Source organism: Pseudophryne corroboree, chromosome 1, assembly GCF_028390025.1.
Source record: "Pseudophryne corroboree isolate aPseCor3 chromosome 1, aPseCor3.hap2, whole genome shotgun sequence".
Taxonomy (NCBI): Eukaryota; Metazoa; Chordata; class Amphibia; order Anura; family Myobatrachidae; genus Pseudophryne; species Pseudophryne corroboree.
This window is the reverse complement of record NC_086444.1, coordinates 718,433,707-718,921,606: the sequence shown is the minus strand read 5'-3', so window position 1 is coordinate 718,921,606 and position 487,900 is coordinate 718,433,707. Positions and strand designations below refer to the sequence as shown.

At 46.4% G+C, this 487,900-nt stretch overlaps 2 protein-coding genes across 4 annotated transcripts; both read right to left on the bottom strand.

Annotated features, from left to right (window-relative positions):
• Positions 1–2,474: 2,474 nt before the first annotated feature.
• Positions 2,475–286,244, bottom strand: SMIM24 (small integral membrane protein 24). Of its 3 annotated transcripts, XM_063915468.1 has the most exons (5): positions 285,929–286,244; positions 253,019–253,091; positions 73,526–73,661; positions 23,760–23,795; positions 2,475–3,570 (listed from the first exon to the last, which is right to left on the bottom strand). In XM_063915468.1, the coding sequence occupies exons 2-5, from the start codon at positions 253,059–253,061 to the stop codon at positions 3,429–3,431; spliced, it is 357 nt and encodes a 118-aa protein (XP_063771538.1). In that variant the 5' UTR covers positions 253,062–253,091; positions 285,929–286,244; the 3' UTR covers positions 2,475–3,428. The 3 variants fall into 3 exon arrangements, with proteins under 3 accessions (XP_063771538.1, XP_063771529.1, XP_063771520.1); XM_063915459.1 differs by lacking the exons at positions 253,019–253,091; positions 285,929–286,244 and adding an exon at positions 155,378–155,603; XM_063915450.1 differs by lacking the exons at positions 253,019–253,091; positions 285,929–286,244 and adding an exon at positions 88,823–88,963.
• Positions 286,245–335,493: 49,249 nt separating this feature from the next.
• DOHH (deoxyhypusine hydroxylase) lies at positions 335,494–454,900 on the bottom strand. The gene is made up of 4 exons (XM_063915439.1): positions 454,587–454,900; positions 392,016–392,092; positions 382,872–383,109; positions 335,494–338,475 (listed from the first exon to the last, which is right to left on the bottom strand). The coding sequence occupies exons 1-4, from the start codon at positions 454,864–454,866 to the stop codon at positions 338,159–338,161; spliced, it is 912 nt and encodes a 303-aa protein (XP_063771509.1). The 5' UTR covers positions 454,867–454,900; the 3' UTR covers positions 335,494–338,158.
• Positions 454,901–487,900: the final 33,000 nt, after the last annotated feature.

The window sequence follows — 487,900 nt, the reverse complement described above, 5'->3', positions numbered from 1 at the left end:
GTTCAATCTAGAAAAATATAAAGTTATGCACTGTGGGACTAAAAAGAATCATGCAACCTATAAACTAAATGGGATAAATGTAGGGTGAATGGTAGTTGAAAAAGAATTGGGGGAGCTTATTGATAATAGACTTAGTAGCAGTACCCAATGTCATAGTGCAGCATAAAAGGCAAATAAGGTGTTAGCATGCATGAAACAGGGAATTGAGACAAGGGATGAGAGTGTAATCCTGCCATTGTATAAATCATTGGCACGGCCGCACCTTGAATATTGTGTTCAGTTCTGGGCACTGCTCTATAAAAAAGACATCTTGGAACTTGAAAGGGTTCAGAAGCAGTCCACCAAATGAATTAAGGGGTTAGCGGCACTGGAGTATGAGGAAAGGCTTACTAGGTTAGCAGTAGCGGATCTTGCCACGGGCAAGCAGGACTTTTCTCCGGGACGCCGCCTTCCGGAGGGCGCCGCACCATGGCAAGATCCGCTGCTGCTGTGGTGCCCCCTGCTGCCGCGGCCCGCTGTCCCGCTGTCCGTTGTGAAGGGAAACTAGACGCTACGCGTCTAGTTTCCCTTCGTGGGCTGCCCGCTGTGAAGGGAAACTAGACGCTACGCGTCTAATTTCCCTTCCTGGAGAGGACCTTCACTGTAATGATGTGCGGTGCGCGTTGACGTCATCGCGCACCGCACAGCAAAGGTCCTCTCCACGAAGGGAACTAGACGCTTAGCGTCTAGTTTACCTTTGTGGAGAGGACCTTTGCAGTGCGGTGCGCGATGACGTCATCGCACACCGCACATCCTACAACAGTACAGGGGGCGTAACTAACCACGCCCCCTGTATGAAGCCACGCCCCCTAATGCCGCCCGGGGCGCCAGAAGCCCCGGCCCTATAGGTTAGATATCTTTACACTCGAAAAGAGGTGGCTAAGAGGAGACATTTTTAATATCTTCAAATATATAAAGGGACAATACAAGGATCTATCAGGAGCTCTGTTTATTGAAAAATCTCTACACAGGACATGCGGACACCCCCCTGAGGTTAGAGGAAAGAAAATTTCATACCCAACGAAGGAAAGTGTTCTTCACAGTAAGGGCAGTAAGTATTTGGAATTCTCTGACTGAGACGATAGTAATGGTGGACTCAGTCAATATGTTTAAAAATGGATTAGATAAACTCCTAACTGAAAGAAATATCCAAGGGTATAGCATTTAAAGAGCATGTATTTTAGAAAAAGCATATAGCATTTAAAGAGAGTGTATTTAAGAAAAATCACGTATTAAAGTTGTTAGTTAAACTTAATAACTTAACTTCATCTGGGTCATTATATTTAAACTAGTGTTAATTACAGATTAGTGTAAATATTATAATAAAGGTGTGAACTTGATGGACATTTTGTCTTTTATCATCCTCATTAACCATGTTACGATGTAGGCTGCAGGGGCAAGGTTATGGATAGCAGCAGTCATCAGATGACTACCCCGGAACTCTGCGTCAGCTGACCGCTGGACCACAAGATATTGCTAGAGCACCAGCGTAACTGTTTTGTCAACATTCTAATCATGCTGACATTACATCAATGTCAACATGTTGAATGTTAACATGGTCAATGTCAAAATGCAAAGCATATGGATATGGTCCATGTTGACATTACGACCATGATAACATTCTTCTATCGACATTATGAATGTTGAGATGACGATTGTCGACAAAATAAACCAAACCCATACATTCCTATGTATTCTACATGGTCGAGGCTCATTAATATGACCACCTCCTACATTTGACGTCGGCAGTGCATAGTCCATGAAGTACGTCACGTGTCATGCGCTGGCTTGGTGGGTATATAAAGTGTATGATAGGCCATCTGCACACATCACTTATTGCTGTCATGGGTAAAAGGTGCAATTTATCTGAGTTGCAAAAAGGGATGATTTTTGGCTTTAGGGCTATAGGTGGCAGTATTTCTGAAACAGCATGTTCGTGTGCTGCTGTAGTGAAGGTGTATTGTGACTGGACAAATGGCACTATTGCAAATAACCAACGTGGAACCTGCGGCGCACACCGTGCCATTGATGGGAGAGGTAAACAACAGCTACGAAGGTGCGTGAGGGCCAACCGACGCACTACAGTGGAGCAGCTCACTGTAAAATGTACCTTGGGTTTACCAGACGGGTGTCTAAAATGACAGTTCAGCAGGTCTAGCTGCTGTCCGTGCTGCACATGGCGGTTATTCTGGCTATTAGCTGGTGGTCATAATAATCTGACTCAACCATGTATTTCCATATTATTCTTACCAGAAACACACTGATATTCCAGTTATAAGTGTAGAACTTCCCGAGTTGTGCCTGGATTTTTCATTTATTTGTACAATTTACAGAAAGATGCAGATAATACCTACTGTATATTTGTAGGCAGCACTATGGTAAAGCTACATTGAGATGATAAAAATAGTTTTAAAATATTTATTAATGTGTATTACTTTGTACTAATTATTCACATTTGATGTGGGTAGTCGCAGTTATATACACCCGAATACCAATGCAATAAAATATTCAACACACAAAAGGGATCCAGGAAAATAAGATACAGTAGATCTGATATACTGTCATTCTCATGTAAGACATAAATAAGCCTGAAACATGCTGTACTTTAGAAGAAAAATACTGTAAAAATGTATTATACAAAGGGGGTAGATATAAAGTGATAGTAGCAGGACTTTTTTTAAAGTTACTTTACTGTTTTTTTTTACTGTTTCCACCATTTTCAAGCGGATGGAAGGTTACAGATGTTGCCAGCCTGCCTGTGAAAAGGCAGCAGTTTTCAGTGTACGATAGATTTCATGCGCATACTAAAAAAAGGTGCAGTTATTCCAGTAAAGTCAGGTTTGAGTGGAACTGTCTGCTAAAGAAGCCTGCCTGGGTGTCAGCTGTGCTATTTTGTGTCTATGCGTTTTTTCTGTTCCCAGGCAAATATTTCTGGTAACTCTTTTTCATTTTATTTACAGTCCTTACTACATTACAGACTGGCATTCCTGTCAATTGCAGTGTAGTTCTACATTTTATCACATTGGTTTATTAGAGATCCTGGCCAAGTAAAAATAATACTGATCAAAGGAATGTGTCTTTCTATCATGCCATTACCATCTGCTTATGATAGCGGGAGGACTTTCTTACACAGGATCATAAATGCTGCTTCTCTGTTTCATTATGTAACAAATATTTTTTTTAAAACTCGCATACAATGTAAATCAACTGTGTATGATTTATTATTTAGCATACAAATCTTTGATCACTTTTAGCATAAAGATTGTTAAAAATATAAGAAAAAGCTGTACGAATACTTGATGCATGATGATGTCTTGTATCTCTGTATATCTCTACTAGGCCTATATAGGCGGCCTAGTGCAGAAACAGTACTAGAGCTATAAATGTTATCACATGGCAGTGACTTTCTGCTCCTCATTTTCTTTTTCTTCCCACTGCCCCGTAGCCTTCTTGTTCTCCTTCTTTTCTTCTTTGTTATAATCCACTTCTTCTTCATCAAGTGCTTCATTATCATAGATGTTCATGTTAACTCTACAGGTGGTATATAACAAGAGAGATTAATTATAAAGAAAGCACAAAAAATACCTTAATACATTCACAGATAAGACTGACTGTGTATCAGATACATACATACAGGGCTGCCATCAGAGGGGGACTGCTGTGAATAAAATCCTGGGGCCCCGAGAGAGAGGGGGGCACTCCCCCTTACCACCGGCTAGTACTGGCGCTAGTACTGGGCTACTGTCACCTCCCGTAATGGTGCTTCTATTGATCTAATCCTCCTCTCTGTGGGCACTGGCCTGGATCACTGAGTGTGGGGCAGGTGAGAAGAGAGGTGAAGGAGGAACCCAGAATATTTACTCTTGACAAATCAAAGCTTCACCCCTTGGGTACCGGAAGCCCTGCCCACTCACTAGTGGCAGTCTTACGTCCCAATCCCTAGTCAGCCATAGACACAACCACTATCCCACAGCTGTTCAAAGCCCCACCTCCGGCCTGTCATTACTCCTGGCCTCCCGAAGCTCTGCCTGTTTACTCCCCTTACCCGAATCTCTGCCAATCCCACCGACTGATTTAAACCCTGCCCTATCTACCTGAAACGCCGCCTATTCACCTTGCCTGAAGCCATGACCCCAACTTTAAAGTGCCTGTGTGCAACTGCCTATATCTACATGTTACACTGTGCGTGCCTGTGTGTGCAACGTGTCTTATATTTGCAGGGTATTAGGACTGTTTGCAGCCTTTCTGCAGTGGGGCAGCCTGCCTATTTTGTTGGTCCTGAGCCCCACAATTTCTGATGTCATCTCTCTCTCTCTCTCTCTCTCTCTCTATATATATATATATATATGGAGAGAGAGAGAGAGAGAGAGAGAGAGAGAGAACTATTATTCAATGCTCAAATAAGCTGCTGAAAATTAATCAGCTTAGCAATGACAAAATGTATCTTCTACAAAAAATATTTTTTTTTATAACAATGTAACATAAAGTACTGCAGGCAACACATCTGCACCGTATTTCCGCCTTTCCCTGATCTGCAGATCAAACATGCAGCAATCTGTCTGAGAATGCAGAAAATTCTGAATGTTAAAAAATCTGTGATTTGCGGATCCCAATAATTTTTTGATCAGCAAATCAGGGCAGTCCAACACAGCAAGGGAACAGGGAAAAGCCCAAATCCATTGTAGATATGTGAGGCCTTTAAGATAAAAAGCACAAACACAGAATAGAAGTCAAAAGGGCCTACCACAACACTAGTGGTAAAAGCAAAGCCTCTGAAAGCCCTCTAGGAATAATAATAGTTTTATCCAAGATTTACTTTGGATCTGGCTTTGAACTGGCACTGGCAGTGAAGTTCTTTTTAGGTCTTAAACCAATTTTACATCCATTGCACATTGCATCTATATCTGAAAATTGTCTCCATTTTTTTTTTTTTAGTGTCAGGAGATAGTTACTGAAAAGGACTGTTCTGCAAATGTCATGATACATAGCTGATATCCTAATGTTGTTAAAATTATGATCAGTTCCAAAGGGTTTATTTACAAAGCAGGTTGTCAAACCCGGTGCTGTAAAACCTCTTTATACCCAATATTTAGAAGGGCAATCGTTTTACTAGTAAGACACAGCTAGTAGAAACATTGCCCTTTTAAATATCTGATATAAACATGATCAGAACCAATGGGTTTTACGACCCAATGCTTTGTAAACATACTTATGTGTTTATTTACCAATTTGACTGGAATATTTTTAAATGTAAATTTCAGTATAGCTGTTGGTGACTGGGTTTATGGGGATACACTTTTAATGTGATACTGTTTGTGAATGAAGGTTTCAGGTGCGCCAAATATGAATATTAAAAGTGATAAAGAACCATCATGGGTCCAGCTATACTGTCCATATTTACACATTTGTTTCCAGATCTGACTTGCTTGTAAGAGATAGATAGAGCCATCAACAAAACCACCAAGTACATATATTACCTCAATTATGCTGGTGTTTTCCTGGGGAGGTGTTATCCATAATAACCACTTGTTAATATGTGCCACAACCAACTCAAATAACATAAAAAAATTCACATCTAAATATGGGCAGTACTAGTACATTTGACTCATTATTTGTCAGGGCACTGTCTATTCTGGCTAGCCCATCCATCAGTTTTCTCTACAACCTCAAGCCCCCCTTTGCCCCCATGTCTCTCCAACCTCATGCCCCTTCTGTGTCTCTCCAGACTCTCCAGCCCTATTCCTCCCACAGGGTCTCTCAAGCTCATGCTCAGCTGTGTCTCTCCAGCCTTATGTCTCCCCCTGTGTCTCTCAAGCTTCATGCCTTCCCCTCTGTCTCCCCAACTTCATACCACCACAGTGTCTCTCCAGCCTCAGTGACGTGCAGTGAGGTAAATGGCTCAGGAGGCACTGACTAGTACCATTCCCAGATTTAAACACAATATATGAGCCAAAGAGTGAGCATTATACAAAGGTGCAGCAGTATAAACTGCTGGAACTTTGGTGAGTTTTGATCTTAGATGTGTGGAAAAGGCAGGCGGAGGAGACAGTGCTTCACCTGCCATAGACTTTTTAGTTTTGACAATAAAAATGATTAGAGTAATACAAAGAAGATATTTCTAATATATTCTTTGTATATTTCATATACTTTATGTAGTAAAAACTCGTATGCATAAGTATGGCAGGAAAGGCTCTGCCTCACCTGCCTCACCTCACCACACGTCACTGAGCCTCATGTCCCTCCAGTGTTGAGCTCCCTGTGTCTATTTCATCTCAGTCTTTTCTCCACTATCTCTCTGTTAGGCCTTTCTCATATCTGCTTCAACCCCTTTTTCCCTCTCTCTCTGATCTCTATAAGGAACGGTTTCTGAGGCCACGAATCCCTCACACCCACCTTTCTGTCTCTGTAATCTCTGTCTCTTCTTTCCCCATTTCTGTCTCTCTCTTTTATCTCTGTCCCCTAATCCCCCCTCTATCATCACAGTCCCTCTCCCCTTGACAGAACTCAGTTCAGGCAGAACTGGCAGTGTCTATGAAGGGGCGGGGACGCACTGATAAGTCTGCACAGAAATAGTAAAAATTTATAATTGTGCTTACACTGGAAACATGAATACACAGGCTGAATTCACTTTTAACCAATTCCTCCCAAAAATTGTAACTGCTCTCCTTGTTCTTTTTCGCGAGCATCACAAAGGACAAGGAAATGCAGCAGCTTTCATTCAACTTTAAGAAAGTAAATGGAAGGGAAACCCTTATGCATCATTCACATATCGAACTAAAATGACAGAAGGGAGCACAATAGTGCATACAACCAAGATAAAAGGAAGATATTTTTATTCGCAGTTAGGTTTTGCACTCACAAACATCTCAGATTTGTCAAGCGTGTATGATCCAGATCTGCGTAGATGCACAACATCTGATCCAATGAGTTTCTCGATGATGGCAGAGAAATACTTCAATAGGATACAAAATCAGGTAACCAGGCAGGGGCGGTAACAGACTGCAGATAATAACTCAGGAATGCAGATATTGATCCAGCAGGGCAAGAAGTCTTGAAACAAGGCATAGGTAACACCAGACTACAGGTATAGCTGAAGCAGGACAGGATTACTGGAGAGAGCCTAGTCACAATCCACATGGAACCACAATGATTGGCTGTCCGCTCCTGGTCTGTCAATCAGGCAGATCGCAGCGGCTAGAATGGGGCTTAGTGCAGCTCCATTCTGGCCTATGATGGGAACTTTGCGGTCTGCGGCTAACCACAAAGTTAATTGGGGTCACCCACAAGAGTGACCCCAATTAACTTTGCAGCTAACCGCAGACCGCAAAGTTCTCATCATAGGCTAGAATGGAGGACCGCGATCCTCCATTCTAGCCGCTGCGCTCCACCTGATTGACAGACCAGGAGCACACAGCCAATCAGGAGAGCGCCATGACGTGGCTCTCCCTGATTGGCTGGCGGGATCTCCAGTGACAGCAGTCACGGGGGGTCCCAGCATTCGAGGAAAGGGGATCCATGTGTAAACATGGATCCACTTTAGTGGCATGGTTCATTTTTTTGCGGTTTTTTTTTTTAACCCCTGGATTACTACTGGAATGAAGAGGACAGATCATCACTGGAGAATAGGTAAGTATTTGGGTCTTTTTTCCACAGGTATCCTTATTTGATACTACTGGACAAGGGGACGTGATTGCCTGGCGTGGGATGTAGGTAAGTATGTATGAGTGTGTAAGTATGTTTGAATAAAAGTTATACTTTCAAGGTGTGTGTGTGTGTGTGTGTGTGTGTGTGTGTATTGTTTATATTTGGGTATTTTTTTGTTGTAGAACTACAGGTACCAGAGGGCCCGTTATTTCCCTGCATGCTGGTACTTGTGGTTCTCCAAGTACTAGCAAGCGGGGGAGGCTTGCTGGAACTTGTAGTTCTATGACAAAAAACAATATTCTTTATTTTACACAAACAAAGGCTATCAGTCCTCCATCCACCACCCAGGGATGGGGGGGGGGGGGCAGCCACGGGCTTCACCCCTGGTCCTTGGGTGCCTGGAGGGGGACCCCTTGATTTAAGGGGCCCCACTCCAGGGAACCCCGGCCAGGGGTGACTAGCTAGGGGGGGGGTAATGCCATGGCCGCAGGGACCTATATAAAAGTGTCCCCCGGCTGTGGCATTATCTTCTCAGCTAGTGGAGCCAGGTTCTGGTTTTAAAAATACAGGGGACCCCTACGTCTTTTGTCCTCCATATTTTTGGAACCAGGACCGGCCCAAGAGCCCGGTGCTTGTTAACTAAATACGGGGGACCCCAGGCAATTTCCCCCTGGTATTTCAACAACCAGGGCCGGCTCAAAAAGCCCGAGGCTAGTTATGCTTAGGAGGGGGGACCCCACGCATTTTTTTTTCACACTTTTAACTGTTTTAACTCTATTCATACTGTATAGAATAGAATGTAGCCCTGCACAGATCTCACTGATCGGGCCGGGCTTCATTATGTTATGTCCGGCAGTGTTTTACTCATCACTCCCGTAAAACACTGCCCGACAATACGAATAGCATCGGAAAATCCGAAAATCTAAAACTTGGCAGCTTAGTAAATTCCAGTTAATGATTACAAAAAGTTGCAGAAAAATAAGTCCGATAAAATTCGAGTTCAAACTCCCACCAATTCGGCAGAAACACAAATCGTAGTAAATATACCCCACTGTCTCTAAATATTGAACAATCTCACTCCTCCTTTGAATGGGTGTGTGGCCTGACCAATTTGGATTTCTTGGTATTACGCATTAGGGGATTATCTTTTAGATGATGAGGTAACTCTTGTTCATGGAGATGTAGGAAAGTGAGTAACCTACCACTGTCCAAAAAGCCTCTCTCAATAGAGGTATTTGCATAAGTATCACAGTCATAAATCCAGACAGATAGGTACCTAAACATGGCTGCTAAATTGCACATTTTTATGTCTATGGAACCTATCCCACCATTCAACATAGTCTGTTGCAGTCTCAGGAGTCTGGTTTTGGTCTCTTCCTGCACCAACAACAATAAAAAATGTATTGCGACTTTGCCAGTCTTTAATTGTGAGAAATAAGGGAAGAGCTTGGAGAAAATACAGATAATATTTTAATTAAGTTTGACCATCCCAAATAGAATATGGGAAGATCCCTCTAACACTCCAGCTCATCTGAGATCACCATTATAATATCAGAGTAATTTAAAAAATAAAAACTACCCAGACAAGGAAGTATGCAAACCCTGAGATAGGTAAAATAGTCTTTGATCCACTTGATTGGGGTATCTCCTAGTCCCACCACTAAGGACTGTGCAGGACGTGCACCCAGGCAGAGTGCTATCGGTTATTCAATATTTACTGAGAACCCTGGCACCTCCTGAAAGTGCTGTAATCATACCTCTCAACATTCTGGTGTTGCAAGGAGGGACTCTTCGCGCAGCGTAGCCGTGCGACGCCGAAAAGGGGGCGTGATCTAATGGAAAGGGGACATGGCTTTGTGTGGGTGATGCGATCGCGAGCCACGGCTTCAAATTTCGTCACAGTGGGGGCACGGCCAGCACTCTGTGAGCTGCTGGCCATGCCCCCAGTCCCTCTCCCTCACTGGAATAGATGCTGTGAGCATGCGCATGTCTTTTCTCCGCTGCTCTGCTCTGAACTGAGCAGAGCAGCAAGTGATCAGGAGCATCCCAACTGCCCAAGCCCCCCACCGCGGGACACTGCGGCCCGCGGGAGGGACAGCGGAACAGACCCCAAAAAATGGGACTCTCCCGCGAAAAACGGGACAGTTGGGAGGCATGCTGTAATATCCAGAAGCTAGGTTAAAAGGGGAAAAAAGCCAAATATAACAAAACATCATCTGAATGATCTTTTTTAAATAAAAAAGCAACATTCATAATTGTATATAATGAGGTGTATAGTAAATCAGATCATTATTTATTTCCACAGTTCTCAAATAAAGAAAAGCTATAAAATATAAAAACAAATCTATAAATTTTAATGATTAAATATAAATTAATCACCACTGGAAAAATATGATATACCAAAATATTTATTTGCATCTACACATTGGGGGTCATTCCGAGTTGATCGTAGCCATGCAAAATTTTGCAGGGCTACAATCATGTCCATAGACATGCGGGAGGACGCCCAGCACAGGGCTATCCCGCCCCGCATGTCAGTGCCGGTTTCCCCCCGCAGAAGTGCAAAAGCATCGCACAGCGTGACGTGTAGATAGATAGATCTAAAACATATACGTAAACCCCTCTCTAAGAATCCTGCATTTGCCCCTGCCAGGATGCACCGCACCGCCTCCTCTATAACCCCGCCAACGTGCACAGGAGCTCAGTTTTAAAGTTGGTGCCTGCATAGCAGAAAAGAGGAATAAAGCTTTATTGAAGATACTTCATGGGCTGCAGCACTTTTATGTCCAGGGGACATACGGTGCTGCGGCTCCATCACCTCCCCTGGTTCCCGGGTACTTACAGCGGAGACGCATCTGTATTCTGACACACCGCCGCTGCACATCTCCAGGATCACGTGGCTGCAGGACACGGGAAGGAAGTAAGAGGGTCCCCCAGGTAGGACCCACCAGGCTATATCGCAATCCCGCGTGGTCTCCAGGAGACGGGCCACGCGGCTTGTGTGGACACTGTACGGCTCAGGGACCCCACTATATCCACCAGGGCAGCTGTAGCGCAGGTCGGTTTTCTTGAAAAAACGTTTGATAAAGGCTCCATAAGTACCGGTGGTGAAGTCCAGTGTGAGGGGATAAGGCGCTGACCTGAAGCCCCTCCCCCCAGCTCCGAGCACCATCTTCCGCAGGTGCTCCCACCCTGGAGCTGATTTCACTTTCTCCCTCACTCCCTGCAGAGATCTGGCGCCATTTTTATAGCAAGGGCTGCTCTCAACGGGATTACTGGGCTGATGTCTACTCTGTAAATCCGCCTATCACAGCACCATACTTTTACAGTCACTTGAGTATTCTACATGTCATTTAGACAGCGTTAGTTAAGAACAAGTGTAATTATAACAGAATAGGTGGTACAGTTATATATAAATCCAGTATTACTGTACATTGTTATATCTCTCTGCATATACATATCTATTGTCATATGTAATTTGCCTGTTCAGTGCAGTATTATCGTTGTGCACTTTATATCTGCATTGTGTTTGTGACTCAGCGCGCCTATAGCTGCTGTGTGTTTTCATTTAGTGTATCACACCCTTGCTATCACTATATTGTGTGCCCTGAGTGGATAAGTGCGTCAGGGTCCACATTATATATATATATATATATATATATATATATATATATATATAGTGCTGGGTGTATTTCTTTTGTGTATTTCAGTCACCCCATGCCAACTTAATTCTCTGTATGGGTCCTGCTCTTATTATAACATAAATCAGGGGATTGGTGTACGGTATTCCTATTGTCTGGCTATATTGTACTATGTGCCCCACGCTACATTCCTCATAATCTCTGCCACACAGTGCGGGAATTCTGGGGACGCTCCTGCCTCAGGCAGTGCTGATCCCACGGATTTACATGGGGGAGAAACTGCTGCTGGGGACGTGGGTGCTGTGTTCCATACCTCTCCCACTCCACCTGTAGCTCCTGTGGCCAATCAAGAGCCACCCTGGGCTGCCTTCTCCTGTATGTTAAATACATTGGTAACACGTCTTACGCCTCCTGTGGGACTACCTGTGCCATTAAAGCCACAAATTGTCCCTGTAGCAAATCCGCCTTGGGCGGACACTCTGTATGATCAGATACAGATTTTTAATAAATCTTTGGCTAAACAGAAGCCTACACCTCAGCCCTCTGGGGCCAAGGTGCACTGCAAGCGTGAGGTTTCCTCCTCCCAATCCACTCCTGTTTCGGATACTTCTGATGAGGATGGGGCTTATTATGATCAAACTGACTCTGACTCAGCGGCCTCTGACGGGGAGCCTGTAACTCAGGTTGATGCCCCTGACTTAGTGGAAGCTATCAAAATGGTTCTCCAGATTGGTGATGAAGCAGATCCCTCTACTGTGTCAAAGAAGCCTGATAAATTCAAGCGTCAGAAGGTGGTTAAAGTTTTTTTCCCTCACTCTGACAGTTTAATTGACATATGTCAGGAGGCATGGGCTTCACAAGGGAAGAAATTCTCCCCGTCTAAGAAGATGCTAGCTCGCTATCCTATCCCTACTGAGTTGAGTACCAAGTGAGAAACTCCACCTCTGGTAGATTCTCATGTCGCACCATGGAACCTGACACCACGGATTGTGGTGTCCTCTTCTCTGCCTGTCACCACTGTCACCTCCTTGAAGGAACCGACAGATAAGCGTGTGAAGGGATGCCTGAATTGTAATTTTTCCTTAAATGGGGCGATACATAGACTGACTATTGCGGCCTCCTGGACTGCAAAAGGTATCGAAGCATGTGTCCAGGTATTGGAGGATGAGCTACCGTCGGATATTTCTGACATTACCAGACAGTGTCTGTCTCACATTACCACCACCTCCCACTATATTCAGGAGGCATCCACTGAGGCGGGCATCATGACATCCAAAGCGGCCACTATGTCTATTTTGGCTCACCGTATTCTCTGGTTGTGGTCCTGGAAGGTGGACCTGGATTCCAAGAAGACACTGGAGGTGCTCTCTTTAAGGGAGACATCCTTTTTGAAGAAGATCTAAACAAGATTGTGACTGATTAGCCTCTGCGAAGACTGCGTACCTTCCTAATACTACACTTTCTGCTCCGAAAGCCAAAAGTACTACTTTTCATTCATTTCCGACTTCAGGTAAATCGAAGGGTCAGGTATACTCGAGACAACCTCATGCTTCCAAGACCAGTAAGCCCAAATCTAAACAATCTCGGGCTGCCCGTCAGCCTGCTTCCAAACAGGACAAGCCTGCAGCATGACGGGACGAGCCTCCCCCTGGGGGACCCCTGGATGGGAGGCGGACTTCTGCAGTTCACCCAGGTCTGGATAAGGACCACTTCAGATGCGTGGGTGCAGGAAGTTGTCTCTCACGGGTACGCGGTCTCTTTCAAGAGACATCCCCCTCGCCAGTTCTGCACAATCTGCACGGTCATCCCATCGGACCCATTGAAGGCACAAGTTCTACACTTGGTTGTACAATCCCTCCTGGAGACAGGAGTGGAGGTGCCGGTGCCTATCTCTCAAAAAGGAATGGGCTACAACTCGACCCTGTTTCTAGTTCCAAAACCCAATGGGTCTTTCTGGCCTATTCTCAACCTCAAGTCACTGAACAAATTTGTGAGAGTTTCCAAGTTTCGTATAGAAACACTGCACTTCATTGTACTGGCCATGGAACCTGGGGACTACATGGAATCCCTGGATATACAGGATGCTTACCTGCATATAACTATTGACATTTCACATCAGCAATATCTGCGGTTTGCTCATGGCAACCTCCATTGTCAATTTAGGGCTCTGCCATTTGGACAAACCATGGCCACTTGGATTTTCACCAAGGTCATGGCCATGATGACAGCTCATCTCCGTCAACAGGGAATCAGGAGCCTGCCATATCTGGATGACCTACTGATCCTGGCAAGTTCCCAAGATGTCCTCCTGAGTCATCTCCAGCTGACGGTGCAATTCCTCACAGCCTTCGGGTGGCTGATCAATTGGAAGTCCTCCCTGGTCCCTGAGAGGTGCATGGTGCACCTGGGGGCTTTATTGGATACACACAGCCAGAGGCTATTTCTGTCTCCGGAGAAGGTCCTGAGGCTTCAGGACAGGATCAGATACTTCCTCTCTCGCCCAAGAGTGTCCCTTCACTCGGCGATGCAAGTACTAGGCCTGATGGTGTCTTCTTTCGACAAGGTGGAGTATTCTCATTTCCATTCTCATCCTCTCCTTCATTTAATCCCCTCCAAGTGGGACGGTCTACCTCAGCGGACCAGGTCTCAAATTATATTCCTGACTCCAGAGGTCCACTTGTCTTTAGCCTGGTGGCTCCAGGATCAAAAGTTGAGCAGGGGCCGTCCCTTCTGGATTCCTCACTGGGTCCTCTTGACTGCGGATGCCAGTCTGAGGGGCTGGGGCTTGGTGTTCGAGCAACATTCTCTTTAGGGTTGCTGGACCAAGGAGGAGTTTCTCCTCCGCATCAACATTATGGAACTGCGGGCAGTGTTCAATGCATTGACGCTGGCCCTGCCTCTGATAAGGAACAGGCCTGTTCAAGTACAATCAGACAATGCAACCATGGTGACATACATAAATCATCAAGGTGGCACTCAAAGCCGCACTGCAATAACGGAAGTGTCAAGAATTCTTCATTGGGCGGAACGCCATCTGCCAGCAATATCGGCAGTGTTCATTCCAGGTGTCCTCAACTGGGAAGCGGATTTTCTCAGTCATCAGGACGTACACGCTGGAGAATGGAGCCTTCATCCGGAGGTCTTTCAACTCCTATTAGACAAGTGGGGCCTACCAGATGTAGACCTGATGGCGTCTCGACACAATGACAAAGTTCCGGTCTTCGGATCAAGGACAAGGGATCCACAAGCAGCGTTCGTGGACGCACTAGCAATTCCATGGGAATTTCAGCTGCCGTACATGTTCCCTCTGGTGTCTCTCCTGCCCAGGGTACTGCGGAAGTTCAAGCAAGAAGGAGGAGTCCTGTTTCTGGTCGCTCCGGCGTGGCCCAGACGGCATTGGTTCTCAGATCTGCAGGATCTATTGATGAAATGTCCTCTACTTCTTCCTCAATGTCCAGCCCTCCTTGTTCAGGGCCCCTGTGTCTACCCAGACCTGGCCAGACTGACTTTGACGGCATGGCTCTTGAAGCGTCAGTCCTGAGGGCCAAAGGATTCTCTGAGGCGGTCTTCCAAACTATGCTGAATGCCTGTAAACCAGCTTCGGCTCGGTTTTACTACACGGTCTGGAACTCTTACTTCACCTGGTGCTGCTAAGAACTACAATGTCTATAAGTTCAGAACTTTATGGCTTCTGGCTTTTCTGCAACAAGGCCTGGACTTAGACCTTCGTCTGGCCTCCCTCAAGGTTCAGATTTCTGCCTTGTCGGTGTGGTTTCAGAGGAAGATTGCTTCTATTCCTGACGCTCATACCTTTACTCAGGGTGTTTTGCGGATACAACCTCCCTATGTCCCTCCTGTGGCTCCATGGGATCTGTCTGTTGTTCTTAACGCCCTGCAAGAGTCTCCATTTGAACCTCTTGTGTCTGTGGACCTGAAATGGCTATTGCCTCTGCTAGGAGGATGTCGGATCCAGTGGTGCAAGTAGAAAAAATTTCTATATAGATGCTGTGTGCGCGCCAAAAAATGTGTGTAGCCAAATGCCACATGGGGTGTGGACAATGAAAATGGGTGCGTGATACACATATGGGGGAGGGGCAGATACACATATGACCCCAGTAGTGCCAGATACATGTTGCCCCACAGTGCCAGATATACATTGCCCCACAGTGCCAGATACACAAATGCCCCAAAAGTGCCAGATATACATTGCCTCACAATGCTAGATACACATTGCCCCACAGTGCCAGATACACAAATGCCCCCAGAGTGCCAGATATACATTTCCTCTCAGTGGCAGATACACATTGCCCCACAGTGCCAGATACACAAATGCCCCCAGACTGCCAGATATATATTGCCTCACAGTACCAGATACACAAATGCCCCCACTGTGTTAGATATACATTGCCCCCAGTGCCAGATACAGAAATGCCCCCACAGTGACAGATATGCCCCCAGTGCCAGATTCAGAAATGCCCCCAGTGCCAGATACACATGTCCCCCCAGTGCCAGATATGCCCTCAGTGTCAGATATGCCCCCAGTGCCAGATACACATGTCCCCGCAGTGCCAGATATGGCCACAGTGCCAGATACACATGTCCCCCCAGTGCTAGATATACTCCCAGTGCCAGATACACATGTCCCCGCAGTGCCAGATATGCCCCCCGTGCCAGCTACACATGTCCTCCGCAGTGCCAGATATGCCGACAGTGCCAGATACACATGTCGTGCCAGATAAGCCCCCAGTGCCAGATACACTTGTCCCCCCCAGTGCCAGATATGCCCCCAGTGCCAGATACACTTGTCCCCCAGTGCCAGATATGCCCCCAGTGCCAGATACACATCCCCCCAGTGCCAGATAAGCCCCCAGTGCCAGATACACATGTCCTCCGCAGTGCCAGATATGCCCACAGTTCCAGATACACATGTCCCCCCAAGTGCCAGATAAGCCCCCAGTGCCAGATACACATGTTCCCCCAGTGCCAGATATGCCCCCAGTGCCAGGTATACATGCCCCCCCTTCCCCTATTGCTCACCGCTGCTGCTGTCCTGTGTGTGTGTGAGGGGAGGAGAGCGCAGCGTGCACCTCTCCTGCCCCTCAGTCTCTGGCGGCGGTGCGGGTGTATTCCTTCAATTCAGCGCCGATCCATGAGCCTTGGCTGCCGGTCCGCAAGCTCTGATTGGCTCATGGGTGGCGCTGAATTGAAGGAAGACACTGAGAGGCAGGAGAGGCGAACACTGCGCTCTCCTCCCCTGGCAGCAGCGGCGGTGAGCAGCAGAGGGAGCGTCGGCCCGTCGGCGGTGGGTACAGTGTACCCAAGGCTAAATTCTTAAGGGTACGCCGTACCCACCCGTACCCTCCCACTTGCACCGCTGGTCGGATCTAGGCTCCTTGCCCTGTCGTCCACCCTTTATGATATTTCACCGTGATTGGGCAGTTCATCGAACTCGCCCTGGTTATTTGCCTAAGGTGGTGTCATCTTTCCACCTTAACCAAGAGATTGTGGTTCCGGTCTTTATCTCTTCTGCAGTGGCGTAACTAGAAATTTTTCTCCCCCAAGCCAAAAAATTCTTTGGCCCCCCCCCCCCCCATAATTGCCACTAGTAAAGGGACAAACATGCACGCGCCAAAGGCGCGCGTTGCCAAAAAGGGGCGTGGTTTCATTTAAATGGGCGTGGCTTCGCATAAAGGGACGTGGCATTGCAGGAAAAGACTACCTTATACCCCAGTTTTGCAACCTGCACGCCCAGACGTTAGCCACCACAGGAAAGAAAAATAATCCCGATTCATGCCCCTTACATTATTTGTCATTTTTCCTCCTTATAGTAATGCCCAGTATACATTATGCCACATACTGCAAAGGCCCTTAGATATTATGCCACACACAATAATGCACATGACACAATATGCACACACTGTAATGCCCCCGACACATTATGCCACACACCGTAATGCCTGTGACACATTATGACAGGAATCGCAATGCCCGTTATACATTATGCTACACACTGCAATGCCCCTGATACATTATAGCACATACAATGCCTGTGACACAATGACACACACCGCAATGACCCTGAGACATTATACCACATACCACAATGCCCGTGATATAGTATACAACACACCGTAATGCCTGGCACATTATGACACACACCGCAATGTCCGTGATACATTATGCCACACACTGTAATGCCCATTACACATTAAGTTCTACAGTAAGGCGTCTAATTACTTTTAAATTACCTGCTCGTTGCCAGGGGTTTCATGCTCTTGGTTCCATGCACGGTGCCAGGGATTTTCATGCTCAGGGTGTCATGCTCGTTGCCAGGGGTTTCATGCACTGGGTGTCATGCTCGTTGCTAGGGGGTAGTGCTTGTTGCTAGGGCCGTGCTCCCAGTGCCACATATGCCCCCAGTGCCAGATATTCCCCCACAGTGCCAGGTATATGCCCCCAGTGCCAAATATACCCCCCCAGTGCCACATATGCCCCCAGTGCCAGATATATGCCCCCAGTGCCAAATATACCCCCCCAGTGCCACATATGCCCCCAGTGCCAGATATTCCCCCACAGTGCCAGGTACATGCCCCCAGTGCCACATATGCCCCCAGTGCCAGATATTCCCCCACAGTGCCAGGTATATGCCCCCAGTCCCAGATATTCCCCCACAGTGCCAGGTACATGCCCCAAGTGCCAAATATACCCCCCCCAGTGCCACATATGCCCCCAGTGCCAGATATTCCCCCCCAGTGCCACATATGCCCCCAGTGCCAGATATTCCCCCACAGTGCCACATATGCCCCCTCAGTGCCTGCTCCCCCCAGTGCCAGATATTCCCCCACAGTGCCAGGTATATGCCCCCAGTCCCAGATATTCACCCACAGTGCCAGGTACATGCCCCCAGTGCCAAATATACCCCCCCAGTGCCACATATGCCCCCAGTGCCAGATATTCCCCCACAGTGCCACATATGCCCCCTCAGTGCCTGCTCCCCTCAGTGCCAGATATTCCCCCATAGTGCCAGGTATATGCCCCCAGTGCCAGATATTCCCCACAGTGCCACATATGCCCCCTCAGTGCCTGCTCCCCCCCAGTGCCAGACATTCCCCCACAGTGCCAGGTATATGCCCCCAGTGCCAGATATTCCCCCACAGTGCCACATATGCCCCCTCAGTGCCTGCTCCCCCCAGTGCCAGATATTCCCCCACAGTGCCAGGCATATGCCCCCAGTGCCAGATATTCCCCCACAGTGCCACATATGCCCTTCCTCAGTGCCTGCTCCCCCTCCCCCCTTCTTTGTGCTGGAGGGACACGGAGCGCATAGCGCGCGCCTCTCCTGTGTCCCTCCTGGCTCTCAGGCGGGTCTGTTAAAGGAAGTTCGGTTCGTGAGCCAATCAGAGCTCACGAACGGCACTTCCTTTATTAGACCGGCCGGAGAGCCAGGAGGAGGGACACGGGAGAGGCGCGTAATGTGCCCTCCGTGTCCCTCCAACACAGCAGCGGAGGGAAGGAGACCGCAGATTGACATGCGGACGCTCGTCCGCATGTCAATCTGTGCCAAGTCAGTGGCGCCCCCGCAGCCCCTCGCCCCCAAGCCACCGCGAGGACTGCGGGGGCAGTAGTTATGCCACTGCTCTTCTGGTTTGTTCTCCAAAGAGCGGTCTTTGGATGTGGTATGGGCTCTCCGTATATATGTGGAGAGGACTGCCTCTATCAGGAGGTCAGATTCCATCTTCGTACTGTTTGGTTTTCACAAACGTGGCTGGCCTGCAAACAAGCAAACCTTGGCCAGATGGATTAGAATGGTGATTTCACAAGCTTATGCGCAGGCTTGTCTCCCAGCTCCTGCTGCTATCAAGGCCCATTCTACTCGGTCTGTTGGACCTCTTGGGCTGCCCACCGTTGCGCGCCCGCTGAACAATTGTGCAAGGCAACTACGTGGTCCTCTGTGAACACGTTCATCAGGTTCTATGCCTTTGATACTTCCGCCTCCCAGGATGCTTCCTTTGGATGCCGGGTTCTAGTGCCCGCAACAGTACATCCCCTCCCATGAGGAACTGCTTTAAGACATCCCCGATGTTATTCCCTGTGGAATCCCAGTGTAACCCGCTGCAGAAAAGGAGATTTATGGTAAGACTTACCATGGTTTAATCTCTTTCTGCAAAGATACACTGGATTCCACAGGGCGCCCACCCTGACGCACTTAGCTTCTTTGGGTTTGTATGGCATTAGCCGCTGGTCCCTTCTCCTGTCGTGAGAACGTGGTTCTATGTGACTAACATCTACCGTCTCTTTACCTGCTATTGCATTGGACTGGTTAACAAAACTGAGCTCCTGTACACGGAGGCGGGGTTATAGAGGATGCGGTGCGGTGCATCCTGGGAACAGTCAAAGCTTTTAGCCTGTTGGTGCCTCGGATCAAGATCCAACTCTACACCCTGATGTTATTCCCTGTTGAATCCAGTGTACCTCTCAGAAAGAGATATAACCATGGTAAATCTTACCATAAATCTCCTTTTTACAGGGATTTAGTAATCCCAATGACTCCATCATACTTGCTAATATCAGTAAGGTCTTTGCAATTTTTATAACATACTGTATATATTGAAAGACAACTAAAACATTTTAAACTGGAAAAAACCATACTAATAATTCCAGTATTAGACCGAGTCTGCTAGAGGATATATATTTATCCGTCAATATTTTTAATGGCAAATTAATTGTATTTTCACATAGAGCATGACTAACTGATTTTACAGTGAATATATCATAATATGTCATGGGTCAATAATGCACAACTTATTGTGTGTGGGTGGTACCAGCACTATGAGTTGTTAGTCTAAATATATACACGATGGATCAAATAAAAAATCTATTTATTAAAAACAACACATTTCGATAAATAGAAATGGCACAATATATCTGAGAGTCAATAAATTAAAGCTGCTATTTAGGACAATGGTGGTCATTCCGAGTTGTTCGCTCGCTAGCTGCTTTTAGCAGCATTGGAAACGCTAGGCAGCCACCCTCTGGGAGTGTATCTTAGCTTAGCAGAATAGCGAACGAAAGAGTAGCAGAATTGCTACTAAATATTTTCTTGCAGTTTGAGTAGCTCCAGACCTACTCCTAGATTGCGATCAGCTCGGTCCGTTTAGTTCCTTGTTTGACGTCACAAACACGCCCTGCGTTCGGCCAGCCACTCCCCCGTTTCTCCAGACACTCCCGCGTTTTTCCCTGACACGCCTGCGTTTTTTTAGCACACTCCTGAAAAACGCTCAGTTACCACCCAGAAACGCCCCTTTCTTGTCAATCACTCACCGATCAGCAGTGCGACTGAAAAGCGCCGCAGAATCCACAGCAAAACTGCTAAGTTTTTAGTTAAATAACTAAGCGCATGTGCGCTGCGTACCATGCGCATGCGCATTTAGCAACAAATCGCAGCATAGCGAAAATCGGCAACGAGCGAACGACTTGGAATGACCACCAATATCCACATACAGGATCCTGAACATGAGTAAGTATGGGTTATTTCACTATTGAGCATATCAAATAAGCACACACAGTCAGCTAGTATTACCCAATTAACGAAGCGCCTACGCAGTTCCACGAGACTGAAGCTGTTGACTTGTTTGTGTAGACTTTAGTGGGTGCCCATAAATCGCTGAAAGTGTTGGTTAAAGCAGGAGGGTAGTCCCAATGATTTTAAAAGATGGAGAGTCCTTATCAGGATCCGTTGAAGGTGGTGTAAAGTACTGGTCCTGTTAGCAGTGGAGCTTAACGTGTTTCTCTGAGCTACTGTAGGTTGCTCAGCTTCCATCGACGATTCCAATCACACAGCCGAACGCAAGGAGATTGACAGGAAGTGGGAGTATCTGGGTGGCAACTGACCGTTTTCTGGGAGTGTTTGGAAAAACGCAGGCGTGGCCGGGCGTTTGCTGGGTGGGTGTCTGACGTCATTACCATGTCACTCGTCGCAGCAATCATCGCACAGGGCTGGTCTTGTTTTGCACAAAATGTGTTTGCAGGCGCTGTGCTGCACAGGTGTTCCCACTCCTGCAAAGCAAAAATACACTCCCCCGTGGGCGGCGGCATAGCGTTTGCACGGCTGCTAAAAACTGCTAGCGAGCGATCAACTCGAAATGACCCCCATTGTCCTAGCAGCTTTAATTTATTGATTCTCAGATATATTGTGCCATTTCTTTTTCTCTAAATTATATCTATATAAATCTATCGTTTTTTTACTTGATCCATCATGTATATATGTTTCAGACTAACAACTCTGGAACTCAAGCGCTGGTACCACCGACACATTTTATTGCTTCAAGTCTGAGTCTGACAAACCCTCTCCAGCTGCTTTGATAGGGCGTTGGGATATTTTTGTTAAAACTTTTATTTTAACTATTATTTTGCTAATTTATTGGTTTGTTTTGTGGGGATTTTTGTGATTTTACTAGTTATTAATAAAAGTTATGTTTTACATTTTAAACTTTACTAGTGGACCTTGCAACCACCATTTTTCTGTTCGTTAGCTTCTCTGTGCAACAAGAAGCAAAAGAAAACATAGAGCATATACTAGTTTACTAGGTGTGTAAGGCAATATTTCATTACTAGGTGATTCATTGCGCCCTACGGGCACTCTTCACACCATCGTATGGGGCTACGCCCCCTTAACCCTTGCACACCCGTGGCATGCAATATTTTTGTAATATGGAGTATTACCTCTAATCATAATTGTGTGAGTGGTTAAATATTGCATGGACAAAGGGGTGCGCTGGTTAAGAGGTCAAAGCACCTTGCAGCGGCGTGAACAGTGCACCCAGGGCCTGATGAATCCCCTAGTAGGTGCTGTGGTTGGGGGAGTGGCGGGTGCGCGGGAGACGCGGAGGGGGCTGGGGTTGCTGCGTGTGGGGGAGGGGCGGTTGCGTGGATGCCGCGTGTGGGAGAGGGGCTGGTGCAGTGGTGCCATGGGTGGGCGAGAGTGCATGGGTGCTGCGGGTGGGTTTCCGGAGCCATTGCGAGTGGAGGAGGAGCAGTTGCAGGGATGCCGTGGGTGGGGGAGGGGCAGCTGCGGTGGTGCAGCAGGTGGGGGAGGTGCGGGGTGCTGTGGGTGGGGGAGGGGGTCCGGAGCCACCGTGGGTGCAGGAGGGGGGGGTGTGGGGGTGCCACGGATGGGGCCCAGAGGTACTGTGAGTGGGGGAGGGGTGGGTAATACTTCTCCTGCTTCTCCTCCTAGAAGCAGCTAAGCTGCTGTCCTCCCTTTGGCAGTGGTTCTCCCGGAGACTCACACAGCAGCCAAGCAGCCAGTCACTATTGTTAGCGGCAGTGTCCCAACGCCCTGCATTACAGGGAAGAAGATGCACTCAATAAACTGCAGCTCCCAGCAGCCCTAAGGGCCGGAATGCTTCGGCACTAAGGGCTGCTGGGAGCTGTAGTTTATTTAGTGCGTCTACTTCCCTGTAATGCGGCACTTTGGGACACCGGTGCTAACAATAGTGACTGGCTGGCAGAACTGACTGACTGGCTGAAGCAATGTAAAAGGTGAGAGTGCAGTGTCAGTGACACACCCACTGCACTGTCACCTTTTACATTGATTCAGCATCCAGACATTAGCCTCCGCGATATCACCCACTCTATCCGTTACATGAGCCATCTCGGGGCTTCCAGGCTGGCAGCCCAGGGGCTGTGTTGTGGAGTCAGGGCGATGGTTAAGAGGTCAAAGCACCTTGCAGCGGTGTGAGCGGGATCTGGGCGCGGCTGTGGTGGGGAGGCACTTCTGTGACATCACGCGCAGAGGAGGCTCCGGGGCTCAGAGAGTATGCGGCGCAGGGAGGGCTATGAAAGACTTCCGCTGCAACGCTTTCATACACATCTATGCCGGTGGCCGCAGCAGCTTTTTCTCCACCTGCGCTGCGGCTAGGGAGTGGGGATTGTTGATGCAGGAGGGGGCAGGTGGACTGGCAGCAGGACATAGGATGCTGCAGTAAAAGGTTTGTTCCCCCCCCCCCCCCTATCAACAGTGCAGAGACTTGCTGCAGATTCAGTGGCATACCCTCCAGCTGTACCTTTTTGGCAGGTACAGTACCTTTTTGTTATGGTATGTACCGATTTTTGGCTCTCCAAACTTCCATAGAAAGTATAGAAAACGGGCGTGGCCACGCCACTTTACCCGTGGCCATGCCCTCTTTTTGAATTTGTACGAATTTTTATGTGTAAAATGTAAACACAATGTCCATTAAATGATACAAGGTAAATAGTTGTCTGAAACCTGTGTGCATATCCTTCAGTTACTATTTTCTTATTTTAATTACAAGCTTATCATATAGTCCAAAAACGTTCAGTTGTTATTACATTTCCAATTTTGAAATGTCCCATTATAATATAAAGACAGTGGTAGGTTTATCAAGTAATCCATGGTGATAAATATTGCATTACCTTTCTATATTATTTTCTTCTTTAGCATGTTCTTCCCTGGAAAATAGAAAAATGAATGAAGTGGAAAGGTTCATAAAATAATTTCTCTTAATACTATTATGCTTCACAATTATTTTTTTAAACATATAATAATATAGCCTGTACATGGACCAAATATCTTTTTATTACTTGTCCTTGGCATTGAGATATCCAAATGTTTTAGCTCTTCAGTTTTTATGTCTGCAATTCTGTCACAAACCAAGCACCCCAATCTGGAGTTACTGTTCATGCACTCACAATAAATACACGACTGAGCTGCCACCAAGAAGGCAGGGATCTGGCGTCCTTGTGTTCTCCTGATTCTGCACCATAATTATTATTATTATTCAAACAATAATGTTATGCATTGCAGCATGGAAGGCATGATTAGCGTGCTCGTGACTGTGATGTGTGTGCATACACGACACCATAGACTTCTATGGAGCAAACGCCAGCTATGAGTAGTTGCAGCATGGCGTACGCTGCAGCTTGCCATGATGTGTATGCATGCAGCAACGAGGTTACATCTGTGTATATATATATATATATATATGTGTGGTAACCACCTCCAATCAGCGGCACTCAGAGACTGGACAAATGTCAAAACTGTAAAATCAGCATGTGCTTTAATGTGTCCAATATAGCATTCCAACGTTTCGGGGCACAACCGCCCCTTTGTCAAGGTGAACAAACAGAAAGTGAATAATATGAAAAAACAAATACCTTTATGTGAGAGGAGAAGAAGAACAGCTACGAATCAGGAAGCCTATCGCTTCCGTCCTGGCTGGTGTGACGTGTGTGACGCTCTGGTCATGTGATCACGCTGCGTCTCGGGAATCCGGGACGTCACCATGGCAACATCCAAACTGCGGTGCCGGGGAAGCTCTCCGCCGTAGTCATGACAACCAAGGCCATCCGTGTTACCGTGACGTCAGCGGTCACTGACCAGAGCTGTAGGAAAAAAGTGTGCATACAAATTGAAGCTCCAAGTGTCTTAGTGAATCTATGTAGTGTCAAGTATATGAAAACTAATTTGTAATTACCTTCATTACCGTGTGGTAAATTATCGAAATTAAAGGCACGGGGGATGTCTCATGAACCCCAAGGCTCTTGGAAGTGCAACCGTAAACAACTATGTCCCAATCGTGCTGGGTCAATATATGGTGCTGTGGTATAAATCATGTATATGACATTCTATGACAATAGAATCCTGAGAATGCATGGGGATGTCTCTACAGTGATGGGCTCACGGACCTGTTTCTATCACATGTATGGGTAATGATAGGCAATGTGTGAGGAATGAATCGGAAACATCAGGGTTAGCATGTCAACAACTGGAATCATGTCAAAAAACACTCCATTGGATCCTATCATTGAGGCCCTTGGTCCACACAGTGTCCAACTTGAATTGCCATTTGGCCTTTAGTCTCAGGAATTTACCGGCTCTGTCCCCCCCTCTCAGGTTTTTTGGTATGTGGTCAATAATTTGAAAACGTAAATCACTGAGAGAGTGTTTTTTTTCCGTGTAATGCCTAGCTACCGGTTGTTCGGATTTCTTGTTGCTAAGCGCGGCTTTCACTGCAGATCTATGCATGGCAAAACGTTCCCTTGCATTGCACCCCGTCTTGCCCACGTATTGGAGTTTACAAGGGCAAGTGATCAAATACACAATGTGGGATGTGGTACACGTGAGAGTGTGACGTATGGTATAAGCTCTGTTTGTAGAACTCGAAACGAATGATGATCCTGGGGTCATATATTTACATGTCTCACATCCGAGGCATTTATAACAGCCCGATGGTTTGGACAAGAATGTTGTCGTTGGTGTGACATTGAAATTCGTGATGTCGGAATGTACAACATAGTCTTTGATGCTTTTACCCCTAGAATAACACATCATAGGTCGTTTCTTTCGTAAAGAAGTCAGAGTTTCATCTGTAGTCACTACTGGCCATAGGGCTTTGAGGGCCCTTAGAATTACTGGACTAGACGTGTTGTATTGGGATACAAACGGTAGGATCTGTGAGTTCTTTTTGGGCTTCTGTTTTAGTAAGTCATGCCTGTTCATCGCTGCCACTTCATCTTCGTGTATCCGTAACTGACCTGGACTATATACCCTGTCGACAAAACGCTTAGTTACATCCGAGAGTGCTCCCTTTAATTCACAGGGGTTACTGGTAATTCTGGCTGCCCGGATGTATTGAGACTTGGGTAGACCTTTCTTTAGGGCCACTGGATGATGACTGTTATATCGTAATAACGTATTTTTGTCCGTGGGGTTATGGTATACATCTGTGTGTATGCCTTCGCTGGTAATAGATACATTGACATCCAAATAATTTAATTTCTTGAAGTCACTCTGGGCTGTCACTCTAATTGGTGAGTTCCTGTTGTTAATGGACTGTATGAGGGATTCAAATTTCTCTTTGCCCCCCGTCCAAAGGATGAATATGTCGTCTATGAATCTTGAATAATATAATATGTGCTGGGCAAAATCGTTGTTATTAAAAAACATCAGTTGTTCCTCAGCTAGCATGAAGACATTAGCGAAGGATGGAGAAACATTACTTCCCATGGCACAACCGCTTACTTGGCGATAAAATCTTCCGTCAAATAAGAAGTAATTGCGTGTAAGCGTTATCTCCAATAATGTCAGAAACAAAGTGTGGTCTAAGGATGTCATATCTGTGCGGACCAGAAACTGCTTCATGGCCGCTAAGCCCTGACTGTGGGGGATGCTTGTGTAAAGACTGCAAATGTCTACTGTGCAAATCAATGTGCCAGGTGGTATCGTCGTTATTGACATCAACTGATTGAGAAAACTGGTGGTGTCCTTAATGTAAAGGGGTTGTTGACATATAAGTTTTTGTAGCATGCTGTCCAGGAAGATGGAAATGGCCTGATAAAGTGACTTGTGCGCTGAAATGATCGGCCTGCCCGGCGGATGGTCCAGACTGTTATGGATCTTAGGCACCATAAACAGAATGGGTACCACCGGGAACTCCTGTTTGAGTGCGGAGCATAACTTGGCAGATAATAAACCAGCTGTGGCTGCCGTGTCCAGGACATTGTCGACTTCCTTTTTGTATTGTATAGTCGGATCTGTAAGTAATGGTTTATACACTTGGTCGTCAGCGAGCTGTCGGTATGCCTCCTTTTTGTAATATGTTAAATTCATGATTACGATACCGCCTCCATTGTCAGCGGGGCGGATCACTATGTCCCTATATTCCCCCAATTGTTTGAGCGCCTTGTGTTCTGAACGTGACAGATTATAATGGGTGTTCCTGGTAGCTGCTGTATATCTGGACACTGAGTTGTCCACAAGTCGAGTGAAAGTCCTGATGGATGAATTGGTAGAGATCGAATCAAATTTGGATTCCCGTACGGAGCTGATGAAGGTGTGATGTGGCTCATTGGATGGTGTGGGGGACTGGTCTTGAAAGTATTCCTGTAAGCGAAGCTTACGTGTGAATTTGTAAAGTTCCATTTGCCAGTTCAAATCGTCAAACCTGTTAGTTGGTACAAACGATAACCCATAGTTGAGGACCTTATTCTTCAGGTCACTGAGTTGGCGGTCTGAGAGGTTGTAGATTACGTTTTCTTTTTGGTTGAGACATTTTTGGATCCTCGTGTTTTGTTTGCCCCTGCGGGTGGGCGTCCTCTTGTTCTTGTGCCTGCCAAAACGGCAGGCGACACCCCTAAAGGGGCACTGTTGCGATCAGGGGGGCCCTCAGAGTCGACTATAGCAAAGTCGCTGTCACTGTTGGATGTTGCGGCTTCCCTCGGTACCTCCTCCCTCCGTCTGCGCCAACTATTTCTGGACCTGTAATTGTACGGTTTGTGGTTGCCGGGCTCCCTCCCTGACAACCAACGGTAGACTATATATATATATATATATATATATATATATATAAATCCATATATTGCCGGCACTCACTTGTCCAAAAACAGTGTGCTCTGGTGCAGCATAATCCGATTCACATCTCCATATAAGAAATGGCACTCAGAGTCGACATTGTCAGCAAAGAACAAAACTGTATTGAGGTTGAGTACTTTCGGGGACAGCACCCCGTCCTCAGAACCTTACAGCAGATGAGACAGATACAAATTGACACACTTACCCACTTTTTAAATCCCCTAGCTCCAATCCGCTCCGTTCATACTTCCCGCGCCGCAGTGGACGTCCGCAGCTGGGACCCGGCAGGCGTAACGTACATCCGACGGAAGTGGTCCCGTCGTCATGGAAATCAACAGGCTTGCGTGCCACCTAGAGCAAGCAGCCTGCGTTCCAAGATCTCCGGTCCCACTCTCGACTGTCACTGCACAGACGGCTCCCATTACTGCAGAGATCACAGCGCTGACCACGGGGGGTTTAAACAGGAGATGGACAAAGCCCTCCACCAAAACATACACCTAGTAATGACATATACCAACATATAAAACATATAAAACATTCAAATATACAAAAATACAAAAATGTGACATATAAACTAAAAAGACAATCGATAGCAGCACTGCGGTAGAAACTGTCACCTCACACACGGGGAATGCTCCTGACAATCAGGGACATCCCCGTACATGTGGGGGGGCAATACAAAGATCATACATCACAATCACATATTATAAGCAATAATTCATGCCCGCCAGTCCACAAGAGGACAGCTCATGGGTCTCACCACAAAGAATACCACTATCAATCGCAGATAAATAGCCACCCAAAGAAGAGGGAACAATTAATACAGCTGAGGAGAAACCTCAGAGGCTAAGTCAAACTGTTCCAATTTATCTTATCTTTAAGCCCCCTGGCTTAATAGTACCCAGCCTCACTATCCAACGGGATTCTTTAATCAATAACGCCTTAGCCCTGTCACCCCCTCGAAGTGACACCGGTACATGATCTATCATAAAATATCTGATATCATCTAGTTTATGCTTGAATTCCTTGAAATGACGAGGAACCGGTTGATCAATATCTTTTCCGGCTAATAATAAACGAATCGCTGATCTATGCGCATTCATACGTTCCTTGAACCTACGGGTGGTCTGTCCTACATAGAACAACCCACAAGGACAGACCACCACGTAGACCACAAAAGACATGTTACAGGTTAAAACAAACCTCATATCGTACATCCTGTCCACATGTGGATGTTTGAACTTAGTGCATGGAACGATAAAGCGACAGGTGGTACAGTCGTTACATGAGTAACACCCAAACGGTTTCCTATACACATTATGGGTCTGTGGTAAATTCCGACCTGTTATCTCCGTGTAGACAAGTAGGTCTTTAAGGTTACTACCTCGTCTAAAGGCCGCCACCGGCCTTTTGCCCCTAAACATAGGAAGTTCACTATCAGAGCTCACAATAGGCCACAAGGCTTTGGTGGCCTGCTTGATTACCGGACTCGCCACTGTGTAGTCACTGGCCCACGGGAGGATCTGATCTTGATTCCTTATACATGGGCTTAATAATTCAGATCTAGACATGTTCAACACCCTAGACTTTTGTGCCAAAAGAGTCTACCTCTCATATTCCCGAACCAAAAATTTATCAACTACTTTATCAAGTTCCAAAGGAACAGTAGATACATCACTAGAAATGCGAGCAACTCGCATCATTTGGGAGAGTGGTAAACCTTGTTTTAAAGCCGTTGGGTGGTGACTAGATGCTACCAATAACGTATTTCTGTCGGTCACTTTTGTATATACCTCTGTAGTGAATCGATTTTTTGATAATATCACATGTACATCCAAGAAGTTCACATCCGTATTACTTGACGTGTATGTGAACTTGATTGGGGTGTCCAAACCATTAATTTCCACCATCATATTATCAAATTCCTGTTGACCACCTGTCCATGAAAGGAACACATCGTCTATGTAGCACTTATAGAGCAGGATGTTGCCCCCATACTGACTGTTTTGGAAGAACATCCGACTCTCAAGCGCAAACATAAACACATTCGCATAGGAAGGTGCTACGGGTGAACCCATAGCACACCCCCTTAGCTGCAAATAGAAACAACCGTCAAAAATAAAATAATTACGGCATAATGTCAACTCAAGCAATTGCATAAATAAGGCATGGTCAAACTCCTCCTGCGGAACACAAGACTGTATAAATCCCCTCATAGCATCAAGTCCCCCCTCATGGGGAATACTGGTGTATAAACTACTAATGTCCAAATAACACAGTAATGTTCCAGAGGGGACATCCTGAAAATCATCTAAAAGCTTCAGAAATGTAGTAGTGTCCTTACGGGAAAGTGTCCTGAGCCATGAGATGGGGTTGTAATACACAGTCCAAAAGCTGAGAGACAGTCGTATATAGGGAATCTCTAGCTGAAATAATCGGCCTACCAGGGGGTTTCTGGCTATCCTTATGTAATTTGGGAATCGTATAGAGTACTGGGACTCTAGGGTACTTCACACATAATACTTCAAAGATCTTACTGGTAATTTTGTGACTTTGAAACGCCTCCTTGAGAATAGAGAACAATTCACTCTGAAATTTGTCAGTGGGGTCACACTATAGTTTCTTATATATAGATTGATCAGATAGTTGCGACAATACTTCAATTTTATAGTCCCCCAAATTTTGGACGACTATAGCGCCCCCCTTGTCAGCAGGCCTAATCGTAATGTCCTCATAAGATTTAAGCTGTTGCAATGCCCTAAACTCAGCCTTGGATAGATTAGGTCTAATCTGATGTGGTACCTGAGTAATTTATTAACAGATTCATCCAATAATCTACTGAATGTTCTAATGGATGGATTGTGTGAAACGGGGTCAAACGTTGATCTTGATGAGTTTTTCAAAAAAGAAGAAAAAACTGGGTTACCACTATCGAACTGCTTCCCATGAAAATGTTCTTTGAGTCTCAGTTTCCGTGAAAACTGATGAAGATCTCGCTTCCAATTAAACTCATTAAAGAAATTTGTAGGCACAAAACTGAGGCCCCTGTTAAGGACTTGCAGTTCTAGCTGGGTTAGAGTCCGATCAGATAGATTGAAAATTAAGTTTTTTTCTTGTCTTGTACTTTTCTGGTCCCTTTGGTTCTGGCCACCCCGACAGGTGGGAGGTCGTCTTTGGTCTTTAAAGTATCCTTTTTTGCTGCACCTAAAGGGACTGCACCAGACCTGTTACCCTCATCGGATTCGGAGACCACAAAGTCACTGTCAGTGCTTGATCTTATTTCAGTATTACGTTGATTAGATCTATTCCTCTGCCATGGTCTACGTTTAGACAAGGAAATAGAGTTACCTTGGTTACCACCCCCGGCAAGCCAATTGTATACACGATTCTCATCGTAGTCGGCATCCACTGCAAACCTTTTACTCCTCTTAAACTTCAGGAGCTCCCTACGATATTGGTCAAACTGGGATTCCAGTCTCTGCAGCCAATTGCAACTGGTGTCCTCCTCCAGTGTACTCTTGTGCTCCCTCTCATAGGTGGCAATTTTCTGTCTTGTGACATTACAACCCCATCTCATGGCTCAGGACACTTTCCTTAGGGACACTACTACATTTCTGAAGCTTTAAGATGATTTTCAGGATGTCCCCTCTGGAACATTACTGTGTTGTTTGGACATTAGTAGTTTATACACCAGTATTCCCCATGAGGGGGGACTTGATGCTATGAGGGGATTTATACAGTCTTGTGTTCCGCAGGAGGAGTTTGAACATGCCTTATTTATGCAATTGCTCGAGTTGACATTATGCCGGAATTATTTTATTTTTGACGGTTGTTTCTATTTGCAGCTAAGGGGGTGTGCTATGGGTTCGCCCGTAGCACCTTCCTATGCGAATGTGTTTATGTTTGCGCTTGAGAGTCAGATGTTCTTCCAAAACAGTCGGTATGGGGGGAACATCCTGCTCTATAAGCGCTACATAGACGACGTGTTCCTTTTATGGACAGGTGGTCAACAGGAATTTGATAATATGATGGTGGAAATTAATGGTTTGGACACCCCAATCAAGTTCACATACACGTCAAGTAATACGGATGTGAACTTCTTGGATGTACATGTGATATTATCAAACAATCGATTCACTACAGAGGTATATACAAAAGTGACCGACAGAAATACGTTATTGGTAGCATCTAGTCACCACCCAACAGCTTTAAAACAAGGTTTACCACTCTCCCAAATGATGCGAGTTGCTCGCATTTCTAGTGATGTATCTACTGTTCCTTTGGAACTTGATAAAGTAGTTGATAAATTTTTGGTTCGGGGATATGAGAGGAAGACTCTTTTGGCACAAAAGTCTAGGGTGTTGAACATGTCTAGATCTGAATTATTAAGCCCATGTATAAGGAATCAAGATCAGATCCTCCCGTGGGCCAGTGACTACACAGTGGCGATTCCGGTAATCAAGCAGGCCACCAAAGCTTTGTGGCCTATTGTGAGCTCTGATAATGAACTTCCTATGTTTAGGGGCAAAAGGCCGGTGGCGGCCTTTAGACGAGGTAGTAACCTTAAAGACCTACTTGTCCACACGGACATAACAGGTCGGAATTTACCACAGACCCCTAATGTGTATAGGAAACCGTTTGGGTGTTACTCATGTAACGACTGTACCACCTGTCGCTTTATCGTTCCATGCAAGTTCAAACATCCACATGTGGACAGGATGTACGATATGAGGTTTGTTTTAACCTGTAACATGTCTTTTGTGCTCTACGTGGTGGTCTGTCCTTGTGGGTTGTTCTATGTAGGACAGACTACCCGTAAGTTCAAGGAACGTATGAATGCGCATAGATCAGCGATTCGTTTATCATTAGCCGGAAAAGATATTGATCAACCGGTTCCTCGTCATTTCAAGGAATTCAAGCATAAACTAGATGATATCAGATATTTTATGATAGATCATGTACCGGTATCACTTCGAGGGGGTGACAGGGCTAAGGCGTTATTGATTAAAGAATCCCGTTGGATAGTGAGGCTGGGTACTATTAAGCCAGGGGGCTTAATGATAAGATAAATTGGAACAGTTTGACTTAGCCTCTGAGGTTTCTCCTCGGCTGTATTAATTGTTCCCTCTTCTTTGGGTGGCTATTTATCTGCGATTGATAGTGGTATTCTTTGTGGTGAGACCCATGAGCTGTCCTCTTGTGGACTGGCGGGCATGAATTATTGCTTATAATATGTGATTGTGATGTATGATCTTTGTATTGCCCCCCCCCACATGTACGGGGATGTCCCTGATTGTCAGGAGCATTCCCCGTGTGTGAGGTGACAGTTTCTACCGCAGTGCTGCTATCGATTGTCTTTTTAGTTTATATGTCACATTTTTGTATTTTTGTATATTTGAATGTTTTATATGTTTTATATGTTGGTATACGTCATTACTAGGTGTATGTTTTGGTGCAGGGCTTTGTCCATCTCCTGTTCAAACCCCCCGTGGTCAGCGCTGTGATCTTTGCAGTAATGGGAGCCGTCTGTGCAGTGACAGTCGAGAGTGGGACCGGAGATCTTGGAACGCAGGCTGCTTGCTCTAGGTGGCACGCAAGCCTGTTGATTTCCATGACGACGGGACCACTTAACGTCGGATGTATGTTACGCCTGCCGGGTCCCAGCTGCGGACGCCCGCTACGGCGCGGGAAGTATGAACGGAGCGGATTGGAGCTAGGGGATTTAAAAAGTGGGTAAGTGTGTCAATTTGTATCTGTCTTATCTGCTGTAAGGTTCTGAGGACGGGGTGCTGTCCCCGAAAGTACTCAACCTCAATACAGTTTTGTTCTTTGCTGACAATGTCGACTCTGAGTGCCATTTCTTATATGGATATATATATATATATATATATATATGTTACCCCTCCCCCCTCACTAAGACCTGGTGTTATGGGGGTTACTCTAAGGTTAGACTAGGCGTGCCTCCACCCAAGCGTGGTTCTAGGCTTGCTTGGGAAAGCCAGTAAAGGGTATGTACTGTAACACTTTACTCAGGTAATAATTTAACATCTACATTTACCACAGCTTGTTAATTTTCCTTTTCCAGGTCCTATACGGAGGTCTTCAACTGGAATTCGGTATTCTGGTAAGTATTTATTGTACAGCAAGACTCAACCACTTCATGACAGTGTCATTCAACAGTTGTAATGTATTCAGTTACCAATAATTAACAGTCTATGACTATCCTAAAGTTTCCCAACTCCTATACACTTCCCCATGCATGCATTACAAAAAAATATATCCTGCTGGATTGAAAAAAATTGTGACCATAAGTAGGACTAAGCCTCCCTGAGTCGCCTCTATATTGATATAGTTAGTCAATTAATCCAGTAGTTATTCCCCACTATTCCTTGAGGCGAATACTACGTTGGTGCACAGTTGGGGCCCAAGATAAAGTTTAGCAATGTTGAGCAACACAGTGCCAATCCCTAGGCCCTGTTGAGATCTCTATATATCCCCTCAGTTCTCAGGTCCGTGGTTTAGCTGGGGCTGGTACTGGGCAGCGGCTCTCAGCAGTTCCCCCAAAGCTCCCGTCTGGATTCCCTTTCTACCGGAAAGGGATAAGTGCTATCAATAGGGTGGTTATTAGCTGTCTATCCCCCTCGGAGCAACTTCGGTGGTCACAGGGGGCCCGGAGGTAGGAGGGGTTTGGTGAACTCCCTATGAACTGCTATGGTGCCTCTAAAGTGGACGTGTAGCTCCATAGCTTTCAGACTGAGATCTGACAAGAGCGGGTCACCGGCCTTGAGGATTTTCCATGTTAACCAGGATGGGCAGTGCTACGTCCCTATAGTCTCTCTAGCTCCCCGCTCACACCGGCAGGCGGCCTTTATCTGAGTACCCCATCAAGGGGGAAGGCACTATTAAACGCTGACTCTCGGCTCCCCTCGAGTGCCATGGATATGCCTTCCAGTGGCCTCCCTGGGCTGGCTGCACTATGGACTGGTGTTTCTTAGCTACCGTGCCTGTATGCTGGGTCCCCCAGGTGTAGTCCATTCCTCCTATGGATATCCTGTTCTGCTATCATTAGGGTATCCCTGTACTGTGGGTGCGACTGTTCTTGACTCCCTTGGCAAGTATCAGGGGCAAGGACTTGTCACTCACTATTATGCTGTGGTGCCTCGGTGGGCGCAGCTCCCCTCCGCTCCTCCCTCGGGGTGGCATGGTCCTCCACCGCTCTGTTTACAGCTGTAGCCGCATTAATCAGGAGGACGCGTCACTCTCCTCCCTCTGCTTCCAGTAAGGGGGATTTTGTCAGCAGTCCTCGCTGCTCCCCTGGCTATCTTGTCTACAGCTGGGCAGGTCTCACCGCTCCCAGGGGCCGACGGCTCTCCTCTCCTGCGTCACCACACCAGCTCCCCTCTCTCCGGGTAATGGTCTTTTTCTCCTCGCTCTGCCTGCTCATCCCACCACACACGAGCACACACTTTTCTGGCATGGAGGCTTCTAGAAGAATTTCTCCAGTCCCCTCGTGCCAGCTTAGTCCCACAAGTTCAGGGTGCATTGTTATATATTCACATTTGTCACCGGGTATCTGTCTAACGATAACTATACTCCATTAGTCCCTGTGAACATCAATTTGTTGAATATAAAATGCGCTTTGTAGGATCCCACAGCATTAACCCTTTGAAATAAAAAGTCCACAGTTCCTGGCTAGGACGCTGTTCCACATTTGCCCACAAGTTCAATTAGGTAAGAATTGATATTACCAGACTGGATTCCAGATAGATTCCCTTAGGTCTTTCTTGCAGTTAGGACCAAGTAGCAGTAGGGATAAGTCCAGATCAAGGAATGAGCTTGTGTCGGAATTTTATCCTAGTGGATTCCAATGGGTCCAAATTTTGCCAGGAGGTGGATAAGGGTGCTGATGCTTGTAGTCCTACAGGTTAGGGCTCAACGCGTTTCGCTGGTCTGATGGATGCCAGCTTCATCAGGAGCATAAAGTCAGTGTCCCACCAGTGGGCTTTATATACCCTTAATAATTAGGGATCAGTTACACACACCTGTTGATTCTATTAACACATATTTGTGTACAATTCAAAAAACAGATATTCGTTCCCTACAGAAGGCAATCTTTTCAAAACAATTATTAAAATTATTTTTATTTGTAAAAACGAGTGCTCTAAGAGCTTATATTACATAAAGAAACATATAGAAGAGTCATGTCACGTGATCGTGATTGGTCACGTGAGATAGAGCCACAAATGGGCTCCGGGAATCAATGTTTGTAAACTCCCGCCCGAGGTCACATGACCGCGTCCGATCACGTGATCCCGGAAGTGTATGATGCGGTTCACGGGTCCGGATATACTGCAGCGCTCAATGGAGCGCATATGTCAAGAGAGAGATAGCTGCTGCGTTCCAAAGTAAGGAAGCGCTGCGCTGGTCTTACTGATTGAAATTTAGGCATGTTTAGTACACATAGATAGGAAAAGAGGTAAAGATCGACATGAGGGGCAATCACCCTATAGGTTAATCCATTTATATGAAATAATAAAAAAGAATATATATAATAATAAAGTAATATAATAATATAATAATATGATAATATAAATGAATATATATACACATATGTTTTTCTCACATCAAGGCATTATTACATATATATATGTGGATACCTATCCAAATAATAAAAAGAATATACATAATAATATTATAAATTTATAGTGCATGAGCCTCATCCTAATTTTGCTGCTGATCTCAAATTGCACATATCTCCACGGGGGTCATTTATCCAAAAGTAAATGTATGGAAGGGGTAAGAAGACGGTCAAAGGGGAAAGAAGAGTAGATCTTATTTAGCTATACGATAAACCGCATACATTTATTCATGATTCCTGTTGGAATACAGACATACCACCTGTAACATACTATAGTTATAAATTTAATAAGCGGGAAGTCAGGAAGCCAAGAGTAAATGAATATAATTCCACCATATGATGATATATCTGGAATGTATATGATATTAGATCATATTCATAGTCTTGATTTTATTTGTATGTCATAGGTTTCTTATATTCTCAAATTAACATTGGTGGTGAAGAAGGCAGGGATTATATATGTTAGTATACCAAGGAAATTATATATACACATACTCCAAAACGAGTTTGATGTAAATTCTCTAAAGCCCAGAATTATATTACCGTATTGTATTTAGCTCAATGTTCTCGTTTAACCCATCCGGGTGTAAAGAACCAAATTTCAAAATCCAATATACCTCCCTACAACAGAGTTTGTTGAACCTGTCCCCCCCTCTAGATGTGGGAGCGACATGCTCGACACAGATAAGGGACAAGCTGCTCGGATCCCCCATATGTGTCTGTGAAAAGTGTCTCGATACACTATGTTTTTCATATCTCCTCATAATAATGGATTCCAATGATGACATCCTTCTAGCCTCATTGGAAGAACTATGGGAGCAAAATCATGTAGAGGGAGATTCTCAACAACAAAAAATCTATGATTATGGGAAAGAATCTACTATCTTTAAGAAAAAATCTGAGTTTTTTCTGATACATGCTAAAAGTAGCTCGATTGAATCCTTCTATAAGATAACACTAGAAGATTTTAAAGATCTAGTAGGACGTAAACAGAATAATAGAAAATCCTTTTCCAATCTATCCAGAGAGGAAAAAAGGGCACTTAGGAATCTTACACAGGACAACACCCTTGTCATAAAGGAGGCTGACAAGGGTGGAGGTCTTGTGATCATGAACAGGGTGGATTACATCAGTGAGGCCAACCGGCAATTAGGTGACCAAAAATTCTATAAAATTCTGGAGAGAAATCCCACAGAGGCTTTCTTGAAAGAAATTAGAAATCTACTGGATTCAGCACTTTCGTCGAGGGTCATATCCAGGGAGGAGTATGGCTTCCTATTACCACATTTTCCTGTTTCTCCCACCTTTTATTTTCTCCCTAAAATTCACAAGTCCCTCACGTCACCTCCCGGGAGACCTATCATCTCAGGTATTGGTTCTATCACTTCTAACCTTTCCTTTTATGTTGACTCCTTTCTTCAGACACGTGTATCAGCCCTGAGGTCCTATCTCAGGGATACCACCGATTTCCTCAACAAAATATCTAATATACAGTGGAAGGAAAATTACCATTTCCTAACACTTGATGTGCAAGCTTTGTACACACATATTCCTCACTCAGCAGGACTTGATGTCATTCGTAGAAAATTAGCCCTGGATGGAGACCTCAGTGCTGATCACCAGTCTTTCATTTTTCAGGCCATTTCCTTCATCTTGTCTCACAACTATTTTTTATTTTTGTCCACCTACTACCTACAGGTGATGGGAACGGCCATGGGGACCAGGTTCGCCCCCAGTTACGCCAACCTCTACATGGGTGACCTCGAGGATTCACTTGTGTGGGGGGGCGACTGGGAGGGGAACCTGGTCTTCTATGGCCGTTATATAGATGACCTTTTTATTATTTGGGATGGGGATTTATCCAGCATTCTTTCTTTTGTTTCACATCTTAACCGTAACACTCATAATCTATCTTTCACCTTTGATCACAGTAGTGAGCGCATACACTTTCTGGATGTGACCCTCGAGATTTTTGACAATCAAATATCACATCAAATTACACCAAGTCTGTAAATACACTATCGTATTTGCACTATGAGAGTGCTCACTTTGCCCCCTGGAAACATAACATCCCAAAGGGGCAAATGATGAGACTCAGACGTAACTGTTCCAATATTGAAACCTTTTCTAAACAGGCGAATGAATTAATGGATTCCCTACGGCAGAGAAAATACCCTGAGCATCTTCTCCAAAAGGCCTTTAGCGAGGTGTATCACATGGATAGGACAAAACTTCTTACCCCTAAAACTAAAATCAAAAATACATTCTCTGAGAATGGAAAGGATGATAGTGTTAATAGTGAAAGACAATTAGCTTTTGTTTGTAAATACAATAATTCGGCTCATGATATCCGATCGATTATTACTAAAAATTATAGAGTCCTTAAACAAGATCGCACCCTCAACCAAATACTTCCCTCCAAACCTTTAGTGGTCTTTAAGAAAAATCAGTCGTTAAAAACCATATTAGCTCCCTCGTATTTGGATCCCATGAAATTACAAAAGGAAAAATCTGTGGGATGCATGTGGTTGCCGACTAAACCCACTGGGTGTTTTAACTGTGGGAAAACTCGATGCACCACGTGTACCCATATGCCTAAAAAAACGTGCTCATTGACCCTACCAGGGAACAATGACCAATACCAACTGAAAACTTTTATGAACTGTGACACCAACTATGTTATATATCTCCTAACCTGCGGTTGCGGTCTTAATTATGTGGGGAGAACCACAAGACCGATGCATGTTAGATTTATGGAGCACCGCAGGAAGATTATGAGGAGATATGAAAAACATAGTGTATCGAGACACTTTTCACAGACACATATGGGGGATCCGAGCAGCTTGTCCCTTATCTGTGTCGAGCATGTCGCTCCCACATCTAGAGGGGGGGACAGGTTCAACAAACTCTGTTGTAGGGAGGTATATTGGATTTTGAAATTTGGTTCTTTACACCCGGATGGGTTAAACGAGAACATTGAGCTAAATACAATACGGTAATATAATTCTGGGCTTTAGAGAATTTACATCAAACTCGTTTTGGAGTATGTGTATATATAATTTCCTTGGTATACTAACATATATAATCCCTGCCTTCTTCACCACCAATGTTAATTTGAGAATATAAGAAACCTATGACATACAAATAAAATCAAGACTATGAATATGATCTAATATCATATACATTCCAGATATATCATCATATGGTGGAATTATATTCATTTACTCTTGGCTTCCTGACTTCCCGCTTATTAAATTTATAACTATAGTATGTTACAGGTGGTATGTCTGTATTCCAACAGGAATCATGAATAAATGTATGCGGTTTATCGTATAGCTAAATAAGATCTACTCTTCTTTCCCCTTTGACCGTCTTCTTACCCCTTCCATACATTTACTTTTGGATAAATGACCCCCGTGGAGATATGTGCAATTTGAGATCAGCAGCAAAATTAGGATGAGGCTCATGCACTATAAATTTATAATATTATTATGTATATTCTTTTTATTATTTGGATAGGTATCCGCATATATATATGTAATAATGCCTTGATGTGAGAAAAACATATGTGTATATATATTCATTTATATTATCATATTATTATATTATTATATTACTTTATTATTATATATATTCTTTTTTATTATTTCATATAAATGGATTAACCTATAGGGTGATTGCCCCTCATGTCGATCTTTACCTCTTTTCCTATCTATGTGTACTAAACATGCCTAAATTTCAATCAGTAAGACCAGCGCAGCGCTTCCTTACTTTGGAACGCAGCAGCTATCTCTCTCTTGACATATGCGCTCCATTGAGCGCTGCAGTATATCCGGACCCGTGAACCGCATCATACACTTCCGGGATCACGTGATCGGACGCGGTCATGTGACCTCGGGCGGGAGTTTACAAACATTGATTCCCGGAGCCCATTTGTGGCTCTATCTCACGTGACCAATCACGATCACGTGACATGACTCTTCTATATGTTTCTTTATGTAATATAAGCTCTTAGAGCACTCGTTTTTACAAATAAAAATAATTTTAATAATTGTTTTGAAAAGATTGCCTTCTGTAGGGAACGAATATCTGTTTTTTGAATTGTACACAAATATGTGTTAATAGAATCAACAGGTGTGTGTAACTGATCCCTAATTATTAAGGGTATATAAAGCCCACTGGTGGGACACTGACTTTATGCTCCTGATGAAGCTGGCATCCATCAGACCAGCGAAACGCGTTGAGCCCTAACCTGTAGGACTACAAGCATCAGCACCCTTATCCACCTCCTGGCAAAATTTGGACCCATTGGAATCCACTAGGATAAAATTCCGACACAAGCTCATTCCTTGATCTGGACTTATCCCTACTGCTACTTGGTCCTAACTGCAAGAAAGACCTAAGGGAATCTATCTGGAATCCAGTCTGGTAATATCAATTCTTACCTAATTGAACTTGTGGGCAAATGTGGAACAGCGTCCTAGCCAGGAACTGTGGACTTTTTATTTCAAAGGGTTAATGCTGTGGGATCCTACAAAGCGCATTTTATATTCAACAAATTGTTTGTGTTTTACCTTTGAGGGGTAGGATAACCTCTCTTTGATTAATGTTTATTAAATATGTTTTTTTAATTTCATGTATTGAGTCGTTCATCTCACATTGAATTCCAGCCAGCGCCAGTACATTTCTCTTTTATCTTCACCCCAGTATCCAGGGAACTGACCTTCCCAGTACAGGCTGCTGTTGTTAGCGCACTCCTTTGTGTTTTTCTATATTCCTTTAGTTGCTGCCTGAGCTGCTTAATGTACTGTGTGTGGGACGCCGAAGTAGTGTTAATCTATGTTCCTAAACAGACGTCAATTGGTAGCCTAGCTTCCCGGCCAAACATGAGGTAATAGGGGGTGTATCCAGTGGCCTCATTCTTTGTACAATTATAGGCATGGACTAGCGGAGATACATGGCGGCTCCATTGCTGTTTCCATTTGGAGTTTAACGTACCAAGCATGTTCAACAAGTTCCGGTTGAAACGCTCAGCTTGAGGATCTCCTTGGGGATGATAGGGAGTAGTCCGGGACTTTTGGATGCCACAGAAGTGGCATAACTCTCTAATTAACCAGCTCTCAAATTCCCTTCCCTGATCAGAATGTATTCTGGCAGGTAGTCCGTAGTGGAGAAAAAACTTGTCCCATAAAGTTTTAGCAATGGTCACGGCCTTTTGATTGACAGTTATATAAGCTTGGGCATACCTGGTGAAGTGGTTGGTTACCACCAGTATATGACTATCTTGCCCACCGGGACCTTCCAAGGTCAGGAAATCGATGCAGATCAACTCCAGCGGTCCAGCACTCTGGGGGTTCACTAGTGGAGTGGACTTGGTCAGTAATATTTTCCTGAGGATACAGTTTCCACATGTCCTGCAGAATTTATCGATGTCATGGTTCATAAAGGGCCAAAAGAATCGATCGGAGACTAACCCTTGCGTCTTCTCGTATCCTAAATGCCCATGCTTGTAGTGTAATGACTCTAACACCATCTGTTTATATCTAGTGGGCAATACCATCTGGAGCTTACGAGTTCCATTGTTTTTCTGAACACTCCTATATAATATCCCCTTCCTCAGGCTCAATTTTCTTAGTTGTCGCCATAACACCTTTGACTCTCGGGACAGATAAGCTCGGTCAACAACTAATTTCGGGTTCTCTACCATCTTCAGAATGGGGAAAATATCCAGATCCTCTTGTTGTTCTTGCGCCATTTGTTCCTTGGTGATCATACGAACCCTTCTAATGCTGGACGATTCAATTGGCAATATGCTGGAGGAATGGCCGACTCCGAACCTCCAATAGACAACATAGCTGCTGACTCGGTGTGTCAATTGATGCTTATTTGTTGGCATATACCTTTCACGGCAGCGGCAGGCACCTCAATCCAGTCATCTTCTACACTACAGGGATCTCCATGTGGCATTCGGGAAAAGGCATCTGCATCCTGATTATTAATTCCCGGGCGGTATTTCATCTTAAAATCATAATCAGTTAGCGCTACCAACCACCTATGGCCTGTGGCATCTAACTTGGCTGACGTCTGAGTGTAGGTAAGAGGATTGTTGTCGGTTTGGACCACAAAATGAACTCCATACAAGTAGTCATGGAACTTTTCGCTAACTGCCCATTTTAGCGCCAGAAATTCCAATTTATGGACTGGGTAATTTTTCTCACTATCCTAAATAAGGGTACTTCTGCTCACTTAAACCCCAGACAGTAAGGCCACTAAGCAGATGAATGGGAATGTCCGTCAAATGCTCACGATACCAGGATTCGAAAACAATAGAGATCTGCGACCCGCTATCCATTAAAATATTACAGACCTGGCCGTTAATCATCGCTTTGACCAGTGATGCCTGTCCCATTAGGCTTTCTAGAATGGTGGCTGACCACTGAGCACTCCCCATTGCTCGGATGTTTATAATTGGGGAGCCTGTGAGTGGGTCACAGTGCTCCCGTTTGGGTTTTCCAACTGCGAGGTGCGTCTCCTCATGGACTCACTGTGTTTCCCTCTCCGTGACCCACTTCCTGGGCATTCAAATGCTCTCTGTCCTGGCTGCCCACAACTGTAACATACCATGGGGTTCCGTATTCCCCCTCCACGGTTCATCCCTTGCACTGTTCCTAGAGACCAGTATGGACTGGGATCAGGCTGAGTTTGAAGGGCAATAAGCTGATTGATTTTTTTATTTTGATCCTCGATCAATTTCAATAATCTTTCATCCATCGTGGGAGGAGTGGCAGCTGGTATTACCACTTTTACCTTTTTTATGTTTCTTTCCCGAGTTTCAATCTGGACCTCCTCCAGCTTGACTTCTTTTACCAGCTCCGTCAGAGTAGGAGGGGGTACAGTAGCTCGGGTACATCTGAGTCTCTGAGCCACAGGATTGGTGGTCAAAGCCCCTTTGAGCACCTGCTTCATTCTACTCACATCAACTGCATCCTTATTGATTCCTCCCTTATCTATAACTTTGTACAGCAATCTGTCCACTTGATAGATATAGTGGGTCAGTGTTTCTCCTGGCTCCTGATATGTATGAGTCAATCTGGCCATCAGATCTCCCACATCCTCTAGTATCCCAAAGGAGAAGTCCAGGGCTTTGATATAAACTTTGAGAGTAGCGGTCAACTTACTCCACCTGGTGGCCTGTACCACCCCCATGGCTGGCCTGCGTAGGTTTTCTACTATATGTTGTTTCTTTATATGCTCGGGGCATTGCCAGTCTTCCGAATGCTGCACCGCCGCCTCCCGCCAGGTGTCATAATTCTCTTCTCCTGCAGGCGCAGGAGTGATTCTGGAGAATATTCTTAACCGTCGATAGCCTCCTTCATAATACCATCGTTCCATCTGACTGACTATTTTATCTACTACGGCATCGACTCAATAGCTCCATCTTTGTTCCTGGAGGGTTCAACTTCCACCCTAGTGGTGTGAAAACACTCCCCTGTAGCAGGTGCATTATCCCCGTGACCCTCCCCGATGTGGCCTCCTCCTCCACACTATCTCTTTCGTGGGGCCATACCAATTGTCTCTTCCGCCCGGGAACTCCCTCCATAATTACCATACTTGGAAGTAGTCTTAGGTCTAATGGATGCCAATTGCTAACAAGTATAGCGAAAGTGTCCCCAGACTGCCCTTTCCACCGCTCAACCACCCAAGACTGACTGATACCATACAGGCTTCCCACTACTTGTAGTACAGCGTCATCACTAGCTGAAGGAAAGAGTCCCCCCAGTCCAAAACTACACGGGGGTTCCACCCCCTTCTCCCTACACCATTGGTAGATGTCTGCTGTAGTTACTTCTTCCATGATTCTCCTGTCTAGTAACCAGGAGATCCTGATGGGTCTGATGGATCACCTACCTCTGAAATCTCAGCAGTGCCTCCAAATGTAACCCCTCCCCCCTCACTAAGACCTGATGTTATGGGGGTTACTCTAAGATTAGACTAGGCATGGCTCACCCAAGCGTTATGGTGGTTCTAGGCTTGCTTGGGAAAGCCAGTAAAGGGTATGTACTGTTACACTTTACTCAGGTAATAATTTAACATCTACATTTACCACAGCTTGTTCATTTTCCTTTTCCAGGTCCTATACGGAGGTCTTCAACTGGAATTCGGTATTCTGGTAAGTATTTATTGTACAGTAAGACTCAATCACTTCATGACAGTGTAATTCAACAGTTATAATGTATTCAGTTACCAATAAATAACAGTCTATGACTATCCTAAAGTTTCCCAACTCCTATACACTTCCCCATGCATGCATTACAAAAAAATATAACCTTTTGGATTGAAAAAAATTGTGACCATAAGTAGCACTAAGCCTCCCTGAGTCACTTCTATATTGATATAGTTAGTCAATTAATCCAGTAGTTATACCCCCTATTCCTTGAGGCGAATACTACGTTGGTGCACAGTTGGGGCCCAAGATAAAGTTTAGCAATGTTGAGCAACACAGTGCCAATCCCTAGGCCCTGTTGAGATCTCTCTCTATATATATATTCCTAATGAACGGTTCCCTCAGTTCTTAGGTCCGTGGTTTAGCTGGGCTGGTACTGGGTGGCGGCTCTCAGCAGTTCCCCCAAAGCTCCCGTCTGGATTCCCTCTCTACCGGAAAGGGATAAGTGCTATCAATAGGGTGGTTATTAGCTGTCTATCCCCCTTGGAGCAACTTCATGGTCAAAGGGGGCTCGGAGGTAGGAGGGGTTTGGTGAACTCCCAGTGAACTGCTATGGTGCCTCTAAAGTGAGCGTGTAGCTCCGTAGCTTTCAGACTGAGATTTGGCAAGAGTGGGTCACCAGCCTTGAGGATTTTCCATGTTTACCCGGATGGGCAGTGCTATGTCCCTATAGTATCTCTAGCTCCCCGCTCACACAGGCAGGTGGCCTTTATCTGAGTACCCCATCAAGGGGAAAGGCACTATTACACGCCGACTCTCGGCTCCCCATCGAGTGCCGTGGATATGCCTTCCAGTGGCCTCCCTGGGCTGGCTGCACTATGGACTGGTGTTTCTTAGCTACCGTGCCTGTATGCTGGGTCCCCCAGGTGTAGTCCCTTCCTCTTATGGATCTCCTGTTCTGCTGCCATTAGGGTGTCCCTGTACTGTGGGTGCGACTGTCCTTGACTCCCTTGGCAAGTATCAGGGGCAGTGACTTGTCACTCACTATTACGCTGTGGTGCCTCGGTGGGTGCAGCTCGCCTCCGCTCCTCCCTCGGGGCAGCGTGGTCCTCCGCGGCTCCGTTTACAGCTGTAGCCGCATCAATCTGGAGGACGCGTCACTCGCCTCCCTCTGCTTCTCGTAAGGGGGATTTCGTCAGTGGTCCTCGCTGCTCCCCCGTCTATCTCGTCTACAGCTGGGCAGGTATCAACGCTCCCGGGGGCCGACGGCTGCTCAGGGACTCCGGACGGTGTCTCTCCTCTCCTGCGTCACCACACCAGCTCCCCTCTCTCCGGGTAATGGTCTTTTTTTTCTTTGCTCTGCCTACTCATCCCACCGCGCATGGGCACACACTTTTCTGGCACGGGGGCTTCTAGAAGAATTTCTCCAGTCTCCTTGTGCCAGCTTAGTCCCACAAGTTCAGGGTGCAGTGTTATATATTCACCATTAAGGGCATATACATACAATATATAATTCATGTATGTACACTCTTATACTGTATCATACACATTTGTCACCGGGTATCTGTCTAACGATAACTATACTTCATTAGTCCCCATGAACATCATATTAGGGGGCTATATATATATATATATATATATATATATATATGTACATATTGTCACGATCCGGGTATCTGGACGCCATTACCTGCCGTTCAGGTGTCTTCTGAGACTGGCCCAGCGTTCCAAGTCCGGATCTCATCTGTGTCAACACTCTGCACATCCCTCCTGTCATTCTGAGACACTACCACAGCGGCGCCATGTTTGAATCCAACATGGCGTCTCCCGTCCTCCGCGGCCTCCGCCGCCGGTCCTGTGTTATTGCTGCAGGTTCTCAGAATAGTCTATCATGCCTGCCGCGGCCTCTGCTGCCCTCCAAGTGTCTCAGCATATAGCTGTCATCTGGCGTCTCCTGTCCTCCACGGCCGGCGCCGCCATTATCACTATGTTTGCACATTTCATTTCAAACCAGTTTTCCCTCCAGGTTCCAGCATGGGCGCAGCCATGTTGGATTTGATCACATGCTCCAATTCCTCCAATCCACCATCTCTGGAATCTGCATAATTGCCTAGCCAATGCCTGCATAGCAGCAGGTATAAGTATCCTGTGTCTAGGCAAGATAGATGTCAGTGCTTTGAATGTCATACCTTGTTCCAGTCTCTCTCTCCTGTGGCTTGTTTCTCCAGGTTCCAGTTCCTGTCTCCAGCATCCACAAAGAGACCCGCACCTGCTTTCCATCCTGCGGTGCAGCCTGACTTTACAGTCCTCTGTGGCTGTCCAGTTTCCAGCTATCTACTATCTGCTTCCAGCAGCGAGCTTTCAAACAGATTCCAGCTCCTACAATACACCGGTGCTGATCCAGTGGATCCTATCTTACCAGCAGCATCCACTACCACCGGTAATCATCTATCAGCTATTTTGTTTCTACGCTCACTAGCATCTCACATCATCCACTCTGTATTTCATCACTTGGCTGGTTCCATCCAGCACCCACTCCGTGACTTTAGTACCTGGCTGATTCTATTCAGCATCCACTCCGTGTTTTACCACCTGGCTGGTCCCATCCAGCTGATACAGCAGCTTACTCAAATTACCAGATTCACCTGTTACAACTACTGGCACGTTCCTCTGCTATCTCCACTACTACAACCAGGCCTGGTAAGGATTTCTATCAAAGGACTTTTAATATCTGTTCTAACCTACCAGTGCTCTGCAATACCTTCTACGGTTACGTGTTCCAGGAACTGTGTTATTTGCCACTGTCAACTGCTAACCTTGAATGCTGCTTGTTGTATCACGGAGTCTATTAATAAACTTTTATTTTGAATTTAAACTTGGTTGTCATGGTCACACCTTCGGGTAATTATTCTGCACTTACATGTCCAGGGGTCTGATTAAACCTCCCAGGTTTAATTTCATCTCAGCCCCTACAACTGAGGCTTCCTCCCGTCAGCCTAAACCCTCAGTTGTGACAGTAAGCACTGACCAGATGAATCCAGCCGGAGACCAGGATCAAGCGGCTAGACCTATGCAAGAACTGGCAGCCAGACTCGAACATCAGGAGGCTGCACAAGGTCACATCATTCGCTGTCTCCAGAATCTATCTACTCGGCTGGATGGGATTCAGACGACCCTCCGTGGACCTGGTACGTCTGCTTCGTCCACCACAGTAACTTCAGCTGTAACCCCACCCACCTTACCCATTTCCATACCACGTCTTCATCTTCCAACGCCAGCAAAATTTAACGGATCTCCAAGGTTCTGCAGGGGATTTCTCAACCAATGCGAAATCCATTTTGAGCTTCAACCTGGCAACTTCCCCAGTGACCGTACCAAAGTTGCTTATATTATTTCTCTCCTCAGTGGCTCAGCCCTTGATTGGGCATCACCGTTATGGGAGAAGTCTGATCCCCTGCTGTCCTCCTATACTGACTTTGTGGCATCATTCAGGCGCATCTTCGACGAGCCAGGCCGGGTATCATCTGCTTCGTCTGAGATTCTCCGTCTACGCCAGGGAACACGTACTGTGGGACAGTATCTTATACAGTTCAAAATCCTGGCATCTGAACTGGCCTGGAACGACGAGGCCCTGTATGCTGCATTCTGGCATGGCTTGTCAGAACGCATTAAAGATGAGTTAGCTACCAGAGACTTGCCTTCTAAGTTGGATGAGCTAATTTCACTATGCACGAAGGTTGATCTACGGTTCAGAGAGAGAGCAACCGAGCGAGGAAGATCATCCGTTCCTAAATCTTCTGCTCCTCCTCCTCGTCAATCATCTCCATCCAAAGATGAGCCTATGCAAATTGGTCGTTCCCGTCTATCTCCCGCTGAGCTCCGAAGACGTCTCTCCGAGTCTCTCTGTCTCTACTGTGCAGCTCCGTCGCACACTATCAATGCCTGTCCCAAACGCTCGGGAAACTCCAGATCCTAGCACGCCAAGGAGAGGGCCGGCTAGGAGTAATGATCTCCTCTCCATCTCCTCATGATTGTAACCTCCCAGTGTCGCAACAAATTGCTCAACGTTACAGGAACGTCATTGCCCTCCTTGATTCCGGAGCAGCTGGGAATTTTATGACCGAAGCTTATGTTAAACGGTGGTCCCTACCCACCGAGAGACTGTCCTCGTCCATCTCTTTGACTGCCGTGGATGGCAGCAAGATTTTTGACGCAGTCATTTCCCTAAGGACTCTTCCAGTTCGTCTGAGAGTGGGAGTTCTTCATGCTGAGTATATTTCTTTTCTAGTGATTCCAAGAGCCACACATCCAGTGGTTTTAGGCCTTCCATGGCTCCGTCTTCACAACCCATCGATTGACTGGACGACTACGCAAATACTGGCATGGGGTCCCTCCTGTGCTGAGACTTGTTTAGCCAAAGTTCTTCCGTCCCCAGGTCATCTGATGGTCCACCTCCTCCATATCAAGACTTCACGGACGTGTTCAGTAAAGCCTCTGCTGATCTCCTTCCTCCTCATAGAGAATGGGACTGCCCAATCGACCTCATTCCAGGGAAGGTTCCACCGCGAGGCCGAACTTATCCGTTGTCTCTGCCTGAGACACACTCCATGGAAGAGTACATCAAAGAGAATCTGGCGAAGGGTTTCATCCGACCATCTTCTTCTCCAGCCGGCGCAGGCTTCTTCTTCGTTAAGAAGAAAGATGGTGGTCTGCGTCCATGCATCGACTACAGAGGTCTGAACGACATTACCGTCAAGAACCGATACCCTTTACCCCTGATTACAGAGCTCTTTGATAGAGTTAGTGGTGCAACTATTTTCACAAAGCTGGACTTGAGGGGTGCCTACAATCTCATCCGGATCCGTGAGGGTGACGAGTGGAAGACCGCCTTTAACACCTGTGACGGACATTATGAGTACCTCGTCATGCCCTTCGAATTGAGCAACGCTCCAGCAGTCTTCCAGCACTTCGTGAATGAGATCTTCAGGGACATCTTATACTGCCATGTCGTGGTTTATCTAGATGACATCCTCATCTTTGCTAATAATCTAGAAGATCATCGTTTCTGGGTAAAGGAGGTTCTTTCCCGTCTCCGTGTCAATCACCTCTATTGTAAATTGGAGAAGTGTGTGTTTGAAGTTAAAACCATTCAGTTTCTAGGTTACATTGTGTCCGGTTCCGGACTAGAGATGGATCCTGAGAAACTCCAAGCAATCCAGAATTGGCCTATACCCTTAACCCTCAAAGGGGTCCAGAGGTTCTTGGGGTTCGCCAATTATTACAGAAAGTTTATACGAGACTTTTCCACCATTGTGGCGCCTATCACTGCATTAACCAAGAAAGGTGCTAATCCGTCCAAGTGGTCCGAAGAAGCTACGCAGGCCTTTCACCTTCTGAAGCAACGGTTCATCTCTGCACCAGTTCTGAAACAGCCCGACATCGACTCTCCTTTCATCTTAGAGGTGGATGCCTCCTCCGTTGGAGTAGGAGCGGTGTTATCCCAGAGGGCTAAAGATGGTCATCTACATCCTTGCAGTTTCTTCTCCCGGAAGTTCTCCCCAGCTGAGCGCAACTATGCCATTGGCGATCAGGAGTTGCTAGCCATCAAGCTCGCTCTGGAGGAGTGGAGATACCTGTTGGAGGGAGCTTCTCATTCAATCACCATACTTACCGACCACAAAAATCTTTTGTATCTCAAAGGCGCACAATGTCTGAACCCTCGTCAGGCCAGATGGGCACTTTTCTTCTCTAGGTTTGACTTTAAACTCCAGTTCTGTCCGGGTTCTCAGAATCGTAAGGCCGATGCCCTTTCCCGCTCATGGGAGCAAGAAAATGAGTCAGAGTCTGCAGACAAGCATCCTATTATTAATCCGTTGGCATTCTCCACGGTAGGGATGGACTCTACGCCCGCGCCAGGGAAAAGTTTTGTTAAACCAGTTCTAAGGAAGAAGCTCATGCATTGGGCCCATGCTTCCCTTTTTGCTGGACATACAGGCATTCAGAAAACCCTGGAGTTTATCTCTAGGTCCTACTGGTGGCCAACTCTGAGGAAGGACGTTATGGAATTTATTGCCTCTTGCCCAAAGTGTGCCCAACACAAAGTCTCCCGCTGGTCGCCTGCGGGGCAACTGGTTCCATTATCTGTTCCCCGTCGACCATAGACCCATCTGTCGATGGACTTTGTTACTGATCTACCTGTGTGCAACAAGTTTAATACCATCTGGGTGGTAGTTGACCGGTTCACCAAGATGGCACATTTCATCCCTCTCACCGGTCTTCCGTCAGCTTCCAAGTTGGCTCAAGTGTTTATACAAGAGATCTTCCGACTTCACGGTCTTCCTGAAGAGATCATCTCGGATCGTGGAGTACAATTTGTAGCCAAATTTTGGCGAAGTTTGTGTCAAGCCCTCCAAGTCAAGTTAAAGTTTTCCACAGCTTACCATCCTCAGACCAATGGTCAAACCGAGAGGGTGAATCAGGACTTGGAGGCCTTCCTCCGTATATATGTGTCTTCCTCTCAAGATGACTGGGTTCAACTCCTTCCTTGGGCCGAGTTCAGCCACAACAATCAATACCATTCCTCATCTTCTTCGACACCATTCTTCATCAATTATGGATTCCACCCTAAAGTCCCAGAATTCCAACCGCTTCCCGCAACTTCTGTTCCAGCAGTGGATGTCACCTTGCGTCAGTTTTCAAATAACTGGAAGAACGTCCGCGCAGCCCTGCTTAAAGCCTCATTCAGGTATAAGAAGTTTGCCGATAGGAAGCGTAGAGCGGTTCCTGCTCTCAAGGTGGGTGATCGTGTGTGGTTGTCCACGAAGAATTTGAGGTTGAGAGTTCCCAGCATGAAATTTGCACCTCGCTACATCGGTCCCTTCAAGATTGAACAAGTCATCAATCCTGTTGCCTACAGATTACAGTTACCACCCTTCTTAAAAATACCCAGGACATTTCATGTTTCTTTGTTGAAACCGCTGATCCTGAATCGGTTTCATTCCGCACTTCCTCCAGCTCCCAAAGTTCAGACTCAACGGGGAGTCGAGTACGAGGTTGCCAAGATTTTGGACTCACATTTCCGTTACGGTCAGTTACAGTACCTTATTGACTGGAAGGGATATGGTCCTGAAGAACGCTCTTGGACCCATGCCTCAGACGTCCATGCTCCTGCCTTGGTCCGGAATTTCCACTCAAAGTTTCCTTCAAAGCCTAAGAAGTGTCCTGGGGCCACTCCTAAAGGGGGGGGTGCTGTCACGATCCGGGTATCTGGACGCCATTACCTGCCGTTCAGGTGTCTTCTGAGACTGGCCCAGCGTTCCAAGTCCGGATCTCATCTGTGTCAACACTCTGAACATCCCTCCTGTCATTCTGAGACACTACCACAGCGGCGCCATGTTTGAATCCAACATGGCATCTCCCGTCCTCCGCGGCCTCCGCCGCCGGTCCCGTGTTATTGCTGCAGGTTCTCAGAATAGTGTATCATGCCTGCCGCGGCCTCTGCTGCCCTCCAAGTGTCTCAGCATATAGCTGTCATCTGGCGTCTCCTGTCCTCCGCGGCCGGCGCCGCCATTATCACTATGTTTGCAAATTTCATTTCAAACCAGTTTTCCCTCCAGGTTCCAGCATGGGCGCAGCCATGTTGGATTTGATCACATGCTCCAATTCCTCCAATCCACCATCTCTGGAATCTGCATAATTGCCTAGCCAATGCCTGCATAGCAGCAGGTATAAGTATCCTGTGTCTAGGCCAGATAGATGTCAGTGCTTTGAATGTCATACCTTGTTCCAGTCTCTCTCTCCTGTGGCTTGTTTCTCCAGGTTCCAGTTCCTGTCTCCAGCATCCACAAAGAGACCCGCACCTGCTTTCCATCCTGCGGTGCAGCCTGACTTTACAGTCCTCTGTGGCTGTCCAGTTTCCAGCTATCTACTATCTGCTTCCAGCAGCCAGCTTTCAAACAGATTCCAGCTCCTACAATACACCGGTGCTGATCCAGTAGATCCTATCTTACCAGCAGCATCCACTACCACCGGTAATCATCTATCAGCTATTTTGTTTCTACGCTCACTAGCATCTCACATCATCCACTCTGTATTTCATCACTTGGCTGGTTCCATCCAGCACCCACTCCGTGACTTTAGTACCTGGCTGATTCTATTCAGCATCCACTCTGTGTTTTACCACCTGGCTGGTCCCATCCAGCGGATACAGCAGCTTACTCAAATTACCAGATTCACCTGTTACAACTACTGGCACGTTCCTCGGCTATCTCCACTACTACAACCAGGCCTGGTAAGGATTTCTATCAAAGGACTTTTAACATCTGTTCTAACCTACCAGTGCTCTGCAATACCTTCTACGGTTACGTGTTCCAGGAACTGTGTTATTTGCCACTGTCAACTGCTAACCTTGAATGCTGCTTGTTGTATCACGGAGTCTATTAATAAACTTTTATTTTGAATTTAAACTTGGTTGTCATGGTCACACCTTTGGGTAATTATTCTGCACTTACATGTCCAGGGGTCTGATTAAACCTCCCAGGTTTAATTTCATCTCAGCCCCTACAACTGAGGCTTCCTCCCGTCAGCCTAAACCCTCAGTTGTGACACATATATATAAGCAGAAAGTTCAGCACTCACCATAGCAAGCTCACTTATCCTCACAACATCAATACTCCATTAGTCCCCGTGAACATCATATTAGGGGGCTATATATATATATATATATAAGTACAGAGGTTTTACAATCACATCTCCAGGCAGTCAGCTGTGGGGTGCTCCACACCAAGCTCAAATTATGGTCTCAGAACAATGTGATTCAAGAGGTAGGCACTCACCAACTCTTCAATAATGCTTCATATTTTTAATAGAAATCCTCAAGTGATATACATACAGTTTGTCGTTATTGCAGTGTTTTGGTCAGTTAGGACCAGGGGCGCTATAAGAGCGGAGGAGGCCTGTGAGCAGTGCAGCCTCCTCTGTTCGGGCCCCCTCCTCTCTGCCGGCAGCACTGAGAGTCTGAGCACTAGAGGGCTTAGACTCTACCGTGAATGCGCAGATCCCCAGGAAAATGGCGCCGTGGCCATTATCCCAGTGATCTCTACTGCGCATGTGCAGAACTCCGTGGAAATGGCTGCTGCGCCATTTTCACTGAGTTTAAATAGCACTGCTGACATTGGCACTGGACTCCGGAGGAGAATTCAGTCCAAAAATGGGTGCAGTGTGTGTCGTGTTGGTCCCACCCCGTGACTCAGGGGCCTATATGGCAGCACACACACTGCACCCATTATTGATACACCAGTGGGTTGGACCTTTGTCAAGCATAACAACTTCAGCAGCAAATCAACATGCAGTCAATGCGCCATCATGGAGCTATATAGAACATATGGAATGCACAACCGGAAAACAAGGAGACTTCCTGTTCCCGCGAGACCAGCAATTAACCAGTGCACATGCGCACCACTTCCGGCTTGCTTAGTGCTGGAGCTTGGTACTGCATCACAATACAGTATGTAGTATATCAACAACACCCATGTGGCTTATCAAATCTTATCTGCAATAGTACATTAAATTTATTCTCCAAATGGATAAATCAACATTTTCAAGGCATTGCAATACAAGGTGGTAGTGCAATTCCTGTTAGATATAGGGGTATATGCAATTACGGTCGAATTGACGCGAAAGTTGAAAAACGGGACATTTTCGACAAAAAAAACATGTCGAATTGGATTCGTCAATGCAATACAGTACTTTTCGACAAAATACCTTCCGTTTCAGATTCGACTTTGTGCAAATCGACATTTTCAAAATTCGACATGTCTGCAATGGTCAAAATGCAGCTTTTCGACAAAAGTATATTCAATTGAAGAATGACGATTCGACAACAGTGCTTTTCGACAGCAATTTCGTCATTTTCAGTCCGCCTCACTTTGCTGGCGGGATCTAATAAAAAAAAAATTCAAAAATGTTTTTTGTTTTTTGTTTTTTGGATTGCTAATAGCATATCTATTTATATTTGAAGGGATTATCTACTTGGTTTGTCTTTTTTTGACTCACAAGTATTATTTAATTGATTTTTTAAAATAATATTTTTTTCTTCACTCTGCTGAGGGAAATGTACCCATGATTCCACAGTTTTACCCAGGATACACTTCTGCAAAGCCCCTCCTATCTCCTCACTCCCATTTTTTTGAGACTTCAGGGAGAAGGAGCCATTACAGTCAGCTCTGTTGTGGAATCGTTTTTTTAGGACAATCCCTGCGTTTTAAAACACATTTATATCCTATTTTTGTACTGACTACAATAATGGAGCCTTTTTCTGACCAGATTGTGATGTTCATGCTGGCTGCAAGCATGGAGGAAGAAAGTGTTGGTTGACATCAGGATCAAGGTCAGCAAATGTCTGCATTGGGTGAGCCAGTATTGCGGGTTTCATTTCCACGTCCACGCCAGTATCGCACTAGGTGTGAACTGGAGGATCTCAGCGAGTTCGAGGTGATTCAAAATTATCGCTTATCGACTCGCGACATATATTCGCTGTACGCTCTGTTGGAGGCCGACCTGGAACCTCGGGCACGGACCAATCGCGCAGTCAGCGTTTTCCAGAAACTGCTGGCTACGTTACATTTTTTGGCGTCAGGCACATTCCAGCCTACACTGTCTCAAACATGTGGTTTTTCACAGTTGACACTGTCGCGCTGTATAACCCAGGTCATTAGGGCTTTCCGCAAATGGACGATCCAGTTCATCACATTTCCAGATACGGACAGTGGATGTCGTGAGATCAAATTAGGCTTTTTTACCAAATACAGTTTTCCCAATGTTCTGGGCGCGATTGACTGTACCCACGTGCAGATCAGACCGCCACGGAATTCGGAAGAATGTTTTCAGAACCGAAAACGTTTCCATTCTATGAATGTACAGGCGGTCTGTGATGTCAACATGAAATTTTTGAATATTTTTGTGGGATTTCCTGGATCGTCTCACGACTCCTTCATCCTAAGTCAGTCATCGCTGTTTGAGAAGTTCAAAACAGGAAACATGCCGGGTGGCTGGCTGTTAGGTATTTATTTTAATTGTTTTTATTTAAAAAAAAATTTTTTTACATTTATTTATTTATTTTTATATATTACCCACCATTTTTTTCTTTTCCATAGGCGATGCGGGTTATCCCAACACATCGTGGCTCTTGACCCCATTGTCTAATCCTGTTGGTAGAGCAGAAAAACGTTACCAAGAGACACACAAAGCATCGAGGCAAATAATTGAGCGTGCCTTCGGTGTACTTAAAAGCCGGTTTAGATGTTTAGACACTTCCGGTGGTGCTCTTTTGTATTCACCGGCAAAGGTTTGCGGCATGGTAAATGCATGTTGCATTTTACACAACATATGTGTCGCAAACCGTTTGCCGGTGACTCTTCGTCGCAGTGCTTTCTGACGCGGGAACCGTTCTTCTGCTCTACCGGTGAGTATGGACGAAGGAGATGATTCCCGACGGACATTGATCCAAAGCTTTTTTTCCGTTGCCTGTGAGTATACTTGTAACATTTGTATTATCGTGTAAACTGAGATTGTAATATTCTAAAAAAAAATCTTTATTTATGTATTTCAGAGTTTTACGTCCTGTTGACGCACCTTCCCAGGCCTGTTTTCCAAGTTTCGTCCTATTGACGACCTGTTACCCCCTATTTTCTCCTGTTGTTGGGTTGCCGCAAATATTGGACCCGTTTATCCAAATGCTCCATGGGCGACCTACTTGTGATGTGGACCTGAACCTCCGCCATGTAGCAGACAACCCCGCTCAGGTGAGATGTATTGCCCAAAACTCCCTCTTGTCCAAAGTCACCCCGGCATGTCCAAAGTGCAGCCCTCCGGCATTTGCAAAACTGCACATCCAATCATGCCCTGACAGCAATGCTTACGCTGCGTCAGGGAATGTTTGAATGTGTAGTTACGCAAGTGCCGGAGGGCTGCATTTGGGACAAAGGCCACTGTAACCTGCTTGTGTCAAAAAGTGTTGCTTGTACCTTGTCTTTTCCATACCAGGGGGACACTATTACCAATAGCTGGAACCTCATACTATTCTCTTCCACAGGTCTTGCGGAGTATCCTTCCCAAGTGGCTTGAATCCTCATGGATGAAAAGGGACACGACAGTTCCCCTGCTGTACCATGGGCGACCTAACACAATACCACTGCATCTCATATTTTACATTGTATTTACTAATAATTTAAATAAAAACCACACAAAACCTCTCATTTTAAAAATTTATTGAAGAAATATATAAAATTTTATTTTATTTTTGAAATAAAAAATAAAATGTAATAAAACAAAAAAGTAGTTTGTTCTTCTTTACATTCTTTTCTTGTGTAGATATCTGTGAAAAAAAAATTAAGTAAAGACACTAATGATGTCATGTTCATTCCTTTCCCAAGAACATTTGTCGAACCACACAGCCCAGCGTGACCCATTGCTGGGCTGTGTGGTTCCACAAGGGCAGGTGGTCCAAAGTGGAATAGTGGTGTCAGTGGTCAGAACTTTGACACGCCTGCACTCGTGGAACCACACAGCCCAGCATGACCCAAGAAAAGTCTCATCCGTTAACCCTGTAGACTCAAACAGTTCGGGTGATGGGTCCACAAGGGTAGTGTCTTGTTGAGGCTCTTCGGTCACAGTCCCAGAGCTCCTGGAGAGATGACGATCTGGGGATGCCCTTTGCGCAGGAGATGTAGTTTGGCACCCATCTGGTGGTGTGGTCGCCGACGGTGTCTGGCGCACAGGTGACGTTCTGCGCGCTGATGTCTGACGCGCAGGTGATGGTCTGCGCGCTGACGATGTCTGCGCAGGTGATGGTCCGCGCGCTGCTGCCGATGCCTGCTGCGCAGGTCATGGTCCGTGCACTGGCAATGTCCTGCGCGCAGGTGATGTCCTCTGGGCAGGCGTGTCTGTGAAAAAAAAAACACATTTCCGTCTTCTGGGCGGTTCTTCCTCCTCGGGAAAGCCAGCAGGACGGCTGGAGTCCACACCTCCGTGAACTCCTTGGACCATGGCAGGGTTCATGCGCCTTTTAATAACGTCCTCCCAGGGTAGCCACTTCAGATTGAGAGCCGGACCACCTCCCGTAGCTGTCTCATGTCGGCGCTGAATCCCCATCTTCTTTTTGGTCTGTCTGCGGCAATCACTGTACCGCTTCATGCAGTTTCTGGTGCTCCGGCGGTTTCCAGATACTGCAGTGACTTGTCTCGCGATGGCATCCCAGATGTTTCGCTTGGTCTTAGCTGCTGTGGTCTGTGCCCTTGGTCCATACAGAACGTCATAGGGCCTGTCGCCGCCATCCACTAGGGCACAGTTTTCCGCCTCAGTGTATCTGGGTACACGCGACTTCTTCGGTCCTGCATCTTCACCAGAGGCTTCCTCCACCGACTGCTCCTCTGGCTGGCTTCTTGCCTTTAGGGATTAAAAAAAAAAACCATGCATTTAATAAGATCGGTATGTACATGTGAGTGTCAGTATCCCTGGCAGTGCGCAAAGATACCTGTAGGTGTGCATGGCAGTGCGCAAACTAGGGTGTGTCAAGTGGATGCTATTGTGTCTGCAGGTGTTGTCAGTATTTACCTTTCTAGGCTTTTTCTTTTTCTTTGACTTATCCATTTGGTCCCTTGACGACCGCGGCTGGTCACTGCATGCCTGGTCGGTCGTATCCTCCTCCTGGGTCGGCTCCCACTCCTCGTTGCTATGCAGGGAAAGTTCTTCTGAGGGGTGGGGGGAAGGGGGGGATCGGGCCCGCTTGTCCCTGGACATCTCTGTTGTAAAAAGAAAAAATATATATTTTTACAAATTTAACACACATTACAAAATTACATGCAACCACACGTCATGCTGCTGGGACCCCAGTTCTCAAGCAGGACCAAACACACATTAAAAGCCAAAACCCCCGTACAAGCATCCCTGCACATGCAGGAGGTCAACCAGTGCTAACACAAAATGGATGACACAAACAAAATGGCTGACACAAACAAAATGGCTGACACACACAGTCACCCCAAACAAGCCAAAAAAACATCCCTGCACATGCTGGAGGTACACCAGTGCTAAAATAGGAGCAACAAAACATGTTTGGCAAACAAACGACATGACGTGTCAGCCATGCGGTCGACATAAACTTGCTCAAAGTCACCCCAAACAAGCCAAAAAAGCATCCCTGCACATGCTGGAGGTACACCAGTGCTAAAATAGGAGCAAAAAAACATGTTTGGCAAACAAACAACATGACATGTCGACCGCATGGCCGACACAAACTTGCTCAAAGTCACCCCAAACAAGCCAAAAAACATCCCTGCACATGCTGGAGGTACACCAGTGCTAAAATAGGAGCAACAAAACATGTTTGGCAAACAAACGACATGACGTGTCAGCCATGCGGTCGACATAAAATTGCTCAAAGTCACCCCAAACAAGCCAAAAAGCATCCCTGCACATGCTGGAGGTACACCAGTGCTAAAATAGGAGCAAAAAAACATGTTTGGCAAACAAACAACATGACATGTCGACCGCATGGCTGACACAAACTTGCTCAAAGTTACCCCAAACAAGCCAAAAAACATCCCTGCACATCCTGGAGGTACACCAGTGCTAAAATAGGAGCAAAAAAACATGTTTGGCAAACAAACGACATGACGTGTCAGCCATGCGGTCGACATAAACTTGCTCAAAGTCACCCCAAACAAGCCAAAAAACATCCCTGCACATTCTGGAGGTACACCAGTGCTAAAATAGGAGCAAAAAAACATGTTTGGCAAATAAACGACATCACATGTCGACGGCATGGCTGACACAAACTTGCTCAAAGTCACCCCAAACAAGCCAAAAAGCATCCCTGCACATGCTGGAGGTACACCAGTGCTTAAATAGGAGCAAAAAAACATGTTTGGCAAACAAACGACATGACGTGTCAGCCATGCGGTCGACATAAACTTGCTCAAAGTCACCCCAAACAAGCCAAAAAACATCCCTGCACATGCTGGAGGTACACCAGTGCTAAAATAGGAGCAAAAAAACATGTTTGGCAAACAAACGACATGACATGTCGACCGCATGGCTGACACAAACTCGCTCAAAGTCACCCCAAACAAGCCAAAAAGCATCCCTGCACATGCTGGAGGTACACCAGTGCTAAAATAGGAGCAAAAAAGCATGTTTGGCAAACAAACGACATGACGTGTCAGCCATGCGGTCGACATAAACTTGCTCAAAGTCACCCCAAACAAGCCAAAAAACATCCCTGCACATGCTGCAGGTACACCAGTGCTAAAATAGGAGCAAAAAAACATGTTTGGCAAAAAAACTACATGACATGTCGACCGCATGGATACCGACACACTCTAAAATCACCCCAAACAAGCCAAAAAGCATCCCTGCACATGCTGGAGGTACACCAATGCAAAAGCATGACCCAAAAAGTAATTTTATGAAAAAAAAAAACCCGTGAAAAACTACCCCAAAACACAAAACTCAAAAAAAAAAAAAAAAATGCAGCACTACAAGCAGGAGCTATACACATACCTGCACACATATATATATATACATACCCCAAACACCCCAAAGCAACGTCACATGTACACCTCATGGCAACCCCCACTACACAAACACATACATGCAACACCAGACCCACATGTGGTACTTACCTAAAAATGTAGAAATCGCTCCAAAAACGACTCTCCTCCGGGGTAACAGGTATCCTCCTGTCTGTCCTGGATTAAAGCCTGCTGGGTGTCCAAACGATACCACAGCAAACAACCAATTTGCTAGCTCTGCACCTCCACACACCTCTCTGCAGGTTCACAAAATGGCTGCTGAGCACGCAGCAAACAAGCCCTAATAAAGGGCTCAAAACGGCGGGAAGTCGAATTCAGGACGCCCACTACTCGACGATTGGTCCGTTATTCGACAAGGGGAGTGTCGAATGCGTTTTGTATTGAATATGTTGAATTCATGGTCCCGGCGGGAGGGATGCGGCTGTCGAGTACAGTCGAATTTTAAAACGGACGAAAAAAAGGCGCAATTCGTCCGGAATTGCATATACCCCACAGTGTGTAGATAACTATTTTATATTTAGGGTTCACTGAGGTATATAAGCAAAGGCACAGGCAGGTATAACAATTAAATGGTGACCAAGCAACTAAGACAAATCACATACATCGTATTTTCTATATATCATTTTCAATTTCGTAATTTTGAAAAAAAAATTAGCAATATATTTTTTATATAAACTTTCTTAATTAAAAGAAGACAAAAAGAGGAAAAACAAGGAAACAAAAAAAAAATGTGTGTGTGGTAGAGTGCCCCTGACAAAATAAGTATTTTTGGTATACTATATTAACAGTATTAGTTTATATGCAGACACTTAGTAGATTTATCCCTATTCAGGTCATAATAAGAAATTCTTAAAAATGTTCTGTTTATGCTTCTTGACAAGATGGTGTCCAGCCGAAATATCCCTATGGACTCCCATTTATGTAATAATAGTTCACGATCTCCTCACCTCACGGATGGTGGTACGCAATCTATGAGTCTACACTGAAGTGTCGATAGTTGGGCCTATATTTAAGCCCGTGCTTTACCACTACATGGACAGATGGTGATATAGATCACATGGACTGATAAGCAATGTGAGTGATTTCATATAGGAATTGCAACCCCACTGTGCGGGTGGGGAAATGTGGTGCCAGAGATCAATGACCTGCATGTAATACAGTCTGAATATTTGAAGCATCCACTTTTAGCAGATATTAGCCATGTATCACCTGTCTGTTGTGGTGTTAGTAATAGTGGGTGCATCAGAAGCTGCTTGAGATTGGGACCCAGGCGATATGCCATGACCGGAGTACGTTGCATTTCTTGTTTCAGTTTTGGATCAGACGTAATAATGCGCCAATTGCATTTAAGCACTTAACTGACTTTTTTTCCTTTCAAAACCATTAAGGAAATAGTTTTTTTATTTTTTGCTTATTTACTATGGTTTAAAAAGTATTTTTTTTATATTTACTTATTAAATTATGCACATCTGCAGAACGGATATCCTCATCACAAACTGGGGGACGGTGTGGTCGTATGTGATCTGACTATGCCAGTTAAGTAGTTAAAGGTCATCCTGCGCATATATTGGGTATTAGTAGGCATATACCCCTCAGCTATTTTCTGTTTGCCTTACTCAGACACCTCTCAATGGTTTTGTGCAGTTACCATGTGCTTTGAAACATTTCTTCATTTCAGTAATTTGTTCCTCTGCCAGGGCACTATCCGTATTGATACGTAGTACCTGTATAAATTAAGAGATCGGGACTGGGGGGGGGGGGGGGGGGGATGATGGCTTGTTCCATATAAAGAGTATTGCAAACAGTTTCCTTCCTGTATAAAGTAGTACATAAAATAGAATCCTTCTTGTAAATAGATACGTCCAGGAAATCAATTTTGTTTCTATACATTTTTGTGGTAAATTTTACTGGACTATTCAAGTCATAGAGATAAGTTACCATCTGAAATAATTTGGCCTCCGAGTTACTCTACAAAATGAAAATGTCATCTATAAATCTGTGTTTTAGTACAATATTAGGACCAAATTTTGGTATAACATGTATGTTCTCATAGTCATGCATTTAGATATTTGCATACCCAGATGGCAGGTTTGAACCCATTGTGGTACCAGACAACTGTTTATAAAATGTATTAGCATAGAAAAAAATGGATCTCTTTAAGTGCTATACCAAGCAATTGTACAATAAATTCAACAGGTGGACCAGAGTGTCCAAAAGTCAGTAGTGCATTCCATACTGCCGAAATACCCTCTTCATGAGGTATAATAGTATACAATGAATTAACGTCAAGAGTAGTTAGGAATACTTTGCCCATAATAACATGAGTAATATTGTTAATTTTCTTTAAAAAAAATTCCAGTATCCCTTATCTAGCTCAGCATTTTGCACACCACTGGTTGCAGAACATTGTCTACAAATTGTGCAATAGGCTATAATACGGACTCATGGACTTATCAAGTGTTTTGTGAACTTTAGGTACAATATATAGGTAGGGGCATTTAGAATGTTCTACTGTCAAAAGGTTGGCTACTTGTGAATCTAACCAACCATTTTCTATAGCCCTCTTGATGCATGCATCTTGATCTTTATCATATACATAGGATTCGAGGCGCAGACACAATGTGTTATAGTCCGCTAGTTGTCATTTACTATAGCTATCATATTCACTCCAATATTACAGTACCTCTGCACCCCCCTTATTGTCAGAGCGTATTACCAGATCATGGTTTTCTTTAAGAGTTTTTAGAGCATCCCTCTGTTCCTTGCTTAAATTGTCATACTGTAACTACTACTTTGTATATTAGAGTTCACTTATTGGTCCATTAACCGTGTGAAGGTTTTGATACTAAGGTTAGTTGACTGAGGGTCAAAAAGACTTGGAATCTTAAATATACTAACATCACCAGGGTCAACAGAACCACCGTCTGAAAAGTGTTTCCTTAGGCGAAGTTTACAACTAAATTTATATTGGTCAATATGAAATTCATAGAAGTTGTGTTTTACTGTAGGTACATAACTTAATCCTAATAGTAGTATGTGGTCAGACAGGTTAAATATAAATTTCATCTCATCCTCTTCTCCTTAAAGCCACTCCTCAGGTGTGGTTGTCTCCTTTTGTTAATACAGTTTGACCTTCTATGGCCCCCCTCTTTGCCTAAAAAAACAATTGGGAGCAAAGTATCTGAATGTTCAGTATTGGGTGCGGTGGCGGAGAAATCAATCGTTTGGAATGCCCTAAATCTAGGAGTCCTTCTGCTTCTGTAGTTATTAATATTACTGCCACTTAACCATCTATACACTTAGTGGTTCTTTTAGTCATTTTCCACTGTGTTAAGTTTCTTGCGCTTAAAAGAGATCAACTAATTTTTATAGGCCTCAATCTGGTTCTGTAGTTTACTACACCAACTCTCAGATTTATCTCCAGGTAACTTCAGCAGTGATTGTGCTTCAAATGAGTTGATTTCTTCTCTAACCTTAACGAGTTCAACATCTACTTCTGCTATAACTAGAAATATTAAATTAAATGCACATTTATTCAGGACACCAAACCATTTGCTACAAAACGTAGCATCATGTCTCCCAATAGTGGGCACATTTCTAACATGAAAAGCTGGTGGGATCTTTTTGGACCTAAAATATTCTGATAAGAACTGACCATGCAGGACTAGGGGGGTCATTCCGAGTTGATCGTAGCTGTGCTACATTTAGCACAGCTGCGATCAGGCACTCAGACATGCGGGGGGATGCCCAGCACAGGGCTAGTCTGCCCCGCATGTCAGTGCCACCCCCCCTTCCCCGCAGAAATGCAAAAGCATCGCACAGCGGCAATGCTTTTGCATCTCAGGAGTTACTCCCGGCCAGCGCAGCTCCTGCCGCTTCCCCGGGTCACAGCGGCTGCGTGTGATGTCACGCAGCCGCTGTGGCCCGCCCCCCCCCCAACGGTCCAGCCACGCCTGCGTTGGCTGGACCACGCCCCCTAAACGGCGGTTTTATGCCGCCATCCAGCCCCCTCCCGCCCAGCAACTGCCTCTGCCTCAGAGGTGATCGCTAGGCAACGACGGCCTTCGGCCGCATGAGCAGTTCCGACCCGATCGCTGCGCTGCGATAAACTGCAGCGAGCGATCGGGTCAGAATGACCCCCTAGGTCTGTTTCCCTGCGTTTATTCTTAGCAGTTTTTAAAACAGGTCAACTGGTTTTTCAATTTGTAGTGTGCTGAACTCACATTTATCAAATAACACCTTTTCTGCATCATCATTTCAATCAAGATGCCACAGTTTACTGATATATATTATAACAATTTGTAATGCATAGGAGAGTTATACTGTATATGAAATTAGTTGTCTCGTGAGACAGAGGTAAATATATCAAATGTATTCATGCTAAATTAGTGTATAAGGCATTCTTATAGAGTGAAACAAATTCCCCAAAATTTTCTAATATTAGAAACAATACACTTGGAGTGACACAGATGGATGGCAAATGGTAATAGTCTCAATGACAAGACGGGGGTAAAAAAGGGTTAACTCCACCACACAATTAATATTAAAATAGTCCTAATGAATGTCTTTAAAATATATTCAGTGCTGAGTGGGTGAAAATTTTCCTCTTCATAGTAAATAAGAATAATAAAAATGTCTCAAAAGGTGCGCTGGTTGTTAGGGGTGAATGGAGGAGTGTCTCCTAGGCTTCAATCTGCTGCCTAAATGCATGTAATGTTTGCTGCTGCACACATAATGGATTGAGCACTTTATCAAGAAATATATTCCTGTCTTTTTGCACTATGCACTTTTATATTTAAATGGTTGAGCTGGTCATTCTTTCCACAATGTGCTTTGTTGCTATTGGAGATGAATTGGTTGTATGATCAACATTGAACCTTGCACCCAGCAATGGACTTTGAACTTTGGTTTTGTGTGCGATTCCCAGTCTTTCCCCCCCCCCTCTCTCTTGCTCTGTGTGTGTGTGTGTGTGTATATATATATATATATATATATATATATAGTGTCAGGAATCACACAGACGCTTTATTTCCACCTCATACAGGATACAGCTTCAGATGCAGGTTTTTGCAGGTCAAGTTGTACAGGCAGTTCTTAAAACAGCATTATACCATTCCAAGATCTGGTAATCACAAACTGTTCATATTCTAAATGGCTCCTAATGTTACCCCAGACCCCCCCACTAAGCTATCACCTGCCACTTGCTGGAATCATGAGCAATGTCCTACTAAACAAAACACATTTTTAAAGACAGCAGACAAGGTGAAGTGATTAGCCCAGCTGTGGCTTACCTAACCCTGTCCCAGACACATCATTCTGCAACACAAACTGTTTTCTGAAATCAAGGGCTTGAAATCCAGGCTCTGCACATAATGCTTGCCTTAAATCCTGCCAAGTGGTCTCTGTGGGCCTAGACCACACTATCTTGTCTGGGGACTGTTTCCTCAGACAATCAGTTAAGGGTGCCGCCCTGGTGGCAAAATTGCCTATGATCCTACGACAATAGCCCACCAGACCAAGGAACGTTCTGAATTGCAATTGACATTTTGGCTTAGGCCATTTGAGGACTGCTTCCACTTTGCTGGGTTGAGGTTTAAATTGCCCTCGACCTAGGTATACAATATGGCCTTTGTTTTATCACCACCCTGGTGATTTGGGTTTTCCCCGGGAGGACAGAAAACACATCCTGTTACTGTGCTACTAAGTTTACCACTTGTTTCTGGCTAGGACTCAAGGTGACTTCAATGGGCACCTGACATTTTGGGGTTTTCAAAGCCACTAAAGAGTGCTGACTGGCACTTTCTTTCCAAGAATCCAACAAATTCACATGATAGACTTATACCTCTTAACTTCTACACTCCTGCTGTACCTTATAGTTCAGAGGTCCCACTGCCTCTATGATCTCATAAGGGCCTCATCACTGGGCATACAGTTTACTTTCAGTAGTAGGCACGAGTACCAGTCCCTTTGTCACCCGGATTAAAGGTCCGCTTGACAGCGGTAATGTCATAATTCCGTTTTTTATGCTGTTGCGCTCTTTCCAGAAGTGGTGTAATTTGCCTTAGATGGCCATACAATTGGGACACAAACTGAAAGATGCTCCCACCCTTCTTTTAACAGATCTAGTATCCCACCCTTCTGTTAACAGATCAAGTATGCCTTTGGGCTGTCTACCATAGAGGCGCTTAAAGGGACTAAACCCCACAGAGGCTTGAGGTACCTCTCAAATTGAAAACATTAGATAAATTAAGAGTAGGTCCCAGCTTCTCCTGTGACACCGTCATTTTTATCATCTGATTAAGGGGTTGGTAAACCAAAATGGTAATTCTATCTACTGTTAACAGATGACACAGGTCTTTCATTAATTTAGACACAAAAGGGGTACCTTGGTTCATAAAGACCTCTTTTGGTATTCCCAGATGGGTATACAGCATCAACATCTCCTGGACAATAGTGCCAGACTTCATGTCCTGAGGTGGAATGGTGTCTGGGTACCTGGTGGCATAATCCACCACCACCAGTATATACTGATACCCTGGCGCCATCTTGGGAACTAACAGCGGAGACCGAAGCCGCGCTGGGACGGAGCTCCCTTCACTCGCACCCTCTGCTGTTCTCTGCTGGACCGGAGGTCGTTGTGTGTCCCTGTCTCCTTCCACCTTGCGCCTGGTGGACTGCATGTCCCTCTGTGGCGGTGATAATTGCTGATGGCGCGGAGGTGCATCTGCCTGCACGGACCATCCCTCCTCACATCCCCTGCCTCTCTGCACTGCTGGTCGGAGCCTCCCAGTCTGCACTACTCTGCCTGCGGGGCTGCCTGGATACCTGCAACTACCCTGCTCTACCCACACTGCTGGGTGACGCTTCCATATCTACACTACTCTCTAAGAGGGTCCACTCAAAAGCCTGCTGTTGATTATACTGCCTGACTACTGACGTTAAAGATTTCCTTCTCCTTGCCTGGGTTTATTCACCTGCGTGAGACTCTGGAGTCCTGGGGATTTTACAGCCTGTGGTGAGCACGTATTGTATATTCTATATCATTGAATTCACCCGTCTCCCATCATGGTACGTGGGGGCAGTGCTGCTGCTGCTACCGCTGCTGCTAAACTTGAGAAATATGCTAGAGGCTCTCAATCCTCCTCCCAACCCACCCGGGGTGCTGCTCCCCCATCCCCCTCTTCCCCCTCGGGATCACCACCTCGTGAAGACGACACGTCTCAGTCGACACAGCAAATTCTCTTAGCCATATCCACGTCCGAGCACAGAGTCATGGATAAAATTGGCCAAGTACAGGTGGATATCACTTTAATCAGGCATGACATGCAAAAGATTCGCGAACGGGTGGGGGAGGCGGAGCACCGTATCTCCGACCTAGAAGACGTCACCAATCCTCTTAAAGACACAGTTTCCAACCTCACAACCCAGATGTCGGCAGTTAAGGCGAAGCTCTCCGATATTGAAGGAAGACTACGTCGTAATAACGTTCGCTTTGTGGGCCTCCCGGAGAGAGCGGAGGGCTCCTCCCCGGAATCGTTCCTCGAAACATGGCTTCTCCGCCTATTTCAACGCGATGACTTTGGTCCTCAGTTCTCTGTGGAGAGGGCCCATCGATTGCCTGCCAGGGCTCCTCCCCCGGGCGCACCTGCACGCACTTTCATAGCCCGTTTTCTACATTACAGGGACCGGGATGCGGTCCTACGGCTGGCTCGCACACAGGGTCCTTTGAAATTTGACAACCATGATATTTCTGTTTACCCAGACTTTGCCGTAGATGTCCAGAAGTCACGTACGCAGTTCCTACAGGTCAAAAGAAAGCTCCGTGACCATCAAATTCAATATGCCATGTTGTTTCCGGCACGTTTAAGGGTGGTGTATGATGGCTCCACACACTTCTTCAATACCCCTCAAGAGGCGGAGGCCTGGCTGGAGCGCAGACCCAGACCCCCTATTTAGGGACTGTTTCTCCCTCAGAGGTCGCATTGACTGCTGGGTTTTGTACTCCTCCTAACCATGTAGCGGGAATGATCTTTATTTCTAGGAGCTGAATGCTAGGATATAGCCTTTTTGTAGAGGCATTAGTTGTCTCTACTCCCTAGGGTTGTTATAGGTTCTCAGCCTTAGTTTAGTTAGGGTTTTTTTGGGATCCAGGCGTGTCTAGTTTGGGATGGATATGCAGGGAGGGGGGGGTTTGGGATGTTCTGGGTTTGTTCTTCTTTTTGTACATGTATTGCTTCATGTGTCACTGTGCTATTTTTTTTTCTCGAACTGTAATGTGTCCATGATTTCTTCTATGTATGCCTTCTGCTCTCCGTATGCTCTGCCTGTGTGCTGGCGGGGGGCTGTAGTGATCCCTTTGCTCCTTCCCCCTCTACGTTATGGGTTCCTCTCTTTTGCGCGCCTTGCTTGCCTTGGATTTCCCTCTTCTACTGCCTCTCCGTATTTGCCCCTTGCCTTTTTTCTCCTTCTGTCCTTTCTCTTTTGTATCCATGGCTGCAGGGGTTGATGGACTCCGCATACTCGGCTGGAATGTGAGGGGCCTGAATGACCGCATTAAGCGGGCTCTGGTTTTATCTCAGGTGAGAAAGTATAGGGCAGATATCATATGCCTTTCCGAAACGCACCTAGTTGGTACTAGAACCTTGGCTCTCAGGAAGCCCTGGGTGGGTCTCTCCTATCATTCCACCTTCTCTGCTAACTCCAGGGGGGTTTCAGTTTTGGTGCGGAAGTCGGTTAATTTCCACTTAGTTCATAGCCAAATTGACCAATATGGCAGGTATGTATTTCTTAGGGCCTATGTTAACCGTACACTTTTACACATACTTGCTGTCTATGTCCCTCCCCCCTACAATAATGAGGTACTCAGGCAGGCAATGTCGTTTCTTGCTACTTCTCCCTCAGCTCAGGTCCTTTGCATCGGTGACTTCAATAATGTTTTGGATAAAGTCTTAGATAGATGGGCTGAACTTCCCCCTTTTCTACCCTCTGCCTCCCCGTCCCCCACTCCGTTCGCGAGGTTGGTTTCCGAGCTTGGACTCCTGGATATTTGGAGGTTGAGACACCCTAAACAACTCCAATACTCCAGCCACTCGGCCAGCTTTCACTCGTTCTCGAGAATAGACTTGGCCCTCGTCTCCCCTGATCTCACTGCTAGAATACTGGATGTCCAGTACCTTCAGAGGGGAATCTCGGATCACTCACCTGTGCTGGTGGTCCTAGATTCTGCACCTGCCTGTGGGGCTAAACTCTGGAAATTGAATCCCTTCTGGTTGACCTTGCTGACTGACCACGAGGCCTTGCTTAGTGAATGGAGTGATTTTGAGGTTCATAATGCGTCCTGTTCTGATCCACTGGTTAAGCATGACGCATTTAAAGCTTCACTACGGGGCTCCTTCATACGACAAATAGCTAATGTCAAGAAATCTAGTAGGGAGGAAGAGATGCGCCTGGAGCTTGCCTGTTCCCAATCCGAGTCTGCTTACCTCACTACTAGGACCCTTGATGATCGGACAAGATGGGATTTGGCCAGGAAAGCCTGGTCTGACCACTTGCTTGATAAATCAAGGCGCAAATTACTTTTCTCCCAGCACACCCTCTATTCACAATCGGACACGGGGGGTAGTTACTTGGCCTTTCTGGCTCGGGGAGAGAGAACGGGGGGTTCCATTCAGCAGGTCTGTGATACTCAGGGTGAAATGGTATATGCCACTCCTGAAATAGCCCAGGTTTTCCAGTCCTTTTATTCTTCGTTGTATGCCTCTAGGGTCACCTATACCCCCACTCAACTACAGCAATATCTTTCAGACATTGCCCTGCCACAGCTGTCCCAACAATATGTAGATATTTTGGATGCTAATATCACCCCAGAGGAGGTTGAGGCTGCTATTGCCTCCTTCCCTAATAAAAAGGCCCTGGGTAGCGACGGTATACCGGTTGAAGTTTATAATCAATATTGTGCATACTTTGTCCCCTATCTTTTGACTCTCTTTAATACATTGATGGAGGGCGCTCGTCTACCTCCCTCTATGTCCGAAGCTATTATTGTGGTGATCCTTAAACCGGGTAAAGAAAGACCCTACGGCCCCGGAGTCCTACCGCCCGATCTCATTGCTACCTACTGATGTCAAGATTTTGGCCAAAATTCTGCCACTTAGACTCAATAGTGTTATCACCTCGATCATTCATGATGATCAGACAGGATTTATGCCAGGCAAGTCCACCCTCCAAAATTTGAGGCGACTGTTTTGTCACCTCCAGATGGGGAACCGGCCCGAGTCGGGGGCTGTGGTGGTTTCCTTGGATGCTGCCAAGGCCTTCGACTCTGTAGAATGGGAGTATTTGTGGGAGGTCCTTAGACGGTTTGCTTTTGGCCCCAAATTCATACGCTGGGTACAATTACTCTATTCCTCCCCCGTGGCTCGAATATCTGTCAATGGCTATGTGACGTCCCCATTTGCTTTGTCCCGTGGTACTAGACAGGGCTGCCCACTCTCCCCTGCCCTTTTTGCCCTGGCTGTAGAGCCATTGGCATGTTTCATCAGAGCGTCCCCTGATGTTAGGGGCATCACTATTGACGGACATGAGGATGTTATTGCATTATATGCCGATGACATGCTCTTGTTCCTCAGAGACCCTGATGTTTCCCTGACCTCCCTCCTGGGTATTGTTGATACATTTGGCCTTTACTCCGGCCTGACTATCAACTGGAATAAATCTAATGTCTTTCCCATATCTGGTATTCTTCCTGACCCGTTGCCAGATGTGTCCTCCTTGGCCTGGACCCTTCGCTTTCAGTATCTTGGTGTCTGGATCACTCCTAATGTTAAGTCTTTTGTACATCACAACATTGACCAGGTCATGGTGGATCTGAAGCGACGGGTTCATGTATGGAAGAAGCTTCCCCTTACTGTCACGGGTCGCATTAACCTGATCAAGATGGTGATGCAACCAAAGTATCTTTATCTATTGCAGCACTCTCCTACTTATATCCCCAAGAAAATTTTCACTAACATTGATAGTGTGCTTTCCTCCTTTGTTTGGGGCGACAAAACGCCTACGGTTGCCCTGAGAGCTCTGGTTAGGGCTAAATCGGATGGAGGTTTGGGCTTTCCCAATCTCCGGGCCTATTATATAGCTGCTCAGCTTGCACACCTGTCTAATTGGATTCTCAGTAGGGATAGTCTCACGTTTGAGAGATTCTTTGCCGAGTGTGTGGGGTCTCATTTTTCCCCTCTCCAGTTTCTGCTTTCTGCCTCTTCTACTGCTGGTCTTCCTCCTTTACTCCGTCAATCGCTACTTGTGTGGCGTCAGGCTCACTCCTATTATTTATGGCAAGGCACAGACTCTGACACGCCACTTTGGTTCAATCCAGGATATAGGGAGTTGTTGCAGCTCTCACAGGACAACATATGGATTGGGGCGGGCCTTACCACAGTCTCGCAACTGTATGATAATGGTGTTTTCAAGTCTTTCGCACAACTGAAGGAGGAGCTTGAAATATCCAATAGATCCTTTTATCGCTATCTACAGCTCCGCCATGCGGTGCAGGCACAGTTTGGGGCCTCGCCCCCTCCCATTTCTGACTCCCCGATTAAAGATATGGTTAGGAATTTGGGTGCAAGACACCAAGTTTCCATTCTATATAGTAGTCTGAATGCCCACATCTGTCCGAATATATTTGACCAACTTAAACTCAAATGGGAACAAGACATTGGCCCAATTGCAGACGACCAGTGGCTACAGGTGTTGAGCTCACTTAAATACTCTACTCAGTGTATCAAATATCAGCAGGTTTATTTCTTTGTTCTGCATAGGACATACAGAACTCCAGTTTCTTTGTATAAAGCAGGCCTACGGCCTGATAGTACCTGCCCCAGATGTGGTGCCCTTGACTCTACTTTTTGGCACCTATTATGGCTGTGCCCCACAGTACATGCCTTTTGGGAAGCAGTTTGGGCGGACATTCTGCTCACTGAACCTACGCTGCCCCCCCCCCCCCCTCTTCTACAATGTGTATGTTTGCGCTAGACTTAGAGGAATCCTACTGCCCGGCAATATACAAATATGTTCTTTGCCTGACTACCTTAGCTAAGGTGATTATAGCGCGTAACTGGTTTGCTCCCTCTTCCCCCAATGTGTACAACTGGCGAGCCCTAGTAAATGAGGTGTCAGGACATGAGAGGTTTACACATAGGTCTAGAGGGACCCTACCCCATTACTTTAGCAAGTGGGATAGGTGGAATACCTCCCGTCTGGCTACAGCTGGGGCACTATTCTCTGACTAATAGAGGCTTCATATTTGAATTTGCGATGTTGCCGTGACACTTATTATCTTTTTACATGTGACACTGTGACACAGATGGTATTAATTACTGTATTTTTCCTGTAATTTTTTTTTTGGTTTGTTTGTTGTTCTGGTTTTGTTCTGTATTTAATGTTGTTGTTTTTTTTTATCTTGTCCCTGTGAAAAACTCTAATAAAAAACTACACAAGTTAAAAAAAAAAAAAAATTAAATAGTCTCTATTAAACAGTTCTGGACTTCACTATTCATTATTAGAAGAAACAAGTTCAATATACAGCCAGCACCCCAGCCCAGCCTCACTAGAGACTACTGTATGCCTAGCTTTAGTAAAATGGAAGTTGTATCAATGTTATCTGTCTGAAAATTATTGTATCTGTACTGCAAATTGGAACAGCAAAAATGCTACATTGGCAAACTTTGTCAGAAATGCAGCCTATTACGAACACAAGGAAAGCTGCCACCATATTCTCCAACCAAAGACATATGCAATTTATCCAGTTAGGTTAATAACATAAAAATGTAGCATTTAATGTGTTTGCACTACTGTGTATCGTAAGTAAACCTGCTGCAATCTAAAGGGGGTCATTCTGAGTTGATTGCTCGCTAGCAGTTTTTAGCAGCCGTGCAAACGCTATGCCGCCGCCCACTGGGAGTGTATTTTAGCTTTGCAGAAGTGCGAACGGTTGTATCGCAGAGCACCTGCAAAAAATTTTTGTGTAGTTTCAGAGTAGCTCAAAACCTACTCAGTGCTTGCGATCACTTCAGACTATTCAGTTTGACGTCACAAACCCACCCAGCGTTCGCCCAGCCACACCTGCGTTTTCCCTGGCACGCCTGCGTTTTTCCGAACACTCCCTGAAAACAGTCAGTTGCCACCCAGAAACACCCACTTCCTGTCAATCACTCTGCGGCAACCAGTGCGACTGAAATGCATTGCTAGACCCTGTGCAAAACGACATCGTACGTTGTGCCCGTACATCGCGCGTGCGCATTGCACTGCATACGCATGCACAGAACTGCCGTTTTTTTAACCTGATCGCTGCGCTGCGAACAAACGCAGCTAGCGATCAACTCGGAGTGACCCACATAGTCATTTGCATCAGGTGATGAGTAATGCACAGAGTAGCACACATACTTATCCTTTTTGCACCACACTCTGTTAATAATCATCAAGATGAAGACAATGAAGAGGAACACAGTCACGGCAGTGAGACCCAGTAACCAAGGCTGTAGTACACGAGGAGAGTCTGCAGGTGAGGCTTGTCGCACATCTACAAAAGAGGAAAAATAGAAATCTTCATTTTGAGTAAATGCATTTTTATGTCTTTTTTTTATATTGCATGCCCCAAACAGAAATAATACACACAGTGACATCTCAGTGTCCCACAGTGGGAGGGTAGGGGGGCAGTTTCATTTTTTTATTTTTAACAAACAAATATGTGCACAATACAACTAAAGCTTTACATACAGTAAGCGCACAATACAACTAAAGCTTTATATACTGTAAGTGCACAATACAACTAAAGCTTTACATAAGTGCACAATACAACTAAAGCTTTATATACTGTAAGTGCACAATACAACTAAAGCTTTACATAAGTGCACAATACAACTAAAGCTTTACATAAGTGCACAATACAACTAAAGCTTTATATACTGTAAGTGCACAATACAACTAAAGCTTTACATAAGTGCACAATACAACTAAAGCTTTATATACTGTAAGTGCACAATACAACTAAAGCTTTACATAAGTGCACAATACAACTAAAGCTTTACATAAGTGCACAATACAACTAAAGCTTTACATAAGTGCACAATACAACTAAAGCTTTATATACTGTAAGTGCACAATACAACTAAAGCTTTACATAAGTGCACAATACAACTAAAGCTTTACATAAGTGCACAATACAACTAAAGCTTTATATACTGTGAGTGCACAATACAATTAAAGCTTTACATAAGTGCACAATACAACTAAAGCTTTATATACTGTGAGTGCACAATACAACTAAAGCTTTACATAAGTGCACAATACAACTAAAGCTTTATATACTGTAAGTGCACAATACAACTAAAGCTTTACATAAGTGCACAATACAACTAAAGCTTTACATAAGTGCACAATACAACTAAAGCTTTATATACTGTGAGTGCACAATACAACTAAAGCTTTACATAAGTGCACAATACAACTAAAGCTTTACATACTGTGAGTGCACAATACAACTAAAGCTTTACATAAGTGCACAATACAACTAAAGCTTTATATACTGTAAGTGCACAATACAACTAAAGCTTTACATAAGTGCACAATACAACTAAAGCTTTATATACTGTAAGTGCACAATACAACTAAAGCTTTACATAAGTGCACAATACAACTAAAGCTTTACATAAGTGCACAATACAACTAAAGCTTTATATACTGTGAGTGCACAATACAACTAAAGCTTTACATAAGTGCACAATACAACTAAAGCTTTATATACTGTAAGTGCACAATACAACTAAAGCTTTATATACTGTAAGTGCACAATACAACTAAAGCTTTACATAAGTGCACAATACAACTAAAGCTTTATATACTGTGAGTGCACAATACAACTAAAGCTTTACATAAGTGCACAATACAACTAAAGCTTTACATACTGTGAGTGCACAATACAACTAAAGCTTTACATAAGTGCACAATACAACTAAAGCTTTATATACTGTAAGTGCACAATACAACTAAAGCTTTACATAAGTGCACAAAACAACTAAAGCTTTATATACTGTAAGTGCACAATACAACTAAAGCTTTACATAAGTGCACAAAACAACTAAAGCTTTATATACTGTAAGTGCACAATACAACTAAAGCTTTACATAAGTGCACAATACAACTAAAGCTTTATATACTGTGAGTGCGCAATACAACTAAAGCTTTACATAAGTGCACAATACAACTAAAGCTTTATATACTGTAAGTGCACAATACAACTAAAGCTTTACATAAGTGCACAATACAACTAAATCTTTACATAAGTGCACAATACAACTAAAGCTTTATATACCGTGAGTGCACAATACAACTAAAGCTTTACATAAGTGCACAATACAACTAAAGCTTTATATACTGTAAGTGCACAATACAACTAAAGCTTTATGTACTGTAAGTGCACAATACAACTAAAGCTTTACATAAGTGCACAATACAACTAAAGCTTTATATACTGTGAGTGCACAATACAACTAAAGCTTTACATAAGTGCACAATACAACTAAAGCTTTACATACTGTGAGTGCACAATACAACTAAAGCTTTACATAAGTGCACAATACAACTAAAGCTTTATATACTGTAAGTGCACAATACAACTAAAGCTTTACATAAGTGCACAAAACAACTAAAGCTTTATATACTGTAAGTGCACAATACAACTAAAGCTTTATATACTGTGAGTGCACAATACAACTAAAGCTTTACATAAGTGCACAATACAACTAAAGCTTTACATACTGTGAGTGCACAATACAACTAAAGCTTTACATAAGTGCACAATACAACTAAAGCTTTATATACTGTAAGTGCACAATACAACTAAAGCTTTACATAAGTGCACAAAACAACTAAAGCTTTATATACTGTAAGTGCACAATACAACTAAAGCTTTACATAAGTGCACAAAACAACTAAAGCTTTATATACTGTAAGTGCACAATACAACTAAAGCTTTACATAAGTGCACAATACAACTAAAGCTTTACATACTGTGAGTGCACAATACAACTAAAGCTTTACATAAGTGCACAATACAACTAAAGCTTTATATACTGTAAGTGCACAATACAACTAAAGCTTTACATAAGTGCACAAAACAACTAAAGCTTTATATACTGTAAGTGCACAATACAACTAAAGCTTTACATAAGTGCACAAAACAACTAAAGCTTTATATACTGTAAGTGCACAATACAACTAAAGCTTTATATACTGTAAGTGCACAATACAACTAAAGCTTTACATAAGTGCACAAAACAACTAAAGCTTTATATACTGTAAGTGCACAATACAACTAAAGCTTTATATACTGTAAGTGCACAATACAACTAAAGCTTTACATAAGTGCACAAAACAACTAAAGCTTTATATACTGTAAGTGCACAATACAACTAAAGCTTTACATAAGTGCACAATACAACTAAAGCTTTATATACTGTGAGTGCGCAATACAACTAAAGCTTTACATAAGTGCACAATACAACTAAAGCTTTATATACTGTAAGTGCACAATACAACTAAAGCTTTATATACTGTAAGTGCACAATACAACTAAAGCTTTACATAAGTGCACAAAACAACTAAAGCTTTATATACTGTAAGTGCACAATACAACTAAAGCTTTATATACTGTAAGTGCACAATACAACTAAAGCTTTACATAAGTGCACAAAACAACTAAAGCTTTATATACTGTAAGTGCACAATACAACTAAAACTTTATATACTGTGAGTGCACAATACAACTAAAGCTTTACATAAGTGCACAATACAACTAAAGCTTTATATACTGTAAGTGCACAATACAACTAAAGCTTTACATAAGTGCACAAAACAACTAAAGCTTTATATACTGTAAGTGCACAATACAACTAAAGCTTTACATAAGTGCACAAAACAACTAAAGCTTTATATACTGTAAGTGCACAATACAACTAAAGCTTTACATAAGTGCACAATACAACTAAAGCTTTATATACTGTGAGTGCGCAATACAACTAAAGCTTTACATAAGTGCACAATACAACTAAAGCTTTATATACTGTAAGTGCACAATACAACTAAAGCTTTATATACTGTAAGTGCACAATACAACTAAAGCTTTACATAAGTGCACAAAACAACTAAAGCTTTATATACTGTAAGTGCACAATACGACTAAAGCTTTACATAAGTGCACAATACAACTAAAGCTTTATATACTGTGAGTGCGCAATACAACTAAAGCTTTACATAAGTGCACAATACAACTAAAGCTTTATATACTGTAAGTGCACAATACAACTAAAGCTTTATATACTGTAAGTGCACAATACAACTAAAGCTTTACATAAGTGCACAAAACAACTAAAGCTTTATATACTGTAAGTGCACAATACAACTAAAGCTTTATATACTGTAAGTGCACAATACAACTAAAGCTTTACATAAGTGCACAAAACAACTAAAGCTTTATATACTGTAAGTGCACAATACAACTAAAGCTTTACATAAGTGCACAATACAACTAAAGCTTTATATACTGTGAGTGCGCAATACAACTAAAGCTTTACATAAGTGCACAATACAACTAAAGCTTTATATACTGTAAGTGCACAATACAACTAAAGCTTTATATACTGTAAGTGCACAAAACAACTAAAGCTTTATATACTGTAAGTGCACAATACAACTAAAGCTTTATATACTGTAAGTGCACAATACAACTAAAGCTTTACATAAGTGCACAAAACAACTAAAGCTTTATATACTGTAAGTGCACAATACAACTAAAGCTTTATATACTGTGAGTGCACAATACAACTAAAGCTTTACATAAGTGCACAATACAACTAAAGCTTTATATACTGTAAGTGCACAATACAACTAAAGCTTTACATAAGTGCACAAAACAACTAAAGCTTTATATACTGTAAGTGCACAATACAACTAAAGCTTTACATAAGTGCACAAAACAACTAAAGCTTTATATACTGTGAGTGCGCAATACAACTAAAGCTTTACATAAGTGCACAATACAACTAAAGCTTTATATACTGTAAGTGCACAATACAACTAAAGCTTTATATACTGTAAGTGCACAATACAACTAAAGCTTTACATAAGTGCACAAAACAACTAAAGCTTTATATACTGTAAGTGCACAATACAACTAAAGCTTTATATACTGTAAGTGCACAATACAACTAAAGCTTTACATAAGTGCACAAAACAACTAAAGCTTTATATACTGTAAGTGCACAATACAACTAAAGCTTTACATAAGTGCACAATACAACTAAAGCTTTATATACTGTGAGTGCGCAATACAACTAAAGCTTTACATAAGTGCACAATACAACTAAAGCTTTATATACTGTAAGTGCACAATACAACTAAAGCTTTATATACTGTAAGTGCACAAAACAACTAAAGCTTTATATACTGTAAGTGCACAATACAACTAAAGCTTTATATACTGTAAGTGCACAATACAACTAAAGCTTTACATAAGTGCACAAAACAACTAAAGCTTTATATACTGTAAGTGCACAATACAACTAAAGCTTTATATACTGTGAGTGCACAATACAACTAAAGCTTTACATAAGTGCACAATACAACTAAAGCTTTATATACTGTAAGTGCACAATACAACTAAAGCTTTACATAAGTGCACAAAACAACTAAAGCTTTATATACTGTAAGTGCACAATACAACTAAAGCTTTACATAAGTGCACAAAACAACTAAAGCTTTATATACTGTGAGTGCGCAATACAACTAAAGCTTTACATAAGTGCACAATACAACTAAAGCTTTATATACTGTAAGTGCACAATACAACTAAAGCTTTACATAAGTGCACAAAACAACTAAAGCTTTATATACTGTAAGTGCACAATACAACTAAAGCTTTACATAAGTGCACAATACAACTAAAGCTTTATATACTGTGAGTGCGCAATACAACTAAAGCTTTACATAAGTGCACAATACAACTAAAGCTTTATATACTGTAAGTGCACAATACAACTAAAGCTTTACATAAGTGCACAAAACAACTAAAGCTTTATATACTGTAAGTGCACAATACAACTAAAGCTGGCCACACATCAGAAAAATATCGATCCAGCCAGCCAACTAGTTGGCTGGTTGGAATGATAATCTGGCAGTGTGTGTGAAGAAACGATAATCACTCATTTGCTCCCAAACACCAAAACACGGGGAAAAATGGTTGGTCCGACTAACTGGGAAAATCAAACATATTTGATTTTGCCCAACTAATGGTTCCAATGTAGGGTTCAAGTCAACGGTAAGTAGGCAGACACTGACCGCAAGTGTCTGCCTATCTTTTCACTAACCTGAAGTCCTTCATGGCTGGGGCTGCCCCTGTGAGTCTAAGATCCCTGGCAGTGGTGGAGCAGGAGGGGGATCAGGAGACAGAAGAGGACCAGTGCTGTATCAGCCTTATTGCTGCTGCACCTCAGTAACAGTCTCTTTTGAGGAGTGTCTGCCTCCCCCCACAATTAGACACACACAAATGCACGATTGTAGGTGCCATCCTGGTGTGTTTGCCAGTCCCGTACCCTCCACTCACCCTCCCCAGTGATCACCCACCCCTTCATCACCTACCCCAGTACTGCCTGGTTAAACTGGGGTAGGAACATACTAAGATTTCTGTGTCACAGCTACTGAAGTAGCCTGCACTGCTTTACGCTAGAGGTTCCAGCTTCATGATAGGGGTATATGATCCATGCTGGGTGACTGGTCACGGAGACCCACATTACAAATTATAATTACTCAATGGTATCCAATCTATACACTTATATATCTAATCTATTTCATAGCTATACATTACAGATTGAATAATACATTTTGCAGACTTTAAATTTGGCTATTAGAATTATCTTAAGTTTATACGTTCTGCTTTTGAGACTTCCAATTCTTTTCTGCTATAATGCCTGATACATTAGTATTTATCTGTGCACCACCACTCCCAGTATTCACCAGCTCTAGCTCCGCTGTAGTGGCAGATCCAGTAAAGTGTGAAACTGCCATGCCTCTCATCGGAACCCGACCCCCCCCCCCCCACACACACACACACACACACACTGTAATGTTGCCCTGGCGACTGGTCTCCTTGATTCTTTCAGCAGAGGGGTGCTCCAGAACCTGCTGCCGCTCTCCCTTTGAGGCCTTTGCAATGGTGCTGCTGATGCCTGGCTGACACCCAATCCCATTCTCTACAGCCACTGGGGTGCTGTAGATGGCCTCTCACACTGCACTCTCTGGCTCACTTTCACTGATCTAGGCCATGGCCAGGGGCACAGCCAGAACTTTGTGGGGCCCATAGCAGCATTTTGAGAGACACCTTTCCACACCAGTTGTTCATTGTATGCCCTCATAATTGTGCCCTAGATAATTTACTGAACTATAGTAATTCCTTAGTTAATGTTATCCTCCATAGTACTGCTTACTAGACTATTAGTTAAAGTGGAACAAAAGACTTGTTTGTATAAATAGAAAACTGTATATTCATGGACCAAAATTGGCTAATTGTGGTACTACAAAAAGCTATATATGTACTGTAATGCTAAATTTCTGCTCTATATTAAAGGATACATTTCTTATTATATGTTAATTGTAGAATATTGTAGCCATCAGTTCATACATATCTCAAGTCAAATAAACTCATGATTACTGTTGCACTGTGCTACAACCATGTTGAGTTATCATACAATGTAGCAGTGTTTGATTTCTGTATCATTTGGCAGATATCATTAATAAGACTGTGCTGAGTTGCGACATTGTCCCTATTCAAGGCCCAGGAATTGGCAGCTGGTCACTGGCGTTTCTATAATGGGTGCAGTGTGTGCGGTGAACACGAGCCCCTGAGTCCAGAGGAGCCCCCACCGCACACCCATTTTTAAAATACTCACCCCTCCGGAGTCCAGTGCCAGCATCCGCAGCGCTGTGAAAACACAGTGAAAATGGCTCAGTGGCCATTTTCACTGAGTTTTGCACATGCGCAGTAGAGAAATCAAAGAGAAAATGGCCGCCGCTCAATTTTCCCTGAGATCTGCAAATGCGCATAGAGTCTGAGCCCTCTAGTGCTCAGACTCTACAGCGCTCCTGCATAGAGGAGGGGGCCCGAACGGAGGAGGCTGAACACGGGCCTCTTCCTCTCTTAAAGCACCCCTGCAGCTGGTTATATAATAGTGAAACATCTATGCTGCCTGCATATGTTTCTATTAATACACAGAAAAAAGGTAATCTGTTTGGAATAATTTAATTGTCATGCACAGCATTTAGCACACTCTTTGTTTCATACACTGAATCTTATTGTATGTTTTTTTTTTTTATTCAATGTACCAATAAATATAATCAATCAGTGTCGCTGCCTGTACACTGATATCTCTGGGGGCCCCCTCCCCCAAACTCCCTTGATCCCTCCTCCAAACATCCCTTCCAGTGTGCCAATATATGGATCACCAAATACACACACACACACACACACATATATACAGGTTGAGTATCCCATATCCAAATATTCCGAAATACAGATTTTTTTGAGTGACACTGAGATAGTGAAACCTTTGTTCTCTGATGGCTCAATGTACACAAACTTTATTTAATACAAAGGTTATTAAAAATATTGTATTAAAATTACCTTCAGGCTGTGTGTATAAGGTGTATATATAACATAAATAAATTGTGTGAATGTACACACACTTTGATTAATGCACAAAGTTATTAAAAATAATGGCTAAAATTACCTTCAGGCTGTGTGTATAAGGAGTATATGAAAACGAGTTTTATGGCAAGAACTTACCTTTGTTAAAACTCTTTCTGCGAGGTACACTGGGCTCCACAAGGAATGGACAATGGGGTGTAGAGTAGGATCTTGATCCGAGGCACCAACAGGCTCAAAGCTTTGACTGTTCCCAGAATGCATAGCGCCGCCTCCTATATCACCCCGCCTCCCTGCACAGGATCTCAGTTTTTACTTAACCAGTCCAATGCAGTAGCAGGAAAAGAGACGACAACGGTTAGTAGCCACAACACCGCATTCTCATGACAGGAGACGTGTCAGCGGCTAATGCCATACCAACCCAAAAAAGCTAAGTGCGTCAGGGTGGGCGCCTTGTGGAGCCCAGTGTACCTCACAGAAAGAGTTTTAACAAAGGTAAGTTCTTACCATAAAACTCGTTTTCTGCTGCGGGGTACACTGGGCTCCACAAGGAATGGACAATGATGATGTCCTAAAGCAGTTCCTTATGGGAGGGGATGCACTGTAGCGGGCACAAGAACCCGGCGTCCAAAGGAAGCATCCTGGCAAGCGGCAGTATCGAAGGCATAGAACCTTATGAACGTGTTCACAGAGGACCACGTAGCCGCCTTGCACAGTTGTTCAAGGGTCGCACCACGTTGGGCCGCCCAAGAAGGTCCAACAGACCGAGTAGAATGGGCCTTAATGTGATCAGGAGCAGAGAGACCAGCCTTCACATAAGCATGTGCAATCACCATTCTAATCCATCTGGCCAGGGTTTGCTTGTGAGCAGGCCAGCCACGTTTGTGAAACCCAAACACAACAAAAAGAGAATCAGATTTCCTAATAGGAGCAGTTCTCTTCACATAGATACGGAGAGCCCGTACCACATCCAAAGACCGCTCTTTGGGAGACAGATCAGGAGAAACAAGTGCCGGAACTACAATCTCCTGATTATGGTGGAACGAAGAAACCACCTTAGGTAGATAGCCGGGACGAGTCCTAAGAACCGCCCGGTCACGGTGAAATATCAGATATGGGGAACTACAGGACAAGGCACCCAAATCCGACACTCTTCTAGCTGAAGCAATAGCCAGCAGAAACACCACCTTAAGGGAAAGCCACTTAAGGTCAGCTAAACCAAGAGGTTCAAACGGAGACTCTTGTAACGCCTCCAAAACCACTGACAAGTCCCAAGGAGCCACAGGCGGGACATAGGGAGGTTGGATACGCAACACGCCCTGAGTAAAGGTATGCACATCAGGTAAGGTCGCAATTTTTCTCTGAAACCACACCGACAAGGCAGATATTTGAACCTTGAGGGTCCAGGCCCTGCTGAAGAAAAGCCAACAACCGGGCTATACTAAACTTGGAAGCGTCATAATCGTTAGATGCGCACCAAACAAAAAGTAAGAATGCCAGACCCTATAGTAAATCCGAGCCGAAGCCGGTTTCCGGGCCCGCAACATAGTTTGAATGACCGCCTCAGAAAACCCTTTAGCCCTTAAGACGGAAGCTTCAAGAGCCACGCCGTCAAAGACAACCGGGCTACTGAACGAGGAGGTCTGGGCATTGTGGAAGTAGAATTGGACGCTCTGACGATAGGCCTTGCAGGTCTGAGAACCAGTGCCGTCTGGGCCACGCTGGAGCTATGAGAAGCAGAATTCCTTTTTCTTGCTTGAACTTCCGAATTACCCTGGGCAGGAGTGACACCGGAGGGAACATGTACTGCAGCCGAAACCTCCACGGTACCGCCAGCGCATCCACGAATGCTGCTTGAGGATCCCTTATCCTTGCTCCGAAGACCGGAACCTTGTGATGGTGTCGAGACGCCATCAGATCTACGTCTGGAAGGCCCCACCTTTCCACTAGGAGTTGAAACACTTCTGGATGGAGGCCCCACTCGCCGGCATGCACGTCCTGACGACTGAGAAAGTCCGCTTCCCAATTCAGGACTCCCGGAATGAATATTGGCGATATGGCCGGTAGATGGCGTTCTGCCCACTGTAGAATCCGTGAGACTTCCTTCATTGCTAGGCGGCTTCGAGTGCCGCGTTGATGATTTATGTAAGCCACTGTGGTGGCATTGTCTGACTGTACTTGAACAGGACGGTTCTGAATTAAATGCTGGGCTAGGTTCAAGGCATTGAAGACCGCCCGCAACTCCAGAATATTGATCGAGAGGAGGGACTCCTCCTTGGTCCACCGCCCCTGAAGGGAGTGTTGCTCCAGCAACAGGACCCAGTCGGATATCCAGAACGGACGGCCCCTGCACAGTTGTTGGTCCCGGAGCCACCAGAGCAGCGACAGACGGACCTCCGGAGTCAATGAGATCATTTGAGACCTGATCCGGTGAGGCAGGCCGTCCCATTTGGCTAGAATCAGCCTCTGGAGAGGGCGAGAGTGAAATTGAGCATACTCCACCGTGTCGAATGCTGACACCATGAGGCCCAGCACCTGCATCGCCAAATGTATCAACACTTGCGGATGAGATAGGAAGCAACGAATCCTGTCCTAAAGTTTCAGGACTTTCTCCTGAGACAGGAACAACTGCTGGTTGTGAGTGTCCAATAGTGCTCCCAGATGCACCATGCTCTGAGCAGGGATCAGGGATGACTTCTTCCAGTTGATGAGCCACCCGTGGGCTTGCAGAAACCGGACTGTCACATCTAGATGACGCAGGAGAAGTTCTGGGGAATTTGCCAGGATTAACAAGTCATCCAAATATGGCAGTATCCTGATCCCTTGACGGCGGATTACCACCGTCATCACCGCCATGACTTTTGTAAAGACTCGCGGAGCCATTGTTAAACCAAAAGGTAACGCCCGAAACTGGTAATGGCAGTTGCCAATCGCAAATCTCAGGTATTGCTGATGAGACTCTGCTATAGGAATATGCAGGTAAGCATCCTGTATATCCAGGGAGACCATGAAGTCCCCAGGTTCCAAGGCCAGAACTATAGAGCGAAGAGTTTCCATCCGGAACTTGGAAACCTTCACAAACTTGTTCAATGCCTTGAGGTTGAGAATGGGCCGGGAGGACCCATTCGGTTTCGGGACTAGAAACAGCAGAGAATAGTACCCCCGGCCCCTCTGCGCAAGAGGCACCTGTACTACGACTCCTGTATCCAGGAGGGTCTGTACCACCGAATGTAGAGTGTTTGCCTTTGTCTTGTCCAACGGGACATCTGTCTGGCAAAATCGATGAGGGGGTCGGTTTTTGAAGGCTATGGCGTAACCTCGAGTGACGACTTCCCGTACCCAGGCATCTGAAGGGGTCTTCAACCATTCCTGGGTATACCCTAGAAGCCGGCCCCCCACCCAGGGATCCCCCAGAGGGAGGCCCGCCCCGTCATGCAGCAGGCTTATCTGTCTTGGAAGCTGGCTGACGGGCCGCCCAGGCTCTTTTGGGCTTAGGCTTACCAGGTTTGGAAGTGCAGGCCTGCTTGTTGTATGCCTGACCTTTTGCTTTACCTAAAGGACGAAAGGGGTGAAAGGAAGTACCTTTAGCCTTCGACACAGAAGGAGCAGTACTTGGCAGACAGGCAGTTTTGGCAGTAGCCAAGTCAGCCACAATCTTATTTAAATCCTCCTCAAACAGAATATCTCCCTTAAAAGGGAGTACCTCCAGGGTTTTTCTAGAGTCCAGATCCACAGACCAGGATCTCAGCCACAATATCCGGCGAGCCAGGACTGATGTAGTGGAGGCCTTGGCTGCCAGGATACCGGCATCAGAAGCCGCCTCTTTAATATAACGAGAAGCTGTGACAATATAAGACAAGCATTGTCTAGCATGGTCAGAGGAGATTTCAGCATCTAACTCCAAGGCCCATGCTTCAATGGCCTATGCAGCCCAAGTAGCTGCAATAGTGGGCCTTTGTGTAGCACCCGTGAGGGTGTAAATCGCTTTCAGACAACCCTCCACCCGTTTATCCGTAGGCTCTTTTAGAGACGTGGCGGTGGTGACCGGCAGAGCTGAGGAAACCACCATCCTAGTCACATGTGAGTCCACTGGAGGAGGCGTTCTTCTTAGACAGCTCCGGCGCGAGGGGATAGCGAGCCAGCATCTTCTTTTGAGGCACAAACTTCGTACTCGGGTTTTCCCAGGGTTCCTGATGTATATCAATTAGGTGGTCAGAGTGAGGTAAAACTTGTTTAATCACCTACTGACGCTTGAACCTATCTGGTTTCTTAGGAGGAACGGATGGCTCGGGATCATCCGTTATCTGTAAAATTAACTTAATAGCCTCCAAAAGATCAGGAACATCCACACGTGAACCACCCTCCCCATCAGTCGTATCTGAGTCAGAACCTGTGGGGTCAGTGTAAGTGCAGTCTTCATCCAACGAGGTGTCAGTGACAGCAGTGGATTGTGAGGAGGCAAGCGCTCGCTTAGAGGACCCCTTGGACGTAGGCGAGCGACGGTCAGACTTTATTTGAGCACATAAATCGTCTGCCCACGGCGGGTTAGCTGCAGGGACCACAAACGGTTGTACCGGCATTGGGGGTCCCATAGGGGGTGTTAGTTTATGAACTAGCATATGCAGAAGCGTGGAAAAAGCGGCCCACGGCGGGTCATTATTTGCCCCCGTTGCCACTGTCCCACTGGGGGGCAAGTAGCCCCCAGAACCAGAGCCCAATGCTGCTATATTCTCCTCATAAGTATCTGCGGCTTCAGCAACACCGGCAGTGTGTTCAGCCCTAGAACCGTTACCCTCAGAAGCAGACATGATATAACTTGCAGTATCAGGTAACACAGTACAATTTGTCAGCAGCACAATACCTCTAGCCCAAACCCCTGCGCAGTGTAGTCAGCACCAGCAGAGATAAAGGAGAGATATGGTGACTAAATCACAGAGAAAAATACGTAATACAGTATATCTTTGTGAAAATCCTATCTTAGATAAAACCTGACGCACCAAGCCCCCTCAGGTTATAGAATATAGGGATAGCAGGTTGAGTGAAAGACACGAAATGGACACCACTCAGCTATCAAATGCACACACAAATAGTCACAGTTTGTACAATGCAGAGGTTATTACTAACAATAATACAGCACTGGACTAGCTTACACAGCTATATAACAATATATATAACAGTACACAGTAAGAACTGGATGTATATCACAGGGTAATTGTACTAGGAAACCCTGACTAAATGCACTCTTTCTTAACTAACACTGACTAAAAAAGGCAGGTAGAATACTTAAGTGTCTTGTAAAGTCACAGCACTGACAACCAGGTGGCTTTACATAGGAGGATATGCAGCTCCAGGGCGGGAACATTTGCAGAAAATGGCGCCCTGGGGCTGGGGGAGGGGCTTCAGGTCCAAGCTCTATCCCCCTGCTGGCAAAACCACCAGGTACTGCGGGCTCTAATAAAACAGTTTATATAGAAAACCTGACCTGTCCCATGCCCTAGTGATCTAGTGGAATCGCCTGTACTGCCACAGTGTCCATCGCCAGCGCGCGCGGCCCGCCTCCCACTCACCGTGCCAGATCACGATAAAGACCGGGTCCCGCAAGCGGGACCCACTTACCACCTCCCGAAGCGTGGCCACGCGATCCCGGAGAGCCCCCATCGTGTGTGCCAAGAAGAAAACCGGAGCCTCCTGCTGTAGGTACCCGGCAACCAGGGCTCGGGAGTGTACAGCGCCGCTGGGGAGAGCCGGAGCTGCAGCCGTGAATGTCCACTGACATGTAACACTGCTGCTGCCCTTGAAGTCTTCACTTTTTTTCCTCAGAAAAAAAAGCTCTTCTTAGGGCTGCCTGGAGCAGCCCCTCTGTTAAGTGCTTGCTACTGCAGCACCAACTACAAAACTGATATCCTGTGCAGGGAGGCGCGGTGATATAGGAGGCAGCGCTATGCATTCTGGGAACAGTCAAAGCTTTGAGCCTGTTGGTGCTCAAGATCCTACTCTACACCCCATTGTCCATTCCTTGTGGAGCCCAGTGTACCCCGCAGCAGAAACATAAATGCATTCTGTGTTTAGACTTGGGTCCCATCGCCAAGATATCTCATTATGGTATGGAATTATTCCAAAATACGGAAAAATCCGATATCCAAAATACTTCTGGTCCCAAGCATCTTGGATAAGGGATACTCAACCTATATATATATATATATATATATATATATATATATATATACATAGTTAATAAGAAGGGTGGTATATCGCGCTACACCACTTCTTCAATGCTGATTTCGTGTGTCGTGTTGTTTGTTGGAGTTCACTTCAGAAAAATGTCTGTACACAATCCCCTCTCTTACAGGGCAGCTGCTTAATCTCCAGGTAGCCCGCTGTTCAAAACAGTCTTTAACAGGTATCGATAAAAAGAATGAGATATAGCGCCCTCTGGTGTAGTATGTTAGTGTTTAACGATGCTAGTGGTTAGAAAGTACAGTACTCCTCTGATCATAGGGGGGCTCTCTCTTTGGGGTGAAATACTAACACCATTAAACACTAACATACTACACCAGAGGGCGCTATAGCTCATCCTTTATATATACATATATATAAATATATTTTTCTTTGTTGCAGTACACCTGACTCACTGTCCTGAGGAAGGGGTCCACTGAGGCTCCGAAATGTTGCATTAACATTGTGCATTTTATTGCATGTTTGGGTGAGATGTACCATCTATCATTAATATAATTATTTGAAAAAAAATCCTGGAGTGCCGTGTCTTGTTATGGACAACCGTTCTTAACTAGACTGTGACTGTTTAATCTAGCAAGGGCACACAGGTACCTATATATATCCATTGGAGTGCCGGATTTTTATATATATATATATATATATATATATTCACACACATAGATAGATAGATAGATAGATAGATAGATAGATAGATAGATAGATAGATAGATAGATAGTCTGGTGAGGCAGCCAAGACCCAGGGGGGGACTTACCACAGCCAGGGTGACTCTGTGTGTAGGGGCAGTGGTGGGGCTGCTGCTGCCTGTCACAGTGATCATGTGCCCAATGAAAGGCAGTTTTTCCTGCTGCCTGCTGGGCTTGTAAGTGCTGCTCGGAGCTCATCGGCAGCGACGTCAGAAGGGCAGGGAAGAGCCGGAACAAAGTAGCATCATGCATTACAACATCACTGGGACCAGACCAAGTGACGGGTAACTGTGGGGGAGGAAGGGGAGGTTGATTGGGACATGCTGATTGTCTGCTCCGACCCGGCGAGCAGAGCGGAAAGTATCAAAATAATTAACAGGCTCTGTGTCACTTTTTTTTCTGCCTGATCCTCGGGGCCCCTCTGATGCTTTGGGCCTGGTACGGGAGTCCCCTTTGACCCCCCACCCCGCCTGTCCTTGCCAATAAGCATGGCTATATCAACCACTGCTGATCACAGTCACTGAGGTATATGATAGCATGCTTCAATCTGTCTATTTTCAATTTTTTAACTGACTAATCACGTTAACATTAGCTAAGGTCAGTGGTTCTCAAACTCGGTCCTCAGGACCCCACACAGTGCATGTTTTGCAGGTAACCAAGCAAGTGCACAGGTGTATTAATTACTCATTGACACATTTTAAAAGGTCCGCAGGTGGAGCTAATTATTTCACTTGTGATTCTGTGAGGAGACCTGCAAAACATGCACTGTGTGGGGTCCTGAGGACCGAGTTTGAGAACCTGTGGCTTACGTAATCATACAAACACATACCTCCCAACTTGACCCTCTCCAGGAAGGATAGAATACTCTGCTCCAGGACTTCCCTCTTAATTTACGATTGCCATCACCTGTGCTGAAACACCTTTCTTATCCATTAACTTGTTCAAAGCAGGTGCCGGCAATCATAATTAAAGAAAAGTTCAGGAGCAGAGCCTTTTGTCCCTCCAGGACATGTCCTCCAGGACATGTCGGGAGGTATGTAAACATACTTGCAATTTTACAGCATTGTAACATTAGAGATAGGCAACATTAGACACACAGATGCCTACATGCATGTTTCACTGTAACAGCTGAACCTGATTGCTTACACAAGCAGGATATTTAGGATTGGGCTGAGGGCCAAGCATTGCTTCGAAATGGGTCACATGGGAACGCTCACCAATCCTGGCATGCCTTTAAGATCATGTGATGTCAATATCCACCCACTGTGACAAATTGGTGGAGTATTGGTTGCTATGACAATAGTAAACTCCCGTCATTATTGCCACCAATCCCGTCTTCAGCATAAAGAACAATACCAGTTGTAAGCCCACCATGATTGCCAGTATGTCTTCCTTTTAAGTCAATTCGGTGGTCACATAAATATTTTTAGGTAGTGGACTCATCTATCTATCTATCTATCTATCTATCTATCTATCTATCTATCTATCTATCTATCTATCTATCTATCTATCTATCTGTTCAAGTTCAGAATTACCATATCACTCCAAAAAGTATATATATATATATATATATATAATAAGATTTTACTTACCGGTAAATCTATTTCTCGTAGTCCGTAGTGGATGCTGGGGACTCCGTAAGGACCATGGGGAATAGACGGGCTCCGCAGGAGACAGGGCACTCTAAGAAAGAATTAGGACTACTGGTGTGCACTGGCTCCTCCCTCTATGTCCCTCCTCCAGACCTCAGTTAAGGAAACTGTGCCCGGAAGAGCTGACAGTACAAGGAAAGGATTTTGGAATCCAGGGTAAGACTCATACCAGCCACACCAATCACACCGTATAACTTGTGATAACTTACCCAGTTAACAGTATGAACAACAACCGAGCATCAGACAACCTGACGCAAACATAACATAACCCTTAGTTAAGCAATAACTATATACAAGTATTGCAGAAGAAGTCCGCACTTGGGACGGGCGCCCAGCATCCACTACGGACTACGAGAAATAGATTTACCGGTAAGTAAAATCTTATTTTCTCTAACGTCCTAGTGGATGCTGGGGACTCCGTAAGGACCATGGGGATTATACCAAAGCTCCCAAACGGGCGGGAGAGTGCGGATGACTCTGCAGCACCGAATGAGCAAACACAAGGTCCTCCTCAGCCAGGGTATCAAACTTGTAGAATTTTGCAAACGTGTTTGAACCCGACCAAGTAGCTGCTCGGCAAAGCTGTAATGCCGAGACCCCTCCGGCAGCCGCCCAAGTAGAGCCCACCTTCCTTGTGGAATGGGCTTTTACAGATTTTGGATGCGGCAATCCAGCCGCAGAATGAGCCTGCTGAATCGTGTTACAGATCCAGCGAGCAATAGTTTGCTTTGAAGCAGGAGCACCCAGCTTGTTGGATGCATACAGGATAAACAGCGAGTCAGTTTTCCTGACTCCAGCCGTTCTGGCTACATAAATCTTCAAAGCCCTGACTACATCTAGTAACTTGGAATCCTCCAAGTCACGAGTAGCCGCAGGCACCACAATAGGTTGGTTCAAATTAAAAGATGACACCACCTTCGGCAGAAATTGCGGACGAGTCCGTAATTCTGCCCTGTCCATATGGAAAACCAGATAAAGGCTTTTACATGACAAAGCCGCCAATTCTGACACACGCCTAGCCGAAGCTAAGGCCAATAGCATGACAACTTTCCACGTGAGATACTTTACCTCCACGGTCTTAAGTGGCTCAAACCAGTGAGATTTCAGGAAACTCAACACCACGTTAAGATCCCAAGGTACCACTGGTGGCACAAAAGGGGGCTGAATATGCAGCACTCCCTTTACAAACGTCTGAACCTCAGGAAGAGAAGCCAGGTCCTTTTGAAAGAAAATGGATAGGGCCGAAATCTGGACCTTTTTGGACCCTAATTTTAAGCCCATAGTCACTCCCGACTGCAGGAAGTGAAGGAACCGGCCCAGCTGGAATTCCTCTGTAGGGGCCTTCCTGGCCTCACACCAAGCAACATATTTTCGCCATATACGGTGATAATGTTTTGCTGTCACGTCCTTCCTAGCCTTTATCAGCGTAGGAATAACTTCATCCGGAATGCCTTTTTCCGCTAGGATCCGGCGTTCAACCGCCATGCCGTCAAACGCAGCTGCGTTAAGTCTTGGAACAGACAGGGCCCCTGTTGCAACAGATCCTGTCTGAGAGGCAGAGGCCATGGGTCCTCTGTGAGCATTTCTTGCAGTTCCGGGTACCAAGTCCTTCTTGGCCAATACGGAACAATGAGTATTGTTCTCACTCCTCTTTTTCTTACGATTCTCAGCACCTTGGGTATGAGAGGAAGAGGAGGAAACACATAGACCGACTGGAACACCCACGGTGTTACTAGTGCGTCCACAGCTATCGCCTGAGGGTCTCTTGACCTGGCGCAATACTTTTGTAGCTTTTTGTTGAGGCGGGACGCCATCATGTCCACCTGTGGCAGTTCCCATCGATTTGTAATCTGTGTGAAGACTTCTTGATGAAGTCCCCACTCTCCCGGGTGGAGGTCGTGCCTGCTGAGGAAGTCTGCTTCCCAGTTGTCCACTCCCGGAATGAACACTGCTGACAGTGCTTGCATGTGATTCTCCGCCCAACGAAGAATCCTGGTGGCTTCTGCCATCGCCACCCTGCTTCTTGTGCCGCCCTGGCGGTTTACATGAGCCACTGCGGTGATGTTGTCTGATTGAATCAGCACCGGTTGGTTGCGAAGAAGAGGCTCCGCTTGACGTAGGGCGTTGTATATAGCCCTTAGTTCCAGGATATTGATGTGCAGACAAGCCTCCTGACTTGACCACAGCCCTTGGAAGTTTCTTCCCTGAGTGACTGCCCCCCACCCTCGGAGGCTTGCATCCGTGGTCACCAGGACCCAGTCCTGTATGCCGAACCTGCGACCTTCGAGAAGGTGAGCACTCTGCAGCCACCACAGAAGAGACACCCTGGCCTTGGGGGATAGGGTGATCCGCCGATGCATCTGAAGATGCGATCCGGACCACTTGTCCAACAGATCCCACTGAAAGTTCCTCGCATGGAACCTGCCGAAGGGAATGGCTTCGTATGACGCCACCATCTTTCCCAGGACTCGCGTGCATTGATGCACCGACACCTGTTTTGGTTTTAAGAGGTCTCTAACCAGAGTCACGAGCTCCTGGGCCTTCTCCTCCGGGAGAAACACCTTCTTCTGGTCTGTGTCCAGAATCATGCCCAGGAAGGGCAGTCTCGTCGTAGGAATCAGCTGCAACTTTGGAATATTCAGAATCCAGCCGTGCTGTTGTAACACCTCCCGAGAATGTGCTACGCTGATCGGCAACTGCTCTCTGGACCTCGCCCTTATGAGGAGATCGTCCAAGTATGGGATAATTGTGACTCCTTGCTTTCGCAGGAGCACCATCATTTCCGCCATTACCTTGGAAAAATATTCTCGGTGCCGTGGACAGACCAAACGGCAACGTCTGGAATTGGTAATGACAGTCCTGTACCACAAATCTGAGGTACTCCTGATGAGGTGGATAAATGGGGACATGCAGGTAAGCATCCTTTATGTCCAGAGACACCATAAAATCCCCCTCTTCCAGGATTGCGATGACCGCTCTCAGCGATTCCATCTTGAACGTGAACCTTTTCAGGTAAATGTTCAGGGATTTTAAATTCAATATGGGTCTGACCGAACCGTCCGGTTTCGGAACCACAAACATTGTGGAATAGTAACCCCATCCCTGTTGAGGGAGGGGAACCTGTACCACCACCTGCTGGAGATATAATTTGTGAATTGCCGCTAACACTACTTCCCTTTCTATGGGGGAAGCTGGCAGGGCCGATTTGAGGTAACGGTGAGGGGGCATCACTTCGAATTCCAGCTTGTATCCCTGAGACACAATCTATATAGCCCAGGGATCCACCTGTGAGCGAACCCACTGGTGGCTGAAATTTCGGAGACGCGCCCCCACCGCTCCTGGCTCCACCTGTGGAGCCCCAGCGTCATGCGGTGGATTTTGTGGAAGCCGGGGAGGACTTCTGTTCCTGGGAACTAGCTGTATTGTGCAGCTTCTTTCCTCTACCCCTGCCTCTGGCAAGAAAAGACGCACCTCGGACTTTCTTGCCTCTGTGCGATTGAAAGGACTGCATTTGGTAATACGGTGCTTTCTAAGGTTGTGAGGGAATATATGGCAAAAAATTTGACTTCCCAGCCTTAGCTGTGCAAACTAGGTCCGAGAGACCGTCCCCAAACAATTCCTCACCCTTATAAGGTAAAACCTCCATGTGCTTTTTTGAGTCGGCATCACCTGTCCATTGCCGAGTACACAGGACCCTTCTGGCAGAAATTGACATTGCATTTATTCTAGAGCCCAGTAGGCAAATGTCTCTCTGGGCATCCCTCATATATAGGACAGCGTCTTTTATATGCCCCAGGGTCAGTAATATAGTATCCTTGTCCAAGGTATCAAGTTCTTCAGACAGAGTATCTGTCCATGCTGCTACAGCACTACACATCCAGGCCAACGCAATTGCCGGCCTCAGTAGGGTACCTGAATGTGTATAAACGGACTTCAGGATACCTTCCTGCTTCCTATCCGCACGATCTTTTAGGGAGGCCGTATCCTGTGACGGCAGGGCCATCTTCTTAGATAAGCGTGTGTTAGGGTCTCCTGCCCTGTGCTGCCACGTCGTCATGGCAACCGGGAGACAAGTTCTAGCGGAGTAACCTGAGCGCAGCTGATACTCCGGTTCGGGTCTTTTGCTGTGCAGTGGTTACAGGCTTTGTGCACGGCAGGGGATCCGGTGCTGGTTTTTGTGCTCACAGTCTGTGAGGTCTGAGTGGGGCGTGGACAGCACCTGCTATATAAACCCTCTTCTCAGGTTAAGCAGATGCTGCTGAATCTTTGTTGGTTAGTCAGTTCCTGAAAGTTAGCCAGTACTGTGTAGCTTTGTATTTGTTTGTTGCTTACTGAAAATAGGCCTTGGGATTTGGTACTACACTCTGCCAATCCAGACCTAGCAGTAAGACTGGAGTCAGTCGTTTAACTTGCTGGGGTTCTTTTGCTACTCTGTGAACTTAGCAAGTTTGCGGCTGTATTCTCAGACTTGCCTGCCAAAATCCTTTCTCACTGTGCAAGGTGTTCAGGTGTCAGTTTAGTGGCAGTAAGCTGAACCAGTGCACTGCAAGTGAGGACTAGGATTGTGGAGACTCTCCTTGTGTCTATTATTCCATCTCTGACCAAGGAGTTTACTGCCACACCCGTTGATAACCCTTTAGGGTTTTGCTGTTGCCCTTAGCAACGGCATTTCGGGTTTTCTACGTATTAAAACACAACATCTCGCTTCTTTCCATCTGAGCATTCCTAATACTAGGGAGACACCCAGTTTCTTAGCCTCTGGGCTTCTCTGTTCACTTTGTGTTGATTTTGTTACCCTATCACCTTCTGTGTACGTAATGTCATATTCCCCAGTCTGTCTGTGAGTTCATTTGTTTTGCATCCCTCTCCATTCAGACACCAGTACATTCCTGCAGGCACTGGTGTGCATAACATATTCAGCAGCCCAATACTCCTGTTGAAATTTTGTGGGAATATGGAGCATACCCCTCAAAATACTTTGCAACAGGTGGTCGATCTGGTGCAGGTCTTGACTCGACAATTTAATGATTTGTCCATTAAAATGCACACCTCCCAGGCCGCTGGCGGAGCTCCCGCAGCAGCAGCACCTTCAGGGGTTAAGGAGCCGAAAGTAAATCTCCCGGATCGTTTTTCTGGAGATCGCTCGCAGTTCTTTTGTTTCAAGGAGAGCTGCAAGCTATATTTCCAGCTTAGGTCTCAGTCTTCTGGGTCGGAGATTCAGCGGGTGGGCATAGTGATTTCCTTGCTACAAGGAGACCCACAGGTCTGGGCATATGGGTTGCAGCCTGACTGTCCGTCGCTTAAAAGTGTTGATGCTTTTTTTACGGCACTGGGCATGTTGTATGATGACCCTGACAAGACGGCCTCAGCCGAGGCTCAGATTTCGATCCTTAAGCAAGGGCGAAGGCCAGTTGAGGTTTACTGTACGGAGTTTCGGAGGTTGGCCCATGATACCCAGTGGAATGACCCAGCCCTGAGACACCAGTACCAAAGAGGTCTTTCTAACCAGATAAAAGACCAACTGGTACAATATCCCTTGCCTGATAGCTTGAATCAGCTCATGCAGTTATCCATCCGGGTGGATAGACGGCTGAGAGAGCGTAGGCTTGAAAGGGAGACCGAGGTTTCCTTCTTTCCCAAGGGAACCTCAGACTCTGAGGAATTTTCCGAGGAGCCTATGCAGATTGGGGCTACCCGCCTCTCCTCGCGTGAGAAGACGCGGAGGAGACAGCAGGGGTTGTGTTTGTACTGTGGGAATAAAGGTCATGTGGTAGTATCATGCCCAGAAAAGCCGGAAAACTTCAGGGCCTGAGGGTGATGGGAAATATCCTGTCAGGCCAGAAGTCAGAATTTCCCAAGAAGACTTTTATCATTCCGGTGACCTTGAAGATCCTCGGTCAAACTGTCAAGACTGAGGCCTTTGTGGACAGTGGGGCCGACGGGGTTTTTATGGACCGCCAATTCGCCCTGAAACACTCTGTTCCCTTAGTACCCTTGGCATCGGAAATTGAGATCTGTGGGTTAAACGGGGAACCATTATCCCAGGGTAAAATTACCTCTTGCACTAGCCAGATTTCTTTGTTTATTGGAGCCACACACTCTGAAAAATTGTCCTTTTATGTGACTGTCTGTACTTTTGCCCCATTGGTGTTGGGGTTACCCTGGTTAAGGGCCCACAATCCTCAATTTGACTGGGTCTCTGGGGAGATTCTTAGTTGGGGTACTGATTGTTTCAGGAGTTGCTTGAGCCTTCCAGTCAGGCTTTCGCAGCTAAGTTTGCCAGGATTGCCAGGATGTTATGCAGATTTTGCGGACGTGTTCTCCAAAAAAGTTGCAGAGGTACTACCTCCCCATCGCCCCTATGACTGTGCCATTGATTTGTTGCCGAATGCTAAGCTTCCCAAGAGCAGGTTGTACTCCCTGTCACGTCCTGAGACTCAGGCTATGGCAGAGTACATTCAGGAGAACTTGGCTAAGGGATTTATCAGACCTTCACAGTCTCCAGTTGGGTCGGGGTTCTTCTACGTGGGTAAAAAGGACGGTTCGTTGCGACCCTGCATCGACTTCAGGGAATTGAACCGTATCACGATTAAAAACTCATACCCACTGCCTCTCATTTCGGTCTTGTTTGACCAGCTTCGTACTGCCACCATTTTTTCTAAGATTGACCTACGCGGTGCGTACAATCTAATCCGAATAAGAGAGGGGGATGAATGGAAGACTGCCTTTAATACCCACTCAGGGCATTATGAATATTTGGGGATGCCTTTTGGGCTCTGTAATGCCCCGGCAGTCTTCCAGGATTTCATGAACGATGTGCTCAGGGAATATTTGGATAGATTCTTAGTTGTATACTTAGATGACATCCTAATCTTCTCCCATTCCCTGGAAGAACATCGGAAGCATGTACGCTTAGTCCTCCAGAAACTCAGAGACCACCGGCTTGGGGCGAAGCTGGAGAAGTGCGAATTTGAAGTTCAGCAAATCGCATTTCTAGGATATATTATCTCCCCAGAAGGTTTCCAAATGGAGGGTTCCAAGGTACAGGCAGTCCTGGATTGGGTGCAGCCCACTAGTTTGAAGGCGCTTCAGCATTTCCTGGGCTTTGCAAATTTTTATAGACGATTTATCGCTGGATTTTCGTCTATAGTGGCGCCCTTGGTGGCACTCACTAAGAAAGGGGCGGATGTTGCTCACTGGTCTTGTGAGGCTAAAGCGGCTTTTGCCCGTCTCAAAAGGGCATTTGTCTCGGCCAAGGTGCTGCGACATCCAGATCCAGAGCGTCCTTTTGTGGTGGAGGTGGATGCCTCTGAGATGGGTATTGGGGCAGTGCTCTCTCAGATGGGAGTGTCTGATAATCGCCTTCATCCCTGTGCTTACTTTTCCCGTAAATTTTCACCTGCCGAGATGAATTATGACGTGGGTAACCGGAAATTGTTGGCTATTAAGGATGCACTCGAGGAGTGGAGACACTGGCTTGAGGGGGCTAAGTTTGTGGTCTCAATTCTCACCGACCATAAGAATTTGGCATATTTAGAGTCAGCGAAGCGTCCCAATGCCAGGCAGGCACGATGGGCTTTGTTTTTTGCTCGCTTTAATTTTTTGATAACATATCGCCCTGGGTCAAAAAACATCAAGGCTGATGCGCTCTCGCAGAGTTTTGCTCCAATCTAGGAGACCACCGAGGAGCCATTGCCCATTGTGTCCCCATCATGTATTAAAGTGGGCATTACCCAGGACCTCTTATCATTAGTCCTTAGAGCACAGGAGCAGGCTCCTCCAGACCTTCCGGTAGGTCTTTTGTTTGTGCCTCCTAGGTTAAGACAGCGAGTGTTCCTGGAATTCCATGCCAAGAAGTCGGCAGGTCACCCGGGTATTGCCAGAACTCGGGAGTTGCTATCTAGGGCGGTGTGGTGGCCCTCGGTGGCTAAGGATGTGGATCAGTGGGTTCGGGCATGTGACATCTGTGCCCGAAATAAGACTCCTAGAGGGGTTCCTGTTGGCCCATTACATACACTCTCTATTCCATCTAAGCCATGGACCCACATTTCAATGGATTTTGTGGTGGACTTGCCCAAATCCTCGGGGATGACAGCCATCTGGGTTGTCGTTGACAGGTTTTCGAAGATGGCGCACTTCGTTCCACTGGTTGGGCTGCCATCGGCCAGACGCCTGTCTGAATTATTTATGCTGCATGTTGTGCGCCTCCACGGGTTGCCACTTGATGTGGTCTCTGACCGCGGATCCCAGTTTGTGGCCAAATTCTGGAGGGCATTTTGTTCCGATCTCCAGATTTCTGTCAGCTTGTCGTCAGGCTACCATCCGCAGTCTAATGGGCAGACTGAAAGGGTGAATCAGTCCTTGGAGCAGTTCCTCAGGTGTTATGTCTCCAAGTGTCAGACTGACTGGGTTGCTCATCTGTCCATGGCGGAGTTTGCCTATAACAACGCGGCTCACTCTGCTACAGGGATCTCTCCCTTCCTTTGTGTGTATGGGCATCATCCTAAGGCCAATTCTTTTGACCCCCTGGACTCCACGCCTGGTGGTTCCTCTGTGGTTTCGGTCCTTAGGGGTATTTGGAGGAAAGTGAAGAAAGCACTTGTGTCTTTGTCATTAGTGACCAAAAGGGTTTTTGATAAGCGGAAAAGACCCTGCAGCTTCAAATTAGGAGACTTCGTCTGGTTGTCTACCAAGAATTTGAAGTTGAGACAGCCATCTCATAAGTTAGGCCCCCGGTTCATCGGCCCTTATAAGATCACTAGGGTTATCAATCCGGTGGCATTTCAGTTAGATCTGCCCCGTTCTTTGGGTATCAATAAAACATTTCATTGTTCCCTTTTAAAACGGGCGATTAGTAATCCTTCTTCCAGTGGAAGACCTTCTCCTCTTCTGATACGTGACCAGAGGGAGTTTGTTGTTGAAAGGATTCTTGACTCCAAGATGGTTCGGGGTCGGCTGTCATTTTTGGTGCACTGGAAGGGGTATGGCCCGGAGGAGCGGTCGTGGGTGCGCAGTTGTGATCTTCATGCCCCCAGACTGATACGCTCTTTCTTCTCGCAGTTCCCCGATAAACCCGGTGGTAGGGGTTCTTTGACCCCTCGTCAGAGGGGGGGTACTGTTAGGGTCTCCTGCCCTGTGCTGCCACGTCGTCATGGCAACCGGGAGACAAGTGCTAGCGGAGTAACCTGAGCGCAGCTGATACTCCGGTTCGGGTCTTTTGCTGTGCAGTGGTTACAGGCTTTGTGCACGGCAGGGGATCCGGTGCTGGTTTTTGTGCTCACAGTCTGTGAGGTCTGAGTGGGGCGTGGACAGCACCTGCTATATAAACCCTCTTCTCAGGTTTAGCAGATGCTGCTGAATCTTTGTTGGTTAGTCAGTTCCTGAAAGTTAGCCAGTACTGTGTAGCTTTGTATTTGTTTGTTGCTTACTGCAAATAGGCCTTGGGATTTGGTACTACACTCTGTCAATCCAGACCTAGCAGTAAGACTGGAGTCAGTCGTTTAACTTGCTGGGGTTCTTTTGCTACTCTGTGAACTTAGCAAGTTTGCGGCTGTATTCTCAGACTTGCCTGCCAAAATCCTTTCTCACTGTGCAAGGTGTTCAGGTGTCAGTTTAGTGGCAGTAAGCTGAACCAGTGCACTGCAAGTGAGGACTAGGATTGTGGAGACTCTCCTTGTGTCTATTATTCCATCTCTGACCAAGGAGTTTACTGCCACACCCGTTGGTAACCCTTTAGGGTTTTGCTGTTGCCCTTAGCAACGGCATTTCGGGTTCTCTACGTATTAAAACACAACATCTCGCTTCTTTCCATCTGAGCATTCCTAATACTAGGGAGACACCCAGTTTCTTAGCCTCTGGGCTTCTCTGTTCACTTTGTGTTGATTTTGTTACCCTATCACCTTCTGTGTACGTAATGTCATATTCCCCAGTCTGTCTGTGAGTTCATTTGTTTTGCATCCCTCTCCGTTCAGACACCAGTACATTCCTGCAGGCACTGGTGTGCATAACAGCGTGTCAAAGCTTTGTCTAACCTAGGGGAGGATTGCCAGCGTAACCTGTCCGTTGGCGGGAAAGGATACGCCATAAGTAACCGTTTGGAAATCTGCACTTTCCTATCAGGAGAATCCCAAGCTTTTTCACATAACTCATTTAACTCATGTGAAGGGGGAAAAGTCACTTCTTGCCTTTTTTCCCCAAACATATAAACCCTCTTGTCAGGGACCGGGTTTACCTCTGAAATGTGCAATACATCCTTCATTGCTATAATCATGTAGCGGATGGCTTTAGCCATTTTAGGCTGCAACTTTGCATCATCGCCATCGACACTGGAGTCAGAATCCGTGTCGATATCTGTGTCAACAATCTGGGATAGTGGGCGCTTCTGAGACCCGGACGACCTCTGCGCTGTAGGATCAGGCATGGGTTGAGACCCTGACTGTCCCAAGGCTTCAGCTTTATCCAACCATTTATGCAAGGAGTTTATATTATCATTTAACACCTTCCACATATCCATTCAATCAGGTGTCGGCGCCGTCGGTGGCGACCCCACATTCATCTGCACCTGCTCTGCTTCCACATAGCCTTCCTCGTCAAACATGTCGACACAATCGTACCAACACACCACACACACAGGGGATGCTCTATTTGAGGACAGAACCCCCACAAGGCCTTTTGGAGAGACAGAGAGAGAGTATGCCAGCACACACCCCAGCGCTATATAACCCAGGAATTACACAGTAACTTAGTGTTTACCCAGTAGCTGCTGTATTAGTGATTTTGCGCTAAATTTATGTGCCCCCCCCCCTCTCTTTCTACCCTCTTTCAACCGTGATTCTGCAGGGGAGAGCCTGGGGAGCTTCCTCTCAGCGGAGCTGTGGAGAGAAAATGGCGCTGGTGAGTGCTGAGGAAGAAGCCCCGCCCCCTCAGGGCGGGCTTCTGTCCCGCGATTTTGTGTAAAATAATGGCGGGGGCTCATGCATATATACAGTGCCCAGCTGTATATATGCTCTATTATGCCAGGAGGTACTCAATTGCTGCCCAGGGCGCCCCCCCCCCCCCCCCTGCACCCTACAGTGACCGGAGTGTGCGGGTTTAATGTGGGAGCAATGGCGCACAGCTGCAGTGCTGTGCGCTACCTCATATGAAGACAGGAGTCTTCTGCCGCCGATTTTGAAGTCTTCTTGCTTCTCTCGCCGGCTTCTGTCTTCTGGCTCTGCGAGGGGGACGGCGGCGCGGCTCCGGGATCGGACAACCAAGGGTGAGTTCCTGTGTTCGATCCCTCTGGAGCTAATGGTGTCCAGTAGCCTAAGAAGCACTACCTATCCGCAGATAGTAGGTTTGCTTCTCTCCCCTCAGTCCCACGTAGCAGAGAGTCTGTTGCCAGCAGATCTCTCTGAAAAGAAAAAATCCTAACAAAATACTTTCTTATTAGCAAGCTCAGGAGAGCTCACTAAAGTGCACCCAGCTCTGACCGGGCACAGATTCTAACTGAGGTCTGGAGGAGGGACATAGAGGGAGGAGCCAGTGCACACCAGTAGTCCTAATTCTTTCTTAGAGTGCCCTGTCTCCTGCGGAGCCCGTCTATTCCCCATGGTCCTTACGGAGTCCCCAGCATCCACTAGGACGTTAGAGAAATATATATATATATATATATATATATATATAAATTATAAAGTATTTAAAGTATATATATATTTGAATAGAAATGTCAGCACTCCATTGCTAAATAAGCCTTACTTGCCCTGGTGCCATCCCGGGTCTGCAGATCCCCAATAAAGCCAATGTTTGAAGGGCAGCACTCACAGGACTTCATATAAATGAATAAGTGACTGACCGAGTCTGTTCACATTTGTTCAACGTTTCGGTGTTCACCACCTTTATCAAGAACTCCATAACAAAAATGTATAAACAAACTTTATATACACCACAATACACCGGTTTCCCGAGCTCACCGGTCCACCTCCTCCGGCCGCCGCGTGGTGACCTCATCAGGCTGCGCCGGTTTCCCTGGCAACCGGCGGCATCCCACGACGCACACACGTGTCAAGCGTGCTGGCGTCATTGGCGCTGGACCCTGCGCAGCCCGTCTCAGTACAGTTTGCACATGTAATTTTTTATATGGATGTAAGTCCTGTGAAAGTTAACAGTGATTCTAAAATGACTAAGTGTCATTGTGTCAGTGCATGTGGCACTGGGATTGTGCAATATGTTCGTTGAAGTCTCTATCAAGCACTTTACTAGCAGTATTATGTGCAATGTGATATACTGATTGGTTACAGAACTGTACAGCACTTTATATGTGAAAAGAATTCATGCAGCAGCACACCTGGGTTTGTAGTTGTACTGGTTGAGACTGTAAAATGACATTATTTATGCTGGATATTTGAATTTTATCATTACAATTTGATGGATGCTTATGTATCGTCCAAATACCTACGAGAGTACATATGCTTATCTGAATATACAGACAACCACACATTATATTGTGGCTATTTATACCAGTCATTGGGGCCTATTTTATAGTTAAGTGAAGCAATAATAGAATAATCATCTCCTTGGGATAATGGCCTCGGTTATTACTAAGGATAGCAATAATCCAACAGATGGGAGTGGTTTCAATCTGCAACTCCCTGTAGGTGAGATATTAAGCTTCAGTGACTCTGAAGCTGAGAGCCTATATTTTAAAGATACGTTCAGTGAGATGGCTGGAGGTTATTCAGCAGATGAACTATTTCAAACATATTTAAAACTGAAAAAGAAGGAAATAGATTATTTTCTCCACAGGGTGACCCTCACTGATTATCATAAAGAATGCAAAATACCAAGTGGGTTCAGAGTAAAGAATGTCCCGACCATAGGGAGAAACAATGTTGACTTTTTCAGAAGGTGGGTTGCAGTATGCAAGAAATGTTCCTTATAGAGGAGTCGGCAAGGGAAATGAATGTTATTAAAGGCAAAATCACATTTGAGGAAATCAATAAAAGTACCTTAACTAATGACACACTATGTAACTGGATGGAGAAACTTGGCACACAGGTGGAGGAATACAGAAGGAACCTGATTAAGTATAAGAAGGAAAAACTATCCAGAGTTAATCTTGACTACCAAGAGCAACAAGTGTATTCGTGGGTAACGGAGAGGAACAAGGATGGTGGCTACAAACGGTCATATAGTAGAGCCCGTACTTATAATGAAAACTTAGAGGCCTCCAGTGGCCCAAACACCTCGGCTAGTGATTCTGATTCTGTGACCCACAATCTATCACAGAAGCCCCCTTTAGGGGTGACGACATGCGGCCAAAAACACGGAGATGACGGACGAGGCGCGGTGGCCAAAGGGAGAGGCAGAGGAAGAAAAACTCACAGATGAACAACACTATTGTAAATCTATCAAGCAGGACTATTAATGAGGTTGAACGGAATGTTTTAAATAGGAGCCCGTCCTTTGTGCCCACCAACTCTTTTAACAGTTTTGAGTGGAAAAAAGAAATGTGGTGCTTTCAAAGGAGTTTGAAACTGAAAGAATTTTTTCCTTCAGCAACACTTTCAGATCCATCAGAACAGGTCTGCCCAGTACGCAAAAGATCTTCGTTCGAACCTCAATCACATAACCCTTCAATAAAAAGTTTTACTAGGTTGTTGGACCATGAAGTAATGGTTCATCAAAAGGCACCAGGTCAAATACATCAGAATCTAACTAATGAAGAATTCAAAGCAATGCAGGCATTAAGCAAAGATCAGTCCATAGTGATTCGCCCTGCCAATAAAGGTGGGGCGTTAGTTATACAGGACCTCACAATGTACAAGAATGAGTTTTACTGCCAACTTGGTGATATAGATGTCTATCAAAAATTGAGTAAGGATCCCACTGTGGTGTTAAAACGTGATCTGGATGCTACGTTAGACCAAGCAGTGCAAAATATGTGTGTTACTACACAAAAGAAGCAGAACATACAAACTGACAAACCCATGGTGCCTGTCCTATATACATTGCCTGAATAGCACAAGTCCCTGCTGATGCCCCCAGGTTGCCCCATCATTACTGCAAGATTCTCATTATATAGTCCGATTTCAAAATATCATGACTTTTTCCTTCAGCGACTAATTGCTAAAAAAAACGTAATTTCTACATGATTCTAACATGTTCCTCAAGAAAATCTTTGGTTTGGAACACCTGCCACAAAACTTATTATTATGCACTATAGATGTTGTGTCTTTGTACACAAGTATACCCCAATGGGAGGGGTTTGACAGTGTCAGGCTCTTTATTGAAAGATCGGTGGATTATAAGGGTCCTAAGGTGGAGTTCATCGAGTTGTTGGAGAAGACGCTAGTAGACAATTATTTTTTATATGTTGACCATTTTTTTGTGCAGAAGAGGGGCTGCACAATGGGGTCACATCAGGTCCCTTTGTTTGCAAATATATTTATGTTTCAGGTCGAGAGGGAGGTGTTTTCTGATAATCCTGACTTCTGGTCCCATACACGCTTGTTCTGCCACTATATAGATGACATCTATATAGCTCCGGGCACTGATAACCCAATAGCAACCCTAAATGGCTGTCTAGCTTAACTACTGGAGTGGATGAGCGCCAGTTGGCTGCGACTGAACCCGGATAAAACAGAGGTCCTTATGATACGACCGCAACATCAAAGGACAAGACTGCAGCATAGCCAACCAACTGGACTTACACTCGGGGATTCAGAATTACAGACCAGTGATCGTGTGCGGGATCTTGGCGTTGTCCTGGATGGTGGCTTGACACTTAAACATCAGATATCAGCCACAATCAAATCCTCATTCTTTCACCTGAGGAACATAGCCAGAATCAAGCACTTAATTCCCTCAGATGATATGCCAAAAGTCATACATGCATTTGTATCATCTCGTTTAGACTACTGTAATGCCCTCTACCTTGGTCTACCAGCAAAAGAATTGCAGCGCTTACAGCTGGTGCAAAACACAGCTGCCAGGCTATTAACCAACCAGCCCCGTTCTAGCCACATAACACCCATCCTCTACTCCCTTCACTGGCTGCCTGTACGATGGCGAATCATCTTCAAGATTGGCTTACTGAGTTTCAAAGCATTACATGACCAAGGCCCAAGGTACCTGAAACAGCTTCTGACCCCATACTGCCCCACTCGATTACTGCGATCTGTAGATGAAGGACTTTTAGCAGTACCTAGAATCTACCGTAATTCATCTGGGGGTCGAGCTTTTAGTCATGCGGCTCCGACTCTATGGAACTCACTTCCCCGCACAGTGCGAGAGGCTCCAACTATAGAATCCTTCAAAAGTAGACTCAAGACTTTTCTGTTTACTCAAGCATTTCCATAATGTCCCTTTTAGTATCTTCATGCTTCTGTATTTTATGAAAATGTACTTCATTATTTTCTGTACTATATTATGCTATGTATCTGTTAAGCGCCTTGGGTCCTATTGGAGAAAGAGCGCTATATAAATAAAATTATTATTATTATTATTATTATCTTTGTGGTATGGTCTGGGACAGTGGAACAATTTGAAACAGCAATGAATGCCATTAATTTGATGCACCAGTCGATCAAATTTACATATATCCACAATGTGGAAGAGATCAGTTTCTTGGAAATAGAATGGGAGCAAATTTCAAACTCAAGTTTACCAAAAACCCACATATTCTAACACTATTCTACATATGCACAGTCATCATCCAGTTTTCCTGAAAAAGGGACTTCCATATTCTCAATTTCTCCAGATTCGCAGGATTTCCTGTGATGATCATTGTGCTGCAGCGGAAATTGATTTTATGTGTGAGAAGTTCTTGGAAAGAGGATATTCCCTCAAAGATCTTGAGTGTGCCAAGAAAAAAGTAATGGATTGTCCTAGAGCACAGCTCACAACTAATAGGATCAAAGAAAACACCAAAACCATTTCATTTATCACCAGTTTCAATACCTCTAGTAATTTTGTTAGCATAACTACTAAGAAATAATGGCCCATTGTGAACGCGGATCAACAAATTCCATCTTTATTGGGGTCTAAAACCATGATGTGTTACAAGAGGGGCAAGAATTTGAAAGACTGGTTGGTGCATAATGACATTAGCGGCAGAACACCTACAAGTGAACAACAAAACTTTTTTAGAATGAAACCGGGTTCCTACCGGTGTACTGGCTGCACAACGTGTAGCTACCTGGAAACTGGGAACTATGTCATGCATCCACATTCAGGCAAGAAGATGCCCATTTGTCATAGGTTATCATGCGTGAGTAAATACGTGGTGTATTACATAAAATGCCCGTGCAGTCTCCTGTATGTCAGAAAGACGGTGTACACATTCTTCGAACACATGACCCAGCATCGTTTTGCGATTAGGAAATCTTTACAGGGGCAGAAAATTGATCAAACAGTGGCTCGCCACTTTACAGAGAAGAAACATTCTTTGGCAACACTCTCCTATAAGATTATCGATTATGTTCCAGCAAGGAAATGAGGCGGTGACCGCAAGAAGAAATTACTTCAAATTGAGTTCTTCTGGATACATACATTGAACACCCTGTCTCCCTTGGGACTTAATAAAACCATATCTCTATCATGCTTTTTACAATAAGGTGGTGATGGTCTTCTTTCTGCATAGTAATAATGTTGGTCTCGTTTGGATTGGGACACACTATGTAATTTATATTTACTCTATATTAGTCTCTTCTTCCACCTGTACTGCCGTTTCATTGGTGACAGTATCATGTTTGCCTTTATTTGGTTCCAGTAAGTACAATGGTACATTTATGGTAACTCTTTAAAATTGCTCACATATTACTTCTCCATCTATTTTTATTATTTAGATATATCTTTGATTCTTGTTTTAATTTTCCACCCTTCACTTTTTACTTTATTATTGTTTACTTTTGCACATATGATTCATTTCACTTTAGCTCATTTGGTAATTCGTGGGTGAGCAATGGTTGTGGGATCTGTCTTTTGTTTTTTGTTTTTATTTTCAGCTTTAATTCTGACTTTTGTGTATCCAACAAGTACGGATTATTCTTTTTTATCATGCACAGCAGTATTGTTATAGTGCATCATGCATGCTTTTTGATTGATATACATTTTTGTATGGATGTACAACACGGCTTTGTGTTCATGTTTGGTTGCCTAGCAACATTGTCCCTGCACTGTGCTGATGCTTCCATCTGTGAAGCCGGGTGGGAGATGGGCTGCATAGGGTCCGGCACCGATGACGTCATCACACTTGACGCGCATGTGCGTCGTGGGATGCCGCTGGTTGCCAGGGTAAGTGGTGCAGCCTGATGAGGTCACCACATGGAGGCGGGCGGAGGCAGACAACTGGTGTATTGTGGTGTACATAAGGTATGTTTATACATTATTGTTATGGAGTTCTTGATAAAGGTGGTAAACACCGAAACGTTGAACGCATGTGAACAGACTCGGTCAGTCATTTATTCATCTATATGAAGTCCTGTGAGTGCAGCCCTTCAAACATTGGTTTTATATATATATATATATATATATATATATAAGAATGGAGGGCGCAAATGAGTAAAAAAGCACAATTACATTTATTATAAAAACATGCTCACATACATCTCAGTTTTAGTAGATGAACTCGGTTCTCCATATGGCAACGACCGAGCCTCCGGAAATGTCCTCTGCACACGGCTCGTGCTGCTGGCCGCAAAAGCTCCTGTTATTTCCCTGGGACCGGACACATCAAAGACCATCTGTCTCTCGCTCCACAGGCCACGCGTGCGCCCTCCATTCTTCTTCTATTACATGTGCATGGAAACCAGTGGTTCTGGTTTTATAGCGGAGGAGGCAGCATCATACATCAAGAAACGGGACAAGGATATCTAAATATTGGACTAATACCCTAAAGTGAAGTGGGTTTGAATGCGCAGCTTTTTTGATACTTGATATATATATATATATATATATATATTTATATTGCCCTAAGACTCTTGAAGCTATGAAACGTAAAGCATTATTGATACCTCTAGATCAATTAATACTTAAATCTAGAAAAGGTAAAAATACAGAAAAGGCTCTTATATGGCCGAATTCTTATACTCATTTAAGTCCACAGATATCTAAAACAGCCAAGAGATTTTGGCCACTGATACAAACAGATAAAGATCTTAATCTGACTAATTCCAAATTAATGCCTTGCTACCGGAGAGGTAAGAATTTAAAAAGTTTTTGTGGTACAAACTGATATAACTGGGATGGGGACGGAGAAGGCCACCACATTCTTGGGAACTCCAAGGAATGGTTGCTTCTGCTGCCCAAATTGTACAACATGTGGTTTTATGCAGACTGGAGCCGTGTTCAATCATCCATTTTCGGGTAAGAAGTTTTACATAAGACATCATTTGACATATTCATGCCCCTGTTCACTTTTATACGTGGGAAAAACGGAGCGTCAGTTCAAGGAAAGAATGCCGCGCCATAGATCCGCTAATAAAGCTGCCATCCTGAAGGGTACAAGTGGCCAGCCCCTGGCCCGTCATTTTGCACAGGCAAAACTTAACATCACGGCTATTAAATATAGGATGATTGACCACATTCCTGTTCTGCGTAGAGCTGGTGATAGAATAAAGCTTCTATTACAGAGAGAAACCGAGTGGATTAAAAGGTTGGGCACTCTTGCCCCGAGGGGGTTAAATGAGTCATTAGGCTTATCTTGTTATCTGTAAGTTATAGAGTATCCATGCCGGTTGGTTAGATGTCATTATGAGATTATATGTGATGACTACTACTGTATATTGCATTGGTTTAGTGTTCTATAATGCCTCTTGGTTATTTGTTGTAGGTGAAGGTTTTGTAGTGTTTCAATTTGTTGTTTGGGTTAATTGTATGTACAGCTGCGGCTGCACGTCAGTGCCTTGCACCCTGTTGATTGACAGGGAAGCGTGGCCGGACGTTGTACCCGCGGCTACACTGAAGCTATTTATGTGGTGAGTTTGTTTTGTGTTTATTATGTATGCTAACAATCTTGCTAAAAGTGCTTCCAGGCACTGAAACGTTGATGACATGATGTTGCAAGTGTAACTTTATTTCTGAGTCCGGAGTGCCGCCGATACGTGTTTATATATATATATATATATATATGTATATACAGAAATGATCCAGGAATTTGCTGCGATGCACTCCCACAGGGCCTCGCAACCCGCCCATGCAACAAACTTACGTACAGGCGGCACTCTGGAGACTGTAATATCCATGTAAACAAAGATGTGATTTAATACATGGTCAATGTTTTATGGTATGGGGACCCCTTCATCAGGACACACACAAGTGAATAGTGACAAAGTGACAAAATAAATACTTGACTCAGCGGTTAAAATACCACCCATCGGGATCCAGGCTGTCTCAATACTGACGCCGGGATCCCAACCGTGGTACTATACCACCGTCGCAATACCAGCAAAGTAGGTGATTCCACCTCTGTGGGTGTCCACGACACCTATACAGGGAGAATAAACCTGTGGCGAGCAAAGCTCGCCATGAGCCTGCAAAAGGATTCGTTGTGTTCTCCCCCTTGCATTCTGGCGCATAGGATGCCGATATCGGTATACTGACTTTCGGCATCCCATGCGCCGGCATCCCATGCCGATCCCAACTCAACACCACCTCCAGCCGTCTCCGTCACCCCGCCAGCCGGTTTCCGGACTTTGCACTTCAGATCCGGCTCCCAGTAACATGACTCGAAGCAGCATCACACGGACTCATCAGCGGGGCGTCGGGACTGTTGCCGTGGTCATCACTGTAAACAATACAGACATAATACATAATAATAGTGCACAGAAGACATTCTACTATAAAGCATGATGTAAAACATTAATATATGCAAAGTGGACAAAAAAAAATATTTTAAACATAGCTCACACATGGACAGTGTAAGTGAGGGTTTACAACAAACGGAATGTGATCCATATCAGATGAGAAAAATGTAAATAAAAAATACTATAAAAATACTCTAACAAATACTTGCAACCATAGCTCAACTGCATTGTGCCCGGACTCCCTATAACCTTCTATAAATGAAGATTGCTAATGAAGTCTATTATTATATAAAACATGTTGAACTTTGTGCCCGGACTCCCTACAACCTTCTATAAATGGAGCCCGCTAATGAAGTCCATTAAAAACATGTTGAACTTTATAAATACATTATGTTTTAAATTGTACTGTTGGAGGATTAGACGAACCTCTGAAAAGGATCATAAGACAGGGCCGAAACTAGGGTTTCTGTCACCCGGGGCAAGGCAGTCATTTGGCGCCCCCCCCCCCCCCCCTCCCAATATACAGAAATACATCCTCCCGTACATCAATACACAGTACGGTACATATATACACAGCCCCTGAATATACACATACCACCCAAATAAATATATATATACATGCACCTGTATATACACTTACCCCAATACACTATGATTTAATACATCCCTCCTATACTGTATATACCAATTAAGTACCCACCCTGGGTACTCCAGCATACACACACACACACACACACACACACACACACAACACACGGTTACGCTGCACTGCTTCAGTACACACACACACTGGGTTGCACTGCACTTCTCCAGCACACACACAGGGTTACACTGAACTGCTCCAACACACATACACACAGGGTTACACTGCACTGCTCTAACACACACAAACAGGGTTACACTGAACTGCTGCAACACACATACACACAGGGTTACACTGCACTGCTCTAACACACATAAACAGGGTTACACTGAACTGCTGCAACACACATACACACAGGGTTACACTGCACTGCTCTAACACACACAAACAGGGTTACACTGAACTGCTGCAAAACATACACACAGGGTTACACTGAACTGCTCCAACACACATACACACAGGGTTACACTGCACTGCTCCAGCACACATACACACAGGGTTACACTGCACTGCTCTAACACACACAAACAGGGTTACACTGAACTGCTGCAACACACATACACACAGGGTTACACTGCACTGCTCTAACACACACAAACAGGGTTACACTGAACTGCTGCAACACATACACACAGGGTTACACTGAACTGCTCCAACACACATACACACAGGGTTACACTGCACTGCTCCAGCACACATACACACAGGGTTACACTGCACTGCTCTAACACACACAAACAGGGTTACACTGAACTGCTGCAACACATACACACAGGGTTACACTGCACTGCTCTAACACACACAAACAGGGTTACACTGAACTGCTGCAACACACATACACACAGGGTTACACTGCACTGCTCTAACACACACAAACAGGGTTACACTGAACTGCTGCAAAACATACACACAGGGTTACACTGAACTGCTCCAACACACATACACACAGGGTTACACTGCACTGCTCCAGCACACATACACACAGGGTTACACTGCACTGCTCTAACACACACAAACAGGGTTACACTGAACTGCTGCAACACACATACACACAGGGTTACACTGCACTGCTCTAACACACACAAACAGGGTTACACTGAACTGCTGCAACACATACACACAGGGTTACACTGAACTGCTCCAACACACATATACACAGGGTTACACTGCACTGCTCTAACACACAAACAGGGTTACACTGAACTGCTGCAACACACATACACACAGGGTTACACTGCACTGCTCTAACACACACAAACAGGGTTACACTGAACTGCTCCAACACACATACACACAGGGTTACACTGCACTGCTCCAGCACACATACACACAGGGTTACACTGCACCGCTCCAACACACATACACACAGGGTTGCACTGCACTGCTCCAACATACACACACAGGGTTACACTGCACTGCTCCAGTTCACTCACAGGGTTACACTGCACTGCTCCATCAGACACACACTGGGTAACACTGAACTGCGCCAGCACATGCATGCACACGCACACAGGGTTACACTGCACTGCTCCAACACTCATACACACAGGGTGACACTGCACTGCTCCAACACACATACACAAAGGGTTACACTGCACTGCTTCAACACACACACACACGCACACAGGGTTACACTGCACTGCTCCAACACACACACACACACACACACACACACACACACACACACACACACACTCACTCAGGGTTACACTGCCCTGCTCACACACACTAGGTTAAAGTACAACACTGCACACACACATATTATACATATATAGCTGTCCGCCTCTCCCTACCTTTACACACATCTAGTGATGATCAGTCAGGGCCCCCGTCCTCTCCGTTTCTGAAGATGGCCGTCACACACACACACCGCTGGCAGATGATTATGTGAGTGTGAAGTGGCGCCTCTGTGTTTCCGGAAGCAGACTCTAACGGAGCATCCTGGCGCAGCGGAGCGGGGAGGCGCGACTTCAGCCCTGCGCCGTCCTACACTGCATGTTTCCGCTTACCGCCGGCGCTGGCGCCCTCTCTCATTCCGCGCCCAGGTCGCGTGCCCCCCTAGCCCCCCCCCTAGTTTCGGCCCTGCATAAGAGAACTATATTAGAGGATTATAGGTACTGTACTAATTTCAATCTCAGGGGAATCACCCCAAATCTCCTTGCATTGAAAAAATGTATATGAGGGATGTATATTAATACATCACACACAATTAAATTCCAAGTTAATAATATGACAGTATCAACATTTTTCATTGCAGTTAGATAAACATGAATCTCATAGAAAATGATTTAGCCCTATGTCTCATTGAGTCCTTTGGGACTCAGCATATAACTGCAGCAGCCTTTTGGCCAAGTCACCCCTTCTGAGTGAAAATGGAACCTGATCTATTATCCTATAACGTAAAGATGCTAAATTGTGTTTCATTACTGTTCGCTTGTACCAGAATTAATAGCCGTCCGAATGGCGGACCGGTGTTGGGTAATACGAACCTTGAAAGAACATTCTGTTTTGCCCACATGATGTTGTCCACAAGGACAAGACAATAAATAGACCACAAATTTGGAATTACAATTAAACTGGAACCTTGATAAAGATTTTTTTCCCCATGTAGAGGTGTATAAATGAGTCTCCAGGAATAAGAAAGTTGCAAGTTGTGTAACTACACTTATAATACCCCTTCCTTTGTTTTAAGAAATGTTGAGCCCCCATAGGCTGTCTAGATATGTCAGATTTTACTGCCATATCCCTAATGTTGGCACTCCTGGAAAAACTGGGCATGAGCTTCGTGTTCTTAATCTTCCTAAGATCCGGATCGGAATTGGTGAATGGATTAAAGATTTTTGACACACCTGCTAGTAAAACTACTTAATGTATTGTACTGATTAACCCACGGTAAAGTATTAACCATGGTTTTTTTGTCCCTCGGTTGTAGCAACATATGTCATTTAAAGCCTTGTCACAAGCCTGTTGTAACATTAATAGAGGATAACCCCTATCAAAGATTTTTTGAATCATTGCTTTAAAGTTTTAGATCCCTAGTACATGGATCACTGTTGATACGACAAACCCGAAACATTTGTGAGTAGGGAAAACCACAAATGGTTAATCTTGGATGAAAGCTACCATACCTGTGCATAGTATTAAGGGGGTAATTCAGAGTTGATCATAGATGTGCTAAATTTAGCACATCTACGATCATGTACTCTGACATGCGAGGGAACACCCAGCACAGGGCTAGTCCGCCCCGCATGTCAGGCCCTACCTCACCCTCCCCCCAACACACACACACAGGCACAAAAGCATTGCATGGCGACAATGCTTTTGTACCTGACAAGAAGCTCCCTGGCAGCGCAGCTCCTGTGCACTGGCAGGGAGCTACCCACCGCATTCCGGGTCGCAGCGGCTGCATGTGATGTCATGCAGCCACCACGGCCCACCCCCCAAAGGTCCGTTGGCACACCCCCTCCTGTCATGTGACCGCCTCTGCCTGTCAATCAGGCAAAGGCGATCACAGCTAGTGAGATGCTGATAGCATCTCACTGTGCTCCGGGGGTGCGCACGCACAGTGCGGCCGCTGCGTGTGCGCACTCCACAAAGTAATTCAGACTGCGATCGCTGCCACGATCTAGTCTGAATTGCTCCCTAAGATCTGTACTCTTGGTATACAAAGATGGACAGATGTGGCCCTCATTGATGGAAATATGTACGTCAAGAAAATAATTTCGTGTAGGTCCATGACCATGAAAAGTTTGACTGGACTGTTGGATTTGTTATGTACTCAATGATCTCACTCAGTAACTGTTGAGGCCCTGACCAAAGCAACAGTAAGTTGTCAATGTATCTCAAATAGAGAAACATATGTTGTAAGATTTCTGGTACACTCAAAAATAAATCTTTTTCCACCTCCCACATGAAGGTATTTGCGAAGGACGGGCCATGTATGACCCTATCGTGCAACCAGTTAGTTTCTTGTAAAAACGATTATCATACAAAAAATAGTTATCAGTGAGAATGACATGGTACAATGGATGATTAGAGATTAGCAATCTGACTGCCTGCAGCCGCTTTCTATGGGGGATACAGGTGTACAGGCTTCATACATCTATCGTGGCTATAACCAAATCAAGGGGAACAGTGTCAGTGTTGGCTAATTTTCTTAGTAATGAAGAGGTGTCGTGTGTGTGTGTGTGTGTGTGTGTGTGTGTGTGTGTGTGAGTGTGTGTGTGTGTGTGTGTGTGTGTGTGTGTGTGTGTCTTTTGAATACATGGCTATAGGAAGGAGTCCAAGTAATAGCTATCGGTTCACACAGAGAACCCTGGCAGATATGATTGGTCTGCCAGGGGGGTTCTGCAGATTCTTATGGATCTTCAAAATCGTATAAAAAAAAAGTAGCATTACTAGATGCAATTTGAATGGGTTGAAGTTAAAATGCCAGCTGTCAGGATCCCGGCATTCATTGTACCGACGCCAAAATTCTAACAGCTGAAAATACCGAAAGATGGAATCCTGGTGCACCACGGCTATTCCCACTCGTGGGTGTCCATGACAAGCCAGCAGCGTGGCAAGTGCAGCGAACCCTCAAGGAGACTGTTAGTGATCACTCCGCTGCCGGCATTCTGGCGGATGGGATGCCGCTGTCGGGATATTGACAGCCGACATCCCGTCTACCGGTAAATCGTATGTATTCCATTTCAATAGTGCTTTGTAGACCACTGAGGAATTAATGCCTTCAGCTAGGGCATTTGATAAGAGGTCGTCTAGCCCAATATCTATAATCCACTAATATAGTTCTCTTACGATCCTTTTCAGAGGTAGATCTAATCCTCCAACAGTACAATTTAAAACATATGTATTTCTAAAGTTCAACCTGTTTTATTTAATAATGGACTCCATCAGCGGACTCCATTTATACAGTAGAAGGTTGTAAGGAGTTCGGGCATAATGCAGTTGAGTTATGGTTGCAAGAATTTGTTACACTATTTTTACAGTATTTTTTACTTACAGTTTTCTCATCTTATATGGATCACATTCCATCTGTTGTAAACCCTCACTTACACTGTCCATGTGTGAGCTATGTTCCGGATAAAACATTTTTGTACACTTTGCATTTATTAATGTTTTACATCATGCTTTATTGTAGCATGGCTTCTTTGCACTAGTATTATGTATTATGTCTGCATTGTTTACAGTGGTGATCATGGCAACAGTCCCAACGCTCTTCTGATCCGTGTGACGTTGCTTCTGGTCATGTGACTGGGAGCCAGACTGGGTGTGCAGAGTTCAGAAACCAGGCAGCGGCATGATGGAGACAGCTGGAGGTGGTGCTGAGTCAGGTATTTATTTTGTCACTTTGTCATTATTCACTTGTGTGTGTCCTGATGATGGGGTCCTCGTATCCCAAAACGTTGACCATGTATTAAATCACACCTTTGTGTACACGGATATTGCAGTCTCCGTATATAAATATATATATATATATATATATATATATATATAAATCCACAATAGAGGAGCACTCACCAGTCTTCAAAGCAGTTTCTCTTTATTTTCAATAGATCATAATAGACAGGGGTGTTTCAACGTTTCGGTCCCTAATGGGACCTTTGTCAAGATCATCCAGTATTGTGAATAGCCCCCATTTATACCCAAATGTGGCCCTCCCACCAATTATCAAATTAAAGGAATTCCATGTATATACATTAAAATACAGACATTACATAACAAATACAGACATTACATACTAACATATATCATTTAGTGTGCAAAATTCTTACATTAAAAACATAAATCCACTGTAAAGCGCCATTTAGAGTGTTGTAGTCACAGCAGAAGCGGCGTGCGTTCCACTGCGTCCCGCACTTCTGGTCTGTGGAACGCACGCTCCGATCACATGACCGGAAGTGTGCGATCAATCTAATAGAATAGAAATAGGATGTTACACTGAAACTCCGTACTTCCGGTCTCTGGAACGCAAATTCCAGTTCCATTAGTTAGTATATAAAAATGACATGAGATAACAATGTTACCATGGTGATCAGAGGTCACATTTTAAGAAGGTTTATCAGTACACCCATATATTGGCAATTATCACAGTGGATATATGTGTCTCAAAAGGAGCCATATTTGGCTAATATTACATGGACTCTAGTATACTTAGTTATATAATTTAGCTATATTACTACTATATTGTTTATTTCTTAACAAGCTTTAGCAATTTAAGGTACAGACACAGACCATCCTATTGCGGAAATCCAGAACCGCAAAAAAATGAAAAAATAATAATAAAAAAATAAAAAATAAAAAGAAATGTGAATAAAATATATACGTTTGAAGACATGAAATTGAAGATTATTCCAGAAATACTCCATAATGAATGCCTTCATTTAGGCCCCGCGGGCGTATAGTGTCCAGCCGGTAGATCCATGATGCCTCTCGTTGCAACAGTAGTTTTGCTCTGTCACCTCCCCTTTTCAGGGGTAATATCCGATCTATAATCATGCATTTTAGTGATGCCAGGGTATGCTTTGCCTCGTAGAAGTGCCTTGCTACAGGCTTATCTGAGTGTCCAACATTTATTGCTGTTCTGATGGATAGGCGATGATTCGCCATTCTATCCCGGAATGGACGAATCGTTTTGCCCACATACATCAGGGAGCATGGGCACATGAGTATGTAGATGATGAAATCAGAGGTACAGCTTACTCGCTGTTGAATTTTAATTTTCTGTCCGGTGTGCGGATGATGGAAATATTCACCAGAGTTCATACTTCTACATGTTGTGCAGTTTACACATCGATAACACCCCATTTTCTGTGGTTGTAACCATGAATCAGAGTCAAGTTTTAATAATCTATCAGGTTGCATGAGGATATCTTTCAAATTCCGCCCCCGTTTGAAGCTGATTAGAGGCTTAGTTGGTAAATGTTTGCTAAGAGCTGGATCACTCTTGACCACCGGCCAGAGATTTTTAACTGCTTGTCGTACGGCTGAACCTGCAGTGTCAAATGTTGTGTGACCACAAATGGATTTTGCAACCTCTGTTGTTTCTTCAGGTTTCCAGAGGAAAAGATCTTCTGAGCTTTATGTAAGCAGTTATTGATGATCTGTACACTGTATCCTCTAGAAGAAAATCTCAGTTTCATTTCTTCAAGTTGTATATTGGCTGTATCTGGGTCTGAATTGTTGCGAAGTACTCGCAAAAATTGTGAAACCGGCATATTTTGTTTAAGTGAACCAGGATGATAACTTCCAAAATGTAACAAGGTGTTGCGATCCGTGGATTTCCTGAATAGCCTGTGTCCATACCCAAATTCTGTGGCATAGATGGTCACATCTAAAAAATCAATTTCTTTTCTACTGAACTCCATAGTGAGCCTAATAGGGGAGTCCAGATCATTAAGGCACTTCAACATATTTTGAAGTGTCACCTCACTATCCGTCCAGATCAAAAATATATTGTCTATAAAACGGCGGTAGAAGCCGATACTATCTCCAAACAGCGGGAGAATCTGTGTGTTTTCATAGGTATCCATAAACAAATTTGCATAGGATGATGCAATATTGCTGCCCATCGCAGTACCCGCTGTCTGGAGATAGTATCGGCCACCATATTGGAAATAGTTGCATGTTAGGGTTAATTCCAATAGGTCAATCAAAAATTCAATTGGTGGTGAACCCGTATGTGTTCGAGATAAGGCTCGGCGAACAGCCATCAGTCCTTCATTGTGTGGTATGACAGTGTATAAGGACGCCACGTCCATTGTCACCAGGATTCCATGTCGGGATGCCGGAAGTACCTTAATCATTCTCAAGAAATCATTAGTGTCCTTTATATAGCTCACTGTGTTTTTCACACATTTTTGTAAAAAGCTATCTAGATATTGTGCCACAGGCGAAAATAGGGAGTTCCGGGCCGATATAATTGGTCGGCCCGGAGGTCTCACTAAAGTCTTATGTATTTTGGGCATCAGATACAATATAGGACAAATGGGATGTTCAGTCTTGAGAAAGGTTAAATGTGTCGGCATCTATCCAACCATTGTTAAAACCTATATCTAGACTAGTGTCTAAACGCTTTTTGAAGGACACTGTGGGGTCACCCCCCAGTATCCTATATGTGTCACTGTCTGATAGTTGTCTGATTGCCTTGTTGTCGTAGTCCTTTGTGTCTAGTACCACCACCGCGCCCCCCTTGTCAGCAGGGCGTATCGTCAGTAAGGGATTATTTTCTAAGTCCCTAAGTGCTTTTTTCTCAAGAGGTTTCAGATTGTATCTCATATGCCTTTGTTGAGAAAGTGATTCCTGTATATTATAGTCCAATAATCTGGTAAAAGTTTTGATACTGGGGTTTAGTGAGGGCGGGTCATATGTACTCTTCTTCTTAAATTTTGTTTTAGTGTAATCCATTTTACAGGTGTCTTGGAATTTTTCAGTAAGTCTTAATTTTCTACCTAGTTTAAATTTATCAACTGACCAAAGGATATTTGTCAAATTTAGGTGTTGGTATAAAACTCAATCCCTTAGATAATAAACTCATCTCAGGTTCAGTGAGTTTGTGAGATGATAGGTTAATTACCGACTCTTCTGGGTTTTTGTTGTCTTCTTTTTTTCTTTTGTATTTGCCCCGCCTGAGGTGGGGCCTTCTGCGTTTAAAGCAGAATTATTAATTTTTGATCGAGTGTTGGCCCTAGGTAAAGGTGGTTTACCAGTGGTCTGAGAGTCAGAGGAGTCCCTATCAGAGGATGAGAAGCTATCAAGTTGAGATTGATTATATTGATATTTGTTATTTCTGTGTCTAAAGGGTACTGGATTGTCACTGCCTGTGAGCCACCTGTAGACTCTATAGACGATATATTCTTGATCTGGACAGATAGTGAGGTGACACTTCAAAATATGTTGAAGTGCCTTAATGATCTGGACTCCCCTATTAGGCTCACTATGGAGTTCAGTAGAAAAGAAATTGATTTTTTAGATGTGACCATCTATGCCACAGAATTTGGGTATGGACACAGGCTATTCAGGAAATCCACGGATCGCAACACCTTGTTACATTTTGGAAGTTATCATCCTGGTTCACTTAAACAAAATATGCCGGTTTCACAATTTTTGCGAGTACTTCGCAACAATTCAGACCCAGATACAGCCAATATACAACTTGAAGAAATGAAACTGAGATTTTCTTCTAGAGGATACAGTGTACAGATCATCAATAACTGCTTACATAAAGCTCAGAAGATCTTTTCCTCTGGAAACCTGAAGAAACAACAGAGGTTGCAAAATCCATTTGTGGTCACACAACATTTGACACTGCAGGTTCAGCCGTACGACAAGCAGTTAAAAATCTCTGGCCGGTGGTCAAGAGTGATCCAGCTCTTAGCAAACATTTACCAACTAAGCCTCTAATCAGCTTCAAACGGGGGTGGAATTTGAAAGATATCCTCATGCAACCTGATAGATCATTAAAACTTGACTCTGATTCATGGTTACAACCACAGAAAATGGGGTGTTATCGATGTGTAAACTGCACGACATGTAGAAGTATGAACTCTGGTGAATATTTCCATCATCCGCACACCGGACAGAAAATTAAAATTCAACAGCGAGTAAGCTGTACCTCTGATTTCATCATCTACATACTCATGTGCCCATGCTCCCTGATGTATGTGGGCAAAACGATTCGTCCATTACGGGATAGAATGGCGAATCATCGCCTATCCATCAGAACAGCAATAAATGTTGGACACTCAGATAAGCCTGTAGTAAGGCACTTCTACGAGGCAAAGCATACCCTGGCATCACTTAAATGCATGACTATAGATCGGATATTACCCCTGAAAAGGGGAGGTGACAGAGCAAAACTACTGTTGCAACGAGAGGCATCATGGATCTACCGGCTGGATACTATACGCCCGTGGGGCCTAAATGAAGGCATTCATTATGGAGTATTTCTGGAATAATTTTCAATTTCATGTCTTCAAACGTATATATTTTTTTCACATTTCTTTTTATTTTTTATTTTTTTATTTTTATTATTATTTTTTCATTTTTTTGCGGTTCTGGATTTCCGCAATAGGATGGTCTGTGTCTGTACCCTAAATTGCTAAAGCTTGTTAAGAAATAAACAATATAGTAGTAATATAGCTAAATTATATAACTAAGTATACTAGAGTCCATGTAATATTAGCCAAATATGGCTCCTTTTGAGACACATATATCCACTGTGATAATTGCCAATATATGGGTGTACTGATAAACCTTCTTAAAATGTGACCTCTGATCACCATGGTAACATTGTTATCTCATGTCATTTTTATATACTAACTAATGCACACTACACCTCCGGCCATGGAACTGGAATTTGCGTTCCAGAGACCGGAAGTACGGAGTTTCAGTGTAACATCCTATTTCTATTCTATTAGATTGATCGCACACTTCCGGTCATGTGATCGGAGCGTGCGTTCCACAGACCGGAAGTGCGGGACGCAGTGGAACGCACGCCGCTTCTGCTGTGACTACAACACTCTAAATGGCGCTTTACAGTGGATTTATGTTTTTAATGTAAGAATTTTGCACACTAAATGATATATGTTAGTATGTAATGTCTGTATTTGTTATGTAATGTCTGTATTTTAATGTACCGTATATACTCGAGTATAAGTCGACCCGTATATAAGCCGAGGCACCTAATTTTACCCCAAAAACCTGGGAAAACTTATTCACTCGAGTATAAGCCTAGGGTGGGAAATGCAGCTCTAGCCGTACACAGCCCTTAGTGCCAGATATGCCCTCATACTGCCAGATATGCCCCCACAGTGCCAGATATGCCCCCACAGTGCCAGATATGCCTGATATACCCCACAGTGCCAGATGTGCCAGATATGCCCCACAGTGCCTGATATGCCCCACAGTGCCAGATGTGCCCCACAGTGCCAGATGTGCCTGATATGCCCCACAGTGCCTGATATGCCCCACAGTGCCAGATGTGCCTGATATGCCCCACAGTGCCTGATATGCCCCACAGTGCCAGATGTGCCCCACAGTGCCAGATGTGCCTGATATGCCCCACAGTGCCTGATATGCCCCACAGTGCCAGATGTGCCTGATATGCCCCACAGTGCCTGATATGCCCCACAGTACCTGATATGCCCTACAGTGCCAGATACTTACCCTCCGTCGCTCCCGCGCTGTCTTCTGAATGAGGGACACGGATAGTGCCGGTTCGTGCACTTCCTTTAACACTCAGACGCCGCTGCTGCTGGAGATGCAGGAGGGACACAGGAGAGCCGCGTGCTGCGCTCTCTGTGTCCCTCAACGCTGACTCGATTATAAGCCGAGGTGGCTTTTTCAGCACAAAAAAACGTGCTGAAAAAGTCGGCTTATAATCGAGTATATATGGTATATACATGGAATTCCTTTAATTTGATAATTGGTGGGAGGGCCACATTTGGGTATAAATGGGGGCTATTCACAATACTGGATGATCTTGACAAAGGTCCCATTAGGGACCGAAACGTCGATACACCCGTCTATTATGATCTATTGAAAATAAAGAAAAACTGCTTTGAAGACTGGTGAGTGCTCCTCTGTTGTGGATTTACATAGGAAATTGATGGGTCATTATCTATCATTATATGGAAGTCACCCCAGCATACACTTAAAAGGCCAGAGTGTGGACTGTTTGGAAATTATATATATATATATATATATATATATATATATATATATATATATATACACACGATACCAAAATCCTAGGAAGGACAGGTGGCACTCATCTGGTTTTTGGAAAGCAATGTAAAGTGCAGTTAATTCTCACAATGTTTCAAGGCCCAAGCTGTTATGAGCCACGGCTGTGGCTCATTTCCATTTTTGCATTTTGGTTATGTATTTTATGTTATACTTCTGCTCATGTTCCCCGTGGGTGTCATGGGGTGCTCGGAGCTCACCCTTAAGGAGGGGATACTGTTATGAACCACAGGTAGTGGTTCATTCCTATTTTATGTTTATAAAGTTGTCTTGCATGCCAAGATTTCCTGTTGCTCTGTTTTAGAATACTCTTGTCTGCTGCCGCTGGTGAGTCTGTGTAATTGCAGCTTGTTCCCATGTGTTCAGCCTCACCTGGCTGCTAATTGCATCTTGTCAGTTTGGAGTCATGCAACAGGGCAGCTGCATGAGATTATTAATTAGGCCTCTCTGTTATATGCTGGCGGACTGTAATTCACAGATGCTGGTGATATTTCTGGGTATCCGGTCTGCTTGAGTTCTGAGCTTGGTTCCTGCTAGTTCCTGAGCTTCCTGTGTCGATTCCTGAGTCAGTCCCTGTGTCGATTCCTATGTCTGATCCCGTGTCCTGCCGTGAGGCGTTCCTGTCCTGAGGTCCAGTGCCTTTGCCTGGTCAAGTTTCTGGCTTCTTGGTGTCCACCGGTCTTTTCGTTTGGGATTCTGCCTGTCCTCCAGTTCTAAGAGTCTGTGTCAGCAGCATTGGGAGTTCCTGTCCGTTTGCCAGTATTCGTACCGGTTCTGTGAGTAGCGGCTCTGCCGCGTCCGTCGGCCTAGGCCGCTGTATTCCATTATTATTTCTGTCACTGGTGTTTTGCAGAGGGTTCTGCTTATGCTGTCACCGCCGGTACACAAAAGTATTGTGTGGGCGTGTGGTCAGCATTTCCTTTGTTGTTCTTTTCCTTTGGCGGCAAGCTGCACATACATTTAGTTTTAGGCTAGTTAGTAGCCCCTGGCTTTGGTTGTTTCAGTAAGAGGGCCCCTTGTTATCACCCTGTCTCGGTACACTCTTTGTCTCTCATTAAGACCTGAGGGGGCATCGAAGTTGGGCAGACGTAATCCGCCCTTCAAACGCGGCTGCCATGGGCTCAAGCAACCATAGTCTCGCAAGAGTGTACTGACAGCACGGGCGAGACAACGGAGATAGGGCGCCAGGGGCTATTCCCTTTCCATTCCCCTTTCCCAGCATTACGTTCCAGTGCTCCGGTCCTTGCAATAAGATCTCCTCAGACCAGAGTGCTGGAATCATAACATTATCACCAGCCATACCACAAAAAAGAAATAAAACTTTTTTTCTTTTTTGGCCCAGTCCAGTGTCTAGTCTAGAATCCAGTCCTGTCTAGAATTCAGTGTGCAGAATCCAATCCGGTGTTTAGAATCCAGTCTTGTCTAGAATTCAGTGTGCAGAATCCAATCCGGTGTTTAGAATCCAGTCCTGTCTAGAATTCAGTGTTTAGAATCCAGTCCGGTGTTTAGAATCCAGTCCGGTGTTTAGAATCCAGTCCGGTGTTTAGAATCCAGTCTGGTGTTTAAAAAAAAAAAAGTCTTGTTTTGTTTAGCAAAAATTTAGTCCTGCCTTGTCTAGTCCTGCCTTGTCTAGTCCTGCCTTGTCTAGTACTGCCTTGTCTAGTCCTGCCTTGTCTAGTCTTGCCTTGTCTTGTCTAGTTTTAAATCCTCCTATGTCTACTATGCAAGCCCTGCAGGCATCTCTCGCAGCCCTGAACTCTGTTTTCAGTGCTTTGAGACCAGAGCGACTAGAAGTTTTGCAGCAATCCCTAAAGCAACTGCAAAACCTTCTGACTAAAATCTTGCTTATCTTGCCAGAAGTCGTTGAGAGTACATCTATCTCTAAAGAGACTCTTGTTCACAGTATGGTGACAAGAGAATCCTCTGGTTTAATTGAAGAGAAAAGGTTTAAAAGTTTTCTGCGGCCCAGGCTCTCAGAAGAGGAGCATCTGCGTCGCAGAAACTTAAACTTATGCCTATATTGTGGGGGTTTAGACCACTATCTGCAGACCTGTGAGTTGCGCAAGCCAAAGTGTGGTGACGAGTCTTGCCCTCTGGCCAAGTTGAGTCAGGATACAAGACCTACTCCTGTCTCTACTGTGGCAGAGGTACTTGTCACACAACCCACACTAAAAAGCTCTCTGTCCTATAATTGGGGTCCTTGGGCAAGGGAGCCCCATTATAGTTTAGGAATCAAAAGAGAATGTTTCTCTCCTCTCTTGAGGTTCCTGTTGAAGCAGAGTTGCAAGCCCCTGGAGTGGTGCCCGTTGCCCAGGTTCCTGGAGTGGTGCCCGTTGCCCAGGTTCCTGGAGTGGTGCCCGTTGCCCAGGTTCCTGGAGTGGTGCCCGTTGCCCAGGTTCCTGGAGTGGTGCCCGTTGCCCAGGGTCCTGGAGAGGTGCCCGATGCTCAGGATCTTGGTGCGGTACCCGATGCCCAGAGTGCTGGAGCGGTACCCGATGCCCAGAGTGCTGGAGCGGTACCCGATGCCCAGAGTGCTGGAGCGGTACCCGATGCTCTAGCTTATAGAGGGACATCAAATATTTTAGCTCAGGTTTCCATACCAGAAGGGGTCTCAGAAGATGTTACTCCAGGTAGGGACTTGAAGAGCGCAACCCCAGAAAGGGTATCTGAAACCATAGTTCTAGAAGGGAACTCGAGAAGCAAAACCCCAGAAGGGATCTTTGAAGTAATATCCCCAAGTGGGGTCTCGAGAGACGCAACCTCTAAGAAGGGTCTATAGGTCGCTTCCCCAGGAAAGAACTTAAGAGGTGTAGCATTAGTGGAGGTGCTGAAGGTTATAGCTTCAGCAAAAGTCCCGGAAGTCATAGTCCCGGGAGAAGTTTTGATAATTATCGACTCAGAGAGGGAGGCCGATGGCTCGGTCCCAGTGGGGGAGGCCGACGGCTCGGTCCCAGTAAAAGAATCTGAGGTGCTGACCCCAGCGGGGTTCCCGGAGGCCACTGCCCCAGCGGGGTTCCCGGAGGCCACTGCCCCAGCGGGGTTCCCGGAAGTCACTGCCCCGGGTGGGGTTCAGAAAGTCACTGCCCCGGGTGGGGTTCAGAGAGTCTCAGCCTCGAGTAAGGTCAATAGTGACCAGGTCCTAGCAAAGCACTCCAGTCAGTCAGATGGGAAGGAAACAGATCCTGACTCTGATATCTCAACATCCATAATCTTTGATGGGTACTTAGCCCAATTTCTGGCACTTTACAAACACTATTACATTATTATGTTGTCTAGACCATTTCTGGGCATCACTTCAGAGAACCTTGTGCTTCATCTGATTTATTCTTTTAGAGGAGAGCCTTTTGAGTGAGCGACCAGCCTAATGAAAGCTGAAGATCCCATTCTTCAGGATCCCCCAGCATTCAGTGATGCAATTATTAAAAGATATGGTTCCAAAGAAATTGGTTCAGGTTCCTCTAAGTCACCCGTCTTGTCTGCTGAGAGTCCACCAAATACTATAAACTCGGCACAAGAGTCCCAGCCCGTTGTTTTGACTGCAGGATGTGCTTTTCTGACTTCTTCTTCTTCTAATAATAGTACTTTGCCAGAAAGTTCAGCTCCCAAGGGTAAGAAACCTGTCTCTGATTTGAACGCAGCCTTGCTGGGTGGTACCATCAGTTCAGACAATGTTTGGGGAATTACCTTGGTCAGACCTAAAGAGCTTTGTAAAAAGAAGAAGAAGAAAAAGAAATAATTTTTGACTCTTGCCTTGATATTAAAAAAAAAATATATATATATTTTTTCCCTTATCTTGTGTCCAGTGGCCACCATCAGGGAAAGGGCACTGTTACAAGCTGTGGTTGCAGCTTGTTTCTGTTTTCATGTCTGTTAGACCAGTGTGTCAGGTTTTTTTTTTTGTGTATCCCTTGTTTTGGATAGTCTGTATTTTGGGGTCCTTTGACCCCCTCCTCAAGGGGGGGGGGGTAATGTTATGAGCCACGGCTGTGGCTCATTTCCATTTTTGCATTTTGGTTATGTATTTTATGTTATACTTCTGTTCATGTTCCCCGTGGGTGTCATGGGGTGCTCGGAGCTCACCCTTAAGGAGGGGATACTGTTATGAACCACAGGTAGTGGTTCATTCCTATTTTATGTTTATAAAGTTGTCTTGCATGCCAAGATTTCCTGTTGCTCTGTTTTAGAATACTCTTGTCTGCTGCCGCTGGTGAGTCTGTGTAATTGCAGCTTGTTCCCATGTGTTCAGCCTCACCTGGCTGCTAATTGCATCTTGTCAGTTTGGAGTCATGCAACAGGGCAGCTGCATGAGATTATTAATTAGGCCTCTCTGTTATATGCTGGCGGACTGCAATTCACAGATGCTGGTGATATTTCTGGGTATCCGGTCTGCTTGAGTTCTGAGCTTGGTTCCTGCTAGTTCCTGAGCTTCCTGTGTCGATTCCTGAGTCAGTCCCTGTGTCGATTCCTATGTCTGATCCCGTGTCCTGCCGTGAGGCGTTCCTGTCCTGAGGTCCAGTGCCTTTGCCTGGTCAAGTTTTTGGCTTCTTGGTGTCCACCGGTCTTTTCGTTTGGGATTCTGCCTGTCCTCCAGTTCTAAGAGTCTGTGTCAGCAGCATTGGGAGTTCCTGTCCGTTTGCCAGTATTCGTACCGGTTCCGTGAGTAGCGGCTCTGCCGTGTCCGTCGGCCTAGGCCGCTGTATTCCATTATTATTTCTGTCACTGGTGTTTTGCAGAGGGTTCTGCTTATGCTGTCACCGCCGGTACACAAAAGTATCGTGTGGGCGTGTGGTCAGCATTTCCTTTGTTGTTCTTTTCCTTTGGCGGCAAGCTGCACATACATTTAGTTTTAGGCTAGTTAGTAGCCCCTGGCTTTGGTTGTTTCAGTAAGAGGGCCCCTTGTTATCACCCTGTCTCGGTACACTCTTTGTCTCTCATTAAGACCTGAGGGGGCATCGAAGTTGGGCAGACGTAATCCGCCCTTCAAATGCGTCTGCCATGGGCTCAAGCAACCATAGTCTCGCAAGAGTGTACTGACAGCACGGGCGAGACAACGGAGATAGGGCGCCAGGGGCTATTCCCTTTCCATTCCCCTTTCCCAGCATTACGTTCCAGTGCTCCAGTCCTTGCAATAAGATCTCCTCAGACCAGAGTGCTGGAATCATAACACAAGCGGCCTTTTCATCAAGTGCATACAAAGTGACTAATGCAAACAGGCATACCATATATAGGAAGGCCAAAGAGCCTCAATGTGCAGTGCTCATTCCCGGACACTTATTTAAAGGATACAACTTCCCTGCTAATTAAATTACAGCATCTCAACCATCTTCCTCCAAATACAGTACTGTGCACACTTGATGTGCGCAACCTTTACACCGTTATCCCACACGATGACGGTTTGGCAGTAGTCAAACAATTCCTACAGGATCAAGATTTTCATGATTTAAATATTCAGTGATTCATCCAACTGTTAGAGCTTACATTAAAACGGAATTATTTTTTACACAATGGATCATTTTATTTACAAAAAAACGGTTGATCCATGGGTTCTAACGTCTCTCCATCTTTTGCAAATATCTATATGTTCAATCAAGAGAAACAATTCTTTTTTCAGATCAGTGCATCTCCAATCACCTAATGCTATACACCCGCTATATTGATGATCTTTTGATTATTTGGCGTTGTGAAGAAGACCATCTTAAACAAATTATTGACAACATCAACATCTGTGATTCAACCATCAAATTCACTTACAGCATGAATAAAATCTCTGTTAATTATTTGGATGTTCTGTTGTCCATCAGTGACAATGCCATACACACTTCAGTTTTACGTTAAAGACACTGATCGAAATACTTTATTGATGGCCAATAGTTTTCATCCCCCGGCTCTTAAAAAGGGATGGCCAAATCTCAAATGATGCGGGTGGCACGCATTACTAGTACCCCTGACAATGTAGAATCAGCCATTGACACCATCATTGAGAAGTTCCTACAGCCTGGATATAACCGCCAGCACCTATTACAACAAAAGGATGAAGTGTTGCAATACACGCGACAACAATTACTTAAGCCTAAAACAAAATCAACCTCTCAGCCATTAATTCCGTTCGTGACCGAATACACATGGCCAGTCCAGTCATCTCCACAGCGACAAAAGCATTATGGCCCATTATTGCAACGGCTAAAGATCTGCCAGGTCTTCAGAATCCCAAACCTTTAATTAGCTACTGCAGGGGTAGGAATATTAAAAACATGGTTGTCAAAACCGACATAACGCCACTTTTACAAAAACAATCAAATACCAGTTAGAAAAAACCTGGCTGCTACCGATGTGTCTCCTGCATATCTTGCAGCCATCTTGATATTGGATCCACTTTCAATCACCCACATTCGGGGAAAAAATATACAATCAATCATGTTTTGACATGTACAACACGCTTTGTTATATACATGATTACCTGTCCCTGTGGTTTGAGCTACATCGGACAAACTACTCGAATGTTTAAATAACGGATGGCCATGCACAAATAGTCCATCAAACAAGCACTTATGGGCAAAGAGTCGAACCAACCCGTAGCCAAACATTTCTTCCAAGCTGGCCATCAACTATCGTCTCTACGCTATAAAATAATTGGCCATGTCCCACCCTCCTTACAGGGTGGAGATCGCGCATGGAAACTCCTTCAAATGGAATTGAAGTGGATATATATCTTTGACACCATCCATCCCAAGGGACTTAATCAAAAATTATTTTGGAATGTGTTTTTATAAATTTGATATTTTCCCTTCATTTTCTCTTATGTCTATAGTGAATTCTAACTAAGGTTTACCAGGTGGTGTATACACGCCTTGTCCCATGTTATCTAGTGGGCTTAAAATTGTTCTCTACAGTTCCTTATCATATAATACATTCTGACATCTACCAATGTTGCCACATATTTTTATTATCTTTTGTTTTTTAATACTTTTATATGTCTCTAGTGTCATTTACACTGTATTCAATCACTTTTCTCTTACCTTCCCCACAGGGTGCCCCGGCAGTGTGTATGCACATCCAGCCCTCAACCGACGTCCCTTCCTATAGCCCTCTTTGTCTGTACTGACGCAGCATTCCTGTTGCGAGGCACCCCTCTCTCCCCAGGCATGTGTGTGATGTCACATTGCCAGCACCACCCAGCGGGATACCGGGAATGAGCAATGCACATTGAGGCTCTTTAGCCTCCCTATATAAGGTATGCCTGTTTGCATTAGTCACTTTTTATGCACCTGATGAAAAGGCCGTTTGGGCCTTGAAACTTTGTGAGAATAAACTGCACTTTACATTGCTTTCCAAAGACCGGATGAGTGCCTCCTTTCCTTCCTAGGATTTTGGTATCATATAGACATTCATGTTGGAATACACCCCGGCATTACTATTGTTCCCAGAGTGCCACTTCTACATGCAATTTTATATTATATATATATATATATATATATATATATATATATATATTGTGGTGAGAGGGCTTGTGTCTCACCACAATTTCCCACATTCTGGTGGGATCAGCTCTCTACAAGTGAGAAGAAAATTAGACCTGCACCTTCTGCACCTGCAGTGGAGATTTATAACTCTGTGCTTTCTGAATTGCACATCTGAAACAGTCCAGGTTTTCCAGTTCCCCCAGGGACAGCAGGAATTCAAAAGAAGGAGAGACGTTTTAAACTCCCATTCTCCCAGAGTTCTGTGCGCTGATGCCTGGTTAGAGGCCAGTGTGCAGGGAACAGTTTGTAATGCCAGGGACTGTGGATATTGGCCTTGCCAGGATAGCATGGCATGTGTGGCTGCAAGAAACTGCAGCATATAAACTACTGAGCACAAGGAGTGCTAGGACTGATAATGTCGGTATTATCTTAGACCGCAAAGCTATACCCCTTTGTACACTATTACCGTTGAGCCGCTATGGCCGCGTGCACGCACTTTGTACGCTATTTGCGTACAGAGTCCTGCACGTGGTACGCACTTAGCGTACGCACGCTGCGCTGAGTGTACGGAGTACGAGCGCTCACACAATGGATAACCTCTAAACCTTGTTAATGATACAACGTAATGATATGCTTATACTTTAAACCTGTTAGGGTCTCCTGCCCTGTGCTGCCACGTCGTCATGGCAACCGGGAGACAAGTGCTAGCGGAGTAACCTGAGCGCAGCTGATACTCCGGTTCGGGTCTTTTGCTGTGCAGTGGTTACAGGCTCTGTGCACGGCAGGGGATCCGGTGCTGGTTTTTGTGCTCACAGTCTGTGAGGTCTGAGTGGGGTGTGGACAGCACCTGCTTTATAAGGCCTCTTCTCAGGTTAAGCAGATGCTGCTGAATCTTTGTTGGTTAGTCAGTTCCTGAAAGTTAGCCAGTACTGTGTAGCTTTGTATTTGTTGTTGCTTACTGCAAATAGGCCTGGGGATTTGGTACTACACTCTGCCAATCCAGACCTAGCAGTAAGACTGGAGTCAGTCGTTTAGTTTGCTGGGGTTCTTTAACTACTCTGTGAACTTAGCAAGTTTGCGGCTGTATTCTAAGACTTGCCTGCCTAAATCCTGTCTCACTGTGCAAGGTGTCAGGTGTCAGTTTAGTGGCAGTAAGCTGAACTTGTGCACTGCAAGTGAGGATTAGGATTGTGGAGACTCTCCTTGTGTCTATCCTTCCATCTCTGACCAAGGAGTTTACTGCTACACCCGTTGGTAACCCTTTAGGGTTTTGCTGTTGCCCTTAGCAACAGCATTTCGGGTTCTCTACGTATTAAAACACAACATCTTGCTTTTCCCATCTGAGCATTACTAATACTAGGGAGACACCCAGTTCCTTAGCCTCTGGGCTTCTCTGTTCACTTTGTGTGTATTTTGTTACCCTATCACCTTCTGTGTACGTAATGTCATATTCCCCAGTCTGTCTGTGAGTTCATTTGTTTTGCATACCTATCCGTTCAGACACCAGTACATTCCTGCAGGCACTGGTGTGCATAACAGTTCAAACACCAGTACATTCCTGCAGGCACTGGTGTGCATAACAGTTCTGACACCAGTACATTCCTGCAGGCACTGGTGTGCATAACATATTCAGCAGCCTAATACTCCTGTTGAAATTTTGTGGGAATATGGAGCATACCCCTCAAAATACGTTGCAACAGGTGGTCGATCAGGTGCAGGACCTGACTCGACAATTTAATGATTTGTCCATTAAAATGCACACCTCCCAGGCCGCTGGCGGAGCTCCCGCAGCAGCAGCATCTTCAGGGGTTAAGGAGCCGAAAGTAAATCTCCCGGATCGTTTTTCTGGAGATCGCTCGCAGTTCTTTTGTTTCAAGGAGAGCTGCAAGCTATACTTCCGGCTTAGGCCTCAGTCTTCTGGGTCGGAGATTCAGCGGGTGGGCATAGTGATTTCCTTGCTACAAGGAGACCCACAGGTCTGGGCATATGGGTTGCAGCCTGACTGTCCGTCGCTTAAAAGTGTTGATGCTTTTTTTACAGCACTGGGCATGTTGTATGATGACCCTGACAAGACGGCCTCAGCCGAGGCTCAGATTTCGATCCTTAAGCAAGGGCGAAGGCCAGTTGAGGTTTACTGTACGGAGTTTCGGAGGTTGGCCCATGATACCCAGTGGAATGACCCAGCCCTGAGACACCAGTACCGAAGAGGCTTTCTAACCAGATAAAAGACCAACTGGTACAATATCCCTTGCCTGATAGCTTGGATCAGCTCATGCAGTTATCCATCCGGGTGGATAGACGGCTGAGAGAGCGTAGGCTTGAAAGGGAGACTGAGGTTTCCTTCTTTCCCAAGGGAACCTCAGACTCTGAGGAATTTTCCGAGGAGCCTATGCAGATTTGGGCTACCCGCCTCTCCTCGCGTGAGAAGACGCTGAGGAGACAGCAGGGGTTGTGTTTGTACTGTGGGAATAAAGGTCATGTGGTAGTATCATGCCCAGAAAAGCCGGAAAACTTCAGAGCCTGAGGGTGATGGGAAATATCCTGTCAGGCCAGAAGTCAGAATTTCCCAAGAAGACTTTTATCATTCCGGTGACCTTGAAGATCCTCGGTCAAACTGTCAAGACTGAGGCCTTTGTGGACAGTGGGGCCGACGGGGTTTTTATGGACCGCCAATTCGCCCTGAAACACTCTGTTCCCTTAGTACCCTTGGCATCGGAAATTGAGATTTGTGGGTTAAACGGGGAACCATTATCCCAAGGTAAAATGACCTCTTGCACTAGCCAGATTTCTTTGTTTATTGGAGCCACACACTCTGAAAAATTGTCCTTTTATGTGACTGTCTGTACTTTTGCCCCATTGGTGTTGGGGTTACCCTGGTTAAGGGCCCACAATCCTCAATTTGACTGGGTCTCTGGGGAGATTCTTAGTTGGGGTACTGATTGTTTCAGGAGTTGCTTGAGCCTTCCAGTCAGGCTCTCGCAGCTAAGTTTGCCAGGATTGCCAGGGTGTTATGCAGATTTTGCGGACGTGTTCTCCAAAAAAGTTGCAGAGGTACTACCTCCCCATCGCCCCTATGACTGTGCCATTGATTTGTTGCCAAATGCTAAGCTTCCCAAGAGCAGGTTGTACTCCCTGTCACGTCCTGAGACTCAGGCTATGGCAGAGTACATTCAGGAGAACTTGGCTAAGGGATTTATCAGACCTTCACAGTCTCCAGTTGGGTCGGGGTTCTTCTTCGTGGGTAAAAAGGACGGTTCGTTGCGACCCTGCATCGACTTCAGGGAATTGAACCGTATCACGATTAAAAACTCATACCCACTGCCTCTCATTTCGGTCTTGTTTGACCAGCTTCGTACTGCCACCATTTTTTCTAAGATTGACCTACGCGGTGCGTACAATCTAATCCGAATAAGAGAGGGGGATGAATGGAAGACTGCCTTTAATACCCACTCAGGGCATTATGAATATTTGGGGATGCCTTTTGGGCTCTGTAATGCCCCGGCAGTCTTCCAGGATTTCATGAATGATGTGCTCAGGGAATATTTGGATAGATTCTTAGTTGTATACTTAGATGACTTCCTAATCTTCTCCCATTCCCTGGAGGAACATCGGAAGCATGTACGCTTAGTCCTCCAGAAACTCAGAGACCACCGGCTTGGGGCGAAGCTGGAGAAGTGCGAATTTGAAGTTCAGCAAATCGCATTTCTAGGATATATTATCTCCCCAGAAGGTTTCCAAATGGAGGGTTCCAAGGTACAGGCAGTCCTGGATTGGGTGCAGCCCACTAGTTTGAAGGCGCTTCAGCGTTTCCTGGGCTTTGCAAATTTTAATAGACGATTTATCGCTGGATTTTCGTCTATAGTGGCGCCCTTGGTGGCACTCACTAAGAAAGGGGCGGATGTTGCTCACTGGTCTTGTGAGGCTAAAGCGGCTTTTGCCCGTCTCAAAAGGGCATTTGTATCGGCCAAGGTGCTGCGACACCCAGATCCAGAGCGTCCTTTTGTGGTGGAGGTGGATGCCTCTGAGATGGGTATTGGGGCAGTGCTTTCTCAGATGGGAGTGTCTGATAATCACCTTCATCCCTGTGCTTACTTTTCCCGTAAATTTTCGCCTGCCGAGATGAATTATGACGTGGGTAACCGGGAATTGTTGGCTATTAAGGATGCACTCGAGGAGTGGAGACACTGGCTTGAGGGGGCTAAGTTTGTGGTCTCAATTCTCACCGACCATAAGAATCTGGCATATTTAGAGTCAGCGAAGCGTCTCAATGCCAGGCAGGCACGATGGGCTTTGTTTTTTGCTCGCTTTCATTTTTTGATAACATATCGCCCTGGGTCAAAAAACATCAAGGCTGATGCGCTCTCGCTGAGTTTTGCTCCAATCCAGGAGACCACCGAGGAGCCGTTGCCCATTGTGTCCCCATCATGTATTAAAGTGGGCATTACCCAGGACCTCTTATCATTAGTCCTTAGAGCACAGGAGCAGGCTCCTCCAGACCTTCCGGTAGGTCTTTTGTTTGTGCCTCCTAGGTTAAGACAACGAGTGTTCCTGGAATTCCATGCCAAGAAGTCGGCAGGTCACCCGGGTATTGCCAGAACTCGGGAGTTGCTATCTAGGGCGGTGTGGTGGCCCTCGGTGGCTAAGGATGTGGATCAGTGGGTTCGGGCATGTGACATCTGTGCCCGAAATAAGACTCCTAGAGGGGTTCCTGTTGGCCCATTACATCCACTCTCTATCCCATCTAAGCCATGGACCCACATTTCAATGGATTTTGTGGTGGACTTGCCCAAATCCTCGGGGATGACAGCCATCTGGGTTGTCGTTGACAGGTTTTCAAAGATGGCGCACTTCGTTCCACTGGTTGGGCTGCCATCGGCCAGACGCCTGTCTGAATTATTTATGCTGCATGTTGTGCGTCTCCACGGGTTGCCACTTGATGTGGTCTCTGACCGCAGATCCCAGTTTGTGGCCAAATTCTGGAGGGCATTTTGTTCCGATCTCCAGATTTCTGTCAGCTTGTCGTCAGGCTACCATCCGCAGTCTAATGGGCAGACTGAAAGGGTGAACCAGTCCTTGGAGCAGTTCCTCAGGTGTTATGTCTCCAAGTGTCAGACTGACTGGGTTGCTCATCTGTCCATGGCAGAGTTTGCCTATAACAACGCGGCTCACTCTGCTACAGGGATCTCTCCCTTCCTTTGTGTGTATGGGCATCATCCTAAGGCCAATTCTTTTGACCCCCTGGACTCCACACCTGGTGATTCCGATGTGGTTTCGGTCCTTAGAGGTATTTGGCTGAAAGTGAAGAAAGCCCTTGTGTCTGTGTCATTAGTGACCAAAAGGGTTTTTGATAAGCGGAAAAGACCCTGCAGCTTCAAATTAGGAGACTTCGTCTGGTTGTCTACCAAGAATTTGAAGTTGAGACAGCCATCTCATAAGTTAGGCCCCCGGTTCATCGGCCCTTATAAGATCACCAGGGTTATCAATCCGGTGGCATTTCAGTTAGATCTGCCCCGTTCTTTGGGTATCAATAAAACATTTCATTGTTCCCTTTTAAAACGGGCGATTAGTAATCCTTCTTCCAGTGGAAGACCTTCCCCTCTTCTGATACGTGGCCAGAGGGAGTTTGTTGTTGAAAGGATTCTTGACTCCAAGATGGTTCGGGGTCGGCTGTCATTTTTGGTGCACTGGAAGGGGTATGGCCCGGAGGAGCGGTCGTGGGTGCGCAGTTGTGATCTTCATGCCCCCAGACTGATACGCTCTTTCTTCTCGCAGTTCCCCGATAAACCCGGTGGTAGGGGTTCTTTGACCCCTCGTCAGAGGGGGGGTACTGTTAGGGTCTCCTGCCCTGTGCTGCCACGTCGTCATGGCAACCGGGAGACAAGTGCTAGCGGAGTAACCTGAGCGCAGCTGATACTCCGGTTCGGGTCTTTTGCTGTGCAGTGGTTACAGGCTCTGTGCACTGCAGGGGATCCGGTGCTGGTTTTTGTGCTCACAGTCTGTGAGGTCTGAGTGGGGCGTGGACAGCACCTGCTTTATAAGGCCTCTTCTCAGGTTAAGCAGATGCTGCTGAATCTTTGTTGGTTAGTCAGTTCCTGAAAGTTAGCCAGTACTGTGTAGCTTTGTATTTGTTGTTGCTTACTGCAAATAGGCCTGGGGATTTGGTACTACACTCTGCCAATCCAGACCTAGCAGTAAGACTGGAGTCAGTCGTTTAGCTTGCTGGGGTTCTTTTACTACTCTGTGAACTTAGCAAGTTTGCGGCTGTATTCTAAGACTTGCCTGCCTAAATCCTGTCTCACTGTGCAAGGTGTCAGGTGTCAGTTTAGTGGCAGTAAGCTGAACCTGTGCACTGCAAGTGAGGATTAGGATTGTGGAGACTCTCCTTGTGTCTATCCTTCCATCTCTGACCAAGGAGTTTACTGCCACACCCGTTGGTAACCCTTTAGGGTTTTGCTGTTGCCCTTAGCAACAGCATTTCGGGTTCTCTACGTATTAAAACACATCTTGCTTTTCCCATCTGAGCATTACTAATACTAGGGAGACACCCAGTTCCTTAGCCTCTGGGCTTCTCTGTTCACTTTGTGTGTATTTTGTTACCCTATCACCTTCTGTGTACGTAATGTCATATTCCCCAGTCTGTCTGTGAGTTCATTTGTTTTGCATACCTATCCGTTCAGACACCAGTACATTCCTGCAGGCACTGGTGTGCATAACAGTTCTGACACCAGTACATTCCTGCAGGCACTGGTGTGCATAACAAAACCTTTGGCAGCAAAGTACTGCAATGATGTTATACCTTTAAACCTTAAATAGCGCTGGCGATACAAAGTATCCGCAGTGCGTACACCTTAACAATGCTTATACACCTTAAACAGGTTAAACTACTTTAAAGCCCAGGCAGGAAAGTGAAAACACAACACCGTTTGTAGTTTAAACCACAGGGTTCTAAGGCCTCCGTGGATTGATTCCAAAAAGGTAAAACAATACAGTTTATACACTACAGACTAACAAGTAAATCTAAACAGAAATAATGGCTACAGAGAATGTACGTACGTGAGAATATTCGCAAGCGCAACCCGAACTCGGTCCTCCGCTGGTCATACAGATAGCGTTTAGAGTCTTCTGACCGGCCAGGCAACAATGGTCCTTATATACACAACATGCATACACAATACAATGGTCACTGTAATCTCATTGTTCATTGGACACAGAGATATGTCTCCACATTACAGCAAAGGTCATAGGTGGATTTGAAAAGGTGGGCGCTGTCTTTCCCAACTGCTCTTGTGGGTGGTATCCTCTGGATTCCCGCCGCATATGTAATTTACAGTAAATACAGTTAATGTTCATAATCTACTTTTGTACATAACTATACGCAGGAACAAGCGATCTTTCTCTAACTAACACCGGAATGTTACCCTCAAAATACCCTACAGCTGGATACTAGACATCACCTTCCAACCTTTATCTGACCCTTCCTATCATGCAAAGGCGAATCTCTCTGTCCAGGAACTGTTTAAACTAATAATACTCGCTGTTATGGTCTAGGGGAACTATATCTACAATATACGCTATGTGGGTTTAATATGTAATGTTCTAATAACACGCTCACAAACTCTACCGTAAATGCACATACCACGCGCCAAGGCGCATGGCCATGGAAGCTCCGTTACGCAAAGTGCGGATATGCGCACTCACGGCAGAGCGAGTGCACGCGCAGCGGGCATGTGCATGGGGTTAGTACAAGGCATATGTATTATGATATTTTTCGACTTTGACAGGACTTTTTCAGTTTGTTGGCTTATTTTTCAGTTATGTACCAGTGTGACCAAACCTAAGCCTGAGTATGCTGTTCTACAACGTCTGATGCCAGTAAATACTCCGTGCTTTAACTGGAAGACCTGCATCATGAGTCCTTATTTCCAGTACCCATATTACTATATATATATATATATATATATATATATATACACACACACACACTGCTCAAAAAAAATAAAGGGAACACTTAAACAACACAATGTAACTAGTCAATCACACTTCTGTGAAATCAAACTGTCCACTTAGGAAGCAACACTGATTGACAATCAATTTCACATGCTGTTGTGCAAATGGAATAGACAACAGGTGGAAATTATAGGCAATTAGCAGGACACCCCCAATAAAGGAGTTGTTCTGCAGGTGGTGACCACAGACCACTTCTCAGCTCCTATGCTTTCTGGCTGATGTTTTGGTCACTTTTGAAAGCTGGCGGTGCTTTCACTCTAGCGGTAGCATGAGACGGAGTCTACAACCCACACAAGTGGCTCAGGTAGTGCAGCTCATCCAGGATGGCACATCAATGCGAGCTGTGGCAAGAAGGTTTGCTGTGTCTGTCAGCGTAGTGTCCAGAGCATGGAGGCGCTACCAGGAGACAGACCAGTACATCAGGAGATGTGGAGGAGGCTGTAGGAGGGCAATAACCCAGCAGCAGGACCGCTACCTCCGCTTTTGTGCAAGGAGGAACAGGAGGAGCACTGCCAGAGCCCTGCAAAATGACCTCCAGCAAGCCACAAATGTGCATGTGTCTACTCAAATGATCAGAAACAGACTCCATGGCCAATATTTACTAATATTCGTGTTTGAGTCGGTTTGTGTTTTGTTTAAACTCGTTTTGTATCGGGTGCATTTTCATGCAACTTTTTGAATCCATATACGCAAAGTTACTAAGCATTCGAGTTTATTGTTTTCGTGTTTCCCGATGTCGATGCCAGTCGTTTTTTTTTTTCCACATTTCCGTCCGTCATTGTCGTTTGCGTACGTGGTTTTGGTGGATTTGCAGGTTTTTGCACTAAGTTAAACGCGGCAGGGTTTTTTTTTCCCGCGGCCGCATTTTCACTTTCAGTTTCGATTTTCATCCCCGTTCGTGATTGGTTGTGTTTCAGGTGGTAGGAGTGTCTGTGCGCAACCATATAAATACGCCCCAAACCGTCCGCACCTCGTGGGTTTAGTTAGGGGTGAGGAGGATGGAGGTTGTGCTGTGGAGGTAGGTGATTTTGTGGTTTGAAGAGGAGTGTTGGTAGCGATTTCTGAGTGTGGTATTGTGTTTGAAAGTCGTCTTGTCATTCTTGTTGTCTTGTATTTTGTGGTTTTGTCTCATTTTTAGTCCAAGTTATTTTTCTTTATAGTCCCTTGTCAGTGTGTGTGTGTGTGTGTGTGTGTGTGTGTGTGTGTGAGAGTGAGTTGTGTAGTGGTAGTGGAGGAGTGTGTTGTTTGTCTTTTTTTTTTCCTGTGTTAACTGTTTACACACACAATTATGTGTGACTCAGAGGTGGAGGGTGTGAGTGAGGGGGAGGAGGTTGGTCAGGTGGAGGAGGTGAGTGTTAGTGAGGTTAGTGAGGTGGAGGAGGTGGGTGAGGTTGCTGCAGCAGCCTCAAGTGACAGTGACAGTCAGAGTGCTCCGCAGCCACGCACCACTACTAAGACTGGGCGGAATGTTAAGTTTAGTTTTGCTGAAAATGTGGCATTGGTGCGTGAGCTGATGAAGTATCAGAGGCAGCTATTTGGCCCTGAGTCCGCCAAGGTGCCAACACGGAGGAAGACGGTGTTGTGGGCGAAAGTAGTTGCTGCTGTCAATAGTGAGGGGGTGGTCAAGCGGACGGAGGACACATGCCGCAAACGGTACTATGACATAAAGCGACGTGTCAAGTCCAAAATGGCCAAGGAGGCTCAGCAAACCGGTGGTGGGCAGCCCTATATTGCAAGATATCAGGAGTATGAGGAGCCCATGCGGAGTGTCATACCTCCTGAAGTTGTCTCTGCAACCCATGTCCGGGATTCAGATAGGCCAAGGAAGAATGGTGAGCATGTGTTTTTTTTTTTTGTCTAAGTTGTATTTTGTAATCTGTGTCATGTGACGTTGCATATTACTCCCATCTTCAAGTGTGTGTTAGCAAATTCATTGTTTTGGGTCATGTGTTAGCTAAAAGCCAATGTAACATCTTACTTTATTGTATGTCATGTGTTTTTCACACAGATATTTAGCATGTGTAGTTTGGACGTGTCTCTGATTTGTCCTGCAATAATGTTTCCTTTTGCCCGTTTTTTTCTTTAAAAAATATGACTATGTTTTATATATGTGTTCCATGTTTTTTTAGAATTAAAATAAGTCGTTGTCATGTTAGAGGCTGGAGTACTGGAAAGTGGTTTGTAAACCACTTACATGTGTAAGGTCATCTTTACAGAAGGGTTTTTTTTGTATATAAGTTTTTTTGTTTATTTATTTTTGCTTCTATTTGTTCCGTGACACCATACTACATTTTTTAAAATCTTAACATTTCCTGGTTTTTTGTGTGGTCATATAGTGGTAATGTGTATTTGGAGTGCCACATCACAGAGCCAATTAGATATTGCATCTGTATTATTTTTAAAAACAATTCAAAATTAATTTGTTTTGTTCCCCCCCCCTCCCCCCCCCAAAAAAAACCCATTCCTTTAACTTGTGGCCTATGTCAGTGTCCTGTACATGTTTGCCTGTCTTGATGTTGCCATAGTGCATATTTTTAAAATTTAAATTATTTGTTTTGGTATTTCTGCTCCTTATGTTTATGTAAAATAAAAACCAAGCATTTCTAAAGGTATAAATGTTTATAAGCATAATGGGTGGATGTATACACAATAGCATGATTTATGAATATATCTCATTTTATACAGTGTCGGAAAAAAGCAGTACTACTCGTCGGCCAGTAAATCCTAACACATCTGATGATGATGACGCTGCGGAAGCAGGTAAAGTGTCCATTGTAGTATAGGGTATGCTTGTAAAGGAATGGGCATAACAAAATTGCACTTTCATTAAAAGGTCCATCAAAAGAAGTATGGAGCAGCAGAAGTGGCTCTTCTGTTAGACATCACCACAAGAAACCTGTGGCCGAAAAACAAGCAAGGTCGTCTGTCCCGCCACAAACACAGCAGGCTACCCCGCCACGAAGATTATCGTCCGTATGTTCTGTCCCCCCACTCCAAATTTTGGACACACCTCCAAGACGTCATCCACACTCCCCTCATCTTGATTGTGAGTATCAAACTGGAAAAAAAGTGTAAAATGTCAGGACATAATCATAATCAGTCATAACCGCATTAAGTCCAAACACATCCAAAACAAAAATACTTACCGCAGTAAGTAAAAGCTGAAATGGAATCCAAACTAAATGGCCTTGTCCACATCCAGTAAAGATATGTATGTCCACTTGAGTCATACAGTATGACATTGGGTGTAAGATGCTGCAACAAAAAAGCATGTTGGTTTGTTTGTAAAAAGTAAGTTTGTTTTTCCAAAAATCTCATGTGTGCTTAAGGCAACATTGCAAAATACCTACAAAAACATTACTATGTTTGTCTGAACAAAGCTATAAGGTAACACATTATGTATTACAATGTTTATTTTATGCTGGAGTATGTGTGAGCTACAATAAAACTAAAGTGTTTGCTTTCACAATTAAGTAACCAGACACATTTGCCACAAGCAGGCATATGTATGTATTTAAGCAATGAGTGATGATGTTGCTAGGCAGAATAGTTGAAAGCAACAGTGAATGACATGTGTTCCATGTGTAGTGTTTTGTTTTCATTTCACAACCATATGGATCGCTAACGGAGATATGTTTAACATTTCAGCTTTGAGTCCTCGGAACAGCATCCCTCCGCAACAACACCAACAGAGTGACATGGAGAAGACAAACATCTTAGAAATGCAGCCATTAATGCAAGGAATGAGCCCCCCAGCACCTGTGAGTACACCACCACTGCAAAGCACACCACCCCCACCACAACACAGCCCAACAACACCAGGAACACAAGGCCCTGATCATGTGTTTTGGACTATTTGGGCTAGACAGTAGGCCACTAATGAAGATTGCCTGCGTAAGCAGACACAAATGTTTGCAAGCCTACCATCTCACCTCAGAAGAATCTCAAGAAATCTGAGTGAACAAAATGAGCAAACAACCAGAATAGGCAATACCATGGAACTCATGCGTACAGACATTACACAGGTCATGGCCAACTTACAGCGCATAATGGAAGAACAGCACAGACAACAGCAAAGTTATATGAGCATTTTTCAAAACAGTCAAAAGATTAATGAAATCTTATTCAGAATAGTAGACAATCAAAATGCTGCTACACGTGAACTCAATGCCACCCTCACTAACCTGAATGAAACACTCAGATGCATGCACCAACAGCAAACAACCAGCAGTTCTGGTACGACTACTCCAAATATCACGCCAGTCTCATCACCACCAAGACGGTCCACCAGAGCACGCCAACATGACAGTGCTAAAGGCAAAGGACAGGACAAGCAGCCACCAAAAAAAACGTTTAAAAAAAAAGTTAGACATTTGTGATAATTAAAGTTAGCAAGTGTTTTTGATGCTTTACAAAATATCACACTTAGCTCCTTGCCCCTTTTTTAAACATCATTAATTATAAGTGCACCAAATTAATTGAGAAAAATAGTACGCACATTTATTCCTTTTCATTTATTTTGGGTATTGGAGGAGGAAAATGTTGATGGAGCCACACATACATGTTAGCAGGAAGTAAACTGACCACTTGATTTTTTTCTAATCATTACTCTTTCTAGATTCCAATCATTCTCTTTGCCTGCAGATACAATAATTGCCAGCCAGGCAGAATGTCTTTAGCAGGAAGTAAACTGACCACTTGATTTTTTTCTAATCATTACTCTTTCTAGATTCCAATCATTCTCTTTGCCTGCAGACAATCCAAATTACAATGTTAGTGATACATATCTTAGCTATCTTATCTATACAACATTACAATATTAACACAATTGAGTGGCATAAAAAGCTTGTAATATGTTGCCTTTGTTTTTTTGGAAAAACATTGTACAAATGAATGTCAGTATTGTTGGGACAGGTTTGTGTGTGCTAAAAATTATTAAACATGTTTTTACACATGATGCTGAAACAAACAAATATGTACTTTTACAAAAAAAAACTGTTTATAATAATGTATATGTGTGGCAAACTGTGTATTTACTTACACATCATCAAGTTTCCAGCATCAAACATTAGGAAATAAATTAATCCTGATTACAGTAAGTTTGTGAGTCTTAAATATGATGTTGCGTCACACATAGGGACACATGTATTCCTCAAGGCAAACATATTATATGTTGAGGATAGTTTTTTGGGAACACAGGTTCTCAAACTCGGCCATCAGGAACCCACACAGTGCATGTTTTGCAGGTCTACTCACAGAATCACAAGTGACATAATTAGCTCCACCTGTGAACCTTTTTACATATGTCTGTGAGTAATTCATACACCTGTGCTTCTACTGGGTTACGAGAAAAACATGCACTGTGTGTGGGCCTGGGGGCCGAGTTTGTGAACCTGTGCATTACTAAATGGATGATGTGGGCTTGTAAGAAATTAGCACTGTAAGATTTCAAACACTTATCCAGACTTAATGCATGCCACTCATAATCTGTGGTTTTGATATTAAAAAGACACACAATACACATGCAACATTTGTTGACCATATAGCGAGGGTATGTTTGTATGTGTCAAGGAGACAGACACATTCTGAGTAATGGATTTTGACCAAAAAAACAAAACAGCTATTTATGAAGACGCAACAAATGAAATAAGCAAACCAAGCTTACCTTAGAAATAGCTATTGATGATGTGTTGCCTAACCTGCCTCCCTACATCAGTACTCCAAGTATCACCAGATGTCTCTAATTCCTCTGCTTGCTGGCTGCTTTCTTCCTCCTCCTCCTCCTCCTCCTCAACATGTGGCAGATGTTGTTGCAAACACATGTTATGAAGAAAGCAGCAGCAGAACACAATTTGAGTCACCTTGGAGGGACTATACAACAAAAGTCCACCAGACTTATCCAGACACCGAAACCTAGATTTCAGCACACCAAAACATCTTTCTATCACATTCCGCGTGGACTTATGTGCATGATTGAAATTGTGTTCAGCAGGGGTATCAGGTCGGGACAATGGAGTTAGAAGCCAAGAGAAACAGCCATATCCTCCATCACCTTAAAGACAGATATAGTAACGTGATTCATGTGAAGATACAGCAACGCATAAGTAACACACTGTGGGGCAGATGTATTAACCTGTAGAAGGCATAAGGAAGTGAAAAACCAGTGATATGTGCAAGGTAATAAAGGCAGCAGACAATCTGATCCTAAATGTTCATTTACATATTGGAGCAGATTGGCTGGTGCCTTTATCACCTTGCACAGATTACTGGTTTCTCACTTCCTTATGCCTTCTACAGGTTAATACATCTGCACCTGTATTTGGGCAAAGTATACGCAGGCCTACACATATCAAATTACATACCCAGCAGCCATCCATCTGGCATTTGTCCGTCCTCAAACTTATCAAAGAGGGATGACTGACTGAGGATGAAGGAGTCATGGCAGCCCCCAGGGTAACCAGCAACAACACTCATTATTTTGAGATTTGCATCACAAACCACCTGCACATTTGTGGAGTGTTGAAAATGGCGGTTTGTATGTATGTGCTGCCTGCCCCTAGGTGCTCTCAGCTGAATGTGTGTGCAATCTATGGCTCCAAGCACATTGGGCATGCCAGCCAGCTCATAGATATCTACCCTGACGGCATGCCACTGAGACTCCTGGGTAGGGAAGCAGATTGAGGCCTCGATGTGTGGCTGCAAAACAGCCAAAACCTGTGTGAACATTTTAAAGAACAATAAACTTGAGATTTTAGGACAGAACTGGCCACCGAAAAATTAAAACAAACACAAAACAGAAGTGGTTGTTAGTTATACATCACCTGTGTTAAGATTCTGGAAAATGTGGGCTGTGAGATTCCTATGACATCCCCAGACACAGCCTGAAAGCTGCCAGTAGCCATAAAGTGCAACACAGCCAGGAGTTTGTGCAGGCCTGAGACAGGGCGAGAGCGTGCTGTCTCAGGGTCTAGGCCCAGTTTGACAAGGTCATACAGACGGAAAATGTTGTTACGATTTAGACGGAACATCTGTATGACCTTATCATCGGACAATGCGTTCAAGTTTAAACGCCCCCTAAAAAAACGAGGCCTGCGCAGCCTCCGCGGAACCTGTACAACCCTGCTGACCATGTTGAGTTTCTTGGCCCTGGGTACTTACAGGCTGATGTCTGAGTCTGAGGAATCCCACAGCACACAAAAGATCACTGGCCCACAGTCCTGCTGAGTGTAGGTGTATTGAAACGGGCCTAACATCCTTTTATAGGCATCCTAATTCAGGTGTGAGTGATTTTTTATTTGCAACACATGTAAACACGACTGAAAAAAAGCAGGTCTATTTTTTTGCCGCTTTTTTTAACGAATCGCAAAAAAATACGACCGCATTTGAGCCCTCAGAGTCTAACACCCAAATACGAATGAATAGTGAATTCCCGTATTCTATGAAATAACAGCCGCGTTTGACCGATGGTCTATTCATTCGTATTTCGGGACGTTGTCATTCAAACCATTACGAATAGACCAAACACTGTGAAGATTGGTGCTTAGTGAATTCCCGGATTGGGACTTAGAAAAAAAACACAAATCGATCAAACTCGGACTTTTAGTAAATACTGGCCCATGAGGATGGTATGAGGGCCCGACGTCCACAGGTGGGGGTTGTGCTTACAGCCCCACACCGTGCAGGACGTTTGGCATTTGCCAGAGAACACCAAGATTGGCAAATTTGCCACTGGCGCCCTGCGCTCTTCACAGATGAAAGCAGGTTCTCAGTGAGCACATGTGACAGACGTGACAGAATCTGGAGACGCCAAGGAGAACGTTCTGCTGCCTGCAACATCCTCCAGCATGACCGGTTTGGCAGTGGGTCAGTAATGGTGTGGGGTGGCATTTCATGTGCTCGCTAGAGGTAGCCTGACTGCCATTAGGTACCGAGATGAGATCCTCAGACCCCTTGTGAGACCATATGCTGGTGCGGTTGGCCCTGGGTTCCTCCTAATGCAAAACAATGCTAGACCTCATGTGGCTGGAGTGTGTCAGAAGTTCCTGCAAGACGAAGGCATTGATGCTATGGACTGGCCCGCCCGTTCCCCAGACCTGAATCCAATTGAGCACATCTGGGACATCATGTCTCGCTCCATCCACTAATGCCACGTTGAACCACAGACTGTCCAGGAGTTGGCGGATGCTTTAGTCCAGGTCTGGGAGGAGATCCCTCAGGAGACCATCCGCCACCTCATCAGGAGCATGGCCGGGCATTGTAGGGAGGTCATACAGGCACGTGGAGGCCACACACACTACTGAGCCTCATTTTGACTTGTTTTAAGGACATTACATCAAAGTTGGATCAGCCTGTAGTGTGTTTTTCCACTTCAATTTTGAGTGACTCCAAATCCAGACCTCCATGGGTTAATAAATTTGATTTCCATTGATCATTTTTGTGTGATTTTGTTGTCAGCACATTCAACTATGTAAAGAACAAAGTATTTAATAAGAATATTTCATTCATTCAGATCTAGGATGTGTTATTTTAGTGTTCCCTTTATTTTTTTGAGCAGTATATATATATATATATATATATATATATACACACAGTATATATATATATATATATATATATATATATATAAACAGTATATATATATATATATAATGTATTTTAAGACCTTGTTATGCGCTAATAGATTAAGAGCTTCACCTTCGAGAAATACCTCCTGTTAGGAAAGGTACTGTACGATAATTAGCATAAAAGAAGAAAAAGGATCTTAAGGGTTATATCCATATCTACAACCACCGTATCAGTCAAGAGTTCATCACCATCATATATACAGAGAATTGTTATTATAAAATGAACAATGGATCAATTGACATTGTTTTAACGTCTATGACGCAATTACATAAATATATTGACCATACATAAAACAATTTACATCAATATCAATTGGTGGTGATGAGTATAATATTTGACAGAATTCCTCTCTGAAGTTATCAGTAGTATTGGTTGAACCCACAATGCATATCGGTATTTTTGGACCGCAATAAAGACGTTTTATCCATTACTTCAGTCTGCTGAGTGGCGCTGTTCAACGCTCACTATATCGGATCCCACCATAGATCCACAGAGGGCACCGCAGCAAGTACTTCTATATACCCGCTTTTGAGTGCCGAGCCACACCGCTACATATATGTATATATATATATATATATATATATATAGGAATCGCAAGTCCGGCACTCCATGCTTCAGGCTATAGCTGCGGCGGTGCCCTCACAATGATGGGGTACAGGTTGCAAAGGTGCGGCACTCATACCAAAAAATGAACACTCGAAAACCGTGGTCAGGTTTGTATAATCAACGTTTCAATATTTTCATATTGTCATCAGGATATCAAACAAAGTTACAACATACCTTATAAGCATGTCCACCCCCAGTGAAATGCTGGCGTCAGGGCCGGGACTGCACACCCTCCCTGGCGCCGCGCTGATTGGTGACGTCATCCTGATCGGACCGTACACCTGGGTGAAAAACTTAACCTCTCACCATCCAAAATTATACAATACAGCTACAGGAGTTAAAAAGATATAACACTGGCAATATTTCACATTTTGAAAAGTAACTAAGTTGATAAGGCGGATCAAATATTGCGGAGAATATGTACATGATTTATACTAGATCATTGAGAACGTGTCTTAATAAACATTACTAAAACCATACTACAACAATGGTAATGTTAAACTAGAATCAAATAAGAAATCTCTGAATGTCATGCACTGCAGACCTGAATGGAAAAAATTACCGTAAATTTGCATACGAAATGTTATCATTTAACCCTTTGGGATGGATGACATTCAAACGGTGTATCTATCTGGCTTCACACCTTAATAACTCTAATGAACGATTACCCCCTCTTCTGTTTAACGGGACCGTGTCGATCATTCTATACCAGAGACTTGATAAGGAGTGTCTGGCTTCCGCAAAGTGGCGAGCGACCGGTTGGTCGCTTATGCCAGACACTAATGCTGCCCGTATGGCTGCACTATGGTTGCTCATACGTTCCTTAAATTTAGTCTCGGTCTTACCGATGTAACATAGCCCACAAGGGCAAATTAATTGGTACACTGCAAAAGAAGAGTTGCAGGTAAAATAATGTAAGATTTTATATACTTTCCCCGAATGGGGATGACTAAATGAATCGCCTGTGAGCATGAACTGGCAAGTTGTGCAGGTGCATTTAAAGCAACCCACACGTGTGTTACTCAAAAAAGTGGTTTGCTTCAAAGGTGTCCTAGTGATGTCTGTTTTAACTAAGATGTCCTTTAAATTACGGCCCCGTGAATAAAAGGGCATAAGTCTGTGTTCTTTTAAGTTAAGTTTGGCATCACTCTGTATCATTGGCCATAATGATTTTGCCGTTTTAATAATGGCTGGTGATGCTACATTGAACTTATTTACCCAAGGTAACGATTTGGGACATGTACTACTAGCAGCTGTAGAGCTACTCAGCAAAGATTCTCTGTCCAGAGCTAACACTTTTTGTTTGCAAATTTCCAAAGATCTAGCACTATAGCCCCGTTCCAAAAAAATTTTGACCATTGAATCAATCTGTTCAATGGCCATGCTGGAGTCACTGTTGATACGAAAAGCTCTCAGCTTTTGAGAATAAGGAAGCCCATTAATAAGGGCACTAGGGTGACAACTCTGTGCTTGTAAAAGAGTATTCATATCCGCAGCTTTGGAAAAAAGGCTGGTGTGAATAACCTGGTCAACGATGGAAATATGCACATCAAGAAAATCAAGTGACACCTTGCTGAAAGTATAAGTAAATTTGATAGGATTATCAGTCGTATTATGCATTTCAAGTAATGTGCGAAGTATATCAATATCTCCCCTCCAAATTACAAAGAGGTCATCTATGTACCTTAAAAATAGGGAGATATGTTGTTTAATCTCGCTTTCAGCAAAGAACACCAATTGCTCTACAAAAAACATTACTATGTTGGCATAGGACGGTGCCATGGAACTACCCATGGCACAGCCCTGTACCTGAAGGTAAAAATCGTTATCATAGAGAAAGTAATTATTGTACAAGATGGGCTCAAACAACTGCAAAATGCTGTTAATTATATCGCTAGAAAAAACACTCTTTGATTCAAGAAAAATGCGTAAAGTGTGCAAACCAAAATTGTGAGGAATTGAAGTATATAAATTAACAACATCTATGCCAACTAGCCAACAGTCGTCATCGAATATAGGGACAATTTGCAACTTCTTCAAAAAAGTAGTGGTGTCCAAAAGAAATGTCGCTTCACTTTGAATCAAGGGTTGTAAGATGGAATCAAGATACGTGGCGACCGGTTGAAACAGAGACCCTCGGGCTGACACTATGGGACGCCCCGGAGGGGGGTCCAAGCACTTGTGTACCTTGGGGATTGTATAGAAAATTGGTATAATAGGGGAGTCTGGATATAACACCACCTTTAATTCCTCTGTTATTAATCCTACATCCAAGGCTAACAGAAGGAGATTATACAATTCCTTTCTACAACTTTTAGTGGGGTCTTTAGCCAATTTAACGTAAACTGATGAATCTGACAATTGACGTAATGCTTCTTTATGATAATCAGCATAGTCCTGAAGGACGATGGCTCCTCCTTTATCCGCCTGGCGAATAATCAAATCTTTATTATTTGCTAGGGTTTTGAGTGCTTGTCGTTCCACCGGTGTAAGATTAGGATGAGAATTACAGTTCTTAATAGAGGAACCGACCCCTTCATCCAACAGTCTCATAAAGGTCTTAATGGTAGGATTAGTAGATGGCGAGTCATAATGTGATCGCGGACAAAACTTCTTTAACTGTGATGGTATGGAACCGTCCTTGATGGCATCATTGGAGCCAAATTGTTCTTTGAGTCTAAGGCTTCTAGGACATCTTAGTTAAAACAGACATCACTAGGACGCTCGCCACTTTGCGGAAGCCAGACACTCCTTATCAAGTCTCCGGTATAGAATGATCGACACGGTCCCATTAAACAGAAGAGGGGGTAATCGTTCATTAGAGTTATTAAGGTGTGAAGCCAGATGGATACACCGTTTGAATGTCATCCATCCCAAAGGGTTAAATGATAACATTTCGTATGCAAATTTACGGTAATTTTTTCCATCCAGGTCTGCAGTGCATGACATTCAGAAATTTCTTATTTGATTCTAGTTTAACATTACCATTGTTGTAGTATGGTTTTAGTAATGTTTATTAAGACACGTTCTCAATGATCTAGTATAAATCATGTACATATTCTCCGTAATATTTGATCCGCCTTATCAACTTAGTTACTTTTCAAAATGTGAAATATTGCCAGTGTTATATCTTTTTAACTCCTGTAGCTGTATTGTATAATTTTGGATGGTGAGAGGTTAAGTTTTTCACACAGGTGTACGGTCCGATCAGGATGACGTCACCAATCAGCGCGGCGCCAGGGAGGGTGTGCAGTCCCGGCCCTGACGCCAGCATTTCACTGGGGGTGGACATGCTTATAAGGTATGTTGTAACTTTGTTTGATATCCTGATGACAATATGAAAATATTGAAACGTCGATGATACAAACCTGACCACGGTTTTCGAGTGTTCATTTTTTGGTATGAGTGCCGCACCTTTGCAACATACATATATATATATATATATATATATAAACAATAGATACGGGGGCGCACAAGTAACTTTTAGGTGAGCACTAAGTGCAAGTGAATTATGTGATATAAAGATGAATGAGTGAAAATAATGCAAAAAGTAAAAAAAAACACTTCTCCAATTAGTGGATGGCAGCAACCTTAAACAATATGATATGTGTTTGGATAGCACATATACACTATGAAAATAGAACTAGCGGAGACAAGGGCGCCTATTTAGTGTTTAAATAATAATATAGAGTGAACCAAGTGGTAATGTATGGACGTCACTTATCTGATACACACAATGTCTTCGGTCACATGACCAGTTTAAATATGTGGAAAGAAATAGAACAGAAATAACATAGCGCGTACAGTTGTTAGACCATATTCCACCATAAAATGCAGTTGTATCTAAAAAACCTCCTAAGGATAAGCAAATCCTCAATAAAAATCCACCAACAGGGATTATCTAAAGGTTTTTCACGTATTTTTAATACAACATATAAAACATATAAAAGACAAATGGTAAAAATGCAAGCGTACAGAATAAAAACAAGAATTAAAGGTTATCAATCCGTATATACAACCGGATACATCCTCTTTTCCATGTAAATCCAATAATGGTAAAAGTGCAAACGTACAGGAATGTTATATTAAAAAAGCTTATCTGTCCAAGCTTATCAGTCCTTATATGCAATCGGATACATCCTGTTTTTTATATAAATCCAATAATGGTAAAAATGCAAACGTACAGGAATGTTAAATTGAAAGAGCTTATCTGTCCATAAAGAGGTCTCAGGTGTAGCAGCCCAACGCGTTTCGTCAGCAGTTTGACTTCATCATGGGGATAGGGTCAGTGAAGAAGAGTAGCCGTATTTATACCTGTACACAATATGAAGGTCTAGCACATGGCCAGGCTGGTGGTGACCTCACTTCCTGGAGACACTCCTGACTTCTCCAATGGCACTTTGGAGTCAGCAATCCCAGAGCAAGGGGGTGCGTGAAAAAAAGTCGCAGTGATTTTTATAGAAATCACTGTGTCTCATTTTCGGTCCTTTAATTGAATAGGAAAACTCTGCGGCTGTGGGATATTTGTATAGCCTGTTTTGTAGAGAGGTGGAGAGTCAGATGCCGAGAGGTAGAGAATTCCAAAGATAGGGAGCAGCACATGCAAACCCTTGTAGATAGGAGCAGGAGGAGATAATCAGTTGGCAGGAGTGCTGGTGTGCATTAGCAGAGCGAAGAGGATGGGCGGGAGTATAAAGACAGATAAGGTCAGAGATGTAAGAGGGAGAAGTGTGGGTGAGGGCTTTGTAGGTAAGTGTGAGAAGCTTGAATTGGATTCTGAATGGGATGGGTAGCCAGTGAAAGTTCTGCAAGATAGGGGAGGTGGATGTAGTACGTTTGGTGAAGAAGATGAGACAGGCAGTAGCATTGAGAACAGATTGGAGTGGAGAGAGGTATTTGTCAAGGATGCCAGATAGGAAGAGATTACAGTAGTCCAATCTGGAGATGACCAGTGAGTGGATGAGTGTCTTAGTAACATCCTGGGTGAGAAAGGGTCTGACCCTGGATATGTTTTTGAGATGGAAACGGCAGGTTTGTGACGGGTACTGAAAGTGTGGTTTGAAGGAGAGGGAGCAGTCAGGGAATACTCCAAGACAGTGCACTTAGGGGCTAGAGGAGATAGCAGTGCTATTAATGGATAGTGAAATTGTGGGAGGCGAGTTTATGCAGGGCCAATAGAAGACATAGCTAACAATGCCATGCTGCAGAGTACAGCATGGCATCCCATGTTGCTTCCTCGCCACCCTGCATTGGCAAGTGTGTATGCACTGGCCAATGCAAGGTCCAGTCGCCCAGTGGGGCTGGGCACACTCGTCATCTAGTGTGTACCCAGCATAAGGTGTTGTCACATTTCCTTTTTCTTCCCTTTAAGGGCAGATCCCTCCAGCCCCACACAGAGCCATACAGTAGTTCCCTATATTAATTTTGCCACAGTACAATATTTACTCTTGCTGCGCTCTGTGTAGAACATGAATATATATGCTGCAGTTGCATAATTGTTAGCAGATATGCTGTATAGTAAGTCACATGCCTAGGGGCGTCACTTCTTAGGGGATGCTTGATTTAGTAGCATCAGACCAAAATTTACAAGTAACTGCAAAATATTTATACTCTACTGTACTATACAGCATCTTGAGTAGAGAGTAAATTGGTAGGACTGCCCCAGTAAGCTGTCTTACTTAGTAAATATGCATACATAATTAAAAAGAAAAGAAAATGTCATAGTTTATTGCTTTTTTATTATTATATTAAATTGCTATTCATCAAATAAGGGTTTAGAACCTATCAGTTAAAATAATAAAATTAGGCAGGCGTGGGGTGACCGTTTCTGATGTGCTTAGGGGCACCATGACCCCTAAATCCACCCCTGGGAGCAACAGAAAGTATAACCAAACAGGAACTCTTTATTTCTGCAAAAACAGGATCAAACGAGATCTGTATGGTATACCGCCGCATGGGATACCGAAGGTCAGTATACCGACATTGGCATCCCGAGCAGTGGAATGCTGGCAGGGGGGGGGGGCGCACAATTAAGCACCTTGCGTGCTTGCTATGCTCACCACGCTGCGGGCTAGATGGCAAGCTAGGCTCACCATAGGTTCTAGTCTCCCTTTATGGGTGTCGTGGACACCCATAGAGGGGGAATCACCTTCCTTGCTGGTATACCGGCGGCGGTATGGTGCCCCAGTCGGGATCCCGGCGTCGGTAATGTGACAGCCGGGATCCCGATGAGTGGTATGCTGGTCACATACCAATCAAACACATGTTGCAAACTAAACATGCTGCGTTCAATAAGGAATAGAGGAAAGAAGGAACACCTTCTATATCAGAGTCTGGATAAACAGGCCACCTAGCTACCTACTTTTAAACCTAACTTTATTTAGGCTGTCCATACTAGCCCTTTAAACTTGGACGCTCATGAATTACACCGGTTCTGTGGATGAATAAAACTAGCTGACATGCAGGCTTGAAGTGAGCCAGCCACCAAACCTGTGTAATTCATGAGTGTCCCAGTTTAAAGGGCTAGTATGGCCAGCCTACTTTATCAGCAGCTGACCACTGATGATATCTGCAAATACGGTATAATTAACACAGTTGAGAACAGCCGTAGAAACATTAAAATTATATACCATAAATCTAACACCCCCACTCAACAACTGCTTCTCTAACACAGTCCCATCTTGATTCTAAAGTCCTCAAACTTTGGCCTTGGGATTGGCTTTGTCAGCTTCATTCATTTTATGCACTGTGCTAAATAAAAGATATTTAGCAGCTGATTGGTAGCTATGGGCAGTTTCCTACTGTCACTTGCTGCCCTGCTTAGCAGAACAGCAGTGAATATCTTTTCATTCCTCACAGTCTGGGGCATAGATCTTGCATGTTTTTACATGCTCCAGAGATGGTTGCATACATCTACAGGTTATACAGGGTGGTACACGACTTAGGGGCAGATGTACCAAGCCTTTGAGAGAAATAAAGTGTAGAGAGATAAAGTACCAGCAAATCAGCTCCTAACTGCCATGTTACAGGCAGTTGGCGGGATGTACCAAGCAATTGCTGTACATCCCGCCACTTACCGCAATGATACTAATCGCATATGTACTAACATATGTGATTAGTATTGCAAAGGACAGCTCTTCTGATATGGAAATAAAAGCCCTGAAAACGCATTTTGCCTTTAGTACAGCCCACCCTGTGTTTAAAAAATGTGAGGAGCTGGATGGTTGGTAGTTATCTCTCCCCACTTTATCACTCTCCAAGGTTTAGTTTATCTGCTATCACATAATGGCTATGAAACTAAAGTGGATGGGGTAGTGCAGTGGCATAGAGGCATACAACTTGTCATGTAGGCGACAATCCACATATATGGGGTTATCCAAAGTTGATAGCAAGACAGAAAAGTTAGCAATTGGGCAAAACCATATAGCCGTGCGGAGGGGGGGGGGGCAGATGTAACACGGGCAGATAGATTTAGATATGGGTGGGTTATATTGCTTTTGTGCATGGCAAAATCTGGCTGCTTTATTTTTACACTGCAATTTAGATTTCAGTTGGAACACACGCCACCCAAATCTAACTCCCTCTGCACGTTGTATCTGCCCCACCTGCAGTGCAACATGGTTTTGACCAATTGCTAACAACTCTGAATAACCCGCATGGTTCTGTGCATGCAATGCAGGAGCAGTTGTATAACATTTGTATTCAACACTACATCTTCTCCAGGGCCTAATTCAGACATGATCGAAGCAGCAAATTTGTGCTCTAATGGGCAAAACCATGTGCACTGCAGGTGTGGCAGATATAACATTTGCAGAGAGAGTTAGATTTGGCTGGCTTATTTTGTTTCTGTGTAAGGTAAATACTGGCTGCTTAATTTTTACACTGCAATTTACATTTCAGCTTAAACACATCCCACCCAAATCTAACTCTCTCTTCACATGTTATATGCCCCCCACCCCCTTTAAAAGTGCACATGGTTTTGCCCATTAGAGAATACATTTGCTGTTGCGTTCAGGTTTCAACTAGGCCCCCTCAGTAAGCAATACCCATAAGCAAAGCAAGTTAAGGTAACAACATTACACATGGAACTTATCTATCTTACCTTGCTGTGCATTTGTAGAAATAACAAGCAGCAGACCGAGGATGGTACTGAAAGTGATCATGGTGGACAATAATGTGATCTTTTAACGGTGACAGCACAAGTCTCAAAGAGTGTGAATGTTCTGATGCTGAATCTTACACAGAATATACTCCCAGTGTTGTTTCTCTTTTGTGCTCTATTAATCACTCAGTAATCTACATTTTTATGGCAGTACAGGGGGTAAAATCCACTCCATCCTGGTGTTTCAGTAACAAGGTAACCCATTCCCTTCTGGACTTACTGTATGTAACATAGCTACTACAGCACTATAATAAAGCCAGTGACTGCTCAAAACAATTATAGCACATGAGTATTATTTTCCTTTTTACCTTTTATTGTTTATTATTGATATTTACAATCATTATTGTGTACACGCTTACATCACTATATGACATATAAGGTTCCCTACAACTTACAACAAATAGTGCACATTTCTTATGTGCTGTGTTACACAGACTTTAGTGCATTTTGAAGAAAAACCTACAACAGAACTCTATATTGGCTGATTTTGGAAATGGTGCATATGTCCTATCAGAAGCCATTAAAATGTTGTCATGTACTGTGTTGAACAATCATATTTCTAAAATGTACTTCAGGTGCAAATCTGCACCTCTAGTCTTTGACACAGAGGCATGTTCTCTGTTGTGTGTAAATAATGTAACATTTTAACAAGTAACAGTGATTACCAGAGGGTTATAGTTCACTCTGGATGCAAATGAGTTAAATATCAATCTTCTGGACTTTGACTGGTACTGTAAGTGTATGGTTTTTTTTACTGCAATCACTCAAACAATAATCTACACCCTGTTGCCAACTGGCCAAGTAAGAAATAATCCTTTCTGCTTCAGTTTTCATAATTCATATTCGACACACAAAACAAGAGGAGTTCCAAAAAAGTAAGCAAAAAACAAACAAACAAACAAACATTTCAAATCATGTGGCAACAGCAATAATGAACACATTAACATGAAGATTTATGTAAAGGTAAAATAAATACAAAAACAACAATAAAATTGCTAGTTGCCGTTTTTATTTTACAATAAATCTAAATGACAATAACTGCTAGTTGTAATAACATTCAATTAGCTCGCTGAGGCAGCAATAACACAAGATTGCGGGGGAGATGTTTCAAATCGTTTAGAAAAATAAAATGGAGAAGTTGCACATAAAAACCAATCCGCTGCAGTCATTTCATAGACTGTGCTAGATAAATAACAGAAAGCTGATGACTTGTGGCAACCGCGCCATTTTATCTCTTCCAAGGCTTGATACCTCAGGCTCCCACCCTTGTGTATCTTTGATATAGTTAAGAGTTTTAAATGTACAGTAGTGGCAGTTGCGCTTGGGATCAGGGACCTAGTTGCCCTTATTTCACTCAGCACTCATCTTGTTGCTACTTTACATTATATAGTGTTATGGACATGGTAACCACCCAGCAGTTTACAAATAAGTGCTAATAAAATTGTAAAGCGCAACGGAATTTGCTGCGCTATATAAGAAACTGTTAATAAATAAATAAATAATAATAACGCAGTGGGTAAGGAAAGCACTTTCTGTTGATGTCCTGCAGTGTTTAGCTGTAGAATACAGTCAGAATAGCTTGCCCCGGCTGGTTTCTTTAAAGGTGATCAGTGAAGGCCTGTGTGCTGAGCGTGTGGGCATTATGTCTCGGTCCAGAAATGGCAGGTCACCACACTGCATAATTTCTCCATCCATGTTCAGAGTAAATTCGCCCGCTTGGCGCTCACACTCGTCTCTGTAGCCTCTCTCTCCAACCTTCTGGTCCTCTAACTTTGGTCCAAATGCCCAATCTATGGAGGAATAAGAACAAATACCAATGCTAAGTACATTATGGTCAGATGTAACTAAATACTGCATATATTTCACACTATGTTACCACAGTAACATTGGTATCATGGGTGAATGCTCAAAATCAAAACATACATTAATTTAAATTTAAGGTTTATTTCCACATTGGACATTTTTTTTCTTTAACTGTAATACTAGCAGCAGTGTAAGTTTGTTCTTACAGGCTAAATGCAAATATGAGCTAGAACAAGTTATAAAGTTGCTTTTATAAGTTAAATCAGTATATTATATGCTGCAAATACCCTAAGGAATGAAATCTATCTATCTATCTGGGATGTAGTTATGTGACCGACTGCCAGTCACTGTACTGATGCCAGGATCCCGGCCAATTCAGAGCCCATCAGTCGGCATGCCAACTAACAGGGACTATTCCCACGATACCCATAGAGTGGGAATAGAACCTGTGGCGAGCGCACTGATCCCGCAAGGGGCTTCGTTGGGCTCGGCTCGCCCCCCCCCCCTGCTGGCAATCTAAAGATTGGGATCCCGGCGTTGCTATGGTGACCGGCGAGATCTCAAACGCCAGTCACCCGAACCCAACCCATATATATCATAGTATTTGAGGTTGAATAGAGGCAAATTGCCCATCGTGTTCAACCTGTTTTAAGTTGTGATGATTCTACATACTTGCTGAATAATGTTTTATGACTAGTTAGCTACTATAACTCATGTTACCCCCGGATTAACCACGTTGATATTTTAAGTATTATAACCTTGGATAGCTTTTTCATTCTGAAATGTATCCATTCCTTTTTTAAATCCAATTACAGAGTCCCAGAGTCCGCCATTACCACCTTCCCTGGCAGGGAATTCCACATCCTGATTGCCCTAACAGTGAAGAACCCTTTCCTCCGTTGCGTTCGGAACTTTCTCTCCTCCAGTCGCAGCGAGTGCCCACGTGTCCTAAACTGTGTTCTTTTAATAAATAATTCCTCTGATAACTCTTTGTGATATCCCTTTACATATTTGAAGATATTAATAATATCTCCTCTTAGGCGCCTCTTTTCTAGTGTATACATATTCAGCCCAGTAAGTCTTTCCTTATAGTCCAGTCCTTCTAGGCCTTTAATCAATTTAGTAGCTCGCCTTTGAACACTTTCGAGTTCACTGATGTCTTCTTTATACAATGGTGCCCAAAACTGAACACAATATTCCAGGTGCGGACGTACCAATGCCTTATACAGCGGCAGGATTACATCCGAGTCCCTTGTCTCAATTCCCCTTTTTATGCACGCTAGCACCTTATTTGCCTTCTTTACTGCGTTTTGACATTGTGTACGGCTATTAAGCCTATTATCAATGAGTGCTCCCAAATCTTTTTCCAACTCTGTTTCCCCTAGGCATTCCCCATTTAATATGTAGGATGCGAGTTTGTTTTTAGTCCCAAAATGCATAACCTTGCATTTGTCTGTACTGAACCTCATTTTCCATTTAGACGCCCAGAGTTCTAAAATATCTGCCACGAAACAGAGTGTTAATAATCACAGCAGTTAGGCGATTATTAATACATATGCCCCTTAATCTTATTTGATAAGTATTTCTTTTGTTGATAATAAAACATTTGGGAATGTAAAAACTGGTATTTTGGCACAAAGAAGGATGATGCTGAGGATCTACCTTTCACTTTGCCTGATGTCCTGAGTATATTTAGCCACCTTTGCATAACAGAGATACACTAAATTCATGCAAACGGTACTTTGTAGGATAAGGGTGCTGTCACAGCGCTTTCTCGGCTTTGAAAGCGATCATGCCTAATTTATATAGTATTTTCATTTCACCAGGAAAAGGACAGCACTCCTAGATCATACATTCTAAACTGAGTGCTTAAATTGCTCTGTGCAAGAGAGTCTGCTCAAATATAATGCATTTTAATTGGATAGAGTTTTATTGAGTGCTTTGGACACTTACCCAGAATGCTGTCGTCAGCGTTTTAAAGTGGCTCACTCATAGAAATTAATGATTTTAATTTGAGCCAATTAGACAATGTACTTTTTAAAGGTTTAGGGGAAAGTGTGTGTATGACACCACAATATGCTAATGAATACTGTACACATGAATAACTTTCCATCATAACTGTAGGCTGAATTGCATGTCATTCTATGTTTTACATCTCCTAATTTACTTGAGATTAGATTAGTAACATGGAAAAAACCTAGTTAGACATTTCATTTAGCATTATACATTAAACAGATGAAAGGATACTAGACAGTTACAGTACACTATTAATGCTGCATATATAGGTATTGTGAATAAGGGTCTATTTACTAAGCCTTGGATGGAGATAAGGTGGACGGAGAAAAAGTACCAGCCAATCAGCTCATAACTGTCATTTTTCAAACCCAGCCTGTGACATGGCAGTTAGGAGCTGATTGGCTGGTCATTTATCTCCATCCGTGGCTTAATAAATATACCCCTCAATACTGTTTCTGATTTCTGTCTGTCTCTCTCTCACTGTTTTTAATAGGGAACTAGATAGTTGGTAACAATAGATTAAAGTAGAAAGAAAAGGAAAAGCCATTTCAGGATGTAGTGGTGTATTTATTATAGACTCAGGGTGTGCGGTGCTCAAGGGGTCTGTGATTCAAGGAAGGCCTTTTGTCCCACACCTTGCATCCACTACCATGCAGCCTCCCCCATATGTGCTTCCAGCTCCACCATCTTCAGGGCAAAATATTTGCAAAGATGGGACAAAGCATAGACTTTGGCCGTTGTTATTTACTAGCCATGCAGCATCTTTGCAAAGACATTGTGTACTGGCCCATGTTAAATTACCCAACAGCGCTGAGGTCATGGGTTTGATTCCTACCATGTCCCTAACTGTGTGGAGTTTGTATATTCTCCCTAAGCTTGCGTGGGTTTCCTCCCACACTCCTGAGCTGTATGTATCATAAGATATGTGTCTGCATGTATTCCTGCAACTCATTTTGGATGCATAATTGCAACAAACCATCCATCATTAACCTTTTTATAGGCATCATTCGCAAAATATATGTGAATTAGAGAAGTGCAGTTCGATTCTCTGAAAACAAAACACACCTGAACTATTATGAGTCAATGCGAGCAACGATTTGGGACTTCCCACCGTGTTTACACCCCAACATGAGGAAAAACAATCTTTCCAGAACTGGATCTCGCGTATTTTACATTGCATATAAATCCCTCCCTCATGATCAGGTGCCGGAGGGAGAGTGTGCATTAGGAACACTGGGACAATAAGTGAATCATTTCATATTCACACACACACACAGAAGCTGCTGAACTGTGAGACACTGCACTGTGCATAAAAACACCATTAGGAGAACTGGAGCATTCATTTCACACACATGAGAGATCAGAGGGTGCTGCACTAAGGCAGAAAACCAGTACTAGTGCTGCGGTTGCTGCTGGTCATGATAGTACTTCAATATCTACTAAAATCAGTGGTCAAGGGGAAAGAATGTTTAAGAAAGGGCACCTGAAATCTAAACAATATTTTGCAATTTTGCAATGTTAAAGAAAACATAACCTCTAATAATAATGGGAATGTTTACTGGCAATAAACGTAAAATTGACAACATGACATACACCGCATGCAGTAGCAATGAAAGGCTCAGGCCATGGCCTTTCTTTGCGATTGGTGGTCCTACTAGTGCTACTGCTGCTTCATGCTCTAGAATGCCTATTGCAGAAGCCGTTGCCACACACAGTCAGGCATCTTCTGTAACCACACATGATGATGCAAAACCTTCTCAAGTCTAGAAGAGGTGTCACTTGTAGGACAGGCAAATCAGTGCAGAAAAAAACACTAAGGCTGAAGAGCAAACTGTATGTTCATAAACTTCACAAATCCCTGAGGAGAGCCTAAGGGTGTCCATGAGTGCTATGTGTGAGTCTGACATTTCTGACACTGTATACACAGAGAAGCCTCCTTCCACCATTTGTGCACCCTCTGCAAATGTGGGGATGAGTAGCACAAAAAAAGATAGTGACATAAAAATTAAGGATGCTACTGTGGAAGTGCAACAGGATGAGGGGGATATTTGTGGATCTGACACCAATGAGGATATTGATGAAGAGGATGTTGTTTGTGTCATAGTAAGTCAGCTATCAGTGGAATCAGTCTTTGGCCATGATCAAAAGAAGGCCATTTTCTTGCCTGGGTATAGGACCAAACATCTCCTCTTTTGTGTGGAATGTTTTTTTTTCATACAAATCCTAAAAACATTAGTCAAGCCATCTGTATTGTTTGTGAAACCAAAGTAAGTAGATGTAGGGACATTAACCATGTGTTGTGGCTGGCCACACCCTTAAAGCATAGGCCTCTACCAAAATATTCACACAGCGGGCCCTTCATGCTCTAGTCAGACACTGATAGCGGGTCATAAAAGGTCTCAAATTGCTATCTTTTTGCAATTTTTATTAATGGTGTAAACATTAAAACTGTTTTCATTATATCTGGCATGTTTGATTTTTTTTTTAACAATGGTCAAAATTTGCTTCTCCACTGATATACCAACTAATGGTTAATCCCATAATAAGTACTGTATAGTGATAAATTCCAAACTCCACCAGCAGAGGGAAATGATGACGTGCCCTTTAGAACAGCAAGGTATGCCCCTAAATATACACTTGTATCTCATTCTTATAACCCTAATGGGGTCTGCAACTAAACGTACAGCTAAGAACACCACTGTTCTACCCAACTCCTCCAATTGGCTAGTGCAATTATGACAAAGGAATTTACACTATGAAGTTTAGAAATATACAATGTGATTGGTACTTTGAAGTAATGAGATGTTTAGGCAAAAAAATTGTATATATTGAGATTGTAAATAAAGTTATAGGGCAGGAAGAAGGGGAGTTTGGACACAAAAAGTTGTATTCTCAGTGGCAAGCTTTGCTGATGATGTGCAACTGCTGATGATTCCTGTCCCTCAATGTGTTCACACTACAAATAAGGTGCTTCTCTGGCACCCCAGAACTTGGTGTGTGTGCCCTTTGAAGAACTTTGTTATAGCTCTGCAGCAGCAGGAGAAATGCTGGAGCTGGATGAGTTAACAGTAGCCCTGGGTCTGGTCACGTGGTCTCAAGAGAGAAAGCTGATTGGTGAGTGGCTGCTGGGAGAAGCAGGGAGCGCTGGGAAGAAGTTGGAGACCGTGGTGTGTGCTGACAGACGGAGGAATATGGAGCAAAGTGTGAACTGTAAGCTGGAGAGAGAGACAGAATTCTGGGCAGTGAGAGCAGCACTGTTAGAGAGAGCAGCGGAGTGTTGCCAGAGAGCGGGTCTTGAGATGCTGGAGGACCGGACACTGCTAGGCCTGGTGAGAGGTGCAGACGCAACGGAGATCTTGAGAAAGAGAGAGAGAGAGAGAGAGAGAGGGGAACCATTACAGCAGGAACAGCTAGCTTGAAATTTCGTTCCCTGGGTCTGAGTACTAACCAGTGTTTTATGAAGGGCACAGCAAGCAGCGCCATATTGTGCCAGCTAGGACACAGAGAAAGAGGGCTAACCCAGGACTGAGTTAATACCCCTTTTCCACCTAAATACTAGGTCCAACCCAGGATTTTTAACCCGGCTACAACCCGTGTCGGACCTGGCTTCAGACGCCGCTTCCACTGCACTTCAACCCGGGTTTTTCCCGGGTCGGATTTGTTTCCACTGAACCCGAGTAACTCTGTAAAAGCCTATTGATGTAATTAAAAATTGACTTTTTACTGTCTCAACAAGATGAAGTCACAAAAAGGAACAAAAGGGAGGGGTGGGGCCTGCTCACAGCATTGCAGTAATGGAGAATGATGCAGTAGCTTTGTCTAGCATGGAGTTGCAGACTGTTTGCAGTTTTTTGCTGCTTATTTCTGCTACAGACAGCTTGATGCAACTTCTGACCTTATGCTACCTACTGCTGAGCTGGAGGAGGAGGGTGCAATGCTTTGTGGAGAGGGCTAGTTCTCGATGCCATCATTTGAAAAGGAGGAGAGTGCTGATATCAGCCAGTGTTACTTCTATCATAAGAATGAGCACTACACCAAGCCGAAGAATGTGGGTGAGAGATCGCAGACATGAAGAAGCATTCATGCAGACCATTTTAGCTTTTCAGAAGGAGTGGTAGATGGCACATTTCAGGATGTCTCGTGCTACATCCTACTATATTTTGGAACTACTGTTCCCCGCAATCACCAAGCAGACCAGAAGCCCATTGAGCCGAGCAGGAGATTAGCGATTGCTCTCTGATGGTATGCTACCCCTGGAGAGTATCGCACACTCTCCTGTTTATTTGTAGTAGGAATTGGTATTTTCTGCAAGATTGTCTACCAAGTCACGCGGGCATTGCTGGATACCATGTACCATCGCTTTATTTCCTTGCCACAAGGACAGCAGTTAGATGACACTGTAGAAGGATTCAAAAAGCGTGGCTACCCACAGTGTGCTGGTGCCATAGATGGGACCCACACCCCCATCATCGCCCCCGTGATAACTCAGAAGACTACTATAATCGCAAGGGTTAGCAGTCCTGCAACCCATAGTGGACCACAAATACTGGTAAGCACTGTTTTACTAATGTGTTTGAAATAGGCTTGGGCTTTTTTGTTTATGAGGCATAAACTGTAATAAACCTTTATTTTTAGTTTCACAGATGTCTTCATAGGGTAGCTTGGACGGTCACATGATGTGAGGGTTCTCGTAAACTCCGATCTCTACAATATTGCTGAGGACAAGCTCGGTGGATGGCTTTTCCCTAGAGAGGTAAGATTATTTACTCCTTAAACTAATGTTCACCCATAAACTGATATTCATTTTTTACATCAGGAATAATATTAATATTTTATTAACAGAAATCGGTGATCGAAGATGGCGTGGACATCCCCGTCCACCTCATTAATGATGCAGCCTACCCGTTACAGTGCTGGCTGATGAAGGGCTACACCAAGCATGTTCAGTTATCTCCCGAACAGATATCATACATCCATGCCCTAAGTTCAGCCCGTATGGCAGTTGAGAATGCATTTTTGCATTTAAAAGGACGCTGGTGCTGCCTCATAAAGAGGAATGTTGTGGACTAGAAAATCATGCCAGATATAGTAGCAGCCTGCTGCATTCTCCATAATATATGTGAGATACAAAAGGAAAACTTTGCCCCCGAGTGGAATGTGCATGATTATGGGGCGGGGGTCACAGTACATGATGCATCAGGATTCGTGGGGGGGCATTACATAACCCTTGAGGGCATCAGTGCCACCATTGCAGCAAATCTTCCCTCAATGTTGCAGTAGAGAAGACAGACAAGTTTATGTATGCAGTTTTGTGTTTATTTTGTTTTCTACAATTTCTCAGTTATAAAAATTGTTCAAAAGATATTCGTTGTATATTTTTTCTTTTAAGCAGTTAACAAATAGTTGGCACATATTTTCTGAGGTAACAATATAAAATATAAAAGTAGGGGATACAGCACTAGACCACTGATATAATGCCAAAATATACTAAATACTATGGCTAAATCCCAGTAGATTTATGTATTGGTGGTGCACCCTGAGTCAGTATTGAACTAATCAATTACACATAGAGAGAGAAAGAAGACTCTTTTGTGGGTGCACTCTTAAAATAGAAGACGACTATAGTATTGAAAAATTAAAACATGAAAATTTAATGATGTACTATAAAAATAACAGTTGTTGTATCCAATGAAGACAAGACAGTGACAAACAATTAAACAGATTAAAAAGTCAGACACACAAATGGTCACTAGTTTGTTGCAAATGCTAATAATACCCTATGTAGGGGGACCAGAAGTGTGTTACCCGCAAACAGTACCAGTCACTAGGCCATAGGTATAAACAATGTAAGCCTACAGAAATAATACCGTGTGCACACAGGTAGATAATCTCAAACCCTGAGCAGTAGATATTGAATAGATGAAACTATGGACTATGGCGATAAACGGTACTCTAAAGAGATATAAGAATGAGAAAAGAGGGTGAGTCTGCTGTCAGCGTTAGGCTCAGAGCATATAAATGCCTCCGGCCTCTACTACACTCAGTCTTCCTGGGGGGTTGCCCACTCCGATACTGACCAAGCCCACACTGATTTGCTTCAGAGATCGGACGGATTCGGGCGTTTACAGTATGGTATGATAGTAGGGGTACAAATACCCTTGTTGCTCTGGAATCACTGATGAGAGTTCACATGGAACAAAAGGTTGGGGTGAGTATTGTAGAAGAGCAACGAATGGAGAGAGTTAGAGTGGATCTGCTGCCAGCGTTAGGCAAAGGCATAAAGGCAACCGCCCATTGCCAATGGATCGCTGGGGAAAGTCCTGAATATAGATGAAAAAGATTCATGAGAAGAGAATATTAGCTGTTCAAAAGTTCAAATATATGTGTGAATGACCATTTGTACAAGGGTATCAAGGGTATATCATCAGGTGATATGAGCCACAGTACATTGATTTTGACCAAAAGTCATGCTTCTATTATATAAGCAATCTAAAAATAGATGCTGAATAATTAGATAAGTGTAAGCCTTCCTAATGAGAAAGGAAGGGCGTGAAATAGGACAGGGAATGTGAGGGAAGTGATAACATGGTGAACTGTTGCACTGCAAATGTGTGTACAAAGGAGTGAGAAGGGAAATGTGCTGGAATAACAACCAAATGAGTGTGTGAGCGGGAACAGAACAGTAGAGAGGAGACAGTGAATACCTGTCAAGGAGAAACCTGCCGGGAGTGCCAAAAAGCATGTAAGATAAGGATGTTATTAACCAGGAGAAAGAGTTAAAGCTAATTTAGACCAGGGGGATTGACAAGAACATCGGTCAATACCACCCAAGATTGTCATTCAAGTTGTTACAAAAAGGCACTATAATGAATATATTTATTCAGACCAAACGGTTTTAGGCCTCCCAATAAAAAGGTCCATTCGCTTCACTGGCGTTTCTATAATGGGTGCAGTGTGTGCGGTACACACGGGCCCCTGAGTCCAGAGGGGGCCCCCACTGCACACGCTGCACCCATTTTTAAAATACCCCTCCGGAGTCCAGTGCCAGCATCCGCAGTGCTGTGAAAACACGGTGAAAATGATCCAGGGGCCATTTTCACGGAGTTTTGCGTATGCGCAGTAGAGAAATCAAAGGGAAAATGTCTGCCGTGCTAATTTTCCGGAGATCTGCGCATGCGCAGTAGAGTCTGAGCCCTCTAGTGCTCAGACTCTACAGCACTCTGGGCAGAGAGGAGGGGGCCCAAACGGAGGAGGCTGAACACAAGCCTCCTCCTCTCTTAAAGCGCCCTGATTCATTCTCCTTCTTAATCAGCTCCTTTTGGAGATCGCCTCCTCATATCCCCAGACGGATTCTATCTAGTCCGAAGACTAGCATTTCCTTAGAAGAGTCTTGATGTTTAGCGTGGTAATGTCGTGCCACAGAAGTACGTTTTTTGGCTCTGGCTAGATCCAAGGAGGTATTACAAATTGTGCCCATGTGTTCCAATATCCGAGTTTTGAATTTTCTGGTGGTCATTCCGACGTATCGTAGGTTGCAACTGCAAGTAATGCAGTACACCCCCCCTTATGTCTCCCAGTTAAAAAAGTGTTTGATGGTAATATCTTGTCCCCTCCTGTCTTTTACCGAGTTGGTTTTTAAAATCTGTGCACAGGCCTTGCACCGCCCACAAGGGAAGGATCCAGTCACGTTGTTGATTCTAGTTGTTTCTCGAGAGAAATGACTCTGCACTAATAGGTCTTTCAAATTTCTTGATCGACGCCAACTCATTTGGAGTCTGGAATCAAGAAGGGGGGACAGGTCCGTATCCAAATGAAGGATTGGCATGTGTTTCTGAATTGCGTCCCGTAAGGATTGCTACTTGGGACAAAAAGTGCCCACAAACCGAATCTTTGTGTTGTCTTCCTTCTTCTTGGGTTTATCTTGAAAGATGAGAGGTTCCCTTTTCATCTGATGGACTGAGTGTTGTGCCCGTTTCAGTGAGCAGTTACTGTAGCCACATGCCTGTAGGCGTTTCGATAATTCATGGCTCTTCTGTTTGTAGATGTTATCCTCAGAGCAGTTACGCCGAAGTCGAAGAAATTCCCCTTTGGGGATGTTTTCAATGGTGAGGGGAAAGTGGGAACTGGTCTGTAACAGAATACTATTAGTTGCTGTATCTTTATGAAAGAGTTCTGTGGCCAATGGTGGTCATTCCGAGTTGTTCGCTCGCTAGCAGTTTTTAGCAGTCGTGCAAACGCTATGCCGCCTCCCACTGGGAGTGTATTTTAGCTTAGCAGAAGTGCGAATGAAAGGATCGCAGAGTGGCTACAAAATAATTTTGTGCAGTTTCAGAGTAGCTTCAGACCTACTCAGCGCTTGCAATGACTTCAGACTATTCAGTTCCTGTTTTGACGTCACGAACACACCCTGCATTTGCCCAGCCACTCCTGCGTTTTTCCTGGCACGCCTGCGTTTTTCCGAACACTCCCTGAAAACAGTCAGTTGCCACCCAGAAACGCCCTCTTCCTGTCAATCACTCTGCGGCCAGCAGTGTGACTGAAATGCTTCGCTAGACCTTGTGTGAAACTACATCATTCGTTGTAATAGTACGACGCGCGTGCACATTGCACTGCATACGCATGTGCAGAAGTGCTGATTTTTTGCCTGATCGCTGCTCAGCGACTGAAAGCAGCTAGCGATCAACTCGGAATGACCCCCAATGTACCATCCTCGATTTTATAAATGCTCAAATCCAAAAATTATATCCTCTCCTTGCTGAGGGTGTGGGTGAGTTGAATATTGTGATCATTGATGTTAAGTATGTCAATAAATTCAAGCAAAAGCTTCTCTTTACCATCCCAGATTATAAAAATATCATCGATATAGCGCCGCCAACTTAAAATATGCTGGGTATATTCCTGATTGTTCTCATTGAACACAATTAGTTGTTCCCACCAGCCAAGAAATAAATTAGCATAGGTGGGTGCACAAGCTGCACCCATAGCAGTTCCCCTAATTTGTAGGAAGAACTGATCATCGAAGGTGACATTTTTTTTATTAAGCACAAAACTAAGAAGCTCACAGAGGAAATCATTAAATTCATTTTTTTATTTTGTATCCAAGAAGAATCTGGTGGCTTCGATACCCTGTTGATGGTCAATGCTCGTATAAAAAGAGCTTCTACATCTAGGGTGGCAATGATACACTCTTGTTCCAAGTTGATATCATGGATCTTTCGTAGCAAATCTGATGTGTCCCTTAGATAAGAGGGAAGAGAGAGCACATGATCTCTGAGATGTAGATCCAAAAATCTGCTTGGCTGTTCTAAAAGTCCCCCATTACCGATGGTCTCCCAGGTGGTTTCCTGACATCCTTATGGATTTTTGGTAGTAAATAGAAAGTAGGGACTTTTGGATTAGGGATAATAAGGTATTGAGATTCTTGTTGTGTAATTACACCAGTAGACAATGCCTCTTCTATCATGCGGATGTATTCTTTGTGGAATTTAACGGTTGGGTTGAGTGGGAGTCGGCGGTAGCACAAGATGTTGTGAAGTTGTCGCTGGGCTTCCTCCACATACATTTTTGCGGGCCATAGGACAATGTTTCCCCCTTTATCTGAAGGCTTGATGATAATATCCTTCCAGGATTTTATTTCATTAAGGGCTTGTCTCTCCCTGAATATAAGGTTCTTCGAGAGGCATCGATTCCTAGGTTTGGTTTGAATTTCATCAAATTCTTTGGAAACTATGTCCATAAATATTTTCATTTCAGGAGGGAAAAAAGTGGACTTGTTTTAACATGTTGGTCTCTTATTAGGCTGGGGCATCATCTCAGGAGGGGATTCAAGTTGCAATTGCTCAAGTGTTTGAATGGCCGCTAAATCTACTGTCAAAAATGAGAATGTGGGATCCAATGTTCCACCGCCATCGGCCAATGAAGATTTAGAGAAAAATTTCTTCAGCAGCAATTTCCTCCCAAAAGAGCCTGAGATCCTTTTCCCAGACACATCTGTTAAATGGGGAGGTTGGTAAGAAAGAAAGTCCTTTGGACAGAACTTCAGTCTGGTCATCTGTTAAGGTTTAGTGAGGTTTAAGATTTGGAGATTGTCAGATATCACCGTTTCCTGTTGTTTCAGATGGGATATTGAGACATCTGAGGAGTGTCCCAGTTTCGATTGTTTCTGTTGGTTTTTCGGTCCTCCTCTCCTAGTCTTCCTCTTGTTTTGTTGCGATCTTTTGTACGGTAGCCTCTCCCTAAAAAAGGATCCTCACCATAAATTATCGAAACACCTACAGGCACGTGGCTACAGTAACCGCTCACTCAAACGGGCACAACACTCAGTCCTTCATATGAAAAGGGAACCTCTCATCTTTCAAGATAAACCCAAGAAGAAGGAAGACAACGCAAAGATTCGGTTTGTGGGCACTTTTTGTCCCGAGTGGCGATTCTTACGGGACGCAATTCAGAAACCCATGCCAATCCTTCATTTGGATACGGACCTGTCCCCCCTTCTTGATTCCAGAATCCAAGTGAGTTGGCGTCGATCAAGAAATTTGAAAGACCTATTAGTGCAGAGTCATTTCTCTCGAGAGATAACTAGAATCAACAACGTGACTGGATCCTTCCCTTGTGGATGGTGCAAGGCCTGTGCACAGATTTTAAAAACCAACTTGGTAAAAGAGGAGTAAAAGGTAAAAGGAGCTGATTACGAAGGAGAGCGAATGGACCTTTTTATTGGGAGGCCTAAAACCGTTTGGTCTGAATGAATATATTCATTATAGTGCCTTTTTGTAACAACTTGAATGACAATCTTGGGTGGTATTGACCGATGTTCTTGTCAATCCCCCTGGTCTAAATTAGCTTTAACTCTGTTCTGGTTAATAACATCCTTATCCATACACGCTTTTTGGCACTCCCGGCAGGTTTCTCCTTGACAGGTAGTCACTGTCTCCTCTCTGCTGTTCTGTTCCCGCTCACACACTCATTTGATTGTTATTCCAGCACATTTCCCTTCTCACTCCTTTGTACACACATTTGCAGTGCAACAGTTAACCATGTTATCACTTCCCTCACATTCCCTGTCCTATTTCACGCCCTTCCTTTCTCATTAGGAATGCTTACACTAACATATTCCCACTTCATGTACATTCTGGTATTATATTGATAGGCTTCACACCTTTATATCTCATCAAGTAACACATTTACACACCCTTACTTTTTGCACATCTCACTCTCACAGTACACCTTTCACCTGTAACCTTATTGGTCATAGGGCATATTTATTTATTATGACAGCTATATATTTAAGTTTAAACACCATCTCCCCTTTATTCACACATTTACACTTTACATTGATACACTGTTGATTAATTTTTCCTAGAACCAACCGACGTAATTTGTTGTTTGTTTCCAACAGTTTAATCTGGCACCCAAAATGCTCTAAATAAAAATCCAGCAGTGTGCCAGTTCTTGCATATTATTAGTTTGGAATAATCAGCCCTATAGTGCTTACTCATTGTATTTGATGATATTCTGTTGAGGGGGAGGTGCCGTCGCACATATGCGCGGTGCATGTGTAGTGATGTGCACTCTCTTCCCTTGGTACTTCAGATATAAGTCTATTTATCGTTTCTCAGTTACATATTACTGATCACAGCTTCAATGTATGTCCATGGATCCCCTTTGGAGATATGTTTTGTATTCAAGAATATAGTCTTTGCAGAATGAACCATGTCATACTATTTGTAAACATTGGTTACTAATATCCCGCTCCTTGTTTGGTGCAATCTTGATATCATATATGGGATTGGGTAGGTTCTGTTTATATATTGGGTAACACTATCAAGTTGGATCTCCTCTCTTTTCTATCTAGTGGGAAATTTTCTCCATACTACCCACAATTTGAATGATAAATATTTGTCTATTTTGTAGATACCCCGTGCGTCATATCTAGATGGATTTATCTCTTTTCAATTGTGTGGGAATCTTTTTGCGCAACATTCATATAGTGAATGTATATATATAATTTTTTGTGTCTCTCTCCTCCCCCCCCCCCCTCTCTCTCTCTCTTTTTGTACGTGGCTATGATTCCTCTGGCTACTGTGAGATTCTCCTGTCTGGGGAACAAAGAGGCATGTTATCATGACGATTACAAAACTCTGGACTCGAGGAAAGTATTGCCTCTTTATCTCCTAGCAACCGGAGGTCACACCTTAAGGAACATGATTGGTCAACAGCCAGCGCTGTCTAGACATAAGCTCCGTAACAATTCCATCACAGGACAGGAAGTGAGCAAGCCCCCAGGGTGAAACGCGTCTTCCGACAGTCCTTCCCGTCAGCCGCATCACCAGTCCGGTCACCACTGCAACCAGCCGAGGACTCGCTGATTTTCCCTAGTCCTCCTCCGCCAGCTGCGCTACCACCAGTCCAGGCACCCACAGGTACAGCCTGGATCATGTTCTTGCATCGGTTTTTTTTTTTTTGCACCAGCGCCAGTCCGGAGTGGCATCACCGCAGCTTGCACATGACTTTACTAGTACCCGCCCGATGACACTGGGTCACAGCCTGCACCGTTTGTACCATCTTTATCTTTACCTAGCGCCAGCTCGGGGACATTACAGTCTATAAGAATGTACCACTGTCTGCACTGCTTGGCCGCTTTGTTTATTCCATATAAGGACATTGGGCAGTCATTATCAGTTTCTGCTGCATTCTCTTTGCTATACCATTTATGGTTAAAACTATATGTTGATCCTATATGGCAGTATTTGAGGGCAATTTTATCCCCCGGGTTTGTATATACTAGTGGATTTTTAGCCACAGTGTTTACTTATCTTTGTCTGGGATTTATACCCTTGCAATATGAACACATTAGTTGCATGTTATATCCTCCCAACAGGGAATTGATTTCTAGACTTAATTTCATTGCTGCAGTATGGTAAGTGTCAGAAATTCTTATAATAACCCTGTGCACCTTATCTAATTATTCAGCATCTATTTTTAGATTGCTTATATAATAGAAGCACGACTTTTGGTCAAAATCAATGTACTGTGGCTCATATCACCTGATGATATACCTTTGAACAGATGGTAATTCACAAATATATTTGAACTTTTGAACAGCTAATATTCTCTTCTTATTAATCTTTTTCATCTATATTCAGGACTTTCCCCAGCGATCCATTGGCAATGGGCGGTTGCCTTTATGCCTTTGCCTAATGCTGGCAGCAGATTCACTCTAACTCTCTCCATTCGTTGTTCTTCTACAATACTCACCCCAACCCTTTGTTCCATGTGAACTCTCATCAGTGATTCCAGAGCAACAAGGGTATTTGTACCCCTACTATCATACCATACTGTAAACGCCCGAATACGTCCGATCTCGGAAGCGAATCAGTGTGGGCTTGGTCAGTACTGGAGTGGGCAACCCCCCAGGAAGACTGAGTGTAGTAGAGGCCGGAGGCATTTATATGCTCTGAGCCTAACGCTGACAGCAGACTCACCCTCTTTTCTCATTCTTATATCTCTTTAGAGTACCGTTTATCTCCATAGTCCATAGTTTCAGCTATTCAATATCTACTGCTCAGGGTTTGAGATTAACTATCTGTGTGCACACGGTATTATTTCTGTAGGCTTACATTGTTTATACCTATGGCCTAGTGACTGGTACTGTTTGCGGGTAACACATTTCTGGTCCCCCTACATAGGGTATTATTAGCATTTGCAACAAACTGGTGACCATTTGTGTGTCTGACTTTTTAATCTGTTTGTTTGTCATTTGTCTTGTCTTCATTGGATACAACAACTGTTATTTTTATAATACATCATTAAATTTCCATGTTTTAATATTTCAATACTATAGTCGTCTTCTGACTATTTCAAGAGTGCACCCACAAAAGAGTCTTCTTTCTCTCTCTATGTGTAACAATATAAAATATTCAAGTGCAAACAGAACACTCTGTAAAAATCCCCATAACGCCAGGGGGTCTTCAACCTGTGACCCTCCAGCTGTTGTGGAACTACATGTCCCAGCTTGCCTTGCTGTGTATTTCCACAACAGCTACAGGGCCACAGGTTGAAGACTCCTGCCCTAATGTTTGGCTTTCTAGGTATCAGGGTAACCCCAATATTTGGATCCCACTGCCGCACATCTTTGAGGTAATAATATAACATAGAAAAATTCAAACAGAACCTTAACACACAAACATTGGGGGTAATTCAGACCTGATCGCTAGGCTGCGTTTTCTCACAGCCTGCAGTCAGGTCCAAACTTTGCATGCGTATGCACCGCATAGCGACGGGATGATGCGAAAAAAGCGATTGCGCGGGCGATCACAAGGAGAATGACAGGAAGAGGCTGTTTGTGGGTGGCAACTGACCATTTTCAGGGAGTGTCTGGAAAAACACAGGCGTGTCCAAGCGTATTCAGGGAGGGTGTCTGACGTCAAATCCGGTCACGGACAGGCTGATGTGATTGCAGCGGCTGAGTAAGTCCTGGGCTGCACAGAGACTGCACAAAATCAGTTTATGCAGCTTTGCTACACACGTGATCACACACTTGCACAGCGAAAATACACTCCCCCTGTAGGCAGCGACTATCTGATCGCAGGACAGCAAAAATCACTGCCCAGCGATCAGGTCTGAATTATCCCCATTGTCTTATCAACAGCTGGCCTTATTTATGGCAATTGTCTATACACCTGATATTCTGAGGCTCATAGTTGTATGGCCCATATGGGTGCTGTGGGTAGGCTGGTCTTGCTGTTGTGCTTGTGTTGCATTCTCATAGTACGTGCAAACGTACGCTCAAAAGAGGACATCTGCCTATCATGCATGGCCATTAACTGCATCATAAATGATTGATGCATTTCCTTTTCTGACGCAAGATATCTCTCAATTCATGCATCTTCCTGGGAATTCAACTCACTATCCGCCTCACGTAGATGCTCCACGATAATGGACGCCATTGCTCTGACCATTTGTTCTGTTTTGTTCGGTTTCTTTTTCCGCTGTGGAACATTATAGACTGTGAAGGGGATGACATTTTTTTTTTAATCAACAATGATTATATATAAAAATAGCAGTGGTAGTGTATACGTGTTTGTGGCCTGCTCCCACCTGCACACTAGCTATACTCTGCAACATTTCGCATTATTTTTTTAATACATTTTGGAACCCATTTCGCAAAGAGTTTAAGCTATTTTAAAGTCATTTGGTGGTATGTAATAGTGTTTGAGTTTGCTGGAGGTGGGTGTGGGTATTAAAGCACCAATCATTGACAAGGCAAAACCAAAGTATTGACCGGAGTACCCTCACTGCGACTAAAATAGCTAAAACTTGTTGAGAACTGAGCCTGTAGAGCTGGAGTGTTAAACTCGCAACCTTCCAGCTGTTGTGGAACTACACATCTCAGCGTGCCTTTACATAGATTTTGTACAGATACATACTGCTGCAACTGTGGCAGGATATGCTAGGATGTGTAGTTCTACATAAGCTGGAGGGTCTGGAGTTTTTTCACCTCTGCTGTATGGTGGTTTGTATGTGTGTATGTAAATAAAAATGTTTGTAAATGTTAATACTTACTATTTGAGTTCAAAGTCGTGGTCTTGGGGGGTTGCTACGTCTCCGCCCGAGACTCCGTTATGTCCTCAATAGTGATGCTGATGGAATCATCGTTGCCGGTTGATTTCTCTAAACTGGCGTCCAATATAAGCATCGGGGATGGTGGGCTGTATTGTGCGCTGGGAAGGCTGTGCTGTGTTTTGTCATGGTCCTCCTGTACTGACATCTGGTTGACGATAGTGTTATGGGATTTGTTAGTGCAGTTTTGCTGAAGACACTATAGCATAGGTCATAATATGCCCAATCAATCCATCCAGTGCCACTTTTTTTTGTGGTTATGGTCGTATACTTTAGTAAATTGTTTGCATAGTGCCTTCAATTGTTAACTGTTCCAGTCACCTGCTTTCTAATTTCTTTCGCTCCCCGAATATTAAGCAGCTCTTTTATCTCTGTGTCAGACCAGGTATAGGTAGCCATGTTGCTGTGCTGGAGCTTCTGCTGCTGTTTAGTGTCTGTTTGCAAGCTGCTGCAATACCTGCATGTGCCCAATGGAGTGTCTGTTTGCAAGCTGCTGCAATAGCTGTGCCCAGTGTGACTTGCATCCGCTTTTGTTTGCAAGCTGCTGTGATGCCTGCATGTGCCCAGCATGTCTCCCAGGGATGACATCATCTTTCTGTGCCCCAGAAGCACCAATCAGTGTCTCAGAGCGTTACTCGGGTCTGAAAACACGGTAATGACCATTTCCACTGCACAATTACCCCGGTCATTACCGTGTTCAACCCAGGTATCTACCCGGGTAGGATTCCAGGGTCACTCAACCCGTATTTTTTGCTTAGGAGCCGTTTCCACTAACAAAAAACATGTGTCGATGTGCACCTCTGTGCAAAAATATGGGTAAATTAAGCTAGTGGAAAAGGGGTATTATTAAGAGTGTAAGAGAAATATTTGTGCTCCAGGGCAGAGTGTAAACACAAGGACAAGAGACATATCTGTGCTAAAAGACTGAGTTTGTGCAACACAGACAGTTACCGCTGGAAGGACTGAGCTAATTATACAAGTGTTCAAGCCCTGCAACTGAAAGAGACTGAATTTGTTTCATACAAAAGCCCCCTTATTGTGACATAAGTGCTGTTGGCAAAAGACATTGCTATTTCTTAACTAGGTACATCTTCTTTGAAATAAAAAAAAACGGAGTGATACCCCTTTCACACTGCCAATGCCGGATCCCACCCGGGATTTGGAAACGGGTTCTTCCCGAGTGGGAACCGGCATTGGCCGCTGCTGCTGGCTTCCCCGACCCGGCAATATGCCGGGCGGGTTGCCGTAGCAGCAGGGGTGGAGGCAGAGGTGACGCTGGGAGATGAGATCATCTCCGCGCCGCCTCTCCCTGTTGTAGTGAATGGGTCCTGGGATGCATCGACCCGGGAGACCGTTTACGCAGCCACTGACCGGTATTCAACCTGGGTATAACACTGCTTTATTCCCGGGTTGAATTGCCGGGTCAGGCGACCCGGGATTTTGTCTATGCTCCTTTCACACCGCACGCTGACCTGTGTCGACCCGGCAATATGCCGTGTCGATACTGGGTTATTTGTGCGGTGTGAAAGGGGTATGATATTGACATTTTCTATCCCAGGATCCACTCAGTAATGTGCCCATTTCCCCCTATTGACACATTGTGGCACAGCAGACTTTAACAGCTCCAACGATAATTGCCCATGAAGATACTTGTTACCTTGGCCAGGGAAAGTTAGAAAGTCAGTATTGAGAATTACTTAAACGCATTGTCATTATTCTTCTTGTGATCACATTATGGAATGGAATGCACAGTGTCCAATTTGATTTCCTGATTTCAATGATTTTATGTTAATTTTGAGATTCCGATTGTTTCTAATCCTGATTCTAATTCTTCTTCGTGATTCTAATAACTTGTTTTTTGCAAATGATGATCTTTTGTTGTGTGAACTGAACACATTATACATTTTCACTATTGAGTTATGTCTCTCTTAGCCATGAATATGTTTTTCCTAATCTAATTGTCACCATGGGCTGAAGTTGAGAATCTGAAGGCTGGGCATTCGTCAGAGAAGTGGCTGTGGAAGCAGGGAGGAACTGGATAGGCCGGATGTAGTTCCTTCGTATATACCTTAGGTTCTAGGATGAAATAACTGAAGAACAGAACCTAAGGGCTAGGCTACAATACTCTGGAAGGAAATGTAAGAATGTTCACTGAAGAGGCGTGGCTGAAGAACCTAGAAGACCGCTGCTGAAGACTGAATGCTGATGAGGCTTGAATGAAGGACATTGGATATTACTGTTGAAAAATGATTGCTGCGGTGACGTGACTGAAAAACACTGGATATTATTGCGAAAGAATGAATGCTGCGGGGGTGTGACTGAAGAACACTGGATTTAGCTGTTGAAGAATGATTGCTGCAGAGGCATGACCGAAGAACACTGGATATAACTGTTGAAGAATGAATGCTGCAGAGGCGTGACTGAAGAATACAGGATTAAACTGTTGAAGAATGATTGCTGCAGAGGTGTGACTGAAGAACACTGGATATAGCTGCTTCGAAGACTGATGAATGGATACTGTATAGACGTGGCTAGGAGGCACTGTGGATGACTGTGGAGCCCCTCTATGGTGGCAGGGTGTCACGATCCGGGTATCTGGACGCCATTTCTTACCCATCAGATGCCTCCTAAGGCTGGCTCAGCGCTCCAGGACCGGATCCCATCTGTTATCCTGATGTGTACATTCCTGTATCCTCTCCTGTCACTCTGGGACGCTGTCACAGTAAACGCCATATTACACCTGGCATGGCGTCTCCCGCGGCCTCCGCCGCCGTCCCTGAACTTCTGCATGCAGAGTGTCTGAGTGGCGATTACGTCAGCCGCGGCCTCCGCTGTGTCCGCGTGGTTGGATGTGCATCTGTCAGCCTGGCGCCTCCTGTCTCCGGTGGCCGGCGCCGCCATTACTGTTTTCATTACCACATGGATTACAAACCAAACTTCCCTCCAAGTGTCTGCATGGGCGCAGCCATCTTGGATTCTGTCAGCTGATCATTTCCACCAATCTGTTCTCAGTATTGATAATCTGCATAATTGCCTAGCCAATCCCTTCCTTGCTGCAGGTATAAATACACTGTGCCTGAGCAAGGAAGGCGTCAGTGCTTTGGTTGTCAAACCTAGTTCCTGTTTGTCTCTCTCCTGTGATTGTCTTCCAGGTTCCAGCTCCTGTCTCAAGACTTCCACCATAGAGACCCGCACCAGCATTCCACCTGCGGTGTAGCCTGACTCTCCAATCCATTGTGGATTCATCTGTTTCCAGCTACAACATTACCTGCTTCCAGCTCAGCTTCCAGCAGAGTACAGCTTCCCTTAAAGGGCCGGTGTCCCTTCTACACTTTACCACTCTCCACCGGTATTATTATTTCTCCGCTCTCAAGTTCTACATTTCAGTTCATATTTCATCGCTCCCAAGTTCATTTATTATTTAACTGGTTCCAGCCAGTATCCACTCCGTGCTAACAACAGTCTGGTTCCAGCCAGTATCCACAGCAGCTGTTTTATCTTCAGCAACCCAGCTTTTCCTGGAACACCAGCTGGCACAATCCTGGGTTATCTCCATTGCTACAGTCGGGCCTGGTAAGGACTTTCCATCTAGAAGATCATAAGAACTATCTCACACTACCAGTGCCCTGTGGCTCCTGCCATCCTGTAGTACCCAGGAACTGTATTTATTCTTTGCTGACTTTTACGTTTTCTTTTACTGCTGCTGTGTTGCGGAGTTGTCATAATAAACATCATTGACTTTTATCCAAGTTACGCCTTCGGGCAGTTATTATTCATGTTACTTACATGTCCAGGGGTCTGATACAACCTCCCAGCCCCTACAACTGAGGCTGCCTCCCGTCAGCTCAGGCCCTCAGTTGTGACAGTAAGCACTGACCTAATGAATCCAGCCGGAGACCAGGATCAAGCGGCCAGGCCGATGCAAGAACTGGCAGCCCGACTAGAACATTAGGAGGCTGCACAGGGCCACATCATCCGCTGTCTCCAGGATCTCTCTACTCGGCTGGATGGGATTCAGACAACTCTCCGTGGATCAGGCGCGGCTGGTGCGTCAACCACAGTGACTCCAGCTATAACCCCACCCACCTTACCCATTTCTGCTCCACGTCTTCATCTTCCAACGCCAGCAAAATTTGACGGATCTCCAAGATTCTGCAGGGGATTTCTCAACCAGTGTGAGATTCAGTTTGAGCTACAACCTGGCAATTTTCCCAGTGACCGTACAAAAATTGCCTACATTATTTCTCTTCTCAGTGGCTCAGCCCTTGATTGGGCATCACCGTTATGGGAGAGGTCCGACACCCTGCTATCTTCCTACACTGCCTTCGTGTCAACATTCAGGCGCATCTTCGACGAGCCAGGCCGGGTAACCTCAGCTTCATCCGAGATTCTCCGTTTACGCCAGGGGTCACGTACTGTAGGACAATATCTGATACAGTTCCAGATCCTGGCATCCGAACTGGCATGGAACGACGAGGCCCTGTATGCTGCATTCTGGCATGGCTTATCTGAGCGTATTAAAGATGAGTTAGCTACCAGAGACTTACCTTCTAAGTTAGATGAGCTAATCTCACTCTGCACGAAAGTTGATTTACGTTTCAGAGAGAGAGCAACTGAGCGTGGAAGATCATCTGCTCCAAAATCTTCTGCTCCTCCTCCTCGTCAACTGTCACCATCTAAAGATGAGCCCATGCAACTTGGCCGTTCCCGTTTAACTCCTGCTGAGCGCCGAAGACGTCTCTCCGAGTCTCTCTGTCTCTATTGTGCAGCTCCGTCTCACACCATTAATGCCTGTCCCAAACGTCCGGGAAACTCCAAATCCTAGCTCGCCAAGGAGAGGGCCGGCTAGGAGTAATGATCTCCTCTCCATCTCCTCAAGATTGTAATCTCCCAGTCTCGCTTCAAGTTGCTCAACGTTATCGGAACGTCATTGCCCTCCTTGATTCCGGAGCAGCTGGGAACTTTATTACCGAAGCCTATGTTAAACGGTGGTCCCTACCCACCGAGAGACTTCCTTCATCCATTTCTTTAACTGCCGTGGATGGCAGCAAAATTTTTGATGCAGTTATTTCTTTAAGGACTCTACCAGTTCGTCTGAGAGTGGGAGTTCTTCATTCCGAACTTATTTCTTTTTTAGTGATTCCAAGAGCCACACATCCTGTGGTCCTGGGCCTTCCATGGCTCCGTCTTCACAATCCTACAATTGATTGGACGACTACGCAAATCCTGGCATGGGGTTCCTCCTGTGCTGAGACATGTTTGTTTAAAGTATTGCCTGTCTGTTCTTCCTCCCCCAGGTCGTCTGATGTTCCACCTCCTCCATATCAAGATTTCACGGATGTGTTCAGTAAAGCTTCTGCTGATATCCTTCCTCCTCATAGAGAATGGGACTGTCCGATTGATCTCGTTCCAGGGAAGGTTCCACCTCGAGGCCGAACTTATCCGTTGTCTCTGCCTGAGACGCATTCTATGGAGGAATATATTAAAGAGAACCTAGCAAAGGGGTTCATTCGACCTTCTTCTTCTCCAGCCGGCGCAGGCTTCTTTTTTGTAAAAAAGAAAGATGGTGGTCTGCGGCCGTGCATCGACTACAGAGGTTTGAACGACATTACCATCAAGAACCGTTATCCTTTACCCCTGATTACTGAGCTCATTGACAGAGTTAGCGGAGCTACCATCTTTACAAAGCTGGACTTGCGAGGTGCATACAATCTCATCCGGATCCGTGAGGGTGACGAGTGGAAGACCGCCTTTAACACCCGTGACGGACATTATGAGTACCTCGTCATGCCCTTCGGATTGAGCAATGCTCCAGCTGTCTTCCAGCATTTTGTCAATGAGATCTTCAGAGACATTCTATACCGTCATGTCGTGGTCTATCTAGACGATATCCTCATTTTTGCCAACGATTTAAAGGAACATCGTTTTTGGGTTAAAGAGGTTCTGTCCCGTCTCCGTGTCAATCATCTCTATTGCAAATTAGAAAAATGCGTCTTTGAAGTCAAGTCCATTCCGTTTCTAGGGTACATTGTGTCCGGTTCCGGACTAGAGATGGATCCTGAGAAACTACAAGCAATCCAAAATTGGCCGGTACCCTTAACCCTCAAAGGGGTCCAGAGGTTCTTAGGGTTCGCCAACTATTACCGAAAGTTTATACGAGACTTTTCCACCATTGTGGCGCCTATTACTGCTTTCACTAAGAAGGGTGCTAACCCGTCCAAGTGGTCTGAAGAAGCCATGCAAGCATTTCATCTTTTAAAACAAAGGTTCATCTCTGCGCCTGTTCTGAAACAGCCTGACATCGACTCTCCTTTCATCTTAGAGGTGGATGCCTCCTCCGTTGGAGTAGGAGCGGTGTTATCTCAGAGGGCTAAAGATGGCCATTTACACCCTTGCAGTTTCTTCTCCCGGAAGTTCTCCCCAGCTGAGCGCAACTATGCCATTGGCGACCAGGAGTTGCTAGCCATCAAGCTCGCTCTAGAAGAGTGGAGGTATCTGTTGGAGGGAGCTTCTCATTCAATCACCATACTTACAGACCACAAGAACCTTTTATACCTGAAGGGCGCACAATGTCTCAACCCTCGTCAGGCCAGATGGGCACTTTTCTTTTCCAGGTTCGACTTTAAACTCCAGTTCTGTCCGGGCTCTCAGAATCGCAAGGCCGATGCCCTTTCCCGCTCATGGGAGCAAGAGAATGAGTCAGAGTCTTCAGACAAGCATCCTATTATAAATCCGTTGGCATTCTCCACGGTAGGGATGGACTCTACGCCCCCATCAGGGAAAAGTTTTGTGAAGCCGATGCTAAGGAAGAAGCTCATGCATTGGGCCCATGCTTCCCGTTTTGCCGGACATACAGGTATCCAAAAAACCCTGGAGTTTATCTCTAGGTCCTATTGGTGGCCAACTCTGAAAAAGGACGTCTTGGAGTTTATTGCATCTTGCCCAAAGTGTGCCCAACATAAAGTATCCCGCCAGTCGCCTGCGGGGCAACTGGTTCCACTATCCGTTCCCCGTCGACCATGGACCCACTTGTCGATGGATTTCATTACAGACTTACCCATGTGCAACAAGTTCAATACCATCTGGGTGGTAGTTGACCGGTTCACCAAGATGGCACACTTCATTCCTCTCACCGGTCTTCCGTCAGCTTCCAAGTTGGCTCAAGTATTCATACAAGAGATCTTCGGACTCCACGGTCTTCCTGAAGAAATTATCTTAGATCGAGGAGTTCAATTCACAGCCAAATTCTGGCGAAGTTTATGTCAAGTCCTCCAAGTCAAGCTAAAGTTTTCCACGGCTTACCATCCTCAGACCAATGGTCAAACCGAGAGGGTGAATCAGGACTTGGAGGCCTTCCTCCACATCTATGTGTCCTCCTCTCAAGATGACTGGGTTCAATTACTTCCCTGGGCCGAGTTCTGTCATAACAACCAGTATCATTCTTCATCTGCTTCAACACCATTCTTCACTAACTTTGGATTCCACCCTAAAGTCCCTGAGTTCCAACCGCTTCCAGCAACTTCTGTTCCCGCAGTGGATATCACCTTGCATCAGTTTGCCAATATCTGGAAGAGCGTACGATCAGCTCTGCTCAAGGCATCGTTCAGGTACAAGAAGTTTGCGGATAAGAAGCGTCGAGCAGTTCCTGCTCTCAAGGTGGGTGATCGGGTATGGTTATCCACGAAGAATTTGAGGTTAAGAGTTCCCAGTATGAAGTTTGCACCTCGCTATATCGGTCCTTTCAAGATTGAACAAGTCATCAATCCTGTTGCTTACAGACTCCAGTTGCCTCCCTTCTTAAAAATACCCAGGACATTCCATGTTTCCCTGTTGAAACCGCTGATCTTGAATCGGTTTCATTCCTCACTTCCTCCAACTCCGAAAGTCCAAACTCAACGAGGCGTTGAGTATGAAGTGGCCAAGATCCTGGACTCACGTCACCGTTACGGTCAACTACAATATCTTATTGACTGGAAGGGTTATGGTCCTGAGGAACGTTCATGGACCAATGCTTCTGATGTCCATGCTCCTGCCTTGGTCCGGAGATTCCATTCCAAGTTTCCTCAAAAGCCAAACAAGTGTCCTGGGGCCACTCCTAAAGGGGGGGGTGCTGTCACGATCCGGGTATCTGGACGCCATTTCTTACCCATCAGATGCCTCCTAAGGCTGGCTCAGCGCTCCAGGACCGGATCCCATCTGTTATCCTGATGTGTACATTCCTGTATCCTCTCCTGTCACTCTGGGACGCTGTCACAGTAAACGCCATATTACACCTGGCATGGCGTCTCCCGCGGCCTCCGCCGCCGTCCCTGAACTTCTGCATGCAGAGTGTCTGAGTGGCGATTACGTCAGCCGCGGCCTCCGCTGTGTCCGCGTGGTTGGATGTGCATCTGTCAGCCTGGCGCCTCCTGTCTCCGGTGGCCGGCGCCGCCATTACTGTTTTCATTACCACATGGATTACAAACCAAACTTCCCTCCAAGTGTCTGCATGGGCGCAGCCATCTTGGATTCTGTCAGCTGATCATTTCCACCAATCTGTTCTCAGTATTGATAATCTGCATAATTGCCTAGCCAATCCCTTCCTTGCTGCAGGTATAAATACACTGTGCCTGAGCAAGGAAGGCGTCAGTGCTTTGGTTGTCAAACCTAGTTCCTGTTTGTCTCTCTCCTGTGATTGTCTTCCAGGTTCCAGCTCCTGTCTCAAGACTTCCACCATAGAGACCCGCACCAGCATTCCACCTGCGGTGTAGCCTGACTCTCCAATCCATTGTGGATTCATCTGTTTCCAGCTACAACATTACCTGCTTCCAGCTCAGCTTCCAGCAGAGTACAGCTTCCCTTAAAGGGCCGGTGTCCCTTCTACACTTTACCACTCTCCACCGGTATTATTATTTCTCCGCTCTCAAGTTCTACATTTCAGTTCATATTTCATCGCTCCCAAGTTCATTTATTATTTAACTGGTTCCAGCCAGTATCCACTCCGTGCTAACAACAGTCTGGTTCCAGCCAGTATCCACAGCAGCTGTTTTATCTTCAGCAACCCAGCTTTTCCTCGAACACCAGCTGGCACAATCCTGGGTTATCTCCATTGCTACAGTCGGGCCTGGTAAGGACTTTCCATCTAGAAGATCATAAGAACTATCTCACACTACCAGTGCCCTGTGGCTCCTGCCATCCTGTAGTACCCAGGAACTGTATTTATTCTTTGCTGACTTTTACGTTTTCTTTTACTGCTGCTGTGTTGCGGAGTTGTCATAATAAACATCATTGACTTTTATCCAAGTTGTCGTGGTCACGCCTTCGGGCAGTTATTATTCATGTTACTTACATGTCCAGGGGTCTGATACAACCTCCCAGGTTCCGGTACATCTCAGCCCCTACAACTGAGGCTGCCTCCCGTCAGCTCAGGCCCTCAGTTGTGACACAGGGTGGACAGCTGCAGACTGCGGAACTGAGAATCCACCGGCAGAAGTGCAGGGGAAGGTGACAAACAGACTTGCACAGCGGAGTTGGAGACCCTTAGGATCACAAGAAACCATAGGGAATTCCTGAGGAGCTCAGAGCTGGAGCTTCTGCTGAAGGCAGTAACATACAGCACTGGCAGCATGCAAGAGTGGGCTGACCCCTTTTGTAAGAGGAAGCTGCCTGCCATTGGACTGAGCATTCTACAGAGCACAGAGATTGGACACAGAGAACCTTGGTCTCCAACATGGCGGCTCCCAGTGCTACAGACACACAGGAGCACCCCCTCTTACCCACCAGGTCCCCCGTCTCCCACACTCCGGCAGCTGCACCGTCACCAACGCAAGCCATGCCGCTCCTCATCATGGCCGAGCAGCACCACCAGCAGCCGGACGGGCAAGCCCCGGACCCTGGTTCCAGAGGTAAGCCCCCTGCGTCTGACACTAAGTAATAAACGCTCCTTCTCCACTCATTTCTTTGTCAGAGAGAAGGTCTCCCTATAACCCTCACTCATATAATGGGGTCGGGAAGAAGAGAGACAAATACAATATTTCAGTAGTGCAGAGACCTCTCGGTAAAATATAACAATTTAATTTATAAAATGCACTCACATTTTAAAAACAATAGCAAGCATATAGAAAATTCCTTACATTTCTCTGCATCTTAAATACTCCGGCCAGCTGCATTTAGAATATCTTCCTTTCTCAAAATCCCCTTTTGAGAAAGGAAGGGATCTGATCCGGTGGCTCTGTTAAATTGTTATATTTTACCAAGAGGTCTCTGCAAAGTATCCCATACATTTTTATACCGACCATAAGAATTAGGTTTTTCTAAAACATGCCCAGTGTCTTAATCCCAGGCAGGACCGCTGGGCTACTTTCTTTTTCAGATTTGATTTCAAGCCGACCTATCGCCCGGCCTGCAAAATGATAAGACTGATGCTCTCTCTCAGTCTATGAATATTGAAGTTGAGGACATAGGGAATTATTCCATTTTAAATACTACCATTTTTGCTGCTACTCAGCTCACCCGACCTGTGGGAAAATTGTACTACATAAACTCCAGGGGATATTGCTTCGATGGGCCCATTCATTTTTCCGGTCATGCTGGGTCTCTTGAATTCCTGCATAGATTCTATTGGTGGTTGTCAATGAAGGCTGTTGTTTAAACTTTAGTTTCTTCTTAATCTGTGCTCAGCATAAAGTACCTTGCAAAGCACCTGCAGGAGCTTTCCTACCATCACCTGTATCCAGACGCCACTGGTCTAATTTGTCAATAGATTTTATCCCTGATCTTACTTCTGCTAGCAGGCACAATTCCATCTGGGTGGTCAGAGATCATTTTAAAAATGGCGCACTTTATTCTACTCAAAGGACCAACTTTGGCCCAAATGTTTATTTCAGAAATCTTCATACTCCATGGTTTGTCTATTGAAATTATTTCCGACTGAGGTGTTTAGTTTGTGGCTAAACTCTGGACAGTCCTCTATTCAGCTTTATAGATGGAATTAAAATTCTCCACTGCCTATCATCTAAAAACTAATGGTCAAACTAAGAGATTGAATTAAGATTTAGAAACATTCCTACATCTCTGCCTTAATTCTTGTCAAGACAACTGACTAGAACTATTACCGTGGATAACGTTTGCGCATACTAATTTATACCATACTTCTGGTGCGTCTCCATTTTTCTGTTGTCTATGTCTATGTTTTCCATTCTTATGTTTCAGATTTTGCATGTTTACCTGTGTCAGGAATCTGCATTTTGCATCACGTCACTTACCAGTGCTCTGATGTACTGGCCTCCGGAGGTCACATCCCCAGCCTTGCAACATGGTCCATGATTGCCTGCAATGTGCAGAGACTCTCTCCAGTGTGTACCCCGCTTGCCATACAGCATGTACCCTGATGTATTCCCACCATCTCCAGAGTATGGGCGCCGTCATGACACCTGCAGTCAGCTTACTTGGTGCTATCCACTCCTGAGCATTGGAGCGCTCACATGACTTGATTCTCCAATCCCTGCTGACCAGGGGGTATATACTCAGAGTTCCTGCTCAGTATCAGTGCCTTGAAAAACGCGTAACATCTTGTGAACAAGCGTCTCCTGGCTCCAGTCTCAAGTCTTCAGAGATTCCCTGTGTATTAGCTCCGTGGAACTACAGGCATCAGCCATCCAGTTTGATGCAGTTCCATCTGCATTCAGATCCAGTCACCAGCAGTCTCCAGTGACATCCTAGCTTCAGTGTCTCTGTGGAACTACAGGCTCCAGCCATCCAACTCTGCTACAACTCCTTCCACAGTCAGCTTCCACTTCTACATGCAGTAAGAGACTCTCTCCAGGTGCTGCCTCATCATTCTCACCTGTCTGTTGTTAATCTGCATTCAGCACTGTGCTATTGCATCCAGCACTTAAACAACCTGCTAGTATATTACCAACTGTCTCCTGCTATAGCCTTGCTTGGCTCTGTGGACTTTGTGCATATATTCCGACTGTGTGAATCTATTGCTGTCGGTTTCCAGACTGATTACCGGAGTTACTTATTGCCTGTATTTACTACCATCGGTTGCATTACCTACCTACTGCATATTGATCCTGTTACCATCGGCTTCCAAGCCAGCCATCGATGTTCACCATCGGCTTCCAGGCCGATCATCGCAGTTTGCTAATTACACTGGTTTCCAGACCAGTTCATTACCTGTGACTGTTACATTTGTATTACTTACCTCCAGAGTACTGATTTCAGTTGCCATCGGCTCCCAGGCCGACCATCGTTATTTGCAAGTTGCTAACGGTTTCCAGACTGAATACCAAAAGTTACTTATTGCCTGTGTTGTTCCATCACATTCTCCCATTGGTTTCCAGGCCGATCCTCTGTGTCATTATTTATCCTCAGGATCTAGAGACTGCTTCACATCAGCTCCCAGGCCGACCATTGTTAATTTGCCATCAGATCCCAGGCCGACCATCATTGATTACCATCGGCTCCCACGCCGACCATCATTGATTGCCATTGGCTCCCAGACCTGTCATTACTGTTCTCTAATTACCGCTGGTTTCCAGATCAGCTCATTCTTTATGACTGTACTTATGTCAGTTTCCACGCTGTGAAACTCCTGTATTGTTATTCCTGTTCCAGTAATCATTATATTGCTGTGTGTATTTAATAAGCATCATTGCGTACATGCATAGCAACTTACTACAATCTCCTCATTTCCTCCATCGTACCACCACTGACCCACTAGTGCCCTCTCCGGGAACAGACATTTATACAGACCTGACAACCTGTCTTCGATGTTCCTGCAGTTAATCCTCACTACAATATTTCTCCAACATCTGGAAGAATGTCCGTACATCTTTAGTAAAAGCCTCAGCTCAATACAAGAATATTGGTGATTTAAAGAGACGAGCAGTTGAGACCCAGTGATTGGGTATAGTTATCCACCCAAAATCTTACACTTCGTGTACCCTCTATGAAGCTAGCACTTTGGTATATTGGACCGTTCGAATTTGAGGAGTTAATTAATTCTGTGGCCTATAAATTGAAACTCCCTCCTTCTTTTAAGATTTCAAACTTATTTCATATATCCCTATTGAAACCTCTAATCTTGAATCGCTTCCAGTCTGCTCTTCCTAAACCTCCGAAAGATATTTCTCAACAAGGAGCCGAATTTGAAGTCAAGAAAGTCTTGGATTTGTGTTATGGTCAACTCCAATATTTAATTGATTGGAAGGGCTATGGTCCAGAGGAGAGAACCTGGATTGATGATTCTGATGTCCATGACCCTGACTTGGTTCGCAAGTTCCATACAGAAAATCCTCTTAAACTCAAAAGGATGCCGGACTCCACATCCAAAAGGGGGGGAGGGGTACTGTCATGGCTTAGCAGCGGGAGACCTGATTTTCACCTCTTCAGGAACTGTGTGGCTGCATGCATGGCTGTTGGTGGTTGGTGGCAGGTGATAAAGAGGGTCCGGCAGTGGAAGCTTTTCGTCGTCTCTGGGAACAAGCCCCACCATGTTGGTACCAGTCACATGTCTAGTCTGGACCAATCCTGGACGATCAGCCTCCCAACTGATCGTTGCAGCTAATCTCCGTTGCCTTTAGGTAAAAAAGGGGTAAATCAGAGTTTCAAGTCACCAGTGCAACTACTTTCGGCCTAGCAGCATGTTTGACAGAGCTCCAGTGGATTTTCCAATTAGGTGAGTCCTGCTTTATTCCAGCCTGAGCACTCACTGGCTCCATTGGTTCCAGCCGATACTCTTAGCTCCATCGGTTCCAGCTGATATTCTTAGCTTCAGATGATCCAGCCAATACTCTTATGAAACAAGTACATTTACAGAGGAGAAGAGGTCAAATCTGAGAGTGGATAAATTAATGGGGCCAGATGGGATATATCCAAAGATACTAAAAGAGCTTAAAGGGGTGCTGGTAGCAGAATTATTCAACCAGTCACTAGCTACTGGAGTAATTCCAGAGGACTGAAAAAGAGCAAACGTAATCCTACTGCACAAGGATGGTAGCAAGGAAAAGGCAAGTAACTGGCCAGTGAGCCTTACATCAGTAGTAGGAAAATTGATGGAAAAACCTTTTAAAATAAATAGTTGTAGATTATCTCAGATCCAGCAACATACAGGATCCCAAACAGCATGGATTCACTGAGGGGAGATCATGTTAAACAAACCTTATTGACTTCTTTGACTGTGTGTCTAAAGTTATACATAAAGGTGGGGCCATAGATATAGCTTATCTAGACTTTAGTAAGGCTTTTGACAATGTCCTGCATCCAGACTGCTAAATAAACTCAAAAGAATGGGATTGGATACTAACATGGTTGAATGGATAAGATCTTGGTTACAGGATAGAAAACAGAGAGTTGTAGTAAATGGAGTGCATTCACAGGAGGGATATGTTATCAATGGAGTACCCCAGGGATCTGTACTTGGACCAGTGCTTTTTTATATCTTTATTAGTGACATTGCAAATGGCATTAAAGGGAAAGCATGCCTTTTTGCAGATGACACAAAGGTATGCAACAGGGCATACACACCAGGCGGGGTAAAACTAATGATTGATGATCAAGGAAGACTAGAAGAATGGTCAATAGCATGGCATTTACAGTTTAATGCCAAAAAATCAAATCATGCACTTAGGTCTCAAAAATCCTAAGGCTAAATATAGTATTAATGGCACTATACTTGAAACTACTGAGGAGGAAAGGGATCTAAGAATTACTATATCAGGTGACTTAAAGGCAGGTAAGCAATGTAACAAAGCAATGAGAAAGGGTGACAAGCTCCAGAGAGGGCTGGAAAGAGGCTGCTACACCCAAAAAAACAGGCACTGAGGCCATTTCTGAGTGATTTGCGCATGTGCACTGGAGGTGTCCCTGGGAACAAGGCGTGTGCGTCATGTTCCCGGAGACCTGTGCATGCGCAGTAGGCTCTACTAGCTTCCGAAGAGGAGGAGGCCTGCGATGGAGGCTGCACGCCGGTCCCCTCCTCTCTTAAAATACCCCTGGAAGCAGGGGAGGGAGATGAGTAACACGGACACATGGTCACTGGGAGCAGCAGCATGTCTGTGCTGAAGAACAGGCTACAGGAGGCCAAAGACAATCTTTAGGAATGCTTTGTAAAGATAAGTGCAATGTGGGTCAGGGAGTGGGGTGTGTAGACCATTAACCACTTGCCTGGCATGGTTGCATCAGATGCGACCACGCCACCAAGTGCTTTATCTGCCCTGGTTGCACAGGATGCGACCACTCAGATGCACAGTGTTTGCAGCTGCAGAAAAGGGAATCTCAGTGTTTGCCGTGCTGTCTATCATTGCTGATTGGTCAGCATGGCAGAACCTCCTACCCAGCAACTGCAGACAATAGCAGCCACTGAGGAAGTGTAAAATACCCCTCCAGGTTTTGCTCAAGAATATCCCTGTATTTAGCACCATCCATCTTTCCCTTGATTCAAAACAGTTTCCCAGTCCCTGCTGATGAAAAACATCCCCACAGCATGATGCTGCCACCACGTTTCACTGTGTGGATGGTGTTCTTGGGGTGATGGGATGTGTTGGGCTTGCGCCAGGCACAGCGTTTTCCTTGGTGGACGAAAAGTTACATTTTAGTCTCATCTGACCAGAGCACCTTCCTCCATACATTTGGGGAGTTGTCCATATGCCTTTTGGCAAACTTAAAACGTGCCTTCTTATTTTTAACAATAAGTAATGGCTTTTTATGACCACTCTTCCATAAAGGCCAGGTCTATGGAGTATATGGCTTATTGTGGTCACATGCGCAGATACACCAGTCTCTGCTGGGGAACTCTGCAGCTCCTTGAGGGTTACTTTTGGTCTCTGTGCTGCCTCTCTAATTAATGCGCTCCTTGCCCGGTCTGTGAGTTTTGGTGACTGGCCTTCTCTTGGCAGGTTTGCTGTGGTACCATATTCTTTCTATTTGAAGATGATGGATTTGATGGTGCTACGGGGGATCATCAAAGATTTGGATTTTTTTTTATAACCCAACCCTGACTTGTACTTCTCAACAACTTTGTCCCTGACTTGTTTGGAGAGTTCCTTGGTCTTCATGGTGTGATGCCTCTTGCTTAGTGGTGTTGCAGCCTCTGGAGACTTGAAGAAAAGGTGTGTTTATACTAACAGATCATGTGACACTTACATTGCACACAGGTGAACTTCATTTCACTATGTGACTTCTGAAGGTAATTGGTTGCACCAGAACTTTTGAGGGGCTTCAAAGCATATGCACATGCCAAATTTCAGATCTCCGGAAACCGCGATCCAAGACAGCAACCCGATGCCAGTGTCTGGAATCCTTTTCTTTTCACCTGCTGCGGCTCTGTACAAGCAAGGGGCCTGATTCAGGTATGTACACTAATGCATTCACAGCTGCGTTCCCATACGAAGTGGATGTGCGACAATATGCTTCTGCTGCAGCCACACTTTAATGCAGTGGTTCCCAGACTAGTCTGGGAACCACTGCATTAAAGTGTGGCTGCAGCAGAAGCATATTAAATCGCGGTTTCCGGAGCCCCCATCCTTGGTTCCCATGTCCATCTGGAGCACTCAGGACCCAGTTACCAGTTGCTACTGAAGCCATTGGAGATACATTTCTATGTTTTTAATCGTCTGTTTTGGTGTAAGTGCGATGTTGAAAAATAAATGTGTATGTTTTTAAAGAGTTAACTGCACTATTGCACTTTCTCTACCATCTATACCCCCCACGAGCGATTTACGCTCATACAGGTGTGAAGGGGTTACACTTTGTCACTGAAATATCTATCCGTGGAGTTTCCATCTGACCTTCAGAACTTTGACACCAGTTGCTGTTATTGCCTATGAGGATGTCTATGCGCCATTGACTGCTTCTATAAATGTGATGGATAAAATTAATTTTCTACTGTAAAAAAAAAAGATAATTGCACTATTGCACTTCCTCTTTTTTCTGTACTCCTTTATGAGCCTTAAAAAGCTCTTCCATAGGTGAGGGAGCTACAGTCCATTGCAGAGCTTGAGGGTTGTGTATCGCTATCTGGATACTATATAGCACGGTACTGCGATTGTTTATTTCTCCACCTATTGGTGTGTACACGTAAATTTGGGTGTTGTTGGAGCGCTTTGATCTATTTTTTCCATTTCTATATTATATCTGTTACATTTTCTGGTGCAAGGGGATATGCACTGTGAACTATAGATTTTAGCTGCATTACCAATAACTTCCGCGCAGATTCTCAATACCGTATTATTTCCTCAGATCTTAATTTATAAAAATTCTATTTTATATAAATTTTTCTCATTTCACTTTACCAACTTAGACTATTTTGTGCATATCCATGACAAAATTCAGATTACAGCCTTTAATTTAATTTATTTTTTAATGTAACAAAATAGGTAAAAAGCTAAGGGGGTGAATACTTTAGCAAGGCACTGTATCTATTTATTTATTTTTTTCAAAAGGACTCTGTAAATTCTAATATCTGTCAATTCTAATTTCTTATCCCTACATATTGCGGAAATAGAAATGATTTTTATTTGAATTTATCAAACTTACAGTATAGTAGCTCCACTGGCTCACTTCTCCACTTTTATCACTGCTTAGTACATGTCCCCCTAAAGGGCTCCATACAGTTATGCAACCGCATGTCGCGGGCGATCACCCTAGCAGCCTCCCGAGGGGCAGGATCGCCCAAGATACATCGTATGCTGTCCTTCTGCATACGATGTATCTTGGGCGATCCCAGCCATGCACCCAGGTCGGACCTGATTGAATGTGCAGCACATTCAATCTGGAGGATCCGACCCGATGCTCCGGAGACCGTGCATCGGATCGGAAACACCTAAAAAATGCCCGATTTCATCTGATATATCGGGCCGAATGCCCGAAATCTGATGAAATCGGGCATTATCACTCTAGTATTTGGGGCCCTTAAGTGTCTCCTTATTAAAGAATCCAAGATAGTATGGGAATCAGCAGCACTATCAATGCGTCTCCGGCCAGACCGCCCTCCCTGTTGCTGCTCCTCTGGCGAAAAAAAAAATGGCTTGAAATTTGACTAACTAAATAGCTGTAACCCTATTGTGGCTTTGGTACACCTCCCAACTTTCAGTGGGTTTGGGACTTTTCTGCCATCCCACCCTCAGGCAGCAATGCCTCGCAGGGTGGGGGAGCACGGTCACCGCTGCACTGCATAGCACAGCAGCTGGTGAATTGATGCCGTACACGGCAGCTATTCAAAGTGCAAGGAGTGCACAGTCTCAGAGAGGGCTGGGCATGCCCCCACAGTGATGATAATGGGGATGTGCCTTGAAGCACCACCCCTTCCCCATGATGCCTTGCCTCCTTTTCAGGCACCGTGAACCCTTTTTTAGTGCTCAAAATGGTAAGCTGTGGAGGCTGCAGGGTGAGCTGAAGGACAGGCTGGAGCTGCAATGGGGTGGTGCAGGCAGTTGTGAGTGTGTGTGTGTGTGTGTGTGTGTGTTTTCCTATGGGGCAGTGGTGTGGGAGCACTGCCTCTTTTGTCAGTCCCAGGCCCCACAATTTCAGATGGCAGTCCTGACAGGGGGTACTGTGAACCATACTGAAGACGGTCCCAGGGAGCAGGCGACAGGTCTGGAGTGGACCGAAACGTTGATCACCAACCATGTTGTCATGTGAGGAATAACATTTCTTAAATACTCATTCAATTAATAAGAACTTCTTTCTGGTGAGTGCACTTCTTCATTCTCTATACATGGACTTCCTTCCTGGACTTCCTAAGTGGCACCCCAGTGGTTGATTACTGAACTAATGAGAGTGTGACCACGTATGTACATATATATATATATATATATATATATATATATATATATATATATATATATATATTTATGTATTTATATGAGCAATAGGGGTATGGCGCCACATGCGATTGTGAAAACAAAATAAATAGTCAAATATTGACAGTTAAACACTCCCTTACAACTGTAGGGTGTCAGCTAGCCCCCAAGTATTTAGCATGGGTAAGATGGTATTTAGGTAGATATATAGATAATGGAATAGGGGTAACAGCGACCAACGTTGTTTAGTATATATATATATATATATATATATATATATATATATATATATCTATCTATCTATCTGAAGAGAATATAAACAATATATATAAAAAAAGGAGAAAGAGGGATCAAATCAGGCTTTTTGAAAAAATAGAACAATAAATTTATTACATGAAATATATAGCAACAATGTTTATTTTAAGATCAAAAAGAAGAGATCCATCTATAAAAAAAGGGGGCATTGAGAACGTTATTCTTAAAAAATGGTTAAGTTAATAAAAAACAGTATATAATGAAATATTAATCAATAAGAAGCTCTAAAAAAACAGTTATAAAAAATGAGAAGTTTTTTGCTTAACTTATTTGTGGAGAGTCAATGAGGTACACCCAATACGTTTCATCTGTTTGACTTCATCCCCCTGATGAAGTCAGACAGATGAACGAAACAGACGAAACGCGTCTATATACACACTTAAATTGCAAAAAATGGAGAGAAAGCTGCAGACCATTAGTTTTTACACATGTTACATCCAAAAGAAACCTAAGCAGAAAACCATATAGAGAGGACAAAAAATAGCCATTACCCTGTGTGTCTCTGAGACAGATGGTGTGTGTGTCCACTGTGAGATAGTAATCTGAAAACAAATATACCTACTATGCAAACAATTAAGCATAAAAATAATGCTAGTTATATTTTAGTGGAGCAGGTGTATTTGGATTACAAAAAAACCTCTATGGAAAGAAGGAGTAGCAGAAGCATATAATCAGCACTGTTTTCAATAGTGTACATTGCAGTACGAAACATGTCACAGATGCATTCAAATGAGACAATTCCAGTGTCATTGCTTATCATAAGCATATCGCAAAGACAATCAAGTCAGATAGTTCAAATGTGCATCAATGCCACTGTGGGGGGAAAAAGTGCAGTAGAAACACAGTAAAGCTCCACAAGCCATAATCCCTTTAAACGTCAAGGACGAGCTGTATTGTTGTCAATAATTAGAAATCTGTCCTCTGTAGTAATAAAGTGAACATACTATATAGTTGCTTCATAATAAACAAACTGTCCACATTGATAACCAAACACAGTTTTAGAAAGTCAGGGGGACATAATAGTGACACAATAGAAGTACTCTGACCACCGTGACGATCAGACACAGGTACTTTATAGTTGTTTAGTGACAGAAGAAATCTGTTAAAGTTGGTAATCACACACAGTGTTAAGAAACCAGATTGATAGTGTAGTCACAGTATGCAGTCTTAAGGCAACAGGTACAGTACATATGAATGTTTGGTGAATGAGACAGTGATAGACTCTAGTGTGTTAGTCTAAACCAGTTGTCCAGCAACTTCTACTCAGTGGTGAATTTCTCAGTAGCTACGTGAGGCACATGCCTAAGGGTGGCACTTACATGCTTGTGTTGGTACTATCAGACTGAGATGTACCGGTAGCTGCAGAATATTTCTACTGTACTGTACCATGGGGGTAATTCCAAGTTGATCGCAGCAGGAAATTTTTTAGCAGTTGGGCAAAACCATGTGCACTGCAAGGGGGGGGGGGGGGGGGGGCAGATATAACATGTGCAGAGATAGATAGATTTGGGTGTGGTGAGTTCAATCTGCAATCTAAATTGCAGTGTAAAAATAAAGCAGCCAGTATTTACCCTGCACAGAAACAAAATAACCCACTCAAATCTAACTCTTTCTGCAAATGTTTATCTGCCCCCCTTGCAGTGCACATGGTTTTGCCCAACTGCTAAAAAATTTCCTGCTGCGATCAACTTGGAATTACCCCCCATATGTCATTTTGAATAGAGTGTAAATGGGCAGGACATGCACAGACTGCCCCTGTAAGCTGTCCTACTTAGTAAATATGTATACATAAGTAAACATTAAAAAAAAAATCATAGTGTCTATTTTATTATTCTACAGAGGCGTAACTAGGGTTTCCGGAGCCCAGGGCAAGATGGAAAATGCACCCCCCCCCCAAAAAAAACACAAAAAAAAACACAGCCAAAAGAAGCATGTGCGCACGCCGAAAAAATGGGCATGGCCACACACCAGAAGGGTGTGACCACGCACCAGAAGGGGTGTGACCACGCACCAGAAGGGGTGTGGCCACTGAAAATGGCCCACAGTGCCAGTTACATTGCCCCACAGTGCCAGTTACATGTCCCACAGTGCCAGATACGATGCCCCACAGTGCCAGATACATGCCTCACAGTGCCAGATACAATGCCCCACAGTGCCGGTTACATTGCCCCACAGTGCCAGTTACATTGCCCCACAGCACAGTGCCAGTTACATGCCCCACAGTGCCAGATACATGCCCCACAGTGCCAGTTACATTGCCCCACAGTGCCAGTTACATTGCCCCACAGCACAGTGCCAGTTACATGCCCCACAGTGCCAGATACATGCCCCACAGTGCCAGATACATGCCCCACAGTGCCAGATACATGCCCCACAGTGCCAGTTACACAAGACTCTCCTCTCCTCTAGTCAGTCACTCACCGCTGTGGCGCTATCACTCTGCTATGTGAGGGGAGGAGAGCGCAGCGCAGTGCCTCTCCTGTCCCTCACTGCTCCAGGTCTCCGGCGGCGGCTGTGTGGCGCCGGTTCGCTAGCCAATCAGAGCTCGCGGACCGGCAGCCAATCAGGAGCCGGTCCGCAAGCTCTGATTAGCTAACGCCGCCGGAGACCGGACACACGCAGCGCAGTGAGGGGAGGGAGAGACGCTGCGCTCTCCTCCCCTCATATTTCGGCATGACGGGGGCGAGTGGCGCATGATGCCCTGGCCGGCGGCGGCGCCCCCCTCTCCTGGGCCTGCCAAGGCGCCCAGGGCACGTGCCTCACTCACCCTACTGTAGTTACGCCTCTGTTATTCTATTAAATATGCTATCATCAAATGAAGGCTTATGACTAATCAATGAAAATAATAAAGTGAGGAAGGAGGGGGGCAGCCGTTACTGTTGTGCCCAGGGGCGCCCTCACCCCTAAATCCACCCCTGCTTCTACTGTCTGTCCATGTATGAGATACAGTGCATGGATGGTGAGAGGGCAAGCCGACTGGTGTTAGAGTGAAAGAAGAAGATGCACACCATGGAACCGGAAGCGGGGGTATGAGGTGTAACAACTAGTTTATCAGTCTATACTGCAGAATAGTTGTACATAATGGTAGAGTAATAGCACTTTTATCAGAGCAAAGTAGCATTGTGTCTCATAAATTACTACCTACTACTGTCAATTACAAGGATGTGAAAAAGGGAGAATAGGATTGATAAGATTTTTCGACAATCACATTGTTGGCCATTTAATAACAAGCAGAGTATTCGGTCATGGTATTAATAGAAGTATAAGCTTTGCAGCCATGTCAACACTAACATTAAACATGATGGTAAAGTATAATGTTTAAGTTATTATAATGCAAATACAGTTACAATGTTTTAACTAATGTTACTACTATGTTGGAATATTCTGCTCGATATTACGCTGCTAACAATATGGTTGTCAACATTGTCAATGTCAGATTAATAACTACCTCCTGGGAGAATTTATATAGGCTTTTTATTGTAGCATTAATAAAACAGGTCAGTAAAACAAGCATAAAATGAAATAGTCAGTAGACAAGTGAAAGTAACAATCAGATGAACAAATACATCAAATAATTGGCAATGGCATGGCACATTATGCAAACAAACATGCGAAGTGCCAGCAAAACAATAAGGGGTCTATTCACGAAGCAGTGAAAACCGTGCAGAAGTGAGCCAGTGGAGAAGAACCAATCAGCATTGAAGTAACAGTTATAATTTGCATGCTATAAAATCATACAGAGCAGCTGATTGGTTGCTATGGGCAACTTCTCCACTGGCTCACTTCTCCACTCTTTTCACTGCTTCATGAATAGACCCCTAAGTATGAAAGGCAAGCATGGTGTATGCTATAGAGTGCAAGTAGCTGGCAAGACACCTATATTGCAAAACAGACCCATGAGGAACAGCAAGGACTAGGAAACTCCGAAATGTAGAAAAACAGAATAAAAAGGGTAAGAGATCGAGGGAATTTATCTTTTACAGTTGTTCTACCACTTCACTTGCTAAACATGTATTTTATCATTGCAGAACAGACACCATAAATACTTTGTGCTATAAAATGCATTTGCCCGTTGGCACCGATTGTAGTCACAATCAGAGTACATAGTATTATCTGCTTACCTGCAAAGTCATGCAGAAGATCTTTCATCAAATGGCCCACAATTGCATATGCTACAGCTATAACCACAAGTGCTGCCATTAACAAGTACAGGACATATTTTGGCAACTGGATAGCATCTAAAGATGGAGGTTTATAGTCACGGTATAGTTGTTCTTCTGTTTCCTCTTCCATGGAGTATGGTGATAGCAATTGACCCACCATGTTCTGGCGCCTCACCGTTCCATAATCCAGATCATTGGTCACACAATCAGAGTTCACCCTTTAAGTGTCCCGTTTTCTACAGTGACATGCTGAATATTTCTTACTCTACATTCTTCTGATTGGAGATTGAAAACAAAGTGCCAGGTATCCCATCACAATTCTATTTACATCCTCAATCTTTCTGGATCATGCCCAAAGTATAGATCTCTTTACTAAATAATAATCATGTATGCTCAAACTCTTTTTGGTGTTTCCTATCATTAACAATTTACTTTCATTAAATATCTCAAAATACTTCTGTAATCCTCATGGATTCAACATCATAATTAGAGCTGTAATAGCCATGTTCATTTTCTACACTAGCTGCAACCTAACCCACACTACTCTTTAGACTGCCAGCAGATGAACCCATGACATAACAAGGGCTTTTCACACACACACACACACACACACACACACACACACACACACACACACACACACACACACACACATTAAGGTATTAAAGAATAAGCTTTTCCGTTCAGGAAATACTGCAGATGAAAGTTTTACTGCAAGGCTTTATGGTCAAGGGCAAATATTACAGCGAATGCTTATAAACACGAGGATGCAAATGAGCTTTAAACCTTTGCAAACAAGCGAAATATTACAACCTGTTCACTACCCTACAACCTTGTGGAGCAACAGCACATTGTTTGTAGATCTGTTGCAATTAAATAAATCCTAAAGTCTGGGCATTTTATTCATTCCAGTTTATTTGATTTTACCCAACAGTATTTACAATGTACAATGCTATCCAAATAACAATTTGCATATGTAAACAACAATGTGGTGTTCAGACTCCGTTATTTAATTTTGGGTTTTCCATCATACCTCTTATGTTAGCATCAAAGTGGTTAACAAAACATTGGTAGGATCTGAGAGGATTATTAATCATATAAGAGGATCAGGAGAGAGAGAAAAGGAGATTGCTGAAGGTGACGTTGATAGATAGTCTTGGCAAGTCCCTAAAACAGTCTATTAGAGACAAGGGTTCTATGAGAGGCCATGCACTAAATTGGAATTGTTTATTATTTTTATCATTACAAAGATTTTAACCTACTTTACATTTTGAATATTATCGTTAACAATGTTAATGATATATATATATACTAGGTGATTCATCGCGCCCTACGGGCGCTCCTCACACCGTCGTAAGGGGCTACGCCCCCTTAAACGCCCTTGTGGCATGCAATATTTTTATTATGTGGAGTATTACATTTAATCATAATTGTGTGAGTGGTTAAATATTGCACGTTTAAGGGGTCAAAGCCCCTTGCAATGGCGTGAACAGTGCACGTAGGGCCTGATGAATCACCTAGTAGGTGCTGTGGTTGGGGGAGTGGCATGTGTGGGGGAGATGAGGATGGGGTCCGGGGGTGCCGCAGGTGGGGGAGGGGCGGTTGCATGGGTGCGGTGGGTGTGGGAGGGGCTGGTGCGGTGGTACCGCGGGTGGGGGAGGGTGCGTGGGTGCCATGGGTGAGGGTCCGGAGCCACCGCAGGTGGTGGAGGAGCGGTTGTGGGGTGCCGCAGGTGCGGTGGTGCGGCAGGTGGGGGAGGAGCGGGTGCTGCATGTGGGAGAGGGGGTCCAGAGCCACCGCAGGTGCTGGAGGGGGTTGTGGGGGTGCCGCAGATGGGGCTGAAGGTACTGCGAGTGGGGGAGGGGCACGTAATGCTTCTCCTGCTTCTCCTCCTAGAAGCAGCGAAGCTGCTGTCCTCCCTTTGTCAGTGGGTCTCCATGAGACTCGCACTGCAGCCAAGCAGCCAGTCACTATTGTTAGTGCCGGTGTCCCAACGCACCGCATTACAGGGAAGAAAATGCACTCAATAAACTACAGCTCCCAGCAGCCCTTAGCGCCGGAATGCTCCTGCGCTAAGGGCTGCTGGGAGGTGTAGTTTATTTAGTGCATCTACTTCCCTGTAATACGATGCGTTGGGACACCGGCGCTAGCAATAGTGACTGGCTGGCAGAACTGACTGACTCGCTGAATCAATGTAAAAGGTGAGAGTGCTGTACAGTGTCAGTGACACTGCACACCCACTGCACAGCAGTGTCACCTTTTACATTGATTCAGTGTCCAGACATTACCCTCAGCGATATAAGCCACTCTATCCGTTACATTAGCCATCTAGGGGCTTCCAGGCCGGCAGCAAAGGTGCTGCGTTGCGGAGTCAGGGCCTCTGGGGATCTGGGCGCGGCTGTGGCGGGGAGGCCCTTCTGTGACATCACGTGTAGAGGAGGCTCCGGGGCTCAGAGAGTATGTGGCGCAGGGAGGGCTATGAAAGCCTTCTGCTGCGCCGCTTTCATACACATCTATGCCGGTGGCCGCAGCAGCTTTTGTTCCACCTGCGCTGCGGCTAGGGAGTGGGGATTGTTGATGATGGAGGGGGCAGGTGGACTGGCCGCAGGACATAGGGAAGAAAAAAAACCTTTTACTGCAGCGTCCTATCTACAGTGCAGAGACTTGCTGCAGATGCAGTGGCATACCCTCCAGCTGGACCTTTTTGGCAGGTACAGTACCTTTTTTTATGGTCTGTACCGATTTTTGGCTCTCCAAACTTCCATTGAAAGTATAGGAAAGGGGGCGTGGTCATGCCACTTTACCTGTGGCCACGTCTCCTTTTCTAATTTGTACTGATTTTTATGTGTAAGATGTTGGAGGGTATGTTGCTGCAGATGCAGTGGACCTATTTTGGGGTGTGGACCTGGAGCTGCAGCTCCACCAGCCTTATTGTTAATCCTGCTCTGGAAACACAGAGTAGCCAAAGGGCAGAGTCTCCTATTGGATGTAACCTGTGTAGGAGGGCATTTCTCACCCAATCAGCTGTGGACTGGGTGTGATAGACCTGCTGCTAATGCAATGAGAGCTCCTAGCCACGCCCCAGCGTTATACACACAGGCACAGAGTCACAGATCTGGGCTATTATATAGGAGATTTTTTTTTAACATCTGATGAACTAATTATATAATTGGACTAATTCATTGTGGTTCCCAAACTTCATTGAATCACGGCGCCCTAGAGTATCAGCATTTTTTTCATGGCACCCCTAGGATAAATACTATATATTTCAGAAAAGACAACCCTAACACTGACATTCCTGGTGCTGTGATAAAAACTTCTACAAATATAGATGAAAAGAAATATTCACACATTAATCCTCCTCAGCTGCATGTAATAAGGGTTTGGTTAGAACCCCTGTTAGGCTGACAGAAAAGACAATAAATAGATGATTACTGCGCTTGTGGATGGTTGTTACTTGTATCACATCAAATACATATATATATATATATATATATATATATATATTTTAGATTTTGTGTATAACTATTGGTCCTCAGAAATTAACAAGTATTAAGAATTAATATTAGGAAGGCCTGTATTTATATAATATCACATTTATTGGGCAATCACAATCAGAAACATGCATCAAAAATATACAACAAAGCAATAAAATGGTAAAATTCCAAAGAGAGTGATAATATCAATTATTTGTTCTCTCCTTCATATGCATAATTAAAACAAGTAATTTAATTATAATAGTATAAAATAGTTTGGAAATAGTAACTATTGGCAAACTCCCAGACTTTATCCTCCTCCAAAGAATGAAAATAACGTATTTTAGTTCATTTGTAATTGTAACAATGGTGTTCACGTCGGCTGTTTGTGTCCAAATTAGAGATGTGCGGCTGGCACTTTTCGTGTTTTGTATTTTGGTTCTAATTCCACTTTGGTGTTTTGGTTTTGGCTTGGTTTTGCCAAAACCACCCTTTCGGGTTTTGGTTTTGGATCTGGATGATTTTTGAAAAAAACATAAAAACAGCTAAAATCACAGAATTTGGGGGTAATTTTGATTCTACGGTATTATTAACCTCAATAATATTCATTTCCACCCATTTCCAGTCTATTCTGAACACCTCACAATATTGTTTTTAGGCCAAAAGGTTGCACCGAGGTGGCTGTATGACCAGAGGCGTAACTTGGGTAGGGCGAGCAGGGCACGTGCCCTGGGCGCTGTGACGGGCACAGCTAAGGGTGGCGCCCGCACCGCCGTCCAGGGCATTGCTCCCGCCCATGCACCCACAGCCGCCACCGCCTGCAGCCGTTGCCCGCAGCTGCCGTCACTGCCAGCGCACCTGTATGCCGCCGAGCAAGAACCACTGTGGTGCTCGGCGGCGTTACTGCTGCTGCCGGGAGCGTGACCGCGATGCCAGCGTCACGCTCCCTTAACTTCCACCTGCCGCTGAGTGCTGAGGAGGGACGGCCTGCTGTTGCGGGGACGGGCCTGCTGTTGCCGGCGGCACCCACAGACGGTGGCGGATGAGAGGCCGCGGCCGGGTGAGAGGAGGACAGCGATGAGGCGGAGGAGGCAGAAGACGCTGCAGAGGTCCCGGTGCGGCCGGTGATGGAGGCCCCTGGGGAGTCGTCGGAGGATGAAGGGGAAGAGGCCGAACTTCTGCCTGCCGCTGAGAGGTGAGAAGGGAGAAGGGGGGGTAACACTAGACAGCGACACACAAAGAGACTACCCCCCTCTTCTATGCCTCTCTATGTTTATAGTATTATAGTATACCCCTCCACCCCCTATTCTATGCCTCTCTATGTTTATAGTATTATAGTATACCCCTCTCCCCCATTCTATGCCTCTCTATGTTTATAGTATAGTATACCCCCCCCCCCCCCTTTCCCCTATGCCTAAGAGAGGCATAGAATAGGGGTAGAGGGGTATACTATAATACTATAAACAAAGAGGCATAGAATGGGGGAGAGGGTTTTTTTTTACTATACACAAAGAGGCATAGAATAGGGGGGGTATACTATACACGAAGAGAGGCATAGAATGGGGGGAGGTACACAGAAAGAGAGACATAGAATAGGGGGGGGGGTATACACAGAGCAGAGGCAAGTCGCCCCCGCTACTATTGTAGTAGTAAAACTCTGCATCTACTGTATTTATATCTGAGTGCCGCCACAAGTGTGTGTGTGTGTGTGTGTGTATGTATGTGTGTATATATATATATATATATATATATATATATATATAATGTGAATTTTGGCTCATTCAGTCTGCTTTAATGTGAATTTCGGGTCATCCTGTGTGCTATAATGTGAATTTTGGCTCATTCAGTGTGCTATAATATGAATTTCGGCTCATCCTGTGTGCTTTAATGTGAATTTCGGCTCATCCTGTGTGCTTTAATGTGAATTTTGGCTCATCCTGTGTGCGATCATGTGAATTTCGGCTCATCCTGTGTGCTTTAATGTGATTTTCGGGTCATCCTGTGTGCTATAATGTGAATTTCGGGTCATCCTGTGTGCTATAATGTGAATTTCGGCTCACCCTGTGTGAGATGGTTGTTGATTTTAGGCGGGTTGTAATAGACCATTATTTCCTGTGTCTTTGGATGGAAAGCCGATTGAGGAGGTGGTCTCTTTTAAATTTTTAGGTACATATATCACAAATGACCTAACTTGGTCTGTGAACAGTTTCTTTTTGATTAAAAAGGCGCAGCAACGCCTTTTCTTTTTGAGGAGGCTTAGAGCTGTTTGCTTAAGCACAAGCACTTTGGTTAGGTTTTATCATAGTATCGTAGAGAGCGTTTTAACGTATGGGATGATAGTGTGGTTTGGAAATTGCACTGCAGCAGAACGAATAGCTTTTGAGAGGGTGGTTAAAACTGCCAGTAGGACCATTGGGGTGCCTCTGCCAAGTATGAAAGACTTGTATATAAGAAATGTATTAAGGAAAGCTAGGAGTATATTTACTGATGAGAGTCATCCAAATTGTTTGATCTTTGAAAGATTGCCATCTTTAAAACGGTTCAGGAGTATCCGCGCTCATTCAAACCGCATGTAGCTTTTTTCCAACTGCTATCCGGCTGTTAAATGATCAGTAGGTTGTGTGCAAATGTTTCCAAAATGTGGCAAAATGTTACTGTTATTTTTATGGCTTTGTGAGACTCTTATTGCATTTTCATTGACATTTTCGTTGTCGATTTTGCTAATGACAAATAAAGTATATTATTATTATTATTATTATAATGTGAAAGGTCTAGTATTAAATAGTATAAGAATAGTATAAGGTCTAGTACTAGTATAACCAGTACTAGATAGTATAAGGGGTCCTACTACACTGAAGGACACCACCCCTTTTGAGTGGCCACGCCCCCTTTTCCGGAGCGCGCGCACAATTACACCCTTCACTTTTCCATACCCTCACTTCAAAACTTCCACTTCAACCACTGCACCTACATCTATACATACACACCCAGACATCTTTATACACAGTGACACCTATTTGTGTAGGAGATGATGATGGTAAGGTGCATGTGGAATTATAAAGAATGTTCCCAGTATGACATGAAACAGCTGGCATGTCATGTTGGCACATCCTATTTTCAGTGACCACGCCCCCTCATGGCCATTTTTTTAAGAGTGCGCCAGTGGCGTGCGCACATACTTTCCTTTTGTATTTTTTTTTTTTGGGGGGTGGGGCGCCATTATTGATCTTGCCCTGGGCTCCAAAAACCCTAGTTACGCCTCTGTGTATGACTAAGCTAAGCGACACAAGTGGGCGGCACAAACACCTGGCCCATCTAGGAGTGGCACTGCTGTGTCAGACAGGATGGCAGATTTAAAAAATAGGCCTCAAACAGCACATGATGCAAAGAAGAAAAAGAAGTGCAAGATGGAATTGTCCTTGGGCCCTCCCACCCACCCTTACATTGTATAAACAGGACATGCACACTTTAACAAACCCATCATTTCGGCAACAGGGTCTGCCACACAGTTTGTTTGGTCCCCCACCAAAAAAGAAGCAATCAATCTCTCCTTGCACAAACTGGCTCTACAGAGGCAAGATGTCCACCTCATCATCATCATCTGATTACTCACCCCTTTCACTGTGTACATCCTCCTCACAGAGTATTAATTCATCCCCACTGGAATCCACCATCACAGGTCCCTGTGTACTTTCTGGAGGCAATTGCTGGTAAAGGTCTTCCCGGAGGAATTTATAATTAATTTTGATGAACATCATCTTCTCCACATTTAGTGGACGTAACCTCCTACGCCGATCGCTGACAAGGTTACCGGCTGCACTAAACACTCTTTCGGAGTACACACTGGAGGGGGGGCAACTTAGGTAAAATAAAGCCAGTTTGTGCAAGGGCCTCCAAATTGCCTCTTTTTCCTGCCAGTATACGTAACAAACTGTCTGACATGCCTACTTGGATGCTGTCACTCATATAATCCTCCACCATTCTTTCAATGGTGACAGAATCATATGCAGCGACAGTAGACATGTCAGTAATCATTGGCAGGTCCATCAGTCTGGACCAGATGTCAGCTTTCGCTCCTGACTGCCCTGCATCACCGCCAGCGGGTGGGCTAGGAAATCTTATCCTTTTCCTTGCAGCCCCAGCGGCGGGAAAAATTGAAGGAGGAGCTGTTGACGGGTCACGTTCCACTTGAGTTGACAATTTACTCACCAGCAGGTCTTTGCACCTCTGCACACCTGTGTCTGCTGGAAAAAGAGAAACAATGTAGGCTTTAAACCTAAGATCGAGCACGGTGGCCAAAATGTAGTGCTCTGATTTCAACAGATTGACCACCCGTGAATCCTGGCAAAGAGAATGAAGGGCTCCATCCACAAGTCCCAATACTTTGCGAAATCGCTCCGTCTTAGCTCCTCCTTCAGTTTCTCCAGCTGCTTCTGCAAAAGCCTGATGAGGGGAATGACCTGACTCAAGCTGGCGGTGTCTGAACTGACTTCACGTGTGGCAAGTTCAAAGGGTTGGAGAACCTTGCACAAGACGGAAATCATTCTCCACTGCGCTTGAGTCAGGTGCATTCCCCCTCCTTTGTCTATATCGTAGGTGGATATATAGGATTGAATGGCCTTTTGCTGCTCCTCCATCCTCTGAAGCATATAGAGTGTTGAATTCCACCTCATTACCACCTCTTGCTTCAGTTAAAGGCAGGACAGGTTTAGGAGTGTTTGCTGGCGCTCCAGTCTTCGGCACGCAGTGGCAGAATTCCGAAAGTGGGCCGCAATTTTTCAGGCCACCGACAGCATCTCCTGCACACCCCTGTCTTTTTTTAAAAAATTCTGCACCACCAAATTAATTGTATGTGCACAACATGGGACATTCTGGAATTTTCCCAGATGTAATGCACGCACAATATCATAATCCACAGGAGAGTCCAATTGGGGTAAGTAATTCTGCGATGATGTTCCTCAGTTTCCGTAAGAGGTTGTCAGCTGTGTGCCTCTTAAGGAAAGCGGTGATACATAGCGTAGCCTGCCTAGGAACGAGTTGGCATTTGCGAGATGCTGCTACTGGTGCCGCTGCTGTTGTTGCTGCGGGAGGCCATACATCTACCCAGTCGGCTGTTACAGTCATATATTCCTTAGTCTGCCCTGTTCCACTTGTCCACATGTCCGTGGTTAAGTGGACAGTGGGTACAACTGCATTTTGTAGGACACTGGTGACTCTCTTTCTGACGTCTGTGTACATTCTCGGCATCGCCTGCCTAGAGAAGTGAAACCTAGATGAGATTTGATACCGGGTACACACTACCTCAAACAATTCTCTAAGTCCCACTGAACTAATGGTGGATACCGGACGCACGTCTAACACCAACATAGCTGTCCAGGCCTCAGTTATATGCTTTGCAAAAGGATGACTGCTGTCATATTTCATCTTCCTCACAAGGGACTGTTGGACAATCAATTGCTTACTGGAAGTAGTACAAGTGGTCTTCCGACTTCCCCTCTGGGATGACGATCGACTCCCAGCAGCAACAACAGCAGCGGCAGCATTAGCAGGCATACCACTCAAGGATCCTACGGAGGAATCCCGGTTAGGAGAGGACTCCTCAGTCTTGACAGTGACATGGCCTGCACGACTACTGACGTTCCTGACTGAGGAGGAAGTTGACGTGGAGGGAGTTGGTGGTGTGGCTTGCAGGAGCTTGGGTACAGGAGGAAGAAGGGATTTAGGTGTCAGTGGACTGCTTACGCTCTTACCCAAAGTCTCACAACTTAACACTGACTTCTGATGAATGCGCAGCAGGTGACGTATAAGGGAGGATGTTCCTAAGTGGTTAACATCCTTACCCCTACTTATTACAGATTGACAGAGGCAACAGATGGCTTGACATCTGTTGTCCAGATTTGTGGAGAAATAATTCCACACCGAAGAGGTGGCTTTTTTGGTAGTTTGCCCAGGCATCACAATGGGCTTCTTCGTCCCAAGGACAACTGGTGTCTCCCCCGATGCCTGACTTAAACAAACCACATCACCATCAGAATCCTCATCGTCAACTTCCTCCTCAGTGCCAGCAACACCCATATCCTCATCCTGGTGTACTTCCAACAGTGACATCTTCAATTTGAATATCAGGAACTGGACTGTAGGTGCTCCTTTCAGCACTTGCAGGGGGCATGCTAATGGTGGAAGGAGCCACCTCTTCCCATCCAGTGTTGGGAAAGTCAGGCATCGCAACTGCCGACACACTTGGACTCTCCTTGGTGATTTGTGATACCATCTCAGAACGCACAGTTCTTTTCTGTGCTCTTTCCAGCTTAACTCTTTTAATTTTTCTAGCTGGAGGATGAGGGCTTCCATCGTCATGTAAAGCTGAACCACTAGCCATGAACATAGGCCAGGGCCTCAGCCGTTCCTTGCCACTCCGTGTCGTAAATGGCATATTGGCAAGTTTACGTTTCTCCTCAGACCATTTAAATTTCTTTTTTTTGGTTCTTTATACTGAACTTTGGCTTTTTGGATTTTACATGCCCTCTACTATCACATTTGGCATCGGCCTTGGCAGACGACGTTGATGGCATTTCATCGTCTATGTCATGGCTAGTGGCAGCAGCTTCAGCACTAGGAGGATGTGGTTCTTCTTGATCTTTCCCTATTTTATTCTCAAAATTTTTGTTCTCCATTATTTTTTGGGAGTTATATGAGACAATATGCAGCACAGGAATGACTGGAATGACTGATGAGACAGGACACTACCACTGGTCTGATGCAGCACAACACAACAACACTGTAAGAGACTTGTGGTGGTTGTTGTTGTTGTTGTTATAATTATTATACGGCAGCAGTGGACATATAGCAGCAGCGTATATATCGTCACTGGAATGACTGATGAGACAGGACACTACCTCTGGTCTGATGCAGCACAAACACAGCAACACTGTAAGGGACTTGTGGTTGTTGTTATAATTATTATTATACGGCAGCAGTGGACATATAGCAGCAGCGTATATTGTCACTGGAATGACTGATGAGACAGGACACTACCACTGGTCTGATGCAGCACAACACAACAACACTTTGGGGGTCATTCCGAGTTGATCGCTAGCTGCATTCGTTCGCTGTACAGCGATCAGGCAAAAAACTGCACTTCTGCGCATGCGTATGTGGCGCAATGCGCACGCGCGAAGTACTTTTACAACGGCCGATGTAGTTTCACACAGGGTCTAGCAAAGCTTTTCAGTCGCACTGCTGACCGCAGAGTGATTGACATGAAGTGGGCGTTTCTGGGTGTCAACTGACCGTTTTCAGGGAGTGATCAAAAAAACGCAGGCGTGCCCAGAAAAACGCAGGCGTGGCTGGCCGAACGCAGGCGTGACGTCAAAACAGGAACTTAATAGTCTGCAGTCATCGCAAGCACTGAGTAGGTATTGAGCTACTCTAAAACTGCACATATTAATTTTACCGCCGCTCTGCGATCCTTTCGTTCGCACTTCTGCTAAGCTAAAATACACTCCCAGTGGGAGGCGGCATAGTGTTTGCACGGCTGCTGAAAACAGCTAGCGAGGGAACAACTCGGAATGACACCCTTTATTCAGCTACACTGGATATATGGCAGCAGAGAACACCAACACTGTGACTGGCTGGACTGATGCAGCACAATACACTGACTACACTGGACTGGTCTGCACAACACAGCACCACTTAGTACAGCTACACTGGCAGGAGAGGACGCCAACACTGTGACTGGCTGGACTGATGCAGCACAATACACTGACTACACTGGACTGGACTGAGCAGCACAACACAGCACAAGACTTGCCACCCCACTTTCCCGCCCCCACACAGACACTGGAGGACGGAGACACATCCTCTCACTACACTCTCCGAGACTGGAGTGAAAATGGCCGCGACGTGCGGCTCCTTATGTGGAAGGAGAGGGATAGCTGCAGCAGCACCTCCACCAATTACATTGCACTGCTGCGGCTCCCTCCTCCCCCTCCCTCCTCCTCCCCTGCCCGGGATCTGCCAGAAGCTGCTGCACCGAGGAGCCTGAGCCAGCGGAGACAGTAAGTATAATCTATTCTTTCTTTCTTTCTTTCTGTATATATATTCCGTTTGTCTGCCTTAATGTGTAAAAAGGGGACGCGGTCTGCCTTAATGTGTAAAAAGGGGGACAATCTGCCGTAATGTGTAAAAAAGGGGACGCTGTCTGCCGTAATGTGTAAAAAGGGGACGCTGTCTGCCTTAATGTGTAAAAAGGGGGACTATCTGCCGTAATGTGTAAAAAGGGGACGCTGTCTGCCGTAATGTGTAAAAAGGGGACGCTGTCTGCCATAATGTGTAAAAAGGGGATGCTGTCTGCCATAATGTGTAAAAAAGGGGATGCTGTCTGCCGTAATGTGTAAAAAGGGGACGCTGTCTGCCGTAATGTGTAAAAAGGGGACGCTGTCTGCCGTAATGTGTAAGAAAGGGGACGCTGTCTGCCGTAGTGTGTAAAAAGGGGACGCTGTCTGCCCTAATGTGTAAAAAGGGGAATCTGTCCGCCGTAATGTGTAAAAGGGGTTCTACCTGGTGTAGTGGTGCTACTGTGCATCGTAATTTGAATAATGGAGACTACTGTGCACCGTTATATGAATTGGTATTATTTTGTGGCCACAACCCTTCCCCATGAAGCCATGCCCCTATATTTTTTGCGCGCGGATACGCCGCGCACTGCCCCTGTTTTACATAGAGCGGGGGGCTCCGATGCCGTTTCTTGCACACAGCGCTAAAATGTCTAGTTACGACACTGTTGCTAGGTATCCATTTCCCTGGCCCTGAGCAGGTTCCCCTCACCAGATCCTCTCCAGGGGTGAGGGGGAGGACTTGGAGGGGGTGAGGGGGAGCCCAAAGCATTTTGTCGCACCTGGGCCCACCGCTCGCTAGTTCCGCCACTGCTTTCCACATATATACGGAGAGCCCGTACTATATCCAAAGAACGCTCTTTGGAGGACAAACCAGGAGAGATAAAGGCCGGAAACCACAATCTCTTGGTTAAGGTGGAAAAATGACAACCTTAGGTAAATAACAGGGGCGACTTCGAAGAATAGCACGGTCACCGCGAAAAATCAGAAAAAAACGCTGCTTGGGGATCCCTTGTCCTTGCTCCGAAGAATTGAACCTTGTGATTGTGTCGAGACGCCATCAGGTCTACATCTGGTAGGCCCCACTTGTCCACTAGGAGTTGAAAGACTTCCGGATGAAGACTCCACTCTCCGACGTGTACATCCTGACGACTGAGGAAGTCCGCTTCCCAGTTGAGGACTCCGGGAATGAACACTGCCGATATGGCTGACAGATGGCGTTCCGCCCATTGAAGGATTTTTGACACTTCCATCATTGCCATGCGGCTTTGCGTGCCGCCTTGATGATTTATGTACACCACTGTGGTGGCGTTGTCTGACTGTACTTGAACAGGACTGTTCTGTACCAAAGGCAGGGACAGTTTCAGCGCCTTGAACACTGCCCGCAATACCAGAATATTTATCGGGAGGAGAGATTCCTCCCTGGTCCACCGACCCTGAGGAGAGTATTGCTCCAACACCGCGCCCCAACCCCGCAGACTGGCATCCGTCATTAGGAGGACCCAGTTGGGTATCCAGAAGGGACAACCCCTGTTCATTTGTTGGTGCTGCAGCCACCAGATCAGTGACAGACGGACCTCCGGATTCAAGGAGATCATTTGAGACCTGATCCAGTTAGGCAGCCATCCCACTTGGAAAGGATTAACCTCTGTAGAGGGCGGGAATGAAATTGAGCATATTCTACCATGTCGAAAGCCGACACCATGAGGCCAAGTACTTGCATCGCTGAGTGTATCGACACTCTTGGGCGAGAGAGGAAGAATCATATCCTGTCCTGAAGTTTCAGGACCTTCTCTGGAGACAAGAACAAATGTTGGTTGTGTGTATCCAGCAATGCCCCCAGGTGCATCATGGTCTGAGTAGGGACCAGCGAGGATTTCTTCCAATTGATGAGCCACCCATGGGCTTATAGGAATTGGACCGTCAGTTCCAGATGACAGGTGAGAACCTCTGGGGAGTTCACCCGGATCAGCAAGTCGTCCAGATACGGCATGATCCTGACACCTTGACGACAGAGAATGGCCGTCATAGTTGCCATGACCTTGGTGAAGATCCAAGGAGCTGTGGTCAGTCCAAATGGCAAGGCTTGAAATTGATAATGAAGGTTGCCAATAGCAAACCGCAGATACTGCTGATGCGACATGGCAATAGGTATGTGTAGGTAAGCTTCCTGTATGTCCAGGGATACCATATAATCCTTGGGCTCCAAGGCCAGAACAATAGAGCGAAGAGTTTCCATATGGAATTTGTATACCTTCACAAACTTGTTCAAAGATTTGAGGTTGAGAATGGGTCGGGAGGATCCATTCAGCTTCGGAACTAGAAACGGTGTCGAATAGTATTCCCTGCCTCTCTGAGACAGAGGCAACGGCACTATCACTCCCGTGTCCAGGAGGGATTGTACAACCAAACGTAGAGTTTTTGCTTTTAATGGATCTGAAGGGATAACCGTCAAGCAAAACTGGTGAGGGGGACGTGTCTTGAAAGAGATGGAGTATCCATGAGAGACAAATACTTGCACCCAGGCATCTGAGGTGGTCTTTGACCATACCTGGGCAAACTGCAGAAGTCGGCCTCCCACCCTGGGATCCCCCCTTGGGGAGGCCCGCCCCGTCATGTGGCAGGCTTGTCCGATTTGGCAGCAGGCTGACGGGCGGCCCAAGAACGTTTAGGATTGGGCTTAGAGGTTTTGGAAGTGCGAGATTGTCTTGGGTACGCCTGACCCTTTGCTTTACCTGGAGGTCGAAAGGAATGAAAAGTGTTACTCTTAGCCTTCGGAGCCGAAGGATTAGTACTTGGGAGACATGCAGTCTTTGCCGACGCCAAGTCAGACACAATCTTGTTAAGATCTTCCCCAAACAGTATATCTCCCTTAAAAGGGAGCACCACCAAGGTCTTCTTAGACTCGAGGTCCACCGACCAGGACCGTAACCACAGAATCCGGTGAGCCAGGATGGACGTAGTAGATGCTTTGGCCACCATAACACCTGCATCAGAGGCCACCTCCTGAATGTAATGGGAGGCTGTGGTAATATACGATAGACATTGCCTGGCATTGTCAGAAAAATTAAGAGGTAGCTCTGCCTCAACTGCTTGAACCCAAGCTTCAATACCTTTTGCAGCCCAAGAGGCTGCCATAGGGGGTCTATGTACAGCACCAGCAAGAGTGTAAATAGACTTCAAGCAGCCCTTCACACGCTTATCCGTCGGTTCCTTCAGAGAGGTGACGGTGGTGACAGGCAGAGTAGATGATACCACAAGACGGTGGTATGTGAGTCCACTGGTGGTGGGGTTTCCCAGTTGTTTCTTAACTCTGCAGAGATAGGATAACGAGCTAGCATCTTTTTAGACAGGGAAAATTTATTTCCTGGAGACTCCCAGGATTCATGACGTATGTCAATTAAGTGGTCAGAATGTGGTAAGACTAATTTAGTAACTTTGACGTTTAAACTTATCAGGTTTCTTAGACGTATCTGGAAGGTCAATCTCGTCATCAATCTGAAGAATCAGCTTGATAGCCTCCACTAGGTCAGGAACATCAACCTGTGTTGCAGATTCCTCATCAGAAGCAGCTGTATCAGTGTCTGATGGATCAGTATATTGCCCAGCCTCACTGGATGAAGTATCTGAAACATGAGTGGATTGTGAGGATGAAATGGCCCGCTTAGAAGACCCTTTGGTCCTAGTAGGGCGAGGATTAGGCTTTTGTTTAACCAGGGACTGATTTAACTGCTGTAACTGGGATGACAGAGTATCCACCCATGGTGTATTAACTACATGGACAATATGTGGCTGTAAAGGCACAGGAGGTCCCACAGCGGGCGTAAGTTGTGTTACAAGCGTAGTTAGCAAATTTGAAAAAAGCAGCCCAAGGTGGGTTTTGATTAGCCACTGGTGCTGCAGGCTGACTGGGGGGTGCAGGGCACCCAGTACCGGAACCCTCAGCTGAAATCTTTTCCTCAGGTAAATCCAAGGCGTCAGCACTGCATGAGGCAGGAGCGTCCACGGATTTCCCGCCCTGTGTAGCAGACATTATTGGTAGTGTAGCCTTAGGACGTAACAGTACAATATGGCCAGACAGACACAATACCAGTAAATAACCCTCTGTGTTATGTGACCACAAACGCAGAACACAAACAGAGGATTAAATCGGTATGAAGTGACTGAAACACACAGTGAAAAATACAAAACCGTATATCCTGTGGAACACTATATGGTATATGAGACCCTGATGCACTTAGCCCCCCAGGGTACAGAATATAGTGATAGCAATATGTGTGAGATACGCAGAAAGGAAACCACACACCAGCTATAGGCACACAAAGTCACATGTACACTGCAGAAATTATCACATATAACAATAAAACTGCACTGGACTAGTAACACTATATACACTGCTCAAAAAAATAAAGGGAACACTTAAACAACACAATGTAACTCCAAGTTAATCACACTTCTGTGAAATCAAACTGTTCACTTAGGAAGCAACACTGATTGACAATCAATTTCACATGCTGTTGTGCAAATGGAATAGACAACAGGTGGAAATTATAGGCAATTAGCAAGACACCCCAAATAAAGGAGTTGTTCTGCAGGTGGTGACCACAGACCACTTCTCAGCTCCTATGCTTTCTGGCTGATGTTTTGGTCACTTTTGAAAGCTGGCGGTGCTTTCACTCTAGTGGTAGTGTTAGGTTCCTGGTGCTCAGAACAAGGGAGATGTTATGAAGCGAGTCCAGAGCACCAGGACGGAATGCTGGGAAAGGGGAATGGAAAGGGAATAGCCCCTGGCGCCCTATCTCCGTTGTCTCACCCGTGCTATCAGTACACTCTTGCGAGACTATGGTTGCTTGAGCCCATGGCAGCCGCGTTTGAAGGGCGGATTACGTCTGCCCAACTTCGATGCCCCCTCAGGTCTTAATGAGAGACAAAGAGTGAACCGAGACAGGGTGATAACAAGGGGCCCTCTGACTAAACAACAAGGCCAGGGGCTACTAACAAACCTAAAACCAAAGTATGTGCGGCTTGCCGCCAAAGGAAAAGAACAACAAAGGAAATGCTGACCACACACCGACACAATACTCGTGTACCGGCGGTGACAGCATAAGCAGAACCCTCTGCAAAACACCAGTGACAGAAATAATAAGGGAATACAGCGGCCTACGCCAACGGACGCGGCCGTGCCGCTACTCACGGAACCGGTACGAATACTGGCAAACGGACAGGAACTCCCAATGCTGCTGACACAGACTCTCAGAACTGGAGGACAGGCAGAATCCCAAACGACAGACCGGTGGACACCAAGAAGCCAGAAACTTGCACAGGCAAAGGTACTGGACCTCAGGACAGGAACGCCTCACGGCAGGACACGGGATCAGACATAGGAATCGACACAGGGACTGACACAGGAAGCTCAGGAACTAGCAGGAACCAAGCTCAGAACTCAAGCAGACTGAAAACCCAGGAATATCACCAGCGTCTGTGAACTGCAATCAGCCAGCATATAACAGAGAGGCCTAATTAATAATCCAGAGCAGCTGGCCTATTGCATGATTCCAACTGACAAGATGCAATTAGCAGCCAGGTGAGGCTGAACACATGGAACAAGCTGCAATTACACAGACTAACCAGCGGCAGCAGACAAGAGCATACTAAAACAGAGCAACAGGAAATCCTGGCATGCAAGACAACTTAATAAACATAAAATAGAAATGAACCACTACCTGTGGTTCATAACAGTATCCCCTCCTTAAGGGTGAGCTCCGAGCACCCCATGATACCCACGGGGAACATAAACAGAAGTATAACATAAAATACAGAACCAAAATGCAAAACAGGAATGAGCCACAGCCGTGGCTCATAACATTACCCCCCTCTTGAGGAGGGGTCAAAAGACCCCAAAATTCAGACTATCCAGAACAAGGGATACAAAAAAAAAAAAAACCTGACACATTGGTCAAACAGATACGAAAACAGAAACAAGCTGCAACCACAGCTTGTAACAGTGCCCTCCCCCTGACGGTGGCCACTGGACACAAGATAAGGAAAAAAAATCTTTTTTTTTTTTTTTTATCAAGGCAAGAGTCAAAAATTATTTCTTTTTCTTCTTCTTCTTTTTACAAAGCTCTTTAGGTCTGACCAAGGTAATTCCCCAAACATTGTCTGAACTGATGGTACCACCCAACAAGGCTGCGTTCAAATCAGAGACAGGTTTCTTACCCTTGGGAGCTGAACTTTCTGGCAAAGTACTATTATTAGAAGAAGAAGAAGTCAGAAAAGCACATCCTGCAGTCAAAACAACGGGCTGGGACTCTTGTGCCGAGTTTACAGTATTTGGTGGAATCTCAGAAGACAAGACGGCTGACCTAGATGAACCTGAATCAATTTCTTTGGAACCATATCTTTTAATAATTGCATCACTGAATGCTGGGGGATCCTGAAGAATGGGATCTTCAGCTTTCATTAAGCTGGTCGCCCACTCAAAAGGCTCTCCTCTAAAAGAATAAATCAGATAGAGCACAAGGTTCTCTGGAGTGATGCCCAGAAATGGTCTAGACAACATAATAATGTAATAGTGTTTGTAAAGCGCCAGAAATTGGGCTAAGTCCCCATCAAAGATTATGGATGTTGAGATATCAGAGTCAGGATCTGTTTCCTTCTCATCTGACTGACTGGAGTGCTTTGCTAGGACCTGGTCACTATTGACCTTACTCGAGGCTGAGACTCTCTGAACCCCACCCGGGGCTGAGACTTTCTGAACCCCACCCGGGGCAGTGACTTTCTGAACCCCACCCGGGGCAGTGGCCTCCGGGAACCCCGCCGGGGCAGTGGCCTCCGGGAACCCCGCCGGGGCAGTGGCCTCCGGGAACCCCGCCGGGGCAGTGGCCTCCGGGAACCCCGCCGGGGCCAGCACCTCGGATTCTTTTACTGGGACCGGGCCGTTGGCGTCCCTGACTGGGATCGGGCCATCGGCCTCCCTCTCTGAGTCGATAATTATCGAAAGTTCTCCCGGGACTATGACTTCCGGGACTTTTGCTGAAGCAATAACTTTCAGATCCTCCACTAATGCTATGCTTCTTAAGTTCTTTCCTGGGGAAGCGACTTCTAGACCCTTCTTTGGGGCTGCGTCTCTCGAGACCCCACTTGGGGATATTACTTCAAAGATCCCTTCTGGGGTTTTGCTTCTCGAGTTCCCTTCAAGAACTATGGTTTTAGAGACCCTTTCTTGGGTTGCGCTTTTCAAGTCCCTACCTGGGGTGACAGCTTCTGAGACCCCTTCCGGTATGGACACCTGAACTATAATATTTGATGTCCCTCTATAAGCTAGGGCATCGGGTACCGCTCCAGCACTCTGGGCATCAGGTACCGCTCCAGCACTCTGGGCATCGGGTACCGCTCCAGCACTCTGGGCATCGGGTACCGCTCCAGCACTCTGGGCATCGGGCACCACTCCAGGACCCTGGGCTACGGGCACCACTCCAGGACCCTGGGCTACGGGCACCACTCCAGGACCCTGGGCATCGGGCACCACTCCAGGACCCTGGGCATCGGGCACCACTCCAGGACCCTGGGCATCGGGCACCACTCCAGGAACCTGGGCATCAGGCATCACTCCAGAGACTTGCAACTCCGCTTCCACAGGAACCTCAAGAGAGGAGAGAAACATTCTCTTTTGATTCCTGAATCTATAATGGGGCTCCCTTGCCCAAGGACCCCAATTATAGGACAGAGAGCTTTTTTGTGTGGGTTGTGTGACAAGTGCCTCTGCCACAGTAGAGACAGGAGTAGGTCTTGTATCATGACTCAACTTGGCCAGAGGGCAAGACTCGTCACCACACTTTGGCTTGCGCAACTCACAGGTCTGCAGATAATGGCCTAAACCCCCACAATATAGGCATAAGTTTAAGTTTCTGCGACGCAGGCGCTCCTCTTCTGAGAGCCTGGGCCGCAGAAAACTTTTAAACCTTTTCTCTTCAATTAGACCAGAGGATTCTCTTGTCACCATACTGTGAGCAAGAGTCTCTTTAGAGATAGATGTACTCTCAACGACTTCTGGCAAAATGAGCAAGATTTTAGTCAGAAGGTTTTGCAGTTGCTTTAGGGATTGCTGCAAAACTTCTAGTCGCTCTGGTCTCAAAGCACTGAATACAGAGTTCAGAGCTGCGAGAGATGCCTGCAGGGCTTGCATAGTAGACATAGGAGGATTTAAAACTAGACAAGACAAGACAAGGCAAGGCAAGGCAAGACTAAATTTTGCTAAACAAAACAAGACTTTTTTTTTTTTTTTTTTAAACACCGGACTGGATTCTAAACACTGGACTGGATTCTAAACACCGGATTCTAGACAAGACTGGATTCTAACACCGGACTGGATTCTAACACCGGACTGGATTCTAACACCGGACTGGATTCTAACACACTGAAATCTAGACAGGACTGGATTCTAACACACTGAAATCTAGACAGGACTGGATTCTAGACTAGACACTGGACTGGGCCAAAAAAGAAAAAAAAGTTTTATTTCTTTTTTGTGGTATGGCTGGTGATAATGTTAGGTTCCTGGTGCTCAGAACAAGGGAGATGTTATGAAGCGAGTCCAGAGCACCAGGACGGAATGCTGGGAAAGGGGAATGGAAAGGGAATAGCCCCTGGCGCCCTATCTCCGTTGTCTCACCCGTGCTATCAGTACACTCTTGCGAGACTATGGTTGCTTGAGCCCATGGCAGCCGCGTTTGAAGGGCGGATTACGTCTGCCCAACTTCGATGCCCCCTCAGGTCTTAATGAGAGACAAAGAGTGAACCGAGACAGGGTGATAACAAGGGGCCCTCTGACTAAACAACAAGGCCAGGGGCTACTAACAAACCTAAAACCAAAGTATGTGCGGCTTGCCGCCAAAGGAAAAGAACAACAAAGGAAATGCTGACCACACACCGACACAATACTCGTGTACCGGCGGTGACAGCATAAGCAGAACCCTCTGCAAAACACCAGTGACAGAAATAATAAGGGAATACAGCGGCCTACGCCAACGGACGCGGCCGTGCCGCTACTCACGGAACCGGTACGAATACTGGCAAACGGACAGGAACTCCCAATGCTGCTGACACAGACTCTCAGAACTGGAGGACAGGCAGAATCCCAAACGACAGACCGGTGGACACCAAGAAGCCAGAAACTTGCACAGGCAAAGGTACTGGACCTCAGGACAGGAACGCCTCACGGCAGGACACGGGATCAGACATAGGAATCGACACAGGGACTGACACAGGAAGCTCAGGAACTAGCAGGAACCAAGCTCAGAACTCAAGCAGACTGAAAACCCAGGAATATCACCAGCGTCTGTGAACTGCAATCAGCCAGCATATAACAGAGAGGCCTAATTAATAATCCAGAGCAGCTGGCCTATTGCATGATTCCAACTGACAAGATGCAATTAGCAGCCAGGTGAGGCTGAACACATGGAACAAGCTGCAATTACACAGACTAACCAGCGGCAGCAGACAAGAGCATACTAAAACAGAGCAACAGGAAATCCTGGCATGCAAGACAACTTAATAAACATAAAATAGAAATGAACCACTACCTGTGGTTCATAACAGTATCCCCTCCTTAAGGGTGAGCTCCGAGCACCCCATGATACCCACGGGGAACATAAACAGAAGTATAACATAAAATACAGAACCAAAATGCAAAACAGGAATGAGCCACAGCCGTGGCTCATAACAGGTAGCATGAGACAGAGTCTACAACCCACACAAGTGGCTCAGGTAGTGCAGCTCATCCAGGATGGCACATCAATGCGAGCTGTGGCAAGAAGGTTTGCTGTGTCTGTCAGCGTAGTGTCCAGAGCATGGAGGCGCTACCAGGAGACAGGCCAGTACATCAGGAGACGTGGAGGAGGCCGTAGGAGGGCAACAACCCAGCAGCAGGACCGCTACCTCCGCCTTTGTGCAAGGAGGAACAGGAGGAGCACTGCCAGAGCCCTGCAAAATGAACTCCAGCAAGCCACAAATGTGCATGTGTCTACTCAAACGTTCAGAAACAGACTCCATGAGGGTGGTATGAGGGCCCGACGTCCACAGGTGGGGGTTGTGCTTACAGCCCAACACCGTGCAGGACGTTTGGCATTTGCCAGAGAACACCAAGATTGCCAAATTCGCCACTGGCGATGAAAGCAGCTTCACAGATAAAAGCAGGTTCTCACTGAGCACATGTGACAGACGTGACAGAGTCTGGAGACGCCAAGGAGAACGTTCTGCTGCCTGCAACATCCTCCAGCATGACCGGTTTGGCAGTGGGTCAGTAATGGTGTGGGGTGGCATTTCTTTGGGGGCCCGCACAGCCCTCCATGTGCTCACCAGAGGTAGCCTGACTGCCATTAGGTACCGAGATGAGATCCTCAGACCCCTTGTGAGACCATATGCTGGTGCGGTTGGCCCTGGGTTCCTCCTAATGCAAGACAATGCTAGACCTCATGTGGTTGGAGTGTGTCAGCAGTTCCTGCAAGACGAAGGCATTGATGCTATGGACTGGCCCGCCCGTTCCCCAGACCTGAATCCAATTGAGCACATCTGGGACATCATGTCTCGTTCCATCCACCAACGCCACGTTGCACCACAGACTGTCCAGGAGTTGGTGGATGCTGTAGTCCAGGTCTGGGAGGAGATCCCTCAGGAGACCATCCGCCACCTCATCAGGAGCATGCCCAGGCGTTGTAGGGAGGTCATACAGGCACATGGAGGCCACACACACTACTGAGCCTCATTTTGACTTGTTTTAAGGACATTACATCAAAGTTGGATCAGCCTGTAGTGTGTTTTTCCACTTTAATTTTGAGTGTGACTCCAAATCCAGACCTCCATGGGTTAATAAATTTGATTTCAATTGATAATTTTCGTGTGATTTTGTTGTCAGCACATTCAACTATGTAAAGAACAAAGTATTTAATAAGAATATTTAATTCATTCAGATCTAGGATGTGTTATTTTGGTGTTCCCTTTATTTTTTTGAGCAGTGTATATATATATATATATATATATATATATATATAGATTATAGATAGATAGATAGATAGACAGACAGAGAGATAGATAGATATGTATACAGATATAACAATGCACAGTAAACATTGGATGTATATCACAGAACACTTGTACTAAATATTCATATAGTAGTGCACTTGTTCTTAACTAACGCTGTCTAAACGTTATGTAGAATACTTATGTCACTGACCTAGATTGAGGGTGTTGTGAACTCGGGGATTCTTCCGATGGTTGGGAAGAGGAACCACAACTGGGCCGGAACAGGGGTGACCTGATATAGGATTTCTTCATACAGGACTCGGACCGTAAGGTTTGGTGAAATATTGAAGAGCTTTATTGCAGGAAAAGAACAACTCAAAGTCATATAGCATAAAGGGAACTTATGAGGGAATGTCCAGGCCCATTGAAGGGTTTGTGAGCAATGTTAAAGATACTGGTGACTGAAGAAATTGTGAGCAATGTTTAAAAGACACTGATGATTTGAAGAACTTGTAAACGGTGGTTAAAGACACAGATGACTTAAAGAACTTGAGAACGGAGATTAAGACGCTGGTGATTTGAAGAACTTAAGTGCAGTGGTTTAAGACGCTGATGATTTGTAGAACTTGAGAATGGTGACTGAGATGCTGATGATTTGAAGAACTTAAGTGCAGTGGTGTAAGACGCTGATGATTCGTAGAACTTGAGAACGGTGACTGAGAACGGTGATTAGGGGCCGCAGCCCACGCTGATTCCTAGGAGCACTGGTGACTGGAACACAGAGAGGCACACCAGCCACTAGGAACGCTGGAACCTATGCAGCGAACTGGCACCTGGAAATGCCGGAGACACTGGAGTACAGCTTCAGAGATTCTCGCCGGGAACAAGAGCGCTGGCATCCACTTCAGGGGAAAGACGCTACTCAGGCGCCGAGGCTCTGTCCGGCGTCTGACTTTGAATCTCCCACCACCGCTGGATTGGCGGAACAGTCTGATGACGTCACCTGCTCCCCGCCCACGTGATGCCGGGTGTCATGGCGGTGCCCCTGCCCTGGAGAACTGCCGGGAGCCGCGCCAGTCAGACGCCAGAGCCCGTGGCCCACCGAAGGCGGAGGCCGCAACACAGACCAGCAGGCACGCAGGGGTAAGCGTGGCGAACGTCGCCTCTGGCATGTGACAGTACCCCGTCCTCCAGGAGTGGCCCCTGGACACTTTCCAGGTTTTGTTGGATGTCTGGAATGGAAGATCCGCACCAGTCGGGGAGCCGTAACTTCAGTAGCCTTGACCCAGCTCCTCTCCTCGGGGCCAAAACCTTTCCATTCCACCAAATACTGTAGATTCTTCTGAAGATAGCGAGAGTCAAGAATAGCTTTGATTTCAAAGTCCGTACCATCTTCAGCCTCTGCAGAGGTTGGCCTTGGGGACTTGGAATGAAACCGGTTCAAAACAAGAGGGCAAAGAAGAGAGACATGAAAGGAATTTGGTATCCGGAGATGGGAAGGCAATCCCAATTTGCAGACAACCGGATTCAGGACTTGTAACACGGGGTAAGGACCAATGAACCTCGGAGCGAACTTCATAGTGGGCACCTTTAAACGGAGATTGCGGGTAGAGAGCCATACCCTGTCACCAACCTTGTATTGAGGAGCTGCCCGTCGCTTCCTATCCGCAAAGAACTTATAGCGTCCGGAGACTCTCTTGAGGTTAGCATGAACTCGACTCCAGATTTGACTGAAGTGCCGGAGAGTAGAGGCTGGAGCAGGAACTTCTTCCGGAGGACAAATAGGTAATTCTGGAACTTGGGGATGAAATCCATAATTAATAAAAAATGGAGACTCACCAGTTGAAGAGTGGTATAGATGATTATGGGCAAACTCGGCCCAAGGCAACAGCTCCACCCAATTATCTTGCGAGGGGAAGAGATAAACACAGAGAAAAGTCTCTAAATCTTGATTGAGTTCAGTTTGCCCATTGGTTTGTGGATGGTAACCGGATGAAAACTTGAGTTTTATTTGTAAGGCCGTACAGAGGGCTCTCCAGAATCTTGCAGTAAACTGTACCCCCCAGTCAGAGACTATTTCCAGAGGTAACCTGTGCAGGCGGATGTGTTCCCGGATAAATAACAAAGCCAACTTAGAAGCTGATGGTAACCCGGTCAACGGAACAAAATGTGCCATCTTAGAGAAATGGTCAATAATTACCCAGACGGTGTTATGACCCTTAGAAAGGGGCAGTTCAGTAACAAAGTCCATAGAGATATGGGTCCAAGGCCTCTTAGGAATGGACAATGGGTGCAGCAACCCCGCAGGAGGCAGACGAAGATTTTGTGCTGAGCACATTGAGGACACGAGTTGACATAATCTTGAAATCCTTCTTCATAGTGTCCCACCAGTAAGATCTTCGTAGAAATTCCCACATCTTTTGAACTCCAGGATGACCGGAAAACTTGGAAACGTGAGCCCACTGCAACAATCTTGGTCGAAATTTAGCTGGCAGAGACATTCTTCCAGGAGGAGGGCCCAACGCGGTGGGAGCCGCTGAAATAGAAACTGGACTGAGAATCAAAGCCTTTTCAACGGAATTCTCCTCATCCGAAGCCGTTAAGGAACGGGATAGGGCATCAGCCTTGGTGTTAAAAGTTCCAGCCCGGTACTTAATGACAAACGAAAATCGGGCAAAGAAGAGCGCCCATCTAGCTTGACGGGGATTCAAGCACTGGGCCGTCTTGAGATACAGCAAATTCTTGTGATTAGTGAAAATCGTAATTAGGTGTTTAGCACCTTCCAAAAGATATCTCCATTCTTCCAAGGCAGATTTTATTGCCAAAAGCTCTTTGTCTCTAATGGTGTAATTTCGTTAAGCAGGAGAGAACTTGCGAGAATGGAAACCACATGGATGTAACTTCCCATCTGGAGCGTACTGCGAAAGCACGGCACCAATGCCTACCGTAGAAGCATCAACCTCCAAAAAGAATGGTTTTAAAAAGTCTGGTTGCTGAAGTACCGGAGCGGTCATAAAGGCTGCCTTCAACTGAGCAAACGCTGCTACAGCTTCAGAGGACCAATGGCTTGGGTCAGCCCCCTTCTTGGTTAGGGCAGTAATAGGCGCCACAATGGTAGAGAAACCCTTTATGAATTTCCGGTAGTAATTTGCAAACCCCAGAAATCGTTGCACCGCTGTGGCCGGAGAGGCCTCAGCCACGTGGAAAATGGCCGCCGCGGCACTGAAGGGGTTAACCCCTAGTGCCCGACGCCATGTTGCGGACAATAGGCGCTTGGCGTCACTGTTAAACGTACTTACGGCGCTGGGCGCGGACTGTTTAAAAGTTTGTTTAATGATGTGTTTTAACATGTCATATGTAGTGCTCTGTGCATAATTGTAGGATTGCATGTTTAACTGTATTTATTTTATATTCAAGATGTGGTCATCTGTATATTTAAAGAGGAAAATGCACTTACTCTCATAGATGTCTGAATAATCATCTCTTATCCTCTGGAAATAGGAAGTGGCATGCTAATGGCCCTGTCCTAGCAGAGAGGTGTGAAGGACAATACCTTTTGATGTGTAAGTTCCTTAGAGAGAGATGCTAATCACGGGGGATCTGGGCTTGCCTGGAGATGTGAATGGGACAGAAACATTTGTATTTTGAAGCTATGTGATAAATTTATCAATAGTGAATGTTAATCTGATACCAAACGTCTGTGTCACAGGAAGGAGGATATTGTTTTATTGCACTTATATCCTTGTAAAATTTGATTTATTGGTATTTTGTAAAATAACCTGATTGGTTGGAGAAGACAGGGAGAGCTTACCCCCCTGTGATACTGTGTGGAAAATTGACATAAAAAGGAGACCTGCGTGCCTCCAGATTTGTAGTTGTACCATCTTATTCTGCTGGAACATCTTGCTGTATGCTGTTGCCCCTAGCAATAGGGAAGAGTTCTCTTTAGAACTATTGAGCAAATAAAACATCATTGCCTCAAGAAGATTGCTTCATCTTGTGACCTACAGGGTTATGCCAACCATAGCCCCGTCCTCCGGCTGTCCAGGGAAGCACCTAACGTCTCCAAGTTCCGCCTTCCGCCAGCTACCGGTAGAGGCCTAGCAAGTGGCTAGTGGGGATTCGTCAACACCACACAGGTGTGGTAAGGCAGTGCGTCGGCACATACAGAGCAGAACCGTGGTTCCAAACGCCACGGCAGGTTAGGAGTTTGGTGGTGGCAGCATAAACCCGCCCACAGCGCAGTGGGTGGAGTCAGTAACAGGCGGTTACTGACGGTAAGCGGGAATCCCCTATGTGGTCAGGCCTCGTGTGACCTAACCTTCCAATCTGTGCGCAGGAGACGGGACGTGACAGCGGCGAGTGCTTTCGTACGGGACTGTCCTGTCACAACCGCTTTCAAGGAAAGAGGCTGAGTCCAGTCCCGAATGGCAGAGTTTCTCCGGATCCATACGAAGCTCCGTGCCCGAAATGATGTAACCAAGAAATGGAATCGAAGGGACCTCAAAGGTACACTTGGAAATCTTGCCGTATAGATGGTTCTCTCGCAATCGAAGAAGTACCTCTTTAACCTGTACTCTGTGCTCAGTGAGATTCTTAGAAAATATCAGAATGTCATCCAAATATACCACTACATTTAGGTATAACATATCCCGAAAGATTTCATTAATGAATCCCTGGAAGACGGCGGGGGCGTTGCTGAGGCCGAACGGCATTACCATATACTCATAATGCCCGTCCCTAGTATTGAAGGCCGTCTTCCATTCGTCCCCCTGTCGGATACGTATCAAATTATAAGCTCCCCTTAAATCGAGCTTGGTGAAGATTCGGGCTCCGCGAACTCTATCAAAAAGCTCCGTGATGAGCGGCAAAGGATACTTATTCTTAATGGTGACATCATTTAGACCACGATAGTCGATACATGGCCTCAGGCCTCCGTCCTTTTTCTTCACAAAAAAGAAACCTGCTCCCGCCGGGGAAGTAGAGGGGCGGATGAATCCTTTCTGCAGATTAGACTTGATATATTCCAACATAGCTTGAGTCTCGGGTACTGATAAAGGATAAGTGCGACCCCGAGGTGGCATTTTCCCCGGAATGAGCTCAATAGGACAGTCCCAGGGTCTATGCGGTGGTAACTGATCAGCCGCCTGTTCCGAGAACACATCTGAAAACTCCCGATAAGCCTCTGGAATAAGCCCTTCATCCGACTTGGAAGATACACGGAGCGGGTAGACAGGAGTGAGACAATTTGAATGACAAAATGGACTCCAAGAAATTATCTGTGTTGACCTCCAGTCGACATGAGGGTTGTGAAGCTTGAGCCAAGGAAGACCAAGAACGAGATCATGAGGCATCTCCCAAATCACAAGGAACTCCAGATGTTCTTGATGCAAAGCTCCCACTTGCAGCTTGATTGGCATTGTACAACTTGAAATCAGACCATTAGAAATTTGGGTACCATTAATAGCAGTCAACGTAATAGGTCGTTCGACTGACCGTAACTGTAAACCCAGATTCTGGGCACAGGAAAGGGAAATAAAATTCTCCGCAGCCCCTGAGTCCAACAGTGCCTTAATGGTTTTGACTACTGACTCAGAAAACAGAGACACGGAGAGTAAACAGTCCACTGCCGGAGAAGATTGAGAAGAAACCCCTAGCTCGACTTCTCCAGAACAAGCTAGGACTGCCCGTTTCCCGGGCGAGACTTGCAAAACTTGAGAAAATGATCCGCAGCTCCACAGTAGAGGCAGAGTCTACCCTCACGACGATGCTGACGTTCTTCTGGGGACAGCCGAGACCGATTAATCTGCATGGGTTCGTCTGGACTCGGAATAACTGTTTGCTTAGACGGAAGAGATCGGAATCTTGACCGATCTGACAGACTACGTTCACCACCTCGTTCCTGCATGCGAAGATCCACCTTTACACAGAGTGAGATCAACTGTTCCAAGGAATCTGGCAGATCTCTAGTGATCAACTCGTCCTTTACACGATCAGAGAGCCCTTTCCAAAAAGCAGCCCAAAGGGCATCATTATTCCAGCACAGTTCTGAAGCTATGGTTTGAAAATGAATCACATACTGTCCCACTGAACAAGAGCCTTGTCGAACACGGAGCAAGTCAGCAGAGGCAGCGGTCGTCCTGCCGGGCTCATCAAAGATCCTTCGGAATGACGTGATGAAGTTGGTATAACTAGAAACCAATGGATCTGATCGCTCTCATAACGGTGACACCCACTCCAACGCTGAACCCTCAAGCAAAGAGATAATGTATGCCACTTTAGACCGATCAGTAGGAAAGTTATGTGAAAGGAGTTCGAAATGTACCTCACACTGATTGAGGAAACCACGGCAATTCTTTGGATTCCCGTTATAACGAGGAGGAGTAGGAAGCTGAAGGCGTGACCTGGTTCCAGACAAGGACAGAACATTGCTAGAGACAACCACTGGAGCGGATACTGGAACTGGAGCTGAAACCCCTGAAGCCAGAGAAGTCTGGATTTGATCCAGCCGGCCAGATAATTCCTGGAGATAATGCATCACCTGATTCTGTGCTGCTTCCTGACTCTGTACTCGGGAAACCAGGTCCTGCATGGTGCTTGCCTCTGGGCTCCGATTTCCCAGGTCCATGGGGCCTGAGTATACGGTCACTGACCTAGATTGAGGGTGTTGTGAACTCGTGGATTCTTCCGATGGTTGGGAAGAGGAACCACAACTGGGCCGGAACAGGGGTGACCTGATATAGGATTTCTTCATACAGTACTCTGACAGTAAGGTTTGGTGAAATATTGAAGAGCTTTATTGCAGGAAAAGAACAACTCAAAGTCATATAGCATAAAGGGAACTTATGAGGGAATGTCCAGGCCCATTGAAGGGTTTGTGAGCAATGTTAAAGATACTGGTGACTGAAGAAATTGTGAGCGATATTTAAAAGACACTGATGATTTGAAGAACTTGTAAACGGTGGTTAAAGACACAGATGACTTAAAGAACTTGAGAACGGAGATTAAGACGCTGGTGATTTGAAGAACTTAAGTGCAGTGGTTTAAGACGCTGATGATTTGTAGAACTTGAGAACGGTGACTGAGATGCTGATGATTTGAAGAACTTAAGTGCAGTGGTGTAAGACGCTGATGATTCGTAGAACTTGAGAACGGTGACTGAGAACGGTGATTAGGGCCCGCAGCCCACGCTGATTCCTAGGAGCACTGGTGACTGGAACGCAGAGAGGCACACCAGCCGCTAGGAATGCTGGAACCTATGCAGCGAACTGGCACCTGGAAATGCCGGAGACACTGGAGTACAGCTTCAGAGATTCTCGCCGGGAACAAGAGCACTGGCATCCACTTCAGGGGAAAGACGCTACTCAGGCGCCGAGGCTCTGTCCGGCGTCTGACTTTGAATCTCCCGCCACCGCTGGATTGGCGGAACAGTCTGATGGCGTCACCTGCTCCCCGCCCACGTGATGCTGGGTGTCATGGCGGCGCCCCTGCCCTGGAGAACCGCCGGGAGCCGCGCCAGCCAGACGCCAGAGCCCGTGGCCCACCGAAGGCGGAGGCCGCAACACAGACCAGCAGGCACGCAGGGGTAAGCGCGGCGAACGCCGCCTCTGGCGTGTGACAACTTAAGTGTCCTGTAAATGCACAGAGCTGACGACAGGCGGCTTTACAGAGGAGACAGTGCCCAGCAGTCCCAGGATCAGCGCAGCTCTGTGAAATGGCGCCCAAACGCTGACAGGGAGTGAGGGAGAGAAAGATGCAGCTCCAGGACGGGAACATCTGCTGTAGATGGCGCCTGGAGCTGGGGGAGGGTCTACAGGTCAGCGCCTTATCCCCTCTGCTGGACTTCATCATCGGGTACTATGGAGCCTGTGACGACGCTGCTGGCCAATTGCACACATACGCCAATTTGAGAATTGCCACACGCGCCGTACGGCGGTCACTTTTGAAACACGGCATTACTTAAATACTTTCAGCTGCCACCAGCAAAGACTTTTCAATGCATTCCGGACGTTGCAGGCGTCTTTAGCTTTACCTGTCACACACACACTGCAATACTTAGAAAAATAGCTAGGCGTGAGCCACACAGGCTTTGAGTTCATAAGAACAACAGAATCAGAACTAAAATTAGGATGTTAATTTCAAGAATACTTCAGAGCTTTGGTTACAAAAAGGTTACAAAGATTATTAATGATATTTTAAAAACACACACAGAATACAGCAATCTCAATAAATGAAAAGGAAAATAAAACTTAAAGAAACCCTAATTCACTTACGCAAACAAATTTTAGATATTTCTGCCGTGGGGGACTTCACAGAATAACTCAGGTCATCTCCAGCATGTACCAGCTGTGTCCCCAAGGGGTTCAGTATGGTATGCCGGCGGTCAGGCTCCCGGCGACCAGCATACCGGCGCCGGGAGCCCGATTGATGGCTTACTGACTGTGTGACGAGCGCTAATGAGCCCCTTGCGGGCTCGCTGCGCTCGCCACGCTCTGGGTGCGGTACACCACGCTATTTTATTCTCCCTCCAGGGGGGTCATGGACCCCCACGAGGGAGAATAAGTGTCGGTATGCCGGCTGTCGGGATTCCGGCGCCGGTATACTGTGCGCCGGGATCCCGTCAGTCAGCATACTGAAGACCACCCGTCCCCAAGAGATCACAGCTTCTATTTTCATGAGAGGGACAGATATAGGCCCTCATTCCGAGTTGATCACTCGCTGCCGATTTTCGCAGCGCAGCGATCAAGTGAAAAAACTGCAATTCTGCGCATGGTACGCAGCGCGCATGCACTAAGTACTTTCACACAAAACTTTGTAGTTTTACCCGAACTCGAGCAACGTTTTTCAGTCGCTCGAGTGTTCGTAGTATGATTGAAAGGAAGTGGGTGTTTCTGGACGGCAACTCAGCGTTTTCATGGAGTGTGCTAAAAAACGCAGGCGTGCTAGGCAAAAACGCAGGAGTGGCTGGAGAAACGGGGGAGTGGCTGGCCGAACGCAGGGCGTGTTTGTGACGTCAAACCAGGAACTAAACAGACTGCATTCATCGCAAGATCGGAGTAGGTCTGGAGCTACTCAGAAACGCCATGACATTTTTCACGCGCAGTTCTGCTAATCTTTCGTTCGCACTTCTGCTAAGCTAAGAAACACTCCCAGAGGGCGGCGACCTATTGTGTGCACTGCTGCTAAAAGCAGCTTGCGATCGGTCAACTCGGAATGAGGGCCATAGTCTCCAGCTTCATCGGGCCTCCTCCCTTGGGATTTTTAACCACTTCCGTGCTGGACACTAAACCTACACCAGGTTTACATTTTGTTGGTGATAGAAAGAAGCACAAGAGAAGGGGAGGGGGTGTAGCCCAAAGGCATTGAAATCTCCTTCAAAGAGAGTGAGGTCTGGGAGGATCTGCACCTTGTCACCCCTGGACAGCTTTATGACTAGCCAGGAAGTTTTGGCTCAGTTATCTAAACATGTGGACTCCTTTTACTTTCCATCAGGTAATTGATCCGGCCATCTCCCTCTTATCAGTATTTATAACCTCTGGTCTGTTCATTGCACATGTCATCTCAAACTTTATGGTCTGCAGATCTACCCCAGCCTGGACCTATGGAGGTCAAATGCAGGATATTGCCTGTCAGCCATGTTGTCACATCTAGGCTAAAAGAATACAAAATTATATAGATACAGTCACTTGAAAACATTATTGGTGATTATTCCTGCAGGTAATCACCATACCTTAGATTACATATAATTTGTGATCCTCCTTTCTGTATTTAAACATGACATCTCCCCCGGCAAATGGCGCACAAGGGCCGGTGACCCACGTCACCGACTCATTGCTGCGCTACTGACCACTTGTTCACCTTGCCATGATAAACCATCTGCATTCGTGTGTTGAGAACTCTTTCCGTGCTGGATGGTAAAGGTATACTGCTGCAAGGTGAGACTCCATCTCAGGAGTTTCCCATTGTCTTCAGACAATCTATTAAGTTTACTCTGACCGACATCAGACACATTTTTACACATTTTGTTCACATGATCACCTTGTACTTTCAACTCTACTTGGGTGAATATATTACCAACGGGAGTACTCTCATGATTAATGCTCACGATGGGACAGGTGACTATGTTCTTCTCCCACATAATCTCACCTTGTGCCCTTTCCTGATATGGTGGCCTGCCCCTCACCCTGAGGTGGGGGCGTCTTTTCCTACAGGATGCTCTTGACAGGTTTCCCTGCACATCATTTGGGGTATACCTAGGACATTGGGATCATCACCTAAATGTCCCTTTGTAAGAGAAATTCTTCCCGATTTATCTCCCCAACCTGTCTGACTGATCTGCGTCTTTACAGAGGCTAAGTCAGGGTCAGCTGGTTGCCCTTCCTTGGTATAGTGGGCAAATATGTGTTTTGTGATGGGAACACACTCTTTCGTACCCTGTGCTCCCTGTATTGCTATCTCTGCTGTTAGTGTATGTGTTATAACTGCATCACAGCTACAGCCTTTGTCATTCTGCCCCATCTCCACAAGACTGGGGTCGCCCACCTCCATACACAACCTCTGTGAATAAACACTGTATACTTCTACACTAGTGATGGGTAGTTCATGAATGATTAGTTCAAAATTAACTAATCTTCAAAGTGACTAGTTCGTTCAGTTCACAGCTTTGGCAAAGATTAGTTCATCAGGAAGGAGGAGTCAGACACAGACAGAATAGAGCCAGCAGCTGCATCAGGCCACTCACTGTCTCATTCACTTCACTGGATTTTCACTTCCTGAATCTGATGCTGTAAAATGAAAGTTAAAAGTACAACACAGCCCAGCAATACAGATCTAATAAAAAAAATAGCATCTGCACTGCCTAGCCAAAGTCTATGGGGTATATTTACTAAGGTCCCGATTTTGACCGAGATGCCGTTTTTTCTTCAAAGTGTCATCTCGGTAATTTACTAAGCAAAAATCACGGCAGTGATGAGGGCATTCGTAATATTTTGGAAGTCCTAGGAAAAAATCACGAATCTATACACCATCGGTCAAATACGCCTGCAATTTGCTAGAAATCGGTCATTTACTAAAAAGTGCAAAACACAAACACTGCCGACAATAGCCAAACACTGCTGTGATGAAATACAAATCGTGAAAAAGTGCTAAAAAAAAACAGACCTGCTTTTTTATACCGTGTTTGTATAGGCATGCACGGATCCATGAGATCCGTGCATGTTTTTCAGTGGGAAGGGGTGGGAAATGTTTTAATTTAAAAAAAAAAAATGCGTGGGGTCCCCCCTCCTAAACCAAACCAGCCTCGGGCTCTTTGAGCCGGCCCTGGTTGCAAAAATATGGGGAAAAAATTGACAGGGGTTCCCCCATATTTAAGCAACCAGCACCGGGCTCTGCGCCTGGTCCTGGTTCCAAAAATACGGGGGACAAAAAGCGTAGGGGTCCCCCGTATTTTTGAAACCAGCACCGGGCTCCACTAGCTGGACAGATAATGCCACAGCCGGGGGTCACTTTTATACAGTGCCTTGCGGCCGTGGCATCAAATATCCAACTAGTCACCCCTGGCCGGGGTACCCTGGGGGAGTGGGGACCCCTTCAATCAAGGGGTCCCCCCCCAGCCACCCAAGGGCCAGGGGTGAAGCCCGAGGCTGTCCCCCCCATCCAATGGGCTGCGGATGGGGGGCTGATAGCCTTTGTTGAAAGTTATGAATATTGTTTTTAGTAGCAGTACTACAAGTCCCAGCAAGCCTCCCCCGCAAGCGGGTACTTGGAGAACCACAAGTACCAGCATGCGGCGGTAAACCGGGCCCGCTGGTACCTGTAGTACTACTACTAAAAAAATACCCCAATAAAGACATTACACACACACCTTGAAAGTATAACTTTAATGCATACATACACACCTCCATATACACATACTTACCTTATGTTCACACGAGGGTCTGTCCTCTTCTCCATGTAGAATCCATGGTGTACCTGTTGAAAAAATTCTACTCACCAAATCCAGTGTAGAGGGCTCCTCGGATAATCCATTTGTAATCCACGTACTTGTAAAAATAAAAAAACGGGACACCCGACCACGAACTGAAAGGGGCCCCATGTTTTCACATGGGACCCCTTTCCCCGAATGCCAGAAACCCCCTCTGACTGATGTCTAAGTGGGTTTCTTCAGCCAATCAGGGAGCGCCACGTTGTGGCACCCACCTGATCGGCTGTGTGCTCCTGTACTGTCTGACAGGCAGCACACGGCAGTGTTACAATGTAGCGCCTATGCGCTCCATTATAACCAATGGTGGGAACTTTGTGGTCAGCGGTGAGGTCACTTTCGGTCAACCGCTGACCACGAAGTTCCCACCATTGGTTACAATGGAGCGCATAGGCGCTACATTGTAACACTGCCGTGTGCCGCCTGTCAGACAGTACAGGAGCACACAGCCGATCAGGTGGGTGCCACAACGTGGCGCTCCCTGATTGGCTGTAGAAACCCACTTAGACATCAGTCAGAGGGGGTTTCTGGCATTCGGGGAAAGGGGTCCCATGTGAAAACATGGGGCCCCTTTCAGTTCGTGGTCGGGTGTCCCGTTTTTTTATTTTTACAAGTACGTGGATTACAAATGGATTACCCGAGGAGCCCTTTACACTGGATTTGGTGAGTAGAATTTTTTCAACAGGTACACCATGGATTCTACATGGAGAAGAGGACCGACCCTCGTGTGAACATAAGGTAAGTATGTGTATATGGTGGTGTGTATGTATGCATTAAAGTTATACTTTCAAGGTGTGTGTGTTATGTCTTTATTGGGGTATTTTTTTAGTAGTAGTACTAGGTACCAGCGGGCCCGGTTTACCGCCGCATGCTGGTACTTGTGGTTCTCCAAGTACCAGCTTGCGGGGGAGGCTTGCTGGGACTTGTAGTACTGCTACTAAAAACAATATTCATAACTTTCAACAAAGGCTATCAGCCCCCCATCCGCAGCCCATTGGATGGGGGGGACAGCCTCGGGCTTCACCCCTGGCCCTTGGGTGGCTGGGGGGGGACCCCTTGATTGAAGGGGTCCCCACTCCCCCAGGGTACCTTGGCCAGGGGTGACTAGTTGGATATTTGATGCCACGGCCGCAAGGCACTGTATAAAAGTGACCCCCGGCTGTGGCATTATCTGTCCAGCTAGTGGAGCCCGGTGCTGGTTTCAAAAATACGGGGGACCCCTACGCTTTTTGTCCCCCGTATTTTTGGAACCAGGACCAGGCGCAGAGCCCGGTGCTGGTTGCTTAAATATGGGGGAACCCCTGTCAATTTTTTCCCCATATTTTTGCAACCAGGGCCGGCTCAAAGAGCCCGAGGCTGGTTTGGTTTAGGAGGGGGGACCCCACGCATTTTTTTTTTTTAAATTAAAACATTTCCCACCCCTTCCCACTGAAAAACATGCACGGATCTCATGGATCCGTGCATGCCTATACAAACACGGTATAAAAAAGCAGGTCTGTTTTTTTTTAGCACTTTTTCACGCAATTTTTTTTTTAAGTTTAAACATTTTTATTTTTTTTACAAGGTGCACAATGAAGCCCAGCACGGATCTCTCAGATCCGGCCGAGATTCATTGTATTAAAGTCGGCAGTGTTTTACAAGTCACTCACGTAAAACACTGCCTAAAAAAACGAATGACATCGACATCGGAAGAACCGAAAATGCAGAATACGGCAGCTTAGTAAATTAGTCGTAATCAATTCAAAAAGTTGCATATTTACACTTTCGATGTCATTCGTGATTGAACTTTGACCTCAAACGGGAAAATACGATTCTTAGTAAATTTACCCTTATGTGTGTCTGTGAGTGAGCATGTGTGGTCATGCTGCTCACCTTTCTGTGATATAATCACTGTCCTATTAGTCCAGATGTCCAAACACTTGCTGCTACTTCTGGTACTACTGGCTTCTGTGTATACTGCTGTGCTAAATCTTCTGCTGGGTGTTGTGTAGGTGCTGCTGCAGCAGCACTGTTGTTATTCAGCTATCACTCAGCAATACTCATGAGTCCGTACATCTCTGCTGCCACAGGGGTCACTGCTGTGCTCAGACATGGAGTGGACTCACTCTGCGGAGCTGATTGAGTTACATTGTCCAGACGACTCATGAGTCATTCTCCTTGCAAGTAGTTCAGTAGTTCAGTGCTTCATTACAGTTCACTGATCAGTTCACTGACTCAATGACTCATATAGCCATACGAGTCAGTGCAGTACTTCTAACCTACCATGTGTGGCACTGCTGTGCACAGGCATATGCTATGGAGCTGATACTGAACTGCATATAGCTATCATTAATTCACCTAGCATATTAGGTGGTCACAAGGTACACTGTCACTCCCAATCAGCCAAAGACACAGTTCTGAGTGCTGCATTCTATCCTGTAGGGTCTGATTACTCTACACAAGACATAGGGGGATATGTATGTTTGTCTTATGAACCTTCAGACTTGAAATAATTAAAATATGATGGTACATATACTTAGGTAGTTCTATAGAAGTGGAGATGTTGCCCATAGCAACCAATCAGTGTGTGTGTGTGTGTGTGTGTGTGTGTGTGTGTGTGTGTGTGTGTGTGTGTGTGTGAGAGAGAGAGAGAGAGAGAGAGAGAGAGAGAGAGAGAGAATACTGAATACTTATGAGTCAGTTTACCTCAGCTGCCACAGGGGTCACTGCTGTGCTCATGGAGTCAGTGGACTCTGTGTAGCTGAGTGAACTGCATTGTCCTGACGACTCATGAGTCACTCTCCTTGCAAGTAGTTCAGTAGTTCAGTGATTCATTACAGATCACTGATCAGTTCACTGACTCAATGACTCATACAGCCATACGAGTCAGTGCAGTACTCCTAAGCTACCATGTGTGGCACTGCTGTGCACAGGCATATGCATTGTATGGAGCTGATACTGAACTGCATATAGCCATGATTCATTCCCCCAGTATATTAGGTGACAAGCTACACTCCCAATCAGCTAAAGACACAGTGCTGAGTGCTGCATGCTATCCTGTAGGGTAGGATTACTCCACAGAAGACACAGGAGGATATGTACTATGAACCTTCAAGTGACATAAAGTAGAGCAGTTGCCCCTAGCAACCAAACAGCTTCTGTCACCTTATATACTGTTGAAGATAAAAGACAGAAGCTGATTGGTTACTTTACAACATCTCCACTTTATCTCTCTCTAAGGTCTGTTACACTGGGGCAAAGGGACTTTTTTTTCTTTTAATTATTGTATTTTAAAAGCAGAAAAAAAGTGACTTATGACATTACTATGAATTTGGGTCTTTCACTTGCATATTATGAAGTAAAAAGGAGTACCAACAATGGGATTAATATTGCAGAGATACATATGTCACTATAAGGTTACTATATAACTTATTGCTTTTCTTAAAAATAAAAAAAATCTGACAGTTTAAACATATCTGATCATTTGAAAAAGATTATAACTCCTACAATGAGCTAGTATTAGAAATACCTACTCTATATGTAATAGTCTAGACTAGTTCTAAATCTAAGTCAGTGAGTGAAATGATGAACTAAATGAACTACATGAACTAATCTTCTGAACTAATCTTTTGAGTGAACTAGATCATAATGAACTAATCACCAAAGTGAACTAGATTTCCCATCACTATTCTACACTCCTGTTACCTACACCTGGAGAGAGAGTAACATGTTCCTTTCCTGGCTCAGCCTCAGGAGAAGGTTGATAGGCCCTCCCCCTCAGAGGTTCTGCAGCATCTGACTGTGGCCCACCCCTCCCTGGCTGCTCTCTGTCTCTGTCCAAACCTATTGTTCATCTTATCCCCTGGCACTTGTAAATGGGGATTCTCATTCTGATTAAACATAATTTCACACTTTTTACATACATTAGTGCCTCAGTCAGGCACAGCCATTCCTGGCACTGATAAGTTTTCTCCTTTCAACTTAGCAATGAAAGTAGAAAACTTATCAGTGCCAGGAATGATCACATATAATATGTGATCCTCCTTTCTGTATTTAAACATGACAGAGCCTATGATAAACGGATTTTAGTAAGCCGACCTGTGCTCCCTGCCCTGGTGGATATAGTGGGGTTCCTGCACGGCCACAGTGTCCACTCGAGCGCCGCGGTCCGTCTCCTGGGACCGCGACCGGATTGCGATTTCGGCGGGTCCCAGCTAGGGGACCCCCTTACCTCCTCCCTGAAGTGCGGCCACGCGATCCAGGAGAGCAGCAGCCGTGATGTGTGCCTTATGGGAGCCGGAGAGCCTCCGCTGCAAGTACCCGGCAACCAGGGCACGGGAGTATGCAGCGCCGCTGAGGGAGGTGCTGCAGCCCTTGAAGTCTTTTTTCTTAAAAAAGCTCTTTTCAGGGCTGCCTAGCGCAGCTCCACCTGTTAGCTACCTGCACTGCAGGCACCAACTTTCAAGCTGAGCGCCAGTGCCTGGAGGCGGGGCTATAGAGGAGGCGGTGCAGTGCATCCTGGGAACAGTCAAAGCTTTAGCTTGTTGGTGCCTCGGATCAAGATCCAACTCTACACCCCGATGTTATTCCCTGTGGAGTACCAGTGTACCCCGCTGCAGAAACATTGATAGTTGTTTAGTGTTCATTCTAAAGTATGGTTTCTCTGTGCTTTTGAGCTTAGTAAATCTGCGTCTTGCAATCCTGACAGTAAATTTCCACTAAACCACTGGGATTTGTAACCCACTGTTTAGCAAATATAAGTGTGTGAGGTCCATCAAAAGCATTGAAAATCTGTTATGTTCATTGGCGTTTCTATAATGGGTGCACCCATATTTAATGCTTACCTTCCAGGAGTCCAGCATCGGGCGCTGCAGTCACGGAAAAAAACGCAGCTAAAATGGCCACGGGGTATACGCAATAGTCAAATTGGTCTCCGGAACATGGCAGACGTCGCACAATGCCGGAGACTACTACGCCGTGCAAAGGGTGGGGGCCCACCAGGGTTAAAATGCTCCTGCCTCTGTTAAATAATTTTGAAATAATCAAAATTGTCTGGAGAGTACTGTATAATTAGGTTTTTCAACTTTCTAATTTATGATTTTCATGTTGAAACCAATTTGAAAACAGCGAAAGAGCAAGAAATGAGAATGCATGAGCAGGGCCTGATTAAGGGTTCCAGCCACCCCAGGCTAATATGGAAGCGTCCGCCCCCCCCCCCCCCTCCCACCAATTTTTTCGCTCATATTCAGGTAAAAATCTGTAATTATGTATCAAACTTACCACAAATTCAGTTATTGTTTGCTGATACAAATTGTAGTTCTTCTCACTTCTTTAGATCTTCACAGCAGGCAGCCGGCAGCATAAGTGATGCTGTTAGCTGCAGGTGCAGTCTATGTGCTTAGCCTGTTAGCTGCCTGCATACAGTATCTTAGCCTAGGTGTTAGTGACAGATGGGGCCTGCCCCCTTGAAACCAGGGGCGGTCCCAATCAGGGCCGGTGCAAGGTTTCTCGGCACCCTAGGCAAAATTTCTGCCTACACCCCCCTTCCCCCCGTCCTCCCGGACCTCCCCTTCCCCTGTTGCTTGGACAGTGGAGTGATCACGTTATCTAGAGGCTGTGTTAACAGTATGTTGATCCTCCTGAAGCAGCCAAATAACAGCAAAAGATAACCTGACAAATATTATATTAAATGCACACAAGTTAAAAAGCATCCAGCCCCACATCCATATATAGTATAATACCACAGTCTGTAGTTTTATACAGTATTATAGATAGGCACCAGGGTTGTAACTAGAACTTTGTGGCAGTGACGTGCGGTGAGGTCATTGGCTGGGGAGGCACTGAGATTTTATATATAATATATATATATATACACATATATATATATATATATATATACACATATACACACACACATACATATACAGTGGTCGAAGTGGACATTTTGAAGTGGGGGTATGGAAAAGCGAAGGTTGCAATTATGCGCGCGCCTCCGGAAGAGGGGGTGTGGCAGTGTATTAGGACCCCTTATACTATCTAGAAATTCTTATACTATCTAGAAATTCACATTACAGCACACGGAATGAGCCGAAATTCACACTACAGCACATGGTATGAGCCAAAATTCACACTACAGCACATGGTATGATCCGAAATTCATATTTTACCACACAGTATGAGCCGAAATTCACATTACAGCACACCATATGAGCCGAAATTCACATTACAGCACACAGTATGAGCCGAAATTCACATTACAGCACACGGTATGAGCCAAAATTCACATTACAGCACACGGTATGAGCCGAAACTCACATTACAGCACACAGTATGAGCCAAAATTCATATTTTACCACACAGTATGAGCCGAAATTCACATTACAGCACACGGTATGAGCCGAAATTCAAATTACAGCACACAGTATGACCCGAAATTCAAATTACAGCACACAGTATGAGCCAAAATTCATATTTTACCACACAGTATGAGCCGAAATTCACATTACAGCACACAGTATGAGCCGAAATTCACATTACAGCACACAGTATGAGCCAAAATTCATATTTTACTACACAGTATGAGCCGAAATTCACATTACAGCACACAGTATGAGCCAAAATTCATATTTTACTACACAGTATGAGCCGAAATTCACATTACAGCACACGGTATGAGCCGAAATTCACGTTACAGAACACGCTATGACCCAAAATTTCAGATTTTACCACACTGTATGAGCCGAAATTCACATTATAGCACACGGTATGACCCGAAATTCACATTACAGCATACGGTATGAGCCAAAATTCTGATTTTACCACATGGTATGAGCCGAAATTCACATTATAGCACATGGTATGAGCCGAAATTCACATTATAGCAAACGGTATGACCCACAAATCAGGGACAGGGAGAGAGAGTGACAGCAAGGACTGAGAGAGTGACAGCAGGGACTGAGAGAGTGACAGCAGGGACTGAGAGAGTGACAGCAGGGACTGAGAGCATGACAGCAGGGACTGAGAGCATGACAGCAGGGACTGAGAGCATGACAGCAGGGACTGAGAGCATGACAGCAGGGACATAGGGTAACATTACCTGATATGTGCAGCGGAGGTGCGGAAGGGACTGTGGTAGTCGGAGGCGGATGAGCCCATGGTCTGCGGGGGATGCGGCGGTACTAAGCTGTCCTTCTTCGCTGAGGCGTTGATGTCCCTCTGACCACCGCCAGTTGTGGTATGCGGTGGTCAGCTTTCAATGGCGGTGCAGCGTGCAGAAGTGAGCGCTGGTCAGCGGTGGGAGGCGGGCAGCTGTGATATAAATATATCATTTTTTTACATTTATTTTATTTATTTTTCCCTGTCCCTGCGTCCAAGTGATCTGGGGGTGAGCTGGAGTCCAAGTGATTTTGCCCAGATCACTTGGACTGCAGCTCACCCCCAGATCACTTGGACTGCAGCTCACCCCCAGATCACTTGGACTGCAGCTCACCCCCAGATCACTTGGACTGCAGCTCACCCCCAGATCACAAGGGGGGGAGCTGCAGTCCAAGTGATCTGGGGGTGAGCTGCCCAGACACTTGCCACCAAGCACAACTCCCCCCACCCCTCGCCTTAGTGGTCCTGGTTCCTCAGTCCCGGAGGAAGCAGATGCTGCCGGAGATGCTGAGGGCACGGAAATAGAGGTAACCGCGCTGCCTGTTATCTCCGGAGCTGCCGCTGCTGTAGGCAACTCCAACATCGGGAGGCGCGGGGCGGCAGGGAGGGAGGGGATAGGGAGACGTGGGGTGGGAGGGAGGGGATAGGGAGACGTGGGGTGGGATGGAGGGGATAGGGAGACGCGGGGCGGCAGGGAGGGAGGGGATAGCAAGATGCGGGGTGCGAGGGAGGGGATAGGGAGACGTGGGGTGGGAGGGAGGGGATAGGGAGACGTGGGGTGGGAGGGAGGGGATAGGGAGACGCGGGGTGGGAGGGAGGGGATAGGGAGACGCGGGGTGGGAGGGAGGGGATAGGGAGATGCGTGGTGGGAGGGAGGAGATAGGGAGGCGCGGGGCGGCAGGGAGGGAGGGGATAGCGAGACGCGGGGCGGCAGGGAGGGGATAGTGAGACGCGGGGTGCGAGGGAGGGGATAGGGAGACGCGGGGCGGCAGGGAGGGAGGGGATAGGGAGGCGCGGGGCGGCAGGGAGGGAGGGGATAGGGAGGCGCGGGGCGGTGGGGAGGGAGGGGATAGCGAGACGCGGGGCGGCAGTGAGGGGATAGTGAGACGCGGGGTGGGAGGGAGGGGATAGGGAGACGCGGGGCGGCAGGGAGGGAGGGGATAGGGAGACGCGGGGCGGCAGGGAGGGAGGGGATAGGGAGACGCGGGGCGGCAGGGAGGGAGGGGATAGGGAGGCGCGGGGCGGCGGGGAGGGGATAGCGAGACGCGGGGCGGCAGTGAAAGGATAGTGAGACGCGGGGTGGGAGGGAGAGGATAGGGAGACGCGGGGCGGCAGGGAGGGAGGGGATAGCGAGACGCGGGGCGGCAGTGAGGGGATAGTGAGACACGGGGTGGGAGGGAGAGGATAGGGAGACGCGGGGCGGCAGGGAGGGAGGGGATAGGGAGGCGCGGGGCGGTGGGGAGGGAGGGGATAGCGAGACGGGGGTCGGCAGTGAGGGGATAGTGAGACGCAAGGTGGGAGGGAGAGGATAGGGAGACGCGGGGCGGCAGGGAGGGAGGGGATAGGGAGGCGCGGGGCGGCAGGGAGGGAGGGGATAGGGAGGCGCGGGGCGGCAGGGAGGGAGGGGATAGGGAAATGCGGGGCGGCGGGGAGGGAGGGGATAGCGAGACGCGGGGCGGCAGTGAGGGGATAGTGAGACGCGGGGTGGGAGGGAGGGGATAGGGAGACGCGGGGCGGCAGGGAGGGAGGGGATAGGGAGGCGCGGGGCGGCAGGGAGGGAGGGGATAGGGAGGCGCGGGGCGGCAGGGAGGGAGGGGATAGGGAGGCGCGGGGCGGCGGGGAGGGAGGGGATAGGGAGACGCGGGGCGGCAGTGAGGGGATAGTGAGACGTGGGGTGGGAGGGAGAGGATAGGGAGACGCGGGGCGGAAGGGAGGGAGGGGATAGCGAGACGCGGGGCGGCAGTGAGGGGATAGTGAGACGCGGGGTGGGAGGGAGAGGATAGGGAGACGCGGGGCGGCAGGGAGGGAGGGGATAGGGAGGCGCGGGGCGGCGGGGATAGCGAGACGCGGGGCGGCAGTGAGGGGATAGTGAGACGCGGGATGGGAGGGAGAGGATAGGGAGACGCGGGGCGGCAGGGAGGGAGGGGATAGGGAGGCGCGGGGCGGCAGGGAGGGAGGGGATAGGGAGGCGCGGGGCGGTGGGGAGGGAGGGGATAGCAAGACGAGGGGCGGCAGTGAGGGGATAGTGAGACGCGGGGTGGGAGGGAGAGGATAGGGAGACGCGGGGCGGAAGGGAGGGAGGGGATAGCGAGACGCGGGGCGGCAGTGAGGGGATAGTGAGACGCGGGGTGGGAGGGAGAGGCTAGGGAGACGCGGGGCGGCAGGGAGGGGATAGGGAGGCGCGGGGCGGCGGGGATAGCGAGACGCGGGGCGGCAGTGAGGGGATAGTGAGACGCGGGGTGGGAGGGAGAGGATAGGGAGACGCGGGGCGGCAGGGAGGGAGGGGAGAGGGAGGCGCGGGCGGCGGGGAGGGAGGGGATAGCGAGACGCGGGGCGGCAGTGAGGGGATAGTGAGACGCGGGGTGGGAGGGAGAGGATAGGGAGACGCGGGGCGGCAGGGAGGGAGGGGATAGGGAGGCGCGGGGCGGCGGGGAGGGAGGGGATAGCGAGACGCGGGGCGGCAGTGAGGGGATAGTGAGACGCGGGGTGGGAGGGAGAGGATAGGGAGACGCGGGGCGGCAGGGAGGGAGGGGATAGGGAGGCGCGGGGCGGCAGGGAGGGAGGGGATAGGGAGGCGCGGGGAGGGAGGGGATAGGGAGACTTCTCTTGCCTTTCAGATGCTCCAATTAAATATATTTTACCAAAAAAAAAAATATTTTGATAAGTAAGCCGAGACCACGGGCGGCCGCGGCGAGGGTCTAGCCTGCCACAGCCATCAGTCACCTCACCTACGCCAGTGTATTGATTTCCCTGCTCCATGTCTTTAACAGAAATAGACGGAGCTGCGCGTATGAGAGAGCAGGTCAGGAGACGGGCGCCGCACAAGCGCACGGCATGTTCGTGCCGACGGCGCCTAGGATGCGTGTTAGGCTGTCAGTGTGGGCGGCGCCCGTCTCCTGACCTGCTCTCTCATACGCGCAGCTCCATCTATTTCTGTTAGAGACATGGAGCAGGGAAATCAATACACTGGCGCCGGTGAGGTTACTGACGGCTGTGGCAGGCTAGACCCTCGCCGCGGCCGCCCCTGGTCTAGGCTTACTTATCAAAATATTTATTTTTTTTGTAAAATATATTTAATTGGAGCATGCCGCCCTCCAGTGGCCAGCACCCATAGGCAGATGCATAAAGCTGCCTAATGGTAGCGCCGGCCCTGGTCCCAATGACAGCTTAGGGCAGATGAGTGGCGATGGCAGAAATGAGCGGCACCGTCGCTGCTTAGTGGTGAAATAAAAGAGAAAAAAAAAAAGAAACCTAATTAATCTATTGCGCCGTCGCTGCGCCCCCCCAGGACCCAGCACTCCAGGCTACCTTGGTTGACCAGCCCCTGTGCATGGGCAGCCATTTGCTATAAAGAAGACAAAAAAAAAAAAAATTATTGCATTGAGAAAAAAGTAGAGATGAGCGGGTTCGGTTCGCCGAGAACCAAACCCCCCCCCGAACTCCACGTGTCAAACACGGTTCTGAGCCCGGCTCGGTTATTCCTGCCTGACTCGGAAAACCCGAACAAGGCAAAACGTCATCATTCCGCTGTCGGATTCTCGTGAGATTCGGATTCCATATAAAGAGCCGCTCATCGCCGCCATTTTCACTCGGGCATTGTAGAGAGTACAGAGAGGATTTGGCTACGTTCTCCCAGTGTCAGTTCTCAGTATTAGTGCTCAGTATCAGTGTTCATTGTCTTGTGCTGCATCGTGCTGCTCAGTGTCACTGCTCAGTAGTATCATCAGTGCTCAGTATCACTGGCCAGTGCTCAGTGTATTGTACTGCTCACTGTCAGTTCTCAGTATCACTGCTCAGTAGTATCATCAGTGCTCAGTATCACTGCTCAGTAGTATCATCAGTGCTCAGTATCACTGGTCAGTGCTCAGTGTCTTGTGCTGCTCAGTGTCAGTTCTCAGTATCACTGCTCAGTAGTATCATCAGTGCTCAGTATCACTGCTCAGTAGTATCATCAGTGCTCAGTATCACTGGTCAGTGCTCAGTGTCTTGTGCTGCTCAGTGTCAGTTCTCAGTATCACTGCTCAGTAGTATCATCAGTGATCAGTATCACTGGTCAGTGCTCAGTGTCATGTGCTGCATCTTGCTGCTGTAGGGTGCTGTGGTAGTGTCCGGTCACTGTGTATAGGTCATCATCATTCCAGTCACAGTGGTATCTGGTATCTATCTAGTGGTATCTAATTCCAGACATTACTGCCGTCTAATTCCAGATATATTACTGGCATATAATTCCACACATTAAAAAATGGAGGACAAAAATTTGGAGGGTAAAATAGGGAAAGATCAAGATCCACTTCCACCTAGTGCTGAAGCTGCTGCCACTAGTCAAGGCAGAAACGATGAAATGCCATCAACGTCGTCTCCCAAGGCCGATGCCCAATGTGATAGTAGACAGCATGTAAAATCCAAAAAGCAAAAGTTCAGTAAAATGACCCAAAAATCTAAATTAAAATCGTCTGAGGAGAAGCATAAACTTGCCAATATGCCATTTACGACACGGAGTGGCAAGGAACGGCTAAGGCCCTCTCCTATGTTCCTCATGACTAGTGGTTCAGCTTCACATGACGATGGAAGCACTCATCCTCCCGCTAGAAAAATGAAAAGAGTTAAGCTGGCAAAAGCACAGCAAAGAATTGTGCGTTCTAAATCACAAATCCCCCAAGGAGAGTCCAGATGTGTCAGCGGGTGCGATGCCTAACCTTCCCAACACTGGACGGGAAGAGGTGGCTCCTTCCACCATTTGCACGCCCCCTGCAAGTGCTGGAAGGAGCACCCACAGTCCAGTTCCTGATATTGAAATTGAAGATGTCACTGTTGAAGTACACCAGGATGAGGACATGGGTGTTGCTGGCACTGAGGAGGAAGCGGACGATGAGGATTCTGATGGTGATGTGGTTTGTTTAAATCAGGCACCCGGGAAGACAGTTGTTGTCCGTGGGATGAATAAGGCCATTGACATGCCTGGTCAAAATACCCCAAAAATCACCTCTTCGGTGTGGAATTATTTAAACAGAAATGTGGACAACAGGTGTCAAGCCGTGTGTTGCCTTTATCAAGCTGTAATAAGTAGGGGTAAGGACGTTAACCACCTAGGAACATCCTCCCTTATACGTCACCTGGAGCGCATTCATCAGAAGTCATTGACAAGTTCAAAAACTTTGGGTAACAGCGGAAGCAGTCCACTGACAACTAAATACCTTTTTCCGCTTGTACCCAAGCTCCTGCAAACCACACCACCAACTCCCTCAATGTCAATTTCCTCCTTAGACAGGAACGCCAATAGACCTGCAGGCCATGTCACTGTCAAGACTGACAAGTCCTCTCCTAACTGGGATTCCTCCGTGGATCCTTGAGTGTAACGCCTACTGCTGCTGGCGCTGCTGTTGTTGCTGCTGGGAGTCGATCGTCATCCCAGAGGGGAAGTCGGAAGACCACTTGTACTACTTCCAGTAAGCAATTGACTGTCCAACAGTCCTTTGCGAGGAAGATTAAATATCACAGCAGTCATCCTGTTGCAAAGCGGATAACTCAGGCCTTGACAACTATGTTGGTGTTAGACGTGCGTCCGGTATCCACCGTTAGTTCACAGGGACTCAGAGAATTGCTTGAGGTAGTGTGTCCCCGGTACCAAATCCCATCTAGGTTCCACTTCTCTAGGCAGGCGATACAGAGAATGTACACAGACGTCAGAAAAAGTGTCCTCAGTGTCCTAAAAAATGCAGTTGTACCCACTGTCCACTTAACCATGGACATGTGGACAAGTAGAGCAGGGCAGACTAAGGACTATATGACTGTGACAGCCCACTGGGTAGATGTATTGCCTCCCGCAGCAACAACAGCGGTGGCACCAGTAGCAGCATCTCGCAAACGCCAACTCGTTCCTAGGCAGGCTACGCTTTGTATCACCACTTTCCATAAGAGGCACACAGCTGACAACCTCTTACGGAAACTGAGGAACATCATCGCAGAATGGCTTACCCCAATTGGACTCTCCTGGGGATTTGTGATATCGGACACCACCACCAATATTGTGCATGCATTACATGTGGGCAAATTCCAGCATGTCCCTTGTTTTGCACATACAATTAATTTGGTGGTGCAGAATTTTTTTTAAACGACAGGGGCGTGCAGGAGATGCTGTCGGTGGCCCAAAAAAATTGCGCACCACTTTCGGCATTCAGCCACCGCGTGCTGAAGACTGGAGCACCAGCAAACACTCCTGAACATGCCCTGCCATCACCTGAAGCAAGAGGTGGTAACGAGGTGGAATTCAACCCTCTATATGCTTCGGAGGATGGAGGAGCAGCAAAAGGCCATTCAAGCCTATACATCTGCCTACGATATAGGCAAAGGAGGGGGAATACACCTGACTCAAGCTCAATGGAGAATGATTTCCATGTTGTGCAAGGTTCTCCAACCCTTTGAACTTGCCACACGTGAAGTCAGTTCAGACACTGCCAGCCTAAGTCAGGTCATTCCCCTCATCAGGCTTTTGCAGAAGCAGCTGGAGAGATTGAAGGAGGAGCTAAGACGGAGCGATTCCGCTAGGCATGTGGGACTTGTGGATGGAGCCCTTCATTCGCTTAACCAGGATTCACGGGTGGTCAATCTGTTGAAATCAGAGCACTACATTTTGGCCACCGTGCTCGATCCTAGGTTTAAAGCCTACGTTGTATCTCTCTTTCTGGCAGACACAAGTCTGCAGAGGTTCAAAGACCTGCTGGTGAGACAATTGTCAAGTCAAGCGGAACGTGACCCGCCAACAGCGCCTCCTTCATTTTCTACCGCAACTGGAACTGCAAGGAAAAGGATAAAACTTCCAAACCCACCCGCTGGCGGTGATGCAGGGCAGTCAGGAGCAAGTGCTGACATCTGGTCCGGACTGAAGGACCTGCCAACGATTACTGACATGTCGTCTACTGTCACTGCATATGATTCTGTCGCCATTGAACGAATGGTGGAGGATTATATGGGTGACAGCATCACTGTAGGCATGTCAGACAGTCCGTATGTATACTGGCAGGAAAAAGAGGCAATTTGGAGGCCCTTGCACAAACTGGCTTTATTTTACCTAAGTTGCCCCCCCTCGTGTGTACTCCGAAAGAGTGTTTAGTGCAGCCGATCACCTTGTCAGCGATCGGCGTAGGAGGTTACTTCCACAAAATGTGGAGAAGATGATGTTCATCAAAGTGAATTATAAATTCCTCCGTTGAGACATTTACCAGCAATTGCCTCCAGAAAGTACACAGGGACCTGTGATGGTGGATTCCAGTGGGGACGAATGAATACTCTGTGAGGAGGAGGATGTACACAGTGAAAGGGGTGAGGAATCGGAGGATGATGATGAGGTGGACATCTTGCCTCTGTAGAGCCAGTTTGTGCAAGGAGAGATTGCTTCTTTTTTGGTGGGGGCCTAAACCAACCAGTCATTTCAGCCACAGTCGTGTGACAGACCCTGTCGCTGAAATGATGGGTTTGTTAAAGTGTGCATGTCCTGTTTATACAACATAAGGGTGGGTGAGAGGGCCCAAGGACAATTCCATCTTGCACCTCTTTTTTTATTTATCTTTGTATCATGTGCTGTTTGGGGATTTTTTTTTAAGTGCCTTCCTGTCTTACACTGCAGTGCCACTCCTAGATGGAAATTGGGAGTAGAAAAGAGAAGGAAACTGTATAGTTGACGCACTAAAGAAAAGTTAATTATTCATAAAATTTTACCTTTATTAAGTATACATTAAAATATATTACGTTTAATCGACCCAAATTACAGTGAAACATAAGAGTTAAAATCAAACTAACATGTTTGTGCTGTCAAAGAATGATCACTTCCGATATTCACAATTAATTAGAATGTATAATCCTAGGATTATACATTCTAGGGAATTACAGTGATAATAGTGAATTATTGTACCAACTGTGATAGCTGATATCTAATTGTGAATATCGGAAGTGATCATTCTTTGACAGCACTGGGAAAGACATATTAACCCTATAATTGCTAAATATAAGAAACACACGCGGATACGCCTTTTAATTCTTTATTCACCTTCTCAATCTATTAGGATTCACATACATGTTAGTTTGTTTAAATTTAACTCTTATGTTTCACTGTAGTTTGGGTCGATTAAACGTAATATATTTTAATGTATACTTAATAAAGGTTACATTTTATGAATAATGAACTTTTCTTTTGTGCGTCAACTATACAGTTTCCTTCTCTTTTCTCCTCCCAATTTTGATGTACATATACTGTAATTGACAGCACCCCCTGAACATAATCAGCATTGTCTGAGATATAAGAAAGGGGACTATTTATGGGGTTGTAGGGTGATGATTCCCCTACACCCGCAGTATTAGAATATTATATATATTGAGTGTGCAGATATCCAACCCTTGTGTCCACTCCTAGATGGGCCAGGTGTTTGTGCCGCCCAGTTGGGTTGCTTAGCTTAGTCATCCAGCGACCTCGGTGCAAATTTTAGGACTAAAAATAATATTGTGAGGTGATCAGAATAGACTGGAAATGAGTGGAAATTATGGTTATTGAGGTTAATAATACTATAGGATCAAAATTACCCCCAAATTCTATGATTTTAGCTGTTTTTGAGTTTTTTTAAAAAAATCACCCGAATCCAAAACCCGAAAGGGTGGTTTTGCCAAAACGCGTCCGAATCCAAAACACGAACGCGGACCCGAAGCCAAAACACGAAAAACGCCTGCTGCACATCTCTAAAAAAAAGCATGAAATGTTTTCTTTTTATTGCTGCATGAAGAACTGGTCCTTAAACATTTTCACTTTTTTTTTTTTAAGGAATTTTATTTTCAAAGGGTAAAACACTGTAAGTGGATTAATAAACCTTTACAGCAACATTCAAAAGCAAGGTTACAAACAAAACCCCTGAAAAACATAAAATTGAGGATACTTATGGGAACATGATAGGTAGTGTTGGCGAAGCAACGGGGGAGGAGGTTGCTTCCAGCGATTAAACATTTCATTGCATTTAGAATCCGTGGGGTCTTCTAATAGGAGACTAAAGGCCCACGCACACGAAACAAGTCCCCGCCGACTCCGATATTGGGGACCAACGGGCAATGGAGAAACGGAAGGGGGTGGTGGAGGGAACGGCGTCCATGCTGCAGATCATTAACGAGGACCTCCCTCGTCTGAACATGTTCAGACGAGGGAGGGGGTCGTTAACGATGCTTGGGAGCGCTCATTGTTAACGACATTGAGTGTACACACTAGACAAGATTGTAAAAGATCTCACTCAGATTGGCCCTTCTGAGCGATATCTTTTACTTTCTCATCTAGTGTGTATGGGCCTTTAGTGGAATATCCACCCTAGGGAGTCATTCCAAGTTGATCGCTCGCAGCGCAGCGATCAAGTAAAAAAACGGCAAAACTGCGCATGCACCTCAATGCGCAGGCGCGTCGTACGGGTGCAAAGAGGATCGGTGCTGTGCGATAGATTTAGCGAAGATTCCATTCGCACAGCCGAACGCAAGGTGATTGACAGAAAGAGGGCGTTTATGGGTGTCAATTGACTGTTTTCTGGGAGTATGTGGGAAAATGCAGGCGTGTCCAGGCGTTTGCAGGGCGGGTGTCTGACATCAATTCCGGCACCAAAAAGATTTAAGTGATCGCAAGCGCTGAGTAAGTCCATTGCTACTCTGAAACTGCACAAAATGTTTTCGCTGCGCTCGGCTGCACACGCGTTCGCACACTTGCAAAGCGAAAATACACTCCCCGTGGGCGGCGACTATGCGTTTGCACGGCTGCTAAAAGTAGCTAGCGAGCGATCAACTCGGAATGAACTCCCTAGTGCGAGGTTTTGCCTCCCAAAAGTTACATAGAAACATAGAATTTGACGGCAGATACGAACCACTTGGCCCATCTAGTCTGCCCCTTTTTTATTTTATCCTTTAGGCAATCTCAACCAATTTTTAACCTTGATTCTTCGTAAGGATATTCATATGCCTGTCCCAAGCATGTTTAAATTGCCCTACAGTCTTAGCCTCTACCACCTCTGATGGGAGGCTATTCCACTTATCCACTACCCTTTCTGTGAAGTAATTTTTCCTTAAATTTCCCCTGAACCTCCCCCCCTCCAGTCTCAATGTATGCCCTCGAGTTCTAATACTTCTTTTCCTTTGAAGAATGTTTCCCTCCTGAACTTTGTTAAGACCCTTTATATATTTGAAAGTTTCTATCATGTCTCCCCTTTCCCTTCTCTCCTCCAAACTATACATGTTAAGATCTTTTAGCCTTTCCGGGTAAGTTTTGTGATGTAGGCCATGCACCATTTTAGTTGCCCTTCTTTGTACACTCTCTAATGTATTTATATCCTTCTGGAGATAGGGTCTCCAGGACTGGACAAAGTATTCCAGATGGGGCCGTACCAATGACCTATACAGTGGCATTATCACTTCTTTTTTCCTGCTACTGATTCCTCTCCCTATGCAACCAAGCATCTGACTTGCCTTTCTCATTGCTTTGTTGCATTGCTTTCCTGCCTTCAAGTCACTTGAAATAGTGACTCCTAAATCTCTTTCCTCCTCAGTAGTTTCCATTATAGTACCCTTGATACTATACTTAGCCTTGGGGTTTTTGAGACCCAAGTGCATGATTTTGCATTTTTTAGCATTAAACTGTAGTTGCCACGTTCTTGACCATTTCTCAAGCCTACCTAGGTCATTAATCATTTGTTTGACCCCTCCCGGTGTGTCTACCCTGTTGCATATCTTTGTATCATCTGCAAAAAGGCATATCTTCCCTTCAATACCATCTGCAATGTCACCAACAAAGATATTAAAGAGAACTGGACCAAGTACAGATCCCTGGGGTACTCCACTGGTAACATTTCCCTCAATAGATTGCACTCCATTAACTACGACTGTCTGTTTCCTATCCTGCAACCAGGTTCTTATCCATTTAACTGATTTATAATCCACCCCCAGGCTTTCAAGTTTATTTAGCAGTCTGCGATGTGGGACAGTGTCAAATGCCTTACTAAAGTCTAGATATGCTACATCTACAGCTCCCCCTTGATCTATTATTTTCATCACAGAGTCAAAAAAGTCAATAAGATTTGTTTGGCATGATCTCCCACCAGTAAATCCATGCTGTTTTGGATCCTGTAAGTTGTTTGATTTAAGATATTCCACTACTCTTTCTTTTAATAGTTTTTCCATTACTTTCCCTACTACTGATGTAAGGCTTACTGGTCTGTAGTTACTTGCTTCTTCCTTGCTTCCACTTTTGTGCAGTGGAACTACATTTGCTCTTTTCCAGTCCTCTGGAATAGCACCTGTATTTAGTGACTGGTTAAATAAATCTGTTAAAGGTGTAACCAGCACATCTTTTAGCTCTTTGAGTATCCTTGGGTGTATCCCATCTGGTCCCATTGATTTATCCACTTTTAGTTTTGAAAGTTCTGTTAGGACCTTCTCCTCTGTAAATGTATTTTCATCTACCTTATTTTTATGAATGTCCTTGCAATTTAACTGTGGCCCCATCCCTTCTTCTGTAGTAAATACTGAGCAAAAATAATTATTTAGGTGATCTGCTATTGCCTTGTCTCCCTCCACCAAATGCCCACTCTCTGTCTTAAGTCTTATTATTCCTCCATTTGATTTTCTCCTTTCACTTATATACTTAAAAAAAGTTTTGCCCCCTTTATCTACTGACTGGGCCATTTTCTCCTCAGCTTCTGCCTTTGCACGTCTGATCACTTTCTTAGCATCCTTCCGTCTGTCCAGATACACCTCTTTGTCGTTATTATTTTGAGTCTGTTTGTATTTCCTAAAAGCCATCTTTTTTGCTTTCACACTAGTTGATACTACTTTTGTGAACCACACTGTCTTCCTTTTCCTGGTGCTTTTCCTAACCATTTTGATACAAAGGTCTGTTGCACTTAGTAATGCACTTTTCATTTTTTCCACCTCTCCTGCACTCCTTCCAAGTTCCTCCAGTCTGCCAATGAATCACTTAAACATCTCCCCATTTTTGCAAAGTCTGCATTTCTAAAATCCAACACCTTTGTTTTTGTGTGAGAGGAGTTGGATCCTGTCTTTATACTAAACCATACTGCTTGATGATCACTGGATCCCAGGTGCTCACCCACATATATATCAGATATCCTATCACCATTTGTAAGAATTAGATCTAATATTGAGTCTTTGCGAGTGGGCTCCCTCACCAATTGCTTGAGAGATGCTCCCTGTAAGGAATGTAGAAATTTGCCACTTGTAGCTGAACTTGCAAAAGACCCCTCCCAATTTACATCAGGTAAATTAAAGTCTCCCATGATTATGACTTCTCCCTTAAAAGCCATTTTAGAGATGTCCAACAATAGGTTCCTGTCCAAATCCTGCCCCTGGCCTGGTGGTCTATAGATCACCCCAATGCGAATAATGTCCTTCTTCCCAGTTTCTATGGTGACCCAAAGGGCCTCAGTTTTGGCTTCACTATTTTGTATTAAAGTAGCATTTATGCTTTTTTTCACATACATTGCTACCCCTCCTCCTATTCTTCCTATTCTATCTTTCCTAAATAAATTGTATCCTGGTATAGCTAAGTCCCAGTCATGATTCTCATTGCACCAAGACTTTGTAATTGCCACAAAATCCAGGTTATCCCTTGTCATTATCGCAATTAGCTCTGGAATTTTGTCTCCTAAGCTCCTAGCATTTGCAGACATAGCTTTAAGAATTTTTTCTGTGCATTTGTTAGTAGTAGCCATGTCCAGAGCGTACAAAATAAATGACAAGTTTAAAGTTGAAATTACCTTGCGACCTCACGCCCAATTTTGGAATACCACGGGTACGTGCGCTCCCAATACCTTCAGTATCCAATAATAAAAAAATGCATGCAGGGTTTTCTGCTTTAAAAAATCTGCTGCAGTGCAAGAAGAAAAAACAGAAAGAAATACTCACCTGTTCCAGATGCTTTGCTGACATCTACGCCTGGCTGCTGCATCTCCGATTGCTGGGCTGGCTTCTGAACTCCCTGCATGAAGAAAGAAGATGGTAAATGTAGTATACAGTAGTGTAGTAGTGTGTGCGGGGAGGGGGGGGTCAGGGTAGCGGCTGAAGTGTAGTGTACTGTGTGCGGGGAGGGGTGCAGGGGTAATACATACCAGTCCTGTGCCCAGCCAGTCCCTAAAAGTTGTCAGGGATGGTGGAGAGAAGAACCAGAGGAGGAGGTAGCACTACAGAAGGTGAGTAATTGGACTATTTAAGCTATTTGAAAACTTCAAATTGCTTAATTAGTCATTAGTCATTTAGTATTCCCAACCATTTTACCTAAAAATATGGATTTTAGGAAAAATTGACGGTGCTCTGGGGCTTGCGAACCCTTTCCCGCCCCGCTCAGACGAAACAAAAACACTGCACCCAAATGAATAGCAAAAATCTTACACCAGTGGGGAAAAAACATGCAGGTGTGAAATTTTTACTATTCTCTCACCTAATTGAATATGCCCCTTAGATTGGAATCCAACTAGCCCTGTCATTTTTATGGGTGCGTAAAATTGGAGTTTTTCATGATTGTTTTCCTTTTTTTGCGATTTTTCGTCTGAAAACACAGAGGGGGCTCATCAGAGATGGACGCAGATCTTGCTTCCGCAACAAGTTCTGCATCCATCTACACACATACTATGGGCCCCTCAGCACAGGGCAAGGACGACCCGCAATGTGTTTGCAATTTAATTGTGAATGCATCGATTATAGGACAACCCATGCCTGTGTAGCCTGGCTGCGCTGGCAGGCGGTCTGGCACCATTTTTTTTTATCTCAGAGTGGTCTAGACATGCCTGCGTTGTCTGGACCACGCCCCCCAAACACTGCATCGACGCCCCCTTATAGCGTCTGCTGTCAATCACCTTGCAGTCGCATCCTTTTGGGATGTGACGGCATGTTAAAGGATCACACACGTGCACTATGGCCAGTGCGCGTGCACAGCACCGATGGATGCAGCCGCTGCATGCATATCTGCATGCAATATCCGTAATAAGTTCACAGACCTATGTGTTTTCACTGCTGCATTCGCTAAAAACGGGTTTTTATCTGTTGGGGTTTTTTGTTTTCATTTTTGAGCCTGCTGAGCCTCCCCCCCCCAAAAAAAAAAACCAAAACAAAACCCAAAAAGAAACAAAAAACTAACAAACAAACAAATAACAGCTACCGGCAGCCTCACTTTGGGGCTAATTGTCTAGTCCCAGGGGATCAATTAGCCAGTGTGTGCGGAGGGGGCATCGCACATAGCGCTACACGGTAGGGGGCGCTGTTGGTGGCACTTGTCAATTACCTGTTTTGATTACTTTTACTTGCAGCTTCCCCCCTTTTTGAAGCCCAGCATATCCTGACCACAGCTGTCTCCTACCCTAACCCTTTTTGTTGCTAATACCTATACAACATTCATGACCTGAACTTGAGATTTCTTTGTTATTCGGTCACACTGTCCTTTATTACATTTTAAGATGCTGACATACCTGGGATTCGAACCCATTGCCTGTGGCATTGCAGTCAGACAATCTATTCATTGAGCTATCTGTCTTTGCATAGAAAGCTAGAGAATTCTAAGCTAGAGAATTTTAACTATTTGAAGCTTACCTTGTACTTTGTGAAAAAATGATCAGCATAACGGATGAGCAGATCTATGTAGTGTGTGGGTGCAAACTACACAGATTTGCTCAAATGCAATGCAGATATTTTTTTTTTACAAAGTACCAGCAGCTTCATATAGTGTTCATAGTTTGTTTGCAGGATCAAGTAGATCAATGAGTAGGGTGTTGGACTGGAATGCAACAGGTTATAGGGTTGAATCCTGAGCATGGCAGTATATTGAAATGTGTTATATAATAAAGGGTATTGTAACTCAATAACAATGAGCTCACAAGTTAAGTGCATGAATGTGATATAGAGAGGAGGTGTGTGCAAATCCATTATCTTGCAGTGGTCTAAAAATGTGTGTGTATTATATATATATATATATATATATATATATATAATGTGAGACGGGCCGTCATAGCATTGGACTTCTCTGGGATCAATCTTGTCATGCCCCTTCACCACAAGGCATGAGCCTTATGTCCCTATTGGAAAAATGGTGGGGCGCCAATTCTCTCTCTGGCACAGGGCACCATAAAATTCTACTTACGGCTCTGCATTGAATTCCCCCCTTACAAGAAATGCTCTTTGTTTCGTGTACATTTTACTAAAGAGTTGATAGACCACATTCCAAAAACAAGTTCAAGACCACACGATGTACAGAAAAGAATTTCCCCAAAAGAATGCTGAGGTTCTGACATGTTTTTGAAGCCTGCTTTGTTTCACTAAAGCTTTATTTGCCCACTCGCTCTTTGATGGGAATACATATAAAATCCTGTCAGACAGGTTGCCAGCTGTCACTCTACCGACAGCGGCATCCCATCTGCCGGAATCTCGGCAAGTCTCTTCGGGCGCTCGCCGGGCCCGGTGGCTCACTGCACTCGCACAGGTTCTATTTCCACTCAGTTGGTGGCGTGGTCCCACCAACCAAGTGGGAATACCAAGCGTTTGTCGATATTCTCTCTAGCGACATATAACGGGCTGTCGGGATTCCGGCGTCGGCCTCCTGAACGCCGGGATCCCGACAGCCGGAATATTGACTGCATCCCCTCTGATGGTAGCCTCTTCATCAAAAACTGTATGTCACGATCCGGACTACTGGACATCATTTTTTTACCTTTTAGGTGTCTTCTGAGGCTGGCTCAGTGGTTCTAGGGCCGGGTCTCAATCATGTTGCTAAATGTCTTTACTTCATATTTCATCTCTGCCAGTCTGTGGGTGCTGTCACAAGGTACTATTAAATGGAATGGCGTTTCTAGCTCATCGCGGCCTCCGCCGCCATTACTGTACTCTCAGCACTTGGACGGCTCTGCATAGCATCTCCTGTTAGTTGCGGCCTCCACGCGCAGATCCTTCAGTCTGTGGACGGATCTGTGTGGCGTCTCCTGTCAGCTGTGGCCTTGCCGCAATTACTACAGTAAAGCACTACAGGTCTGTGCGACGGCTCTCACCAGCTGTAGCTTCTGCCTCCGGCTCTGGGAGGTTGCTGTGCAGTTTAACATTCACTGAGTGCTGTTATTTATACCAATCTACGGTTCCGCTGAACTCTGCCTGATTTCTGATCCAATCCCTGCACTGATGAGGGTATAAAGGGACTGATCCTAGACCTGGAAGTTGTCAGTACTTTGGTTGTCATTTCCAGCGTATCCTGTCTCTGCTCTCTGTTACTACTAACTGTGTTCCAGGTATTCCAGCTCCTGAGTCTCCAGTTCTGCAGAGGCCAGCACCAACTACCACCCTTCGGTGCCTGCCTGACTCCATAGTATCCTCATTGCCTTCTGCTATTGGCAGTGCTTCAAAAACACCAGCTTCCAGCATTGGGCTTTCAGTGGTGTTCAGCTACCTATTGTCATTGGTGCTCCGTCATCGGTGTTCCAGTTATCTACAGTATTCAAGTCATCTGTTTTCTTAATTCATCGATCTCTAGCATCACCAGTGTCATCCAACTCCGCTGCGAACACTGGTTCATCCGCACTTCATTCACAGTTCTTCATTGTCCGTTCCATCCGGCAAAACCGGCAGTTTACAAGCATCATTCATTCTGCAGTACGTTCAGCCTCTGTATTACACCTGCTGACAAGTTCCAGCTTTTATCTACTCTACAGCACCTAGGTGTTGGTATAAGCAGTTTCCATCTCCTAATCTCCCAAGCTAGCCTTGTGCGGATACCACACCTAAGGGAATATTACAACTGCTATTTCTTGTGGAACTGTATACTGCTTTTTAACCATTTCTCATATCATAACTGTGCTACTGTCGGTGTACCACCAGAACTGTGTTCAATAAACAAACATTCATTTTTATCTTTGTTGTCGTGGTCACATCTTCGGGCATTGGTGGTAGAAGTCCTCTATGTCTAAGAGTCCTATTCGGCCACCCAGATTTACCTTTACACCAGCCCTTACAACTGAGGCTGTTTCAGACCAACACCAGCCCTCAGTTGTGACAGTAAGCACTGACCTAATGAATCCGGCTGGAGACCAAGACCAAGCGGCCAGGCCAGTGCAAGAACTGGCAGCCCGACTTGAACATCAGGAGGCTGCACAAGGTCATGTTATCCACTGTCTTCAGGATCTCTCCTCTCGGCTGGATGGAATCCAAACGACCCTCCATGGTTGCGGGGCACCTGGTGTATCGATGGCAGTACCTACAGTGGTAACCCCACCCACCATACCCACTTCTGCTCCACGTCTTCATTTACAGATTCCAGTGAAATTTGATGGGTCCCCAAAAGCCTGTATGGGATTCCTCAACCAGTGCGAAATTAATTTCGAGTTGCAGCCTGGCAACTTTCCAACGGACCGCACCAAGGTTGCCTACATTATTTCCCTCCTCAGTGGCTCCGCTCTGGATTGGGCATCACCGTTATGGGAGAGATCTGATACTTTGCTGTCCTCATATACAGACTTTGTGGCAACATTCAGGCGTACCTTTGACGAGCCAGGCCGTGTAACTTCAGCTTCTTCTGAGATTCTCCGTATCCACCAGAGGACACAAACTGTTGGACAGTATCTAATAAAGTTCCAGATATTACCATCAGAATTGGCATGGAACGATGATGCTTTACGTGCAGCCTTCTGGCATGGCCTATCTGAGCGTATCAAGGACGAATAGGCTACCAGGGATTTGCCTTCAAAGTTGGATGAACTTATATCTCTGTGTACCAAAGTTGATCTACGGTTTCGAAAAAGGTCAATCGACCGAGGAAGATCATCTTTTCCCAAGTCTACTCCTCCTCCTCGTCAGCCATCACCGTCTAAGGATGAACCCTTGCAGATAGGTCATTCTCGTCTATCTCTGGCAGAGCGTAGAAGACGTCTCTCTGAGCATCTCTGCCTTTATTGTACTGCACCATCTCATGCTATTAATGCCTGTCCAAAGCGTCCGGGAAACTCCAAGTCCTAGCCTGCCAAGGAGAGGGTTGGCTAGGAGCAATGCCTTCCTCTCTATCTCCAAGTGATTGTAATCTCCCAGTTTCGCTCCAAGTGGCTCAGCGTACTAGGAACATTATTGCTTTGTTAGACTCAGGAGCGGCTGGTAATTTTATGACTGAGTAATACGTTAAGCGGTGGTCCCTACCCACCGAGAGACTTTCCTCTTCCATATCTTTGACTGCTGTGTATGGCAGCAAGATTTGTGATGCAGTCACTTCTTCCAAGACTCTACCAGTTCGTCTGAAAGTAGGAGTTCTTCATTCAGAATTAATTTCCTTTTTGGTGATTCCAAAGGCCACCCATCCGGTGGTACTGGGCCTTCCATGGCTTCGTCTACATAACCCTCTGATTGACTGGAGGACGACCCATATCCTGGCATGGGGTCCGTCCTGTTCTGAGACCTGTCTTTCCAAAGTACTTCCTGTATGTTCTTCATCCTCCAAGTCTTCTGACGTTCCACCTCTTCAGTACCAAGACTATACAGATGTGTTCAGTAAAGCTTCTGCTGAAATCCTGCCCCCACATAGGGAGTGGGATTGTCCTATCGACCTCATTCCAGGGAAGGTTCCACCTCGAGGCTGAACATATCCGTTGTCTGTACCAGAGACTCATTCCATGGAGGAGTACATTAAAGAAAATCTGGCAAAGGGTTTTATCCGACCTTCTTCTTCTACCTTCTTCTTCTCTAGCTGGCGCAGGTTTCTTCTTCGTTAAGAAGAAAGACCGTGGCCTGCGGTCATGCATCGACTATAGAGGTTTGAACGACATCACAGTAAAAAAACGGTATTCTCTGCCTCTGATTACCGAACTCTTTGACCGGGTTAGCGGAGCAACCATCTTCACGAAGCTAGATTTGAGGGGTGCCTATAACCTCATTCGGATCCGGAAGGGTGATGAGTGGAAGACCGCATTTAACACCCGTGACGGACATTATGAGTACCTCGTCATACCTTTTGGACTTAACGCTCCAGCTGTTTTCCAACACTTCGTGAACGAGATCTTTAGAGACATCCTCTATCGTCATGTCATGGTATACCTCGATGACATCCTCCTCTTTGCCAACGATCTGGAGGAACATTGTTTTTGGGTGAAGGAAGTCCTGTCCCGTTTTCGTGCTAATCATCTTTATTGTAAGTTGGAAAAATGCATCTTTGAAGTCAAATCCATTCCGTTTCTAGGCTACATTGTGTCCGGTTCTGGACTAGATATGAATCCTGAGAAACTACAAGCTATCCAGAGTTGGCCAATACCTACAACCCTCAAGGGTGTTCAGATTTTTAGGATTCGCCAACTATTACAGGAAATTTATTCAACACTTTTCCACAATTGTGGCGCCTATCACTGCCTTTACCAAGAAGGGGGCTAATCCCTCCAAGTGGTCCAAAGATGCCGTGCAAGCCTTCCACCTGTTAAAGCAAAGATTCACCTCTGCTCCGGTGTTGAAACAGCCAGATACCAACCTTCACCCTTGAGGTGGATGCCTCCTCCGTTGGAGTGGGCGCAGTCCCGTCTCAAAGAGCCAAAGATGGTCATCTGCATCCTTGCGGCTTCTTCTCCTGGAAGTTTTCCCCTGCTGAGCGCAATTACGCCATTGGCGATCAAGAATTGTTGGCTATCAAGCTCGCTCTGGAAGAATGGAGGTATTTGCTAGAAGGTGCTTCTCATACCATCACGATTCTTACAGACCACAAAAATCTCCTGTATTTGAAGAGTGCACAATGTCTCAACCCCCATCAAGCCAGATGGTCACTTTTTTTTCTAGGTTCGACTTTAAACTCCAGTTCTGTCCGGGGTCACAGAATCGCAAGGCTGATGCCCTTTACCGCTCCAGAGAGCAAGAAAATGAGTCTGAGTCTACGGACAAGCATCCTATTATCAATCCAGTGGTGTTCTCCATGGTAAGGATGGACTCTATGCCTCCATCAGGGAAAAGTTTTGTAAAGCCGGCTCTGAGGAAGAAGCTCATGCATTGGGCACATGCTTCCCATTTTACCAGGCATCCAGAAAACCCTTGAATTCATCTCCAGATCACACTGGTGGCCGACCCTGAAAAAAGATGTCACGGAGTTTATTGCTTCCTGCCCAAAATGTGCCCAACATAAAGTACCTCGCCAGTCACCCGCTGGGCAACTGGTTCCTCTAGCCATTCCTCATTTTCCGTGGACCCATCTGTCAATGGACTTTATTACGGACCTTCCTATGTGCAATAAGTTTAATACCATCTGGGTGGTAGTTGACCGGTTCACCAAGATGGCTCATTTCATTCCCCTCACCGGTCTTCCGTCAGCTTCCAAGTTGCCTCAAGTGTTCATCCAAGAGATCTACAGACTACATGGCCTACCCGAGTAGATAATTTCTGACAGAGGAGTACAGTTCGTAGCCAAGTTTTGGCGAAGTTTATGTTTGGCCCTCCAAGTCAAATTTAAATTCTCCACTGCATATCACCCCCAAACTAACGGTCAAACTGAGAGGGTGAATCACGACTTGGAGGCCTTTCTCCGAATTTATGTATCCTCATCCCAAGATGACTGGGTTCAACTTCTTCCCTGGGCCGAGTTCTGTCATAACAACCAATATCACTCGTCATCCTCTTCTACGCCATTCTTCACTAACTATGGATTTCACCCTAAAGTTCCAGAATTTCAACCACTTCCAGCAAATTCAGTGCCAGCAGCTGATATCACTCTTCGTCAGTTTTCAAATAACTGGAAGAACGTTCGAGCAGCTCTACTCAAGGCATCTTTTTGATTAAGAAGTTTGGAGATAAGAAGCGTAGGGCAATTCCTGCCCTTAAAGTGGGTGATCGTGTTTGGCTGTCTACAAAGAATTTGAGGTTAAGAGTTCCAAGCATGAAATTTGCTCCTCGATATATCGGTCCTTTTCGAATTGAACAAGTCATCAACCCAGTAGCTTTCAAACTTCAGCTTCCTCCATTTTTAAAATTCCCAGGATGTTTCATGTTTCCCTTCTGAAACCGCTGATCCTGAATCGGTTCCATTCAGCACTTCCTTCAGCTCCCAAAGTCCAGACTCAACGTGGTGTTGAGTATGAAGTCGCCAAGATTCTGGATTCACGCTTCTGTTATGGTCGACTTCAATACCTGATCGATTGGAAGGGCTATGGCCCTGATGAATGTTCCTGGACCAATGCTTCAGACGTCCATGCTCCTACATTGGTTCGGAATTTCTATTCTAAGTTTCCTCATAAGCCAAAGAAGCGTCCTGGGTCCACTCCTAAAGGGGGGGGGGGTGCTGTCACGATCCGGACTACTGGACATCATTTTTTACCTTTTAGGTGTCTTCTGAGGCTGGCTCAGCGTTCCAGTGCCGGGTCTCATTCTTGTTGCTAAATATCTTTACTTGATATTTCCTCTCTGCCAGTCTGCGGGTGCTGTGACAAGGAACTATTAAATGGAATGGCGTTTCTAGCTCATTGCGGCCTCTGCCGCCATTACTGTACTCTCAGCACTTGGACGGCTCTGCATAGCGTCTCCTGTTAGTTGCGGCCTCCGCCGCCATTGCTGCGCCTTCAGCGCGTGGATGGATCTGTGTGGCGTCTCCTGTCAGCTGCGGCCTTGCCCTTACAACTGAGGCTGTTTCAGACCAACACCAGCCCTCAGTTGTGACACTGTATATCATCTAATGTTGACACCACACTCTAAACATTTTCCATAACAGATTGCTTGATTTACCACTATGTTACTGCCAGGCCTTTCTGACAAGATTGTAGCTAATGCTACAAAACATGGAACTTAACAGTGTGTGTGTGTGTGTGTGTGTGTGTGTGTGTGTGTGTGTGTGTGTGTGTGTGTGTGTGTGTGTGTGGAAGGGGGGGGAGGGCATGAAGGTCCTGGAAGCATCTTTGCCCAGCTTGTGGCGTCTAAAGAGATGTCAGTACTATAAAAGACTTATCTCCCTCTCCCAGCAATTTGTCCTTTGTAGAGCATATAACCATCTCAGACAGTAAATAGGAGTTACCCAGAAACAAGGCATTACAAGCGAAGAAAGAAAAAAGTTAAAGGCTGGAGAGGTGAAGATCAACAGATGACAGAGAAAATCAAGGGGTGCAGCAAGTCCTATTCAGGGTACTAAAATAAGGAGAGTTATGGTAGACTTACCATTGTTAACTCTCTTTCTGCGAGGTACACTGGGTTCCACAGGGAAACATCGGGGTGTAGAGTGGATCTTGATCCAGAGGCACCAACAGGCTAAAGCTTTAGGCTGTCCCAGGATGCATTGGGGCCTCCTCTGTAACCCCGTCTCCAGGCACTGTGAGCTCAGTTTCGTTAACCAGTCCAATGTAGGAGCAGGTAAGAGAGAAGGCAGATGTTAGTCACATAGAACCACATTCTCACAACAGGAGAAGGGACCAGCGGATAATGCCGAACAAACCCATAGCAGCTAGGTGCGTCAGGGTGGGCGCCCTGTGGAACCCAGTGTACCTTGCAGAAAGAGAGTTAACAATGGTAAGTCTACCATAACTATCCTTTTCTGCAGCGAGGTACACTGTGTTCCACAGGAAAACATCAGGGATGTCCTAAAGCAGTTCCTCAAGGGAGGGGATGCACCTTAGCGGGTATGAAAACCTGGCATCCAAAGGAAACATCCTGGAAGGTGGAAGTACCAAAGGCATAGAACCTAATGAACTGGTTCACTGAGGACCATGCAGCCACTTTGCACAATTGTTGTGATGACGCGCAATGGCAGGCCACCCAAGGAAGTCCAACAGATAGCAGCAGGAGCTGGGAGACCAGCCTGCGCATAAGCTTGTGCAATCACCATTCTAATCCATCTGGCCAAGGTTTATTTATTTGAAGGTCACCCGCATTTGTGGAGATCAAACAGTACAAAAAGGGTATCTGACCACCTGATAAAGGCAGTTCTCTCCACACATATACACGGAGAGCCCTTACGACATCCAAAGACCGCTCTTTGGGGGACAAATCTGAAGAGATAAAGGCCGGAACCACAATCTCTTGGATAAGGTGAATAGATGACACCTACATACTAAATAGGGTGATGTTAGGGGAATCCATACTGGAAAGAGACTTAGGTGTTCACATAGATAACAAACTTAGCAGCAGCACCGAATGTAGGATAGCAGCAAAAAAGACAAACAAGGTACTAGCATGCATAAAGAGGGGTATTGATGCAAGGGATAAGAGTGTTATACTCCCACTATATAAAGAGCTAGTGAGGCCCCATCTGGAATACTTTGCACAATTTTTGACACCTTACTACAAAAAGGATATCCTGGAACTAGAAAAGGTTCAGAGGCGGGTGACCAAACTAATTAAGGGGATGGAGATGCTGGAATACCAGGAAGACTTGCAAGGCTTGACATGTTCACACTGTAAGAGAGGAGATTAAGAGGGGACATGATCAACATTTATAAATATTTTAGGGGACAATACACAGAGCTTGAGGGGATCTGTTTTTGGTAAGACCAACACAGAAGACACGTGGACACAGACTTAGGTTAGAGGAGAGGAGATTCCGCACACAGAGGCGAAAAAGTTTTTTTCACAGTAAGGACAATGCGAGTTTGGAATTCCCTGCCTGAGAGGGCAGTAATGGCAGACTCGGTCAATACTGTTAAGAATGGGCTAGATACATTTCTGATGGATAAGGATATACAGGGTTATGGAGGATAGATCACATACTATAGTTATAATAAAATGAGGAAATAAAACACAACGGCCGACTTTATCAAACAGATAAAACTAGTCCTGAAAATATTAGAGAGTAGAAGAACACAAATAGGTTGAACTCGATGGACAAATTGTCTTTTTTCAACCGCATAAACTATGTAACTATGACACCACCTTAGGTAAAGAACTGCCCGGTCATGATGTAATATTAGAAAGGGTGGACGACAGGACAAAGCGCCTAGGTCCGACACCCTTCTAGCAGAGGCAATAGCTAACAGAAACAGGACCCTGGCTGTGAGCCATGTAAGGTCCACTGACTCAAGAGGTTCAAATGGAGACTCTTGCAGAGCATTCAGGACAACGGACAGATCCCATGGAGCAACCGGAGGGACATAGGGAGGCTGAATCCTTAACACACCCTGAGTGAATGTATGAACGTCAGGTAGAGATGCAATTTTTCTCTGAAACCACACCGACAAGGCAGATATGTGAACCTTGAGGGAGGTCAGACGAAGGCCTAAGTCCAGGCCTTGTTGCAGAAAATACAGGATTCTGGATGTTTTGAATCTGTACACATCATAGTTCTTATCAGCACACCAGGTGAAGTAAGAATTCCAGACCCTGTAATAGATCCAGGCAGATGCTGGTTTGCAGGCTTTCAACATAGTTTGGATGACTGCCTCAGAGAATCCTTTGGCCCTCAGGAGTGATGCATCAAGAGTCACGCCATCAAAGCCAGTCTGGCCAGGTCTGGATATGAACATGGGCCCGGTACGTGGAGGTCTGGTCATTGAGGAAGTAGAAGAGGACGTTCTGTCAATAGACCCTGCAGGTCTGAGAACCAATAATGTCTGGGCCACGTCGTAGTGACTAACAGTAGTATTCCTCCTTCTTGCTGGAACATCTGCAGGACCCTGGGCAGGAGTGACACTGGAGGGATCATGTAAGGCAGCCGAAAGTTCCATGGAATGGCTAGTGCATCCTTGAACGCTGCTTGAGGATCCCTGGTCCTTGATCCGAAGACTGGAACCTTGTGACTGTGTCGAGGCGCCATAAGGTCTACAGGCCTCACGTGTCCACTAGGAGTTGAAAGACTTCCGGATGAAGACTCCACTCTCCGGCGTGTACGTCCGAACGACTGAGGAAGTCCACTTCCCAGTTTAGGACACCCGGAATGAACACTGCCGATATTGCTGGCAGATGGCGTTCTCCCCATTGAAGGATTTTTGACACTTCCAAAATTGTCTGACCGTACTTGAACAGGCCTGTTCTGTACCAGACGCAGGGCAAGAGGTATTGAACACTGCCGCAGTTCCAGAATGTTTATCGTGAGGAGAGACTCCTCTCTGGAAAGAGTGTTGCTCCAACACTGCATTCCATCCCCGCAGACTGGCATCCGTCCATCAGCAGGACCCACTCGTGGATCCAGAAGGGACAGCCCTTGCTCAATTGCTGGTCCTGTAGCCACCAGGTTAGCGATTGCCAAACCTTGATACGATGAGGTAGGCTGTCCCACTTGGAAAGAATTTACCTCTGCAGTGGGCGGGAATTAAATTGAGCGCACTCTACCATGTCGAATGCCGACATCAGGCCAAGTACTGGAATTGCCGAGTGCATCGACACTCTGGGGCAACAAAGGAAGCATCTTATCCTGTCCTGAAGCTTCAGGACTTTCTCTGGAGACAGGAACAGACGTTGACTGTGTGTGTGTCCAGGAGTGCCCCCAGGTGCACCATGCTCTGAGCTGGGACCAGCGAGTATTTCTTCCAATTGATGCGCCACCCGTGGTCTTGTAGGAAGCTTACAGTCAGTTGTAGATGACTGAGGAGGACATTGTGGGAGTTTTCCAGGATCAGCAAGTCGTCCAGATACGGTAGGATCCTGACTCCCTGGCGACCGAGATGTGCCGTCATTACGGCCATGACCTCGGTGAAGATCCGAGGAGCTGTAGCCAGTCCAAATGGTAGTGCCTGGAACTGATAGTGTAGGTTGCTAATAACAAACCGCAGATACTGCAGATGTGACTTGGCAATAGGCATCCTGAATATCTAGGGATACCATATTGTCTCCGGGTTCCATCGCCAGTACAATTGAGCGCAGCATCTCCATACAGAACTTGGACACTCAGGGTGGGATGTATTAACATACAACGCCGCCCCTCACCAGTTACAGTAGCGATGTTGATCGCATATGTACTAACATATGCGATCAACATCGCAATGCGGTGACGGAGGCCCCCCGCGATACCTGCGGGGGGTCTCCGTCACCTCCCAGGGGTCCCCACACTGATTAGACGCCGGGAAGCAGTAGCAGGCTGCCCCCGGCGCCTCCACCTCCCCCCTGCTGCCGGAAGGACATCCGGCTGCGTTGCTGGGGGGAGGAGGAGACTACCTTCCAGGTCAGGGCAGCCTGGAGGAAGGTAAGCCAGGGAGGAGGGGGGTCGGCGTCTGCGGCGGGTGCCGGCGGTCGGCAAAAAGATGCCCATAGGCTTCTATAGGGTATCACCATCCAGACATGGCGATACCCTGGCGGTAGGGTGTTAGTAAATATGAAAATGTGGTAAAACCCCCGTTTTCGGAGGTTTTACCGCGTTTTTGCTTTAGTACATCCCAACCCCCAGTGATTTGAGGCTGAGTATAGGCTGGAAGGACCCATCGGGTTTCAGGACTAGAAGCCGGGTTGAGTAGTAACCACTGCCACTTTGGGACAGAGTTACTGGCACTACTACTCCTGCATCCAGGAGAGAACTCACAACCTACTGCAGAGCTTGCGCCTTTTGTGGATCCGAAGGGATGACCGTGGTGCAAAACTGGCAAAGGGGACGTCTCTTCAAAGAGAGTGCGTACCCGTGAGAGACAACTTCTCACACCCATGCGTCTGGAGTGGTCTTTAACCAGACTTGGGTGAACTGCAGAAGTTGGCCTCCCACCCAGGGGGAGGCCCGCTCAGTCATGCAGCAGGCTTGTCTTATTTAGAAGCAGGCTGACGGGCCACCCAGGACTGCTTTATCTTGGGCTTAATGGTTTTGGAAGCACGAGATTGTCTTGGGTATGCCTGACCTTTTGCTTTCCCTTGAGGTCAAAAGGAACAAAAAGTGGTACCTTTTGCTTTCTGTGCAGAAGGATTAGTATTTGGGAGAAAGACAGTCTTGGCAGCCGCCAGTTCAGGCACAACCTTATTTAGATCTTCCCCAAACAATATGTCTCCAAAGGTCTTTTTGGAGTCCAGGTCCATCTTCCATGACCTCAAACACAGAATACGGCGAGCCAGGACAGACGTACTCGACGCCTTGGCCGCCAACACACCCGCCTCAGAGGACGCCTCTTGAATATTTTAAGAAACAGTGGTGATGTGAGACAGGTATTGTCTGGCATTGTCAGATATATCCTCAGGCAGCTCTTCCTCTAATGCCTGAAACCATGTTTCAATACCTTTAGCAGCACAGGAGGCAGCAATAGTGGGCCTATGTACAGCACCTGTCAGGGATTAAATAGATTTCAGGCATCCCTCCACACGCTTATCTGTCGGTTCTTTCAGTGAAGTGACAGTGGTGACAGGCAAAGTTAATGACACCACTAGGCGGGTGACATGAGAATCCACCGGCGGTGAATTTTCCCACTTGTTACATAACTCTGCAGGGAAAGGGTAGCGAGCTAAGGCCTATTTAGAGAGAGGGAATTTCTTCCCTGGATTAGACCAGGGTTCCTGCCTGATGTTCACCAAAATGGTCAAAATGGGGTAACAGATTTTTAGCCACCTTATGACATTTAAACATGTCAGTTTTCTTGGTGACAGCAGTGGAGTCCTCATCATCAGTGATTTGTAGGATTTGCTTAATAGCAACCACTAGTGCAGGGACGTCAGTTTGCATTGTAGAATCCTCGTCAGAAACAGCTGATTCAGTGTCTGACAGGACAGTATGCTGCCCCTCCTCTTCAGATGAAACATCTAAGAGATCTGTGGATTGTGAGGAGGAAGCAGTCCGCTTAGATGACCCAGTGACACAGGAGTGACCGGAGGTAGATTTTTGTATGACCAAGGAATGAGTCAACTGCTGCAACTGGTTAGACAATTTGTCAGGACAAGGTGGATTAACCATAGGGACTATTTGAGGTTGTAATGGTGCAGGCGGTCCCATAGGGGGCGTTAGACGTTCCTCTAGAGTAACCAGTAGGCTTGAGAACGTGGCCCAGGGTGGCTCTTGATTGGATACAGGTGTTGCGGACTGATTGGAGAGTGTATGACACATCATACACAGCTTCCCCCCCTCTGGTAAATCCTTGGCGCATACGCTGCATGATGCAGGAGTGTCCACAGATTTACTGCCCTTCCTGTTAGACATTGTACACAAATGCAACAGAGAGCGGTTTAGTACAATGAAGCCAGACAGAGTATAATACCTGCGAATAAATCCGATAGTATGTGACTATGGGGGACATTTACTAAGCAGTGATAAGAGCGGAGAAGTGAGCCAGTGGAGAAGTTGCCCCATCAACCAATCAGCAACTCTGTATAATTTTATAGTATGCAAATTATAGATGATGCTTTAGTGCTGATTGGTTGACTGGCTCACTTCTGCGCTCTTATCACTGCTTAGTAAATGTTCCCTGTGAGTCCCCAGTACACAACACCTGCGAATAAATCCGGTATTATGTGACTGAGTACACACTGAATAGGTAAATACAGTGACGCACTATATAAAACGACCCTGACGCACCTAGTCCCTTAGGGTACAGAATATAGCGATAGACCTCTGGGAAACACTGAAAGTGAAACCTCACAGCAGATACAGGCACACACAGTCACATTAGCAATGCAGATAATTATTAGTATGACAATAAAACTGCACTGAACTAATATATGTACATATATACAGTATATGAACACAGCGCGGTCCTGGACCGGAGGTATATATCAGAATACTCGTACAATATATTCTTTATTTGGTACACTTTTTCTTAACTAACACTGTCTATATAGACATGTAGAATACTCAAGTGTTTGTAAAGTCACAGCGCTGTGTACAGGCAGCTTTAAAAGGGAGACCTTGCTATGCAAGTCCCAGAGACTAGCCGCAGCTATACTTCTAAGATGGCGCCCAACGTCTTAGTCAGGGAGTGCTGGAGAGTGTGAGGAAGCTTCAGGTCGGGAAAATCTGCAGTAGATGTCGCCCTGGGCCGGGGAGAGGCTACAGGTCAAGCGCCAGCTCCCCTATGCTGGACTTCCACCTCAGGTAGTAGCGAGCCTTATTAAAAGGGGCATAAGTGACCTGTGCTCTATTGCACTGGTGGTCTAGTGTGGTCCCTGCTCTGTGATAGTGGCCACGCCAGCGCCGCAACCCGTCCCCTTGGAATTCGAGTTAATGGTGGGTCCCACCAGGGGGACCCTCTTGCCTCCTCCCCGTAGCAGCCACGCGAACCAGGAGAGCGTCTGCGACCGTATGCCTACAGCCATAGCATCTCCGCTGCAAATACCCGGGAACTGAGCAAGTGGGAGTATGCAATGCCACTTGGGAAGTGATGGAGCTGCAGCGCTGAAGGGTCAAAATTACATTTAGCGCTGACAGCCCAGTTTTGAAGAAATTTTCTGTCAGAAAAAGCTTTTTCAGGGCTGCCCAGTGCAGCCCTGCTGTTAGGTGACCTGCTGCTACAGGCACAAACTCGAAACTGAGCTCACAGTGCCTGGAGGCGGGGTTACAGAGGAGGCCCCAATGCATCCTGGGACAGCCTGTTGGTGCCTCTGGATCAAGATTTACTCTACACCCCAATGTTTTCCTATGGAACACAGTGTACCCTGCTGCAGAAATGCAGGTATGGCCCTGTGTTTCTGATGACAATTTGCTTTTTGTTGGAGTTAATATAAAGATGAACTGTGATGTATTCTAAGGATTAATCTTCAAATTTAAATGTTTGTGGAAGGATACTGGGGGCAGTGATTGATCCACTTTCTAAGATATATCTTATACTTCTAAACCGTTGGGTAGTGTGTTGGGTGCTGGCCCACAGCAATGTTAGGATTGTTCCAAAATGGGGTTAGGAGTGATAAAATAATCTACATTTATCCCATACAGTATATGACATTGATAAATAAAGGGAAGTGACTTGTTTTACTGTAGTAGAAGTTCCTGTCTAAGGCAGTGGAGAAATGTAAACATGCTTGGGATCGGCATGAAAGGCATATGAGTATCCTTACAAAGAACATAGGGGAACATGTACTAAGCAGTGATAAATGTGGAGAAGTGAGCCAGTGAAGAAGTTGCCCATGGCAACCAATCAGCATAGACTTAACATTTATAATTTGCTACTATAAAAGTATATAGAGCTGCTGATTGGTTGCCATGGGCAACTTCTCCACTGGCTCACTTCTCCACTTTTATCACTGCTTAGTACATGTCCCCCTAAGAATCAAAAGGGGTTGACAGTAACTAAAGGATAAAAAAGGGGCAGACAAGATGGGCCAAGTGGTTATTATGTGCTGTCAAATTCTATGTTTCTATGATCTATTGAAACCAGCTACAAATGAGCAGTGGCAGTAACTATCAACACTGACAGCTGCACATTCTTTTTCATCAACTTACTAGTATTATTATTGTTAGTTTATTTATATGGTACCACAAAAAGATCCACAGCGCCTAACAAAATACATAAAAAAATGGCAAGACAAGAAAGCAACGACTAACAGTACAAGACAATGTAGACAAGTACAAGCAGTGCTGCAAGTATGACGGTATGGGGTGGTACTGCGTACCAGCAAGAAATTAAAAGTCGGTACGCAGTACCGCCGCCCGTCCACCGGCGTCAGTGTGTAGCATCTCAAACCAGCCGCCGGTTCGTGAGCCAATCAGAGCTTACGGACCGGCAGCAGAGGCTCCTGATTGGCTGCCGGACTGCGAGCTTTGATTGGCTCACGAACGTGCGCCTGGTTTGAGATAGACGCCGCCACTAGACTGAGCACTGAGGGGCAGAAGGGGCACGCACTGCGCTCTCCTCCCCTGACACACAGCAGCTGCAAGCAGTGGTGAGCAAGCAGCGATGTGGGGGCATATGTGTACCTGGCACTGTGGGGGCATATGTGTATCTGGGGATAGGACACTAAAAATAGGATTTTGGTTACCTACTGGTAAATCCTTTTCTCCTAGTCCGTAGAGGATGCTGGGGTCCACATTAGTACAATGGGGTATAGATGGGTCCACCAGGAGCCATTGGCACTTTAATAGTTTGAGAGTGTGGGCTGGCTGCTCCCTCTATGCCACTCGTACCAGACTTAGTCTAGAAACTGTGCCCGAGGAAACGGACAACTTCGAGAGAAGGATTTAACACAGATAGTGGCGAGATTCATACCAGCTCACACATACAAGGCACATCAAGCTAACTTGGCTTGAAAACTCAGCAACCGCTGAAACATTACTTACCAAGTAACAATGCAGTACTCAACTAAAACGAAGTTGTACTGAATCAAATAATGATAGCAGGAAAACGAAGCGCTGGGCGGGCGCCGAGCATCCTCTAGAGACTACGAGAAAAGGATTTACCGGTAGGTAACCAAAATCCTATTTTCTCTTACATCCTAGAGCAGGCTTTCCCAACCACGGTCCTCAAGGCACACCAACAGTGCAGGTTTTAGTGATATCCAGACTGCAGCACAGATGGTTCAATCGAAATAACTGAGCTACTAATTAAGTCACCTGTGCTGAAGCCTGGATATCACTAAAACATGCACTGTTAGTGTGCCTTGAGGACCGTGGTTGGGAAAGCCTGTCCTAGAGGATGCTGGGGTCCACATTAGTACCATGGGGATGTACCAAAGCTCCCAGAACGGGAGGGAGAGCGCGGAGGCTCCCAGAACTGATTGACTGAACTTCAGATCATCAGAGGCCAAAGTATCGAACTTGTAGAACTTTGCAAACGTGTTCAACCCAGACCAAGTTGCAGCTCGGCAAAGTTGTAAAGCCAAGACACCCTGGGCAGCCGCCCAGGAAGACCCCACCTTATGAGTAGAGTGGGCCTTGACAGACGTAGGACACGGCAATCCTGCCGTAGAATACGCATGCTGGATATTGAACCTGATCCAGCGAGATATTGTCTGCTTAGAAGCAGAACACCCAATTTTCTTGGGATCATACAGAACAAACAGAGAGTCCGATTTTCTGTGACGAGCAGTCCTCTTCACATAGATTTTCAGAGCCCTTACAACATCCAAGGACTTTGATGAAATTGAGGAGTCAGTAGCCACTGGCACCACAATAGGTTGGTTGATATGAAATGCCGACACAACCTTTGGAAGAAACTGCTGACGTGTCCAGAGCTCAGCTCTATCTTCGTGGAAGATCAAGTATGGGCTATTGCAGGACAAAGCCCCCAACTCCGACACACGTCTAGCAGAAGCTAAGGCCAACAACGTGACAATCTTCCATGTAAGAAATTTGGCCTCAACCTCCTGTAGAGGCTCGAACCAGTCCAATTGGAGGAACTGCAACACCATGTTAAAGGTCCCAAGGCGCCGTAAGTGGTACAAAGGGAGGCTGGATGTGCAGAACTCCCTCCAAAAAGGTCTGAACCTCAGGGAGGGCAGACAATGGTTTCTGGGAGAAAATTGATAGGGCCGAAATCTGGACCTTCACAGATTCCAACCTCAGGCTCATATCCACACCGGCTTGTAGAAAGAGGAGAAACCGTCCCAGTTGAAACTCCACCGCAGGAAATTTCTTGGACTCACACCAAGATACATATTTTTTCCAAATTCGATGGTAATGTTTAGACGCTACTCCTATCCTAGCCTGTATCAGGGTAGGTATAACCTTGTTCGGAATACTCTTTCGAGCTAGTATCAGACGTTCAACCTCCATGCCATCAAACGTAGCCACGGTAAGTCTTGATAGGCGAATGGCCCCTGCTGCAGCATGTACTCCCGAAGAGCAAGAGGCCTCAGCTCTTCTTGCAGTAGATCCAGAAGATCCGCGTACCAAGCCCTTCTTGGCCAGTCTGGAGCAATGAGGATCGCTTGAACCCTTGTTCTCCTTATGAGCTTTAGAACTCTTGGGATGAATGGAAGTGGAGGAAACACATACACAGACTGGAACACCCACGGAGTCACTAGGGCGTCCACCGCCACTGCTTGCGGGTCCCTCAACCTGGAACAATACCGTCAAAGCTTCTTGTTGAGACAAGAGGCCATCATGTCGATCTGGGGTACGCCCCAAAGATCTGTTACCTCCTTGAACACCTCCGGATGGAGACCCCACTCCCCTGGATGGAGATCGTGTCTGCTGAGGAAGTCCGCTTCCCAGTTGTCTACTCCCAGAATGAAGATTGCTGACAGCGCCAATGCGTGTTTTTCTGCCCAGAGGATGATTCTTGTTACCTCTGACATTGCAGCTCTGCTCTTCGTTCTGCCCTGTCGGTTTATGTAAGCCACTGTTGTCACATTGTCCGATTGCACTTGAACGACCCAATTTCTCAGAAGATGGGCCGCTTGAAGAAGACCGTTGTAGACGGCTTAGTTCCAGAATGTTTATCGGCAGGCTGGCTTCCAGACTTGACCACTTTCCTTGGAAGGTTTCCCCTTGCGTGACTGCGCCCCAGCCCCGGAGACTTGCATCCGTGGTTAGAAGGAGCCCGTCCTGAATCCCGAACCTGCGGCCCTCCAGAAGGTGAGGCAGTTGCAGCCACCAGAGGAGTGAAATCCTGGCCTTTGGTGACAGACGTATTCTGTGGTGCATGTGTTGATGGGATCCCGACCACTTGTCCAGGAGATCCAGTTGGAAGGACCGAGCGTGAAACCTCCCGTACTGCAGGGCCTCGTAAGAGGCCACCATCTTTTCCAGAATGCGAATGCACTGATGAACTGACACCCGGGTTGACTTCAGGACATCCTGGACCATTGTTTGTATCACCAACGTTTTTTCCTCTGGAAGAAACACCCTCTGCACTTCCGTGTCGAGGATCATTCCCAGAAAGGACAACCTCCTGGTTGGTTGCAAATGTGAAGAATCAGGATCCAGCCATGTTCCCTGAGAAGCTGGGTCGTGAGAGCTATGGACCGTAACAGCTTCTCCTTGGACGATGCTTTTATCAGCAGATCGTCCTGATATGGAATTATGTTCACCCCGTCTGCGGAGGAGAATCATCATTTCCGCCATCACCTTGGTGAATACCCTCAGTGCTGTGGAGAGGCCGAATGGCAGGACCTGGAACTGAAAATGACAGTCCAACAGTGCGAATCGAAGATAAGCTTGATGCGGCAGCCAAATCGGAATGTGGAGGTACGCATCCTTGATATCCAGGGACACCAGTAATTCCCCCTCCTCCAGACCTGATATCACTGCCCTTAGAGACTCCATTTTGAACTTGAACTCCCTCAGAAAGGGGTTTAGTGATTTTAAGTTCAGAATGGGCCTGACCGAACCATCCGGTTTCGGTACCACGAAAAGGTTTGAATAGTAACCTTTGTTTTGCATATGAAGTGGTACTGGCACAATGACCTGTGCCTCCACCAACTTCTGGATGAGGAGGGAGATTTTGAAAATCCAGCCTGTACCCCTGAGACACAATATCTTGCACCCAGGGGTCCAGGCTGGATGACACCCAGACGTGACTGAAATGCCTGAGTCTCGCTCCTACTGGCCCCACCTCCGGGGCGTGCAGTCCACCGTCACTGCTTAGTAAATATTCCCCTGAGTCCCCAGTACACAACACCTGCGAATAAATCCGGTATTATGTGACTGAGTACACACTGAATAGGTAAATACAGTGACGCACTATATAAAACGACCCTGACGCACCTAGTCCCATAGGGTACAGAATATAGCGATAGACCTCTGGGAAACACTGAAAGTGAAACCTCACAGCAGATACAGGCACACACAGTCACATTAGCAATGCAGATAATTATTAGTATGACAATAAAACTGCACTGAACTAATATATGTACATATATACAGTATATGAACACAGCGCGGTCCTGGACCGGAGGTATATATCAGAATACTCATACAATATATTCTTTATTTGGTACACTTTTTCTTAACTAACACTGTCTATATAGACATGTAGAATACTCAAGTGTTTGTAAAGTCACAGCGCTGTGTACAGGCAGCTTTAAAAGGGAGACCTTGCTATGCAAGTCCCAGAGACTAGCCGCAGCTATACTTCTAAGATGGCGCCCAACGTCTTAGTCAGGGAGTGCTGGAGAGTGTGAGGAAGCTTCAGGTCGGGAAAATCTGCAGTAGATGTCGCCCTGGGCCGGGGAGAGGCTACAGGTCAAGCGCCAGCTCCCCTATGCTGGACTTCCACCTCAGGTAGTAGCGAGCCTTATTAAAAGGGGCATAAGTGACCTGTGCTCTATTGCCCTGGTGGTCTAGTGTGGTCCCTGCTCGGTGATAGTGGCCATGCCAGCGCCGCAACCCGTCCCCTTGGAATTCGAGTTAATGGTGGGTCCCACCAGGGGGACCCTCTTGCCTCCTCCCCGTAGCAGCCACGCGAACCAGGAGAGCGTCTGCGACCGTATGCCTACAGCCGTAGCATCTCCGCTGCAAATACCCGGGAACTGAGCAAGTGGGAGTATGCAATGCCACTTGGGAAGTGATGGAGCTGCAGCGCTGAAGGGTCAAAATTACATTTAGCGCTGACAGCCCAGTTTTGAAGAAATTTTCTGTCAGAAAAAGCTTTTTCAGGGCTGCCCAGTGCAGCCCTGCTGTTAGGTGACCTGCTGCTACAGGCACCAACTCGAAACTAAGCTCACAGTGCCTGGAGGCGGGGTTACAGAGGAGGCCCCAATGCATCCTGGGACAGCCTGTTGGTGCCTCTGGATCAAGATTTACTCTACACCCCAATGTTTTCCTATGGAACACAGTGTACCCTGCTGCAGAAATGCAGGTATGGCCCTGTGTTTCTGATGACAATTTGCTTTTTGTTGGAGTTAATATAAAGATGAACTGTGATGTATTCTAAGGATTAATCTTCAAATTCAAATGTTTGTGGAAGGATACTGGGGGCAGTGATTGATCCACTTTCTAAGATATATCTTATACTTCTAAACTGTTGGGTAGTGTGTTGGGTGCTGGCCCACAGCAATGTTAGGATTGTTCCAAAATGGGGTTAGGAGTGATAAAATAATCTACATTTATCCCATACAGTATATGACATTGATAAATAAAGGGAAGTGACTTGTTTTACTGTAGTAGAAGTTCCTGTCTAAGGCAGTGGAGAAATTTAAACATGCTTGGGATCGGCATGAAAGGCATATGAGTATCCTTACAAAGAACATAGGGGAACATGTACTAAGCAGTGATAAATGTGGAGAAGTGAGCCAGTGAAGAAGTTGCCCATGGCAACCAATCAGCATAGACTTAACATTTATAATTTGCATACTATAAAAGTATATAGAGCTGCTGATTGGTTGCCATGGGCAACTTCTCCACTGGCTCACTTCTCCACTTTTATCACTGCTTAGTACATGTCCCCCTAAGAATCAAAAGGGGTTGACAGTAACTAAAGGATAAAAAAGGGGCAGACAGGATGGGCCAAGTGGTTATTATGTGCTGTCAAATTCTATGTTTCTATGATCTATTGAAACCAGCTACAAATGAGCAGTGGCAGTAACTATCAACACTGACAGCTGCACATTCTTTTTCATCAACTTACTAATATTATTATTGTTATAGTTTATTTATATGGTACCACAAAAAGATCCACAGCGCCTAACAAAATACATAAAAAAAATGGCAAGACAAGAAAGCAACGACTAACAGTACAAGACAATGTAGACAAGTACAAGCAGTGCTGCAAGTATGACGGTATGGGATGGTACTGCGTACCAGTAAGAAATTAAAAGTCGGTACGCAGTACCGCCGTCCGTCCACCGGCGTCAGTGTGTAGCATCTCAAACCAGCCGCCGGTTCGTGAGCCAATCAGAGCTTACGGACCGGCAGCAGAGGCTCCTGATTGGCTGCCGGACTGCGAGCTTTGATTGGCTCACGAACGTGCGCCTGGTTTGAGATAGACGCCGCCACTAGACTGAGCACTGAGGGGCAGAAGGGGCACGCACTGCGCTCTCCTCCCCTGACACACAGCAGCTGCAAGCAGTGGTGAGCAAGCAGCGATGTGGGGGCATATGTGTACCTGGCACTGTGGGGGCATATGTGTATCTGGGGATAGGACACTAAAAATAGGATTTTGGTTACCTACTGGTAAATGCTTGTCTCCTAGTCCGTAGAGGATGCTGGGGTCCACATTAGTACCATGGAGTATAGATGGGTCCACCAGGAGCCATTGGCACTTTAATAGTTTGAGAGTGTGGGCTGGCTGCTCCCTCTATGCCACTCGTACCAGACTCAGTCTAGAAACTGTGCCCGAGGAAACGGACAACTTCGAGAGAAGGATTTAACACAGATAGTGGCGAGATTCATACCAGCTCACACATACAAGGCACATCAAGCTAACTTGGCTTGAAAATTAAGCAACCGCTGAAACATTACTTACCAAGTAACAATGAAGTACTCAACTAAAACGAAGTTGTACTGAATCAAATAATGATAGCAGGAAAACGAAGCGCTGGGCGGGCGCCCAGCATCCTCTAGAGACTACGAGAAAAGGATTTACCGGTAGGTAACCAAAATCCTATTTTCCCTTACATCCTAGAGGATGCTGGGGTCCACATTAGTACCATGGGGATGTACCAAAGCTCCCAGAACGGGAGGGAGAGCGCGGAGGCTCTTACAGAACTGATTGACTGAACTTCAGATCATCAGAGGCCAAAGTATCGAACTTGTAGAACTTTACAAACGTGTTCAACCCAGACCAAGTTGCAGCTCGGCAAAGTTGTAAAGCCAAGACACCCTGGGCAGCCGCCCAGGAAGACCCCACCTTACGAGTAGAGTGGGCCTTGACAGACGTAGGACACGGCAATCCTGCCGTAGAATACGCATGCTGGATATTGAACCTGATCCAGCAAGATATTGTCTGCTTAGAAGCAGAACACCCAATTTTCTTGGGATCATACAGAACAAACAGAGTCCGATTTTCTGTGACGAGCAGTCCTCTTCACATAGATTTTCAGAGCCCTTACAACATCCAAGGACTTTGATGAAATTGAGGAGTCAGTAGCCACTGGCACCACAATAGGTTGGTTGATATGAAATGCCGACACAACCTTTGGAAGAAACTGCTGACGTGTCCGGAGCTCAGCTCTATCTTCGTGGAAGATCAAGTATGGGCTATTGCAGGACAAAGCCCCCAACTCCGACACACGTCTAGCAGAAGCTAAGGCCAACAACGTGACAATCTTCCATGTAAGAAATTTGACCTCAACCTCCTGTAGAGGCTCGAACCAGTCCAATTGGAGGAACTGCAACACCATGTTAAGGTCCCAAGGCGCCGTAAGTGGTACAAAGGGAGGCTGGATGTGCAGAACTCCCTCCAAAAAGGTCTGAACCTCAGGGAGGGCAGACAATGGTTTCTGGAAGAAAATGGATAGGGCTGAAATCTGGACCTTCACAGATTCCAACCTCAGGCTCATATCCACACCGGCTTGTAGAAAGAGGAGAAACCGTCCCAGTTGAAACTCCACCGCAGGAAATTTCTTGGACTCACACCAAGATACATATTTTTTCCAAATACGATGGTAATGTTTAGACGCTACTCCTATCCTAGCCTGGTTCAAATGAAACGCTGATACCACCTTTGGGAGAAATTGGTGACGAGTCCTCAATTCTGCCCTGTCCATATGGAAGATCAGATACGGGCTTTTACATGACAAAGCCGCCAATTCTGACAAACGCCTAGCTGAAGCCAAGGCCAACAGCATGACCACCTTCCACGTGAGATACTTTAGCTCCACGGTCTTAAGTGGCTCAAACCAGTGTGATTTCAGGAAATCCAACACAATGTTAAGATCCCAAGGTGCCACTGGAGGCACAAAAGGGGGCTGAATATGCAGCACTCCCTTAACAAACGTCTGAACTTCAGGCAGTGAAGCCAGTTCTTTTTGAAAGAAAATAGATAGGGCCGAAATCTGGACCTTTATGGATCCTAATTTTAGGCCCATAGTCACTCCTGACTGTAGGAAGTGCAGGAATCGACCCAGCTGGAATTCCTCTGTAGGAGCCTTCCTGGCCTCACACCAAGCAACATATTTTCGCCATATACGGTGATAATGTTTTGCTGTCACGTCTTTCCTAGCCTTTATCAGCGTAGGAATAACTTCATCCGGAATGCCCTTTTCCGCTAGGATCCGGCGTTCAACCGCCATGCCGTCAAACGCAGCCGCGGTAAGTCTTGGAACAGACAGGGCCCCTGCTGTAGCAGGTCCTGTCCGAGAGGCAGAGGCCATGGGTCCTCCGAGATCATTTCTTGTAGTTCTGGGTACCAAGTTCTTCTTGGCCAATCCGGAACGATGAGTATAGTTCTTACACCTCTCTTTCTTACTATCCTCAGTACCTTAGGTATGAGAGGAAGAGGAGGGAACACATAAACCGACTGGTACACCCACGGTGTCATTAGTGCGTCCACAGCTATCGCCTGAGGGTCCCTTGACCTGGCGCAATATTTTTTAAGCTTTTTGTTGAGGCGGGACGCCATCATGTCCACCTGTGGCAGTTCCCAGCGATTTACAATCTGTGTGAAGACTTCTTGATGAAGTCCCCACTCTCCCGGGTGGAGGTCGTGCCTGCTGAGGAAGTCTGCTTCCCAGTTGTCCACTCCCGGAATGAACACTGCTGACAGTGCTAGCACGTGATTCTCCGCCCATCGAAGAATCCTTGTGGCTTCTGCCATTGCCATCCTGCTTCTTGTGCCGCCCTGGCGGTTTACATGGCGACCGCCGTGATGTTGTCTGACTGAATCAGTACTGGTTGGTTTTGAAGCAGGGGCTCTGCTTGACTCAGGGCGTTGTAAATGGCCCTTAGTTCCAGTATATATATGTGTAGTGAAGTCTCCAGACTTGACCACTGTCCTTGGAAGTTTCTTCCCTGAGTGACTGCAGCCCATCCTCGGAGGCTTGCATCCGTGGTCACCAGGACCCAGTCCTGTATGCCGAACCTGCGGCCCTCGAGAAGATGAGCACTCTGCAGCCACCACAGCAGAGACACCCTGGCCCTTGGGGACAGGGTGATCAACCGATGCATCTGAAGATGCGATCCGGACCATTTGTCCAACAAATCCCACTGAAAAATCCTTGCATGGAACCTGCCGAAGGGAATTGCTTCGTAAGAAGCCACCATCTTTCCCAGGACTCGCATGCAGTGATGCACCGACACCTGTTTTGGTTTCAGGAGGTCCCTGACCAGAGATGACAATTCCTGGGCCTTCTCCACCGGGAGAAACACCTTCTGCTGTTCTGTGTCCAGAATAATGCCCAGGAAAAGCAGACGCGTTGCAGGAATCAGCTGCGACTTTGGGATATTCAGAATCCAGCCGTGCTGTTGCAACACTTCCTGAGAGAGTGCTACGCTGACCAACAACTGCTCTCTGGACCTCGCCTTTATGAAGAGATCGTCCAAGTACGGGATAATTATAACTCCCTTCTGCCGAAGGAGTATCATCATTTCGGCCATTACCTTGGTAAATATTCTCGGTGCCGTGGACAGGCCAAACGGCAACGTCTGGAATTGGTAATGACAGTCCTGTACCACAAATCTGAGGTACTCCTGGTGAGGTGGGTAAATGGGGACATGCAAGTAAGCATCTTTGATGTCCAGCGACACCATAAAATCCCCCTCTTCCAGGCTTGCAATGACCGCTCTGAGCGATTCCATTTTGAACTTGAATTTCTTTATATAAGTGTTCAAGGACTTTAAATTCAGAATGGGTCTCACCGAACCATCCGGTTTCGGTACCACAAACATTGTGGAATAGTAACCCCTTCCCTGTTGAAGGAGGGGGACCTTGATTATCACCTGCTGGAGGTACAGCTTGTGAATTTCCGCCAGTACTACCTCCCTTTCCCTGGGAGCAGCTGGCAAGGCAGATTTGAGGTAACGGCGAGGGGGAGTCGCCTCGAACTCAAGCTTGTATCCCTGAGATTAAATTTGTACAGCCCAGAGATCCAAGTTTCGGAGACGCGCCCCCACCGCACCTGGCTCCGCCTGTGGAGCCCCAACGTCATGCGGTGGACTTAGTGGAAGCAGGGAAGGATTTTTGTTCCTGGGAACTGGCTGCCTGGTGCAGCTTCTTTCCTCTACCCTTGCCTCTGGCCAGAAAGGATGCTCCTCTGACCCGCTTGCCTTTCTGAGGCCGAAAGGACTGCACTTGATAATACGGTGCTTTCTTAGGCTGTGAGGGAACCTGAGGCAAAAAGTCGACTTCCCAGCTGTTGCTGTGGATACGAGGTCCGAGAGACCGTCCCCAAACAATTCCTCACCCTTATAAGGCAAAACCTCCATATGTTTTTTAGAATCAGCATCACCTGTCCACTGCCGAGTCCATAATACTCTCCTGGCAGAAATGGACATTGCATTAATTCTAGATGCCAGCAGGCAAATGTCCCTCTGGGCATCCCGCATTTATAAGACGACGTCTTTTATATGTTCGAGGGTTAGCAAAGCAGTATCCCTGTCGAGGGAATCAATGTTGTCTGACAGGGTATCAGTCCATACTGCTGCAGCACTACACATCCAGGCTGAAGCAATAGCAGGTCTCAGTAGAGTACCAGAGTGTGTATACACAGACTTCAGGATAGCTTCCTGCTTTCTATACGCAGGCTCCTTTAGGGCGGCCATATCCTGAGACGGCAGTGCCATTCTTTTAGATAAGCGTGTGAGCGCCTTGTCCACCCTAGGGCATGTTTCCCAACGTAACCTATCCGTTGGCGGGAAAGGGTACGCCATCAGTAACCTCTTAGAAATCACTAGTTTCTTATCAGGGGAACTCCACGCTACTTCACACAATTCATTTAACTCATCAGATGGGGGAAAAGTCACTGGCTGCTTTTTCTCCTCAAACATAATACCCTTCTTGGTGGTAACCGGGTTAATTTCAGAAATGTGCAATACACCTTTCATTGCAGTAATCATGCATCGGATGGCCTTTGTAGACTGTACATTTGTCTCATCCTCATCTACACTGGAGTCAGACTCCGTGTCGACATCTGTGTCTACCATCTGAGCTAGCGGGCGTTTATGAGCCCCCGACGGCTTCTGAGTCGCCTGGGCAGGCGCGGGCTGAGACCCCGGCTGTCCCAAGGCTGCTGCGTCATCGAACCTTTTATGTAAGGAGTTGACACTGTCGGTTAAGATCTTCCACATATCCATCCAATCAGGTGTTGGCCCCGTCGGGGGCAACACCACATTTATCTGCCCCTGCTACGCCTCCACGTAACCCTCCTCATCAAACATGTCGACACAGCCGTACCGACACACCGCACACACACAGGGAATGCTCAGACTGAGGACAGGACCCCACAAAGTCCTTTGGGGAGACAGAGAGAAAGTATGCCAGCACACACCACAGCGCTATATAACACAGGGATTCACACTATAAAAAGTGATTTACCCAATAGCTGCTTAAATATCTTATTTGCGCCTAAATTTATGTGCCCCCCCTCTCTTTTTTACCCTTCTTGTATCAGGATACTGCAGGGGAGAGCCTGGGGAGCTGCTTCCAGCGGAGCTGTAAAGGGAAAATGGCGCTGGTGTGCTGAGGAAGAAGGCCCCGCCCCTTCAGCGGCGGGCTTCTGTCCCGCGTTTTCTGTAACTTAATGGCGGGGGTTTTTACACATATACAGTTAACTGACTGTATTATGTGTATTTTATGCCAAAAGGTATTATAACTGCTGCCCAGGGCGCCCCCCCCCCAGTGCCCTGCACAAGCTAGCTGCAAGCAGGTAGTTTTGCTTCTCTCCCCTCAGTCCCACGTAGCAGTGAGTCTGTTGCCAGCAGATCTCACTGAAAATAAAAAACCTAATAAATACATTCTTTTCTAGCAAGCTCAGGAGAGCCCACTAGGAGCACCCAGCTCTGGCCGGGCACAGATTCTAACTGAGGTCTGGAGGAGGGGCATAGAGGGAGGAACCAGTGCACACCAGATAGTACCTAATCTTTCTTTTAGAGTGCCCAGTCTCCTGCGGAGCCCGTCTATTCCCCATGGTCCTTACGGAGTTCCCAGCATCCACTAGGACGTCAGAGAAATATATCTCTCTAGATATGTCTGGGACTGTGTTTTACTAAATATATAACCCCCGAGGGGTTGTCTTTTACATCGAAAGGCTGTTGATTGTTTATTGATGCACATTGCGGGAGAAGAATTATATAACTACCCATATGAGCTATTGATATAATTGTTTCTGTATAATAAGGTGCATCTGTTACTTTTAAAATTGTATTCACTGTTCACAGCTGTGTTGTAACTAAGTATTACAAAGACATAAATATAGCTTTGGAATACTGTGATGTCCATCGGTTATAGTTGGATCTCTTATATATAGAGACCCATAGGATTGGTTTTTAATTGTGAATGCATATAGTTTTGGTGATTCAATATTTTAAATAAAAGATTCCTTAAAACTGGACAGCGCTTTCAATAAATTTTCTTTGTTTAAACTTTGATATAAGGCCAATTTTATTTGTAATTTAAATTATTCTTTTACCACTCACAAAATAATCATCCAGTGAAGGTTTGATTTGATTCTTGACACCACGTTTGTGATATATTTGAAATAAATATACAAATGTATTTTACTTTACCGGCAAATTAGCAAGTAATTTTTAGGATATCAGTAAGCGCTTGTAACGCATGGAAGGGGATATTTAAACTTATTGCATGCCATGTTTTTACTTCTCTCAGAGACTCATGTTGAGTATGCTCAGAAAAAGCCCCTGAAATGCTCTCTCTCAGCGGTTCTCAATTTTTTTTTGAATCACGGCAACCTAGTATATCAGAATTTATTTTCACGGCACCCCTAGGCCAAAAGTTTATTTTTGAGAAATTTAGAAAGAAATTTTAAATTAAGTAAATTGTGTTTATATTATTATTATTATTATTATTATTATTATTATTCCTTAGGTTCATTTGTGTGGTGAGGGACAAGATTTGCTTCTGTTTGTCCACATGTTTTATGATTGGCAGCCACCAGCACTGGTTTTGCCTATTATATTGACCATAAATAATTAGAATTGGTCCGGACCACCAACCCAAGCCATCCCTGCAAGTGTCCCGAGGAACCCCATGGTGCCTAGGGACACAGTTTTAGAACCACTGCTCTACTGTAAACTAAATATGGGTATAACCAGGCCATAATCCAAATTTTACTATTGAGCCCAGAGATGCACTGTTTCACTGCTGGCAATTTTGGTTTATAGCTACAGCCAACGGTTCTAATCTTCACCTTGTATGTGAACAACTATGCGTCACAAAATGAGTTCTACAGTACCTATAGCTGATTGTGTAGCATTGTTTAAGGAACTTAAAATCATACAAGATTTCTTAAGAATAATGGTTTTGGAATCCTCAGGCTGAAACAGTATTTTAGTATTGCACTAGTAGCAGCGTGTCAGGAATTCTTAAGGGGGGTACTCATGGGAGAGATGTGTGCTGAACGATCTTAACACAGACCGCTCAGCACACATCTCTCACCCCGCTCAGCACAGCGCGATGTGCTGAGCGAGGGGGAAAGCCGACGGGGGGCCGCTCACTTCACACAACGGTGAAGTGAGCGACCCGCTAGATTGAGCCTGCATGCAGCTCAATCTAGCATCGGCGATAGCGATGCGCGGGGCCGCGCATCGCTATCGCTGGAGGGCATACACACGGCAGATCCGTGCTTAAAATCTAAGCAATCTAGCAAGATTGCTTAGATTTTAAGCACGGATCTCTCCGTGTGTACCCCCCTTAACTTGCACACTGTTAGCAGGGTGTTAGGAAGTCCAGTTTGCACGTCAGTGGGACGATGTTAGGAACTTCGGAGTGCACAACGGTTGTAGGGCATCTTGAACTTTGGATTGTGCACAGTTGGCAGGAACTCCAGATTGCTCATTAGTAAAATAGGCACAGAAACTGAGGCACACTCACAAAGTGCTGGTATTCATCCTCCATTTGTATCCGTTACTTTCAAGGTTTGATAAACCTGGTCATCTAACAGCTCAGGAATATCCATCTTTTAGTTTGTCTGCCTGTCATGTCAATTTGTAATCGATGGAGTTATACAATATACTGAACAGAAGCAGACCGGACATGCATATACAGCAGTCATATCAATTGTAGGTACCTGAGGTCTTGTGTGAATGGGATGCGTTCAGCATCCTGGCGGTCATGTGACAGTTTTTTTTTTTAAATTATTATTATAAATTTTAACATTACTTTGTAGCTGTAAGTAGACTATTAGTACTCAAACACTGCTGTATCAATACTGTAGCTATACACGTATATTGCTTGAATAATTTAACTAGAAACGAATACTAAACTGTATATAATTTTTGATTTGGTTACTATCAACCAATAACTTTAATCCATTACAATAATTGTGTGTGAGCTCCATAGTTGCTATTGTCAACTCTAAACCTTATGGTGTTCTGGAACAACCATTTGAGGGTAAACACTACTGTAAGATTTGAGAAAGCTACTCATCTGGAAGTATGGGGTCTACTGATCACATGAGTTTGCTGCTCACCGAGAAGGAAATTGTTTGGATCAACGTAAGAGAGAAGACCTAGAAAAACAGCATTGTCATGTAGGTAAATGGATGTTAGAAAAAGGGTAACAAAATTTGGACAGAGGAAAAGACCTAGGTGTTATGACCCCTTGGAATGCAGTTACACACAAGTAACAATAGCAATATTCACAAGTTGGTAATTATGCTGGCAAAATGTGTGCAGACTGAATTGATGCAGGATACACTTATCAATACAGAGATAAGGAATATATGGAGAGTCCTCAATAAACACGATAAACAGACACAGGAGAAAATTTACTTAAAAGGTCGATTTGAATCAGTCTACGGGTATATTCAATTAAAGTCGGATCCATTCCAACATGCATTTGGCGAAATGGATCCGACAATCTCAATCCGACTTTAAAAAAAGTCGGATGAAGGAGACGGGGGAGAGCAGGAACCCAGCGGCTGCAGCAGCGTAGCTGGAGGATGGGGCACCTCCGCCAGACCTCACGGCAGCGACCACCTGGCTCTAGCAAGAGGCTGCAGTTGTCTGTGCGATCTGCAGCTTACCTGGGACACATCAGCTCCGGACCAGCCTAAAGATAAAGTGCTTAAGGATCAAGCCAACCAGCAGGGGAGGCAGCTGCGGGCAGCAGGGATTGAAGCGCCGATCAACCCCCTATATCCGGTCCCAGGTGGCGGCGTGTGATGCCACCGGAGGTCTCAGCTGCACATCGCCGGGCCGATGGAGGATGGCAACGGAATTCAGCAGCAGGAGACACCCGCGATAGTGACCACGGGAGACGTCTATGAGGGCAGCCACGGGAGGTCTAAGCTGCACACCGCCGGGCTGATGAAGGATGGCAGCAGGAATATGCAGCAGGAAACACACGCTGCTGCAGCCACTGGGTTCATGCTCTCCCTAGTCTCCTCCTCTCATCTACCAATAGCTGTCAGGTCCTTTTGGGCAGAAAGGACCCGACAGCTCTCTATTCAATGCTGGGCAAAACCCGACTTTTTAAAAGTCAGACTGACATTGTCTGAAACGGGGCCAAAACCTGTCGGCTTTGGCCCCGTTTCCGACAATGCACGCGGATCGGCGGCAATACGCATGCATTCCGACAAGTCAGAAAAAATGTGCCCCCCCCCTCCCCCCTCAGTGAATAGGTCGGAACCCCTTCTGTCCTAAATCTGTCGGAAGCTGCCGTCTTTCCAACAAGACAGCAGCTTGCGACACTTATTGAACACTACATGATTCATTGTCCCCTACGGGCGCTCTTCACACCGTCGTAAGGGGCTATGCCCCCTTAACCCTTGTGCCGTGCAATATTTGTATTATATGGAGTATTACCTCCAATCATAATTGCGTGAGATGTTAAATATTGCACGGACAAAGGGCATGCGATGTTTAAGAGGTCATAGCCCCTTGCAATGGTGTGAATATCGCACGCAGGGCCTGATGAATCACCTAGTAGGTGCTGTGGTTGGGGGAGTGGCAGGTGCGGGAGAGACGCGGATGGGGGAGAGGTCATTGCGGGGGTGGCGCAGGGGCTAGTGTGGTGGTGGGGAAGGGGTGGGTGGGGGGTCTGGAGCCACTACGGGTACAAGGTGATGCGGATGGGGGTCCAGAGCCACAGTGGGTGGTGGAGCGGGTGTATGCAGGTGCCGTGGATGGGGCGCAAAGTTACTGCAAGTGGGGGAGGGGCGGGTAATGCTTCTCCTCCTGGAAGCAGCTAGGCTGCTGTCCTCCCTTTGGCAGTGGTTCTCCTGGAGACTCTCACAGCAGCCAATCACTATTGTTAGTGCAGGCGTCCCAACGCACCGCATTGCAGGGAAGAAGATGCACTCAGTAAACGACCTCTCCCAGCAGGCCTTAGCGCCGGAATGCTTTGGTGCTAAGGGCTGCTGGGAGCTGTAATTTTATTTAGTGCATCTACTTCCCTGTAATGCGCCTCGTTGGGACACCGGCGCTAACAATAGTGACTGGCTGGCAGAACTGACTGACTCGCTGAATCAATGTAAAAGGTGAGAGTGCTGTGCAGTGTCACTGCACACCCACTGCACTGTCACCTTTTATATTGATTCAGCGTCTAGACATTACCCTCCGTGATATCACCCACTCTATCCATTACATTAGCCATCTCGGGGCTTCCAGGCCGGCAGCCCAAGTGCTGTGTTGCGGAGCCAGGGCCTCTGTGCACGGCTGTGACGGGGAGGTACTTCTGTGACATCACGCGCAGAGGCGGCTGCGGGGCTCAGGGAGTATGCGGCACAGGGACGGCTATGACATCTATGCCAGTGGCCGCAGCAGCTTTTACACATCTATGACAGTGGCCGCAGCAGCTTTTGTTCCACCTGCGCCGTGGCTAGGGAGTGGAGATTATTGATGCTGGAAGGGGCAGGCAGACTGGCAGCAGGACATAGGGGGTCATGCCGACCTGATCGTACCTGTGCTAAATTTTGCACAGCTACGATCATTTACACGGACATAAGGGGGGATGCCCAGCACAGGGCTAGTCCGCCCCATATGCCAGGCCCTCCCCCCCCCCGCACAAGTACAAAAGAATTGCACAGCGGCGATGCTTTTGCATTTGAAGAGTAACTCCCAGCTAGCGCAGCTCCTGCGGCTGGCCGGGAGTTAATCTCACTGCCCTGGTCGCATCGGCTGCGTGTAATGTCATGCGGTCCGGCCACGCCTTCGCTCCGGCAACTGCAGCGAGCGATCAGGGCAGAATGACCCCCATAGGACGCTGCAGTAAAACAATTCACCCCCCCCCCCCCCTATCTACAGTGCAGAGACTTACTGTAGATGCAGTGGCATACCCTCCAGCTGGACCTTTTTGGCAGGTACTGTACCTTTTTTTATGGTCTGTATTGATTTTGGCTCTCCAAACCTCCATTGAAAGTATAGGAAAAGGGGCGTGGCCACTCCCCCCTATTCGAATTTGTGCCGATTTTTGTGTGTAAATTGTTGGAGGGTATGTTGCTGCAGATGCAGTGGGCCTATTTTGGGGTGTGGACCTGGAGCTGCAGCTCCATCAGCCCCATTGTTAATCCTGCTCTAGGAACACACAGCAGCCAAAGGGCAGAGCCTCCCATTGGATGTAACCTGTGTAGGAGGGCGTTTCTCGCCCAATCAGCTGTAGACTGGGTGTGATAGACCTGCTGCTAACCCAATGAGAGTTCCTAGCCCCTCCCAGCGTTATCCACACAGTCACAGAGTGAAAGATCTGGGCAAATATATAGGAGATACCCCTATATCGATGTGGCGTTTCAGGGTAATATTTTCATTTCAATATTATAAATGTTAGTAATTCTGTGATTTAGCCCCCGAACCAAATCCATTGTATATTATGTCCACAGGTATCCACAGGATAACATTGGGATATGGTTGAGCAACAGCTGAAATGGCACCAACACGGTCACGAGCTTTCTAGCCTCCCAGGATGCATCGGGGCTTCACCATATAGTCCCACCCACTGACTCAGTCAAATCATTTCTTTCCACAGCGATTTAGGCAGGAGCATCAGGTAGAAAATTATTTAGGCGATAAGAACACACATACACACTCTTCCATACAAGAGGGAAGAGGTTTAGCGATTGTCAAGATCCTCAAATCAGGTGCGTCAGGGTGGGATACCTGTGGACATAAGAGAAATTACGTTATCAACGGTAAGTTCTTACCATAACGTCTATTGCTCTGGCTGGGTCCACAGGATTATCCACAGGAAAACATTGGGATTCCCAAAGCCAATTTTAGTGGTGGGGACGCTCCTGATTACACAGGAGGACCTTTCGCCAGAAGTCTGCGTCATGAGAGGCAAAAGTATCCAAGGCATAATGTCTAATGAATGTATTTATGGAAGACCATGTGGCTGCCTTACAAATCTGTTCTGCTGAAGCACCCTGTTGTGCTGCCCATGAAGGACCTACCTTACGTGTAGAGTGTGCAGAGACATTAGCCGGAGTAGGGAGAGCTGCATGAGAATAAGCTTCTGATATTACCATTCGGAGCCATCTCGCCAGCGTCTGTTTACTAGCAGGCCATCCTCTTCTATGAAATCCGTAGAGGATGAAGAGAGAATCTGTTTTCCTGATGGCACTAGTACGATCTATGTAGATTCTTAAAGTTCGGACTACGAATCCAAAATCCTGGATACTTTAAAAGATGTTGGATTTAAACTTTTTCCAGTACACCAATGAATATAGGCTTGCCATATTCTATGATACACACGAGCTGAAGAAGGCTGTGTCGACCTTTTTGCTGTCGACCTGGAGTCCGGATACCCATGTAGGTAAGCATCCCGTACATCCAGAGATACCATGTAATCTCCCGGTTCCATAGCCAACATTATGGAGCGTAACGTCTCCATGTGGAACCTTGGGATCCAAATGTATTTGTTCAACATTTTCAGAGAGAGTATTGGTCGAAATTACCCATTTAGCTTCTGGATCAGAAATAGATTGGAGTAAAACCCCTGTCCCCTCTGTGATGGCGGTACTGGGACAATCACACCTGACTGCAGTAATTTTTGGACTGCTTCTTGCAGGGCATTGGCCTTCGACTCTATACGAGACGGGCTGGTGCAAAAAAATCTTTGAGGAGGCTGCCTCCTGAATGGGAACCCATACCCCTGAGTTACCACCTTCTGCATCCAAGCATCTGTTGTTGACTGTTGCCATATGTGTGCAAAATGAAGGCGTCGGGCCCCAACCCTGGAATCCTCCAGGCAGAGGCCCGTCTCTTCAGGCTGATGGTTTCTGTTCAGGCTTGGAAGCTGGCTTTTTGCTAGCCCACTGCTTCCTACCCCTGGTTTTGAACTGGGGTTACTTAGACTCCTCTCTTTAGCTTTCGCTTTGCCAATGAAATGAGCGAAACTTTGAACCCTTAGACTTAGGGTTATAAGTAGCCGGAAATCTGACCTTCTTTGATTCAGCCTCTGATTCTAGGATATCAGATAATGGTTTCCCAAAAAATATATTACCCATGAAAGGCAATGCTTCCAATTCTTTCTTGGATTCCGCATCTGCTTTCCAGGTATGTAGCCAAACTGCTCTGCGAGTGGCTACTGTCAAGGCTGAAGCTTTAGAAGCAACTGTACCCATATCAATTGCTGCTTCTCCCAAGTATTGGGCAGATTGTCTTAAACGGCTTAAATGATCCTCTTGCTCCCTAGTAGGGAGAAGAGATGTCATTCTCTAGTTCCTCTATCCATTCGCCCATTGGGGGTAATTCCAAGTTAATCGCAGCAGGATTTTTGTTAGCAGTTGGGCAAAACCATGTGCACTGCAGGGGGGGCAGATATAACATGTGCAGAGAGAGTTAGATTTGGGTGGGTTATTTTATTTCTGTGCAGGGTAAATACTGGCTGCTTTATTTTTACACTGCAAATTAGATTGCAGATTGAACACACCACACCCAAATCTAACTCTCTCTGCACATGTTAAATCTGCCTCCCCTGCAGTGCACATGGTTTTGCCCAACTGCTAACAAAATTCCTGCTGCGATCAACTTGGAATTACCCCCATTGCCTTTGCTACCCAGGCCGAAGCCATAGCAGGTCTTACCACTGGCTCCAACTAGAGAAAATAAATTTTTCAAGAAGCTATTCTTGAATAATTCCTTCTGTCTGTGACATCATTTAGTGAGGTAGATGACAGTGGTAAAGCAGATTTATGCACAAGTCGCAGTACATGTGCATCTACTTTTGGAGGAACTTCTCTTTTCGAACAATCCGCAGCTGGAAATGGACAATAAGAATTCCATCTTTTCGGGATCTTATATTTCTTACTGGGCGTCGCCCAAGACTCATCCATCATTTCCGTCAGCTCATCTGACACTGGGAATTCAATTTTAACTGATTTTGTTCGTTTAAACACAGGTGCTTTAGATTTTAACACTGTCTTGGCTGGCTCTTCCAAAGAGAGAATAGCCTTCACAGTATCAATAAGTTCAGCTATATCCTCTGAACTAAAACTCTGCGACTGATCATCATACGGAGTATTTGAATATACTGTATCATCATCTGTTGTATCATCTTGTGTAGTCTGCCACATAGACGCATCTGTCTTAGTCTTACCTGTCCCTTGGTTGCTTGTAGAGGCTACTGGAACCAAGCCGTAGGAAGGGAGCTGCATGTATGGGTTAATAGTGTAACCTAACCCTTGAGGTGGTGCTACCGGAGTTAACCTGTCCGCTATTGAAGATAAAGTCTTTGCGAACATATTCCATGGTGGCTCTGTTGGTGGTTGAACCAACTCCTGTTTTTTACTTTGCTGAAAAGCAAAACAGTTCGCACACAACCCCTCATAAGTGACCAATTGGTCCATACCAATTAACCCTATCTTACAAGATAAGCATGTTAGGGATGTAGGAGTGCTTGGTAAATTCTCCTCGTCACTTTTGCCGCTCACAGACATGGTAATAATCTGTTATTGACTACACAATTTGTGACTGAAAATCACCTATATATGAGTATATAGAAGTGAGATCAATCTGACCACAGCCGTGCACCTGAATTGAGGGTCAGAACAGGACTGACAACATAGATAAGTCAGCACACATACTAGCAGTCAGTCACATGTTAAGGCATTAGACATTGTCATATGAGAATACAACCCCCATAACAACTAACAAGTAAGTAGGAAAATTGTACTTCTGTTTCAACTGGTTCTTTTTCAACATAACATGCAGAAAACACAGTAATATACAGATCTCATATGCAATATGTACTAAAAATTAACAATTCATACTAACAAGTAGTAGTACTGTATACCCTTCCTCTGTAGAGCGGGATACAGGGAGACTCACCACACTTCCATATCCAGGCAAATGCGCTCATAAGACGCTGAGTGGATTCAGACGCTACTGATGTACACTACCGCTCCTGATAACGGACACAGTCGCTCACTGACGGACACGGACGCTCAGCGACTTCCACGTGTATGCAGACGCTAAGGCCTGCGACTCGGTCTAGGCGGGATCTCTAGTGTACACAACCGCAGTGTCTGAGCTGTGACAGAGTACCCTTGTGGTAGCGTCTGAGACGGAAGTGAAGTCATTCAGTTCATGGATGGGATACGCGCGGAAACTGGTCATGAACTCGGAGGGGCGGCCAGGAGAGCGTCTGAATCCCCCTGTTGACTTAAACTCTAAGGATCGCGGCCTCTACCTAGTCCTGGCGTCTATGATCCCTAGAGCGTAGCGCTGTCACACTCGAGATGTTCGGCGCATCAACACACTGTTTGTAGTCTCCACCAATACAGTGTAGCTGTGTCCGGACCCCCCTAGTAAGAGGAAATCCCTAGACTCACCTTCCCCCCATGCTCCGGCCACAGCCTGGTTACGTCTGCTGGGCCTGCTAGAACATCCGACACAGACGCCCATCGAGACAGCACTGTACCGCGAAGGTAAGCGTTGTTGCGACCCGGGGGGGGAGTTGTTGGAGCGACTCTTTCCAGTATGCGTTTAAGACGCTGTTAAAAAAAAAAAAAAGTCGCTCGAAAAATATAGTAAGTCTATAAAAATAACATAATAAAAGCTTCAGGCTGCTTTATTCACAGCAGCCCTGTGACCATGCGGCTTCCTGCCGCACCAAGCAAAAAAATTATTTGACTGAGTCAGTGGGTGGGACTATATGGTAAAGCCCCGATGCATCCTGGGAGGTCAGAAAGCTCATGACCGTGTTGGTGCCATTTCCGCTGTCGCTCAACCATATCCCAATGTTATCCTGTGGATAATCCTGTGGACCCAGCCAGAGAATTTTTTTTAATAAAAAAAATAAATAAATAAATAAATATATATATATATATACACACACACACACACACACACACACACACACACACACACACACACACACACACACACACACATACAGTTGTGCTCATAAGTTTACATACCCTAGCAAAATTTGTGATTTTCTGGCCATTTGTCAGAGAATATGAATGATAACTCACAAACTTTTCTTTCACTCATGGTTAGTGGTTGGGTGAAGCCATTTATTGTCAAACAACTGTTTACTCTTTTTAAATCATAATGACAACAGAAACTACCCAAATGACCCTGATCAAAAGTTTACATACCCTGGAGATTTTGGCCTGATAACATGCACACAAGTTGATACAAATGGGTTTGAATGGCTACTAAAGGTAACCATCCTCACCTGTGATATGAATGCTTGTAATCAGTGTGTGTGTATAAAAGGTCAGTGAGTTTCTGGACTCCTGAAAGACCCTTGCATCTTTCATCCAGTGCTGCACTGACGTGTCTGAATTCTGAGTCACGGGGAAAGCAAAAGAATTGTCAAAGGATCTGTGGGAAAAGGTAATTGAACTGTATAAAACAGGAAAGGGATATAAAAAGATATCCAAGCAATTGAGAATGCCAATCAGCAGTGTTCAAACTCTAATTAAGAAGTGGAAAATGAGGGATTCTGTGGAAACCAAATCATGGTCAAGTAGACCAACAAAAATTTCAGCCACAACTGTCAAGAAAATTGTTTGGGATGCAAAGAAAAATCCACAAATAACTTCAGCTGAAATACAGGACTCTCTGAAAAAAAGTGGTGTGGTTGTTTCAAGATGCACAATAAGGAGGCATTTGAAGAAAAATGGGCTGCATGGTCGAGTCGCCAGAAGAAAGCCATTACTACGCAAATGCCACAAAGCATCCCGCTTACAATACTCCAAACAGCACAGAGACAAGCCTCAAAACTTCCGGAACAAAGTCATTTGGAGTGATGAGACCAAAATTGAACTTTTTGGCGACAACCATAAACGTTACATTTGGAGAGGAGTCAAAAAGGCCTATGATGAAAGGTACACCATTCCTACTGTGAAACACGGAGGTGGATCGCTGATGTTTTGGGGACGTGTGAGCTACAAAGACACTGGAAACTTGGTCAAAATTGATGGCAAGATGAATGCAGCATGTTATCAGAAAATACTGGAGGAAAAATAAGATTTTAAACCTACCGGTAAATCTTTTTCTCCTAGTCCGTAGAGGATGCTGGGGACTCCGTAAGGACCATGGGGTATAGACGGGCTCCGCTGGAGACATGGGCACTCTAAAGACTTTAGATGGGTGTGCACTAGCTCCTCCCTCTATGCCCCTCCTCCAGACCTCAGTTAAAGAACTGTGCCCAGAGGAGACGGACAATACGAGGAAAGGATTTTTGTTAATCTAAGGGCAAGATACATACTAGCCCACACCATCCATACCGTACAACATGGTATATACTAAACCAGTTACCAGCATGAAAAAACAGCATCAGCCAGAGACTGATCTCAACTGTAACATAACCCTTATGTAAGCAACAACTATATACAGGCCTTGCAGAAATTAGTCCGCACTGGGACGGGCGCCCAGCATCCTCTATGGACTAGGAGAAAAAGATTTACCGGTAGGTTTAAAATCTTATTCTCTTACATCCTAGAGTATGCTGGGGACTCCGTAAGGACCATGGGGATTATACCAAAGCTCCAGACCGGGCGGGAGAGTGCGGATGACTCTGCAGCACCGATTGAGCAAACATGAGGTCCTCCTCAGCCAGGGTATCAAACTGGGTATAGTATGGTAGGCCGGCGGTCGGGCTCACGGCGACCAGCATACCAGCGCCGGGAGCCCGACCGCCGGCTTACCGACAGTGTGGTGAGCGCAAATGAGCCCCTTGCGGGCTTTGCTGCGCTCGCCACGCTGCGGGCACGGTGGCACGCCTCGCTATTTTATTCTCCCTCCAGGGGGGTCGTGGACCCCCACGAGGGAGAATAAGTGTCGGTATGCCGGCGCCGGTATACTATGCGCCGGGATCCCGACAGCCGGCATACTGAAGACCACCCTATCAAACTTGTAGAATTTTGCAAAAGTGTTTGAACCCGACCAAGTAGCTGCTCGGCAAAGCTGTAAAGCCGAGACGCCTCGGGCAGCCGCCCAAGAAGAGCGCACCTTCCTAGTGGAATGGGCCTTTACCGAATTAGGTAACGGCAATCCAGCCGTAGAATGAGCCTGCTGAATCGTGTTACAGATCCAGTGAGCAATAGTCTGCTTAGAAGCAGGAGCGCCAACTTTGTTGGCTGCATACAGGACAAACAGTGCCTCTGTTTTCCGAACTCGAGCCGTCTTGGCTATATAAATTTTTAAGGCCCTGACTACATCAAGGGACTTGGAATCCTCCAAGTCACTCGTAGCCACGGGCACCACAATAGGTTGGTTCATATGAAACGACGAAACCACCTTAGGTAGAAATTGAGGACGAGTTCTCAATCTGCTCGATCCACATGGAAAATCAGATAGGGGCTCTTGTGAGACAAAGCCGCCAATTTGGACACCCGCCTTGCAGATGCCAAGGCCAGCAACATGACCACTTTCCAAGTGAGAAATTTTAATTCAACCGTTTGAACAGGTTCAAACCAGTGTGATTTAAGGAACTGTAAAACCACGTTAAGGTCCCATGGTGCCACTGGGGGCACAAAAGGAGGCTGCATGTGCAGCACTCCCTTTACAAAAGTTTGGACTTCTGGGAGAGAAGCCAATTCCTTCTGAAAGAATATTGATAGGGCCGAAATCTGCACCTTAATGGAGCCTAACTTTAGGCCCATATCCACTTCTGTCTGTAGAAAGTGGAGAAAACGGCCCAGGTGAATAACTTCCGTAGGAGCATTCTTTGCTTCACACCAAGATACATATTTCCTCCAGATACGGTGATAATGTTTCGCCTCCTTCCTAGCTTTTATCAGAGTATGGATGACTTCCCCCGGAATACCTTTCCTAGCTAGGATTTGGTGTTCAATCGTCATGCCGTCAAACGTAACCGCGGTAAGTCTTGGAACACACAGGGCCCCTGCTGCAACAGGTCCTCCCTGGGAGGAAGAGGCCACGGATCTTCTGTGAGCATTTCCTGAAGATCTGAATACCAGGCCCTTCGAGGCCAATCCGGAACAATGAGTATTGTCTGTACTCTTTTTCGTCTTATGATTCCCAATATTTTTGAGATAAGCGGCAAAGGAGGGAACACATAGACTGACTGAAACACCCATGGTGTCACCAGGGCGTCCACCGCTACTGCCTGAGGGTCCCTCGACCTGGAACAATACATCCGAAGCTTCTTGTTGAGGCGTGATGCCATCATGTCTATTTGAGGAAGTCCCCAAAGACTTGTTATCTCTGCAAAAACTTCTTGATGAAGACCCCACTCTCCCGGTTGGAGATCGTGTCTGCTGAGGAAGTCTGCTTCCCAGTTGTCCACTCCCGGAATGAAGACTGGTGACAGAACGCTTACGTGATTTTCCGCCCAGCGAAGAATCCTGGTGGCTTCCGCCATTGCCACTCTGCTCCTTGTCCCGAACTGGCGGTTTACATGAGCCACGGCTGTGACGCTGTCTGATTGAATCAGAACGGGTAGGTCGCAAAGAAGATTCTCCGCTTGTCGTAGGCCGATGTATATGGCCCTTAATTCCAGCACGTTGATGTGTAGACAAGCCTCCTGGCTTGACCATAGTCCCTGAAAATTTCTTCCTTGTGTGACTGCTCCCCATCCTCGGAGGCTCGCGTCCGTGGTCACTAGAACCCAGTCTTGAATACCAAACCTGCGACCCTCTAGAAGGTGAGCACTCTGAAGCCACCACAGGAGAGACACCCTGGCCCTGGGGGACAGGCTTATTTTCTGATGTATTTGTAGATGGGACCCCGACCACTTGTCCAGAAGGTCCCACTGAAACGTCCTCGCATGGATCCTGCCGAAGGGAATGGCCAGTACTCGAGTGCATTGATGAACTGACACTCTTTTTGGTTTTAACAGGTCTCTGACCATGTTCTGGAGTTCCTGGGATTTTTCCGTTGGGAGAAAAACCCTTTTTTTTCCATGTCCAGAATCATGCCTAAAAATGATAGCCGAGTCGTTGGAATCAACTGCGACTTTTGTAGATTTAGGATCCAGCCGTGTTGCTGCAGCACTCTCAGGGAGAGCGACACGCTTTTCAGCAATTGATCTCTCAATCTCGCTTTTATCAGGAGATCGTCCAAATATGGGATAATTGTGACTCCTTGCCTGCGCAAGAGCACCATCATTTCCGCCATTACCTTGGTGAAAATCCTTGGGGCCGTGGAAAGCCCAAACGGCAATGTCTGAAATGGTAATGACAGTCCTGTACAGCGAATCTCAGGTACGCCTGATGAGGGGGATAAATGGGGACATGAAGGTATGCACCCTTTATGTCTAGTGATACCATAAAATCCCCCCCTTCCAGGCTGGAGATCACTGCCCGGAGAGATTCCATCTTGAATTTGAATTTTTTCAAATACAGGTTCAGGGATTTTAGATTCAGAATGGGTCTCACCGAGCCATCCGGCTTCGGGACCACAAATAGGGTTGTATAGTATCCTTTCCCCTGTTGCATTAAGGGAACATTGATAATCACTGGCAAAGCCGATTTGAAAAATCGGCGAGGAGGCACTTCTTCGAATTCCAGTTTGTATCCTTGGGATACAATTTCGATCGCCCAAGGATCCAAATCCGACTGAATCCAGACCTGGTTGAAGAGTCAAAGACGTGCCCCCACCAGCGCGGACTACCTCAGTGGAGCCCCAGCGTCATGCGGTGGATTTTGTAGAAGCCGGGGAGGACTTTTGTTCCTGGGAACTTGCCGTAGCAGGCGTTCTTTTCCCTCCCCCTTACCTCTGGCGAGGAAGGAAGAGCCCCGACCCCTTCTGGACTTATGCGACCGAAAGGACTGCATATGATATTGAGGTGTTTTCTTTTGCTGTGGGGGAACATATGGCAAAAAAGAAAACTTACCCGCGGTAGCTGTGGACACCAGGTCCGCGAGGCCCTCCCCAAATAAAACCTCACCCTTGTAAGGTAAAGTTTCCATATGTCTCTTTGAATCGGCATCCACCCGTCCATTGGCGGGTCAACATGGCATAGCAGCCATGGCATTGGCTCTTGAACCCAACAGCCCAATGTCTCTCGCAGCCTCTCTCGTATACAACGCTGCGTCTTTAATGTGACCCAAGGTCAATAAAATGCTATCCTTATCTAGGGTGTCAATCTTAGATGACAAGTTTTCTGCCCATGCTGCAATTTCGCTACCCACCCATGCTGACGCTACTGCCGGTCTGAGAAAGGCACCCGTATGTGTATAGATCAATTTTAAAGGTAGTTTCCTGTCTGCGATCCGCAGGATCCTTGAGGGCTGCCGTGTCCGGAGACGGTAGCGCCACCTTATTTTTTTTTGGACAAGCGCGTCAAAGCCTTGTCCACCGTGCGCGAGGATTCCCACCGTAACCTGTCCTGTGAGAGGTAAGGATACGCCATAATAATTCTCTTGGGAATCTGCAGTTTCTTGTCTGGAGTTTCCCAAGCTTTTTCAAATAAGGCGTTCAGCTCATGAGATGGGGAAACGTTACCTCAGGTTTCTTTTCCATAAACATGCAGACCCTCGTGTCAGGGACAGATGGGTCTTCTGCGATATGTAAAAAATAAGAATTTACTCACCGGTAATTCTATTTCTCGTAGTCCGTAGTGGATGCTGGGAACTCCGAAAAGGACCATGGGGAATAGCGGGCTCCGAAGGAGGCTGGGCACTCTAGAAAGATTTAGGACTACCTGGTGTGCACTGGCTCCTCCCACTATGACCCTCCTCCAAGCCTCAGTTAGGACACTGTGCCCGGACGAGCGTACACAATAAGGAAGGATTTTGAATCCCGGGTAAGACTCATACCAGCCACACCAATCACACCGTACAACTCGTGATATGAATCCCAGTTAACAGTATGAAACAACTGAGCCTCTCAACAGATGGCTCAACAATAACCCGATTTAGTTAACAATAACTATGTACAAGTATTGCAGATAAACCGCACTTGGGATTGGCGCCCAGCATCCACTACGGACTACGAGAAATAGAATTACCGGTGAGTAAATTCTTATTTTCTCTAACGTCCTAGTGGATGCTGGGAACTCCGAAAGGACCATGGGGATTATACCAAAGCTCCCAAACGGGCGGGAGAGTGCGGATGACTCTGCAGCACCGAATGAGAGAACTCCAGGTCCTCCTCAGCCAGGGTATCAAATTTGTAGAATTTTGCAAACGTGTTTGCCCCTGACCAAGTAGCTGCTCGGCAAAGTTGTAAAGCCGAGACCCCTCGGGCAGCCGCCCAAGATGAGCCCACCTTCCTAGTGGAATGGGCATTTACAGATTTTGGCTGTGGCAGGCCTGCCACAGAATGAGCAAGCTGAATTGTACTACAAATCCAGCGAGCAATAGTCTGCTTAGAAGCAGGAGCACCCAGCTTGTTGGGTGCATACAGGATAAACAGCGAGTCAGATTTTCTGACTCCAGCCGTACTGGAAACATATATTTTCAGGGCCCTGACAACGTCTAGCAACTTGGAGTCCTCCAAGTCCCTAGTAGCCGCAGGCACCACAATAGGCTGGTTCAGGTGAAACGCTGACACCACCTTTGGGAGAAATTGGGGACGAGTCCTCAATTCTGCCCTATCCATATGGAAAATCAGATAAGGGCTTTTACATGATAAAGCCGCCAATTCTGACACACGCCTGGCTGAAGCCAAAGCCAATAACATGACCACTTTCCACGTGAGATATTTCAGATCCACGGTTTTTAGTGGCTCAAACCAATGTGATTTTAAGAAACTCAACATCACGTTGAGATCCCAAGGTGCCACAGGAGGCACAAATGGGGGCTGAATATGCAGCACTCCTTTCACAAATGTCTGAACTTCAGGTACTGAAGCTAGTTCTTTTTGAAAGAAAATCGACAGAGCCGAGATCTGTACTTTAATGGAGCCTAGTTTTAGGCCCATATTAACTCCTGCTTGCAGGAAATGCAGAAATCGACCTAGTTGAAATTCCTCTGTTGGGGCCTTTTCGGCCTCACACCATGCAACATACTTCCGCCATATGCGGTGATAATGATTTGCTGTAACCTCTTTTCTAGCTTTAATAAGCGTAGGAATGACTTCCTCCGGAATGCCCTTTTCCTTCAGGATCCGGCGTTCAACCGCCATGCCGTCAAACGCAGCCGCGGTAAGTCTTGGAACAGACAGGGCCCCTGCTGTAGCAGGTCTTGTCTGAGCGGCAGAGACCACGGGTCCTCTGAGATCATCTCTTGAAGTTCCGGGTACCACGCTCTTCTTGGCCAATCCGGAACCACGAGAATTGTGTTTACACCTCGCTTTCTTATTATTCTCAATACCTTTGGTATGAGAGGTAGAGGAGGGAACACATAAACTGACTGGTACACCCACGGTGTCACTAGAGCGTCCACAGCTATCGCCTGAGGGTCTCTTGACCTGGCGCAATACCTCTCTAGTTTTTTGTTTAGGCGGGACGCCATCATGTCCACCTGTGGACGACCCCACTGATTTACAATCATTTGGAAGACTTCTGGATGAAGTCCCCACTCTCCCGGGTGGAGGTCGTGCCTGCTGAGAAAGTCTGCTTCCCAGTTGTCCACTCCCGGGATGAACACTGCTGACAGTGCTAGTACATGATTTTCCGCCCATCGGAGAATCCTTGTGGCTTCTGCCATTGCCATCCTGCTTCTTGTGCCGCCCTGTCGATTCACATGGGCGACTGCCGTGATGTTGTCTGACTGGATCAGCACCGGCTGGTGTAGGAGCAGGGATTTTGCTTGACTTAGGGCATTGTAAATGGCCCTTAGTTCCAGAATATTTATGTGAAGGGAAGTCTCCTGACTTGACCATAGTCCTTGGAAGTTTCTTCCCTTTGTGACTGCCCCCCAGCCTCGTAGGCTGGCATCCGTGGTCACCAGGACCCAGTCCTGTATGCCGAATCTGCGGCCCGCCAAAAGATGAGCACTCTGCAGCCACCACAGAAGAGACACCCTGGTTCTTGGGGACAGGGTTATCAGGCGATGCATCTGAAGATGCGATCCGGACCACTTGTCCAACAGGTCCCACTGAAAAATCCTGGCATGGAACCTGCCGAATGGAATTGCTTCGTAAGAAGCTACCATCTTTCCCAGGACCCGCGTGCAGTGATGCACCGATACCTGTTTTGGTTTTAGGAGGTCTCTGACTAAAGAAGACAACTCCCTGGCTTTCTCCTCCGGGAGAAACACTTTTTTCTGGACTGTGTCCAGAATCATTCCCAGGAACATTAGACGTGTCGTCGGGACCAGCTGTGACTTTGGGATATTCAGAATCCAGCCGTGCTGGCGCAGCACTTCCTGAGATAGTGCTACTCCCACTAACAACTGTTCCTTGGATCGTGCCTTTATTAGGAGATCGTCCAAGTATGGGATAACTAAAACTCCCTTTTTTCGAAGGAGTATCATCATTTCCGCCATAACCTTGGTAAATACCCTCGGTGCCGTGGAGAGTCCAAACGGCAGCGTCTGGAATTGGTAATGGCAATCCTGTACCACAAATCTGAGGTACTCCTGGTGAGGATGGTAAATGGGGACATGCAGGTAAGCATCCTTGATGTCCAGGGATACCATGTAATCCCCCTCCTCAGGCTTGCAATAACCGCCCTGAGCGATTCCATCTTGAACTTGAATTTTTTTATGTATATGTTCAAGGATTTCAAATTTAAAATGGGTCTCACCGAACCGTCCGGTTTCGGCACCACAAATAGTGTGGAATAGTAACCCCGGCCTTGTTGAAGTAGGGGTACCTTGATTATCACCTGCTGGGAATACAGCTTGTGAATCGCTGCTAGCACCGCCTCCCTGTCTGAGGGAGCAATCGGCAAGGCAGATTTTAGGAACCGGTGGGGTGGAGCCGCCTCGAATTCCAGCTTGTACCCCTGAGATACTATTTGAAGGATCCAGGGATCCACCTGTGAGCGAGCCCACTGATCGCTGAAATTCATGAGGCGGGCCCCCACTGTACCTGGCTCCGCCTGTGGAGCCCCACCGTCATGCGGCGAACTTGGAAGAGGAAGCGGGGGAGGACTTTTGCTCCTGGGAACCTGCTGTTTGTTGCAGCCTTTTTCCCCTACCTCTGCCTCTAGAGAGAAAAGACCCTCCTTTTCCCCGCTTGTTTTTCTGGGTCCGAAAGGACTGAACCTGATAAAATGGCGCCTTCTTAGGCTGTGAGGGGACATGGGGTAAAAATGCTGACTTCCCAGACGTTGCTGTGGAAACTAGGTCGGAGAGACCATCCCCAAATAATTCCTCCCCCTTATAAGGCAAAACTTCCATGTGCCTTTTGGAATCTGCATCTCCAGTCCACTGGCGAGTCCATAAGCATCTCCTAGCAGAGATAGACAATGCACTTATTTTAGATGCCAGCCGGCAGACTTCCCTCTGTGCATCTCTCATATATAAGACTGAGTCTTTGATATGGTCAATTGTTAGCAGAATCGTGTCTCTGTCTAGTGTGTCAATATTTTCTGACAGTTTATCCGACCACGCAGCGGCAGCACTGCACATCCATGCTGACGCAATAGCTGGTCTAAGTATAATGCCTGAGTGTGTATATACAGACTTCAGGATCACCTCCTGCTTTCTATCAGCAGGTTCCTTAAGGGCGGCCGTATCCTGAGACGGTAGTGCCACCTTTTTAGACAAACGTGTGAGCGCTTTATCCACTCTAGGAGGTGTTTCCCAACGTAACCTATCCTCTGGCGGGAAAGGGAACGCCATTAGTACCTTCTTAGGAATTACCAATTTCTTATCAGGGGAAGCCCACGCTTCTTCACACACTTCATTTAATTCATCTGACGGGGGAAAAACTACAGGTAGTTTTTTCTCCCCAAACATAATACCCTTTTTTGTGGTACCTGGATGTAAATCAGAGATATTTAACACCTCTTTCATTGCCTCAATCATGCAGTGAATGGCCTTAATGGGCATTAAATTTGACTCCTCCTCGTCGACACTGGTGTCAGTATCCGTGTCGACATCTACTTGTGCCATCTGAGATAGCGGGCGTTTCAGAGCCCCTGAAGACTTTTGAGACACCTGGACAGGCACGAGCTGAGAACTCGGCTGTCCCGCAGTCGGCATGTCGTCAAATTTCTTATGTAATGAGTCTATACGTGCACTCATTTCCTTCCATAAGCACATCCACTCAGGTGTCTGCACCCCAGGGGGTGACATCCCTTCTAAAGGCATCTGCTCCGCCTCCACCTCATTATCCTCATCAAACATGTTGACACAGCCGTACCGACACACTCCACACACACAGGGAATGCTCAATATAGAGGACAGGACCCACAAAAGCCCTTTGGGGGGACAGAGTGAGAGTATGCCAGCACACACCAGAGCGCTATATAAGGCAGGGACTAACTGAGTTATGTCCCTTATAGCTGCTTTTTAATATAAACTATATACTGCGCCAAATTAAATGCCCCCCCTCTCTCTTTTTTACCCTTTTCTGTAGAGTAGTCTGCAGGGGAGAGCCAGGGAGCTTCCTTCCAGCGGAACTGTGAGGGAAAAATGGCGCCCAGTGTGCTGAGGGAGATAGCTCCGCCCCTTTTCCGCGGCCTATTCTCCCGCTTTTTTATGGAATCTGGCAGGGGTATTTACCTCATATATAGCCCCTGGGGCTATATATTGAGGTATTTTTGCCAGCCAAGGTGTTTTTATTGCTGCCTCAGGGCGCCCCCCCCCCCAGCGCCCTGCACCCTCAGTGACCGGAGTGTGAAGTGTGAGAGGAGCAATGGCGCACAGCTGCAGTGCTGTGCGCTACCTTGGTGAAGACTGATGTCTTCATGCCGCCGATTTTCCGGACCATCTTCTTGCTTCTGGCTCTGTAAGGGGGACGGCGGCGCGGCTCCGGGACCGAACATCAAGGCTGGGCCTGCGGTTGATCCCTCTGGAGCTAATGGTGTCCAGTAGCCTAAGAAGCCCAATCCGGCTGCAAGCAGGCGAGTTCGCTTCTTCTCCCCTTAGTCCCTCGCTGCAGTGAGCCTGTTGCCAGCAGGTCTCACTGAAAATAATAAACCTAAGACTATCTTTCTTCTAAGAGCTCAGGAGAGCCCCTAGTGTGCATCCAACCTCGGCCGGGCACAAAATCTAACTGAGGCTTGGAGGAGGGTCATAGTGGGAGGAGCCAGTGCACACCAGGTAGTCCTAAATCTTTCTAGAGTGCCCAGCCTCCTTCGGAGCCCGCTATTCCCCATGGTCCTTTCGGAGTTCCCAGCATCCATTAGGACGTTAGAGAAATAAGATTTTACTCACCGGTAAATCTATTTCTCGTAGTCCGTAGTGGATGCTGGGAACTCCGAAAGGACCATGGGGAATAGCGGGCTCCGAAGGAGGCTGGGCACTCTAGAAAGATTTATGACTACCTGGTGTGCACTGGCTCCTCCCACTATGACCCTCCTCCAAGCCTCAGTTAGGACACAGTGCCCGGACGAGCTGACATAATAAGGAAGGATTTTGAATCCCGGGTAAAACTCATACCAGCCACACCCATCACACCGTACAACTCGTGATACTATATCCAGTTTGACAGTATGAAAACAACTGAGCCTCTCAACAGATGGCTCAACAATAACCCTTTAGTTAGCAATAACTATTTACAAGTATTGCAGACAATCCGCACTTGGGATGGGCACCCAGCATCCACTACGGACTACGAGAAATAGATTTACCGGTGAGTAAAATCTTATTTTCTCTGACGTCCTAGTGGATGCTGGGAACTCCGAAAGGACCATGGGGATTATACCAAAGCTCCCAAACGGGCGGGAGAGTGCGGATGACTCTGCAGCACCGAATGAGAGAACTCCAGGTCCTCCTCAGCCAGGGTATCAAATTTGTAGAATTTTGCAAACGTGTTTGCCCCTGACCAAGTAACAGCTCGGCAAAGTTGTAAAGCCGAGACCCCTCGGGCAGCCGCCCAAGATGAGCCCACCTTCCCTGTGGAATGGGCTTTCACTGATTTAGGATGCGGCAGTCCAGCCGCAGAATGCGCCTGCTGAATGGTGTCACAGATCCAGCGAGCGATAGTCTGCTTAGAAGCAGGAGCACCCAGCCTGTTGGGTGCATACAGGATAAATAGCGAGTCAATTTTCTTGACTCTAGCCGTCCTGGAAACATAATTTTTCAAGGCCCTGACTACGTCCAGTAACTTGGAATCCTTCAAGTCCCTAGTAGCCGCAGGCACCACAATAGGTTGATTCAAGTGAAAAACTGATACCACCTTAGGGAGAAACTGGGGACGAGTCCTCAATTCTGCCCTATCCATATGGAAAATCAGATAAGGACTTTTATATGACAAAGCCGCCAATTCTGATACACGCCTGGCCGAAACCAAGGCCAATAACATGACCACTTTCCGCGTGAGATATTTTAGATCCACGGTTTTTAGTGGTTCAAACCAATGTGATTTGAAGAAACTCAACACCACGTTGAGATCCCAAGGTGCCACTGGAGGCACAACCGGGGGCTGAATATGCAGCACTCCTTTTACAATGTCTGAACTTCAGGTACTGAAGCTAATTCTTTCTGGAAGAAAATCGACAGAGCCGAGATCTGTATCTTAATGGAGCCTAATTTTAGGCCCATAGACACTCCTGCTTGTAGGAAATGCAGAAATCGACCTAGTTGAAATTCCTCTGTTGGGGCCTTTTGTGGCCTCACACCAAGCAACATATTTCCGCCATATGCGGTGATAATGTTTTGCAGTTACATCTTTCCTGGCTTGAATCAGCGTAGGAATGACTTCTTCCGGAATGCCCTTTTCCTTTAGGATCCGGCGTTCAACCGCCATGCCATCAAAACGTAGCCGCGGTAAGTCTTGGAACAGACAGGGCCCCTGCTGCAGCAGGTCCTGTCTGAGCGGCAGAGGCCATGGGTCCTCTGATATAATTTCTTGAAGTTCTGGGTACCAGGCTTTTCTTGGCCAATCCGGAACCACGAGTATCGTTCTTACTCCTCGCCTTCTTATTATTCTCAGTACCTTTGGTATGAGAGGCAGAGGGGGGAACACATAAACCGACTGGTACACCCACGGTGTTACCAGAGCGTCCACAGCTATCGCCTGAAGGTCCCTTGACCTGGCGCAATATCTTTTATAGCTTTTTGTTGAGGCGGGACGCCTTCATGTCCACCTGTGGCCTTTCCCAATGGTGTACAATCCTTTGGAAGACTTCTGGATGAAGTCCCCACTCTCTCGGGTGGAAGTCGTGTCTGCTGAGAAGATCTGCTTCCCAGTTGTCCACTCCGGGAATGCACACTGCTGACAGAGCTAACACATGATTTTCCGCCCATCGGAGAATCCTTGTGGCTTCTGCCATCGCCATCCTGCTTTTTGTGCCGCCCTGTTGGTTTACATGGGCGACTGCCGTGATGTTGTCTGATTGGATCAGGACCGGCCGGTTTTGAAGCAGAGGCCTTGGCTGACTCAGGGCATTGTAAATGGCCCTCAGTTCCAGAATATTTATGTAGGGAAGTCACCTGACTTGAGCAAAGTCCCTAGAAGCTTCTTCCCAGTGTGACTGCCCCCCAGCCTCAAAGGCTGGCATCCATGGTCACTAGGACCTAGTCCTGTATGTCGAACCTGCGGCCCTCTTGAAGATGGGCACTCTGCAGCCACTACAGTAGAGATACCCTGGTCCTTGGAGACAGGGTTATCAGCCGATGCATCTGAAGATGTGATCCGTACCACTTGTCTAACAGGTCCCCCTGAAAAGTTCTTGCATGGAACCTGCCGAATGGGATTGCTTCGTAGGAAGCTATCATTTTTCCCAGGACTCGCGTGCAATGATGCACCGATAACTGTTTTGGCTTCAGGAGGTCTCTGACTAGAGATGACAGCTCCTTGGCTTTCTCCTCCGGGAGAAACACTTATTTCTGGTCTGTGTCCAGATCCATCCCCAGGAACAGTAGACGTGTCGTAGGAAACAGCTGTGTCTTTGGACTGTTTAGAATCCAACCGTGCTGTTGTAGCACTTTCCAAAATAGTGCTACCCCGACTAGCAACTGCTCCTTGGACCTCGCCCTTATAAGGAGATTGTCCAAGTACGGGATCATTAAAAACTCCCCTTTTTCGAAGGAGTATCATCATTCCGGCCATTACCTTGGTAACACCCTCGGTGCCATGTACAGTCCAAACGGCAGAGTCTGGACTTGGTAATGGTAATCCTGTACCACAAATCTGAGGTACTCCTGGCGAGGATAGTAAATGGGGACATGCAGGTAAGCATCCTTGATGTCCCGGGATACCATGTAATCCCCCTCGTCCAGGCTTGCAATAACCGCCCTGAGCGATTCCATCTTGAACTTGAATTTTTTATGTATGTGTTCAAGGATTTTAAATATAAAAAAGGGTCACACCGAACCATGCGGTTTTGGTACCACAAACCGTGTGGAATAGTAACCCCGTCCTTGTTGAAGTAGGGGCACCTTAAGTATTACCTGATGGGAATACAGCTTATTAATTGCCTCTAGCACAGCCTCCCTGCCTGAGGGAGTTGTCGGCAAGGCATATTTGAGGAAACGGCGGGGGGAAGACATCTCGAATTCCAGCTTGTACCCCTGAAATACTACTTGAATGAAACAGGGATCCACCTGTGAGCGAGCCCACTGATCGCTGAAATTTTTGAGACGGCCCCCCACCGTACCTGGCTACACCTGTGGAGCCCCCGCGTCATGCTGTGGACTCAGAGGAAGCGAGAGAAGAATTATGATTCTGGGAACAGGCTGACTGGTGCAGCTTTTTCCCTCTTCCCTTGTCTCTGTACAGAAAGGAAGCGCCTTTGACCCGCTTGCTTTTCTGAAGCCGAAAGGACTGTACCTGATAATACAGTGCTTTCTTAGTCTGTGAGGAAAACTGAGGTAAAAATATTTCTTCCCAGCTGTTGCTGCGGATACGAGGTCCCAGAGACCATCCCCAAATAATTCCTCACCCTTATAAGGCAGAATCTATATGCGCCTTTTAAAGTCAGCATCACCTGTCCAGTGACAGGTCTCTAATACCCTCCTGACAGAATGGACATTACATTCATTTTGGATGCCAGCCGGCAAAATATCCCTCTGTGCATCCGTCATATATAACACGACGTCTTTAATATGTTCTCATGTTAGCAAACTAGTATGTTTGACTGGGTCACCGACCACGCTGCAGCAGCACGCTCTGCAGGTTTCAGTCTAGTACCTGAGTGTGTAAATACAGACTTCAGGATAGCCTCCTGCTTTTTATCAACAGGTACCTTCAAAGTGGCCGTTCCTAAAACGGCAGTGCCACCTATTTTGACAACCGTGTGAGCGCCTTATCCACCCTAGGGGATATCTCCCAGCGTAACTTATCCTCTGACGGGAAAAGGTACGCCATCAGTAACTTTTTAGAAATTACCAGTTTCTTATCAGGGGGAACCCACGCTTTTCACACACTTCATTCATTCATCTGATGGGGGAACAAAACACTGCCTGCTTTTTCTCCCCAAACATAAAAACCCATTTTCAGAGGTTAATGTCAGAAATGTGTAACACATTTTTTATTGCCGGGATCAAGTCACGGATGTTCCTAGTGGATTGTGTATATGTCTCAACCTTGTCGACACTGGAGTCAGACTCCGTGTCGACATCTGTGTCTGCCATCTGAATGAGCGGGCGTTTTTGAGCCCCTGATGGCCTTTGAGACGCCTGGGCAGGCGCGGGCTGAGAAGCCGGCTGTCCCACAGCTGTTACGTCATCCACCCTTTTATGTAAGGAGTTGACACTGTCGGTTAATACCTTTTACCTAACCATCCACTCTGGTGTCGGCCCCACAGGGGGCGACATCACATTTATCGGCATCTGCTCCGTCACTATATAAGCCTCCTCCTCAAACATGTCGACACAGCCGTACCGACACACCGCACACACACAGGGAATGCTCTGACTGAGGACAGGACCCCACAAAGCCCTTTGGGGAGACAGAGAGAGAGTATGCCAGCACACACCAGAGCGCTATATAATGTGGGGATTAACACTATAACTGAGTGAATTTTCCCCCATAGCTGCTTGTATATACAATATTGCGCCTAAATTTAGTGCCCCCCCTCTCTTTTTAACCCTTTGAGCCTGAAAACTACAGGGGAGAGCCTGGGGAGCTTTCTTCCAGCTGCACTGTGAAGAGAAAATGGCGCCAGTGTGTCTGAGGGAGATAGCTCCGCCCCTTTTCCGCGGCCTATTCTCCCGCTTTTTTCTGGATTCTGGCAGGGGTATTTACCACATATATAGCCTCTGGGGCTATATATTGTGGTATTTTTGCCAGCCAAGGTGTTTTTATTGCTGCTCAGGGCGCCCCCCCCAAGCGCCCTGCACCCTCAGTGACCGGAGTGTGAAGTGTGTATGAGGAGCAATGGCGCACAGCTGCAGTGCTGTGCGCTACCTTGGTGAAGACTGATGTCTTCTGCCGCCGATTTTCCGGACCTCTTCTTGCTTCTGGCTCTGTAAGGGGGACGGCGGCGCGGCTCCGGGACCGAACACCAAGGACTGGGCCTGCGGTCGATCCCTCTGGAGCTAATGGTGTCCAGTAGCCTAAGAAGCCCAATCCGGCTGCAAGCAGGCGAGTTCGCTTCTTCTCCCCTTAGTCCCTCGCTGCAGTGAGCCTGTTGCCAGCAGGTCTCACTGAAAATAAAAAACCTAATTCTATACTTTCTTTCTAGAGGCTCAGGAGAGCCCCTAGTGTGCATCCAACCTCGGCCGGGCACAAGATCTAACTGAGGCTTGGAGGAGGGTCATAGTGGGAGGAGCCAGTGCACACCAGGTAGTCATAAATCTTTCTAGAGTGCCCAGCCTCCTTCGGAGCCCGCTATTCCCCATGGTCCTTTCGGAGTTCCCAGCATCCACTAGGACGTCAGAGAAACATTCTTTATTGCAATAATCATATAATGGATACTCTTGGCCACCCGTGGGTGTAACCTCGCATCATCATAGTCGACACTGGAGTCAGAATCCGTGTCGGTATCAGTGTCTGCTACCTGGGAAAGGGGACATTTATGAGACCCCGAAGGGCCTTGTGCCACAGTCAAAGCCATGACTTGACTCCCTGCTATTTCCCTGGACTCTGTTTTGTCCAATCTTTTATGTAATAAAGTCACATTTGCATTTAAAACATTCCACATATCCAATCAGGTGTCGGCGGTGCCGACGGAGACACCACAATCATCTGCTCTGCCTCCTCCCTAGACGAGCCTTCCGCTTCAGACATGCCGACACACACGTACTGACACCCCCACACACACTGGGATATACAAATATGGGGACAGCCCCCCAATAAGGCTCTTTGGAGAGACAGAGAGAGAGTATGCCAGCACACACCCAGCGCCACTGGAACAAAATCCCAGTCTGTACAGCGCTTTTATGGATACATACACTTACTGCACCAATTAAATGTGCGCCCCCCCCCCCTCGTTTTTGCCCTCTGCACTTGCTCAGCAGGGGAGAGTCCGGGGAGCAGCTTCTCTGCAGCGTGCTGTGGAGAAAATGGCGCTGGTTAGTGCTGGAGGATCAAGCTCCACCTCCTCGACGGTTCTTTATACTGGCGGGGTTTTTCTAATATACTGCCTCCGCAGTATCTGACATGCTAGCCAGTGTCCCTTGAGGTTATTATTGCTGCCCAGGGCACCCCCCCCCCCCCTGCGCCCTGCACCCTTACAGTGCCTTCTGTGTGTGTGAGTGTGGGAGCACGGTACCTCAGTGAAGATCTGAAGTCTTCTGCCACCTGTGAAGTCTTCTTTCTTCTTATACTCACCCGGCTTCTATCTTCCGGCTCTGTGAGGAGGACGGCGGCGCGGATCCGGGACGAACAGTGAGGACGACACCTGTGTTCCGACCCTCTGGAGCTAATGGTGTCCAGTAGTCTAAGAAGCAGAGCCTATCAGTTAAGTAGGTCTGCTTCTCTCCCCTCAGTCCCACGATGCAGGGAGCCTGTTGCCAGCAGTGCTCCCTAAAAATATAAAACCTAGCAAAAGTCTTTTCAGAGAAACTCAGTAGAGCTCCCCTGTAGTGCATCCAGTCTCCTCTGGGCACAGGATCTAACTGAGGTCTGGAGGAGGGGCATAGAGGGAGGAGCCAGTGCACACCCATCTAAAGTCTTTAGAGTGCCCATGTCTCCTGCGGAGCCCGTCTATACCCCATGGTCCTTACGGAGTCCCCAGCATCCTCTAGGACGTAAGAGAAATTTGCACTTATCAGCCCGGAAGCTGCGCATGGGACGTACTTGAACGTTCCAACATGACAATGATCCAAAACACAAGGCCAAGTCGACCTGTCATTGGCTACAGCAGAATAAAGTGAAGGTTCTGGAGTGGCCATCTCAGTCTCCTGACCTAAATATCATTGAGCCACTCTGGGGGGATCTCAAACGTGCAGTTCATGCAAGACAGCCCAAGAATTTACAGGAACTGGAGGCTTTTTGCCAAGAAGAATGGGCAGCTTTACCATATGAGAAAATAAAGAGCCTCATCCACAACTACCACAAAAGACTTCAAGTTGTCATTAATGTTAAAGGGGGCAATACACGGTATTAAAAACTGGGGTATGTAAACTTTTGATCAGGGTCATTTGGGTAGTTTCTGTTGTCATTGTGATTTAAAAAGAGTAAACACAGTTGTTTGACAATAAATGGCTTCACCCAACCACTAACCATGAATGAAAGAAAAGTTTGTGAGTTATCATTCATATTCTCTGACAAATGACCAGAAAATCACAAATTCTGCTAGGGTATGTAAACTTATGAGGATGGATGGATAGATAGAGGTAAGGTTCGGCACTCAATTGGGTATGGAAAGATACTTGCTGCGGTGCCCTCTGCGATCAAAGGCAAGATCCAATAAGATGAAGCAGGAATCAGCGGCACTCTGCAGACTGAGTATTAGGTTAAATAGTCTTTAATTCGGTCCTACGCCGTTTCAGGGACAAAGCCCCGTCTTCAGGGACAAATCATACACGTGTATGATTTGTCCCTGAAGACGGGGCTTTGTCCCCGAAATGGCGTATGACCGAATTAAAGACTATTTAACCTAATACTCAGTCTGCAGAGTGCCGCTGATTCCTGCTTCATCATATTATATATATATATATATATATATATATATATATATGTGTGTGGGTTTTTTTTTAAATAGACCTTTAGCAAATTTACTCCTAGGAGTCCAGAATCTGCACAACTGTGATAATTGCAGAAAGTAACTCAGTGTTCACAATGGTAGTACATAAATGAAGCAGGCAGACCGGAGAAATCATGGTCATAAACACGCTCATTAGATTATGGGAATGGTTGGCCAAGACAGAAAATCTCTGCCTCCATCTCCCGATATCAGTGTTTGAGCACTCTCAATAATCTGACCATATTTATGTTTCTCTAACGTCCTAAGTGGATGCTGGGGACTCCGTAAGGACCATGGGGAATAGCGGCTCCGCAGGAGACTGGGCACAGCTAAAGAAAGCTTTAGGACTATCTGGTGTGCACTGGCTCCTCCCCCTATGACCCTCCTCCAAGCCTCAGTTAGATCTCTGTGCCCGAACGAGAAGGGTGCACACTAGGGGCTCTCCTGAGCTTCTTAGTGAAAGTTTTAGATTAGGTTTTTTATTTTCAGTGAGACCTGCTGGCAACAGGCTCACTGCATCGAGGGACTAAGGGGAGAAGAAGCGAACTCACCTGCGTGCAGAGTGGATTGGGCTTCTTAGGCTACTGGACATTAGCTCCAGAGGGACGATCACAGGCCCAGCTTGGATGGGTCCCAGAGCCGCGCCGCCGGCCCCCTTACAGAGCCAGAAGAGGTCCGGAAAATCGGCGGCAGAAGACGTCCTGTCTTCAACAAGGTAGCGCACAGCACTGCAGCTGTGCGCCATTGCTCTCAGCACACTTCACACTTCGATCACTGAGGGTGCAGGGCGCTGGGGGGGGGGCGCCCTGAGACGCAATAAAAACACCTTGGATGGCAAAAAAATGCATCACATATAGCTCCTGGGCTATATGGATGCATTTAACCCCTGCCAGAATCCATAAAAAAGCAGGAGAAAAGTCCGCGAAAAAGGGGCGGAGCCTATCTCCTCAGCACACTGGCGCCATTTTCCCTCACAGCTCCGTTGGAGGGAAGCTCCCTGTCTCTCCCCTGCAGTCACTACACTACAGAAAGGGTTAAAAAAAGAGAGGGGGGCACTAATTAGGCGCAGTATTAACTATACAGCAGCTATAAGGGGAAACACACTTATATAAGGTTATCCCTGTATATATATAGCGCTCTGGTGTGTGCTGGCAAACTCTCCCTCTGTCTCCCCAAAGGGCTAGTGGGGTCCTGTCCTCTATCAGAGCATTCCCTGTGTGTGTGCTGTATGTCGGTACTTTTGTGTCGACATGTATGAGGAGAAAAATGATGTGGAGACGGAGCAGATTGCCTGTAATAGTGATGTCACCCCCTAGGGGGTCGACACCTGAGTGGATGAACTGTTGGAAGGAATTACGTGACAGTGTCAGCTCTGTATAAAAGACAGTGGTTGACATGAGACAGCCGGCTACTCAGCTTGTGCCTGTCCAGACGTCTCATAGGCCGTCAGGGGCTCTAAAGCGCCCGTTACCTCAGATGGCAGATATAGACGCCGACACGGATACTGACTCCAGTGTCGACGGTGAAGAGACGAATGTGACTTCCAGTAGGGCCACACGTTACATGATTGAGGCAATGAAAAATGTTTTACACATTTCTGATAATACGAGTACCACCAAAAAAGGGGTATTATGTTCGGTGAGGAAAAACTACCTGTAGTTTTCCTGAATCTGAGAAATTAAATGAGGTGTGTGATGATGCGTGGGTTTCCCCCGATAACAACGGATAATTTCTAAAATGTTATTGGCATTATATCCTTTCCCGCCAGAGGTTAGGGTGCGTTGGGAAACACCCCCTAGGGGGGATAAAGCTTGTAAGGGCTCTACCTTCGCCTGAGATGGCCGCCCTTAAGGATCCTGCTGATAGAAAGCAGGAGGGTATCCTAAAAGGTATTTACACACATACTGGTGTTATACTGCGACCAGCAATCGCCTCAGCCTGGATGTGCAGTGCTGGGTTGGCGTGGTCGGATTCCCTGACTGAAAATATTGATACCCTAGATAGGGACAGTACATTTTTGCCTATAGAGCATTTAAAAGATGCATTTTTATATATGCGTGATGCACAGCGGAATATTTGCCGACTGGCATCAAGTCTAAGCGCGTTGTCCATTTCTACCAGTAGAGGGTTATGGACACGTCAGTGGTCAGGTGATGCGTATTCCAAACGGCATTTGGAAGTATTGCTTTATTAAGGGAGGAGTTATTTGGGGTCGGTCTTTCAGACCTGGTGGCCACGGCAACAGCTGGGAATTCCACGTTTGTACCCCAGGTCGCCTCTCAACCTGAGACGACGCCGTATTATCAGTCGCAGTCTTTTCGTGGACAAGCGGGCAAAAGGTTCCTCATTTCTGCCCCGTGACAGAGGGAGAGGAAAAAGGCTGCAGAAATCAGCCAGTTCCCAGGAACAGAAACCCTCTCCCGCCTCTGCCAAGCCCTCAGTATACGCTGGGGCTTTACAAGCAGAATCAGGCACGGTGGGGGGCCCGTCTCAATGAATTTCAGCGCGCAGTGGGCTCACTCGCAAGTAGACCCCTGGATCCTTCAGGTGATATCTCAGGGGTACAAATTAGAATTCGAGACGTCTCCCCCACGCCGTTTCCTAAAGTCGGCTTTACCAATGTCTCCTTCTGACAGGGAGACAGTTTTGGAAGCCATTCACAAGCTGTATTCCCAGCAGGTGATAATCAAGATACCCCTCCTGCAACAGGGAACGGGGTATTATTCCACACTGTTGTGGTACCGAAGCCGGACGGCTCGGTGAGACCGATTCTAAATCTAAAATCTTTGAACACTTACGTACAGAGGTTCAAATTCAAGATTGAGTCACTCAGAGCAGTGATTGCGAACCTGGAAGAAGGGGACTACATGATGTCTCGGGACATCAAGGATGCTTACCTTCATGTCAAAATTTACCCTTCTCACCAAGGGTACCTCAGGTTTATGGTACAGAACTGTCACTATCAGTTCAGACGCTGCCGTATGGATGGTACACGGCACCCCGGGTCTTTACCAAGGTAATGGCCGAAATGATGATATTCCTTCGAAGGAAGTGAATTTTAGTTATCCCTTCTGATAAAGCTAAATATTTATCTTATATAATACCCTTTATGAGGTCTAAGAACACTGTACGCTATTTACGTATGGTGTACCGTAAGGGTACGCATGTTGCGTAACAATCGCTTAGCCGTAGTCGAGACGCTCAAGCGTCACGTTCGCTCACGACCAAGAGATCACAGGCAGGCACGCTATTGGCTGCCGACTAACGTAATGATTCGCTATAGCGTAGCGGACGCTCGGGACCACGAGGAGATCACCAGCGGCGCTGACGCTCACAATGTTAAACCTTTATATCTAAACCATAAACAGTGTATTATGCAGTAAGACCTTAGTGTAGTGATAGAGTGTAAATGCAGCACAGTATAACCTTATTAACTTAAAAGCTGTTCGAGCGTCACCGACGCTCTGAGAATACTTAACACTATAAGAAATACACAGATACCGTGCTTAGGGTCCAACGCCTTATATATATATTATGAATGTTATACTTGCAAAAGAATTAATGCAATACAAGTCATACACTACAATATAACATAGACTAACTAACCAGATAACTACACGGGAAATACAATACAATACAATTACGTTTTAAGGGAAAATAAGAGAGAAAGAGGAGAAAAGAGAGAGAGAGAGAGAAATGGCTCACAATAACAGTAAGATCAATATGATTGCGGATAAAACTACACATGTGAGAGACAATCGCTGCGCAGTTAGTCAATGCTGAGAATCTTTGTGGAGAAAATACTTGACCTTACCCATACTGGCTGTCCCTATATACACAACCCTACAATACCGCATGGGACAGAAGCTAGACTCCATTTTGGGAAAACTCCCATGATTCCAAAGACTGCACCACATGGTTGAAAGGGGGAGGGGAAAATACCCGGCAGCAGCCATTTTAGATTTGCAGGTCCAAACACATGGCACTCTCTGCTACACCACAATCACATAGCAGAAGACACAAGACTCCATTTTATTCCAAAATGTCCAAGCCTCAAAACAATGCATATGTTCTGATTTTACAATTCCAAACCATCTAAATCACCTTTCACAATTACAATCCAACTTCCTAGAACCATCTTATTCAATTTCACATTCCAAACAACTTCAGTATCTCAATAACCAGAGCATATTCATCACAAGACCAGATCACAATGTAACCACACATATCAGCCTGCCATTGCTACCAGCACATATTCCCAGATCTATCACACAAACAAGTTACAATATCCTATTTAAACCAGCACCATTGACCTTAAAGCAATCTGTCTATATTTCCTTATCTAGCCATGTGAATTCAATACTTAGCCTTTAGTTTGGAGGTCAGTCCTGGGGATGTAGCCGCCATGCTGCTGGGTGCCAGGTAGCTGTGTGAGTAGCTACAGTATATCTGTCCTCAGAGGCCCCAAGCAAACTGAAACTGACTTCTTTTCTAGCCATGCCTGTTTTCCTAGTTCCTGGGGGAGGGGTCTCTTTTGCTTTGTATATGCTAATCAGGTTCAGCCCTGAAATCTTAGTAAAGGGTTGGCTTGATCATTCATTGTTCTAACAAAATGATCTTAGCTTTTATACATATAATCATATCTATCCGCTGCAATGTCCCACAACTTCACAACAATCCTCAAACTAACCCACACATCAATCTGCTTGCTTCAATACCAAACATGACGGGCGCATCTGGTTCTGTTCAAATAATACACATTCATGACATCAATTCATCAGCCAATTCTAAATCTCCATGATGTCTGGTGCCCGACATTATCATAACCATGTACTGTATGAAACAAGCGCCGAATCCATCTCCGTGCCATGTCTGAGCAAATGCGTGTGTTACCATATATTGCTGTGCTCGCTGCGCATATTTGCAAGTATATCGACTTAAATGTGTGTAGTTTGTATGTTCTCTCTATGTAATATTTTTGACTTTGACACTTCCTTGGACAATTCCCTGATAAGGGTAAGATCCAGGGAACAGTTGGAGGTCGGTGTAGCACTATCTCAGGTAGTGTTGCGGCAGCACGATTGGATTCTCAATATTCCAAAATCGCACCTGGTTCCGACGACGTGTCTTCTGTTCCTAGGGATGATCCTGGACACAGGCCAGAAAAAGGTGTTTCTCCCGGAGGAGAAAGCCAGGGCTCTCATACCCAAGGCACTATATTCGTGGTTCCAGATTGGCCAAGAAGGACTTGGTAACCGGAACTTCAAGAGATGCTCACGGAGGATCCGTGGCCTCTACCTCTAAGAAGGGACCTGCTCCAGCAAGGACCCTGTCTGTTCCAAGACTTACCGCGGCTGCGTTTGACGGCATGGCGGTTGAACGCCGGATCCTGAAGGAAAAAAGGCATTCCGGATGAAGTCATCCCTATCCTGATCAAAGCCAGGAAGGATGTAACCGCAAAAACATTATCACCGCAATTGGCGAAAATATGTTGCGTGGTGCGAGGCCAGTAAGGCCCGACGGAGGAAATTCAACTGGGTCGATTCCTACATTTCCTGCAAACAGGAGTGTCTATGGGCCTGAAATTGGGGTCCATTAAGGTTCAAATTTCGGCCCTGTCAATTTTCTTCCAAAAAGAACTAGCTTCAGTCCCTGAAGTTCAGACGTTTGTAAAAGGGGTACTGGATATACAGCCTCCTTTTGTGCCTCCAGTGGCACTTTGGGATCTCAATGTAGTTTTGGGTTCCAAAAGTCACATTGGTTTGAACCACTTAAATCTGTGGAGTTAAAATATCTCACATGGAAAGTGGTCATGCTGTTGGCCCTGGCCTGGGCCAGGCGCGTGTCAGAATTGGCGGCTTTATCCTGAAAAAGCCCTTATCTGATTTTCCATTCGGACAGGGCGGAATTGAGGACTCGTCCTCAGTTTCTCCCCAAGGTGGTTTCAGCGTCTCACCTGAACCAACCTATTGGTGGTGCCTGCGGCTACTAGGGACTTGGAGGCCTCCAAGTTGCTAGACGTTGTCAGTGCCCTGAAAATATATGTTTCCAGGACGGCTGGAGTCAGGAAATCTGACTCGCTGTTTATCCTGTGTGCACCCAACAAGCTGGGTGCTCCTGCTTCTAAGCAGACTATTGCTCGTTGGATTTGTAGTACAATTCAGCTTGCACATTCTGTGGCAGGCCTGCCACAGCCAAAAATCTGTAAATGCCCACTCCACAAGGAAGGTGGGCTCATCTTGGGCGGCTGCCCGAGGGGTCTCGGCTTTACAACTTTGCCGAGCAGCTACTTGGTCAGGAGCAAATACGTTTGTAAAATTCTACAAAATTGATATCCTGGCTGAGGAGGACCTGGAGTTCTCTCATTTGGTGCTGCAGAGTCATCCGCACTCTCCCGCCCGTTTGGGAACTTTGGTATAATCCCCATGGTCCTTACGGAGTCCCCAGCATCCACTTAGGACGTTAGAGAAAATAAGAATTTACTTACCGATAATTCTATTTCTCATAGTCCGTAGTGGATGCTAGGCGCCCATCCCAAGTGCGGATTGTCTGCAATACTTGTACATAGTTATTGTTACAAAAATCGGGTTATTATTGTTGTGAGCCATCTTTCAGAGGCTCCTCTGTTATCATGCTGTTAACTGGGTTCAGATCACAGGTTATACGGTGTGATTGGTGTGGCTGGTATGAGTCTTACCCGGGATTCAAAATCCTTCCTTATTGTGTACGCTCGTCCGGGCACAGTATCCTAACTGAGGCTTGGAGGAGGGTCATAGGGGGAGGAGCCAGTGTACACCAGATAGTCCTAAAGCTTTCTTTAGATGTGCCCAGTCTCCTGCGGAGCCGCTATTCCCCATGGTCCTTACGGAGTCCCCAGCATCCACTACGGACTATGAGAAATAGAATTATCGGTAAGTAAATTCTTATTTTTTCTGAGACTACGCCATCTTCCTTGTGGGAGGACATTTGCAAATTCAGTGTGGCAGAAAATCAGTTACTTAAATAAAATAATGGCTTAAGCTGGGCATACAGTATACAATTTTCTGGAAGATCATCTGCCAGTTCTCGTAAATCATGGATTTAACCAATTTGTATGAACATCAGTTTTTGTCCGTTTTTCCAGTGTTTGGGAGCAAATGGTCTAATGTCATTTGTGGTCATCCATGTGAATTTCAAATTATTTCTAAATAAACATTTCAATGCCAGCGTTAATATATACTGCGGACGCAAGGCGCATCTTATAACCATATACGATAAAAGTGTGCTGAACGTCGCAACACTATATACCTTAAGAGAAAGCAAGCAGTCGCACACATTTGTATACTGAGGTCCAACGCTCAGAGGTATATATATTTGATATTAAAAGGGTATGCATACAAAATTACATATGTACAGTATATCCTTAGGTATAACATGTATATATATGGTTACCGAGTTACAATTACACAAGAAGCAGTTACAAAAGAATCAGTTACAGCCAATATACATACGCTTAGTTTCACTGGTCCCAGGTAGCCAGTCATCAGGTAGGAGACTTCTGATAAGGGTGTGTGTGTGTGTGTGTGTGTGTGAGAGTGAAATGAGAATGTATCAGAGAGCACCCTGCTTCTGGGTCCCTATGTTTATACAGTAAAATAATGGGTGTATATAACAGTGGGTTTCAGATTCTTCCATTGGTCCAGAGGCTAGACCTCTCAAGTACTCGACGGCTCATAGGTCAGTGTGGGGGCTTTTGTCCTATATCGCAAACACATATGTCTGCCCCCAGGGCCATGACTGTGATTCCAGTTTCAAGACTTCAGGAAGTCCTTTGTATTCATACATTTGGTCATAACTAATCGTTGCAATGTGCTACCCATAGCTATAAAATGAATACACACATTCTCCTGATCATTTTGACACTAAGCATAATATATTTAACTTGTTCCGTTCCAATAATACACATATATATATATATATATATATATATATATATATATATATATATATATATATATATATATATATATATATATATATATATATATATCTATATCTGATGTTACATTATATAAATACATTATAATGTCTGGTTCTGGTCATGTTTTGTCTGCGAGTTATTTTGTAATGTTTTGTAATGGTTGTATGAAATATGTGTTGAATATATCTTTGTGGCTTGTCTGTGTGGATGCGTACGCTACCGTGTATCCTGTGCACGCTGCGTGTATGCACACGAACAGAGACCTCTCTGTTTGGAGTTTGTATGTTGTCTGTATGTAACATTTTTGACTTCGACAGTGCACCCTTTGACAGTAGACAATAACGGTCACACTGAACATAATTAAAAAATATATATTTCAAACAATAATCGGTGGCCTAGACACATGTATGTATTCATTTCGCAAATCAGAAATTGCCCATAGTTAGGGAAGACAGGGAGGAGGACGGGACATCCTCTATATGCGCTCGGTGGTCACGAGACCACTGGTTGGGTGTGGGACAACATTCAACCTATAGAGTATGCTGGGACAGTGCTATGGCCTACGATGTCTGATCTGAACGAACGTTGCATACATAACATGTACCTACGTCTTTGCACACTGATGTTCGGATTCGGTAGAGCTTTTGCTGGGTAGAGGGAGAAAACAAACAAATCGTGAAAGAGACATATACAATTTTCATGGTATATATTCCTATCACTCCCTGAACATTGTTTCAATTCCTGGATCGTATGCTAGGTCTGTTTCAGCATTGAACAAGGGTTATTATTTCAGGTACTGTCCTTCCTAGATAACATAAACCTTCGGAGTTCGGGGAGAGCCACTCATAATTAGCTCTTTATCTGCTATGTGTGAATAGGCCATTGTCTGATTGTTCCGGATTACCTCCCAATTTCCTGAAATTGGTGAGATTTAAACATACCAGGGATTTATCTATGGTACTGGTGGATCTTAAGACTAGGGGGTCTAGTTATATTATACTCCTTGTCCACCGGTTCCCCACCCCTTCCGTGTAATTCAAGTACCTCAGCTAACTCTAAAGAATGTGGCACTAATCCTGCATTATTTTGTCTTAGAGGTACCTGTGAGCACATCCAACATTCCGTTTAAATTTAAAACCTTACCCACTAGTGAGTGGTAATCACTCTAGGGATGTCTGTCAAATGCTGCCTTATTGCTAGACGGACATCTCTGGATGCACTCATCTTCAATTATAGGGTCACAATAACTACAAAATACAGTATTCTTCAGACAATAGCCTATCACGTTACCTCCGAACTCCGTAACTACTAGACCTTTGATTTTCTCTGGCTTTAAACAAAGTGACAGGCTGATCCTGGGATCCTATAAAGACATCACTCCTTTCTCCAGAACCAGTTCCAGTCCCACACTCGACTCCTGAGACCTCACAAAAATAGAATGTCCTGAAAAAAATGTTTGTCAACAGGGGGGGAGAGAGATAGAACAAAACAAATTTAGCTTATAGCAAATCCATTACTACGACTGGTCTTTCTGTAATTTTAGTACGCTCAGGTAGTGTTCAACAGTGCCGCCTCTCAGTCTTCACGGAACAGATTCTCGGGTGATATTTCTGCAATTTCACTCCCTTTACGAGTTCCTTCCGGACTAATGACTTTCTTGCGATGGGAATCGTGGACCTAAGTCTCTCTCTCGGCTACTTTCACTGGAATCGTGTTGTCAATAATAACTTGGTACGGGCCTTCCCACCTGTCTATTAGGCAACCTGAGCATAAGAACAATCACACAGTCTTTGTTCATAATCAAGACAGTTAGTAGTTGGCATATCAGGAATCAACAGGTTCAAGTTCTTTTGTTTAGTTCTCAAATGCTGGCTCATCTCGATAAGGTACTGTACTGTCTCCTCATTGGTGTATTTCTGATCATGGTGCGGTTCAATCATGACATGAGATGGTCTTCCAAAACCAAAACAAAACAAAAATTTCAAAGAGGACGATTCGTTAAGTGGGGATCTGGGAGTGGTTCCGATGCTACATAACACTAGTGGCAGTGTCTATGACCACAATAGTCCAGTTTCAAGCTATCACTTTGCTCCTACTCCTAAGGATACCATATTTACACACAAATTTCTGCACCATTTTCTTTGCGGTAAACACAGCAGTATTTGTGGCGGCAGGAAATGCCTGTACCCAGTTTGAGAAAATATCAGTGTACACCAATAAAGATTTCAATTTCCTACAGGGTGTTAACTGTACGAAGTCAATTTGTATTACCTGAAAAGGTCTGTCTGCAAGAGGAGTATGGGATGGCTCTGTTGGTACTACCTTACCAAATGTTCTTCCTCATGTAAGTAAGACAGGTCATTGCTTTCCTGCTTGCCTGAGAAGAGAACCCTGGTGCACGCCAGTAAGCTCTTACCAATTTGCACATACCTTCCTTACCCTAGGTGAGTCAGACCATGTGCCGCCTCAGCTAGACCTGGGAGATACATCCTGGGGGCTACTGGCTTACCTTGTCCATCTCTCCAGAGTCCTGAGGACTCCTGACCATACCCCTTCGCCATCCAGACCTCCTTTTCCTGTAGGGAACACAAATTTGCATCTTCATTTAATTGTTGTGTGTTTGTAATGTAGAGTATAAACATCTCTAGAGGAGAAAAAAATAAAAATATCAGGTCTGCGTTCACCAACAGGCTGTCACTTATGTCTGGTCTTGTAGTAAAGGTCTGATTCAGATATTCCACACCATTATGCATATCAGTGTCTATACAAAATTTTCCTTCACCAGTATTCTCATCCTCCACCCTTTGTGCATTACAAGGCACATGCAGTAATATACTGGTGTCATCGTGCTGATGAGACATACCGGGTTCGGGCAGAACTTTGAAGGACCAATACGGTATGTGGTGTGTGAACTGTCAAATCATGTACCAGTACTACGTCCTAGGTATTTGACCCTTGTCCTACACAATTGCAGTTTATCCCTTGAGACCTTGTGTCCTGTCTGGAAGAGATGAAACAGAAACTGTTTCATATCTGCCATGGATGACTCAAATGAATCAGCGCACAACAAGTCATCAACATATTGTATCAGCACCGACCCATTCTCAGGCTGAAAGGACTGTAAACAGTCATGTAGGGCTTGGGAGAAAATACTCAGGCTGTCACTTGAAACCTTGGGAGAATTGGGTCCATGTATCGTACCCCCTTTGAGAACGTAGAGATGAAGAGGAAACTGAAGAAAAACAGAATAGAGGTTGTTGACAGTAAAGTTTGTAGAGGTGGAGAGGATTCTATTAAAATGACAACTGTATTGGGCACTACGGGGAATTGATTAACTACTTGGTCTACGCCCCTTAAAGCTTGTGCATGCTGCGTCACTACTGGGACTACCTCAGCCATCAATCCAGTGTCCTGTCCATCCTAAGTTCATAGGGAACCCGGTATCTGTGAGATAATTTCCTCTACCTGTGATGGACATGAATCTAGAACAGTGGAATGCAACATTAGTCTTTGAGGAGTATCTAACATACCTTGTACTTCCTGAGCGGGAGTACAATATATGTATTTCACATTTAAATTTACACAACAAAATCTCTGTCGATTAAGTTAGTCAGGGGCCACTGCTGCTAGGGGAAAAGAAAAAGGTTTAGCACCATAGAGGCCCAATCGTAAATTCAGCAGGTTTTGTCAAAGGGTAATGTTGCACTTCTCTCATTACTCCCGTTTGCCGAATTAGTATTTACCTGTGATCTTTCTTTCTATATATGTCCTTGAATGGCTCCATACTTACTAGTTCCACTGGTCTCAGCCACTTCCCCTGCAGGCTATAGCTCCTCTTTTACCGGTTGGATATTACTCCTCTGAGTGCATGAGAAATGGCTGAAACCAGTCGGGTCACCTTCTCCTCCTAAATAAAACTTTGACATTCATTAGTACATATATAGGTTACATTCATAATTTTCATATTTTTATTATTTTCTACAGTTTGTATACTGGCTGTAACGGTTTCCACATCTACATATGGCGGTGAACTTGCTTTTTGTTTTTACTTACTTATTGTTGCTACGAATTCAAACAGTTCTTATGTTTTCGTTCTTATATGACTTTGGTTAAACATATTTGTTTTCATATTACCTGCAATACCTCAGGATCAAAACCACCAATCACTGGAAATTATATTTCACCGTTCATACGTACTCAATCATTACAAAAAGCCTCTGTGTGTAAGGACCATACTTCTTACACCTAATATACCGAGCAGACCCTTTTGGCATCTGCTCCTCAGCCTGAACCCTGGCTCCTGAACGCCTCTCGGTGTGCATCTGGCTCAATCACCAAATGGCAAACACGAGATGACGGTGAAAAGTCCTTCAAGCGTTTTTCACCCGCTCCTGCTCCGCTGGACAGTACCATGGCCCACTCCTGTAGTGATTTCCCGTGTACCCAGTGAGGACCCTACCAGACCCCTCAGCACTGGAAGTATGAAGTATTAACAGCAATAAATCAATACCTAACCTTTTTCAGTGGAGGTTGAAAGCCTGATCTTTTTGGTTTCTATCCACTGGAATTTTCTTTGGTGAGAAACAACTTATCGATCATCCTTTCCAATGAATGTCCACCAGGAAGATTTCCTGAGAGAGTCAGCGAAAAATTCCTTTACTTTACACAAATCACGTCTGCATATACTAACACAGCGCGTATGATGCCGCAATTGCGTGAAATTACGCAAATGGTATCACATTGCACCGCGTATCACAAGTACACACATGCAGTGCAATCACACAGCTTATAGATACTTGTTATCTATACACTCTACGATCGCGGGAATCAAATTCACAAGCTGCGCTCCACAGCCAGAGCGTAAAACCCAAAAAATCACGCTCCTCCGCACATTTTACCTTTAAAAACACACACACTACGTGCCTCAATATGTGAGGTCGCTAGCCTCCAAGCCACTAAGCCTCTGCTTACTCAGTGCCTCATCCTACAGAATCCAGAATTGTCCTGGGGTTCAATGCACTCTCACACTTTCTTTCAACAACCCACACTTTTAGATTTTCTGTGCAGAAAAAAAAAAAGAATAATTTTACCAGTGATTGATAACATCCCCCTCAGAGGTATTACACTTCAATTCATTATGGCTATTGACTATAATTTAAATGCTATGATTCAGATTGGATAGCTATCTAGCAGAACATATACGGATATAAATATTCGTATGTATGTATGTATGTATATATACACACACACACACACACACACACACACACACAATTTGACTCTCATAATACCCCCACACAGCACATGTATTCATACACACATACTGAATGAACGTAGTTTCTACAGAGCCTAATTTGCATCTCAGATGTTCACATGCTTGCTGTTCCAGGGTGGTTGAACAGGTTCATTAACATTTCAATTGCCTATCTTGTAGCAAGCAGAGGGGTCATTTTACACACTCCGTATTTGCCAAGTCTAAAACAAATCCTGGAAAAATAACTAATCTGTGTGTAATTTTTACATCAAGATAAGTATTTATCTCACTATTACTCTCACTAGGCCCAATTGAAACACTATTTGTAATTGACTATGGCATGGGTTAGTTTATACAGTAAAACAATGGGTGTATACAACAGTGGGTTTCATCTTCTTCCATTGGTCCAGAGGCTAGACCTCTCAAGAACTCGAAGGCTCATAGGTCAGTGTGGGGGCTTTTGTCCTATGCTGCTATGTTGCAAACACATGTGTCTGTCCCCAGGGCCATAACTGTGAATCCAGTTTCAAGTCTTCAGGAAGTCCTTTGTATTCATACATTTGGTCATAACTAATCGTTGCAATGTGCTACAATCTACCCATAGCTATCAAATGAATACACATCCTCCTGATCATTTTGACACTAAGCATGACATATTTAACTTGTTCCGTTCCAATAATCCATATATATCTGATGTTACACTCTCTTATATAAATACAATGTCTGGTGCTGGTCATGTTTTGTCTACGAGTTATTTTGTAATGTTTTGTAATGGTTGTATGAAATATGTGTTGAATATATCTCTGTGGCTTGTCTGTGTGGATGCGTATGCTACAGTGTATCCTGTGCACGTTGCGTGTATGCACACGAACAGAGACCTGTTTGGAGTTTGTATGTTGTCTGTATGTAATATTTTTGACTTTGACATCCATTACCAGATTTTCATTCCAACCAGCCAGATCTGGCAGAATTGCATGTTGTATGCCCAGCTTTAGGGTGCAGCTCAGATATTTGTGCCTTCGATTTGCAGATTTGACAAAAAACTATTAAAAAAAAAAAGAAAAAGAAAAAAGTAGGATAACTAACTTTAGTCAGGAGCAAAGGGTAAGTGACATAAGATGGGTTCAAAGGTGCATAAACTATAAAAAAAAAGGCAGTAGAAATGTATAACTGTGATAAATACTACACATTTTTCAAACAAAAAGAAAGTAGCACTATAAATATCTAACTATGATAAATACTACTCATTTTCCAAACAAAAAGATATGACATTATATTAATGATGCTGGAAAACTATAAAATAGTGGGTATAACAGACTTTACTGGATGAAAGACATTAATTGGCAGAAAATTGGGAAGGATATAACAATTCTTCAGAAAGAGGATATCTGTGTATAATTATGACTCAAATATCCACTAATACTGACTAACGTTAGGGGGGTATCCAATTCACTGCGGTAAATTAACGCGGCTAATGGATCTCCCGGGGCTATCCAATTATCCCTGACTGCCGGCACTTATCAAGGATTATGCTGAGGCACGCAAAAGCAAAATTCCCGGAAAGCAGCCCTTGCAGACCTGTTTTTCCGTGATAACACATGGGTCACTTGAAAACAGGTCATTTTCCACGCTGTAAAAACAAGTCCACCATCATGATCTATACCACTTCTTATACTCAGCAAAAAAAATAAACTAAAAAATAAACTGATATTTGCTAAAAATTAGTGTCTTATATTGCCAAAAATTCATATGCCAGGATGTAATGGAAGCCTATAAAGCTACCTGGAGAAATTATCACACCACATCAGACATTACAAATGCGTGCCTATTTCCTGGAACTCGAGCAATGTAATGGCGTACGTCTATTTCCCGGCTTCTGCATATTGGATCCGAGTTGTCGCGGTATTTAGACTAGAAAAGTCTGATATTTTCGGACCAAGCGGAATGCATCTTAAAACGTATGTGCGTCATTTTCGGATTTACAGGAATGCGTTTTTTTTTTTTCGTTTACAAGGTTAACAGTGTGCAAGAAAGTCACCAATTGGCCCCCAAAAGCCATGATTGAAGCATAACACACTGTATATAAACCCCACACCCTAAATTTTGTCCTTTCAAAAGTTTTGGAGAGGAGCAGGTGGTTTAAGAGTGAGAAGGTAGCAGTGGTTGGCATTTTCTGAGTAGGCATGGCATCCAGGCAAGTAGAGAAAGGAGGAGGAAGCCATGTTCCAGCAGAAGCCTGTGTCTGACACAGAGGCAGAAGAGGAGGTGGTAGTGCAGGAGACTGCTGTGGAGGACACTGAGGAGGGGGGAGGATGAAAAGGCTGGGACATTAACACATGGCAGGACCAGAGCAGTGCCAAATGCGAGGTATTTATTTAAGAACTGCACCCTGGTCCATGCCATGTACCCAAGCCTGCTGGGTGCCCAGGCATACAGTACTCCTGCACCAAGGAAGAAGGCCATGTGGAAGTCGATCCAGGACGCAGTCAGCTCCTACTGTCAGGACCTGAAGAATGTGAAGAGATATGGAAACATCAAGAGGGTCTTGAAGGCCAAGATGGCTGAGGAGCGCTGCCAGAGTCTCAGGACAGGATGAGGACGAGCCCAAGACCCACTACAGGGACAAACAGAGTTCAAACAGATAATCCCTCCAGAGGTCCTCCCAGGAGTGCATATAGTGGACACGGACCGTCCAACGTCCCAACCACATCCTAGTAAACAAAAACATTTTCCCTTTTAAATGTAACAACCTAAAACAGTGTCAAGTGTCTTTTTTGGGGGATCTTAATACAGATAAGTGTATAAAGTAACATAGTAACTAAGGTTGAAAAAAAGACAATTGTCCATCGAGTTCAACCTATTTGTGGTCTCCTACGCTGTCTTATTATAGGATTAGTTATTTTTATGTTAGGAGTAGTTATACTAACTATAATGCGTGACTACGCACCATAACCCTGAATATCTTTATCCAATAGGAATTTATCTAACCCATTCTTAAAGGTGTTGACTGAGTCTGCTGTTACTACTCTCTCAGGCAGGAAATTCCAAACACGTATTGTCCTTACTGTGAAAAAACCTTTTTGCCTCAATGTGCGGAAACTCCTCTCCTCTAACCTAAGCGAGTGACCACGTGTCCTCTGTGCTGATCTTATAGAAAACAGGTCCCTCCCGAACTCTGTGTATTGACCTCTTATATATTTGTAGATGTTGATCATTTCCCCTCTTAGTCTCCTCTTTTCCAATGTAAACATGCCTAGCCTTGCAAGCCTTTCCTCATATCCCAGCGTCTCCATGCCCTTGATTAGTTTGGTTGACGCCTCTGAACCTTTTCTAGCTCCAGGATATCCTTTTTGTAATATGGTGCCCAAAATTTCACACAGTGGCCCTCATTCAGAGTTGTTCGCTCGTTCTTTTTCATCGCAGCGATTTTCCGCAAACTGCGCATGCGCAATGTTCGCACTGTGACTGCGCCAAGTAAATTTGCTAAGAAGTTTGGTATTGTACTCACGGCATTACGAGGTTTTTTCTTCGTTCTGGTGATCGTAGTGTGATTGACAGGAAGTGGGTGTTTCTGGGCGGAAACTGGCCGTTTTATGGGAGTGTGTGAAAAAACGCTACCGTTTCTGAGAAAAAAAGCGGGAGTGGCTGGAGAAACAGGGGAGTGTCTGGGCGAACGCTGGGTGTGTTTGTAACGTCAAACCAGGAACGACAAGCACTGAACTGATCGCACTGGAAGAGTAAGTCTCGAGCTACTCAGAAACTGCACAGATAAATCTTTTCGCAAAATTGCGAATCTTTCGTTCGCAATTTTGCTAAGCTAAGATACACTCCCAGTAGGCGGCGGCTTAGCGTGTGCTATGCTGCTAAAAGCAGCTTGCGAGCGAACAACTCGGAATGAGGGCCAGTATTCAAGATGTGGCCTCACTAGTGATTTATATAATGGGATTATAATACTCTCGTCCCTTGCATCAATTCCCCATTTTATGCATGCTAATATCTTATTAGCCTTCTTTGCTGCACTCCTACTTTGGGTACTGCTGCTTAATTTGTTATTTATGTGAACTCCTAAGTCTTTTTCCAGTACAGAATCCCCTAGTATTACCCCATTTAGTATGTAGGTGTAATTTCTGGTCTTGCCCCCACAGTGCATTACCTTACACTTGTCTGTGTTGAATCTCATTCTCCATTTTGCTGCCTATGCTTCCAGTTTAATTAAGTTGTTCTGAAGAGACTCAGCATCCCCCTCTGTATTTATAACCTTACACAATTTGGTATCATCTGCGAAAATTGACACCATGCTCTCTAGACCTACTGTTAGGTCGCTGATGAAAATGTTGAACAAAAGTGGCCCAAGTACAGACCCTTGTGGCACACCACTTAGTACTTTAGTCCAATTTGAAAATGATCCATTGACCACAACGCGCTGCTCCCTATTATCTAACCAATTACTGACCCAAGTGCATATTGTGCTACCTAGCCCTATTTCTTGTAGCTTATAGATAAGACGCATGTGTGGTAAAGTGTCGAAAGCTTTGGCAAAGTCTAAAAAGATTACATCCATCTCCTTACCCTGATCAAGGCTCGCACTTACTGTTTCATAAAAGCCAAGTAAGTTGGTTTGTCATGATCTGTCCTTCACAAATCCATGTTGGTTCCTTTTAATGACCTTATTTGCTTCAAGGAACTTTTGAATACCGTCCCTTAGAATACCTTCCAATACTTTCCCCACTATAGATCTAAGACTAACAGGTCTTACCTGGTTCACCTTTGCTCCCCTTTTTGAATATCGGCACTACCTCCGCTATACGCCAGTCTTTGGGAACCATACCCGATTTAATCGAATCCATGAAGATCAAATATAGAGGTCTTGCTAGTTCAGCGTGCAACTTCAGGTGAATTCTCGAACTCTCGGGTGAATTCCATCTGGACCAGGTGACTTGTTAATCTTTAACTTTTTTAATCGGTCACAGACTACCTCCTCACATAAATAAGCATTTAGCAGTGGGACATTATCTATGTTGAGATTTTGTGCTAGACCCAGCATTTGGTCCTCTCTGGTAAATACAGCTGAAAAAAAACTTGTTTAGTTTGTTTGCTATGTCATTATCATTTTTGATTAAGATTCCCCTCTTGTCCTTTAAAGGGCCTATACTCTCCTTCTTTAGTCTCTTGCTGTTGATGTACTTAAAAGAAAAAAAAATTGGATTCGATTTGCTTTCCTTTGCTACTAGTTTTTCAGTTTCTACTTTAGCCACTCTTATTCCTTTTTTGCTTATTTTGTTACAGTCCTTATAGTGCTTGAATGACTCCGCATCCCCCTCAGATTTGTATTTTTTAAATGCTCGTCTTTTTTTGTCCATTAATTCCTTTATATTTTTGTTAAACCACTTTGGTTTGGGATTTTTATTTCTTTTTTTGCTGCTGGTGGGAATAAAATTTGAGTATTATTAATTAGCAGGGATTTTAAAACATCCCATTTCTCTGTAGTATTTTCTCCTTGAAACAGAATTTCCCATTCAATGTCCCTTAACGCTTCCTTCATCATGTCAAAGTTGGCTTTGCTACAGTTTAGAGTCCTAGTTGAGCCAGTATAGGACTGCTTATGAAAACGGATATTGAATGTGACCATACTGTGGTCATTGTTACCTATGGGCTCTCCCACTTTAATATTTGATACCAATTCCCCATTGTTAGTTAATACCAGGTTTAAGATTGCATTGTACCTAGTTGGTTCCTCGATTAATTGAACTAAGTAATTATCATTTAGCGTGTTTAAAAACATATTGCGCCTAGCAGTATCACATGAATTGATTTTCCAGTTTATCTCGGGATAGATAAAGTCTCCCATCACTACTATGTCTCCTACTCCTGCTGCTCTTTCTATTTGATTCAGTAACAATTTCTCGTCAGACACATTAATACCAGGCGGCCTGTAGCATACTGTGTGTGTATATATATATATATATATCTACTGTGTGTATATATATATATATATATATATATATATATATATATAATATACTCACACATACACACGGAAACCCCGCCGACTAGATCCTCCGTTTGCCTCTGTAACCCCAATAATCACTTCTTTATTCCTTTACCCCCGCATGCAATTTCTACCCATAACGTCTCAATAGTATTTACAGTCCCTTCTTGAATATCTTCCGGTATAACAGGTTTTAGAAATGGCTTTACGTAAAGACATACCCCTCCACCCCGTTTATTTAGTCCGTCTCTCCTGTACAGCGTGTAACCCTCTTGGATTGACTGTCCAATCGTGAGATTCGTCCCACCACGTTTTAGTAATGCCTATAATATCATATTCCTTGCTTGCTGCGAGGATTTCTAGTTCCCCTTTTTTACCTGTAAGGTTTCTAGCATTTACATACATACAATTGAGATATGTATTTCCCCTTATGGCAGGAACATCAGAATTCTTATGCAGCAAAGATGACCCGTAATAGTCATTGGTTACTGTTATTCTAACACCCTTTTTATTTCCCATGTTACTACCCTTGCCGTCTGCTCTATTCCTCTCTCCTACTCCTCCCCCATTTTATTCATTAACGCTACCCCTGCTATCCTTACTGAATGACCCGTGATTTCTTGCTAAACCCTCCCCCCAGGCACCTAGTATAAAATCTCCTCCAACCTTCAAACCATCCTTCCCCCTCCAGCACCGCTGGCCCCTCCTCATTCAGGTGCAATCCATCACGACAAAAAAGATGGCGCCTGACTGAGAAGTCCACCCAGTGTTCTAGGAACACAAACCCTTCTTTCCTGCACCAATCCCTAAACCACACATTTACCTCCCTAATCTCCCTCTGCCTCCCTAGGCTAGCGCGTGGCACGGGTAATAATTCGGAGAATATTACCTTAGATGTCCTTGCCTTAAGTTTCTTGCCTAATTCCCTAGTCTTTCTTAAGGACATCCCACCTTCCACTAACTTTGTCGTTGGTGCCAACGTGCACCAAGACAACTGGATCCTTCCCAGCCCCTCCCAACAATCTTTCTACCCGGTTTGCGATGTGCCGCACCAGAGCACCCAGGAGACAACAGACCGTACGGCGATCACGGTCCCGGTAGCAGATTGCCCTATCTGTCTTCCTAATAATGGAATCCCCTACCACCACAATCTGACTAGGTACCTTACTAACTTTTATCCCAACTGCGCCAGAGGGACCGCTCTCCTCTGGTTGCTAGATGGAACAGTCTCCTCCGGCCCCGTCATTTCCGCACTATCATCCTCCAATTCCTCGTCCAGTCGTGCAAATTTATTCGGGCTTGATAGTTCAGACTCTTTTTCTTCCAACTGTGACCCAGCTAACTGCCTGGTCATCCTCATCTATCAGTGACCTCTCCCTCAACTCCTCCACTGTTCTATCTAAACTTCGCTCGAGATTGTGAATATCCCTCAGTCGCATAACGGTTTGCTCTAGATCAGTTACCTGGGCTTCCAGGGCAACCGTTCGCACACACCTCGTGCAGGTGTACTCACACTGGGACGGTTGCTCCAGGTGCGCGTACATCTTGCACGACATGCACTGAGTGAAATCCCCAATCCCAGCCCCACCCATATTTTTGTAAGGTCTAACTCCCTGTTACCCAAGAAGAAATAGAGAAGCAAAACTATCTAGGCAAAACACTTACTATACAATAATGAAGTTTGGCTTATACTTATCTATCCTTTGCGTCCCCTAATCCTTCGCTTTTATGCAGCAGTAGTCACCAGTTCCTTCGCTTTTATTCAGCAGTCTCCGTCCCCTTCCGTCCTCTCCTCTGATGTCTGCAGCAGCAGTCTTCCTTGCCCCCTTGTGCAGCTCAGCAGTGGATTCAGACTCCGCAGGCAGATTGTGGGTCCCTGGTAGTACCTGCTGGCAGCAGCAGTAGGCTCTTTCCCCACCGGCAGTGTCCCTGGGCAGTACCTAGTATGCTCACACACAAAATAGAACAAAAACAAAGACAGAAACCAAGGCAGCCCTATACCCTAAAAAAATATCTGCCCCTCACACACACAAACGAAATCTCAGCCCCTCACACACGCAACAATCACAGCCCCTCTGCTACTCCAAGTTAGAGACCCTCTCACTCACTCACAAGGTCAGCCCCTTGCAGCCTCACCAGAGACTTAATGGTATTGCAAATATTTGTGTTCCTGATTGCATATATAAAAAGCACCTTTTTCTGAATTCTAACTCACCTGCTGCTGTTTCAAACTCACTATTCACTTAAAAAGTCAAGCTTCACTTTACAATGCAAGCCCTCACAATGAATTATTTGACATAATTTGTATGCAGGGGGGAAAAAATAAATAAAAAAAAATAAAAAAAAGTGTACATTTACAGTATTTTTCTTTAACAATTAATGTGATTGTAACCTAAATTAAAAGTGACCATGTTGTCCCAAAGACATTTTTGAAAAAAATACTCAAAATACTTAAGTATCTTGCATAGTAAAAATATGTGCCACTAGACCTGAAGAATTAAAAAAAAGTATATCTAATATAGTATATATAGATGTTATGTTTATTAAAGTATGACTGTATGCCATCCTCTGCAGAGTAAGTACGGCTCATTTGATAATTTTGTGCGATATTGAATCCAACAACCAGTCTTTTTGTGTTTGGAAGGCCATTTGCACATTATGTAAGGAGTATTTTTTTTAATGGTACAATACATTCTAAAAATGTTGTTTATCATTTGGAATACCTTTCACACTTGACTAAAAAAAAAAAAGTTTTGTGTTCCCTCCACTGCTGCTGTACACCAGCTTAGAGCTCCACCAAAAAGGTGGCAATAATAGACTGACACAGAGGAGGCTGGTAAGTGTGGTTTCAAAACACACGCACACGGTTCTGCAGCCATTTGCAAGGAAAGAGGATTCTTACATACCCTTCTTTAAAATACAATTGTGGCATACTAGGGCCTGCAGCCATAACATTAATCAAGTCCAACACAACCACATCAGTGTTTAAAAGACTGCTTACTACATTAGACAGATATGTGAAGTAGTTTTACTTTTAAAAAAGGGCCCCTGGAAAGAGACTTCACAATCCATGCTTACAGTGTAAAGGTAATGTAATTCAGTCAGCTAGCATGGTTTTTAAGCAAGTGCATTGATAGGTGTTTCAGATTAGTGTAGGTTGTTTTTAGTCCCCATTACAATTGCATTTATTTAATCTTTTGATTCCTTTGCAGGACCTTCATATGTGCTCCCAGTACCGCCGCACCCCCAGTCACCAGCTCCTCTGTGCCTGCCACTTCCAGGGTTGGTGGTCTACTCAATGGGAGAAAACAAGGAGGACAACACCACCATCATCATCATCCTCAGTCCAGTTGAGCCTACGCCCCACGTACCACCGCTACAGCAGCCACCACCACCACCGCCGAGGCCACAGCCCAATATTCCCAATGTGGAGGAGATCTCTATCACCCCTCCACCACTTGCGGGAACACCATGTATGGAGCACCGGACCAACCAGCTGTACTACACTGGACAGCAAATGCGGTGGAATCGAACTGCAGAGGTGGCACAGGGCACCCGCACCCAGATAGCCTTGCAGATCAATAATATCTTGCAGGAAATGACCCAGGCCATAGAGTAGTGAATTGTGGTGGCCTGGGATCAACTGCAGGTGACCCGAGAGCACACGCAGGCCATCCGGGAGCAAACACATATTTGTGGTCCACCAGTCGCCCCCTCAAGACGTAGTGATTGCAGGGGGGGTGAGTCATCAAGGGGCTTCCTCTTCCCAGTGATCATTTGTCTCCCCCCCCCCCCCCCTTCATTCTCTTTCAAACAATATTTTGTTGACATTTGTGACCATTTTTTTCAGATTAAGTAGTGTGTCCTTTAAAAAAAAAATACAAACACCTTTTCTGAAACTTCATTTGAAAGTAACATCTTTATTTACCCTTAATGGGTAGTCATTGTATGTTTGTTTAGGCAAATACACTATTTAGGGGGTACATTAAGGGAATTATGTTTTGTAGCACATGTAAAACAAGATTGAGTGAGTACATTTGACCTAATGGCTTAATATAATGTCCTTTAACACATACATGTATAAAGGTGTCCTCCCCTACTGTAAATCTTTGCTGCAGTCAGGCTAAACAGACGCAAGGTTCATCATTTTGCACATTTAACCCCCAAAAATGTGTCTTGGACACAAATGAGTGTACTAAGTCACACAAGTAGATCCAGCTGAATTCAATGATATGTGGCATGCCTATATTCTGTGTATAGTTGCGACTGTATTGTCATCCTAATACATTAGACAATTTTGCAAAATGCCCGATGTTTGTGGACATTTGACATTTTGCAGTTATCGGCTCCCATTATATCCCGGCCATTACCTTCAAACCATTTTTTATTCACCGCTATTTTTTACAGGTACAAGAAAGAAACATATTCCATTTCAACATTATCAGTAAGACATTTGTTTTGTTTCAAAAAAGAAAAATCATTTTTTGTCAATTGACAACATCTCAGTAATACAATGTACCTCTGAGGATGTTTCATTCTTTGTATTTTTTATGTCCTACAAACAGTACCAACCCCTTACCCATGGCTTAGTTTTGTTTTTCACTGTTATTTAACCAACACAGTTAGCTTTAAATTAATACACTTTTATTTAAATGAATCATGCGACATTTAAACAAGGGAAAAGTAATTTGGTCATACAGGCAACCAAACAGAAGTGAAAGAAAAATCTGTGACTTTTTGAAAACAATGTGCAGTGGTGTAAGGCAGAATGTGGTCTATGCTACGAGTAAGCATACTAGCTAGTACGTTAGTCACATTCAAAGGCTGCTTCAGACAGTTACCTGCATCTACAAAAGAACAGGTAAACGATGCCCTATTTTGGGGAATATTTATCAAAGATTGGAGAGAGATAAAAAGGCAATGTACTAAGCCAGAGGTTCCCAAACTGTGTGCCGTGGCTCCTTGGGGTGCCTCGGGACACTTGCAGGGGTGCCCTGGGTTGGTGGTCCAGGACCAATTCAAATTATTCATGGTCAATATAAGAGGCAAAACCAGTGCTGGTGGCTGCCAGTTATAAAATATGTGGCCAAACTGAAGGAAATCTTGTCCCTCACCACACAACTGACCCTAAGGATGACATATAAACGCGATCTATTTAATGTAATATTTCTTTCTAAATTTCTCAATAAGAAATTTTTGGCCTAGGGGTGCCGTGAAAAAAATTCTGATATTCTAGGGCGCCGTGATTCAAAAAAGTTTGGAAACCACTGTACTAAGCCTTGGAGAGGGACAAGTTGAGGCAGATAAAAGTACCAGACAATCAGCTCGTATAATTTTTCAAACACAGCCTGTAACATGAATGCTAGGAGCTGGTTGGCTGGTACTTTATCACTCTCCAAGGATTAGAACAAATACTAACCTGTCAGCTTCTACCGATAATTTTTCAAACACAGCATGTAAAATGACAGTTAGGAGCCGATTGGTTGGTACTTTATCTCTCTCCAAGTTTTGATAAAACTAGTCCATAGATTGATCCAGTAGCGAGATTAGGGCATAATGTTATTTAAGATGACCAAATCAGCTCATTTACTATTCTTACGCCAATTGACAATTCAAGCATTTAGATTTTTTGTTTAAATGCTCAAAGTTAACAGATTTCAAGCATCCTAAATTTGGATTTGAGTTTATAATGGGGAGCAAAATGAGCATCTCACATTTAAGCCACTTGCACAGCAATAAGACCTGAACAGAGTCACCAACTGAGCAGGAGTGACACTTCCTATGGCAGCTAATGTAAGTTTATAACTGCAGCTGCCAACCAGTTTTCCAAGAGAAAAAGCCCCCACAGTTGCATAGATTGGGAATATGCAACTCCTATATGGTTTCTTACAAATTAGAGTTACTTGGCTTTAGATAGAAAATTATTTTAAGACCTTCCGCGTCTTCACGCAATAAAAATGGAAGTATTTATCGCTGCAAAAATCATAATGCAAATTGATTGACTACTTACAAAAGATTATGCATAGTAGTCTAAATCATCGAGCAACAACAAATCCAAGGCGTTTCACCTAACAATTGTATTTCCTGCCTCAATATATGGACTGGTCATTGAATGTCATGTGAATAACAGCAGACCACATCTTTATGAACAGTCATACTGTAAATAATTTAGTTGCTGCTGCAGAACAGCGATGTGTCACTATGGCCCAAATGTATTAATCTTCAATAAGAGAAAGTGGAGACGGATAAAGAATGATAAAGGAGCAGCCAATCAGCTCCTGTCATTTTACAAACACAGCCTGTAACATGGCAGTTAGGAGCTGGTTGGCTGGTAATTTATCATTCTTTATCAGTCCCCACTTCATCACTTTTTAAGGCCCAAATATATTAAGCCTTTGTCCTAAGAGATCTATAAAAACAAAGACCATCAACTGTTCTGCACCAGGAAGCGTGAACCAGTAAAATACTATATAATTAATGATCCTATGAGAAATCCCTTTTGAGACTATTAAAAGCAGATTTTTACAATCCTAAACATAGAAGGAAAGCGTCCCACATGATCAAATCAAGCCAGTTCCTGGATTTGGCTAAGACCATTTGCATATTGGAAGTCACTGCTGTTTTCATAGTTGTACATGTCCAAAGCTACCTCACAGCTCTCCCTCACCACTTGCTCACGATCTTCCATGTGCGCCTTAAGTGCTTTCAAGCAATCGTCCTGTGCAATAGACCCCAAAGCTTCAGCACACTCATGGCGCACCATCGGATTCTCCTCTAATCGATCCAATGCTGCGGCAAGCCCTGGGACTGCTGCTTCATGTTGCATCTGACCCAAGACATAGCCAATCTCATGGCGAAATAGAGCGCCACCACACTGTAAACCTGTAAAGAAGTTGAACAATGAGACACTGATTTTTCTAAAGTAATTTAAAACAAGTTGGATATATGAACATGGTTTTACATTGGAGGTGCGTTTTGACACTAAAAACTTCTGCGTTAATGCGAGAGACAAACACATATCACTGATTTCTACTATTTAGGACCCTACTAAGTCAGCTCTCTTTCAGCTAACAGCCCAATCACTTACAGATGTGTCCTGCATAAGGAAGTCAAAAGTGTACAGTGCTCAAATCCTAATAAATAGCACCTTAAACGTTCCATACACAAAAACATAACCATTGTAATGCATACTTGCCTACCTGACACTGTCCATGAGGGAGAAAATGCTCTGTTCCTGGACTTTCCTGGTAATGTATGATTGCCATCACCTGTGGTGAAACACCTTTCTTATCCATTAACTAGCTTACCACAGGTGATGACAATCATACATTACCAGGAGAGTCCAGGAACAGAGCATTTTCTCCCTCATGGAGAGGGTCAGGTAGGCAAGTATGTTGTAATGTACTCTCCTGTAGCATCAATTCTCTACATTCACTCCCTTACAATACTTTTGTCTGATTAAATACATGGTATATTATAGTAGGTTTGTCCAAGTGTTTATGTGAACAGATGGCCACATGTATGTTATAAATACATAGTTGCAGGAAACAAAATAGAGTTTTTATACTTCCGTTAAATGCTTTTGTCTATTATATATGCTGAACTGGAGGGACCCGGTATGATATACTGGCAGACTGGATGCCGGCTGTCAGTATCCTCCAGTCTGCCTGAATACCAGCAGTGAGCCCCCTTGCAGGCTCGCTGCGCTCACCACGTCGCCTGAAGATCCATAATGCCACAGCAATGGTATCTCAGTCATTAGAGAGCATCAGGTGAACTGCCATAAGAGAAACCAGCAGGATCATAAGATAGGTATAGACAAATGTTCCAGCTGTTGTGGTGGTATTCTTACCTGGGTTGGAACACTGTGAAGCAGATTTTACCAACAAACAGGCAGCTCTACCAGGAGATAGGTACCATAACTCAGGGGTATACCAACAGGCTGTGTGCAGATGCGGTCAGCCAGATATAGACATGACAACAGCTCTCTTGAATCACAAGGTAGAGATACCCAGGACAAAGGATAATGTGTACAGAGAGCACGTACGTAGTTACCATCCGATAACTGTGTGCACACTTTTAGTACACAGCTGCTGTACCAAAAATGGCTTGGTTCAAGTCCAAATGATAATGATGACTACAGCTATTTGCGGTGGATGGTGCGACCGCATGCTGCACGCAACTCAAAAATAAGAATTTACTTACCGATAATTCTATTTCTCGGAGTCCGTAGTGGATGCTGGGGTTCCTGAAAGGACCATGGGGGATAGCGGCTCCGCAGGAGACAGGGCACAAAAGTAAAGCCTTCCGATCAGGTGGTGTGCACTGGCTCCTCCCCCTATGACCCTCCTCCAAGCCAGTTAGGTACTGTGCCCGGACGAGCGTACACAATAAGGGAGGAATTTTGAATCCCGGGTAAGACTCATACCAGCCACACCAATCACACCGTACAACTTGTGATCTAAAGCCAGTTAACAGTATGATAACAGCGGAGCCTCTGAAAAGATGGCTCACAACAATAATAACCCGATTTTTGTAACTATTTACAAGTATTGCAGATAATCCGCACTTGGGATGGGCGCCCAGCATCCACTACGGACTCCGAGAAATAGAATTATCGGTAAGTAAATTCTTATTTTCTCTATCGTCCTAGTGGATGCTGGGGTTCCTGAAAGGACCATGGGGATTATACCAAAGCTCCCAAACGGGCGGGAGAGTGCGGATGACTCTGCAGCACCGAATGAGAGAACTCCAGGTCCTCCTTAGCCAGGGTATCAAATTTGTAGAATTTAGCAAACGTGTTTGCCCCTGACCAAGTAGCTGCTCGGCAAAGTTGTAAAGCCGAGACCCCTCGGGCAGCCGCCCAAGATGAGCCCACCTTCCTTGTGGAATGGGCATTTACATATTTTGGCTGTGGCAGGCCTGCCACAGAATGTGCAAGCTGAATTGTATTACACATCCAACTAGCAATAGTCTGCTTAGAAGCAAGAGCACCCAGTTTGTTGGGTGCATACAGGATAACAGCAAGTCAGTTTTCCTGACTCCAGCCGTCCTGGAACATATTTTCAGGGCCCTGACAACATCTAGCAACTTGGAGTCCTCCAAGTCCCTAGTAGGTGCAAGGCACCACAATAAGCTGGTTCAGGTGAAACACTGACACCACCTTAGGGAGAGAACTGGGGACGAGTCCGCAGCTCTGCCCTGTCCGAATGGACAAACAGATATGGGCTTTTTTGAGAAAAAACCACCAATTTGACACTCGCCTGGTCCAGGCCAGGGCCAAGAGCATGGTCACTTTTCATGTGAGATGCTTCAAATCCACAGATTTGACTGGTTTTAAACCAATGTGATTTGAGGAATCCCAGAACTACGTTGAGATCCCACAGTGCCACTGGAGGCACAAAAGGGGGTTGTATATGCAATACTCCCTTGACAAACTTCTGGACTTCAGGAATTGAAGCCAATTTTTTCTGGAAGAAAATCGACAGGGCCGAAATTTGAACCTTATTGGACCCCAATTTGAGGCCCATAGACACTCCTGTTTGCAGGAAATGCAGGAAACGACCGAGTTGAAATTTCTTTGTGGGGCCTTCCTGGCCTCACACCACGCAACATATTTTCGCCACATGTGGTGATAATGTTGTGCGGTCACCTCCTTTCTGGCTTTGACCAGGGTAGGAATGACCTCTTCCGGAATGCCTTTTTCCCTTAGGATCCGGCTTTCCACCGCCATGCCGACAAACGCAGCTGCGGTAAGTCTTGGAACAGACATGGTACTTGCTGAAGCAAGTCCCTTCTTAGCGGCAGAGGCCATAAGACCTCTGTAAGCATCTCTTGAAGTTCCGGGTACCAAGTCCTTCTTGGCCAATCCGGAGCCATGAGTATAGTTCTTACTCCTCTACGTCTTATAATTCTCAGCACCTTAGGTATGAGAAGCAGAGGAGGGAACACATACACCGACTGGTACACCCACGGTGTTACCAGAACGTCCACAGCTATTGCCTGAGGGTCTCTTGACCTGGCGCAATACCTGTCCCGTTTTTTGTTCAGACGGGACGCCATCATGTCCACCTTTGGTATTTCCCAACGGTTTACAATCATGTGGAAAAAACTTCCCGATGAAGTTTCCACTCTCCCGGGTGGAGGTCGTGCCTGCTGAGGAAGTCTGCTTCCCAGTTTCCATTCCCGGGATGAAACACTGCTGACAGTGCTATCACATGATTTTCCGCCCAGCGAAAAGTCCTTGCAGTTTTTGCCATTGCCCTCCTGCTTCTTGTGTCGCCCTGTCTGTTTACGTGGGCGACTGCCGTGATGTTTTTCCCACTGGATCAATACCGGCTGACCTTGAAGCAGAGGTCTTGCTAAGCTTAGAGCATTATAAATTTACCCTTAGCTCCAGTATATTTATGTGGAGAAAAGTCTCCAGACTTGATCACACTCCCTGGAAATTTTTTCCTTGTGTGACTGCTCCCCAGCCTCTCGGGCTGGGCTCCGTGGTCACCAGCATCCAATCCTGAATGCCGAATCTGCGGCCCTCTAGAAGATGAGCACTCTATAACCACCACAGGAGAGACACCCTTGTCCTTGGATATAGGGTTATCCGCTGATGCATCTGAAGATGCGATCCGGACCATTTGTCCAGCAGATCCCACTGAAAAGTTCTTGCGTGAAATCTGCCGAATGGAATTGCTTCGTAGGAAGCCACCATTTTTACCAGGACCCTTGTGCAATGATGCACTGTTATTAGGAGGTTCCTGACTAACTCGGATAACTCCCTGGCTTTCTCTTCCGGGAGAAACACCTTTTTCTGGACTGTGTCCAGAATCATCCCTAGGCACAGCAGACGTGTCGTCGGGATCAGCTGCGATTTTGGAATATTTAGAATCCACCCGTGCTGTTGTAGCAGTATCCGAGATAGTGCTACTCCGACCTCCAACTGTTCCCTGGACTATGCCCTTATCAGGAGATCGTCCAAGTAAGGGATAATTAAGACGCCTTTTCTTCGAAGAAGAATCATCATTTCGGCCATTACCTTGGTAAAGACCCGGGGTGCCGTGGACAATCCAAACGGCAGCGTCTGAACCTGATAGTGACAGTTCTGCACCACGAACCTGAGGTACCCTTAGTGAGAAGGGCAAATTTGGGACATAGAGGTAAGCATCCCTGATGTCCCGGGACACTATATAGTCCCCTTCTTCCTGGATCGTTATCACTGTTCTGAGTGACTCCATCTTGATTTGAACCTTTGTAAGTGTTCAAAAAAATTTTTTTAGAATAAGTCTCACCTAGCCTTCTGGCTTCAGTACCACAATATAGTGTGGAATAATACCCCTTTTCTTGTAGTAGGAGGGGTAATTTAATTATCACCTGCTGGGAATACAGCTTGTGAATTTTTCCCATACTGCCTCCTTGTCGGAGGGAGACCTTGGTAAAGCAGACTTCAGGAGCCTGCGAAGGGGAAACGTCTCGACATTCCAATCTGTACCCCTGGGATACTACTTGTAGGATCCAGGGGTCCTGTACGGTCTCAGCGCCATGCTGAGAACTTGTCAGAAGCGGTGGAACGCTTCTGTTCCTGGGAATGGGCTGCCTGCTGCAGTCTTCTTCCCTTTCCTCTATCCCTGGGCAGATATGATCTTATAGGGACGAGAGGACTGAGGCTGAAAAGACGGTGTCTTTTTCTGCAGAGATGTGACTTAGGGTAAAGAACGGTGGATTTTCCAGCAGTTGCCGTGGCCACCAGGTCCGATGGACCGACCCCAAATAACTCCTCTTCCTTTATACGGCAATACACCTTTGTGCCGTTTGGAATCTGCATCACCTGACCACTGTCGTGTCCATAACATCTTCTGGCAGTTATGGACATCGCATTTACTCCTGATGCCAGAGTGCAAATATCCCTCTGTGCATCTCGCATATATAGAAATGCATCCTTTAAATGCTCTATAGTCAATAAAATACTGTCCCTGTCAAGGGTATCAATATTTTTAGTCAGGGAATCCGACCAAGCCACCCCAGCTCTGCACATCCAGGCTGAGGCGATCGCTGGTCGCAGTATAACACCAGTATGTGTGTATATACTATTTTATGATATTTTCCAGCCTCCTGTCAGCTGGTCCTTGAGGACGGCCCTATCTATAGACGGTACCGCCACTTGTTTTGATAAGCGTGTGAGCGCCTTTTCCACCTTAAGGGGTGTTTCCCAACGCGCCCTAACTTCTGGCGGGAAAGGGTATACCGCCCATAATTTTCTATCGGGGGGAACCCACGCATCATCACACACTTTATTTAATTTATCTGATTCAGGAAAAACTATGGTAGTTTTTTCACATCCCACATAATACCCTCTTTTGTGGTACTTGTAGTATCAGAAATATGTAACACCTCCTTCATTGCCTTTAACGTGTGGCCCTAATAAGGAATACGTTTGTTTATTCACCGTCGACACTGGATTCAGTGTCCCTGTCTGTGTCTGTGTCGACCGACTAAAGTAAACGGGCGTTTTAAAACCCCTGACGGTGTTTTTGAGACGTCTGGACCGGTACTAATTGTTTGTCGGCCGTCTCATGTCGTCAACCGACCTTGCAGCGTGTTGACATTATCACGTAATTTCCTAAATAAGCCATCCATTCCGGTGTCGACTCCCTAGAGAGTGACATCACCATTACAGGCAATTGCTCCGCCTCCTCACCAACATCGTCCTCCTACATGTCGACACACACGTACCGACACACAGCACACACACAGGGGATGCTCTGATAGAGGACAGGACCCACTAGCCCTTTGGAGAGACAGAGGGAGAGTTTGCCAGCACACACCAAAAACGCTATAATTATATAGGGACAACCTCATATAAGTGTTTTCCCTTATAGCATCTTAATATATAAGCATATCGCCAAATTAGTGCCCCCCCTCTCTGTTTTAACCCTGTTTCTGTAGTGCAGTGCAGGGGAGAGCCTGGGAGCCTTCCCTCCAGCCTTTCTGTGAGGGAAAATGGCGCTGTGTGCTGAGGAGATAGGCCCCGCCCCTTTTTCGGCGGCCTCGTCTCCCGCTCTTAACGGATTCTGGCAGGGGTTAAATATCTCCATATAGCCTCCGGAGGCTATATGTGAGGTATTTTTAGCCAAAATAGGTATTCATTTGCCTCCCAGGGCGCCCCCCTCCCAGCGCCCTGCACCCTCAGTGACTGCCGTGTGAAGTGTGCTGAGAGGAAAATGGCGCACAGCTGCAGTGCTGTGCGCTACCTTTAGAAGACTGAGGAGTCTTCTGCCGCCGATTCTGGACCTCTTCTTACTTCAGCATCTGCAAGGGGGCCGGCGGCAAGGCTCCGGTGACCATCCAGGCTGTACCTGTGATCGTCCCTCTGGAGCTGATGTCCAGTAGCCAAGAAGCCAATCCATCCTGCACGCAGGTGAGTTCACTTCTTCTCCCCTAAGTCCCTCGTTGCAGTGATCCTGTTGCCAGCAGGACTCACTGTAAAATAAAAAACCTAAGCTAAACTTTTCTAAGCAGCTCTTTAGGAGAGCCACCTAGATTGCACCCTTCTCGGCCGGGCACAAAAATCTAACTGGCTTGGTGGAGGGTCATAGGGGGAGGAGCCAGTGCACACCACCTGATCGGAAGGCTTTACTTTTGTGCCCTGTCTCCTGCGGAGCCGCTATCCCCCATGGTCCTTTCAGGAACCCCAGCATCCACTAGGACGATAGAGAAATAGCTGTAGGAGTTGGATTATATTTTCACATGCACAATGCGATCACAACTGTGGAGAAAAACACAATTGGATGAGGTCTTCAGGATTCCTCTCACCCAGGTAATCGAAGTGAAACAAATTTCCCCAGGTATTCAATTACTTGGTTTTGCGATTTGCTCTGATCACCTCTTAATGGCCTTACTGACCCAAGTCAAAGCTAATGTAATGTGATTCTAAGGGAGGATCCAGCTGCCATGTAAACAAACTTATAGGTGGCAAGTGTTTCTAGTAGCAGCGGCCCCTTCCCCCAGAGGCAAGTCCTAAATTTTGAGCATACGGATGATTTAAAAAAAAAAAAAAAAAAGGAGAGTTATGGTAGACTTACCATTGTTAACACTCTTTTTGCGAGGTACATTGGGTTTCACAGGAAAACATTGGGGTGTAGAGTGGATCTTGATCCAGAGACACCAACAGGCAAAACTTCTTAGCTGTCCCAGGAAGCACAGGAGCCTCCTCTATAACCTCGCCTCCAGGCAATGTGAGCTGAGTTTTGTTAACCAGTCCAATGCAGGAAGCAGGCAAGAGAGAAGGCAGATGTTAGTCACATAAGAATGCAATCACATGACAGGAGAAGGTACCAGTGACTAATGCCATACAAACCCAAAGAAGCTAGGTGCGTCAGGGTGGATGCCCTGTGGAACCCAATGTACCTCGCAGAAAGAGGTAACTCATTTTCTGCAGCAGGTTACATTGGTTTCCATAGGGAAAACATTGGGGATGTTCTAAAGCAATTCCTCAAGGGAGGGGATGTGCCTTACCAGATATGAGAATCCGGCGTCCAAAGGAAGCATCCTGGGAGGCGAAGGTATCAAAGGCATAGAACCAAAGAAACTTTTTCACAGAGGACCACATAGCCGCTTTGCACAACTGTTCTGGGGATGTGCCCGCTGCCCAAGAAGGACCAACAGACCGAGCAGAATAGGCCTTAATCGTCCAGCCTGCGCATAGGCATGTGCAATCACCATTCTAATCCATTTGGCCAATGTTTGGTTTTCACAAACGTGGCTGGCCTGCGAATAAGCAAACAGGACAAAGAGGGCATCAGACTGTCTAATGGAGGTAGTCCTCTCCACATAAATACGGAGAACCCTAACCACATCCAAAGAACATTCCATAAACCACAATTCCAGATGCCAGAACCACAATCTCTTGGTTAAGGTGAAAAGATTAATAAACCTTAGGTAAATAACCAGGTCGAGTTCGTAGAACTGCCTAGTCACGGTGAAATATCAGAAAGGGTGGATGACAGAACAAAGCGCCTAAGTCACACACCTGTCTTGCAGAGGAAATAGCCAGCAAGAATAGGTCCTTGGCCGTGAGCCATTTGAGGTCCACCGATTCAAGAGGTTCAAATGGCGACTCTTGAAGCCACCGGGGGGACATAGAATACGTAGAAAACCCTGAATGAATGTGTGTACATCAGATATAAAAGCAATTTTCCTCCGAAACCACACTGACAAAGCAGATATATTAACCTTGAGGGAGGCCAGATGAAGACCTAAGTCCAGGCCTCGTTGCATAAAAGTTCTGAATCTATAGGCATCATAATTCTTATCAGCACACCAAGTGAAATAAGAATTTTATACCCTGTAATAAGCATAGTCTGGATAGACACCTCGGATAATCCTTTGGCCCTCAGGAGTGAAGCTTCAAGAGCCACGCCGTCAAAGCCAGTCTGGCTAGGTCTGGGTAGAGACAAGGGCCCTGTACAAGGAGGTCTGGGCGCTAAGGAAGTAGAAGGGGATGCTCTGTTGACAGATCCTGCAGGTCTGAGAACAAATGCCGTCTGGGCCACGCTGGAGCAACTAGAAGTAGAATTCCTCCTTCTTGTTTGAACTTCCGTTGGTCCCTGGGCAGGAGTGACACTGGAGGGAACACATAGGGCAGCCGAAAAGTTCCATGGAACCGCCAGTGCGTCCACGAACGCTGCTTGAGGATCCCTGGTCCTTGATCTGAAGACTGGAACCTTGTGATTGTGTTGAGACGCCATGAGGTCTATGTCCGGTAGGCCCCACCTGTCCACTAGGTGTTGAAAGACTTCTGGATGAAGACTCCACTCTCCGGCGTGCACGTCTTGGTGACTGAGGAAGTCCACTTCCCAGTTCAGGACACCCGGAAGGAACACTGCCGATATGGCTGGCAGATAGCGTACTGCCCAACAAAGGATCTTTGACACTTCCAACATTGCCATGCGGCTTTGAGTGCCACCTTGATGGTTTATGTATGCCACCGTGGTGGCGTTGTCTGATCGTACTTGAACAGATCTGTTCTGTACTAGAGGCAGGGCGAGAAAGTGCACTGAACACTGCCCTCAGCTCCAGAAAATTTATCAGAGTGATTCCTCCTTGGTCCACTGACCTTGAAAAGAGTGTTGCTCCAACACCTCTCCCCATTCCCTCAGACTGGCGTCCGTTGTCAGCAGGACCCAGTCGGGGACCCAGAAGGGACGGCCCCGGCTCAATTGCTGGTCCTGGAGCCACCAGGTCAGCGACAGACGAACCTCCAAAGTCAAAGAGATTATGTGAGACCTGATCCGATGAGGCAGGCCGTCCCACTTGGAAATGATTAACCTCTGTAGTGGGCGGGAATGAAATTGAAGGCACTCTACCATGTCGCAGGTCGACACCATCAGACGAAGTATTTGCATCGTCGAGTGTATAGACACCCTGGGGCGACGAAGGAAGCATCTTATCTTGTCCTGAAGCTTCAGGAATTTTTATGGAGACAGAAACAGTCTCTGACTGTGTGTCCAGGAGTGTCCCCAGGTGCACCATGCTCTGAGCTGGGACCAGCGAGGACTTCTTCCAATTGATAAGCCACTCGTAGGCTTGCAGGAAGGTTACCCTCAGTTGCAGATGACTGAGGAGGACTTCGTGGGAATTTGCCAGAATCAGCAGGTCGATAGAGATGAGTCTTCATCACGGCCATGACCTTGGTGAAGATCCGAGGAGCCGAAGCCAGTCCAAATGGCAGATCCTGGAATGGGGTTGGAGTGGAGGTTACCAATAGCAAACCGCAGAAACTGCTGATGCGATATGGCAATAGGTATATGCAGGTATGCATCCTGTATATCCAGGGATACCATATAGTCTCCGGGTTCCATAGCCAGCACAATGGAGCACAGCGTTTCCATACAAAACCTGGATACTGTCACAAACTTGTTCAGAGATTTGAGGTTGAGTATAGGCCACAAAGACCAATTGGGGTTCAGGACTAGAAACAGGGTCAACCTCTGCCTCTTTGGGACTGAGGTACCGGCACAACCACTCCAGTACTCAGGAGGTAACTCGCCACAGTTTGTAGAGCTTACGCTTTTAACATATCCTAAGGGAGAGCCGTAGTGCAAAACTGGTAAGGGAGATGTCTCTGGAAAGAGACAGCGAACCCGTGAGAGACAACTTTCAGTACCCATGCGTCTGAAGTGGTCTTTAACCAGACCTGGGCGAACTGTAGAAGTCGGCCTCCCACCCTGGCGTTCCCCAGGGGGAGGCCCACACCGTCATGCAGCAAGATTGTCTTGTTTAGAAGCAGGCTGATGGGCCGCCCAGGATTGTTTGGCCTTGGGCTTTGTGGTTTTGGGAGCACGAGATTGATTGTCTCGGGTATGCCTGACCTTTTGCTTTCCCTTGAGGCCGAAAGGTGGTACCTTTTGCCTTCTTTGCAGAAGGATTAGTATTTGAGTTAGCAGCCACTAAGACTGCCTTCCTCTCAGACACAACAAAATGTTCCCAGTGAAGGGGAGAACCTCCAAGGTCTTTTTGGAGTCTAGGTCTACCTTCCATGACCTCAACCACAGAATACGGTGAACCAGGACAGACAGTCGATGCCTTGGCTGCCAACACAACTGCCTCAGAGGACGTCTCCTGAATGTAATAGGTAAAGTGAGACAGGTATTGTCTAGCATTGTCAGAGATATCCTCGGGCACCTTTTACCCGAATAACTGAACCCACGCTTCAATACCTTTTGCAGCCCAGGAGGAAGCAATAGTGCACAGCTCCTGTAAGGGAATAAACAGATTTCAGGCATCCCTCCACATGCTGATCTGTCGGCTCCTTCAGTGAAGTGACAGTCGTGACGGGCAGAGTGGATAACACCACGAGACAGGTGACTTGAGAATCCACCAGCGGAGAATTTTCCCATTTATTACATAACTCTGCAGGGAGAGGATAGCGAGCCAAGGCCCATTTAGGCAGAGGGAATTTCTTCCCGGGGAGTAGACCAGGGTTCCCGCCTGATGTCCACTAAATGGTCAGAACCGGATTCAGTGTCTGACAGGACCGTATGCTCCCCCTCCACTTCAGATGAGACATCAGAGAGGTTTGTAGACTGAGGTGGAAGATGCCCGCTCTGATGACCCAGAGATATGGGAGTGACCTGGAGTGGATTTTAGTCTAACCAAGGACTGATTTAATTGCTGCAGCTGGTTAGATAACTTTTCTGCCCAAGGCGGATTAACCATAGGGACAATTTGTGGCTGTGGTGGCACAGGTGGTCCCATAGAGAGCATAAGGCGTTCTACCAGAGTACCCAGCAGGTTAGTGAACGCAGCCCAGGGTGGCTCCTGAGTAGGCACAGGAGCTGCGGACTGACTAGGACTAGTTTATGACACATAGTACACAGACCATCATACACACCTTCCCCCTCTGGTAAATCCTTGGAGCATGCTCTGCATGATGCAGGAGCTTCCACTGATTTACTGCCCTGTTAGACAGTACGACAGAGGTTCCCAAATGCAGTCTTCAATCTACCCCAACAGTCCTGGTTTTAAAAGTATCCATGCTTGGCCACAGGTGACTTAATTAGCACCTTAGTCAATTTGATTTAACCATCTGTGCTGAGCCATGGATATATCTAAAACCTGGACTGTTGGGGAGCCTTGAGGACCGCGTTTGGGAACCTCTGCATTATGATATTGATGCAACAACAGAGCGACTTAGTACGATAAAGCCATCCAAAGTACAAAATCTGCAAATAAATCCAGTATTAATGGGACTGAGTACACAGTATAATATACGTATTGGATAAATACTGTGTTGCACTATATATGGAGACCCAGACGCACCTAGTCCCTCAGTGTACAGAATATAGTGACAGTTATATCTGGGAAACAGAGTGAAACCACACAGCAGATACAGGGACACAAAGTCAGTCACAGGCAATGCAGAAATTATTATTACAATAAAGCTGCACTGGACTAGTGTGTATGAGTGAGTGAGAAAGAGTGTGAGAGATTTTGATTGATTTATGGTAGACTTACCATGGTTAAATCTCTTTCTGCGAGGTACACTGGAAGCATCCTGGGAGGCGGAAGTATCAAAGGCATAGAACCTGATGAAGGTGTTCACCGAGGACCACGTAGCCGCCTTGCACAATTGTTCAGCGGACGCGCCACGGTGGGCCGCCCAAGAAGGTCCAAGAAACTGAGTAGAATGGGCATTAATAGCAGCAAGAGCTGGAAGGCTAGCCTGTGCATAGGCTTGTGCAATCACCATTCTAATCCATCTGGCCAAGGATTGCTTATTCGCAGGCTAGTAACGTTTGTGAAAACCAAAAAGTACAAAAAGGGTATCCTGCCCTCCTGAGGGAGGCAGTCCTCTCCACGTAAATACGGAGAGCCTTTACCACATCCAAAGACCGCTCTTTAGAGGACAATCAAGAAGAGATAAAGGCGGGAACCACAATCTCTTGGTTAAGATGAAAACATGATACCACCTTAGGTAGATAACCCGAAGAACTGCCCGGTCACAGTGAAAAATCAGAACGGGTGGGCGACAGGACTAAGCGCCTAAGTTCGACACCCTCCTAGCAGAGGCAATAGCCAGTAAAAACACGACCTTAAGTGTAAGACATTTAAGGTCCACAGACTCATGAAGTTCAAATGGAGACTCTTGTAGGGGATTTAAGACAACAGACAGAGCCCATGGAGCCACGGAAGGGACATAGGGAGGCTGAATCCATAAAACGCCCTGAATGAAAGTCAGGAATAGATGCAGTTTTCCTCTGAAACCACACCGACAAGGCAGATATATGAACCTTGAGGGAGGCCAGACGATGGCCTAAATCTAGGCCTTATTGCAGAAAAGCCAGAAGTCTGGAAGTACTAAACTTGGAAGCATCGTAGTTCTGAACAAATAGGCATCATACTTCTTAGCAGCACACCATGTGAAGTAAGAGTTGCAGACCCTGTAATAAATCCGTGCAGAAGCCAGATTGCGGGCCTTCAACATAGTTTGAATCACCGCCTCAGAGAATCCCTTGGCCCTCAGGAGTGAAGCTTCAAGAGCCACGCCGTCAAAGCTAGTCTGGCCAAGTCTGGATAGACACAAGGGCCCTGAACAAGGAGATCTGGGCGCTGAGGAAGTAGAAGAGGACGCTCTATTGATAGACCCTGCAGGTCTGAGAACCAATGCCGTCTGGGCCACGCTGGAGCAACTAGAAGTAGTATTCCTCTTTCTTGCTTGAACTTCCGTAGTACGCTGGGCAGGAGGAAACTGGAGTGAACAGGTAGGGCAGCCGAAAGTTCCATGGCATTGCCAGTGCGTCCACAACGCAGCTTGAGGATCCCTTGTCCTTGATCCGAAGACCGGAACCTTGTGATTGTGTCGAGACGCCATCAGGTCTACATCTGGTAGGCCCCACTTGTCCACTAGGAGTTGAAAGACTTCCGGATGAAGACTCCACTCTCCGGCGTGAATGTCGTGATGACTGAGGAAATCCGCTTCCCAGTTGAGGACTCCGGAGATGAACACTGCCGATATTGCTGGCAGATGGCGTTCCGCCCAATGGAGGAATTTTGATACTTCCAGCATTGCCATGCGGCTTTGAGTGCCGCCTGGATGATTTATGTACGCCACCGTGGTGGCGTTGTCCGATTGTACTTGAACAGCCTGTTCTGTATTAGAGGCAGGGCTAGTGTCAATGCATTGAACACTGCATACAATTCCAGAATGTTTATCGGGAGGAGAAACTCCTAACTCGTCCACCGACCCTGGAGAGAGTGTTGCTCCAACACCATGCCCCAACCCCGCAGACTGGCATCCGTTGTCAGCAGAACCCAGTTGGAGATCCAGAAGGGACGGTCCCTGCTCAACTATTAGTCCTGGAGCAACCAGCTCTGTGACAGACGAACCTCCAGAGTCAAGGAGATTATTTGAGACCTGATCCAATGAGGCAGGCCGTCCCACTTGATAAAGGATTAACCTCTGCAGAGGGCGGGAATGAAACTGAGCATACGCTACAATGTCAAAAGCTGTCACCATGAGGCCTAGTACTTGCATCGCCTAGTCTATCGACACTCTTGGGCGAGAGAGGAAATGCCTGATCCTATCCTGAAGTTTCAGGACTTTCTCTGAAGACAAAAACTATTGTTGGCTGTGTGTCCAGTAGTGCCCCCAGGTGCACCATGCTCCAAGAGGGACCAACGAGGACTTTTTCCAGTTGATGAGCCACCCTTGGGGTTGTAGGAATTGGACAGTCAGCTCCAGATGACTGAGGAGAACCTCTTGGGAGTAAGCCAGGATCAGCAAGTCGTCCAGATACGGCAGGATCCTGATTCCATGACGGCAGAGAAGAGCCTTCATCATGGCCATGACCTTGGTGAAGATCCGAGGGGCCGTGGCCAATCTAAAAGGCTGTGCCTGGAATTGATAACGTAGGTTGCCAATAGCAAACCGCAGATATTGCTGATGCGACATGGCAATAGGTATGTGCAGGTGAGCATCCTGTATGTCCAGGGATACTATATAGTTTTCGGGTTTCCATACGGAATTTGGATACTCTCACAAACTTGTTCAATGATTTGAGGTCGAGTATAGGCCGGAAGGATCCATTTGGCTTCGGAACTAGAAACAGGGTCGAATAGTATCCCCTGCCACTCTGAGACAGAGGTACCGGCACTACCACTCCTGTATCCAGGAGGGATTGCACAACCAAGTGTAGAGCTTGTGCTTTTAAGAGATCCGCAGGGATAATCGTTGTGCAAAACTGGCGAGGGGGATGTCCCTTGAAAGAGATTGTGTACCAGTGAGAGACAACATCCCGCACCCAGGCGTCCAAAGTGATCTTTAACCAGGCCTGGGCGAACTGCAGAAGTCGGCCTCCCACCCTGGGGTCCCCCAGGGAAAGGCCAGCCCCGTCATCCGGCAGGCTTGTCTTGTTTGGAAGCAGGTTGATGGGCGGCCCAGGATTGTTTAGATTTAGGCTTAGTGGTTTTGGAAGCACAAACCTGTTGCAGATACGCCTGATCCGGTGTTTTCCCTGGAGGTCAAAAGGAACGAAAGGTGGTATTCTTACCCTTCTGAGCAGAAGGATTAGTATTTGGGAGACACGCAGTCTTGGCAGTAGCCAAGTCAGTTACAATCTTGTTCAGATCATCCCCAAATAGGATGTCTCCCTTAAAAGGGAGCACCTCCAAGGTCTTTTTGCCACCTTCCAGGACCTCAACCACATAATTCGACGAGCCTGGATAGACATAGTAGATGCCTTAACCGCCATTACACCTGCATCAGAGGTCGCCTCCTGAATATACTGGGAGGCTGTGGTAATATAAGACAGATATTGTCTGGCAGTGTCAGAAAAATCCTGAGGCAGCTCATCCTCAATTGCCTGAACACATGCTTCAATTCCTTTCGCAGCCCAGGAGGCTGCCATAGTGGGTCTATGTACCGCATCAGTAAGAGAGTAAGTAGACATCAGGCATCCCTCCACACGCTTATCCGTCGGTTCCTTCAGTGTGGTGACAGGCAGAGTAGATGACACCACAAGACGGGCGACACGAGAGTCCACCGGCGGTGGAGTTTCCCACTTGTTACTCAACTCCGCAGGGATAGGATAATGAGCTAGCATCTTTTTAAACAGGGAAAATTTCTTTCCTGGCAATGACCAGGATTCCCGATGTGTGTCAATTAAGTGGTCAGAATGTGGTAAGACTACTTTAGCTACCTTCTGACATTTGAACTTATCAGGTTTCTTAGACACAATAGTAGGCTCAATGTCATCATCTATTTAAAGAATTAGCTTAATAGCCTCCACTAGGTTAGGAACATCAACCTGGATTGTACAGTCCTCATCAGAAGCAACAGTATCAGTGTCTGATGGATCAGTATATTCCCCATCCTCATTGGAAAAATTATCCGAAATATAAGTAGATTGTGAGGAAGAAATGGCCCTTTTAGATGACCCCTTGACCCCAGAGGGGCATAGGGTAGACTTTTGTATAACAGAGGACTGATTTAATTGCTGTAATTGTGTAGACAGAGTATCCGCCCATGGCGGATTAACTACAGGGACAATATGTGGCTACAATGGAACTGGAGGTCCCACAGCGGGCGTAAGACGTGTCACAAGTGTACTCCGCATACTTGAGAACGCTACCCAAGGTGGGTCCTGATTGGCCACAGGTGCTGCAGGTTGACTGGGTGTATGGCACTCAGCGCCTGAGCCAGCAGCTACAACTTCCCCCTCAGGTAAATCTGTGGCACCAGTACTGCAGGATGCTGAAGCTCCCGCGGATCTCTCCCCGTGTGGCAGACATTAAAAGTAATGTAGCCTTAGAGCGTAACAGTAAAATATAGCCAAACAAATACAATACCTGCAAAAAAAAAAAAAAAAAACCTATGTTATGTGACACAGGACACAAAACAGAGGATTTAAGCGGCATGAGGTGACTGAAACACACAGTAAAAATACTATTGTATATTCTGTGCAACACTACGGGACCCTGACGCACCTAGCCCCTCAGGATACAGAATATAGTGATAGCAATATGTGATGCAGGAGAATGGAATCCCACACAACAGCTACAGGAACACTCAGTCACATGTACAATGCAGAAGCTATTACATATAAACAATAAAACTGTACTGGACTAGTAAATTTACATATAAATATGTACGAGTATAGATATAACAATGCACAGTAGATATCACAGAACACTTATACTAAATATTTAGATAGCAGTACACTTGTTCTTAACTAACACGGTCTAAAATGACATGTAGAATACTTAAGTGCCTGTAAATGCACAGCGCTGATGAGACAGGAGGCTTTACAGAGGAGACAGAGCCCTGCAGTCCCGGAGATCAGCTAGTAGTGAAGATGGCGCCAAAACCTCTGTCAGGGAGTGAGGGAGAGAGAGAGAGATGCAGCTCCAGGGCGGGAACACCAGCATAGATGGTGCCAGGAGCTGGGGGAGGGGCTACAGGTCAGTGCCTTGTCCCCTATGCTGGTCCTCACCACCGGGTACTGTGGAGCCTATATGAAACAGATTTTAGTAAATACGACCTGTGCTCCCTTGCCCTAGTGGATATAGTGGGGTCCCTGTGCAGTACAGTGTCCACACCTGCGGCGCAGTCCATCTCCTGGGACCTCGATTAACCGGGGAGCAGACCCTCTTACCTCCTCCTTGATGTGCAGTCACGCAATCCTGGAGAGCGTCAGCGGTGGTGTGCCCGATGACCGGTGCACCTCCACTGCAAGTACCCGGGAACCCGGCCGCGGGAGTATGCACCGCTGCTGGGGAGGTGATGGAGCCGCAACTCAGAATGTCAGACGGACATAGATAGTGCTGCGGCCCTTGAAGTCTTCTTAAAAAGCTCTTTTCAGGGCTGCCTAGCGCAGCCCCACCTGTTAGTGAGCTGCACTGCAGGAACCAACTTACAAACTGAGCTCCAGTGTCTGGAGGCAGGGTTATAGAGGAGGCAGTGCAATGTATCCTGGGAACAGTCAAAGCTTTAGCCTGTTGGTGCCTCGGATCAACATCCAACTATACACTCCAATGTATTCCCTGTGGAATCCCAGTGTACTCCGCTGCAGGAAAAAAAAATTAAATATATACATGATCCATGCACTGTACTGTATCCACAGTACTCTTACACTCTTCAACAGCCTCCCTGCCTCCGGCCACAAAGCTTTCTCTGGGTGTTGCCTAGCGACGGGCTAACATAGGCACAACCCTGACGTCACCACCAGTCATCACTTGGCGCGACACAGCGTCCGAGGCGGAGGCATGGGTGGATCTGCACTTTTGGTTTGGCAGGCTCTCTCTCTATATGGTTGAGTACATTCACTTTTTTATTCACTCTGACATCTTGACAAAGGGGCTAGACACCCACGAAACGTTGGACCATGTTGTGACTTTGGTTTCGTTTGGTTACAAGACCCAGAGTGCCGCAGCCTTCTTCCGCTCCAGTATGAATTGGTTTACTGAGGGCAGCGGGGCGCAGAAACTGTCAGGAGTGCCGGGCTACACACACATATATATATCATATCTCTCAACGCAGTCAGTGACCTGAGGATATATCATAATATCCGTACAGTATATTCTGGAACTAACGCTGTCTGTGTAAAGACATGTACAATACTCAAGTGTTTGTAAAGTTACAGCGCTGAATACAGGTGCTTTACAAGGAAGACCTTGCCCTGCAGTCCCGGAGACCAGCTGCAGCTATGCTCAGAAGATGGCGCCCAGCATCGCAGTCAGGGAGTGAGGAAGAGTGTGAGGCAGCTCCAGGGCGGGAAATCTGCGAGGAGAGGACGCCCTGGGCCGGGGGAGGGGCTACAGGTCAAGCGCCACCTCCCCTATGATGGACTTCCACCCCTGGTACTGTGAGCCTTATTAAATGAGGTGTTGGTGCACCCAACCTGTACTCAGATTCCCCGATGGTCTGGTGGGGTCCCTGCTCGGTGACAGTGTCCACGCCAGCGCCGCGTTCGGTCTCCCTAGACTGTGGACCGATGACGATTTAATGACGGGTCCCGCCTAGGAGACCCTCTTACCTCCTCCCCATAGCAGCCACGCGATCCAGGAGAGCAGTCTGTGACCGTGCCCAAGTCGGGACGTCTCCTCCGCAGGTACCCGGGAACCAGGCCAACAGGAGTGTGTGGCGCAGCTTGGGAGGTGATGGAGCTGCAGCACTGAATGTCACCCTGACTTACAGAGCTTCCAGCCCTTGCAGAAAAGTTCAGATTTCCCTCACATTACAAGCTTTTAGGGCTGCTCAGCGCAGTCCTCCTGTACAGTGACCTACTGCTGCAGGCACAAACTCAAAAACTGAGCACTCAGTGCCTGGAGGCGGGGTTATAGAGGAAGCCCCTGTGCATCCTGGGACAGCTAAAGCTTTGCCTGTTGGTGCCCCTGGATCAAGATCCACTCTACACCCCGATGTTTTCCTTATGGAAACCAATGTAACCTGCTGCAGAAAAAATAATAATAATTATAGAAACAAAACAGTAGCCAGATCTAGCTGGATCTTTTAAAACCCAACGGTCCCGTCAGGCAATAAGGTATAAATAGAGGGTGGAGAATGAACATTTGGAGTCAGTCTCTCAGGGGCTTGATCAGGTTGGAAAACCAGCCCAGAAAATTTCTGAAAGCAGCCCCAATGGGGGCAGGTCTGTGGAAGCGGTGTGGTCTGGAAGGGGCGGAATAGTCTCTCTTCATAGAGCCTTATTCTGAGTTGGAGGCAGTTGTGGCCTTCCTCGTGTCTTTTGCAGCATTTGCTTAGACTTTATGCTAAATGTCACTACAATGTCCCTCCCAGGTTAACGTGTGCATCTGATCGTGCAAGGACTGAGATGCACACTTTCAGTGAATGCAGCCATTCTTTGTGCGTCTATATACTACAACATCATTTGCACGATTGAAACTTACACAAGCCCTATGATAGAAAAGTTACAAACTGGCATATCAGAGGCAAACAAGCAGTCCGGTTGAATAGCCATAACAATGGAAGAACCCACACATGGAGGGTTAACTGCGACATTTCATGGTTTTTTAATAATTTTTCAGGAATCAAATACATAACAGTTTATAACAGTTAAATGCCCAAAGATTCCTATCTAGATAGATAGATAGATAGATAGATAGATAGATAGATAGATAGATAGATAGAGCAGTCAAATGGCACTCCAAGAAGTAAAAACAGAGACGTCTCTTATGCAGTCATCCTTTGATCTCCTTCATCAGGACTACCCATTGCTTTAATAGGCATCCTCCCACACCCCTAATCCCACCCCCTGTGAGACTTTTGATTTCATGGACTGGGTGTAATGCTGAGAAACACAGGCAGGCACTTATCCATCATGCAATGCCATCAGGGAGGTGTCTGATTGGCTCCAACTTTATTCTGATGCAGGGCAATGACCCCAAACATACTGCCAATGTCATTAAGAGATATCTTCAGCGTAAAAAAGAACAAGTCCTGGAAGTGATGATATGGCCTCCACAGAGCCCTGATCTCAACATTGAGTCTCTCTGTGATTACATGAAGAGACAGAAGGATTTGAGCAAGCCTACATCCACAAAAGATCTGTGATTAGTTCTCCAAGATGTTGGGAACAACCTCCCTGCAGAATTCCTTAAAAAAAAATTGGGTGTAAATGTACCTAAAAGAATTGATGCTGTTTTGAAGGCAGAGGGTGGTCACACCAAGGGGGAGATTCAATTGTTTGAAAAGCCAATTAGGTGTCTATTTTTTCCTATCTAATAGACAGGAAAAAACAGACACACAACTGACTTTTCAAACATTTGAATTCCCCCCAAATATTGATTTGATTTAGATTTCTCCTCTGTTCATTCACTTCGAATGTTGTTAATTGCTAAAACTAGTTTTATGGTAAGAACTTACCTTTGTTAAAACTCTTTCTGCGAGGTACACTGGGCTCCACAAGGAATAGACATAGGGGTGTAGAGTAGGATCTTGATCCGAGGCACCAACAGGCTGAAAAGCTTTGACTGTTCCCAGAATGCATAGCGTCGCCTCCTCTATAACCCTGCCTCCCTGCACAGGAGCTCAGTTTTTAGTTAACCAGCCCAATGCAGTAGCAGGAAAAGAGACGACAACGGTTAGTAGCCACATACACCACACTCTCACGACAGGAGATGTGTCAGTGGCTAATGCCATACCAACCCAAAGAAGCTAAGTGCGTCAGGGTGGGCACCTTGTGGAGCCCAGTGTACCTCGCAGAAAGAAAGAGATTTAACAAAGGTAAGTTCTTACCATAAAACTCGTTTTCTGCTGCGGGGTACACTGGGCTCCACAAGGAATAGACACAGGGGATGTCCTAAAGCAGTTCCTTATGGGAGGGGACGCACTGTAGCGGGCACAAGAACCCGGCGTTCAAAGGAAGCATCCTGGGAAGCGGCAGTATCGAAGGCATAGAACCTTATGAACGTGTTCACAGAGGACCACGTAGCCGCCTTGCACAATTGTTCAAGGGTCGCACCACGGCGGGCCGCCCAAGAAGGTCCAACAGACCGAGTAGAATGGGCCATAATGTGAGCAGGAGCTGACAGACCAGCCCTCACATAAGCATGTGCAATCACCATTCTAATCCATCTGGCCAAACTTTGCTTGTGAGCAGGCAAGCCCCGTTTGTGAAATCCAAACAGCACAGAGAGAATCAGATTTCCTAATAGAAGCAGTTCTCTTCACATAGATACGGAGAGCCCGTACCACATCCAAAGACCGATCTTTGGGAGACTGATCAGGAGAAACAAGTGCCAGAACCACAATCTCCTGGTTAAGGTGGAACAAAGAAACCACCTTAGGTAAATATCCGGGACGAGTCCTAAGAACCGCCCGGTCACGGTGAAATATCAGATATGGGGAACTACAGGACAAGGCAACCAAATCCGACACTCTTCTAGCTGAAGCAATAGCCAGCAGAAACACCACCTTAAGAGAAAGCCACTTAAGATCAGCTGAACCAAGAGGTTCAAACGGAGACTCTTGTAACGCCTCCAAAACCACCGACAAGTACCAAGGAGCCACAGGCGGGACATAGGTAGATTGGATACGCAACACGCCCTGAGTAAAGGTATGCACATCAGGTAAGGTCACAATTTTTCTCTGAAACCACACCGACAAGGCAGATATTTGAACCTTGAGGGAGGCCAGACGCAGGCCTAAGTCCAGGCCCTGCTGAAGAAAAGCCAACAACTTGGCTATACTAAACTTCGAAGCATCATAATCGTTAGATGCGCACGAAACAAAGTAAGAATGCCAGACCCTATAGTCAATCCCAGCAGAAGCCGGTTTCCGGGCCTGCAACATAGTTTGAATGACCGCCTCAGAAAACTCTTTAGCCCTTAAGATGGAAGCTTCAAGAGCCATGCCGTCAAAGACAACCGGGCTAGGTCCTGGTAGACACAGGGGCCCAGAACGAGGAGGTGTGGGCGTTGTGGAAGTAGAATTGGACGCTCTGACGATAGGCCTTGCAGGTCTGAGAACCAGTGCCGTCTGGGCCACGCTGGAGCTATGAGAAGCAGAATTCCTTTTTCTTGCTTGAACTTCCGAATTACCCTGGGCAGGAGTGACACCGGAGGGAACACATACGGCAGCCGAAACTTCCACGGTACCGCCAGCGCATCCACGAATGCTGCTTGAGGATCCCTTGTCCTTGGTCCGAAGACCTGAACCTTGTGATTGTGTCGAGACGCCATCAGATCTACGTCTGGAAGGCCCCACTTTTCCACTAGGAGTTGAAACACTTCGCCGGCATGTACATCCTGACAATTGAGCAAGTCCGCTTCCCAATTCAGGACTCCCGGAATGAATATTGCCGATATGGCCGGTAGATGGCGTTCTGCCCAATGTAGAATCCGTGAAACTTCCTTCATTGCCAAACGGCTTCGAGTGCCGCCTTGATGATTTATGTAAGCCACTGTGATGGCGTTGTCCGACTGTACTTGAACAGGACGGTCCTGAATTAAATGCTGGGCCAGGTTCAATGCATTGAAGACCGCCCGCAACTCCAGAATGTTGATTGAGAGAAGGGACTCCTCCTTGGTCCACCGACCCTGAAGGGAGTGTTGCTCCAGCACCGCTCCCCAACCTCGGAGACTGGCATCTGTCGTCAACAGGACCCAGTCGGATACCCAGAAGGGACGGCCCCTGCACAATCGTTGGTCATGGAGCCACCAGTGCAGCGACAGACTGACCTCCGGAGTCAATGAGATCATGTGAGACCTTATCCGGTGAGGCAGGCCATCCCACTTGGCTAGAATTAGCCTCTGGAGGGGGCGAGAATGGAATTGAGCATACTCCACCATGTCGAATGCTGAGACCATGAGGCCCAGCACCTGCATTGCCGAATGTATCAACACTTGCGGACGAGAAAGGAAGCAACGAATCCTGTCCTGAAGCTTCAGGACTTTCTCCTGAGACAATAACCACCTCTGGTTGTGAGTGTCCAATAGTGCTCCCAGGTGCACCATGCTCTGAGCAGTGACCAGGGAGGATTTCTTCCAGTTGATGAGCTACCCGTGGGCTTGTAGAAACCGGACCGTCATATCCAGATGACGTAGGAGAAGTTCTGGGGAATTAGCCAAGATTAAAAGTCGTCCAGATACGGCAGTATCCTGACCCCTTGACGGTGGAGTACCACCGTCATCACCGCCATGACCTTGGTGAAGACTCACGGAGCCGTAGTTAAACCAAAAGGTAACGCCCGAAACTGGTAATGGAGGTTGCCAATCGCAAACCTCAGGTATTGCTGATGTGACGCTGCTATAGGAATATGCAGGTAAGCATCCTATATATCCAGGGAGACCATGTCGTCCCCAGGTTCCAAGGCCAGAACTATAGAGCGAAGGGTTTCCATACGGAACTTGGAAACCTTCACAAACCTGTTCAATGCCTTGAGGTTGAGATGGGCCGGGAGGACCCATTCGATTTCGGGACTAGAAACTGCGGAGAATAGTACCCCCGGCCTCTCTGCGCAAGAGGCACCTGTACTACGACTCCTGTATCCAGGAGGGTCTGTACCACCGAATGTAGAGTGTTTGCCTTTGTCTGGTCCAACAGGACGTCTGTCCGGCAAAATCGATGAGGGGGTCGGTTTTTGAAGGCTATGGCGTAACCTCGAGTGACGGCTTCCCGTACCCAGGAATCTGAAGTGGTCTTTAACCATTCCTGGGTATACCCTAGAAGCTGGCCCCCCACCCTGGGATCCCCCAGGGGGAAGCCCGCCCCGTCATGCGGCAGGCTTATCGGTCTTGGAAGCTGGCTGACGGGACGCCCAGGCTCTTTTGGGATTTGGCTTACCAGGTTTGGAAGTGCGGGTCTGCTTGTTGTACGCCTGACCTTTTGCTTTACCTGAAGGACGAAAGGAAGTACCTTTAGCCTTCGACACAGAAGGAGTGGTACTTGGCAGACAGGCAGTTTTGGCAGTAGCCAAGTCAGCCACTATCTTATTTAAACAGAATATCTCCCTTGAAAGGGAGTACCTCCAGGATTTTTCTAGAGTCCAGATCCACAGACCAGGATCTCAGCCACAATATCCGGCGAGCCAGGACTGACGTAGTAGAGGCCTTGGCTGCTAGGATGCCGGTATCAGAAGCCGCCTCTTTAATATAGCGAGAAGCTGTGACAATATATGACAAGCATTGTCTAGCATGGTCAGAAGAGATTTCAGCTTCTAACTCCAAGCCCATGCTTCAATAGCCTTTGCAGCCCATGTTGCTGCAATAGTGGGCCTTTGTGCAGCACCTGTGAGGGTGTAAATCGCTTTCAGACAACCCACACGTTTATCCGTAGGCTCTTTTAGAGACGTGACGGTAGTGACAGGTAGAGCCGAGGAAACCACCATCCTTGCCACATGTGAGTCTACTGGAGGAGGCGTTTCCCAATTTTTAGACAGCTCTGGCGCGAGGGGATAGCGAGCCAGCATCTTCTTTTGAGGCACAAACTTCTTACCCGGGTTTTCCCAGGGTTCCGGACGTATATCCACTAGGTGGTCAGAGTGAGGTAAAACTTGTTTAACCACCTTCTGACGCTTGAACCTATCTGGTTTCTTAGGAGGGACGGATGGCTCGGGATCATCCGTAATCTGTAAAATCAACTTAATAGCCTCCAAAAGATCAGGAACATCCACATGTGAACTACCCTCCCCATCAGCAGTATCTGAGTCAGAATCTGTGGGGTCAGTGTAAGTGCCGTCTTCATCAGACGAGGTGTCAGTGACAGCAGTGGATTGCGAGGAGTTAAGAGCTCGCTTAGAAGACCCATTGGACTTAGGCGAGCGAGGGTCAGACTTTTTAGTAGTCAAGGACTGGTTCAACTTCTTCAATTGAGCAGATAAGTCGTCCGTCCACGGCGGGTTAGCTGCAGGGACCACATAGGGTTGTACCGGCATTGGGGGTCCCATAGGGGGTGTTAGTTTATTAACTAGCGTATGTAGAAGCGTGGAAAAAGCTGCCCACGGTGGGTCATTAAGTACCTCCGTTGCCACAGTCCCACTGGGGGGCAAGTAGCCCCCAGAACCAGAGCCCACAGCTGCTATATTCTCCTCATAGGGATCTGTGGCTTCAGCAACACAGGCAGTGTGTTCAGCCCCAGAACCATTACCCTCAGAAGCAGATATGATGTAACTTGCAGTATCAGGTAACACAGTACAATTGGCAGCAGCACAATAACTCTTACCCAAACCCCTGCGCAGTGTAGTCAGCACTAGCAGAGATAAAGGAGAGATATGGTGACTAAAATCACAGAGAAAAATACGTATTAAAGTATATCTTTGTGAAAATCCTATATAAATATAAAACCTGACGCACCAAGCCCCCTCAGGTTATAGACTATAGGGATAGCAAGTTGAGTGAGACACACAAAATGGACACCACTCAGCTAGCTTATGCACACACAGATAGTAATAACCTCTGCATTGTACAAACTGTGACTAACAATAATACTGCACTGGACTAGTATATATATATATATATATATATATATATATATATATATATATATATATATATATATATATATATATATAGTCAATAGCTATAACACTGCACAGTAAGAACTGGATGTTTATCACAGGGTAATTGTACTAGAAAACCCTGACAAAATGCACTCTTTCTTAACCAACACTGTCTGAAAAGGCAGGTTGAAAAATACTTAAGTGTCATGTAAAGTCACAGCACTGACAACCAGGCAGCTTTACACAGGAGGATTTGCCCAAGCAGTCCCAGGAACAGTGAAGCTGAGAGAAATGGCGCCCAGACACTGACAGGGAGTGAGGGAGAGACAGATATGCAGCTCCAGGGCGGGAACATTTGTGGGAAATGGCGCCCTGGGGCTGGGGGAGGGGCATCAGGTTTAAGCCTTATCCCCCTGCCTGCAAAACCACCGGGTACTGTGGGCTACTATTAAACTGGTTTAGAGAGAAAACCTGGCCTGCGCCCATGCCCTGGTGATCTAGTGGGATCGCCTGTACTGCCACAGTGTCCACCACCAGTGCGCGCGGCCCGCCTCCCACTGACCGCACCGGATCGCGATAAAGTACGGGTCCCGCAAGCAGGACCCACTTACCACCTCCCGAAGCGCGGCCCTGCGATCCCGGAGAACCCCCATCGTGTGTGCCTGACCATGAAGAAAACCGGAGCCTCCTGCTGTAGTTACCCGGCAACCAAGGCTCGGGAGTGTACAGCGCCGCTGGGGAGAGCTGGCGCTGCAGCAGAGAATGACATTTACACTCCGCTGCTGCCCTTCTAGTCTTCACTTTTTCTTCAAAAAAGCTCTTCTTAGGGCTGCCTGGAGCAGCCCCTCTGTTATGTGCCTTCTATCTGCGGCACCAACTACAAAACTGAGCTCCTGTGCAGGGAGGCGGGGTTATAGAGGAGGCGGCGCTATGCATTCTGGGAACAGTCAAAGCTTTTCAGCCTGTTGGTGCCTCGGATCAAGATCCTACTCTACACCCCTATGTCTATTCCTTGTGGAGCCCAGTGTACCCCGCAGCAGAAAAATAAACTAACACTTCTATTTTGAAAAGCATTCTTAAGGTGTGTACACACGGTAAGACCCAAGTTATGCCCGATTTTGACTATGCGATTTCCCTTGAACTCCCCCAGAGCCCAGATAGCACAGATTTGGACTATCTGTGCTTGAGATTTTGCCTATGTACGATTTAGACTGCCAATTTTGACTATACTTTGTACTAGATAGTCAAGATTGACTTGCCTGCACAGTCTATCTAATCTTACGATACCGAACCCACAGGAGTGCACATCAGGATCGAATCGGTATCGCAAGCTGCCTAACACCTTGAGATCTGTACTAACTTTCCTTAAGATTTTGACTATACAGTCAAAATCTTACAGATTTATCTCACCGTGTGTACACACCCAGCATTTTTTTCCACACCTGCCTAAAACTTTAGCACAGACTGATATATATATATATATATATACATACATACACACACACACACACACACATATACACATATACAGAGAGAGAGAGAGAGACAGACAGACACACAGAAATACGCACATACTCCAACACATCTGCCCATTTCACTCATTCTATACAATGAGGCGGAACGAACGATTTATGGGCCTAGATGCAAAATAAACGTTATGGTAAGAACTTACCGTTGATAACGTGATTTCTCTTATGTCCACAGGTATCCACAGGATAACATTGGGATATTGTCGAGCGACAGCGAAAATGGCACCAACACGGTCACGAGCTTTCTGGCCTCCCAGGATGCATTGGGGCCTCCACTATATAGTCCCGCCCACTGACTCAGTCAGATCAGTTCTTTCCACAGCGATTTTAGGCAGGAACATTAGGTAGAGACCTGTACAGGCGATAAGAACACACATGCACACCCTTCCATACAAGGAAGAAAGAGGTTTTTAGTGTTTGTCTAGATCCTCAAATCAGATGCGTCAGGGTGGGATCCCTGTGGATACCTGTGGACATAAGAGAAATCACGTTATCAACGGTAAGTTCTTACCATAACGTTTATTTCTCTGGCTGGGTCCACAGGATTATCCACAGGATAACATTGGGATTCCCAAAGCCATTTTAGTGGTGGGGACGCTCCTGATTGCACAGGAGGACCTTTCGCCCGAAGTCTGCGTCATGAGAGGCAAAAGTATCCAAGCCATAATGTCTGATGAATGTGTTTATGGAAGACCATGTGGCTGCCCTACATATCTGTTCTGCTGATGCACCCTGTTGTGCTGCCCAAGAAGGACCTACCTTACGTTTAGAGTGTGCAGAGACATTAGCCGGAATAGGGAGATCTGCATGAGAATAAGCTTCTGATATTACCATTCGGAGCCATCTCGCCAGCGTCTGTTTACTAGCAGGCCAACCTCTCCTATGGAATCCGTAGAGGATGAAGAGGGAATCTGTTTTCCTGATGGCACTAGTACGATCTATGTAGATTTTTAAAGCCCGGACCACGTCCAGTGACGCTTCTCCCGCAGATAGACCCGATACCTGAAAAGCTGGGACTACAATCTCTTCATTCAGGTGAAACTTTGACACCACCTTTGGAAGATAACTAGATCTCGTTCTGAGAACTGCTCTGTCTGGAAAAAAAACTTAGGAAAGGAGACTTACATGATAATGCTCCTAAATCTGACACTCTTCTGGCTGACGCCATTGCCAGTAAAAAAAGAACTTTAACCGTTAACCACTTAAGATCCGCTCTCTCAAGTGGTTCAAAGAAAGGACCCTGGAGAAATTTAAGAACTAAATTCAAATCCCAGGGAGCTGCAGGAGGAACAAATGGAGGTTGAATATGTACTACTCCTTGGAAAAATGTACGTACATCCTGTAGGTCAGCAATCTTCTGCTGAAACCATACAGTCAACGCTGAGACTTGCACCCTCAAGGAAGCAACCTTCAACCCTTTATCCAATCCTGCCTGCAGGAAATCCAAAATTCTAGCTACTTTAAAAGATCTCGGATTGTAATTTTTTCCAGAACACCAATGAATATAGGCTTGCCATATTCTATGATATACACGGGCCGAAGAAGGCTTTCTTGCTCTAAGCATGGTTTGGATTACCTGCTTTGAAAATCCTTTAGCCTCTAAGATAGAAGTTTCAACAGCCACGCCGTCAAAGACAGGCGATCCAGATGACTGTGACAACAAGGACCCTGCATTAACAGATCTGGACGTTGAGGGAGCAGTATCGGTGCTTCCACGGACATTCTCAACAGATCTGTGTACCAATGCCTTCTTGGCCAAGCTGGAGCTATTAGAATGATTGCTCCTTTTGCCTGTTTTATCTTTCTCACTACTCTGGGTAACAGAGATATTGGAGGGAACAGATATGCCAGCCGAAACCTCCATTCTACTGACAGTGCGTCTACCAGGATCGCTCCTGGGTCCCTTGTTCTTGATCCGTACCTCAGAACTTTGTTGTTTAGACGAGACGCCATAAGGTCTATCTCCGGTAGACCCCATCTGTTCACCAGTGTCTGATACACTTCTGGGTGTAGTGCCCATTCGGTTTCCTGAATGGTGTGCCGACTGAGAAAACCCGCTTCCCAATTTAGTACACCAGGGACAAATACTGCCGACAATGCTGGGAGATGGAGTTCCGCCCATTTTAGAATGGGAGTTACTTCCTCCATCAGACTCTTGCTGTGAGTTCCTCCTTGATGATTGAGGTATGCTACTGCCGTCGCATCGTCTGAGCGGATCTGGACTGGTCTTCCTTGTAGATTGTCCTTTGCCTGAACTAGGGCCAAGTAAATGGCTCTTATTTCTAACAGATTTATCGGCAGGCGACTTTCCCTTGCGGTCCATTTTCCCTGGAACCATAGGCTTCCGAGTACCGCCCCTCAGCCTTGTAGGCTGGCATCTGTCGTCAGGACTTGCCACTCTTTTATCCAAAAGGGTCTCCCCTTGTTTAAATGATCTGTCTGTAGCCACCATGCTAGAGACCTTTTTACATTTACTGGAATCTTTATCATCTGCTTCTTTATTGTTTGATGATTTCCGTTCCATTTGGTCAAAATGAGATGGTGCAACGGTCTGGAGTGGAATTGCGCATATTCCACCATGTCGAACGTTGATACCATCAGACCCAACAGTCGCATTGCTGCATGGACTGACATTGTCTGGGCTTGCAACGCTTCCTGAGCCATGACCTGCACCTTGACTATTTTTTTCTCTGGTAAGAGAACTCTCTGTAGGTCTGAATCCAATATAGCTCCCAAATGAACCATTCGCTGTGACGGATTCAGGGACGACTTCTCCCAATTTATGAGCCACCCGTGTCTCTGTAAACAAACTATCGTCTGTTGGAGATAGCTCAACAGTAAATCTTGCGACTGTGCTAAGATTAATAGGTCGTCTAGGTATGGGAATATTCTTATCCCTTGTTTGCGCAGACAAACTGCCATAACCACCATGATCTTGGTCAACACCCTGGGTGCTGTAGCTAGCCCGAAGGGCAGCGCTTGGAACTGGAAGTGTTCCTTGAGGATGGCAAACCTGAGGTAACACTGATGTGATAGTGCTATAGGTACATGCAGGTAAGCATCCCGTACATCCAGAGATACCATATAGTCCCCCGGTTCCATAGCCAACATTATGGAGCGCAACGTCTCCATGTGGAACTTCGGGATCCATATGTAGTTGTTCAACATCTTCAGATTTAGAATTGGTCGATATGACCCATTTGGTTTCTGGATTAGAAACAGATTGGAGTAATACCCCTGTCCCTTTTGTGATGGAGGTACTGGGACAACCACACCTGACTGCAGTAATTTTTGGACTGCTTCTTGCAGGGCATTGGCCTTCGACTCTATACGAGACGGGCTGGTGCAAAAAAATCTTTGAGGAGGCTGCCTCCTGAATGGGAACCCATACCCCTGAGATACTACCTTCTGCACCCAGGCATCTGCGGAGGCCCGTCTCTTCAGGCTGAGGGTTTCTGCTCAGGTTTGGAAGCTGGCTTTTTACTAGCCCACTGCTTCCTACCCCTGGATTTAAACTGGGGTTGTTTAGGCTCCTCTTTACCTTTCGCTTTGCTTTGCCAGCGAAATGAGCGAAATTTTAAACCCTTGGATTTAGGATTATAGGTAGCCGGAAATCTGACCTTCTTCGATTCAGCCTCTGACTCTAGGATATCCGATAAAGGTTTTCCAAATAATATATTACCCACGAAAGGCAATGCTTCCAATTCCTTCTTGGACTCCGCATCTGCCTTCCAGGTCCGTAGCCAGACTGCTCTGCGAGCGACTACGGCCAGGGCTGACGCTTTAGAAGTAACAGTGCCTACATCAATGGCTGCTTCTTCTAAATACTGGGCAGATTGTCTTAAACGGCAAAGACGATCCTCTTGCTCCCTAATAGGAGAGGGGATGTCATTCTCTAGTTCCTCTATCCATTCGCCCATTGCCTTTGCTACCCAGGCCGAAGCCATAGCAGGTCTTACCACTGCACCCACAAGAGAAAAAATATTTTCAATAGGCTCTCTACCCTCCTGTCTGTGACATCATTCAAAGAGGTAGATGACAGTCGCAAAGCAGATTTATGCACGAGTCGCAGAACATGTGCATCTACTTTTGGAGGAACTTCTCTCTTCGAACAATCTCCAGTAGGAAATGGATAATAAGAATCCCATCTCCAAGGAATCTTATACCTTTTACCGGGCGCTACCCAAGACTCATCCATCATTTCCGTCAACTCCTCTGACGCTGGAAATTCAGCTTTCACTGACTTTGTTCGTTTGAATACAGGTGCTTTTGCTTTTAACGCTGTCTTGGCTGGTTCTTCCAGAGAAAGCACAGCCTTTACTGCATTAATGAGTTCAGCTACATCATCTGAACTAAAGCTCTGCGACTGATCATCATACGAAGTTGAATCTATTGTTTCCGCATCATCATCCGATGTATCCTCTTGTGTAGTCTGCCATACAGACGTATCTGTCTTAGTCTTACCTGCCCCTTGGTTGCTTGTAGAGGCTACTGGAACCAAACCATAGGTAGGGAGCTGCATGTATGGGTTCATAGTGTAACCTAACCCTTGAGGTGGTGCTACTGGAGCTAACCTGTCCGCTATTGAAGACAGAGTCTTTGCGAACATATTCCATGGTGGCTCTACTGGAGGTTGAACTAACTCCTGTTTTTTACTTCGCTGAAAAGTGAAACAGTTTGCACACAAACCCTCATAAGTGACCAATTGATTCATATCAATTACCCCTGACTTACAAGATAAGCATGTTAGGGCTATGGGAGTGCTTGACAAATTCTCCTCATCACTTTTGCCGCTCACAGACATTTTTTCTGATATTGACTACACAATTTTGTGACTGAAAAACACCCTATAATCAGTATATAGAGGTGAAATCAATCTGACCACAGTGCACCCGATTTGAGGGTCAGAACAGGACTGACATTACACAGAAAAGTCAGCACGCATACTAGCAGTCAGTCACATGTTAAAGCATTAGACATTGTCATATGAGAATACAACCTCCATAATAACTTATACATAAGTAGGAAAATTGTACTTCTGTTTAACTGTTTTTTTTTTTTTTTAACATAACATGCAGAAAACACAGTAATATACAGGTCTCATATGCAATAGGTACCAAAAATTAACAATGCACACTAAGAAGTAGAAGGAATTTTTAGTACTGTATACCCTGCCTCCAGAGAGCGGGATACAGGGAGACTCACCACACTTCCATATCCAAGCAAATGCGCTCGTGAGACGCTGAGTGGATTCAGACGCTACTGATGTACACTGCCGCTTTTGGTAACTGATAACAGACACGGACGCTCACCAACGGACACGGACGCTGAGCGACTCCACGTGCATGCAGACGCTAAAGGCCTGCGACTCGGTCTGGACGGGTTTATTTCCAGTGTACACAACCGCAGCGTCTAAGCTGCGACCGAGTACCCTCGTGGTGGCGTCTGACCGGAAGTGAGGTCATTCAGTTCATGAAACGAGAGACACGCGGGAACTGGCCATGAACTCGGAGGAGGGACGGCCAGGAGAGCGTCTGAAACCCCCTGTTGACTTAAACTCCGAGGATCGCAGCCTCACCTAGTCCTGGCGCCTATGATCCCCAGAGCGTAGCGCTGTCACACTCGAGATGTTCGGCGCATCAACACACTGTTTGCAGTCTCCACCAAATCAGTGTAGCTGTGTCCTGACCCCTCTAGTAAGAGGAAGTCCATATACTCACCGTCTCCCCATGCTCCGGCCACAGCCTGGTAACGTCTGCTGGACCTGCTAGAACATCCGACACAGACGCCCGTCGAGACAGCACTGTACCGCGAAGGTAAGCGTTGCTGCGACCCGGTGGGGAGTTGTTGGAGCGACTCTGTCTAATATGCGTTTAAAACGCTGTTAAGAGAAGTCGCTCAAAAACCAAAACAGTAAGTCTATAAAAATAAAGTAATGAAAACCTGAGGCTGCTTTCTCAGCAGCCCTGTGACCATGCGGCTTCCTGCCGCACCAAGCAAAAAATAAGATTTTACTTACCGGTAAATCTATTTGTCGTAGTCCGTAGTGGATGCTGGGAACTCCGTAAGGACCATGGGGAATAGACGGGCTCAGCAGGAGACTGGGCACTCTAAAAGAAAGATTAGGTACTATCTGGTGTGCACTGGCTCCTCCCTCTATGACCTCAGTTAGGATACTGTGCCCGGAAGAGCTGACACAATAAGGAAGGATTTTGAATCCCGGGTAAGACTCATACCAGCCACACCAATCACACAGTATAACTCGTGATACTATACCCAGTTAACAGTATGAAATATAACTGAGCCTCTCAACAGATGGCTCAACAATAACCCTTTAGTTAGGCAATAACTATATACAAGTATTGCAGACAATCCGCACTTGGGATGGGCGCCCAGCATCCACTACGGACTACGAGAAATAGATTTACCGGTGAGTAAAATCTTATTTTCTCTGACGTCCTAGTGGATGCTGGGAACTCCGTAAGGACCATGGGGATTATACCAAAGCTCCCAAACGGGCGGGAGAGTGCGGATGACTCTGCAGCACCGAATTAGAGAACTCAAGGTCCTCCTCAGCCAGGGTATCAAATTTGTAGAATTTTGCAAACGTGTTTGCCCCTGACCAAGTTGCAGCTCGGCAAAGTTGTAAAGCCGAGACCCCTCAGGCAGCCGCCCAAGATGAGCCCACTTTCCTTGTGGAATGGGCTTTTACTGATTTAGGATGCGGCAATCCAGCCGCAGAATGCGCCAGCTGAATTGTGCTACAAATCCAGCGAGCAATAGTCTGCTTAGAAGCAGGAGCACCTATTTTGTTGGGTGCATACAGGATAAAAACCGAGTCAGTTTTCCTGACTCCAGCCGTCCTGGAAATATACATTTTTAAGGCCCTGACTACGTCCAGTAACTTGGAATCTTCCAAGTCCCTAGTAGCCGCAAGCACTACAATAGGTTGGTTCAAGTGAAAAGCTGATACCACCTTAGGGAGAAACTGGGGACGAGTCCTCAATTCTGCCCTATCCATATGGAAAATCAGATAAGGGCTTTTACATGACAAAGCCGCCAATTCTGACACACGCCTGGCCGAAGCCAAGGCCAATAACATGACCACTTTCCACGAGAGATATTTCAGATCCACAGTTTTAAGTGGCTCAAACCAATGTGATTTCAGGAAACTCAACACCACGTTGAGATCCCACGGTACCACAGGAGGCACAAAAGGGGGGCTGAATATGTAGCACTCCCTTTACAAAAGTCTGAACTTCAGGCAGTGAAGCCAGTTCTTTCTGGAAGAAAATCGACAGAGCCGAAATCTGGACCTTAATGGAACCCAATTTTAGGCCCATAGTCACTCCCGACTGTAGGAAGTGCAGAAAACGACCCAGCTGAAATTCCTCTGTTGGGGCCTTCCTGGCCTCACACCACGCAACATATTTTCGCCAAATACGGTGATAATGGTTTGCGGTTACTTCTTTCCTGGCTTTTATCAGCGTAGGAATGACTTCCTCCGGAATGCCCTTTTGCTTTAGGATCCGGAATTCAACCGCCATGCCGTCCAACGCAGCCGCGGTAAGTCTTGGAACAGACAGGGCCCCTGCTGTAGCAGATCCTGTCTGAGCGGTAGAGGCCATGGGTCCTCTGATATTATTTCTGTAAGTTCTGGGTACCAAGCTCTTCTTGGCCCATCCGAAACCACGAGTATCGTTCTTACTCCTCGTTTTCTTATTATTCTCAGTACCTTTGGTATGAGAGGCAGAGGAGGGAATACATAAACCGACTGGTACACCCACGGTGTCACTAGAGCGTCCACAGCTATTGCCTGAGGGTCTCTTGACCTGGCGCAATATCTAGTTTTTTGTTTAGGCGGGACGCCATCATGTCCACCTGTGGCCTTTCCCAACGGTTTACCAACAGTTGGAAGACTTCTGGATGAAGTCCCCACTCTCCCGGGTGTCGGTCGTGTCTGCTGAGGAAGTCTGCTTCCCAGTTGTCCACTCCCGGAATGAACACTGCTGACAGTGCTAAAACGTGATTTTCCGCCCATCGGAGAATCCTTGTGGCTTCTGCCATCGCCATCCTGCTTCTTGTGCCGCCCTGTCGGTTTACATGGGCGACTGCCGTGATGTTGTATGATTGGATCAGTACCGGCTGGTTTTAAAGCAGAGGCCTTGCCAGACTTGTAAATGGCCCTCAGTTCCAGAATATTTATGTGTTGGGACGACTCCTGACTTGACCAAAGTCCTTGGAAATTTCTTCCCTGTGTGACTGCCCCCCAGCCTCGAAGGCTGGCATCCGTGGTTACCAGGACCCAGTCCTGTATGCCGAATCTGCGGCCCTCTTGAAGATGAGCACTCTGCAGCCACCACAGTAGAGATACCCTGGTCCTTGGAGACAGGGTTATCAGCCGATGCATCTGAAGATGCGATCCCGACCACTTGTCCAAGAGGTCCCACTAAAAGGTTCTTGTATGGAACCTGCCGAATGGAATTTTGCTTCGTAAGAAGCTACCATTTTTCCCAGGACTAGTGTGTAGTGATGCACCGATACCTGTTTTGGTTTCAGGAGGTCTCTGACTAGAGATGACAGCTCCTTGGCTTTCTCCTGCAGGAGAAACACTTTTCTGTTCTGTGTCCAGAACCATCCCCAGGAACAGTAGGCGTGTGGTAGGAACCAGCTGTGACTTTGGAATGTATAGAATCCATCCGTGCTGTTGTAGCACTTCCCGAGATAGTGCTACTCCGACCAACAACTGCTCCTTGGACCTCGCCTTTATAAGGAGATCGTCCAAGTACGGGATAATTAAAACTCCCTTTTTTCGTAGGAGTATCATCATTTCTGCCATTACCTTGGTAAAGACCCTCGGTGCCGTGGACAGTCCAAACGCCAGTGTTTGGAATTGGTAATGGCAATCCTGTACCACAAATCTGAGGTACTCCTGGTGAGGATGGTAAATGGGGACATGTAGGTAAGCATCCTTGATGTCCAGGGATACCCTGTAATCCCCCTCCTCCAGGCTTGCAATAACCGCCCTGAGCGATTCCATCTTGAACTTGAATTTTTTTATGTATGTGTTCAAGGATTTCAAATTTAAAATGGGTCTCACCGAACCGTCCGGTTTCGGTACCACAAACAGTGTGGAATAGTAACCCCGTCCTTGTTGAAGTAGGGGCACCTTGACTATCACCTGCTGGGAATACAGCTTGTGAATTGCCTCTAGCACAGCCTCCCTGCCTGAGGGAGTTGTCGGCAAGGCAGATTTGAGGAAACGGCGGGGGGGGAGACGCCTCGAATTCCAGCTTGTACCCCTGAGATACTACTTGAAGGATCCAGGGATCCACCTGTGAGCGAGCCCACTGATCGCCGAAATTTTTGAGGCAGCCCCCCACCGTACCTGGCTACGCCTGTGGAGCCCCCGCGTCATGCGGTGGACTCAGAGGAAGCGGGGGAAGAATTTTGATTCTGGGAACTGGCTGACTGGTGCAGCTTTTTCCCTCTTCCCTCGTCTCTGTGCAGAAAGGAATCGCCTTTGACCCGCTTGCTTTTCTGAAGCCGAAAGGACTGTACCTGATAATACAGTGCTTTTCTTAGGCTGTGAGGAAACCTGAGGAAAAAATTTTTCTTCCCAGCTGTTGCTGTGGATACGAGGTCCCAGAGACCATCCCCAAACAATTCCTCACCCTTATAAGGCTCTATGTGCCTTTTAAAGTCAGCATCACCTGTCCAGTGTCGGGTCTCTCATACCCTCCTGACAGAATGGACATTGCATTAATTCTGGATGCCAGCCGGCAAAATATCCCTCTGTGCATCCCTCATATATAAGACGACGTCTTATGTTCGCAAAATAGTATCCCTGTTTGACAGGGTTACAGACCACGCTGCAGCAGCACTATCTGCAGGTCTCAGTCTAGTACCTGAATGTGTAAACACAGACTTCAGGATAGCCTCCTGCTATTTATCAGCAGGTACCTTCAAAGTGGCCGTATCCTAAGACGGCAGTGCCACCTTTTTTGACAAACGTGTGAGCGCCTTATCCACCCTAGGGGATATCTCCCAGCGTAACTTATCCTCTGGCGGGAAAGGGTACGCCATCAGTAACTTTTTAGAAATTACCAGTTTCTTATCGAGGGAACCCACGCTTTTTCACACTTCATTCACTCATTTGATGGGGGAACAAAACACTGCCTGCTTTTTCTCCCCACGCATAAAACCCTTTTTTAGTGGTACTTGGGTTAATGTCAGAAATGTGTAACACATTTTTTATTGCCGGGATCATGTAACGGATGTTCCTAGTGGATTGTGTATATGTCTCAACCTCGTCGACACTGGAGTCAGACTCCGTGTCGACATCTGTGTCTGCCATCTGAGGGAGCAGGCGTTTTTGAGCCCCTGATGGCCTTTGAGACGCCTGGGCAGGCGCGGGCTGAGAAGCCGGCTGTCCCATAGCTGTTACGTCATCCAGCCTTTTATGTAAGGAGTTGACACTGTCGGTTAATACCTTCCACCTATCCATCCACTCTGGTGTCGGCCCACAGGGGGCGACATCCCATTTATCGGCATCTGCTCCGCCTCCACATAAGCCTCCTCATCAAACATGTCAACACAGCCGTACCGACACACCGCACACACACAGGGAATGCTCTGACTGAGGACAGGACCCCACACAGCCCTTTGGGGAGACAGAGAGAGAGTATGCCAGCACACACCAGAGCGCTATATAATGTAGGGATAAACACTATCACTGAGTGAATTTTCCCCAATAGCTGCTTGTATAAACAATATTGCGCCTAAATTTAGTGCCCCCCCTCTCTTTTTAACCCTTTGAGCCTGAAAACTACAGGGGAGAGCCTGGGGAGCTGTCTTCCAGCTACACTGTGAAGAGAAAATGGCGCCAGTGTGCCGAGGGAGATAGCTCCGCTCCTTTTTCGCGGACTTTTCTCCCACTTTTTTATGGATTCTGGCAGGGGTAATTATCACATTTATAGCCTCTGGGGCTATATATTGTGATTATTTTGCCAGCCAAGGTGTTTTTATTGCTGGTCAGGGCCCCCCCCCCAGCGCCCTGCACCCTCAGTGACCGGAGTGTGAAGTGTGTATGAGGAGCAATGGCGCACAGCTGCAGTGCTGTGCGCTACCTTGGTGAAGACTGAAGTCTTCTGCCGCCGATTTTCCGGACCATCTTCATGCTTCTGGCTCTGTAAGGGGGACGGCGGCGCGGCTCCGGGAACGAACACCAAGGACGGGTCCTGCGGTCGATCCCTCTGGAGCTAATGGTGTCCAGTAGCCTAAGAAGCCCAAGCTAGCTGCAAGCAGGTAGGTTCGCTTCTTCTCCCCTTAGTCCCTCGTTGCAGTGAGCCTGTTGCCAGCAGGTCTCACTGTAAAATAAAAAACCTAACATATACTTTCTTTCTAGGAGCTCAGGAGAGCCCCTAGTGTGCATCCAGCTCGGCCGGGCACAGAAATCTAACTGAGGTCTGGAGGAGGGGCATAGAGGGAGGAGCCAGTGCACACCAGATAGTACCTAATCTTTCTTTTAGAGTGCCCAGTCTCCTGCGGAGCCCGTCTATTCCCCATGGTCCTTACGGAGTTCCCAGCATCCACTAGGACGTCAGAGAAAACTGATCTGACTGAGTCAGTGGGCGGGACTATATAGTGGAGGCACCAATGCATCCTGGGAGGCCAGAAAGCTCGTGACCGTGTTGGTGCCATTTTCGCTGTCGCTCGACAATATCCCAATGTTATCCTGTGGATAATCCTGTGGACCCAGCCAGAGAAATTATGCTTTGGGCCCCTCACCTTAATACAATGTACAGAGGGAAAAAGGTGCAGGTACACTATCTCACACTAGCTCAACCTGTAATAAACAGAGGCTTTTAGCATAATCCTGGTCAGGGCTATGAGCATACCCAAGGTAGCCTCTCATTGGGTAAGTCCCTAACACTAGCTACAGGCGTTCAGGTCCGGGGGGCAGGACACCCCAAAGCCACCCAGCCAGACAACCCCAGGGCACCACATGAAAGATACAAGTAAAGTGTTAAATAGGTAGGAGAAGCTACTTCTGCATGTGTGAGTAATGCTAAGAATGAAAAAGAATGGTGTGAAAGTGCTACACATATATAAAACAAACTAGAAGTGCCACAGTGTATTAAAAATATGATTTTAATTACCTACCGGTAAATCCTTTCCTCGTAGTCCGTAGAGGATGCTGGGGTCCACATTACTACCATGGGGTATAGACGGGTCCACTAGGAGCTATTGGCAGTTTGAGAGTGTGGGCTGGCTCCACCCTCTATGCCCCTCCTACCAGACTCTAAAAACTGTGCCTGAGGAGATGGACATACTTCGAGAGAAGGAATTTACACAGATAGTGGCGAGATTCACACCAGCTCACACAACAAGGCAAACCAAGCTAACTAACTTAAAAACTCAGCAACAACTGAATAACATTACTGAAACAAGTAATAACGCAGTACTTCACTAAGAACCAAGCAGTACTGATATGGAATGATGTTCACCCCCTGTCTGCGGAGAAGCACCATCATCTCTGCCATCACCTTGGTGAACACCCTCGATGCTGTGGAGAGGCCGAATGGCAGTGCCTGAAATTGATAGTGACTGTCTAACAGTGCAAATCTGAGATAGGCCTGGTGCGGCGGCCAAATTGGAATGTGGAGGCAAGCATCCTTGATATCCAGGGATACCAGAAATTTCCTCTCCTCTAGACCTGAGATCACCGCTCTGAGAGACTCAATTTTGAATTTGTATATCCTCAGATAAGGGTTTAGCAATTTCAAGTTCAAAATTGGTCTGACCGAACCATCCGGTTTCGGTACCAAGAAACGATTTGAATAGAAACCCAAGTGTTGCATATGAGGTGGAACTGGTACAATGACCTCTGACTTTTCCAATTTTTGGATGGCTTCCTGAAGGTTAGCCCCGTCTGTCATCAAAGCCGGCAAGCCTGATCTGAAGAACCGGTTAGGCGGGAGATCTTGAAATTCCAGTCTGTACCCCTGGGACACAATATCCTGTACCCAGGGATCAAGGCCGGACGACACCCAGACATGGGTGAAATGTCTGAGCCTCGCACCCACCAGCCCGTCCTCCAGACTTCGCGGTCAACCGTCATGCTGAGGATTTTGAGGAACCAGGGGTAGGGTTCTGGTCCTGGGAGCAGGTTTATTGGATTTTGCACGACCACCTCTAAAGAAGGTGGTAGGGGGCTTGGACTTTTTTGTCTTAGCGGTCCGAAAGGACTGCGACGTAGAGGAAGAAAATTGTTTCTTCGTAGAAGGCATAGCTGAGGGAAGAAAAGGTGACTTACCCGCGGTTGCCGTGGAAATTCACGCATCCAAAGCTTCCCCAAATAGACCCTGACCTGTGTAGGGTAGGTTCTCCACACTTCTCCTGGATTGCGCATCTGCAGATCATTGGCGTAGCCAGAGTCCCCTGCGAGCTGAGACAGACATGGAAGATATTCTTGCAGTCAGCATACCCAGGACCTTCATGGATTCCACCATGAACCCTGCAGAATCCTGTATGTTACGTAAAAACAGTTCAATGTCACTTCTGTCCATTGTATCTAAGTCCTCCAGTAATGTGCCTGACCACTTTACTATAGCTTTAGAAATCCATGCACAGGCAATAGTAGGCCTTAATGCCACCCCTGAAGCAGTGTATATGGATTTGAGCGTAGTGTCAATCTTACGATCAGCCGGTTCTTTTAACGCAGTAGAACCAGGGACAGGTAAAACCACCTTTTTAGACAGTCTGGAAACAGATGCATCAACTATGGGCGTGTTTTCCCATTTTTTTCTCTCTTCCTCAGGGAAAGGAAAGGCAACCAAAACCCTTTTGGGAATCTGGAATTTTTTCTCCGGGTTTTCCCAGGAATTTTCAAATAAAGCGTTTAATTCTTTAGACACAGGGAAGGTTAGCGAGGCTTTCTTATTATCCGTGAAGTAAGCCTCCACAACCTGCTCAGGTGCCTCAATCATGAGCTGCACCTCCTTAGCCAGGGATGTCGACCCCTCAGCCATGTCAGAGTCGGTATCCGTGTCATTTTGCATAACCTGGGCAAGTGCACGTTTTTGTGGGAATATGTTAGGGGATTATGAATGAATAGGTACAGAACCTGACCAAACTGCCATAGACTTCTTTAATACCCGAGTTTCAGTCTCAGTATGAGCTATCCTAGTAGAGATCTGAGAGATCATTCCCTTAATAGAGGTCAACCACTCAGGCTCATTAATAGGGATCTGAGACATTACATTCCTGTGCACATGGAATGGATTCCTCCTGAGAGGAAATGTCCTCTGCAGCATAAGACACAGAGTCCCTAGACATGGCTATGTGAGAACCAAACACCCACACAGGAAAATGTCAGACACAGTTTTCCCCCAAGTATGCCACAGAGAAACACAGAGTTTGGAGCCAGACCACACACAGCGCTTCCAAAGGTAGATAAATACAACTACCAGGAGCTGACTGTGTACCTGAATAGACTACACAGTAATATTACAGCCTCCACCCCCCCTTCTACAAACCCCTGGTACCGCACAGGAGGGATAGCACTCTCCCTGTCAGCGTCTCTGTACTGGATCTGCAGGCAGGAAAATGGCACTGAACGCTGCTGGGTCCGCTCTGAGGAGACGCTCCGCCCCCTGAATATGGCGCTGCTTCCCGCTCTTCACTTCTTTATACTGGCCTGAGGAAATTTGCTGGCAGCGTTACAGAGGTCCCCGACAGCCTTGGTGACCAGTGTAGGGTATAGGCGCTGGCTCAGGGCGTCCCTCATAGCGCCACTCTGTGTACCGCTGAGCCTCCGGAGTGCAGTTAGTACTGCGCTCCCACCCTGTTGCCACCATCTTCACACAGTCTCCACACTTGCCAGGGGAACCAGTGACTCACTCGCCACCGGAATTCTTCTGGCTCTGGGAAGTGAGTGGTCGCCTAGGGCGGCTAGCGATCATCACCCTCAGGAGCTCAGTGTCCTGTCAGCGGAGATAGTGGCTCGAACCCCTCAGGGTCGGACAATGGGGGGAGGGGGGGGGATTCTCTGGGGCCGGGGCTTCTTGGGCCTGCCGTGGTTGTCTGGCTGGGTGGATTTGGGGTGTACTGCCCCCCGGACCTGAACCCCTGTAGTTAGTGTTAGGGACTTACCCAATGAGAGGCTACCTTGGTGCGGTGGGTAAGCTCCTAGCCCTGATCAGGATTATGCTAAATGCCTCTGTTTATTACAGGTTGAGCTAGTGTAAGAGTGCACCTGCACCTTTTTCCCTCTGTACAAGACACTTGGGATCTGATTCAGAAGTGCATGTAAAGCTTGTCATGACTGAATTCGTATGCAGCGGATCTGTGAACATGTGTGGCAGCAGTGAGATGTCCGCTGACAGCATTTCTAAGCCACCACTTGCGTACATAAATGCAGCAACAGACACACTGACCGTCTGAGCAACCCTATGGTCGGCACGAAGATGCTGAAGTCTGCATACGAATTTGAAGTCTGAGACACATCTCCCAAACACTCACAACATGCCAGCATTTTACTCACCACCCCGTTACCTCCCACAAACACTCACTGTCTGTTAATCCCTCTGCATCCAAGTCCCTCGCCTTTAAACCACTCAGTACCTTTTGCAGTCCTGCCATTTCCAGCTAAAAGATATTTCCGGATCAGACTCTTCCTCATCATGGATGCTACCAAGACCCTCATCCACTCACTGGTCATCTCCAGAGTAGACCACTGTAATCTCCCACTATCTGGCCTCCCTGACAAATGCATCTATCCATTCCAATCTATCCTCAATGCTGCTGCCCGGTTTATCTTTCTCTCCAAACTTAATACTTCCACCTCTCATCTCTTACAAGCCCTACAATGGCTCCCCTTACTCTTCAGAATCCAATTCAATCTTCCCACACTCACGTATAATGCCCTCACCCATACCTTTCCCATTTACATCTGTTCTTAAATACCTTTACATTTTCTCCCATCCTCTTCACTTCACAAATGCAAGGCCACCTCTCCTCCCAACTGATTACCTCCTAGCATTCCGGATTCCAAGATTTTGCACGTGCTGCTCCTCATCTCTGGAGTTCTCTACCACTCCCATCAAAATTCCACCTCTCTATAAAACTTCAAACAGGCTCTCAAGACCCACTTCTTCATCAAACCCAACCATCTCTCATCCTAAGAAACTCTGTTCCAATGCTATCTACCCCATCGGTGTCACCCTTGTCTGTCTGTCCCTCCCCTTTAAAATGCAAACTCTCACAAGCAGGGTCCTCTTCCATTATGTGCTTTTTATTCTCTTAACTAGACTATCTTTTACACCATGGGTTTTCAACCTGCGGCCCTCCAGCTGCTGTGGAACTACACATCCCAGCACGCCCTGCCTTAGTCTTAGCATGCCTTAATAGAAAAAACGGTGGCAGGACATGCTGGGATGTGTAGTTCCACAGCATCGGGCCATGTTCTACACTATACTCCTTACAACGGCACCTAGCCTTCAGTTTCGGCCACTCTGATGCTTATGTCTGTTGATGCAGCAATGTTTATATAACTTATACTTGTCCTACATTGTACTGTAAGTCAGTTTCTTGTTTTGTTCATATATTTATCCACTTTGTTAGGCGCTGCAGAACCCTTGTGGCACCACATAAATAAAGGATAATGATCATCCTGAGTGCCAAATTTAAGTGGATTGGTAGAAGGCAAAATTACCCCAAAACAACAGTAATCAAGAATGAAAAATATTTGCTTCTATTTCTAATGAAGATTCTTCATGGGAGCTGGATTTATCTCAATGGAGTCCATGGACACTGCTTGTCTGATCCACTACTTGCAGATGACGAACACGGTCCTAAAGTAAGCTGTACTAATACTAGCCGATGATAGTCACTCCAACTGTTACATTTCTCCTCCTCCTCAATTCATATTATACAAGTTCATTATTCACAATCCTTCACACACAAGTGTGGGGAGGAGCCACATTTCAGCCTCTGCCACTGTATTGAAAATGAAACCCATCTCCTCTCCAGACTAATGCAAATTAACATGGATACTGGAAACACCAAAACATTTTGGCCAAAATGTAATAGCCTCCAAGTTGCCAGAGGTGCAGGACTTTGCTGCTTTAAATAAACGGACAGACTTGCAAAATCATTTACATGGCAAAGCCAGGTTGGTTTTGCCTTGTAAGTGAATGCTACTTTCAAAAAAAAACAGGCAGACACAAAAAGTCACGCACCGCCAGCAGCTTGGAGGCTATTACATTTAGCCATTAACTCTGATACTGTAGCTTACCATCTGTCAGGGCCAGAACAGCCTCTGTCCCTCCAATATTGCGAAGTGCAAACATGGCACGATATCGTTCAAAGAGTGGCAACTTATTATTTAAAAGGATGTCACGCAGGGCCGGAATGTCTCTTTCCTCAGCAGGGGGAGCAGGGTCCACAGACAAGTAGGGGTTATCATCAGGAACATCTGGGTTCTGCTGAAGCCACTCTATCCTGTGAATGGCCAGCTGGCATGTTTCAGCTACCTACAGATAAAAAAATCCAAGCAAGTCACATATGTCATCAGAAATCAATCCCCCATTTTATGCAGTCTATAAACTTCTGCAGCAGCTACCCGACACTGGGCACTATTACAGGTTGAGTCTGCCATCTCCAAAAATCCTAAAACCAAAATTTCATGAGCATGACAGATAGTGGCACCTTTGCTTTCTGATGGTTTCATTCACAAAATTAGTAAGTATACTGTACAAATGACCTTCTAGTGTATATGAAACAGATGCATTTTGTGTTTAGATTTGGTTCCGATCCCTAGGATCTCATTATGGGATGCAAATATTGCAAAATACTTCTGGTCTTGAGCATTTCAAATATGGGAGACTCAACCTGTACTTTGCTTATATTTCTCACATCTCTTACCAGTCATATCGAGTTTAACTTTTGGGTAGCACAATAACAACTGGAACTGTTCTATCAATATCAAACATCTGCTGACTACCATTCAGCAGTCATTTCATTAGGAACAGATTTCTCCAGTGCCACAGCTCTTAAGCTGGGTTCACACTGGACGTTATATCATTTGTTATATCAATGAACGATATATATATTGCAAACCTGTGAACGGTGTCATTCACAGACATATCACATTGGCCCTACATCATAGCTTATGCAGTTACATCTTGCATATATAGCGGCATGTCTGGCTTTGTGCATGGGCAACCCGCCAACTGCCTGTACAATGGCTGCAGGGAGTGCCGACACAGCTGGTCAATCAAATTCAAATGCTCATCCAGTTGTGATGTCTGGGCAGACATATTGAGTGGCCAATTGGTAAGTGTGTATAGTTTATCTCATCTATCTTTGTAGTATGCACCCAGCCTTAATCTTGCGTATCAATCAGCAAAATGGAAAATTAGCAAAATCCAACTGAATCCAACTGCCAGTACCTTACTGGTTAGCGTTCCAAAAATAGTTTTGAAGGATCTACAATAAGCCTTTCTTAAGCTGGGTACACACAATGCAATTGTTTGCCCTATACTGCACAATATCTGGATAGAGTGCGATATACTGCACTATATCGCTTCCTGTGTATTCACTATATTGTATGCGATATAGTGCAGTGCACGCTCCCATGGGTCAGATCAGATGTTCTATATTGGATGAACATGCAGCTCAATTTTGGCTAGATAGTACACTATCTAGTGCATATTGTACGGTATATATGTTAATGTATGGTATCAATTTGCATCATCACAATAAAGTGATATTATAAGTTATAGCTTATGCTAGATCTATTGTGCTAAATCTTATGCTATATCTTACCGTGTGTATGCACTATTTGATTCGTTCAGGAGCTCAGGGAAATAGTGTAAGAAATCTTAAATTAGCCAACATCTTACCGTGTGTACCAACCTTAAGATTCATTTGGAATGTGAAACACACAACAACTTCATTATTCATACTAAAAAAAAAAAAAAGGATTTTAATTACCTACCAGTAAATCCTTTTCTCTAGTCCGTAGAGAATACTGGGGTTCCATTTAGTACCATGGGGTATAGAGTGGTCCACTAGGAGCCATGGGCACATTAAGAATTTGATAGTGTGGGCTGGCTCCTCCCTCTATGACCCTCCTACCAGACTCAGTTTAGAAAACTGTGCCCGAGGAGACGGACATACTTTGAGAGAAGGATAGTGGTGAGATTCCGAACCAGCACACACAAAACAGAGAAAAGCTGTGCTGACCCAACTTTAAACAGGAACAGCAACAGCTGAAACAACAATACATAACCAAGTAACAGTGCAGGAAGACCGAAGCACCGGGCGGGCGCCCAGTATCCTCTACGGACTACGAGAAAAGGATTTACCAGTAAGTAATTAAAATCCTATTTTCTCTTACGTCCTAGAGGATACTGGGGTTCCATTTAGTACCATGGGGGATGTACCAAAGCTCCCAAACTGGATGGGAGCTGAGGCTCCTGCAGAACTGATTGGCCTCTGAGGACCTTCAGTTTGGTCAAAGTATCGAACTTGCAGAACTTAGCAAATGTGTTCGAACCAGACTAACTAGCCGCTCGGCAGAGCTGTAAAGCAGAGACACCACGGGCAGCGGCCCAGGAAGAACTCATCGACCTAGTAGAGTGGGCCTGCAAAGATTTTGGAACCGGTAAACCTGCCGTGGAATAAGCATCCTGGATAGTGAGCCTGATCCAGCGTGCAATTGTCTGCTTTGAAGCAGGACACCCAATTTTATTGGGATCACATAGAACGAACAGCGAGTCGGATTTCTTGTGACGAGCTGTCCTCTTTACGTATACCTTCAAAGCCCTCACAACATCCAAAGACTTTGAAGTAGCGGAAGTGTTGGTGATAACCGGAACTACAATAGTTTGGTTGATGTGAAACGCAGACACCACTTCCGGAAGAAATTGCCGTAGAGTTCCAAGTTCAGCTCTGTCCTCATGGAAAATTAAATAGGGGCTCTTGTGAGACAAAGACCCCAGCTCCGACACACATCTTGCTGAAGCCAAGGCCAACAGTGTGACGGTCTTCCACGTAAGATATTTTACGTCCAACTCCTGTAATGGTTCAAACCAGTCCGATTGGAGAAACTGCAGCACCAAATTGAGATCCCAAGGTGCCGCGGGAGGCACAAAAGGGAGGTTGGATGCGCAGAACCCCCTTCAAAAACGTCTGGACCTCAGGGAGAGAAGCCAATTGTTTTTGAAAGAAAATGGACAAGGCCCAAATCTGGACTTTTATGGAGCCCAGATGTAGGCCTGCACACACTCCTGCCTGCAGGAAACGCCCCAGGTGAAATTCCACCGCAGAATAAGTTCTGCTCTCACACAAAGATGTATTTCTTCCAAATACGGTGATAATGTTTAAACGTTACCCTCTACCTGGCTTGGATCATAGTCGGGATAACTTTGTTAGGGATCCCTCTTCTGGCTAGAATCAGCCGTTCAACTTCCATGCCGTCAAACGTAGCTGCGGTAAGTCCTGATAGACAAACTGGCCCTGTTGCAGAAGATCCTCGCGAAGAGGTAGAGGCCACGGATCTTCTATGAGCATCTTCAGAAGGCCCGCATACCAGGCCCTTCTTGGCCAGCCCGGAGCAATGAGTATTGCTTGAACCTTTTCCCTTTATATTCTTTTGAGAATTCTTGTGATCAGAGTTAGTGGAGGAAACACGTACACAATCTGATAGACTCATGGAGTTGTCAGAGAGTCTACCACCACCGCCTGCGAGTCTCTCGACCTGGAACAATACCGCTTGAGCTTCTTGTTGAGACGAGAGGCCATCATGTCGATTTGTGAATATCCCCATTGACGTGTCAAGCACCTGAACACTTCTGGGTGAAGGCCCCACTCCCCCCGGGTGCAGGTCGTGTCTGTTGAGGAAGTCTGCTTCCCAGTTGTCTACTCCCGGAATGAAGACCGCTGACAACGCCACAGTGTTTTTCTCTGCCATGAGAAGACCACTGACATTGCTGCTCCGCTTTTCGTTCCACCCTGTCGGTTTATGTACGTCACATTGTCTGACTGGACCTGAATGGCCCTGAAGATGATAAGAGGCCTGCAGAAGGGCGGTTTATATAGCCCAGAGTTCCAGAATGTTGATTGGAAGGATGACTTCCTGACTTGACCATCGTCCTTGAAACTGCACCCCCTGGGTGACTGCTCCCCAATCTCTGAGTCTTGCGTCCGTGGTTAACAGGATACAGTTCTGAATTCCGAAACTCCGATACTCGAGGTGAGAAATCTGTAGCCACCACAGAAAAGAGATCCTGGCTTTTGGCGACAGACGGATCCTCTGGTGCATGTGAAGATGCGATCCAGACCATTTGTCCAACAGATCAAGGTAGAAGGGTCTTGCGTGAAACCTTCCGTATTGAAGCGCCTCGTAAGGGGCCACCATTTTCCCCAGAAGGCGAATGCATAGATGCACCTATATTGGGTTGGCTTCAGGAAATCCCGAACCATCGACTGGATTACCAATGCCTTTTCCAATGGATGGATCACTTTCTGCGACTCCGTGTCATTCCCAGGAATGGGAGCCTCCGGGTTGGCTCTAGGTGAGATTTCGGAAAGGTTCAGAATCCACCCGTGATCCTGGAGAAGTTTGGTTGAGAGACCAATGCTGTCCAACAACCTCTCCTTGGACGGCGCCTTTATCAGAAGATCGTCCAGGTATGGAATGATGTTCACTCCCTGCTTGCTGAGTATAAACATCATCTCTGCCATCACTTTGGTGAACACTCTCGGTGCCGTGGAGAGACCAAATTGCAGGGCCTGGAACTGGTAGAGACAGTAATGCAGTGCAAACCATAGATAAGCCTGATGAGGCGGCCAAATCGGAATGTGAAGGTACTCATCCTTGATATCCAGAGACACTACTTCGCCGCAAGCTGCCCGTCGGCGGATACGGCTGACCGGCGGCACGGAGTGCAGTGACAGGGGGAGTGAAGTTTCTTCACTCCCGTCACCATAGCAGTGCAGGCAAATATGGATGAGATCGTCCATATTGGCCTGCATGCAGCGACGGGGCACCAGCGATGAACGAGAGCGGGGCCGCACATCGTTCATAGCTGGTGCCTCCACACTGAAAGATATGAACAGTATCTTGTTCATTAATGAACGAGATCGTTCATATCTTTCAGTATTATCGCCCAGTGTGTAGGGCCCATAGGAATTCCCAATCCTCCAGACCTGTAAGCCTGATTTGAAGAATCTGTGAGGTGGGAGCTCTTGGAACTCCAGTCTGTAGCCCTGGGAAATAAGATCTATGACCCAGGGATTCCGGAACGAACTTGACCAGATGTGACTGAAGAATTTTAGTCATGCTCCCACCTGACAGTCCTCCAGGCATCGCGGTCCACTATCATACTGAAGGCTTTGAGGAAGCAGAGCCTGAGCTCTGTTCCTGAGCACTTGCAGTTGCTGGTTTGCGTGGTTTACCTCTTGCGCCTCTGGAGGCTGTAGAAGCACCTCTGGATTTTCCCTTAAACTTGGCCGTCCGAAACGACTGTAAATTTGAAGCTGAATACGCTTTCCTGGCAAGGGGAGCTGCGGAAGGAAGATATACGTAGACTTACCCGCAGTAGCTTTGGAGATCCATCTGTCTAGTTTGTCACCAAACAAGGCCTCTCCTGTGAATGGTAGGCCTTCCACGCCTTTCCTCGAGTCCGCATAAGTAGTCCACTGGCATAGCCACAAGCCCCTACGTGCTGACACTGCCACAGCGGTGGTGCGTGCATTAAGCAAACCAATCTCTTTTATGGCTTCCACCATTAAGTTTGCAGAGTCCTGTATATGCTGCAGGAGTAAAACACCATCCCCCTAGACAAGGAATCTAACCCCTCAATTAGGTTACCTGACTACTTAGCAATGGCTTTTGTAATCCACGCACATGCAATAGTGGGTCTCTGGGCCACTCCAGCAGCTGTGTACAAGGATTTGAGTGTAGTCTCAATTTTACAATCAGCCGTATCTTTTAGGGAGGCTGCACCAGGGACAGGCAATACAATTTTTTGTGACAGCCTAGAGACTGATGCGTCCACTATCAGTGGATTTTCACATTTTTTCCTATCCTCCAGAGGAAAAGGAAAAGATGAGAGCAACCTTTTTAGGGATTTGAAATTTCTTATCAGGATTAACCCACGGTTCTTCGAACATGGTATTCAATTCCTTTGACGCAGGAAACATGACTGAGAACTTTTTTTACATTAAAATAAGATTCCTCACACTCCTGACAGTTGGGTTAGCTTGGCTTTCCTCTTGTCCATGGGCATTTTAAGAATTTGATAGTGTGGGCTGGCTCCTCCCTCTATGCCCCTCCTACCAGACTCAGTCTAAGAAACTGTGCCCGAGGAGACGGACATACTTCGAGAGAAGGATATATAAGGATAGTGGTGAGATTCCGAACCAGCACACACAACAAGAGGAAAGCCAAGCTAACTAAACTTGAAACAGGAACAGCAACGGCTGAACCAACATTACCTAACAAAGTTACAGTGCAGGAAATACGAAGCACTGGGCGGGCTATTTTCTCTTACGTCCTAAAGGATACTGGGGTCCATTTAGTACCATGGGGATGTACCAAAGCTCCCAAACCAGGTGGGAGAGAGCCAAGGTTCCTGCAGAACTGATTGGCCTCTGAGGACCTTCAGTGTGGTCAAAGTATCGAACTTGTAGAACTTAGCAAACGTGTTCGAACCTGACCAAGTTGCTGCTCGGCAGAGCTGTAAAGCTGAGACACACCGGGCAGCCGCCCAGAAAGAACCCACCGACCGAGTAGAGTGGGCCTGTACAGATCTTGGACATGGCAAACTTGCCATGGAATAAGCAAGCTGGATAGTAAGTGATCCAACGTGCAGTAGTCTGCTTAGAAGCAGGACACCCAATCTTATTGGGATCATAAAGAACAAACAGAGAGTCTGTCTTTCTGTGATGAGCTGTTCTTTTCACATACACTTTCAAAGCCCTCACCACATCCAAAGACTTTGAAGTAGCAGAGGTGTCCGTGACAACCGGAACCACAATAGGTTGGTTGATGTGAAGAAATTGCTGACGAGTTCCGAGTTCAGCTCTGTCCTCATGGAAAATCAAATATGGACTTTGTGAGACAAAGCTCCCAGCTCCGACAAACGTCTTGCTGAAGCCAAGGGCAACAGTGTGACGGTCTTCCACGTAAGATTTTTTACGTCCACCTCCTGTAACGGTTCAGGACTTACCGCAGCTACGTTTGACGGCATGGAAGTTGAACGGCTGATTCTAGCCAGGAGAGGGATTCCTAACAAGGTTATCCCGACTATGATCCAAGCCAGAAAGGTGGTAACGTCTAAGCATTACCATCGTATTTGGAAGAAATACGTCTCTTGGTGTGAGAGCAGAAAATTTTCTGCGGTATATTACCATTGTTGGAGATAAGCCTTCTCTTATCAATCTCCTTCAATTGTCTGTTGTTACCCTTTGTTATCCTAGTGGACCAGTCTATACCCCCATGGTACTAAATGGACCCCAGTATCCTCTACGGACTACAAGAAAAGGATTTACCGGTAGGTAATTAAAATCCTATTTTTTTATTGTTTGTTGTGTAAAAATAATGTGATGCTCTCCATGCATGTAGTATACCAGAGAAAAGGCTTAAGATGCTGGATTAGAGAGAGGTTCTTGTTTCCTATTTAACTATGAGAAACATTGCAGTTATAAGATTGTGAGAAACCAGCTTAGTGGTCAGATTGGACCAAATGTAAATAGTCTGAAATGTAGCCACTAGATTTAACATGTCATTTGTTTTAAAGGAAATCCATTCAAGAGGCTAGATTTTATAGCATTACATCTGGACAGCCTAACCTTAGTTTTCTCTTACGTCCTAGAGGATACTGGGGTCCCATTTAGTACCATGGGGTATAGACGGGTCCACTAGGAGCCATGGGCACTTTAAGAATTTGATCGTGTGGGCTGGCTCCTCCCTCTATGTCCCTCCTACCAGACTCAGTTTAGAAAATGTGCCGGAGGAGCCGGTCACCCTTATGGAAGCTCCTGAAGTGTTTTCTGCATTTATTTTGTGTTTCACGAAGCAGGTAGGCTGGTGCCAACCAGCCCTGCCTGAAAACAACAAACAGAAAAATAAATGCAGAAAAATCTTCAGGAGCTTCCTTCAGCGTGACCGGTAGAGGGAGGAGCCAGCCCACACTATCAAATTCTTAAAGTGTCCCTGGTGCCTAGTGGACCCATCGGAGGTGGTAGAGGCTAAGACAGTAGAGCCTCCCATCGGAGGTGGTAGAGGCTAAGACAGTAGAGCAATTTAAACATGCATGGGATAGACATAAGGATATCCTTACAAAGAAATAAGGATCAATTAAGGTTAGAGATAAAAAAAAAAAGGGGCAGACTAGATGGGCCAAGTGGTTCTTATCTGCCGACAAATTCTATGTTTCTATGACCCGTCTATACCCCATGGTACTAAATGTACCCCAGTATCCTCTAGGACGCAAGAGAAATGTTACGTAGTACAGACACCTTTGTATCTTAAGAAAGACAAGTACTCACAATTTCTTTAAGGGTGCTCACTCCTTCTGAACTACAAACAAGATAAGGATTTCAGCCCCCAGTGTGCCCTCCAATAGCTCTCTAAGGTGCAAAGGTCTTGTGTGGTTATAGCTCTGACCAAAGTTGTTCCTAGATATTTGTAGAACCCATCACAAAAGTTTATAAGGGCCCTTTGACAACAAACATTGACAGCGAAAATGCGGCACACTTAGCATTGGGCCCTATAGAAGCAGCACTCCCTACACCTAAAGTAGTCATGCCCTTGGCTCTGAATGTCCAACAATTACAATTTTAAAAGACACATTCTTTCTTGACCCTAGCTATGAGCTAGTGTTGTACTTCATATAAATGTGTAAGCCTGATGCTAACCAACATGCTGGGTGGCTTCAGGTCGGCACACCCTAACACACCCTAACACTTTATTAACACTCATGATTTTCCCTATCACTTTGTATATATTTTTGTATTTTAATCACATTTCACTTATATAGCACTTCTGTGCTTCTTATTAACCCTTATTAACCCTTATTAATTTTCACCTGTGTGCTGACCTGGGGTAGCCGACCTGTGCCGGCATGATGGGGTCCTGCACCCCGGACCCATACCTAGTATTAGGGACCCCCAGTGACGGAGAAGCCTTGTCGATTGGCCTGGGGGCTTATTAACCCTATATCTGCAGATATATGCAACTAAGATCTCCGTATTATCTGATTATTATGTAGTATTATTACTCACTCACTCAGTGTGCATTAGAGAACACAAATTGTTTTTTCTTACACAGAATTACCCCTCCCTTTTAGCACCTGACTGATATTACATCTGATTGAGCAACTTTCCAATATTTGTGCTAACAAACATGCTCTCAGGAAAATTCTCTTACCTCTATAACAGGATCATGGCTGTATTCCTTTAGTAACTCTAGGACTTCAGGATCTCCAATGGCTCCCAAAGCTTCCCCTGGGGACATATGAATAGTAAAAATAGGATTTTAATACCTACCGGTAAATACTTTTCTCTTAGTCCGTAGAGGATGCTGGGGTCACATCAAGAACCATGGGGTATAGACGGGATCCACAGGAGACATGGGCACTTTAAGACTTTCAAAGGGGGTGTGAACTGGCTCCTCCCTCTATGCCCCTCCTCCAGACTCCAGTTATAGGAACTGTGCCCAGGGAGACGGACATTTCGAGGATAAGGATTTATTGTTAAATTAAAGTGAGATACATACCAGCTCACACCTCAAGCACGCCGTACAACATGGCATTTAACACAACGCAAATCAACGGCATGAACATCAGCAACAGGCTGACTATAAACGTAACACATGTGTGTACCCCCAACTAATAACTGCAGATACAGTACGCACTGGGACGGGCGCCCAGTATCCTCTACGGACTAAGAGAAAAGGATTTACCGGTAGGTATTAAAATCCTATTTTCTCATACGTCCTAGAGGATGCTGGGGTCACATCAAGAACCATGGGGTTATACCAAAGCTCTAGAACGGACGGGAGAGTGCGGATGACTCTGCAGCACTGATTGACCAAACATGAGGTCCTCATTAGCCAGGGTATCAAACTTGTAGAACTTCGCAAAGGTGTTTGAACCCGACCAAGTAGCTGCTCGGCAAAGTTGTAATGCCGAGACCCCCCGGGCAGTCGCCCAGGACGAGCCCACCTTTCTGGTAGAATGGGCCTTCACCGATTTCGATAACGGCAATGCAGCCGTTAAATGAGCCTGCTGAATCGTATGACAGATCCAGTGCGCAATAGTCTGCTTGGAAGCAGGAGCCCCAATTTTATTGTGAGCATACAGGATAAACAGAGCCTCTGTTTTCCTAAACTGAGCCGTTCTGATGACATAAATTTTCAAAGCTCTTACTACATCGAGAAACTTCGATTCCAGCAAGGCGTCAGTAGCCACTGGCACCACAATAGGTTGGTTCAAGTGGGACGACGAAACCACTTTTGGCAGAAACTGCTGACGAGTCATCAACTCTGCTCTATCTTCATGGAAGATCAAATAAGGGCTCTTGTGAGACAAGGCCGCCAATTCAGACACCTGCCTTGTGGATGCCAAGGCCAACAGCATGACCACTTTCCAAGTAAGGAATTTCAACTCTACCTTCTGCAAAGGTTCAAACCAATGAGATTGAAGGAACTGCAACACCACGTTAAGATCCCATGGTGCCACAGGGGGCACAAAGGGAGGTTGGATGTGCAACACGCCTTTCACGAAGGTCTGAACTTTTGGAAGGGAGGCCAATTGTTTTTGGAAGAAAACCGATAAAGCTGAAATATGAACTTTAACTGAGCCCAACTTCAAGCCCACATCCACAACGGCTTGTAGAAAATGGAGAAAACGTCCTAACTGAAATTCTTCCGTAGGAGCCTTCTTGGATTCACACCAAGACACGTATTTTCTCCAAATACGGTGGTTAAGTTTAGACGTTACTACTTTCCTGGCCTGAATTAGAGTGGGGATGACTTCCTTGGGAATATCCTTTCGGGCTAGGATCCGGCGTTCAACCTCCAAGCCGTCAAACGAAGTAGCGGTAAGTCTTGGAACACGCACGGCCCCTGCTGTAACAGATCCTCCCTTAGAGGAAGAGGCCAGGGATCTCCTATGAGTAATTCCTGAAGATCTGGATACCAAGCCCTTCTTGGCCAGTCTGGAACAATGAGGATCTCTTGAACCTTTGTTCTTCTTATGATCTTTATCACTTTTGGAATGAGAGGAAGCGGAGGAAACACGTACACCGACTGAAACACCCAAGGTGTCACCAGGGCGTCCACTGCTATTGCTTGAGGCTCTCTCGACCTGGAACAATATCTCTGAAGTTTCTTGTTGAGGCGAGACGCCATCATGTCTATTTGAGGAATTCCCCAAAGAATTGTCACTTCTGCAAAGACCTCTTGATGAAGACCCCACTCTCCTGGATGGAGATCGTGTCTGCTGAGGAAGTCTGCTTCCCAGTTGTCCACTCCTGGAATGAAGATCGCTGACAGAGCGCTTGTATGTATTTACGCCCAACGGAGCACCTTTGTGGCCTCTGCCATTGCCGCTCTGCTCTTTGTTCCGCCCTGGCGGTTTATGTACGCTACTGCTGTTATGTTGTCCGACTAAATCAAGACGGGCCGATTACGAAGATGTTCCGCTTGCAGAAGGCCGTTCTGAATGGCCCTTAACTCCAGAACGTTTATGTGTAGACGCATTTCCTGGCTTGACCATCTTCCCTGGAAGCTTTCCCCCTGCGTGACTGCTCCCTAGCCTCGGAAACTCGCATCAGTGGTCACTAAGATCCAGTCCTGGATCCCGAACCTGCGTCCCTCTAGAAGGTGAGAGCCGTGCATCCACCACAGGAGTGAGATTCTGGTCTTGGAAGACAAGGTTATCCTTCGGTGCATGTGCAGATGGGACCCGGACCACTTGTCCAACAGGTCCCACTGAAACACTCTGGCATGGAATCTGCCAAACTGAATGGCCTCGTAGGCCGCCACCATCTTCCCCAGCAACCGAGTGCATTGATGGATCGATACTCTAGTTAGTTTCATCATTTGTTTGACCAGGTTCTGAATTTACAGAGCCTTTTCCACTGGAAGAAAGACTCTCTGAAGTTCTATGTCCAGAATCATTCCCAAAAATGACAGCCGACTCGTCGGAACCAACTGTGATTTTGGCAAGTTTAGGAGCCAACCATGTTGCTGCAGAATTGTCAGGGAGAGAGTGTAATGTTCTGCATCAATTGGTCCCTGGATCTCGCCTTTATCAGGAGATCGTCCAAGTATGGGATAATCGTGACTCCTTGCTTGCGTAGGAGAACCATAATTTCGGCCATTACTTTGGTGAAAACCCTCTGAGCCGTGGACAGACCAAACGGCAACGTCTGAAATTGGTAATGACAATCCCGAACTGCAAACCTCAGGTAAGCCTGATGTGGGGGATAAATGGGAACATGCAAGTAGGCATCCTTTATGTCTACCGACACCATAAAATCCCCCTCCTCCAGACTGGAGATCACTGCCCGGAGAGATTCCATCTTGAATTTGAATTTTTTTAGATAGAAATTGAGGGATTTGAGGCTTCGGGACCACGAACAGGCTCGAATAAAAGCCTTCTCCCTGTTGAGACGTGGGAACCCCGACAATGACTTGATTGTGACACAATTTTTGTATTGCGGCGCATACCACCTTCCTGTCTGGAAGTAAAGCTGGTAAGGCTGATCTGAAAAATCGGTGAGGGGGGACGTCTTGAAACTCCAGTTTGTACCCTTGGGATACTATTTCTAAAACCCATGGGTCCAGGGCCGAACGAGCCCAGAACTGACTGAAGAGCCTGAGACGTGCCCCCACGGGTGCGGACTCCCGCAGAGGAGCCCCAGCGTCATGCGGTGGACTTGGCAGAAGCCGGGGAGGATCGTTTCCCTTTTCCCTTTCCTCTAGTAGCAAGGAAGGAAGACCCTCGGCCCTTTCTGTATTTATTGGGGCGAAAGGACTGCATCTGTTAGTGGTGTGCTTTCTTTTGTGGTGCAGGCACAAAAGGTAAAATTTATGACTTACCCGCAGTAGCCGTAGATACCAAAATCGGCGAGGCCGTCACCAAACAACACACCACCTTTATAAGGTAGAGACTCCATATCTTTCTTAGAGTCAGCATCAGCATTCCATTGATGAATCCACAATACTCTCCTAGCTGAGACTGCCATGGCATTGGCCCGTGATCCCAAGAGGCCAATATCTCTCGCAGCTTCCTTTAGGTAGACTGCAGCGTCCCTGATATGACCTAGCGTCAAAAGAATGCTAGCCCTATCCAGGGTATCCATTTGAGATGACAAGTTATCTGCTCATTTTTCAATAGCACTACTCACCCACGCAGATGCAATGGCTGGTCTGAGTAGCATACCCGTGGTGACATAAATGGATTTCAATGTACTTTCCTGTCTACGATCTGCAGGGTCCTTTAGGGCTGCCGTGTCAGGGGACGGGAGAGCCACCTTTTTGGACAGCCGTGACAGAGCTTTGTCCACAATGGGGGGGTGACTACCATTTTTCCCTATCCCCAGAGGGAAACGGATACGCCACTACAATCCTTTTGGGAATCTGAAACGTCTTGTCAGGACTTTCCCAAACCTTTTCACAAAGCGTGTTCAGTTCATGAGAGGGAGGAAATGTTACCTCAGGTTTCTTCCCTTTATACATACAGACCCTAGTATCAGGAACAGTAGGGTCCTCAGAGATATGTAATACATCTTTTATAGCCACAATCATGTACTGAATGCTCTTTGCCAGTTTTGGATCTAATCTGGCATCACTATAGTCGACACTGGAATCAGTGTCCGTGTCGGTATCAGTGTCTACCAGCTGGGCAAATGAAAGTTTCTGTGACCCTGAGGGGGGCTGGACTTGAAACACCACATCCTCTACGGATTTCTTCCAAAGCCTGGTTCTGAGACTCAGATTTATCCAATCTTTTATTTATCAGAGCCACATTTGCATTCAAAGCACTCAAAACATTCACCCAATCAGATGTCAGCGGTGCTGACAAGGTCACTCCCCCAGCCGTTTGTGTCCCTAACATAGTCTCCTCCTGGGAAGAGCACTCCGCCTCAGACATGCCGACACACGTGCACCCACACGCACAGATACACTGGGCCTATAGGGGACAGACCCACAGTAAAGCCTGTCAAAGAGTACAGAGGTAGATATTGCCAGCTCACACCCCAGCGCCCAAACCCGGTCTGAAAACACTACAGAAAATGTCCCAGACCTGCAGCGCTTTTATAAGTTACATATAATGCACCAAAATCACTGTGCCCCTCCCCCCGTTTTGCACCGTTACAGCAGTGTGAGGAAGGACCAGCATCTCTGCAGCCTTGTGGAGAGAAAATGGCGTCGGGCTGTGTGCTGTGAGGGCTAAGCCCCGCACCTGTAATGGCGCGCTTCAGACCCGCTCTTTTTTTTAATAACTTTTTTATACTGGCGGGGGTCCGGACAGTGCCCTGGCACTTAGTCCGCTCTTGCCAGGTAGTGATTTGAGTTTAAAATGCTGCCCAGGGCGCCCCTCCCCCACGCCCTGCACCCTGTAGTGCCTCTGAGTGTGGGAGCATGGCACGCAGCGCGGCCGCTGTGCCTCAAAGCAGTCACTGAAGTCTTCTGATCTTCTTCTACTCAACTGTCTTCTGACTTCTGGCTCTGCAAGGGGGGTGACGGCGGGCACTGGGAACGAGCATCTAGGCGTACCTAGCGATCAGACCCTCAGGAGCCAATGGTGTCCTGTAGCCAAAGAAGCAGAGCCTTTAAACTCACAGAAGTAGGTCTGACTTCTCTCCCCTAAGTCCCACGAAGGAGGGAGACTGTTGCCAGCAGTGCTCCCTGAAAATAAAAAACCTAACAAAGTATTTTCAGAGAAACTCAGTAGAGCTTCTCAGTGTGCATCCAGTCTGCCTGGGCACAGATTCTAAACTGGAGTCTGGAGGAGAGGCATAGAGGGAGGAGCCAGTTCACACCCCCTTTGAAAATTTTTAAGTGCCCATGTCTCCTGTGGATCCCATCTATACCCCATGGTTCTTGATGTGACCCGAGCATCCTCTAGGACGTATGAGAAAAGATTATATATATATATATATATATATATATATATATATATATATATATATATATATATATATATATATATATATATATATACACACACATATACATATATACATATTGTGACAAGAACACTGGGATAGTGTTTGAGGGCAGGTATATTTGTCCCAGGTTCTTGTCTTACATGTTTTAGAAAATGTTAACTTCTAGGAAAAATGCTTTTTGTTTTGTCTGAACCTTTTCAGTTTGCTGTAAAAGCTGGGAAAAGGCTCTGAGAGAGAGATAAGGCGAGTTCTAGACATTGGGCCCAGTTCGGGTCTTTGGCCTCACAGAGGGCTAATCAGGGTTTCAGCTGTGTAAGAGTGATATAGTGCTTCTAACCTGATTAGTATGGGCAGACTGCCTGGGAAGGCTGCAGGATCTGTGTGTGAGAGACACGCTTTCTGATGCAAGTAAGCTATACAGTATGTACTGAAGAACTCTGTGTTTTGTTTAGGGACAGTTAGGAACATCTTATGTTTAGTTAGTGCCGGACAGGCAAGGTATTTTTATTTTGGGGTTTGTTTTATTTTCTGTTTCAATAAAACTGGCCGGGGTCGGTTGTACCAGAAACTGGACTTGTGTTGTTCCTCAGCTGCTGCGGGCTGCCATATTCCCCAGGAAAAGGCACCTTGCACCCCTACAGTGTTACAACTTGGTGGAGAATGCGGGCAGGCCGTTCTGCGCATAAGTGAAAGCAGCAGCTTTGTGAGGCCTGCAGAAAACGGTGGTTTATGCAGATACAGCCCAGTGTGAAGTTACTGAGACTCACCCCTGAGGGTTTGATATATGTCCTGGGTGAAAGCAGCTGCAAAGCCGCCTGAAAAATCTGTTGACATGGAGGATCTGCTTAAAGCCTTGCTGCAAGCTACAGCGGCTCAGCAGGAGGCAAACCGACAGCAGCAGGTGGCAATGGAGGAAAATTGGAGACTACAGCAGGTGGCAATGGAGGAAAATAAGAGACAACAGCAGGCAGTTGTTGATGAACTTTACAGGCAACAGCGTCAGGATAGAGAGGCCTTAACAGAAGTGGTGCAGAGACTTGCAGCTCGGGTTGGAGATGTGGCCGTCAGTGCTCCAACCAGCTCTAGTTCTATACGAGCCAGTCACTTCCTGCAGAAAATGACAGAGGCTGATGATGTGGAGGCCTATCTGACCACGTTTGAAAGGACTGCCGAGCGTGAGAACTGGCCGAAAGCACAGTGGGCCAGTCTGCTGGCACCTTTCCTGTCAGGTGAGCCCCAAAAAAGCTTACTTTGATTTAAGCCCTGCTGAGGCTCGGGACTATGATAAACTAAAGACTGAGATCCTGACCCGCCTGGGAGTCACGCTGTCAGTACGAGCGCAACGGGTGCACCGTTGGCTGTACGCCATGGAGAAGCCTCCGCGCTCCCAGATGCACGACCTTATTCAGCTAACAAAAAAATGGCTGCAGCCAGAGACATTAACTGGTCCCCAGATGGTGGAAAGAGTCGTCATGGACCGCTACTTGAGATCTTTGCCCATGGTCCTGCGCAAGTGGGTGAGCCATGGAAACCCGGGTACTGCTGACCAGTTAGTGGACATGGTAGAGAGGTATTTGGCAGCAGAGGAACTACTGATGACCACCCAGCAACCCATAGGTCCTCGACAGCGCCCTTCAGTAAAGACTGGTAAGACTGTTCCGTGGGAAAACGTTGCTGGGCGGTTAAGAGAACGCAAGGCTGGAGAGACTGTAAACACTGGCCCTGGAAACAGGCCAATGGGGCTAGAACGGTCTATGCTGCCCAAATGGGTTGATAATCGTGTGGTTAAATGTTTTAGGTGTGGTATGCCAGGTCATGTTATTGCCAATTGCCCAGTCACGCAAGAACCCATGCAATGTGATGCTGCCTTTGAATGTCGCAGAATGTCTTTCTTTGCTAGGTTAGCTTGTACTGTGGTACCTTCACCTGAGCTGGAAAAACAAATGTGTGATGTGTTCTTAGAAGGTAACCGGGTAGAGGCCTTGCTAGATTCAGGAAGTTTAGTTACCCTCGTGAAAGCTGGGTTAGTGAACCCCTTAAAGGTCCAGCAAATACCTATTGGGGTAACTTGCATACATGGGGATACCCAACATTATGCCACTGCTGAGGTGAATATAGAAACTTGTTGTGGGTCAACAATGGTTAAAGTGGGACTGGTCCCTACCTTGGTGCATGAGGCCATAATAGGGAGGGATTTTCCTCATTTTTGGAAACTGTGGGAATCACGGTTATCAACAGATGTGAGAAGTAAAAAGCCAGTTGATAATACCAGTGATTTTATGGATGTACGTGGGTCTTCGGAACTTTCTGGCCCTTTGCCTTTTGCTAGTTTGGCGGGGGAAGTGACAGATGGGGAGTCCAGTGAGGACCCTCTTGCCGGGAACAGAGACATAGTAGTTAGAACTGAAAGCGTGCCTGACCTGGAGGTAAAGAAGGATCTGTTTGCGTCTGAACAGTTAAAGGATCCTACCTTAATAAAGGCTAGAGAGAATGTTAAGATTGTTAATGGGGAACCTGTGGTACCAGGTGACAGGGTTACGTATCCCCACATGGCCATCTGTAATGAGCTCTTGTACCACATTGTCAAAAGGGGTGAGGATGTGGTGGAACAGCTGGTAGTTCCCCAGCCTTATCGGAGAACGGTACTAGATTTAGCTCATAGTCACGTTACCGCAGGACATTTAGGGGCAGAAAAAACCACTGAAAGAGTTTTACAAAGGTTCTTTTGGCCAGGGGTATATAAAGAAGTGTCTGAATATTGTTCTTCCTGTCCTGAATGCCAGTATCATGCCCCTAGACCCCATTTCAGGAGCCCACTAGTTCCCATGCCTATTATAGAGGTCCCGTTTGACAGAATAGCCATGGATCTCGTGGGGCCCTTGTTAAAGTCTGCTCGGGGCCATCAGTATATCCTGGTAATTATGGACTATGCCACTCGATATCCTGAGGCTGTCCCTTTACGCACTATCACAACCAAGGCGATAGCTAGGGAGCTGGTGCAGGTATTTAGTAGAGTGGGAATACCAAAAGAAATTTTGACTGACCAAGGTACTCCATTTATGTCAAGGATCATGAAAGAATTGTGCAAGTTATTTAAGGTCACTCACCTCAGGACGTCCATCTACCATCCCCAAACTGACGGGTTGGTGGAAAGGTTTAATAAAACATTAAAAAGTATGTTAAAAAAGGTTGTTGAGAGAGATGGGAAAAACTGGGATTGTTTGTTGCCCTACTTGTTAATGGCCATCAGAGAAGTCCCTCAGTCCTCTACGGGGTTTTCTCCATTTGATTTGTTGTATGGTAGACACCCCAGAGGGCTGTTGGATATTGCCAAAGAGACGTGGGAAGGACAGCCCACTCCTTATAGAAGCGTTATTGAGCATGTAACACAAATGCAGGATAGGATTGCAGCCGTGGTACCTGTTGTCAGAGAGCACATGGAACAGGCCCAAAGTGCTCAACAGAGGGTCTATAACCGGAGTGCCAAGATACGGGAATTTGCTCCTGGAGATAGAGTTCTTGTTTTGGTACCCACTGTGGAAAGCAAATTCCTAGCTAAATGGCAGGGTCCATTTGAGATTAGGGAAAAAGTGAATGAGGTTAATTACAAAGTATACCAGCCGGGAAAGAGAAAACCCGAACAGATCTACCATGTTAACTTAATCAAACCCTGGAAAGATAGGTTGTCTCTGTCAGCGGAGCCTTGCCCTTCGGTGTCTTCACCCCGGTTGCTTCCCGCAGTGAAGGTGTCAGAGACATTATCAGCTGATCAGAACAATCAGGTTAAAGAATTTCTCATCCAAAATAGGGAGGTATTTTCAGAGCTGCCTGGCCGAACGACCATAATAAAACATGACATTGTCACAGAACCAGGGGTCAGGGTTCATTTAAAGCCATATAGGATTCCTGAAGCTCAGCGAGAAGCTATTTCTAAGGAAGTTAAAACCATGTTAGAACTTGGAGTCATAGAGGAGTCTAACAGTGAGTGGTCCAGTCCCATAGTGCTCATCCCGAAGCCCGACGGTAGCATACGCTTCTGTAATGACTTTCGTAAGTTAAATGAGGTGTCCAAGTTTGACGCATACCCCATGCCCCGTGTGGATGAGCTTGTAGAAAGGCTGGGAACAGCCAGGTTTCTCACCACATTGGACCTGACCAAAGGTTACTGGCAAATACCTTTATCTGATAGCGCCAAAGAAAAAACAGCCTTTTCGGTTCCGGAGGGGCTGTACCAGTATAAGATGTTACCCTTTGGGTTGCATGGGGCTCCAGCAACCTTTCAACGGGCGATGGATAAAATTTTGAGGCCCCATAGAAAATATGCAGCTGCCTATTTGGATGATGTGGTAATTCACAGTACAGACTGGGGGTCCCATTTGGTTAAAGTACAAGCAGTACTGGACTCAATCAGAGAGGCAGGGTTAACTGCTAACCCAAAGAAGTGCTGCCTCGCAATGGAGGAGGTCAAATACTTGGGCTTCACCATAGGCAGAGGTCTGATTAGGCCCCAATTGAATAAAGTTGATGCTATTCAAAACTGGCCTCGTCCAGTGAATAAAAAACAGGTAAGGGCTTTTTTGGGAATTACTGGGTACTATAGACGGTTTATTCCTAATTTTGCGACCACAGCGGTGCCGTTGTCAGACCTTACCAAAGGGAAGCAGTCAAATGTGGTGAAATGGAACCCTGATGCAGAAAAGGCGTTCCAAGCATTAAAAGTGGCTTTGTGTTCACAACCGGTGTTGATAACACCAGATTTTTCAAAAGAATTTGTGGTACAGACAGATGCCTCAGAGGTAGGGATAGGTGCTGTGCTGTCCCAAACCAGAGATGGGGACGAACACCCTATCATTTATTTGAGTAGGAAACTCAATGAGCATGAAAAAAGGTATGCCATTGTGGAAAAGGAGGCTTTGGCCATTAAGTGGGCACTAGATACCTTGAGATATTACCTCTTGGGTAGACAATTCAGACTAGTGACAGACCATGCCCCTTTAAAATGGATGTATGTAAATAGAGGCAAGAATGCTCGTGTAACTAGATGGTTTCTAGCGTTGCAGGACTTTAAGTTTACTGTCGAACATAGACCGGGAACACAATTGGCCAACGCAGATGCATTGTCTCGCATCTTCTGTTTGGGGGCTACAAGTGTTCCGGCCCCTAGGTCGAAACAGGGGAGGGGGATATGTGACAAGAACACTGGGATAGTGTTTGAGGGCAGGTATATTTGTCCCAGGTTCTTGTCTTACATGTTTTAGAAAATGTTAACTTCTAGGAAAAATGCTTTTTGTTTTGTCTGAACCTTTTCAGTTTGCTGTAAAAGCTGGGAAAAGGCTCAGAGAGAGATAAGGCGAGTTCTAGACATTGGGCCCAGTTCGGGTCTTTGGCCTCACAGAGGGCTAATCAGGGTTTCAGCTGTGTAAGAGTGATATAGTGCTTCTAACCTGATTAGTATGGGCAGACTGCCTGGGAAGGCTGCAGGATCTGTGTGTGAGAGACACGCTTTCTGATGCAAGTAAGCTATACAGTATGTACTGAAGAACTCTGTGTTTTGTTTAGTGACAGTTAGGAACATCTTATGTTTAGTTAGTGCCGGACAGGCAAGGTATTTTTATTTTGGGGTTTGTTTTATTTTCTGTTTCAATAAAACTGGCCGGGGTCGGTTGTACCAGAAACTGGACTTGTGTTGTTCCTCAGCTGCTGCGGGCTGCCATATTCCCCAGGAAAAGGCACCTTGCACCCCTACAGTGTTACAATATACATACACACATATATAAATAAGTAAATAAATATGGGTACCGGCGACAAGTGCGGCTAAAAACAGTGGTTTAATGTGCTTAAAATTAAAAGCCAAAAAAAGGCTTGATCAAGTCTGATGAGACGAAACGCATTGGTCCTGCACTGACCCCCCACTGATTTCAGGTTAAGTCTGATTTCCTATCCTTTATTTTCATATGGTCTTTTATATGAAAAAAAAAAAAATCTTGTGTTTTAAACGTCTGTTTTTGAAGCTGTTTTTACTCTCATATACATTAAAACTTGGTTTTATAATTTTATACCTTTTTTTGGCTTTTAATTTTAAGCACATTAAACCACTGTTTTTAGCCGCACTTGTCGCCGGTACCCCTATCTCCCCATTTTTTATACCTTTTAACAATACTATACCAGTGTTGTATTTTTAGGGTTTGGCTGACACCATTTGATAAGGTTACACGGGCTTTCATAGTGTTTTTTATTACACTTGTAACGTATTGTTCATTTACATAGTCTTACTGAGACTTCACCTCACAAGTGGCGCTGTACTATTTCCTCTTGCATAATAAATATATATATATATATATATATATATATATATATATACACATATATACACACACACACACACACACACACACACACACACACATATATACACACACACCCACATTTGTGTATGGTGCGGCACTCCAAGCCTAAATAAGCACTCGGGCAACGGCTGGAGCCGTAAACAACGTTTCAGTTTATAACGTTGATTAGGATCAAGTTATAAACTAAAAACGTTGCTCGAGTGCTTATTAAGGCTTGGAGTACCGCACCACGGTCATGAGGGAGTGCTATGTTTAACTTTTTTCTGGGTTACTACACAACAGACTGACGATTTGATTGCTGCTTTTCCATCGCTAACATTGTGTATGCGCATTAACACTGCAAGGACAGGACCAGGCAGTGTCAGCTGTTTTTGCGCTAAATGTAGCATTCAGTATCCACCAGGGCAGATGTCCTAGCTCAGGGGGCAAATATAAATTATTCCAGAGATCGCCACATTTATTGATAAGGGTTGTTGGGTTTGAGAAAAGATATATCACAATTTTAATAAGTACTGTAGATCTCTTAGGGGAAGATTCAATTAGCTGCCAGGCCTAATGCACAGGAGAATACGGACAGCGAAAGGACTGAATAGGACAGGAGAGGGTTAAACCCCTCAGGCTGGGGGCGGACCAGGGAAACATCAGGTTTTTAGTGGCCTATGGGTGCAGAGGGTAGGGGTTCTTGTCCCTGAGTTGTAAGGGAGCTGGCAGTTAGGTCAGCGTCAGCCTCTTTACTAGAAGATTTTGGACAGGAAGGAGCTGTACTCTGTGCAGTTACTTAGTGCTGTGATATTTGGGCTCTTGTTCATTGCTCCAGTTTATATTGAGTCCCTCTTTATATTATTACTCATATTAATAGAATCACTTGCATACATACATACATACATACATACACTAAGTTACTTCACATTACATTCATACACATACACTTTCAGTCACTCTCCCATCAGCATGCCCCGCCCGCAGCATTTCCCCAGGACCCCTGTCCGTTACCTCACTGAGGAGGCCAGCGCTCTAGTGCCTGCAGCTCCCAGCTGTGGAGCCATTGCGTGGTTCCCCCTCTGATGGCAGCGGGGACATGCTGCTCAACATCTTACCGCCACTGCTTCTCCCTCGCTGCCGCGGACGGCCCCCCTCCCCGGCCGGACAATACATGGCGGTGGCCGGCGGGGGGCTGACACGGCGTGTCTACGGCCCGCTAGTGCTCAGCCCTCCTTGGCGGCAGATGCAGCGGGAGCGCGCAGCCTGACTGACACTCACATGAGGCCTCCTCTCTCTTCCCAGCCGGTGCGGGGTGCCGTCCCCAGCCGGCCGGAAGTTACTGCTGCGGGCAGCTGTGGGACACCAGCTGCTGCCATTGTTGCAGGTGGCAGCACGCCAGCCTCGGCAGGGGGGACAGGTGCGGGGGGCACTGTTGACCACCTCTACAATAGGGGGCAGTCACGTGGGAGGCGCAGGTGGGGTTTAGCCGGTAGATAAACGGTTGTGTCTATGTTGCCTTCGTGCTAAGGACCTGGACGTGACAAAACGAGAGGGCAGGAGAGCACTTCCGCCCTTACAGCATCTAAATGTCTCCTTCGTTCTCAGATCGTTTGGGGCAAATTTATTTCTCTATGCAGCATTGGACGCTCGCCACGCATCGGGCTCGGTGTCTCGCTTCGCTCGCCACACTTTACTATTCCAAATACATTGTGACATGGACCCAGGGGGTTATGGGAAAGGTCCTTAGCGCGAAGAGAATCTAGACGCTACCGTAGATAAACTGCTAATGCCTCAGACAAGGCTGCTGGGGCTAGTGATACTGAGCCGGCAGTTTCCTCAGCTGTGAGGGGTAATGCTCGGCACAGGCTTGAGGATGGGCACGCTGGCGGGCGAGCTGTTGGCTGCAGGGCCGACGGTGCTGCCAACTCTGAGGGGGCTGCGCCAGGAGCCGTGGGTGTTACGTTGGTCTCTGGTGTTGACCCCTCTGTGTTGGCTTCAGCCATGGCCTCCGCTTTGTCACCATTAGCGGCGGCCATGGCTCAGGTTGGTACATCCAGTGGGCCGGATGCTTCTGGGGACGCTGTGGCGCAGTTGCTGAGGGCTTTCCAGGACATCGGTGCGGCTGCGGCGATGCTTGGTTTCGGGGCATCCCTAGCTGCTCCGGTTGTGGCGAGTCGTGCTGCTTTGTCTAGCCCCTGCGAGCGGTGCTTCAGCTCCGGTGTTTTTCTCCTCTATTGCAGGTGGTTCAAGCGATGCCAGCGGGGACACCGATAAGGAGGCGCTCCTTTTATCTGTGGCTGGGTCGACGCAGGGTGATCCCTCCGGGTCGGATGGCGAGTCTGGTGCGGTTTCTGTTACTAGTCGAGGTTCATCGACGTCCAGTCATTTTTCAGGTAGATCTTCACGGCCTCTGCGTCTGTCGCTGGCGTCCGGCAGTACGGCAACTAGGGCCAAGAAGCAGGCAGTGCACTACGCGCAGCGTGAAGCCAACAGGAGATATGGCATGCAGCGACGTTTGTCCTCGAGTGCACGTCGGGCTAGGAAGCGGCGAAATTTGCTAGGCGTGGTACACTGCGACTACACAAAAGGTACTGCGGGGTCTTCGTGATAGCTGTTGGAAGCGTATACGCAGGGGAGAGTATGTAGACATTTTCACCGAAGAGGCTAAGAAGGCTTTTCGCGAGACGAAAGCGAAGGGTGGTATTGGGGTTGAAGCCTTCAGGTCTTATGATAATTGGCTAGCCGGTTTCTGCGTGTTTGCGGCTTGCTATTTGGAGGATCGGCCAGGCGAATATTTGAATATCATTAGGTATATTAATTTAGTACATTAGATGCAGCGCAAGTACAAAGGTACTGAATGGCGGGTTTATGATGAGGAGTTCAGGCGTAAGCAGGATTGCTTGGAGGTGATAGACTTTGGCTGCAAGGATGTGGAAGTCTGGTTAGATATTGCGAGGTCAGCGCAGGGAAGTAAGATTGTAAGCTTGCGAGCAGGGCCTTCCTACCTCTATGACTGTTATCACCCAGTTTGTTATTGTTATTTCAAATTGTAAAGCGCAACGGAATTTGCTGCGCTATATAAGAAACTGTTAATAAATAAATAAATAAATAAATAAATAAATAAGGAGGCGCTGACTGTGCCACCTGAAGCCGATAATCTGCCGGCGCGTGGGTGGAGCGGTGCGATCAAATTTTACGCCCACGTCAAAAGGCAAGTGTTACGCTTTTAACAACGCCTCTTGCACTCTAAGACAGCGGTGTCGTTTTCGACACCTCTGCTTGCATTGTAACGGGACACATCCCGCTTCCAATTGCTTCCGCTCGGGTAAGTGGGGTTCCAAGCCAGGCAGTAGCGCACCGCCCAAGCAGGCTGGCAGCAATGTCCCTAAATAGGGCACCCACCCCTGTCCGTTTGGCAGCCATGGCCAAATGGTTGGAGTGGTATCCGAACCGGGTTGATGCAGAGTTCTTGTTTTCGGGTTTTCGTTTTGGTTTTCGCTTGCCAGTTGAAAAGGGAGGTGGTTGTTAGTTGCCCCAAAGATTTGCCGTCGGCTCGAGTTTTTCCTGAGGTTCATCGGGAAAGAGTTGAGAGGGAGGTTAGGCTAGGGAGGATGGCGGGCCCCTTTTCACGAGCTCCCTTGGAGAACTTGATTGTCTCACTCGTGGCAGGTTTCATCTGTCTTACACGTTGGGGTCCTCTGTTAATGATGAGATACCTCCAGAGCATTGCTCGGTGGGGTATCAGTCGTTTGATGAGGCACTTTGCTTGGTACAGGCGCATGGCCCCGGGGCCCTTATGGCTAAGATAGATGTGGAGTCTGCTTTCCGCTTGCTCCCTTTACACCCGGATTAATTTCAGTACCTTGGGTTCCGAGTGGGCCGGGATTATTTTATGGATAAATGCCTGCCAATGGGATGCTCTGTTTCCTGCGCATTTTTTGAGCGTTTCAGCACTTTCCTGCACTGGTGTGTAGAGATTTCCTGCGGGGGTCGGGGTATAGTCCGCTATCTCAACGCTTTTCTTTGCGTGGGCCCCGTGGGTTCTCTGCGTTGCAGCAGACTGTTTTCCTTGCACGCTCTCTTCTGGCATTTCAGGGTACCAGTGGCGGAAGTCAAGACTGAAGGGCCGCATACGTGCCTGTCATTTTTGGGTATCGAAATCGATACTGTTGCAGGGGCTTGTCGTTTGCCACGAAACAAGGTGGCGAAGCTTTGCGATACGATTGCGCTGTGCTCAGGTAGGATGAAGGTGACCCTTCGTCAGGCCCAATCTCTGCTAGGCCTGTTGAACTTTGCCTGTCGCGTTATTCCCATGGGGAGGGTATTTTGCGCAAGCTCGAGCGTGCCACGGCCGGTGTTGCCAAGCCGCATTATTTTGTCCGCCTTTCTTCCGAGATACGGAGAGACATGTCTGTTTGGGTTTAATTTTTTGCGGATTTTAATGGTGTTTGGTTGGCCCCGTCCGTCGACAACTGCGCGCTGCAGCTTTTCACTGACGCAGTGGGATCTTCGGGTTTCGAATGTTACCTGAATGGTTCTTGGTGTGTTGCTCCTTGGCCTGCAAGTTGGCAGTGGAGGGGTCTCACGAAGGACCTCTTGCTGCTCAAGTTGTTCCCTATATTAGTGGCTTTGGAAGTGTGGGGCAAGCAGCTTAGTGAGTGCAGCATCATTTTCAGGTGCGACAACCTGGGCATGGTGCATGCCATTAATAACCAGTGAGCTAAGGCATTGCCAGTGCTGCGGGTCCTTGCGCGAGTAGTGCTGCTTTGCATGCAGCGCAATGTGTTGTTTCAAGCTCGGCACGTTCCCGGTGTGGATAACGCAATCGCCGACGCCTTATCTAGGGGTCAATGGGATCGGTTTCGTGTGTTGGCTCCGGAGGCTGATCCGGTTTGTTTGTCCTGCCCCTCTTCTGTTTGGCAGGTTATCGTGCCGGATTAGAAGGTTTGGCTGCAAATTCACTTGCCCCGGTCACTTTACAGATGTACCAATGGGCCTGGACGGAGTGGGAAGTTTTCCCGTGACCAAGGGCCTCGAGGTGAGACCGATTGTACGCTTTTGCTGTAATTTGTTTGCAAACTCTTTTTGGATGGTCAGTCGAGATCAACGGTTTCTCGTTACCTTGCGGGGATTTCCGTTTTCTCCAACTTGCGAAGTATTCCGGACTACACAAAGGATTTCCTTTTAACTAAGGCCATGCGGGGTTGGGCGCGGCTGGCGCCCGCTCCTCCTGATAAAAGGCATCCCATTGATAGCTCCCTGCTATCTTCCATCTTGGTAGCGGTTGCAGAGGTGGCGGTGTCTGGGTTTGAGACGCTTTTATTTCGATTAGCGTTTTCCATGGCATACCATGAAGCGTTTCGGGTGTCGGAATTGGTGGCTTCGTCCAAACAGACTAATGCGACCATGTTGCGTTCGGATGTCGTCATGGGAGAGAGGTCCTTGCTATGCAGACTGCACCGGTCCAAAAAGGACCAACTGGGTCATGATCGTTGGGTCACGATGGTGCCCTCAAGGGACGACCAGGTATGTCCGGTGGCTTTGGCCAATATGTATGTGGAAGTACGGCCATCCTCTGGGGGGTCATGGCTTCTACATGCGGATGGTTCACCGCTGACCAAATATCAGTTTGGCTGGATTCTCCGGCGCCGTCTGCCTGGTTTGGGGTTCTCTCTTGGGGACTTCAGCACTCACTCTGCCGCATTTGCTGGCCGCTCTGTGGACGAAATTAAGGCTTTGGGCCGATGGTGGTCAGCCAGTTATAAGCGTTTCATTCGGCCACTCCCTCGGTAGTTGTGCTGTTTTTGTTTATTCTGGATCATGTTTCTTGCTTGTTTTTGCCTGTCTTTGTCTGTGGTGTTTCACGTCTTGTTAGTCTCCCCCTGTCCTCCCTACTCGGAGATTAGCTACTCATCACTGTTGACAGTGGGGTCTGGAGTTCTTTAACAATTTTTTACCTGTACTGATGGACTGAATCTGACCTACTCATTCGGCTAATTGGCTTTTCAATTATAAGTTCCTCAGCTGGTTTTTAAGTTTCACCTCCAGCCGAGTTCACCTGTTTTTCCCCCATCCCCCCCCCCCCTTTTGTTATTTTATCATGGCTCTTCCTCCTGTTTCTTTTTGTTGCTTTGACTGGCCTGAAGCTTGTTTTTATGGAAATTTCCATACACTATTCTTCCTTTTGGCAGATCCTCTATTAAAGTTATTGCATGCATTTCCGTTGCCTAGGCTCTGATCTATATTTGTACCTCAGATTTTAACTGGGGTACTTAATTTGTTCTATTTTCCCCTCAATTGTAGGTGTAGTAACTGTAGTAACTGATGTGTTGGAGGTCTGGGTGGTCGGACACTCCTTTGTGTATTGGGCGGCTGAATTGATGCTTTCAGAAGGGGCTCAGTCTTTGGTAGGACAAGCAGGTGTCCGTTGGATTGGTGTGCAGGGTATGTTGTGGAAGGATTTGAAGCCCAAGCTGCTTGGTCAGGTGCGGCTTTTTGGGTTACCTAGGATTTTGGTAATTCATCTTGGATGTAATGATTTGGGGAAGGTGTCCACGATGCAGCTGCGCTTTGACATCATCCATGACATACCGCGCATTATGAGGGCTTGGTCGTCCTGTACGGTGAGATAGTACCTATATTGTTTTGGCATGGAGTGGTAGATCGCAGGGTGTTAGATAAGTCTAGAAAGAAGCTGAATTCTGCTGTGTCCAAGGTGGTGGTAGCCAATGGTGGGTTTGTGGTTAGGCATTCTAGGATCAGGTTTAGATATTTTTACCTGTTTAGGAAAGATGGGGTGCATTTGGCTGAGGAAGGCTTGTCTATCTTTGTTGAGGACCTGTTTTTGGTGTTTGCCGGTTTGGTTTAGGGGTATGGTGGCGGTGCATGGTTTCTGTTGTCAGAACCTCGCTTGTTGGCGGGAAAGAACGGATTATTACCTGTTGTTGGTTGAGTTTGCTAATTATTTTGGGTGTGCTCACCTTCGATGAATGTTATAATATCTGCTGAATCACCTTAACGTGGGCAGCCTCACCATCCAGACGGGTGGGTAGTCAAGTGGAGGTTGACTGGATACCTTTGTTTAGTGTTTTAGTGTTGTGACTTGGCTGGGTTTGTATAGAGCTTTGGTGTGGACTGTTACTACCGTTCTTTCTGGCCGCCATACTCTTAATTTATTTACTCTATTTTTAGATTTATTAGTTTACTACTTATAAATATATAGCCACAGGGATGTATCTACCTGTTGGCCAGGATGGCACTCGCCAGGGGCACCAGGCAAGGAGGGAGCGCCGTCCGGCTGTGCCATCCATGGCCAGGGGGTAGAACCAAGTGGTACTGTTAGACTTGGTGACTGTGTTAGTGTCGGCGCCAGTGTCCGGCAGCAGCACACTGCACCTTGCTTGTAATCAGACTCAACATAAACTACAGCTCCCAGCAGCCCTTGTTGCTGGGAGCTCCCTGCACCAAGGGCTGCTAGGAGCTGTAGTATACTTTGAGTCTGCTTGATCACTAGCGCTGAGCTGTGCCGCTGGACACGGACGCCGGCAGTGACAGACAATCACCAGGTACAGTCAGAGCCGGATTATGGAGAGGGGGTCAAGGCACAGAACTGCACTGCATTGGGCTAGGGCCATGGACGGAGTGGAAGCACGGGGGTGGGACTACACGACACTCAGCCCAGCAGCATGGAGGAGAGGGAGAGAGGACAATGAGCTACTAAAGTACATGCAGTCAGTGTACCCTGTCTGTAATGTGGGGGGGGGGGGGGGGGGGATACAATATAGTCTGTCTGTATGTGTGTCTGTGACTGAATTTATGCATGTGTCTGACTGTGTGTGTGTGTGTGTGTGTACTGTATTTGTGTGTTTTAGTGTGTGACTATATGTGAATAAGTGTGTAACTATGTACAGTATGTGACTGTATTTGTATATACAGTATGTGACTGTATTTGTATATACTGCATGTGTGACTGTACTGTATATCATATGTATGCGTTTTGTGTGTGACTATGTATGTAAGTGTATATGTGTCTGCCTATGGCCAGGATCAGATATACTAATGGCAAATGTGGTTTGACCGCATTCCCCATATAAAATTAGGAATATATAATTTATTAAACTGGTCCACATTTCCATTTTCTATTTGCATTCCCCATATGCCCTGAATAGACTGTTTTTTTTTATAGGGGTATGACTGTGTGGCGTAACGTGAATAAGAGACACTACTGTGCGGTGTAATGTGAGTAATGGACACTACTGTGCGGTGTAATGTGAGTAATGGACACTACTGTGCGGTGTAATGTGAGTAATGGACACTACTGTGCGGTGTAATGTGAGTAATGGACACTACTGTGCGGTGTAATGTGAGTAATGGACACTACTGTGTGTGTAATGTGATACTGTGTGGCATAATTTAAATTGGAAGTACTATTGTGTGGCCATGCCTCTTTCCCACAAGGCCACATTCCTTTTTTGACACACATCCCTTATTTCAAGTGTGTGTGTGTGTGGGGGGGCTGCCCCCGACTTCGCCAGGGGCGCTCGGACCCCTAGATACACCCCTGAATGGCCATCAAATTTTTCTGCCAAATTCAAGTCTCTGAGTCTTTATTTTAGATGTTACATTTAATTGTTTGTCACTGAATGGAGATTAACTGGACGGCCCTCAGCCGTTAAGGGGTTTAATATATTCTAGAAACCATGGGTTAACTCCAGGGACGTGCAGTCAGGGGAGGCAGTGCCTCCCCTGTCATTTGATTAAAATAATATAAAAAAAAAAGATACTTATGACACATGTTCTGTGTCATAAGTATCAGCTGTAGCCTTTATATTATTTTAATCATTTCTACTTTATAAAAAAAAGTTTTGTTTGTGTTTCAGAGGCACCGCTCTCGGTGCCTCCAACTAACTATCTGAAACAGCCGGAAGTGGGGGGCGGGGCCGATCATCAGGCAGGAAAAGCCCATTACAAAAATCTCTATAAGCGGCACCTACTGGAAGTGCCGCTTTGTCACGCCCCTGTTACTGAGTTATCTATGATTGGCCAGTGGCAGTGCCCCCACCCCCATGATCTCAGGGTTTTTAAATTATTATTATTTAAATATTTGGCCCGCCCCCCTAAGCCCGCCTACCGGTAGCTACACAGAGCAACAGCAGTCCTACGAATGGAGGGGAAAGTAGGGCATCGCGGTTCCGGATTAAGTCGGTAGCTGCAGTGCAGGGATTATTCTGCTCGGCTGCAGGATCCACCGTCAGCAGCAGCACGCCCAGAAGCGGCGGTAGAGAGGAGAGAGAGCTGCTGCTGGACGCAGTGTCTGGAGAGCAGAAGACTCATCCCCGACTCCTGCAGGCTGAACCAGCGGCTTCATGCTCCTCTCCTCCAGTGGTGCCAGTGACAGCGCTGCGTAGCCGACACTGGGGGATGAGACTTCATGACGTCTCATCCCCTGAGAAGGCGATGAGGATTGAAACTCTACTGCGGGGGTCGGGACTCTGGAGCTGGATAGCCTGCCCCAAGGTCAGTCAGAGTGGGGGGGGGGGGGGGGGTCGTCAAACTGGGGGGGATCATTGCATATATTTTATGAAGTGGGAGTAAAAGGTTTATGAAATAAAGGGTGGGAGTGAGAGCGGGTACAAAATAATTATTGGGTGGGAGGATTATTAAAGATGATGGGTGGGGTTGAGGGGTCCACTAAATATATAAGGGGAGAGGGTGTACAGATGGAGCCACGCTAATTGTGGCTCCATCTGTGCCTGGGCCCAAAGCCGCGTCTGGGGCGCGCACGCGTACACGCCCCATTCACTAGAATGGGATAGTCTCTGTGCACTCCCAGCATGACTAGGTGGACGGATCGCCTAGTCATGCCGGGAGCACACTAATGCGATGGATTCGCACTAGATGAGTGCGTCTTCATCTGTATATATACCAAGACTCGCCACTCATATCAAACAGTCCAGGTGCCCTCCAATGCAGGGGTTAAAGAGAGTGATCTGGCGTCACTCATGGTCACAGTATAAATAATGGTAAGGCAGTTACATCTGTATACTTCTCAACGTTTAAATTGTATGAAAAGTTTTCAGTTATAAAATTGAAACACAGAAGTTTATAGGTGTAACCGCTTTATCAATATTTATACACTGACTGCGAGTGCTGCCCTGTAGAAGTGGAACTGCTGGAGGAAGAGCAGCCCCGCCATAGGGAGCAGGTTTGGTAATTCCTCTCTCTGTTATTGGCGTGGGCCACGGCTGGCTGCGATTGGCGGGCACTTTGTTTTGACATGGGCTAAGCTCACCCATGCTGTATCGTGGACCCAAGGCTGTACTGCATATGTTGTATGCATACTGCTGACAGAGTGGGACAGTAATGTGCTCTCCCTAGTATCACCCTTTCCCAGTCACCCTCTACTGTCACCCACAGCTGGCATCAACTGCTGTCACCCTCTCCATGTCACCCACAGCTGGTACTGACTGCTGGTACCCTCTCTCTGCCACCTACTGCTGTCACCATGTCACTGTCACCCTCTTCCTGTCACCAGCTCCCTGGCATCACCCTCTCCCTGTCACCTACTACTGTCACTCTCTTCTGGCATCACCCTCTCCCTGTCACCCTCACCCTGGCATCACCCTCTCCCTGTCACCCACTGTATCTCCCCTGCATCACTGTCTCCCCATCACTCTCTCCTGTCACCCTCTGCCTTTCCATCATCCTCTCCTCATCATATGGCCACACCTCTTGGTGTGAGGCCACACCCTCACTGCAAGGCCACAACCATTTTTTTTGGAGCACATGTGCCTGCAGCGCATGCAGGGACAGTGGCGGTAGCAGCAGGGCCGGTTCTAAACCTTGTGGCACCAAGGGCGAAAGTTACCTTTGGCGCCCCCCCACCCCCAAAAGGCAAAAATAAGATTTTACTTACCGATAAATCTATTTCTCGTAGTCCGTAGTGGATGCTGGGGACTCCGTCAGGACCATGGGGATTAGCGGCTCCGCAGGAGACGGGGCACAAAAATAAAGCTTTAGGATCAGGTGGTGTGCACTGGCTCCTCCCCCTATGACCCTCCTCCAAGCCTCAGTTAGGATACTGTGCCCGGACGAGCGTACACAATAAGGAAGGATTTTGAATCCCGGGTAAGACTCATACCAGCCACACCAATCACACCGTACAACTTGTGATCTGAACCCAGTTAACAGTATGACAAACGTAGGAGCCTCTGAACAGACGTCTCACAACAATAACAACCCGATTTTTTTGTAACAATAACTATGTACAAGTATTGCAGACAATCCGCACTTGGGATGGGCGCCCAGCATCCACTACGGACTACGAGAAATAGATTTATCGGTAAGTAAAATCTTATTTTCTCTGACGTCCTAGTGGATGCTGGGGACTCCGTCAGGACCATGGGGATTATACCAAAGCTCCCAAACGGGCGGGAGAGTGCGGATGACTCTGCAGCACCGAATGAGAGAACTCCAGGTCCTCTTTAGCCAGGGTATCAAATTTGTAGAATTTTACAAACGTGTTCTCCCCCGACCACGTAGCTGCTCGGCAGAGTTGTAATGCCGAGACCCCTCGGGCAGCCGCCCAGGATGAGCCCACCTTCCTTGTGGAATGGGCCTTGACAGATTTAGGCTGTGGCAGGCCTGCCACAGAATGTGCAAGTTGAATTGTGCTACAAATCCAACGAGCAATCGTCTGCTTAGAAGCAGGAGCACCCAGCTTGTTGGGTGCATACAGTATAAACAGCGAGTCAGATTTTCTGACTCCAGCCGTCCTTGAAATATATATTTTCAATGCCCTGACAACGTCCAGCAACTTGGAATCCTCCAAATCGCTAGTAGCCGCAGGCACCACAATAGGCTGGTTCAGGTGAAACGCTGACACCACCTTAGGCAGAAACTGAGGACGCGTCCGCAGTTCTGCCCTGTCCGAATGGAAAATCAGATATGGGCTTTTATACGATAAAGCCGCCAATTCTGACACTCTCCTGGCTGAAGCCAGAGCCAGTAGCATGGTTACTTTCCATGTAAGATATTTCAAATCCACCGATTTGAGTGGCTCAAACCAATGGGATTTGAGAAAATCCAAAACTACATTAAGGTCCCACGGAGCCACTGGGGGCACAACCGGGGGCTGTATATGTAGTACTCCTTTTACAAAAGTCTGGACTTCAGGAACTGAAGCCAATTCTTTCTGGAAGAAAATCGACAGGGCCGAAATTTGAACCTTAATGGACCCCAATTTGAGGCCCATAGACAATCCTGTTTGCAGGAAATGTAGGAATCGACCCATTTGAAATTCCTCCGTGGGGGCCTTCCTGGCCTCACACCACGCAACATATTTTCTCCAAATGCGGTGATAATGTTGTGCAGTCACCTCCTTCCTGGCTTTGACCAGTGTAGGAATGACCTCTTCCGGAATGCCTTTTTCCCTTAGAATTCGGCGTTCAACCGCCATGCCGTCAAACGCAGCCGCGGTAAGTCTTGGAATAGACACTGTCCCTGCTGAAGCAGGTCCCGTCTTAGAGGTAGAGGCCACGGATCTTCCGTGAGCATCTCCTGAAGTTCCGGGTACCAAGTTCTTCTTGGCCAATCCGGAGCCACGAGTATCGTTCTTACTCCCCTTTGCCGTATAATTCTCAGTACTTTTGGTATGAGAGGCAGAGGAGGAAACACATACACTGACTGGAACACCCACGGTGTTACCAGAGCGTCCACAGCTATTGCCTGAGGGTCTCTTGACCTGGCGCAATACCTGTCCAGTTTTTTGTTGAGGCGACGCCATCATATCCACCTTTGGTTTTTCCCAACGGTTCACAATCATGTGGAAGACTTCTGGATGAAGTCCCCACTCTCCCGGGTGTAGATCGTGTCTGCTGAGGAAGTCTGCTTCCCAGTTGTCCACTCCCGGAATGAACACTGCTGACAGTGCTATCACATGATCTTCCGCCCAGCGAAGAATCCTTGCAGCTTCTGCCATTGCTCTCCTGCTTCTTGTGCCGCCCTGTCTGTTTACGTGGGCGACTGCCGTGATGTTGTCCGACTGGATCAACACCGGCTGACCCTGAAGCAGGGGTTTTGCCAGGCTTAGAGCATTGTAAATCGCTCTTAGCTCCAGTATATTTATGTGAAGAGACATCTCCAGGCTTGACCATACTCCCTGGAAGTTTCTTCCCTGTGTGACCGCTCCCCAGCCTCTCAGACTGGCATCCGTGGTCACCAGGACCCAGTCCTGTATGCCGAATCTGCGGCCCTCTAACAGATGAGCACTCTGCAACCACCACAGAAGAGACACCCTTGTCCGTGGCGATAAGGTTATCCGCTGATGCATCTGCAGATGCGATCCGGACCATTTGTCCAGCAGATCCCACTGAAAAGTTCTTGCGTGAAATCTGCCGAATGGAATCGCTTCGTAAGAAGCCACCATTTTTCCCAGGACCCTTGTGCAATGATGCACTGACACTTTTCCTGGTTTTAGGAGGTTCCTGACTAGCTCGGATAACTCCCTGGCTTTCTTCTCCGGGAGAAACACCTTTTTCTGGACTGTGTCCAGAATCATCCCTAGGAACAGCAGACGTGTCGTCGGAAACAGCTGCGGTTTTGGAATATTTAGAATCCACCCGTGCTGTCGTAGAACTACTTGAGATAGTGCTACTCCGACCTCCAACTGTTCTCTGGACCTTGCCCTTATCAGGAGATCGTCCATTTTCTTTGAAGAAGAATCATCATTTCGGCCATTACCTTGGTAAGGACCAGGGGTGCTGTGGACAATCCAACCGGCAGCGTCTGAAACTGATAGTGACAGTTCTGTACCACGAACCTGAGGTACCCTTGGTGAGAAGGGCAAATTGGGACATGGAGGTAAGCATCTGTCCCGGGACACCATATAGTCCCCTTTTTCCTGGTTCGCTATCACTGCTCTGAGTGACTCCATCTTGATTTGAACCTTTTTATGTAAGTGTTCAAATATTTCAGATTTAGAATAGGTCTCACCGAGCCGTCTGGCTTCAGTACCACAATATAGTGTGGAATAATACCCCTTTCCTTGTTGTAGGAGGGGTACTTTGATTATCACCTGCTGGGAATACAGCTTGTGAATTGTTTCCACTACTGCCTCCCTGTCGGAGGGAGACGTTGGTAAAGCAGACTTCAGGAACCTGCAAGGGGGAGACGTCTCGAACTTCCAATCTGTACCCCTGGGATACTACTTGTAGGATCCAGGGGTCCACTTGCGAGTGAGCCCACTGCGTGCTGAAACTCTTGAGACGACCCCCCCCACCGCACCCGAGTCCGCTTGTACGGCCCCAGCGTCATGCTGAGGACTTGGTAGAAGCGGTGGAGGGCTTCTGTTCCTGGGAATGGGCTGCCTGCTGCAGTCTTCTTCCCTTTCCTCTATCCCATGGCAGATATGACTGGCCTTTTGACCGCTTGCCCTTATGGGGACGAAAGGACTGAGGCTGAAAAGACGTGGTCTTTTTCTCCTTTATACGGCAATACTTCCATGTGCCGTTTGGAATCTGCATCACCTGACCACTGTCGTGTCCATAAACAACTTCTGGCAGATATGGACATCGCACTTACTCTTGATGCCAGAGTGCAAATATCCCTCTGTGCATCTCGCATATATAGAAATGCATCCTTTAAATGCTCTATAGTCAATAAAATACTGTCCCTGTCAAGGGTATCAATATTTTCAGTCAGGGAATCCGACCAAGCCACCCCAGCGCTGCACATCCAGGCTGAGGCGATCGCTGGTCGCAGTATAACACCAGTATGTGTGTATATACTTTTTAGGATATTTTCCAGCCTCCTATCAGCTGGCTCCTTGAGGGCGGCCCTATCTGGAGACGGTACCGCCACTTGTTTTGATAAGCGTGTGAGCGCCTTATCCACCCTAAGGGGTGTTTCCCAATGCGCCCTAACTTCTGGCGGGAAAGGGTATACCGCCAATAATTTTCTATCGGGGGAAACCCACGCATCATCACACACTTCATTTAATTTATCTGATTCAGGAAAAACTACAGGTAGTTTTTTCACACTCCACAAAATACCCTTTTTTGTGGTACTTGTAGTATCAGAAATATGTAACACCTCCTTCATTGCCCTTAACAAGTAACGTGTGGCCCTAAAAGAAAAATACGTTTGTTTCTTCACCGTCAACACTGGAGTCAGTGTCCGTGTCTGTGTCTGTGTCTGTGTCGACCGACTGAGGTAAAAAGACGTTTTAACGCCCCTGACGGTGTTTGAGACGCCTGGACAGGTACTAATTGGTTTGCCGGCCGTCTCATGTCGTCAACCGACCTTGCAGCGTGTTGACATTATCACGTAATTCCTTAAATAAGCCATCCATTCCGGTGTCGACTCCCTAGAGAGTGACATCACCATTACAGGCAATTGCTCCGCCTCCTCACCAACATCGTCCTCATACATGTCGACACACACGTACCGACACACAGCACACACACAGGGAATGCTCTGATAGAGGACAGGACCCCACTAGCCCTTTGGAGAGACAGAGGGAGAGTTTGCCAGCACACACCAAAACGCTATAATTATACAGGGACAACCTTTATATAAGTTTTTTTCCCTTATAGCATCTTAATATATATAATCATATCGCCAAATAAGTGCCCCCCCTCTCTTTTTTAACCCTGTTTCTGTAGTGCAGTGCAGGGGAGAGCCTGGGAGCCTTCCCACCAGCATTTCTGTGAGGGAAAATGGCGCTGTGTGCTGAGGAGAATAGGCCCCGCCCCCTTTTCGGCGGGCTTCTTCTCCCGTTTTTCTGAGACCTGGCAGGGGTTAAATACATCCATATAGCCCCAGGGGCTATATGTGATGTATCTTTTAGCCAGTATAGGTATTTCATTGCTGCCCAGGGCGCCCCCCACAGCGCCCTGCACCCTCAGTGACCGCTGGTGTGAAGTGTGTGACAACAATGGCGCACAGCTGCAGTGCTGTGCGCTACCTCATGAAGACTGAAAAGTCTTCTGCCGCCGGTTTCTGGACCTCTTCACTTTTCGGCATCTGCAAGGGGGTCGGCGGCGCGGCTCCGGGACCGGACTCCATGGCTGGGCCTGTGTTCGATCCCTCTGGAGCTAATGGTGTCCAGTAGCCTAAGAAGCCAATCCATCCTGCACGCAGGTGAGTTCACTTCTTCTCCCCTAAGTCCCTCGTTGCAGTGAGCCTGTTGCCAGCAGGACTCACTGTAAAATAAAAAACCTAAAAACTTTTTCTAAGCAGCTCTTTAGGAGAGCCACCTAGATTGCACCCTGCTCAAACGGGCACAAAAACCTAACTGAGGCTTGGAGGAGGGTCATAGGGGGAGGAGCCAGTGCACACCACCTGATCCTAAAGCTTTATTTTTGTGCCCTGTCTCCTGCGGAGCCGCTAATCCCCATGGTCCTGACGGAGTCCCCAGCATCCACTAGGACGTCAGAGAAAAAGGGTTAATGCGCACCTACGGCGCGTGGCAAAATATAGGGGTGTGGCTTCATAGGGAAGGGGCATGGTCAGTTATGCCCCCAGTAGAGTTGTACCCCCAGTAGCTGTGCCACTAGTAGTTTTGCCCCCTGTAGTAGTTGTGCCCTCAGTAGACGCTTACAAATAAAAATAATAATAATACTCACCAGCCCCACTCCTGCTTCCCGACTGCTGCTGATGTCCTCTGTCTCCGGCTGCCGCTCCTCGGATCTATGGGAGAGACGTCATGACATCTCTCCCATAGCGCCGCACACTGCACAGACACTAGAGGTCAATTATGATCTCTAGAATCTGCAGCCGCTCCAACAATGCCTTGCGGTGCGCGATGACGTCAGGCGCACGGCACTAGTAGCGGCTCTTGTCATGGCAGCGGTGGTGGAGCCCTCAGGACAGCTGCGCCCCGGACAAAAAGCCTGCTTGCCTGTGGCAAGAGCTGCCACTGGGTAGCAGGCATCACCTCGGAGGCGGTAGCGGGCATCGGTGGGACTCTGCGGACATTATAGCTGCAGTGCCTCACCAGCCACTGACCTCACTGCACGCCACTGGTTAACTCGCATTAGGAATGAAATTACCTAATCACTGAATAGTGCCAGGCATCATACTGACAACTTTATCAGAGCAGAAATTACAGCAGCTAGTTCAGTCTGGTGCACAACAAACAAACCAACCATTAAAGTGCCCGTGTCTAACAATTGCATACATAAATTGGGATCTTAAAAATATGAAGTGTAGTGTCAGGCACGCGTTCGCCTCTATAAAAGAGTAGTGTTAAGCTCCTCAAAAATAATGGATTGTGGAATAAGGAAGGAATAGAAGCGCTGACAGAAAATTGTTAGTCAAAGGAGCCGAAAAACTTGAATATATAAAAAAAAAATACAATTTATTATAAAAAAATAAAAAAATAATCATATACAGCGATATTCAATTGTGTAAAGAGAATTTAAAAAAAAGCTTAATAACAATAAATTGAGGGTATGTTGTAAATGTCCTTTTACATATAGTTAGTGCGGTCCCATTACACCAGTGGTTTCCAAACTTTTTTGAATCACGGCGCCCTAGAATATCAGAATTTTTTACACGGCTCCCCTAGGCCAAAAATTTCTTATTTAGAAAGAAATATTACATTAAGTAGATCGCGTTTATATGTCATCCTTAGGGTCCGTTGTGTGGCGAGGGACAAGATTTGCTTCTGTTTGACCACATATTTTATGACTGGCAGCCACCAGCACTGGTTTTGCCTATTATATTGACCATGAATAATTTGAATTGGTCCTGGACCACCAAATCAGGGCACCCCTGCAAGTGTCCCGAGGCACCATAGGGAGCCACGGCACACAGTTTGGGAACCTCTGCATTAACTACTATTCCGTTGTCACAAAGACGTGAATAGAATAATTTGTAACAATCTATGGGAGTTTGAATTTTATCATAGATGGAAGTGCCTAAGTGCAACAATGTATTTGATCTATAGAAAGATAGATACAGCAGCCAGAGAACATGCTTTGATACAATGCATAATTAGTAGCTTTCAATGTTTGATATATACCCGGGCGACCCCGGGTTCAGTAACTTACGAGCTATTTGTAGCTGCTGTAATTATGAAGAGTGGTTACATTGATCAGGCGGTCGGAATGGACGAGTGGCAGCAAAGGTTGTTTCCAAATCTGGGCGGTGGATGAATGCCGCTGGTGCCGTCGGTAATACCGCAGTATGTCTCTGTACAGGTGAGATTGGAGCTGCTGGTAGCGTGGTAACAGCAGACAATCTCCGAGTGTCCGAGTCTGGGTGGTAGAAGAATGCAGCTATTGCTGGCGATGGTATCATAGTAATCTCAGGGCAGGCAAGAATGGAGTTGCTAGTGCTGGCAGCGTAATAACAGAAGAGAGTCTCCATATGGTGTAGTCAGAGAGAGTAAGCAGTAGATGGATGCCGCTGATGTCGGCAGTAATGCCGCAGTGAATCTCGATGTACGAGAGAGTAAAGCTGTTAGTGCTGGCAGCGTAGTAGACGCAGGAAGTCCCAGTGTGGTACAATCAGAGACCAAGCTGGGAGGAGGGGTGAGGGGGGATTTGCTTCCTGTTCCCTGTAGATTATGCTTGTAGCAGCGGTATATGAAACCCGTCAGTTGTAATAGCAATGTCCCTAGTGTAGCTCAGATTGCTGCAGAGTACAGGGGCAGAGTACAGGGGGAGAGTCCTGACGCGTTTCGTCACGACTACACGTGACTTTTTCAAAGGAATGACTCCTGGAACCACTTGTACTCCTTATATAGTACTCCCGATAGGAGAAATCACCTGTATGGCCAATACAATTAAACTGACATAACTAAACAGTATACATGGATCCTAGGCTCCTGTGACTGATGTTTAGTGGAACTGTTAAATAAATATTTCTAAAACAAGTTTTATAAAATTTCTAATGTCCATTGAACATGACCCTCCCTTTTTAAATAGGAAAGGAGGCTATGATAACAAAAGTAAAGGGGGGTACACACGGAGAGGTCTGTGCTTAAAAGTGTGTACTGACCTCTAGTTATGTGGGGCGATATATATATATATATATATATATATATATATATATAAATAAAAATAAATAAATAAATAAATAAATAAATTGCCCCACATAGATGACTACCCAATATATTGTAACACTGTAGGGGTGCAAGGCGCCTTTTCCTGGGGAATATGGTAGCACGCAGCAGCTGAGGAACAACACAAGTCCAGTTTCTGGTACAACTGACCCCGGCCAGTTTTATTGAAACAGAAAATAAAACAAACCCCAAAATAAAAATACCTTGCCTGTCCGGCACTAACTAAACATAAGATATTCCTAACTGTCACTAAACAAAACAGAGTTCTTCAGTACATACTGTATAGCTCACTTGCATCAGAAAGCGTGTCTCTCACACACAGATCCCTCAGCCTTCCCAGGCAGTCTGCCCATACTAATCAGGTTAGCAGCACTATAACACACTTACACAGCTGAAACCCTGATTAGCCCTCTGTGAGGCCAAAGACCCGAACTGGGCCCAATGTCTAGAACTCGCCTTATCTCTCTCTCAGAGCCTTTACCCAGCTTTTACAGCAAACTGAAAAGGTTCAGACAAAACAAAAAGCATTTTTCCTAGAAGTTAACATTTTCTAAAACATGTAAGACAAGAACCTGGGACAAATATACCTGCCCTCAAACACTATCCCAGTGTTCTTGTCACAATATATATAAACTTGAAAACAAAAAAGCATAGTATGTTAATCTATTCTAAATCATAATGAGACTAGACTAATCTATCGATTCGTCAAATACACATGAGATTTAAAAGACAATAATAAAGAATCCCATAGTATATAATATAGCCAGGGAAAATTTCAGATTTTTTTTTTTATTAAACTAGGTACAAAAATATGAAAGATACATTTAACAAAATTATTTAAATAAGTACAAAATGGACTAGGCTCTTGCCATTGATAGATTGGAAAGGAGGTTAGACCCCTATGCTATACACATTGATCTGACAGTTGTTATACTGTAAATAAAAAAGAAGAAAGCAGATGTTTAACAAATGTGAAGAGAGGACAGAGACTAGATTGTATCAGAGATCAATCTCAATACACTCATTGAGGCCATCGGGAACGAGGGTCCTCAATTTGTGTATCCAGAAAGTCTCTCTGAGACATAACCTGCTATATCCGTCTCCACCTCTTATCGTGGGATTAACCAACTTGATACCTATTAATGTTAGATCCTTCAGATCTCTATTGTGATGTTCAAAGAAGTATTCCGAGACACCATGGGCCAAATATCCTTTTAGAATATTGCGCCTATGTTCCAAAAATCTGGTTCTTAATCTATGTGTGGTTCTGCCTACATAGTAGGAGGCCAGAACTGCAGACCAATAAATATATAACATATTCACTGTTACAATTAATGAAAAAGAGTCAATTGTGAATTTTCTCTCTGCGGAAGATCTAAATGAATGTGATTTAGGATTTATATAGGAACATGTAATGCAATTGCCTGAACCACACTTGTAGCAGCTAATAGGCTTCGCTGGAAGCCATGAAGCATATGGGTTTTTGAGTACTAGACCCAACAGGTCTCCTGTTTACAAAAAGACTAGGAGCCAAGTGTTGTGTCAAATTTTCAGATTTTTTTGAAGATAATCGAAGGAGCATCTCTAATCTCCGATCTCAGGGTCTGATCGGTCAATAGAATTGGAAAGTTGTTAAATAGAATCTTTTTTACTTTACCAGAAGCACTGTTGTATTTTGAGAAGAAATGTGGCTGATCTTTCTTAAATTATGTATTCTTTACCTTGTAAGTAAGAAGATCCTCACGTTTTATATAACTGGTTTCTTCTAATGCAGAATTGACCAGTTCAACAGGATAACCTCTTTTTCTTAACGCAGTGGCAAGTTCTTGTGCTTGATTATTACAGTCAAGGGAATTGCTGCAATTGCGTTGCGTTGTATCAGACGCAATTGTCCTAGGGGTATATTTTTGACCCATGGTTTGGAAGGTATCCGTTCAGATGGTCGACCATGTTATGGTCGACAGTCATTAGGTCGACCACTATTGGTCGACATTGACACATGAAAAGGTCGACACATGAAAAGGTCGACACATGAAAAGGTCGACATGAGTTTTTTAACTTTTTTCTTTTGGGGAACTTTTCCATACTTTACGATCCACGTGGACTACGATTGGAACGGTAATCTGTGCCGAGCGAAGCGGTAGCGGAGCAAAGGCACCATGCCCGAAGCATGGCGAGCGAAGCGAGCCATGCGAGGGGACGCGGTGCACTAATTGGGGTTCCCAGTCACATTACGCAAAAAACGACACCAAAAAAAAAGTTACAAAACTCATGTCGACCTTTGCATGTGTCGACCATTTTCATGTGCCGGCCATGTGTCCATGTCGACCATGTCAATGTCGACCAATAGTGGTCGACCTAATGACTGTCGACCATAACATGGTCGACCATTCATACCGGAACCGGTTTGGAATGCATGCTATCAAAATGTAAAAAGTTATATTTGTCAACTTCTTTCCTAAAAGTTTTTGTAGTAATGTGACCATCTGTAATTGTGAGTGCAATATCAAGAAAAGAGATTAAACAATAAGTCTATGTGCTCGTGAACTATAAATTAAAATTGTTTGAATTTAGATGTGCAGTGAGATCTGTGAACTGTGAATAATCCCCATCAAAAATGAAAAACAAATCATCTATGTACCGGCCACAGAAGACTAGGTCCGCGCCCAAGTTCCGCCCCCATGTGTGTGCACACATTCAGTCTGGTGATTTGTCACATACTTTTATTACTAACTATACACTATAGCTGGGTACACAGTGGGATGATGTGTACCCAGCTGATATATCGGTTGGATCCTGGGTACACATTGGGGGCAATTCAATTGATTGCAGTAAATGTTACAGCAGAGAAAAACGCGCATTATCTCAATTTTTGCACCATGAATTTATTGGGCCCATTTTTTTCATTGAAGTTCCCAGATCCATGTGTTTGTGGTTGCGAAAAAAAATGGCATTTACTGCCAGCAGGAAAAAAACTGTGTTCCCTAATGCACACCGAGTGAATAATATTACTATATAATAATAGTCAGATAATACGGAGATCTTAGTTGCGTATATCTGCAGATATAGGGTTAAGCCCCCAGGCCGATCGACAAGGCTTCTCCGTCACTGGGGGTCCCTAATACTAGGTATGGGCCTGGGGTGCAGGACCCCACAATGTCGGCACAGGTCGGCCACCCCAGGTCAGCACACAGGTGAAAATTAATAGGGGTTAATAAGAAGCACAGAAGTGCTATGTAAGTGGTGTGATTAAAATAATATATACAAAGTGATAGGAAAAATAATAAGTGTTAATAAATATTATTCACTCCGTGTGCATTAGGGAACACAGTTTTTTTCCTACACAGAATTACCCCTCCCCTTTTAGCACCTGAGTGACATTACAATCTGATTGAGCAGCTTTCCACCTTGTGTATTGTATATAGAGAGGCACAAATGGGTCAGCATTAGGAGGGATTGCTGACTCTAGTAGTGCCATAGGGGAAGCCAGGGGTATCCCCAGGTAAGCTGGCTCTCAGATGCTGTAGGTGCCATTACCATGTGGCCTTACACTGGGAATTTAACCCAGATATATATATATGTAATTATTTATGGGGTGGGTGTGGGGTGCAGTGGCCCCTGTGTCGGTATGGGTGGGCTGCTGCAGGTCGGCACACCCTAACACTTTATTAACACTTATTATTTTTCCTATCACTTTGTATATATTATTTTAATCACACCACTTACATAGCACTTCTGTGCTTCTTATTAACCCCTATTAATTTTCACCTGTGTGCTGACCTGGGGTGGCCGACCTGTGCCGACATTGTGGGGTCCTGCACCCCAGGCCCATACCTAGTATTAGGGACCCCCAGTGACGGAGAAGCCTTGTCGATCGGCCTGGGGGCTTAACCCTATATCTGCAGATATACGCAACTAAGATCTCCGTATTATCTGACTATTATTATATAGTAATATTATTCACTCGGTGTGCATTAGGGAACACAGTTTTTTTCCTACACAGAATTACCCCTCCCCTTTTAGCACCTGAGTGACATTACAATCTGATTGAGCAGCTTTCCACCTTGTGTATTGTATATAGAGAGGCACAAATGGGTCAGCATTAGGAGGGATTGCTGACTCTAGTAGTGCCATAGGGGAAGCCAGGGGTATCCCCAGGTAAGCTGGCTCTCAGATGCTGTAGGTGCCATTACCATGTGGCCTTACACTGGGAATTTAACCCAGATATATATATATGTAATTATTTATGGGGTGGGTGTGGGGTGCAGTGGCCCCTGTGTCGGTATGGGTGGGCTGCTGCAGGTCGGCACACCCTAACACTTTATTAACACTTATTATTTTTCCTATCACTTTGTATATATTATTTTAATCACACCACTTACATAGCACTTCTGTGCTTCTTATTAACCCCTATTAATTTTCACCTGTGTGCTGACCTGGGGTGGCCGACCTGTGCCGACATTGTGGGGTCCTGCACCCCAGGCCCATACCTAGTATTAGGGACCCCCAGTGACGGAGAAGCCTTGTCGATCGGCCTGGGGGCTTAACCCTATATCTGCAGATATACGCAACTAAGATCTCCGTATTATCTGACTATTATTATATAGTAATATTATTCACTCGGTGTGCATTAGGGAACACAGTTTTTTTCCTACACAGAATTACCCCTCCCCTTTTAGCACCTGAGTGACATTACAATCTGATTGAGCAGCTTTCCACCTTGTGTATTTACTGCCAGCAGCCAGGTGAAGCAAAATCCCCGATAGTGCCGACTTTTAGGTTAATTGATTAATCCCCTGGGGATCAATTAGCCTTGGTAATTTATTGCTGTTAAATTGAATTTCCCTCATCGAGTGATGTAATGAAGGCCAGAGAAAATATCGCTCCTTCCTTCATCACACATGCCACAGTCGCTAGCGTTATAGCTCAGATAGCCATGCAACAGGGCCAACCGGGCGATCATGGGCACCAACAAATAGGGCATACACATACAGCGATGTGCCCGATTTGTCCTTCAGATATCGTCCGGAAATGACAAATCAGGCCAATATGGTCTCAGTGCACACCCAGATTAACAGTTTAATTTATTAATGTATTCACTGCCCCTAATCAAAATTAGTATTAAAGCAGTGCATATGTCCCATATAAAACCCCCGATTTTTCTATGATCCCCTAAGCGTACACACTAATCCTTTTCAACGTGTCCGCCTACATCTATAACCTACTATACATGTCACATAATGCGGAATGACGGCAGTTTACTATGGAATGACAGCTGTTTTATCCACCCCCCTAAGCAAGATTAGTATTAAAGCAGTGCATATATCCCATATAAACCCCTGATTTTTTTATGATCCCCTATGCGCACACACTAACCCTTTTCCATACGAGTCCGCCTACACCTATAGCCTACTATACATGTCACATAATGCAGAATGACGGCGGTTTACTGTAGAATGACAGCCGTTTTATTCGCCACACTAAGCAAAATTAGTATTAAAACAGTGCATATGCCCCATATAAACCTCCGATTTGTCTATGATACCCTAAGCGCGCACACTAATCCTTTTCCATATGTGTCCGCCTGCAACTGTACCCTACTATACATGTCACATAAGGGTGTGGTATTGAAGGTCGACAAGGTCTAGGTCGACATGTTATAGGTCGACAGGTCGACATGAGTTTATGTTATTTTGGTGTCGTTTTCTTCGTAGAGTGACCGGGAACCCCAATTAGTGCACCGCTTCGCTCGCCATGCTTCGGGCATAGTGCCTTTGCTCCGCTACCACATCGCTCGGCACAGATTATCGTTCCAATTGTAGTCCACGTGGATCGTTAAGTATGAAAAGGTTCAAAAAAAGAAAAAAATTGTGAAAAACTCATGTCGACCTTTTGACCTGTCGACCTAGAACATGTCGACCTAAAGACCCTGTCGACCTAGTTACTGTCGACTTAGAGACCGGATCCCGTCACATAATGCGGATTGACAGCGGTCCACTAATGAATGACAGCTGTTTTATTCGCCACCCCTAAGCAAAATTAGCTATAAACCAATGCATTTGTCCCATATAAAACCCCTGATTTTTCTATGGATTCCCTAAGTGCACACACTAATCTTTTTCCATTTGTGTCTGACTACATCTGTACCCTACTATACATGTCACAAAATGCGGAATGACAGCTGATTGCTATGGAATGACAGCTATTTTATCCACCTCTCCTAAGCAAAATTAGTATTGAAGCAGCGCATATGTCCCATATAAAACCCTAGATTTTTCTATGATCCCCCTAAGCGCACACACTAACCTTTTTTCTTATGAGTCCGCCTACATGTGTACCCTACTATACATGTCACATAATGCGGAATGACGTTGGATTGCTATGGAATGACAGCTGTTTTATCCACCCCCCTAAGCAAAATTAGCAATAAAGCAGTGCATATGTCCCATATAAAACCCGATTTTTCTATGATCCCCTAAGCACACTAATCGTTTCCATGTGTGTCCGCCTACATCTGTACCCTACTATACAGGTCACATAATGCGGAATGACGGCTGATTGCTATGGAATGACAGCTGTTTGATCCACCCCCCTAAGCAAAATTAGTATTAAAGCAGTGCATGTGCCCCATATAAAACCCAACAATTTTTTTTTATATGATTCCCTAAGCGCGCACACATACTTTTCCATGCGTGTCCACCTACACCTGTAGCCTACTATACATGTCACATAATGCGGAATGAAGGCGGTTTACTATGGAATGACAGCGGTTTTATTTGCCGCCCCTAAGCAAGATTAGTATGAAAGCAGTGCATATGCCCTATATAAAACACCAGATTTTTCTATTATCCCCTATGCGCACACACTAAAGCTTTTCCATGTGACCGCCTACATCTATACATGTGACATAATGCGGAATGACAGCTGTTATATTCGCCTTCCCTAAGCAAAATATATTAAAAAAATAAGAATTTACTTACCGATAATTCTATTTCTCGTAGTCCGTAGTGGATGCTGGGAACTCCGTAAGGACCATGGGGAATAGCGGCTCCGCAGGAGACTGGGCACAAAAGTAAAGCTTTAGGACTACCTGGTGTGCACTGGCTCCTCCCCCTATGACCCTCCTCCAAGCCTCAGTTAGGATACTGTGCCCGGACGAGCGTACACAATAAGGAAGGATTTATGAATCCCGGGTAAGACTCATACCAGCCACACCAATCACACCGTACAACTTGTGATCTGAACCCAGTTAACAGCATGATAACAGAGGAGCCTCTGGATAGATGGCTCACAACAATAACCCGATTTAGTCAACAATAACTATGTACAAGTATTGCAGACAATCCGCACTTGGGATGGGTGCCCAGCATCCACTACGGACTACGAGAAATAGAATTAATCGGTAAGTAAATTCTTATTTTCTCTGACGTCCTAGTGGATGCTGGGAACTCCGTAAGGACCATGGGGATTATACCAAAGCTCCCAAACGGGCGGGAGAGTGCGAATGACTCTGCAGCACCGAATGAGAGAACTCCAGGTCCTCCTCAGCCAGGGTATCAAATTTGTAGAATTTAGCAAACGTGTTTTCCCCTGACCAAGTAGCTGCTCGGCAAAGTTGTAAAGCCGAGACCCCTCGGGCAGCCGCCCAAGATGAGCCCACCTTCCTTGTGGAATGGGCTTTTACAGATTTTGGCTGTGGCAGGCCTGCCACAGAATGTGCAAGCTGAATTGTATTACAAATCCAACGAGCAATAGTCTGCTTAGAAGCAGGAGCACCCAGCTTGTTGGGTGCATACAGGATAAACAGCGAGTCAGATTTTCTGACTCCAGCCGTCCTGGAAACATATTTTCAAGGCCCTGACTACGTCCAACAACTTGGAGTCCTCCAAGTCACTAGTAGCCGCAGGTACCACAATAGGTTGGTTCAGATGAAACACTGAAACCACCTTAGGGAGAAAATGAGGACGAGTCCTCAATTCCGCCCGTCTGAATGGAAGATCAGATAAGGGCTTTTACAGGATAAAGCCCGCCAATTCTGACACGCGCCTGGCCGAGGCCAGGGCCAACAACATGACCACTTTCCATGTGAGATATTTTAACTCCACAGATTCAAGTGGTTCAAACCAATGTGACTTTAGGAACCCCAAAACTACATTGAGATCCCAAAGTGCCACTGGAGGCACAAAAGGAGGCTGTATATGCAGTACCCCTTTTACAAACGTCTGGACTTCAGGAACTGACGCTAGCTCTTTCTGGAAGAAAATTTACAGGGCCGAAATTTGAACCTTAATGGACCCCAATTTTAGGCCCATAGACACTCCTGTTTACAGGAAATGCAGGAATCGACCTAGTTGAAATTCCTCCATCGGGGCCTTACTGGCCTCGCACCACGCAACATATTTTCGCCAAATGCGGTGATAATGCTTTGCGGTTACATCCTTCCTGGCTTGATCAGGGTAGGGATGACTTCATCCGGAATGCCTTTTTCCTTCAGGATCCGGCGTTCAACCGCCCTGCCGTCAAACGCAGCCGCGGTAAGTCTTGGAATAGACAGGGTCCTTGCTGGAGCAGGTCCCTTCTTAGAGGTAGAGGCCACGGGTCCTCCGTGAGTATCTCTTGAAGTTCCGGGTACCAAGTCCTTCTTGGCCAATCCGGAGCCACGAGTATAGTTCTTACTCCCCTCCGTCTTATAATTCTCAGTACTTTTGGTATGAGAGGAAGAGGAGGGAACACATACACTGACTGGTACACCCACGGTGTTACCAGAGCGTCCACAGCTATTGCCTGAGGGTCCCTTGACCTGGCGCAATACCTGTCCAATTTTTTGTTTAGGCGGGACGCCATCATGTCCACCTTTGGTTTTTCCCAACGGTTTACAATCATGTGGAAGACTTCTGGGTGAAGTCCCCACTCTCCCGGGTGGAGGTCGTGCCTGCTGAGGAAGTCTGCTTCCCAGTTGTCCACTCCCGAAATGAACACTGCTGACAATGCTATCACATGATTTTCCGCCCAGTGAAAAATCCTTGCAGCTTTTGCCATTGCCCTCCTGCTTCTTGTGCCGCCCTGTCTGTTTACGTGGGCGACTGCCGTGATGTTGTCCGACTGGATCAGCACCGGCTGACCTTGAAGCAGAGGTCTTGCTTGGCTTAGGGCATTGTAAATGGCCCTTAGCTCCAAAATATTTATGTGAAGTGATGTCTCCAGGCTTGACCACAAGCCCTGGAAATTTCTTCCCTGTGTGACTGCTCCCCAGCCTCGCAGGCTGGCATCCGTGGTCACCAGGACCCAGTCCTGAATGCCGAATCTGCGGCCCTCTAGAAGATGAGCACTCTGCAACCACCACAGGAGAGACACCCTTGTCTTTGGTGACAGGGTTATCCGCTGATGCATCTGAAGATGCGATCCGGACCATTTGTCCAGCAGGTCCCACTGGAAAGTTCTTGCGTGGAATCTGCCGAATGGAATTGCTTCGTAGGAAGCCACCATTTTTCCCAGGACCCTTGTGCACTGATGCACTGACACTTGGCCTGGTTTTAGGAGGTTTCTGACTAGTTCGGATAACTCCCTGGCTTTCTCCTCCGGGAGAAACACCTTTTTCTGGACTGTGTCCAGGATCATCCCTAGGAATAGAAGACGTGTCGTCGGGATCAGCTGCGATTTTGGAATATTGAGAATCCAACCGTGCTGCCGCAACACTACTTAAGATAGTGCTACCCCGACTACCAACTGTTCCCTGGATCTTGCCCTTATCAGGAGATCGTCCAAGTAAGGGATAACTAAAACTCCCTTCCTTCGAAGGAGTATCATCATTTCGGCCATTACTTTGGTAAAGACCCGGGGTGCCGTGGACAAACCAAACGGCAGCGTCTGAAACTGATAGTGACAGTTCTGTACCACAAACCTGAGGTACCCTTGGTGAGAAGGGTAAATTGGGACATGGAGATAAGCATCCTTGATGTCCAGAGACACCATATAATCCCCTTCTTCCAGGTTCGCAATCACCGCTCTGAGTGACTCCATCTTGAATTTGAACCTTTGTATGTAAGTGTTCAAGGATTTCAGATTTAAAATAAGTCTCACCGAGCCGTCCGGCTTCGGTACCACAAACAGCGTGGAATAATACCCCTTTCCCTGTTGTAGGAGGGGTACCTTGATTATCACCTGCTGGGAATACAGCTTGTGAATGGCTTCTGCTGCAGCCTTTTTCCTCTCCCTCTGCCACGGGGCAGAAATGAGGAGTCTTTTGCCCGCTTGCCCTTATGGGGCCTAAAGGACTGCGCCTGATAATACGGCGTCTTCTTATGTTGAGAGGCTACCTGAGGTAAAAATGTGGATTTCCCAGCCGTTGCCGTGGCCACCAGGTCTGTTAGACCTACCCCAAATAACTCCTCCCTTTTATAAGGCAATACTTCCATATGCCTTTTGGAATCAGCATCACCTGACCACTGTCTTGTCCATAATCCTCTTCTGGCAGAAATGGACAGCGCACTTACTCTTGATGCCAGTCGGCAAATATCCCTCTGTGCATCCCGCATATATAGAAATGCATCTTTTAAATGCTCTATAGTCAGTAATATACTGTCCCTATCTAGGGTATCAATATTGTCAGTCAGGGAATCCGACCAAGCCACCCCAGCACTGCACATCCAGGCTGAGGCGATTGCTGGTCGCAGTATCACACCCGTGTGAGTGTATATACATTTTTAGGATATTTTCCTGCTTTCTGTCAGCAGGTTCCTTAAGGGCGGCCGTATCCAGGGACAGTAGTGCCACCTGTTTAGACAAGCGTGTGAGCGCTTTATCCACCCTAGGGGGTGTTTCCCAACGTGCCCTATCCTCTGGCGGGAAGGGGTATGATGCTAATAACTTTTTAGGAATTAACAGTTTTTATCGGGGGAAACCCACGCATCATCACACACTTCATTTAATTCCTCAGATGCAGGAAAAACTACCGGCAGTTTTTTCTCACCCAACATAATACCCTTTTTAGTGGTACTGGTATTATCAGAAATATGTAAAACATTTTCCATAGCCTCAATCATGTAACGTGTGGCCCTACTGGAAGTCACATTCGTCTCTTAATCGTCGACACTGGAGTCAGTATCCGTGTCGGCGTCTGTATCTGCCATCTGAGGTAACGGGCGTTTTAGAGCCCCTGATGGCTTTTGAGACACCTGGACAGGCACAGGCTGAGTAGCCGGCTGTCTCATGTCATCAATCTTTTGTAAAGAGCTGACACTGTCACGTAATTCCTTCCATAAGCTCAGCCACTCAGGTGTCGACTCCCTAGGGGGTGACATCTCCATTACAGGCAATTGCTCCGCCTCCACACCATTTTCCTCCTCATACATGTCGACACAATCGTACCGACACACAGCACACACACAGGGAATGCTCTGATAGAGGACAGGACCCCACTAGCCCTTTGGGGAGACAGAGGGAGAGTATGCCAGCACACACCAGAGCGCTATATATATATATATATATATATATATATATATATATATATATATATATATATATATATATACACACACACACACACACAGGGATAACCTTATAGAAGAGTTTTTCCCCTTATAGCTGCTGTTTTATTAATACTGCGCCTAATTAGTGCCCCCCTCTCTTTTTTAACCCTTTTCTGTAGTGTAGTAACTGCAGGGGAGAGCCAGGGAGCTTCCCTCCAACGGAGCTGTGAGAGAAAATGGCGCCAGTGTGCTGAGGAGATAGGCTCCGCCCCTTTTTCGCAGACTTTTCTCCCGCATTTTTATGGATTCTGGCAGGGGTTAAAATACATCCATATAGCCCTGGGGGTTATATGTGATGTATGTTTGCCAGCCAAGGTGTTTTTATTGCTGCTCAGGGCGCCCCCCCCCCCAGCGCCCTGCACCCTCAGTGACTGCAGTGTGAGGTGTGTATGAGGAGCAATGGCGCACAGCTGCAGTGCTGTGCGCTACCTTGGTGAAGACTGATGTCTTCTGCCGCCGATTTTCCGGACCTCTTCTTGCTTCTGGCTCTGTAAGGGGGCCGGCGGCGCGGCTCTGGGACCGGACTCCGAGGCTGGGCCTGTGTTCGGTCCCTCTGGAGCTAATGGTGTCCAGTAGCCAAGAAGCCCAAGCTGGCTGCAAGCAGGCAGGTTCGCTTCTTCTCCCCTTAGTCCCTCGATGCAGTGAGCCTGTTGCCAGCTGGTCTCACTGAAAATAAAAAACCTAAAACTAAACTTTCACTAAGAAGCTCAGGAGAGCCCCTAGTGTGCACCCTTCTCGGCCGGGCACAAAAATCTAACTGAGGCTTGGAGGAGGGTCATAGGGGGAGGAGCCAGTGCACACCAGGTAGTCCTAAAGCTTTACTTTTGTGCCCAGTCTCCTGCGGAGCCGCTATTCCCCATGGTCCTTACGGAGTTCCCAGCATCCACTAGGACGTCAGAGAAAAGCAGTTCATATGTCCCAAATAAAAAAAAAATGATTTTTCTATGATCCCGCCTACATCTGTACTCTACTATACATTTCACCTAATGCGGAAAGACAGTTGCTTACTACGGAACAGAGACAGAGCCTGTAGCCTGTTGAATCTGGCCCATAATATGGTTCCCAAGTAATATGAGGCGCGTTGGGTATGGAATCCTGGCCGCCAGAATGCCTGTAGCGGGGATAGCGTTAGAAAGACAATTGCGGGCTTACTGCGCGCACCACGCTGTGGGCTCACTGCGCTCGCCACAGGTTCTATTCCCACACTATGGGTGAATAGCCCTGGGGCAGCGGTCGGCATTCTCGGCCATAGGGATCCCGGTATTCTGACAGCCGGGACCCCGACTGCCAGAATATTAATTACATCCCTATGAGGCATAGGGGGGAATTTAATTATGTGCCGCTGTTTTGTCCGCCACTGCCACTGTTTATGGAAGCGTGGCTCTTGCTTAAAAGGGCTCGCTACCCCATAGGTAGCAGGCACTTTTAGACAAATGGGGCATTTGGCCGGGCGAATCAGTCTGTCGTTGACGGTTTTAAACACCGCCGCAAAAGCTATTCGACTATAATTGAATTCTCCTCCTTAGTACTATAGTATTTTGGAAGCAGTTTTAACAAACAGTAAAGTAGGGAGGAGGAGGATCCATGCAGAGCTTTGTTGTACCCGTGCAGATATGGATAAATGATAATTATCTGTATGAATAGCGAGTTCTGATGTCATCACTTCAGCGTCCACTAGGAAGATAGGTATTATTCATTATCAGCATAGCAGCCTACTCTCCTGCAATGTCAGGGAGACTCCTGGACTCGGGGGAAACATGGTACTATTATCATCGAGATCAATTAATAGGTTTATGGGCACTCGGGTACTGGGGAGATAATTCCAATGTGTCTTCTAGTATGGCAGTGCAATGGTTAGCGTGCTGCCTCACAGCCCTGGTCTCTATAGGTGTAGAGTTTGTATGTTCTTCCAATGTTTGTGTGGTTTCCCCTGGGTGCTCCAGTTCCCTCCCACACATACTAGTAGTTTAATGGATTCTGACCAAAAAAATAGCCTTCATGTGTTTTTGTAGCCACCCCCCAGTTACCTCCTACATACGGTCATCCACTCTAAAATCTAACCCACATTACGATGTGTCACAAGACCATAGTGACGCATGCGCAGTCGGAAAACTATCGGCCAACTGCGAAAATGTCAGAGTTGCGCCCACCTCTGAATCAGGCACATAGATTGTTAGCTCCGCGGGGCAGGTACTAGGACTGTGATGCGTGTGCCTATCCTCAATAGGGATGGCCGTTGCAGAGAGCCCCCTGAGGGGGGTGCAAGCTGCGGCTATTGGGCATGCTGGTACTTGTAGTGACATAACAGCTATGTGACCCTAATACCCAAAGAGCAGCGCACCATGCACAGGGTTGACAGAGGGGTGTGTAGGCTGTGGCTATAGGACATGCTGGGGCTTGTAGTGCAGATGGGGTTGTAGGCTGCAGCTTTAGGGCATGTTGGTACTTGTAGTTCCACCTCGGGCAGCGCTGGGTGATACTGGCAGTGATAACACCAGCACAGGGATTGCAGTGATGAAGTCATGGATGGGTTTCCGGCGGGTGGGTGACGCCTCAATCAAATCCGGGACATCCACCAATGACTTCCCTTCCCCCTCAGAAACATCAGAGTCAGTATCTGTGGGATCAGTATATGCGCCGTCCTCGTCAGAGGACGTGTCTGGAATAGCAGTGGATTGGGAGGAGGTAATGGCCTGTTTAGAAGACGACTTAGTCTTAGGCGGGCGAGAGTGACACTTATATTTAGTCATAGATCGGTTCAAATGCTGTAACTGAGTGGAAAGCTGATCCACCCATGGCGGGTTTACAGCAGGGTCCATAAACTGCTGCAGTGGCACAGGTAGTCCCCCAGGGGGCGTCAATTTAGTCACAAGCATGTTTAATAATGTGGAAAATGTAGCCCAAGGTGGGTCTTGTGATGCCCCAGGTGCTACCGACCCACTGGAGCGTAAGGAACCTCCTGAACCTGAACTCTCAGCTGCCATATTATCCTCCGTTACGTCCGCAGCCTCACTACCACGCAGTGGGGGAGAAGTCCCAGCGTCGTTGCCACGGGTAGCAGACATAACTATGTGCACAATATTGGGCAACCTGGTACAAAGTGTTGCAGCACTATACCCATCAAGAACTCTCAGAAAAGTGTGCCTATGATAGCACAGACTGGGAGTCCGAGAGATATAGATTATATGAGGACTATAAATCACAAGTAAAAATACACCGTTAGTATATCTTGTGATACGATCCTATATTAAACAAAGAAAAACCTGAAACACTTAGCCCCCTCAGGTATAGCAATATAGGAATAGCCCACTGAGTGAAATACCCTGTAATAAGGCAACCACGCAGCAGCTACATGCACACACACATATAAAGTCACACGTTTACCACGCAGAAATTATGTACCATAAAACTGCACTGGACTAGAAATACAAAGTAATACTCAGTATGGCTATATGTGTTAACAATAGATATAAAAATGCACAGTAAACACTGGATGTATACAACAGGGTGTTTGTACCACACAACCCTGAAGGTATGTACTCTTTCTTAACTAACACTGTCCCAGTGACACGTAGAATACTTAAGTGTCCTGTAGGAAGCACAGCACTGGCAATCAGGCGGTTCCACAGAGGAGGATTTGCCCTAGCAATCCCAGGAACAGCAAGGCTCTGTCTGTGATGGCTGCTGACAGGGAGAGGGATGCAGCTCCAGGGTGGAAACATTTGTAGAAACGGCACCCTGGAGCTGGGGGGAGGGGCCACAGGTCCGACCTGCTACCCCTGCTGGCATCCCCACCGGGTGCATGCGGGCAATGTAAAACGGAGGTTTAATAATAAAATTCCCCCTGACCTGTGCCCATGATATGACCCTGGTGGCTAGTGGAGCGGCTGCCCAGTATTCAGTGTCCACGCCAGCGCGCGCGGCCCGCCGCCTACGGCCGCGCTGGATCGCGGTAAAGAGCGGGCATATGCTCCTGAGGAAGCTGGCAGCCGCTAAGACCAGCGAAACATGTTGAGCCTTTATTCTGTCTTATGACCACCAGCACTGCATTCATGATTTATTCCCAACAAATCAGGCAATCATTGGACTAACTTGCTTCTACAAGATCCTCACAAGTCACGCTTCTTTGAAACCCAGGACCTACCCCTGATGCCATTGGATCTCCGATTGCAACTTGAGACCCTTGGGGACTGCTCCTATGTGAACGGGTAATATCCACACTTTAAAATTCACTGAGGACTATATGGAGAAATAAGTTCTAGCAGAAGCAAGCGCTAATTGCCATCATAGGGAAATAAGTGGTCGCATTTTTTATTGAGAGACTCAATTCAATTCAGCATTTACTATCCTGTCTGAAGGCCTTTTTAGTCCACTATCCATTTATTTTTACTGTATGTGTAATAAATGCAGGAAATTAGTTTTTACTAAAATACTCTGCTCATTATTGGAGACTCAGCCGGCGCCAGTACATTTTCATTATTTCTAAAAGCTTTGAGCCTGTTGGTATGTCGGAGCAAGATCCTACTCTACACCCCAATGTTATTCCTTGTGGAGCCCAGTGTACACCGCAGCAGAAATCAGGGGTTTTATATGGGACAAATGCATTGGTTTATAGCCAATTTTGCTTAGGGGCGGCAAATAAAAAGGCTGTCATTCCATAGCAAACCGTCATCTTTCCGCATTATGGCCCTCATTCCAACTTGATCGCTCGCTAGCTACTTTTAGTAGCCGTGCAAACGCATAGTCGCCACCCACAGGGGAGTGTATTTTCGCTTTGCAAGTGTGCGAACGCGTGTGCAGCCGAGCGGGACAAAAAAAATAGGATTTTAGTTACCTACCGGTAAATCCTTTTCTCATAGAGGATGCTGGGGTCCATATTAGTACCATGGGGTATAGACGGGTCCACCAGGAGCCATTGGCACTTTAAGAGTTTGGGCTGGCTCCTCCCTCTATGCCCCTCCTACCAGACTCAGTCTAGAAACTGTGCCCGAGGAGACGGACATCTTCGAGAGAAGGATTACACACAGACAGTAGAGAGATTCATACCAGCTCACACATACTGTACAAGGCACATCAAGCTAACTTGGAACTCAGCAACCGCTGAAACAGTACATACCAAGTAACAATGCAGCACTTCACTAAAAACAAAGTTGTACTGAACCAGATAACAATTGCAGGAAAACGAAGCGCTGGGCGAGCGCCCAGCATCCTCTATGGACTACGAGAAAAGGATTTACCGGTAGGTAACCAAAATCCTATTTTCTCTTACGACCTAGAGGATGCTGGGGTCCACATTAGTACCATGGGGATGTACCAAAGCTCCCAGAATGGGAGGGAGAGCGCATAGGCTCCTGCAGAACGGATTGACTGAACTTCAGAACATCAGAGGCCAAAGTATCGAACTTGTAGAACTTTGCAAACATGTTCGACCCAGACCAAGTTGCAGCTCGGCAAAGTTGTAACGCCGAGACACCCCAGGCAGCCGCCCAGGAAGACCCCACCTTACGAGTAGAGTGGGCCTTAACAGACGTAGGACACGGCAAGCCTGCCGTAGAATACACATGATGGATAGTAAACCTGATCAGCGAGAGATCGTCTGCTTAGAAGCAGAACACCCAATTTTCTTGGGATCATACAAGACAAACAGAGAGTCAGATTTCCTGTGACGAGCAGTCCTCTTCACATAGATTTTCAGAGCCCTTACAACATCCAAGGACTTTGATGAAATGGAGTAGCCACTGGCACCACAATAGGTTGGTTGATATGAAAAAACTGCTGACGTGTCCAGAGCTCAGCTCTATCTTCGTGGAAGATCAAGTATTGGCTTATACAAGACAAAGCCCACAACTCCGACACACGTCTAGCAGAAGCTAAAGCGAACGTGACAGCCTTCCACGTAAGAAAATTTTACCTCAACCTCCTGTAGAGGCTCGAACCAGTCCGATTGGAGGAACTGCAACACCACGTTAAGGTCCCAAGGCACCGTAGCCAGTACAAAGGGAGGTTGGATGTGCGGAACTCCCTTTCAAAAAGGGTCTGAACCTCAGGGAGGGCAGACAATTGTTTCTGGAAGAAAATGGATAGGGCCGAAATCTGGACCTTCACAGATCCCAACTTCAGGCCCATATCCACACCAGCTTGTAGGAAGAGGAGAAACCGTCCCAGTTGAAACTCCACCGCAAGAAATTTCTTGGACTCACACCAAGATACATATTTTTTCCAAATTCGATGGTAATGTTTAGACGTTACTCCTTTCCTAGCCTGTATCAGGGTAGGAATAACCTTGTTCGGAATGCCCTTCCGAGCTAGTATCAGGCGTTCAACCTCCATGCCGTCAAACGTAGCCGCGGTAAGTCTTGACAGGCGAACGGCCCCTGCTGCAGCAGGTCCTCCCGAAGAGGAAGAGGCCTCGGCTCTTCTTGCAGTAGATCCGCGTACCAAGTCCTTCTTGGCCAGTCTGGAGCAATGAGGATCGCTTGAACCCTTGTTCTCCTTATGAGCTTTAGAACTCTTGGGATGAGTGGAAGTGGAGGAAACACGTACACCCAGTGCCGTAACTAGACATTTTAGCGCTGTGTGCAAGAAACGGCATCGGCGCCCCCCACCCTTATCATAAACCGGTGGCAGTGCACGCCGTAGGCGTGCGCAAAAGATATAGGGGCGTGGCTTCACAGGAAAGGGGTGTGGCCACAAAATAATACCAATTCATATAATGGTGCACAGTAGTCTCCATTATTCAAATTACGCCGCACAGTAGCGACACTACACCAGGTAGAGCCCCTTTTTACACATTACGGCGGACAGCGTCCCCTTTTTTACACATTACGGCAGACAGCGTCCCCTTTTTACACATTGCGGCAGACAGAGCCCCCTCTTTACGCATTACGACGGACAGCGTCCCCTTTTTTACACATTACGGCGGACAGCGTCCCCTTTTTTACACATTACAGCAGACAGCGTCCCCCTTACACCCCCTACTCTTAGAGTGGAGTGTAGTGAAGTGTACTTTGGTGTACAGAGATAAGGGTAAGAGAGAGAGTAGAGGAGACAGATAGAGAGGGAAGGGGAAAGAAGAAAAGAGAGAGGAGAAAAGGGGAGTAGGATGAGACAGACAGAAAGAATGAGAAGGGGGGAAGCAGACAGAGAGAAGGGTGGGAGAAAGAGAGAGATAAATAAAGAGAGAGAAGGGTGGGAGACAGAGAGAGGGTGGACCAAGGATTGAGACAGACATTCCACCCACCAGTACTGGTATCACTGTGTACTTCTCCTCTGTACAGGCGGCACTGTGTTCCTCCTTGCTCCCCCCCACACCCCCATACAGACGGCACTGTGTACCTTCATTCGGCAGCAGTGGATCCCCCTGTCATTGGCACTGGCGGCAGCGCTGCGGATCCCCCTGTCATTGGTGCTGGCGGCAGCGCTGCGGATCCCCCTGTCATTGACGCTGGCGGCAGCGCCGCGGATCCCCGTCATTGGCGCTGGCAGCAGCGCTGCGGATCCCCCTGTCATTGGCGCTGGCGGCAGCGCCGCGGATCCCCCTGTCATTGGCGCCAGCAGCAGCAGCGGATCCCTGTGCCAAGGCCAGTCACTACATCGTGACGTAAAGGCAGTAAGAGGAAGGGGAGGAAATGTGAGTGGAGGGGCTGGCCCGCCCCCTTCTGTTTTATTACTGCCCCTGGAGGAGAGGAACCCCGCAGCAGCAGCAGTTAGTATTGATAGCTTCGGCTTTGGGGCGGTGGGAGGCGGAGCAGACAGGTATTCATCACCTGTGTATATTGTGCTGCCGGCAGATTGCGCCCCAGGTCATCCTGCGCTGTGTGCAAGGCACACAGCGCACATAGCTAGTTACGGCACTGTGTACACCGACTGGAACACCCATGGAGTCACTAAGGCGTCCACCGCCACAGCTTGCGGGTCCCTCGACCTGGAACAATACCGCCGAAGCTTCTTGTTGAGATGAGAGGCCATCATGTCGATCTGGGGTACACCCCAAAGATCTATCTCCTTGAACACCTCCGGATGGAGACCCCACTCCCCTGGATGGAGATCGTGTCTGCTGAGTAAGTCCGCTTCCCAGTGGTCTACTCCCGGAATGAATATTGCTGACAGCACCATTGCATGCTTTTCTGCCCAGAGGATGATTCTTGTTACCTCTGCCATTGCAGCTCTGCTCTTCGTTTCGCCCTGTCGGTTTATGTAAGCCACCGTTGTCACATTGTCCGACTGTACTTGAACGGCCCGATTTCTCAGAAGATGGGTCACTTGGAGAAGACCGTTGTTCCAGAATGTTTATCAGCAGGACGGCTTCCAGACTTGACCACCTTCCTTGGAAGGTTTCCCCTTGAGTGACTGCGCCCCAACACCAGAGACTTGCATCCGTGGTTAGAAGGATCCAGTACTGAATCCCGAACCTGCGGCCCTCCAGAAGGTGAGGCAATTGCAGCCACCAGAGGAGTGAAATCCTGGCCTTTGGTGACAGACGTATTCTCTGGTGCATGTGTAGATGGGATCCGGACCACTTGTCCAGGAGGTCCAGTTGGAAGGACAGAGCGGGAAACCTCCCTTACTGCAGAGCCTCGTAAGAGGACACCATCTTCCCCAGAAGGTGAATGCACTGATGAACGGACACCCGGGCTGGCTTCAGGACATCCCGGACCATCGTTTGAATCACCAACGCCTTTTCCTCTGGGAGAAGCACCCTCTGCACCTCCGTGTCAAGGATCATTGCCAGAAAGGACAACCCCCTGGTTGGTTCCAAATGTGATTTTGGAAGATTCAGGATCCAACCATGTTCCCTGAGAAGCTGGGTCGTGAGTGCTATGGACCGTAACAACTTCTCCTTGGACGATGCCTTTATCAGCAGATCGTCCAGATACGGAATTATGTTCACCCCCTGTCTGCGGAAGAGAATCATTATTTCCGCCATCACCTTGGTGAATACCCTCGGTGCTGTGTAGAGGCCGAATGGGAGGGCCTGGAACTGAAAGCGACAGTCCAACAGTGCGGATCGAAGATAAGCTTGATGCGGCAGCCAAATTGAAATGTGGAGGTATGCATCCTTGATATCCAGGGATACTAGGAATGCCCCCTCCGCCAGACCTGATATCACTGCCCTTAGAGCAGCGGTGGCCAACCAGTGGCTCTTGAGCCGCATGAGTCTTTCTTTATTTAAATGTGGCTCCCAACACTCTAAATCATGTGACCACAACAGATACAGAAACTGCTACACTCCAGCCAGACATGCAACAGCACTACAGGGACTGAAAATTGAAGGAGTCAGATACTAGAGGCGAGACACCCACTGGCAAACAGAGAACATATTAGGGGCTGCAGCAATGGCACGACTTGGTGGGGGAACTTTAGTGACACAAGGCGGAGCTGGCTGGAGTGACACAGAAGGGTCCTTCCTGGCAGGAGTGACACATGGAGGAGCTGACTGGAGTGATGAAGGAGGGTGCTGGAAGTAGTGACACATGGGAAAACTGGCTGGAGTGACATAGGAGGGTGGTAGCAGGAGTAACACATGCGAGAGCTGGCTGGAATGACATGGCGGGTGCTGGCAGGAGTAACATAGGAGGGTGCTAGCAGGAGTGTCACATGGGGAGCTGGCTGGAGTGACACATGGGAGAACTTAAGTTTATTAAGTGAATCTGGCTTTTTCAATTATTTTATGTGAAAGTGGCTTTTTCAATGGATCCGACGTAAAAATGTTTTAATTTATGTCGTTCTGGTTTTTTCAATGTATTTTATACCAGGGGCGTGGTCTAGCAGGCACAAGGCCACATTCCATTTTTGCATGCGTGCCGTCGGCTCGATGTTGGCTCTTTGACGTACCCAACAAGGTTTTTTGGCTCTTTACCACTGACTGGTTGGCCACCCCTGCCTTAGAGACTCCATTTTGAACTTAAAATCTCGAAACCCCTTTCTGAGGGAGTTCAAGATCAGAATGGGCCTGACCGAACCATCCGGTTTCGGTACCTCGAAGAGGATTGAATAGTAACCTTTGTTTTGCATATGAGGTGGTACTGGCACAATGACCTGTGCCTCCACCAACTTCTGGACTGCTTCTTGCAGGACAGTCCTGTCTGCCAGCAGAGCTGTAGTGTTCACTCTAGGAGTGAAAAGGGGTAGGGCGCAGGACTCCGGGGGCACATGTGCGCGCGCGTGGCTTCGCCGTGCGTGCCCGAAACGGGAGGCGCGACCACGCAAATTAGGGGGCGTGGCCACGCCTACGTCATTTTAGGGGGCGGTGCGGCCCACAGACGCTACTATAGAGAGCGTCTGTGGCCGGCGACGTCACTGTTGGGGGCGTGCCCAGCACCTCCATCGGTGCTGGGCTTCCCCCAGCCCTCTCCCAATGCGTGAATGGATGCCGCGCGCATGCGCATGGCATCTATACACGCCGGGAGGGCAGGAAGCGGGCGGCTGTTCTAGCAGGGCGCCGCAAAAGGGGCAGGGCGGGTTTTGTCTGCTAAAAAACGGGCAGGGCGCGGCGCCCTGTTAAAACAGCCTAGAGTGATCACTAGAGCTGGCAAGCCTGATCTGAAAAATTGGTGAGGGAGATCTTGAAATTTCAGCCTGTACCCCTGGGACACAATATCTTGCACCCAGGGGTCCAGGCCGGAGGACACCAAGACATGACTGAAATGTCTGTGTCTCGCTCCCACCGGCCCCACCTCCAGGGCGTGCAGTCCACCGTCATGCGGAGGACTTTGGTGTACCCAAAGCAGGTTTCTGTTCCTGGGAACCTGCAGCCGCAGGTTTCTTGGACTTGGGACGACCTCCACGAAGGAAGGTGTTGGACGGCTTGGCCTTTCTGGGCTTGGTAGACCGAAAGGGCTGTGATGTAACTGAAGAAAAGGGTTTCTTCGGAGCAGGTGTAGCTGAGGGAAGAAAGGGTGACTTACCAGCCGTAGCCGTGGAGATCCACGCATCTAACGCTTCTCCAAAGAGAGCCTGACCTGTGTAGGGTAGGGTCTCCACACTTCCCCCTTGTTTCCGCGTCGGCAGACCACTGGCACAACCACAGTCCTCGACGAGCCGATGCTGACATGGAAGAAATTCCCGCAGCCATGGAACCCAGGTCTTTCATGGATTCTACCAGAAAACCTGCCGAATCCTGAAGGTTACGTAAAAACAATTCAACATCACATTTCTCCATAGTATCCAAGTCCTCAAGTAACGTGCTTGGCAATCCAAGCACTGGCAATAGTGGGACGTAGTATTGCCCCAGAAGCTGTGTTCATGAATTTGAGCGTATTATCAATTTTACGATCAGCCCGCTCTTTCAAGGCGGTAGATCCTGGAACAGGTAAAAACCACCATTTTTGAGAGTCTGGATACTGACGCATCAACAATAGGCTGGTTTTACCATTTTTTTCTATACTCAACCGGGAAAGGAAACGCTACCAGAACCCTTTTAGATATCTGGAATTTTTTATTCAGGTTTTCCCAAGCCCTTTCAAATATAGCATTTAATTTCTTTGACGCAGGGAAGGTTAGCGAGGCTTTCTTATTTTCAGTGACGAAAGCCTCCTCAACCTGCTCGGGTGTTGTATCAGCAATATTCAACACATCTCTAATAGCCTCCATCATCAACTGCACCCTTTTAGCAAGAGATGCTGCCCCCCGCAACACATCCCCGTCACCGTCTGCAGTATCAGAATTGGTATCATCCTGCATGATCTGTGCAAGAGCACATTTATGTAAATATAGGGGGTAATTCCAAGTTGATCGCAGCAGGATTTTTGTTAGCAATTGGGCAAAACCATGTGCACTGCAGGGGAGGCAGATATAACATGTGCAGAGAGAGTTAGATTTGGGTGGGGTGTGTTCAATCTGCAATCTAATTTGCAGTGTAAAAATAAAGGAGCCAGTATTTACCCTGCACAGAAACAAAATAACCCACCCAAATCTAACTCTCTCTACACATTATATCTGCCTCCCCTGCAGTGCACATGGTTTTGCCCAATTGCTAAAAAAAAAAAAATCCTGCTGCGATCAACTTGGAATTACCACCATACAGAGGAGAGCCCTGAGTTGCAGTTTCATTTTGTGCAACCCTATTTGAAATCTGAGAAATCATAGATTTGATAGAGGATAACCACTCAGGCTCCCTTGCTGGAATCTGTGCTAAACTAGTGCAATCCTGATTACATGGAATGGGATTGTCCTAAGAGTACATATCCCCTGCAGCATTATTGCGTAATGAAGACCACAGAGACTCCACACACACACACACACACAGGGGAGGGCAGACAGAGTTTCACCCCCAAGAATGGCAAGAGAGACACAGAGATTGGAGCCAACTCACACACAGCGCTTGCAATATAAAAGGAAGACCCACTATCAGCGCTGACTGTGCACCTTAATAGGTTACACAGTTGTTTTGCAGCCCCCCCCCCCCCCCCCCCCCCCCCACACCTTCTACAACCCCCTGGTACCATGAGAGATAGCTGGAGCTGCTCTGGAGGGACTTACTCTTCACCAACAGTGTTGTGCAGGCAGGAAAATGGCACTGTCTTCCCTCTCTTCAAAAGATTATACTGGCCTGAGGATTTATGCTGGCTGAGATCCCAGGACCCAGACAGGCTGTGTGACGAGTGTAGGGTGCAGGCGCTGGCTCAGGACGCCCCTCACAGCGCCGCACTATGTACCGCTGAGCCTCCGGAGCAGTTAATACTGCGCTCCTACCCTGATGCCATCTTCACACCGGCCCCCCGCTTGCTAGGGGGGTCGGTGACTCACTTGCCACTGATCTTCAGCTCTGTAAGGGGGGTGGCGGCGGCATGCTGCTGGGGTGAACAATCCCCTGTGGCGGGGAACGATCTATCCCCTCAGGAGCTCAGTGTCCTGTCAGCGGAGATAGTGGCTTCCCCCCCTTAGTCCCACGAAGCAGGGAGGCTGTTGCCAGCAGCCTTCCTGTAAAATAATAGACTCTAAAATAAACTTTACTAGAGAAACTCTGGAGAGCTCCCCTAGCTGTGACCGGCTCCTCTGGGCACATTTTCTAAACTGAGTCTGGTAGGAGGGGCATTGAGGGAGGAGCCAGCCCACACTCTCAAACTCTTTAAGTGCCAATGGCTCCAAGTGGACATGTCTATACCCAATGGTACTAATGTGGACCCCAGCATCCTGTAGGACGTAAGAGAAAGTTTTTTGCAGTTTCTGAGTAGCTCTGGACTTACTCAGCCCATGCGATCACTTCAGTCTTTTTGGTCCCGGAATTTAAATCAGACACCCTCCCTGCAAACGCTTGGACACGCCTGCGTTATTCCAAATACTCCCTGAAAACGGTCAGTTGCCACCCACAAACTCCCTCTTCCTGTCAATCACCTTGTAATCTGCTGTGCGAATGGATTCTTCGTTAAATCGGCCAGTAACGATCCGCTTTGTACCGATATGACGCGCCTGCGCATTGCGGTGCATGCGCAGTAGTAACCTGTTCGCTGCACTGTGAAAAATGGCAGCAAGCGATCAACTCGAAATGACTCCCTATGTGACATGTTCAGTAGGGTACAGATGTAGGCGAACGCATATGGAAAAGGATTAGTGTGTGCGCTGAAGGGGATCATAGCAAAATCAGTGGTTTCATATGGGACAAATGCACTGCTTTCATGCTAATTTTGCTTAGGGGCGGCGAATAAAACACCTGTCATTCCATAGCAAACCGCCTTCAATCCGCATTATGTGACATATATAGTAGGGTATAGGTGTAGGCGGACACATATGGAAAAGCATAAGTGTGTGCGCTTAGGGGATCATAGAAAAATCGGGGGTTTTATATGGGACATATGCACTGCTTTCATGCTAATTTTGCTTAGGGGCGGCAAATAAAACAGCTGCCATTCCATAGTAAACCGCCGTCATGGATGTGAAATATGTGACATCACCTTAGGAAGATGTGTGCTGAAGATATACTTTATAAGTTTAAGAGTTTTTGAAATATACATAAAAGTTCAATGTGATCCCATTATAGTCAATTGGCATTCCATTTATGCAGACCAGCGTGTCATTCCTTTTAGTACGTCCCATGAAAGAGTGCACCTTCTTATCTTTTTCAAAAGGCTGTAAATTAACCTAAAATAAGATTTTACTTACCGATAAATCTATTTCTCGGAGTCCGTAGTGGATGCTGGGGTTCCTGAAAGGACCATGGGGAATAGCGGCTCCGCAGGAGACAGGGCACAAAAAGTAAAGCTTTTTCCGATCAGGTGGTGTGCACTGGCTCCTCCCCCTATGACCCTCCTCCAGACTCCAGTTAGGTACTGTGCCCGGACGAGCGTACACAATAAGGGAGGATTTTGAATCCCGGGTAAGACTCATACCAGCCACACCAATCACACCGTACAACTTGTGATCTAAACCCAGTTAACAGTATGATAACAGCGGAGCCTCTGAAAGATGGCTTCCTACAACAATAACCCGAATAAGTTAACAATAACTATGTACAATTTATGCAGATAATCCGCACTTGGGATGGGCGCCCAGCATCCACTACGGACTCCGAGAAATAGATTTATCGGTAAGTAAAATCTTATTTTCTCTATCGTCCTAGTGGATGCTGGGGTTCCTGAAAGGACCATGGGGATTATACCAAAGCTCCCAAACGGGCGGGAGAGTGCGGATGACTCTGCAGCACCGAATGAGAGAACTCCAGGTCCTCCTTAGCCAGAGTATCAAATTTGTAAAATTTTACAAACGTGTTCTCCCCTGACCACGTAGCTGCTCGGCAAAGTTGTAATGCCGAGACCCCTCGGGCAGCCGCCCAAGATGAGCCCACCTTCCTTGTGGAGTGGGCCTTTACAGATTTAGGCTGTGGCAGGCCTGCCACAGAATGTGCCAGTTGGATTGTGCTACAGATCCAACGAGCAATCGTCTGCTTAGACGCAGGAGCACCCATCTTGTTGGGTGCATACAATATAAACAACGAGTCAGATTTTCTGACTCCAGCTGTTCTTGCAATATATATTTTTAATGCTCTGACAACGTCCAGTAACTTGGAGTCCTCCAAGTCACTTGTAGCCGCAGGCACTACAATAGGCTGGTTCAGATGAAATGCTGACACCACCTTAGGGAGAAAATGCGGACGAGTCCGCAGTTCTGCCCTGTCCGAATGGAAAATCAGATATGGGCTTTTGTAAGATAAAGCTGCCAATTCTGACACTCTCCTGGCAGAAGCCAGGGCTAGAAGCATGGTCACTTTCCAAGTGAGATATTTCAAATCCACCTTATTTAGTGGTTCAAACCAATGAGATTTTAGAAAATCCAAAACTACATTGAGATCCCACGGTGCCACTGGAGGCACCACAGGAGGCTGTATATGCAGCACTCCCTTCACAAAGGTCTGGACTTCAGGGACTGAAGCCAATTCTTTTTGAAAGAAAATCGACAGGGCCGAAATTTGAACCTTAATAGATCCCAATTTGAGACCCATAGACAATCCTGATTGCAGGAAATGTAGGAATCGACCCAGTTGAAATTCCTCCGTCGGAGCACTCCGATCTTCGCACCACGCAACATATTTTCGCCAAATTCGGTGATAATGTTGCACGGTTACTTCTTTCCTTGCTTTAATCAAAGTAGGAATGACTTCTTCCGGCATGCCTTTTTCCATTAGGATCCGGCGTTCAACCGCCATGCCGTCAAACGCAGCCGCGGTAAGTCTTGAAACAGACAGGGACCCTGCTGAAGCAAGTCCCTCCTTAGAGGTAGAGGCCACGGATCTTCCGTGATCATCTCTTGAAGTTCCGGGTACCAAGTCCTTCTTGGCCAATCCGGAACCACTAGTATCGTTCTTACGCCTCTTTGCCGTATAATTCTCAATACTTTTGGTATGAGAGGCAGAGGAGGAAACACATACACCGACTGGTACACCCAAGGCGTTACCAGCGCGTCCACAGCTATTTGCTTGCGGATCTCTTGACCTGGCGCAATACCTGTCCAGTTTTTTGTTGAGGCGAGACGCCATCATGTCCACCATTGGTCTTTCCCAACGGGTTACCAGCATGTGGAAGACTTCTGGATGAAGTCCCCACTCTCCCGGGTGAAGATCGTGTCTGCTGAGGAAGTCTGCTTCCCAGTTGTCCACTCCCGGGATGAACACTGCTGATAGCGCTATCACATGATTCTCTGCCCAGCGAAGAATCCTTGCAGCTTCTGCCATTGCACTCCTGCTTCTTGTGCCGCCCTGTCTGTTCACATGGGCGACTGCCGTGATGTTGTCCGACTGGATCAACACCGGTTTTCCCTGAAGCAGAGGTTCTGCCTGGCTTAGAGCATTGTATATTGCTCTTAGTTCCAGAATGTTTATGTGAAGAGACGTTTCCAGGCTCGTCCATACTCCCTGGAAGTTTCTTCCTTGTGTGACTGCTCCCCAGCCTCTCAGGCTGGCGTCCGTGGTCACCAGGATCCAATCCTGTATGCCGAATCTGCGGCCCTCCAATAGATGAGGACTCTGCAACCACCACAGAAGAGACACCCTTGTCCTTGGAGACAGGGTTATCCGTAGGTGCATCTGAAGATGCGACCCTGACCATTTGTCCAACAGATCCCTTTGGAAAATTCTTGCGTGGAATCTGCCGAATGGAATTGCTTCGTAAGAAGCTACCATTTTTCCCAGGACTCTTGTGCATTGATGTACAGACACCTTTCCTGGTTTTAGGAGGTTCCTGACAAGCTCGGATAACTCCTTGGCTTTTTCCTCCGGGAGAAAAACCTTTTTCTGAACCGTGTCCAGAATCATCCCTAGGAACAGCAGACGAGTTGTCGGCATTAACTGGGATTTTGGAATATTCAGAATCCACCCGTGCTGTTTTAGCACTTCTTGAGACAGTGCTAATCCCATCTCTAGCTGTTCTCTGGACCTCGCCCTTATTAGGAGATCGTCCAAGTATGGGATAATTAATACGCCTTTTCTTCGAAGAAGAATCATCATCTCGGCCATTACCTTTGTAAAGATCCGAGGTGCCGTGGACAATCCGAACGGCAGCGTCTGAAACTGATAGTGACAGTTTTGTACAACGAACCTGAGGTACCCCTGGTGTGAGGGGTAAATTGGAACGTGGAGATACGCATCCTTGATGTCCAAGGATACCATAAAGTCCCCCTCTTCCAGGTTCGCTATCACTGCTCTGAGTGACTCCATTTTGAACTTGAACTTCTTTATGTACAGGTTCAAGGACTTCAGATTTAGAATAGGCCTTACCGAGCCATCCGGCTTCGGTACCACAAAAAGAGTGGAATAATACCCCTTCCCTTGTTGTAGAAGAGGTACCTTGACTATCACCTGCTGAGAGTACAGCTTGTGAATGGCTTCCAAAACCGTCTCCCTTTCGGAGGGGGACGTTGGTAAAGCAGACTTCAGGAAACGGCGAGGTGGATCCGTCTCTAATTCCAACCTGTACCCTTGAGATATTATCTGCAGGATCCAGGGATCTACCTGCGAGTGAGCCCACTGCGCGCTGTAATTTTTGAGACGACCGCCCACCATCCCCGAGTCCGCTTGAGGAGCCCCAGCGTCATGCTGAGGCTTTTGTAGAAGCCGGAGAGGGCTTCTGTTCCTGGGAAGGAGCTGCGTGTTGCTGTCTCTTCCCTCGACCTTTGCCTCGTGGCAGATATGAATAGCCCTTTGCTCTCTTATTTTTAAAGGAACGAAAGGGCTGCGGTTGAAAAGTCGGTGCCTTTTTCTGTGGGGGAGTGACTTGAGGTAGAAAGGTGGATTTCCCGGCTGTAGCCGTGGCCACCAAATCGGATAGACCGACTCCAAATAACTCCTCCCCTTTATACGGCAAAACTTCCATATGCCGTTTTGAATCCGCATCACCTGACCACTGTCGCGTCCATAAAGCTCTTCTGGCCGAAATGGACATAGCACTTACCCGTGATGCCAGTGTGCAGATATCCCTCTGTGCATCACGCATATAAAGAAATGCATCCTTTATTTGTTCTAACGACAGTAAAATATTGTCCCTGTCCAGGGTATCAATATTTTCAATCAGGGACTCTGACCAAACTACCCCAGCACTGCCCATCCAGGCAGTCGCTACAGCTGGTCGTAGTATAACACCTGCATGTGTGTATATACTTTTTTGGATATTTTCCATCCTCCTATCTGATGGATCTTTAAGTGCGGCCGTCTCAGGAGAGGGTAACGCCACTTGTTTAGATAAGCGTGTTAGCGCCTTGTCCACCCTAGGAGGTGTTTCCCAGCGCTCCCTAACCTCTGGCGGGAAAGGGTATAATGCCAATAATTTCTTTGAAATTATCAGTTTTTTATCAGGGGCAACCCACGCTTCATTACACACGTCATTTAATTCTTCTGATTCAGGAAAAACTATAGGTAGTTTTTTCATACCCCACATAATACCCTGTTTAGTGGTACCTGTAGTATCAGCTAAATGTAACGCCTCCTTCATTGCCAAAATCATATAACGTGTGGCCCTACTGGAAAATACGGTTGATTCGTCACCGTCACCACTGGAGTCATCGCCTGTGTCTGGGTCTGTGTCGACCGACTGAGGCAAAGGGCGTTTCACAGCCCCTGACGGTGTTTGAGTCGCCTGGACAGGCACTAATTGATTGTCCGGCCGCCTCATGTCGTCAAACGACTGCTTTAGCGTGTTGACACTATCCCGTAGTTCCATAAATAAAGGCATCCATTCCGGTGTCGACTCCCTAGGGGGTGACATCCTCATATTTGGCAATTGCTCCGCCTCCACACCAATATCGTCCTCATACATGTCGACACACACGTACCGACACACAGCAGACACACAGGGAATGCTCCTAACGAAGACAGGGCCCACTAGCCCTTTGGGGAGACAGAGGGAGAGTTTGCCAGCACACACCAAAAGCGCTATATATATATCAGGGATAGCCTTATAATAAGTGCTCCCTTATAGCTGCTTTGTTATATCAAATTATCGCCATAAATGTGCCCCCCCCTCTCTGTTTTACCCTGTTTCTGTAGTGCAGTGCAGGGGAGAGACTTGGGAGCCGTCCTGACCAGCGGAACTGTGAGAGGAAATGGCGCCGTGTGCTGAGGAGATAGGCCCCGCCCCTTTTCTGGCGGGCTCGTCTCCCGCTATTTAGAGAAATTAGGCAGGGGTTAAATATCTCCATATAGCCTCTAGGGCTATATGTGAGGTATTTTTAGCCTTTATAGGTAATCATTTTGCCTCCCAGGGCGCCCCCCTCCCAGCGCCCTGCACCCTCAGTGACTGCCGTGTGAAGTGTGCTGAGAGGAAAATGGCGCACAGCTGCAGTGCTGTGCGCTACCTTTTGAAGACTGCAGGAGTCTTCAGCCGCCGATTCTGGACCTCTTCTGTCTTCAGCATCTGCAAGGGGGCCGGCGGCGTGGCTCCGGTGACCATCCAGGCTGTACCCGTGATCGTCCCTCTGGAGCTTGATGTCCAGTAGCCAAGAAGCCAATCCATCCTGCACGCAGGTGAGTTGACTCCTTCTCCCCTCAGTCCCTCGCTGCAGTGATCCTGTTGCCAGCAGGAATCACTGTAAAATAAAAAACCTAGCTAAACTTTCTCTAAGCAGCTCTTTAGGAGAGCCACCTAGATTGCACCCTTCTCGGCCGGGCACAAAATCTAACTGGAGTCTGGAGGAGGGTCATAGGGGGAGGAGCCAGTGCACACCACCTGATCGGAAAAAGCTTTACTTTTTGTGCCCTGTCTCCTGCGGAGCCGCTATTCCCCATGGTCCTTTCAGGAACCCCAGCATCCACTAGGACGATAGAGAAAAGTGTTTACAAGGAGCCTGAAGCAGATATCTATCTAGAAAGATAGGTAAATAGATAAATAATGACATAAATAAATTATTATGAACACATTGGCAGCACCCGGCGAACATGCAGGACTCAGAATATAGTAAGTCCTCCTCACCCGCCTCATGCCGCACCATAGGCTCTTGCTCCCGGTCCCGCAGCACGGAGCTCAGCACGGGTAGCGCGCTCCGGTCTCCCATCTGCCCCAGGCAGTAGGCCAGCTCATGCTTCAGCAGCGCGGACTCGTCGCTAAAGCAGCGTCCGATCCACTCCACGGCCTCGGGTCCCCCCAGATTGCGAAGTGTAAACAATGCCCGGAATCGGGCTGACAAGGGCCGGCTTGGATCCACTAACACCCGACCCACACGCTGCACTGAGCTGCCACAGGGCGCCGCCATTTTACACTGGGAGGATGCTAACTCACTGACGCACTGACCAAACCCCTATTTTATACAAGTAGTAGTTATTATGTAAGAGACAGCTACTATATGGGACGTGCAATAGCGCTGACAGCTATTTGAACTGCTTAAAAAAATGTTGGCAATAGACTGCAATGAAATCAAATAAATCAAACCTTTTTGTCAAATTTTTTCCTTTCAATTCTTTGGGGGTAATTTAGACCTGATCGCTAGGCTGCGTTTTCTCACAGCCTGAGATCAGGTCCGAACTGCGCATGCGTATGTACTGCAATGTGCAGGCACGTCAGGAACGACTGCATGTGGCATTTGTGCATAGCGACGAGATGGGCGAACGCAAAGAGATTGACAGGAAGAGGGCGTTCGTGGGTGGCAACTGACCGTTTTGTAGGAGTGTCCGGGAAAACGCAGGAGTGCACAGGCGTTTTGAAGGAGTGTTTCGGACGTCATCTCCAGGCCCGATCATCGCAGCGGCTGAGTAATGTGCCCTACGCATTAGGCGATATCCTGCCGAGGCTGATACGGCCGACCCGGCGGCGGGATGGGGGGGAGGGGAGCGACGGGGGGAGTGAACTTTCTTCACTCCCCCCGTCACCCGGCCCCATAGCAATGCATGCTAATATGGACGAGATTGTCCATATTGGCCTGCATGTATAAGCGACCCGGGACCAACAATGAACAAGCGCAGGGCCGCGCATCGTTCATCGTTAGTGCCTACACACTGAAAGATATGAACGGTATCTCGTTCATTAATGAATAAGATCGTTCATATCTTTCAGTGAAATTGCCTAATGTGTAGGGCCTATAAGTCCTGGACAGTGCAGATGTTTGTGCAGGTCTCCATCGCACACCTGCACAAAGGTAAAACCCTACACCTGTAGGCGGCGACTACCTCGCAGAGATGCAAAAATCGCACCCTAGCAATCAGGTCTGAATTACCCCCTTTATGTATACAGTATACATATAGAATAAAAAAAATAGACATAAAGGTATGATTTATCATTATAGTATACGTCTGTATAATGCTATTGGGCCTAATTCAGACCTGATCACTGTTGTGTGAAATCGCACAGCAGACGATTATCGAACTAATGTGCATGCATACGGATCGTAATGCCCAGGCACGAGGGCAAACTGCAAAAAAATCCTGCATCTTTTTTGATCGCTAGGCGTACGTAGGGGGTCATTCGGCGCCGTTCACACGCAGCGGTTCTTCGGTTGGAACTGCGCATGCGCGGCATCCGCAATGCGCACGCACCGCCGTCGCCGGGCAGTCGCCAGAATAAAGAAGAAAGTGATCGCTAGCGCGATAGCAAGGAGAGTGACAGCGGGGAGGCGTTTCGGGTCGTCTACTCACCGTTTTCTGGGCGTGGAGATCCGAACGCAGGTGTTTGGAGGGCGGATGTGTGACGTCAATCCCGGGACCTTTGTCGTTGGATCCGTCGCACAGGGTAAGTAGGTCTGACCCTGGTCTTGTTTTGTAGGAAACTTTTTTAGCATAGCAGGGCTGCACAAGCGATCGCAGCCCTGCTATGCTAAAATACACTTCCCAATAGGTGGCGTCAAGTTGATTGCACGAGCAGCAAAAAGTTGCTACATGCGATCAACTCGGAATGAGGGCTGTAGGCTGATTGACAAGAAACAGACGTATGGGGGTGATAACTGGCCGTTTTCTGGGAGTGTCAGGAAAAACGCAGGCGTTCCCAAGCAATTTTAGGGAGGGTGTGTGACGTCTGCTTCGGCCCGATCAGCCTGTTTTTTTCGCACTGTAGGAGTAAGTCCTGGGCTGTGCACAGCCTGCATACACTGGAAAAATCATTAGATGGTGAGTGAGTTGCGAACGAATTTGCAGCTGGCCGGCGTTTGCAAAACTTTTCGCAAGTCGTATGCAGACTTGCACAGGGTGGATTTTCACTCTGGCTGGGCGGCGACTATCTGATTGCAAACCTCTCCAAATTCGCAGAGATTCAATCAGGTCTGAATTAGGCCCTTTGAACGATATAAAGGCAAATGGTTTGTTTTGTACAATACAAGGGAATTGCAATACGTTTCCAGATGCACAAAAAGTGTTATATTAACAAAGTAAACATTCATTTTGTTGAAAGTATTTGGCAGAAAAGTCTATGGGTGGTATCCTATTAGCAGCAGTACTTTACCACTGCTAATAGGATCGCTAGGGCTTATGCTGTTAGCCCCAATGCTGGCACTTATTGGGGATTATGCTTCGGATGGCTCAGGCACCGGAAGCATAATCCGCGATAAGGGGCCTCCGGATCTGTAATAGCACATGAGATCAGGATTTTATGTGTGATCTTGGGTCCAATTTCGGCAGATCAAAATGGCTTCTAATTGGATACCGCGATAATGACATCGGTCATTAATCGCAACGGCATCGAGGCAAATAGGATGGGCCTGATTCATGTTTATATGCAAAGCAAATTATCTAGCAACTGAGCAAAAATACCAGATGTAACATGCAGAGAGATTTAGATTTGGGTGGGATATGTTGTTTCTGTGCATGGTAAATATATTCAGTTTGAACCCAACCCACCCCCCACCCCACACACACATGGTTTTGCCCAGTTGCTTGGTAATTTGCTTTGCTTACAAACATGAAGCAGGGCCTATGCAAAGTTGCATGCACTTAAACCACTTGGTGAAGCAGCTGGACCTATCTTCTACATGCTGGATAAAGGTCTCCACTGCAGCTTCTGGTGACTCAAAATGAATCCCACACATGCGCTTGATTTGTGGGAACACAAAGAAGTCGCAACGGGGCAGTTCTGGACTGTACAGTGAATGGCCAAGCTCCTGGATCCATTCACGGGCAAGAAAATCGGCCACTTTCCTAAACTTGTGTGCAGGTGCATTGTCATGATGGAGAAGGGCACCATGGGCGCAAGTTCTTGGACAGCACCTGGAAATGGCTTCCAGCACTTGCAGCAGGCATTGGTTGGCATACCATTCCCCAAATGTGGGAGGGACCCCAGCCAGGGGGTGTGAACCCAATGTGGTGCGGGTGGATTAAACAGTTACCAAGTACCATCTCTCTCTCTCCTCTGCTGGCGCTCCTAGGTCACCCCGAGGGTGGTACCAGTTCGCAACAAGGCTGGGCCCGAGATCCTCCCCCGTCGTTCCTGTAAGGAGACAAACCCGCACACATGCACAAACAGGGAGGAAGGGAAAGGAAGACTTCCCCCCAGCGGGCTGAATGATGGGTCACCAGGTATGACCCTGAGCGAAAACGCCCAAACGGGGGTGGGAATGGGACAACAAACCTGAGCGGACACACACGAAACACTGACCTGCTCACCAGTTGTAAGCTTGTGCGCCGAGTGGTCTCACTTCCTGCGCCTAGGATAGAATACAGAAGACAAACACCGCAGGACTTAAGACGCAGTACCGGGCAGGAGCGTAGCGGCCACTTCTAACTACTTACCTGACTTTATTTTGCGAATACAGCCTACCTTTGATGGGGGCCTGGTTGCTGCGCGACTACGCAGGATGGCCTATGCTCTGCGCACCCACGGCATATCGCCCCCAAACATATTCCTGCAGCCTAGCATCTGAACAATGCCTGCGGCCTAGCACCTGAACAATACAAACCCCGTCTAGTTAATGTGGCCTAGTGCCCACTACCATTTAAATATAGCGAACATAGTAACAAATAGGGCCTAGTGCCCACTGCAATCTAAACACAGCAAACAGTAACAAATGGGGCCTAGTGCCCACTGCAATCTAAACACAGCAAACAGTAACAAATGGGGCCTAGTGTCCACTGCAATCTAAACACAGCAAACAGTAACAAATGGGGCCTAGTGCCCACTGCAATCTAAACACAACAAACAGTAACAAATAGGGCCTAGTGCCCACTGCAATCTAAACACAGCAAACAGTAACAAATGGGGTCTAGTGCCCACTGCAATCTAAACACAGCAAACAGTAACAAATGGGGCCTAGTGCCCACTGCAATCTAAACACAGCAAACAGTAACAAATGGGGCCTAGTGCCCACTGCAATCTAAACACAGCAAACAGTAACAAATGGGGCCTAGTGCCCACTGCAATCTAAACACAGCAAACAGTAACAAATGGGGCCTAGTGCCCACTGCAATCTAAACACAGCAAACAGTAACAAATGGGGCCTAGTGCCCACTGCAATCTAAACACAGCAAACAGTAACAAATGGGGTCTAGTGCCTACTGCAATCTAAACACAGCAAACAGTAACAAATGGGGCCTAGTGCCCACTGCAATCTAAACACAGCTAACAGTAACAAATGGGGTCTAGTGCCTACTGCAATCTAAACACAGTAAACAATAATAAATGGGGCCTAGTGCCCACTGCAATCTAAACACAGCAAACAATAATAAATGGGGCCTCAATGAGGGCCTACCTGGGCTGCAGATCCTTGCCTCTCCTCCGTCTCAGCAGCAGTAGATTACTTTCTTCTTCTCTCAGCAGCAGCAGTGGCTACAGACTCCCTTATCCTCGTCTCCACGTGCAGCATCCCCTGGCCTCTCCCGCGTCGCTCCTTAAATCCTCCGCTGTGTGGGCTTTTGGGCCGGGTGATGTGGCGGCCCCTGGTTTTCCGCCTGCTTCGCCCAGTGATGACGCGCCAAACCACGTGGGCGCGCCCGGCGATGTGGGGACCAGCGACGGCTTCCGGCTTGACGCCCACGGCTGGGGGAGGGAGTGTCACCCATGGCATCCCACACTGTCACGGTGCGCTACTGCACAAATGGGATGGTAACTACACAAAAAAAGCTACTGTCACAACTGAGGGCCTGAGCTAACGGGAGGCAGCCTCAGTTGTAGGGGCTGAGATGTAACGGAACCTGGGAGGTTGTATCAGACCCCTAGACATGTAAGTAACATGTAGAATAACTGCCCGAAGGCGTGACCACGACAACCAGGATAAAAGTCAATGATGTTTATTATGACAAACTCCGTAACACAGCAGCAGTAAAGGAAACATAAAAGTCAACAGAGGATAAATACAATTCCTGGGTACTACAGGGTGGCAAGGGCCACAGGCACTGGTAGAGTGAGACAGTTCTTATAATCTTCTAGTTGGAAAGTCCTTACCAGACCTGACTGTAGCAATGGAGAGAACCCAGGATCGTACCAGCTGGTGTTCCAGGAAAGGCTGGGTTGCTGAAGATAAAACGGCTGCTGTGGATACTGGCTGGAACCAGACTGTTGTTGGTACGGAGTGGATACTGGCTGGAACCAGTTAAATAATAAACGAACTTGAGAGCGATGAAATAATAATGAAGTTTGGAGTTTGAGAGCGGTGAAATAATAATACCGGTGGAGAGTGGTAAACTGCAGAAAGGACACCGGCCCTTTAAGAGAAGCTGTACACTGCTGGAAGCTGGGCTGGAAGCAGGTGATTGATGAAGTTTGGAGTTTGAGAGCGGTGAAATAATAATACCGGTGGAGAGTGGTAAACTGCAGAAAGGACACCGGCCCTTTAAGAGAAGCTGTACACTGCTGGAAGCTGGGCTGGAAGCAGGTGATTGTTGTAACTGGAAACAGGTGAGTCCAGAATGGATCGGAGACTCAGGCTACACCGCAGATGGAATGCTGGTGCGGGTCTCTATAGCAGAAGTCTGGAGACAGGAGCTGGAACCTGGAAGACAACCACAGGAGAGAGACAAACTGGAACTAGGTTAAACAACCAAAGCACTGACGCCTTCCTTGCTCAGGCACAGCTTACTTATACCTGCAGCAAGGAAGGGGTTGGCTAGGCAATTATGCAAATCAACAATACAGACAGCAGATTGGTGGAAATGATCAGATGACAAAATCCAAGATGGCTGCGCCCATGCAGACACTTGGAGGGAAGTTTGGTTTGTAATCCATGTGAGAATTGAAACAGTAATGGCGACGCCGGCCACAGGAGACAGGAGACGCCAGACTGACAAGCGCACATTTAACCACGCGGGCACAGCGGAGGCCGCGGCTGATGAAATCACCACTCTGACATTCTGCATGTGGAAACTCAGGAACAGCGGGATCCGGTCCTGGAACGCTGAGCCAGCCTTAGGAGGCATCTGAAGGGTAAGTAATGGCGTCCAGATACCCGGATCGTGACAGCACCCCCCCCTTTAGGAGTGGCCCCAGGACACTTCTTAGGCTTTAAAGGAAACTTTGCGTGGAAATTTCGGACCAAGGCAGGAGCATGGACGTCTGAGGCATTGGTCCAAGAGCGTTCTTCAGGACCATAGCCCTTCCAGTCAATGAGGTATTGTAACTGACCGTAACGGAAACGTGAGTCCAAAATCTTGGCCACCTCGTACTCGACTCCCCATTGAGTCTGAACTTTGGGAGCTGGAGGAAGTGCGGAATGAAACCGATTCAGGATCAGCGGTTTCAACAAAGAAACATGAAATGTCCTGGGTATTTTCAAGAAGGATGGTAACTGTAACCTGTAGGCAACAGGATTGATGACTTGTTCAATCTTGAAGGGTCCGATGTAGCGAGGTGCAAATTTCATGCTGGGAACTCTCAACCTCAAATTCTTCGTGGACAGCCACACACGATCACCCACCTTGAGAGCAGGAACCCCTCTACGCTTTCTATCGGCAAACTTCTTATACCTGAATGAGGCTTTAAGCAGGGCTGCGCGGACGTTCCTCCAGTTATTTGAAAACTGACGCAAGGTGACATCCACTGCTGGAACAGAAGTTGCGGGAAGCGGTTGGAATTCTGGGACTTTAGGGTGGAATCCATAATTAATGAAGAATGGTGTAGAAGAAGATGAGGAATGGTATTGATTGTTGTGGCTGAACTCGGCCCAAGGAAGGAGTTGAACCCAGTCATCTTGAGAGGAAGACACATATATACGGAGGAAGGCCTCCAAGTCCTGATTCACCCTCTCGGTTTGACCATTGGTCTGAGGATGGTAAGCCGTGGAAAACTTTAACTTGACTTGGAGGGCTTGACACAAACTTCGCCAAAATTTGGCTACAAATTGTACTCCACGATCCGAGATGATCTCTTCAGGAAGACCGTGAAGTCGGAAGATCTCTTGTATAAACACTTGAGCCAACTTGGAAGCTGACGGAAGACCGGTGAGAGGGATGAAATGTGCCATCTTGGTGAACCGGTCAACTACCACCCAGATGGTATTAAACTTGTTGCAGATAGGTAGATCGGAAACAAAGTCCATCGACAAATGGGTCCAAGGTCGACGGGGAACAGATAATGGAACCAGTTGCCCCGCAGGCGACTGGCGGGAGACTTTGTGTTGGGCACACTTTGGGCAGGAGGCAATAAATTCCATAACGTCCTTCTTCAGAGTTGGCCACCAGTAGGACCTAGAAATAAATTCAAGGGTTTTCTGAATGCCTGTATGTCCAGCAAAACGGGAAGCATGGGCCCAATGCATGAGCTTCTTCCTTAGAACTGGCTTAACAAAACTTTTCCCTGGTGGAGGCGTAGAGTCCATCCCTACCGTGGAGAATGCCAACGGATTAATAATAGGATGCTTGCCTGCAGACTCGGACTCATTTTCTTGCTCCCATGAGCGGGAAAGGGCATCGGCCTTACGATTCTGAGAACCCGGACAGAACTGGAGTTTAAAGTCAAACCTAGAGAAGAAAAGTGCCCATCTGGCCTGACGAGGATTCAGACATTGTGCGCCTTTGAGATATAAAAGATTTTTGTGGTCGGTAAGAATGGTGATTGAGTGGGAAGCTCCCTCCAACAGGTATCTCCACTCCTCCAGAGCGAGCTTGATGGCTAGCAACTCCTGATCGCCAATGGCATAGTTGCGCTCAGCTGGGGAGAACTTCCGGGAGAAGAAACTGCAAGGATGTAGATGTCCATCTTTGGCCCTCTGGGATAACACTGCTCCTACTCCAACGGAGGAGGCATCTACCTCTAAGATAAAAGGAGAGTCGGTGTCGGGCTGTTTCAGAACTGGTGCAGAGATGAACCGTTGCTTCAGAAGGTGAAAGGCCTGTGTAGCTTCCTCGGACCACTTGGACGGATTAGCACCTTTCTTGGTTAATGCAGTGATAGGCGCCACAATGGTGGAAAAGTCTCGTATAAATTTTCTATAATAATTGGCGAACCCTAAGAACCTCTGGACCCCTTTGAGGCTTAAGGGTATAGGCCAATTCTGGATTGCTTGGAGTTTCTCAGGATCCATCTCTAGTCCGGAACCGGACACAATGTAACCTAGAAACGGAATGGTTTTAACTTCAAACACACACTTCTCCAATTTACAATAGAGGTGATTGACACGGAGACGGGAAAGAACCTCTTTTACCCAGAAACGATGATCTTCGAGATTATTAGCAAAGATGAGGATGTCATCTAGATAAACCACGACATGGCGGTACAAGATGTCCCTGAAAATCTCATTCACGAAGTGCTGGAAGACTGCTGGAGCATTGCTCAATCCGAAGGACATGACGAGGTACTCATAATGTCCGTCACGGGTGTTAAAGGCGGTCTTCCACTCGTCACCCTCACGGATTCGGATTAGATTGTAGGCACCCCTCAAGTCCAGCTTTGTGAAAATAGTTGCACCACTAACTCTATCAAAGAGCTCGGTAATCAGGGGTAAAGGGTATCGGTTCTTGACGGTAATGTCGTTCAGACCTCTGTAGTCGATGCACGGACGCAGACCACCGTCTTTCTTCTTAACGAAGAAGAAGCCTGCGCCGGCTGGAGAAGAAGATGGTCGGATGAAACCCTTCGCCAGGTTCTCTTTGATGTACTCTTCCATGGAGTGTGTCTCAGGCAGAGACAACGGATAAGTTCGGCCTCGCGGTGGAACCTTCCCTGGAATGAGGTCGATTGGGCAGTCCCATTCTCTATGAGGAGGAAGGATATCAGCAGAGGCTTTACTGAACACGTCCGTGAAGTCTTGATAAGGAGGAGGCGGAACATCAGATGACCTGGGGAAGGAAGAACAAACAGGAAGAACTTTGGCTAAACAAGTCTCAGCACAGGAGGGACCCCATGCCAGTATTTGCGTAGTCGTCCAGTCAATTGATGGGTTGTGGAGACGGAGCCATGGAAGGCCTAAAACCACTGGATGTGTGGCTCTTGGACTCACTAAAAAAGAAATATACTCAGAATGAAGAACTCCCACTCTCAGACGAACTGGAAGAGTCCTTAAGGAAATGACTGCGTCAAAAATCTTGCTGCCATCCACGGCAGTTAAAGAGATGGACGAGGACAGTCTCTCGGTGGGTAGGGACCACCGTTTAACATAAGCTTCGGTTATGAAATTCCCAGCTGCTCCGGAATCAAGGAGGGCAATGACGTTCCTGTAACGTTGAGCAATTTGGAGCGACACTGGGAGGTTACAGTCATGAGGAGATGGAGAGGAGATCATTACTCCTAGCCGGCCCTCTCCTTGGCGAGCTAGGATCTGGAGTTTCCCGGACGTTTGGGACAGGCATTGATAGTGTGCGACGGAGCTGCACAGTAGAGACAGAGAGACTCAGAGAGACGTCTTCGGCGCTCAGCGGGAGATAGACGAGAACGACTAATTTGCATAGGCTCATCCTTGGATGGAGATGGTTGACGAGGAGGAGGAGCAGAAGATTTAGGAGTAGATGATCTTCCTCGCTCAGTTGCTCTCTCTCTGAAACGTAGATCAACCTTCGTGCAAAGAGAAATTAGCTCATCCAACTTAGAGGGCAAGTCTCTGGTAGCTAACTCATCCTTGATGCGTTCTGATAAGCCATGCCAGAATGCAGCATACAGGGCCTCGTCGTTCCATGCCAGTTCGGATGCCAGGATTTTAAACTGTATAAGATACTGTCCCACAGTACGTGTTCCCTGGCGTAAACGGAGAATCTCAGATGAAGCAGATGTTATCCGGCCTGGCTCGTCGAAGATGCGCCTGAATGTAGCTACAAAGTCAGTATAGGAGGATAGCAGGGGATCAGACTTCTCCCATAAAGGTGATGCCCAGTCAAGGGCTGAGCCACTGAGAAGGGAGATGATATAGGCAATTTTGGTACGGTCACTGAAGAAATTGCCAGGTAGAAGCTCAAAGTGGATTTCACATTGATTGAGAAATCCCCTGCAGAACCTTGGAGATCCATCAAATTTTGCTGGCGTTGGAAGATGAAGATGTGGACTGGAAATGGGTAAGGTGGGTGGGGTTACAGCTGGTGTCACTGTAGTGGACGCACCGGACGTGCCAGGTCCATGGAGGGTCGTTTGAATCCCATCCAGCCGTGTAGAGAGATCCTGGAGACAGCGGATGATGTGGCCCTGTGCAGCCTCCTGATGTTCAAGTCGGGCTGCCAGTTCTTGCATTGGCCTGGCCGCTTGATCCTGGTCTCCGGCTGGATTCATTAGGTCAGTGCTTACTGTCACAACTGAGGGCCTGAGCTAACGGGAGGCAGCCTCAGTTGTAGGGGCTGAGATGTAACGGAACCTGGGAGGTTGTATCAGACCCCTAGACATGTAAGTAACATGTAGAATAACTGCCCGAAGGCGTGACCACGACAACCAGGATAAAAGTCAATGATGTTTATTATGACAAACTCCGTAACACAGCAGCAGTAAAGGAAACATAAAAGTCAACAGAGGATAAATACAATTCCTGGGTACTACAGGGTGGCAAGGGCCACAGGCACTGGTAGAGTGAGACAGTTCTTATAATCTTCTAGTTGGAAAGTCCTTACCAGACCTGACTGTAGCAATGGAGAGAACCCAGGATCGTACCAGCTGGTGTTCCAGGAAAGGCTGGGTTGCTGAAGATAAAACGGCTGCTGTGGATACTGGCTGGAACCAGACTGTTGTTGGTACGGAGTGGATACTGGCTGGAACCAGTTAAATAATAAACGAACTTGAGAGCGATGAAATAATAATGAAGTTTGGAGTTTGAGAGCGGTGAAATAATAATACCGGTGGAGAGTGGTAAACTGCAGAAAGGACACCGGCCCTTTAAGAGAAGCTGTACACTGCTGGAAGCTGGGCTGGAAGCAGGTGATTGATGAAGTTTGGAGTTTGAGAGCGGTGAAATAATAATACCGGTGGAGAGTGGTAAACTGCAGAAAGGACACCGGCCCTTTAAGAGAAGCTGTACACTGCTGGAAGCTGGGCTGGAAGCAGGTGATTGTTGTAACTGGAAACAGGTGAGTCCAGAATGGATCGGAGAGTCAGGCTACACCGCAGATGGAATGCTGGTGTGGGTCTCTATAGCAGAAGTCTGGAGACAGGAGCTGGAACCTGGAAGACAACCACAGGAGAGAGACAAACTGGAACTAGGTTAAACAACCAAAGCACTGACGCCTTCCTTGCTCAGGCACAGCTTACTTATACCTGCAGCAAGGAAGGGGTTGGCTAGGCAATTATGCAAATCAACAATACAGACAGCAGATTGGTGGAAATGATCAGATGACAAAATCCAAGATGGCTGCGCCCATGCAGACACTTGGAGGGAAGTTTGGTTTGTAATCCATGTGAGAATTGAAACAGTAATGGCGACGCCGGCCACAGGAGACAGGAGACGCCAGACTGACAAGCGCACATTTAACCACGCGGGCACAGCGGAGGCCGTGGCTGATGAAATCACCACTCTGACATTCTGCATGTGGAAACTCAGGAACAGCGGGATCCGGTCCTGGAACGCTGAGCCAGCCTTAGGAGGCATCTGAAGGGTAAGTAATGGCGTCCAGATACCCGGATCGTGACAGCTACCATCTGCTTGGCCATGCTCCGCTCACGTTGGAACTTCAGTGGTGGCGCACCTCCAACTCCACTGGGCCGACTATTGTTTGGTCTCAGGGTCGAAAATTGAGATCCATGATTCATTGACACTGATGATCTCCTAGACAGAGTTTGAGCGACTACCATCAAACCTGGACAGCATGTTGCAGCACTGAGTTACTCAAGCCTCCTTCTACTCTCGAGTCTGCTGATGGGGCACCCAGTGTGCAGAAATCATGCTCACGACAAGCATTTCATGAAGTATCAAGCAGATGGTTTCCGATGAGATGCCTATCTCCTCTAATTGGGTCATGGTCATCCTGGCATCCACGTCAACTGTGGCCCGCATGGCAGCAATGTTGTCAGCGGTGATGGCAGACACAGGTCAGCCGCAACGGTCCTCGTCAGGGACTATCTCCTAAGCTGAAATTCTACAAACCAGTCAAACACAGTGGTGTGGGATGGTACTTCCTCCCCAAAAGTCTGTATATCAGGCATTCCAAACCTCGGTCCTGTTCGTGTGTCTTTAGGACCGAGGTTTGCAATGCCTGATATACAGACAAATTCAATGTGATCGAATGTGATTGTTGAAGCCTCTAGAGCAGGGGTGGGCAATTATTTCAGCTGGCGGGCCGCTTAACAATTCCAGCGAATATTCGAGGGCCACACACAAAATACTCAAAAAGAGTCCCCTTTTTACACATTACGGCAGACAGCGTCCCCTTTTTACACATTACGGCAGACATCGTCCCCCTTTTTACACATTACAGCAGACAGCGCCCCCGTTTTTACACATTACGGCAGACATCATCCCCTTTTTACACATTACGGCAGACAGCGTCCCCTTTTTACGCATTACGGCAGACAGCGTGCTCTTTTTACACATTATGGCAGATAGCGTCCCCCTGTTTACACATTAAGGCAGACAGCATCCATTTTTACACATTACAGCAGACAGCGTCCCCTTTTTACACATTACGGCAGACAGCGTCCCCTTTTTACACATTACGGCAGACATCGTCCCCCCTTTTACACATTACGGCAGACATCGTCCCACTTTTTACACATTACGGCAGACAGCGTCCCACTTTTTTACATATTATGGCAGACAGTGTCCTACTTTTTTACATATTATGGCAGACAGCATCCCCTTTTTACACATTAAGGCAGACAGTCCCTTACCCCCCTTCCCCCCCCCCTCCCCTAAACCCATATTGCAGTTTTTAACTCCGCGGCCTCCCCCCCCCCCCTAAACCTATATGGCAGCTGAAGCGCTGATCCAGGAGCTGGCTGGACAGGGGGTTTACCTGTTTGTCACAGTGGCAGACGATCCCCACTGTCCGATGATCCGCGCTGCTGCTGCTGCCGCCTGGAGTCACTGGTGATGTGGCCTCTCCTGCTCCCGCTCGCTGGCCATCGCTTCTTCTCCTCACTCAGCCGCCGCTCCTGCTCACTGCTGTGCCCGCCCCCCGTGCCGCCCAGCGCGCGCATGGTAACAGAGGAAATCCCGGTCAGCTGACCCTGTGACGTGACCGGGATTTCCTCAGCGGCGCCGCATCTGAGAGCAGTGCAATGACAAGCGGCCGCATGTTGCCCACCCCTACTCTAGAGAGACCATTTGATGCAGGTGGAAATTGGCAATATCCACAAATATCAGGAGAAGCAGGTGTAACATTGCATCCAGTGACTGCAGCACGAGACATTTGCACCACCTGCACTATCCTAGGAATGTGTGGTTCCCCACAAACAAGTGGTATACCAAGCTGGTATTTTTTAAATTGACTGTGTATTTTAAATAAATCTCTTTATAACCTCTACTGGGACGCAGGCCTTGTCTGAAGTGAAGGTTGTTTAGCTTGGATGAAAGATACCTTTATATGAACATAAGAAAGAAATTTGATGTAAGTGTAATTCTAGTTTTTAGTGAAGAAAAGCCTTGTTTGATGTGTGTAAAGAAACTGATACGTCCTTAACAAAGCAAGAAATTGTCCAGATTTGAGAAAAGATTAATGCATCAGAGAAACATAGCACTGGTTCGTTCCTTTCTTTTAATTTAAACAAATCACAACCAGTCAGTAAGATTGTCTACTCTACCTATGCACTGCACATCCAGAAACTTGCCCACCCCTCGTACCACCAGTCCCATTAGAATTGACTTAGAAAAGTTGATATTATGTAGACTATCATATTATTACTTTTGTTGTAACAGTAAACTATGCCTCTGTGTAAAATATCACTAAAGCTGGGTACACTCCTGATGGTGCAACCCAGCGGTGTAATGTAACAATACATCGCACAACCGCACACACTGCAACACTGTACGACAGTGCATGTTATCATTACATGCTGCATAGAACAACACCATATTGGCAGTGGAACCATTTCATTGGATATGCAGCACACCCAATGGGATCCATGCAATTCATCAATAGATGAATTAGGTGGATGTGAAGGTAAACACTATAGGGCCATTCAATGAAAAGAAGTAAAAATGTCCCATACGTGCGCTGTAACAGAAAAATAATCTGTAGCTGTGTATGTTTTCTCTTACGTCCTAGAGGATGCTGGGGTTCCATTTAGTACCATGGAGTATAGACGGGTCCTGTGGGAGCTATGGGCACTTTAAGAGTTTAATAGTGTGGGCTGGCTCCTCCCTCTATGCCCCTCCTACCAGACCCAGTTTAGAAAATGTGCCCGGAGGAGCCGGTCACAGCTAGGGGAGCTCCTAGGAGTTTTTCTAGTTTTATTATTTTCTGAGTTTAGTTAGGTACAGGAAGGCTGCTGGCAACAGCCTCCCTGCTTCTTGGGACTTAGGGGGGGAGTAGGAACCAACTCTTGAAGTTAATGGTTCTCTATCTCCGCTGACAGGACACTGAGCTCCTGAGGGTGCTGATCGCAAGCCCACGAGGCGACCGCTCACTCCCGCAGCACAGCCACCACCACCTAACAGAGCCAGAAGAACGAAGAGTGGCGAGTACAGCTCCGGCGGCCCGGAGAGCAGGTCGCCGGCGGGAATGGCGGCACAAGGGTGGGAGCGCAGCTCTGACAGGCTGCACTCTGGAAGGCTCAGCGGCACACTGTGTACGGCGCTGTGAGGGGCATCCTGGGCCAGCGCAATCACCCTACACTGGTCAACACTACTAACAGGGGCTAATCCCGCTGTTAGCGGAAAAAAAAGACCTCAGACCAGTATAATACAATAAGTGTGCGAAGACGCGCCATTACAGGGGGCGGGACTTCTCCTCAGAGCGGATCCAGCACTCAACAGAGACGCTGGCAGGGAGTCCTGCTCTCCACATAAGCAACACTATATTATAGATACGGGGGGAGTGTAATTCGATATAGCACCTAAATGTCTTCTTCGTTCTCCGTTCGTTTGGGGGGATTTTTTTTTTCTATGCAGCATTGGGCCTTCGCGGGCTCGCTTCGATCGCCACGCTTCGGGCTCGGTGTCTCGCTCGCCACGCTTCGGACTCGTTGTCTCGCTCGCCACGCTTCGGGCTCGGTGTCTCGCTCCGCTTCGCTTGCCACACTTTACTATTCCAAATAGATTGTGACATGGACCCAGGGGGTTATGGGAAAGGTCCTCTCCACGAAGGCTACCCACTAGCTACCCTGTTAAGGTTCAGCTAGTCAGAGGTTTTTTTTATCATAATAAAAGCCTATAAGAGCGCACTGTGGCTGGCTCCTTGTACTCTGTGACTCTCTGAAAATATTCTGGGGGGGAAATTGTACTGACAATTTCCTGTGTGTGTGTATAACCCACTGTACCATATTTGGGAGACTTTGGGGGTCATTCCGAGTTGATCGTAGCTATGCAAAATTTTGCACAGCTACGATCAACTTTCCTGACATGCGGAGGGACGCCCAGCACGGGGGTAGTCCACCCTGCATGTCAGTCCGGCCCCCCCTCGTAGAAGTGCAAAGGCATCGCACAGCGGCGATGCCTTTTCACTTCAGGAGTAACTCCCGGCCAGCGCAGCTTTTGCGAGCTGGCCAGGAGCTACTCCTCGCTCCCCGGCCCGCAGCGGCTGCGTGTGACGTCACGCAGCCGCTGCGGCCCGCCCCCCATTCGGTCCGGCCACGCCTGCGTTGGCCGGACCGCGCCTACGAAACGGCGGCTAAACGCCACCGTTTCGCCCCCTCCCGCCCATCGATTACTTCTGCCTGTCAATCAGCCAGAGGCGATCACTGTCCTGCCACGGCCGTCGGCCGTGCCGCAGGCGCACAAAGGCGCCGGCGCATGCGCAGCAGGGACCCGTTCAATCTGCTGCGTGAAAACGCAGCGAGCGAACGGGTCGGAATGACCCCCTTTGTCCTGTAATGCAGACTGTATATCTTCTCCTGGGGAGTCTATACCATGCTCAAAACTGTACAAATTCTCAGGCTTCGGTGGCAGATCCTCCTGGGGTGGCCTTCATAAGGTGTACTTTCACATATATTTCTTCAAATATGTCCCATGCTGGGAAGAAGCCACAGTTTTGAGATGTCTGGGGAATCAAATCCCACAGCTGTGCCTCTCACCCCAACTATGTACACTGAAAAGCGTACACTTGCCATATAATACATCTGACATATGAGGGGTGCAACATATAGTTTGAGGCTAATAGGGATGAATATTATATATATATATATATATATATATATATATATATATATATATATATAGGCCTGGTGTAGAATCCGCACTCGTCGCTGGATATTCCTTATGGAAAGGGTGCCTTCAGTAAATAGTAATGGTATAAGAAAGCAGAGACTGCAGCACTCCCAAGTGTTGAAAAAAAAAGTGTTTATTCCTTATTTTGATTTATTATTATTTATTTTATTTTATTTTTCACTATTTTACATCATTCACTATTTTTCGTTTATTCTTCACTTACTTTCCACTTTTATCTTTTCTCATTTTACAACGTTTTCACAGGTCCTCCTTAGCGTCTAGCGTTCATGCCTATGAATTATTATTCTACATGTTTATAGTATATATTTAACATAGTGTATCCCAGAGAGGTTGTGTCTGTACCGGGACTCCTATGTTGGGTACCACTTGCACTGGATACCATATGTGGCAGGTTATTGTTCAATATGATTATGTGTACAGTTATTGTAATTTCTCTAACGTCCTAGTGGATGCTGGGGACTCCGAAAGGACCATGGGGAATAGCGGCTCCGCAGGAGACTGGGCACAAAAGTAAAAAGCTTTAGGACTACCTGGTGTGCACTGGCTCCTCCCCCTATGACCCTCCTCCAAGCCTCAGTTAGATTTTTGTGCCCGAACGAGACGGGTGCAGGCTAAGGGGCTCTCCTGAGCTGCTTAGTGTAAAAGTTTAAAGTAGGTTTTTTATTTTCAGTGAGACCTGCTGGCAACAGGCTCACTGCACCGAGGGACTAAGGGGAGAAGAAGCGAACTCACCTGCGTGCAGAGTGGATTGGGCTTCTTAGGCTACTGGACATTAGCTCCAGAGGGACGATCACAGGCCCAGCCATGGATGGGTCCCGGAGCCACGCCGCCGGCCCCCTTACAGAGCCAGAAGAGTGAAGAGGTCCAGAAAATCGGCGGCAGAAGACGTCCTGTCTTCAATAAGGTAGCGCACAGCACCGCAGCTGTGCGCCATTGCTCTCAGCACACTTCACACTCCGGTCACTGAGGGTGCAGGGCGCTGGGGGGGGGCGCCCTGAGATGCAATAAAAAACCTTTTTTTGGCAAAAAATACATCACATATAGCTCCTGGGCTATATGGATGCATTTAACCCCTGCCAATTTTTCCATTAAAAAGCGGGAGAAAGGCCGCCGTGAAGGGGGCGGAGCCTATCTCCTCAGCACACTGGCGCCATTTTTTCCTCACAGCTCCGTTGGAGGAAGGCTCCCTGACTCTCCCCTGCAGTCCTGCACTACAGAAACAGGGTAAAACAAGAGAGGGGGGGCACTAAATTGGCATATTAATATATACAGCAGCTATATTAGGGAAAAACACTTATATAAGGTTATCCCTGTATATATATAGCGCTCTGGTGTGTGCTGGCAAACTCTCCCTCTGTCTCCCCAAAGGGCTAGTGGGGTCCTGTCCTCTATCAGAGCATTCCCTGTGTGTGTGCTGTGTGTCGGTACGCTGTGTCGACATGTATGAGGAGGAAAATGGTGTGGAGGCGGAGCAATTGCCTGCGTTAGTGATGTCACCCCCTAGGGAGTCGACACCTGACTGGATGGTCTTATGGAAAGAATTACGTGATAGTGTCGGCACTTTACAAAAGACTGTTGACGACATGAGACAGCCGGCAAATCAGTTAATACCTGTACAGGCGTCTCAAACACCGTCAGGGGCTATAAAACGCCCGTTACCTCAGGTCGATACAGACACTGACACGGACACTGACTCCAGTGTCGACGGTGAGGAAACAAACGTATTTTCCAGTAGGGCCACACGTTACATGATCACGGCAATGAAGGAGGTTTTGAACATTTCTGATACTACAAGTACCACAAAAAAGGGTATTATGTGGGGTGTGAAAAAACTACCCGTAGTTTTTCCTGAATCAGATGAATTAAATGAGGTGTGTGATGAAGCGTGGGTTTCCCCCGATAAAAAACTGCTAATTTCTAAAAAATTATTGGCATTATACCCTTTCCCGCCAGAGGTTAGGGCGCGTTGGGAAACACCCCCTAGAGTGGATAAGGCGCTCACACGCTTATCAAAACAAGTGGCGTTACCATCTCCTGATACGGTTGCCCTCAAGGAACCAGCTGATAGGAAGCTGGAAAATATCCTAAAAAGTATATACACACATACTGGTATTATACTGCGACCAGCAATCGCCTCAGCCTGGATGTGCAGTGCTGGGGTGGCTTGGTCGGATTCCCTGACTGAAAATATTGATACCCTGGACAGGGACAATATATTATTGACTATAGAGCATTTAAAGGATGCATTTCTATATATGCGTGATGCACAGAGGGATATTTGCACTCTGGCATCAAGAGTAAGTGCGATGTCCATTTCTGCCAGAAGAGGGTTATGGACGCGACAGTGGTCAGGTGATGCGGATTCCAAACGGCATATGGAAGTATTGCCGTATAAAGGGGAGGAGTTATTTGGGGTCGGTCTATCGGACCTGGTGGCCACGGCAACGGCTGGGAAATCCACCTTTTTACCCCAAGTCACCTCACAGCAGAAAAAGATACCGTCTTTTCAGGCTCAGTCCTTTCGTCCCCATAAGGGCAAGCGGGCAAAAGGCCACTCATATCTGCCCCGGGGCAGAGGAAGGGGAAAAAGACTGCAGCAGACAGCCTCTTCCCACGAACAGAAGCCCTCCCCCGCTTCTGCCAAGTCCTCAGCATGACGCTGGGGCCTTACAAGCGGACTCAGGCAAGACGGTGGGGGCCCGTCTCAAGAATTTCAGCGTGCAGTGGGCTCACTCGCAAGTGGACCCCTGGATCCTGCAGGTAGTATCTCAGGGGTACAAATTGGAATTCGAGACGTCTCCCCCTCGCCGGTTCCTGAAGTCTGCTTTACCAACGTCTCCCCCCGACAGGGAGGCGGTATTGGAAGCCATTCACAAGCTGTATTCCCAGCAAGTGATAATCAAGGTACCCCTCCTACAACAGGGAAAGGGGTATTATTCCACGCTGTTTGTGGTACCGAAGCCGGACGGCTCGGTGAGACCCATTTTAAATCTGAAATCCTTGAACACTTACATAAAAAGGTTCAAGTTCAAGATGGAGTCACTCAGAGCAGTGATAGCGAACCTGGAAGAAGGGGACTATATGGTGTCTCTGGACATCAAGGATGCTTACCTCCATGTCCCAATTTGCCCTTCTCACCAAGGGTACCTCAGGTTTGTGGTACAGAACTGTCACTATCAGTTTCAGACGCTGCCGTTTGGATTGTCCACGGCACCCCGGGTCTTTACCAAGGTAATGGCCGAAATGATGATTCTTCTTCGAAGAAAAGGCGTCTTAATTATCCCTTACTTGGACGATCTCCTGATAAGGGCAAGGTCCAGAGAACAGTTAGAGGTCGGAGTAGCACTATCTCAAGTAGTACTACGACAGCACGGATGGATTCTAAATATTCCAAAATCGCAGCTGATTCCGACGACACGTCTGCCGTTCCTAGGAATGATTCTGGACACAGTACAGAAAAAGGTGTTTCTCCCGGAAGAGAAAGCCAGGGAGTTATCCGACCTAGTCAGGAACCTCCTAAGACCAGGCCAAGTGTCAGTACATCAATGCACAAGGGTCCTGGAAAAGATGGTGGCTTCTTACGAAGCGATTCCATTCGGCAGATTCCACGCAAGAACTTTTCAGTGGGATCTGCTGGACAAATGGTCCGGATCGCATCTTCAAATGCATCAGCGGATAACCCTGTCTCCAAGGACAAGGGTGTCTCTCCTGTGGTGGTTACAGAGTGCTCATCTCCTAGAGGGCCGCAGATTCAGCATTCAGGATTGGGTCCTGGTGACCACGGATGCCAGCCTGAGGGGCTGGGGAGCAGTCACACAGGGAAGAAATTTCCAGGGCTTGTGGTCAAGCATGGAAATGTCACTTCACATAAATATCCTGGAACTCAGGGCCATTTACAATGCCCTAAGTCAGGCAAGACCTCTGCTTCAGGGTCAGCCGGTGTTGATCCAGTCGGACAACATCACGGCAGTCGCCCACGTAAACAGACAGGGCGGCACAAGAAGCAGGAGGGCAATGACGGAAGTGGCAAGGATTCTTCGCTGGGCGGAAAATCATGTGATAGCACTGTCAGCAGTGTTCATTCCGGGAGTGGACAACTGGGAAGCAGACTTCCTCAGCAGACACGATCTTCACCCGGGGGAGTGGGGACTTCACCCAGAAGTCTTCCACATGATTGTGAACCGTTGGGAAAAACCAAAGGTGGACATGATGGCGTCCCGCCTCAACAAAAAACTGGACAGATATTGCGCCAGGTCAAGGGACCCTCAGGCAATAGCTGTGGACGCTCTGGTAACACCGTGGGTGTACCAGTCAGTGTATGTGTTCCCTCCTCTTCCTCTCATACCAAAAGTACTGAGAATCATAAGAAGGAGAGGAGTAAAGACTATACTCGTGGCTCCGGATTGGCCAAGAAGGACTTGGTACCCGGAAATTCAAGAGATGCTCACGGAAGACCCGTGGCCTCTACCTCTAAGAAAGGACCTGCTCCAGCAGGGACCATGTCTGTTCCAAGACTTACCGCGGCTGCGTTTGACGGCATGGCGGTTGAACGCCGGATCCTGAAGGAAAAAGGCATTCCGGATGAAGTCATCCCTACCCTGATCAAAGCCAGGAAGGATGTGACCGTACAACATTATCACCGTATTTGGCGAAAATATGTTGCGTGGTGCGAGGCCAGGAAGGCCCCTACAGAGGAATTTCAACTGGGTCGATTCCTGCATTTCCTGCAAACAGGACTGTCTATGGGCCTAAAATTAGGGTCCATTAAGGTTCAAATTTCGGCCCTGTCAATATTCTTCCAAAAAGAACTAGCTTCTGTTCCTGAAGTTCAGACGTTTGTCAAGGGAGTACTGCATATACAGCCTCCTTTTGTGCCTCCAGTGGCACCTTGGGATCTCAATGTAGTTTTGGGGTTCCTAAAATCACATTGGTTTGAACCACTCACCACTGTGGACTTAAAATATCTCACATGGAAAGTGGTAATGCTGTTAGCCCTGGCTTCAGCCAGGCGTGTTTCAGAATTGGCGGCTTTATCCTATAAAAGCCCTTACCTAATTTTTCATACGGACAGGGCAGAATTGAGGACTCGTCCTCAATTTCTCCCTAAGGTGGTTTCAGCATTTCACTTAAACCAGCCTATTGTGGTGCCTGCGGCTACTAGGGACTTGGAGGATTCCAAGTTACTGGACGTAGTCAGGGCCCTGAAAATATATGTTTCCAGGACGGCTGGAGTCAGAAAATCTGACTCGCTGTTTATCCTGTATGCACCCAACAAGCTGGGTGCTCCTGCTTCTAAGCAGACTATTGCTCGTTGGATTTGTAGTACAATTCAGCTTGCACATTCTGTGGCAGGCCTGCCACAGACAAAATCTGTAAAAGCCCATTCCACAAGGAAAGTGGGCTCATCTTGGGCGGCTGCCCGAGGGGTCTCGGCTTTACAACTTTGCAGAGCAGCTACTTGGTCAGGGGCAAACACGTTTGCTAAATTCTACAAATTTGATACCCTGGCTGAGGAGGACCTGGAGTTCTCTCATTCGGTGCTGCAGAGTCATCCGCACTCTCCCGCCCGTTTGGGAGCTTTGGTGTAATCCCCATGGTCCTTTCGGAGTTCCCAGCATCCACTAGGACGTTAGAGAAAATAAGAATTTACTTACCGATAATTCTATTTCTCATAGTCCGTAGTGGATGCTGGGCGCCCATCCCAAGTGCGGATTGTCTGCATTACTTGTACATAGTTATTGTTACAAAAATCGGGTTATTGTTGTTGTGAGCCATCTTTTCAGAGGCTCCTTCTGTTATCATGCTGTTAACTGGGTTCAGATCACAAGTTGTACGGTGTGATTGGTGTGGCTGGTAAGAGTCTTACCCGGGATTCAAAATCCTTCCTTATTGTGTACGCTCGTCCGGGCACAGTATCCTAACTGAGGCTTGGAGGAGGGTCATAGGGGGAGGAGCCAGTGCACACCAGGTAGTCCTAAAGCTTTTTACTTTTGTGCCCAGTCTCCTGCGGAGCCGCTATTCCCCATGGTCCTTTCGAAGTCCCCAGCATCCACTACGGACTATGAGAAATAGAATTATCGGTAAGTAAATTCTTATTTTACGATTGTCACTAGCATCCACTGCCAATGTTTGTGTTTTCCAGGCCTGCGGAGGAATCAGCGCCTGGCTTTTGGTTTCCAGGCAACCAGTACATGTTACCATGGATGACGCGCGAGGGAGCGCCGAGAGCAACAGGTAACTGAGGGATTGGCGTCATGGCTCTCCGTCGCCGGGTAGCATAGGACGCGTTGCCAGGGGTGTGTCCGGATTCAGGTGGCTGACGTCACCGGAAGTGGACGCCGCGCACGAAGGATACGTGGGCCGCTGACCGGAACCGGCTCTCTCCATGGGTGGGCGTTCTCTCCTATTTAGGTGAGTGCTTTTCATTTACTGTACTTTGTTCTGCTAACTACCAGGTTCTGAGGACTGTGCCCATGTAGCACCGAAACATCAACCGCTTATGTAGTTTTGTTGCAGCTTTTCAACCGCATGTTTTACCACTAAATTCTTTTTCAACACTTGGAGTGCCGCAGTCTCTGCTTTCTTAAATATATATATATAATGTCTTCCCACTATTTAGAGCGTTAAACTACTTGTTTGGGAAAACCTGCGTACACCCAGAGATATAATCCACATCCCTAAAGAGTGTCTATTAGACTGGTCACAGATTGAGACGACTCTCTAATACTGTGCACAGCTACAGTTGTGGCTCAGAGACCCTCGCTTGCGTAGATCTCTGGGGCTATAGTTATGTGGTCAGGCTCCTTACTTGATGATTTAGATTCTATGTATAGGAGTGACATTTGCTTGTTTCTATGTCACTTACAGGATTCTACAGGCTTCACGGCTGGAGGCCATGAAGGAAATTGGCCTGCGTTACGCAGGGGCCACTACTCTGGCAGTTTAGACAAGCAGGGGACACTGGCTACACCAAAGGACTGCAGATACAGAATCCAAGAAAGGTATGGCGGATCCGCCCTTCACAGGTGAGGCCCTGTCGGGACGCACTGGATACGTGAATGTCCATGCCAACTGCGGGTAAGTCGACATATCTTCCTTCCGCAGCTGCGCAGACCAGGAAATTATATCCTACACCTACATTGCAATCCCTTCGAACCACAAGGTTTAAACATGAGTCCAAGGGTTCCTCCACTTCCTTTAGAGGACGTTGAGGAAAATCCAGAAAACCTGCACCGCCAGTTTCCCAGGGAAGGATTTCGGATTCTGCCTTCTCAAACCCTTCGGTTTGTCGGTGGACCTCACTGCCTGGGGATCAGGCAGGTGGGAGGGAGACTAAAGAGATTTCAGTTAAACATCTGGGCGATATCCTGCCTAGACCCCTGGAAACGGTTAGGTTGCCCAGGGGTGCAGACTGGAGTTTCTAGTTCTCTCGCTTCACAGATTATTACTAGCTTCTCGGACAAGTACACTACTGCTGGAAGCTATTCAAACATTTGCCAAACAAATGTCATTGTTCCAGTTCCACCTCACCTACAACACAAGGGTTATTACTGAAACCTGTTTGTGGTACTGAAACCGGATGGTTCGGTAAGGCCAATATTAGACCTAAAAACATTAACCCTACTTGAGGGAATTAAAATTCAAGATGGAGTCTTAGAGCGGTGATCTCAGGTCTGGTGGAGGGGGAATTCCTAGTATCCCTGGATATCAAGAATACGTACCTTCACATTCCGATCTGGCCGCCTCATCAGGCTTATCTAAGATTTGAGCTGCTGGACTGTCACTATCAGTTCCAGGCATTGCCATTTGGCCTCTCCACAGCACCGAGGGTGTTGAGCTGCTGGACTGTCACTATCAGTTCCAGGCATTGCCATTTGGCCTCTCCACAGCACCGAGGGTGTTCACCAAGGTCATGACAGAGATGATGCTACTCCTCCGCAGACAGGGAGTGAACATAGGCCCTCATTCCGAGTTGTTCGCTCGTTATTTTTCTTTGCATTGGTGCAATTTTCCGCTAACTGCGCATGCGCAATGTTCGCACTGCGGCTGCGTCAAGTAAATTTACTAAGAAGTTTGGTATTTTACTCACGGCATTACGAGGTTTTTTCTTCGTTCTGGTGATCGGAGTGTGATTGACAGGAAGTGGGTGTTTCTGGGCGGAAACTGGCCGTTTTATGGGTGTGTGTGAAAAAACGCTGCCGTTTCTGGGAAAAACGCGGGAGTGGCTGGAGAAACGGGGGAGTGCCTGGGCAAACGCTGGGTGTGTTTGTGACATCAAACCAGGAACGAAACTGATCGCAGTGGCAGAGTAAGTGTCGAGCTACTCAGAAACTGCTAAGAAATTTCTATTCGCAATTTTGCTAATCTTTCGTTCGCAATTCTGCTAAGCTAGGATACACTCCCAGAGGGCGGCGGCTTAGCGTGTGCACTGCTGCGAAAAGCGGCTAGCGAGCGAACAACTCGGAATGAGGGCCCTAATTCCATATCTGGACGATCGATCTGCTGCTAAAAGCGTCTTCCAGGGAGAGGCTGTTACAGAGTATTGCTTCCTCTCAACTCGCCTACTCCAGGATCTTGGGTGGATCCTGAACCTTCCAAAGTCACATTTGGAGCTGACAGAAAGCGTCGGGGATCCAATCAATGGTCCGGGATGTCCTGAAGCCAGCCCGGGTATCGGTTCGTCAGTGCATTCGCCTTTTGGGGAAGATAGTAGCCTCTTACGAGGCTTTACAGTACCACGCACTGTTCTTCTAACTGGCTCTCCTGGACAAATGGTCGGGATCACATCTTCACATGCACCAGAGACGCCTGTCGACGAAAGCCAGAAATTCACTCCTCTGGTGGCTGAAAACTTCTCACCTACTCGAGGACTGCAGGTTCAGGATTCAGAATTGGATTCTTCTTACCACGGATGCAAGTCTCAGAGGTTGGGGAGCAGTCACCCAAGGGGAGGACTTCAAAGGAAAGTGGTCAAGTCAGGAAGCTCTCCTTCCGATAAACATTCTGGAACTAAGGGCCATATACAACGGCCTTCTAGAAGTGGCACATCTTCTGAAAGATCAAGCCATTCAAGTTCAGTCGGGCAACATCAGGGCGGTGCCCTACATAAACCGGCAAGGTGGAATGAAGAGCAGAGATGCAATGTCAGAGGTAACGAGAATCCTCCTCTGGGCAAAAAGACAACTCGCTCGCTCGTTGTTAGCAATCTTCATTCCGGGAGTGGACAACTGGGAAGCAGACTTTCTCAGCAGACGTGATCTCCATCCAGGAGCTAGGGGCCTCTATCCGGAGGTATTCACAGAGGTAACAAGCCAATGGGGTGTACCTCAGATAGACATGATGGCCTCTCGCCTCAACAAGAAGCTTCAGAGGTACTGTTCCAGGTCAAGAGACCCACAGGCAGTGGCGGTGGATGCCCTGGTAATTCCATGGGTGTCCCAGTCAGTGTATGTGTTCCCTCCACTTCCACTCATCCCAAGGATTCTCAAACTAATAAAAAGAACAAGAGTTCAGGCAATCCTCTTTGCTCCGGACTGGCCAAGAAGGGCCTGGTACGCGGATCTTCTGGGATTACTCTTGGAGGATCCGAGGCCTCTTCCTCTTCGTGAGGACCTTCTTCAACAGGGTTACGTTTGATGGCATGGAGGTTGAACGTCAGATCTTAGCTCGGAAAGGCATTCCGAAAAAGGTCATTCTTACAGACTAGGAAGGGAGTAATGTCAAAACATTCCAATCGAGTTTGGTAAAAAGTATGTGTCTTGGTATGAATCCAAGAAGTTTCCTATGGTGGAGTTTCATCTGGGACATTTTCTCCTCTTTCTGCAAGCAGGTGTGGATGTGGACCTATGCTTGGGCTCCACAAAAGTCCAGATTTCGGCCTTGTCCATTTTCTTCCAGAAACAATTGGCTGCCCTCCTTGATGTTCATACATTCTTGAAAGGAGTTCTGCACATCCAACCACCCTTTGTGCCTCCTACGGCACCTTGGGATCTTGATGTGGTGTTGCAGTCCCTGAAATCGGATTGGTTCGAACCTTTTCAGGAGATGAACGTAAAGTTTCTTACCTGGAAGGCTGTCACAGGGGGCATTGTCGCACAAGAGCCCTTACTTGATTTTCCATGAGGATTGTGTTGGCTTTTCATATCAACCGACCTATTGTGGTGCCAGTAGCTACTGACACCTCAATTACTCAAAGTCCTTGGATGTTGTGAGGGCTTTGAAAATATATGTGAAGAGAACTTCTCATCACAAAAAGTCGGACACTCCGTTTGTCCTTTATAATCCCAACAAGGTTGGGTGTCCTGCTTCTAAGCAGACAATTTCTCGCTGGATCAGGTTTTCTATCCAGCATGCTTATTCTACGGCAGGCTTGCCGTGTCCAAAATCTGTTAAGGCCCACCCTACTCGTAAAGTGGGTTCTTCCTGGGCAGCTGCTCGGGGTGTCTTGGCTTTACAGCTTTGCCGAGCAGCTACTTGGTCAGGGTCTAACACGTTTGCTAAGTTCTACAAGTTCGATACTTTGGCCTCTGAGGACCTAAAGTTTGGTTAATCTGTTCTGCAGGTGCCTCAGCACTCTCCCTCCCATACTGGGAGCTTTGGTACATCCCCATGGTACTAAATGGAACCCCAGCATCCTCTAGGACGTAAGAGAAAATAGGATTTTAATTACCTACCAGTAAATCCTTTTCTGATAGTCCGTAGAGGATGCTGGGCGCCCGCCCAGTGCTTCGTTTTCCTGCATTGTTGCTTGGTTAAGTATTGGTTCAGCTGTTGCTGTTCCTATTTCATGCTGGTTAGCAGGGTTTCTTCTAGTTCCTGCTGGTTAGTTGCATGCTGGTTAACATGGTTTCTTCATGTTTCATGCTGGTTAACATGGTTTCTTCATGTTGCATGCTGGTTGGCATGGTTTCTTCATGTTTCATGCGGGTTAGCATTATTTCTTCATGTTGCATGCTGGTTGGCATGGTTTCTCCATGTTGCATGCTGGTCAGTATGGTTTTTCAATTCGGTGTGAGCTGGTGTGATTCTCACCACTATCTATGTATTCCTTCTCTCGAAGTATGTCCGTCTCCTCGGGCACAGTTTATAGACTGAGTTTGTTAGGAGGGGCATAGAGGGAGGAGCCAGCCCACACTATTAAACTCTTAAAGTGCCCATGACTTCCAAAGGATCCATCTATACCCCATGGTACTAAATGGGACCCCAGCATCCTCTACGGACTACGAGAAAAGGATTTACCGCTAGGTAATTAAAATCCTATTTTCAGTTTTCAACATAGGTTGGCAAGGGGAATTTTAGTTCTTTCTCATAGGTTTTCATAAAAAAATATAACAAGGTCTGGAAGACGGACGCCGGTCCGAGGAGCAGTGATCACGGTCGTTCTGTAATTCCATCACGCACTATCACACGGCCCTGGCAAAGAGCCTCCGAGCACTCATCACTGGATGAAGCTTTGGGTGGCTGCTGAAGGGCTGAAAAGCAGTGCCTGGTCTGCCGGAGATGGAGGCTGAGAGACCTGAAGTAGCGGTGGCCATCTTTGGACTAAACATGGTCTCGGAGCTGACTATCCTACCCTTCTGTAGTGTCAAAAACATAGTGAAAACTCACTTCAGTAATGTTTTATTGCTAATAACACAGTTCCACCTAGTGGAAAACATTGGTCACTGCAGTCTACTAATTTGTTACCACCATGCTCAACGTGGGTTTCTGCTAATGTGATTTTCTAACCCCCGCCACCTCTGGTCTGAATAACTTCCTGACATAGCCATCCTATAATTATCTGTATATTACGACTCTTCATATTAGGCCACAGCAAGATGCCTCCCAAAAAAGTTAAAGGGTCCAAATCTGCACCTCCGGTTTATTTCTTTGGCTCTTCCACATGTGGCAATAAAGCATGTCCATCTCCTCCTACCTCAGAGCCTGCTTCCACTTCCCATGTTTCTTCTCCAAACTCTCACAGCACAACTACACTTCCTCTCTGATTAGAGACTGTTTACTTCACAAGGGGAGAGACGTAGATTAATTTCAGTGTCGCCGTCCCAGTGTCTATAAATTAACTTATGTGCCATCTGCAGTAACTGCCGCTGTTAATACTGCTAGAAGCATTGAGAATGTTATTGAAAGTAAAGTTCAAGGTTATGACTGGAGTCCTGTGACCAGGATTTCCAATTTTAAGTCCAGGAACTAAAAGAGATTGATTAAGGCTCTTGTTTCCAGGGATGCACCTATTCCTGTAGCTTCAAGGGAGGCTTCGGTCTTGCTAGCTTCAAGTAAAATATCTATACCGGTAGTCTTTGGAGAGACATGTGAAATCCCAGCCCATGGAGAGGCGTCTGATTCTGCAGCCCAAGGAGGGGTATCTGATGCTGCAGCCCAAGGAGGGGCATCTGATTTTGCAGCCCGAGGAGGGGCACCTGACTTCGCAGTACAACGAGGGGCATCTGATTCTGCAGCCCAAATAGGTGTTGGAGTATAGTGCTCTCAGTACTTTGTCTCCTGTATATACATTACACTGGGTGCGCATCCTCTAGTGTTTACCCTCTAATGCTGTAGCATCACAGAGGCGGAGACTGATGACACAGTTCCTCCTGCAGTGGAGAGATAGAGACAGTTCCTCCTGCAGTGGAGAGGGAGAGACAGTTACTCCTGCAGCGTGTGTCGCACTGCCTGAGCGGGATGGAGAGCAGTGGGCAGTGTGTGTTCCTTCCAGGGGGAGTCAGTCTGCACGGATGTGCAGCCTTCCATCCCATACTGTCAGAGTCACTACCATACCACAGCCGCATGATGTATAGGGATAAGTACCGAGCTTTCACTGTACCAGCCTGTTATATATATGAGTGAGTTACTGCTGCTGCATAACATCTTCTGCATTAACAAGTGTTGACTGGACTTCCGGTTCCGATGCTTAATGGGGTAGGATCTCCCTGAGACCGCTCCAGTGCCAGCCGCCTATTACCCCTGCTCCACGACGTTTCTAGGAATCTACAGACCCCCTTTCCGCTCTCCCTACCTGCCGCCAGCTGTATATGGAGCGTTTCCTGGCCAGAATGCCGGGGAAATCAGCCCGTTCGTGACCCGATTTTGACTGCGGTGCTGCAGCCAAAATGGCCGCCATCAATCAGCCTGACGCTGGGGATTCTGCCTCTGCTCCTCATACTGAAGGTTCGGCTCCTAAACGGTCAGTGAAACATCCCCTAGGCTCTGAGCAGCCAGCTGGACCCCCTCTCTCCTATCATGATGTGGTTAAGGCAGGGCCGGTGCAAGGTTTCTCAGCACCCTAGGCAAATCTTAAACCTACTCCCTTCCCCTTCCTTATTCAGGTTATGTCACACAGTAGTGCCCGTTATTCACATTATACCATAGTAGAGACCATTTACACTAAACCACACAGTAGAGCCCATTCAAGTTCTGCCACACAGAGCCCATTCACATTCTGGTAGAGCCCATTCATGTCTTGACACACAGTAGGACTGCCCCTTATGACATTATACAGTGTGTCGTACAGTAATGCCCTTACACATTATGCCACATCAAAATTGGATGCCGGTCCGTGAGCTCCGATTGGCCCATGGATGGCTCCAGATTCAAAATGAAGAAAAGCAGAAAAAAGGTGCTATAACCAAAACGGGCAGTAGGGATAGCCATCTGCCAATATGCTGACTGCATCCATGATATTCGGATGAGAATAAATGCTGCTATGTTTTGTTGAAGGCCTGAAGCTATTTACAAATTAAAGATAGCTAATTTTTCTACTTTTCTAATGGGCCCTACACACTGCGCAATCCGACGCCGAGCTGCCCGGCACCCCCTGTCACCCGCATCCATAGCATTGCAGGCAAATATGGACGAGATCATCCATATTGGCCTGTATGCACAAGCGACGGGGCACCAGCGCTCCAGAAAAGGGGGCGTGGTCACCAAAAAGGGGCGTGTCCAGTGTAGAACCCCTTATACTATCTAGTACTGGTGCCCCTTTCACCTTATAGCACACGGTACGAGCTGAAATTCACATTGTAGCACACTGAATGAGCCGACATTCACATTGTAGCACACTGAAGAGCTGAAATTCACCTTGTAGCACACTGAATGAGCCGACATTCACATTGTAGCACACTGAATGAGCCGAAATTCACATTGTAGCACACTGACTGAGCCGACATTCACATTGTAGCACACTGAATGAGCCGAAATTCACCTTGTAGCACACTGAATGAGCCGAAATTCACCTTGTAGCACACTGAATGAGCCGAAATTCACCTTGTAGCACACTGAATGAGCCGAAATTCACCTTGTAGCACACCGAATGAGCCGAAATTCACCTTGTAGCACACTGAATGAGCCGAAATTCACCTTGTAGCACACTGAATGAGCCGAAATTCACCTTGTAGCACACTGAATGAGCCGAAATTCACATTGTAGCACACTGAATGAGCCGAAATTCACCTTGTAGCACACTGAATGAGCCGAAATTCACCTTGTAGCACACTGAATGAGCCGAAATTCACCTTGTAGCACACTGAATGAGCCAAAACTCACATTGTAGCACACTGAATGAGCCGATAGTCACATTGTAGCACACTGAATGAGCCGAAATTCACCTTGTAGCACACTGAATGAGCCGAAATTCACCTTGTAGCACACTGAATGAGCCGAAATTCACCTTGTAGCACACTGAGGGGTAAATTTACTAAGGTGGGAGATTTTTAGAACTGGTGATGTTGCCCATAGCAACCAATCAGATTATATCTATTATCTGCTAGAAGCAGCTAGATAAATGATAAGTAGAATCTGATTGGTTGCCATGGGCAACATCACCAGTTCTAAAAATCTCCCACCTTACTAAATTTACCCCTGAATGAGCCGAAATTCACATTGTAGCACACTGAATGAGCCGAAATTCACATTGTAGCACACTGAATGAGCCGAAATTCACATTGTAGCACAATGAATGAGCCGAAATTCACATTGTAGCACAATGAATGAGCTGAAATTCACATTGTTGCACAATGAATGAGCTGAAATTCACATTGTAGCACAATGAATGAGCCTGAAACTTACCTTGTAGCACACTGAATGAGCAGAAATTCACACTGTAGCACACTGAATGAGCAGAAATTCACATTGTAGCACACTGAATGAGCAGAAATTCACATTGTAGCACACTGAATGAGCTGAAATTGTGACAGCAGGGACAGCCAGAGTGACGACAGGGAGAGAGAGAGTGACGACAGGGAGAGAGAGAGTGACGACAGGGAGAGAGAGAGTGACGACAGGGGAACATTACCTCATTTGTTGCTGGTGGCTTGCAGTGGTGAGCGGTGGGCTGCTAGCGGCTGACGGCGGCAGGCGGCTGGTGGCTGGCGCAGGGATGGGGAGCACAATGTGCAGCAGGATGGCCACTTCCCTCGCCTCCTGCATTTCCGGGTCAGTGGAAGAAGTGGCGGTATACCATACCCCTGTATACCGCCCCACTTCGACCACCGTATAATATAATGTATGAATTAAATATACCATCCTGTCACATATTTTCAAGTCTCCAGAGTGCTGCCTTATTGCAAAATGGTATATATATATATATATATATATATATATAAATAAACCATTTTTATATATATCTGCCAGTTTTTAAGATAGGAAGCAAGAAAGTGCTATTTTAGGTCAAGTTGCTTCCTGGAAAATTGTGTCCCAAAAGAGACTCTCCCCCCCCCCCCCCCCATCCCCCACACACACCCCAACCCCCACAGTGCAGGGCTGCTTTTAAGGGTTAAAGTAGCTGGTATGTATGGCTGTAAATCTATGATGCAGTGCCTCATACCTTCCAATGTGATTAATTTTCTCGTCAGCAGTCTCCTCTCTATCACTCCTGTGCAGGCTCCCTCCCTCTGTGCTGGCATTCCGGAGGCCCGTCAGCTGTCCTGTGGTGAGAATGCACTCCTTCACTGCAGCCTGCCTGGCTGGCTGAGCTATTGCCCATGTAACTGCAGAGGTGAATGATGGCTGTAGTTGTTCCTGCTTGCTGCTGGCCCGGGCGGTTGTTTCCGGGAACGGTCAGCAAGGGGACAAGATGAGGGGGGGGCGGGGGGGTGCTCAAATCCTTCACCTAGGCGGCCCTGCTTGGGGGGAAGATGACTAATAATGGTGGCTGCGGCTGGCCAGACCTGCGCCGCGATCGCCGCTAAGCTTACACAAAATAATTTTTTATGTAAAACTTATTCAGCTGGAGTGTACCGCCCTCTAGTGGCTACCGCCCATAGGCAGCTGCCTAAAGCTGCCTAATGGTAGCGCCGGCCCTGGGTTAAGGCAGTCAGGAAAACAGTGCAGCCCCTGCTCCTGGAGCAAGCACAGACACATGCTGCAGCTTTGCAACAAGCAGTCACTGATATAAAAAGCCAATGTAAGCAGCTTGCAAATCACATCTCTCATGTTGAGCACACTGCAGGAGAGAATTTTCAAGCTATTGCTGAGCTTAAAGATGGTATGGCTATGGGGGTCATTCCGAGTGGATCGCACGTAGCAACTTTTTGCTGCTCGTGCGATCAACCTGACGCCGCCTATGGGGGAATGTATTTTAGCACAGCAAGGCTGCGAACGCTTGTGCAGCCCTGCTATGCTAAAAACGTTTCTAGCAAAACAAAACCAGCCCTAT

What these genes read in the sequence shown, in the direction of transcription:
- SMIM24 (XM_063915450.1), bottom strand. Translation starts at nt 88,952, where the DNA reads ATGAGCTCCGAGCAGCACTTACAAGCCCAGCAGGCAGCAGGAAAAACT. An exon ending in GTGTGGTGCAAAAAGGATAA is followed by an intron (nt 23,796 to 73,525) that starts GTATGTGTGCTA and finishes TCTATTTTCCAG; the next exon opens with GGAAGAACATGCTAAAGAAG. An exon ending in GAAGAAAATAATATAGAAAG is followed by an intron (nt 3,571 to 23,759) that starts GTAATGCAATAT and finishes TACCACCTGTAG; the next exon opens with AGTTAACATGAACATCTATG.
- DOHH (XM_063915439.1), bottom strand. Translation starts at nt 454,866, where the DNA reads ATGGCGGCGCCCTGTGGCAGCTCAGTGCAGCGTGTGGGTCGGGTGTTA. An exon ending in TATGGTGCGGCATGAGGCGG is followed by an intron (nt 392,093 to 454,586) that starts GTGAGGAGGACT and finishes ATATGTCCCCAG; the next exon opens with GGGAAGCTTTGGGAGCCATT. An exon ending in TGTTCTGGCCCTGACAGATG is followed by an intron (nt 338,476 to 382,871) that starts GTAAGCTACAGT and finishes ACTTCTTTACAG; the next exon opens with GTTTACAGTGTGGTGGCGCT.